At 36.7% G+C, this 576,716-nt stretch overlaps 4 protein-coding genes across 11 annotated transcripts; 1 reads left to right on the top strand and 3 right to left on the bottom strand.

Moving 5' to 3' along the window:
- The first annotated feature begins 19,370 nt into the window (after positions 1 to 19,370).
- Positions 19,371 to 88,860, top strand: CDC42SE2 (CDC42 small effector 2). 2 transcript variants are annotated; one of them, XM_087429853.1, is made up of 5 exons: positions 19,371 to 19,511; positions 49,752 to 50,095; positions 80,856 to 80,957; positions 85,469 to 85,585; positions 86,174 to 88,860. In XM_087429853.1, the coding sequence occupies exons 2-4, from the start codon at positions 50,042 to 50,044 to the stop codon at positions 85,565 to 85,567; spliced, it is 255 nt and encodes an 84-aa protein (XP_087285979.1). In that variant the 5' UTR covers positions 19,371 to 19,511; positions 49,752 to 50,041; the 3' UTR covers positions 85,568 to 85,585; positions 86,174 to 88,860. The 2 variants fall into 2 exon arrangements, with proteins under 2 accessions (XP_087285979.1, XP_087285978.1); XM_087429852.1 differs by having other exon boundaries at positions 86,087 to 88,860.
- Positions 88,861 to 118,100: 29,240 nt separating this feature from the next.
- On the bottom strand, positions 118,101 to 321,407 carry RAPGEF6 (Rap guanine nucleotide exchange factor 6). 5 transcript variants are annotated; one of them, XM_087429849.1, is made up of 29 exons: positions 321,109 to 321,404; positions 289,270 to 289,340; positions 288,047 to 288,103; positions 282,885 to 282,968; positions 256,562 to 256,631; positions 237,056 to 237,199; positions 210,329 to 210,460; positions 207,793 to 207,846; positions 201,996 to 202,173; positions 199,792 to 199,928; positions 197,325 to 197,483; positions 196,595 to 196,747; positions 192,675 to 192,839; positions 189,977 to 190,084; positions 187,629 to 187,832; positions 185,190 to 185,298; positions 176,447 to 176,687; positions 169,515 to 169,672; positions 162,145 to 162,385; positions 159,679 to 160,062; positions 151,836 to 152,047; positions 148,159 to 148,282; positions 140,403 to 140,623; positions 135,565 to 135,756; positions 132,938 to 133,072; positions 127,208 to 127,322; positions 124,607 to 125,109; positions 122,215 to 122,529; positions 118,101 to 121,516 (listed from the first exon to the last, which is right to left on the bottom strand). In XM_087429849.1, exons 1-29 carry the CDS (start codon positions 321,175 to 321,177, stop codon positions 121,491 to 121,493), a joined length of 4,761 nt encoding a protein of 1,586 aa, XP_087285975.1. In that variant the 5' UTR covers positions 321,178 to 321,404; the 3' UTR covers positions 118,101 to 121,490. The 5 variants fall into 5 exon arrangements, with proteins under 5 accessions (XP_087285975.1, XP_087285974.1, XP_004420293.1 ...); XM_087429848.1 differs by having other exon boundaries at positions 127,208 to 127,436; positions 321,109 to 321,403; XM_004420236.3 differs by lacking the exon at positions 207,793 to 207,846 and having other exon boundaries at positions 127,208 to 127,436; positions 321,109 to 321,402.
- Positions 321,408 to 327,047: 5,640 nt separating this feature from the next.
- Positions 327,048 to 460,303, bottom strand: FNIP1 (folliculin interacting protein 1). 2 transcript variants are annotated; one of them, XM_004420231.3, is made up of 18 exons: positions 460,115 to 460,303; positions 411,800 to 411,926; positions 392,246 to 392,380; positions 389,050 to 389,150; positions 388,709 to 388,783; positions 382,324 to 382,415; positions 378,572 to 378,655; positions 377,281 to 377,352; positions 374,444 to 374,579; positions 372,149 to 372,350; positions 368,446 to 368,531; positions 351,409 to 351,555; positions 350,101 to 350,270; positions 345,224 to 346,643; positions 344,237 to 344,405; positions 335,925 to 336,122; positions 332,014 to 332,129; positions 327,048 to 329,811 (listed from the first exon to the last, which is right to left on the bottom strand). In XM_004420231.3, exons 1-18 carry the CDS (start codon positions 460,204 to 460,206, stop codon positions 329,733 to 329,735), a joined length of 3,501 nt encoding a protein of 1,166 aa, XP_004420288.1. In that variant the 5' UTR covers positions 460,207 to 460,303; the 3' UTR covers positions 327,048 to 329,732. The 2 variants fall into 2 exon arrangements, with proteins under 2 accessions (XP_004420288.1, XP_004420289.1); XM_004420232.3 differs by lacking the exon at positions 378,572 to 378,655.
- Positions 460,304 to 469,377: 9,074 nt separating this feature from the next.
- Positions 469,378 to 573,998, bottom strand: MEIKIN (meiotic kinetochore factor). 2 transcript variants are annotated; one of them, XM_087430307.1, is made up of 14 exons: positions 573,808 to 573,998; positions 573,592 to 573,685; positions 572,835 to 572,922; positions 571,129 to 571,189; positions 565,828 to 565,965; positions 558,115 to 558,231; positions 553,197 to 553,236; positions 546,481 to 546,545; positions 542,146 to 542,216; positions 531,154 to 531,318; positions 528,901 to 528,981; positions 524,243 to 524,362; positions 478,257 to 478,380; positions 469,378 to 469,456 (listed from the first exon to the last, which is right to left on the bottom strand). In XM_087430307.1, the coding sequence occupies exons 1-14, from the start codon at positions 573,923 to 573,925 to the stop codon at positions 469,425 to 469,427; spliced, it is 1,314 nt and encodes a 437-aa protein (XP_087286433.1). In that variant the 5' UTR covers positions 573,926 to 573,998; the 3' UTR covers positions 469,378 to 469,424. The 2 variants fall into 2 exon arrangements, with proteins under 2 accessions (XP_087286433.1, XP_087286434.1); XM_087430308.1 differs by lacking the exon at positions 531,154 to 531,318 and having other exon boundaries at positions 573,592 to 573,731; positions 573,764 to 573,998.
- Positions 573,999 to 576,716: the final 2,718 nt, after the last annotated feature.

Genomic DNA, 576,716 nt, shown 5'->3' with positions numbered 1-576,716 from the left:
AGGAAAACAGTACATGATTCTATGTACAGTAGAATTATTTTAATAATAGCCCTAGGGTAAATTATGGGGCTTGTAGATAAGTTCATGTTTTTTGGTCTGCCCCAAGTCTCATTGATGCCTTAATATTGAAATAATTTTAGAAGAAAATGTGTTTTATTGAAGGCCTTCATCTATCCAAATTGTGACAGTTTTATTTATTAGATATTGATTCCCTTTTTATATGTCAGAATGAAGAGTGAGGGAGTTCTTGGAAAAAGAAAATTTTAGTACAAGAATTCTTGTATTAATGTTTGAGTCGATTTTTGTTTCATGAATGTGAAAATCCTTGTGGAAGAATCACTGATATATAGTGGTGTATGCATCCTTTGGAAATCTGTCCCAATCTTGTTAAGTAGTTGTTTGGATCTTAAAGTAGCAGTTTTTAAAGCTAGTCAGAGGTCTTTTAAGGGTTGTATACTTTAAATGACTCTTCCTTTGCCTCGTAGTGTCCATTACCTAGTGTCCATTACCTACAGTGGAGGAGACCGCCGATTTCTTGCCTTGTTTTCATTGTTCTTGACCTTGTCTTTCTCTGTGTTGTGTTACTGCTTGCTCACACGCTCCTGCAGTCTTTACCTCTTCTTAAGTAGCCAAAGTAGACATTTCTCTTACCCCCGCAGTGCTACTTCCTGGATGGTGCATATATTGCTGAAAACGTTTCTCATGTGGTAAAGAAGAATAAAAAGCAGTGTAGTTGATGTGGCTTTTTCTGCTGAGAAATGATACATTTGTTGTCTAAAGTGGAGACTGGCAGTCAGTCCCTAAAAAAAACATTTTTCACGGAGTGATCGCATATTTGTAAATGGATATGCCAAGTGCCACTGCTTGTTGGAAGGTAAAGTGAATCTTGATATAAATTCAAGAAAAGTGTTTACAACTATTCCATACATTTTGCTGTTTAAAAAATTGGTGTTTTTTAAAAGTTTCATTTCATGGTGGATTTTTAGCCTCATTTTTATATTTATTCAGTGAATAATGACCTTGTTTTTGTAAAAATGCTACATACACACTAAAGAAGCTTAGAAATTAGTCACATAGTAAGTGACAGAACTAGTATTCAGAGTCTTGTCTGATTTTCAGAGTCAGTAAGCTTGGGAAGCACTGTAAAGTGGCAGAAAGAATATGGACTTTGGAATTAGGCACACCTCGGTTTGATCCCTAACTTTGCCACATAACTTGCAGCATGGCAAGCTCTTACCCTTGGTGATTTTTATTTTCTTTTTTGATTAAGTCAGGGTAATAGGTTTGTTAGGATTAAATGAGGTACACATTAGGTATTTGGCTTGTAGAAAGTGTTAATAAATGTTTCATTTCCTTTCTACTACTCGGTATTGTTTTAAAATATGTCCGTGGTCACTTGGACATTTCACTTGAAAGTGAATTGTAGTCAGGAAACTGGAAATATATGTAACCAAGATGGACTCATATGTCATGTCCTTTTAATCTGCCCGTCTGAGGAGGAGAATGTTTCTTGGGACTATTTTAAAAAGTATTTTGACTTCAAGGAAAGTTTTCAAGTTAAAAGCTGAAGTAGAGCTGAGTTAGGATGAGTTAATTATTGCTGACCAAAATGGTAAGAAAGTGACTAATTTCTATGTTTCCTGAGAAATTGAAGCATTTGTGTCTAGTATAACAATTGTGTGCATAAAGATGTCTATTTTAAAGGGTAAGAACTGACCTTTTGCAAAAGAAAAATATGACTGAAATATGGAAAAAAATGTTGAAATTTAATAATAGTCAATAACAAGTTTCTCATATCAGATTTAAGATTTAAGAAATGGTGCTAATTTACCTGAATACTGTAACACAGGTAAAAAATATATTGCTGGAGGGAATATAAATGTGTAGAACCCTTTTCAAAAGCAGTTTGGCATATATCAAAAAGTAGTATTTCTGCCTCTGAGAGTATACCCTAGGAGATAACACTTCATCCCCCCTTCTTTTGAGAGGAAATTATTTTCTTTTTTTATGACAGCTTTATTGAGATAATTCGTGTGATACTGTGATTTATAATAAGAAATATATATTATGTCTTTGTCCCTGTTTCAGGGAGCCCCTAAAACCTTGGCAATTCCTAAGTGATGAGAGCCATAAATGTGTCTTTTGTTATGTTAATAGGGTTACTTGTGGAAAGCACTTAAGGATGGGGGCTAGTTGCCAGGAGAACCAACCTTGTGATTAGAGGGTTGGAACTTTCAGCCCCATCCTTCTGACCTCCAGAGGGGCAAGGGGCTGTGTACCTCCATTCAGCTGGAGGCTGAATCGCCAATGATTTAATCAATCACAAGTGTAATGAAGCCTCCATTAAAACCCCAAAGATTGGGGTTCTGAGAGCCTCCTGTTTAGTGAACACGTGGAGATGCTGGGAGAGTGGTGCGCTCAGAGAGCATGGAAGCTCTGCGCCCCTTTCCCCGTTCCTTGCCCTGTGCATCTCTTCCACCTGACTGTTTCTGAATTATCTCCTTTTATAATAAACTGGTAATCTAGTAAGTAAAATGTTTCTCAGAGTTCTGTGAGCTGCTCTAGCAAATTAATCGACCCAAGGAGGGGGTTGTGGGGCCCTCAGAAGCACAGGTGACAACCTGGACTTATGATTGACCCCTGGAGGGGAAGGGGCAGTCTTGTTGGACTGAGCCCTTTACCTGATGCTGTCATTAGGTAGATAGCGTCAGAATTGAGTCGAATTGTAGGACACCCAGTTGGTGTCAGAGAAGTGCTTAGTGTTGGTGTGTTCTGCACATCGGAATTGGTGTCAGAATTGTAATTCATCTTTTTAAGTCACATTTTTAAAGTTGTGCAGCCATCAGCACTATCTAATTTTAGAATATTTTCATCATCCCAAAAAGAAATTAGCAGTCATTCCCCATTCCCCATCCCCCCGTCCCCCCCCCCCCCCCCAGCCCCTGGCAACCACTAATCTGTTTTCGGTCTCTTTGGATTTGCCTCTTTTGGACATTTTATATAAATGAAATCATAAAGTATATGGCCTTTTGTGAGTGGCTTTTTTCACTTAGCATAGTGTTTCGAGGTTCATCTTTGTTGCATGTATCAGCACTTCATTCTCTGTTACGTTTGAATATTGTTCCATTGTATGGATATACCACATTTTATTTATCCATTCATCAGTTAATGTATATTTGGGTTGTTTCCACATTTTGGCTATTGTAAATAATGCTACTATGAACATTCACATACAACTTTTTGTGTGGATGTATGTTTTGATTTTTCTTAGTTATGTACCTAGGAGTGGAATTGCTGGGTGATGTGGTAATTCTCTGTTTAACATGTTGAGGAACTGCTGAACCGTTTTCCAAAGTGGCTGCACTATTTAACATTTCCACTGGCAGTATAGGAAATATTGGCCTTTTGTAACTGGCTTCTTTCACTTACCATGTTTTTCAAGGTTCATCCATGTTGAGCCTCTGTCAGTACTCATTTCTTTTTATAGCTGAGTAATATTCGGTTGTGTGGATATACTACTGTGTTTTGTTTATCCTTAACAGCAGCTTTCTATCCAAAAATGTTCAGTGAAGCATTATTTATGTTAAAGAACAATTGAAAATTACTTAGATTTTCAGTAAAGAGGAACAGCTAAATTAGGTACATCTCTATGTACCATCCATTAGTAATATATTTTTTTTAACTTTTTTTTGTGTGTGTGAGGAAGATTAGCCCTGAGCTAACATCCGTTGCCAGTCCTCCCCTTTTTGCTGAGGAAGACTGGCCCTGGGCTAAAATCCGTGCCCATCTTCCTCTACTTTATATGGGATGTTGCCACAGCATGGCTTGATAAGCAGTGCATGGGTCCGTGCCCAGGATCAGAACCTGGGAACCCTGGGCCACCAAAGCAGAGCACACGTACTCAACCATATGCCACCGGGCCGGCCCTGCATTAGTAATTATGGAGAATTTCAAGGGGAAGTGATTGTCAGAGTGCTAAAGTAGGATACAAATTTGTACATGTACAACTGTTATTCAGTGTATGTAGTTTGGGGGGATGGTGATTATCAAATTTTTAGAACATTTTTATATTTTCCATAGTTTTCACAATAAGCATATATTTCTTTTATAATCAGAGTAAAAGAAACACTTTTAAAAATGACCATAGCTATAGCTTTGTATATTACTGACATAAATATACTCAGCCAAGAAAAGCAAGATCATTCAGTGTTATGAATGTTACTATTTTATGTTGATCGAGTAATTATCCTTTATTATAAATAAAACCATTTCAGACTACAGGTAAGAGAACTTTTAATTCTTCATATTGACCTCAAATTTTCCATTTATAATTGTAGTATAGAATAACACTAATTCTTGTGTATTTGACTTCTAAAATGGGGAGGGGAAGGATAAATATAAACTGCATATTTTAAATTTAATGAATAATACTATATCTGTCAGTTCATTGCAAGAAACAAACACTACTCGAGGATTGTCAGGCAGAAAGAAATTTTACACAGGGAATTCAGTACTTATAAAATCATTGGATGGTTTGGAAGAGCCAGACCAGAGGACTGTTACTGAATTAGTATATTTAGGAGTATTAGACCACAGCTGAGAGGTCAGGAAGCTGCAACTGGAAACCAGTCATAGGAACGTTGCATCTGGTGCCGTGACTGCTTCTAGATACCCTTACGTCTGGTGACTAGAGTTTGGCTGCTATAACTGCTTCTAATCATTCATTTCTTTGTGTCATTGCTTACCACGTAAATCAATGGTAGAAAGATAGCTTCCATGTCACTGTTGCTTTCCAGATCTCCTAGGAGGCCTTCTTACTGGCAGAACCTGATTTACATTCCAAATGCTACCTATAAGGGAAAGTCTGGGAAATGTAGTTTGTTTTGTTTTGTTTTAGTTTTCCTGCCCCTGAGGTACAGGAAGGCATGTGTAGGGAGTGGTGGGAAAGAATGAATGAATGCCAAGTGCTACTTGAGTAATATAACATATCTAGCATTCAGCAGAAGCCTTCTGTTTATTAGGTGGTAAGGCTTTATGTGTAGTATATTTTGAAGGTGGTAAGATTAAAAAATCTGAGTTAGATTTGATTTGTTCAAAAATTTTTCTTTTCCTTCAATGTAAGCCATTACTTTCCTGTTATTTTCATAAAGCAGCATGTCAATTCTAATATTTCCAGTTGGAAATAAGCTCAAACTAATGTTTGTAGGAACTTCTTTTACAGTGTGTTTCTCTCTGGTTGAATAGGTGAAATATTGCCAAAGGCTGTAACTGTAAAATCTTCTTACTTTTTCCCCTAATTTCTGGGTTTTTATAGAATTAGTACTTAATTTAAGTTTCTCATTTTTTTATTCAGTTATGCTATCTCAGTTTATTATTTTGTCAACATAGGAGAAGATGTGGTAGTCTTTTAAAAGAATGTATGATCTAGTAAGTGTAGCTTTTCCCCTTAAAATCTAGACTTTCATGAAAAGATGTATGCTTTTTTTGATATCGAGCTTTCTAAAAAAATTTTTTTCCTCATAAAATTTTGAGTGCTACAACTTAGTGTGTTTTTCTATCAGAAAATATTTATACCTCCCATATTTTGTGAGATATCAAACTGTTGAGTAGTTTCAGTATGGTGAACATCTCTTTAAAAAAGCCTTATGCTAAATAACTTCCAAATACTATAATCTAGGTTCTTCACTATTAAGTATTTAAGAGCAAGTTGGGGATATAGCTTCAGTTGGCATCTGTTATTTGCAAGAGACAGTGTTAGGTTGGCCTGGAAACTTAACTCTGCTTTAGAGATGCCTGTTGACTACTTGCAAGGAGCAAGGAATTAGGTTTTGGTGTAAGCATTTTTGGGGCACTGAAGTGGAATAGTTGGTCCCCACCCCCCCACCTTCTCCTCCCATTACTTTCCAAATTGATACTTTTTTTGTGTGTGTGAGGAAGATCAGCCCTGTGCTAACATCTGCCAATCCTCCTCTTTTTTTTTTTTTTTTTTTTTGCTGAGGAAGACTGGCCCTGGGCTAACATCCATGCCCATCTTCCTCCACTTTATATGGGACGCCGCCTCAGCATGGCTTGCTAAGTGATGCGTCAGTGCGCACCTGGGATCTGAACCAGTGAACCCCAAGCCGCCGCAGCAGAGCGCGCGCACTTAACCGCTTGTGCCACCGGGCCGGCCCTCCAAATCGATACTTTTTAAAGAGCTGATAATATTCTGTTGCTATTCGTTAGTTCTAGAGCATTGTCATTCTGTGTCAGCATGTTAATGTAATCTTTTTACTTTTTTATACGTGTACCCTCTAAAATTTTTTTGAAAAACTTTGTACTTTCTCATACATTTTAGAACTAACATCTAAAATTTTTCATCTTAAGTTTTAAAAGTTGCAGAAGATGTAATTTCTGGAATGTTGCATGTTGTCTATATTTTTAAAGAATGTGTTGCCAAAAACTTTGACGCTGTGGATTTTGCTTATTCACTTTAATGGAAAATATTGCTATAAAACTTGTTAGTCCTCGTTGTCAAACCAGCCAAATTGGGGTATGTTTTCTTGTTAAAAGTGGTCTGACTTCTTTTTCAGTTCTAATAAACATGGCAACACCTGCACTGAACAACCTCTGAACACCTACTTTCACTTCCGAATTCTAATTCTAACATAGATTGATTGATTAGGGAAGGAGTCTTGCCGTTGAGTTTCTTTTGGTATTGCTTGCTTTGCTCACATAAGACTCTTCTTCAGTCTCTCCCAGTTATCTCTGGTGCACTGGAGATTTCTCAAAGCAAAGTACCATATTAAGGTTTGAGATGAGTAAGAAGTATGACTTTCTTCTATACCATAGCAGAGCTATTGTGAAAGGGAAGATGGAAAAAGAATGAATGATGCCTGGGCACATCAGTTTTAGAAAAGAGTACAGAAGGAAGTTGAGGATCCAGAAATTGATTTCCTTAAAACTGACCAGATCTGTGTACACCCTGGACAGTATCAAACCTTACGCTGGGTTGAAGACCTTTGATGTTAAGGGCAGCTTATCTGCTGCTTTAATTGGTGTTGTGTATTTATCCTTTTAAGTAAATTATTTTACTTAAAATAATTACTTAAAATAATCATTCACTTACACTTTTTAATTTTGCCTTGAAAGCTTTGTTTTGACAGTCTGTATAACTGACCTTTATGATAAAAGCAGTGTGGTTTTTACTGTACTTTACAGACCAATGGACATAGTAATCAGAACCTCATGGAATTGATTGCCAAAATACAAAAATTAGAAAAAAAGAAAACTGGGTCTCTGCCTCACACTCTATACCAAGATAAGTTCTTGATTTTCCAGAGTTGATTATAAAAAAGAAAAACCTAAAAAATACTAGAAGAAAACATGGATCAATATAAAAACTCTTGGGTGTGGGGAAAGCCTTCATAAGCACTCCAGCATACTCCTTTTTCTCATTAAAAAATTAAATCTCCAAATTATTGTTTTATGGCCATTACTGTTTTTTTATATAAATTCTTATCTTTTTCAGAAACACAATTTTCAAAATACATGTAAGATCCAGATTGTCATTTACATCTGTTATCTTGCAAATTTCATCTATCTTTTCCCTACAGCTCTTAAGCTCAAAGAATCCTTCAAAATGCTGTTGTAACAGACGTGACCCAGTACCCATGAACCTTCCTAATGATTCCTTTGCTAAGTTAAGGAGTTATTTGGCTCTTGGTAACACACAAGATTGTACATAGGCAGAAGTAGGTGGAGTTAAAATTGTTAGGGAACCAGTCTTTTGTGTACTCTTGGGATAGGCTGTTGATTACTAAGCTTATTTGAAATGGAGATCTTCACACTGAATAAATACACACACACACACACACACACACACTTGTTAATTTGAATGTTGAATAGTTGAACATACAGAGATATTTTTATAGTACAATTTGCATATTTTGACAGATTTTAATAATCTAAAAATAACATATTTTTCTTTTGTTCTTTATTTTTTCTATAAAATTTTCCACCTCCTCTCCCCAGTGAGCAATTTGTCAATGACCACTTTACTTTTAGGCTCTAGTGTGCCAGGGCCTGATTGAAATGCAGGCTGATCCCTCTGCAAGAGAATGACGCAACTTGCCACGTCTTAACTCCTTGTGAAGGCAACTGGAGCAAATTAAACATGTATTGACTTTCTCAAGACAAGTTGAGATTTCAGCACCTTCTGCATTTACCAGAAATAATACCACACTGAGTCAGTCTTCTGGTGATTGAAAATGCACAGCTGATAGAAGAAATTGCATGTTAACGATATTGTCAGTACAGCAAGGCCACTATGTATGAGGATGCAGAGACTTAATTAAGTACTCACTATTTGAGTTAATATTTAGAAAGACCAGGAAACATTATCTTTGGTCAAATAGGCTGAATTAAATTGAGACACTCCTGGGTTCACAGAATATCAAATCTCAATCAAACTAAAATCAACAATCTCGTTTGACTCAATGTAGAAAATTAATGCAAGATAAATAGGACAAATAACTGATCAGTTTGGGAACTATGACTTATTTTGTCTTGAAGGGAAGATATGTTGTATCTTTTAGTTATCATGTGTGTTTTCCTTTTGTGAGATTAAATAAAAACATTCAATTATTCAATAAATACTGAGCACTAGCTGTGTGCCAGACACTCAGGTCCTAGGGTTTCAGCTGCAAACTGAAGAGACAAAAATCTGTGTCTTCATGGAGCCTACATTCTAATTGGCGAAGAGAAGCAATAACTGAGTAAAATATATGGAATGCCAGATAAAGTGCTGTGGGGAAAAATAAAGCATAGGCCAGGGTGGAGACTGCCAGGATAGGGAACAGGAGATTGCGGTTAAAATTGGATGGCAAAGAAAGGGCTCAATGAAAAGACAATAAAAAGATAGCCCTTACAGCATCATTTGTGACAAAGATAAATATTGGCAGCAACTTAAATATCCATTTATAGGGGATTGGTTAAATATATTTTGATGCATCTATATAGTAGAATACTGTATAGCAAATAAAAACTTAAGTCCTACATATATAGAATAGTCTGAAGATGTATGAAGTGATAAAAACAATGTGCAGAATGGTATAGAGTATCCTACTGTTTATGTCTATCACATACATGATATATATATAAAATATATATAATATTTTTATAAATGCATGGAATCTCAGTGGAAAGATACATAAAAAACTGTTATTAATGGTTGTCCTTGGAGTGGAGAACAGGGTGATTCGTGGACAGGAGAGTGAGGGTGAAATGCTATCCCATTTTACTATGTATATGTACTACCTAGTCAAAATAAGTAAATAAATAAGATGTAATATAAGAACATGAAGACTGTTTGCCCAATTAGAAAATGATGGAAACACACACACGTTTTTAAAACCTAGTGGCCTAGATAGCAGTCTAGTCTAGATAGTTAGTAAATGGGATAGTTAATAGAAACATGGACTCACTTCTGATGAGCTGGAGACCTTGTTGACAGTGACCACTGCAAAGCAAGGCCAAAATCCTGTTTTGATTGAGTAATGGGCTGTAGTGACCATGATCCTAACATTTAGTTTCGCATGACTTTTTTCACTCTTCTAATCAAATGGAAGCTGTATTCATTTCTGAGGGTGGCCACTGAAGTATCACAAACAGAAATTTGTTGTCTCATGGTTCTGGAGGCTAGAATTCAAAAATCAAGGTGTAAGTAGGGCCATGCTCCTCCTGAAACCTGTAGGGGAACCTTCCTTGCCTCTTCCTAGCTTCTGGTGGTTTGCTGGCAATCTTGAGCATTCTAAATAGGCTTGCCCCTGCTGTAACTCCAATCTCGGCCTCATCATCACGTGGCCTCCTCCCCATTTCTCTCTCTGTCTTCACATGGCCGGCATCTTATAAGGATGCTGATCTTATTGGATTAGGGGCCCACCCTACTCCAGTATGACCTGGTCTTAACTAATTACATCTGTAACAACCCTGTTTCCAGATAAGGTCACATTCAGTGGTACTGGGGGTTAGGACTTCAACATGTCTTTTGGGAGGTGGGAGGGGGGAAAGGGACACAATTCAACTCATAACAGAGGCTCCAGTTTGATTAAGTTGCTTCTCTCTTATAGCCTTCCATATATGCAAAAGTGTTTTGGAAAGTGGTATGGAGAGATATGTAATGTTTTACAAGTTTAATTTATTTTTAAATACTCTCATAAAAGTTTTTCCTATGGGGGAAAAAAGACCATCCCATCTCCCTGAATAAAATCAAACTTAAGGGTGCAGCATATTTATTAAAGCTAATGTTTCAATGAAAATAGAATTTTTTTCTCTAAGTGTTAGAAAATAAAAGTACAGAGATTGTAAATAGTAGTGAATTAAAGAGAGTGAGTTACTAATTTAGACATTTTTATGTGCTTTTTAAAAAAGTCAAACCATGAGAATAAATATGTTATACAGTCACGCACCACATAATGACGTTTCTTTCAGCAACAGACGACATATACTATGGTGGTCCCATAAGATTAGTACCATATAGCCTAGGTGTGTAGTAGGCCGTGCCATCTAGATTTGTGTAAGTACACTCTATGATGTTCGCACAATGATGAAATCACCTAACGATGAAATTCTCAGGACGTTATGTCCGTCGTTAAGCAACGCCTGGCTGTATTCTAATTTTACATTTTTCACACATGCAAAAATGACTTCTTTTCAGATCAATTTAACCTCAAGATAAAATCAAATATGACAGCAGAGAGGACAAAGTCTTTATTTAGCCCCTTTATTCTCAGTAATTTTTCTTCTTGTACACATGGCCATTATAATTCTGTAAAACATTAGGAAACCTTTTAAAATTCTTCCTTGCCTTTCCCTCTCCTCATGTATAAATCAGAAACCAAATATTTATCAGTCTACAAAGTCTTTTTAAAGGTTATTAGATCCTAAATAAGCCTTTTTGCTATCATTTTACCCTTTGAGAAATATGCATTGTATCAGAATAAATTGAAAAATTGGCGTCTAGGTTTATTTCTGGGTTTTCACACATGGTCAAATAAAAAAACAGACTCTGCCTACTTTTAATCTTATTGAAAATGCTTCATTTTTTTCTTTTAAAAAGTTCATTAATATAGAAAAATATAATGCATTCAGCTATTTTTATAATGAGTAATTCCTCTGATTTCTTTGTGAAACAGGCAGTTAAATCTCACATCTTAGGAAGTTATGCTTCCTATTAAGGGAGGCTAGGGTAATGTGCTTTAATTCACCTGCTATCTAGTCATGTTTAAAATATTTTATGAATTTACGTGTCATAGACTCTTAGAGTTGATTGGGACTGTAAATATTGCCTACTGACATTCTCCCAAATGTTGGAATCTTTTTAGTGTCACTGATCTTTAAAACCCCTAGTGACTATGGATTCACCACTTTTCTACACAACCCAATATCTTTTGGGAGTCAGTTATACTTTTAGATGGTTCTTCCTTTTTTAAAACTAAAAATTGCCTTCCTGAAACTTCTGTGTAGTGGCTTTGATTCACCCTCTTTGACACCCCACGATGTCTGCTTCCTCTTTCACATGCCATATGCTAAGGCCTACACATATTTGAAGGCTGTCATATCTTCCACTTGTGCTTTTTGCTAGGCTAAATCTCTCTAGTTTCCTTAACTCTTGATTATGTAACATAATTTTCAGATTCCTCACCATTCTGCTTTCTCTTCTCTGGATACATTCTAGTTTATTAATGTCTCTTAAGATATGGCACCCAAAACAGGATGTCATATTCCTGAACTTTTGAATCTGAAATTCTGGGCTTCAGTTCCCTCCATGATTTGGAGGTGGAACCAGGATTGATAATCTCTGCAATATAAGTGCCCTGAAGGGAAGGCATGATGCATTGGAAGAGTGCATGATGTAGATTTGGAGGGTTGGGGACAGCATCCTGAAGGAAGTGATGGCCATATTAAGTTCTGAAGAGTATGCTGGGCAGAGATGAACAGCAAGTGTGATGTCCTGTAGGCAAGAGAGAGAGAGAGAGAGCCTGGTGTTTTTGAGGAACAGAAAGAAGTTGAGAATGGTTAGATGGCACAATTATGGGGCATTAGTGGAAGAGACAGTAAATGAGGTTGAAGAGAAAAGTGGGGACCAAATCATAAAGGCCCTTAGAGGTCATGTTAAAGAACTGACCTGTTTCTGAGGATAACAGTGAGTCATTAAAAGGAGTTTTAAGTTAGGAAAAAACACTATCAGACATTCATTTTAGAAGGATCATTCTACCCTAAGTGGGAATGAATTGGAGGGGCTGTGGTTTGCTGACTAGGAGTTCAGTTAGCAGCTATTATGGTATTTTTAAAGATATGATGGAGGTGCCTAGACCTTGACTAGTAGTTCTAGGGTTGGGAAGAAATAGGCAGATTGGAAAAAAGTTGAGAGAATTTGTTGTTTGGCTCTGGGGGAAGAGATGGAAAAATAAGAGTCAAGGATAATACCCATGTTTTTGGTTTGGGGAACTGGGTAAATGAGAAAATTTAATGAAAATAAATTGAAAGGGATTAGAGTACAGGAGTGGTGGGAAAGATGAAGTTCCGTTGAGCTTGAGACAGAGGTCCCACATCCAGGTGGAGAGGTACTATATGCAATTGGATACATGAGGTGAAACTGAATGACATCTAGGCTGAGAGCTTCCGGCTGGGGATAGAGCTTTGGCTGGAAACATAGATTTGGCTGTCATTAGTTTACATATGGCAATTGAACTCCTGGGAGTGATTGGTATAAACTAGGGGAATATTTGTAGAGTGATAGAGGAGGGCACAAGACTAAATCCTTAAGAACTGTTAACCAGTATTTGAGCCTTTGGTGTTTTTGACTGGATTATTCGGGAACCAGCAAAAAAGAAGGAAATCAAGGCTGTTCTGATATATTTATTTAGTAGAAACCCAACTGAATTGTTTGATTTGAGGAGTGAAAATGGTCCTCAAATGATCTCCCCTACTCAGCTGTACCAGTATCTGAAATTCTTATTATTAGAGATTCTCTACTTTGGGTTAGGTGTTGTCTCTCTCGGAGTTACCTGTTAAAATGTAGATAACCCTAAAGAGAGCTAAAATTTTCATCTATTATTAGTGGTGGTGGTATTTTTAGGTCACTGGATTTTATTCTGGAATTCAGATTGAAGGGACAGATAGGAGTTTGATTAAGATTAGGTTTGGGAAACGTGACATTGCTGATAAGTATGGGAACACAGAGGAACCTAGACTTGAAGCATTGAGGTCACAAAGCACCTGGATAAGGAGATAAAGAGAGCCAGAGACTCTGTGTGTGTGTGTGTGTGTGTGTGTGTGTGTGTGTTTGGAAAAGGGGGACAGTGAGTTGGAGAGCAAAGAGATAATGTCACTAAAAAAGGAATAAGAGAACATTTAAGAGGACGAAGAACTATTAAATAGAGGGAAAATCTTGAAAGTATGTCAGTTATCACTTAGGGTGACCATAAAATTTATCATCCAGACTAGGACATATTGAAATAATTTGTCATCTAAGTCGGGACATAGTGAGATAGACTAGAAAGGGGAATGGCTAGTAATTACATTGTGAAAACCTGCGTAAACTGGGACTACTGTAAGCAAATAAGGACGAGTGGTCACTCTAGTTATAATGTACTTATTTCAGTAATAGTGTAATAAAATAGTATCAGTTTTTAGCTGCCATGTGCCAAGCACTTTACTAAGTAAACACTTTATACATCTTATTACATTCTTACAATAATCCTCTGAGTGGCATTGTCTTCATTAATAGTGGCATTCTCTTCATTAATAGTTGATGAAACCAAATCTCAGGAAGGTAAAATATCTTGCCTGCAATTCTCCATGGCAATCAGAATTGGAAACAATGAAATGGCTTAATATTGACTATAAACGAAATCCAAGTAAACTCTTAAACACTACATTGTATGCAGTTGCTGCGAGTGTGTATATGCATTTAAAATTGTCCTCTGACTTGCTAATAAAATTACTATCATAATGTTACATTGTATATTAAACCACATTCTCCTTCTGATGGCCATACTTCTGAAGCTGACTTTGTGCCAGACCATATTCTAGGCATTTTACATCTATTATCCTTATTTAAACCTCACAATAGCCTTATGAATCATTTCCATTTTATTGTTTAGGAAAGTGAGGCATGGTGAATAACTTGCCTAAAGTCAATACATCTAATAAGTGGCTACATCTAATAAGTGGCAGAGCCAGAATTCAGACTCTGACTCTAGAGCCTATTTTCTTAACTGCTATCCTGTACTGCCTCCTCTAGCCCATATTCTTTGTGTGGACATATGTTTTCATTTCTCTTGGGAGTGGGTTTGTTTGGGTGCCTGGTAAATGTATGTATACCTTTATAAGAAAATTGCTACACTGTTTCCAAAGTGGTTGTACCCTTTTGCATCCCACCAGTAGTCCATCTTGATTACCTCATCACTCCTTTGCTATTTCTTATTTAGGTATATGCAGCCTTTTCCACCAGATTCTGAAACTCTAGCAATTAGAAATATATTCTTTCCCCCTGTTTAAAAATTTTGCCTCATTCACAGCTACCCACATATACACTCTTCTCACCTGAATCCATTTCTGTAATCCTAATAGCAAACAATACCAAGAAGCAACCCAAAATGTCTTGAGTCTTTAACAGTGTCACCACTGGCTATGACATTATTGCCCAGATAACTTTTCACTTAAACTAAGTGAATGATTATATGCATTTCTTTACAGGGTACTTTTGGAGGAAATAAATGGCAGTGATTTATTTCAGTGCTAATAGGCGTTATACTGATTAGTTACGAGATTTGGGGCAAATTTCTTTACCTTTTTGAGTCTGTAACATGAGATTTCTTACAGATCTTTATTTTTCCCTGTCAGATCTGTATTTCTTTGGGAAGAAAAAAGGAATTGACATTTGACATTAAATGAGTAAGGAAATGGGACACGTATTTAGCACATACTTTTCATTCAACATCAGAGTAATTTAATAAGGTTAAGGCCTGATAATTTAAGCCCCTGTCCATTGGGGAAAAGTGGGAACTAAACAAAAATGTTACTGTAAGACTTAGGACTTTAGCTTCTCGTAGTTTGATCAGCTTAAATTTAAGACTTTTGAATTGCAGTGGATTGGGGCACTTGAAATAGACTTTATTTTTAAATTCATAAGAGGATCTGAGGATTGGAAGGAATCATAAAGTTGGTCTGAATCAACTATGTATGGGACTTTTGAATCACTGTACTAATATCCTGAGCGCTGATGATAGGTGTCCCAAGGCAGGACATTCCACCTTGAGGCAGCAGTGACTCAGAAAGTTGTTCTACTATGTGGAAGCTGGAGCCTCCACTCATTCACTCTAGTTCTGGCACTTGGGATGATGCAGAACTAGCATAAGTTTTCTCTGTGATTGCCTTAAAAGTATTTGAAGGTGGCACTGTTAACTCATTTCTTTCAAGATGCAGCCTTTTTTTTTTCATAGCAATATGATGAAACTGAGACTGGTTAACTTGGAGAATAGAAATCTCTGGGCAGAGGTGGGAGTACACACTTTTGATATTGTCTAAAATTTAATGGTTAAATTCAGCTAAGATAATACACTTTGTCTCTTCAATATAAATAACAGGCAGATGAGAATAGAGGTGGCATCTAATGTGGTACAAAAAGCACCAAACCATGCCAGCTTTAACAATTAAATTGGTTCTGATTTCATGACTTCTTCATTAATTCTAAGCAGAATTTGAAGTGCATTTTAGTAGTGATACCCAGATGAATGCTAATCGAATGATTATATTACAATGTCTTTTTGGTTGACAATAAAATGGCTTAATATTTAAGGTACATTGTGGACTACAGTTGAATGAATAATGTTGAAACCCACTAAATTTCCTTTGTGCCCATGCCAAATTATACTAGGTTAGTTAGAGTGCTATTTTGGCTACTATGTTTTCTTTGTGATCAGTAATTATGTTTTTGATTCTTAGTGTTGAGATATTATACTTTTGAGAGTTATTTTCTGAAGAGAAAGATTGTAGCCATGATTTTCAAATTTAAGGTATTGAAAAGGTCTTGCTTTTTGTGTTAATCATTCTTGCTACCAATTATTAATATGCAGTGAATTACTTTGTTTTAAACTTAAAATTAACTGCACATTTTTAAAGTGTTCAGTTTTATAAATTTTGGCATATATATATGTCTGTGAAAAATATGTCACCCCCAAAAGTTTGTTTTCATCCATTTGTAGGCCTTCCCTCTTACTCACCCACCCGTATTCCCAGGTAATCAGCTGAACTGCTTTGTATCACTACAAAGCAGAATTTTATATAAATGAACTCTACAGTATATACTATTGTTGTGGCTTCTTAGCATAATTATTTTGAGATTCATCCATGTTGATGAATATATAGTAGTTCATTATTTTTTATTGCAAGTAGTAATACATTGAATGGCTGTACCACACTTTGTTTATCCATTTACCTGTTGATGGACAGTTGGGTTGTTTTGAGTTTTTGGCTATTACAAATAAAGCTGCTAGAAACCATCTTTTGTGGACCTACACTTTCATTTCTCTTAGGTAAATACCTAAGAACGGCATGGCTGGGTTGTATGGTAAGTGTGTGTTTGATTTTTCAAGAAACTCCCACACTCTATTCTCAAGTGGTTTTACCATTTCACGTTCTCACCAAACAGCATATTAGAATTCCAATTGCTCCGTATCTTTGCCAACACTTGCATTTTCTTAATGAATAATGATGGGCATATTTTCATGTGCTTATTTGCTATGTATATATCATTAGTGAAGACTGTTCACATCATTTGTCCCTTCTTAAAATTGGGTTTTCTTATTACTGAATTTTGAGCATTCTTTCTGTATTCTGAATACAAGTCCATTTTCAGATAACACGATTTGCATATATTTTCTTCCAGTATGTGATTTGTCTTTCATTCTGTTAACAGTTTTGCAAGTAGCAGAAATTAGTAATTTTGATGAAGTCCTATTTATTACTTTTGTCTTTTATGTGTCATGCTTTTGTGTTGTATCTAAGAAGTCTTTGCCTAAACCAAGGCCACAAAAATTTTCCCCTATGTTTTCTTCATGAAGTTTTATAGTTTTAGGTTTTACCTTTAGGTCTATGATCCATTTTGAGTTAATTTTTTTATATGGTATGAGGTATGGATATCCAGTCATTCCAACTCTGTCAAAAAGGCTATCCTTTCCCCCACTGAATTGCTTTTGCACCTTTGAGGAAAATCAATTGACCATATATGTGTAGGTCTATTTCTGGATTCTCAATTTTGTTTTATTGATCTATTTGTCTCTTCACGCTGGTACCACACTGTCTTGATTTTTGTAGTTTTATAACAAATCTTGAAGTCAGGTATATAATGCTTCCAGTATTATTGTTTTTTAAAGTTGTTTTGGCTGTTCTAACTCATTTGCATTTCTATATGAATTTTAGAATCAGCTTGTCAATTACTACAAAAACTGCTGGGATTTTGATTAGAAATTCATGAATCTTTTGCTCAAATTGAGAATAATTGACATCTTAACATCATTGAATCCATCGATTTATGAACATAGTGTATCTCTCCATTTATTTGTCTTCTGTGCACATCATTTGATAATTTATTCCTAATTATTTCATATTTTCTGATGACACTAAATAAAGTTATTTCTTAAAATTTCAGTTTCTGATTGTTCTTTGAACAGTTGTTCTATGGAAACAGAATTAATTTTTGAGTATTGATCTTGTATCCTGCAACCTTCCTAAAGTCACTTATTAGTTCTAGTCTATTTTCTTTTTTTTTTTTTTAATTTTATTTATTTATTTATTTTTCCCCCCAAAGCCCCAGTAGATAGTTGTATGTCATAGTTACACGTCCTTCTAGTTGCTGTATGTGGGACGCAGCCTCAGCATGGCCAGAGAAGCGGTACGTCGGTGCGCACCCAGGATCTGAACCTGGGCCGCCAGCAGCGGAGCGCGTGCACTTAACCGCTAAGCCACGGGGCCGGTCCAGTTCTAGTCTATTTTCTTAAATTCATTTTCAGATTAAGCATGGTGTCCTAGTTCATTATCAGTTTTGATTTGAAGAAATGCGTAAACTTACAAAAATGTAATGAATCAATGCCTTGCAAGGAATGATATCTGGCATCCTCATTATTTTGTCTTTACTTTTAAGGAAATAATATTCCTTATAATATGTACCTTGAAATTTCAAGCTACCGTTATTTAAATAGTTGAATTTGTAGGCAATTTCAGGAAATTAATTGATTCTGAGGGAGGAATTGCTGTTTGTTTTTATGGGATTCTAAGAATCTGTTAAAATTATATATTTTAGAGAATCAACTGCCTTGGTGATGGTTTGGGGAGGATGAGGGAGAGTATATGATAAGGACTTTGAGGTTGAGGCTTGAGCATTACCTACATGGATCACAGTGCGCTTTACTAAGAGGAAGACTGAGGAAGCAATGGATTTGACTTATCATTTCAGCTTGGACATGTTAGATTTTAGGCCTGTTTTTTGACTAAGTGCTTATTTGTTTATTTGGAGGCTTGTAAATGAAGAAATATATCTTAGGTTAAAAACGGGCTTAAGGTCACACAGCTAGTCATTTGCAGAATTAGAACTCAAACCTAGGACCCTCTGACTGCAAAGCCAATGTGGTTATTCCTGTGCTGTGTTGTATCCTCAAGGCAGAAAAACATGGTTGGCTTTGACAGTGATAAATGTGCCCTATGAGCTATGATAAATATATAGTAGATTTTGCAAGCTCAGATGCCAACAGGGTTCAGACAGATAACTGTGAGTCAGGTTATAATATAAGAGAGTGATGACATCTGTGGAGAACGGTAAAGCCCATGTCCCATCTGAAGTATTAGCTGCTAATCAGCTTGTTACCCTGTGGGAATGTGGGCCCAGTATTGCCAGATCTTCTGATTTTTTTTTCCCAGGAAGTCAGAAATCTTGATTTTTATGTTAAGTCTTCTGATTTATAATGTAGGCAGCTATCTTTTAGCATGCTGTGTAGGCCATCCTTGTGTGGGTCTACCAAACATACGTGTGTGTTGGATTCTGCCCAGTGGGCGACCTTTGGTTAGAGTTACACCTGGTACACTGTGGACACAACAATAAATTTATATGATGGGAAAAGGCTGGAAACTGTGTAATAAGTACATTACAACCTTTGAAATGCAGGTTGCTTAGTTTGAACATGGTACTTAGTGAATCTGGTGTTTAAGATCCGTTTTCATATGGATCAGTTAATTATAGATGGCGGGATGGGGAAATTGCTCCCTGCAGCTTTTTGCCTCCTAATTGCATGCTTTCATTTGCAGATAGGGCCAGTTGTGATTGTATGGATTTTTGAGTGAAACCTTGAACCCAAAGGAGAAGAAACCTTCAAGGAACAACTTCTGTTGACAGTGAGTCTGCAGTCATCTGTATACATAATATGGAATGTTCTCAGGCCAGAGATAGTTGAATGGGTGACTCTGTTGACAAGGTGTGGTGAGTCTGACTATCCCCACTGATAATTAACCTGAATCCTTTCCATAAAAAGACTACTCCTACATTTACTCACTGTTGAATAGTAAGTTAATTTTTGCATTACAGAGAATGGCAAAAGCGCAGTTGAAGAGAATTCTTTATTCCTAACAGCGTGTTTAATATGTGATTGCAGTTTGACTTTTTTCTTCAGTTGGGCACATCCCTTCCTTTGCCTATGTATTTTTCTCTTTTATTTCTTCCCCAGTCCAAACCAAACCATCCTCCAAGGCCTGTCTTCCTTGATATATTCAGCCAACACTAAGGTGATGGTCATGGTAGTTACCAGCATCCATTCTAATCTTGGTTATGGTAGGTCTCATTGCCTTTGGAAGTGATTGTTTTAGGAACGGGCTTGAGATCCAGTTTTGCCAATGGGAAATAAAAGGGAAGTCTGCAGGAGTCTTCTGGGAAAGATTTTCTTGCATTTGAGAAAGAAAAGAAATGGTCCCTCTTCTCCCTAGAGCTTGTTTTATTTGGATGTGACATCTGGAACTTCTGCAGCCTTCTTGATACTAGTCTGAAGGTGATGCCCTCACAGAAAGGAGGGTAGAGGCAAGAAAATTGCAGAGAAGTAAAACTGGAGCCCTGTTTACTCTGCCTAGAGCCACCCTAACTGAGGATTCCTTGTTATGTGAGATAATACATTTCCTTGTTCAAGCAGTTTTGCCGTTAGATTTTCTGGATACTTGCTGTAGAAATCATCTTGATTCATTTGATTTCTCCTCTTTCTGATTACCCACCGTCTTTAGTGTCTCACACATTTCTATTTGATTATGTTCTTTGCTGTCCAGTAATGTTTCTTTGTGTATGTTGCCTTAATAGCATGTTAGAAACTTTGTGAAGTCAAGGGCTACGTTTATATCCCTGCTGTGTCTAACGCTAGTACTATCTTCTTAAGCCATCAGTGCATATTTACTGATTGAATTATTTGAGCAGTAGAGTATTTGAAAAACCAATCCACAGAATTGAATAATTATAGAGATTTTCTTTTAATTCACATCGTTTTCTTTAACCACACTACTTGTCTCTAGGATTATGAATGAAGTTTGGCTTTTGACTTAAGATGACTGGTGTGTAACACATCTTCATGCAGTTAGTTGTACTCTAAAAAAATCTTGCTTAGATTTTGCCTTGTTTGTCTAATCTTATCATCAAAATCAACTCCTCTGCTATATATTTGAGTACGATGGGGATACGTTCTGAGAAATGTGTTGTTAGGCAATTTTGTTGTTGTGCGAACATCACAGAGTATACTGAAGGGGAACACAATTTGCCACCACAAAATGCGTCTCTTTAATATGGGAATTATTTTAGGTTGATTATCTTTAAGAAACAGAAGACTGAGAAAGTTTTCATCGTTAGCTTCCCCATAACTGCCTGAAAGTATTCAGATTAAAAAACCTGTCTCAGGAGTCAAGCTATCACCTTAGCTTAACATGAAATGGGGGGGGGGGGGGACGGGGGACGGACGGACCTAGACAAGCCTGTTTTTTGGGCTCCCTCTGTGTTCTTTTGTTTCTCTGTGGCCAAACAAACTCTTGTTTCCCAAACATTTGTTCCTTTTCACCTACCTGTGCATTACCTTCCTTCCTTTTGAAGTTCCTGACTCTCCCCACTCCCATCTTCTTTTGTCTTTAGCCAAGGATGGTATTTAAGGTGAGGGTTATTGGCCATTTTGGCGTGTTATTTGGTTTTCCCTGGGTTTCTCCCATGTATACATGTTCTTAAGTTTTTTGGATTTTTTTCTCCTATTAATCTGTCTCATGTCAATTTAATTCTTAGACCAGCCAGAAGGACCTAGAAGGGGAGAAAAAATTTCTTCCTCCCCTACAGTGCTTACACAAACTTAGATGGTGTAGCCTACTACACAGCTAGGCTATATGGTACTAATCTTATGGGACCACCACCATATACATGGTTTGTGATTGACCGAAATGTTGTTATGTGGTGCATGACCATGCATTCTGAATCCTTCAAAAAGTGATTTACATTCAGGGAAGAATTTACTTTTTTTTTTTCTTGATGTGTTGTGATTAAAATCTGGGGGAATAACTTTTTAAGAAGATAAAGTGTGATGTGCTTGACCCATCAGTTTTAATTCAGTAGTACCATTATTTAGTAATATAAGAAGTTTGTCACTAAGGTCCACTTTAGTGTGCTTTATTTCATATAATGAAGAGCTTGTAAGAATGGAACATGTGTTTTAACCTAAGGCAGTCATGGCAGGCATGTGATCAAAGCCACATCAATCAGAGTGATGTTAGGACATTTGCTGGGAATGCTGGGATAAAGGCACATATTTTTTTCTGTTGAATTTCAACCTGAAAATGTATAGTCATTAAACTCCTGTCAGCTATCTTCTGACCATAAAAGGAAAGCCATTTGAATAAGAAGCCAGTGCTGAAGGCGGAGAGCAGAGAAAAAGTACGCCCTGGTCACCTCAATTGAGCTGCTGGATTAAGTCTTCCCTGAGGATAGTATACCTCCAGACTTTCCAGTTACATGAACCAGTAAATTCCTTATTTAATCCAGGTGGCTTTGGATTTTATGTTACATGTGTATACAAACATCCTGATACATCCTTCTCATCACCCATTCTACTTATAATGATAACTCAAGGGACTTACTAAAACTTGAATTGTGAATTAGGCAAGTAGGTCTTTGATATAGGTGTGCGAGGTGGCAGATAAGGCAGTCCATTCATTGATTTATTCAAGAATTCAAGTTTTAAGTACAAGAGTTAAAGTGGTAAACAAATACATATTCCATGCCATTGCTAATAGAGCTTATTGTTAACTAGGAGAGGGTGACGTTATGTGAATAATCCTACTAATGAATAGGTTCTTATTAACTGAGGTTAGGATTCTAGGAGAAAAGGAGTATCCATCATCTATAGTGATTAGCTCCTTCGTGGAGACTCCTCCTGAACCCTTGGCATCACTGGAACTGTAAAACAAACAATTGTGGGGAACATGGAATCTGGCTGACTTTTAAAAAATAATGTTATTATTAATCATTTTTTCTTAAGGCATTAGAAAAGTATAGGACCACAATCCCTTATTCAGAATCTTGGGGCCAGATATGTTTTGGAATTTCAGAATTCTTTGGATTTTAGAAAAGTTAATATGGTATACATACTGTATATTTAATGTAATATCTCTTTTTACTTAAGGAAGGGACAGCTGGCTTTCTATTATTAATAACACAAATAATAATGCCTTACATTAGTTGAACTGCTAAATGCCAGACTGTATACTTTTCAACATTATCTTAACTAATAAATTATCTTCATTTTTACACTTGAGAAAATTTAGAAACATTAGGTGACTTGCTCAAGGTTCATGCAACTAGGAAATAGTAGAGTTAAGATTCTAACCCATATCTGTTTGACTCTGAGGTCTACGCCCTTAAGCACTGCTTTACTGCCTCTTCGTTGTGCTGTACTGCCTAAACTCATCTGTTTACTGTTAACATTAGGAATATTATTACTCTTTGTTAAGTTTAATCAACTAACAACTAAATTCACTTAGTATTTCTAATCTTAAAATTGATTCACTTAGCTTTTCTGGGAATGTAGTCCTTATGTTTAACTACACATAATTTTGCTTTCATTTCCAGATTTTGTATTTCATATTGGTTCGTTTACCAATTGACTAAAACTTCTAGAACATTGTAATTAAAATGAGCATCTTGTCTTGTTCATTAATTTAATGCATCTGATGTTTCGCTAAATGCTCACATTAATTGGATTATTTGTAGTGTTTCACCATTGAGCGTGAAGCCAGCCTTTTAGTATTTTTTATAAATAAAATGTAAAAGAGATCAATACTTCTGTTTTATTCAGAATTTTTAAAATTTCTATTTTGACATCTGTGTAGGTCAGATTTTAAAATGTTAGTTGTTGCTAGGTCATAATTGCTATAAACTAAAAATTCAATTATTTCTACCTACCTATACTGCACTTCAGTTTTAATCTCTGATAGCCTATAAACTTCTTACCTCTGATAAATTCATTTTTATGCATTTAAAAATATGTATATTATACTTTATAATTTGCTGACTTATAGTTACTTTATTTTGTGTATGTATTATTTTTTAAATGTTTATTTATGTGAGCCTAGCATGTAGTAGGAGCTCAATGAATATATATTAAGTTAATTTTTGTAATTATCTGATTAGTGAGGCATCTTGATAGCCTGTGTTTTGGCTAGTGATAGAAAAATATTATATCAATTTTAGAGATGGAAAAAACCCAGAAAATATATATTTAGTATTAATAGTTGTAGTTCCCTGGTTTCGTGGTTATGTGGCTGATTTCTGATCCTACCATTTTCTCATTCTGACTTGATAGCATCTTGCTGTAGGTACCAACCTACTAGAAGAAGCTGTCTGGTGTGTTTAGGTATATAACACACACACACACACACACACACACACAGACAGACCTGAGGAATAATTCATTCACCAAATGTAAAAGAATGAGGAAATGTACATATTACAGATAATTATTAAAATGCAGAGGTAGAATGGGATATTCATTCAAATATTGCCCCTGAATGGCTCTGAGTTTCTCCTATTCTAACTTGTAAATATGTATCAAGGAAGAGGTTGGGAGGTTTTCAGGGAATAGAATAATTGGCATTAGCTCTTCGATTGTGGCAGTATGATCCAAAATATCTGTCTTTATCTACTGCTAGAAAATATTTTTGAAAGTCTGATAATAGTTTTACAGTTTAAGGGAATGGAAACTGATATTAAATTTCCAGTTCTTTGGTTAATGGTCCAGGGTGGAAGTATCTGGAAATAATTGCCATCTGAGGGGCTATGCTGTGCTTATGTAAATAGAATTGGTGGCCTTAATATTGGGCCCACTCAGCAGCTAACCACAGTATAATCCTTACCACAGCAACTGCAACTTATTGTAGCTATTGCTGTATGTCCTCACTGTAAAGGCCATGATTTCTGTGAAGAAATCTTAAAAGCAGCCCTTTTGTGGTTTTGATTAAGGAGTGTGTTCTGGGCAGCATGAGAAAATGCTCTGCTTGTTTTGTACTTTATGGACCAAAGACATGCTTTTATAAAAGAAGCCATTTCTTCTTTGAAAAGAAGTAGTCACATGCAAGGTATCTATTTTCATTTATTATTACCATCAAATATTTGTGAATGTCACTAATGTTCACTGAAAAATGCTTTTAGAGATGATACTAATTAAATGAAATGTATTGATCTTAGGGTGGATATAGAAATTTTCTATCCAAGACCATATTCCTATGGTTCTCGCTCTTATTTTTGTAGTTCTCTTTAAAAATGATTGACTCATAAAATTCACTAAAAGTTCAGTGCTATCTATATTGTCATTGGGTTTTAATGCCAGATAGGGAAGAGTAAATATTACTCCTTAAATATTAACCAACACTTTCATGCCTAGTTACTTACATTCTTAGACATTGTAAGTTATAGTTATATTTCTCTGATTCTCTCAAGTATCTCAAGCAGTTAATGAGGCAGATTTACTAGTATAGAAAACAAATTTTTCCTGAAACTTAAATAGTTCTTAAAAGTCCAATAAATTAAACTTATAAACTTAGCATATCAAATTTTCTCATCTTTCAAATATCTTAATAAATAGAGCATAAAATACCATAAAAATAAGTTATTACAAATATATTTAATAGGACAAAAGTATTACTACTGTAAGTTTTGGTTTACCTCACTGTTTCTGTGTTGATTTCTGTATTTTCCCAGAGTTAGAGATTTATCCACCCAAAAGGAAACAATTACTGTCTTAGGCCAGCTGAAGTAATCTGGTTAACAATCATGACTGTGGTACTGATATGCGTAAAGTTATTTGGGTCAAAAAACTATAGAATAAGAATGGATTTCTGGGGAAAAAACTTGAGACTGATAGAGGCCTAGGACCTAGGTGTGCCTGCCAAGACTGAGATGGCCATTGTTAGGATGTGGGCTTTTCTTAGGCTAAAGTTCTGTCTGTCACTTAACAGGACTTTTTAAGCCCCTTCCTTTCAGCTGAAACTTATTCAAACACATAGCTTTTAGTTGTATGCAACTCAGTGTATTTACCTGAAATGCTGGTCTTCTAAATGAATTGGGAGTGGAGGGGGGGCAAAGGATCTTTCTAAGGCCCACTGTTTTTTTTTCCCCCAGACCCAGAGTCGGACTTCATTCTGGTGCTCTAAGCCAGTTGTTAGTGCCCTAAAGTAGATTCCAACTCCTAGCGACCCTGTGTGCAGCAGAGCGGAACCTTACCTGGTTTCTGTGGTCAGTTTTTTCAGCAGTGGGTGGCCAGGTCCTTCTTCCTAGTCTGTCTTAGTCTGGCTCCACTGAAGTCTGTCCACCGTGAGTGACTCTGCTGTTATTTGAAATACTGGTGGCATAGCTTTCAGCATCATAGCAACATACAGCCGCTACAGTATCATAAGGGACACACAGGTGGTGTGGTTCCCTGACCTGGAAATGAATGCATGCTGCGGTGGTGAGAGCACTGAATCTTAACCACTAGACCACCAGGGCTGGCTAAGCCTCTAGTAATCTACTAATTTTAAGTTCTTGTAGAGGATGGAATTCTGAACCACTTATTTTAGCTGTCATTGTTCTCTTACCTTAGGGCCATAGAAAGTAGTTGGGAGAACAGTTTCTGCCTCTGGGAAGAACTTTTATTGGTCTCCCTAGCAATGACAAATTTGTATAGATAGGTAATATAAAGGCTGTAGCCTCCCTTCTGCGTACAACCACACTGTGTAATGGCTCCCCTTGTCCCTTATCCACCACAATTCTCAGTCGGACATAAAGTCTTATTTCTCACAAAGTGGATCACCTATAGCAGAATCACCTGAGACCCAAAAGAGACTGAGATAGGGACTCAACATGATGATACAGTATCTGAAAAATATGATTCTCTTTCAATTTGTAATATAGCATGATCCCAATAAAAATACCAGCAGGATTTTTAAAAATTAGATGAATGTAAAATTCAAATGGAAAAAATAAGATTGCCCAGAAAATTTTTGGAAAAAAAAACTAGTTCTCTCAGATATTAAAAATATATTCTAAAACTATAGTAATGAAAACATTGTGATTCTGGTGTGTGAGACAGATCAGTGGTACAGAGTAGAAATAAGATTCATATGGAAATTTAGAATATGATAAAGGGGCATTTCAGATCAGTGGAGAGGAAGATTTTTTTTTTTTAATGGCAGTGTTATAGCTGGGTAGTCATCCAAAAAAAAAAAAATCAGATCCTTACCTTCAGAGGAAGAAGACACATTTTCTCCCTTCGTATTATATTGGAGTTAGGGATTTTAAAGATTTTATTTATTTTATTTTTTCCCCCCAAAGCCCCAGTAGATAGTTGTATGTCATAGCTGCACATCCTTCTAGTTGCTGTATGTGGGACTCGGCCTCAGGATGGAGGGAGAAGTGGTGCCTCGATGCGCACCCGGGATCCGAACCCGGGCCACCAGCATTGCAGCGCACGCACTTAACCACCAAGCCACAGGGCTGGCCCAGGGAAGCCTTTTAAGAAAACATTTTTTGAAAGATTGGAGGCACAGATTCTCTAATGCATTGGTAGAGGGAATGTAGGTTGGTACATTCTCTTAGAAGGAGATTTGGATGATATCAGTCAAAATTTAAAACGCCTACCAAAAATTTAAATGTACAAACCCTTTGATCTATCAGTTTCACTTCTTGGAATGTATCCTCCCGATAAACCCTATAGGTTTTGGATTCATTTCATCATATTTCACATTATGTGAATATACAAGATTGTTCTTTGCAGCATGTTTATAGTAGTGAAAGATTAGACACAACTCGACTTTCCATCTATAGGAGACCAGTTATACCCATATGGTAAAATACAACCTTTAAAAATTGAGAGAGGCAGTTTTTTAAGTCATTGATATTGCCTGATTTCCAAGATAAAAGTGTTAAGTGTGTGGTCACATGAAAATATTTAAAAAGAAAAAATACATACTTATATATTTTGTATATGTATAGAATATCTATGAAAGGCTATACAAGAAGCTAATATTAGTGTCTGTATCTAGTGAGGAGAACTGGGTGGCTAGGGATAATGGTGAGAAGAAGATTAATTTTTCATGATCTACTCTTGTATCTTTTGAGTTTTACACCATGGTTTTGTATTACCTATCAGACAAAAAAAAAAGATTCCACATAAATTAATATGTGGTACTTAGTAGAAAACCAAAAAACAGATTCGTCCTAATTTTCATCTTAGTCAACTCGTCAGAATCTCTAAGGGTAAGACCCACCTCCAATTACATAAAAATTCTTTTTTATTGTAGTAAAAAACACATAAAATAAAATTTACCATCTTAATTATTTTTAAGTGTACAGTTCAGTAGTAGGGTTAAGTATATTCACGTTGTTGTGAAACAGGTTTCTGTAACTTTTTCATCTTGTAAAACTGAATCTCTATACCCGTTAAACAACTCCCTTTTTCCCCATATTGCCAGCCTCTGGTAACCACCATTCTACTTTATGTGTCTATGAATTTGACTATTTTAGATACCTCATAGAAGTGTAATCATACAGTATTTGTCTTTTTGTGACAGGCTTATTTCACTTAGCATAATGTCCTCAAGGTTCATCTCTGTTGTACATTCCATTGTACTATGTATATTTCACATTTTGTTTATCTGTCATTGGCTGATAGACATTTGACTTGCTTCCACCTCTTGGCTATTGTAATAGTGCTGCTATAAACATGGGTGTGCAAATATTCTTGGAGACCCTGCTGTCAATTCTTTTGGATATATATCCAGAGGTGGGATTGCTGGATCATAAGGTAATACTATTTAAAAATTTTTGAGGAACCTCCATATTATTTACCATAGGGGTTGCACCATTTTACAATTTTGCCAACAATGCTTGAGTTTCAGTTTCTTCCCATTCTCGCCAACATTTGTTACTGTCTGTTTTGTTTTTCATTAGTAGCCATCACAGTGGATGTGAGGTGATCTCAATCTACATTTTTAACAAGTATAATCATATATTTTTTGTATACTTAAAAAAGTTTATCAAGTACATTTAACTTAATGACTTCAGTTGATCACTTAAAATGCAACAAGTAGTCACTTTTTAGAATTGTTTTCAGGATGCTTTGTTGCTGTAACTGGAGGTGTATGTTGTATAATAAGATCCTCATGAAGGGACAGTAGCTAATGAAGGGGTAGTAGCCTTCACTCTGCCTCCTCTATTTTTTTCTTCTATTTAACCATGAGTGAATCACCCAGGGAACAAAGTAGGCTATATGTAACCCCAATGAATGTTGCTAGTTTTAATTCTTTTCTCTAATGTAAAATTCTAAGATTCTGCATATTGCAAGAATTCCTATGGTGTACCAGCATTAAAAATACTGTGTTTTAATAAAAAACTGTTATTTTTACTTCCCAACAGAATATTTGACCTCTTTATTTTTAGTTGAAAATAGCTTTACCTTCATAGTCTTGACAGTTTTGTGTTAACTTTTTTCTTTTCTTAAGACGAATTCAGTCATAAATTGTCTTTTAAAGAGCAAGTTCAAGCAGTGTTTAAGGACTTTATTCAGAGAAGAAAAGTACGTGGGATCCTAGTAAAAAATAGAAAAGGAGTGTATATTGTCCTTCAATTTTTTTCTCCTTTTCCAAGAAAATTTTAGGGGCATGAATGTTCTACAACAAAATTAATAGCTTCTAAAGTATTTTACATTTTAGGTAAATTAATTGCAGTTTTTGTTTTCCTGACTTGAAGTTTCTGAAATTATTATTGCAGAAATCTTCCAAGTGTTTATTCGTTAGAAGTATTTAGTAGAATTAGAAGTATTATTACATCATTTATGAGTGTCCAGCTGTAACATATGATTACATAAGTATTAGAAGTCATTTTTTAATAATTTTTGCTAGACTTTAAGGTTCATTACTGTGTGGTTTACTCCTTTATGACTTTTTATTTGAATATTTAAAGACTGAGCTGCTGCATTTACTATATTTAGTGTGTGAGTTGGTGGAGAAGGGTGCAAGTGGTGGTATGGTTTGGGAAGGGTGGGAGTTTAATCCTCACTGTGAGTTTTGAGAAAAGATAATGAAATCCTTTATATCCCTTTCCATAGACTTGCATTTCAAAGACTTACATTTTAATAAGAATTGGTTGTGCAGCTGCAGCCCTGGTAACAAGGCCTGGGAGAAAAGAATTGGGGCAGCGTTCCAGAAATCAAGGCAGCCAGTGGTTTCATGTGGAGCTGAGCTAATGAAACTGATAAAAATATAAAGTACTTGGTAGAAATAAGACTAGCACTTTTTTTGGCATAGTGGATGTTGAAATTTTCTATACTGTATTTTCTTATTTAAAAAGTCCAAACGCTGTTATAAGCTGCTCACTCAATAAAAGTAGCTACATTATATTCTCCTTAGTGTAAAACTACCTGAAATACTCTTGGAAGCTAATATTTCTGTGAATTATATCTAAAATTTAATTGTTGTTGGCCTGTTCTTGTTGAAGTCTAGACGTTTTTAAAACACAAGTTACCAAGTTTGTCAGATTTTTAAATACAAGTTTTTAAGTTTTAATAATTTAAAAAATTAAATGCTTATAGCAAATTAAATGTCTCATAGTTATTGGACTCTTTAGATGCCCTTAAATAATAAAATTGGTTAAACATATTCTCCTTTCTCAACACTATGACAATGACTATCGTTCAACTACAATTTAATTATTACCTAGTTGTTAGACGTTTAGGTTGTGTCTGGAATTTTCCTTCCTATCGTAATAAGTATTGTAATAAAACATTTTTGTGCATATAGATATTTTGCTTTCTTCTAGATTACTCAAGATCACTTTTGGATTTCCAAAAGTGATAGTAACGTATTGCATGTAAAAATTTTGAATACTTTCTAAAAGTACTACCAATTTACACAGTATTCTTAATTTCTAGAAATGAGTTTTTTCCTTATATTTTATTTGGCTCTTTGAGCCCTTAAATCTTGGCTTTTTAAATCCTTAATTCTGGGAAAATTATTTTCATTATTTCTTGAAATGTTAATTTTTCTCTTGACAGGTTTTATGTTTTCCCTCCTTCTGGAACTCCTGTTATCTGGATGTATATTTTTCATACCCAATATTTCCACTTGATTCTTTTTCATGGTTTCTGGTTGTGACTTCATAGTACTGATATCTCCCCTTGGTTCTTAGGTGTACATTCTTGGATTGTCCAATCCAATAATTCTGCTTCAGATGGTGTGAGTTGTTCAGTGTGTTATCCTTTTTCTGCAGTGGATTCATGCTCCAGATGTCTCTTTATTTTGGCTAGTAAGCCAGTGATCCCTTGAGAAGGGAATATTATCCACTTAATCTAATAATGTATGTTAGGGAATGGCCAACAGCCAGATTTTAGTTTGTGTCAGTCCAGGTGAGTTTAAGGAGAGGGAGGACTTGAGTCTCGGGTCTGATAGCCACCTGGCACCACTTAATTGCTGTTAAGTTCTCTTGGCTGCTACTGCATCAGGCAACTTCTGATCAGGGTTTGTTTTTTAAGCTCTTAGAAATAAGTAATACTTATTCTAAGAGAGGGTTTCCTTAGATTGTGATTCATCACCAGCTCTGTAAAGTTTTTTTGATGGGGGAAGGGCTGGGAAGAATGAATGCCAACAGAGTAGCTAGTCAGCCTGTACCTGTTTCATGAGCGTGCCCCGCCCCCCAGGGGTTTTTGCTGTTCTGATTTATCCTGCTGACAAAGACATCTAGGCTGTTCTGCTAATTTTTGTGGTGAAGGGGCAATCAAGGGAAAGGGAAGGGCAGAATCTAAAAAAGCTTTTAGCTAATCTGTCTTTTAACTCTTGCTTCTGCTGCCCTTTGTTCCTGGCTATAGATCACCAGTTTCCTCTCAGACAGGTTCAGTACAGTTTTCTTTATCCCCATCAGTTTTTGTTTGTTTCTTTTTGTTGTTCCTGCTGTTGTTATTTCTGGAATCCAGATTTACCTTTTTTTCCTTCTAGGCTATATTTTGGAGGAAGGGACCAGAAGCCCCTGAGAGTTTGTTATCTTGATAGGAATTGGATGACCTTATTTGAGCCAATAAAGATAGTTATACAAAGGTTTCCTTTAAAACACATGAAAATCTTTAATTGAAAAGTATATACATACAAGATATATACAAAGTATATGAAAACAAACTACCTCAAACCTCAGTGGCTTAGGGGCCGGCCCGGTGGCGTAGCAGTTAAGTGCGCACGCTCTGCTTCCATGGCCTGGGGTTCGCAGGGTCGGATCCCGGGCGCACACTGACGCACCACTTGTCAAGTCATGCTGTGGCTGCATCCCATATACAATAGAAGAAGATGGGCACGGATGTTAGCCCAGGGCTGATCTTCCTCAGCAAAAAGAGGAGGATTGGCATCGGATGTTAGCTCGGGGCTGATCTTCCTCAAAAACAAAAAAAAAAAACCTCAGTGGCTTAAAACACCAACTGTTTTATTATCTCTCTCAATTTTGAGGGTCAGGAATTTGAGCAGGTCTTGGCAGTTCTTTTCTCACGTGTGGCATCAACAAAGGTCATTGGATAGTATTCAGCTAACGGATTGGCTGGACTGGAGGATCCTAGGCAGCTTCATTCACGGATCTGGTGCTCTAGCTAAGGCGGCTGGACGGCTGGGCTCAGCTGGGACTGCTAACTGTGTGCCTACGTGTGTAGTCTTTTCAGCGTGCCAGTCTTAGGGTAGCTGGATTTCTGAACAGAAGGTACAAGGCTTTTTATGACCTCATCAGTTCCGAAACATGACTTCAGCCTCATTCTATTGGTCAAAGAAGTCACTAAGGTCACCTGAATTCAATGTAGGAAATTTGTCTTTAGCTCTCATTTGGAGGAATAACCAAGAATTTGTAGTTATCTTTAATATACCACATAAGGTTATTAGACTTTTATGTTGCTGATTGTTGCTTTTAGGAGAATGTCATTAAAGGCTTGGCTCACAGAATTTTTATCTTCTCCCATCTGAAGGGTATTGTCTGGAGTAGAGGAGAATCAGATACTTCTTTTTTAGTTCATTTTTATAATAATACTTTTCCCCACAGCAGTGGTTCTCAACTTGGAACTATCCCCAGGAGTATTTGACAAGTGACCAGAGACATTTTTTGGTTGTCAAAACTGGTGGAGAGAGAGGCCGGCCCCATGGCATAGTGGTTAAGCGCGTGCGCTCCGTTGCTTGTGGCCAAGGTTCGGATCCCGGGCACACACTGACGCATCGCTTGTCAAGCCATGCTGTGGCTGCATCCCATATAAAGTGGAGGAAGATGGGCACAGATGTTAGCCCAGGGCCAGTCTTCCTTAGCAAAAAAAAAAGAGGAGGATTGGTATGGATGTTAGCTCAGGGCTGATCTTCCTCCCCCCAAAAAAACACTGGTGGGGAGAGGTGCTACTGGCATTTACTGGATAGGGGCCAGGACTGCTGCTAAATGTCCTATATTGCACAGGACGGCGCCCCTCCTTGCCCAAAAAAAACCAAGTACCTGCACCAGAAGGTTGGTGGCAAAGACGTAGAGAAACCGACCTTGCCTTACGGTAATCCTGCAAAGTTGGTATAGTCCTCATCAGAGAAAACTTCCATTTAGAGAGGTTATAGAGTAGTTCCACTTAGCTAATCAGTAGTAGAATCTAGTTTTGAACACAGGTTTTCCAATGCCAAATTCCATGTATTCTGTAATGCTATATATATTTTAATTCATTAAGGTTTTTTTTTTTTTTTTTTTGCAAATACTGGTACAAGTTACCATGTCAAGTGCTATAATGCTATAAGACATATAATAATTCAGTCTGCCTTGATGGAGCTTACAACAATCAGTATGTCATAAATAATTGTAATTTAAGGTAGCATTGAACTAGACCTTAGAAAAGAATATAGAGAAAATAGTCTGTCTTCAAATTACTTAATGTGTCTGAGCTGTAGTTTCCTCATTTCCAAAGTAAGGGTGATACCTCTTAGACTTGTAAAAATTAAATGAGACAGTATTTGTCAAAGTGCATAATATAATGTGTGACTAGGACTCAGATATGTTTTTTTCCCCACATCAGGGGTTTACAATTTAATTGGACCTTTCTTTATAATCTAGGGAAATTTTCTTTTTTTTTTTTTTTTTTAAGATTTTATTTATTTATTTTTTCCCCCCAAAGCCCCAGTAGATAGTTGTGTGTCACAGCTGCACATCCTTCTAGTTGCTGTATGTGGGACGCGGCCTCAGCATGGCCGGAGAAGCAGCGCGTCGGTGCGAGCCCGGGATCCGAACCCGGGTCGCCAGCAGTGGAGCGCACGCACTTAACCACCAAGCCACGGGGCCGGCCCCTAGGGAAATTTTCTGTCATCGCTGATTTTTTTATATAAAGCACACAAAAATAGAGAATCCAAGAATATTAAATTTCTCATTTGACCCACTATGATTTGTCTAAGTTTATGAACCAGAAATAGTTCATATTTGTTGATGACTGATTAGTATTTTCTGTTTCTGAAATCATCTTCATCTTCAAAACACCATTATCAAAGATTTCCATTATTATAAGCTTTCCTTTGAATGTGAAAATGAAGGTCTTGTTTTATACTCATTAAAACTTTTTCTCCCAATATTGTTCAGAATTCTGACTTTATAAGGTGATTCAAAAAGGTTAAAAAAATTATTTAGTACCTGTATTATACATGAACAAGTAGTCACACTTGTACTGAATTGGGCAAGTAGTCCAATTTATACGGGAACAACCACAGTTATTTCTATAGTGCTCAGTAGGCACCTCCTGTGTAATACAGCACATGGCAATCCTGTGGTCTAATTCATCCTAGACCTTTTGTAGCATATTGTCATTAATGGTTGAAATGGCAGCCAAGTTGAATGCCTTCAATTCCTCAAGCCTACGAGGAATATATGGTCCCAACTCTAGTTTTCTTTTTACATATCCCCACTAGAAATAGTGTGGTGTGATAACTGGGAATTTGGGTGGCTACTATTTCAGAGAGTTCAAATCTTTTAACATAATACCCTGTCTAGCACCATGGTGCATATTCCTTAACCTCTGGACTGTGTGATAGAAGTGAGGCAGAGCCCTATCCTGGTGGAAAAGGAAGTTGTACAACTTCCATACTTGTAGGAAAAACTATTTCATCAGCATGTCCAAACAGGAGATTCTTGTCATTGTATTCCTTACTGTAAAAAAGAATTATTGAAAACCCAGTGTACGGTGTCGTGCAAAAGCATTAACTTTTGGTGAATTCTTTATTTGTTCCATTGAAATATATTCGCTTTCATGGTCACATATGCAGGCATTCTAGTGATTCATTTTTTCCCTTAAGTGAAGCTTATTGTTCTCACTTAGCCTTAAGCAACCTACAGTTATCACTCAGAAAATTGAAATTTTTGTCCTATCTGCCTCCATCAGGGCCTGAAGCAGATGCAAATAGTAAGATTTCTACATCAGTAGCTTATTAAATATGCCCCAAACCGGCCTGCTTGGATGCCTAGCTCTGCTTGTCAGAGTCCTGCACTTGACCAAATGGAACCCAAAAATGAATTACCTCTTCAGCAGTCAAATGAAATAAAAGGTGACCCTACAGTTTGGAACATACTGCATATTTATATTTAACCTAGTTAGTGAGTAATAAATTCTTTAAAGTGTTTGATTCTATTTGAATTACTGTCTGTTGAATCATTATGGTATTCCCATGGCCTACCTAGTACATAGTAATTGCTCAGTAACATCTGTCAAATATATGTGTGTGTACATACACACACACGTATGGTAAAATCCTGCATTCAAAATATATGCTGAAGTTTTTTTTTATTCACTTAAGAAGTGATATCAGAGAGGGTTATTAATTACCTGGTTTAATTTGAGAAAAGAAATACAAAAAAAGGAAGCTAAATGTGCATGTACTTTTTAATTTCCTCACTGATAAACTGCACTTAAAGTTTAATATAGCAATGGAGGACTCTCTTTTCAGTTGATAATATGCCACTACAGGTATTTTGTATTTTCTTTGTGTATATGTTCTTTGTGTCATCCCCAAATTGAACTTATTTGACTGTTATCTTTGAGATTATCATATTATAAGATAACCTGTTTTAAAACATCATTCCTATTTTTATGTTTACATGTGAACTGCCAACGCTATTTATAAAAATATATTAAATTTCATTCTGGGGCTGGAAGATAAAAGGTGATAAGAGAAGTATTTTTTCCTTATATGATTTTCTCTGAGCAACCTAAAAGGGCAACGGCTTTTAACCACTGACTGGAATCCCACATAGATATAGATAGAGATATGGATATAGATATATAGATATACAGATATTTTTTTTTTGGTGAGGAAGATTAGCCCTGAGCTAACATCTGTTCCCAATCCTCTTTTTGCTGAGGAAGATTGGCCCTGGGCTAACGTCCGTGCCCATCTTCCTCTACTTTATATGTGGGACGCCTGTCACAGCATGGCTTGATTAGCAGTGCGTAGGTCCAGGCCCAGGATCTGAACCCATGACCCTCGGGCCGCCAAACCAGAGTGCCCAAACTTAACAACTACACCACTGGGTCGGCCCCCATAGATATATTTTTAACTTTTTCTTTTAACAGTTGTCACAACCCTGTTACCATCCTAACTGGTTCACAGTCAAGTCTATGAATGCTTTCAAGGCCTTTTAAGTCTTTTTTGTATAGTCTGGATATTCTGTTTTGGTCTGCAATGCAGAACAAAACTTTATCATTTCATATAAATTCCCAACTAATTTTTCTTGATTTTACTAAAGCATACATCTTATTCTTACAAAGTTCATGTGTGGGCTAAGCAAGGAGAATAGCAGATTTATTGGAATGATTTTTTTCAAGATATTTTGAAGATTGTTTAAGATATGAAAATATTTTAACTTTTGGGAATGTCATTTTACCATGTTTTTAAAAATAATTATATAAACACACGGTGTTGATAAGAAAACTTTTTTAAAAGATAAAGGTACACCAAGTTTCCCCCTTTGACAGCTTGAATTTTTGTATTATTTTAACATGCAAAGACATTAAGTTTTGAGAGTCCATGAGTTTAATCTGCCTATAGTATGTTTTACTAAAGAGTTGAATGATTCTTCTTTTGTAAAAATACAAACTCATTCTGACTAAAGGCAGCATATTGCTTGTATGTGCTCCTGAGAACACAGATCAAGATGTCATGTACCAGTTTGCAGTTGATGGCATTGATATAATTTTGTTTGTTCTCATTTCCTCTGTAAAATTCCCAAAGGGTTTCAGTATGATATTTCCTAGGATTTTTTTTTTTTTCACCTGTGGAAACAGTTCTGTACATTTGCAGATTTTTTAAAAAATCTGTTTGGTAAGGATGAGAACTATCAGATCTTTTTTGTCCAAAGCTTAAAATGTAAATTTTATCTTCTTAGTACCAGAAGCAATAGGCCAGTTACACATTATTTATTTTATAGGGGTTCCAGTGGTTTTTATTTGTAATAAATTTGGTTTGTTTTGATTGTTTTTCTTTGTAATAAAGCTAATAGCAGTATATTTGTTGAAATCTTTCAGGAAGATTTTCTCCACTTCACACTCTACCCTCATATAACTTTATGTGGGCTTATCTTTTCTACATTAGTTTCCTTGTCTCCTTACTGTCTACCCTAAGAATAGGAAAACTTATTTAGCCTTAGGACAACCTAAGCAACTGTTGAAAAAAATGATAATTTATGGTAAGTTTGACTGAGAGCTCCAAAGCTGTACGTAAATTGTATAGTCTGGTTAGTCTCTAGTAATGGGCGTACATTTGTCACAGATATTGTTGTTGTTCATCTTTAACTTAATAATGATGAGATATATATGATAAGTAAAATTCGATGTATGCAGCTTTTTTGTTTGTGTTTATCACTTCCATCTGGAACTTAAAAGATATCTACATATGTAATGCTTAGAGAAGTTTTTTTCTCTGGATATTATTAGTCTCTTTCATAAGAAGATCTTTGACCCATTTTAAACTTAGAGGACATACTGTGTCAGGTGCTAGACACTCTGTTAATATTGTTTGATGTTTGACTTGAGGGAAAGCTTGATAACCTAGTAACATAAGTCACCTCTTACCTTGTGCCAGGTTTGATGTTAGGCATTTTAATAATACAATTTGATGTTAATTTTTGTGGTAGTCTTGGGGTGGAGAAATTTAAAACAACTGAGAGAGCTCCTTAAAGAGCATGACATAGTTTTGTTGTCATAGCAAATTAATCTTGTAAAAGTTTCTCCCAGCCAAAAAACCAATGGCAGCTGAAAATACTTCATTTGGGGAAAATATCAAGTTAACAAAAGGTCCTAAGGCAGTCGTCACAAAGCGAATAGGAATCAAATGTAAATCACAGTGATCTTTTTCCTCTCTGGGGACAAATCTGAAACACGGTATCACAGCCTGATCTCCACCTTACCTTGTTCCACGCTCAGGTAAATGACTGCAGTTTGTGCTCAGTTGACTTTCACATCCCCGAGGAATTGATAGTGGATTCCATGCCTGACCAAGAAGCATGAATTACACATACTTCTCATTCTTTAAGCCTTTTAATTACCTCTTCTCATCCTTTCTTTTGCAAAACTGACTTGGCAGCCATTTCAGGCAGTAACTAGGTATTGAACAAGCATTCCGTTCTAGAAGTTTAATCCTCTGATGTCCAAGGCCTTCTATACTAAGAAGAGAAAACCTAAGTGCAATTCATTATATGAATGTAGTTTTTTTTCAATTAATAACTGATAGATGAATTGTTAGAATTATTCTGCTATCTACTGAAAATCCTCTGTGTTGTTAATCTTATTGTATGCTATAGACATATAAACTATATATATATATTTAAATTTGCTTTTGAGGAAAATATGCCATTGCTGTCAAAGGGATTAATTTAATTGGCTTAAATAAGTTTTGTTTTTCTTTACTGTACCTTAATACTGCACCTACTTCACTTTCTCTTTTAAGTATAAATTATAATAAACAGACTCATGTATCTTTGTCTGTGTGCTACTCCATCTGAGAAAGGGAGGCTGACTAGAAAAATCTTTGTCTGCTTGCCCAGGTAAGCATCAAGGAAGCTTGTCTCTCCTCAGTTCTCTGGGTGGAAAGAAAAAAAAAAAATTACAATAATAATGATGATGATGATAGTAGCATAGTAACAACAATAACATATTTATTTATTTAAACAAACAAGCTTACTGTGTGCCAAGCACTATTCTAAGCAATTTAAGTTTACTCATTTAATCCTCACATAAACCTTTGAGGTAGATAGAATTATAAACTCCATTTTATAGAACAGCAAACTGAGACGCAGAGGTTAAATAACTTGCCCAAGATCATACAGCTAGTGAGTAGAAGAAGCCAGGATTCGATCTTAGGCTGTCTAGTTTCAGAGTCTTAAGTTCTAAACCACTACACCATACTGTCTTTCCAAGCTTGCACCTACACACCGGTATGCAATATGAATGTGCACTGTCCATGGGGTATGAGAATCCCAAGCCAAGGAATTAAATGAAAACTTATGCTTGAACTTGTGAACTTCACCTTGTGGATATCTAAGCACTAGCAAATGCAAACTGCTAGTTCTTTAGGGCTTCTTCCTCAACCAGGGAGCACTGGACTTTCACAGGAAAACAACCTCCTAATCATGATGAAGTCATAATAAGATAATTACAAGGAAACAGTCCAACATGAGGGAGACTTAGCAGACACTCTAATAAGGCTAATTAAAAGACTAGGAATTGATTTAACAAGAATAATAAGAAAAACACTATAAAATAAGTCTATTTATAAAGTGTCTAAATGAAAGACTAAGATGCTGAAGTAAGTGAATTTGCGAAAGAACCAAATAGAATTTATTAAAATGAAAATTGTGATTACTGAAATAAAAGTCAGTAGTTGGGAGAAAATATTAATAGCAAAAGTTAAATAGCAGAGTAGAAACAGATGAAAGAATCCTAAATATATAGAAATGAATCTGAAACTAGAGATTCTATGAAATTGAAGCCAGATGCAAAGACAGTCTTCAAAGCATCCATAGAGAAAAAACAAGTTTACATTCAAAGGACCAAAAATTAGAGGTCAGAGGTCAGAATAATATCTGCAAAGGACTGAAGGAAAGGCATTGTCAACCAAGGATTCTATACTTAGCTAAACTGTCATGTAAGAATAAGGGCAAAATATAGACATTGTGTTAATAGTATATCTTCGTGAAGGATACATGGGAGATTTCTGTTCTATTTTAGCAACTCTTCTATACATAAATTATTTCAAAATTAAAATGAAAAACCCACAATTTTAGAGAAACAGTTGAGAGGCTTACCACTTGCAATAACTATTAAAAAGCATGTACTATTGAAAAAACTCATAAAGTATGTACTCTATGAAGAAGGAAGTTGAACATTTTTTTTCTTTTTTTTTTTTGAGGAAGATTAGCACTGAGCTACCCTCTGTTGCCAATCTTCTTCTCTCTCTCTTTTTTTTTTTTTTGGTCTCCCGAAAGCCCCAGTACATAGTTGTATATCCTAGTTGTAGGTCCTTTTAGTTCTTCTGTGTGGGATGCCGCCTCAGCATGGCTTGATGAGCAGTGAGTAGGTCCGTGCCCAGGATCTGACCTGACGACTGACCCCCCAACCCCTGCTCTGGGGCTGCCAATGCCGAACGCACAAACCTAACCGCTATGCCAGTGGCCAGCCCCAAGGAAGTTGAACTTTAAATGAAGGATTGAGAGGCAAGAAACAATGGTGATCAAAGAAATTGGTAAATGTGGATAAATATCAACATCATGTGCACTTACATGTGCTAAGTATGAGTATTTTGTTTAATTCTCACAACAAGCCTATGCTATAGGCATTAATATTTTTCTGAACTAAAGGACATCATTCTCCAGTTTGAAAGAGCTCCTTCAGTCCCCAGCACAATGAATGAAAAAGGACCAAACCAAGTTTCATCTCTGTGAAATTTGAGAATTCCAAAAGTAAAGAAAAAATCTTTAAACCTTCCAGAGAAGGTAGGAATACATCACCTACAAAGGAAAGAAAATTAGAATGTTACTAGATTTCTCAGCAGCAACTCTGGAAGGTAGTAGACGGTGAAACAATGCCTTTAAAATCCTGAGGAAATCTTTAACTTGGTATTCTATGTTCAACCAAACGATCAATCAGATGTCAAATGCAAGGATTTAAAACATTTTCCTTTCATGTACCCTTTCTTAAGAAGCTACTGGAGTATGTGATTTTACAAAATAAGCTGAGGAGAATGAAAAAAAGAGGAAGACATCCTTCGAAACCAGGCATCAACCTAGGAAAGGAACTCAGGGAACGTGCCTAGAGAGCAACTAGTCAAAATTGAAGCAAGAGGCTAGGTAGTTCTGTGAAGAAACTAAAGTGAAATTTGAATCGATACATCTACACATAGGTTCAGGTATTTGGAAATCACAGGTCTGTTACAGATCTGATCTAAGAGTTTTACAGTTCTAATATAGATACATGGAAAAACCAAGCAAATAAAAAAGCACAACAGTTAACCTCAGGGGAAACAAAAGATTATTTAAGAAAGGATAGCTAATTCTAACATGTTACTTATTTCAGCGGTGGCAGTTATATAACATAGACAGTGAATACGGATTCAACCAAAAATTATAATTATCTAGTGTTGATGATGGTGAAAGGAAGTTTAAGGGTAGGAGGTGATGTAACAAAACACATATCCTAATCTGTTTTACAGGAAGTCAGTTTAAATTATCTAAAAATCAATAACTTAAGAAATAGCAATAGGGATCTTATTTATAATTATAAATACTAGAAGAAACACCAAGGTAAATTAAAAATGGCTACCAGTAACAGATGGAGAGGGATAGGTCAGAGATTTGCCACTTTTAATAGCTTTTTATTACTCATTGATTTTTAAAAATCTCTTTGTATTATTTTGAATAACAGTAAAGATTTGCTTAAATGTAAGAAAGCATTTTACAGTATGGTTTTATTCAGAGATCTGCAGGTAGTAGGATAGAATTTTGAATATGTATTGCTTGATAAACACTGTATGGTGATGACACCCTCCAAGAATGGTAGCATAGAGACAGATATGGGGAAAAAGAAAGTGAATTCAGTTTTACAAATACTGTATTTAAGCTAACTAGGAGATCACATGAGATGTTCATTAGCAGGTGGTTATAAATGTCTGCCTAGACTCAGGGGAAAAGTTCAGAGTGGTAGTAAAGATTTTAATCCGTCAACTAATACATTGAGAACCTACTGTGTGTCACATAATCATTACTTCTAACTCTAAGCAGCTAAAGAAGATTTTAAGGAGAGTGAATAAAGAGATGAAAAAGGGAGAAAGAGAAACCAAAAAAAGAAAAAAGGAAAGTAGCAGGAAAGGAAAAGGAGGAAGATTATTAAAGAGAGGGAAAGATAAACATGGTAGTCATTCTCATACAAGGGAGAGAAGAAATGTGGGTAGTAGAGAATGGGAGAGTAGTTTTCATGTATATTACTTTCCTCTGTGTTTGTATTGCCAACTCTTTTAGGTTTGAGCCAATATAATATTCTCTCTTATATGTATATGTTTCATGTTAAATACTTGAGTTTTAATTAAGAGAGAAAAGGAAGATGTCAGAAAGAAAAAGCCTGAGTAGACTGTGAAAATGTTACCTAAGTACACTTATAAAATATAAATGTCCAAGTTAATTTATAAAAGTAACCTAAAGGAAACTATATGGGATGATAGGTTTATAATCTTGGTATAGGGAAAGCCTTCTTAAGTAAGATAAATTCCCTAATCTGTGATGAAAATTGACATTTTACTACATAAAACTTTAAAGCTTCCATATGAAAGCTATAAACAAAGTTAAAAAACAAAAGTGATGCAACAAAATACATGCAAAACCTGTACAATGAAAACTACAAAATATTGGATATGCCATATTAATGAATTAGAACACTCTATTGTTAAAATGTAATTCTCCTTCAAATAATTGTTAGAATCAATGCAATTCCAGTCAGAATCACAGGAGGCTTTTTTGTAGAAATTGACAAACTGATTCGAAAATGTGTGGAAATGCAAAGGACCTAGATAATCCAAATCGATTTTGAAAAAGAAGAATAATTTGGAAAATTATCACTACCTGACTTCATGTCTTAGTATAAAATTATAGCAGTTAAGACAGTGTGGTGCTGGCATAGGCAAAGGATTAACAAATAGACCAATGTAATATAATAATCAGCCCAGAAATGGACCCAAACTTACGTAGTCATTTGATTTTCAATAAAAGTGCCGAATCAATCCAGTAGAAAAGGATGTCCTTCAGTGAATGAGCTGGAACGACTGGCTATCCATGTCAAAAGAGTAATCTTTGACCTTTACTTTATACTACCAGAAATATTAAAATAACAAAAAATCCAAAAATGGATTATAGACCTAAAAGTAAAAACTAGAAGTTCTAGAAGAAGAGAAAGGAGAAATTCTTTATATTTTGGGGATATGCAAAAATTTCTTAGAATACAAAAAGTACAAATCATAAAAAATAAAATTGATAAACTAGACTTCATCAAATTAAAAAACTTAAACTCTGAAAAATCTGGTTAAAAAAAAAAAGGAAAGACAAAGACCAGGAAAAAATATTCATAGTACATATATCAGACAAAGGACTTTATCGGTAATATATAAAGAACACAACTGTATAAGACAACTAAATTTAAAATTGGGCAAAAGATCTGAACATACCTAACCAGAGAAGATATATGAATGGCCCACAAGCATATGAAAAGAGGAAATATAATCAGTTCTCAGGAAAGTGCAAGTTAAAACCACAGTGAGATACTACTTCATACCCACTAGAATGGCTAAAATTAAAAAGACTGATGATGCAAAATGTTTGTAGGATGTGGAACAACTGGAACTCTCATATGTTGCTGGAACAAATGCAAAATGGTACAGCTGATTTGCAAAACAGGTGAACAGTTTCTTTATAAAGTTAAAATTATACTTACAATATGACCCAGCAATTTTATTCCTAAATATTTACTCAGAAGAAATGAAAACTTCTATCCACACAAACACTTGTACACACAAGTTCATGGCAGCTTCATTTTTAATAACCGGAAAGCTGGAAAACCAGTAATACCCATCAACAGATGAATGTTTAAACAAATTGTATCATATCTATACAGTGGAAATCTACTTAGAAAAAAAAAAAAAGAATGAATTAACTAATAGAGGCAACAGGGATAAATCTCAAAAATGTGCTGAATGAAAGAAGCCAGATACCAAAAAAAAAAGAATACGTATTGTGTGATTACATTTACGTGAAACTGTAGGAAAGACTAACCTATAATCAGTCATTTCAAAGATAAGAAAAAATTACCCCCCTTATTTCAATAGTTACCTGTGCCCCTATCTGTGGCTTTTATAACTGAGTTCTGGGAACAATGGTTTGTTTGAACTCTGATTACCCACAGAAAAGTAGATCTGTGATAAGTACATAGTTTTGAAAGCTTTTCTTGAAATGGGTTATTTTTTTCAAAAGGACCTTGTACCACAAATCAATATCAAAGAACCATTTTAATTAGATTGGGACAGATTTAGTGCTGACACAGCTATGTATAAGCTTTTTTGATAAGTCAAGCTTGGTCATTGATTAATAATTTTTGCATTTCTTTTTTTTTTTTAATTTTAATTTTAATTTTTTTTAAATTTTTCCCCCAAAGCCCCAGTAGATAGCTGCATGTCATAGCTGCACATCCTTCCAGCCGCTGCATGTGGGACGCGGCCTCAGCATGACCGGAGAAGCAGTGCGTTGGCGCGCTCCTGGGGTTCCGAACCCAGGCCGCCGGCAGCAGAGCGTGCGCACTTAACCGCTAAGCCACGGGGCCAGCCCTTGCATTTCTTATAGAAACCTCTTTGGCATCTGATAGAACCTCAGACCTCAAATCCCCACCTCCCGACCCTCCCAATAATTTTACCAAGTCCTTCAAAGTCTCTGGCAAGGATGTTCATTTTTACTTGATTGTGTATTTTGCATTTCCATCCCTGATCTTCATCACTCTACTGTGATCAACTGGAAATTGTTAGCGTTTGCTTCTTTTACTTATATTGCATTTAAATTATCATTTAAAAATATATAATTACATAAACTATAAGTGTACCATTTAATAAATAACTATAAAGCAAGTACCTGTGTAAGTACCATCCAGTCAAGAGGTAGAATATTGTCAGTATTCCAGGAACCCTTATGCATCTCTTCCTATTCTCAGTCCCCACCCTCAGCCCTAGAGGTAACCACTCTTCTGACTTTTATTATAATAATTTCCTTGCTTTACTTTTATGTGTATGTGTGTATCTCTAAACAAAATAGTTTAACTTGTTTTTGAAATTCATATAAATGAAATCATTTCATGTATATTGTTTTATGCCTTGCTTCTTTCCCTCAATAACATGTCTGTGAAAATTAGCCAATGTGTTGCGTGAAGCTACCCTTGGTTTTCTTTTTGTATAGTATTCTTTTGTATGATTATACCACAATTCATTTTTTTTCATTTTTTTTCCTTGATAGGCTTTTGTGTTGTTTCCTAAAAGTTTGCAGCTGTTACAAATTACTTGTTTTTGCTACTTCATTCTGCTATCTGCCGTTTTAATTCTGACAACAAATAAAAGCATCTTATATCAGTATAGCTCTTTATTATACATACAATGTCTTCATATATATCATCTGATTTAGTCCTTATTTCAGACCTGTGACATTGGCAGTGCAGCATTCCATTTTATAACCGATGATAGAGCTTGTCACTTGCCCAAGCTAACATTTCCAAAAAGTTAGTGAAGTACTAAAACTGCCACAGATCTTTTATTTCAAAGCCTAAATTCTAAACTTCTGATTCCGTTTCACGCAAACTGGGCTTGCTTAATACCTCAACTGAGTTAAAATATTTCAGATTACAAAATAAATTACTTGGCTAAAGTTATGCTTCATTGTCCTTTTTTCAAATCAAGGCTTTATTATTGTTTCTTTGGGAGTTGACATAAAAAGCAATTTTATAAAATTGTGGGTAAGATGTTGGAACATAAATTCTTTTTTTTTTTTTTTTTTTTGTGAGGAAGATCAGCCCTGAGCTAACATCCATGCCAATCTTCCTCTTTTTTTCTAAGGAAGACCGGCCCTGAGCTAACATCTATTGCCACTCCTCCTCCTTTTTTTTTCCCTTTTTCTTCCCAAAGCCCCAGTAGATAGTTGCATGTCGTAGTTGCACATCCTGCTAGTTGCTGTATGTGGGACGCAGCCTCAGCATGGCCGGACAAACGGTGCGTCGGTGCATGCCCGGGATCCGACCCCAGGCCACCAGTAGCAGAGCACAAGCACTTAACCACTAAGCCACGGGGCCAGCCCCAGAACATAAATTCTTTAAATTGTCAGCAGCAAACCTGTTCACACAGGTATAAAGCTGATATCTGCAGCATTTGATTTGGGTGCACAAAGTGAGGAGGAGAGGAAGCTGATGGTAGTGAATATTTTTGACCAGAGAATGCTCCTGCTACCCTTTTATACTCATGCCGCTGTCTTGAGATGTCAAAAGACAGCTTTTAATTCAGGAAAGTGCTGCCAGTCACTAAGTGGTCTGATAGTTCACTTAAAGCTTTTCTAAAATCTTATGTCTTGTGAATCTGTGAATTTGTGAAATACTGTCTGGTGCTGTAGACTAGTCTGACCCCTTATTTATGTGTGGAATGTGCTGAGCTGTGTTTAAATCCAAGTTTAGATGTTGATGTTGTTGCAAAGTCACACTCCTTTTGTTATCTTAAGATTTAAAAAAAGTGTAAGGTTTTCAAAATGGACATGTTTTCAGCAATTTTCAGCTGAAGAAGTGAATGTAACTATTAGTATATTTATTGTTAGTGGCAGTGTTGAAATTTTTTGTGATAAATTCAGTACTTCTCTAAAGGTGTTTATATATAAATGTGTTTTAAGTGTATACGCTTTTGAAAAAATTTAAAAAGAAAGTTTGTTTAGAAAAGCAAGAAGATGGAAAATGTATTGGTATGACATTCCAAGGGATGTTTGAAACATTTTTAGATTTATATATTTATTTAACAAATAAAAACCCATGGAGTTGCAAACATCCCCTTGGGTTGAAAATACATTTCAGCAGATCTATTATCTAGGTGGAAATACTTAAGTAAAGCTGTATATCCTTTCTGCCTTATCTCTGAAAATAGAAGCACAAATTATTGTACTTTAAGCAGTCGTTCTTCAACTAAGCATTAAGAAAGAAGAAATATTGTGAAGTGGGGGAATGTGTATTTTAAAATTTGCAAAATAAGGAATAGCTTTACTCTAAATGGGGAGGAAATTTAAATTTGGGAAATGTGGGGTGATAAAGTATTATTTATTGTAAATTAAGAAGCCATTTATTAATTTTAAATATTAAATAGAATGAACACTTAGTTAAAATGAGGCAAAAATACGGCACCTCCCAGTGGAAAAGTAATATTTGAAGGTGGTTTCTGGCAAAGGTAATTTATAAATAAAAAGGAAATTGCCTAGCTTTATATGTAGACAAGAAAATATGATGATGGAATAAATCAAACAATAGATTTGAAAACATCAGAGTAGCTCCATATCTATATGTGCTGCAACAACGATGAGCATAAAGAATTTTCAGTTTCAAACAAAGGCGTGTTTGTTTTCATAGAATTGGTTAAGAGATTTCATTTCACAATGACTTTAATGGCCAAGGTCTTTCATTCTGAGTAGAGTTAAACTTGTTAAATAACAACATTGGAATAGTGTTCATGAAATTGTGAATTTAACCCTTTACTCTTATACTTTGCTAAGAAGGAAATAAGTGAAGCATACTGTCCTTTTGAGCTTATAAACATTCACAATATTTACCCAGTTCAGTGGGCAAAGCCAATGGCAAGACTGCCACTTCCTTCTTTTGGAGTTTGGGTAAGATGACAAATGTTTAGCCCTGCTTAAAAATAAATATTCCAGGTTCTGCCTTTTAACTATGGCAAGAATGTAAATTTTCTTCCTTTTGATCTTCTTCCTTGAACATCTTAACATCTTAAATCTTAACATGTCATTTTCTGTAGTATGTTAGAGGACTTCAGAGTCCCAAATTCGTGCTTTATTACTACCCATATTTTGACATTGAGCATATATGCATTTATCTTCACTGCAGATCTTCATCTATACAAATATAAAAATAACTGTCATTCCTGCCTTACCAGGTTTAGAGTCGTGGCTTTGGGGAAAGCTCAAGGGAGGAATTTTATTTCATTTACTATTCAGGGTTCTGTGATTCTGTGATGTATAGTTATAGGTTATATACATGTATGAGATCTTTTTCAAAAATTTATAATTATGTGATTTATATTTCAACACTTGGGACAAAATCTCTTTGAATAATCAAATTAATACATCTTTGGTCTTTGATTTCTTCAAGGATGGCCTTTTTTCTTCACTTTATCTACCACCCTATCTTTTAAAACTTCCTATCCAATCTTCTTGCAAACATTTTCTACAATTATTGACTCTGCTTCTTTCATTCACTCAAATTTCAACCTACTCTAATCTGATTTCTGCCCACAGTACATCACTAAAACTGTGGGCACCAAGGGCACCAAGTGTCTGCTGTGCATTCTAATGGATAGTTCTCAGTTTTTAATATCTCAGTGGCAGTTAATACTGTTACCCACTTCCTCCTTGAAACAGGCTCCAGTGACACCACATTAACTGGTTTTCCTCCTCTGTCTCTTTCTGATAACACCCAAACCTCCTTCGTAGAGTTCTCTTTCTCTACCCATCATTTAAATGCTGCCGTTCCTTAGAGTTCTCTGTTAGACCCTCTTTGCTTCTGATGATACTGCTTTCCCTAGAATTTGGCATTCTTTATTTCAATTATAATCTGCTGCTGGTTCCAAGACTTCTCCTTGGCATCAGAGCTGTGTATCCAACTGTCTACTGGACATCTTCACTGGATGGTTGTAGTAGGCTGCAGGTGATAAAGACCTGCTTCAATATAGCTTCTGGCTAAGGAGGGAGAAATGTTGCCTCACAAAACCAAACCTCAGGTGCACAGGTCAAACTGGTCTTTAGGGATGACTGGAACCAGAGATTCATGTCATCTGGACTTCCTCCTCTCTCTTGTGTCTGCTTGTCAGCATTATTATCTCATAACCATCTTCTTTTTTTTTTTTTTTTAATAATTTTATTTATTTATTTTTTTTTTCCCCCAAAGCCCCAGTAAATAGTTGTATGTCATAGCTGCTTATCCTTCTAGTTGCTGTATGTGGGACGCGGCCTCAGCATGGCCGGACAAGTGGTGCGCCGGTGCGCGCCCGGGATCCGAACTCAGGCTGCCGGCAGCGGAGCGCACGCACTTAACCGCCAAGGCGCGGGGCCGGCCCCTCATAACCATCTTCTATATGAAGTTTGGAACATGGTTTGCTAAGGTCAACCTTAAAGTCAACAGCTTGTCAGTCAAGAAGAAAAGATAGGTTCACTCGTTGTCCAACTCCAGATAGAAAATTACCTGACATGGATTCTTATTGACTCAGCTTGGTTGGCCACCATGGGATACAAGGTATTTTGACTGACACTCATTCTGCTGATGACAGAGCAGGGATCTAATGTCTGGATTCACAAAATGGAACCTAACTTAACCCCCATCCATCTTTCATGTACAATTCTAATTTCAATGGAGACAGAATTTTATTTGTAGTTATTGATGAGTTATAGTTGCTTGATTATCTAGAGTTGATTGCAATGCCAGTTACTATCTGGGTTGTCTGTGAGAACAGAGGACTCAATTGAAGAAACCTGTATGAAAATGATTGGTATGTCTTTTTGGAATTAGACTTTTGTATGGCAATCATGGTGTTCTAATTAGTGATTTAAAAAATAAACTTATTAGAATAATTCATACTTTTATAGTCATGAAATAGAATGTTCTATGAAGGCAAGGATTTCTGTCTTCTTTCACTGCTATATCCCTAACATCTGACACTCAGAAAGTGCTCAAAAAAGTTGTTGAATGAATATCAGTTTATTAAAATATCTTTATTTGGGGGAAATATTTATTCTTAATTTTATCACAGATTTAAGAAATAAAAGCATCTAAGGAACAGTAAAATAACTTGTTTTCTTTTACTTTTCCTTTTTTTTCTAGACTACCTGTTATAGGCCCCAAGTCAAGACAACAATTTTTATACCTTCCTGGTGGTTCAGAAACAAGTCTCTGTAGAACCAGAAACAAAGAAAGGAAACAATCTGACTTTTTCTTCATTAAATTGACTGTATAAGATACTTGACTTCCAGAAACAAAAACACAGAGAAGTAATAAAATTATTATTTTTGCATCATTGGACATTCATCATATTGAGGAGCGTGCTTTGTTAAGCTTCCCGAGTTGAGATTTGGAAACTTCATTGGTGCTCATTTATACCTTGGACTATAAGCATGAGTGAATTCTGGTTGTGTTTCAACTGCTGTATTGCAGAACAGCCTCAGCCTGTAAGTATGAAGTAATATGCGTACAGATTGGGTGGGGTGCTTATTAAAACATAACACTAGTTCTCAAGCTGAGAGTCAGGACCCTGGCAGTAATTGCACGACAGTTCTAAGGAGTGTCATGGAGAGTAGTTCAGTAAAACTCTGACCATCTGGTGAAAAGAAAACAAAAGAAATTAACCTTTTTTGAGTAAATACTATGTGTCAAGGACTGTGCTAGACTGTTGTACATGATTGAGAAGGTTGTGCTCTTCTACCAAGTAGACAGCTTCTGAAGGAGGTGAGAGAAGAAGGAGACAACAACCTGAGGTAAAACAGCTAAGTCAGCCTTGGAAATCAGTGGGTGGAAGATGTGGTAGCCAGATTACCCTCATATCCTTCTCGATTTACCAACCCTCCGAGGGAGATACTGTTATCCTTATTTTTCAGTTGAAATAGGTTCAGTTTTTCACCCAAAGTCATATGGATAGTAAGTGATCTGGGCTGACTTTTTTTTGGTACATGCCCCACTTTTGTGCCTTCTAACGTGTGCTTATATTGTTACCCCTACCAAAATCCTGCCCTCCAACCTTCAATTTTCTCTTTCTCTTTTAAGATGCCTAGATCAAATGTCACCTCTATAAAATTTTACTTAGCTTTCCCCCGACTTAGCTAATACCTCATCTGTATTCCCACCAGCTCTTTAGCTCATTTCTCTTATGGCATGGAACTTCTTGCATAGTAAAGACTTGTCCTACAGTCTCTCCCACTGTATTTTTTATTCTTTAGGGGCCCTGACCATATTTACTTTGTATCTTCAAGATCAAATCCAGTATCTTGGAGAATGGAGCTGTACATGCTAGCTGGTTGGCTGGCTAGCTGACTGAATAAGTGAATTATATTTTATTCCGTTTTGTTTACATTTGTAACAACATAAAAAGAAGAATGAGGTATAATCTTAGGGTCTTTTCTGTGCCTTTCCCTGGGCATGTACAGTCACTTTCTAATTTTCCTTGTATATGCAGTTGATATTCTACTCTTTAATGTTTGGCTCCCAAAAGGGGAAAAATTAAAAAATGAGGATAGTGGGGAGAAGAAAGGGCACTGGTTTTTTAAATCCCCTGGAAGTCATTTAAACCAGAGGAGGAGAGGCTTGCAACAGTGGAGGAGTGTACAACAACAATGGCTGTCCCGTTTGTCTGCTCCTCTGCGATCAGAAGCAGAGGTATTTGGAGGACAGGGTCCTTTTTGCCCACCCTGGCTCTCACAAGCTGTGTGCAAACTGCTCTAGGAACACAGCTAGGGGTGGGGAATGGTTAGCTGCTACTGTGCTAAGAGCTGACACTGACCGAAAGCAACTGCAGTTTGCCTTCCAAGTCTTCTCCTGGAAGTTGCAAGCCTTGAATAGACTGCATAGTTCCAAAAAAGTTACATTGGGCAGATTTTTTCAGTGTAGTTGTTGGGGTGGGGATGCAAATTCCTGGTGCTGCTTACTCTGTCATCTTCCCTTTTACTACCTTTATAATTTTATGTTTTACGTTTAGCTCTTTGTTCCATGTGGAAGATTGATTGATTTGTGTGGTGTGAGGTTGGGGTCTAAATTTTTTTCATGGCAATCAGTTATCCAAAGACAGTTTATTAAAGAGCCAGTCTTTTTATTAGTGATTGAAATGTCACCTTTATTATATACTATGTTTTTATATATTTACGAGTCCATTCCTGAAATCTGTTTTATTCTTTTGGTACATATGTTTACACCTGTGCCACTACTGCACTGTCTGAATTGCTGCAGTTTCTTAGTATATTTTGCTGTGTCATAGAGAGTATCTCTTTGATAGGTCTTCATTTTCAACTATATTGCAATGTCTTATTTTTTAGGCTAGATTGTTGTTACATGGGTCCTTATTATGTTTTTCATTGTATTTTTTTCTTTGTATGAGATATTTCATAATGCATATTTTTATTCCTGTAGGTGTTTAAGATTGCATTGAAGTTTAGAGTGTAATGGGGTGAGAATTGACATCTTTAAAAATCTGAGTAATCCCACTGAGAAATGGCACATGTCTTCATTTATGTAGACCTTTTCATATTCTTTTAGTAAAGCTTAAAAATTTCAGCATGTAAGTTTTGCACATTTGTTGTTAGATTAGTTCTAGATATTTTATGGATTTTTATTACTATTCTGGATGAATTTCTATTACATTTCCTAATTGGATTTTATTAGTGTATAGGAAACTAATAATCTTTATACACTAATTTTTTATCTAGACAGCTTACTAAACACTTTATATTTTCTAAATGTCTCTGTATAGTGACAGGTTTTTTAGTCATTTTCTGATATGTAAACCTTTTGTCCTGTTGGTATCTTACTGCTTTGACTAAGACCTCCAGTATAATGTTGGATAGTGTTAGTGATGACTGAATATCCTTGCTGCTTCTGACTTTAATGGGAAAGGTTCTAATTTACTTAAGCATAAAATATTTTAGTGAATGTGTGTTTACCTATACATTTAAGTTATTGTGTGTAATTTATTATCTATGATATTAATAAGGATTACATTTTCAACAGTTCTTAAAGATTATGGAATACTTGAATCCTATTTCCATATTGTTTTTGGTATGCCTTGTAATTTTTTGTTGAAATCAGACTTGATAATACGGGGTAAAACAAACTGAGGTAAATAGGCCATTAGTGTGGAGTTTTATGTTTATCTGGCTAGAGGTTAGGCCATGTTTACTGTTTGCTGTAGCTGTAGATGTCAGAGGATAAAATTTCTTCTTGTGCTCTGTTGTCTTTGGGTTTCCCTAGAGACTTCTTAAATAAGGTTTGAGATGTCTTAATTCTTTCAGTTGTATTCCCCTGTTGTATAGGAGCCCAGTTAATGTGGTGGTAAGGTGTTGGGGGCAGGGAGCATTATATACTGCTATGGTTAGGTTCAATGTTTTAGTGAATCTATGCCCCTGGGCTGTGATTTACACAAATGCTTCTCAGTTTTGTTTTGCTTTTTACTCCTTAGTTTAAGCAAAAAGGCTAGAGGGGGCTGGAGTAGAGTATTTCACTTTTCTTACTTGGAAGGCTAGAGTGGATTAGGGTTGGATATGTTTCTTCCCTGATGTTGGTTAGTTTCTGGTAAAACTCCAGTTGATTAGGCTCTGGTAAAATAGTCTCTCTTGAGGGTAGTCTTTGTTAAGAAGAACAGAATGGTCTGGCTTATTTTAACCATGAGTTTAAAGGGTTACCCTCACTTTGCTGAAGTACAAGGAGATTTTTCTCTGATCTTCACTTTGGGAACATGGTTGAGTTCCTGGAGGTAAAACTCACAGAAGTGTGGGCTCCCCCCAAGACTGAGCCCCCTGGAGTTTTCAACTCTCAAACTTATCTACACTGATCTTCTAGCAATTCATCAATTACAGTTTAGGCTTTCCTACACTGGTCCTGGAGGTTTCTGGATACCATGGAGGTTTCTACTGATGGATTTCAGCTCCGGTAAGTTGTGATTTTCTGTATTTGCCTGTCTCTCCAATTCTGGGGGCAGCGGTTCTCTCTGTGATCTCAGTTCTTGAGTGGAACTAGGAAGAGTTGTTGCTTTTCAGTTTGTTCAGCTATTTTCTTGTGATGTGGATGGGAGTGACACCTTCCAAGCTCCTTATGTGCCAGATTGGAAAGCAGAAGTCAATATCGTCATATTTTTTAAGATCAATTTATTTATTGCCAGTATTCATCATATATTTAATAAAGTGAATCCTGTTCACGTATGTGATATAGATACACTCACCAATAGCTAAAATAGAAACACATAGATTAGGAATTTAAATAGCAGAAGCATAAGGCCTTGGAACTATAAATATGAGACATTAGAAATACATTTTATGTTACATAAAGGATTTACAACTTGAGTTTTTTGCACACATATAGCATGTCAGTATTGTGTTATTGTTTAATAATACATATTTGTGTGAAGTATTCCACAAAAATTCCATGGGCATTTGATTTCTTAGTCTTTTTGACTTGCTGAGAAAACGACACAAAACTTAGCAGGGCCATGTGGTCACTATAGTGGAAGAATAACTTGCTTGTTGGCATCAGGAAAACACATTTAAAGGATGCACTAATAATTTGATGTATGTTTACAGTCTACAAAGACGTATCCTTGCAGTTCTATTAGCGGTATCAAGAATGCCTTATTTGAAAACTGCTTGGTCATCTCTAAAGTTTTCTAAAGTATTTACTGAAATTAAATGCTGCATGCCAATTCTCCCACTCGTTCCTTACCACCCACTGCTCTTGCACATTCCATGTGTGAAAAAGGAACAACCCAATATGGGGAAGAACATAGAATGCATTTTTCTGAGTAGTAGCATAAGAATCATACTTTTTCTTCCTACTCCTTCATTTTAGCACAGTATAATACAGAGTATAATAGAGTCCCAACTTTTTTGAGACGTGGTAATCCAAACCTTTTTAATTGACTATAGTGTAAATGCTGTAGTTCTTGTTGCTAGATATAGCTAAGGTTGTAAATTTAAAATTAGATGGTTGCTGCCTTGCAACTTAATTTTTTTTTTTAATGAAAAGATTTGTCAGCTGTTTACAGGACTGAGTGAATTCTTTACCTACTTATTTTTGTGCATTGGAGTACTGGTGGACTTTTTTTCCCCCCAGCTTTATTGAGATACAATTAGTATACAAAAAACTGCACATAATTAATGTATATAATCTGATGAGTTTGGACACATGTATACACTCATGTTACCATCACCACAATCAAGGTAATAAACTTCTAAGATATCCTCAAAAACAGTGAATATTGATTTACACCCCCCTACACCCCGTTTTCTATTCATATTACATGCCTTCCTCATTTAATGTTTCACACATGGTACTTATATTTCATAGTGCTATTTATCTTTGAAATGTGTTATTTTAATTGGACATATATGCACAGTTACCATGTATTAGTGCATATAATAATACTCTGGTATTTCTACAATGAGCCAGGTACTGATAAAATAACAGTGAGCAAAACAGACATTGTTTCTGCCATCATGGCACTCACTCTAGTGGAGGAGATATTTAGTGACTAAATAAGTGTTTATGATGTCAGGTGATGATAACTGCTTTGTGGAAAAAGAAAGCAGGAAAAGAAGATAGAGAAGGAGAAATGAGGGTATTAATGGTGTACAGGCAAGGCCTCTCAGATGAAGTGATATTTAAGCAAGGGTTTAAGGGAGTAAGGCACACAGATACCTAGGGAGGAGCATTTTAGTGAGAGGGACTAGAGAGTGCAAGGTTTTTAGAAGTGCCGTGATTATATGTGTGAGAGGAGCATCAAAGAAGGAAGAGTGGCTGTGAGCCAAGGGGACAGTGGTGGGAAATGAGGTCAGAGAGGCAGCTAAGGGCCAGGTCATGTATGACCTTCCAGGCCATGAAAAGACATTGGTTTTTATTCTTTGTGAAATGGGAAATCATTGAATGGCTTTGAGCAAAAACCCAAGTGGAAGAACATATCCTTTTTCCAGTGGTTTGAATGCTACTGTATGCCCAGACAGAGAGTTAGCTGACTGACTGACCAAACTGTACACTCTAGGCCAGTGAGTTACCTTTCCTTCCTGCGCACTCAACAGCAACTCCTGATCAGTGTGTAGTATGTTCTGCAATAAGGTTGTTTATTCTCTGCAGTGGCTTTTCTTTCTGCCATTTTTGTGGTTGTTCTGATGTACAGTTTTAATCCATAGGTAGGGGTGTGTGTGTGTGTGTAAGTGATAATGCTGGACCTGCCACAAAACGAAGAGCATCGTGCTCAATGTTTTAAAGGGTTTAAAGTTTCTTCAAGGGAAATGGTTGAGTAATTGGAGAAGGAATGGGATGGGTTAGTAGATAGGGATTGCTAGAAGACCTTAGACATCCTGAAAAGCATCAAAGCCATTACTGCAGCCTGAGAGGATGAACCAACAATTCTGTGAAAGGTGACTAGAGGAAACTATAGCTGGGGGCATTCTATGATTTGGGGGGATTTATATAAAATAAAAGAGTACTCACTCAAATGTGGTACATCTCCATAGGTACTATGCCATAGTGACCTCAGATGGCATAGATTTGTTTAGAACTTCTGTTTTCAGGAATCACATTCCATACACCCGAAATTAGGTGTGACTATGGTAGAAATATTCTTTTTTCCTTTTTCTGAAAACATAAATGTCCATGCTCTTGATTTGTTTAATTTCACACAAAATCACATTATATAACTACAATCGTCTCGAAACACCTAACATGAATTTACTTAATAAAAATAGAAAATCTATTCTTTTTTTTTCCCTCCCCAAAGCCCCAGTACCTAGTTATATATTCTAGTTGTAAGTCCTTCTAGTTCTTCTATGTGAGCCACCGCCACAGCATGGCTACTGACAGATGAGTGGTATGGTTCTGTGCCCAGGAACTGAACCTGGGCCGCCAAAGTGGAGCGCACCGAACTTTAACCACTAGGCCATCAGGGCTGGCTCATAAAATTATTCTTATTAGTTGAGAAATGAAAAATATCTCTGCTTTTTAGAAAGGCATCGCAGAGGACTGATTGAAATGTTTTAACTGTATTGCTAAACCTAGAAATTCCTAAGACTATTTTATACACCGGAACTGCCTGCCCTGTCTCAGGAGTGGCCACTGTATTTCCTCACAGAGAGACAGTCAGCTGCTTTGTGCCGTGCATGGTATTCCCTGTATACTTAATATCCTGTGGAGAAAGTTTGAATTTGTTTGTAAGTGCTTGAAGACCAACTAGAAAGGCTCTTGGCCTAAGGGTGGAGTGGGAGGGTTTTGGTGTTCCTACCCTGTTTTGTGCCATTTAACCAGTCAGGAAGTGCTAGTAAGTTAGTGTCTATAGCATTCCATATGAGTTCAAGTTGGGGAAGGAAGAAAGAAGGTAGTAGAAAGCCATTTATTTTCGAAAACTAAAATGCTTTTCTAAGTTTGTAAATGTCAGAGAGGAAATTTTTGCTTTAATGCTTTTTCTAAATTTATTCAGTTTAGATTAGAGTTTTTTAGTATATACCTCAAGGTGAAGCAAGGCATTTCTTAGCAAGCCATGTGGTTGCTGTCATTTCTGATTACTTAAAATGTGACATCAGTGAAAATAATCAATAATAATTCAAAAGTAGACAATAGTATATTGAATCCCTTGCACCCATGTCTCAGCTTCAACAGTTTCAGTTTTTTTCTGATCTTGTTCATCTCATTCCATCCACTTTCCCTTTTCCTGTATTATTTTGAAGCCAAATCCCAAGCATTATATCATTTTATCCATAAATATACCAATATTTATCCCTAAAAGATAATGACTCATTTAGCATAACCATAATACCAGTCTCATACCAAAAATTTAATAATTTGAAAGTTTGTTTTACATACAAATGTACAGTATAATAAATAATTATGAAACAAATATATTCTGAAGCAAATATTACCCAAATTAAGAAACGGGGCATTGCCAGCACCCTGGCACCCTCTTAGTGTGCTTTCCCTGTGCCCCTGCTCCAACACCTGGAGGAATTGCTACGTGGTTCTTAGTAATCACTTCCTTCTGTTTTCAGATTTTACCATCTATATATGTATCCCTAAACAGTATAGTTTACCTGTTTTAACTTTAAACAGAGTTCTGCTGAATGTAATCTCTTGTATTTTCTTCTTTAGTTCAATATTAAATTTATAAGATTGATTCATATTGATGCACATAGCTGAACTTCATTTTCATTTTTCTTGAACATTTTGTTGTATGAGTACACCATGGTATATTTATCCGTTATAGTCCTTTGAAAATCTGGCTTGTTACCAGTATGGGACTGTTATGAACAACGCTCTTTTGTGCCTTTGTGTATATTTGTTGCCTGGTGAACACATGCTTGAGTTTCTCCAGGGTGTATACCTAGGAGTGAAATTACTGGCTCTAAAGTCGAAGGATATTCACTTTTACCATGCAAGACTAGATTATTTTAAATTTGGTGTTACCAGTTTACATTACCACCAGCAATTTGTGTGTACTATTGTTCTGTATCCTCAACAACATATGGTATTTTCAGACTTTTAGATTTTTATCAGTCTGGGAGGAGAGTAGTGGCATCTCTTTGAAGTTTAACTTTGCATTATCTTGCCTTTTAATATGAGAGTGAAAAGTAACCTGACTTTTTTGACTATTAGGTTATAAGCCTCAAGATTATACATAAATCAGAGCTTTTTTGAAATGAAATACCCCAATTCAGCTCTTTCACAGTTTTGTCCATCAGCATATTCCATTTATATTATATCATAAGATAGTTTTTTCAGATTACAGAAAAAGACATATTTAGATAAATTGAAGCAGATTAAGTTAAGACATTATATTACAGCAGCTTTGATTTTTGTATTTGGTTTCAAGTATGGTTAAACATTAATCTAATTCAGTGCTTTCTGTTTACTCTGTTTCTAGTAGCTATTGTAGAAATAAATGCAGCCAGTAGCCACCAGGCATCCATGTCAAACCTATATACTAAATATAAGTAGAGCTTAATTTAAAAAAAAGATGAAAAATAAAAATAGAAGTTCTAGTATTAACCTCTCACATCCCAACAGATCATTTAGAGCATCCCTCAGATGAGCGTATCCCATATTGCAGACCACTGAATACAGAGCAAGTCCGAACATGGAGCTCTGGAGGTCAAAAACAGGATTATATTATTTTTATTGTGATAAAAATAATTACCACTAAAAGGAAAAGAAAAGAAACTCAGGAAAAGCTTTTCTGATTGAACAGGAGAAAAAACTTATTGTAGCCAAATAATTTTTTAAAAATGTGTGTGTGTGTGTGTGTGTGTGTATATATATATAGTGAATAAGCCCTGATTTAATTTTTTTCTATACGCTCATTAGAAAATAATGTCCGTCCTTTATATTCATAAAGAAAATCTTCCTCATCTAGGTCATGTTAAGTAGTCAGTGTGAGCCGCCTATTAACTGGCTGCTTATATGAATACTGACACATTTCTTAAGAGATCTATTGTTTGCAAGTCATCTGACCACATCTGGGAGATTCTTATGTTTATTTAGAAAACACAGTCTTGAATTACAAGTTCTGTCATTTGTAGGTGGTATGAAAGTCTGCATCTTTTCATAAAAGGGTGAATTCTTAAAATGGCTAAAATAAAGCCACTTCTAAAACACCAGTAGCATTAAGCATTGTTTCACTTTACTGACTCTTGGGTTTTATAAACTTAGAAACAGCAAGAATGAAGAGGATTAAGCCTTTATTTGTCTAGAGTTAGTATGGATTGGGTTCTGATTCTCACATGGTCTTGGTATTATATACACATAGGAAAGAAAGTAATTTGTTAAGTAACTCACATTTTATTATTTTAAAAATTAGGAAAATGGGGCCAACCCGGTGGCATAGTGGTTAAGTTAGTGCACTCTGCTTCAGTGGCTCGGGGTTTGCAGGTTCCGATCCTGGACGTGGACCTACATACCACATATCAAGCCATGCTGTGGCAGACGTCCTGCATATAAAATAGAGGAAGATGGATACGGACGTTAGCCCAGGGCCAGTCTTCCTCAGCAAAAAGAGGAGGATTGGCACAGTTGTTAGCTCGGGGCTAATCTTCCTCACACACACAAAAAAAATTTAGAAAAAAAATCAGTACCAGGCAGGTAAAGTCTAGGTAATAAACTATTCATTGTTGTAGAAGAATAAAATGTATATGCAAATTTTATATAATCTATGACTAAGGGGAAATTAGAATTTAAATCATTTCTAGGACCTAATACTATAGTGGTATTTTAATAATTATTTGGGACTGATATTTATGATGTCTATAGTATACTGAACATTTTTAGAAGCACTTGTTAAGAATCTGTTCATCTGTGATGTAAATACATGGTAAAAACCATTCTGTTTTTCATCCTGCTCTGCCTTAAAACTTGTTTATAATGAATAGAAAATATTACAGATGAATTTTATTAGCAGCTATCACATGCAAGACAAATTTAAGATCTCAACATTACTTTTAAGTACCGAGTACTTTAAAGGTTGGTCTGGTCTCTTATCACCTTTGTACACAGTAAAAATTCTTCTGATTTTTTAGATAAGATATTTCTGGTGTTTATGTTCCATTTACTTTTGTAGATTGAACTTTCTTTTAATTCCTTGAAAACCTGTTTCTTATGATTGTGAACTGAAAATAATTTCGTACAATCATAAAATTTTAGCTCTTAAAGGCATCCTAGCAAACATCTATTGAGTCAAATGCACATGTATGCAGGCACATGCAGGTTTGGAAATTCTTAAGAAGTTAACTAGTAAACTGAGTTAAGACTAATGAAATAATGGCAGAGACTTTGCATTTTAGGACTAGTTTTCTTTCTAGTATGTGTTTTGGTAAATTTGGCTCAAATGGAAATGAATACACATATAGGATATGAATTTGAATTATGAGACTATGCAAATATAAATTGCTAGCTTTGAAAAGTTAATGGTGAAACCAGCAGTTTCAACATTTTAAAAGGCTCCCCTGGCCACCAGATGTTAATTATTATCTGCCATTTTTGTAGACTCTCTTAGTTCGAATACTTTCATATATATTAACTTAATGATATACATGCCTGTCATTTTAATTCCTTCATTTGCCTTTTTTCTCCCTGTCACTCTTTGTTTTGTATGCTTTTCGTTTTGGTTTTATTTGTTCTTGCAGTATCTACCTGGTTAGCAATTGGGTAGTGTCCTCACTGGGATTTTAATGTACACAAATACTTCTGCATGTGTCTTATGTACATTTGCATATATGAATATATTCAAAAGTCATTAAGATATTGGAAACAGTATTAGCTGTCGGGGTCCTGAATATAGGATAAGTAAACAGAACCTCCTCTACATTAAACAAAAGCTATTACTGATGCCATTTTCTGGTCTGCTTTAAGAACAGATAAAATTATTAAGAAACATAAGACAAATGTGCTTTCAGTAGTGTTTAGCTATGGGAAATTGATCTCATTTTTAGGAGCCCCCCAAAGTTGAGCATAATTATGAAAAACCAAACAAGTTCCCCCCCCCTTTTTTTTCCCTCTTCATATGAGATCTGGTTTTTTATGCGTTTTAAGAGTTGTTCAAATATGGGTTTAAATTCCAGTGCCAGTTCTTCTTTACTGTTTGATCTTGAGCAGATTCATGAAACCTTTGCAAATAGCAATAATGATGGGAAAAAGAGGAATAATAATCCTATCTCATAAGATTCAGTATATTAAAGTAGCTAATAGGTTAAGTATATTAAATAAGATAATTTATGTAAAATGCTTAGCATAGTGCGTGACATACAGTAAGTGCTCTTATTATAGATGTTGAGTTAATAAATTGCAGTTTCCTCTCATTTTAAATAATGGCGGGTTTTTTTGCTTTGTTTTGTTTTTATCTCCATGAGTTATTTTCAAGTACATTCTATTCGAAATGAACAGGACTTTCAAAGCTTGGAGAGTTGGCCTCTTACCAGCAGTAATTTGATTTGGTTTAGTTTGGTTTGGTTTTCAGTTACCAGGAAGAGAGATCCAGTTGTCTAACATAAGAGAGGATGTTGGACTGAGCACGGACACACACAATCTCCTCCCTCCTGAAATGCCACTTTACATAACATTAAAGGAGATTACAAAAAAAAGTATAAAAAATAAAACCCTCAAAGAAAAGAGAATGGAGAGAGGAGCTAACCATGGATGAGAGAGAATAAAAAATCGATGATAGAGTAGGAATTTGCTGAACACAGCCACAACCTAATTGCCTAAAGAGAGGGATACTAACAAGAAGCCAGCTAGCATTCTTTAACTGCCTTGCTGTTAGAATGCCTGCAGCTAGGCTGGAATCCATCAGGCTGGCCTTCAGCAGATCCTTCTCTAGAGAATGGACTGTCTCTACAGAAAAGACCTGGTGATATTTGCAGTTGTGGGCTCCCCAAGGAACAAGTCAGCTTACCGTCTTATCACCTTTCATTGAGCTCACCATTCAGCATGCCTGACCCATGCATAGTAAGCCTCATTTGGACAGTCTATGATCATCAGACATGAGGAAAGCTAAAATAAAGAAATTTAATAAAAGAGCGCAGAAGAAATTGATGATAGAGGGAACAGAACAGAACTAAAACAAAAGAAAATATGGTGAATATTCCTCAGATAATTAAGACATCAGACCCATTAAACAAGAACAACATGCCTACAAAGGAAAGGAGAAACAGAACAAATCGAGAAGTGGTGTTTGGAAATGATATGATAGCTGAAATAAAGAAGTCCAGTAGAAGTCTAGATAAAGAAATCTTCCAGAAAGTAAAACAAAGAAATAGAGAGAGAGAAAATAGAAGTTAAGAAAATTAGATGATCAACCCTGGAAGTTCAAAATCTGTCTAATTAGTGTTTCACAAAGGTGAGAACCAGAAGCACTGGAGGAGAGTAAATTATCAAAGTAACAGTACAGGAAGATTTTCCTAAACTAAAAGAACACACGAGTTTCTTGGTTGAAGGCCTGTTGAATGAAAAAAACCCGTATCATTTAGTGAAATTTCAGACTATATGGACTGGTCATTTAGCTATTTAACCAGTGGTACAAGGTGTTCATGGACCATGTTGAACAATTAACAATAGTTTCATATAAAGTTAAGCAAACAAAAAGAAGCAATTCAACACAAAACAGAGTACAAGAAAAGTAGTTATACAGCACTGCTTGACCTCAATTTTGAACAATATTTCCAAAAAGTTAATATAAAAACATTTGCTTTTACTTTCTCTATTTTACATAGTAAATGGGGGGAATTACATCACTTTTTTTGAAACACTAAGATGTGTGTTTTAAAGCAACTGTCAATACAGTGGTATGAAGGAAAGAATAGTGGACAAGGAAGACTCCCAGATCTGTTTTAGTTAGCTGTGGGACCTTGGCAAGTAATATGCTCTCCCTCGGTACATTAGTTTCCTGTTGCTGCCGTAACAGATTATCACAAGCTTAGTGGCTTAAAACAACACAAATTTATTATCCTAGGGTTCTAGATGTTAGAAGTCCAATAACAGGTCTCACTGTACTAAAATCAGTGTAGGCCATTGTATTACATCACAGTTTCTTTGTGCAAGGTGTTTCACCAGTCATTAACTTATTTTAGCTGTACTATGCACACACACGTATGCATACACATACAGTGTACAGAAAAATCTCAGGCAGACCTGTGGTGGCAGAAATCTCTAGTGTTGTAAAGGCTTGTACACTCAAAAGCATGGAAAAATACATCATTAATACTTAGAGAAGCTATTTCAGATTAGTTTTTTTTTAAGCCTGTTTTGTACTTCAGTTTTCATACTTGCAATGTATGACTTAAACCAGATACTAACTTTAAATAGAAGGAGAAAAAGAACTTGCTGTGTTCACTGCAGATTTTCTTGCTGAGAGATGAGAACAACTAGTTCCTTCAGTTTTGCTTTTAGCAATTTTGCCTTTGAAAAGGTCACTGTAAACTTTCTTAGAGATTCCTTGTGAAATCAAGTTTTGGGGCCTCCTGCAAATGTCTCATCTGTCAGCAACTGTGAAACTTATACTTAGTGGGAAAAGGTTAGTTATCTACTAAACTCTACAGGGCAAAATAAAGATAGCACTGCATTTGGGATTGAATTTTTAGTACATTTCCAGCAACCCACCTATTCATAAATATTTCCAGCGTGAAATATCTTGCCTTTCTGTACTTTCTCTTAGATAATTCCCTGCTTGTAACTCTCGTTGGGCGTTTTGCTTTCTCTGTGGTGATCTATGGTGTGGCTCTCATCTTTTATAGAAATGGCTTCTTATATAAGCCCTCTCACCTGAGGGCCACTGCATTCCAGTGAGTTCACCGGGCTCTAGAAGACGGAGAAGTAGAATTATCGTTTGTTGTTCCCAGAGTGGAAGATACAGTACAAGTTAGTAAACTGAGAGGTTTATTATTTTCTGAAGTTTTGACCTACATATGAGAATTTGGAATCCAAAGCAGGCTACTCAGGTGTTGAAGAGCAGATTTGTTTTCAATCTCTGCAGTGTCTAACCCCTTGTTCCACTTCCATTTGTCTCTTAACATATTAATCAAAGATTTCTGGTTATAATCTTAGAAACCAGACTTCCACAGGTAGGTGAATATCTGTATCCAGGACCTGGGACATTGTTAAGACTTTCCTCTTTGTCCCTGTCTTGAATCTTTTCTTTGCACATCGGCGTCTTACTTTCTGACTAGAGATGGGTGTTTTTTCCTTCATAGGAAACATGGTTGCCCTCAGCTCCAGCATCATCATCTCAGTTTAACAACCATGAGGAAGAAAGGGCTTCTCCCTGCTTTAGTCCTTCCCAGGGAAGGATTCTGGCCCAATTTGTGTCATATGCACACCCCTGTGATCAGGGTTGTGGACTGCTGTGGTTGGCAGCCTATCTAAATCATATGGTTGGCGTTGGGAAGAGGTGATTTTCCAAAAGGAAAGGAAGGAGGCTGCTGTTTGCAGAACCAAGTCTGCAGAAAGAAATGGCATATGTCCTCTATAAAGGTTTGTGTCCTTTTATGCAGAAGGGTGAATCTCAAGTGGTCAGTTTGAATATCTGTTAACCACTGGTAAAAATGTTATAATGCTGCCTTAAATCCTTTGAGAATAATAAAAAGTTTATTACTTGTTTTAGGTCTAGAATACCCTAAACTACTGTGTAGGTGTAAAAAAACAGCAAGTTAGCCAAATCAGTAAAATAAAAACTAAGGACATATGAATTTATAGGTTAAGACAACCTTTATCTTTTGGTTTTGAATGTCAAAAACTTGAATCTCTTTACCAAATACTGAAATAAACTTTGAGGCTATTTCACACCCTATAGAATAACCAAAGTGAAAAAGTAAAAGAAGGCTAAAGACCTAATGCTCGTTATAGACCTTGAGCAGTGAAGCTCGGGTCTGTAAGCCCTTAGCTCCAGTTATCTTTTGACTTCTGTGTTGTGTTAAATAAATTTGGTATGAAAGATAATGAGCAAAAGGTAGAGGCTTCCTGTATTATCTTACACAGTTTATTTATACAGTTTTCATTCTCCCCACCCCTAAATTATAAGTGCTATATCATTTTGAGCACTATATCAGAACTTATTAGATAAATGTTGATTAATTAATAGGTATTAAAGTCCTCTGATGAATCATTTATTTTTGTATATTTTAAAGTCATGGCAATAATGCCTTTTTTCCAAGGTTACTTTTTTATGTCTAATGATTTGTTTAAAACTTTTCTTGCCCTATTTTAAAATGTTTTGCCTGCTATTTGTAGAGTGTAAGATGTTGTAATTTGTATATTACTGGTCTGACTCAACAGTAAAGGAGTTCATGGACACAGATGGGAGATAGTGGATGTAGTCATTGAAAGCATCACCGATACCGGTAAACAGATATAGATGACCTCTGTATAATCATCCTGGTATGCTTAGGATTTATCAAATCATTATTAGAATGAAACCGTGACTCACACTTGAGGTGTGTGTAGAACATTTGGTTAGGGCCCAGAGGTAAGGAATGAAAATGGTGAGAAGTAGGTCATGTGAGAGAATGTTGGAGCTGAAGTTTATTTCACTATCTCCAGTCTAGGAGGTAGGAATAGGTTCTTCTCACCCCCCCCCCCAGTTTTATTGAGATATAATTGACATATAATGTTGTATTAGTTTAAAGTGTACAACATAATGATCTGATATATGTATATATTTCAAAATGATTACCACAATAAGATTAGTTAACATTCATCATGTCACATTAGTTACAATTTTATTTTTCTTGTATGCGAACTTTTAAGATCTACTCTCTTAGCAACATTCAAGTATACATATAGTGTTGTTAAGTATAGTCACCATGCTGTACATTATATCCCCCGAACTTATTTATCTTATGACTGGAAGTTTGTACCTTTTAACCACCTTCACCCATTTCCCCTACCCTCTGCTTCTGGCAACCAACAATCTGTTCTCTGTTTCTATGAGTTCAGTTTTTTTAGATTCCACATATAAGTGAGATCATACTGTATATGACTTTTTCTGTCTAACTTATTTCACTTAGCATAATACCCTCCAGGTTCATCCATGTTGTCACTAATGGCAGGATTTCCTTCCCTTTTTTTATGGCTGAATAATATTCCATTGTGTGTGTATCTATGTCTGTGTCTGTATCACATTTTCATTATCTATTCATCTGTCAGTGGACACTTAGGTTGTTTCCATGTCTTGGCTATGCAAATGTGCTTCAGTGAATTTGAGGGTGCCTATCTCTTTGAGCTAGTGATTTTGTTTATTTCGGATATGTACCCAGAAGTGGAATTGCTGCATCGTATGGTAGTTCGATTTTTAATTTTTTGAGTAACCTTCATATTGTTTTTCAAAGCAACTGCACCCATTTACCTTCTTACCAACAGTGTACAACGGTTCCCTTTTCCCCACATCCTTGCCAACATTTGCTGTCTCTTGTCTTTTTGATGATAGGCATTCTAAAAGGTGTGAGGTGATATCTCGTGGTTTTGATTTGCATTTCCCTGATGATTAGTGATGTTGAGCACCTTTTCATGCACCTGTTGATCCTCTGTATGTCTTCTTTGAAAAAATGTCTATTCACTTCCTCTGCCCATTTTTTAATTGAGTTGTTGTTTTGCTATTAAGTTGTATGAGTTCTTTATATATTTTGTATGTTACCCCTTATCAGATCTATGATTTGCAAATATTTTCTCTCATTCTGTAGGTTGCCTTTTCATTTTGTTGATAGTTTCCTTTGCTGTGCAAAAGTGTTTCAGTTTCATGTAGTCCCACTTGTTTATTTTTGCTTTTGTTGCCTTTGCTTTTGATGTGAAATGCAAAAAGACACTGCCAAGGCTGATGTCAAGGCGCTTACCGCCTATGTTTTCTTCTAGGAGTTTTATGGTTTCAGATCTTACGATCAAGTCTAATCCATTTTGAGTTGATTTTTGTGTATGGTGTAAGATAGGAGTCCAGTTTCATGCTTCTGCATGTGGCTGTCCAGTTTTCCCAGCACCACTTATTGAAGAGACTTTCTTTTCTCCATTGTATGTTTTTGCCTCCTTTGTCGAAAATTAGCTGTCTGTAGATGTGAGGGTTTATTTCTGGGCTCTTGATTCTATTTCATGGATCTGCGTGTCTGTTTTTGTGCTAGTACCATGCTGTTTTGATTTCTATAGCTTTGTAATGTGTGAAATCAGGAAGTGTGATGCCTCCAGCTTTGTTCTTCTTTCTCATGATTGCTTTGGCTATTTGGTTTTTTTTGTAGTTCCATACAAACTTTAGGATTGTTTTTTTCTATTTCTGAGAAAAATGCCACTGGAATTTTGATAGGGATTGTATTGAATTTGTAGATTGCTTTGGGTAGTATGGATATTTTAACACTATTATTCTGACCCATATATATGGGATACCTTTCCATTTATTTGTGTCTTCTTCAATTTTGTTCTTCAATGTTACTTTGTTTATTAGTTCTAACAGTTTTTTTGTGAAGTCTTTAGTGTTTTCTATATATAGTATTATGTCATCTGCAAATAGAGTTGTACTTACTCCTTTTCAATTTGGATGCCTTTTATTTCTTTTTCTTGTCTAATTGCTCTGGGTCTAGGACTTTCAGTACTATGTTGAATAAAAGTGGCAAGAGAGGCATCCTTGTTTTGTATCTGATCTTAAAGGAAAAGTGTTCAGCTTTTCAGTGTTGAGTATGATATTAGCTGTGGGCTTGTCATATATGGCCCTTATGTTGAGGTACGTTTCCTCTATACCCAATTTGTTGAGAGTTTTTATTATAAATAGATGTTGAATCTTTTCAAATGTTTTTTCTACATCTGAGATGATCATTTGATTTTTATTCTGTATTTTATTAATATAGTATACCTCATTTTGTAATTTGTGGATGTTGAACCATCCTTCTATCTCTGGAATAAATTCCTCTTGATCATGGTGTATGATCCTTTCAATGTGCTGTTGAATTCAGTTTCCTAGTATTTTCTTGAGAACTCTTGCATTTATGTTCATCAGGGTTATTGGCCTGTAATTTTTTTTTCTTGTGTTCTTGTCTGGTTTTGGTATCAGGGTAAAATGAGTTTGGAAGTGTTCTCTCCTCTTATACTTTTTGGAAGAGTTTGAGAAGGATTGGTATTAATTCTTTTTTAAATGTTTGGTAGAATTCACCAGGGAAACCGTCTGGTCCTGGGCTTTTCATTGTTGGGAGATTTTTGATTATTGATTCAATGTTCTCCCTTGTTATTGGTCTGTTCAGATTTTCTGTTTGCTCATGAATCAGTCTTGGTAGGTTGTATGTTGCTAGGAATTTATGCATTTCTTCTAGTTTGTCCAATTTGTTGGCGTATACTTGTTCATAGTAGTCTCTTATGATCCTCTGTATTTCTTTGATATCAGTTGTAACATCTCCTTTTTCATTTCTAATTTTATTTATCTGAGTCCTCGCTCTTTTTAACGGTAAGTCTAGCTCAAAGTTTGTCTATTTTGTTTATCCTTTCAAAAAGCTCTTAGTTTTATTGATCTTTTCTTTTGTCTGTTTAGTCTCTATTTCATTTATTTCTGCTCTAATCTTTGTTATCTTTTTCCTTCTACTAACTTTGGGCTTTGTTGTACTTCTGCTTCCTTGAGGTATAAAGTTATGTTGTTTGTTTGAACTCTTTCTTTTTTTATTAATGTAGGTGTTTATCACTGTCGACTTCCCTTTTAGAACTGCTTTTGCTGCATCCCATAAGTTTTGGTATGTTGTATGTTCATTTTAATTTGTCTCAAGATGTTTTTTGATTTCTCTTTGATTTCTTCTTTGACCCATTGGTTGTTCAGTAGCATATTGTTTAATCTCTACATATTTGTGAATTTTCTATTTTTCTGTAACTGATTTCTAGTTTCAGACCATTGGGGCCAGAAAAGATGTTTGATATGATTTCAGTCGTCTTAAATTTATTAAGACTTGATTTGTGACCTAACATATGATTTATCCTGGAGAGTGTTCCATATATGCTTGAGGAGAATGTGTATTCTGCTGCTGTTGGATAGAATGTTCTGTAAAGGTGTGTTAAGTCCATTTGATCTAACGTGTCATTTAAGTCCAATGTTTCCTTATTGATTTTCTGCCTGGATGAGCTATCCATTGTTAAAAGTGGGGTATTGAAGTCCCCTACTGTTATTGTATTGCTGTCTAGTTCTCCCTTCAGGTACATTAATAAATGCTTTATATATTTAGGTGCTCCCATGTTGGATGCATAAATACAAATGTTATATCCTCTTGTTGGATTGACCCCTTTATCATTATATAATGACCTTCTTTGTCACTTATTACAGTCTTTGTCTTAACGTCTAATTTGTCTAATATAAGTATAGCTACCCCTGCTTTCTTTTGGTTTTTGTTTGCATGGAATATCTGTTTTCATCCCTTCACTTTCAGTCTGTGTGTATCCTTAAAATTGAAGTGAGTCTCTTCTAGGCAGTGTATAGCTGGGTCTTGTTTTTTTTAATCCATTGAGACACTCTGTGTATTTTGATTGGCGAATTTAGTCCATTTACATTTAAAGTAATTATTGATAGGTATGGAGTTATTATTGCCATTTTTTAAATTGTTTTCTGGCTGTCTTGTACTTCCTTTGTTCCTTTCTTCTGTTTGTCTCTTCCTTTGCGATTTGATGATTTTCTATAGTAGTATGCTTAGATTCCTTTCTCTTTATCAGTTTTTGCTTTGCAGTTACCATGAGGCTGATATAAAACATCTTATATTTATAACAGTCTATTTTAAGTTGGTGACAACTTAAGTTTGAACATATACTAAAGCTCTATATTTTTACTCTCCTCCTCACGTTTTATGTTTTGATGTTGCAGTTTGCATCTTTTTACCTTGTGTATCCGTTAACAAGTTATTGTAGTTATAGTTATTTTTTACTACTTTTGTCTTTTAACCTTCATACTAGACTTATAAATCTATTGATTTACCCACCAGCCTTGCAACATTAGAGTATTCTGAATTTATATATTTACTAGTGATTTATATGTTCATATGTTTTCCTGATACTAATTAGCATCCATTCATTTCAGCTTGAACAGCTCTCTGACATTATTGTACTGCCAGTGTAGTGGTGGTGAACTCTTTCGGCTTTTACTTATCTGGAAGTCCCTTTGTCTCTTCCAATTATGAAGGACAACTTTGCTGGGTAGAGTATTCTTGGTTGACAGTTTTTTTCTTTCAGCACCTAGAATAAATATATCATGTCATTCCTTTCTGGCCTGCAATGTTTCTGCTTAAAAATCTGCTGATTGTCTTATGGGGGGGATTCCCCCTTGTACGTAACAAGTTGTTTCTCTCTTGCTGCTTTTAAGATTCTTTCCTTGTCTTTAACTTTTGACAATTTAATTATAACGTGTTTCAGTCTGGGCCTCTTTGTATTTATCTTATTTGGAACTCTCTGGGCTTCCTTGATTTGGATGTCTGTTTCTTTCACCAGTGTTGGGAATTTTTCAGTCAATGTTTTTTCAAATAAGCATTCTGTACTGGTCTGTCTTTTCCTTCTGTGACTCCTTTAATGAATATTGGTCCATCTCATGTTGTCCCATAAGTCTCTTAAGGTATCTTCACTCTTTTTCTTTTTGCTTCTCTGATTGGATAAATTCCGCTGCCCTCTCTTCAAGTTTGCTGATCCTTTCTTCCACTTGAGCTAGTCTTTTGTTGAACCCCTGTGTTGAACTTTTCAGTTTAGTTGTTATATTCTTCACCTCTGTGGTTTCTTTTTGGTACTTTCTTTTATTTTCTATTTCTGTGTTGAAATTCTCACTTTTTTCATGTATTTCCCTCCACACCTCAGTGAGCATCTTTATGGGCATTGTTTTGAACTTTTTATCAGGTAAATCACTTATCTCCATTTCATTAAACTCTGTTTCTGGAGTTATATCTTGTTATTTTGTTTGGAACATATTCCCTTTTGTTTGGAACATATTCTTCTGTTTCTTCATTTTCCTTGACTCTCTTTTTTGGTTTCTGTGCATTATATAAAACAGCCCAGTCATGACAGACTGGTCTCGTGTAGGAGTTGAACCTTATTATTCAGTCTGGCCCAAGTTCTTGGTTATCTCTCAAACCTTGTGATTGTTAAAACTGCCTTTTTTGTTGTTAGTGGTTCCTAGTCCTTGAGGGTATGCCAAGACCTGTCAGGGTCCCAAAGGGGAGGGTCTCAGTCAGCATCTAGATGCAGGCTGATTGGAAGCCAGACCCTCAGGCAGCAGCTTAAAGTATGCAAATAGGCCTTTCCAGGGAAAGACTGGGAGATGGATGTTTCTGTCTGCTTCCTCTGTGCTGAGCTCTGGGAGTATAGCTGGTTAAGAAGTGTTTCTTTGTTTGCTACAGTGAAATAGGCCCCTCTTGTTGATAAAAACTATTGACTAAAAAAACGTTGTCTGGTGCTTGGTTGTTGTTGAGTTGTTCATTTTTAATGAGCAAAACCTTTCAACCTAAGGGCTTTCCAAATAATTAAAAAATACAAAAATTGTAAAATTTTATTCAGGGAGTACAAGAGGTGAACAAATGGGAATATAAGGTAGGAACTTGAGCAAAGGCCAAGATATGTCAAGTGAGAGTATGCCAGAGGCTCTCAGATTTGAAGGGAATATTAAAACATCACATACTGCTCTTCAAGGTAGTAGCAAATGAGTTCCTGTATTTAAAGTGCTTAGAAGTGTGCCTGGCATGTAGTAAGACTCTTAAGTATTACCCATTATTCTTTTTTAAATATTCAGCTGTAAATCTTTAGAGCCAATGTTTCTAAATCCGTGAGCCATCAGTATCACTTGGAGTCTAGTTAGATATGCAGATTCCCCACACTTCCCCAAACCTGCTGGATCTTAAACTCTGCAAATAGAGCTCAGCAGCATGTGTTTTAACAAACACTCCAGGGATTGGGATGTATCCTAAAGTTTGAGAACCACGGCTTTCCAGGTTCCACCCAATATAAAACCAAAACACTGATGACAGTTGAATTACTCTGTGGGACATGACATTACTATGAAGCAGAGAAAATAAAACCATCAGAGAAGTCATTTTTTGTGCAGAAATATAAACTACACTAGAATTGGCATTACATTTTTTATAATAGGTCCTTGAGAAGTATTTGGTCATAATGTTGGATAAGACAATAGTTTTTAGAGAACTGAGCTGACATTGTTTCTTTAAAAAGCCTTTTATTCATTCAGCAGCCATTTATTATCTAATGTGTCAGGCACAGCTGTGGTCATAGAAGAACTCTTAGCATGGTAGGAAAATCAGACTCTAAATAGATAAATTATAGCATGGTGTTTTAAGAGCTATAGTTGAAATCTGAGCCTTGTGCTCTGAATGCTTAGACCAAGGAATACCCAACGGCCTCAACTTAGGTTACGTTTGAGCTGGGTCTTAAAGAATGAATAGGCAATTGCCAAGTGGGAAGAGGTTTGGGGTTAGGGCATGTCACGTAGTTTGTTGACATTACTACCGTGAAAGGTATTGTTTTCATTTTCTGTATAAGTGAAGACCCACTAGGAAAATCCTCTTCCTTTACTGCAAAAAATGTCAAATCTATTTTTGTATTTAATTATAGTGTTTGTTAGCCTTTATTTTTCTGTCATATGAACTGGGTGGATAATAGGAGGCAACTTGAAGGCAGCTCATGCACTCTGGGAATCAATGTGGCATTGTAGAAAAAATTATTGTTTGTTTTAGAAATGCTTGGTACCTAGTTACACTGTCAATATTTCAAAAAATCAACTTAGCTTATTTCAGAGGCTCCCAAACTCTCTGTTTTTGGTGCCCTTAACACTTGGGTAATTTTTTTTCATGGCACCCCTAGGCCAAAAAAAATACTTTACGGATTTATTTATTAACTAGTTTGGTGCACACAACTTAGTAAATATTTATGTGCTAACAACTTGGTTGCCATTTAAAGAAATAACACACATAAGTTGAAAGAAAAAATACATTTTTATTTCATTCGTAAATAACCGTGATTATTTATGGGATGTGTGCGCCTATTTAGGCATTATACAGCTCCTCAAGCTGTAGAATCGGAATGAAGACCACCACCTTCTCTTCCCGTTCCATGTTGACTGTTGTACAACGCTTGGGCTTTTTTCACAGCCCCCACTGAAAACTCTGCTTCACAAAGATAGGCCATCAAAAAGAGTGTATGCTCTAAGGTTGAAATTCTGAATTACCTCGAGTTAGTAGTTCAGACAGTATCATACATATGTTGAGGATCAGCGTGTTTCCCTCAAATTGAAAATATCCTGTGGGGCCCCTGGATGTTTGCTGGGTGCTCGACACAATCTGGGGATCACAGGTTTATTTGATATAATCCACAGGTGGGGGATTAAATTATACAACTCAACTGATTTTCTCTAGGTCACAAAGGCAAGTCAGCAGCATATCTTTCTCTTTCAGCCTTTTATTTACTTAGGCCACATTGGCATAAGTGATTAGTATCTTAGAGCCTGAAAGTACCAGTTGTTTTTCACTGCCCCAGATGGCAGGCACTTTCATTCTTAATTCCTTCTCTGTGTCCATTTCTAGAAGTACTTCAGGCTGTTCCACCCTGCGCTCTTACCTTAGGCCTCCTGTTACCCTGTGGGCCTTAATTTGCTCCTCAGTGGCATGTGTTTGCACACTCAGCTGCCCAGAGAATAGTTTTAGAGGAAGTTTTAACTTTTAAGTGAACAAGTAGTTAGTTTCTCTAGAAGCTATACTTGATCAATATTCCGGAAATGTGAGGGAGGCAGAGTATTTATATTGTTACAAAAAATGTGTTTGAAAAATTAAGCCTTAAAAACTATGTGAGTGTAATGTTTATACATTCATAAATTTTTGCAGCCATTCAAAAATGTTTGTTGATGAATTGCTATATAACATGTATGGTGCTGGCCCTTGTGGATTCAATATTTTATATGCCCTCTCTGTATAGGAGCATATCTACCATCCAGTGGACAGTTTAAATTTGGTGTGAGATGTAGATTTTACTTTGGTACTCACAAGGCAGTCTGAGAGCACAGAGGAGGAGCACCTCACCCAGACTAAAGGGTATAAGGAAGTAAGGCCTGAGTTAGTCAAATTAAGGAGCTGTAGGAGAGATCCTTCCAGGCAGAGGGCAGAAAGTTAGAGGAAGCATAGCATATTTAGGGAACTTCAAGTAGCAGATGAAAGCTCAGAATGTAAGGAAGGGAGGTAGTGTAAGATGAGGTTGGAGAGAGAAACAGGACTTCATATGCTATAGAGTTTTGAATTTATCCTGAAAGTTTTGGAAAGCCATTGAGGGGTTTTAAATGGGTGAATGACATGATCAGTTTTGTACTTTATGAAGATATGTGTAGATACAAGGTGAATAATATTGGGAGGAGAAAGAAGGTTGTAAAACTGGAAGCAAATAAGTTAGGAGGCTACTGCAGTGATCTAGGTGAAAGGGGACAGGGACTTGAAATAAGGCTGTGGCAGTGAGGGGGATGGAGAGAGTAAGAGGGAAGAATTCATGGGATATGATGCTGATCCAGTGTGATAATATGAGGAACAAGGAGGGAGGGGCGGCTTTCAAATCTGGCTTGAAACACTGTTAGAAATGTTTACCAAAAGAGGAAATGAAGAGGAGGAATGGGTTACAGAAATAAGATTACGTGTTCAGTTTTAGACATAGAAATTTGAAAATCCTCTCGACATTCACATGGAGCTGCCCGGTAAGCAGTTGAATGTAGTCTTAATCCCAGAAAAGAGAAAATAGACTTAGTAGTCATCAGCATAGAGTTAATGAGGTGAAAACATGGGAGAGGGAAGAAAAGGGACCTAGGATATCCTGGAGAACGGCAACTTACACAAGATAAACAAAAGCAGAGAGAGGGAAGTAGTAGCCAGAGAGATTAGTGGGAAACCAGGGAAGAGGGATCTGTTGGAAGAATAATCTCAGAATAATCCTTTCTCTGAATTTTACATTCCAGGTTTTTAAAATAAACATTTGCCTAGTAACTTAAATTTCATGACAGTTGCCTTGATGGACATTATCATTATAACCACACCATCCATTCCACTTCTCTTCTGTTGTATAGAAGCCATACAGTTTGAGCAGTGGACCCTTGTGCTCATGGTGATCCCTGATGAGGCTCTGTGCCCAAATAAGACATTCTGTGAGAGGGGTTGGTTCAAGACAGGGCATAGAACTCATAGAGATGCCAGAGGAAGTTCTATGGAGACCCAGGGGAAATTTGCCTTGTTTTAAGAGCTATTCCTTTATATGTCATTACACACAGATAGAAGGCCTAGACTTGCTGCACCTCTGTTGCTACCAGCCTGAGACTAAAACTGACACGAGGAGGGAGGAGGGCAGAGCTGAGAGAAGTGTAGAGAAATGGTATGGAAGCTCTGAAGACACTGAGCACCTTGCCTTATTGTTTAAGCCATTTTTATTGTTTTATTTTCAAAGAAGAAACGTGATGTGAGGACATGAATGATGGATATGAATAGCAATGTTAAACTAAGTTGATGTTGTAGCTAGCCATATGTTATGTGGTAGCTCTGCAGTATATTTTTTTAAAACTTAAAATATATCTTTTAATAGTTTTGGGAGGAAGACAGGGAGTGGGTAGGGAATGATTTTAGAATTGTAAGGCATCAGGAAGAATGAGGACAAGATTAAGTTCTGTTGGAAATCAGACATGAAATTAAATATTATTCATACTTGTGCCACACCATTTTTACTAGTACATGATACAGAAGTTTTTATGTAAAGTTGTACAAGTAGGAGGAAACTAAATGAGTTAACGAATCTTTTTAAAAACTTATTATTTTTTAAAACTTCTTATTGGGAAAATTATCAAATATACACAAAAATAGAGGGAAGAGAAACCCTCCCCCCTTATGTATGTAGTACCCAGCTACGTACATAGTTATCGATGGGGGGCCATCTTGTTTCACATGTAACACCTTGCCCTCCAATTGCAGAATTTACAACAAATTCTGGATATCACATTTCATCCAAAAATATTTCAGTATGTATCTCTAAGATTTAAACAGCTTTAACGAGGCATAATTGACATAGAATAAATGGGAGGAGACATTTTCCCTAATCCCCTCCACCCTAACACCACTATTCATTTTTGTGTACCTCTAGGCCTTGACCTCCTGCAGAATAATAGTTAGTATTTTAAGGATGGCAAGAATTATTCAGACAGTTGTGAGTCTTAATAAAGTTCCCTATAAAGAATAAACTATGTTTCCAGGAAAAACGGTGACTCTGCTACTGACAACAGTTAGTACATACAGAGCAGAGTGCACTGTTTCCTGTTTTTCTTTGCAGAGGCCCAACTCTGGAATTCCCCTTGTTTGCCCATGATTTAAATCTTGTCTGTATCTTGTATTCTTAATACAGCACACCAAAAAAGTGTGCTATTCTTTTAAATATCCACAGTGTGCCTGAAAAATATTAAATTTTTAAATTTTAAAGTATTTAATTATACTTAGAATCTAGGTTTTGATTCATTAACAATGGTATAATAGGAGTCTAAAGAACACTGCAGCCTGTGTCTGGATTCCATCCTTCCTACCTTCCCTGGAACCTTATAATGTTGATATCCTTTATTTTTCTATACTTTCAGTCTCTTTTACTGGATCTTTCTCATCTTAAAGGGAAAAATTCAACCTGTCCTCATTTCTTCTTCAGCTACAGCTCTTTCTTCTCCCTGTCCAGAAGGCCAGATTTTCTCCAGTTGTCTGTTTGATGGCTCCATTTCTCTGCCTCCTGGACAATCCTCAGTCCCCTCTGCTGTCTTCCACTCCTATCGTTCCACTGACACAGCTCTCACTAAGGTGCTCACTTCATGTTGCCAAAACCAGTGAACATATTTCAGCCTTTAGTTGATCTCTCACCAGCTTTCAGCTGTGTTGCCTAATTCTTCCTGACACTTTGAAGGAAACAAAGTGTCTTTTCCTTCTCACTTTCAGGCTGTTTCTTTCTGGACTCCTTTGATGGCTTATTTTCCCCCACCCAACCTTATTTAGAGTTCCTCTCTGCAGCTTTCTTCCTAGGAAGTCTCATTAACTCCTATAGCTTTTTATGACTCTCAATTTCTTACCTCTAGTTTAGCCTCTTTTGATTCCTATGTCAACATATCCAACTTGCTGTCTTGATAACTTCACTTGGCTGTCTCACAGACACCTCAGATTCAGTGTGTCTTAAACTGGATTTTTCATCTTCTCCCTAAAGCCCGGTCCTCTTTCAGTATTATCTAACCCGGTGCCTCTTCTCAGATATGAAATCTGTGCATCTTTCTTAACTTCTTCCTCTCCCTCCGTTCTTGAATCCAGTCAACAACCAAATGCTGTTGTTTTCACCCACTGAACACCTTCTGATTCTGTCCACTTCTTTTCATTTGTGCTAGTAGTTGAATCCAAGTAATCTCTTTTCACTACCATTACTACAATAACTTCTCCTTTTGGCCCTCTCCAACCTGCTTTCTACCTGTAGGTGTCATGGAGTAGCCTTTTAAAACCAATTTGATCATGCCATTCCCCTGCTTTAAAAGCTGTGTCCCTCTAGCCTTTAGGGAAGGAAGGACTGAAAGCTTGCACTTGTATACCCTGAAATTAAGGTGAGAATAGATGGCATGAAGAAACCTTCCAGTACTAAAGGGAAAGTCCGACCACCGACTCAGTAAAATTCAAATTTAAAAATATTCACTATTTTCAGATTGAAAAATTAGTTACCTAATATAGTCATTATGATAGAAGGAAGTTGAAGTCTTCCTGTCCTTTGCTTTTCAGTGTAAGAGTAGTCTCTTTTGAACCAGTTCAGTTATCTGCTTTTGAACATCCTCCCTTGGTATTCAGAACATTATATTATTATTTATGAGTGTATATTAATATCCCTCTTTCAGAAGCATATCAGTTCACAAACATCTCCATTAATTAATTTATTCTTTCAAAAAACATTTCTGGGTGAGATTAGTGGTGGCCTGAGTGCACCATGGTGACTTCTCTCCCAACATCTTCCTGCAGTAATTCACCTGTTAGAATACATCACTTAACCTGGAGATGTGGACCAAGTGTACCCTTCTGCTAAGCCTCAAACACATCTTTCTGGAGGAAATGATGCAGATTTAGAACTGTTAGAAGTTGCTTCTGTGTGTTCACAGGGCAAGGGATGATCAAGACTCGCAGTGGCCTGGAAGTAGATCTCTGAAATATGCCAGTCCCTTGCCTGCTTAAGAGGGCCCTTTGGCTAAGCCAGTTGGCACCCTCTACACATCAGGAACTGTTGCCCCTGCAAGGTAGTTGCACAAGGCCTTGGGAAAAGTCTGCAATCCTGCAGATACCATTATCCCATGGAACCTAAGTGCTATCCTTTTTCTTCAACTGGAGATTTCCCTTTTCTGCTCATATGTGGAGTGTGCCAAGAACCTAAAGGCCCCCTTCTCTACCCATCAGTCAAAGGACTTAATGGGGAAGAAACCCTAACAATTTGTCCTGCCCAGGTGTTGAGAAAATTCACATCCTCTGATGGTAAAGATACGTTTGTGTGTGTCTGTACAAACAAACAGCTTCCTAACAAGGCAAATTTCATGGAAATCTAACAGTATATTACCAAGAAGAAAAAAGGCACAAAACTACTGTTAGCATCTTCTTTCCCTACCTTAATCCTAGAAAAGAGGAGGTAGCATTGTTTCTTAAGGCTCTTTTAGGGACTCAGGCTGTATCATCCCAGATAAGAGGATGAAGGGAAGTATGTTGAACAGGGTGGGTGGAAATAGACAGAGAGTCTAGGAAAGAGGGTGGAAGAGACCAGCGCATTGCTGGCACGTGGGATCCCAGATCAAAGGATGGCTATGGGTGTCAAGTCTGTGGTTAGGGGCAGGGAGTCTGTATGAGGCACCCTTAGGGCACCTGAAGTAGCATTGTGCAGGAAATCCACGCATTGTGCTAAGAAATAGAAAAATTGAAGAACATAGACAAAGGATCTAGACCCTCCCTTGGTCTCCTGACACCATTTTAACCTAAAATTTTTCTATAATCCTGTGGAGCAGGGCCCCAAAAGACAGGTTGAATTTCTTCTCCACCTTTCTAAAAGGGGCTTGAGGTAACTCAATTTGGAGAAGTAAAGAAATGAGAGTATTTTGCTCCCTAGTTTATAGACTCTAATTCATATAGTCAAACATTTTGAGAGGAAAAGATAAAAACCTATGGATACAAATTCTCAAAGAGATTTAAAAATATTGCAATGATGAGATCTCATAACAAAGAGCTTCTGAAAAAATAACCATAATTGAAAAATGAAGTTATGTACCACTGAAAAAATTACTGATCTAGAACTGGGGTCACCAAACTACTGCTTGTAGGCCAGATGTACCCTGCCACCTGTTTTTGTAAATAAATGTTTACTGGGACACAGCCACCCTCATTTGTTTATGCATCGTCTATAGCTGCTTTCATACTACAGTGACAGGCTGGAGTCAAAGCTACGACAGAGACTGTATGGCCTGCCAGCTTAAAATCTTTGCTCTCTGGCCTGTAAGAAAAAATTTGTGGATTCTGAAGAGGATCAAGTGGAGTTCTTTTCCAACACAGCGAAACTATAAAGAGAAATAAAAATGATGGATGAAAATGTAAGAAACTTGGAAGATAACAACATACTCGCTCTCACACACAAACACACATTCAAATGTGCAGGTAACAGGAGCTCCAGAAATAGCAAAAAGGATCACAAGGAGCAATATCAAAGAAATAATATAAGAAAACTTTTCTAAGATATAGCAAAACCTGTGTTCAGATCTAGAGGGACCAGCACATGCCCATACAGAACACTGTAAGGAAAACCCAACAAACTTCGAGGTCGCCTAGTGTTCCTGTTGAACTCTGAGGATGAACATCAATATTTCAAAGGAAATCAGGCTTCTTTTGGGATTCTATCTGCAGCAATAAAAGCTAGAGGGCAGTAAAACAATGTATACTGGCTTCTAAAATCGATGCCTTTATCTCTGGAAAAATCTCAAATGATCAGTGAAACAAGCAGCAGGGTAGGAAATATCTCTGATGAGGTGGGTGGGCATACTGGTGGGGCAAGGACTCCAGCTGGTAGCTGAAGGTACTGGGAAGCAGGGTCCAGCACCTGTAAGAAGTGGTTGCCAAACATTAGGAGGAGTCAGTGAGCCCCAGCATAGTGGACTGAGTTTGGATAGGGTTTTGTTCCAGCCAGAACAGACCAGAAAACAGTGAATGGACTAGGACCAAATCTTGCCCATACAGAGCAGCTGACAGCTTCATTCCAGCATGGAAGGGTAGTTGGATGTAATCGAAGTAATAAACATCAAAATATAATCAGTTTGTTAATGTTAAAAGTCATAATGTTCTACTCAAATCACACTATATTCTTTGTTAACAGTAATAGTGACTGATGATAATTTTACATTTGTGTCATTTTTTAAAAAAGAATAAAACTTAAATGGTTATTGTACAAATATGTCAATGACCAAAGCCAAACCAAATAATCTATTTCAAGTTCAAATTATAACCTAATATTTTGCTTTACCAGTCATTTTTTTGTACATATATTCCTTTTGTGGATTTCATCGTAAGAGTTAATTGTGGTAGTCCAATATTTAGGTATTTCTGTATCCTGGGGAAATTTATTATATTATTAAACAAAGTCATTCATTCATAGCATATAAATCCATCAGAATAAGTTTTTCATTACCAAGATCATTTTCTCAACACACTGTTCTCCATATTTTAGAAAAGGCGCCGGCGGATTGACCGAAGTATGATTGGAGAGCCAACAAACTTTGTACATACGGCTCATGTAGGATCCGGAGATCTGTTCAGTGGGATGAATTCAGTAAGTATATTGGTGGGACATGCAGATGGGGCTTTGGGGCACAGACATATGTAACCTGTGTGACACATACATATGTTTTTCATGATTACACCGTGCTGAAAGAATTTGTCGACATTGAATATCAATATATAATGTGAGTATAGAAGAGAGAAGAAAATGAACAATTAAAAATTAATCTCTCCTATAATTTGCTAACATATTCATTGGTCCCTGTTTCTTGGATTAAACTCTTCATAGCTACCTTTCTCCTGAATACATACTTTTAACCTTTAAAGGGCTTGATTCAGAATGGAAGTTAATATCCCATTGATTCTCATGCTCCCACCAACGGGACTTGGAGATCAGCCTTTTAGCAATATTTAATCTCTTATTGTTCTCTTAAGTTCAGTTAGTTGCCTTTTGCAAACATGTTTATTGTGTTTACCTTATAAAATATTAGCCTTTACCTGATGATATTAGAATGTGATTTATTTATTAGTGTAATCTAAGTTCTTGTGTACTAAGCAGAGGATTAGAATTTGCCCGTATTTGCTATCTTTTATAGAGGGTTCAGTGAATTTCAGAATAGGCTTTAGATTTATTCAGCTGAACTCTTATTCCTTAATTTTCGTCTAAGAGAAAAACAGTGCGATGTAATGGAAGCACCACCAAATGAGGGTTTTTATCAGGGCTCTTTCTCATTTTTGCCCTGAAGCAAGCCACTAAGTATCCAGAGCCTCTTTCCCTCAAATCTAAAGTAAGAAGATGTGTCTAGATGATCCCCAAAGTGTTTAGAACCAGAAAATCGATGAGGCTTTTAAAACACAAAATCATGACCCACTGTATACTCACTCACTGGACAGCCTCAACAAAAGACCTAACAAGAGAAGAGAGACTTTAAAATAGGTAGGTGGGTATCCTGGATACAGCAAACAAGTTTGTCACTTTAGTTACTAGGTAAGCAAAGGAATGACATTTGTAGCTTCCTGGAAAGGAAACAGCTTGTTTGTTTTAAATCTGTAGGAAAAGTACTTTGTTTCACTCAGCTGCTTCTGTGGAAATATAAGAAGTGTCAGGTTGCTGTCAAAGTATAGTTCAGCAGCTTTGTTTCCTGGATCAGCGTGGAATGAAAAGACCAAATGGGACCCTACGACTTTTGTTAATATGGTTATTATAATATATATAAATACAATATATATGTGATGAATTTAAATTTCTTTCTCATCAACAAATGTCTTCTTCCCCACTTCAGGTTTTTAAAAAAATCTAACTATATAGGACAAATTAAATTTTTAGTTCATGGTATTTAAGTTTTTATATCTTGTTTATGCACATTTCAGAATTTCCTTTAAGATTCTTATCTGGCATTTTGTCTCCCCGAAAAGCTTATTCTCGATGTAGGTGACTCTTGCTTGCCATCGATTTAGGTAGAACTTTAGGACATGCAGGCCTTCCACGTCTGCCTCCTGGGGAGAACAAGAGTGTCTCCCAAAGGCCTTTTGTAGTCATTGCCTGTGTTAGCTTGTCTCCACAGTGATACGCAGCCCCTGACCTTCACAGAGCACCCAGTTCTTCAGGCAGTTCTGTTAGGCAGAGTATCATACAATCCCTAAGTTTCCTGAAAGTGTCATTGGTAGTTCTAACTTATAAGCCTGATTTGGTGAGAGAATTCTGTTCTCCTGTGCAATAACGGTACAAATGAGACAAAACCATAAATATGTTGTTTCTCCAAAGAAATAGTTTCTCAAGTTTGTCTATCCTAAGTAAGAACTGAGCAGCTGGTATTAGGCACATGGCTTGATGTGTATGAAACAGCCACGCCACTCTGGATTATTGAATGGTCAAATGACGTGTAGTTTCTTTTTTCTTTAAATAACACTTTTCTTCCCAAGACTACCTTTCATACTAACTTCTTGCTAGAAAAGGTTTCTGTGACCCTTTTAATAATATAGGCCTGTTGTGTTAAAACATTATATATCCACGGTCACAATAATATGTTCAGTCTTAACACTGAAGGGTTACTTATTATTAGAAAATTCAGATCTTCTAGTTTGAAATCAAAGAATTGACTTTTGAAGGAAAAAGTTTTTTTCTTGCTTAGAATCTGCATGGCATTATGAATGCACCATGTAAAAATATAAAGATGTTGTTGTTTTTTAAATAGGCCTAAAATATCTATAAAAGCTAACATGTCATGTTAGGTGGGAAATTATTTGGTACTGGGGTGAAAATCATGTTTGTGCCACAACACATGATATGACCAGAAAGGAGCAGAAAGCAAATTTGAACTGATAGCATATGGCTGTAGCCTCCTCAGACTGAACAAGTTTACTTAAAATAAATACAGACATACCTCAGAGATGATGTGGGTTTGGTTCCAGACCACTGCAATAAAGCAAGTATCGCAATAAAACTAGTCACCCGAATATTTTGGTTTTCCAGTGCATAGAAAAGTTATGTTACACTATAATGTAGTCTAAGTGTGTAATAGCATTATGTCTTAAGAAAAAAAGGTACATACCTTAATTAAAAAATACTTTGTTGCTAAAAAATGCTAATCATCATCTGAGCCTTCAGCAAGTTGTAACTTTTTGCTGGTTGGAGGGTCGTGTAAAAGCTGCAATATCTGCGAAGCATGATAAACAAGGTGAACCTGTAGGCCTATAGGTTTCAGTTTCTTTTTCATAGACTTACCTAAAATAGTCATTTGAGTAATGTGCATCTAGATACTCCAGTAACACATTACAGTCGTGTGTCACCTAACAGTGGGGATATGTTCTGAGAAATGTGTCGTTAGGCGATTTCGTCGTGTGAGCATCATAGAGTGTACTTACACAAACCTAGCTGGTATAGCCTACTGCATACGAGCCTACAGGGTGCTAATCGTGTGGGACCACTGTTGTCTATGCAGTCTGTCGTTGACTGAAATGTCGTTAGACGGCACATGACTGTATGTGATATCATTGGAGTAAGATGTTCCACATAAGTAAATTTTTCAGCAAATGGGTAAAAATGTACCCATTTAAGAGCCAACTACATTTACTCACTTAACCCTTTTGGATCTTAATAGGCCATGCATTTTATATTTTGCTTTTCTCTTCTATTAGAATATATTTAAACCTGCCTTACTCCAAAAACTTAGGCAAGTCTTATTACTTTCTTTAAACGTGTTGACTCAGGATCACCAATGAAAAAAGCACCTCACATGTCATGTTTTCTATTATATTAAGTGTTCAGTAAGTATTTGATAAGTAGATTAATTAATAGATGGTACTCCCAACCCCCGTCCTTCCCCCGATCTCCACCTCCTGGAATTGTGGAAATGTGAAGGGCCCTTTGAGCTGGTTCCGTATATTTATACCAGTTTCCCAGTGCTCTGACTCTTCACTGTCAGATCATCACCTCCAAAACCACCATATTGCTCCCTTTATTTTGGAGGAAGATCTGCCCTGAGCTAACATCTGCCAATCCTCCTCTTTTCTTGCTGAGGAAGACTGGCCCTGGGCTAACATCCATGCCCATCTTCCTCCACTTTATATGGGACGCCGCCACAGCATGGCTTGACAAGCGGTGCGTTGGTGCGTGCCCAGGATCTGAACCGGCGAACCCCGGGCCGCCACAGCGGAGCGCACACACCCAACTGCTTGCGCCACCGTGTCGGCCCCTTGCTCCCTTTTTCTAGCCGTCTAGCCTGATTCTCTTACTCTCTGTTTCCAAACTGTTTCTAATTGATATGAACTAAGATCGGAATAATGATGATAGGCTAAGAGCACTTCACAGTTTGCAAATAACTTTATGTGCCTTTGTTTCAACAAAGTTAGAAATTATCCCAGCATTCATATAGTTCACAATCTGTCAGCAAATAGCCCTGTAATATGGTTAGGAGAGATTATCGTGTTAACCATGTTACGGATAAGAAGGCTGATATTCAGAGAGGATAAATAGTTCACCCAGAGTTAGAATATTAATAAATAAATCTGGACTACAATCCAACTCTTTGGATTCTCGGACTCTTTTTTACTTTATCAGACTATATTAAGACTGTATCAAGTATGTAAATTTTACCACATGGACTTTAAAATTTTATCTTTGGCTGGTCCAATTTCATTCACACTTATTTTGTTTCTGATTCTATTAAGTAATTGAAGTGATCATATATGTGAGGTGTCTGTAAGTTAAGATACTTGAGGTTAAGGAACAGAAAGTTGAGTTGATCTGTATACTTCTCACTGTTTTTGAAATGCTGCCAAGTGCTTTGTGAATTACAAAACTGACTTTTTGTAATTGGGAAGTAGAGAAAGCAGGGAGAAGAGGAAGCTATGCAAAAAAAAAAATGTTTCAATTACTAGCCTCACCATTTGCCCTTATAATCAGAAAAATTTTAAGTCTATAAAAAAATTACAGAGTTTTTTTCTATAAGAAGTACCCTTCTGAGAAAGGCAGCCCAGCTAAAATGTTGAGACAAGAATGGCTTAGTTGCAATGGCCCTAGTTCCTGACTTGTTTTGTTTTGTTCTTTTTGTCTTGTTTTAGGTTAGCTCCATTCAGAACCAGATGCAGTCCAAGGGAGGCTACGGGGGCGGAATGTCTGCCAACGTGCAGATGCAGCTCGTGGACACGAAGGCAGGATAGCCCCGGATCCCTTCTCCAGTGAGTACCTCAGAGCAGGGCGTCATGGTCATACGTTGCCGACAGACAGCTGACAACATAGACAGCTTTAAGTCTTGGGCTTAAAAATATATGTTTTGTTCTCTTTTTTAAAAAATTGTGAATAACTGGAAAAGGCAAAAATAATTTACTAGGCTAAGGATTTCAAGTGATGATCATAGGTAGTTACTGCATGTTTTGATTATTAGTTTTACGTTGCTCTTTTCCTTATGAAGAACTTTAAATGCTTTAAGACATCTGGTTGGGGAGGAGGCTCTGACTGAGATTCTGGTGACAAGATGCTATTTATGTATCCTTTAGACAAGAGTGAAATTATTATTTTGAGTACTGATACTGCAGGGAATCCAGTGTGTAGTGAAGTAATTTTATATTTAACACTGCATTATTGATAGAATTTTCAAATTAAAAAAGAAAAGACAACTTTTAAAAAGGATGAGTCCCTGAAGTGTAAAAATAATTTGGATTTTTCTTTTGGTTTTATAGGTCATTGTGAATTTCTGTGTTTTCTCTTTCCACTATTCTTTAATTTTTTTGCCGTGATTGCTTTTCTTTTCTTTTCAATTACAAAAGAGAAGTGTGATGGCGTCTTGTTCACCCTGTTGTGATTACTCCAGTGAGACGTTACTGTTCTGCTCCGAAGAAGCTATTTTCAGACGAATCCTGCATTTCCTTCAGCTGGCATGCATGCCTTTGGACTCATGGACAGAGCTCTTTGGATTGTGGCTTAGTTTTCAATTTTTATCACTATGGATCTGATCTTAGCATGATCTTTTTTGTGAATGCTAGCACTATTTTTTCCATTTTAAACATTTCTCTTTCCACCTCCCACCCTCTGCCTTATGATTTTATTGGTAAGCAAAGACCTACTATTATGTTAATTAGTCACCATTTATGTATATTTGGAAGGTATGAGACCCACAAGCACAATGATCATTTTTATTCATTTGAAGCTTCAGCAGAGTAGATTTCTGCATGCTATATGAAGTTGCTTCATATGGGAGCCCATGGGATGCCAGAAGTGAACATTTCTTTGCTGCCATGGGCTGATGATACTGCTGCTATTAGAGAAGGGTTAGGTGTGGCACCAAGTCACGTCAGTTCTACAAAAAGGTAACTTGTAGCTTGTTTTAGAAGTATGACTTTTTGGTCTATTACAATAAAAGAAAAGCTTGCATTCATAAGGCATTCATTCTGTTGTAAATGTTCAGGATATTTATTTTGAGAACAAGGACCTGTGATTGTAAACAGGTATGGTATGTATCTGAGTGTTGTGGTAGTACCCTCATCCAGTCCAGTTCTGAGCATCATCATCTTTGTAGCTGTTCATTTCTTTGTGTACTCATTCTGTTTTTACTTGTTTTTATTTTATGTTTAACATTGTGGTATCCAGTTGTTTCCAGTAACAGTTTGTGGAACTTCTGGCCTCTACTATGAACTGCAGACTCCACAGTCATTGGCCTATCCATATTCTACATATTTTGGGGCAATGGAAGTTGCCAAGAACAATACACTGACCTGGCTGAATTGTTTGCCCATGAAAATAACCTGTATGGTGACTTTTTATGGTATTGATGAGAAATCTTTACTAAGGTTCCAAAATATGTTTATTCTTCACAAACTGTGTGTATTTCAGATATTTCTGTAAATGCTTCTCCTTCCCCATAAGGGTGTAGTGTTAAGCCAGTTAGTGGTTTGTATTCTCATTGAAATGTTTAAATCTTATGTCCAATTCAGTCCTGTCTAACTATATTTGGTAGAATTAACATTTCATGCAGCAAATGGGGGTTCATTGAAAACTTATTTAGAGAGCTATAAGGAATTAGGTAATTGAATAAAGAAATTTTCTTTTATCCCTTTCCCCTCACCTTAGTTCCAGGTTCATGTGAAAAAGGTAATTGAATAAATATTAGGTTTATATAGGCGAAACATGAAAGCATTTCTCCTCCAATTCTTTTGAATTTAATTTACCCAGTACAGTGGTACACTAGATTGCTCAATCTTTGTATTTCTGAAATTTTGAGCCTTCATAGGTGTCAATCCCAAACAGGCACAGAATTTGTCAAGGAAAAACATTTATGCTTAGTAATCAAAATAGGCATTTTGCAGTTTAATAACTTCTAAACTTTAATTCCTCTAGTGTCATTAATTCACTGTGTGGGTATTGCATTCTGGAATTTGCCTGAGTACACTGTCACTCTGCTTAGCCAGAGTCAGTGTCCTGCCAGGGGTACTGCTGTGTGCAAGCTCCTCAGAAGACAGATTGGATTTTCTTGGCATTGTCAGCACTGATGGTATTTAGTCTACTTCTATTTTGACTTTTAAAATTAGTACAAGTTTTATACTTGTCATATCACTCCTAGAACAACAATAGGTCCCTTTTCCCCAACTCATGATTTGATTTTATTCTTTTTTCCAATCGCTATCTTTTCTGCTTCTCCAAGGACCAAATACTCCAGTGAGCGCTGGAGCGTCTCTCCATGGTAAGCCAAAGGCTGCACTGTGCAGCCGCCACTGACTTCACAGTAGCCACACTGTGCACAAGAGCACATGCCAAGGAAGGTGCCAATAAATTCAAGAAATAAGAAAATTACAAAAAATTCTAAGATAGTAACCTTGGACACACACTTTTTTAGAGAGGCTTGAAGATATCTGAGAGTGTGAAGGGAGGTGGCTTTCCTATATTCATAAGTGGGATTGTAAATCTCGAGAGGTCATTTGTTCCCCATAGCAGCGTATCTCATTTTAAAATAGAAGCTAATTAAATAAATAGGATTGACGGTTAATACTTTGAAATACATGCTAACAACCATTAAGCAAGGGACACTGAATGAAGGTTTAACTAAGGACATGGATTCTGTTATCAATGATCTGCATTCTGTAAAACAGGTGCTTTCCCATGACGTGGGCATGAAGTGGTGCCAATAACCATGGAGCGGAAATGTTAACTGTGGCAATTGGGTTAGCATTTCCAACGCGGCATTATCAGTGGGTCTTGAAAGATACTTGGTGAGAGTATTAGCTTTCACTTTTGTTATTAAATTATAGCAGTTTCATTACAGAGAGCAAGTTTGCCTTGATTTTGTTTAAAATGACTTCTGCTCAGCACCCAGAAGATAAAATTGACATATTTTTATAATATAAGCATACTTTTTTTGTACATTGTGTTCATTCTTGAATAAAGTGAGTTCAGTGTTGGCTTGTAGATATTAAAAAGAAAATATTGATTTTGATTCAATAAATGTTTTCTTTCAATCCTGGTTTGGTTTTTCCTTTCCTTTAGTTCGTGTAGATTTTTTTTCTTTCAAGGAATTATTTACCAGAATTCACTTAGAGCACCTTTTTAGCATTCTCATATTTTCAGTTATGACTACGATTAGGCAAAAACAATTTATCACTTTTCTCTTTACAAGTTTAGAAATTTAAAAAATTTTTATGTAAGATAGGGAGAAAATTATTCAGCAAAGATAAGTAAAAAGTGGAAATGAGTGGAGTTTTTTTTTAATATATTAATATCCCTTTCATTCAAATTTTTATTACCTGTCATCCTCACAGATGATATCTGATTTTTAACAAAGGTATCAAATACCTACTCAGTTTTCCATGCTGACGTATTTTGTCTTCACAGTATATTTAGGATATAAAAAAATTAAGTAAAATTAAGAATTCTATTTCTCAGTCATAGCCACATTTGAAGTGCTCAATAGCGTCACATAGCTATCAGCTACCATGGTTTATAGAACATTTCCATCATCACAAAGTTAGGGCTGTTTAGATCTTCCCCCTAAAATAGTTGAGGACAGTGGTTCCCATTGGGGGTGATTTTCCCCACGTAACATTAGGCAGTGTCTGGAGATACTTTTGGTTGTCACAACCTGAGGGAAGGGTGCTCCTGACATCTGGTAGGGTTAGAAACCAGGGAGGCTGCTAAATATCTACGACACACACTCAGCTCCCACAACAAAGATTTATCCAGCCCCAAATGTCATCGTGCCACAGTTGAGAAACCCTGGTTTAGGACAGAAGATCTAGATACTAACCAAATACATCCTGTGGCAGACTTCACTGCATCAGCCTTTGTGCAGAGGTCAGTGAGGTCTGGCTTATCATGAGAATTGCCACACACTATCCTAGAATAGAAAAATCAATAAAAAATATATTATGGAAGCATATTTCAAAAAGTTTTGATAATTTTTGTCCTCATCTCATGGCCAAAGACTCCAAAAGGAAACAGGGTTAACATGAAGTTCTTTGCAATATAAAATACTGACGATTCAGTAAGACATCCTGATTAAGAAAAAAGTATCTGAAGAAACCGATGTTGGTATGATAGCAGCAGCTCTGTTTTGAGCTCATGTTTTCAAAGGATGTGCATGAAATGTGGAAGGGTTCATAAGCACAAAAGGTAGGGCAAGTCTGTAAAACTAGTGTCAGAGACAGTCTGGAATTTCATAAAACTTGTGAAAATGCAAAAAAATCTACAAAATTGATACAGATAAGGGAATGATATACCCTCTGCTTAAGGCGAGAGAACTTAAACCATTAAATGACTCATGTTAATCACTTTATATTTTGGCACGTTAACTTTTAGTTTTTATGATGTTTCCCAGACTATGAGGCTTTTTTGAAAATGCTTTCTACCAGATATGTGCAACCTCTAGGCTCCTTTTGACTCCTACCCTTATCCTTGTCATCTTTACAGTTTTCTATCTGGCCTGCCTTTGTTGCCCAGAAGAAAAAAAAAAACTTTACTATAAAAAAGTTACTTCCTGAGTAGGAAGATCCAGGTGTCTGATCTGGGACCTAACGAGTAGTTGCTGAAAGAACTGTGATCTTGGTATTGAAGAAAGGGTGATTTTAGTCTCATTGGAAGGTGATTGATAGCGGGAGAGTAAAGACAACGTCCAATTCTAACCCCAGGTTTTCTCTTCTGTAAACCCAAACTCCAGGGTTCACTCGAGCTTTTACAACTCACTGGAACTCGCGTCCAGAAGCTGAGACAGATAAATGCGCTGACAGCCTGGTGGGGGCCAGAAACGGTTCTAGGCGCGGCTTTTTATTTTTGTTTTTGCTTGTTTGAAGGAGCAGCAAATAAGATACTTCTTTCAAAATCTTGAGAGCTTCACCAGTTACTTTTTTCTTAATGTTATTAATTTCGGCTGTCTAAACACATACAGCCTTAGTATGCCTGTATACCTTTCAAATGTGTGAGCTGCCGGAATCCTTCACATTAGCCCTTAGTTCTTTCTTTGCCACGAGCTCCCCACAGGGGCGGTCCACCTCTGCTGACGTGCATGAGCGCTTTGTCTGCTGGGGGCAGCGTGCTCAGGCAGTGTCAGAAAACACTTGAGTCGCTGTTTCTGGGTTTCTTTAAAAATTGTTTTTTCACTTTTCGGAAACAGTGCAGAGAGGTAAAAAATCACTGTACTTACTGCTTTTGGCAGAGCCACCCAGATTCAGAATTCCAAAGGGAGTGATTTTTGAGTTGAACTTCTTTCCAGTTTCCTATAATGTCTATTTTGTCTCATAAAATTTTTTCACAAATGTCTGTAGGTTTTGCTTAACTCTAATTTTTGCTGCTTGGATACTGTCTTAGTCCATCTGGGCTGTTTGTTAAAATATCCCAGACTGGGTAGCTTATAAACAACAGAAATTTATTTCTCACAGTTCTGGAGGCTGGCAGTCTGAGATCAGGGTTGCCAGCATGGTTGGTTGAGGGCCCTCTTCTGGGTGGCAGACTTCCTTGTGTCTGCACATGGTGGAAGGGGCTAGGGAGCTCTCTGGAGCCCCTTTTTGTAAGGCACTAATGTCATTCATGCGAGTTACACTCTCCTGACAAGCAGCTCCCGAAGGCCTCACCTGCTAATACCATCATCCCCTTGAGGAGTTAGGATTTCAGCCTGAATTCTGGGGGGACACAAACATTCAGATCGTAGCACATGGGTACAGGAGATGAGAGACTGGACCCTCCTCCTGCAGATGCAGCCACGTGCAACCTGTGCACAAGAGAGCTAAGGTCACAGGCCATCTACCCCAAGAGCCCATCAGGATCGGCTACTACTGCAACCCAGAAACAAAACAAGCAGTCCTTTCTCCAATGTGATATTCCTGAGGAGACTAACATAGCAGGTAGACGTCTTAGGAAAAAAATCACCCCAGTAAGTCATTTATACTTTCACACTACACAGTCCTCAATAGACCTTTTGTTCTGAAGATTCATGTATTCGGCAATGAGAAATTATATTATTTCTCTGAGTATTCCTTCTTCAGAGGATTACCAGATTTCTAAGCGGCAATAGTGAGGTCTAGAATATAAGAAGGAAGAATTCCCTTCAAACTTCTGAGAGAAAATTGTTTTGAACTAGTATTCTCTCTACAGCCAAACTCAATGAAGTGAGATGACAGCAAAATAAAGATGATCAGACTAGCAAGGAATCAAAACTTCCTCACACACTTCCTGAAAACACTTGAAAGTATGCTCTGCAAGAACAATAGAACAAATCTAGTAGTATAATTAAAAGAAATCTCAGGATTTCTAGGTGTGAAGGAAACCTAGAAAGCCATCTGTCCAAATTAGAACAAACAATGAAAAGATTTTAGGAGAATTGGTTCCAAGAAGCATACTTGAATGGATACTGTTAGCTGGAAGATTAACACATTCAAAAATTTTTTATTGAGCACTATGTGCCCAGGCACTGTTTCCTCACTGGAGATACAGCAGAGGACAAAACAAATTCCTTTACCCTCCAGGAGCTTTCATTCTAGATGGGCAGGGGGTAGGGGTCGGGGTGCAGAGAGAGACAGATGTTAAGCCAAATAAGTAAATTGTATAAAAGATTAGAACGTGATCAGTACTCTGGACAAACAGCTGGAGATATGGGAGAGGAGCTGCAGTTTAAAATATAACCAGGCTAAGACGGTGATATGGGAACTGACAAGTCTTAGTAATATGGTGACAAAACATGTTTTACTGTCAACAAGCAAAAAGGAAAGACAATTCTAGATACTCTAGTACAAACTAAAAACATGTCCAAAGATACGACATGATTTTCAGTGATTGATGGATGTACCCTAAGCTCCTAGAACAGGGTCAGCCAAGCAAATAAAATGATAAATATGTTTTGAATGAAATTTAAGAAAAGAGAAAATTGTCGTTTGAGAGGCACAGTTTCAGCGACAACTGCATTTCTTTAAGAGCTCATAACATACCTTTGTTGTACAGTGAATTATAAGCACATAATTATAATCTTCAAATCTTTTAAAATCAAAGTATGAAAGACATAAGTCACAGAACAGTGTAAATTTTAGAAAACTTGACAAAATTCAGAAGATAGTGTAGGGGAAAAGAAATGGAGGAGAGTATAAGTGCTAATCTCCTTTATGCACATACTGGGAATTCATGACGTACTGTCAATATGTATTCTTTAAAGTTATAAACATATATCCTTTAAAGTTATAAAAATAACAACGTTATATCAATTATATCTCAATAAAGCTAGAAAAAAATAAAGTTATAAAAATAACAACTGAGAAACTTAAGTTGACGGTCATACCACCCTGAACGCGCCCTATCTTTTCTGATTGCGGAACCTAAGCAGGGTCAGACCTGGTTAGTTCTTGGATGGAAGAAAGTTAAACATAAAAATGTAATCATAACTGGAAGAAGGGACCAGTAAGTCTATTCCAAGCCGCATCTTTTGTTGCATAAAATCATTTGTACAATTCAAAGTTGATGAATCAAGAAAATATGCCTACATTATTTACAATTAAGGAGGTAACAAGAATTCAAAAATGCAAATGGCTATAAGTAGTTATCCTTAGAAGTAGGAATGGAGTGTGAGAAGTGGATAAGGGGACTTTTACTTTTCATGTAATGCCAGTCTATCCTGTTTGGATTTCATTTCCTTTACACTACTAATTTCATAATAGTAATGTGAAACAAAATAACATTACATATTTTAAACAAGAAATATTACAGAGGTGACATGAGCAAAATGGCAGACTAGGAAGCTCCAGGCCCTGTTCCCTGACAGACACACCAATTAATAACAATATAAGGACCAAAATAGCTTTGTGAGAACTCTAGAAACCAGTTAAGCTGCAACAACAAAGTGAATGCCTAAACAAGAAAAGGCCATGCTCAAATGGTAGGAAATTTCATGGCATTTTGCTTGCCCTTGCCCCACCCTCTCCCTGGTGCAGTACAGCTTGGTTGGGAGGAAACCACCCAATTTCCAGTTTCTCCCTTAGGACTGAAGGAAAAGAATAAAATTTGCTTGTAACTTTCTAGCTTGTCTGAGGGCTGCCTGAGGGACTGGTTTGTCTTGCCTGACTCTGAACACTGAGAAATGGTGGTGTAATTTGGAAACCAGGTTGGAAGCTGCTGAAAGTGAAAGTGCGTTCAGCAGCATGTTAGACTACAGGTGGTCTGCCGACCTATGGGTGCCTGGGGGCAAGAGATTACAGGCAGGGGCTACAACAGAATTTCAAAGTTACTGAGAAGCAGCAGGAATGAGACTCTTATGGAACTAAATACATTTAAAAACAGTTAAATAAATCGGGAACTGGAATAAAAGCACACACACAGTCCCAGGGAAGATGCATCCTCAGAAAATGTTTGAAAGGACCATGAGCCTTTAAGTTGAGTTGACTAGTGAGTGTCTTTCCCTGCATGAAGCCAGTAAAGATTGGGAGAGGTGGCTGTTTTTTCAAATGCCCAAAACTCAACAAAAGATCACAAGACATACAAAGAAACAACAAAACATGGCTCATTGAAAGGAATAAAATAAATCTTCAGAAACCAATCTTTAAAAAATGCAGACCTCTGACTTGACAAAGAATTTAAAACAACGTCATAAACATGCTCAGTGAGCTAAATGAGAACATGAAGAGACAACTAAACACAATTAGGAAAATGATTTCCAAAAAAAAAAAAAAAAGAATATTAACATAAAAATTATGAAAAAGAACCAAACATATTATGCAGCTGAAAGATACAATAACTGAATTGAGAAATTCACTAGAGGGCTTCAACATCAGGCCTGATCAGAGAGAAGAAAGAATCAGTAAACTTGAAGACAGAGCATTTGAAATTTTTGAGTCAGAGAAACAAAAAGAAAAAAGAATGAAAAAGAGTGAACAGAGCCTAAGGATTTATGGGACACCATCAAATAGACTGATATATGTACTATGGCAGTCCCAGAAAGAGAAGAGAGAGAGAAAAGGACAGAAAGCTTGATCTAAAATAATAATAGCTGAAAACACCCCAAATTTGAGGAAAGAAATGGAAATATAAGTACAAGAGACTCAAAAGATTCCAAGTAGGGTATAGCCAAAGAGACCCAAACCAAGATACAAAGTGTCAAAAGTTAAAAGAGAGAATCTTAAAAGCAGAAAGAGTAAAGCAATACAAAAATCCTCAACAAAATACTAGCAAACAGAATTCAACAGCACATTAAAAGGATTATACATGATGAGAAAAGGATTATACATGATGAACAAATGGGATTTATTCCTAGAATGCAAGAATGGTTCTACATAAGAAAATCAATCAATGTAATACACCACATTTACAGAATGATGGGGGCAAAACCCCATATGATCATCTCAACTGACACAGAAAAAGCATCTGACAAAATTCAACACTCTTTCACAATAAAAACACTCAACAAACTAGAAATAGAAAGAAACTACTTCCACAAAATAAAGGCCACATATGAAAAGCCCACAGCTGACATCATACTCAATGGAGAAAGAGTGAAAGCTTTCCCTCCAAGATCAGGAAGCAGACATGGATGCCTGCTTTTACCACTTCTATTGAACAAAATGTTGGAAGTCCTAGCCAAAGCAGTTAGGCCAGAAAAAGAAATAAAAGGCATCCAAATTGGAAAGGAAGAAGTAAAATGATCTTTGCTCACAGACAACATGATCAGATATGTAGAAAGCCCTAAAGATTCCACACAAAAAAATCTCAAAAACCCAAAAGAAATCCCACAAAAAACTGTTGGAACTAATAAACGAATTCAGCAAAGTTGCAAGATACAACACAAAAAAATCAGTTATATTTCTATACACTAACAGTGAACAATCTGAAAATGAAATTAAGAAAACAACTCCATTTAAATAGCATCAAAAAGAATAAAATACTTAGGAATAAATTTAACCAAGGAAGCAAAAAGATTTGTACACTGAAAACTACAAAACATTAGTGAAAGAAATTAAGACATAAATAAATGGCAAGACATTCTGTGTTCATGGATTGTAAGACTTAATATTGTTAAGATGTCAGTACTACCCAAAGTGATCTACAGATTTAACACAATCACAAACAAAATCCCAATGGCACTTTTTGCATAAATAGAAAAATCCATCCTAACATTAATATGGAATTTCAAGGGACCCTAAAGAACCAAAACAATCTAGAAAAAGAACAAAGTTAGAGGTCTCGTACTTGATTTCAAAACTTATTACAAATCTACAGTAATTAAAACAGCGTAGTACTGGCATAAAGACAGACATACACACCGATGGAATAGAACAGATAGCCCAGAAATAAACTCTCTCATGTGTGGTCTACTGATTTTCAAGAAGGATGTTGAGAACACTCGATGGATTAAGTCCAGTCTTTTCAACAAATGGTGCTGGGAAAATTGGATAGCCACTTGCAAAAGAATTAAGTTGCACCTTGTCTTAGTCTGTTTGGGCTACTATAACAAAAGGCCACAGACTCGATAGCTTATTAAACAAGAGAAATTTCTCACAGCTCTGGAGGTTGGGAAGTCCAAGATCAAGATGCCAGCATGGTCGAGTTCTGGTGAGAGCTCTCTTCCTAGTTTATAGCTGGTGCTTTCTTGCTGTGTCCTCACATGGTGGAAGAGGCAAGGGATCTCTCGTAGCATCTTTTATAAGAGCACCAATTCCATTCGTGAGGGCTCCACCCTCATGACTGAAGCACTTCCCAAAGGCCTCAGCTACTAATACCATCACGTAGGGCATTAGGAGCTCAACATATCAAAATGTTCAGACCATAGCAGACCTTTACCTTACACAACACACAAAAATTAAAATGGATCAAAGATGTAAATATTAAGACCTAAAACTATAAAACTCTAAGAAAAAAACATTGGGCAAAAGCTTCACACCAGTGGATTTGGCAATGATTTCTTGGATATGACACCACAAGCACAGACAACAAACGTAAAAATAGATAAGCTGGACTACGTCAAAATTAAAAACTTCTATGCATCAAAAAACACAATCAACAGAGTGAAAAGGCAGCCTATGGAGTGGGAGAATATACTTGCAAATCATATATCTTGTAATGGGTTATACACAGAATATATAAATAAACTCCTACAACTCAACAACAAAAACCAAACAACCCAATTTAAAAATGGGCAAAGAACGTGAAAAGACATTTCTCCAAAGAGGATATACCAATAAACATATGGTAAGATGTTCAACATCACTAATAATAAGGAAAATGCAAATCACAACCACAATCACCTCATACCCATTAGGATAGCTATTATCAAAAAAAAAGAAAACAAGGGTTGGCCCGGTAGCGTAGTGGTTAAGTTTGGCGTGCTCCGCTTTGGCGGCCCAGGTTTGCAGGTTTGGATCCTGGGCACGGACCTACACCACTTGTCAAGCCGTGCTATGGCAGTGACATACAAAATAGAGGAAAGATTGGCACAGATGTTAGATCAGGGCCAATCTCCCTCACAAAAAAAAGAAAACAGAAAATAACAAGTGTTGGCAAGGATGTGGAGAAATTGGAACCCTGTGCACTGTTGGTGGTGATGTAAAATGGTGCAGCTGCCATGGAAAATAACATGGAAGTTCCTCAAAAAGTTAAAAATAATACTACCATATGATCCAGCAATCCTACTTCTGAGTGTATATCCAAAAGAATTGAGAGCAGAGTCTCAAAGGGATATTTGTACTCCCATGTTCATAGCAGCATTATTCACAATCAAAGCAACCCAAGTGTCCATCAACAGCTGAATGGAAAAATAAAATTCAATGGAATATTATTTAGCCTTAAAAAAGAAATTCTGATAAATGCTACAACATGGATAAACCTTGAGGATAGACATGCTAAGTGAAATAAGCCAGTCACAAGAAGGCATATGAGCTCTCTAAAGTATTCAAATTCATAGAAACAGAAAGCAAAAGAATAGGTCAGGTGAACTCATTCAAAGGCAACAGCGGAGTATAAAAATTAAGAGAAAGGAAACATTAAAAGTAGGACACTCACAGTCTAATCAAGTGTACATTGAGAACTGCCTCAGAGTAGATGTGGACACACAGCTGAGAAATGCACATCACTGACCTACTCACCTGACAGCCTTCTCTCTGCTCCTATCTAAATGCATACTTGGGATAAACTCTAATTGAGCCACCTGTGCTCAACACTCGCCAGCAGAAACGATGTCTTCAGGGTTGAGATCTTGTCAAAAAGATGCATGGGAACATGATCGTCACAAGAACCAAAGACCCCAAAAGAGGCCATGTCAGCACTAAGTTGTGTTTGTGCCTCAGGCAGCAGAAGTTCTGCACAGGCTGTAAAAACCATTACACAGAAGGTCTTTTTTTGCTAGATGGCACTAATAAGATAATGCCTGATGCCTTATTCAGAGCATCTAACTGTGCCTAGCATGTAGCAGGGACTTAAGGGATAAACCAATCATGAGTGGCTATAGAAAAACCATTTGATGTTTTCAATTGAAGCCTCAGACACAACACACATGGTCAGACACAGATCTTGACATAGCGTCCCACGGGAAAAACACCATGTGCAAAACTCTATGACGTGGACATGGGGCTTTCCTAGCGTGCCAGGCACTAAGGAAGGGGAAAACCCAGTGCAGCCCAGCCGGTTATTCCAGGAAATCAATGAGTGGCCAACACATTGTGTTCTACTAGGATTAAACAAACCTCCTCCTAATGATCTCCTTGTTGCCTGGATTTTAGAATGCAGGGCAATTCTTTTTCTTCCCTGATGTTGGCACCTGCCCACTCTGCTTGGTAGCTTGTGAACTCAATGGCGAGTTCTCTCTCCTGCCTCACACAGTCATCTCTTGCAGCTCCCAGATACAATGAATAACCAGAGAACAGGCAGGTGTTTCAGCCTATCTCAAGGCTGCTCTCTGGCAAGTTCCTCATACCCTTGGTGTTTCATAAAACGAAGGATTTACAAGGACTAGTAAAAGAGAAAATCAGCAGCACAGGCTTCTGGTGAAATAGGTAAGAATGCTAACAAAATTATGATCTCTATTTTCTTTCCAATCTTAAAAAACTAAGTGTAGAGGGTAGAACTTCCAGTGTAGGTTCAATTATTGGTTAATTTAATAGACTTTTATTAGTTCCAGATTGCCAAAAGCACTTTACAGATCTGGCCTAACAGGGGAGGGAGCTGGGAGCTCAGTGGAAGCGCCTGCCTGTGGGGTTACAGAGGCGATGGGACACTGGAGGGAGGGGATGAGGAGACCTTTAGTAAACACCAGTCACATGCTAGGCATGGGCTTTGCTCATTCTCACCACCATCCTATTAAAGAGCTTTCACTCTTCCAAGTTCATAGATGATGGAAGATATGGTTAGAGGGGGTAAAAAAGTCGGTCAAGGTCAAACAGCTAATAACTGGGAATATTAGTCTTGTAGGTTATGAGGAATGCCCTGGGGTCATACAGGAACTGACCTCCACCCACATGCCAGGAATTCCAGGGAAGGCCTCAACTGGCTCGCCTGCAGTCATGTAACATACACACACGTGTGTGCGTGTGTGTGTGTGAAAAGGCGCATTACTGTGACTCAAAAGTCCCATCAGAACCCCATGGATTGTGAATGGAATAGTTGCCTTAAAAAAGGGATTGGGGGAATTGTTATAAGATGAGGGAAGGCAAGAAAGCTTGTAGGGCAGAATGCAGAACTGGGGTGAAGTCCACATGGGCCAGCTGCCTGCCAGCGCTTGTCTCAAAGGGGGCAGGCTTTTACAGATGAGAGAAAAGACAACAGGGCAGAGAAGGGAGGAGGATGTTAAGCCTCTCTGCCAGACTTGCAGCTCTCCTTGCCTGCCGTCTGGGTGGAGGCAGAACATCTGGCTCTGAAGACCCAAACCTTTTGCTCATCAGAAGCCCAGACCCAACATAGCATTCCAGGTCCTGTAAGGACACTGTACTCTTTAAACCAAAAGGTGTAGGCAGGACAGGGTTCAAGATGAACCAATGTAAAAATTTTTTTTAATTGGAAAATAAACAAAAAATACTGAAAAGAAAATAAGCAGTAACCCAGAATGCCAGTAACCACCTAGCAGCAGGACCTACCCCAAGGTCCAGCAATGGGCTTGCTGGCTTTGGGGAGGTCAGAAGCCAGAAAGAAGGTTCAATGTTCTGCTCCAAGAGGTGAGTCCACACAGACTTGTGGAACTCCTGCCATCCTGAGCACCTGGATCCCCAGCAGATCTCCAGAGCACAACCCAATACCTGTCCCCTCCATGCACTTTCTGGAACAGAAAGAGCTCTCTGGCCCATCTCTTCTATTACTCTGCCTCTCAAAGGAAGCCATGAGCTCAATTAAAATTTAAATGTCTAACCTTGGTGATGATGGAAAAATAACTACTTTTAAAGCTTGTTAGCTCCTCAGCATGATGAACCCCCAGAGTTTTAGTGAAATGAAGGGCTTGACAAGCTGGAATTAAAACCCAAAGTCAAGTTTTCATGTGAATTTTTGCCCACGGTGCAATCCCGATGCTGACTAGCAACTTGACCTCTAGTGCCCTAGGGGATTTTATGATGAGACACAGGAGGAGAGGTCATTTGGAGTTTGGGTTTATCAGGTGTGTGCAACTGTCCTAGACGTGCTTCTGATCTCATAGGAGTTGAAACCCTCTATCACTGCCTATGATTTTCCTCTCCCTCTCTAGCTGCAGCCCACCACAAATATTTCATTTGTTAGTCTTTCTTGGGTTGGATTTTTTTTTGGCATTAAGAAAATTGTGGTAAAATACACAAACATAAAATTTACCATCTTAACCTTTTTAAATTTTTTTTTTTTTTTTTGCTGGGAAAGATTCACCCTGAGCCAACATCTGTTGCCAATCTTCTTCTCTCTTTTCTTTTTTCTCCCCAAAGCCTCGGTACATAGTTGTATATTCTAGTTGTAGGTCCTTCTTGTTCTTCTATGTGAGCCGCTGCCACAGCATGGCTACTGACAGACGAGTGGTGTGGTTCCATCCGCACCCAGGAACCAAACCGGGCCACCAAAGCAGAGCATGCTAAACTTCAACTGCTAGGCCATCAGGGTTGGCTCATCTTAACTATTTTTAAATGTACATTTCAGTAGTATTACATATATTTACACTGCTGTGCAGCAACCAATCTCCAGAACTTTTTCATCTTGCAAAACTGAAACTCCAACCCATTGAACAACTCCCCATTCCCACTCCCCCCAGCCCCGGTAACCACCATTCTACTTTCTGTCTATGAATTTGACTACTCTAGATACCTCACATAAGCAGAATCATTTTTTTTGTTGTTGTAACTGGCTTGTTTCACTTAGCATGATGTCTGTTCTCAAAGTTCATACATGTTATAGCATGTGTCAGAATTTCCTTTCTTTTAAAGGCTGAATAATAATATTCCATCATATGTATATGCTACATTTTATTTTTCCAGCCATTGATGGACATTTGGGTTGCTTCCACCTCTTGCCTACTATTAATAAAGCATGGGTGTACAAGTATCTTTTTGAGACTCTGGTTTGTAAATATCCCTTTGAGACTCTGCTCTCAGTTCTTTTGGATATATATTCAGAAATTGGATTGCTGGATCATATGGTAGTATTTTTAATTTTTGAGGAATGTTCATATTGTTTTCTATGGCAGCTGCACCATTTTACATTCCCACCAACAGTGCACAGGGTTCCAATTTCTCCACATTCTTGCCAACACATGCATTTTTTTTTCTTTTTTTGATAGGAGCCATCTTAATGGGTGCGAGTTGATAGCTCATTGTGGTTTTGATTTGCATTTCCCTTATGATTAGTGATGATGAGCATCTTTCATGTGCTTATTGGCCATTTGTATATCTTCTTTGGAGAAATGTCTGTTCAAGTCCTTTGCCCATTTTTTAACTGGGTTGTTTGTTTTTTTGTTATTGAACAAGAGATCTTTTAATAATTAAAAGATCCTTTTGAAATATATTTCTAATATTATATCATATATATTTCAAGTAATGAAACTATATGCTCTCCTAGTTAGAGAACTCTGCTCTCCTAATTAGAGTAGAATGGACTCTATTTGAAGCCCTCTTGATGACAATATTGTCATTATACACAAATGTGGAAACTGAAAGAGAGAGAGGATAAGTATCTTGTCCAACAAGACATATTTGTCCAGTGATACCTTCAGAATCCCTGAAGTGCAGCCTGTCTCTGCCTCCAGCTGCTTTGTGAGTTCTTCTTTGTCTTTCATAGTTTTCAGGTTCCTTCCTTCTCAGGTTGTAATCACATTCTTATTGCTATGAATACGCTTCCTTCTAGTTTTCCACTCACTGTTTTCAATTTTGACTTCTAGTATGTTTTAACTTGGGAAACAAGGAAGCTTTGAGTCTCATCAACAAGTCAAGAATATAACTTGAGTACATGTTCTACATGGAATCAATTTTAGTTTTTGGAGCGTCTTGATTATATTTTGAATAGCTGAGGTCATCAGATAATTGACAACTAGATAAAGGAGGTGTTGGCCAGCCAAGACTATATTGGGCAAAGAAATAAAATTCTACAAAAGGAGATGAGATGGAAGCATAAGGTAGAAAATGATAGAGATGTGATGAGGGAAAAGGAGGAGGGAGAGAGAGAAAGAAGAAAAAGCATATAACCACTAAGGCAGTGATAATACAGCTTACAATTACTGAGTACTTTCTAGGTGGCTGGGCATTGCCAAAGGATTATATACGTATTAACTCATTTCGTCCTCATAGCAACAATTAATATGAGATAGGTTATTGTTGTTAACCTGTTATGAGGATGAGAGAACTAAGGTAGAGGGAATAAACACAACTTCCCCAAGGTCATACAGCTAAGTGATATATTAGTTACCTATTGCTGTATAGTTAATTACCACAAACTCAGCAGCTTAAAATAGCACAATCTCACTGAGTCAGGAGTTTGGGCCCAGCTTGGCTGGGTCTTCTGCTTAGGGTCTCACAGGGCTGCAGTCAAGGTGTCAGTTGGGCTGTGCTCTAATCTGGAGGCTTAACTAGGCAAAAAGCCACTTTCAAGCTCGCTCAGGTTTTGGCAGGATTCATTTCTTTGTAGAATTGAGAACTGAGGCTGTAGAACGGAGGGCTCCAGCTTCTTGTTGACTGTTGGTTGAAGAGATCTGCACTTCCATGTTCACTGCAGCATTATTCACAATCGCCAAGATTTGGAAACAACCTAAGTGTCCTCTGACAGATGAATGGAAATGTGGAAGAAAACGTGGAATATACACACACACACACAAGAATATTATTCAACCTTAAAAAAGAAAATTCTGCCATTTGTGACAACATGGATGAACCTGGAGGACATTATGCTAAGTAAAATAAGCCAGGCAAAGAAAAACAAATACTGCATGATCTCGGGCTGTGAAGTCAAGATGGCGGCGTAGGCAGACTCTGAACTCACCTCCTCCCGCGGACACAGCCAATTTACAACTACTGGTGGAAAAATTACCCCAGAGACAGAACTGAAAGCTGGATAAGAGGAACTCCTGCAACAACGGACAATACTAACTGACTTAGAAAGGGCAGAAACTCCCTTCTGGAGAGGAAAAACGCCGCCTTCACAAGCCGCAGCGCCTCACGGCAGCCCGGGAGCAACTCACAGGTCCGCAGCCTCCCTGCAGGAGCGGGGCCCTGAGCCGGGGAGCGCCCCTGCTGTGGGGATTTTGTGGAGCCAGCACAATCGAGACGAGTAGCATAATATCTGACTTTGCCTGCTACTAAAACATTGGGGAGTACCCCCAGAAAAGCTGGTTCACAAAGAAGGTAAAACTGGCTCTTACAGGGCCCGGGCGCAAACTCACCCATTTCAGAAAGCATGCTAAAATCACCAGAAAGAAAGGCGCATAGTGCTTTGGTGAAAAGAGACTCACCTGATAGGCCCTGAATGCATCTCGGTGAGAGGTGAAACCTCTCCAGGGACTGGGACATTGGTGGCGGCCATTGTTCTGGCCTGGTGTCGGCATGCTGACACAGACGCCATTGGAGTTCTCCGTGAGGCCTGCTAGCCCAGGGTCTGCCCCACCCACTAGAGCACCGATTTAATCCAGCTCAGCCAGGGCAGGCAGCCCACCCTAGAGACTGGCCCCATCCAACAACAAGCCCTCAGGCAACTTGTGGGCTGCATAGATTGGTGACTGGATTCTCTGCAGCCTGGCAACTGAGCCGACTTGAGCGGGGCAGGGTGTGCACAAGGAGCGGGTGGAGAGTGTGGGGCAGTGGCGGAGTGTGTGGGGCTCCCGCCATGGAGAGACTGGGTCCACTTGGGGAGGTCGGGGCGCTCACACGGGGCAGGAATGTGTTGACTGTGTGTGTGGACCTGTGGGCAGCGGGGCTTGTCAGCTGCAGAAGACTTGTGCTTCTCAAAGACCCACATAGGGAGTTTGCCCCACCTTCCAAAGCCTGAAACAATTGGGTGCTCCCATGCCTGAGGCCAGCCCCACCCAGCTGCAATCCTCAGAGAGCTGACAAGAGACCTAAAGGCTGGAGGCTTATAGCAATTCTAAGGCCCTGAGCCTAACAACCTGCCACACTGGAGGCCTACTCACTTAAAAGAAATACTGCAACACAAATGTGGTATTAGAACTTGCAGCCAACTGTGCTGGGGCTCCCCACACCTGATAAAGAGACTGAAGGGCCCATAACAACTACAAGCAGCTGAGCATTACAACAGCTGGCCAGGAGCATAACTCGGCCTCCCTGGGTGCCTACAGGGAGAGCAAACAGGCCACAACAGAAGGACACATGTAGCCCACATAGGGGTCACCGCTGGAACATTGAGAACTGAGGGAAGCACACTGCAGGCCTCCTAAGCCATCACTTATAATAGGTCACCTATCCAAGAGCAGGAGACGTAGCTGACCTACCGAATACATAGACACAAGCACAGGGAAAGAGGCAAAATGAGGAGGCAAAGGAATACATTCCAAGTAAGGGAACAGGACAAAACCCCAGAAAAGGAACTAAGTGAAACAGAAATGAGCAACCTACCCGACAGAGAGTTCAAACTAAGAGTGTTAAGGATGCTCACTGATGTGGGGAGAAGAATAGATGAACTCCATGAGAATGTCAACAAAGGAATGGAAGCTATAAAAAAGAACCAATCAGAAATGAAGAATACGGGCCGGCCCCGTGGCTTAGCGGTTAAGTGCGTGCGCTTCGCTGCCGGCGGCCGGGGTTCGGATCCCGGGTGCGCACCGAGGCACCACTCCTCCAGCCATGCTGGGGCCGCGTCCCACATGCAGCAGCTAGAAGGATGTGCAGCTATGACAGACAACTATGTACTGGGGCTTTGGGGGAAAAATAAATAAATAAAATCTTTAAAAAAAAAAAAAAAAAAGAAATGAAGAATACAATACTGGAAATGAAAAATTCACTAGAGGGACTCAAAAGCAGAGCAGAGGATACAGAAGAAGGGATCTGTGAGCTGGACGAAAGACAAGAAGAAATTACCCAAGCTGAACAGGTAAAAGAGAAAAGAATTAAAAAGAGTGAGGACAGTCTAAGGGACCTCTGGGACAACATCAAGTGCACTAACATCCATGTTATAGGTGTCGTGGAAGGAGAAGAGTGAGACAAAGGGGGAGAGAATCTATTTCAAGAAATAATAAATGAAAACTTCCCTAACCTAAGGAAGGAAACAGACATCCAGGTGCAGGAAGCACAGAGAGCCCCAAACAAGATAAACCCAAAGAGGCCCACACCAACACACATCATAATCAAAATGTCCAGAATTAAAGATAAAGAGAGAATTCTAAAAGCCGCAAGAGAAAGTCAAGTTACATACAAAGGAAACCCCATAAGGCTATCAGCTGACTTCTTAGCAGAAACCTTACAGGCTAGAAGAGAGTGGCATGATATATTTAAAGTGCTAAAAGGAAAAAACTTACAGCCAAGAATACTCTACCCAGGAATGTTATCATTCAAAATGGAAGGAGAGATCAAAAATTTCCCAGACAAGCAAAAATTAAAGGAGTTCGTCAACAAGAAACCAGTGCTACAAGAAATGTTAAAGGGACTGATTTAAGGCGAAAAGAGAAGACCACAAATAGGAAAAATTACCTATTTCCATGATAAGAACGTAATGGATACAAATGCACAAAAAAGAGATTACATATGATATCAAAAACATAAAAGGAGGGAGGAGGGGAGTTAAAGAGTAGAGCTTTCAGACAGAGGTCAAATTAAAGACACCATCAATTCTGTATAGAAGAAGAAAGGAACAGAGAAGGACTACTAAAACACTGAGAAAAAAAAAAGTTAAAAAATGGCAGTAAGTACATACTGATCAATAGCTACTTTAAACGTCAATGGACTAAATGCTCCAATTAAAAGGCATAGGGTGGCTGACTGGATAAAACAACAAGATCCATATATATGCTGCATACAAGAGACACACTTCAGACCTAAAGACACTCACAAACTGAAAGTGAAGGGATGGAAAAAGATACTCCATGCAAATGGCAATGAAAAGAAAGCTGGGGTAGCAGTACTCATATCAGACAAAATAGACTTTAAAACAAAAACTGTAAAAAGAGACAAAGAAGGGCATTACATAATGACCAAGGGAACAATCCAACAAGAGGATATAACACTTGTAAATATCTACGCACCCAATGTAGGTGCACCTAAATATATAAAGCAATTATTAACAGACATAAATACAGAAATAGACAGTAACACAATAATAGTAGGGGACTTTAACACTTCACCCTCACCAACGGATAGATCATCCAAACAGAAGAGCAATAAGGAAACACCGGCCTTAAATGACACACTAGAATAGATGGACCTAGTAGATATATACAGAGCATTCCATCCAAAAACTGAAGAATACACGTTCTTTTCAAATGCACATGGAACATTCTCCAGGATTGATCACATATTAGGCCACAAAACAAGTCTACATAAATTTGAGAAGATTGAAATAATACCAAGCATCTTTTCTGACCACAATGGTATGAAACTAGAAATCAACTATAGGAAGAAAATCAGCAAAGCCACAAATATGTGGAAATTAAACAAAATGCTACTGAGCACCAATTGGGTCAACGAAGAAATCAAAGAAGAAATCAAAAAATACCTGGAGACAAATGAAAATGAAAATACGACATGCCAGAATTTATGGGATACAGCAAAAGCGGTTCTCTAAGAGGGAAGTTTATAGCAATACAGGCCTCTCTCAACAAACAACAAAAATCTCAAATAAACAATCTAACAATGCACCTAAAGGAACTGGAAAAAGAAGAACAAACAAAGCCCAAAATCCGTAGAAGAAGGGAAATAATAAAAATCAGAGCAGAAATAAATGATATAGAGACCAAAAAAAAAAATAGAAAAAATTAATAAAACCAAGAGCTGGTTCTTTGAAAAGATCAACAAAATTGACAAACCTTTAGCTAGACTCACCAAGAAAAAAAGAGAGAAGGCACAAATAAGTAAAATCAGAAATGAAAGAGGAGAAATTACAACAGACACCTCAGAAATACAAAAGATTATAAGAGAATACTATGAAAAGCTATATGCCAACCAATTCGACAATCTGGAAGAAATGGATAAATTCTTAGATCAAACAACCTTCCAAAACTGGATCAAGAAGAAGTAGAGAATTTGAATAGACCAATCACCAGTAAGGAGATAGAAACAGTAATCACAAACCTCCCCAAAATAAAAGTCCAGGACCAGACGGCTTCCCTGGTGAATTCTACCAAACATTCAAAGAAGAATTAATACCTATCCTTCTCAAACTCTTCCAAAAAATTGAGGAGGGGGGGAAGCTCCCTAACTCATTCTACGAAGCTGACATTACCCTGATACCAAAACCAGACAAGGACAACACAAAAAAAGAAAATTACAGGCCAATATCACTGAGGAACATCGATGCAAAAATCCTCAACAAAATACTAGCAAATCACATACAACAATACATTAAAAAGATTATACACCATGATCAAGTGGGATTTGTTCCAGGTACGCAGGGATGGTTTAACATTCGCAAATCAATCAACGTGATACACCACATTAATAAAATGAAGAATAAAAATCACATGATCATCTCAATAGATGCAGAGAAAGCATTTGACAAGATACAGCATCCATTTATGATAAAAACTCTGAATAAAATGGGGATAGAAGGAAAGTACCTCAACATAATAAAGACCATATATGAGAAACCCACAGCTAATATCATCCTCAATGGTGAAAAACTGAAAGCTATCCCTCTAAGAACAGGAACCAGACAAGGATGCCCACTGTCACCACTCCTATTTAACATAGTATTGGAAGTCCTAGCCAGAGCAATCAGGCAAGAGAAAGAAATAAAAGGGATCCAAATTGGAAAGGAAGAAGTGAAATTCTCACTCTTTGCAGATGACATGATTTTATATATAGAAAACCCTAAAGAATCCACCAGAAAACTTTTAAAGATTTTATTTATTTAATTTTTTCCCCCCAAAGTCCCAGTAGATAGTTGTATGTCATAGCTGCACATCCTTCTAGTTGCTGTATGTGGGACTCGGCCTCAGGATGGACGGAGAAGTGGTGCCTCGATGCGCACCCGGGATCCGAACCCGGGCCACCAGCATTGCAGCGCGCACACTTAACCACCAAGCCACAGGGCCGGCCCTCCACCAGAAAACTTTTAGAAGTAATAAACGAATATGGTAAAGTTGCAGGATACAAAATCAACATACAAAAATCAGTTGCATTTCTGTACACTAACAACGAAGTAGCAGAAAGAGATATTAAGAATACCATCCCATTTACAATTGCAACAAAAAGAATAAAATACCTAGGAATAAACTTAACCAAAGAGGTGAAAGAGCTGTACACGGAAAACTATAAAACATTGCTGAAAGAAATTGAAGAAGACACAAAGAAATGGAAAGATATTCCGTGCTCTTGGATTGGAAGAATTAACATAGTTAAGATGTCCATACTTCCTAAAGTAATCTATAGATTCAATGCAATCCCTATCAAAGTTCCAACAACATTTTTCACAGAAACAGAACAAAGAATCCTAAAATTTATATGGAACAACAAAAGACCCTGAATAGGCAAAGGAATCCTGAGAAAAAAGAACAGAGCTGGAGGTATCACGCTCCCTGATTTCAAAATATACTACAAAGCTACAGTAACCAAAACAGCATGGTACTGGCACAAAAACGGACACAGAGATCAATGGAATAGAATCGAAAGCTCAGAAATAAACCCACACATCTATGGACAGCTAATCTTCGACAAAGGAGCCAAGAACATACAATGGAGAAAAGAAAGTCTCTTCAACAAATGGTGTTGGGAAAACTGGACAGCCACGTGCAAAAAAAATGAAAGTAGAACCTTACCTTACACCATACACAAAAATTAACTCAAAATGGATTAAAGACTTGAATGTAAGACCTGAAACTGTGAAACTTCTAGAAGAAAACATAGGCAGTACGCTCTTCGACATCGGTCTTAGCAACATGTTTTCAAGCACCATGTCTGACCGGCCAAGAGAAACAATAGAAAAAATAAACAAAGGGGACTATATCAAACTAAAAAGCTTCTGCACAGCAAAGGAAACCATCAACAAAACAAAAAGACAACCTAACAATTGGGAGAAGATATTTGCAAACCATACATCTGATAAGGGCTTAACCTCCAAAATATATAAAGAACTCATGCATCTCAACAACAAAAAAACTAACAACCCAATTAAAAAATGGGCAAAAGACCTGAACAGACATTTCTCCAAAGAAGATATACAGATAGCCAACAGACACATGAAAAGATGTTCAAAATCATTAACTATTAGGGAAATGCAAATCAAAACTACAATGAGATATCACCTCACGCCTGTCAGAATGGCTATAATTAACAAGACAGGAAACAACATGTGTTGGACAGGATGTGGAGAGAAGGGAACTCTCATACATTGCTGGTGGGAGTGCAAACTGGTGCAGCCACTATGGAAAACAGTATGGAGACTTCTCAAAAAATCAAGGATAGAACTACCATATGATCCAGTTATTCCACTGCTGGGTATTTATCCAAAGAACTTGAAAATACCAATGCGTAAAGATACGTGCACCCCTGTGTTCATTGCAGTGTTATTCACAATAGCCAAGACTTGGAAGCAACCTAAGTGCTCACCAAGGGACGAATGGATAAAGATGTGGTATATATACACAATGGAATATTACTCAGCCATAAGAAACGATGAAATCCAGTCATTTGTGACAACATGGATGGACATTGAGGGTATTATGCAAAGTGAACTAAGTCAGAGGGAGAAGGTCAAATACCATATGATTTCCTTCATTAAGTAGTAGATAATAACAACAACAAACAAACACAAAGAGACAGAGATTTGATTGGTGGTTACCAGAGGGGATGGGGGGAGGGAGGAGGGCAAAAGGGATAATTCGGCACATGTGTGTGGTGATGGGTTGTAATTAGTATTTGGGTGGTGAACACGATGTAATCTATGCAGAAATAGAAGTATAATGATGTACACCTGAATTTTATACAATGTTATAAACCAATGTTACTGCAATAAAAAAAAACAAATACTGCATGATCTCACTTATATGTGGAATCTAGTGGTTACCAGGGGTTGAGGGGTGGGAGAATTGGGGAAATGCTGGTCAAAAGGTACAAACATTCAGTCACGCAGATGAATAAGTTCTGGAGTGGTATTGTATAGATTTGACTATAGTTAATAATACTGTATTGTATACTTGAAATTTGGTGAGAGAGTAGATCTTAAGTGTTCTCACCACACACACAAATTGAAACTATGTGAGGTGATGGAAATGTTAATTAGCTTAATTGTGGTAATCATTTCACACTGTATACATATATCAAATCATCACATTGTACAGTTGTACACTGCTATACATTGAATATTTGTAACCCCCCATTCATATGTTGAAATCCTAATCCATAAAGGTGATGGTATTAGGAGGTGGGGCCTTTGGGAGGTGATAAGGTCACAAGGGTGGAGCCCCATGAAGGGGGTTAGTGACCTTATAAAAGAGGCCCCAGAGAGATCCCTCGCCCCCTTCTGCTCTGTGAGGATACAGAAAGAAGTGGCCAACTATGAACCAGGAAACAGGCCCTCTCCTGACGCTGAATCCACAGGTGCCTTGATCTTGGACTTCTTAGCCTTCAGAACTGTGAGAAATAAATTTGTCATTTATAAGCCACCCAGTCTATGGTATTTTGTTGTAGCAGCCCAAATGGACTAAGACACACACCTTAAATACATTCACTTTTTTGTCTAGTATACCTCAAAAAAGCAGGAAGAAAAATAAACACATCAAACACCTGAAAATAAATCTTATGTGAATAATATGAAAGCCCTTAAATCAAAACAATAAAACAGTGAAAGCAATAAAAAATCTAAATAAATGGAGAAATATACTGGGTTCACAAATGGGAAGACTAAATTTTACGATGTTAATTTCCTTCAAATTGTTAAATAATTTCAAGAAAATCCCATTCAAAATTGCAGTTGTTTGTGTGTGTAGATGTGTGTGTGTGTAACTTGATAAGCTGGTTGTCAAAAGTTATTTGGAAATGCAATGTACAAGAATAGCTAACATATTCTTGAAAAAGAAACACGGTCAGAGAACTTTTCTACTAGATATCAATATGTATTATAATACTAGAGTAATTAAGACAGTGTGGTATTGGGGGATGGAAGAACAAATAGGCCAATAAAACAGAATATGAGCCCCAGAATAAATTCAAACATATATGGACAGTTGATTTACAGGAAAGATGGCACTGAAGTCAGTGGAATAAAGGGCTTATCTTTTCAATAAATGGTGCAGGAACAATCTGTAGGTGAAAGAATGAAACCTGGCTTCTACCTTACACTACACACAAAAATCTATTACAGATATATTTTAGAGCTAGATTTAAAAGGCAAAACATTGAAACATTTAAAAGATAACACAAATGTGTTAATGAACTTGGAGTACGGAAAGACTTTTTTTCCCCCCGAGGGAGATTCACCCTGAGCTAACATCTGTGCCAGTCTTCCTCTACTTTGTACGTGGGACATTGCCACAGCGTGGCTGGTGAGTGGAGTAGGTCCATGCACGGGGTCCAAACCTGTGAACCCGGGCTGCTGAAATGAGTGTGCGGAACTTTAACCACTCAGCCATGGGGCTGGGCCTGGGAAAGACTTGTTAAATAAATCACAAAAAAAGCGCTAATTGTAAAGGAAAAGAATAATAAATTTCTCTAGTTTAAAATTAAGAGCTCCTCTTCATCAAGAGACACCATTAAGGGTATAACAAAGCAAGCCACAGAGTGGGAGAAAATATTTGCCATAGACATAACTGATAAAGGAGTCATATCCAGAATATATAAAGAATATCTACAAATTGATAAGAAAAACATAGACTCAAAAAGGCATTTCATAAAAGTGAAAATCAATTGGCCCATACAAATATGAAAAGGAGCTCAACCCCACTAATAATCAGAGAAATGAAAACTAAAACCACAATAAAATACCATTACATACCCACCAAAATGGCCAAAGTTAACAAGACCAAAAATTCCAAGTGGTCAGAATAGATAAGCAGCTGCCAGGAGTCCTGGAGTATACAGTTGTTCAGTTTAGACTGTTAAAAGTTTGATTGGTTTTTATATATATTACCTGCTTTTCATTCCTATTCAGAGTTGGGCAATTTGTATTTTCTGGAAGATTCCCTTTAGGAGCCCTGGAAAAGACCAACACATTAAGTATTCCAAATCATATGTCCGAATGTACACATACTGTATTAGGAAATAGCTGTATCCACAGTGTCCATTCATTATCGTCCAAAGATTATCCAAATAGAATCTAAAATTCCCTATTTTCTGGTTGGAAATGCTTGTTTTGTTACCTCTGTGAAGGAGTAGTCTCTCCAACTATTTCACTATGGACTGCAGACATAACCTAGAAAGATGGCTAAGAAATTACCTTGCTCTCACCTTTTTAAGGACAAAGACCTCCCCAGAAGAGTCATACTGTAGCGTAGCGCCATCTGGCGGTTCCAGTGTATTTTTTACCACAACTTCCCCATTGTAGTCCATCTTCTCTCTTCCAAGGGAGAGTTTTCTGTTCATGATCATCATCTGCCACCACACTCCAGAGAGGGCAGCACAACTAACACTTCCTCGTCATCAATTACAAACCTATGTGGAGTTTTTCATAATGAGATTAAGCACCTTTTCATAAGTTTATTGGACAATTTCCCCTATGAAGTGCTTCTTTAAGTCTTTTGCCCATTTTTCTTCTGCATGCTCTTGTTCTTTTGGTATAGAGGAGTATATATATTCTGGATAGCTGTCCTCTGAAGGGAATACGAATTACAATATATTTTCCAACTCTATGGCATTTTATTCTTTTAAATGGTATTTTTGTGTGTGTGTCTGAGGAAGATTAGCCCTGAGCTAACATCTGTTGCCAATCCTCCTCTTTTTTGCTGAGGAAGACTGGCCCTGGGCTAACATCCATGCCCATCTTCCTCTACCTTATATGGGACGCCGCCAAAGCATGGCTTGATAAATGGTGCATAGGTCCACGCCTGGGATCTGAATCTGTGAACCCGGGCATGCAAAGCAGGGCGCACACACTTAACCGCTACACCACCGGCACCGGGCTGGCCCCTTAAATGATATTTTTTGAGGAACGTGTTTTTAATTTTAAATTAGTCAAATATCAATCATTTCCTTTCTAATGTTTTCTTATGAGGATCTTATTTAAGAAATCCCTACCGTTGCTGAGATTTTGTTACATAAGATCAGTGTTATTTCTTCTTTAAGTGTGTGGTGCAACTTACAGGTGAAGCCATACCGGACTTGAGCTTTCTTTGTGGAAAGGCTTTTTTTTTTTTTTTTTTTTGTGAGGAAGACCAGCCCTGAGCTAACATCTATTGCCAATCCTCCTCCTTTTTTTCCCCCTTTTTCTCCCCAAAACCCCAGTAGACAGTTCTATGTCATAGCTGCACATCCTTCTAGTTGCTGTTATGTGGGACGCGGCCTCAGCACGGCCAGACAAGTGCGTCAGTGTGCGCCCGGGATCCGAACCCAGGCCGCCAGTAGTGGAGTGCGCGCACTTAACCACTAAGCCACAGGGCCGGCCCCATGTGGAAAGGCTTTTAAATGACAGATTCAACTTCTTTAATAGTTACAGGAATACTGAATTTTCCTTCTTGTCATGGTTTTGGTGAGTTATGCTTTTTCTATGAATTTATTTCATGTACATTTTAGTTATTCAAAGTGTCTTATCTCTTTAATGATCATAATCCTGATTCTTTTTCATTCCTAACATTGGTTAGTTTTGCCATTTTTCTGTTTCCTTCATCATTCTCACCCAGAGTTTAGCAGTTATCATTCTTTTTTTTTGTGAGGAAGATCAGCCCTGAGCTAACATCTGATGCCAATCCTCCTCTTTTTTTGCTGAGGAAGATTGGCCCTAAGCTAACATCTGTGCCCATCTTCCTCTACTTTATATGGGATGCCACCACAGCATGGCTGGACAAGTGGTGCGTCACTGCGCGCCCGGGATCCGAACCAGTGAACCCTGGGCTGCCAAAGCAGAGTGCGTGCACTTAGCCGCTTGCGCCACCAGGCCAGCCCCAATGTTATCATTCTTTTTAAAGAATTCACTTATTGCTTTGTTAATCCTTTTTTTCGCATGTTATATATTTCATTAATTTATGCTATTAATTCTTTATTATTTTCTTCCATTTATTTGAATTTGTTATTTTGGTTTCTTTAGAAGAATGTTTAGCTCATTAATTTTTAGCCTTTCTACTTTTCTAATATATATATTTAAGGCTATAAACTTCCCAATAGTATGGCTTTAATCACATCCAAAGGGTTTTGATATTCATATTTTCATTTTCATTCAGTTCAAAATAATTTCTACTTTCCATTGGGTTATTGGCATGTACCTTTCTTAACTTCCAAATTTTGTAAATTTTGTTACCAATTTCTAGTTTAATTCTGCTGCAGAGAGCCTTCTCTATATGAGTTCAATTCTTTGAAATTTGTTAATAGTTTCTCTATGGCTTAACATATAGTCAACTTTGACAAATGCTCCATGTTCACCTAAAACTAATGTATATTTTGCAGTTATTGATTCAGTGGTCTATATAGGTCCATTAGATTAAGTTTGTTAACTGTGTTGTTCTAATCTTCTATATCCTTACTGATTTTTTTTGGTGGGGGAGGCTGTGTATATCTGCTTCTGTCATTTACTGAGAGAGCTGTATTAAAATTTTATAGATGGACTTCCGCTTCTGATCAAGATGAACAATTGGCACTTTACCCTCTTGCCTGAAGCAACTAAAAAAATAGACAAAATATATAAAACAATGCCACTTAAGACACTGGACATCTGGCATTGAAGGACAGTAATCCTTGAGAGCACAAGAAACAAAAGAAGTGAGCTCTAGCGCTGCCCCAGTTTACTGCCTGGAGAAAATTTACAGGCCATAACGCAGGGGAGGGGAAACCCAGATGGAGCTCAGCAGTGTTCCAGAGCCAAAGAGACGGAGGTGGGAATCCAGGAAGGCAAGCGGCTAGAATTCAATCTTTCATAAACTTCCAGAGAACAGACAAAGAGGGAACAACTTCCAGCTCTTTCCATGAGTCCAGTTTAACACTAATACCAAAACCTAACAACGGCATTACATGAAAAGGAAATTATAGACCATCTCTCAAATCTGGAACAAAATATTGCAAAATAAACTTAGACATACATAAAAATTACATATCATGACCAAGTGGGGTTTGTTCTAGCCAACCAGAAGGTGAAGTGGCGGAGCAGGGGTATATGGGGAAGGCTTAGCACTAGGAAATCTATTAATTCACCACACTAACAGATAAAAGGAAAAAATCTTATACTCTCAATAGATTCAACAAAAGTATTTGACAAAATTCAACATCATAAATCCATATAGCAAACTATAAATAAGAGGGCATGTCCTTAGACTAAAAAAATACCTACAAAAATCCTATGGCAATCATCATATCCTCAGTGGTGAAATCGGAAAGTCTTCCCTGAGATCAGGAACAAAGGAAGGAATTCCACCTTGACCACTTCAACATTGTACTGGCATTTTGATCAGTGCAGTAAGGTAAGAAATGAAATGCAAAATGACTGGAAATAAAGAAAAGTTATTATGAGCAGATGACATGAGTATATAGAAAAATCCAAAAGAATCTACAAACTGTTAGAATAAATGAATTGGGCAACATTGCTAGATACAAAGTCATTATAAAACAATTGTATTTCAATATTTTAGCAACAAATAAAAAAGACTTAAAAAGACACTTCACAAAACAGAGTATCCAAAAGGTCAATAATATTTGAAAAGATGCTCAGCAATGTTAGTCATTATGGAAATTAAAAGTAAAACCAAAGTAAGATACCAGTACAACACACTCACCAGAATGTCTGAAATGAGAAAAATAAAAAATACCAAGTTTGGCAAGGATAATGAGTGTCCTTTCTGTGAACACTTGGAAAAACAGACTGACTAGCCTGCTGAAAAGGCCTCTCAGATGGTCAGTCCCTCTCATATCTCAATCAAATGCTTCTTGGGGGTAGTGAGAGGGGGCCTTGCTGAGGTATACTTATGAGCTACCACATCCTTTAATTGTAAATTCTGAGTCACCTATATCAGACAAATATAGTCGTATGTATTAGTTTCCTAGGGCTGCCGTAACAAATTAGCAAAAATTGGGTGGCTTAAAACAACAGGCCAGAAGTCCAAATCAAAGTGTTGGCAGAGTGGCACTTCCTCCAGAGGCTCTAAGGAAGAATCTTGACTCTTCTAGTTCCTGGTGGCTATCAGCTTTCTTTCACTTGTGGCTACCTCTTTCATGTTGTCTCCTCCTCTATGTCTGTTATCCTCCTTTGCCTCTCTCTTATGAGGACCCTTGTGATGGCATTCAGGGCCCACCTAGATAATCCAAAGTAATCTCTTCATCTCAGAATGCTTAAATTATGTTTGCAAAGATGCTTTTCTCAAATACAGTAACATTTACAACTTCCAGGGATTAGGGCTTGATATTTTTGGGTAGCCATCATTCAACCTACTACACTTGTGTTTAATATTTTCTAAACAAAAAAACGAACTAGTGAGGGCCGGCCCCGTGGCTTAGCGGTTAAGCGTGCGCGCTCTGCTGCTGGCGGCCCAGGTTTGGATCCCGGGCGTGCACCAACGCACCGTTTCTCCGGCCATGCTGAGGCCGCGTCCCACATACAGCAACTAGAAGGATGTGCAACTATGATGTACAACTATCTACTGGGGCTTTGGGGGAACAAATAAAATTAAAAAAAAAAACAACAAAAAAATGAGCTAGTGACACTATGGAGAGATGGGGAGGAATGGCCTGGGAAAACCTGGTGCGTGTGTCAGGAGGGGGTGTGCTGGGAGGAGGTAGAAGTCATACCTAACATGGGAGTCACATTCCCTGCGTGCAGAGGGGAGATTGGGAGGACTTTAGAAAGGATGGCTAAAGCAGAATTTCCTCCTTCTTTGCCAGGACTCTGGGATCTTATCTCATAAAAGAAACTGCTGCATTTATATATACCCCCTAAAGAAGTGGGCAATAGGCATGCTGTGGCAGACCCAGCTAGCTGCCCATTCAATAGCCATTCTTTCCTTCTTCACTGAAAAGAATCTCAGTTTTATTTAGGGCCATCAATTGCTCAGCTAAAAATGTTCATTTCCTAGGTTTCCTTGCAGCCACTGGTCATGTGACACAGTTCTGATTAGTGGGACATAGGCAGAAATATTCAGGGGGAGCTTCTGGAAAAGCTGTTGTTTTGCTAATAAAAAAGGGACACACATTTGCACTTTTCCCTCTAAACCCTTCCTTCATGAAACAGAGGTGATGCCCCAAGGTGTAAATGTCAGGGCCCTGAGTCCTTGACAGCATTGTGGCGTCACTGTACGAGCCCTGGACAGTGCTGCAGACTTTTCTAAGACAGAAACAGGTCCCAAAGGGATTTAAGCCACTGTTACTTGGTTTATAATCAAACACACTTTTTAAAAACTAAACAATAGCTAGGTGTTTTACAGATACTATAAAGTCAACCATAAATGGACCATTCCAATTTCTCTGTAGACTTAAACAAAATAAGGCCTTCACACCAACATGTGTCCCAGACTGGCCCTCTTCAGTGACTGGGTGTAATTATTTTGTCTGCTTCCATACATTTGCAATAAAGTGCAGAGAAGGATAATGTAGATTCTTTATTGATTCCACCAATGTATTAGTAGATATGCTAATAATAAATGGTACTTTTACATTCTCTTAACCAAAAATATAACAAATATTTACACTCAGTAAAAATACAAAAAGCATACAGAGGCACTGTCTTTCTAAAAGACATAAGTTTAAGAGGTATCAAAAAATAGGAGACAAACATTGCTTGTTACAGGATACTTTACAATCACTGAATTGTGCAGTATAATTGCTATTTGATTATTACAACTGTGCAGTTTTGTTTTTGTCTTTTGCTGATAAGCTCACGTTTCAACTTTTAAAAAATCAAGTACAACTGCAGTCTGTGTATCAAAAATAAAGAAGCATTAAAAAAGCACAACAAAAGCTAAAGATGAACTGGGATTCAAGTTTAAATTTGAAAATGTACTGTGACACTTTTCTGAAGATTTATCCCTTTGTTCTGGCCTTTAAGGTAATGCTGAAGGGATATATCTACTTTAATATCACATTTTTAGAAACTCAAAATATATTAGAATAATCATTGTTTTAAATATACAAGGAAACGATTTCTTCCCTTCTTTTTGTAGGAGAGAAAACACTTTATAAAAATTAGGTTTCTTCTTGGAAATTCCCATGATTACTGTGACACTTCCAGCCTGGGAGAAATTCTCAACGAGGTTATGCACATGATGACATTGTGACTTATCACCCTCATGCAAACCATTTAAGTCTTTTTCTCCCTGAAGATCATATTGAAAGTAATCATTTGGAGGAAGTAAGAACCTATTAATTACAATAAACTTTTATGGAAGTATATATTAGATTTACTAATTCTCTGAATCTTTCATTACGAAGAGATTGTTTTGTGGAAACTTATTATTTGGCAAAAGTTTGCACTGAGGATTTACTGCTTCAACGATCCTGGCAGATTCAGAGTTGTGGTGGGATGCGGGCACTGGTCTCTTTGTTAAAGTTATAAATATATAAAAACAAACACAAATGGGGATTTAGAATTGGAGCTAATACAGGTTAAGGTTTCTCTTGTTCTAGTCATGTGACAAACTAAGAGAAGGTAGAAATGTACCCTAAATTAAAATATAAAAATCAAACTCCATGATTTTTTAAGGGATACATACATATCAAACTACAAAGCATTTGGCTTTAGTTCCTGATCAATGTGATCAGCTGATCCAAACACTCACAGTTCAAGCTAGATGAAACAAAGGCAGCTACAAGTGCAAGCCCAAAATCACAAGCCTCCAACTCTCTATGCAAGATATTATTAACACCATTAAGGATAAAGACTGGTAAGGCTCCCATTTGGTTTGAAAGACCTGCAAATAAATAGATACTGTGCGAACAGCACATTTTTCTAGGGTAATGGATATAAAATGGTGAGAATAAATACCCAAACTTGATAAAAAGAGGGTTATAGCAAAAATATCTTTCATTTTCTTTGTTTTGCTCTGGACATAAAAACAATATTGTGTAAATCAGTGAAGGAGAAATCTGTGATCAAAGGACCACAGTTTATTGGTCAAATCACTACAGTGTGACTTTCAAACCAGGATTTTTGATCCAGGCTATTTTTCATTGCAATGGATCAAGAAAGCTATGGAGCTAAGTAGCCCCATTCTAACACACCTGGGGTTAATTTCTAAGGCTTAAGTTTCATATTAACGCTTTTTGCCCAGAGGGATTTTTCAGACATGCTATTTTTCCTAAAATGAAGAGACAATCATTTTGATGGAAAAGATGGACTACTGCCATTCACCACTTGGAATTGATAAATGATTTTAAAATGAAGGGGACAGGCAGAAAGAGAGAGAGAGGGAAGAGACAGCGAGGAAAAAATGAGAACAAACTCTTGAAAAGGAACCAACTAAATCCTGTAAATTCACATATGGACAACCACTCAGAAGTAAACCCATTTTGGCTCCAAGTTGATCTGGGTAGTGCACATTAATGGCTTTGGCTTTTTTTTTGGTAGTCACAGAAGTTTATTAAACTCTCACTTGCCTTTACACTAAAAAACAAATGAAAAAATTTAAACTTAGGATATAGAAAACATCTAATCTGTAAAAATGTGGAAAGTCTAGTTCATCCAGTAAACAGTCACAGAAATTTTAATTAAATACTTAAGAGCGCCATGCCCCACAGGCTGTTAAAGTATGTATCTCCTTTCTCTCAAGGGCTAAAACTGAGAACCAAAAGATAATCATTTCCACAATTCTAGCTCCTCTTTCTCCACAAAATTTTCAATCAATTATACATCTTGGTGGGCTAATGAGCTTTACTGCAGGCAGCTAGCAGCTGCAGGATTTATCAAGATGGAACACAGCCTCATGCTCCGAGATGAGATGAGAGGGTGTTGCAGAACACTGCAAAAAGCTCAATTCATCTTCATGATTACACCACCAATGATTACACTTCCTTTAAAAAAAAGAACTCCATATTTGAGTTGTGAAAAATTTTACTTGTGGGTTTCTACAGGGTAGAACTCTCTAGAACCCATTCTCTATTTACTGAATTTATACTTTTAGTTCCAGTTAGATGCAGCAAGACTTTCATTTCAGAAAGAATTGGTATACATGTTATTTAACATGAAAATTTAATTCTTTGGAAATTCCCCATCATAGCCTTCTCCTTTCCCTAAAGGACTGATAAGAAACCCTGTGGCAACTTCATTTGGCCTTCCAAATCACAACCAGCAGACGGCAGTATTTTTCCCTCCTAACACCTCAACGGCAAGGGCTTCCTATTCCACTCAAACTGAGACCCTACATTGCACTGGTGCTACAGATCAAGTTACATCTCTGCACAGATCAAGCATATTGTCCTGTAAAGATGACTTCTGTTTGGTTAGGCCACAGACAGTGTTACGGCCTCAAACATAAACATCAGCTAACGAGAGCTCCCAAATACAAACAAAAGCACAAACAAACTTCAAATAATAAATTACTGTTCAAATACACAATATCGTTGGTATTGGCAGACATTTTGAATTTGTCCGTTAGCTCAAGCTATGGCTTAGAAATACTACTACTACTACTATCTGAAAAATAACTTGTTAAAGAAAATCTATAGTGATATTCATAGGGAGGACTCTGAGTTTGAATTTGTTTTAGTAACTGTGGTCCCAAGGCAGGTCTGGTGTGCAAAGTGAAAACTGGTATCCAGGCACAACATCCATAGCTGAGGAAACTATGCATCTGTAGGGATTAAATGAAAGGAAGTATGATTCAGGGCTATCACATTGCTCAGAGTACAGGGAATGAAACCGCTGGGTTAGTAGCAGCAGTGAGCTGTTTGTGGGCAATGGCCTGCAGAATCATGAGGTGGTTCTAGAAGCCCGCTCCTTCCTCCATGACTTTCAGTAGACTTCATATGGGTCATCCAAAGGCTAGACTGCTGAAACCTGTTCATTTTCTGAAAATAATAAAAGCACAATTAAGTGGTAGATCAGCATATTAATGAAGATCAACTAACAATCTAATTATCTGTTTACAAAATTAGTCAATATCAACAAAGAAATCCTTTCAAATATCCCATCAAAGTCCAGATTTTACTGCAATGACATTTATGAGTTCTGATCACATTGAAGACTGACAATGAAAAGGAATTTCATAACTGCTTTTTAGTCACTTTATTATTCTATTGTTTAAAAGGCTAAAATTTCTTAAAGCAACCATTTTTTAAACTATTGCCACAGCTACAAAGTCAGTCAAGAGTCTTGTTAATAAGAGGAACTATATCAACAGCATGATTTCAGATAATTTGGTATTTTGATACCTGCAGTTACAAGATTCCACACAGTAATGTAAAATACAACTTCACTAATGTCAAGTGCCTCCTTTCAAAATTATCCTATTAGACTGACATGCTATGTATCAAATATGAGAATACTCCATTTGACCCAGAAGAACAGTACTGGGCACAAAGAAACAAACAGGTTGCCCTCTCCATTTAGAAAACACACCATCATATTTAGGGATTTTCTTTTTTTTAACAGAGATTTCTAAGGCATTTAAAGAAAATATTACTGATTATGTAAAATACCACAGTAAAGACCATTTAATGTGTTCAGCAATTCATTTAAGAGCCATTAAGGTAGTTTGCCAACATACCATCTGCTTCGCTATCTGCATCAGTCACATCTGCTACTTTAGGATGGGATGGCTGCAAATTATGCCTCTGAGGCTGAGTTACAATCTTCGATGGAACACAGGCCACGGGGTTGCTACTGAGAGAAGCTGGTGGCAGTCTAGAGAGGCTGTTATGCATCATCTTTGACCTCTGCACTGCCACACTATAATCTGGAGGTTTTAGGTGTAGGTGGGGTCCTTCCTTTAGGTCCGCTAAAGAAATCCCCATGTATCCTGGAGGAGTGGGAGGTGGCTCCCTATACCTATCCTCCTTCTTGGGTGAGGTGACACAGTACACTGGCATGAAAAATAAACAATGGAAATGTTAATAAAAATATAAGAAACAATAAAAAAAAAACCATACTGAAACTTATTATAATGACAAAACAGAACTTAAAAACAGACAAAATGAATATATTTGAATACAATGACAGTAGATTAAAAACATTTTTAAAAAGCTTAATAAACTTAATATTTAAACCTGTTTTTAAAATACATAAATTACATTAGGTTTTATACACAATAGAATGAGAGAGAGCTGAAGGAGATGACACTGATAACAAGCTTTCCTCTGCAATTCAGCCCTCACATCACAGAAGTGCACTGCAAACTCTTTAAGTAACTCCAGCCCCAAAGATGACTGAGTCAGAAACATTTATGAGTTTACCCTAAACATCGCTCCTCTGTTGACCGGGAGGATTTTCTAGAAATGACATTTGCGCCCTCTATTTAAGGGCTGTTTTACTCTCTCCCTCAGATATGAACCACTGTTTTATGGCACTCCTGGGTATACTATGTTGTCAGTCCTGGCATATAAACAACTTTAACTTTCCTGGTATAGAGGAACTAATTCTTTCAAGGACCTTACTTCTAACTTCTGTTCTGTGATTAAGTGAAGAAGAAAAAAATATATAATTTCAGGAAATCCATCTTAAATTAAGTTTCTCTGATTTTCAGTGGACATTAAAAATAATGGTGACTTAAAATCCCTTTCCCTAAGTTTGTAAACCCTGGGACTAAGGCAAAGCTTCAAAAAGCATCAGAAACAGGTTAAAGAGGAAGTTCCATAAAATTAAGACCAATCCATAGGACTCATCGGCCAAATGGCTCTGAATATCTTGATCATGTAAGTGACTTATAAAACACAAACACTACCTATATACAAGCAGATTAAATTATAAAGAACCATTAAATAATTCTAACATTAACTCTCCCTTTAGAGGATCATGTTTGTCCATAGTGAAATTTCTACAATTCTATCAGTAAAATTTGCATGTAGTATCAAGGTCAGAAAGGATTTCCATTCCCATCTGAGGATGATGGGGTAAGGAGGAAGGGGAGGGGAGAGGGTGGAGAGGCTGTCAAGAGAAGTAAGACAAGAATAAAGAATGTATATGATTTGCCCAGAGTCATCTAGAAATGAAAGAAATAAAAGATTTTTAAAAATATATTTTCCCAAATGGGCAAGAGAAAGATCTTATATTCTTGCACACACGTGCTTATGTATCCTGTGGTTACCTACAAGGCTTTAATAAAAAATCCTTGGAAAAAAATGAATGAGCTAAAAACTCAATCTATAATGCAATGTGACAAGTAAAAAATAAATGTGCTACAAATATGCTATAGCTGTGCTATAAAAATCAGCACATCTGTCTTTTACATTTTTAGTAATTTAAATTGACATCATGAATATGCTATAGAATTAAAAGTTGATTCAAAGTACAGTCATTCCACGTAAACAGAAAAGCAGGGGCTATTACATCCAAGCATTTACATAATTCAAGGAAGAAATAAAAAAAAAAGTATTTGATGGCTAAATACTAAAAGAATACACTAAGAAAACAGTGTGTGGTTAGAAGGGAATCCACAAACAGGAGTTGGCACACTCATAATGTGCGCCAGGAGGGTATACTGAAAAGCATTCTGAATTTCTTTACCACAAGTTTTCTCACTCTTACTACCTAAAAGTAATATTGGATTCAAAGTTTCTACCCTGTATGCATAGCAATTGTGGTCCAATTTATGAGGTGACAAAGAGAATAATTCCTTTATTACTAATGCATAGTAAAGCAATGATATTTCCTCAATGAAACCAAAAAGATTTCAAAAACAAAACAAGACAAACAAACCTGTCCCCTTAATTAAATACCTTCATACCAGCCTTTTCATTTTAATAGGATAGAATACCTGCCCCAAAGCCCTTGAGTAATCATGAACATTTGGAAAACAATTTATTTATGGAGGGAGGAAAGAGAGATTGGAGTGAGACAAGGGATTTCTGCAAGAATAAAATTCTGAGCCAAGATATCCCAATGCCATTTTTTACCACTTAATATCTAAATGCCACAGGTAGGACAAAGAACACACAACTTACCAAACAAGCCCTTTTCCGTACTTGAAGTGACGGTTTTATAAACTGACTCAGTGCCATTCTTGGGGTCCAAGCCTTCAGATGACTCAACTGGCGTGCTCTCCAACACTCTCCGTTTAACTGTGCCATAGTTTGGTTCGTACATGTCAGACAGAGAACTAGAGGAGGCCCAACTCTGTCTCATCTGATTAGTCTCTAGGCTTCCTTTACACTGACCACAAGTTCTAGAGCAGCCTTTAGGACAGGAATAGGGCTCACAGTCAGTGGGTTCAACTTCAGCAATGGGGCCATCCAAATGGGTATGTCTATAAGAGTTCAAAAAATCCCAGCCTTTTGGGTTTGGAAGGTTTTGGAAGTTGTCATGGCTGCTGCTTGAACAGGAAGTCCAACTTCCACGACCACTATCGGCTGCTTCTATAATGATATGCTCATGAGAAATCTCTTCATTGCTCATAGAAGATGAGACAGCTAAACTCTTGACTAGAGATGGCTTTGAGAGTGTCCACCTAAAAATTGGAGATACACGATTACAAGTAATTTCCTAGCTTAATGGAATAATTTTCTTCTGTCTGTTGCAAGTATTACTGCCTATCAGAGACTACAGAACATGCATCACAACAAGTGTTCATGCCAAACCAGCCTTGTGAAAAAATGACACTATAATCAATCATCACTAAACTTATATTGACGTTAATATTCATACTTAGCTAGAAATACACAATGAAGAAACTCAAATACTTAGCAAGGTTACCTCAGAATTTTTCTTCAATTGATTTTAAACAAAAATGAAAGATGAGGTTTGAAATGAATACTATTAAGTATATATTTTCATTCTTGGTCAAAATAATGCTAGATTATTTCCATGCATATAGAATTAAGACTTCCCAACTATAGGAACCATGTTTTATTTTTCAATGTACCTTTGAGGTTAGCCTAGTACAGTGCCAAGTAAAGAGCATCTTCCCCAATTATCTACAACTAAATGAATTTTATCATTTATAGCAGGAGTCCCCAAACTATCACTCGGGCCAAATCCAACCAACAGTCTGTTTTTGTATGATCTGGAGCAAAGCGTGGTTTTTACATTTTTAACGGGTTCAACAAAACAAAACAAAATACTCCAAAGAATTTGATACAGAGACCAAATGTAGCCTGCAAAGCCTAAAATTTATTATCAGGCCCTTCACCAAAAAAAAAAAAAAAGTTTGTGAAATCTTGATTTACAGTACTGAGCAGGGGTCAGCAAACTAGAACCCAAGGCCAAATCCAATCCTCGGCTTGTTTTTTTGTAAATAAAGTTTTTGATTGGGACACAGCATGGCCACTCATTTATGTATTATCTAAGGGTGTGTTGGTGCAACAACGGCAGGGTTGAGCAGTTGCAACAGAGAACATATGACTTGCAAAATCTAAAATATTTACTATCTGACTTTTACAGAAAAAAGTTTGCTGACCCTGGGCTACAGAATCACAGTTTAGAAACCCTTACAGGGCCGGCCCCGTGGCTTGGTGGTTAAGTGAGCGCGCTCCACTGCTGGCGACCCGGGTTCGGATCCCGGGCTCGCACCGACGCGCTGCTTCTCCGGCCATGCTGAGGCCGCGTCCCACATACAGCAACTAGAAGGATGTGCAGCTATGACACACAGCTATCTACTGGGGCTTTGGGGGGAAAAAATAAATAAATAAAATCTTTAAAAAAAAAAAAAAAAAAAGAAACCCTTACAAATATTATAATACTTTACAATATCAAATTTTTCATATTAAAGCATATCAGATTTAACATAAAGTATACCAGATTTAACAATATTTATCAGTTTAAAATCAACTTTCTCAAAAATTTCCATTTTGCTTGATTCTAAATAAAAATTTAGAGTTAATATTTTTTTTCTTTTTTGGTGAGGAAGATCGCCATGAGCTAACATCCCTTGCCCATCTTCCTCTTTTTTGGTGAGGAAGATTAGCCCTGAGCTAACATCCGTGCCCATCTTCTTCTATTTTGTATGTGGGACACCGCCACAGCACGGCTTGATGAGCGGTGTGCAGGTCTGCGCCCGGGATTCCAACCTGTGAACCCTGGGCCGCTGAAGCAGAGCATGTGAACTTTACCACTATGCCACTAGGCTGGCCCCTAGAGTTAACATTTTTTTAAAAATTGATTTTTGCTAGCTGATTAGTCTTACTGCTCAAATCATACTTTCAGAGAATAAGGATCAAGTACTGGTCCTTCTCTCCCAATCTGTCTACAATGTGTATAGCACTGGGGGGACTTCCCATTACACAATCGTTTTGAGCAATCTCTAACCTAACCTCCCCCATATCAACGGCAGCTTCACTCTGAGTTCTTATTGACTGAAAAGACACATGATGACACAAAGTTACTTGAATTCATAACACTTTAAAAATGAGCACCCATATATCTTTCACAATAGTACTTATTTGCATATTCAGTATAGAGAATATATGCTTGGCTCGCATGTTCTTTTATGGATCCCCTTGCAACAACCCTACGGGGGTGGGGGAAGTCTAAGGTCAACCTGCAGAGCACTGCTTGCAGTGGCCACTCCACTTGGGTTTTGTGATATGAACACGGGCAAGGATGTTTACCCAGGGCCAAGACGACTATGGTCTCCTATTCCTGAAGAGTGCTCTGTCTTTTCCAATGCCCCAGTGGATTCAGGAACTGCCATGGCGTGAGAGGAACACCGTTCATCCTGTAGAGCTGCAGACATGGAGTCAACAGAACAATTGCTCACAATGCTGGACCGTGAAGAAATCTCGCTATGGCTGGAGTCAGACAAGTTGTCCGATTTAGCTGATGGTATAAGTGTATAACCTGAACAAGAGAAGATAAGTGATCAAACTACAAGACAAGGAAACAGACGGGGAGAGGTGTTCAGTGAGAGGACAAAGAAAAACATAAAAAGAGCAAAAGACAAAATGAATAGCAATCTCAGTTTCCATCTATGTAGATGAAACGGTGCTAAGTTTCTATACACATTCCCCTATATAGCCATTCACCTACCTACCCATACCACACCAATCCAACTTCAAACTCAAGAAATAAAAAGTCAAAATCCAGTATTACTAAGGAAACTAGTCCAAAGATATATCTGCTTCAGGCTCTCACACAGCTACAAGCATTTAATAAAACAAGAAGGTATTAAACATATTACAAAACATTAAAAAGTAGACATCTTGAGTTTCTCTACTTCTTTTTAACCCTATACCCCCTTCTTTGATTCACATAAATATTTCATGGCCTGACCTGAGTGTCCAAAATACCACCTTGAGGTAGGGATGGGGGAGGGGAGTCAGGATTCAAGGGAAAGAACTATATTTTTGCTTTCTCAGACTACATATACTTACCTCAGATATTCTGCTTATGTCACCTAAGAAGTCTTTGCCCCAAGATGCAAGCCATTATTTCAGTATTTTTAAATAAATTGTTTTAGATTTGGATTTAATCTTATACCTAGTTTCCTTTTTCTTCACCAACCTGGCAGAATATTAAACAGCTGAACTCACAGGTTTATAAGAATGTGTAATGAAAAAAACAGCATCTACCTGTTTTAAATTGTTCTATAACTTACTGCACAGCAGATAGAGCTAGAGAGATTTTCTTTTGCATTCTTTGGAATGAAGGGGTGGAGATGGAGTGAGGCGGAAGGATCTAAAAACAAATCTGCAGCATGACAATTAAATGTACATAATAATCTGTTCTGATAAATGTTAGAAAAGTAACCAAACTTCCTTTGTTTAGAAATAAAAGAAAATGCCATAGTAATCCCAAAAGGAGAAGGTCTCAAAGAAGCAATTATCTTCTTTTATTTATTTATTTATTTTTTGTGAGGAAGATCAGCCCTGAGCTAACATCCATGCTAATCCTCCTCTTTTTGCTGAGGAAGACCGGCTCTGAGCTAACATCTATTGCCAATCCTCCTCCTCTTTTTTTTTTCCCCAGAGCCCCAGTAGACAGTTGTATGTCATAGTTGCACATCCTTCTAGTTGCTGTATGTGGGACGTGGCCTCAGCACGGCCGGAGAAGCGGTGCACCAGTGCGCGCCCGAGATCCGAACCCGGGCCGCCAGTAGCGGAGCGCGTGCACTTAACCGCTAAGCCACGGGGCTGGCCCAGCAATTATCTTCCTGTTCACCAAAAGAATGAGCTTCAATAGGTACATCAATCCCCAGAAATCTCATTAAGAACTATACACTTTATATTCACATAGAACTCAAGCCATTAAAGAAAAATTTTGTTGAACAATAACCTTATTAAGTAGTTTCATTAACTGTTTCAAAGAGAAAAATTAAGACCCAGAAAATGTGTGATTTATTTGTGGCTTGGGGGCCGGGCACAGGACGAGCCAGTCTCTTGACTCCTACCCCAGCTCCCCGATCTTGTGACCCCGCTATTTCTCACGCCCTTTATGAACTGACTGGTAAGCTTTCAAGAGGACTAAGAAAATGGATGTGGTAAATAAATTAAAAAATCAATAAAACAAAAAATTCTTCCTCAAAGGAAAAAAATCATTGCTCTTTTATCTAGGGGATAAACTTGCTTTACTGTTTTAAAAATAATTTCATCCTTATGTCTGTTAGGTCAGTATTTCTCAAATATAATCAATTTTAAGAATCACCTGGAAAGCTTATTAAAATACACATCCTTGGGCCCATTTCAGGCAGTTCAAATTTATGAGGTGTGCAGTGGGACACAATAACCCTATTTTTTACCAAGTTTTCCAGATGATTTTGAACCTGCTATGTTAAGACTATCTCTTCCTCCTCTGATCAGAGATACATGAAAAGTGGGTGACAAAGTGTATGTGGACACGACGCAGTTTCTTGCCTCCTGAACACTTCTTTTTCCTTTCCTTTGTAAAGTAGTGCAGTAATAAGATAGCAGTAAAATTCTCTGAGGCAGAAGTTCTGATCAGATCGTTATTGGGGGTTTTAACGTCACTCCTGGTTCCTAAAAAGCCTCCTCTCCTTATTTCATCACAGACCCAGCTGCTATCAGAGTAGGAAAAAAAAAGCCAACTACAGAAAACAAGAGCATAAATTTTACTAACATTAGTAAAATAACATTGTACAAATAAGGCACTTTAAATCAATATGATTTTGTTGCTAGAGGACCTGCAACACTAATCATAAAATGCTTATAAATTATACTTTACTAAGATGTTTGTCTAAGCTTTGACAAATGACTTAATTTAAGCTATATTTACATTAATAAATGAAAACAAATTTAACACTAAAATTAAGTAAGGAACTTCATCACAGTGTCTTTCTCCTTTTAGACTTGAATCGTGTATAGAAGCAGTTTAAACTGTTACTGTTGCCTCCGCTATTTGAATTGAAGATGTCACTCCCTTTCTCATCTTTGATGTTGCTTCCAACATCCTTCACTTTCTCACAGCTTTGTGCAGCTTGATTGTGATCTGCGTCCTCTTTTTTGCTGTTGGCTAGTCTCTCCCTTGAAAGAGTTCTTTCCCTAAATCTTCTAAACGGGGATGTCACTCTTTTTCTGGTTGTGTTCTCACAACTTGTCCTGTCTCTATTCTCCTCAGTGGCCTTCTTGGTCCTGTCTGTTCTTTTGGCTGTGCTCCTGGTAATCTGAAGGATTTTCTTTTGCAAGTAAACCCCACCTATTCCGGGGCAGCTCTGGCCACTGATCTTGGTGCTGGACTCACGGGGAGGGGATGAGGAAGACCCTGAGAGGCGCAGCAGGATGCTGTGATCAGATATGATACTGCCAACTGGAGGGAGAGATGCAAAAACCCTGTCACGGTCAATTAATTCTTTCCAATTAATCACAATTAGCCTGGCTTATATAACATTTCACTATTAAAAAATTCCAACATCTTGACAATACCTAAAAAATTAATATCTAGCAACTTATTTTTTAATACAGGGAGAGTCTGCTATATAGCATAAACACAGCAGTCATTGCAAGACAGAACACAGGAGAAAGATTACCTTGATCAGAATGAGCGGGTAATAAAAAACTCCTGAAAGTAAGCCAAGGTGGTAAAACCACAAGGAAAAATATGACAGGAGTATCAGATAACCAGAATTACTTGTCGAAAGTAATTATGTCTACAATTTTCAGGCAGATTCTACTAGGAAAAAGCTTAGGAAAAATTTCCAGGTAGGACATATAACTAGTATATACAGTTATATACTAGTATATACAGTATATAGGTGTATTTATAAAGCACAACTTCTAATCCTCTTGTATTCCAAGGTGGACAGGTTGCCTTCCTTAAGCACTGGGAAAGATAAAGGTTAAGGCCACTTGACTTCTCACTTTTTAAAAGTTCTTACTTGTTTAAATTCTCCTTGTGAAAAACATGAAGATAGGCTTATTTTCTTAAGTGTCAGAAAACAGAGAACTAATTTCAAAGTTTAGCAAGAACTAAGAACAGATACTAATAACATACTCTTAGTTTAATGACATTTTTGTTCAATCACAGACAACTGGCAAAAACCTATCTACCGAAACAGAAACATAACATTCAGTTGGGGTTTTGATAGAACTTATGTAAGAACAATTGGAAATAGTTCTGAAGAAAATAATTTTTTCAGGTTTCTAAAGTTCTAAACACGGCTCACAAATAAACATCATGGTTGACTGTTGGCCACACAAGGAAAGAGACAATGAAGAAAAGACTTCTCTATTCCAGTGGTGAGAGTAGATTTTCTGTTGGGAATAAGAGCAATGGGGAAATTCCTCTTCCTGATACCTCTTGCCACAAGTCACATTCAGGCATACAACACCAAATCCGATTCAACTAGCTTCCTGGTTAGAGAATTGTCTACAATGTGACCTCTGAACAGCCTTCAAAAGGAAGAGAGGGTGTAAAGGTGTTCCTGAAAGAGCATTAAGAGCATATGGGCACTGTTCCCAGTCCTGTCCTCAAGATCTGATAAGGGGCACTCTGGATAGGACCACACAGATGGTGAAGAGATGAAACAGATCTGCATGCCTCACAAAATCATATATGAGCTACATACACGACAGGATCAGAAACCTGTGTTTTATAAACATATCTTTTATATATACTGTTTATATGTCCTATTTGATTTTTACTAAGCTTTTCTTAGTGAAATCTGAATGAAAATTCTAGCCAGTCTCAGCTATGTGAAGGGGGAAGGGCAGGTCAGTAATGGAGCTATGTTGCTCTGGGGTGGCAGCAGCTAAAAAGAAGAGAGACTTTAATTTACTAAACACTTACTGTGTATCACACTTTAGAAATATTATTTCATTTAACCCTTATATGAGGCCCCTAAAATAGGTGGTCTTTTTCTCATCTTACAGACAGGACACCTGACCTTATAAATCAGTTGCTTATAATAACACAGCTTTAGTGGGGGACAGAACCAGGATTCAAATTCAGATCTGATATCACTGTACGAGATCACTAGCACATAGGTGGCAAAAATAGCCCTCAAAAGTGAGATGAAGCTTAGAACACGGAAGCTGAGGAAAGCTCTGAGAGCTTGTTCTTCCTGCTAGAATTCATAAGCTCGTTTTCCCTCTGACCACGTACTATCTGGTACTGTGATTATTTCAAGATGTAATTTTTTTACATCTGTGAAGACAATGCCAGGACTAAGGAGCCTTTTTCGCCAAGGTACATACAGAGTGTGGGGGGGCCAATGTAAGAAACACATATACCACTTAGAATGTTACATGTGAGGCTAACATAAAATGGCATCTACGTGCACACTACCCAGGCTAGTCAAGAAAAGAAAATCTTCAGTCTAAATTATGAACTATGTCAATGAACAAGAGCAATTTCAGATTTTTTTTACCTCAAGAGGTTCTATATTAAGTAAGTATAAATGTAAAAATCCATAAAAGTATAGGTTAACTTAAATCTGGATTACTAAAAAGGTAATAATACTCTATTACTAAAGAAAGGAATGTATCAACCTAAATATTTGTTTCTTTTCCTAAATCTTGTAGTTGGTTAAAAACAATTTCTTGTAGAAATTTATTTTCAAATACTCCATAGAAATGTTTAAATAATTGGAAATTTGAATAACAACATCAAGAATCTGCACAGAACGACTGTGACTTCTGCATTCATTCTTATCTATGCTTGTCCTCTGTCAAAGAACCACGTTTTGAATATAGGAGTCCTAGCTATATGATGTATAATACCTGGAAAGTATCTGATTAATTCAATCCAAAATATGAAAAGTTCAAAAAGTATTAGGAGTTAATGCTTTTCTATTCACTTTTTATTATTGCCATAGATTGAAAAGCAAAATATGTGTCACAAAGTATTGTTTGGTGTAACAAGAACTAGTTTGAACTGTTCTGTCTTACCTTTGCGAGGGGAACCTTGAGGAGATGCAGGAGGACTAGAATGCAAGGATGACGCCACAGAAACAGTGTCTTCTGTATGTTTCTTACCACTTATTTCTTCAGTTGTTCCTAAAACTTTCTGAGGTAAACTTGTACCTAAAAATAAAACCAAAGAAGCAAATAAGCATCACTTCACAATTAAAATGTCTGTAGTTGCCTAAATTACTACATAATTAAAGCCATGATGCACAATGGCTAGTGCAGTCAGTTGAAATGTGTAAATGACAAACGGGGACTAAATGACTGGGTAATGGTATAGAGATTCTCACCTCTAGGTTATTTGTTCAAATTCAGCCAGTCAGCACAGACCAGACTATAATAGTTCTTTTTTGTTTGTTTGTTTTGTGGCATAAGGGGAATCAATTTAACAGTCTGAGTATAGTGTCCCCCCACCAAAATCGACACACTTGTTGGAAGTCTTAATGGGGTAGGCATGGATTCAAGCTCTTCCCTCCCCTCCATAGGTGGCCTCTCCAAGTCAGGGTGAGGCATGTGGCAGGGGCAGTGTAGGGATGTTGGCACTGTCACTACCTGTCGTGCGTCTGTGCTATGGGTATACAGAAGAGGTTGCAGGGCTGCCAGTCCAGCCCTTTTCAAGAGCACTAAATTCACACTACAGGAGAGAAGTAGACAACAGAAAGAATCATGAATTTGTAGAAAAACAGTATGGAGCCCACTGGAAACACTCCTGCAGAGTTCTATCATTACTCTTGTCCAACAGCTGGTCCTGTTCAGTGTAGGTCAAACTTAGCGATGGTTTCAATATACTGACATTTTTACATACATCCCTAAGAAATGTCAAAGAGAGACTGACACTGTTCTTAACCAGTAATATAAGCCCAACTCTGAAGAGGATTTGGCATAGTAACAAGCAGCCCTTTAACACTGAAAAAATTTAAATCACGGTATACTCACACTACTCTTAAGTGCCATTTTAATATATATATTTATCATATAAATAACCATCTTACAACAAGAGGGAAGAGGGCTATCTGGTACAAGTAATAGTGCCTCTCAGGTGATGACATTTAAGTAAGAAACCAGGGCTAGATTCATCCCCTTTCTCACTCCTACCAGCAAACTGATCAACTTCACCAATTTTGCATCTAATTCTCTCTTCATTTCCATAGCCAGCAAACTGGTTCAGGCTCTGAGCAACTTCCAGTTAACTGTTACATCAGCTTTCCATTTGGACTTTCTATCTCCACTCTCACTGTCCTCCCCACTATAGTCCTTCCCCAACATAAACTGGACCATAACCTTCCCTTGCTCAAATCTCTTCAAGAGCTACCCACTGACAACTTTCCTTTAGCATGCCATGTTATAATTTCAGCATGCTTATGAATTTACTTCTCTTCATCCTGGGAGGCTGTTTAGTACAGTGGTTAAAAGTAAGGACTTTAAAGCCAGTTAGCCTTGGCTCTATTCCCAGCTTCATCACTTACTGGTAAGTTACTTAGACCCCTCTATGCTTCCTCTGGAGAATGAGAACATTACCTATTCTTGTAGGGATCTTATGAAGATTAAATGAATATAATACATAAAGTTAGTAAAGCACTTAGACCTGTGCCTGGCACTAAGTAAGTGCTCTCTAAGGGTTACTTTAATTATTATAATCTGTCTCTCAACACTCCTCCTGCGGCTTTGCATGCACTCAAAGGCAGCAAACTGCCTGTGGCTCGTTGCAGATACCAAGCCTTTCCTCTGTGTAAAGCAACTTCTCTGGAATCTTTACCTAATTACCTCCTTCCTGATCAACCTCTATTAGGTGTTATCTCCAAAAAGACTTCCCTGAAGCTCTACCTTACCTCTCGCTGCCCTAAAAGTTCTCCCTCTTATTTTCTTTTTTATGTTCTGTACATACCCCCGGTATAACAGCAAACACATTATACTGAAGCAACCGGTTTGTGTGTCTATACCACCAGACTGAAAATGTGGTAAGCGAGGGGGCATTTCTTATTCAACTTTGGATCTCAAAACAAAATCAAATTAAATTCACAAAGTTCTATTGAATATGTCCTATGTATAATGTATGGGCTATGTAATAACGCTAGGAACCAAATCTAATCTAGCTTTCCCCTGACAGCTAAAATAGTGATACTGTTAAAACAACAAATAAAAGTAATTTAGATAATGTCCACACGGCCTAACAGAGGAAAAAAAGTACAGTATATACTTTATATACTTTACACTCTCCTGTCTCCTAACTAGGTTTTCAGAAGTGGTCATTAATGAAAAACCAACATAACAGTCATTTTTAGAACGAGCAACTTCATTCTCATAAGTTGCATTTGCATTAGATAACTGATTAAATGCACCTATGAATGCAGTAAGCCATTCGTACCCAAGGGCACGGCTGCAAGTTTTCTGTTGATACGATTATAGGAATGTCAATGGCAGCATTTAAAGTATATGTGCTATCATCAAATACCAATAGGCAAAATGAAACATTTTTTGATTCATTAGTCATGATTATATTACATAAACTACAATAGCTGATCTGAATATTTACATTTGTAATTATTTTTCATTCTAACTCCCCTGGAAATTTAAATTAAATGAATGTAATATTAATTGTGAATACTCACTCAATGTGGCAGGGTCTTTTGCTTGTCCCTTCTTCCTGATGGGGTGCAGGTTAACAGCTGGCACCTGAAGCACCTGACTTACTCTGTGGGGCTGATGCAAATGGGCTTTAGCTGCTTGGCCAGCTGACCTCGCAGGCACTGGAGACATTTCTGATGATTTGGCTGATCTTTTCTCGTTTAAGTTCTTGGTCACTGATAGAAGAGAGTAAAAATTATGTAATTCTGTACTTTTTTAGGCAAAGTTATTACCACTGACAATAATAAATGGTCGTCTTAAAACCTCCTATTTTTAGCACAAAAATAAAGTAGATTAATTTTCCTAAAAATAATTTCATATAAGTATTATAAAAGGTTATTTTAAAACTTTTGGAGAATCAAGTTGTTAATTTTACTTCCTAAATACTTTTTTTTTTTTAATAATTTTATTTATTTATTTATTTTTTCCCCAAAGCCCCAGTAGATAGTTGTATGTCATAGCTGCACATCCTTCTAGCTGTTGTATGTGGGACGCGGCCTCAGCATGGCCGGAGAAGCGGTGCGTTGGTGCGCGCCCGGGATCGAACCTGGGCCGCGAGTAGCGGAGTGTGTGCACTTAACCGCTAAGCCACGGGGCCGGCCCCCTAAATACTTTTTGAATCTACTAACTTAATTAGCTCCGTCTCCACCACCACCCTGAAGGCCAAGTTAACATTCTCTCATCTATACTATTGAAATACCCCCTTCACTGTATTAATCTTAGTACGCCTTTAAGCCATTGTACATACAACAACAGAGTGACTCTTACAACATGAAAATCTGCTCATATCGCTTTCCTTCTCCAAATGTCTTGCACAAACCTTTAGATGACTTGCCATTGCTCTCAGGATAAAGACCCAAACCCCTAAAAAAAGGTCTATTAGTCCCTGCATGTTCTAACATTGGCCTAGTATTAGCTTCCCTTATACCCCCCACTCTGCAGTTACTAGATTAGATCCTCTGTTTTATGTTCTCAAGGCATCCTGTATCTTTCCTTCACACTATTGATAACTGTCTGTAACAATACAATTATCTGTGTGATTAGTCAACTAATGTCTCTTCTCCCCACCAGGCTGTAACTAACATGAGAGTAAGGACAGTATATCTTGTTCACTAATCTATCCCTACGTGTCCAGCGAGTGATAGAAAACAGATGCTTACTAGGTAATTGTTGAATGACTAAGTAAATTATTTCAACAGTTATAAACAAGAATATCGTTTTATAAGTTCATGGTTAGAATATTTGATAGTGAATGTCAGAATTAAAAACCGAGAACTCTGGCTTAAGAAACAAAAAAGCTGCCTCCTTGGCATAAAATCAATACTGTAGTCCAAAGGAAAGAACTACTTCCTTCAAGTCATACTTTTAATTCTTCAGTCAGTTATTCAGAGTGGTTTCAATGCAGGTCCAACCTCTGTATTCCGTGATGTATTTGTTTTAAACACCAAGATAAAAGCAAAATTAGCATGTTTAACCTGTCCCAGCCCAGCTACAACAGTTAGCTAATCTGCTTTTACTATGAGAGCCTAGAGAATATTTTGGGTGATAAAAATTAGGGAACATCTCAGCAAGTCAAAACAGGGACTCCTGGGGGTTAATAGGCAGTGGCTCATCAACTAACCGAATCCAAGATGTTATCATCTTTTAGTTAGAGCCATGAAACACATTTTCCCCTTTCTGTCAATGCTCATCAATTCTCTACTAACATCTTATTTTAATAATTGCTACAGTGCAAAGAAAAATCAAGAGACTACTTTAAATATAAAAAAGAGTTCACAGATGAGTGCCAAAACCCACATATTTATTAGGAAGAACCAAATTCTGTAATACTCAGCAACCAACTATTTTTTGGGCTTAGGATAGTCATGAAACATTTAAAAATCAATTATGCAATAGAAATCAAAGATTCTCAAACCAAATTACAGGGATATGCACTGAATTAAATTTTCACGAAATTCAGTTTAAGAACCAAAGACAGGTTTTCTCATTTTAAAGCCACATTAAATATGTAGGAAAGGACACCATGTAGTGTCATGAGAAAAGGCAGAGATAAGTCTAGGGTAGATGTGAGAAGAGAAAGTATGCAGGGTGTGTGTGTGTGTTTGTGTGCGTGTGAAGGGGAGGGCAAAAGGGAGGAGATGGGTGAGGGAGGGAGGATGCAGAGGTAGGTGTAGACGTGAGAATCTTTCCTAGCCTCAAAATTTTAACAATGAGCAAAGCATAAAAGAGATTCCTATGCTCTCGAACATCTCAAATCAGATATAAGGAACAAAGAAAAGCAGATAGCGAAAATAAAAGATAAAAGAAATAACCTTTTATCAGATGAAAGCAGGAATAATAAACTGTGTTCCATAACCACAAAATGATAAAAGTCTATACTGAGTTACTAGGGAAAAAATAATTTTGATGATCATTCAAAGCAGGGTCAGAGTGCTTGCTTTAATAAACTAAATATGTGTATGGCTTTTAACTTTAAAACATGAACGTATTTTAAAGATTCTATACACTTTTTCAGTCTTTACTTTCGACATGTACCATTTTCATATGGCTGACCCGATTCTTAATAGCCCATGTGTAGTAAGTGATTTTCCTTGATACCTTCCAAGTTTATATACATTTATTATTTTTTAAAAAATTATTGAAGTCATACTGGCTCATAACACTGTAAATTTCAGATGTACATTATTATATTTCAGCTTCTGCACAGTCACCTAATAGTGTAGTTTTTATCTGTCACCATACATACGTGCCCCTTTACCTCTTTCGCCCTTCGTCCATATATAATTTTTTTTTTCCTGTTTTTTTTTGTGTGTGTGTGAGGAAGATCGGCCCTGAGCTAACATCTGCCAATCCTCCTCTTTTTGCTGAAGAAGACTGGCCCTGGGCCAACATCCATGCCCATCTTCCTCCACTTTATATGGGACGCTGCCACAGCATGGCCTGACAAGCGGTGCGTCGGTGCGCACTCGGTCTCCCAACCGGCGAACCCCAGGCTGCTGCAGTAGAGTGCGCGCACCTAACCGCCTGTGCCACCGGGCCCGCCCCTATATTGATTATTTTTAATGGCCATGTACCATTCATTTCTCGTATTGGTAAGGAAACAGTGTACCTAACTATTCTCTAGCATTTTAGTATCTGTGTGATTTCTTTTTCACTGTAATACATATTGCAACATCTTGGTATAAGCAGGTTTTATGGGTGCATTATCTCATTGAAAAAAAAATCCCAATGTTGGACACCTCACAGGTTGCTTTGAGAAATAAATGGCAATGTTTATAAAGTGCTTAGCATGGTTGTTGGCATATAGAAAGCTCTCAATAATCGACAGCATTTATTAGTTTATTTCTTTCTCCTAATTTAATAGGTTTGATGTAGAAAGAATCACAGAGATAAACATACTCTCAATCCTTGCTTGAGTTTTACAAAAGAGAGACCTAGGATGAACCTTGCTCAAAAGGTAATAAGTAAGACTCAAAGTCTGTCTCTATCCTTCAGTAGGTGTTCTTTCCATCACATTCCATCCCTTTTCCTATGGGTACAAGTGTTTAAGATATTGTTTTTATAACAACATTTACTGAATGGCTTGTTATCCCATATTTTAAAATTGTCATATCTGAAATTTTTATATCAATATTTGGTTGTATTTCCACTTTTTCTTTTCTACTCTATTCATATACTTTTTCTATTACTATGTAACTACCATACAATTTATCAATCTCAGGGTCAATCCATGATGTCTATCTACCATTTCCCCCTATCAATCAGGAACATAGAAATTCTGAACTTCCCCCCTCCTATACTCTGTTAACATTTTATCAAGTTTTACACATCCTATCTGGATTTTTATTGGCATAACATTTAACCATATATATATATATACATAAAATAACACCTACTTAAAATTTAATCATCTTTTTCGGTTGTTACAACAAACAATATATTTTACCATCTTTAATTTCTTCTTTCACAACTCATGATTTTCTTTGACCCACAGACACATGCATTCTGTTGTTTGTACTTTGAAGGGGTCTGGCCTGGTGGCATAGTGGTTAAGTTCGTGCACTCCACTTCAGTGACCTGGGGTTCTCAGGTTCGAATCCCAGGCGCGGACCTATGCACCTCTCATCAAGTTGTGCTGTGGTGGCATCCCATATACAGAACAGAGGGTGATGGGCATGGACGTTAGCTCAGGGCCAATCTTCCTCAGCAAAAAGAGGAAGATTGGCAAAGGATGTTAGCTCAGGCCTGATCTTCCTCACCAAAAAAAATAAATAAAAATAAAAAAATAAAATTCAATATTGAGAATAGGCTCTCTTTTGTCCATCCTATTTTCTATATACTAACAATATCAGAATATGCCTGATTTTCTTATTTTACCTTATTTGCTGACACTTATATTACACCTATTATCTCTAACAGTGCTTCAATTAAATCTCTTGTAGTTGCTAGTTGGTAAATGATAATATCCATGAAATTAAAAAAAGGTAAAAATTTCACTTATTTTTACTTTTTATGTAGGGATGAAGGTAAAAATGTTCTCAAACAGAAGTGCTCCTCTATAATGTTCCAGTGTTTACAAGAAGACTTTATAATGCTTTTCAAAGAAGAACTATTTATCCCTCTATTTCTTGCATAGGGTAATCATCAGGAACGAATGGGATTCAGTATCTGATTAACAGGATCACATGACACCTGGGTTATGTCAGTAATCTTTTGAGAGTGAAAGTTAATTTTCTTGGGACCTCAGCATAACTCTAGAAAAATAAATTTCTATTTTGTTGTGCTATTTTATTTAGCGTCACGAGTGAAAATTTGTACTCACAGGTACCATATGCAGGCTCCCACTGCAATGACATCATCTGAAACTTCTCCTCATCTGTCTCCACATCCAGACTGGAAAGATACTGCTTTACTTTCCTTGCCATTTGGGCATCTTCGTATAGCTTCTTGGCATTAAGCAGAGAGCTTCGGCGTGCCCTTTTTTTGTGAGCACCTCCCTGAACATCCAGCATGTTTGAGTTTGTGCTGCCTTGACTCAATGACCTGTAAGAAGATGGACATCACAATCGGGGGCTGTAAGGACGAGAATTAAGCATGGCAGACTGAAGATAAAAGAATTTTGTTCTGTTAATGCTATTGCATGCTGATGCAAATGAGTTAAAAGATGAAGAGCATTAACACAAAGTAATATGGCATACATGGCAACCTTCTGAGTTTTCAGATTTGGCAAAGTGCAGAATTCAGAAGAATAAGATAATTCCCTCCTGAGCAACAAATTCCATCAGACTTGTGTATGTGCCTACGCAAACCATGGCACAACTGTAACAAGTAAAAGCATTCCTCTGGCCCTGGTGTCCATCCACACTCTAAAGATCTGGCAAGAGCCTGGGTCAGGACAAGCTCATCCTCAGCCAGATCTCTGCACCATGGTTCTTCACAAGGGAGTTACTAGAGCAGCTTTGCTTGTCTCTGCTGCTTTGAACATGCTACCGCCATCACAATTCCTGTCTACAGCAGGCCCACTCTGTGCATGCTCACCAATTTTGCCAGTAACCAGATTTTGGCCAAAATTCAAAAAGAACCAGTAAAAAAAATTCCAATCACACATGTAATGATTGGGCAATATATGGGTTCTAGGACTGGGGATCTGGGACCTTTCTTTTGCAATGCCTCTGAATGTGATGGAACTGCAAGCCGGGTAGAAATAATCACAATTCAAACAAGCTATAGTTTCACCCAACTCTACTCGTTTTGGCAAACCTCCTTCTACAACGACCACATCTAGAACCAATGGAAAACAGGAAATGCAATGCTATTTGTCCTTTCTAACAAGGCTAGCAAACACAAGGTTCTTAGATGATTTTTATTTTAAAGGCAGTTGTCATTCCAAAATAATAAAGATATCTACTACAGGTTTTCTAACTTAGCCTCATGTTTACACAAAAATGTTCTAAATACATAGACCACAACCACAGAACAATTTGTACTTCAGTGCTCACATACCAAGTTTAAAATAGACACTACAATCCTAATATTTTCATCGTAAATTAAGGGAAACAAAGTTGTACAAGTGTTATGGTATTTCTTTCACAATTTTAAGATCTTTGAAATAGGGTGTGCCTTACATTTGATGGCAACTTTCAACTTCTATTGGTCAGGCAAAAACTGTGACATGGCTGTCACTACTTACACATGTAGAATGGTATGGGAGAAACTCCAACTACACTAGTGAATTACTCTTTTGATTATAAGGAGGTAGTGAATCTGACAAGTTGAACAACATTCCCAAAGCAGGTGTCAAAAGGAGGGTAGCTCTAAATATTTGCAAAGCCAGCCTAAGAGCCCAGCCCCAGCAGTGTAGTGGTTAAGTGCGTGCGCTCTGCTGCAGCAGCCCGGGGTTCGCAGGTTTGGATCCCGGGCACGCACTGACGCACTGCTTGTCAAGCCACGCTTTGGCGGCCTCCCATATAGAGCAGAGGAAGATGGACACAGATGTTAGCCCAGGGCCACTATTCCTCAGCAAAAAGAGGAGGATTGGCATCAGATGTTAGCTCAGGGCTGATCTTCCTCACAAAAAAAAAAATATAAAGGTTTGTTTTGGGGCCGGCCCACTGGCATAGTGGTTAAGATTGAGCACTCTGCTTCAGTGGCCCGGGGTTCACAGGTTTGGATCCCGGGCGTGGACCTACATGCACCACTCATCAAGCCATGCTGTGGGCACATCCCATATATAAAACAGAGGAAGATGGGCACAGATATTGGCTAAGGGCCAATATTTCTCAACAAAAAGAGGAGGATTGGCAACGGATGTTAGCTCATGGCCCATCTCCCTCTCCAAAAAAAAAAAAAAGGTTTGTTTTAAGAAATGTTGCATTACCAACACACTTAATGGCACAAAAGGCAACACTGTGGGGAAAAAACCCAAAAAATCCCGCCCCCAACCTGAAACTAATAACTCTGAAAGTGATTTAGAAGATTCATATTGTGAATATGAAGAAGTTTTAGAGAGACCTAAACCAATTTAATTTGTGTATATTTTCCTTTTTACGACTACAAAAGGGTGTTACATGATAAAACTACATACCTAAGTTTATATAAGAGCTCTTTCAGTATGTATACAGTAAAAAAAACTCTCAGTGGAAGAAGGCACTGCAGTGATTTTTCTTCAAGGTACATATAATAACGGTGTGTCCAACAGTTGATGATGTCTTTGATTTAAGGAAATGCAGTAAAACCAAGTCCCAATATTTAGGAGCAAATTTTAAGACAAATATTTAATAACTTTCTTAGTTGATATCCAAAAAAAAAAGAATAGGTGTCTACAATCTAGGATACATACAAAATTCTAATAAATGAAAACGTGATAATGATAATAAAATATCTTCTAAGCTACTTCCAAAGCAGAAAACGTTCTGACATAAAAACGAAAATACCTAGCGTCTGCAAACATCATACAATAGAACCCTAAAGCTGAATAAACAGTAAATGTGTTACATAAGTCATTCAAATACCCTAAATTCCCACTAAGATATACTGACCAAGTATTCTTCTTCATAATAACAATGCCAGGAATTAATTTCTATTTTTAGTGAGAAGAACCAGAAAAGACCAAGACATAAATGTATAATATAGAAGAAAACACATGAGAAACACACAGAAGGGAGGAAGAAAGTAGAAGGAAATTCAAGTTTATCAAGTTTCAACAGAAAACAAGACCACAAATAAGACAAGACTCAAGTTAAAGTGGCTCACAAAAAATCCTTCTTACATGTAATAAAAGCATCTAACTTCATGATTCGTTATAGTCTTAAAATAACACAATTCTTCTTATGCAATCTCTTCATGTACAAAAACCATCTCTTTCTTCATCTAAAAATGAAAGGACTTACAAAGATGATTATAAGATCCTAAATATTCTATGATTCTAAATAGATATCTAGCTATGTATAAGCAGAGATCTGAACCTACTTGAACAACAAAAGTTGGCAGTTTCTGATTCTACTACGGTTTTAAGAGAGATAAGGGAGTCTTCAATTAAAAATGGTAGGAATTTAAAACAAAATTCAATCAATGCTGTAAGTCTTATGGTATTAGTGGATCTGAAGAATTAAAATCATCTTCAATTTCAATTATTTACTAACACAATTTTACAGTATAGTTTGGATAAGGGCTGCCTCTTTTTGGAAAACTGATGGAAAATGTAACCTTTATAAACAAACCTCATCCATATTTATACACTTACATATTTGCTTTTATAAAACATGGCATTTAAATAAAAGAAAATGGTGTGGACTCTGGAATCAGACTACCTAGGCTTGGGTCCACCATTAGTGAGCTGTAAGAATTTGGACAACTCTTATCTTCCCCGTCTGTACCATGGGAATAACAGTAGTTATCTCATAAAGTGGTTGGAAAATAATTCATATAAAGTGCTTAGAACAGTGTGTGACACATAGCAAGCACACAACAAATATTTGCTATCATCATCATCATTTAACTGACCCTGCTAAATTAAAATCTAAAAGGGACTTATTTATGGGACTCAATAACGGAAAAGTAAAGGGAAAAAAAAAGCTAGTTCTATCACTACTTTCACCTTGTTAGCAAAAGGCATTTGTCAGGAATGTAGGTTGACAGGGTTAATAGAACGCATGCTATTTTATGTGCGTGCATTAATGAAAAGGATGCAGTATATGTTAAGAGTTGCACAACCTTCATTCCAGTTGCATTCATCTCTACACTTACCCCAGACTCCGCCACCTCTTCTTCCTGTAAGCAAGAGCCACAAACATTGAAGCATGTGTTTGAACAGGAAAGCACAGAAAAAAGACAACAGTTGAGAGTCAGAGAAACTATGGAGACAGAACAGAAAAATTTTACTACAAAAAAATAATAGCTTAACAGTAAAATGACATTAACGGAATGCAGAGGGGTAAAATGAATTATGATATGTACTTAAAGCCAAAAAACCCCTGCAACATTTTTCAAAATATGCTTTTAAACCAATTATATTTACAATATCTAATTCATCTAGAAGCTTATGTTAATAAGAAGTTTAAGAAAAACATTTACTTACTACGAATTCTGAATTCAAAGTTTCTAGGGAAGGAAACCTTAAATTAAGGAATAGAGCTTTTTTCTTTTTTTTTTTTTTAATTTTTTGTTTATTGCAGTAACATTGGTTTATAACATTGTAAAAATTTCAGGTGTACATCATTGTACTTCTATTTCTGCATAGATTACATCATGTTCACCACCAAAATACTAATTACAACCCATCACCACACACATGTACCCAATTATCCCTTTCACCCTCCTCCCTCCCCCCTTCCCCTCTGGTAACCACCAATCCAATCTCTGTCCCTATGTGTTTGTTTATTGTTGTTATTATCTACTACTTAATGAAGGAAATCATATGGTATTTGACCTTCTCCCTCTGACTTAGTTCACTTTGCATAATACCCTCAATGTCCATCCACGTTGTCACAAATGGCTGGATTTCATCGTTTCTTACGGCTGAGTAGTATTCCACTGTGTATATATACCACAGCTTCTTTATCCATTCGTCCCTTGATGGGCACTTAGGTTGCTTCCAAGTCTTGGCTGTTGTGAATAACGCTGCAATGAACACAGGGGTGCATGTACCTTTGCAAATTGGTGTTTTCAAGTTCTTTGGATAAATACCCAACAGTGGAATAGCCGGATCATATGGTAGTTCTATCCTTGCTTTTTTGAGGAATCGCCATACTGTTTTCCACAGTGGCTGCACTAGTTTGCACTCCCACCAGCAGTGTATGAGAGTTCCCTTCTCTCCACATCCTGTCCAACACATGTTGTTTCCTGTCTTGTCAATTATAGCCATTCTGACGGGCGTGAGGTGATATCTCATTGCAGTTCTGATTTGCATTTCCCTGATAGTTAGTGATTTTGAACATCTTTTCATGTGTCTGTTGGCTATCTGTATATCTTCTTTGGAGAAATGTCTGTTCGGGTCTTTTGCCCATTTTTTAATTGGGTTGGTAGTTTTGTTGTTGTTGAGATGCATGAGTTCTTTATATATTTTGGAGATTAAGCCCTTATCAGATGTATGGTTTGCAAATATCTTCTCCCAATTGTTAGGTTGTCTTTTTGTTTTGTTGATGGTTTCCTTTGCTGTGCAGAAGCTTTTTAGTTTGATGTAGTCCCATTTGTTTATTTTTTCTATTGTTTCTCTTGCCCGGTCAGATGTGGTGTTTGAAAATATGTTGCTAAGACCGATGTCGAAGAGCGTACTGCCTATGTTTTCTTCTAGAAGTTTCATAGTTTCAGGTCTTACAAGGAATAGAGCTTTTGAATATTTTTTTCTAAAGGATTTTTGAGCCACTCATTTAAGTGACAGGATGAAATTACAAGAAACAAAGATTTATAATTTCATTTTTAAGTGTAGAAATTTCTCTGACAATGTATTTTACAAGAAATTTTGACCAGCAAATCCAACTTAAAATGTAAGTAAAAATATATCATCAAAATCTTTATGATACTGTATATCCTCATACTACAACTGGACTAAATAAAGATTCAGTTTATTGATATTTATTTATTTCGTGCTGCTCCCCTCTGCCCCGCTGGCTGGCCTAAGTGCACCCCAGACCTGTATCCACTGAGCTCCAGCCATGGGCAGCCCAAGATTCTGTTTTTCAGCCAGCAAATTGATTACTGTTGAAATAAAATGGGTTACTTGGTTCACACTAGATAATATACGCCACCAAAATGGACAATTACCTGCTTAAAGAAAGATAGTACATTTCAGTACTTGCTGACAAATAAAACTAATTCAGGAAAAGCTCAGTCCAATCTAATTATAAATGCTTTATTTTCCCCCATACTGTATTCTACTTAGCCCAGGCCATTCTCAAGAAAATAACTAAGTTTATTAATTTCTTCTTCAGCTTTTTTCTCCTTTTCTCATTTCTGAAGCCTAGCTGGTACTTGGTATATTATTATCTGGTCTGGGAGGGTCACAAATTTATTATGCCTTCAGGAACCAGGGTGCTAACATATATGAGTAAATGGAGGTCCATGTAAGACAACAGGGAGTGGTGGGGCCACTGTACAGGGACATGCAACAACAAAAAAACTTAAAAAACAAACAAACAAACTATCCTCCAGGTTTGCTTTGGTCCCTGGTTCTTACTGTTTTCTGCTTCCCCACTGTTGAGCAATGACATCTCTCATTACATGTACTGATTCCCAGGGGCAGAAGTGGGATGGGTAGAGAAGACGAGATCTGACACATTCCTTCCCCCATACTTTGAGGATCTCTGAACTAGAACAACCATCAGATTAACCACTTATAAAAACAAAGACTCCTGAACAGTGATTTAACTAAAACAAAACAAATAAAAACAAAAAACCAATCCTGACACACACTGATTCTGTTTGGTTATAAAAACTCCATCTCCAATTTTTAAAGAACCAAGTATTTTTGTTTCCTTAGTAGACTATATTTTTTAAGCCACAGAAATCGAGTCTGCCTCTGTAAATATTTCATTTTTAAAGCTTCTATGTACTGAAGCTATACATAGGCCCAGAAGAAAATCAGACCAAAAATTAAAACTCTGTCTATTTACCCTAAAAATTACCGACAACAGCTTGACAATATACTTCCTATAAGTTTTATATAATTTGAGGAAGTCTTTGTTATTATATTAAAAATGAATTTTAAAAAGCATTCTTAGAAGATTAGGTTAATACGGAATACAATCAACATTTTCCATTTTTATTAAAGGTGGAATATGCTTAAATTTTCCCTTTGTAAATTCTGTTAAAGAACTTACATACCAATGAATAGCAGTACCATGATGTGAGAGAAAGAATATACAGTCATGCGTCACATAATGACGTTTTGGTCAAGGACAAATAGCATATACAACCGTGGTCCCATAAGATTAGTACCATATAGCCTAGGCACGTAGTAGGCTATACCATCTAGGTTTGTGAGAGTACACTCTATGATGTTCATACCCAAGATGAAACCACCGCACAACACATTTCCCAGAATGTATCCCTGTCGTTAAGTGATGCATGACTGCACTTTAGAAAAATGAAGTATGACTTAGACAGAAATAGAATTTTAAAAATGTTCAGTAAAAATAAAAGACAATATGCAGACTAATACTTTACAAATTAGGTTAGAAGCCAGATGAAAGCACTTGTCCTCTGTGATAACTTCAGTAAAGATCAGCAATTTTCTTGTATTTAACTTAGCTGATATTTTCAGTAACAATAACAATACAGAACTGTCCATGTACTCAAAAAAGTAATACAGAACTAGGGTTCAAATCTCAGCAAATTATGTAATCCTGGGCACATTACCCAACTGCTCCGAGCTTCAGTTTCTTCATATGTAAAAGGAAGGCCACCTACCACTTACCTTTAAGGATTACTGTGTAAAGCATAATAATTGAGATCGACACATGTAAAGCACTTCATACAGCGCTAATAAATGGTAGATGGTCAATAAATGATAAATATTATGATTACAATTATATCACTGTCGACACCACTCTGTAACACTGTTACACACTTCAATGCCATACCTCTGTCGAAACATCATAGCTGGGTCCATGTTGGCAGAAGTCATTCGAACAACTTGACGGATTTCCCTGGCAATCATTCTTAGCTTCTCAAAATTTACTAAACCATCTACTTTGGAGTCGTTTCCTATGGAACAAATGTAATTTTTTAATTTTCAAAATTAAAATATCCATATAAAAGTAGCAGAAGTCAAGTTATTATTCTTGAGAGGCACAAACCAGAATCTTCTTTATCAAACCGCCACTTTTGTTTTTAAGAATTGATAAACCCATAGACAGTTCAACCCTGCTCCCAGGGAATGAACTATTGGGAGGAATTCTATTCCTATGGGAGTAATGATTACGAATATTGGAAAGTGATAAACTGCATAACTTCTAAAACTAATTTCATTATGTTACAGGCACACCTAAAAAATATGCAGCTCCTTAAATTTAACTCTCCAGATGCTCAGCCCACTCTCAGGCAGGTACCTGCATCTGTTCCTTTGGACAACAGGTTATAACACTTGAAAACTTAGGTTTTAGCCAGAGGTTACAGTGACCTTTGGGCTTAACCCAGTTAGGTTTCAAATTACATAAACATGCTTTGAGGGAGCACGTCAGAAAAATATATTTGAAGCCTATCATAACATTTCCTTATGAAAAAGGAGTGATAATGAAAGATGAGGCAATGAGACTAGGTGCTCAGAACAATTAGAAAAGTTGGACATAAATAGAAAAAATGTTTTAAGGCATCAAAAAGCTATCAAGGCAGTGAAGATCTGGAAGAAGAATGAAGATCTGGGGCAGGTTTAGCATTTCCAAGTGCTTGACTCTAGGGGCATCTGCTGATTTTAGAAAAGAGGGATGATGAACAGAAAACCTCAATAGTGCCACCCTGACTTTAGAGGTTAGAGGAAAACAACTTTAAGTCTAGGTAAACCTCCAATGCTTTGGGTTGGGATCCTGAAGGGCTATATCCTGGGACTAAGGATGTACTGAATGTAGACTGGGATAAAAGCTCAGTGTTAAATTATTTCAAAACGTGAAAATGGATTAAGGTGATTCTGGATTGTTAGCACTCCTAGCTGCCTGGAAGAAGCAAGCTTTAATCCTCTCTGGAGGAATGGACCATCATTTTAAACCTCAGATTATATCTTTAATTTTTTATACACAACATCCATTTGGTCAAAAATAACTAGGGATATCAGGAGAAAAGATTACATAATTGAAATGCAAGAGAAAAAAAGACAACAGAAAGGGACCTACGAAGGATCCAGATTATGGAGTTATTAGAGACAGTCCTTAAAATAACTATGGTGAATATGTGCAAAGATGTAAAAAACAACACTGAGAACCCTGGCAGAGAACATAAAGATAAAAAAATAAACAAATTTAAATTGTAAAATTGAAAAAAAACACAATAACTGGAATTAGGAACTCACTGATAAATTTGACAGTAAATTAAACATAGTTGAAAAGAGAATTAATAAATTGAGCAATAGGTTGGAAGAAAATATTCAGAATGAAGCATGGTGAGACAAAAAGATGAGAAATACAGAGAAGAGTGTATGAGACAATAGGGGCAGTGATCAGGTCTAACAGAAGTGAAATCAAAATCCTTAAAAGAGAGGTAAGATGAGGTCAGATACAGAACTTGAAGACAGAATGACTGAGAGTTTTCTAAAACTGATGAAAAATATCAAAACACAGGTTTCAAGATGTCCTATAAACAAATCAGAATTAAAACAAATAAACAAAAACCAAAATGCCACACCTAATGACATCACAGCAAAACTAGAGAAAAACAGAGATAAAGAAAAGACAAAATTATAAAGCAGCTCTTGGAAAAAGGGCAGAATACAGTCAAAAGAACAGCAATTAAGACTGACAATGGACTTCTCAACATTAACAATGGAAGCCAGGAGACAATGAAATGTTATCTAAAAATGTTGAAAGAAGATAACTGCCAGCCAAAATTATGCCTTGAGAATGAATATGAAGTAAAGACATTTTCAGATAAAGACACACCAAGAGATTTCATCACCAGCAGACTTATACTTAAGGGAATAATAAACAGTGTATAGGGGGAAAAAACCCCTGAACCATATGGAAGCTTTGAAATGCAGGAAGGAATAAAAAAAACGGTAACATCATCATCATATACATAAAGCTACATAAAGCTAAATACTGACTTCATACTAAACAACGATAACACGTGGGGTTTAAAGGCATGGCAACAACTGCATATAAATCAGGAGGTAAGTAAATGGAATTTAAATAATCTAGGTTCCTTGCACTGCCTAACACACAGAAAAGTAGTAATGAATATTAAATTAATTAATATCAACAAGTATAAATATTATAATATCTAGTGTAACACTAGTAAAATAGCAAAATAGTACATAGCAAGTTAATGGTGTAGGACAAATACCATACACAAAAATCAATTCAGGAAGACTGGACATAAAACATGGTAAAAGATTAATAAATTAGGCTTTTAAAACTAAAAACTTGCTAAAAAGATAACCTTCAGAGAGTCAAAAGTCAAGTCATATTATACCCAGGATGTGTACAAAATTCTTAAAATTATATTAAACGAAAGAGACAACCTAATAATAAAAAAAGGCAAGAAACTCAAACTGATAATTAACAAAAGAGGACAAATAAATACATAAAAGGTGCTCAACCTCATTAGTAATCAGGGAAATGCAGATTACACAACACTACACCACTACTGGAATGGGTAAAAATAAAAAGAATGAATTTATCAGGTATCAGTAAGGATGAGGAACAATGAGAACTCTAATAACACTGCCGGTGTTCCACTTTAGTAGATAATGTCAAACTGTTTTCTAAAGTTGATTATATGAATATAAGAACCCATAAATTCCACCCTGAATTACATCAAACAAAAATATGTGTGCACTAGAGGTATGTGCAAGATTACTCACAGCAGCATTATTCATAATAGGTGAAGAGTGCAAACTATCAAATGCTCATCAAGAGAATGGATAAATCCATTGTATTGCACTCATGTAATAGAATACTAAATAGTTTTGAAAGTGAAGTATAGCTATACTCAAAAACACAGAAGAATCTCACAAATCTAATGCTGACCAAAATAAGCCAGAAACCAAACCAAACCAAAACATAAGTAAACAAACATACTCTGTGATTCTATTTATATAAAGTTCAAGAATAGGTAATACTAAACCACAGTATTAGAAGTTAGAACAGAAGTTTCCTTTGGGGAAGAGAATGAGGGTGGTAATTGGGAAGGGGCATGAGTGGGGCTCCTGGGAGGCTGGCAATATTTTATTTTAGGCCTGGATGTTGCTTATATGGGTGTTTGCTTTATCATAATTCATTAAATTATTCACTTGTTTTGGACAGTTTTCTGTATATAGTGAATAAGTCAATAAAAAAAAAGTTGGAATGAAAAATACTACTAAATAAAACAACAAATACAATCAACCAGTCTGATCTGGGCGTAAGTCAAGTTTATGTTCGAATGCATATGGTAAACACCTAAATTTGTTCTTAACAATAATGTGGGTTTTGGATTCCTAAAACTTGCTGCATTTAACTGGGTAAAGTGACATAATCATTAAGCAAAAAATATATTAAATATAATAAATCCCAATTCTGTAGAATTAGCTGAAGCTAAACATGCTGATTTTCAAGTAACTTTTAAATACCTTCATGTAGAAATGTCATATCTTTCTTGACAACGGGGTAGAGTGGAATAATTGGAGGCTGCATGCTTTGACTACTTAGAATATTTCTATACTTTGCCATGTTTCTAGATGGATCAAAAAGGTCTTGTAGATCTTGAAGGTGTTTCTCATACTTGCTTGGTAACTTTTCCCAAGTACCTCTGAGTCGTGCTACAGATGACAGGTTCAAGCCACTGCCAAAGATGAGAATAAAAACATTAATAAGGGACTTGGGGAAGAGAGAGGATTCAGGTCCGTAAAGTGTATATACTAACTTTCTCTAATAAAGCTAAAATAAGCAGGGACATATTTCAACGTGTTGAAATAAACAGGGGAGAACCATGAAAAAAAAATAAATAAAAGGGACTCGATCTTAAAACAAGGAAAACTTCTTTCAGAGGAACTGCATTACTTGCCTATAGTTGTATACCTATAGCCTTTATTTTATAGTTTGTAACTGACAAATATAGTAATTCCATAAGAAAGACACTTAACCTAAAAAAAAAAAAAACCAAGTATCACAATGTTTTTGTTTGTTTTACTTAGAAATAACTTTATGGGATATTATCTATTTGAAAGTGATTTAAGTAATGCCAAACACAACTGTTATATAATAACTAACGCAAGTTCTGGGGCTGAAGAATCCTTCTTTCTCTGAAATTTTGTCCACTCATGTCCCTGATTCCAATATTTCCATATCCCTAGGTTCTAATCCTGTCTCTCAGGACTCTGTATATCCAATGTCTCCTTTCTACAAGATTTTAAACAAATTCAGCCCTAACTTGAAAAATAATTCAGGCCAATTAGGCTGCAACTTTTCCTCTTTACTTCTGTACTACCATCCCATACGTAGGCTGTCAGATTAGAACAGTGCCTCAGTTTTCTTACCAGTTAATCCCTCTTTTATTCTTAGCCACCTGATTTTTACCTACACCATTGTACTTAATTTTCTCTTGACTTCTGATTTTAAGATATGGAGTTAAGATATCTTTGTTCCCTTTGCTTCTTAGAAATTGTCCCAAATAACTACAAGGATGAAAAACAGAAATGCAAATTTCATCTCCACTGAGAGATATCTGTTAACTCTTGAACACTTTAGAAAGGCTGCCAAAAAACAGTGAAGGTCAAATAGGAGTATGCAAAACACTGAAAAAGGATGTCTGCACCTAAAGACTCAACGAAAGCTGGTAAAGAAAAGTTGTCCAAAGCAGGTAACTCACCCTAAAGGCAAAAACAGCAATCCCCTATTTGGAACACCACAACAGAGTCCACAGGGAAAGTTAAGATTAAAACAGTACACACAGTGAAAGAACATCTTGGTGAGAAGCAGTTTAACAGTGAGACAGGATAGAGGGGAGAAACTCTGAGCTGTAAGCAGCCCTAGAGCTGCCTATCTCCATTTGCTGAAAAGAAGTAAAGGGTAAAACACATACAAGCTCAATTCCTGCTAGCCTAGAAGACTGTCTTGGCTCTTCTTCCACATGTAACTCCTGCAAATGGTACAGGAAAACTCATGTCATTCAAAAAGAAGGAAGGAACACAGGATCTATAACAAGCTACTACAAGGAAAAACAAAAAATTAAAGAACATAAAGCAGAAAAATATTGCCAACAATCAAGAACCGGGACTAACCAATGACCTAGTCATGATTTCAAATGAATTAATAAAGCAAATAAAGAGCTTAATGCAGTGATATAAGAGCTTAGGGAAAATATGGTAAGAGAAGTTGATAAAAAAATTAACTAGTAAAGTTCAGAAAAGAAATGGAAGAAAAAATAAAACCAACACAGAAATGAAGGCGACGCCACATTGGAACCTACATAGAGGAAAAAAAAAAGACACTGTTAAAATCTTGTGCAAGTGACATGGAAGAAAGGATTAAAAAAAGCAATCAATGGAAATGGACAGAGTTGAAAAGGACTAGAGACAACATAATGGATATGAAAGAGAAAGGAGATCTAAAATCTGCATAATTGGTATCCTTGAAGAAGGAAACAAAAATAATGGAACTGAAAAATTATTCAAAGGTACAATTTGAGAAAACTTTCCAAAAACAAAAGAACTGAATCTACAAACTGAACAGGCACCATAGTTCCAGAGACTCTGATACAGAACTGAGAGAGATGTAGAAACATCCATGCAAACATAAATGACTTCAGAGACAAGGAAAGAATCTGGGGAGTAATCTCAAAAACTTGAATAGCTACATAAAATGCTAGTTGTGGAGCCACTGCCTATCAAGTTCCCAAGAAATAACATGTGAGACCAGAATTTTAAAGCCAGACAAACTGTCATTGAAGTATGAGGGCAACAGAAAGACACTATGAATATGCTCAAGAAATATAATTCCCACAAGCCCTCCTTCAAGAAACGACTAGAAAACAAACATCAACCAAGAAATGATTGGAGAGTGATGTCAGCATCATGGCAGCATAAGAAGTCCCTTGTTTTATCCTCAACAAAAATTTAGGATCTATAAATGAACCGAAGTGCCTCTGTGGGAGTTGTGGGACTGAAGACCACATGCCAAGGAACCTTGGAGGAGCCTCGCTCACCAGTGTATCGGGTGATAGGCAGACTTCGGAACTGGCTGTGGAGCCTAGAGGAGACTATGAAGTGGTTCTGACCCCTCTCGGCTATGGTCTGAGAACACCTGCAGAACGCTGACTTGGGTGGTCACCTACAAACAAGAGAGCCTTTCTGGAAGACCAGATTTCCAGAGGAGAAGTTCCAGCACTCCACTGGAGTAAAATAAAACAAAACAAAACAAAAAAAGAGTTTGGACACATTGGAGTAGGTAAAAGCAACAGCTTGACTTTGCTGGCATCACCCCTCCCCCATGGTGGTATAGCCTGAAGCTGAACCAGACAGTCTGTGATTTCTCCCACAGAGGAAAGGGAGAGCCAGTAAGTGAATGCCTGGTTTTCCCAGCTGTGTGGGACGATATCAAAGACACTCATTTCTCTCTTGCAGCATCCAGAGCATTAAAGTGGGAGCTCTAGGAATAGGAGGAGGGAGCAGATCAGGAAAGCAGCATATATGATTCCTGGAGGGCATTAAAGGGACACAGTTCCTACTGACGGCCTCTGGACTCCAAGAGGAAGCCTGCCCAGGAGCCACAGGAAAAATCTCTCCTGCAGATACCTCCAAATGACCCACGGGCACCTGCAGCACACCACGTACCAAACCCCTACCTCCCCCAACTCTGCTGCTGGCTTCCTGTGGGGGGTCCCAAGAGCCAGCTCTGCTAGAGAGGGAGCATGCACAGAAAACAGGCCAGAGTCTGCAGACAAAGTAGAAACCACAAATCTGAGCTGCAATGCCACCTTCAGGAAAACAAAAGAGAGGCTATCAGTTGCTAACATGGTGCACCGTAGCATCGAAAGAAGACATACAAGCTTCAGAATTCTCCCACATGAGGGAGCAAGAAGCATGGAGCTGGTGTATCCATACAACGTATGAGAAAGCCTCAGAATCTGTAGCACGACTGTTGAGAGGTATTTTTTTCCCCCTGAAGGCAGCTAGTAAAAATTAGAGGAGGTGACTGCTATTTCAAATGCAAAAAAAAGCAATGCAAAGCTCCAAGTAACACGAAACATTGAGGAACCATGACATCACCAAAAGACATGGGGATTGATGATTTACCTGATAAAGAATTCAAAATAGCTGTTTTAAGGAAACTCAATGAGTTACAAGAAAACACAGAAAGACAATTCAGTGAAACTGGGAAAATAATACACGATAAAAATGAGAAATTTAACAAAGACATAGAAATCACAAAAAAGAACCAAACAGATATTCTGGAGCTGAAGAAGTCAATGAATGCAATGAAAAATTTAAGAGGGAGCATCAACATCTGACTAGACCAAAGAGAAGGGAGAATCAATGGGATAGAGGACAGGAACTTTGAAATAACCCCGTTTGAGGAGAAAAAAAGAATGAAAAAGAGCAAAGAAAGCCTACGTGATCTGTAGAAACTATCAAAAACACCAGTAGCTGAATCATTGGAATTCCAGAAGAAGAAGAGAGGGAAAAGGGGGCAGAAAGTCTATTTAAAGCAATATGGCTGAGAACTTTCCAAATCTGGGGAGATATCTGGACATCCAAGTTCATGAAGCTAATAGATCACCCCATTATTTCAGTCCCAAAGAACTTTCTCCAAGACACATTATAATAAAACTGTCAAAAATGAGAGAATTCTAAAAGCAGTAAGAGAAAAACAAGATTGTAACCTACAAAGTAACACCCATTAGGCTGTCAGCAGATTTCTCAGCAGAAACCTCAGGCCAGGAGAGAGTGGGATGATATATTCAAAGTGCTGAAAGAAAAAAAAAATAGCCAGCCAAGAATACTCTATCTAGCAGTTATCCTAGAGAAATGAAAGACTTTCCCAGAAAAACAAAAGTTGAGGGAATGCATCACCACTAGACCTGCCTTATAAGAAATACCGAAGTTTTTCAAACTGTAATGAAATGATGTTAACTAGTAACATGAAAACATATGAAAATACACAACACTCTGATAAAGGTAAATATATAGTTAAAATCAGAAAACTCTCAATACTGTAATATGATGGTGTGTTAATCACTTGAGTATAAAGGTTAAAGGACAAGAGTATCAAAAATAACCATACCTACTATAATTTGTAAATGAATACACGATATAAAAAAAGGCAAATTTTGACTTTAAAAACATAAAAGGGGGGGAGTAAAAGGGTAGAGTTTTGTATGTGATTGAAGTTGTTACCAGCATCCAATAGACTGTTCTAAGATGTTTCATCTAAGTCTCATGGTAGCCACAGAGCAAAAACCTATAGTAGACTCACAAAAGATAAAGACAAGGAAATCAGCATACAATCAAGGAAAATCATCAATTTATGAGGGAACACAGCATGAAAGTAAAAAAGGAACAAGAGTATTACAAAACAGCCGGAAAACCATTAATAAGATGGCAGTAGTAAGTCCTTACATATCAGTAGTTACTCTAAATGTCAATGGACCAAAGCCTCCAATCATTCAGCACAGAGTGGCTGGATAAAAAAACAAGACTCAACTATGTGCTGTCTACAAGAGACTCATTTCAGCTTAAAGGACACACATAGACTCAAAGTGAAGGGATGGAAAAAGATATTCCATGCAAGTGGAAACCAGGAGAGAGCAGGAATAACTACATTTATATCAGACAGAATAGACTTTAAGCCAAAAATGGTAAAAAGAGACAAAGAAGGTCATTATATAATGATAAAGAGGTTAATTCATCAAGAAGGCATAACAATCATAAATATATACCCACCCAACATTGGAGCACCTAAATATATTAAGCAAATACTAATGGACCTGAAGGGAGAAAGAGACAATACAATAATAGTAGGGGACTTCAATACCCCACTTTCAGCAATGGGTAGATCATCCAGACAGAAAATCAACAAGGAAACGTAGAACTTGAACCATACTTTAGAACAAATGGACCTAACAGATATATATAGGTCATCTCATCCAACATCAGTAGAATACACATTCTTCTCAATCATGCATGAACATTCTCCAGGACAGATCATAAGATAAGCCACAAAACAAGTCTTAGCAAATTTAAGAAGACTAAAACCATACCAAGTATCTTTTCTGACCACAATGGTATGAAACTAAGAATTAACAACAAGGGGAAAACTGGAAAAATCTACAAATATGTGGAAATTAAACAACACATCCTTGAATAACAACTAAGTCAAAGAAAAAATCAAAAGAGAAATAAAAAAATATCTCTAAACAAAGGAAAATGGATATACAATATACCAAAACCCATGGGATGCTGCAAAAGCAGTTCCAAGACAGACTTTTATAGTGATAAATGCCTATATTAAGAAACAGACCTCAAATAAGTTACCTAACTTTACACATCAAAGAACTAGAAAAAGAAAAACTCAGACCAAAGATAGGAGAAGAAAAACATAACAAAGATCAGAGCAGAAATAAACAAAATAGAGGCCAGAAAAATAATAGAAAAGATCAAAGAAACTAAGAACTGGTTTTTTGAAATGATAAATAGATTGACAAACCTTTAGCCAGACTAAGAAAAAAAGAGAGAACTAAAAAAAAAAAGTAATAATACTATTTAATTCCGGGCAGAACTGATTGATTCACCTGTGTCATCTCTGCCAAAAAGTTAATATGTCCTTTATATTCTTTGACATATTTTAATATAAAATGTAAGATAAGAATACAAAGCAATTAACTTTACATGAACTATTGAAAATGTGTATAATAAAATGTTCCTTATAACAAAACAAACCTCTTAACCAAAGCAAAGCCTCTTAACCAAATCCTAGGCCTTCCTTATACTGGTATCTTGGGGCTACTGTCTACCACCTTCTTTCAAATCACTTTCTAAGGCTTTAATGACACTATCATAACTGTGCTATTCTACTATCTATTGTATTGATCCTCTATCTCTTGGCTAGACTCTCTTCTTTACCCCCACACCGAAGATGGTCACCAGGTATGGTTTTTAGCCCTCTACCATTTTCCTTCTACACTCTCTTTCTACACAGAGCTCTCTCTTGGTGTGAATCAATTTTCTTCATGGAGTACTCCAAAATTGAGCCTGTTTTCAAGTTCTTTACTCTATGCTTCCTGTACAAATAGTTTCAATTTCCAGCCTTCTAAGTGTTCATCAGTGGCATCTTTGTTCCCCTATTTTAGACCCAGGTGTTAAAAACTGTGAGGTTGGTTGTGTAATTCCTGTATTTTATAGATGAGAAAACTGGTTTTTAATTTTCCATTGACACACTGCTACTACACGGGAGAGGGAGGATTCAAACTCAGGTGCAGCTGACTCTAAAGGTCACTATGTTAATCTCTATTCAATACTCCTCTAACAGTGTCTAGCTCAATGGCAGCCACTGGTTAACTTCATAAAGGAGTTCTCTATTACCATGACAGATTTGTGATTAAAAAGTCCCTATAAATATTCTACTTTTATCCCATGTGAGTATTAGGAACAAATCATAATTAAATTCTGTGGGGGTGTACGTAGATGGGATTGGTTAAGGTGGACTTATGCTGCTATATATAAGTGCATGGCCTTATAAATGGACCAAACTACAACTACCCTTCACCTTTAATAGATTTGCTTTAAGAGGAATCCCTCTGTTGATCAGCGATGTGCTGGATGAGGGTCAGAAAATAAATTACCTACATTGGCTTCTCATAATGAATGAGGAGAAGGAAGAAGAGTCCCAGTAGCTTATGTAACTGTCCACACTTCCTGGGCTTATAAACTTTGAAGGACTTGTATAATTTTAATAGCCTACCTTGCTTGAGCAGCAACACACCCAGTGATACCTCATGTAGTGCCTGGGAAATAGGAAGAGCTCACCAAATGGTTGCCATTATTATTATTGTTATTGTTGTTTCAAAATAGCAGTTTTAAGTTAGAGTATCAATACAACACTGTGATTTTTCAATGCCGAATTACAGTGAGGCAGGTGCTAAAAGATGCAGAGTACAGAAATCTGATGATAAAGACCAGCTGCTGGGCACACATCCCAAAGCGGGTATAATCCATCAAAGGGGGAGAAAGGAAGAAAAATGGGAAGGCAGTCACCCATAGTCACCAAAAAAATTTTTAAGTGACAAAAAGATGGAAGAAACAAAAAAGAGAAAAATCCAGTATCACTAGAATGGAAAATATGTTAAATTTAACAATACTTTAGTAAAAATATATTAATCGAACTTTTCTTCTCCTAGTCATTTAACACCTAAGCAGAAATTCAGCTTCATGTCTAATATCATGACAAAACCATACACAAACATTTGTACAAACTTACCTTATTATTGCAAACATGGAATTGAAGTTCTTACATTCTCGACAATGAAGTGCAATTTTAATAAAATGCTTAATAAGCTTCATTCGTTTAAGCTGATTTGATTCAGTTAAAATCTCTGAGGCAACCCAGAATGTCTCTTGGTTTACAACGTCCTCAAACTCTTTCAAGTGAGTATTTCCTGTTTTGGAATCTAATTTAAAAAGGTCATCAATGTATTCAGTAGGCTCAATATTACGAAACAAATCAAAGTCCCTCATTGACAGCTGAGTGGCCACCTCAATGGTACTGAGCTGAAGCATGGATAATTGGCTTTCCTTAACTAGTTCTTGAGCATCTTCATCTGAACATAAGGTTTCTGTTTCCATGTTATTTTTTAAATAATACCTAAAAGGAAAAAAATTGTTTTTATAAGTGATTTCACATTTATAAGATCACTTTCCCTCTTTGTTACTGTTGTGAAAATATCATTATACTGTTAATAACTTATTGCCAAAAATGTTAGCAGAGCCTTCACTTACAGATGATAATGGAAAATTAACATTTTAAACGAGAAGACTTTAAAGTTGTCCTGTTATTCTGCTATTTGACATCTATTTTAAAGAGTAAAAATAATTTGGTTATGCTATGAATTTAACCATTTTATTGAACTACTCACACAACGTGTGAACAATCGTATGTATATTCTTGAGGACAAAAGCTGTATGAGGGCTCCAAGAGGGTATCTGACACATAGTAGGTACCATATAAATATTTGTTCACGGACAGCATGAATAAACACCTCAATCAAGACTGTTTACATCTCTATTCAGAACTTGTTACTGCACTCATTTCCTTCCTTATTTCTAAATTTCCAAGAGAAGGAAAGAAGAATAAAACCCATAAAGGAGGGGGAACTCTTCCACCAATGATTTCTCCCTTGTTAAATACAAAAACCTCACTCCAGCATGGATCAGGACCATTAAAAAAACCTTCATTTTTCTTTCTTCTTCTTCCTTTTTTTTTTTTTTTTTTGGTGAGGAAGATTAGCCCTGAGCTAACATCCGTTGCCAATCCTCTTCTTTTTGCTGAGGAAGATTGGTCCTGAGCTAACATCTGTGCCCAACTTCCTCTATTTTATATGCGGGATGCCTGCAACAGCATGGCTTTGATAAGCGGTGCATAGGTCCATGCCCAGGATCCGAACCTGCAAACCCTGGGCCGTGAAAGCAGAGGGCACAAACTTAACCACTATGTCACCGGGCCAGCCCCACTTTTTTCTTTCTTCTTTTCAGATCAACAATTCTATGGCACTTAAAAGCTAAGAGACAGGTTTCACAATTGTGAAGCATCTTGCACAGGGCTGGCGCTAGGGAAAAGAGGTAACATATTATATCACATGTAGCTTTTACTTCATTCTTTTCTAATATACAACTTGATGTAAGCCTAAATTTGTCTCCATCTATTTTTTACTGTCAAGGAACTATACTTCTTGTTCTTCAGCCTTTTTACTGTTCACATGCCTAAGAGAATACCATAAATAATAGCATTGAGACTCATTATACTATAGACAATAAAATTATGTCTAACATTTATAGAGTGTGTTGTGTTTAATAACATTTAATACTTACAACATTCCTATTAGGTAGGTTCTATTATTATCACCCTCATTTTACTGATGAGGAAATTCAGGTGCAGAGAAACTAAGTAACTTGCCCAAGGTCACACAGCCAGAGTTGGCATTTGATTTTGGGTAGTCCGGCTCCATGGTCTATGCTCTTAACCACTATGTATAGCCAGCAAAGCAGAGATAACCCACTATCTCTTTACAGCAACCATGATGGGTGGTCATTTTAAGGTTTCCAAGGATCTCATTCTCTATGTGAATCTAGGCTCACTAAAAAGATTACATTATTTTCAGAGAAAATCACCAGAGTAAAGAACAAATGTACTACAAAAACAATCTTCTAGTTGATCAAATAATTTTCAGAGCACATTTTAAAAAATTTAAAAATTTTCCTGCATATTCATAAAAGGAAAACTACTTAGAAAAAGAATTGTGAAAATTATGGCTTCTTTTGCCTGAAGTACATATTGTTCATATTAAAAACAGATTTATAAATTAATACATACACACTCAGATACATATAAAGATATATATCATTTAGTTTCCTTCTCTGTAAAAAACAGATTGGACTACATCAGTGGTTCTGAGACTACTTTAGCAAGAGGGCTAAAATACTATAGCAAGTTGTCCTCCCTTTCCTTCTCCCACTTTTGGGTAGCCCTTACTAGTGCTAACACTCTAAGATTACATTTATTACATGATTATGGAGACAGGAAAAGGTGAAAAAAGAGAAATTCTACTTTAATTTTAGAGAGAACTCAGTGGCCCTAAAACATGATATTTCTACTTAAAATATCTGTTTTAACGCAGAATCTTCAAAAACACATCTAGAAATAAGTACATTCGCTAATAAGCACATTCACCTTCCATTGAGCTGAATTCTATCAGCTAACTTGGAGAACTGGTCTGGAAGTCTTCGCTGTTTTATGACACCCTCAGGAGTAACAGAAACTTCACAGAGAGAGTACGTGTCAGATGCACCAGTCAAACCAAATTCATGAACAGCATGACAAACAACTTCTTTAGCTGTAGTGTCTTTACTGATGATAATGTAGCAACTTTGTTGATCTGCTTTGAAAACTCTTATAACTTGATCAGGAATATCTATATAAATACAAAAATGTGCCTTGTTATTTTTGAAAAAATTACTTTTAAACTCTTTGAAAAGCAATCTGGAACACAATGATCCCTCTAAACAGTGAAATATATATTTCTATTTCAGGAGGTTAACAGACATCACTGTTGCATTTACTGATAAATAAATCTATCTATCTTTTCAGGTGACAAAATACTAATACATGCTCACAGAAAGACAAAGAAAAAGATAAAAATTAGGGTCATACTATACATACAATTTGGAATCCACAATTTTTTTCATTTATTATAAACATTCTGATGTCATTAAATATTTTTCTAAAAACAATTTTTTATGGAGGCATAGGACTCCATAATATGTATATTTTTTAATTATCCAAACCCTTAATGATGGACATTTAGGTTGCAAACCATTTCCTTTATTATAAATAACATTATGATAAATAATCTGCACACCCCTGCCCAAGCAGATAAACCTTTTCAGGCAATCTGATTATTTCCTTGGAGAAAATCCAAAAAAAGAGAAATGCTGAGTTAGATGGCATGCATATTTTTAAGGTTTTTGAAATACACTGCCCAACTGTTCTCTAGAGAGATTATAATATTTTATAATCCTAGCATAAAAAGAGCAATTTTAGCCACACTCCTATCAAAACTCTGTAATAAATTTTTCCCCTCCATTCTGAAAGCCCTATGCTTTTCCTCCCTCCAAAAATAGGTCATTATTTTATATTTCATTTCTTTGGTTACTGGTGAGATTCACTGGTTTAATGAACCATCAGTATTCTGTCTTTTTTAAAATACTTTTTGGTATTCTTTATGCTTTTTCCTACTGAATTATACTAGATACCAACACTTAGTCTACTATAAAGTGACATGTGTTTTCACAGTTTTTATATTCTATTTACTTATTTTAATGCAGGAAAATTTTAAATATTCATGTGGTTAAATTTCAGACTTTGCCTCTGTGATTTCTGCTACTAATAGATAAATCCCACCTCAAGATAAATGTACATATGATATGCACATGTAAATAATATTTTCTATTCCATTTTCTTGTTATACGGCATTGTTCTAAAACTTGCAAAACAATATTCAATATGATCACAGTGGGTTAATTTTTATTATAATTAAATGTAAGTGAAAAGTGATTTGGCAGCATGAATTTTTTGTTATAAAAATTTCTTTTTTTTAAATTAGGAAAATGTATTTTTGTAGATTTTTTGTGTGTATGTGATGACTGAAGTTGGGGTAGACTGGGGAGATTTTGGTGGCTCAAGTAATTGTATACTGTTTGTCCAGCATTACCTTCTTATATACACTGTTAACTTTTATAAAAAAGAAAAATTACAAATTTGTCTCAAAACCATTTGAGGTATAATTCTGGCCAAAGGAAAGACAAGAGTAATGAGATTGATGTGGCTGGAAATAATTTCAGAGAACAAGCTATCCCCCGCATCCTGCCCCCACCCCGGCCTCGCCCCCGAGGCTGAGGACACAGAAAGACAGAGACTAACTTCCAGGACTGGAAGATTCAACTGAATATATTTGGAAGGATGTTCTGTTGAATGTTCTGGGTCCACTGTCAAGTTGGAAGCTGAATGCTCATCTATTCAGGTTCCTTTTGTAAGATGTATGCACCAAACTGCCTTTTTTTTTTTTTTTTAATAATTTTTATTTATTTATTTTTCCCCCAAAGCCCCAGTAGATAACTGTATGTCATAATTGCACATCCTTCTAGTTGCTGTATGTGGGACGCGGCCTCAGCATGGCCGGAGAAGCAGTGCGTCGGTGCGCGCCCGGGATCCGAACCCAGGCCGCCAGCAGCGGAGCGTGCGCACTTAACCGCTAAGCCACAGGGCCGGCCCCAAACTGCCTTTTCTTGATGTATGCAAATATTTGAGTCACCAAATGCCTCTTGTTCGTTCGTATTTCTCTGCAATGAGTCAATCCTTAGGGTGCTGACATCACCATCAGGTTTCTAAATCTACAAGGCTTAATTAAGGTCAGACTGTTTTATGATCCACAAAAATCAGAGATGCTTCTCTACCCTGGGCTAGAAAATGACTGCAAGCAGACAAAAATTTCAGTTTGCCAAGAGAGATACTGGACAAAAGCGTTTCATTATCTCTTAACTCTAAAAGGTCAAACACCATACTATTACCTGTATTGTTCCTACCCTCTTTACAAAATTAGGCCTTAGTGGTCCAGGGCTCTAATATTGGATCAGCTTACTAGATCCTTGGAGGCTGAGCCTCAGGCCAGCAGGCCTGGCTGATCTTGAAGGAATAGGGAGATGCCCTGATCCCTTCTATTAATTTCTTCAGAGAAATTTATTCATAAAGACAGACTGGGAATTTGCACACATTTCATTTTCTCTTCTCTTGCTGCCAACATACTATAACATCTTCTGAGAAGGAACACAGAGTTGTGTATCTTGCTCAACAGTGTAAAAAAATCATACTCTGTTAAAGCCATTGTTTCCCATGCAAAGGACAAACTGTTATACAGTCACATAAGATATATTCAAGCATCATAATTGGGTACCTCTAGAACAGATTCGCAAATGGGATTATCCAAAGGGTACTCCATAACCCAAACCTTGATGAATTTGCCAAGGTAATAAATGCCATCTTGGAAATCCATTTGAGAGACATTAGAGGAAAAAATTTCTCCACACTGATGCCAGTATAAACCTCTTTTTCTATTTTAGAATGGTTACACACATAATACATACATATTCTTTACAAATATTTTTGTTTCTAGTGGGAGAACATCACAGATGCCAAACATAATACCTGGCACATGGCAGACACTCAAATGTTAATTGATTAGATGAATGGTAAATATAAGGTTAGAATAAAGTTGAATCAAGAAGGAAAAATGACGTAAGCGTGTCAAATTTTAGGTATGAAGCTAGAACGCACATAAAAATTTAATCCCATAGGGCAAAATAGACATTTAAAAAGAATCTTGGAGGAATACAGCATTTATTAATTTTATGATTTATATTTCATTAATAAAATTCTTATATAAAAGGTAAATGAATTCAAGAATAGGAATCTCAGATATCTGGACTTTCAAAACAAAAGGCAAAATTTCTAGAGTGCTAACTATAATATCACAAGAGTAAAATTAAATAATGAGATACCTGAAGGATGCATGTATTGACCATGAGATTACACTAAAAATGGGAGAACTTTTTAGGTATTTAAGATGATCCTAAAAAACCCCAAAAGACTACCTTTTCATTCTGCTTTAAACTGTTAATCGATGAACAAATATTTATGGAGTGCCTGTTATGTGTCAACAGTGTTCAGGTGATGAAGATACAGTAATAAATGAGATGGACAAAGTCTCTGCTCCCAGGGATTTGCTTATATTCAAGAGAGTAGGTGGTGGTTCAAGGAAAGACAGACAACCAAGTAAATAAGACAACCCATACAGTGAAAAGTGTCACAAAGAAAACACAGGGTAGTGGTATAATGGTACAGATCAAGGATTGGCAAACTTGCTCTATAAAGGGTCAGACAGTAAATATTTTAAGTTTTGTAGGCCAAGAGGCAAAATAGATGATATTTTGTAGGTGCTTATATAACAGGAGAGAAAACAAATTTCCACAAAACTTTTAACAAAATTCAAAATATAATAATAATGCAAACATAAAACATGTAAAGATATGTAAACACAGAGGTGTAGGCAACACTATAAATGTCCATTAGAAGGGGACTAGTTAAATGTAATGCTATCAGCTGTTTAAAAACTTTTGGTAGAACAATACATTCTGATACAGAAAAGTATTCAAGGTACACTGCTAAGTAAAATGGGCTAAGTGGAGGAAAATTATAGTATATCATCTGGGGTGAAGGGAATGGTACACACATTTTTTTGCACTGAAATTTGTGGAAGAATATATGAATAAATGAACAACTGTTAATCGGAGGGAATGGAGACTTTTATACTCTATCCTTTCTCTGCAGTTTGATTTTTAAAAAATTACAATTACATGTTCCTTTATAATCAAAAATTAATTAAAATAACTCAGCCTTGCAATGCAGAAAAAAACTTGAAGTTTACTAAAAATTTAAGAAATCAAATAAAAGGTCTGTGCTATTAAAATGAAAAAGAGTAAGCAAAAAGTTGCACATGCAGACTCAGAAAACAAAACTTCAATTTCAAAATCCTTTTAGCCACACTCCCAATCTTTTTAGGCCTCATCTTATATTAGGTCAAAAATTCCAAAAAAAAACTTTTCACAAGTTATAGAATAGTAAGTATACTCTGATTCTATGAGTATAAAAACATATATATTCAAAGAAAATGACTAAAAGAATATACACCAGTTTACACTGGCAACTTTATAAGTGTATCCGATAGGAAAGTTCTGCTTCCTACTTCATTGAATTCTGTATCATTTGACTTTTAAAAAAATAATAAAATGCTACATACAAACATAAGCACTAGAATACAATCTTCAAGATACTTACAGTAAAAACCAACAGCTGTAGGCAGCAAAAACAAAGCAAAACCATAAAAAGTCAGCAATCAAAAGTAAACTATTTAACAGTTCTGTAGCTTTGTCCCCACTTTCTAATCATAGCTTAAACACACAGTATAAACATGGCTGGATCAACATTGATAAGTTAATCAAACTTAGCTGATGTCATATACGTATTGCAATACACATACGTGATGTACACAGCTAATATAAAATTCAGTGCTGTCATATACAATTTAAGGGGCTAAGTTTGGAATTAATTGGTAATGAATATTTTATTCAACATAAATATAAATGGCACTATAAAAGGCCTTTCATAGTTGCACATTTTAGGGTTTAAAAATATGATTTATAAGTTAAATACCTATCTTATATGTGTTCATTTATACTGCTGATGTGGACACAGGCTGCAGACTGATTTTCTCTGAATAGATTTTAAAAGTGCACTTGCAGTTTTTTCAACATGCTTTCAATGAGAGAATTATGCAATCAATCTGAAATCAAGCTGAGTAGCACCTCCTCTTCAGAGATCTGAATTTCAGTGCCACGGGGCTTACAGTTTCTAAATTTGAATGATTTCAACCTTTTCCCTTTACTCCCCCAGCTAAATCCCCAATTTGCTTCTCTCTCTCCTCTCCCTACAACCTATCCCTTACTCCTTCAGCCCCACTTCTACATATGTCTATGGCAAAAAGACTGCCACAAAAATAAAAAATAAATCTATAAATCATATGCCCCTAAACACTTGTCTTATGAAAGTATGCATATTTAGTTTGTGCTCTGGTTAGCATGAAAATATTTTACTTGTAAGAAGCACCGCTGTGCAACACATACCCACAGACTTGGAAATAAATTCCCATGCTGCTTATATGACAAGCAATATAAGAGAGACAATGAAAATATGCTAGAGATTTCTGGAAAAGGAGGGACTTATTCTGCAGCAGAGCAACCTGGGCTTCCCAGATGAGGTAACATTTGAGTTCAGCATTGAGGAATAAGAAAAAGTTCACGGGATACGCAGGGAGAGACCACCACAGGAGGCAACCAACATGGACAAAGAGAGCGAGTTCTGAAGGTACATGCCATGCTCAGGAAAGATGGATGAGGTGACGATGTGGAAAACGGCAGAGCAAAAGGGGGTTTATAATTATGTCTTGAAAACTGGACACCGACAATTATTAAGTTATCATCTTTAGGTTCCTAAACCACTCGGCCTTGCCAAGATGGGGCTGAGACTCTGCAAACCACATTTCTTCTTTGTCAACTGACTCTCTCTTAGGTTGTGTCAAAAACGGGCACCAGAGGTAAACTGGAAGGTTAGATGAAGAAGAGCCTTGCTGCTCCATTTTTTCTTGTGGGCTTTTTGTTCCTGTATCACCCCAGCAACATTTTCTTCACCCTGCTAGCGGCATTTCTTTCACGTACCAGATGCTGAATCCAGTTTGCAGTTTTCCTACCTCTGTGATACCTCAAGTGTTTGTTTTTTTACGCTTTTAAAAAGGCAGTTAACTTTATACCTTGGTAACAATACCTTATACTAACTTCTGATCAAATATCTGGAATGGTTTCTATCTCTTGACTGAACCTTGACTAATATAGAAATCACTAGAAATTTCTAAGCAAAGCAACGACTCATTAAAATCTTTGTTCTAGAAAGAACACTGGTAGTCACAAAGAGAGTAACATGTGTCAAAGACAGATTACTGTGTTTAGTAATCTCTCTAGTGGTTAAGAGGCACTGAAACAAAAAGAAACAATGTGCAGAATGACTTTTGTTAAACTGTGTTTTTATGTTATATCCTAGAGTTTTTAAGTTACTATAATAAAATATAAACTTTACTACTACACTTATATGTACTCCTTTCTAATACTGAGATTTATGTAATTGAGTTTCCTCCCTTTTTATATCAGCTGCTAGGAACTTCAGTATAAAAAATAAAGCTGAATTACAACAACGCCGATCTTCGTAGAGTTATTTTTTTTCCCTCCTCTCCTTGGACCCAATTATATATTTCAGTTCTTAATTGTGTGTATCTTTTACTGAAAGCCATCTCAAATCCTCTCAAGTGATGGATATATAAATAATTCTTCAAAGTCTAAGTTTTTCTTCCTTGTAATGAAATTTTAGATTACATAGTTAGATGACAATTTCTGCCTCTGGGCACGAATAGATGCAGAAAAATTAACTTGATGTCCCACAGTGAAAGTATGAACACCAATGAAAAAGACGATATAGTACTTTAATTAATAATACATGACAAAAGCAACTTTAGCCTCAGGTGTTGAGGGGGAAATCAATGTTTCTAGAAAATTACTAACACATTTCTGTACATCACAGAGGAAGATAAGTGAGGCCATTTATATTAAAATAATGTATCTCTGCTTGCATTCCACTGCTTGGAGTAGGCTTACCAAGAGATACCTAAACGTAATCTCTTTTCTATGTACTTTTATTTCATATTGGAGGAAGAACCACTCCAGTTTAGACAAGAAGACATAATCTTCTTTTTAGCTTTTTGCATTAAGTTATAACCTGGAGAGAGGGCTGCAAGCAAATCTAGTATTTGTTGCACAAGGCTCAACCACCTATTTGTCCATTTGGTACCAACATGGCTACATAAAATCACAAACAAAAATTACCTGCAGGATTGGAAAAATCCAACATGCTGGTGGTAGGCTGCAGGAGATCAGGGCTGCTGGACGACAGTGTTCCAGGAATAGGCATTATAGCCAGACTGTGCCTACAGTGTCTTGTTCCCACAATGCTGTCATCTTGTGACTGGCTCAGGCCTCCATCACTTCAAAAAAAGTCATATATCACTTTGAAGTACTTGAGGGTTCTTAACAGTAAACATTTCTGTTCTCTGTGCACTCAGGCATAATAGAACCAATTCAAAGTGGTGATTTTAAAAATCAGATTGAAATATTACAGCAATTTAAAAAATAAGGACAATTGTAATAATGAAAATGACAATAAAATATTTTTAACAATTACATTCAAAATTTAACTTATACATCTAAGTAATTCTACTACATCATAGAGAAACAGTCCTATTTAGTTTCTGCTGATTTTGGTAGAGAAACTGAACCTGAGTGTTTAGAGAGCCCTTGAGATCCGCCTAGTTTCACTGGACACTAATATATGTACCCAACAATGCAGAGCCACACCACAGCAAGGTTCTCTCTCTTAACAGAAAAGCCTAGTGACCTTGTAGGCAAAGGATAGAGTGGGTCTAAATCCAAACCAAAAATATGGCAGTTTGTAGAAAACAATGGAGCCAGGTTCGAGTGACAAAATAAGAGAGGTCTTCAAACATAAGAACCACCTGAGAATTGCCCAAACCAGCAAAAGGGAAAAGATAACAGGAGGATGACACAGAGAATAGCAACAAACAACAATGTGAATATGTGACAAATAGAAAAGAGAAGGAAAAAGCGGACCAGAAATGAAAATAGAAGAAAAAGAATTTCATAGCCCCTAAAGCTTATTCTAAGGGCACAATATTTCTTCTGTGATCTCTCAAGTCTAATTATTTGGCTGTTCCCTAGATGAAAACATCAAAACCAGAGCAGAAAGCAAGCTGTCTAAAGTTAATTCCCTTTAAAGGTGTCAAAAACAAGTATTAATTATATGGCTATCTTTAAGAAAATAAAACATTCTTCCTTTAAAATATTTTAGAGGTGTTACACAAGCAACTCTAAACCCATTGAAGAGAAAAAATAAAAACAAAGAAATATAACTCTCCCACTTAAGTTTTAGATACCCCCAAAAGTCCTATAAAACATAGGATAAGTGAAACAGTCCTACACAAACACAGGATAGCAATGAACAAAAGATTTCCATCAACATCAACAACCAAAATACCACTAAGAAATCTAAGGGTTGTGCTTATGTTAAAACCAAGGCTTTAGGTTAATATGAACTCTTATCTATATTTTATTCAACGCAGCACTGTACTCAGTACTTGCTACACATACAAACAGAGGTATCACAGAATACTTACCCATTATCATAAAATGGATTAAGGTATGTCTTAAAAATGAGCGATATGGGATACATCTAGAATGTTAGGAGTGAAAAATAGGATTTAGGCAGATTAGGAAACTATGCAAGATGGAGCGCAGAGGACAGTTAAATCAACAGCTAAAGAACTGCTAATAGCCAGACAAGGAAGACAGACCTAAGACGAGAGAGAGAGCAGATGAGTTAGGGAAAAGCATGAAGGCATGGAAGAGAGCAAAGATAAGTGTTTCAAGAGCAAGCTATGCCAGACAGACCTGGGTTATCAGCCGCGTGACCTCAGGGAAATTTCTTTCTGTTTCTGGACATTGGTTTCCTCATCTAAAAATGTGAATGATACTATCTATCCCTGAAGACTACTGTAAGGATTAAATTAGGTAATGTAGGTAATATTTTGGCACAGAGGAAAATAGGATTCCTATTTTTAAGAAGATAGTGAGTTACTCTTACCAAAAGTAAAACAGATAGTACAAATGTAGGAAGAATAAACAATTCATATTGAAAAATAGTGCGGGGCAGGGTGGGTACAACAGGTAAAGGCACTAGAGAAACAGGAAATGTTTCCCTAGGGAGAGAAGGCAGTCTAATCTGAGAGATAAAGATAAAGGAAATATCTTACTTTGATAAGTAATTTGTCTTTATGTTAAACTGGTTCTTTATAATTAGGTGTGTATTCCTAAAGATCGGAGCTAAATGTTTTAAAGTTAGATAAGAGGAAAAAAGGAGGAGGGCTTTCACAGATATTTTACTTATAGTTTTTTAAGTAATTTGGCAACAATTTAAATTATGTAGAAAAAATATACAGATTTTTTAATACAACGTTTCCTTAATTGATTTTTGAAAACAAACTTGCCAATTTTTAGACACAAAGGGTCAGGCAACTGAATTCAACAAAGCAAACTGCTAAAGAGATTAGCTGGTCCTACTAATAATCAAAGTAGAAGCAACTTTAACAATGTTAAGTAGTTACAATTTTGTATTAAAGGGAATTGGCTGCATCAGCTGCAGTAAGCTGGAATTTACTACAGAGAGTGAGAGAAGCACAAGAAAGACTAAAAGTCCTTATCTCTCTTACTGATGTTATTTAACATTACTTGTGCTTTTTAATAAGCAATAGATATGACACTGCATGGTTATAATAATGTAAAGCTGGTTACAAATTTATGGTTATTAAGGTGTGAGCATGTATAAATGAAAACTATATTAATGTTATGTACAACTCATGCTATGACATGAATGAAATAGTATCTAATTGGCAAAATATCCATGCTGGTTTGGAAGCTGAATTGATAAAGCCCATTTGCAAATAATTATGTCATTTCTTACCAAAACAGTCTCCTGAGAAGGTGATGCAGTAACAAAAACAAGATAGTTTTGAAAAATTCCTCAATAATTCCCCAACACTAAACTTACTTAGAATAAAAGCATATTTGTTTCATATTATGACACTAAAAAGGCTGTGTAAATATCAATATGCAAATAAAAAATAATCCCAATATTAAAAGCAAACAAAGAAAGTATGCTGACAAGAAATGGGGAGAAAAAATAACTTCTGATAAGCAGTCTACTTCTGGGACTGTTACAATGAATAATATAAAGATGCTACTTAGGCAATTTGTTATTAAAGAAAACAAAATAAAAGCTGAGTGATTAAAAAAAGATAGGAGATCAGGTATCCTGAATTGTGAAATATTCTCAGGTCAATAAAAACCACAGCAAGTCTTAATTTACAGATGCTATTCAATATCAATAAATTTTTTTTCACTTTTAATTTTCAGGAGCATTCTTTCATTTTAAAATTATGTCATGGTTAGGGATTTGGGGAATTATCTATTCTTGTCTCAACTATTTGTTCTTTCTCTATGTTCGTTTTCTTTGCTCCTCTCTCAGACGCAGACATTCTTTCTTAAAGTACTTCTGTGACAATGCATCCTCTACTCTTAGAGAAGGGAGTGCTGCAAAAGGTAGAGACCAAGTGCCCCTTCCAAAGAGCCCTGGCACATAGGAGATGTCCAGAAATTGTGGAATTAAACTCATTACACTCTTTTTCAATCAAAGCAGAAAACTAAAAAAATATAGAAAACAAGCAAGCAAGAAAGGGAAAAAATTACCTATAAAACCACACTCTAGAGAAAACCACAATCCACATTTTCCCTTCTAGTCACCTTTACGGTATATAGCACAATTTATTTAACCAATCCCTTGTAGTTGGATATTTAGGCAGTTTCCCATTTTGTTTTTTTATAGATAATACTTCTAAGAACATCTGTATATAAATCTTCATCTAATTATTATTAGAAATGGAATTACTGAATCAAAGGTATGAACATTTTTAAAGCTCTTAATAAAAAACCACCCAACTGCTTTATAGAAAGATTGCATCATTTTATATTCCCACAGCAATCTGAGCTTATTATCTATCCTACCTTATTAATTCTGGCCCTGATAATTGTGTCAATCTTTGATGAAACAAACAGTATCCTATTTTAAATTGCATATCTTTGATTTATTATTGATGCAGAACATCTCTGCCTATTTTTCTATTGAAGTTTTAGCCATTTTTTTGTGTGTGTAGCAAAAGGGATTGTCTGAATTTATTTGTAATGATTAAGTGCCAAGAAATGTGACATATGTTCTCAAAAATGCAAAGTGGCCAGTCTGAAAGGTAAAATGACAAATCGGTTCTCTCTGCAAAATATGCTCCAGTAGAAAACATTTACGATTTTTTTTTTTTAATAATTTTATTTATTTATTTATTTTTTCCCCCAGAGTCCCAGTAGATAGTTGTATGTCATAGCTGCACATCCTTCTAGTACGTGGGACGCAGCCTCAGCATGGCCGGAGAAGCGGTGCGTCGGTGCGCACCCGGGATCCGAACCCAGGTCGCCAGCAGCGGAGCCTGCGCACTTAACCGCTAAGCCACGGGGCCAGCCCCACATTTACGATTTCTACTAAAATAATCTTTTTTTTGGCATTTTTATGGCTGAAATTATTAGCATTTTACTTCATTGAAACATGTTTAGAAGAGATAGTTTAATATTAACTCCTGAAGGGCAGCATTTTATTTATGTTTGTATTTATAGCCAACAGCCTCCTGTTGGCACAAAGTAGAAAACTCAGTAAATGCTTGTACACTGAGATGGGAAAAAAAAACAAAATCCCTTCTGAGTTTAAGTAAAACTATTTCTACTATAGCTTTCATTTTTTTGAGTACCAATATACAGAAAGAATGCTTGAGGGCCGGCCCCGTGGCTTGGCGGTTGGGTGCGCGTGCTCCGCTGCTGGCGGCCCGGGTTCGGATCCCGGGCGTGCACCGACACACTGCTTCTCTGGCCATGCTGAGGCCACGTCCCACATACAGCAATGAGAAGGATGTGCAGCTATGACATACAACTATCTACTGGGGCTTTGGGGGGAAAATAAATAAATAAATAAAATCTTTAAAAAAAAAAAAAATGCTTGAAAATACTCAAATGATTGTTCCTGGTCACCTCAATTTCCATGCCTCCTGCTGTAACCAAAGAGAGAAATCCAAGCGGAGTAACCAATTTCCACTCCCTGAAGGAGATAACTGTGGAGATGAGATATTGACTTTGCTGCCTGAAACTTAAATATAGCTGGTTGGAATGTGACACTAACAAGCTAGTCAGTTGCAAACACAATGTTCTCTGGTTTTATATGACACATGTCACAACTGTGCCACTCCTCTAAATGAGAACCAGTTAAAGGAGATATATGTATTCCAGACCAAACCTACCAGGGTTTCTGAAAACGGAACTTAGGGTATTACCTCCTAAGGAACTTCCCTTGTGAATTCTTTACTGTCTTCTGATCCTCAATTCTTTTCTCCTTTTCTCAGTGCCTTCATGCAGACTTCTGGCCTTCCAAAATTGTCCCTAGTCTCTTCAGGTTGGGCTGGCCCCTCTTATATTCTCCTTACTCAATTCTCACTTGTGAGAACAAGTCTTTTCTTACAGCGTGTGCTGTGCTACTGTCATACTATAGTATACTCAATATAAAAAGAATTTTGTTTTAAAGTTATGATTTTTATAAGCCAGCCACTCGCCTCAAGGAGAGCTGTCATTCCGAAAGGAATGAGTGATAAACTTTTTAGAAATGAGTGACATTAAGGACAGAGCTCAGGATATTTCAATCCTCTGTGAGCCCCAAATTAAATGAAGAGTAAATGTGTTTCCCTGACTGGAAATAACTCAGGAAGAGCATTTTCTGATCAGGAAATCTTTGAGATCTTTAACTACGTAAAAGATGAGAGTAGACATTTACCTAGTTCCAAGTTGCCTCTTAATTAGTCTCCTTGCTATTACTGCTACATTGTGCTGCACCTTCAACCCCAAACCACTAACACAGCTAACAGAGATCTTCCTAAAAGAACAAATCTTGTCACATCACATGCCTTCTATGGTTCCCATCATTATGACATGATGAAATCAATATCTTGAGCATAACATTCCAAGTCCTTCATAACCTAGTACTTACCTATCTCTCTTGCTTTATCTCTAGGTGTGCAAATACAAACACAGACTACTCAAATCTATCAAGCTTGTTCTGACTTTGTACACATCAAAACATTTATCAACCTGTAACACACCATTTGCCTGCCTTCTCTTTTAGATGATCAACTCTTGGAGGACAAGAAACTTGCTCTACTTATCTTTCTACATTTCTATCTCTGGATATTGTGCTGAATGTATAATAAATGTGTGGAGAATAAAGGGTTCCTGATATGAATTTCTTAAAGGTAGGGACTACCTTTCCACCTCTATTATCACCTGGCACAGTGCCAGGAACTATCAGGAACCAAATAAGTATTTTGTTTGAATATGCTTTCCTTCTTTCACTGATCAATTCACTGTCTTAACTTACTCAACAAATATTGAGTGCCTACTATGTGCTAAGTATAAGTACTATATTTGATTAGAACTTTTGTGATTGCTTTAGGAAGTAGATAATGTATAATATACACAGATATAATATATACTAGAGTCATTCTCAGTCATCACACTTCAGTGGATTGATTTCATCAGTATTTTAGAGACCTTAAATTACATTTAAAATGATAAAGTTTTACTCAGTTTTTGTGACATCCCATTTTGGAAACAGATATAGATTTAATTAAAAAGGTCAGCTTTAGAAGTCAGGAGGGAATAAATAGTGCAATAAGAGAAAGATGATTTAAAAGACAAAAAACCAGTATCAGTGAATATGTCCCAAGATTTAAGGTGCTCAAATTTGTAGACCAAGGGACTGAAATTGGACCAAAAATATACAAAAAAAAGATTTCATAAAATAAAACGGGCAGTATTTTCTAAAATTCAAAACAAGGCTAATGGAAGAATATATAATCTAGCAGTGGTAAATTCATAGATGTGATGGGGAAACATTCAGAATTTATTCTTTCTTATTTATGGATTGCTTATAGATTTTATGATACGTTAGTCACATAAAAAACGAAACTAACCCAAACTTCCCTTCCCCAAAATAAAAACTTCAATAGGAAAATGCCTACATGACTGAGCTTGGCATTACCTACCTAAAGAGTTTTGGAGGCAAGATACTAAATCTTGTTTTATCCAAAATTTTTCTGATTTTGTTTCTTCCACCTGAAACAGTATTTGCTTTTACTTTCTTATTTCCTTTCTCCTGTGATGTCTGTTCAATATCTCCCGGTACATCCTGGATTGAATGGCGATTACTTTTTTTTTCAGCAATTTTGGGAATGTGAGGAACGCCAGATTTCTCTTGTTCAGTCCTACTAAGTAACTCTTTGAACACTGTGGAAATAAATAAATACACTTGTCATTTCTTTTCTTCTCATTAGAAAGTTTTTATATCAACAAATTTTAAGGATAAACATAAAGTCGGATAAACATAGGCCTATTACTTGGCCTTTCACAGCCTCATTCATTAAACATTATGAAATTTATACCTATACTTTATTTATCAGCTATATCCACTTTCCTCTTCAGCTTTTATACCTGACTATACTTCTAATGTTGTCTAATACTGATAAAAAGAGAGTCTCTGGGGAAAATGGAAAGGAAGTAGGCAGGACGCCAGCATGTTTGAAAAGTCCAGGGGTTTCTATTTAGGTAATAAGCAATATAATTGCTAATCAACTCAGATTTTATAGAAACAGACATTTAGATTCTATTAATTATACGTTATTCCTTATTATATATCATTTGAGATGAGGTATAAGTATTATAGTCAGGCTTGGTTTTGTAAAATTTAGCCATTAAAAAAGTGGGAAGAGCTTCGCTGGATCTGTTTTTACCAGAAATAGATAGTACTAAATTCGGTAATATACGACAATTTCCTCAAGGAAATTTCCTCACATTTATGAGACTTATGTTTCTCAGTAAAGCAGCTAATAAACATTCACTACAGTGGTCTGAAGTAAACAACCAATTATTCTTAGATAACTTTCTATCAACCCTAAGTCTCGTGAGTTACTTCATCCTTAAGGAGCATGCAAGTACATTAGGGCACTTGCTGTCTAGCAATCTCTTTGCCTAGATGTGATTTTTCACCTTGCGAGAGGGGTTATACCTCCTTGGGGTTAGGCAAAAGAAAGATAAATCTGCATAAGGCTATATATCTAGAAGCTATTAGTGTCTCATTTTCCAGGTAGGAAAATCTGTAACACCTATTTCCCATTAAGTAATGTCATAAAAAAGTTTTTTTGGTTGTTGTTTTAAATGTGTGTTCTTAAATAAGACAAACTGCTAGAGGAAAAAAAGTACTAAAACGATAAATGCTGAAGTAGAAAGCAACTTTCCTAAAAACTCATGATGCCTTGGGGGGATTTGCATGAAAAAAAAATAGGGGCTGCACATTCTCGAAGATGCAGGTCTTGAGCCACATGAGATAGACAACTTCAGCTTATCAGTAGGTGTAGCTTTGAGCAGTATTACTCTGTACGTTTACAGAAGAAAAGCTGTAAACTGTATAAATGTGCCCACTGAAACACCAAACAAAGATAATTACGATCCTTTCTGTTGTTTTGGGGATAAATCAATCGTTTCCCACATCAAAGGACTTACAAGTAAGATTCAAATGGATAAAGCCTTAAGAATTGATGCATCACAACATAAATAGTTTGATATGCAGTTGTAAAACTGGATCATTTTGAAAGTTTCAACCAGGATGATGTCACACTACCAAAGCACATTGCAAGCTTATTCAAAGCACATTTTCTGTCTTCAAAATAATGGAAATCTTTAGGAGTCACTTTTCAAAGATACTCTGCTTGATTAAAATACAGTCAATTCCTTCCAGTTTCTATTTTTTAAATTTCACTTTATTTTAAGCCATGTGGTAAAGGTAAAAAAGCTTTTTTGAGTTAAAATCAAGATACTGTATTCATTCATTCAGAAAATATTTACTGACCTATGAATACATGTCAGGCACTACACTACTAGATGCCTGCATATTCCTGATGTTGTGGAACATACAGTCAGTCTAAGACACATGGTACAGAGAGAACATAATAAGATGAACTAATTAAGATAGCAGGAAAGGGAAAATCTTCCCTAATTAAGTCACTAAGTAAGAAGAGATCAATAAGGCTAGCAGATTTTAACTAGGCAAAGGGAGGGGAAGGAGGAATGATTCCAGGCAGAGGAAATCTTAAGTTCCAAGTCTTTGTGGTAGAAGGAAAGTTCAAGAAAATGAAGATGACTAGAGAACAAGGTAGAAAAGGGGCTTGATAATGCTATGGTAAAGTGTTCAAATTTTCTGTTAAGAGCAACAGGAAATCTCTGAATGGGCAGGAGATATCCCTGGCTGAAGTGTGTATGTAGCGGGACTGAATAGTCTATAAAGTAGTTTATGTCTTCATTGTACTTGCATATACAATTATAAGTAAAAAATTTGTGAAGCTTGTGATTTGTAGATAAAGAAATGATTGTGTTAATTAAAAAAAATTAAAGACAAAAACTAATGATTGTGAGCCAATCTAATTACAATGCCATTAAATAGCAACATCAGATATATGAATCAGAAATCAAAGTGCCCAAGAATCAATAAAAGAAAAGTTTAATAAATCTGACTACACAGATTAAAAATTTCTCACTCTCTACACATAGGAATACGTGTATGTGTGTTTACACACACACAAACAAGGAAAGTCAAAAAAACAAATAACTTGGGGAAAGTATTTGTGACACTTAAGACAAAAAGATACTGTCCTTTATTTATAAGAAATTCAAACAAATCAAGAAAAGGTAAGTAACTCTATATAAAAATGGACAAATGAAAAAATTGTTTATAAAAAATAAACGTTAACATATAAAAAAGGTGCTCAACCTTTCTCATTATTAAAGAATACATATCAATAACTATAATGTTGATTATACCCACTGCAGAGGCATTCTTATACACTGATGAATGAAATGTGTGTAGATCGGGGTAAACTTTTGGAAAGGAAAACTGGGCAGTAACTGTCAAAAGTATTCCATTTCGAGAAATTTATCTTGTAGGTATATCTATACAAGCATAAAAGATAAGTACAAAGGATTATTACATCATTGTAAACAGCAAAAACTGTAAACAAACTAAAACATCCCTCAATATGATATCAGCTCAATAGCTCATGATAATAACGCAATGGAGTTCTATGTGGTAACAATTATGCAAGAAGTAAATATGTTTGAATTGATGTGGAAAGGCCAAAGAATACTGTACACAGTATGGTTCCATCATGTGTGTATTTTTCTTTAGTGTTTTAATTTTCAAAACATATGCATGTATTACCTTTATTAAAAAATTAAAATGCTAACAATAAATTATCTGAATGGTGGGATTTTGCAAGATATTGGAAAGTCGTGCAAGCCAAGAGGAATAGATGAACTAAAATTCCAGAGCAGGAAAAGGGTAAACTGAGATTGCCAGCTGTTTTATTTTCTGGGGGCATTTGCTGAGCTTAAACATGAGGTGCAGATCAGGGAGAGGGACTCTATTAGAGAAAAGAGAATTTTTGATGGTTGATGGCCTCGAGTACTGGCATGAAAACTAGAATACAGAGAAGCCCAAAAGCAGGGTCGCTTTTCTCCACAGGATACCTCTAACAGTAGGACAACTGGCTGGGGAGGCTGGGGAATGGCTGGAAATTTCTTACAGTTTCATGGTACTTAGGAGACAAAGTCACACAACAGGGAGGGACTTTCAACAAACACCTGACTGACTTACCTGATTTGGGTGGGAGGCTCAAGAGCTACTAAGCTCAAAATCTCTGAAGATTTTGAACTGATATTAAAAAAGGAGACAGAAAGCTACCAGACCAAATCAAAAATCATGGCTGAGGTAGAGATTGGGGTGGGGACAGAAGGACAAGGCTGAAAAAGCAGAGTGAAACTTCCCACAATCTCTGGTGCTTAGAGACAAAGTTCCATCAGAGGAGGGGCCTGCATCAAGCACATGACAAGTCTTGCTCTCAACTTGAAACCACTGGACAAAGTTTAAGTAATTCTGCAACCCAGCATGACCTGGCTCAATTCCCCTTACCCTACCTGCTTAAACAGAGGAAATGGCAAATCCTCTCTGTGAGAAAATATTAATTTCACTATTCTCTAAGGTTCCTTTATACATAAAGTACAGCATGCAATAAAAAATTATAAGACACACAAACTAAGAAAATATAACTGATAACCAGAGGGGAAAACAGGATAAAAGATAATCCAAATGTTGGAGTTAACACACAAGGATCTTATAACTGTTACAAATATATTAAAGAAAATACAGCAAAAGATAAAACGGACGAAAAGATGAAGAAGTGCAACAGAAGTGGAGTTTATAAAAGAAATTCAAACGGATATTCTAGAACTGAAAATTTAATATCTAAAATTAAACTTATTGCATGTATTTAACAGCAGAATGAATATAGCAGAAAACAGGGTATCTAGGCTTAAACAGAGATCATTAGAAAATACCCAAACTGAAGCACAAAGAGGGAAAAAAATGGAAAGAATACAACAGACTATAAGAGGGACATGCAACACAAATCTTCTAACATACAAGTAACTGATCTCCCACATGGAAAGAACAGAGAGAGAGGGGCAAAGGCAGTATCTGAAGTGATAATGGCCATGAAATTTCTAAAATTGATGTGAGTTTTCAATGCACAAATTCAAAAGCTCAGCAAACCCTAAGAAAAATAAATATGTAACAGGGGATCCTTTTTACAATTAAAATTGCTCTGAGTCCTATTTACATCCTATGGAAAATGCTGATATTTCTGTTTAGGCTTCTGTGGGCTGTGATTCCAATATTCAGTTTTCAAAGCTTTTGCATACGGATCTGTCCACTTTGTGCCACCTAGTGGTAAGTCTGGGACCTGAGCGCAGAGGTCTACCTGTTACGTCAGTTCTCCAAGTCTATGGTATACTAAATAGGAATAGGATCAGATCCATGCATGCGCAAGATGGGGGTGAGACCAGGATCTCATAAATAACTTTATGGAGTTGTCTCTTCCCTCTCAGCTATCAACCTGATACCTTCCAGTTCCTTAGGCTCCATTTTTTGGTCCTATAGAAAGAAAATGTATAGGACTTTGTAATTGTAAGGCACTGTAGTGCCTTAGAGGCCAAGTAACAGGAGGACAGAGATTGGGGGAAAAAAAGGCAATGAAGTTGCCCTTGCCTTCTTGGGGGCATAGCTCCACTGAAGGGAGAGGAAGGTCCCCCTCCCTCTGAATCCTGGCCTGTGCAGCTTTCCATTGCAGGCCACTGTCAATGCCACTGGATTGCTTAGAGGCTGGGGCTTGAGAGAATGGAGAGAAAAAGAACAGGAAAAAAATTGGGAATTCCTTAACTCTGAGCTTTCAGAGTTCCCTTTCCCATTTCTGAAGCCAGGCTTCTCCCGGATCTTTCTCAGTCTGTACCACAATACTCACATCCAAGTTTCACATTGCCTTGAGTCCAGCCCAGCGGATACTGGAGTCAAAAAAAAAAAGGGGCAAATTCACTGCTGGTAGTCGTACTCTGAATTTTCTGAGTTCTCAAACCAGGTGGGTCATGATTCTGTCCAGGTTTTATTGTTGAGTTCAATGGGAGATGACGGGTGGCATGTGTTTACTCCATCTTACCCAGAACTGGAACCCTTAATTTGCTTATCATCATGTACATAAGATAGTTACCTTATAGTCTGTGTTTGATATTCTGGAGCTCCAACCATAGGAGCTCCAGAATAGGTTTCTGTTGGTTCTGGTTTACACTGACTGTTAAGAGTGTCTCACAATCTTTGATTGTTTGCTTGACTGTATATTTGAAAAATTCTTTTTACAAATAACAGGTTGCTGCTACTATCCTCTAAAGAGGATTTTTATTTTCTTTTGCCAGGCACCTGAGGGCCAGGGCCAAAACTCGAGATTCTTCTGAGCTGCCTAGAGTACAGTCCACATCCACTTCAGAGTCAGTCACGCAAGGTCCCAATCCTGAACAAAGGTGGTAATGCTAGAGTGTTCTGGCCTTTGGTGGGCTCTAAACTATAAACTTGTGAGTTTACCCAAGAGCTCCTTCTCTCAGCTACAGTCTATGAATGAGAAAATGGCCCTGGAAAAAAAGAGACATCCTTTTGGGGTACAGTCTCAGGAGGGGGGAAGGGATTTGACACACCCAGCGTTTGTGCTCCCAGCAACTGCAGGATTCCAACTCTTTCACCTTTTCCTGGGAGTCTACTGCCAAGAGGCTCAATCTCTTAGTTGCCTTTTTGTACTAGTAAATGCCCCAGCGCAGATATAGCTCCAGTTCACCTCTTTAAGATCTAATTTCCTCTCTGTTCTGTCAGGTGGTAGTTCACTATCTTTTTGGATTTTTATGATTGTTTGTAGCTACTTTTTCTATTTAGTCTAGCTCTTTTAGTTGTTCTTAGTCACTACTGAAAAAGAAAGCTGATATGACTTTTTAAAATTCATTTTGCTCACATTATAGATGGCCCTTTGAATTAGAAAAGTCACAAGCCTCTTTCACTCTGGGATAGACTGCTATTGTTTCCTAAATACTTTCTTCTTCGTATTTTCTTTTAGATCTCCTGGAATAGTGCTCAATTCTATTTCTTTTTTTTTTTTGTTCTATAGTCTAGGAGATTTTCTCAACTTTATTATTTATTCCCTCTATTGAATGTTTTCATCTTTGCTACCATATTTTAAGTCTAAGAATTCTTTCTTTCTCAATAATTGTTGTTTCTTTCTTCCTAACATCCTGTTCTTACTTTAAGGGATGAATTTTGAAATCTCTCTGCGCAGAGTTGTAGAAATGTTTTTCTTCTCTTCCTTAAATTAACTATTTTCTCTAGAATCTGTAAGCTCACTTATTAGGTTACCTATCATGCTCCCTCAATAACCCTAGTTCTCCTATGCCTGATGATCTCTGGCTATCAGTTTTAATTAATACAAAATGACCAAGTATGGTTTGCTCTGGTATCATCTAAACAAATTTGTTTTCTGGTCACAGGTTTCCTTTTCGTAGGTGTTCTGACTTGGTGTTCCATGCAGGAAGACCTAACTGCTCTCAACTTTGTTTCGTGGTAATGCCAGAGTTACGAGGGTTTTATTCCAGGCACCTCATCCAAACTAAAATGCTCCACTTCTACAGATGTTTTACTAATATTTCTTTGAGATACTCTTTGGTGTTTTGCTTGGGGTTGGCTGACTATACTCTTCCTGTGGTAAAAAAGGAAGTATTGAGGGTATGGGCTCCCTTTTGCAGTACCACGTAACTTTCCTCCTCTGCCACATCTCATCTAGCATTCTGCTGGGTAATTGTTTCTAACCACTCAAGGAGTTCTGAGATTGTGGCTTCACTGACTTCTGCATCCTTCAGATCTACTTTTTCTGTCTCCCAGCATCCATCCATGCTGTTAACCACTACATTAATACTATCTCTATATTTTTATACATAATAATATTTGATACTAGTTAGTAATTATTATGTGCCAGACACAAAAAGTTTAAAGGTATTTGATCCTTATAAGAATCTTATAAAACAGAGCTGGAGAAAGTAAAGCTTGGAGAGACTAAATAATTTGCTCTAGGTGACAGAGCAAGCTCTGCTTGCACGTTTTTCAAAATCAGAATCCTTTTAGTTCAACCCAAAAGTTGAAGTTTCTAGATACTAGTCCAAACTCTAAGAAATCCAAAAACTGAAGGCTTACTTACTTATTCTATGCTAAACTAATATATATTAAGAAATTGCCAATAGACAGTTATATATTTATATAATTTAATATGACAATTCAGCAAAAGGGACTCAAGTGAAAAGAGCAAAAATGCCAAATGTTTCCCTTTTCATTATGACTAAGTGCAGTATACAGAGGAGCCAAAATGAATTAAAAAAAAAAACAAAGAAACTTCCTTTTCCAGGCACAGCTTTTAAATTCAACTTTTTCAAATGGCAACCTAAGTGACCTAGAGGAATTTTTTTCCTCCCTCCTTCATAAAGACTCATTTTTTCTTTGATAATTTTCAATTGTTACACTGTTTTTACTGTTGTCCTTCTCAGAATTTCAGAGAAAATCTTATGGTATCTAATGAAACCAAATTACAGTAAGTCCTTCCTAAAAGTTTAAAAAAACGAATAGTAAATTAAGTTAAAAGTATAAACTTAGTCCTTGTTTCATTCAAACATAAACATGATCAAAACACACTACAGGCATGATAATCAACATTTTTACATAGAAAAAGTATAAACTTAGTCCTCGTTTCATTCAAACATAAACATGATCAAAACACACTACAGGCATGATAATCAACATTTTTACATAGAAAGATAAGAGTATATCATTATTAAAAAAGTGTAACTCACTGATTAGTTAATGTTTTACTCAATTTATTTCCATGAAATAGCTAATCTGGCATTCATATTATTATTTCAGAAAGCTAGCTAAAACATTAGAAGTAGACTGACTTACACATTAGCAGTGGGGAAAAAAGCCTGATTACGACTTTTATGTTTCATTCATGCCATTCTAAGTTTCACTCAGTATCTCCCAGCAAAGTACATACATAAGACACTCAGTAGACATTTCATAAATGACTGACTGAATGTAGTTGTACAGCTATTTTAAAACTCACTTTGTATGGCACCTATATACAAATAATGAAAAATGAAAATTCTATAATACATAATACTATATCTCAACACTAAAGATCCTAAAAATGTTCAAATAATTTAGATAGAAACATGTTTATATTTTACTATCCTCTTTTCCATTGTAATGACTTTTCTCTTTTCTATTAGCAAAAACAAAGCTCAGACAGTTTTTACAATAAAACTCACCAAAAATGTTGGTCTTTACAGTGAGTGCAAGATGAGTATTATTCCTCAAAATTTCAAGGGCCTTCACAAATGTAATATTCTCAAAGTTTTGTCCATTTACTTCCATTATCTTGAGAAAAGTATCGGAAAAATACAAATTAAGACAGAAACAGTATTAGTTACTTCTGCAACCTTAAGTCTAATGGTGAAAAAATAAAATGAAACGTGAATAAAATGCACCCATATGGAAACAATGGTTATCTCTGTGAGAAATGGGATTACTGTTTGTTTTTTTCCTCTATTTTGTTGTATTTCACCAAATATCTACTATAAGCATTTTTTAAAAGTTCCTTCCCTCTGGGATCATATTAAGAAAATTTTTAAAAAACACAGGATGGTTTATATATGAAGGGAAAAAAATTAATCATGTCAGATCATAAAAATTATTGCCTGTGTGAGTATGTACAAATTTTAGTGCAATATTCTAAATGCAAATTTATTATATTTAAAAAAGAAGTAATTCATTTAGGAACAAAATATTAGGAAAAGAAAAAGAAAAAAAATCAGAGAAGTAAAATTCCCAGAGTTGAAAAAAGTTTTGAGTCTACATACTGAAATGGATCATCTAGTACCATGCAAAGAAAATAGAGAGATCTATTTTTTAACATATCCCAATGAAAATTTTTAATTCCAAGGACAGAGAAGAATCTATAAGCATCACTGTTTGTGTGTAGGGGAACCAAAGATACCTAGAAAAGAAAAATAATCCACTGAACAAAAGCATCATCAGACATGCAAGGACACATAAAACCATAATACCCATTGCCCTTTACCAGAAGAGGTAGTAGGAGAACTAGAAGACAACTGTGAGATGAATCAAAACAATGGAGACACATGGCATAGATGGAGGTGATCAATGAAATCAATAAGGCAGGTATAAATGTCTAAGTGACTGTTAGTAATAAGCTTATGAAACCATGCAAATATCAAAAGTACTTTTAAAAAGAGAAAATATATGTTAAAATATCTTAATGATTTAGCTCTAAAATATCATATAATTTCAATGATACTTGGGAGTACTGAGGGAAGAAGTAAAAGCATGACAAATTTCTCTCCTCTTTTAGGAATGAAATCATTGAATTTCATTGTTCTTGTCTGTAAAGAATGAGATTCTTAAATGCGTTAACAATAAAATGCTGGAACAACATACATACTGACTCCAGGCTCCTAGCTATTAGCTATTCTTAATGAGTAGTCTAAGGTAAGGCCCAGAAATCTCTTTTTTTAGAAAGCTCCCTTAGAGAAAGAAAGGGATCATTACAACTTTACATCTGAGTTTAACTCCTTGCACTATTGATATTTGGGCTGGATAACTCTTTGTTGTGGGGGTAGCCTTGTCAGGGGGTGTTGTAGGCTTTTAGCAGCCTCCCTGGCCTCTATTCACTAGATGCCAACAGTAATCTCCAAGTCATGACAATCAAAAATATCTCCAGACATTGCCGAATGTTTCCTGGGAGGCAAAATCATTGCCAGTTAAGAACCACTGTTCTGAAGTGTAGAACTTTTTATAATGTGAATGTCCTCATAATTTAAAAAAATGATAGTACGGTTCAGTTAAAAGTAAAATAAAGCCACATTCTCAATGAATAAACCAACAAACAAAAAATTTTAAATGGGAAAGAGTAAGCTTCCCAAGTGATTCAGCTAGATTTGGGAACCACTCCTTGGTGTGCATGAGAATCGTCTAGAGAGCTTTGTTAAAAATACTGACTCCCAGTCCTCATCCCTGAAGAATGTGATTAATATGATTAGTAGGACTGAGGTGGGCCTAGGAATAGCATTTTTTAGTAACAAGGTTGTCAGTAATCACATTTTGAAATATATTGCTCTACAGTTACCCAATGCTTATTGAAGAGAATAAATCCCCATCAAATTCCTTCCAGTCTCTCCTTTTTTCTAGTCCCTTACTAGCTCACTCTGCTTATAGATGTAGTTCTGTTACCATATAAACATCATTTAAGCTGAAACCATCATTTATGGTCATCTTTAGCCACTTACATTTTAGAGTGCTATGAGTGGAAGTGCTTGCTCCTTCAAAGCTTGTAAGATTGCTAATTCACATACTGATCTTTCTGGAATATTCTAAAGTTGCCAGCTGATACAGTTTCCTAATCCTTGGAGGATGGGCAGGATTATTCAAAAAAGGTCATGCTGATGGTGCCCAGAAGACCATGCTGTTTCTGACCACACTATATCAAATTTTCCATTAAAAGTAATGGATATACAACAAATATATTTTTGAAATAAACTATTTTCAAATATCACCTCTAAAAAGAAGCTCGAAAAAATATCTCCTTAAATTGATCATGCTTACTTGAAAAAACATCAAATGAGAAAAAACGTAGCAGATGTATTACTTATAAGAAGGCTTTAATCTAAGTGGTTGCTTATTTTACTTACCTGATCACCACGTTTCAGTCCTGCATCAGCAGCTTTGCTGCTAGGTTCTACTCCTTCGACAAAAATACCAAATCCCTTCTCACTTCCTCCATTAAGGCTGAAATGCAGAGGGGACTCCCGGGAAGCCTTTTGCAGCACGACCTGTCTCCATTTAGCCTTTGCAGCACAGGCAATATTCAATAACCGGAGATGACCATTCATTTTCTAGGAAGTAGAAAAGGATAAAATGTATATAAATGTATCTATTCCTATAGGCTTTTTAAAAATATCAGAATTAGAGCTATACTGGAAACATAAGAGTAAAGAATATGTAAGCCAGGGTAAATAAAACTGAAGGAGGGAAAACTTCCATCCCAGAGCACTCTCAAGAATAAGATCTCTTAATTCTTCAAAACTTCTGGATAATTACAGGTTGGAAAAGATTTCAAAGGGATGTCTCATTTAGAGAGGGGACAAAAATTACTTCTCATTTCCTGAATCTTCCTAATATATACTCTATTACCATCTTGCTTATCTCTTAGATGTTACATAAAACCAGAGTCTTTTTAAACCTTTATTTAAAACCTTAAAGGACTTGAACCACCTTTCCAAATACTGTCTAATATTCAAAGACACATTCAAGTCTCCACCTCTTCCAGGAATATTATTCATATATTATTTTAGATCTTCCTTAAACCCAGTAAGATTCTCACTGCTGGGTTCTAATAGCAGTTTAATATTTAACTATTCTCAAATAATGTAATATGTGTAAATCTCATGTCCATAACAAGAAGCTCAAGTTTTCTCAGGGCAGGGACCAAGTCTCACACCTGTTCTGATCCCATATAACAACTTGGAGTCCAAAGTAGAATTCAATAAATACTTGATGACTGATTACGAAAAAAAAAAAAATACCATGATTGTAAGGCAGTTTCTTTTTTCCATTAGCCCCTTGAATATCTACACAGCCAGCACTGGAAGACCCATATGATTGTGGTGAGCCTCTGTAGCCTCTTAATCAAGTTCCCCAGACTCTGTTCATTCCTCCCATTTTGCATAGAGCAGATGTGCTGCTGAGAAGGCTACAGGAACCAAGGGGTAAAGAAAGGGACAAAAATCTGCCAATTTTCCCCTTTATTCAACTCAATCCACTTATACAATGAGTAAAAAGCAATGGTTCTTGAGCATTTGCTGTGTGCCAGGTTTTGTTCTCAGATTATTACATTCATTAGCTCATTATAATCCTCATAAAAATCCCAATAAACAAGGGACTACTATCTGTGAAATAAGACAACTGAGGCGTTAACAGGTTGGGCAACTTGTCCAGGTTGACACATTTAGCAAATAGTAGAGTTTTGGATGTTAATTCAGGCAATCTGACTTCTGAGCTGCATTACTATTTGCTTCCTAAAACTTCAAATTGCCTGGAGCACACAACCCACTTGCAGTTCAAAGTTTTATATCTGACAGGGAGAATAAAATGGATTTATAAATAGCTACTGTGAAAGTTAAGAGAACCGTAAGGAGATTATCTTAGGTGTCATACATTTAGAACAAGTGAAATCAAGTGCAGAAGGGAGACTTAGAAAGTCTAATGTAGATTTGGTATGTAAGACAGACCTTGAAGGTTGCACAGAGTTTCAAATAGCAAGACTAGAAGAAGAGAATTCCACCTTGAGAGAACTGGCAAAGAATATAAAATAATCTAGTTGGCTATAATCTAGAGTGTACAGAAAAATGGCTGAAAACGTAGATGAGATATCTGAATAAATGGATGAAGAATTACTTTGGTAGGAAATACTTTGGTTTATTGAGGAAGAGAGTAATAGTCATCTTATTTGTGGTTTATAAATAATTTTTTGGCCACAAAGAATGGACTAGAAGGAAGAGAGACTATTAACAAAAACTAGCAAGCTATTATAACAGATCAGGCATAATGAAATGAGGTCCTAAACTGGGGAGTGAAAAGGAAATGGCTGAGAGAGAGAGAGACCATAGGAAATATGTGTATGTCTATGCCTAAATCAGTGACCCAGATTATTTTAGCAAATGACTGGACACCTTGGCCAGGATTCAAGGAAAAGAGGGGGCCTACGTATATACACCCGAGTTCATAAGTCTGGGTCACTGGCAGATAACATTATCGTTAGTCTTAAGACAGAAACAGAAGAGTCAGGAAGAAGCATGATTTTTGTTTGGGTTGGAGTGGCAGAGGATGAACAGAAGTCTAGAATATAGCTTTGGAAGTTCTTAGAACAGACATTTAAGACACAAGAAAAGATGAAAGCTGTTCTGAGTTGCTGTTATGGGGGGTGGGGGGCGAGGGGAATCCCTAAACCTTGAAGAAGATAAATTCTTTTAAGCCTTACTGTATCTTCCAGATTTCTTTCAAATTCCTCCAGAAATCGAGTCATAGCAGGATCACCTTCAAAATCATTAAAATGATTATTTACCCATAATAATACAATCCGTGTTACCTGTGGAAACATGGAGGAGGCAGCATATGGTTATGAGAGGCATTCTTTCTGCAAAAGTAGATTCCAAAAGCATACCCCAAACTGAGGGGGTACTGAACTTTATGGCTAACTCCTTTGCTCCCTTTCCCACACACAAAAGGTTCATCCTAACAGAGAGGCATGGTTTAGTTTGAGCTTTTGCTTCATTGGATACACAAGCAATAGAGAGAGCCAAGACACTGTACCCTCAGAAAACACGAGCCTGTATGCTAAGATGTAAGAAGTACACAGGATGTATATTTCAGAGAGCATCTTAAAATGCCAGCTTCCAAGGGCAGGCAATCATATCAAAAGTGCTTCTATAGCCAAGAACATGTTTAACCAAAATTATAACAAAAACAAATGTGAAACTTCCTTCTTTATAAATACTGTGAATTTTCAAAGTTGTGAATTGATTTGCTTACTTCGTGCCATAGATTAAAAGTTAAAAACTAATGAATGGAAGTTGAATTGAGTAATGTACCTAACTAATAATATAATTTAAGTCATATATTTTTAAAATTGTGGTAGAATACACATAAAATTCACCATTTTAACCACTTTAAAGTGTACAAATTAGTGGCATTTAGCACATTCACAATGGTGTGCAACCATCACTACTACTTAATTCCAGAATATTTTCATTACCCCAAAAGAAAACCCCTTCCCATTAAGTAGTCACCTCTCATTCTGCCCTCTCTCTAGCCCCTAAAATTTGCTTTCCTGTCCTTGTGTATTCGCCTATTTTGGATATTTCATACAATATGTGACCTTTTATGTCTGGCTTCTTTCACTTAGCATGATGTTTTCAAGGTTCACCCATGTTGCAGCATGTATCAGTATTTCATTCCTTTTTATGGCTGAATAATATTTCATTATATGGTTATACCACGTTTTGTTTATCCATTCATCAGTTGATGGACATTTGGGTTGTTTCCGCCTTTTGGCTACTGTCAATAGTGCTACTATTAACATTTATATACAAGTTTTTGTTTGCGCATCTGTTTTTAGTTCTCTTGGATATATACACCTAGGAGAAGAATTGCTGGGTTATATGGTAATTCTATGTTTAACTTTTTGAGGACCCACCAAACTGTTTTCCACACCAGCAATGTATGGGAATTCCATTTTCTCCACATCCACATCCTTGGCAACACTTGTTAATTCCTTTCCTTTTTTTTAAGCCATCCTAGTGGGTGTGAAGCGGAATCTCACTGTGGTTTTGATTTGCATTTCCCTACGACTAATGACATTAAACATCTTTTTCATGTGTTTGCTGGCCATTTAAATATCTTCTTTGGAGAAATGTCTATACAAGTTCTTGGTCCATTTTTAAATTGTGTTGTGTTTTGTTGTTGAATTGTAAGAGTTCTTCGTATATTCTGGATACTAGACCCTTATCAGATATACGATTTGCAAATATATTCTCCTATTCTATGTGTTGTCCTGTCTTTCTTGATAACATTCCTTGATATAGAAAAGGTGTTAATTTCGATGAAGTTCAATTTACCTAGTTTTTTCCTTTGTTGCTTGTGCTTTGGGTATCATATCTAAGAAACCACTGCCAAATCCAAGGTCATGATTTTTTACCCCTTCTTCTAAAAGTTTTATAGTTTTAGCTCTTCAATTTAGGTCTCTGATCCATTTTTAGTTAATTTCGTATATGGTACAAGGTAAAGGGTCAACTTTATTCCTTTGCATGTGGATATCTAGTTGTCTCTAAATTATATTTTTGTTCATTCTCTAGCATGCCTTTATTTCCTCAGCAACTGAAGTAACTACAAATAATTCCAAAAGGGGGGGCAAGTCTGTAGTTTTGGACATTTTAGTTTCCTAAACAAGAGAATTCCACAGTCCATCTATTATCTAATTTATTTCCTTTAAAATATAACTCAGAAAGACACATCAGGCAATTATGGCCCCACTTTTATTTTTCTTAACATAACTAATCCCACCAATTTGCTGAGGTATTACTAGTCTTTCCATTAAATGTACAACCCCTCCATGAAAGAAGGTGAAATAATCTATGTAAAATAGCAAACAATGTTTAATGCAAAAAATACTCAAAGGTAGATTTAAATAAGTCACAGCAGCGATAAACTAAGGTCAAAAAGACAAACTGTTTTCAAATGAGTATAAAGTCTGTAACTCAGAAAAATCAACAGATTTGTATTTGGGGCTTACAAAGAATCTAAGCTCTTGCAAAAAAATTTACTTGGTGAATATCCTTTCTAAATTGTTAATCAGTTTTAAAATGTTTTATTGCTCTCCTTCAGGAACAACCAAATATTCCGATAAAGTTCAAAAATACTCTCATGCAGCTATCATGTTTTCTGAATTTATAGCCAAACCACAGTCTTCAGTTTTCGCCTTGTAAGGCTCATATCCACTTTTATCATATTATTTCACCATAAAAGTAACTAGGCAGAGATACGTCTATACTGACTCACTGATTTTTTTAGGGGAATTAAATCTTGTTATCAAAATAAACATTTATCGACTATAAAAGGTTTTATAAATAAAATTTAAAGGTTAAAGTCACTTTCATGCCCTTTATATTTATAAAACCAACCTTATCCCTTAAGCTGTCAACTTTAAACCATTCCAGTAGTTTGATCCCAACATCCAAGGGACTTTCAAGAAATGTCCTGTAAGTTAACAGAAAATCTTCTATATAAGTTGGGTCCACAATGGAATGCTCTTCTATTAAATGCATGATGAGACGCTCAGGTGTTGCCTAAAAATCCAAGGATAGAAAGGATTAGAGAATAAGCAAACAGCTCAGGAACCAAAGAACTCCTGCTGATTACTTCCCTTTGTAGCCACTCCATTAGACGAGTCCTCAAAGTAGAGTTTCACTTTTAAAACCCTTAGCACTGGGAGAAGGTAGTCTCTATAGGTTGCAATCCACTAGCACTCAGAAGTTTAGAGAGAGAAAAGGCAGAGGAATAAAAATATCCAACAGCATTTACTCAGTTGTAGCTGTTTTTATTGGCATTTCATCAAAGTAGAACTTCACTGATTTACGCCTGGTGTGGACATAAGTTACTGCCACTTATACTTCAACGGGGGGATGTAACGACTGTCTCAAGGCAACCGAAGGAAGAGATGAGAGTTAAAAATAAAAAGTTTTATTAAAATGAGATAGCAAGCTTTCTTCCAAATTTAATCATCCTCCAATTCTCTTCTGCCCCAGGCTGTAGGAACAACACACCAGCTCAAGATAGTGTGTTTTATTGTTATTGTTACTTCCTAGAATAGCAGTTTCCTCTTTTATAATTTCTCCCTGCTAGTTCACCATCTTGAGAGGAATCAGAAGTTCTACAGGTAGTTTTTACATTAATTCCAAGTTTCAACTCCTTGCCTACATAAAAAGGAATGTAAACAATATTTATCTACTCTTTGAGCTTCTGAATCAATGTTAAAATTTATTACCTTTAGAGCCTTTTCAAAAGTGGGTACACAGAAGAAATGTACAAATAAACCAGATGTTAAGCCAAATATGAAAACCAACTGTTGCCCATAACCTCAAATTTCAATTTGTTGCATTCAGCCAAACAATTTCATTAGTCAGAGTAACCGTACAGTAAACATACATTAATACTAACAACGTTCTTATCTAAGAACTTATTTAAAAAAAAGGTACCCTCTGCTAACAAGGCATGTAAGTCATTTCTTTAGAAGAAGTGAGATGTAAGCTTCTTCAAATAATCTATTTAAGGGACAAGGAAACCACAGGTCATTCCTATTCTTCTCCCACTCTCCAAGACACTCTATGTCTAAGAGTACCAAACTGGGTTTATGCCTCAGGCCAATCGCCATTTGAGGTCAGTTAAATCTAGTTCTTTAGATCATGTATAGTTAAGTCAGGGGTGGAACGAATCAACATGTTAAAGAAAGGCCATTATTCTGACTGGCTAAATCATCAAGGCAGGATCACTGTGGAGACTAGGTCATATATTCAAAACTTTATTTAAAGATGAGTCCCACAGTCATGTAGAGGCACGTCACCAACAAGGTGGGATGCTGGAAGACAGGGTGCACCGAGTTGGCAGGTGAAGGAGAAGGCCAGCGTGGTTACACTGGCATGGTAGAGATTGGTTACAATGAGCAAATAAGTCAATATACAGAGCATAACAAGAACCACTGTTGGAGAAGGTATTTACAAATACAGAAAGGGAAAGGCTAGAAAAAGCTCTGGTGTATAGTACTGGAACTGGGAGTACTGGTGTAAACTTATGATTGTTACAGATTGATAGATGGATAGATATAGAAAGTTACAGATATGTACGTATTTATAGTAAATACATACATATATTTCATAGCTCTGTCTGATGAGAGACTCTAGAAGCAATGACGCCTCAGTAGTAACAAATTGAGTGAGTGCCCAGATCTTGGTTTTCAGATGCTATTCTCCACCAGAAGGATCCACGGCTTTCTGGAGAAATGGTTCATTCCAAAGCTGGGGCAGGAAAAGTACAAGATAAGCCCGAAACATCTTGTTTTGCCAGATAATAAGGAAGTTCTCAAAAAATGATGGGGACATGTCAAAAGAATACAGGAGTCAGCCTTAAGAGGGTCCCACCGGCCAAATTTGGGACAATTTGATCATTGGAACAAGACTGATGGTAAGAGAATACAACACATCAGCCCATACCAATACTACTAAATTAACGGGGGGAGAAGAGAATGCTCACCCTAACAGCAGAATGTCAATACACATAGCAGAAATAATGGAAACAGAAAATCACCATTTCAGGCAGGAGTAGTCAGTGGAAGTAAAGGTAGACAGAGATTTGCAGGACATATTGACACTATCCCAGAATATCCCTCCTCCAAATACTTATCAATTACAAAGGGTAAAATGGTGACTTTACAGTGAGGAAATCTGGCAGACAGACACCAGAGGACCAGGTAATTAGGGTTAACTTCACCAGTGGTGGGACAGGTTGACATTGTGTGCTCCCTGACATGATGCACTGAGAAGAGCACAACATCATTTCTGTGGAATTCCTACCAAGAAAGCATGACTTGAGCCTGGTCATGAGGAAAACACTGGATGGATCTAGTCTGAGGGTTATAATACAGAATATAAGGTCTGTATTCTTTAAAACTGCTAAGAATACGAACAAGGAAAGACTGTTGCTGAAGTAGGCTGAAGTGACATGACAACTAAACGCAACTACGTTCTTGGATGAGGTCCTGGACCAGAAAGGAAAAAGTGCCATTGATGGGATAGTTGGTGAAAATCTAAATACAGCCTGTGGGCTGAATGGTTTTACTTTACCAATGTTCATTTCCTAACTTGAAGGATTCTATGGTATTTATGTAGGAGAGTGTTCTTGTTTTTAGGAAATATACAATGGAATATTTAGGAGTATATACAAAGGAGAATATTTAGGAATATCTGATGAGCATCAGATTTGCAGACTGCTCTCAAGGGGTTCAGAACAAGACTGATGATAATGGAGAAAATGCAGTGAAATGTTAACAGTTGGGGACTCTGAGTCAGGGAGCTCTTTATACTATTCTTGCAACTTTTCTGTAAGTTTGAAATTATCTAAAAATGAAGTATTAAAAATCATGAGTCCCCATAAAAAGATAGCCTTTGGCAGTACACCCATATGTTCATCTTTTCTACATACAAGGCTTACACTTCTCAGTTTAGAAAAAGACAGCGTTGAAGAATATCTTGACTCCTGAGGAAGAACGAATCTCACATTAGTCCCTTTTATTATTAAATAAGCTGCTGCATTTGTAATGAATAACACCACATTTACTTATTTTGCAACCAAGACTAGCTTGAAAAGAGAAACGGTCATGTGTTTATTTCCTCTCTTTCAACTATAATAACTTGATTTTACATCTAGAAGTCTTTAAAGAAATGGGGGAGGGGGAAAGCATGTGGGCAAGGGATAGGCGAGAGAGAGAATTAGAGAAGGGAAAAACAGTATGGGGATTAATACTCAGACTCTACAATGTGCTAAGGCTTTTGAGTTACCTCATTTAGCCCTAACAAAGCCCTGTCGCATCATCCCCATTTTCAGATAAGAAAACCAAGGTTCAGAGAAGTTAATGCCTATTTCAGTGCTAGAGATTCAGTAAGCACTCTGTATCTTTATTTAGAATTCCTTATGCCTTTATGGTTGGTCCTTTCATTTTCTGTTTTGTTTCTAAATATTGCTGTCTTTGATGAAATTAACTCCCATTATCAATGCATCATAAAATAAATTTGAGAAGGAAAACTTGGACCAGTATATTCTAAAATAGTATCTTATCTATACTGATATTAAATCGCAATATCACCCTTCCTCAATAAAATGTATAAAAATGAACTTAGAAAAAGGTAAAAGAACCAACACATTTATTTAAATTAGACTCTAAGGTCAGTGAATTATCTTGCACTACTCAAAAAGTGGTTCAGAGCCTTTTAAGCAAGATGAAAGCTTTATTCTATCAGTGAGCAGAATTATAAGGAAAAACAACACCCACCTTGATTACAATGTGTCCTTTCCTGGTTCCGCTCCGATCTAGTTCACGGTGCTCATGGACCATAACAATTTCTCCCTCTTCTTCAACTTTATGGGTGTTCTTTTCCACATGATTTAAAATTCTCCAATAATCCTGCTGGGCTATGCAGACAAACTGTCCGAGAACAACATGGGGACAATTAATGAACCTACAGTACATAAATATATCACTACGCACCAAGGCACAGCACAAAGGTAAGAAATCAAGTGGCATCAGTCCTTTTGTATTCAATCCCTTTAATCCTTAACAAAAATCAAGATGAAATAAATAATTCCCACACAAACAGACTAAAGAAGTTAAATCTGTTTGAATTCTGCTCTAAAAGGAGAAGTGAACATCTACTTCTCTCAAAACTGACACTATGCAAAGAAAACATGAAGCAGGAGTAAGTTAGAAACAAACAACTCAGAAGTTCCTATTTCTTTCCCTTATTAAAAAAAAGACTGAGCTGGCTAATATCAGATAGACATTTAACGAACCAACATTTATTTGGTATATTCTCTTTTAAAAATGTATAACTTGTTCAATCTCACAAATATTTAAGTCAGATACAAAATCTCATTTCCTTTATTAACTGTGAGCTTTTGAAACTCCCATTTCAAATCAAGCTATTTTATTTTGAGGAAGGAAAAACAGGCTTAGCGATTTTAAATCAATAATCAAGAGTACATGACCAAAGAGGTAACCTTACCTGACAATCATCTACTTTAGTCCTAACAACTCCATGCATGTACTGCTTATCCAGAGTGGGAGTAATTCCAAAACTATTTCCCATAAAGAGATTTTCAACTTTTCCATCTGGATGACTGATTTCTACAGTGCCGTTTAAAATAACATACCATGAGTCAAGCTATAGAGAAAAAGACAGGTTTTAAGAATCTTTTTAAAAAGCTAATTATATGTTAACTTTGAAAAATAATCAATCAATACATAGAACTTGTATAATTTTAAAAAGAAAAAGGAAGATCAGATTATATTACTAAATTCTCTGTCAGGAATACCCTATGCCTGTCTATGCAAACCCCTAAAGCCTACTTTACTCTTTCTTCTTTTAGTCACCAAATGAAATCAGGGACTTCATAATTGACCAAATATTCTGAGACAAAATAATGCAATGATTAAGACCACAAGCTCTTGGAATTTGATCCAGACCCTGCCACAACTAGCTGAGTGACTTTGGGCACGTTATTTAATCTCTTTGGGCCTCAGTTTCTCTAATGCTAAAATGGGCATAACAACAGTACCTATACTGTAGGACTTTTGTGGTAATTAAATGAGTTTATATATAAGTGCTTAGAACAGTGACTGGCACATTGCAAGCACTCAAAAGAAAAAAAATGTAGCTAGTGATTAATTCAGAAAGACTACTAAAAGCCTGAATTTTAAGCATAACTAACAAAATACTCAAAATTTTTCCTAATGTTAAGAAAACATTGCCTTCATTTATATGAAAGCATTTAATGCTCTAAGGAGATATATTCAAAAGGCCTACTATGTATTAATGAAAGACCACTTCTTCTTTAGTACCGCTTTGGCAGCCTGGAGTTTGCAGGTTTGGATCCTGGGCGTGGATATACTCACGGCCCATCTAGCCATGCTGAGGCGGCGTCCCACGTAGAAGAGCTACAACTCTACAACTATGATATATGACTATGTACTGGGGCTTTGGGGAGAAAAAAGAAAAAAGAGGAAGATTGGTAACAGACGGTAGTGCAGGGTCAATCCTCCTCAAAAAAAAAAAGAAACCCTTAAAAAAGTATTTTTTCAAAAGTGTGCTTTTTTTTTGGTTATTTCAAATATAAAATACATTCATTGTGGAATCTGTGGATTACATAAATTACTTGAGGACGGGGACTGTATCTGGTTTTTCCACCACTATACTCCCTGTGTCTAGAATAGCACCTGGCACAAAGTAGGCACACGAGAAGTTTTTGCTAACAGAACTGTGGAACATTAAGCGAATACAAAAATCTGTAGAAAAGAAAATAAAAGTTACTCAAAATCCCACTGTTTACACAGCTGTTGTTAAAATTTTAGTTTCTCTCCTATGTTTATCTTATTTTATATTGTTGAAATATTTAGACTATCCTGCCTTTAAAAAATTTTAACACTATATTCATTTGTTTATCAAACTTTCTTTTTGAGCGTATCCTCTGCACCATTTTCTAGGATATGGGGAGAAAGTACATAAACAAAGCTAGAGATAAGGTCCCTGCCCTCAAAGAATTTCCAACAAATTTTAAAATAACTTGAATACCTACATAATATTATATCCTGTGGCTGTATATAATTTAGCTAACCACTGTTTATTACTGGATTATATTTTGGTCATTTCTAATTTTTGCTATTATAAATACGCTGCAGTGAAGATTTTTTGGCATAACTCTGAGTTTTATATTATGTCCTGAAGAAAAACACTCATAAGTGGAATAATAGGTTAGAGACTGTTAAATACTTTTGAGGCCCATGTTAAAAATTTCTAAATGACTTTCCAGAAATACTGTTTATATTCCTACTGGCAGTATATATGAGAATGTTCACTGATTGACACCTCAGCCTTAATTTTCATCAGTTTGATAAGAAAAATAGTGAAGTACTTTCTAACATTAGTAATATCTTTCAATTCCCCTGCATCCTCCCTCCACCCATCCACAAGCTGCTATCCGAGCATTTCTGAACAGAGAATTGCCACATAAATGCCTCAACTGACAGCAGTCCACTAGGAGGCATAGGTACCAGTACATTTCTCTCATTCTTTTTTTATTTAATGTGTAATATAGAAAAGGGATAGGAGAGTAAATACTTGATAAACATTTTAAACAATGATATAAATATACAAATAGAATAACAAAGAACCTTTTTAAAAGTCTTACAACTTAATTTGAGAAGTAAAAACAAATTTCGTTCAATGAATATTATTTACTGAACGTGTATTCTGTGCAAGGTCCACTGCTAGGAAATCAAAATTAAGACAAAGTAAAGCAAAAACAAAAATAAAACGTACCTCTTCAGAAATTTTAACTACCCCAAACTCAGCATTCATTTAAAAAATTGTATAAATTTCAAAAGTCAGGATTTACACAAGTTTATGGAAATTAAATTATTTTAAAGATTAGCTCCTATGTTAAATAATGTATAACATTTATTTGCTAACCTACCTCTTGCCCATCATCAAGAATAACAGCTCCAGCCTGCTCAACCACTTCAAAAATCATCACTGAGCAGAGTTCTCTCCTTACAGACATGGTCATGTTTGCAAAAGCAGGGAGCTGGTGCATAAACTCCAGTAATTGTTCTATAAAAAGACAGAAATTCAAGTATAAAGACCATCAAGAACTATCCTTTAAAGATATAATAAAATCTAGAATTCTTCATTACCCAATTTCCTAATCAACTTACAAATTTATGCTGCTAAAGTTGAGAAACCAAGGCACAAGATGACTGTTGGTTAAAAAAATTAGTTTTTGGTTAATATACTCAGACTCACATGAAAATATAGGCATATTGGAAGACAGCAGAATTCACAACCTCCAGAGAGAACCACGAAACTAGACAGTTTCAGATGAGGCTGGAGAGTTCATCTAACTTTCCTTGCCCAAGATGCCACTCCATGGTGGTTAAGTTTAGTGATGTCCTTTGATCTAATAGATTAGTGAAAAAGCCTTTCATCTAGTTCTTATTGGGCTAGATGTTAAAAAAAAATGTATTAATAAATGCCAGTAAGTAATTAAATTAGGGATAACAAGTGTGAATTCTAGTTCAAGATTTGTCAGAGCAACTACAAGGTAACTCTTTAATTTAACCAACAAATGTTTATGAGTGTCACATTAGGCCATTCCCTGGTATAGATACATAAGTAATAAAGATAAATATAAAAGAGAAACATACAAGCAGTCGGCTAAGGGCTGAAACAGAAATAACTATAAGGTGCTAACTACCCACAGATAACTGGGAGTTAATTATATTTAAATTTTTTAAAAGCTTTGTGAAAATAGCATAGTATATAATTTCTTATCACTAAAAAATATACTTTCAGTTTCTGTCCAGATAATGTTCACAACATGAATCTAAACTGCTGTTTACTTAACTATATTATACGTCATTAGAATGGCAAGGAATGGTCAAATTTATTGATCTTCACTCACATAGATTATGATTATTAGTAATAGTAGCATCTTCTTATTTGAATGAATGACAGCAACATGACTACTATAAAAGAGAAATCTAGGATAAAATCTTAATTGAATCATAACAATATATAATGACACTAAGCAATCTTTGACCTTAAAGATAACATTAACATCTTGAGTATTATTTAACCTTCCAATCAAAGTATAGTAACTAGTTGTGTAAGTAATTACATGAAGGAAAATTCATAAAGTTTTAACCAAAAATTATATATATACTTATTTTTTCAAGGTAGAGAAGTAAAAATATGATTTTTGATAACATTTGAAATTAAAAAAACAAAGCTAATTCATAAACATTGGAGATTGAGGCAGTGTTTTAAAAGTCTCATGGACATGAAGGCGAAAATCACTTTAATGCAATCAAAGCTTTTGTTTTATAAATTGGGGCAGCCAGGATGTGAGGGTGATCTGGCTGCAACATCTGTCACCCCACTGATCACCAGGGATGATTCAGCTGATCTGGCTGGCTAGGTGGGTGTCCCCTTCCTCCCTCACTGCTCTATGTGTGTCACTCTTGAAGCTGTGTGCTGAGGATGACCGTTTGGTCAAGGGTATACCAGCAGCTGCGCATCCCTGCTAGAACCTCCAAATAAGCTCTCAAACTGGGGCAGCCAGCCTCAAAGATGGCCCTAAATGATCCCTGTCTCTTGATATTCATGTCATGTGCAGCCCCCTCCCATACTGTACCAGGGTTGCTCCGCATGACAAATAGAATTTGGAAGAAGTGATGGTGTCACTTCTAAGGCTAGATATTAAAGACATTGTGGCATCTGCCTTTACTCTCCCTTAGGATTACTTGCTTTGGGGGAAGCCAATAGCCATGTTATGAGGACATTTGAGCAGCCTCTGGAGAGGGCCACATGGCAAGGAACTGAGGTATTATGCCAAAAGCCATGTGAGTAGCCACCTTGGAAGTAATACTCTAGCTCAGCCCAGAAAAGCTTCAGATGATTATAACCCTTGCCAATATTCTGACTGTAACCTCATGGGAGACACTGAGCAAGAACCACTCAGCTAGGCCACTCCTGAATTCCTGACCCACAAAACTATGAGAAAATAAATGTGTGTTGTTTTAAGCTACTAAGGCCTGGGGTAATTTGTTATGCAACATTAGGTAACTATATATAAATTAAAACTATAAAATTCTTATTGTGAACAGATGTATTTCTTACCAATGTCATCATCAGTTTTGTCTGCAGGTTCTTTTTCAAGACATTCTCGAACAAGATCTCGCCCTTGCAGTGGATCTGTTCGATCAATCTCTTCATCTTCCTCTTCTTCCTCTTCAGAATCAACAGGTCCTTCGGGGAGTCGTGTTAAATCTACATCTCCTACCTCACTTTCTGTAGCCTACAGAAAGAAATCTTGATCACTTATCATTTCCTGTTATAAAAATTATATGTCACAGTCGGAATTAATCAAAACTAACCCTCCCTACCAAATATTATAAAGAATCAGGCAATACTGTACACTGTATCAAAAACAAAATGATATTTATAAAAGGTTTCTCTCTGCCCAAAATATAGGCTCATCATTCCACAGTGTAACATCTAGGTGATAAGTCTGAGCCAGTAAGTATAAAACAGGAGATTCAAACATCACTAAATGTATTAATACCTGTTTTCCAACAAACACTTATTTCTTAAAAGTACAATGTTGGCTCAAACATGAAGTCCAGGAAAGAGAAAGTTTATCAACAACCATTTTATGAGTACCTATTAGTTTATGCTGGATGTTGTAAACAAGTGATTTTTTTCAACACAGAAGTTTAGAGTCTAGTAGGGTAGACAATCATGTAAATCAAGAACAGAAGTATAAAACAAGCAAAGAGTAGTACTGAAAAGTGCTAAAACAGACCAATTGTGAAGGATTGAACAAATATTCATCACTTCCCAATACTTATTGTTGAATCTAACAGTGTGCAAAAAAGAGCTGAGATTACTGTAACCAATCTTTAAAACAAACTTTTGCTTACAACCTCAACTTCGGAAACAAATTAGCCTCAAGCACTTGTAAAGAAACTAGCAGATTTTTAAAAAACTGTAAATTTAAATGTCATTCATAGAAAATAATGATGTCTTTTAGGAAATAAAATTGTCCTAAAGTGGATTATTAGGAGATATTTAAATATTACACCCATTTAATTCCTATTATAAATGAAAAAGCACGAATATCAAAGCAGTTATAGAAAAAAATGAGTTGTACAGGAATTTCATAATAATAAATAAGCACTGGAATATGAGTATTAGTGAAGACTATGCAATCTTCATTCAAATATTTAAGTCTCATCTCCTGTACTGAACACGGATTTACTATTTTGTCTGCCCAGAAGATGATTTTCCTTCTTTTAGGGAACTGCTGTTCCTCTCCACCCTAACCAGAGATTCCAGTGGGAAATGGTATCCTGTCCCTGGCTACGTAAGCTAAGGGAGAAAGGCCTTTTCTCTGGATTTTTATAATTGGAGCTGGAGGGCAGAGCATCCTTTCTTCTCTGGTTGCTGAATTGGAAGCATGTGAGGCAGAGCTGCCTATAGCCACATGGGAATGCCTTTCTGTGGTGGGAGAAAAATGAAACCAACAGGCTGAGAAAGGGGCAGGGGAAGGGGGAGGAAGGACACTGAACAAGAGAGGCAGAGACAGAGAAAGACACAGAGCAACAAAGCAACAGAAACAGAGCATGAAAGACTGACATAGGAAGAACACAGCACATGTAGCAAAGAGCGTCTGTGACAGAAAGTGTCATCACAGAGATGGGGTAAGAAAAGCAAGCAAGCTACAGGGAGCCAAAGGTTTAGAGAGACGCAGAGACAGGGGCAGAAACACCAGCAAGCATCCAGGTTCCCTGAGGCCAGAGCTGCCCCTGCTTTCTCTGTGGGTCAATAAATTGTCCTTTCTGGCTTTTGAAGTTAAGGCTCTGCCATCTGCAACTGAAAGAGTCCTTATTTGTTTTGTAAGTCCATATTTTATATTTCTTATGGATTACTGCACAGCTTTAAGTAACAGCTAGTTAACAAACAAGATTTTAAATATCTTTAAGATTAGACAAAGTGGCTCTTAAGGATCACACAGGGGCAATCCTATTTCATGACTACTATGTTCTCCTGAGTTATTTTCTGGCTATAGAACTTTAGAGTTTAAGTGGAGTACATTTCTGAATATATCTTTGGAACCACAAACTTGTTAGCAGGTTATAATCTCTTTTCAAAGATAAGTAGTTTTAATTTAAATATGTGTACATCCTAAAGTGAAATTAGGTTTTCCAAAAACCTAATTTCTTTACATACACTCATTTTAATCCAAGAAACTAGTGTTAAAAAACAATAAAGCAGTATTTCTACACAATTTAATTTTACAGAATATAAAAGCTCACCTCCAGAACAGCGTTTTTCCATTTTATCAATTTTTAAGGACAATCTACCTTACAAATTTGGGTTCTCAAACCACTCTGTCCTCATCGCAATCTCAGGTTTTCATCCCCTGACCCAGACTATTTCAACCTAGTCTCATTCTCACCTTTTAGATTATGTCTGATAAAAAGATGAATGGCTCACAATATATAAAGGCAAGATGCAACTCAGTTAGGTGGACAACAGGGAAGGCTTACTGTCATTTGCATGAGAAGAGAAGACATTTAAGAAGCTAGCACTTTATGGAGAATAAAAGTCATAGGTAGGGACTGAGAGAAGGCTACCAAAAGGACTCTTTCAGGGACTTTTTAAGGCCATCTGCAAAGGAAAGAATATAATCTATCCTTATAATTGTCTTTTACTTATACTTTTTTTCAAAGTAGGATAAAAACAAAAGGATGAATAAAATTAGTTAAGAGAACATACTAAACTGTTAAAATGTTAAGAGTATTTAGTCATAACGTCTAATGTCTAATTCCTTGACTAAACAAAGGCAAGCCAAGTCTTTAAGGTAAAGGTAGATATGATGACCACCAGGACTGGAAGTCGCTGCATGATGCTTCTGAGGATGCAATCCCTGGGCAGAAAGTTTAATTCTCTAATAACTAGAAAAGAATCTAAAAAATGTAGTATCCACAATTTCCAGCATACAATAAAAACTTACTAGATAGGAGAAGCAGCAGGGAAATGTGATCCATAACCAGAAGAAAAGTCAATCAATACAAAGAGATCCAGGAATGCCAGAGATGATGGAATTAGGAGACAGGAACTTTTGATGTTTATTATAAGTAAGTTCAAGGATTTAAAAGAAAATACAAACATAGTTGGGGAAAAACGGGAAATATCAATAAAGAAATGTAAACTCTAAGAGGAGAACACTTGAAGAAAGGCAATTAAAAACTACCCAAACTCAAGCAAAGAGAGAAAAAAGTTAAAAAGAAAATTTAACAGAGCCTCAGAGACTCGTATGATAATATCAAAAGTTGTTACAAAAAACGTAGGTCAAAAGATATGCCACATCCATCAAGGTAGGGTACACAGAAGATCAGAGCCCTGGCCTTTCAACTGCTTTATCCTAGCACTTGGAATAGAGCAGAACCTCAGAAAGATTACAATAAATGAATTGAATCCAGAAAAAAAAAATATTGGTGAAAGTGTTAAGACGACGAGTATTAAATTCCCTGTGTATTTTCCTTTCCTGCAGTAGGAATGTGTCTCTGTGTAAATATAATTTGGTGAGGCAGACAGTCTGAGGTGATTTTCTGATGACTTGGCCTTTCCCAAATAAACCCCCAGAGGATATCCTTTTCCTGTCTGCATCTAGATAAATATGAAGCTCTGAAGAGGGGAACTATAGGTTAGAATGGAAAGTTATACCAACTTACAAGAACCACATTTTCAGATTTAGAGCAAATATTAAGCCAGAACCTTAGACTTTCAGTGCTTCTCTTTTCTGCATTCTCATTTTTAGTATTTCATTCAACCTTTTTCATGGACCATTTAGTCCTTATATTTCCTCTTTGTCTTTCTGGTCAGGGCAAGAACCCTGTGAAATTAATCCTTCACAGTAATGCTGTTCAGGCTGGCCCATTCCATAATCTCTACAATAGGGCAGGCAGGCAAAGTAAAGCCTCCTTTCCGCTAGATAATCAAGCTTTAGTTAGTAGTGATCCTCTGCATTTTCCTTGGAAACAACATTGGTTTCTACTTTCAAATGTAATTCAACTACTTCCTAAGTGCCAACACTGTGCTTAACTCAGCATAGGATACACAAGTAAGAAACAAACTCTGCTCTCCACAAATTTATGATGATGATGAAAAATGTCAAGTTTACAAGTAAATACACTAAAAAGCAGAGTGGAAAAAGCAACATGACCCACAGATAAACTGCTGTGGGGTTCCAAGACACGAGAGACAATGTGAAAATGTCATTTAGGTGGAGCTGCAGGCAGAACAACATAACCAAAACACAGGGCTAGGAAAAAGCAAGAACGATCAGGCAATAGCATATGTATTTGTCATGGACTAGAATCTAGAATGTGCAAGTGGAGAAGAGTGGAATACAAAACCGGATTGGCAGATTGTGGTTAGAAGTAAAAGGCTTGGAATCTGAACATAAATTTGAAATGCAGTGAAGAATGGAAATTAGATAATGGTAAAGCACTGAAGCTTAACAGAGGAGTAAAGTTATACTGTTCTTGCAATTTATTTCAAGTGGGAGTTTAAAAAATAGGAGGAGGCAAAGAAAACTGAGATTTTGACTAGGACACAGGTAATCTTAACAGAAATATTAAAGACAAGTTGAAGAAAACATTTGGTAGGGCAAAGCCAGCCGAGGTGTCAAAAGAACATCGCAGTGGAAATGTGGCACCAGAGTTCTGGAGAGACTGGCAGTAGAGCTCTGAATTAAGGAATCATGCCGCCATAGAGGTAGTAACTGAAGTACTGGGATTTTTAGAAACATTTACTTTCTACACAGAAACTAAAAAAGATAGGTAGGGAATGAATGTGTACTTCAGATTACTTAAAAACAAGTTAATGAAAAGACAGGTACTTTAGTTCCAGAATCAACATTTCATAATTTTCCAACTCTTGGAAAAGACTGAAATAAATAGAAAAAGGAATCTAGAAAGAAGCACTCCTTATGTCTCGAGTATTCATTGAAGATACATAAAATATTCTATCCAAGAACATTCTAACATCATAATGCATACTTTTAGTTAAATTTTAAGCTAATCTTGATTAGAAACATATTCACACTGAAACCATAAATTGATTTTTTCTAGACTGTGGTAAATGATTTATTCTGAAATTTCTTTGAGAGCCAAGGACTTTTATTTTTAAACCAGAAGACACGAAAACTCTCAAGAAGGAAATGAGTAGGAGCACAGCCACACATTTGGCCATATAAAATGGTGTAAACAATTTTCCTGTTGAGAATTGCTGTTAGGATATCTCTCTTTTCTCTTCCCCCCAACCCTCCAAATTAAAAATACTTGCATTATTTTGCAAGGCTTTGCTTATACTGTTAGAAGCCATGACTGGGTTAGGTGGTCACTTTTAAATTTCTCAAATGCTGAAATTAGGATAACCAGACGAACCACTTGAACTGTTGCTGACCAAGGTATATACACTGGTAACGTACACTTGTAACTAATGGGTATATTCACAGCTTTAACAGGTACTTCAAAGGAGGTCTGAGGTCAAGGGTCCACTGCCAATATTTAACTCTTAAGCTCTTTTCTTTCCTTTTAGTCCTATGGATCTGATTGGATACATACACAAAATTTGGTTGGTTTTATTTACTCATTTTTTAAAAAAATGGTAAGTCTAGAAATTCTGCATTTTGAAGGATATATTTATCAATCTACTATTGTTCTGTTCTTATTCCTTTCACCCTCTAGTAATTATTCCTTTAATCTTTTTCCACAATTTTATTCAATTTTTAACTGTACTGTCTATTTTCGTCCTCTTTACAATGTGTTAAATATAGAAATAATAATGTTCATTGAGAAAAACAAAAGAAAAGCTTAAGGAAGATAAAAACTACACAAGAACATACCATCAGTAGAAAATCATTGTTACCCTTTAGTCCTCTTGAATTCAGATTTATATTCTATGTATACAAATATAAAACATATGTAAGTATGTATGTACATTTATTTTAAGACTCTAATTTCTTTTTCTTCTGTTTTTATCTTTGTTGGTTTTGTTTTAACTTTTATACTATCTCTATCCTTTGGCTATTGTCCTAAACTTAACAGTCCACGTTTGAGAATTTTTACCTTCTTTGGTCCCTCGAAAGATTTTATCTCACATTTTTGCATATTTGACTTTAGTATTATAATTTTCTCCTTTAAATTTCTGAATTTCTGTTTTGGTTCTAGAATTTCATTATTTTTGCTCCTTTGTTCACTCTCCCTAAATTCATTGAAACTTACTTTTATCTTATTGGTTACTTTATAAGTTTCATTGCATCATCTTTTAACTACATGATTCCATTTATGTGACCTTCTGGAAAATGCAAAACCACAGGGGCAGAAAACAGATTGGTGGTGGCCAGGGGCTGAGGGTCAGAAGCGACTGACTACAAAGGGGCATCAAGTACTTTTTGAGGTGATGAAAATGTTCTATGTCTTCATGTGGGCTATACTAAAGAGGGTGAATTTTATTACATGTAAATTACATCTCAATTAACATCAACCATATAGACATAAACACAAAAACACAATTAATGATGTAGGAAGGAAAAGTGATATGACTTGGTGCTGAATGTGAAGATCAAGGGAGGAGAGCCAATGGTAACTTTCAGGTTTCTGGGGTATGAAAAGGTATCATCTTCACTTTGTAATAGAGGCATTTTGACATGCAGGACAGCTGGCAAGGACATCTGTCCACAGTTTATCCTATTTTGAAATGAATCTCTTAAAACGCAGAATGAGCTGTAGAGAGTGCTACTGAGGAAGGAAACATACGGAAGGTTGCAGCAGGGCCGCCACACACAAGGCCATGGTCCCACAGCAGAAGACCTCCAGCCACACCAGTAGGTGTGCTCCAGCCCCAGCCTCACGTGGGCCAGCCAGCAGGTGGACATCCTGTAGATGCTAACGTAAGTGCAATGCTTCAGAAGCTGTTTCAAGATCTTGCCAAAGATAAAGGACCCCACTGTGTATAGCCCATCTTCTAGTTCATAGTAAAGCATTGGCCTTTCCAAGTGACCTTGAATCTCAATCTGTGCACCAGCCTCTTGTCCCTTCTCTCACAACCATCTAGGGCTCTGTTCCTTGCTCCAAAAAGGGGATCACATCTGGCTTAGAAATGGATATACTAGTGACACTGGGTATCTGTAGTTTGTCAACACCACATCTCTGCTGTATAGTCTCTCTTAGCAAGGTCCAGACATTCCCACTTTTCCAGAGAGAAATCTATAGCCACATTCCTAAACTTCATTAATCCAGGGTCAACCTTCCTCAGGGTCCTTCTCTAGGAAAAGTACAGAGTCCAGAGAAGCCACAGCTCTACTCTGACTTGTAAGTATGCAACAACTTTTATTTCTTCCATAAGATACTTCTTTTGGGGAGAGGCAGAATGCATGAAGCCCAACACAGTAAATGGCCCCAGGGCCACTGCATTGTTTTTAACTTCAGTTTTAAAAAATTCCTTGTTCTATTATAAAATGCCAAACAGGGAGATGTAGATGGCCACAGCAATGAGTCTGTGGAGAAAAGCCACCACATAAACCAGAAATTTATTTTATGGAGGCTTTATTCCATTTTGCATCTGCCTACAAACTCTCCTTAACAGACAAATGCTGATCTTCTTAAAACATCTGAATCTGGGTAATTCAGTAGAACTACAGCCTAAAATGTTTTCTTCAGACAACAATGATTCTATTTCAATTATCAGTACTACATGGTAGCCACTAGCCACATGTGGCTGTTGGGCACTTGAAATAAGACTAGTCTGAATTGAGATGTGCAGTAAGTTTATATTAAACTCTGGCTTTTGAAGATTTATTACGAAAAAATAAAGTAACTCATTCATAATTTTTAAACATTGATTACATGTTGAAATGATAATTGGATATATTGTGCTAAATAAAATATATTATTAAAATTAATTTTACCTGTTTCTTTTTCTTTTTTTAATGTGGCTACCGGAAAATTTAATAAGAGCTTTTACCAATACAAAAGCAACTCTAATTTTCTTCATGACTTTACTTATAGAAGATTTATACACTCAAGTATAATAAAAATCAGCCTTTTTATAACTTTAAGTTCATTTGTTTCAAGAGCTATTTTTTACCAAAGCATGTATTATATATATATTAATATGGATTCACCTGGATAAAAGAAAATAAAAAGAACACTATATCCATACACTGCTGGACCATATATAATCACTCTCAAAAGACAGAACACCTCTTTAATTAGTCTTGCAAATTTGAAACAGTAAATAAAGCATATTTTCCCAAAGCCCTTATGCCTGAATTTCATATTCTAATTAAAAGATACATGACCACCTAAGGCACAAGCACAGGATATTCTGCAGAATAAAAAAGTCAAATGCACAGCACACAAACCCTTAAGGTATATTACCTGATAGATATCAGATAAACTGCTGCTCCCAGAGTCACTGGCAATGCTACAACCAGAGTGACTAGAAGACACATGAGTCACCTGTGGATGAGGGTTGTCTGTGATGTGCATCTTGGTAAGATCGGCTGGAAGCTGAAGAAGAAAAATAATTTAAGATATTCTAAATATCAAACTTTACCTATAAGAGTTCTTGACACACTGTAACTTCTGAAACCAATTTTTGTTTTATGTACATTACTGTGCAACCTCATTTCTAACCTAAATTCTCCATTCTTAGGAAAAATTTTAGGCAATGACAAGAATCAAATTAGTACTCTGACACTATTAGGCAAGCCTCTAGTGGAAGCCCACTGAGCAGTTTCCAAAAGAGATTACCATTAGTAATGGTATTTTAGAGGAAAAACTTGGCCCCTCTTTTTCCCCAAATAAAAATATCAGCTGTTGCCACTATAAAGGCTAGGAATGCTATTACACATGCACACACACACCGCTAATACAAAAGAGTTGCTAATACTAGAATAAAATAGCAATATCTTAGATTAATGTATAACATCTGGCAGCAAGACTTAAATAACAGTTGATTGCATTAAATATTCCAAAAATTTAATGAGCTTTTCACTTAATATTATATTAATTTGTAGTTGGCCCTGAAAAAATCTGTTACTAATCTTAATGATTTAATGAATGTCTGTGCTAGGTGCAGCGATACAAGAGACACAAGAAGGAAATGAGTCCACAACCTCATCTTTAATATGGTCACACTTTAATCAGGGATGCAGGTTGTACAATATATTTCTTGCCATAAAAAGGAAAAAAAACCTCACAAAATAAATGCTATAAGAGTTAAGAAACAAACCATTGTGCTCCAGAGTAGTGACAGAAAGTTTCATAGGAGGTATGATGATATATTTTCCAAATAATTTCTCTGCAATTTGCTACTCAGGACCATTAAGAGAAACCTATTTACTTTTTAAAGCAGAGTTCCTCATTGCTTTACTAAAGGAAAACATTAAAGAAGCACACACAGAATAGTGAAACTAAATATACTCTAAAGGAGACAATGGCCAAGTCTGAATTACATTATCTCAAGAGGAGTCACTGTAATTATAAAGGCTACAAAGAAACTACATTACAAAATTCCCCTGCTGATAATGGTGGGTTAGGTAATAGAGATGAATCCTATAACTCAGATAAACAGAAAAACTGGAATACACATACACAATCTGGCCTTTGAGGATGCTTTTCTCCTAAGAGTATTTTCTGATTCCTAAAGAGGAGGTTAACAGGCTGAGAAGCACTTCTGACAGGCACTGGTTAAAGAGATAAAAGTTATATTCCAAGGCCTAGCATGGAAGGACCACGCTTTGAATTGGGACCCTGGAAAATACATTCCACTCTAGGAGGAAGCACGATCCAGAAGTATACTGACATCCATTTTAGAATCATCTCAATCCCTGATGCTGGATTAAGGTTATACAGGATTACTAGTGCTTCCAGTCAACTATTAGAAGCAAACACAAATCTTCACCATAGGAAAAAATCATCCTACGTCTGAAATTATTTAGAAAATTTTGCATCTACAACATCCATTGTTCAAATAAAACTAAGCACATTAGGAGGCAAGATGGCATTGATGAAAACTAAGAGAACTAATAAACTCTAGAAATCAATGAAGAACTTTCAAATAATGGAGTTATCAGACACAGATTCTAAAATTATTATATTTCATATATATACCAGGGATTGGCAAACATTTTCTTTAAAGGACCGAAGAGTATCTATTACAGGCTTTTGCAGGCCACATACAGTCTCTGTGGTATACTTTTCCTTCTTTTTTTTTTTTAAACGACTCTTGAAAACTGTAAAAAACATTCTTAGCTTACGGGCCATATTACATGGTCATATTTGGTCCAGTTTAGCAATCTATGATTCTATACAGAGAGAAAAAGACAAGACTAAGAATTTTAGCAAAGAAAGAAAAACTAACAAAGAATGAAATGAAAATTCTAGAATTGAAAAATACAATTATGAAAATTAAAAAGTCAACAGATGGACTCAATAACAGATTTGACACAACTAAGAAGAAAATTAGAAAAGTAAAGATTGGTCTGACAAAATATCCAGAACGAAGCATGGAGAATAAAAAGAATGAAGCTAGGAGAGAAATGGCAAGAGCCACAAAAGATACAGTGAGAAGGTAACATCCAAATAACCAAAGTCATAGAAAGAGAAGAGTATTTAAGGCATAGAAGACAAAGGCTGAGCATTTTCCAAAACTGACAAAAGATACAAAGTCACAGATCAAGCAGCTTGAAGAATTACCAGCAAGATAAACAAAAACAAAACCATACCTACGAACTGCAGGGTAAAAATGCTGGAAAAAAAAGAGAGAAAAGTCTTAAAAGCAGGCAGGGAAAGAAGAGATTACTCTGACAAGAGCAAAATTAAACTGATGGCTGCCTTCTCAATGGAATTTGGAAGCCAGAAGACAACTGATACCTCCAAGAGCTAGAATTCTATACTCAGCAAAAGCAGTCCACAAAAAGGACAAAATAAAGTCATTTTCAGAGAGACAAAAATGAAGAGAACTACTCCCCAGCAGACCTATGATGAAGAAAATCCACTGGCGAAAAAAAAAAATGATTCCAGATGGAGGCTTCTAGACGCAGAAACGAAGGAAAATGAATGAAAAACAGGAAATGTGTGGCTGAATCTACATGAATACTGACTATATAAAATAGTAACATTAACGTCCCATGAAGTTTAAAATATATATAGAATTAAGATACATTACAACAGAACTTAAGTCTGGAGCAGGGCAAATGAAGTTATTCAAGTGCTCTAAGTTCTTTGCACTGTCCGTGAAACTGCAGCAACAGACTTGACAGATGAAAGATGCACTGTTATAATCTCTGATTTAAGAAAAAAATAGTAAAAAAGTGTATAACTACCAAGCTAACAGAGGGGAAAATATTAAATAAAAGGATGGAAAAATATATACCATGCAAACACAAACCAAAAGAAAGCTTATGAAGTTATATTAATGTCAGATAGTAGACTTTGAGGCAAAAGCATTAGTAGAGACAAAAGGGGACACTTCAAAATGATAAAAAGTTCAACACTAAATAAATATGCTCTTAATAACAAGCCTCAAAATGTATAAGGCAAAAAGTGACAATAATAAAAGGAGAATTAGATGAATCCACAATTATGCTGTGAAATTCTACCACAGATCTTTCAGTAGTAGACTAAGCAAATAAAAAAATAAGTAAAGACACAGAAGATGTGAACATAAGGCAGCAGAAAATCAATGAGCTAACTATAACTGGTTACAATAATACAGAAATATTGAGGGGAGTATGTCTCAACTCAAAGATATTTCTCTCACTTGGTTTCCATCATTTAGATTCAAAGAAAAAAACCTCATCTAGAAATGAAGTAGATGGAAAGACAAAGACTGAAAATAGTTTTAAAATGTCAGGTGTTTGGTTGGGGTGTCAGGAGTGGGAGATAATCTATACTCCAAGATTACTACAAAGGTAAGACCAAGGAGAGGGTCATCCATAAAAGTAACACAATGAACCAAAGCCATAAGAACAAGTCTACAAACTGGCTTGGTAATGATACTTACAATATAGTGAGCAATCTTCATACTCACTAGACCCTAAAAGGCAGGCATTATTATTATCCCTACTTTACTGATTAGGAACTGAGGCATTAAGATGAAGCCAACTAGCCCCAGATCTCACACTTAAGTAAGTAGCAGAATTGGAATTCAAACCTAGGTCTATCTGATTCTAGTACTCTCTGCTATACTCTACTTTGTGCCAGGAACTCTGCTGGTAACATAAAGATGAAAACAGATGGAGTCCTACCTTCAAGCAGCTCAGTCTAATACTGGAGAGCGGAATCAGACTTACAAGCACATAGCATCTGCTTTCTGCTTTATGAAGAAAACTTAGATCTTCATATAGGAATCCCCTCAATCTCTTTATCTGACAGGAATGATAATGATGATGATTGAAGCTCATGTTTGAGTGCTCACTACATGTACCAAATATGTAAATGGTAGCAAATATATCCTTCTACATGCTTCTTACATAGACCATCTAATTTAGTCATCAAGCAACCAGATGAGGTAGATGCTATTATACTCATTTTACAGATTAGAAAACCAAGGCCCAGAGGAGTTACAAAGGTTGCCCATGGTCACATAGCTGGGAAGCAGGGGACCTGGGATCTGAAACCCAGGCAGCCTGACTATAAATCTGTTGCTCTTTCCGACTAAGTTGTTTCCTGATATTAAGTTGGGAGTTCATAACACCCAACAGTTTCTTTTTTCTTTATAACAAAGGAGGCAAAAAGGAAAAGGTTTTCTTCCAACAGGAATTCTTGATTTCTTAAACCTTCTCCACGGTCTCTCAGCTTACTTGCTCTTTTTCCTTTTCTTCCTGATCCTAGTCGGGATGTAACTGCTGACCTTTCATCAGCCACCTCAATTCACTTATCCCATCATCCTTTCAGCCTATAAGGTCTGGCAAACATTCCTATTTTCCACAATTCCTTCATCCATTTCCTATACCTGAACTTCTGAGCTCTGCTGGAACTCACATGTCCATGAGGACTAGTGTCAAAAAGCTTTATTCGGGGTGTGGGAGGTTCCTTAAGCTAACAGTTCGAACATAGACACCCATTATTAAGGTACATAGTCTCTTGAAGACTGCGTATACGTATACAGCAAAAGAGATGTATTAAGAGGAGGCTAGAGATAAAACATAATCTTGAATATAAAGCTAGGTATTTTGAATTTGATTCCTACAGGCAATAGAGAGCTACTCTAGGTCTGTTTCTGGGAAAGGTCATGACATAAGAGCTGCTGTATGTCTCAGGTAGGCTTAATCCAGCAAAGTGTATATTTTGCTGATTCAAGGTACTCTATAGGTCCGGGCAACTCTTTGGGGCAACTGCTTTACATGCAGAGACTCAGATAGCCAGGCTGCTTTGGTCTTTTGGCTGTGCCATCTCAACATGGGGCCACTTAAGTCACAGTAGCGGGAGAAGAAACAACTGGAAGAGATTGCTCAACCTTGCCAACAATCAGGGAAATCAAAATTAAAACAAATAACTCCTTTTTTCATCAGATTGACAAAAAGAAAGTTTGATAATACAAAATCTGGGCAAGGCTATGGAGAAAAACAATATTCTCATAAATTGCTAATGGGAGTTCATGAATTGGCACAGCCACTTTGGAGAGCGATTTGAGGAGGAGCCAGTTTGGAGAGCAAATATAAGATTTATTACATTTAAAATATATATACCTTACGACCGAACAGCATCTCTTTGCGTATCTACCCAAAAGAAGCATACAGGTACCCAAGGAGGAGGGTACAAGGACCTTCATTACAATAATACTGCAATAGTTTAAAAAAGAAATAAACAATGATAATGAGGAGAACAGCTAAATTGTTATACAGCCTACTATGGAATACTATGCAACAGCTAAAGGTATGAAGTAGATCTGTATGTTCAAACTTGGATAGGTCTCCCAGATGTACTGACTGAAAAACAAGTTTCATGATAAACATGAAAGATATGATTCAATTTTTTAAAGGCATAAAAATAATATTATACGTTTTCTCGGTATATACTTATCTAGGTTTGGGGGAAAAGATTTGAAGGAATATATACCAGACAATAAATAGTAGTACTCTCTAGTGAAGGAGAAAGAGCAGGGCTGGTGGTCCAAAAGGAATTTTAGCTTTATTTGCAATGTCCAGCTGAAATGTTTTATTTTCGTATGAAGAACCTCTATTATTTCTATAAACAAATTATTAGAAATTTTTTCAAAACTGAAAACATACACACAAGTATGTGAGGGTAATTTTCTCCTACCTTCTCATTTAAGAATGGCCGTCATCACTGGACTGTACTGAAATTCTGTAACCCTTAGCAACTAAGGGTTGCAATACACATAGTATACATTCCAACCTTTTATAATCATGAAAAAATTAAATTAATATATTCAAAGATGAGTTTTATTAGAATGCCTTGTGAGAACATAATAAGTACTAATATATTTGATATAGAAATAGAGCTTTGGGGTTGGCCCTGTGGCCTAGTGGCCTTTGGCGTGCTCTGCTTCGGTTCCCCAGGCGCGGACCTACACTGCTTGTTGTGCAGCCATGCTGTGGCAGTGACCCACATAGAAAATAGAGGAAGACTGGCACAGGTGTTAGCTCAGGGCAAATCTTCCTCAGCAAAAATAAATAAATGAATAAATAAATAAAAATAGAAAGTAGAGCTGAGAATAAACATTTAACTTATAAGCACTGGAAAAAGAGTAGAAAGTGATATAAATTTAACAACAAAAGACTCCCAACATAAGGACCTCTATGGGAATCTGAGAAATGAATGGGAAGTGAAATACTTCTGTGTTTTCACTCCACTCCTTCGAATATGGCACTCATGCTCTCTATATCCCTATGATGATGTTCTTATTTATATATAAAATATATATATGATACATGTATGTTTTACTTTTATTACTTAATGAAGGCCTAGCATAGTGATGCCTACCCCACACACAATACCTGCTCATTGAGTATTTATAGAATAAATGAGTGAATATATTTGACTTCTGAACACTGTAATTGCTGCTCAGAAGGTCTCCATGGATATCTGAACAGATGAAGTTTCAACACAGGCACATTCAGTATTTCAGGGAAGGTAGCACTTCCTAAACTGTATACTCTGGAATACTGTTTCAGGAGATAAAACTCACGGATGTATCACAAAAAGGGGGGGGGGTTCAATGGCTGTATAAATTATAAAATAATGTTATACTATATGCCCCTTAGCTCTTTACAACAAACCTTAAGCCTATTAATGGAAGGTCCGAGAAGTCCTACAATAAAGAAATCTGCTTCACACAGCATTCTCCAAACTTATTTTTCCCCGATATTCTTATTAACATTCTGCCAGTGTAAGAAATAACGCTTTGGGACAAGCTCATCCATCTATCCAAGATATATTTATAGGGCAATTAGTATGGGGAGAGGGGGCAGAGGCAGCAGAGACCTACTTGAATCTAGACTGGCATGAATGCAGGCATGTATAGCATAAGAGTAGTATTACGTGAATGTTCAAGATTCTACCTCATGTTTAAAAACTTAGGCTTCAAGAATAACCTACCACAACTAAGAATGATAGTAGGGAAACGTACCCTCTCATAAGAAACTCTGTTATTTGAAACTTTTTGTCCCTTACATCACATACCCAAGCATTATTTCATTTAAGACAAGGGCATTCAAAGGGCTCTGTCAGTATGAAATTTTACTATTAATCATAAAAAACATGTTTAAGAATTGCACAATTCCCCAACAGAATAGCATTTCTCAAAGATCACTGTTAAATTTCAAACTGCATTGTTAGAACTTGCTTTTTAAAGCACAGCTACCTGATACAGAAGCACTGTGCCCATCCAGAAATAACTTATTCGTTAACCTTAAAAAGACCAAGGAATAAAGATGATTCTTGGGCACATCACAAAGCCTATAATTCCTGTGTGCTACTCACAAGAAGACATTTCAGAGCTCTACTACTCTACACTCATTTCCTGTATATACAAGTAAATTTCTAACAAGCTTGGTGGTCTAATTTTCCATTTACTAAACAAGGAGCACCTAGTGTATACCTGAGGCTAGTAATAACAACAATGGTAAAAGTCAAGGGGTTTATGAGATTAAAAAAATCAATTAAAATACTAAAATAATAAGCACAACTTAGAGAGAAAGACCTCACTCTCACTTGGGGTAAAGAGCAAGAAGAATAATGTTTGAGATGAGTCCTGGGGATGATCAAGACTAAACGTACTGAACATTACTGACAAAGATCCAAACTGCAGTGTCCAATATGGTAGCCCTCGTCACACAAGGCTACTGAGCACAATGTGGCTAGTCAAACTGAGACATGCTGTGAGTGTAAAATATAAATTGGATTTAGTAAAATAAAGAAAATAATATGTAAAATATTTCTTTAATAATTACTACATTTTTATCCTATGTTTAAAAATTTACTAGAAGAGCAACTAGAAGGATGTGCAGCTATGACATACAACGATCTACTGGGGCTTTGGGAGAAAAAAATAAATAAATAAAATTAAAAATTTACTAGATATATTATTACATTAATTTCACCTTAAATTTTTTTTTTCTAAAGGCTACCAGAGGTTTCAAATTATATACGTGGTATGTGGTTCACATTATATTTCTATTCAACAGTATTAGGTCAGAGACTTGAACGAGCATGAAGCATTCAGGAAACAGTAAGCAAACCAGTGTAGCTCAGTTAGGGATGTATATAGGAGGATACAGGAGATGAAGGGCCAGATGTAGTACTCTTGGGTGCTTAGATTTCCTCTACTAGAAAAGAGCCACTGAAGAATTTTAAGCAAGAATATGGCTGGAAGACATCTGCTCTTTAAAAAGATCACTCTGGACGCACAGAAGATAAAATCAAAGAAAATCATACCTATGGGAGACAGGAACCATTAGTCAAGGCACAAGAAGATGGAGGCCTTACGAAATTAAAAGCAAGCCACCAGAATTAAAAAGGAGCTTCCAGGACTAGACAGAGTGACATATCATAGAAGTGTCAGCTGACAATGAGAAAGAATTAAAAATAGATTCTAAGGCCCAAAAAGCAGTCTGGAGCCTGTTTTATGGAGACAGTCTAAAATTTCTCAAAAGCCCTAAAGGAAATAGCTATATTTAATCATAGTAGCCTTGAGTACATACACCAGCACTGTACCTGAGGCATGTGAAACTACAGGGGAAACATGCATTCCTAACTCATTATTTTCACCAAAAGATGAGGGTTGGGGAGACATTGTCAAATAACTCAGTACTAGTTTTTTAATTCTAAGATACATATTTCTCCCCACTTTAACATTTTTAAAACATGAGAGCAACTTTCAATCAATATTTGCACTTAACAGTGAGTTTATTAAAAGTGTAGAAAAGTTGAGAAAGGAGGACATCAGTGTAAGAGTGCTTGGCAAGTTTGAGGACAAATAAGGAAAGCTAAGCAGAGTAGCTGGAGTGAACAAGGAGGAGCGTAGTAGAAGATAAAGGGAGGAACAGAGATCACACACTGTCTAGTAAGTCATGGTGAAGACTTGGACTTTTACTCGGAAGAAAGTCTGTCAAGGAGGAAGGAGTGATCAGTTGTGTCAACTGCTGCAGACAGGCAAAGTAAGATAAGGACCAAGAAATGACCAGTAGATTTAACTGTGTGCAAAAACGAGAAAGGAAATATTTCCTAGACCAGAGCACCTAAAAGAAGAAAAACAGAAGCCAAAGTGGTAATGCCTCCTCCACCCAGTGAACAGCCATTTCAAAACGGCAAGCAACTGTAACAGACCAGGAAGGTGAGCTCTCAGCTAAGAATGACTCAAGGAAAGACAAACCCCTAAAAGACACCCCAAAGGTGTTCAAATTAGAGAAGAATTTAAACCTGAAGAAAGAGCTAATAAGACAACGAGAAAAAAAGAATAGCATCCATAAAATGAAGACAAGTTATTAAACAAGGGTGGTTGTGGAAAAGCATCATTTAAGAGATTTCAAAAATGAATAATACAATGATTAAATTTAGAAATTTAAAAGATGAATAGCAGAATAGCAACTGATCACAAAAGTAGAGTGAGTTAGTGAGCTAGAAGATCAAACTGGGAATGCACAGAATAAAGTATGAAACAAATGTTTAGAGATATTATGGCTAGATCCAGAGTTTCAACATCTGGAGTGATAAGAGAAAAAGAGTTGTAGTTTTCAAAACGTAACAAATTTCTCACAACTGACGACAAATGGGAATTTTCAGCTTGAGAGAGACTTCCAAGCGCCAAGAAGGGGAAACAAAACAAAACAAAAATTAGACAATTCATGGTAAACTTCACGGCATCAAGGATAAAAAATAAAACAAAACCAAAGCAAAACACAACTAACCACTAACAAGAAGAAAAATAGACTACTTAACGGAAGAATAAGAATTAGAGGGAGCCCAGACCTCTCGTCACCAACGCTGAATGCATTAACTTTTTCAGTGTTAAAGGAAAAAAACTTTAGATTTATTGTTTTATATACAACTAAACAACTATTTTAAGGGTAAATATAAAGTAAAACATTTTGAACATACAAGGACTTAAAAGTTCCAGGCGCTTGCTGTTAGAACTATTTATTTTACCAAGAAAATAAATGAATTTAGAAGTAATGAAATCCAAGTAGTAGAATGGGCAAAATACATGAATTAATAAATAAAAACCAGTAAAATGTACTGGAAAACCAAAAGCAGCAAGTACGAAAAATTAATCACAATTTTAATGTGTTTAATCACAATCCAGAGTTAAAATTCCATCAATAGTAACATGAGAGATGGAGGAGGGAGGAATGAGACACGTACTCTATGATAAATACTTAATTTACATAGTAAAGTACCGAACACAGAATCTTGCCCAGATAATATTTGCTGGCACATAATGAAACCTAAGATCCTGATCTTTAAAATCTTTTTTGGCTCTTCTATACTTGTTAAATCTTAAACCAAAAGTTGGTTACCAGTACCCTCAAAGGCTATTTTTTTGTTGGTATTCTAAAAAAACAACTCCTATATCTCATTCTTGATTTTCTTTAAAGCCTTTCCATCTGGTCTCATCCATTTCCCTTCTACATGTCATTTTAAACCTTAGTAGTCAGCAATGCGTGGGCCCCACAGGTGGCATTTGTACTGAAGAGGCCATCCATGCCTTACCAGATAATAGTACAAATGAAGTGTGTACCTAGGCTTCATTCCACCTCTTTACATTTCAATCAGCTTTTTGCCAAATGACAGTGAATTTAAATGTCATTCCAGAAGCTGTCTTTAAAAAAGATACGCAATGACTTATCTGTCAGATAAAACAGTACATCATGATGCTATCATAGTATTTCTCCCTTAGTCACCATCATAGGACAACCTTTAAACAAAGACGTGATTTCAGATCATCCTAAGAAATACCTCTGTTGTTTCTCTCTATTCAACAAAACCATAAAGAAATCTTAACATAGTCAACGTTACAATTAAAGTGTTTACTAAAACATTTAGTTTTATAAAACAAAACTAAAAATTCATACTTCTGTTTTCCTGTTTTGAAATTTATATAACAGGAAAGATAACTTGAGTGGCATCAAATTTCAGATCTATATCAATAGCCACTGTGAACAATACAATTTATTAAATTACACTGTATATTTTCCTAACACCTAGTATGTCCTGTTGTGTAGCATTTTGTTTTTCTGTGACTTATGTCTGCTTTAAAATGACAAGTATAATAGATGATCTTCAACAGTCTCAAGCTGCTAATGGTTCATTTACTACTATTTTGAAAATACTTAAGATTATTAAAATATTTTCATATAATTACTTTTCATATAATGAGTATTTTCTTCATATTACTTCACTGCTTAAGTATCATTACCTAGTCTTTGTAAAATAAATCAATTCAACAATTTGATAGCACTGTATCAGTGAAAAATGTTGTATAATATAAATTAGAGGTTAGATTAACAGCTAAATACGTCAACCATTTAAGGAAATGAGGCAATACAATACATTCAAGTTAAAGAGCATGAACATAGAAGAGGACAGAAATAGCCATAAACGAATGACAATTCAGTCTGAAGACAGTACACTTCAAATGCACTGCATTTTAAGTCTATAGAGTATTAAGAAGGTATTTTTCAAATCCTCTTGGAGGTACATTAGAGTATTTTAGAGATTTTTTTAAATTGAAAAACAAAATGGCCATGAGATTGAGCTTTGTAAATTGCTTTGTACTTCTTATTCTTAAAGTTCAGAAAATATAATAGCACAATAAAGCTCATTTACAATTCAAAATAGTAGAATTTAAATTTAATAACTAGATTATATCAATCTCAGAAAACAATAATAATTACTTACTTTGGAGGCCCATGGCTGAAGACAATTGGCATAACAGCGAACAAGAAAAGCCATTTCCTGGGCTGGAAAGGGTAGTTTCCTTTTCAAACCAGAGCCACACCGATTGAGTATGCTGACAAAATTCTGTTAAGTTTCTTTTTACAAATCACACGCCATTTGCAGTGTTATATAAAGGCAGCTTCACCAAATCCCTTTCAAACTGAAATCAGGAGCTTTCAGTAGCTTAGAGTATTGTTCTAAATAACTGCACCAGTTTTCATCAAAATGTTCACTTTTAACAAGCAAATCACAGTAAATCAAGATGTTTATATTTCTGGCTCAGATCATACAGATATATATGCTTCCTCAGGCACCTGGCACAGACATGCACAGTGGTAACATAACAGTTAATACTGTATCAATCAAAGCAAATAAGGCACCATGCACCCAATCCGTGTTCCTGGATTCTGAGAAACCTTTCCTCTCTGTAATACAGCTTTGTCTTTTCTTCAACTTATTTCATTCTGTACAGCAAGCACTGCAGGAATTCTTCTGTATCAGAAGCAAACCACAACACTGTATCCTTAAGATGAAAGTTTCTTCTTTATATTCTTAACCACCAGAGGTTAAAAAAAAAAAAATCAACCATTGAGCAAATGGCAGTTAGAAGATATATGCTCTAACAGGTTTGTCCTGTAGAATGCCTGAGAATCTCCAAAATTAAAATTTTCTCTTTTCACACGCAATATTTACAGCTCTGCAGTACTGCTTCTTGTTCTAATGCATCAGTAAGACAGTACTGTTGATCTAAGTCTGGCTTTTCTGGTTAAAAATTTATATATGATGTGGTACAAAAACACTACATCTTCTGCTAAAGCAAGACTATATGTTAGTGTCTTAATTCCTACTGTCCTTGCCTGTTTCACAGCAGCTCCCTAAGGAGAGGCTCCTATTGATTCTATGCTCTGCAGTAAGATGAAATATCTAATAAGAAGGAAAGAGAGTGGGAGGAGAATAGAGCTAAAAGGATGACATCACCTGTATAGAAAGCCTTCAGAAACTGCATTAGATCAATTGGCTACTGTATCTGCAGATGTAGCCCAAAGAGCAATTTATTGAAAAGACACACACACACACACACACACACCCTTCTGTTAGATATGTCAGCAAGCCAAATTCTATAAGAAAAAAATTGTCTTAAGCATCTTTCTATCTCACAGTTTTAAAATTCCATTTTGATTTTTAATTCTGTGCATTGATGCATAGCTTTATTTGGGAAACCATATTTCCTAATATTGTTATTCAAATTTAACACAGTATAGTCCTCCCAAAGACAATATAATAGCTCTGGTAAGATACTCGTACATTGCAAATACATAAGGCAGCCTAGTTCTCACATGTCACATATGTATTCGTAACACTACTAATTCATGGGTCTCTGCTTGCAAAACTTCCTATTTATCAAATAACTGGTCTGAAAGACATAACTTTCAGGACCACTCTAAATTAATATTAAGAATATCAAAACTGGCCTAAGATTTGTATGTAAATAGTAAAATTTAAATGGAAACAACAGAATTTCATTTTGCAAAGGAAAGCTGAAAAAAATCACAGGCACAACAGCCGACTTGCAGCATGTACCAACTCCTCTGAGGAAGATTTATCTATGCAGTACGATCCTTTCCTACAGCCTAATGCTCAATTCCTAATAAGAGATCAGCAGCCAGAAAAACTCAGAAGCAATCAGAAGAAAATAATTAAACCTGCTTCCAAATTGAGTTTGGACTAAAAGGAAATCTCATTTTTTCTATAAAAATGACAGAAAAAAACTTAAATTTTGCCACACTCTCTTCAATCTGAAAACACAATTCCTCTAATACCCACCCTTATTCTTCATGCTTTTGCCACTAGGCATCTACCGCAGATACCCCCATACAGAGCTTGCACTTAAGGTTGTAATGGTGCCTCCCAATGGCCAAAGTAAGACATAGTTTCCAATAGTAAAATATAGTTAGTACACTTCCAGGCAGCACAATTATGAGAGTAACAATCAATGAACAAATCAAAGTAATAGAACTATTCTACTTTACTCACCTAACACCGTTTTGAGGGGAAGAGGTGTGCAACATAAGAGGAGAAATTATTACCTGAGAGACAGGTGTTATTACAAAGGACTCCACTGACTATCATAGAAAGAAACAGCTTGTCATTAGCCAAAAAAAAAATGAGTTCTTCAATACCCCCAGGCAAAGTATGAGTCACTTTTTCAACAACACTATGCTGCCAATCTGAATTATGCTGCTACTTATAAGACTAGAATTTACTTTAGTGAAACTAAGTACTACTCTGAACAAATTCAAGTCATGCTTTCAAAATATATAATCATTTATGAATTTAGGTTTCCACATAACTCAAGAATTATTATTTTCTGCAAAAATTTCAAAAGAATACACAAAATTTGCAATTAAATATAAAATTAAATCTCACAAATAGAAATAAGCATGACTAGTTTTCTAAATGTCAAACATGGAAAATATGCAGAGTATGATTTTCAAGCACCAATGTATTTTTTTCAATTTAATTAATTTAAATAAACTATAATGAGTTGGAATTGTACATTACATTTAACAAAAAAATGTTAAGCATTCAAGAGTAAATTAACTAAAATCTAATTTCAATCACTTATTTTTTAAAATAGAAAAATGGCAGTAGGAACTTTGTATGTAAGTGAAGCCAAATATTTCCTAAAGATAAATTTCTAAGACCTGCATTTTGCCCATAAACATTAGTAACATGACTCAAGAACATTTCAGTTTCAATACCAGACAATAACTATATTCATGTATAGTACCAACAGGGTAAACTGCAACCAAACCGAAAAGCAAAATCTTAATGGGCACCTTTCCCCTTCTTATCAATTATGCTGACAGCACACAAAGAAGGACCTCAAGCTGAGCAAGGGAGACAGCCATCTCTTAGCTGCTTTAAAAAACTGCTGCCCTGTGCGTGAAATGCAATCCACTAACACCACGTGTTAGAACAACTGTAGTAAAACCAACTCAATAAAGGAACAACTCTCTCTTCCCTTAGTTTGGCCTGTAAGTGAAGATGACATCATCCTTTTCCTTGTTCTACCAATCATCTCATAGTGTCTGCCATTCCAGGGAACTGTCTAGTGAACCTAGCATGCAAAACCTCCCCGTGCAATAATATCATGAAAGAAAGAAACAGGCCAAATTCTATATTCAGCATGTGAATCCACCAGCTTCTGATGATACACTACACCACACTGTTTCTTCAGAAATAATGACTTAACCTCTTAATTACTGAAAGAAGAAATAAACATATTTTGAAGAGAATAGTCAGTAATTTATCAAATATCTAAAATATATGATTAGGTGAATAAATGATTTTTCACTTCCATCACTTTTAGAATTTTATCGTGATCTCATTCCATTGTCTTACCAATTCAAATGAAGTAACTGCAGCAAGGGAGAATGCCCTGATCTACACATTGTCTAGGAATTATCACCACAGGATAGCCATTTAAGAATACATTTCCCCTGCATATGAAATGCCATGATGCTAAGCCATATTGATGAAATCTTTAGCTTTTAAAAGGTCTTTTGCACTACCACAAAATAAAGCAATCAATGTATGTTGGCTTTGCAAAGCTTCAAACCATTACAAAATATTTTTATAAAAATATAAATTCTACATAGCTATTAAAATAATCATTTTATTGTATAATGTATAAACTATTTGTAAACAGAAATACAAACCGCAACATCTGAAATCATATTGTATAGAAAGCCAAAGATGAGGTTCTGATAGTTACTAAACTATAAATATACCTTTTATTTCAATAAATAACAACACTGAAAAGAAGGAAAAAAAGGTCATCATGGATAAAGGTAAGTTTTGAGAGGATATTCATTCTAGACATTATGAAAAACAAAAAACCAACAATAACAAAAACCAGGTTTCTAGTAATCTCAGGCATAGTCATACAGTTTATTCTCCATCTGCACAGTGAAATATTATAATCAAAACTTACAGAAGCCAAACTCAAAAGGAGGTGAGGAATAAAAGTAAAATGATGTAGTTTTACAAAATAAAACAAACAGGCCATTCATTTCCGTATTTTAGTTCTAAGTATTTGGTTTTTGAAATATAAACTGTTAAATATATTGTTTTACAGTAAAAATACTTTAATCCTCTTGGAAAATGAATAAATAAATGACACTTTACCGTAATGTGAGAGGTAACATACAAGCCCTTTTAAAGGATCATAGCAAGCTTTTCCACCCCTTCCCCCCTCCTTGCTTAACTTGAACATCTGAAATGAATCTCTGTAGTCATTAGACATGGTTAACTCCAATTCCTGGTGCCCCTCAGGAATTCTGCTTTCAAACTACATCCTATCTATTCCTCAGCCTTTCTGAAGGAAGGGAAGCCAGTTATTAGCACTCTCCTCCTATTCTTCTGTAAGAAACAGTGTGTTTCAGCACACTGCCATCTACGTGCACTAAACGATCAGCACCATGCTGTTGAAAACCCTGTCAAAGCCACCAGCAGGCCACATATGCACTATGAAATATGATCCATCCTTAGGGAGTGATGGAGGAAGAAAAAGCAAAGAGGGAGAGGGAAGCCTTCATCATCAACTAAGGTGATGTAAGCTTCTATAATTAGAATCAGGGAAACTGAAGGAACAATAAAAAGGCACCACCAAGCTTCTACTTTCTTTCCCCTACATTGTGCAGTTGTATCAAGCATTTTTCACTCACACACACACACAAACAAAAGAATACACTATGCATATTAGTAATCAGTAAGTATGCTACATACTATATGCAGACCTAATGTAAAGTTTCAAAATACTGTATTATTTTCTTCAAAAAATAAGATCTGCCCAATAATTAAAATAGAGCTATGTATAAACATGACTGGAAAAAGAAATCTCATTTTAAAAATTAAACCATTGAAAATACTGTCTCCATTTGTAAATTTCTGGATTATATTAGAGATTATCTAATATCACTTCTCTAATTTTAAATACTGAGCTTTCTAGCACTATAAAAGCCAAATGCTGAACATAGCATAGTTACTGAACAAGTAACAAATCAAACTAAAAGGCAATAACAATCAGCATTAATCCGTTCGCTATGTCTGAGTAGTTATTCCCCTGCCAACTGGAAAGCTCTTGGAAATCATTATCTTAGAACACTGCTATATTGATATCAGAGCTGCTTCAGACAATCTTCAAAAGAGCTTTCTTTAGCAATTATTGTGTAAAGTGTTTCAAGTATGATAAAAATATTTGAGATTCTGGTTCCCTGGGCAGATCCATATGAATCAGTGCCATCTTTAAGAGAGGGAGAATTGCCCCAGACAACCAGAGGGGTATGCCCTGCCCTCCTCTCAACACTCCTGAGTTCACACAGAGTGAATGATAAAGACAATTTCTTAAAATGACTACTTAGAAGTTAGCAATACTTATGTAGAGGCTTAAAAATAGTTTTCATATCCCTAACTCAGTAATTTAACTTCTATGAATCAATCCTAACAAAAAAATCAGAGTCATATACAGATTTCTTCATACAAGTTGTTCACAATAGGAGAAAAATTGGAAGCTGCATGAGAATACTTTGTTACACTCATACAATATAATATTAATATTAATAATAATGTTTTGAGAAAAATGTAATTGCATGAGAAGTACAAAGGCAGGATATATAACTAAATATTTAGCATTACCTAAATTAGTAAAAAGATCTGAATTAATCACGATACACACATTTAAAAATCCTTAGCAACACTAGCTATCTCTGGTTTTGAGGATTACAGCAAATTTATTTCCTTTTTAATATTCTTCTATATGTTTTTACATTTCTACAACGAACACTTTTTTCACAAAAATTTTTTTAAAAATCTGCTTTAGGCAGGCATTTGTTCTATTTAGTTTAATTACAATATCACCCCTTCACCTTTTCTCTGTCCATTTGTGGACTCAGGACCCTCTAACTAGGTACAAGAACCTTTTACTAAGAATTCTACATTATTTCCCAGGAGACAAGTGAGAAGCAGAATTCGCCTAGGAGATGTTAGACACTCATGAATAAAAAGAGAAAAGTTCTCTTCTGCTTTTAAGGTGCAAAGCACCATAAAGAACACACCTGTCCAGAGCATTCTGGGTTGTAAATACAGTGAGAGGACAAGTAATATTGAAAAGCTGCAGATTCTTAGAGGTATGCCTCCAAATTTCTCAGCAGCAGTCTGGTCAGCACTCACTGTCTTATATACTCCAGATACAAACTTCCTTACTTGAGAAGTGATAGAAGATAGAAGATTGTTTATTCACTCATTCTTTCATTCCACAACTATTTATTAAACACAAAATATAATTAAAAACGACCAGGATCCACCAAGTCCACACATACAAAATAAAGTTCACAATGTTTACAGTTTCTTCATCAATTAGTAACTATGATTTATACAGTCCAAAACTGAAATTCTGATAACAGGTGCAAAAGGAGTGTTTATACCTCCTCCATTTTGACTTGGGTAAATGTTTAAATCATTTGCTCACTGGTGCTCTGCTATGGTCTGAATGTTTTTGTCTCTCTCAAATTCATATGTTGAAATCCTACTCTCCAAAGTGATGTTTTAAGAGGTGGGGCCTTTGGGAGGTGATTAGGCCACAAGGGCTCTGGGATTGGGATTCCTGCCCTCAGAAAAGATGCCTCAAAGAGGTCCCTAGCTCTCTTACACCCCGTGGACACAGCAAGAAGTTAGCAGTCTGTAGTTAAAAGGGACTTAGTATCTAGTTGAATTCCTACACATAATGCAGGGATCGAGGGTCTTAAATATTCCTTAACATTGCAAATCAGTGCTTGAGACAGGACAGGAGCCCATATCATTTGATTGCTAGTTTAATGTCTATTCTACTACATCAAACTGAGGGATCTGGCTCTTACAAACCTGACCATACCAAGAATTTTACTTATTGGCAACTAGTTTCTTTGGAAGTCCAAATCGGTGGTCCTGAGACAAATGCTGGGATGCTGCTATGCTGCTATGGTTTGAAGGTTTGTGTCCCCGACGAATTCATATGTTGAAATCCTAATCCCCAAGGTGATAGTATTAGGCGATGGGGCCTTTGGAAGATGATCAGGTCTTGAGTAAGGAGCCCTCATGATTGGGATTAGTGGGATAAAGGAGGCCTCACAGAGCTCCCTAGTCCTCTCCACCATGTGAAGAGACAGCAAGAGGTCAAGAGTCTACAACCTGGAAGAGGGCCTTCACCAGAACCCAACCACCATGCTGGCACCCTGATCTTGGACTTCAGCCTCCAGAACTGTGAGAAATAAATTTCTGTTGTTTATAAGCCACTCAGTCTGGGGTATTTTGTTATAGCAGTGAACGGACTAAGACATGCTCCATGAAGAGATCTCAGCAATCACATGTTTGGACTACAGTCCTCTATTTTCCCATGAGCTGGTTGGGGAGCAGGATCCTATTTCTTGCTGCAGGAACAGCTTGATCAATAAGATATATGCAGAATCCATGAAAGCAAAACACATTTTGCTAAAAACCTTAAGATGTCAAATCCATGGTCAAGTGGATGCATCTAGCCATTAATCAGTGTAACAACATAAAGGTGGTTAAATGATCCAGTCCTAATAATCAACTTATATTCAGCTGCACTGATAAATGTGTCTTAATCTCTCTAAATATGCTCTGAATCCAAAAAAAAAATGGAGCACTGCAGGAGAGCAGAACACATAAGGTGCAATCACAGAGGTAGCAAATGAGAAAGAGCTGCTTGCTGCATTACTAATTTGTGAGCCTAAAATGCAACAGTAGATTCTAGAGTGTCACACCATGCCTACCACTTGCCATACTATCCCAGAACAACAGACTGGGTGAAAAGAAAAGATATATACAAGGGTGAGCCAAAGAAAGCTCTCCAAATTTAAAACCAGGAACCATGATGCTGTCATAGAAACCCCTCTTTCCAGCGTCCCTTCGGGAAGAGTTCGCTGGCTCCACTTTTGTGAAGGTACTATGACAGAGAAAGAGAGGAAGGAGGCCAGTAGCTTATGCCGTGCCTGCCTGAGATGTAAAAAGCAACATAAGCAACATAGGGAAGAAGAAAGAAAAATTATGATATAGTCTACTGAGGAACTTGGGATCTAGTTAAGAGAAGATAACAAGCATAAAGACCCATACAGTTTGTTACTCAAAATTATAGCAGAAGCAGAAAGGAGAAATCAATGAGAAGGACTATAGTTTCCTAAACGAAGTACTCAAACACCAACAAGATTTTTTAAACCTTTGAAGAATGTCCAGATTTATATCTGGGTCAAGAATATTTCTACAAAAATGACTGAGCATGGATGTTGTCTGATATTCTAGAAATTCATTTCAAATTAAATAAAGGCATATTTGGTACTTGACCTTGGTGAAACCAAGATACTTCTCTTGTTGGCCCTGGCTTAATTTTACCATTTAACTTTACATATGCACCAATATTAAAAATTCAACTCCTCACATTTGAAAAGTGTTCACTGTTGTGAACTTTATATAAAAAATACAGACATTTAAGAAATTCTTAAGTCATTAATTTTGTTTTCTGTTATCTTTAGAATAGAGCAGAATTATATGAACACACTGCATCTAAGTATGTGTAACATCCTATAGGATCAATGAAAAGTGTACTCTATGAATAGAAAACGTCAGGTAAGGCTCCTCCAAAGAGGTTACAGATGAATGGAGTCTTGGGAGCTGAGCAGGACTTTGTCAGGAGGACATGGTAGGAGGCCACTCTGGATGAAATGAGCAAATGTTAAGTTAAGATTCAAACTGGTTCAAAGGACAGAATTACATTAGATAAAGAAGCCTATTAAGAACGTTCCAGGGAGAGAGAAGAATAGGACCAAAGGAAGGTCCAACAAAAATGATGGGGCCAGAAGGCTGAAAAGGTAGACTGGGGCCAAATGAGGAAGGGATTTATATACCAAAATAATTTTTTTTTTTTTTGGTGAGGAAGATTAGCCTTGAGCTAATATCTGTTGCCAATCCTCCTCTTTTTGCTAAGGAAGATTGGCCCTGGGCTAACATCCGTGCCCATCTTCCTCTACTTTATACGGGACGCCACCACAGCAGGGTTTGACAAGCGGTGCGTCAGTGCGCGCCTGGGATCCAAACCCGCAAACCCTGGGCCACCAAAGTGGAGCATGCACACTGAACCACTACGCCACTGGGCTGGCCACTAAAATAAAAAATTTTTGAGCTACATTTCTAACATATGTAATTTATTGATGAATTAATACACGTATTACCAGCAAAAATATTTTGTGTTCATTATGAAATATACACAAAAATCCCCATAAATTTAAAAGGATAACAGCACATATAAATATAAACTCCACCATTTTATTCTCATGTCCTGGAGACTGTTTTGCAATGTACATTTTAAGACATTTGGCCTAAACTACCTGCTTTGCTAACTACTTTCAGAAAGAAGTCCTTCAAATCAATAATTCCAAAATCAGTCATTGGTTTTTGGCAGACATCACCTGTCATCATTTAATTGTCTTCTAGTCACTCATATATATTAAAGCAACTCATTCAGTGACTTTCATATACATTTGTAACCACTTTACCTTGTAAGGTTGGACAAAGAAACTACCTTGTTCAAAGTGAGCCACTGTGAGTGTATGCTACAGAAAAACTGGGGGGGTGGGGCGGGTAGTTGGCTGATTGTTGGCTGTTCTAACTTCAAGCCAGCTTGATTTTATTTTTCCTACCTTTATTCTCTCTTTGTTCTGATTCTTTAGCTTACTTGTTTTCAGTTATCTTAATATATTTACATATTTTGGTAAACATGTTTTATGTCCTGGTATAGAGTAGATAAATAATAAAATTATTTTGTAAGCAACAGGAACAAAGATATTTTTTGAATATTTATAATAACAACAACAGGAATAGAAGCTGCTGACATTACTGAATGTTTTTCAGGACACCAAACACTAGGCAGAGCCTTTTATATACATTCCTTCACTTCATCCTTTCACAAATCTTAGATTATATGTCAAAACAGACGTAGAAAGGTTACACAACTTGCCCAAAGTTACACAGGAACCTCAACAAGTCAATACAAGAACAGGCACTCTTATTTTCGCTTTGACAGGCAATATGTTCTGAGGATACAATGATGAAGATTCACGTTTTCAAGGCATGTACACTCTGATGGGAGACACAGACATCTGAATGAACAATTACAGTGTAGTGTAATGAATGGTCACAGGTATATATATGGGATATAATGGGAATGCAGAGATGTGTACCTAAACCCCTCTCCCAAGGGAAAATCACGGAGTCCGCCCATGAGATGATGTGGAATTGAGTCTAGAGGACAATTAGGATTTTGCCAAGAAGACAAAGAATAAACGGGCATTCTAAGTAAAAGGAACAGTATATATGAGTGATGTATATAAAAACAGGTTTCTCACAGTATACACACACACACAAATGGTAACTATGTGAGGTGATGGATGTGTTAGCCAACCTTATTGTGGTAATCAATTTGCAATATAAATGTCTATCAAATCATCAGGTTGTACACTATAAACTTACACAATGTTATATGTCAATTATATTTCAATAAAAACTGAAAAAAATAAAAACATAGTTTCTTCAAGGGTCAGCAAATTTGTTCAGCATGGCTGAAAGGTAGGGAATACACAGAAAAAGAGAAAAAGATCAAGCTGGAGAGGTGGGACAAAGTCCACACCTGTCTGTCCAATACGGTAGCTCCTAGCCACATGTGAACTATTTAAAATTAAAATTTTTATTTTAATTCCATGTAAATGATTTAAAATTAAAAATTTAAATTTTAAATTAAAATCCTCAGTCATACTAGCCACATTTTAAGTGCTCAATAGCCGCATGTGGCTAGTTACTACTACCAATTCGGAAAGCACAGATATAGAACATTTCCATCACTGCAGCATGTTCTATTAGAACTAGTTAGACTATGAAGGTCTTATATGCTAGATCATTGGCATTTCTCTGATAGAGGGTGGTAGGCCATGAAAAGATTTAAGAGTTTAAAAGAAGTGATAAAGCTTCATTTAGGACTGACGGAAAATGAATGGACTAGTTGGTGGGAGGGGATTGGGGAAGAAATAAGTCTATCAGTAGGGAAACCAGAGAGAAAAGAAAAAACAAATCTTAAAATCAAATAAATAAAATGATTATGTAGATATCTTAATGAAGAGATTATGCAACACTTTTCAATTTTTAAAAAATTTTCCAAATCTCTTATAATGAAAAAATACTGCTTTTACAGTGAAAGCTGGCTGAGTGAGTGTCGGAGATGCTATTACAACAGTTCTAGAAAGAATGGGAGTTAACACTAAAGCAACGACATGGGGAAATTGAAAGGAGGGCACAATTTTGAAATATTTTAGAGGAAGAATCTATAGACATTATTGACTAATTAGACTGTGAGTCACATGTTCCAAGTATTTCAGCAATCACTCCATAAGACAGGCAGACCCGATAATTACCACCGTCATTTAGAGGCCCCAATCATACAGTTAGTGAAGGAAGGATTCAAGACAGATGGCTCATCTAAATGCTAGACTATTTCCACTTGGCTTAATATCCCATCCTACTCACCAAATATTGCTCTCAATCATCTTTGTTGCTATTTCTAAATATCAAATACATCCTCTTCAAAGATCAAGGCTCTGAAATCACTGAAAATATTCAGAGACGTTTATATCTGTTGCAAGCTCTGAGAGCAATAACCAAAGGAGACTCAAAAATGTTATTACTGTTAGAGATGTGTTCTTTTTAATATTAAAAAAAAAGCTTTCACATTAAGATTATGGTTCTCACCTTTATACAAAGCAATGTATGACAAAACTATGAAAACATTTCATAAGAATAAACCATCTTTTTCAATCACTCTAAGCATTCAGTTAGAAAATAACTCAAACACACACAACATCGTTAATATTCACAAAACCTTGATATACAGGTTGTGTACTTTTAATAATTATGATACAGAAAAAAACAGTAACAAAATATTCTGTACAACTTTAAGAATTTTTGATTTTCAACAGTCTAGCAAGAAAAACTTGATGATGGTTTGCAAATGAAAAAGGAAGCTGTCAAATTTCCATTGCTATCTAAAACAAAGAATGATTCCTCCTGATCTTTCTCTCTGAATTGCTGACAGTAGAAGAGAAGAAATAAAGGACCCTATAGTAGCCATAAAACCAATTCTCTATGGGATGCTTTCACAAATACAAATTAAGATTTTTGCTACATAGCATCCTTATCCAGACCAACTACCAATATGTAGGATTTTGGCTGGATGATAGGTTTTACATAATTGGTGACATTAATTAAAAGTAAATGAAAACCTCAATACTGCAGATTCTAAGTTGCCTAAAATATATCCCTTTTAGGAAAAAAACTTATTACTTCAAGAAATAGCAAGTGCAAGTAACATGACCAAAAATCCTTCTCTAACCCAGTCTCACAGTTAATAAATCAGTTTTGTCTACATTGAATCAACTTAGTTCTCTCCTTCCCTTGATCTACCAAATTCCTGGCAGTACTTAGTAGGATAACCACCTAAACTAGCTATACAAACCTTTACATGAGAAAATGCCACACTTCGGGAGAGAATCCCAAGCAGTGTGCCTACTGTTTTTCCTGGTCCACTCAGGAAACCAGCATATCCTCAAGACAACTTTCAGGACATAAGAAAGCTAAAAGTAAATGACTCACAAGCACAAACCACAGCTACCAAGAGAAAATATGAACTATGTCTAGGCTTCATGACATGACACCAAAAAAATTTTCAGAAAAGAACACACTATAGTTGAGACTAGAATAAGCAAGTAAACAAAACACACACAAAAACTATGCATTCTAGCTCATACAAGGAGAACCAAATAGCACAATTAAAGATCCTTTAATTTAGTAATTCTACTTCTTAGAATTTTTTCTAAAGAAAGCAAGATATAAGCATATATAACCACAAAGATATTTAGCGCCTTATTTTTTTTTAAAGTGATAAATTCGGGGCCGGAGTGGTGGCATAGTGGTTAAGTTCACGTGCTCTGCTTCAGTGGCCCGGGGTTCGCAGGTTTGGATCCCAGGTGCAGACCTACACACCACTCATCCAGCCATCCTGTGACGGCATCTCACATACAAAATAGAAGAAGACTGGCACAGATGTTAGCCCAGCGACAATATTCCTCAAGCACAAAGAGGAAGACTGGCAACAAATGTTAGCTCAGGGCCAATCCTCCTCACCAAAAAAAAACAATAAAAAAAATAAAAAACTAGAAAAATCTAAATGACCAAATATTGGAAACTGAGTAAATAAATTATGGCAATTATAACAATAGAGTACCATGACACTATTAATAATAATGTTGTAAAAAAAATTTAATAGCATTCAAAGGTGTTCAGATTATGTATTTAAGTTTTAAAAAGTTATAAAACAGATCATCTATTTATTTAAGTTTTAAAAAGTTAGCCAAAAAAGTTTACATATCTATCTATATGTTGAAAAAAGCTTTATCTAAGAATACACAAAATGTCATCAATGGTTACATAACTGGGTGGTGGGACTAATCAACTTAATTTTTCAAAAACAGACATGTATTACTTGTGTAAAAAGGCAAAACATGTTAGCTTAAATCAATTAGTGATGAGGACATTTATTATATAAAAAGAAATTATCAAATAATAAGAACAAAAAATGAACTTTTTGTGGCTCTGGATGAGGTAAAAAATTTTGAGACTATATCATATGTTATTGTTTGTTGTCAGAAATAGAATGTGCTGAATCAGTGAAATTAGGCAAATATGACCAAATCCTTAGAACCACCTTAAATCTGACACATATTCCAGTACAAACAACTCTCTAAATAAGCTTCCTTATTCCTAACATGGAATGAGTGAATTTCTGGTTATGACAACCAAAAGAACTAAACATATCCTTAGGAATTTTGCTGTAATCAGTCTCTAGACTGTTTTTATATTTTGGGGGATCATTACTCCTTTGAAAACTGATAAAATACACCTGTATTTATTCTTTCTTAGATTATCCTTACTTCTTGATTCAACTACTTTTCAGTCTAAAATGAAGTTATCTACAATTACAAAATTGAAGACTTCTGAAGAAACAGCTTACATTTCTTCTGGTATTAGAAAAGTTAATTATTTCATCTGCTACTTTTTCAATATTTGCATGTGAAAACATATCTTTAACACTTGCATATGTTTCTGCACTAACACACAGTATGTATATTTGTCCCACACCTCAAACAAAGAATTGACATATTTTTATTTCTTTTGTATGCCTTATAGCATATCAGAAAGAAAGCTCCCAACGAGTCTATTACCTAAGTTCTCAGGCAGGACTCTAATCTATACTCCATTAGGCAATAAAAAGGCAAGAAAATCCAGAAATATGTCTAAAAAGATATGGTAAGGACTTTTTTTTTTTTTTTTCATTTAAGCAAAAACAAAACTCCCCCTGGTAAGAATATTTCTACCCAACTCAACCAAGTATTTAAAAAAATCATACAGATATATTTACCTGCCCCAAATTTTCACACATAGAGCCAAAGTGTTGATATTATCAAAAATATATGTATATTAAAGATACTGTATATGACAATTAGGGAAGATCTATGAAACGTTCCTAAATATACTCACAGAAAGATAGCTGTTAATGTCCACATCATCAGTAATGGTTTGACGCTCTCCTTTATAGTTAATTTTACGAAATCTTCGTCGAGACTGTCTGGCAGGAATTTCCCTCTGTAGAATACTATCTTCATTATCTTTGGAATTCTCTACCTGAAACACATGTTCACATTCCTGATTAAATATCCAATTTTTCCATATTACTGACAGTCTATGAAGTCTTAACAGGCTCATAAGGAGGCTTCATTTACTTCTTGCAAGAAACTGCCTCAAGAAAACAGTGTGCATAGGACAATGCTCATGAGTTTAAAAAGATTAAAGGTGACGTTATTATAAAGATCTAGACCGCAGTTTCCTTCCAGGAAACAGTCTCTCTTGCTCGCATAAACATACATCCTCTAAGTAAAGTCACTTACCAGAAACGAAGGCTGTTAACTACACCTACACATTCAACAATTACAACTTCTGAGTTAGTCTAATTACAAACTGCCTGATTATACACATTTTATTTAGCAAACAATCATGGTTATGATTTCAGTGAAGTGGTAAACAGTAAAATAAAAATGCTTTAGTTTATAGATGAACAAAGTAAAATCCAAACATATTAGAGACTTTCTAGTCTCACAACAGTGATATTTATTAAAGGTGAACTGGAATACAGGTCTACCTCCCAAGCTTATGCTGCTGATACAAGACCACATTGCCTGTCTAATCAGACTAAACCATAATTAAAAAAATTGTTTTCACAAAGGCATATTGATATGTTCTAAAGTATACCTTATAATTAACCTCATATCCAATAAACAACAAATGACAATTTCTGTTTTTCCCCACAACTACTTTTCCTGCTAATATCATATCTCTTGCTAATATTAAAAATTTCCAGTCACCCAAGTATGAAATTTCATCAACATTTCCAACTCCCCTGTTTGTCTTCCAAATCTTATCATCAATCATTTCTCAGAACTTGTCAATTCTTTTTTTTTATAAATCCCTCTCACAATGCCCTTTCTTTCATTCTCATTACCATCGTCCCTTATTCAAGTCTTAATCACTTCAGTCCTGAACTATAGCAAGTCTGCTGCTTCAGGCATGTTCTTCTCCAATTCAATCCTGCATGGTAAAATATATCACCTAGATAAATTATCATTACAGCAGGTCTCCTACTCAAAATGCTACAATGGACCTCAAATAGTTACTAAATAAATTTTAAACTATTATATTTGATATTCAAAGCCACATATGCTCCATCCCCAAAATATTTTTATCACTTTATCTTATACATGTAAGCCTAGAAAAATTGTTCCCTTCTCCTCCTCTCCACCAAAAACCCTCTCACATAAAAACTCTAATGAGATATGCAAAATTTCCTAATAATTTCTCAGCAAGTTGATAAGAAAGAAGCTGTTCTGTTTCAGGTGTGAGAATTCAAGAGTAAATAGCAGCCAAGTCAATGTGACTATTCATGGATCCCTATATATAAATAACTTATATTCTGCTACCTAAGTAACTTACTCTTATTTCCTCAGTTCGTGTTAGCCTACCCATTCTATCTTCACCTGCTGAAATACCACCAATCATTTAAGACACATCTCAATTGCCATCTCTTCCATAACCACAAGAGACATTCCTTTCCTCAGACTGTGTGACTCGTGTGCATACGACCTAGACTTCTCATAAATAGGACATGTTCCCTACTGTCTTCAGGCCTTTACATATGCTGCTGTTACTTCTGCCTAATTTCCTCCTCTGCCAACACCGTGGTGTCTTACACATACTTAACGACCCAGTTCAAACAACCCCTCCTCTGCCCCAGGAAGGTGCTACTCTTTCTATAGCCCTAAGCATATCAACCATAATTATTAGATAAGCCTACCTCACTACCAAGCTAACAAGCTCCCTTAGACAGGAATTGCATTATATTATATTCATCTTTGTTCACTTAACATTCAAGAAGTTTGCCAAAACAGGCATTACATTAAATTCTCTCTTTCTCCCCAAATATGTTAGGTCCTTGAAATATGTATAAGGTACTCAAGCATATACAGGCAAGCAGAATAAATTACTGAATATTACTCTTCTGAAAGGTAAAATCCAGAAGACACAGGGGAATGGTTTCCTGCTCAACAACTACAAAATTGTGTGTAGGAAGCAAATACATGCTACCTCCTTGAGATTCAATTTCCTCTTCTAAAAAAGGATCGGAGAATCATAGTATTCACTGAATCACTACACTAGGCCATGTACCAGAAACTAAATTATATCATTTCAGGCTCACAATGACCCTATTACATAGCTACTCTTTCCGTTTTAATAGATGTCACAGAGACTCATAAAACTTAAGTAATTCACAAAAGTGAGTGCAAGGACTCAAAACTCAAGGGTGACTAAAAAGTTCATCTCCTTCATACTGCCCTATCCCAAGGGATGAACTAGATTACCTACTTTAGGTGAAATTCCAATATCATACAATTTTCAGATCTTTTACTATCTACCATTTATTGAGGAAAAGCAGAGATTTAAATAATAAAGGCTTTTCAAAATAGAAATAGTAGTAAATTAAATTTAGGAAAGGAGTTTCTAAGCCTCAAAACTTGGAGAAAAGTACCAAATGAAAAGACAACTTGAACAACGTATAAAGGATTAAGTGCCCTTAACAAAGTTCCCTCCAAATATAACTGAAATGTGAGATTAAAAAAAAATAAAACTTTGCAAACACATACTGAAATGGCATAAAAGTAAGGAATCCATTTTTTTTGTGTGTGTGAGGAAGATCGGCCCTGAGCTAACATCTGCCAATCCTCCTCTTTTTGCTGAGGCAGACTGGCCCTGGGCTAACATCCATGCCCATCTTCCTCCACTTTATATGGGACGCCGCCACAGCATGGCTTGACAAGCAGTGCCTCGGTGCGCGCCCGGGATCCGAACCGGCAAACCGGTTCGCCGGCTGCCACAGCGGAGCGCACGCACTTAACTGTTTGCACCACCGGGCCGGTCCAAAGTAAGGAATCCAAAGGTCGAGAATGAAGTGAAAGCAAGAACACCAGGAGGTAGGCTACAATGCCCCTGATCTAGCAGACGATTTCTCAATGCTAGAGATGAGACCTTCCACTTTGATGGTTGTAGGGAGTGAGAAGAGACAGGAAATAAAACAGAGAATCCACCAAAGATGGGGAATCCAATAGGAAACTTACTCACAAAGCTCATCCCAAACAGCTACATCCTCTTTGTAAGGGGTGAGCAAGGTAGAAGCCCACTTTGCAGAAGGGGACAAGAAGAAAACTTGCTTAGAACTGAGAGTAGTGGGGGGAAAAAGCAACCAAACAAAAACCTTCCTCTGAGAACTCAAAACATAAGCCATCATGTAGTCTGTAGTTTGCATTCATAATACCTTAAGCTCATAAGTAAATTTAAAGAAGTTCAGGCCTGATTTTACATGCAACTGCAAAAGCAAATTTAAAACCTCTTTGCAAGAATGCAACTTTAACCTAAACCTCAAAGAATTCCCACATTTAAAGTTCAAGACCTATGAACTCATAGGTAAACACACACACACACACACACAAAAAACCAGCTACAACAAAACGCAACCACATGAGCAAATAAGACAGGACAAGCAATAATGGACAGAAAAAAGCCAGCAGAATCACACTTACAAACATTCCAATATACTGGAAGTATCAGAAAATAAAAAGTTATAATAAAAAACTTTCAAACAAAAAGAAACTTGAAAACAAACAAGAGATTATAAATCTTTTGCAACCAAGAGGTGAAGACTGACCAGGACAAAAAAAAAATCTTCCCCATGTGCCCTTCCTCCCCACGGCCAGGCTAGCAAGCAGTGAGTAACAAGCAAAAGCAGTCTACATTTGGAAGACGGACGAGAAGATGGAGAGATATCCTGTCTAAAAGCACAGGGAAGGCCTAAAACTGAGGGTGGAGCAGGAAGACTTAGAAAGATCTTCCAACAGACCAGTCCAAACCCTAAGCACAAAGTTAACACTAGAGGAATCTGAAACCATTGGTGCACTGAAGGAAACCATAACAACAACAAAAAATCCAAACCTAGCTCAACTCTAGCAGAAGAGGTGGGTTCATCTCCAGCCCTAAACACTATCTACCCTCAGTCTTTATTGTCCTACACACAATATCTAGCATTAAATCCAAAATAATGACTCGCATAAAAATAAAGACAGTAAAAAACAACAACAAAAAAAACAATCCACTGCCAAGAGACGAAGCAATCAACAGAGCAATCTATAAAAATTAGACATGATCCAGATGCCAGAACTATCAGAGATTTAAAACTATGATTAACATGGTAAAGGCTCAATGGAAAACGTGAACAATATGAACAAACAGATGGAGAATTTCAGCAGACATAAGAAAAATATAAGAGAGTAAAATGAAAATGTTAGAAACAAAAAACATGGTATTAGAGATGAATAATGCCTTTGACAAGCTCATCAATAGACTTGATGCAATCAAGTTAAGAATCAGTGAATTTAAACAGAGGTCAACAGAAATTACCTAAACTGAAATAGAGCAAAAAAAAGAGGGCAAAAAAAGAAAAACGAAGGAATTAAATGGCACATTGAGATTTAACTAAAGAGAGAATTAGTGAATTGGGAAGACAGAGCCAAAAAAATAACATAGTAGGCAGCACAAAGTCAGGATGAGACTAACAATAAGAAAGAAATCTTAAGAAATACAGAGGACAGGCTGACAAGACTAAACGTACATCTAAACAAAGTTCACGAAGGTGGTAATAGAAAGAGGAACAACACAACGTCCAAAGAGAAAATGACTGAGACTTTTTGATTAAAAAAGAAAAAAGGCCAAAGCAGTCCAATAAATCTAAAGCAGGATAATTAAAAACTACAACTACAATTTCACACATAAAAGATAAACAGAAAACTTTTAATACAGCCAGAAGGAAATTTAGATTAGCTATAAAGGAAGGGCAATTAGAATAATAAGTGACTTATCAAAAAACAATGGATGTAAGAAAATAGTAGAATGTATTGACTGTGCTGAGAAAAAAGAATTCTCCTCCAAAAATTGCATTCATGGCAAAACAATACTAAAGTATGATGCAAAATAAAGATATTTTCAGGCAAAAAAAAAAAGAAAAGAAAAGAAAAGAAAAAAACAATACACCTAGTTAAGATGTTTACCAACAAAACACCTTTATTAAAGAAAATTTTAAAAGGTGTACCTCAGATATAACACAATGTGTTCCCATAAGTAAGGTCTCAGATGCAGAAAAGAATTAAAAGCAAAGAAATGCTCAATACATGGTTAAATCTGAGTAAATGATTGCATAAAACAAGACAATAAGCAAAATTTGCAGAATAAATAAGTAGAACTAAAATACTGGACAATAGCAGCAATTACTTTTGAATACAGTCACCAGCATTCAACTTTTATAAGTTTTGCTACTTATTAATTCTGGTTATCTTTAAGCAAGCATATAACAATACCCAGAATTAACACACAAACACTAGACCAAACACAATTATCTAAGGGAGTATAGGTAGGGGGGCGGGGGGAGTGGGGAAAAAAAGAACTCAATGTAAAAGAGCAAAAACAACAAGAGGAAAAAAAAAGTTGAACAAATACAAGCACATGATGTAAAAGTAAATCCAAATCTGTCAGCAATCACAATGAATGTAAAAGGAAGAGTCTTTCCAGGTAAAAAAAAAAAAATAATTCTATACCAAATATAGAAGAGGTAGCACTCCCCAAGTATTAAGGCTCACAGAATCCTGATACAAAAATACGACAAAAAGAATACTAAAAATTATAATGACAGGCCAACATCTAAGAAATAAAGAATGCAAGAATCCTCAACTCAATTATCAAATTGAGCCAAGAAATGCAGAAAAATAAATAGCTCAAGTTGTGCTTTTATTGGGAATGAAAGGGTAACTTTAGAAAAACCTATTAACGCAAATCATCATATTAAGAGAGCAAAGGAGAAAAAGGCATAGATCACTGTAATAAATGCAGAAAAAGGTTTTGCTAAGTTTCAGTATCCTTTTCTGATAAAAATTTTTAGCAATATTTTTTGATACTCAAGATACCCCTTTTAAACTACTATGAACTTTTGACAGAATCCCAATAGTTTTTGATGTTTCTTTGCTTTCTGACACAAGAAATCCCAGTCATACATTTCCTGCTCCACATGTGATATAAGCCATTATTTCACGGAGGCCTCTATCCTTTAAGTGGGGGAACGGTATTTACTCACCATAATCTGGGCTCTACAGCCACTAGGAATGGTTAAAACTACTTGGTTTGTCACTGCTTCTAAACTTTTGCAAGGAACATCCCTAGAAACACATTTTTTTCATAAAGTTGAACCAACTTGGGAAATATATATACACACACACACACACATATATATATTTTTTGCAGAGGAAGATTAGCCCTTATCTAACATCTGTGCCACTCTTCCTCCACTTTATATGTGGGTCGCCGCCACAGTGTGGCTGACGAGTGATGTAGGTCTGCACCTGGGATCCGAACCAGTGAACCCAGGCCGCCGAAGCACAATGCACTGAACTTAACTAGTACGCCACGGCACCAGTCCCAGGAAATATTTTTAAGAGGAAAAAAAAGTCATGTGTTGGTGCTGACATTCCCTATTCAAATTCTGGACTAGAGGTTTTAGGACAATACAAAGATATTTGCACAATATCTCTGATTTTGTACAACTCCTTTATGTTGGGAAAAAAACTTGACTCCTAATGACATTTATTTATAAATATATTATTAACTATATTATAAATTTTAATTATGTCCAATTAAATGTATCTTAATAATATACAGAATTTAGTTTTATAATATAAACATGTATGTTATCTATAGGTATATAATAGCTTTTACAATATCAACGTTATCACCAACATCCTGGTACTACATAGTCTTGGTTCCTCATGATTTATGTATATATTACATTAATTATAATTACATAGTTACATATATATAATTATAAAAGTACATAAGAAGATTTACATGGCTCCACTAAATTACTCATCTTTCTCAGGTTTTTTTCTAGCTCTTCTTGCTTTTTTATCCTTCCAAATGTATTAGGCACAAAGCAATAACCATACCTGATAGTACTTTTTATGATCTCATTAAATTGACAAGATAACCGAAGGAAAATAAATACCTTCATGATAGCAACTCCATATTTAAGAAGATAGTATCTCATTGTTTTCAAGTTTAATTTTTTGTTTTTTGGGAGTATTTAAAAATGTCTCTGCAAATTTAAGTTTATGCTGAAATATTTTACTTTATATAGTTATTTTAAACGTCTTCTCTTATGTGACATGTTACAGGTCAATTTCTTGATCCTCATAAAAAAATCTGCTGAGATTCTGACAGGGATTGCACTGAATTTTATATGAATTTAGTGACAATTTATATCTTAAAAATACTGATTCTCTAAGTTGATTTAACTCTAAAGAAGATCTTAAAAATTTTTTTACGGTTTTCTGTGTAGAGGTTTCCTAAAACTTTTCTTAGATTTATTCTGATGTGTACAGATTTTTTTGACCTTTATAAAGGGTATATTCACTAAATTCATTTTTCTAATTATTTGTTGCTCATAAATAGAAGTACAACTGATTTCTGTATATGAACAAATATCCAGTGACCTTGCTGAAATGAATGAATGAATGAATGAATGAATGAATTTAAGTATTAATTCTATAGGTTCTTGTGTAGGTATTTTTGGATTTTCTTCATGCAAATCATGTCATCTGTGAATGATAGTTTTATATTTTCTTTTCCACCCCATCTTTTTTCCCTTGCCTAAACGGACTATATAGGACCACCTCTCACCCAGTGCTTTTACTATTGGTGAGCTTTCTAGACACATTCTCAAATGCCAGGAGAAAGTTTTCAATGTTTATTATAAGATTTATGCAGATACCTTTAATCAAGTTATGGAAGTTTTCTTCTTTGCCTAGCTTGCTAAAAGTTTTTAAAATCATGAATGGGTTTTGAGTACTGTCAAATGCTTTTTCTGTATCTATAGAGATGATCATCTAACTTTTTCCTCTAATTATATTAATGTAGTAAATCACACTGATTTTCAAATACTAAATCAACCTTGTAACTCTGGGAATAAATTCAATATAGTCATGGATGTTTTATCCTCTCTGTGTATCATTGGGATTTGATTGCCTAGTATTTTAAGATCTATTTTATAAAATAAATACTGACCTGTAATACTGCTTTTGTGTTGTGCCCTTGTCAGGTTTTGCTATCAAAGTAAACTGGGCTCTTATACAATATAATATCACTTATATCTCATTTAAAAAAACTTAAACTGGACTCATAAAGAAGGGAAAGTATTCAATCTTTTTCTATTTCTTGTTAGACTTTATGTATTATTTCTTCTTTAAATGTTTGGAAACATTCACCAGTGAAACCACGTAGATCTAAATTTCTAAATGGAAAGGTCTGTAATTACAGATTCACTTTCTATCTAGATATTGGATTATGCAGATTTCCTATTTGTGTGTGTGTGTGCATGCCAGTTTTGGTAAGGTGTATTTTTCAAGGAATTCAACTATATAAAATTTCAAACTTATTTGCTTTTAAGTTTTTCACAATATCCTTTATTTTTTTTTTAATGTTCGTTAGATCCATAATAGTGTACTCTGTCTCACTCCTGACAATGGTTATGCGACATCTGTTTTGTTCTTGATTATTTTTCACAGAAATTTATCAATTTTATTACTATTTTCTGAGAACCAACTTTTGTCTTTGTTGATCCTCTTTATTACACGCTTGCTTTATATGCCATTGATTTTTATATTTATCTTAATTATTTCTTGGCTTCTAATTTCTGTTGGTATAGTTTGCTGCTCTCTAATTTCCTGATGTGGATACTTAACTCACTGAAAGTCAGCCTTTCCTCCTACAGCATTAAGGCTTAAATTTTTCAGCAACAAAGGCTTAAGCTGAATTGCACACATCTTGATATGTCATCTTCATTCAGTTCAAAATATTTTCTCATTTTCATAGTGATTCTCCTTTGACAAGTGATTTAAAGTATACTCCTAAACTTCAAAAGTTGTATTTTGTTCTAGTTGTGTTTTTGTAATTGGTTTTTAAATTAATTCCATGACAGTCAAAAACTATAAACTGTAAAGTTTAAAATCTTTTTTTTGAAATTTGTCTTATGTTCCAGCATATAGTCAACTTTTAAAAATATTCCCACATGCACTTGAAAAGTAGATGTATTCTGTTGTTGATGGGTGTAGCGTTCTCTGTATGTCTATCAGGTAGTATACATGAGGTTCAAATCTTTAACATCCTTCTTGATTGCTGATGCTTGTTTCTTCACTTTTAGAGATACGTTTAAATCTGTTAATTGTGGATTTGTCAAGTTCTCATTTTACTAATGACAATTTTTGCCTTACATATTTTGTAGTCGTATAAATAAGGTACATAAAAATTCACGATTGTTTAACCTTGATGCGATGACCCTTTTATCATTATGAAATACTGTTTTTACATTAAATAATGCTTCGTGCCTTAAAGTATACTTGGAAAATTGGAGACACACCAGTTCTCTTTTGGTTATCGCTTACACGATATAACTTCTTTCATACTTTTAATCCTTCTCAAATCTTATATTTACACTGCTGTTTTTGAAGTGGCACATAATTGTGTTTTTAAAAATTTAATCCGATATTTATCCTTTTACTAGAATATTTTATTTATAATTTATTGTAATTTCTGATATATTTGGAAGAAAATACACCATCTTATTTATTTCCTTTGTTTCTCCTGTTCTGTTGTTTTTTTCTCTCCTCTGTGCCTTCATTTTGATTATTCCATTTCCCTCTCTGAACTGTAAACTGTATATTCATTTAGATTATGACATACAGCTTGACTTATTAAAATCCATTATTAATTAGTAAATTTATCACTTTCTAGAAAATGCAAAGACCTTAGTAATTTTTCACTATTTCTCCCTTTCTTCATTTTCTGATATTATCATGTATTTACATTCTACATACACTTTAAAGTGCAAAAGACATTTTTATTTTTGGTTTATATAGTCAACATTCATTTAGATGTACCCATGTATTTCCATTGTCTTTACTTCTTTCCACATATCTGTGCTTCCATCTGAGATCCACTTCTGCCTGAAACACTTCCTTTCTAGTAAATTGAGTCCTTGTGTACTGACGAAAAATTTTCTTAGCTTCTGTGTTATAATCATTAAATTCCTGAACAAATGAAGGTGAAATTATTGCTGTCAGTGTCTTATTGTTGCTCCTTTACAGGTAGTGGATGTTCTTCCCTCTGACTAGTTTTATAACTTTATTTTTGGTTTGCAGTAGTTTTACTATGATGTGCTTAAGCAGAAGTTTCTTTTTGTTTACCCTGCTTTGAGTTTGTTGAGTTCTAAAATCTGTGAGTTAATGTCTGTTGACAGTTTTGGAAAATTCTCAGCCATTCTCTCTTTCCTCTCCTTCTGTGACTCCAGTGACACTTAGGCAGGACCTTTTCATTCTGTCTGTCTCCTATCCTCCACTATGTATTCCATTTTTTATTTTTCCTTGCATCTCTATATTTTCTTCCTGCTTATCATTCAGTTCCCTAATTCTCTATTCAGCCAAGTTTACCTTCTGTTGAAGCCACCTACTGAGGTTTTATTTTCAGTTATAGGTATTTCTAGTTGTAGAATTTGGAATTCATTCTTTCATTTTATAGTTTCCAATCTTATGCTGAAATTCTCCACTATATTCTTGAAATACGAAATCAGCTGTTTTAAAATTTGTGTATGTTATCTTTGATATTTGGATCTCCTGTGAGTTTGTTCCCATTGTCTGCCTTTTTTTGTCTTCTTTGGTTTCAGACCACTTTTTGATGTATTTCATAGATTCTGACACATAGTCTATTTTCACTGTCATTACTTTGCAAAGTTCTATAATTTCGTTATGTATTTATCCTTTCACAAAAAGTTGAAAGGTTTAAAATTTTTCAGGTGAAAAACGCTACGTTTTTTATCAGTAATTTAGTTTCACTGCATCTAATCAGAAAGTGTTTCTAATATATCTACTTTACAGAAATTAGTGATTTTTTTGATAATATATGATCAATTTTTGTGAATGTGCCATGGGCACTTGAGATAGTATAGTATCATGTTGCAGAATCTGACATATATTCATAAGACCCACCTTACCATCTATGTTGTTTAGGTCTTCTATCTCCTTTTTGTGTACTTCATCTATTTTGTACTAAGAACAGATAATTAAATTCTATTTAGTAATGTATTTCTATGTCTCATTGAATCTCGTGTAGTTTTTGTTTTACGTAGAGAGCGTCTGTGTAACTTGCTGCATAGATATTTGTTATATCTTCAATGTAAATTGTGGGTTTTAGCATTAAAAAATATCCTTCTATGTCAGTGTCACAGTTAATGCTTTTTGGCTTGAATTCTACTTTGTTAGTAAGATTACTATACCTGTACCCCTTTTATTCTCATTTGTCTAGAATACCACCATTCACTGTTTTATTTCTAGCCTTCCTGAATCACTGGAGTGTCTCCTGTAAACAGTATATAGTTAGGTCTTCTTTTGTGAGCCAAAGTGAAAATCTGTTCCTTATAACAGGTGGATGAGCTCATTCACATTTATTGGTATGACTATTATTTTTGGTTTCAATTTTGTTATAACATTTTATAATTATGTGTATTTTGCTATATTTATTTCTCTATAAAATGCACATTCTTTGTTTTTCAATAAAAAATTTTTTTCCATACTTAGGAAGAACTGTATTTTTGTTCTAGTGGTTATTTTGTACTTAAACTTTTTAAAATGCCCTTTTTCTTTTTTCTCATACAATTTCTTATTGAGATATAATTCACATACCATAAAAGTCACCCTTTTAAAGTGCACAATTCAGTGGTTTCTGATATATTCAGAAAGTTGTGCAACCATTACCATCATCTAGTTCCAGAACATTTTCATCATCCCAAAAAGAAACCCCATACCCATTAGCATCTACTTTTTGTTTATGGATTTCCCTATTCTGGGTATTTCATATAAATGGAATCATACAACATGTGGCTTTTTCTATCTGGCTTCTTTTACTTAGAATAATGTTTTCAAGCTTCATCCATGTTGTAACATGTATTAATACTTGATTCCTTGCTATTGCAGAGTAATATTCCATCATATGGACATATAACACTTGTTTATCCATTTATCAAGCTAATGGACATTTGGTTTGTTTCCACTTTTTAGCTATTATGAACAATACTATAACGTTAGTGTGTAAGATTTTATGTGGATACGTTTTCTTTTTTTTTTTTTTTTTAATTTTATTTATTTTTTTTCCCCCAAAGCCCCAGCAGATAGTTGTATGGTCATGGCTGCACATCCTTCTAGTTGCTGTATGTGGGACGCGGCCTCAGCATGGCTGGAGAAGCGGTGCGTCAGTGCGCGCCCGGGATCGAACCCGGGCCGCCAGCAGCGGAGCGCGTGCACTTAACCACTAAGCCACGGGGCCGGCCCCGTGGATACGTTTTCAATTCTCTTGGGTATACCCTTAGGAGTGGAACTGATGGATCATATGATAATTCTATTTTTTTTTTTTTGTGAGATCAGACCTGTGCAATCCTCCTCTTTTTTTACTGAGGAAGACTGGCCCTGGGCTAACATCCGTGCCCATCTTTCTCCGCTTTATATGGGACGCCCCCACAGCATGGCTTGCCGAGCAGTGCGTCGGTGCGCACCCGGGATCCGAATCGGCAAACCCCGGGCTGCTGCAGCGGAGCACGTGCACTTAACCACTTGCACCACCAGGCCAGCCCTTGATAATTCTATTTTTACCTGCTTGAAGAACTAGCAAACTATTTTCCAAAGTAGCTACACCATTTTATATTTCCATCAGGAACGAGGGCTTTAATTTCTCTACATCTTTGCCAATACTTGTTACTGTCTGCCTCTTTTCTTATTACCCTTTTTACTATCAGTTGGGAAAGACAGTGTTCCCTGGCCCTCTTGTGCTTCTACACATTTTGCTTGGTTTGCCAAGAATGCAAAGTCCTAACTGCTCATTAACTAGGCCATTTCTCAGAGTTGTGTTTGTAGTGAGCAATCTTGAAGGATGAGGTAATGTTTTCCTGCTGGAAAAAGAGCAGGCTTGCTTACTATAAAAGTAGTATATTCCCCAAGCTCAGTGTTTCTTAGCTGCAATGCAAACCTACCAAGTGTATGGCATCCACCTGAGCCATTCAGCATCGCCTCCATGGGACTTGAGGAGCAAAGGGAACCTACAGAAATAAGCTAATGACTATGCTGTTTGCTATACTGTGAATAATAAAGTTCTTTGTCTCTGACCCAAGAGTCCTGTGTCTTCTGCCAGCATCCACGAAATAAGTAAACTATTAGCTTGTAAATACAGTAAAATCAAATACCAGACCTGATATTATCTAGTTTAGCAGTTTTTATTGGTATTTTAACTCTGACCTATTGTTAAGGCAATAGACAATAAGCTTATCCTTTCTTACCATTTCACTCCTTTTACTTGTATTATTTCTTTGTCACAACATATAACACATGTCGTCTTTCCCTCATCTCTCTACCTTTGTTTTAGTCTTAGCAGTACATTTACATATTTTAAATGCTCATCATCACTTCTTTTGCTGAGGTTTTCCCAGTTATCTCTCAGTTGAATAAAACATCTAGTAGATTCCTTAAAAACAGCTCATGAGTGCATAATTCTCTACGTTCTTTTATGTTAAAAACTGTTTCTCCATAGCTTGATACCTGAAAGACAGTGTGGCTGAATATAAAATCCTTGGTTCACACTTCTTTCTGAGTTTTTTTTTTTTTTTTTTTTAAATGTTGCTCCACTGTTGCCTTGCTTTGGTTGCCTCAGTGGACTTTAAAACGTCTGAACCAGTGCAATCCCACTGCCTTTGGAAGTTACGTAACGTTTCTGCCTGGAAGCAATGAGGATTTTGTGTCTTTGAAATCTAATAGTTTTACTAGGAAACGTCTTGGAGATGATCATTCTGGGCTAATTCCCCCAGTACCCAGTGGACCCTTTCAATATGTAGAGTCCAATCTTTCTCAATATCTGGAGAATTTTCTTTTAATATAGCTTTAAATATTAGTTCTTTGCCATTGATTTTTCTTTCCCAGGACTCTAAAATGATGTTATTCCTTCATTGCCTGTCTTTAATTTCCACTCTTTTCTCTAACATTTGTTTTTTTCTAGCTTTGAGATATAACTGACACATAACATTGTGTAAGTTTAAAGTGTACAATGGGTTGATTTGATACATTTATATATTGCAAAATGACTACCACAGGCTTAGCTAACACAACCATTATGTTACATAATTACCATTTCATTTTTGTGGTGAGAATGAAGATCTGCTCTGTCGGCAACTTTCAAGTATGCAATACAGTATCTCTGACACATTTTATTTCATTCTTTGTGTCATTTTCATTCACATGGTTCTTTTCTTGCCCTTCTTCAATGTTCATTTGAGTCTATTCTAATTTTTTTCTTCGTCTTCCATTTCCTTACTGAGTTCATACTCTTTCTACCTGTCCTCCCCACCTTTTGGCCGCCCATCTTTGTTTTTGGCGTTGGAATTTCTGATTCTACATGTTTTTAAAATATCCTCAAATGCCTAACTGAATGTACTTAACTCTATCTGCACTGTGGTCACAGTTTTCATCTACATGATTGTTTTCTGGGGTGGGGAGGAATTTTCTTCAGTTGATATGTAATGAATCTCATTTCCTTATATTTTCATTACAGCTATATATAGGTTTACTAATCTTCCCTTTTTATCTTTTTGTGGTATTAGGATCTTTTATAAGATTCCTAGTTTAATAGCATCCTCTTTTGTCAAATACTTTGAAGTTCAGGTATTTTAGGATTTTTTTCCTTTTTGTTTTGCTGGTGGGAGGAGGGGTTTTAAGATCTTGATTTTGTGTTCACTTTGTCTTGCAGGAATCTAAAACTTCCTCGTGTGCTTCATTTCTTCCTCAGCACTCAAATACCAAAGGGAGCTTGTTTCCTTTTTACCTTTTCTCTTAATCCTGAATCGACATGTTTAGAAGACTAATTTAGAGGACTAATTCTGCAAATCATTCATAATTTTAAACAATTTTCCTGTAGTCCTTGTTCTGATCTATCATGCACACACATAAACACACAATTTTAAACTTAGTGTGGAGTTAGCCTTTCTGGCAGTATGGGTCAACTGTAGGTCCATTTGCTAGCTTTCATCTTCTTTGTTTTCTGCAGATCTGCTTGGTCACCCTTTACTCACCAGAGCATTGCTGAGGGTTGGGAGTAGAGACAGAGTGTGAGAGATCACACACTCGGAACTGGTGGTTTCTCTCTTTTTATTTACAATTATTTTCAAGTTTGAACATTGTGTCTTCAAGTTATGGTGCAAGCACGGTTTGTGTGTAGATTTCTTTTACCTCACTTGTAACTCTGCATTGCTTTTGGAGGAAACACTGGGAGACAGGTAGTCAAGTGGTTACCATTGTCTTCAGCTAGCCAGAAGTGAGATTTAGAAATTAAATTAAAATAATGAACCAATAAAGTTCTACAAAGCAATACAGCTTAAAAGTTCAATAATCTTGTCATGGGGAAAGTCTTTTTTTTTTTGGTGAGGAAGATTAGCCCTGAGCTAACATCTGCTGCCAATTCTCCTCTTTTTTGCTGAGGAAGACTGGCCTTGAGTTAGCATCTGTGCCCATCTTCCTCTATTTTATAGGTGGGATGCCTGCCACAGCATGGCTTGATAAGCCGTGTGTAGGTCCACACCCAGGATCCGAACCTGCAAACCCCAGGCCGTCAAAGTGGAGCGTGCCAACTCAACCACTATGCCACCAGGCTGGCTGTGGGGAAAGACTTTCTAATAAGTATGACCCCAAACAAAAAATTCATAAGAGGAATAAAACTCAATAGCTAAAAAAAAAAAAAATTAACTGACAAAATTCATTTTAGATATAAATTCATTTTAAAGTTAAAAATTGATAAATGTACAGCCTCTTATAAACAAAAGGCTCATTTACTTAGTAATACAAGGCTCTTATGAATAAATAACAAAACAAATAATCCAAGTAGAAAAACTGGCAAGAAATATGAATAATAAAAAGAAGAACAAATCCCCCCAAAGCATATGAGAATACACACAAGTAAGTTAAAACAAGGAGATTTCCTTACAATGTATCAGATTAAGATGACTAATTTATTAGGTGATCAGGAAGGTGTTCAGTAACAGGCATTCCCAATCACCAGTGGATTTATTTAAATTTGTACAAATACATAAAAGCATTTGATAGAACTTATCAAAATAGTAAGCGTGTACTTGTAAGAATATATACACTCAAGACGAAGCACTTTTATGAATTCTAAATAATTTCATCTAAAAACATACACAGAAGTACCAAAGACTTGTACTGGTACAAAATGTTCAATACATTTTTCTACTTCAAAAGATGTATAATAATGATGAAAAACTAAAAAAATAAATCAAGATTCATCAATATGATGAAACGACAATAAATCCTTCAGAACTCTCAGAAATAAAAATCTTACAATTAATTTTGGATTACTTTCTCCTATAACCCATAAAGCATTTTTAACTATACTGCTCATCAATAAAACGCAGTTTTGAAATTTAAAAATTACCAACCACAAATATATATACTTGATGTGACTTTTTGGTGATTTTTAAATTTTATATATACACATGCATATTTTTTCCTGAAACACTTCAGTATAAATTGAAGAGAGAGTGTTTCTTGACTCCAAAATATATCAACATGTATTTCCCAAGAACAAAGACTCTGTCTTAACCCCAACAGTTATCAAAATCAGGAGATTTAGTATTACCTAATCCACAATCCAAATTCAAATTTCATCAATTGTGCCAACAACATCATTTATAGCCACACCCGGCCCCAAATTTAGTTTAGTTATATCTCTTTTTCATCCTTTATTTTGGAACAGTTCCTCAGTCTTTCTGTATGTTTCTTGGCAATGGGATATTTAAAGAGTATAGGCCAGTCAATCTCTAGAATGTCTTCAATTTGGTTTGTGTGATATTTCAGAATGATTAGATTCAGGTATGCATTTCTGGCAGGAATACATCATAGAGGTGATGTTTTGTCCTCAGTGCATCATATCAGGAGTAGTACGAATTCAGTTTGTGCCCACACTGATGGCCGTAGCAATAATTTTGGTTACAGTGGTATCCTCCAGTTTCCCCATCAGAAATTTGGTTATTTTTCCCTTCTAAATGATTTGTGAAGAGATACACTGAGACTATGTAAGTATTCTGTTTCTCATCAAACATTAGCCACAAGTTTCAGCATTCATTAATGATTTTCTAACTTAATCATTCCTTCTATGTTTTTTAGCTGACATTTGACTATCAGGAAGAACTTTCCCTTCTCTATCATTCATTCATTCCTATCAGTAGGATTTATAAATTCTTATATTAAACATGGGGTACCATCAATTACTAGGAATTTTTATTTGGATAGTCAAATTGTCCCAGATTTGGCCAATGGGAGTCCCTTCAATCTGGCTCCACTGTCCTTTTGCCAGGTCCCTATAATTCTCTGAACGTTTCCTTACTTTATAAGGTGGGTGATGAAAATATTTTATATTTTGATAGGGAAGTAGGTTATAAGGGATATACATGTGTAAAATCCCAACAAACTGTACACTTAAAATACATGTATTTGTGTATGTTAATACCCTAGCTAGCAGCACTTTCTACAATGTTGTGGGCAAACTCTTCAACTACCCTATGTGTAAGTAAATATATTGATGATAATGGAAACCAAGTTTCTCATTGTTAGAGAAAGGAAGTACAATTAAGCAGAAAGGGAAAGCCAGAATAAACTCTGGGTTTTAAACATAGATATATAGATATAAAGAAATAAATACAGACATGTGTATATGTAAGTGTGTGTGTACACATACACTCATACATACAGTTTCTAGCAATGTTCACTGAGAGGGCCTACGAGCAATGAGGCACCGGGTGCAATGAAAACAACATGGCAGCCAGATCTTGGTTTCTAAAAACTATTCCCCACTAAAAGCAAGCAGGTCTCCTTAGAGAAAAGGCTAACTCCAGGTTTGGGGCAGAGAAAAAGCTTTCCCTTTAATTTAAAGGGACAATTAATTTTGTAATTAATTAATAATTTGATACACTGAACCATACCCTTAAAATGGTTCAGATGGTAAGTTTTACATTAAGTGCACTATACCACAATAAAACAACAATGTATACGAGAACACTGCAGTAAAAACACTATTTTTTTCCCATAAAGTATGAGAAATACAAAATACATCCACTGACAAATAATGAGAAACCCAGTACTGCCTAAGGCAGTTTTCTTGCCATGTCCCTCAATACATTTACTTAAAAGAGAGTTCTCAGGCCTTAATAGATATGCCATGTATACCAACACTTAAAGAAAATAAAAATAAAATACATAGTACAAGCCTTATACAAACTTGAATTCAAGAAACATCCACTGAATACTTACAATGCAGGCAATACTCTGCAATATTATGGAAGACACAAACTTAAGACATAATCTTTGCCTTTTAGGAGTTAAAATCCAGTTGTTTATATGAAATTTAGGACACTGAGCTCACAAAAATGTAGATGATCCAGTTTGGGGAAGAGAAAACAGAAACTACTTGAAGATGTCTATCTGACTACAGCACCATGAAACGGGACAGTGGTTTAGTTTGGAGCCCTGACATTAAAATGCTTCATTAAGAATTCAACTTCCCTTCTCAATAGTTTAAATCAAATCAAATTACATGATCAACTACATGAGATGCTAGTAGGACAATGAGTCTATTCAGTATAAGCTATTTTCTAGTAAGGTCATCTCAGAACAAGGTAAAAGGGAGCTATGTTCTTGATTCTTCTATTGCTAACAACAACAACAAAAAAGTCAGATTTTCTAAAGTTACATCAATTACCTTAGCTTTCTTAGGAAAAAGTAAAGAATTATTCCTTAAATACACTCAAATTAAAAATATTAAGAACTAAATTATTTCCTACCTAGATATAATTGTGTCTCTTTTTTTCTCTCTTTCTCTCAAGTTCAAGGCACAGAATACGGATGTTCAAAGATTATTAACTAAATTGAACAGGAAAAGAGACAACATTTGAAAATCAGGGTCCCTTTTTAAAAAGCCTTTATTTAAAATTTCTGGTAGAAGTAGTAAAAGAAATTACCAAATTTAGAACGTGTTCCATATAATTGTATCATGTTTCAAACTCTCAAGAATCAGAAAACATTTCAAGTAGATGACAATGTATCAAACTTGGTACATGGTTCTGATGCTAAGTAAAATATTTAAAAAGTCATAGTAATGGAACCTCCTTGAGTATTTAAAAGCCTACTACATTTAAAGTTCAAACTGAAGCATTTCAAAAAACAATTCAGCGTTCTTTAAAGTTCTTACCACAATCATTTCTGAAGGCTCTAATACAAGACAATCACATCCTCTTTTTCCTCCAAACTGCTTACCAAAACTACAAAAACAGAAAAACATTTTCTTTAGCAAAGGTTATGTACAAAATATATCAATATAGGAAAAAAAGAACAACTAAAAAAAACCTAGATGTTAACCAAGAAACTCTGATCCTATCACTTATATTAATAAAATAAGATTTTCTTAAAGAAAAAAAAAAAAAAAGCAAAACAGTCTTTCCCTCTTACTTGCCCAGATACAGTAACTGATCTCAACACAGTTCTGTGTGAAAATTCTTTTAAAATTTCTTTCTTTAGTCTCTAAAATTGACTATAAAAGATACCTGCCTAATCTCAAATTTTGAACAGATAATATATGTTGAATTAAACACACACCTAATAAAGATTAAAGCCACGATTATGAAATATTTTATAAAAGTAAATTACTATAACATTTTGGGAGTGGTATTAGACAACAGATTTAAAATTTTTTTTAAAATTTTCACATTTAAAAATATAAGAAATGTAATAAGAAACAGAGGTGATTTACTTTTAAAAAACAATGTTGGAGCAACTGGCTAGCTCCTTGGAAAAAATTAAAACTGGATTAGTACTGCAAGAAAATGTGAGCATTTTTATACTTTTCATCTGAGAGAAAGATTTCTAAGCAAATCTAAGCATTCATAAAGGAAAAGATTGATGTTTTCATTTTAAAAGATAAACTTGAATTTTTTAAAAGGTGAAAGGATATAGAAAAAATACTTGCTAATTATACGAGAGACAAAACGTTAACATACTTAATATGCACTGAAAAGAAATTATAAAAGCAATCTAAAATATTACATAAATGAAAATTAAGTACTATGGCCAATTATGAAATATGTAAATATAACATTCCAAAAGTAACCAAATAAAAAACTCCACTAATGATGCAAACAAATACCAAATACAAAAAAATCAGCTTAATAAATAGTGACATCATTTATAAAAAACTGTACAATTTTATTAACGGACTAGAAATAGGGCTTGAATAAAGGTGATATATCATGTACTTTTATGAAGAGGTTCAATATTATCAAAATGTCAATTCTCTACAAAGTATAAGGTTATATACAAACATTAGTTTATAACAAAATGCTGATCAAAATCCAAATGAAATTATTTTTGAATATAACAAAAAAATCACTTTTGTTTTTTCTTAAGTAGTATTACCGTACTTTTTGTTTGTGTTTCCCGAAACAAACTCTTACATCATCTAATACATAAAATAATTAAAGGCAAAATTTTTTGGCAAGGAAGATTGGCCCTGAGATAACATCTGTGCCAGTCTTCCTCTATTTTGTATGTGGGACGCTGCCACAGCGTTGCTTGATGAAATGGTGTGTAGGTCTGCATCTGGGATCAGAACCCGCAAACCCTGGGCCGCCGAAGTGGAGCATGAGAACTTAACCACTATACCATCAGGCTGGTCCCAAAAGCAAATTTTTAAGAGTTTGCATTTATCCAAGATGAAATAACGGGGAGTAGATTCACTTTCCCACCTGAAAAAACTAGAAAATCAGACAAGATATATAAAACAACAGTTTCAAGACACTGGAAAACAGGCAGGACAGGGCTGTGATCTCTAAGACAGAAAATAAAAAAACTAAGATGACCCATACAATATCCCATTTTACTACCTATAGGCAACTGCTAGGCCACAATGCGAGAAGAGAGAAGCTCAAGAAAGCCCGACAATCTCACTGAATTGAAGAGACAGAGATAGTTTTGGGGTGTGGGTAATGGGGAAAGATCCTTAAAATTTACAGGAGAGAGTACAGGAAAGGAGGGAGCAGCAGAGAGAGAGAGAGAGCAAGAGAGACAAGGGAGAACAGAAACGTACAGGAACATGCATGAGAGTGCACGTGTGAGAGCATGTATGTGGTTTGGTGATTTTCAGAAAGATTCCCTTGGGTATTTGGGTGAGGACTATGAATATGTGAGAACAAACCAACTAAAAGCCCGAGTGGAAAGACCACATAATACATGGAACAATGGGTAGGATCCTCAGAACTGTACTTCCTTAGTAATGTGATAAATTAGTCCTACATTAAAAAAATACTGGACTTGCTCAAACAAACATAATAATAAGACTCAAAATGATCACATGGGTTCCAATTAGCTAAACTGCATATCAGAAGAAAGCCCAATGCTATCCTGAAGAAATACAACTAAAGCTGGATCCCAGTAACATAAAATTCACCATGTCCAATGTCCAGTAAATTAAAGCAAAATAAAAAATGGGCATGCAAAAAACCAGGAAAATATGATCCATGACCAAGAGAAAAATCAATAAAAACAGACCCAGAACTGTCAGCAGTGAGGGAAACAAGACAAGAACATTAAAACAGCTATTTCTAAGTGTGCTCCATATGTTCAACAAAGTAAAGGATGCCCACTGTCACCACTCCTATTTAACATAGTACTGGAAGTCCTAGCCAGAGCAATCAGGCAAGAGAAAGAAATAAAAGGGATCCAAATTGGAAAGGAAGAAGTGAAACTGTCACTATTTGCAGATGACACGATTTTATATATAGAAAACCCCAAAGAATCCACCAGAAAACTTTTAGAAGTAATAAACGAATATGGTAAAGTTGCAGGATACAAAATCAACATACAAAAATCAGTTGCATTTCTGTACACTAACAACGAAGTAGCAGAAAGAGAAATTAAGAATACCATCCCATTTACAATTGCAACAAAAAGAATAAAATACCTAGGAATAAACTTAACCAAAGAGGTGAAAGATCTGTACACTGAAAACTATAAAACATTTCTGAAAGAAATTGAAGAAGACACAAAGAAATGGAAAGATATTCCATGCTCTTGGATTGGAAGAATTAACATAGTTAAGATGTCCATACTTCCTAAAGCCATCTATAGATTCAATGCAATCCCTATCAAAGTTCCAACAACATTTTTCACAGAAATAGAACAAAGAATCCTAAAATTTCTATGGAACAACAAAAGACCCCGAACAGCTAAAGGAATCCTGAGAAAAAAGAACAAAGCTGGAGGTATCACACTCCCTGATTTCAAAATATACTACAAAGCTGTAGTAACCAAAACAGCATGGTACTGGCACAAAAACAGACACACAGATCAATGGAATAGAATCGAAAGCCCAGAAATAAACCCACACATCTATGGACAGCTAATCTTTGACAAAGGAGCCAAGAACATACAATGGGGAAAAGAAAGTCTCTTCAACAAATGGTGTTGGGAAAACTGGATAGCCATATGCAAAAAAATGAAAGTAGATCCTTACCTTACACCATACACAAAAATTAACTCCAAATGGATTAAAGACTTGAATGTAAGACCTGAAACTGTGAAACTTCTAGAAGAAAACATAGGCAGTACGCTCTTGACATCAGTCTTAGCAACATCTTCTCAAACACCACGTCTGACCGGGCAAGAGAAACAATAGAAAAAATAAACAAATGGGACTACATCAAACTAAAAGCTTCTGCACAGCAAAGGAAACCATCAACAAAACGAAAAAGACAACCTAACAATTGGGAGAAGATATTTGCAAACCATACTTCTGATAAGGGCTTAATCTCCAAAATATATAAAGAACTCATGCATCTTACCAACAAAAAACTACCAACCCAATTAAAAAATGGGCAAAGGACCTGAACAGACATTTCTCCAAAGAAGATATACAGATGGCCAACAGACACATGAAAAGATGTTCAAAATCATTAACTATCAGGGAAATGCAAATCAAAACTACAATGAGATATCACCTGACGCCCGTCAGAATGGCTATAATTAACAAGACAGGAAACAACATGTGTTGGAGAGGATGTGGAGAGAAGGGAACTCTCATACACTGCTGGTGGGAGTGCAAACTGGTGCAGCCACTATGGAAAACAGTATGGAGATTCCTCAAAAAATCAAGGATAGAACTACCATATGATCCAGCCATCCCACTGCTGGGTATTTATCCAAAGAACTTGAAAACACCAATTTGTACAGGTACATGCACCCATGTGTTCACTGCAGCGTTATTCACAATAGCCAAGACTTGGAAGCAACCTAAGTGCCCATCAAGGGACGAATGGATAAAGAAGCTGTGGTATATATACACAATGGAATACTACTCAGCCATAAGAAACGATGAAATCCAGCCATTTGTGACAACATGGATGGACATTGAGGGTATAATGCAAAGTGAAATAAGTCAGAGGGAGAAGGTCAAATACCACATGATTTCCTTCATTAAGTAGTAGATAATAACAACAATAAACAAACAAATAGGGACAGAGATTGGATTGGTGGTTACCAGAGGGGAAGGGGGGAGGGAGGAGGGTGAAAGGGATAATTCGGTACATGTGTGTGGTGATGGGTTGTAATTAGTATTTTGGTGGTGAACATGATGTAATCTATGCAGAAGTACAATGATGTACACCTGAAATTTTTACAATGTTATAAACCAATGTTACTGCAATAAACAAAAAATTAAAAAAAATATATATATATAAACATGATAAAGAGAAACAGAAGCTACAAAAAAAAGCCCTAGTGGAATGTTTTCCACATCATATATGCAGACACATAATGTCCAAGTGTACCATTTTTCAGTAGTGTTAAAATTGGTAAGTGGCTTCAGACAGTGTTAACTTGATATACCCATTATAAAATTTCCTCTCAAGTTTTCATCTATTAGTTTTTAGCATCCATTTTTGATGAATGCCTAGATCTAAGTGTTATTAGGGCTATTGAAAAAGGCATTTTATAATTCTATCATTCCTACTGAATTTATCAGCTGAGTACTGATATAAAAAAACACACTCCTTTATCAACTACTTGAGTTCCTGGAACAAAAGTTCATATAAGGAAGGTTGGATAAATGTTTCAGCTGGAAACAACACTATATTAAGTAAATTCTATCAATTCTGTTTTTTAAAAAGCTACCAGAGGAGTGACGTCAGCATCATGGCAGAGTGAGCTTTCCCCCTTATACTCTCCCCCAGTAAGATACAACAAAAAGGACATTCATATACCAACAGAGGACATTTACACAACACAAAAGACGTCTGAGAGGCCCACGAAGCCTTACTTCTGAAGATGGAGGTGCTGGAATCCCTGGAGGACATGGAAGGAGGTAAACAGAACTCCTCTCCTTTCCCAACGACAGCGACCCTGGGACCAGGACTGTGTGGCTCTCACAGAGAGAGGGGAGAGGGGTGGCCCTCTGCGGGAAAACTTGCTCTACAAGTTCTGTTACAGCCTGTGGGAAATTCCCATATGGAGGGGACTAAACTGTCACGGGGGTGTCTTCATCAAGCTAGCACCCCAGGAGAGCAGATAGCGAGGGAAGAGTGAGAAGCCCCCAGAATCGGGCAGGTGAAAGAAAGAGCCCCTCCCCCCACCTGGTGCACCAGCACAGCTGGTTGGCCAGAACGCCTGTGGATTGGGCCAGGCTCAGAATACACAGCTCTTGACCTCCACCCAGCGACAGGAGGTGGAAGCTGTGACCAGATATTATCAGCATGAGGAAAAATAAGTCTACACCCTCAAGCAGTATGCAAGAGGACATTAAATCTCCAGATCAGAAGGACAATGACAAGCACCCAGAAATCAATCCTGAAGGCACAGAAATTTATAACCTAAATGACAGAGAATTAAAAATAGCTATCACAAAAAAACTCACTGAATTACAAGAAAATACAGATAGACAATTCAATGAAATCAGGAACTTGTTCACAAAAGAGATTGAAACTATAAAGAAAAACCAATCAGAAATGTTGGAGATGAAAACCACACTGGAGGAGAAAAAGAAAAATCTGGAATCTTTAAAGAACGGAGCTCACAATATGGAAGAAAGAATTAGCAATATTGAGGACAGGAATGCAGAAATGCTTGAGATGGAGGAGGAGAGAGACCTAAGATGAAAAAGAAATGAAGAAATTCTCTGAGAAATATCTGACTCAATTAGGAAATGCAACATAAGGATTATAGGTATGCCAGTGGAAGAAGAGAGGCAAAAAGGAGCAGAGAGCTTGTTCAAAGAAATAACAGCTGAGAACTTCCCAAACCTGGGGAAGGAGCTGGAAATACAAGTGAATGAAGTCAATAGATCTCCTAAATATATCAACATGAAAAGACTCTCTCCAACGCATGTAGTAGTAAAGCTGGCAAGAGTCAATGACAAAGAAAAAATATTAACGGCAGCAAAACCAAAAAAATAAATAACATACAATGGAATTCCTATCAGGCTTTCAGTCAATTTCTCAGCAGAAACTTTTCAGGCTAGGAGAAAGTGGAATAATATATTCAAAATTCTGAAAGACAAAATCTTTCAGCTAAGAATACTCTATCCAGTGAAAATATCCTTCAGATATGATGGAGAAGTAATAACTATCCCAGATAAACAAAAGCTAAGGGAGTTCATTGCCACAAGACCCTCACTACAAGAAATGCTCAAGAAGGCCCTTATACCTGAAAGAAAAAAAAAAAAAAGAGAAAGGTGATACAAAATTTTGAGCAACAAGAAAAATAGGTAGACAAGATTAGAAAAATTAGAGCTCTCTATCAGAACAGGTTAGCAAATAATTATAACATCAAAGATTAAGGGAAGGAAAACACCAAAAATAAATATAACCTCATCACTTTAAAAACAAACTCACAACACAAGATGGAATAAATTGGGACAATAATAACTTAGAAGGTGAAGAGGAAAGGGATGGAATCAACTTAGTCTAAGGAAATAACAGGCCATCAGAAAATGGACTATCTTATCTATGAGAGTTTTCTTTTTTTTTTAATGATTTTATTTATTTATTTTTCCCCCAAAGCCCCAGTAGATAGTTGTATGTCATAGTTGCACATCCTTCTAGTTGCTGTATGTGGGACGCAGCCTCAGCATGGCCGGAGAAGCGGTGCGGCGGTGCGCGCCCGGGATACAAACCCGGGCCGCCAGCAGTGGAGGGCATGCACTTAACCATTAAGCCACGGGGCCGGCCCCTCTATGAGAGTTTTTATACAAACCTCATGGTAACCACTAAACAAATAATCAGAACAGAGACACATACGATAAATAAAGAGAAAACTAAGAAAACCATCATACAGAACTACCAAAATGAACTGGTAATCCAAAACATGCAGGATGAGAAACAAAGCAAATGCAAAAGAATTGGAAAATGAGCAATGAAATAGCAACATTAAGACCTCATATATCAATAATCACTCTAAATGTAAATGGATTGAATTCTCCAATCAAAAGACATAGAGTGGCAGATGGATTAAAAAACAAGATCTAACAATATGCTGCCTCCAGGAAACACACCTCAGCTCTAAAGACAAACATAGGCTCAGAGTGAAAGGATGGAAGACAATACCCCAAGCTAATGGCAAACAAAAGAAAGCAGGCATTGCTATACTTATATCAGACAGAGCAGACTTCAAGATAAAACAGGTAGTGAGAGACAAAGAGGAGCGATATATAATGATAAAAGAGACACTCTACCAAGAAGACATATCACTTATAAATATATATGCACCCAACACAGGAGCATCAAAGTACATAAAGCAACTGTTAACAAACCTAAAAGGAGATATTAACAACAACGTAATAATAGTAGGGGATCTTAACACCCCACTTACATGAATGGATAGATCATCCAGACAGAAAGTCAATAAGAAAATAGTGGACTTAAACAAAAAACTAGATGAAATGGACGTAACAGATACACAGAGAGCACTCCATCCAAACACAGATTACAGATTCTTTTCAAGCGTGCATGGAACATTCTCAAGGATAGACCATATGTTGGGAAACAAGGCAATAAATTTATATTATTCTATAAATTTAAGAAGATTGAAATTATAACAAGCATCTTTTCTGACCACAATGCTATGAAACTAGAAATCAACTACAAGAAAAAAAGTGGGATAAAGTGACAAAGATGTGGAGACTAAACAACATGCTACTAAACAACCAATGGATCATTGAAGAAATTAAAGGAGAAATCAAAAAATATCTGGAGGAAAATGAAAATACACATACCAACTCATATGGGATGCAGCAAAAGCAGTCCTGAGAGGGAAACTCACAGCAATACAGGCCCACCTTAACAAACAAGAAAATGCTCAAATAAGCAACCTTAAACTACACCTAACAGAATAGGAAAAGAACAAACCCCAAAGTCAGCAGAAGGAGAGAAATAATAAAAATTAGAGCAGAAATCGATGAAATTGAAACAGAAAAAAAAAAAGTAGAAAGGATCAATGAAAAAAAGAGCTGGTTCTTTGAGAAGATAAACAAAATTGACAAACTCTTAGATTCACTAAGAAAAAAAGAGAGAAGGCTCAAATAAAATTAGAAACGAAAGAGGAGAAATTACAACAGATACCACAGAAATACAAAGGATTAAAAGAGAATACTACAAAAAATTATATGCCAACAAACTGGACAATCTAGAAGAAATGGATAAATTCTTAGACTCATACAACCTCCCAAAACTGAATCAAAAAGAAATAGAGAACCTGAATAGACCAATCACAAGTAAAGTGATTGAAACAGTAATCATAAACCTCCCAAAAAATAAAAGTCCAGGACCAGATGTCTTCTCTGGAAATTTTTACAAAACATTCAAAGAAGATTTAATACCTATCCTTCTCAAACTATTCCAAAAACAGAAGAAGATGGAACACTTCCTAACACATTCTATGAGGCCAACATCATCCTGATACCAAAGCCAGACAAGTACAACACAAATAAGGAAAATTACAGGCCAATATCGCTGATGAACAGAGATGCAAAAATCCTCAACAAAATACTGGCAAACTTAATACAGGAAGACGTTAAAAATATCATATACCACGATCAAGTGGGATTTATACCAGGGATGCAGGGATTGTTCAACATTTGCAAATCAATGTGATACACCACATTAACAAAATGAGGAATAAAAACCACATGATCATCTCAATAGATGCAGAGAAAGCCATTTGACAGGATCCAACATCCATTTACGATAAACACTCTCAACACAATGGGTACAGAAGGAAAGTATCTCAACATAACAAAGACCATATATGACAAACCCACAGCCAATATCATACTCAACGGGGAAAAACTGAAAGCCATTCCTCTGAAAACAGGAACAAGACAGGAGTGCCCCCTCTTGCCACTCCTATTCAACATAGTACTGGAGGTTTTGGCCAGAGCAATTAGACAAGAAAAAGGAATAAAAGGAATCCAAATAGGCAATGAAGAAGTGAAACTCTCGCTTTTTGCAGACAACATGATTTTATATATAGAAAACCCTAAAGAATCCATTGGAAAACTATTAGAAATAATCAACAACCACAGCAAAGTTGCAGGGTACAAAATCAACTTACAAAAAACAGTTGCATTTCTATAATCTAATAACGAACTAACAGAAAGAGAACTCAAGAAGACAATCCCATTTACAATCACAACAAAAAGAAGAAAATATCTAGGAATAAATTTAACCAAGGAGGTAAAAGACCTATACAATGAAAACTATAAGACATTATTGAAAGAAATCGATGACAACATAAAGAAATGGAAAGACATCCCATGCATGTGGATTGAAATAATAAACATAGTTAAAATGTCCATACTACCTAAAGCAATCGACAGATTCAATGCAATCCAAATCACAATCCCAATGACCTTCTTCATGGAAACAGAACAAAGAATCCTAAAATTTATACGGAACAAGAAAAGACCCCAAATAGCCAAAGCAATCCTGAGAAAAAAGAACAAAGCTGGAGGCACCACAATCTCTGACTTAAAATACACTACAAAGCTATAGTAATCAAAACAGCATGGTACTGGCACAAAAACAGACACACAGATCTATGGAACAGAAGTGAAAGCCCAGAAATGAACTCACAGGAGGCAAGAACATACAACAGAGAAAGGAAAGTCTCTTCAAAAAATGGTGCTTGGAAAACTGGACAGCCACATGCAAAAGAATGAAAGTATACCATTTTCTTTCACCATACACAAAAATTAACTCAAAATGGATCAAAGACTTGAAGGTATGACCTGAAACTATAAAACTCCTGGAAGAAAATATAGGCAGTAGACTCTCTGACACTGGTTAAGGAGGGATCTTTTCAAATTCCATGTCTACTCGGACAAGGGAAACAAAAGAAAAAATAAACAAGTGCAACTTCATCAGACTAAACAGCTTCTGCAAGGCAAATGAAACCAGGATCAAAATGAAAACACAACCCTCCAGTTGGGAGAAATATTTGCAAATCATATATCCGACAAAGGGTTAATCTCCATAGTATATAAAGAACTCACACAACTGAACAACAAACAAACTGGATCAAAAATAGGCAGAGGATATGAACAGACATTTTTCCAAGGAAGATATACAGATGGCCAATAGGCACATGAAAAGATGTTCAACATTCCCAATCATCATGGCAATGCTAATCAAAACTACACTAAGATATCACCTTATACCTGTTAGAATGGCTATAATCACCAAGACAAAAAATAACAAATGTTGGCGAGGTTGTGGAGAAACGAGAACCCTAATTCACTGCTGTCGGGAATGCAAACTGGTGCAGCCTGCCTCTATGGAAAACAGTACGGAGATTTCTCAAAAAATTAAAAATAGAAATACCTTAAGATCCAGCTATCCCACTACTGGGTATTTATCCAAAGAATCTGAAATCAACAATCCAAAGAGGCCTATGCACCCCAATGTTCATTTCAGCATTATTCATGATAGCCAAGAAGAGGGAGCAACCCAAGTGTCCCTTGAATGATGATTGGATAAAGAAGATGTGGTATATATATACAATAGAACACTACTCAGTCATAAAAAAAGACAAAATCCCATTTGCAACAATATGGATGGACCTGGAGGGTATTATCTTAAGCAAAATAAGACAGACAGAGAAAGACAAACACCTTACGATTTCACTCATATGTGGAAGATAAACTAACACATGGACAGAGAGAACAGTTTGGCGGTTACCCAAGGGAAGGGGAGTGGGGGTGGGCGCAAGGGGTGAAGGGACGCATTTATATGGTGACTGACAAATAATGACATACAACTAAAATTTCACAATGTTATATAAACTATTATGACATCAATAAAAAAAATAAATTTTTTTTAAAAAGCTACCAGAAATACGTCAATTTAGCAAGATTGAAAGATATAAGCTCATACCCCAAAATCAATTGTTTTATTTTATATTAGCAACAAATAATCCAAAAAAATCTTTTAATTCCATTAAAAACATAGAATACTTAAGTGATAAATTAATTAAAATACATATAAAACCCCTAGAAAACTACAATCTAAAAAACTACAAAACACTGCCAAGAGAAATTAAAGATGACCCAAATACAATGAAACATATCCTGTTTATGGATTGAATTGTTCTATGGATTCAATGCAATCAGAAAGTTGCCTTGGAGAAAGTGACATAATGATTCTAAAATTTACATGGAATATAAAGAACCTAAATAGCTTAAACAATTTTGGAAACCAAACTGGAATATTTATTTTATCAGATTTCAAGATATACTATAAAGCTAGCATACTCAAGATGGTAGGGCATCAGATCAACTTATAAATCAATGAAAACAGGATAGAGAGAACAAAATGAGACCCATACATATATGTTCAATTGATTTTGAACAAAAGTGCCAATGGAATTCAATGGGGGAAAAGATAATATTGTCTATAAATGGTGATCAAACAACCAGATATCAATACAGAAAAAAAGGAAGATCTGAATATAACACCATTAACAAAAATTAATTAGAAATGAATTAGAGATATAAATGCAAAAATGGAAATTATAAAATTCTCACAGCAATAGAAGTTTCCTTCTATATGTCTAGTATGTTCAAAGATTTTATCATGAACAGGTTTATGATCTTGTCAAATGTTTTTTTCTGTGTTTACTGAAAGGATCACGTGGGTTTTGCCCATTATTTTAATAACAGAGTATACTTTATTAATTATTTATGGATCCCAAACCTCCTTGCATTCCCAGGATAACCCCAACTTGGTCACAGTATCTAATACTTTTAATATATTCCAGGATTTGGTTTGCTGTTATTTTGGTTTGCAACGATTGCTGCACGTACATTCATGAGAGATAATTTGTAGTTTTCTTGTGATGTCTTTGTCTGGTGTGGGTATCAGAATAATACTGGACTCATAAAATAGGTTGCAAGTGTTCCCTCTTCTCCTGTTTTCCAAAAGAGTTTGCACAGGATATGTAATAATGCTTCTTTAAATATCTGAAAAAACTTAGCAATAAAGCCACCTGGGCCTAGGCTTTTCTTTGTGCAAATATAATTAATTTATTTACTTTTTATAAGTGTATTTAAAGTTTCTATTTCTTTTTGAGTCTATTTATGGTAATGTATGTCTTTGTAAGATTTGCCCAATTTGTTGTTATAAAGTGGCTCATAAAATTCCCTAGTGATACTTTTAATTTCTGTAGGATAGTAACATCCTCTCTTGCATGCCTGATTTTGGTAATTTGTGTCTTCTCTTTTTTAAACCATCAGCCTAACTCAAGGTTTATCAATTTTGTTGATCTTTTCAAAGAACTAACTCTTCATTTTATTTTTTTCTATTGTTTTTCTGGTTTCACTGATTTCTACTCGAACTTCACCTGTGTTTGTTTTGAGTTTACTTTGCTCTTCTTTTTAAGATGGAAACTTCAGATGACTGAATCGAGACCACACTTCTTTTCTCAGAAAGGTGCTATAAATTCAGTGCTACAAATTTCCCTCTAAGATGCTTTAGTTGAATCCCATAAATTTTGATGTGTTCATTTTCATTTACTTCAAAACATTTTCTAATTTCTGTTGTCAATTCTTTCTTGACCTTCAAGTCATTTACAAATGTGTGGTTTAAATCTCCACATTTCTTTCTGGACTTGATTTATAATTTAATTCTAATATACTCTGAGAAAAAATTCTGTATGATTTTAATCCTTTTAAACTTACTGAGACCTGTTTTATGGCCTAGAATATGCTCTATTCTGGAGGATCATCTGTTAAGTCTGAAAAAAATTATGTTATCAGATCAAAGGGGTTGATAGTACTTTTCAAGCTTTATCTTTACTAATTTTTCAGTCTAGTGGTTCTACTGATTATTGAGAGTAGAGTTTTGAAATCTCCAGTTATAACTTGAATTTCTATCGATTCTTTCAATTCTGTCAATTTCAATTCTTTCAATTCAATTAAGCTTAGTGTGGACAAACGCTGACAGTTAAAAACTCCAGGGAGGGGGCCGGCCCGGTGGCGCAAGCGGTTAAGTGCGCGCGCTCCGCTGCGGCAGCCTGGGGTTCACCGGTTCGGATACCGGGCGCGCACCGACGCACCACTTGGCAAGCCATGCTGTGGCAGCGTCCCATATAAAGTGGAGGAAGATGGGCACGGATGTTAGCCTAGGGCCAGTCTTCCTCAGCAAAAAAACGAGGAGGATTGGCAGATGTTAGCACAGGGCTGATCTCCTCACACACCTCCAGGGAGACACGGTCATTGAAGGGGCCCCCACACTTTTTTGAGTTTTACTTCATGGGTATCTACCAGGTCCTTTAGTGAGTAACAGAGAAAGAGCACTTTGTGCTTCTGGCAGGGGGAGGGGAAAAGGAAACATTTTGAAACATGCTACAGCATTCTGTTCCTCTTAACAAGGTCTGCCCTTAAAAAACTATTCCATCAGAGCCTAACAGACCTGCAGAAAGGGCAATACCCAACTGTAGCCCACTCTAGTAATCTTGTCCCACCTCAAGGAGGAAAAAAACCGAGAAACACATGTGAAGTTCACAGTCCAGAGGCAAAGGCTCACTAAAAGACTGAGATCTAATCACAGGACTATAAAATCCTTCCCCTCCCCCTACAGCTTACAAAGGCCTATTTACAGCAACTCCCTGGACCTAGTACATTGTGTCTGGCTATCAAGAAAAAATTACAAGGCATACTAAAAGGCAAAAAACACAGTTGGAAGAGAAAGCATCAGAACCAGACTTAGATACGGCAGGGATGTATAAAAAGAATTACATACCACAACGAAGTGTAATTTAACCTGGGTATGCAAGGTTGGTTCAACATTCAAAAATCAGTTAATGTAATCTATCACGTCAACAAGCTAAAGAAGAAAAATCACATAATCATATCAATAGATGCAGAAAAAGCATCTGACAAAATCCAACACCTATTCAAGATAAAAACTCAGTAAACTAGGAATAGAGAGGAACTTCCTCAACTTGATAAAGATTATCTATAAAAAATCAACAGCTAATAATACCATACTTAGTGTTTTACCACTAAGATCAGGAACTAAGCAAGGATGTCCCCTCAATCACTGCTTTTCAAGATCATACTGGAAGTCCTAGCTAATATAATTAGAAAAGGAAATTAAAGGTATACAGATTAAGAAGAAAGACATAAAACTGTCCTTGTTCTCAGATGACATGACCGTCTGTAGAAAATCTGAAAAAATTGACCAAAAAACCTCCTGGAACTAATAAGCGACTATAGCAAGGTGTCAGGATACAAGGTTAATAAACAAAAGTCAATTGCTTTCCTATACAACAGCAATGAACAAGTGTAATTTGAAATTAAAAACACAATGCCATTTACATTAGCATCCAAAACATGAAACACTATGGCAAAAATCTAATAAAATAAGTATAAGACCTATATGGGGAAAATTATAAAACTGTGCTGAAAGATATCAAAGAAGAACCAAATAACTAAAGGGATATTCTATGTTCATGGACAGGAAGACAACGTTGTCAAGACGTCAGTTCTTCCCACACTGATTTACAGATTCAATGCAATCCCAATCAAAATCCCAGCAAGTTATTTTGTGAACATGAAAAACTGATTCTCAAGTTTATATGGAGAGGCAAAAGACCCAGAATAACAACACAACATTGAAGAAGAAGAACAAAGTCAGAGGACTGACACTATCCAACTTCAAGATGTACCATAAAGCTACAGTAATCAAGACAGTGTGGCAATGGTGAAAGAACAGACAAATAGATCAAGAGAGCCCAGAAACGCACTCCCATAAATATATTCAACTGATCTTTGACAAAGGAGCAAAGGCAGCAAAAGGGAGCACAGTCTTTCCAACAAATGGTGCTGAACAACTGGACATCCACGAGCAAAACAATGAATCTATACACAGACCTTACAACCTTCACCAAACTTAACTCAAAATGGATCATAGATCTAAATGTAAAATACAAAACTATAAAACTCCTAGAAGATAACAGAGAAAACCCAGACTAACTCTAGGTATGGTGATGACTTTTTAGCTACAATACCAAAGGCACGATACATGAAATAATAATTGATATGCTGAATTTCATTAAAATTAAAAATTTCTGCTCCACAAAAGACAAAATCAAGATAACGAGAAGAGAAGCCACAGACTGGGAGAAAATATTTGCAAAATGTAAATCTGATAAAGAATGGTCATCCAAAATTGATACAAAGAACTCTTAAAACTCAACAATAAGAAAACAAACATGACTAAAAAATGGGCCAAAGACCTTAACAGACAGCTCATCAAAGAAGATATATATATGGCAAGCAAGCACATGAAAACGTGCTCTAAATCATATGTCATCAAGGAAATGCAAATTAAAACAACAATGAGATACCACTACACCCTACCAAAACGGCCAAAATCCAGAACACTGACAACACCAAATGCTGACGAGGATGTGGAGCAATGGGAACTCTCATTCACTGCTGGTAGGAATGCAAAATGGTACAGCCACTTTATTACAAACAGCCTTAATGTCTTTCAACAAGTGAATGGATAAACACGTGGTGGTATATCCATACAATGTAATATTACTGAGCAATTTTACAAAATGAACTACTGATATACACAGTAACAAGAAGGAATCTCCAAAACATTATGCTAAGTGAAAAATCTTAGATACAAAAAACTATACAACATATTCCATTTATATAAAATAGTAGGAAATGTCAACTAATCTATATACCAGAAAGCAAAGCAGTGACTGCCTGATCATAAGAGTGCAGGAAAGTACAGATTACAAACTAGATAAAGGGCATCCACAAAAAATTTAGAGCTATGATTATACTTGGTGAAAAACTGAATGCTTCCATCTTCCCATCCCCAACTCCCCTTTAAGGCTGAGAATAAGTAAAGGATGTCTGCTCTAACTACGTCTCTTCAACATTGTACTGTAGTTTCTTCCCAATGCAATAAGGCAGGAAAATGGGTGGGGGGGGGGAGGGCATTCAGATTAGGAAAAAAAAAGCAAAACTGTCTATTCAAAGATGACAAGATCATTTACATAAAAAATCCTAAAGATTCCATAAAACAGCTTTTAGAATACTGCATGTGAATTTAGTAAGGATGCAAGATTAAGATCTACCTATGCAACACCTTAACACTGAAAACTACAAAACATTGCTGAGAAAAACTAAAGAAGATCTAAACAAAAAGAATGATGCATCATGTTCCCGGTTAAAAGTCAATTGTTAAGATGTTAATACTTGCCAAACTGGTCTAAAGATTCAGTGCATTCCCAATCAAAATCCCAGGCTTTCTTTTTTTTTAATTAACAAACTTATTTCAAAATTCATATGAAACTGCAAAGAATCTATAATAACCAAAACAATTTGGCAAAGCTGGAGGACCCACACTACCTTATTTTCTGATTATAAAGTTACAGTCATCAAGATAATGTGGCATTGGCACCAGACAGAAAAACAAAGCAATGAAACAAAGAACTGGGAAATTGTCAACAAAGATGCAAAGGTAATTCAGAGAAAAGACAGTTTTGTCAACAACTGAATGGTGCCAGAACAACTGAATATGCATAGGTAAAAAGATGAAATTAGATCCATATATCATACCATGTAAAAAAAAAAAAAAACTAGCTTGAAATAGATCACAGACCTAAAGAGATCATAGTAAAACCTAAAACTATAAAACTGGCAGAAGAAATTATAGAAAAAAATTCTTTGTGGCCTTGGGTTAATCAAAGATTTCTTACATACAACAACAAAAGCACAGTCCACTAAAGAAAAAAACTCTAATAAATTGAACTTCATCAAAATTAAGTTGTTCTGCTTTTCAAAAAAACAACAGATGGAAAACACAATCCACAGACTGGGAGAAATATGTGCAAGTCACACATCTGTTAAGGGACTTATATATAGCATACATAAAGAATTTCTGAAACTCAATAAGAAATTAAACAACTACTCTCCCCCACCAAATGGGCAAAAGATTCAAAGAAACACTTCACAAAAGATATACAATTGACAAATAAGCACATGAAAAGATGCTCACCATCTTTAGGGATGCGCAAATTTAAACCACAATCAGATACCATCACATACCAATTAGGGTATGTAACTTAAGAGACTGACCTTACCAAGTACTGGTGAGGATGTGATATGGAACAACCAGAACTCACATATACTGCTGGTGGGAATGTAAAATGGCACAACAACTTCAGAAAAGAGTACAGCACTTTCTTAAAAGGTTATACATCCACTTACCATAAAACCTAGCCATTTCTAGGCATAGATCCAAAATAAATGAAAGTATGTGTACACATCAACACTAATAACCCAGTCATTCTCTTATGTATGTACTCAAGAGAAATGAAAGCATACAACCACATAAAGACTTGTACACAAATGTTCACAGCAATACTAGTCAGAAATAGTCAAAAACAGGAAACAACTCAAATGTCCATCAGTAGTTGAATGCTAAACAAATAGTGGTATATTCATACAAGAGTATACTGCAATAATAAGGAATGAAATATTGATACACATAACAACACAGATAAACCCCAAAATAATTTTACTGAGCATAAGAAAGCAGACAAGAAATGAGTATACAGGGCCAACCCTGTGCCACAGTGGTTCAGTTCGGTGCGCTCCGCTTCAGCAGCCCTGGTGTTTACGGGTTTGGATCCCAAGCATGGACCTACACCACTTGTCAGCCATGCTGTGGTGGCAACCCACATACAAAATAAAGATTGGCACAGATGTTAGCTCAGGGCAAATCTTCCTCAGCAAAAAAAAAAAAAAAAAAAAAAGAGTATATATTGTATGCTTCACTTTATATAAAATTCTAGAAAATGTGAATCTATAGTGACAAAGATAATCAGCGACCCCTGGGGACCAAGGGAGGGAGCAAGGAAGGATGAGAGTGAAGGTTTACAAAGGGGCATGAGGAAATTTTGGGGGTGATGAATATGTTCATTATTTTTATTACGGTGGTGGTTTTATGGGTGTATACATATGCCCAAACTTATCAAATCGTATACTTTAAATATGTGCAGTTTAGTTTATGTCAATTATACCTTAATAAAGCTGTTAAAAAAAGATACAGTTAAGAAAATGAAAATGCAAGCTAAATAATGAGATGAAATGTATGTAATACCTGTCAGCTTGCATCATGAATGTATTAAAGATTCCTACAAAATAATAATAAAGACAAACAATCCAACTTTAAAACAGCTACCACAAAAAAAAAACCTTAGACACTTGGCAAAAGAATATAGAAGCAGCAACGGCCACTAAGCACAAGGAAGAGTGCTCAATATCACTATTCAGCAGAAAAATAAAAATTAAAACCACTTCACAGGGACCAGAATAGCTAAACTAAAAGAATGACAATACCACATGTTGGTGACTATGTAGAAATAGAACCAGAACTCGCATACATTGCTGGTGGGAATCTAAAATAGTACAACCACTCTGGAACACAGTTTAGCAGTTTCTCATAAATATTTCTCTATTAAACTTCAAGACACATTATAAAGCTACAGTAATTACAACAGTGTGGTATTCAAGCAGAGAGAGAGAAAATCTAACGGATAAGATTAGGAGCCCAGAAACAGGTACAGACATATGTGGATATTTGATTTATGAAAAAGGTGGCATTGAAAGAGGGTGGGAAAAGGACATTTAGGAATTCATACGGAAAACGATGCAGCATTATCATACTCAAGAATCCATTCTAAGTAGACAATAGATCTAAATGCGAAAGGAAAACAAGAAAAGTTCTAGAAAGTAATAAAAGAAAATATCTTCATGATCTCAGGCACAAAAATATTTCCTAAGCAAAAAAGACAAAAAGAAAAAAACTGAATTGCTCTACATTAGAGTTAAGAAATTATGCTCATCCAAAGACATTACTAAGATAACGAATAATACAAGGCATAGGGTGGGGAAAAGATATTTGCAACAAAAATAACCAAGCAAGGATCGTTATTCAGAATATATAAAAAATTTCTACATTTCAATAACAAAAAGACAATGCATTAGAAAAATAGGGAACAGACCTAAGCCCTTTATAAAGAGGTTATTCAAATAAAAACGTACTCACTCATCAGCAATCAGCAATATGTAAATCAAAATTATAATGATATTTATATACTCAACAGAATAACCAAAATTAGGCAAAAAAAATTAAAAATAAGAACACTGAAGACACAAAGCGTTGGTAAGGCTGGGGAACAAAAAGAATTCTCATACCCTGCTGGTGGGTGTGTAAATTGGTACACCCACTTTGGAATGCCTTGCAATGAACAATTAAAGCTGACTATAGGCACATCCTATGAGCCAACAATTCTCTGCTGGGTATATCCTACAGAAATGCATACATACGTGCATCTAAGGTCCCAGAACATTCACAGTTGATTTATTTACAGCAGCCCTCAACTATGCAAACAATGAAATACTAATCAATGAGAATGAATTAACTGTAACTACATGCAACAACATGGATGAATCTCATAAACACAACATTGGGCCAAAGAAGCCAAACACAAAAGAATACTGCGTAATTACATTCATATTAAATTCAAAAGTAAACAAAACCAAACTACAGTGTTTAGGTATGCACATCCTCAGGCTAAAACTCTACAGATATTCAAGACTGATTAAAATTTAGGAAATGATGTCCTTAGGGGGGGAAGTAGGAGAGTTGATTTGAGAAAAGACGTGAAGGCTGCTTCCAGAGTGCTGACAACGTTCAATTTCTTGATCTGGGTGGTGATTAGGCAAACGTTCAATTTATAGTAACTCATTAACATGTACATTTAGGTTATCTCCACTTTTCCCCATATATTTCACAATAAAAGAGTGAAAATCGTGGAGCAATGTTCCTATTTGGGTCAAAAATTGAAAAAAGACTATGTATGTATTTTTGTTCACATACGTACTTAAAAAACACAAGATATGCAAGATATGAATAAAATTGGTTAGTTATCTATCCAGATGGGCTGAAAGGTGTGGATGACAATAAAAGTGGGAATAATACTTCTTAAAGTACAACTTGTTTTACTGTTTTGACTTCTGAATGGTACGAATTTATTAATTTGTCAAAAAATTATTTTGGAAATTACGTCTAGAAAATGGAAAATGCTATTTACAGTGCTATTTAAAGGTGATATTTCCCAATTTAATGACTAGTAGAGTGCCTGACACATGCAGGCACTCAATAAATGTTTTCCAAATGAATTAATGCCTCAGTGTTTAAGATATTCTCTCTGACTGAAATGCCCGTTCACTCCTTCTTTGTCTAGCTAATCTTGCTTATCTGTAGAATCCATTTCCACCACTGCCTCCCCAAGAAAGTCTTCTTTCCATGTCACACAACACTGAGGCCCTTTTTAAACACGGCAGTCATCTCAACCTAAAGTCAGTCAGTCCTTCTTTGTCTTAGTGCCAGTGTCTTATAGAGATGACACTCAAATCACGCTTATTTGACGCATAAATTAATGTCTGAATGAATACGTGCATTATATTTTACTTAAAAATCACATGTAATGAAGTCCTTGCTTTCTTGAGCTACGGTGAGATTTTACTGTGACAACAGTGAACTCAATTTTAGAAAAAGGCTAAATTCATCTCAGAAGAAAGACATTTAAATTTCAGATGATTTATTACTTAGCTACTTTGTTTATAATAAATTGTAAAAAAAATATTTTACTTGTTTAAATTACATATAAAATTTCATTATAAAATAACAAGATGTACTTTAGATGCCTTATTAAAATATATGCAAACTAGAGTTTAGGAGATAAACCCCATAAAAATTCAAGGGCCTGCCCCTCAGTGAAGTTTCTGGGAGTTCCATAACTTGGGGTATGACAAGATATCCCCTCCAAGGTGAAATACAAGTTGCTGCACCTCACACCATCTACCACAAAAAGAGAGGCACAATGCTCAGTTAGTTTTTCTGTATTTTGGGGGTAACATATACCGAGTGTGCTACTTGGACCCATCTTCCGAGTCCCCCACAAAGCTGCCGGCAAATTCAGGATGCAGTATAAGCCACCATACCACTTGGGCCTGATTATCCAGCATATCCAATGACAACTTTAGTGTCCAAACAGGACAAGTGGCAATTAGTGGCAAAAAGGGATGCTCTATGGAGCCTCTCACAAGCACTAAAATGAGAATAACAGTGCAGACCTCTAGGATTTCTCAAACATTTATGCCCTCTTCTGCAAAGAACTATTCTACTTTGAGAAACAACTTCTGGCTTGCTACTGCTTCTTGACAGAGGCTGAATGCCTAATTATGGGACATCAGGTGACTATGCAGCCTAAACTTCCCATCATCAACTGCATATCTAGACATAGGGTTGGGCATGAGCAGTAGCAATCTATTATCAAATAAATATGGTATATAAGAGATCGAGTTTACCAGGTCTAGAATAAGTTGCATGAGCACGTGGCTCAGATTCCTTCAACAGCAACTCCTGTTGCATTGCCTCCTATACCTCAATCTGTGCCTACACTCACCTGGGGAGTTTCTTATGACTAGCTGAGGAAGGAAAAACTTGAGCCTATTTTACAGATGAGGCTGCACAGCACGCTAGTACCACCCAAAAGAGGACAGCCCCACTCAGAAGGGATCATGAAGGAAAGTGGTGAAGGAAAATCTTCCTAGAGAATAGTATTTCAAGTAGTACATTTGGTTGTCCACTTGTCTAAAATGAGAGATGGCCAGAATTACTGACCTAAACAGATTCCTGAGCAGTTACTAATGGTCTGGTTGAATAGTCAGGGACTTGGAAGGAACAGGATTGGAAGACTGGTAACAAGCCAGTTTAGGAAGAAATATGTGGAAGGAGCTTTTTCAGAATGGGCACAGACCGTGTGTCCCATATGCATGCCCAAAGGGCATCCACTGTAGAGTAAGCTTTTAATAATCAGGTAAACAAAATGACATGCTCTATGGAGATCAAACTCTTTCCCCAGCCACCCTAGTGCTTGCTCAATGGGCCCATGAATGAAGTGGCTATGGTAGCAGAGATAGAGAATATGCAGGGGCTCAACTGCTAATGCTACTGCTAGATACCTTATCTGCCAACGGCAGAGACCAACACGAGCCTCTGATAAGGCACCATTTCTCAGGGGGACCAGTCAGTCACCTGGAGGCAGATTATTTACACTGGACCTTTCCAACATGGAGGAGGCAGATATTTGTCCTCACTGGAATTGACACATATTCTGGAAATGACCTGCCTTTCCTGCCCATAATGTTTCTGCCAGCACTACTATCCACGAGCTTACAAAGTGCTTTAGCTACTGTCTTGGCACCCTATACAGCATTGCTTTTGATCAAGGAACTTATTTCACAACAGTAGAAGTACCGCAACGGTTTCTGTCTTCCCCAATAGCAGAATATACAGGTCTGGTATTCAACCCGCGGAAATAGGAGTGGCTCTTCTCATTGCTATACCTAATAACTCATTCACAGAATTTTTGCTTTCCCTCCCAAAAACTTTGAGCTCTGCTGGTTCTGAGTCTTAGTGCCCAAAAGAAGATTTCTTCTACCAGGAAAACATAACAATGGTTCCACTGAATTAGAGACTTTCACCTGGCCATTGAACCAAGAGGCAGGAAAAGGGGTTACCTTATGGGTCTGAGTGATTGATCCCGAACACCAAGGAGAAAGTGAGTTGCTGCACATAATGGGGGCTAGGAGGACTAGCTGAAGCCGAGGGGATTCTCTTAGGCTCCTTGTAGTATTTCCATGTCCACTATTAAAGGTTAATGGAAAACTACAGCAACCAAAAAGAGGCAGGACAATTAAGGACCCTTTTGAAATGAAGATTTTGTTCCCATTATCAGGTAAAGAATCCAGAAAAGCTGAAATTTTGGCTGAGGGCAGAAATACTGAATAGGTAGTGAAAGAAGGAAGCCAGAGATATCAACTACGGCCTTGTAACCAATTACAGAAACAAGGACTGCAGTAGCTTCTCATATTTTCTCTTTGCTTTATTGTATATATGTCTTTATTTGTGTAAATGTTAGCCATTTTCTTCTTCCCTCTCTTCCTCATATTTATTTTATACATAAGTTGCTGGAGGTGAACTTTACAAAAGGTAGTCTTTAGTTAATAAAATATTCAGAGGCACTGTAATGGGATATATAATTAATATAGTCAGTGATGACAGCTGGGACTGTGCATCTCATTATTTTGGGGAGAGGGTAAGAACTTCTTAACTTGTATGAAGGATAGCTATATCTTGTTAGGTGGAAACAGAGTTCTTTTGTTGTTGGATGGAAGTTCAAATATGTTTAGAAGCATTTATCTGGAAGCTGAGTAGCCAAGGGAGTGGACTGTGCCAGTTATTTATGGTCTCTCAACTCAAATCTTTGTAATAAAGGATCTGGATTTAGTTAACATTCTCCTCCTGCCAGCTGGAAACATTAAAGCTTTGTCAGTAGAGGATCCCAGTAGAGGGACACTAGAGTACGAAAGTCTTCTTTGCTCTGGGGGGTACTGTGTGTGTAAAGCAAAGGGAAGTTCTATTCCCAGCCTCAGGGCCCATCTGCACCCTAGTGGGTGGTGGGGATTCTCTTGCTTGCAAGTTTTGGTCAGTGGTTCCCTTCCTGCCAGCCTTGACCCAAAGACTGTGGACCAGCTGGCCCAGGGCAACCCACTGAACTTCTCTTCTCCACTGTCTACTGGACTAAAACTAACATATTCTCCAAGAAGGTGTGAATTCCAGTTTGGGGGAGAGGGCCCCCATTTCAAGTTTCTTCCTTCCTTGGGTACTCTCCCTTAGCTCCTTTATCCTAATTTCTTGAAAGTTAATAATTCTTTAAATTAAATTGTTCCTGTTCAAATTACTGTGTGGTCCCTGTCTCTTGATTGATGTGGTAACAAATATCTTAAAATCTAGAGAAATAAAGTATGTTTTTATAAAGTAGAATACTATTACTCCTTCTCCTATACTAGGTAGTGCTCATACTCTGTTGGTATCATAATGCTCATATCCCAATGCTATTATGCTATAATAATCAATACTAACAGAAGCCAAAAATTATTGGATGCTTAATATATGCTAAGTATTATTCTAGGTAGTTTATTTGTATTGACTCATTTAATCCTAACAATCACCCTACAATGACCTATTACAAATATCTTTCAAACAAAAAAATATAAATTCCCTACCCAGAACTGTTCTTTAAATAACTATAAAATAAACCTCTATAATCACGTTTGCTGTGAAGTTCATGATGGTTACATTAATGTATACCATGACTTTGTTGTTTTAAAGTCTAACACATTTCTATCAGTTATTTAAAAAGTTAAACTTCATTGTCTTGATCACAAACTAATGGTAAGTACTGTGGCTGACTAATGGCTACTGAAAGTCCTTACAACAAATTCTTGACCACTCATAACAGCAAGAGAGAGTGAAGAAATATTCAAAAGAACAATATTAATAATCCTAAAACATAACTGTAATCAATTATCAACCCAGCTTATTCTCTCCCAGTGGCTAACTCATTACAAATTCATTAACGTGAGTTTCAAACAGGGGAATGAACAATAATCAAAAGGCTTGAATAACCAAGAACTACTACATATTTTATTTTTAAAAACAGTTGATGATATGTTTTATTCTACTAGTTAAGAAGTACAGATTTTATTTAACCAAAGGCCAATGATATAAAGTTTCAGGACTTAAGATATGACTTAAAAAATAGCATCAAAACTGAGATGTCCTAGACCATCCATCAAAAAGACTGTACCTTGATACTTAAATTTAATAGTTTTGCAACTAAATTAATTTAGCTTCAATTAAAAGTCTTATTTAGAAGCCAAAAGATTTCAACATTTGAAAAAAGTCACTAAAAAATTACATATTTTTTTTGCTGAGGAAGATTTGCCCTGAGCTAACATCTGTTGCCAATATTCCTCTTTTTGCTTGGGGAAGGTTCCCCCTAAGCTAACATCTGTGCCAGTCTTCCTCTATTTTGTATGTGGGTCACTGCCACAGCATGGCTGCCAACGAGTGGCATAGGTCCACATCTGGGAACCAAACCCAGGCCACCAAAGCAGAATACATGGAACTTAACCACTAGGCCATGGGGCCAGTACCCCAAAATTACATTTTTATGTCATCAAATTATAATCTGAAGTCCAAAAATCTTAGAGAATTTGGTCTGTTAGCAATTCTTAAGAATACCACTTCTGACCATCTTTCTAACCACCCTTCTCTTCTTTTACCTAATAATTATGATAGTGATAATTAACAATTACTTATAATACCCAGGCACTGTTTTAAGAGCTTTATATATATTAACTTAGTTATTCCTGAAAACTAGCCTATGAAACAGACTCTATTATTGTCCCCATTTTATAAATGGGGAAACTGAGGCACAAAGAGATTAAGTAATTTGCCCAAGAAGCAGTAGAGCACAGACATGAACTCATACAGTCTGGCTCCAGAGTATCAACTTTTACAGACTTTTGTTGAGAGCTCTGAGTAGCAGCTTACTAAAGTCTCATAAAGACACTTCAGCAGGTACTATTATTATACTTATTTTACAGACAAAAAAAAATAAAATTTGTCCAAAGTCATATAACTGGTAAATGATAAAGTCAGGATTCTAACCTAGTTTGCCTTACTCCAAAAATCAATTTCTTAAGTATCTATTTCCTCTCTATAACCATTAATAGCAATGAATCCAAAAACCATCAGATAAATCAAAACAAATCCCACATAAAACTAAAGATCAAATAGGAGTAAGATACCATGTCATGGTGTAAACTTAAAGTCTATACCGTCAGAAATATGAAATATCAATTGATTCCTGCTATTTCCAATAGTACCAGCAACCCAAAGACATTTATAAAATGTGTCACCTACTGAGAGAAAATACACATCCTACATAAAATAGTTTAACATAAGAGGTAAACAACTGTAAAGTTAACTTTGCCTGTCACATGCACTAAGCAGCAAATGTAAACATACCTGCAAGGAGGCAAGACCATGGAGTCTTTCATAAGCACAGATCCAGAAAGCAGGATATACCAACATCTGGCGACAGTTTCTGAACTGTTTAAATGAATAAACAAACGAGTAAATAAACACACACTCACATGTATATGGATTCAATACAAAATACATAATATGAAATATATTCTAATAATATCATAAATCATTAAAAATTAAGTAACACTACATGGAAATTGGAGAAATTTTTCCTGTTGCCTAAGGTTTTATACAGACCAAGTTTACACGGGAAAAAGTATAATAACTATCTTAAAATATAGACTTCAGAAGTATATGTTTATTAGTTCTATCTTATTAATTATATCATTAACTTCACAGTCTTCATTTTTGTGTACTAGATCATCACATTTGATGAAGATTAACTTAAATACTGTACTACAACTGCATATTAGAACATTCTATTTCTAATAACTTTTATGTATATTAAAGACAATATTATTTGGAATTCACAAATTTATCAATGTTGTGTCTTTCAATTGTAATTTGGATCATGATGATTCATTTAAATTTTATTCTGACAGACATAAATAAAATGTCTACCCACTCTCTCATTTTATATGTTTTTGAGGGATAAAATGAAAGAACATCAGATGACTTAAGTCTGTCAGCATTTTAGTTCAGTTAAATTTCCAGTGGAAATCCAGAATCTTGTTAGATGTTAGTTTATAATCTAATCTCTCTCTGTCTCTCTTTCTCTCAAATATCTTTATTTACCATACCCAAGGCTTCAACTAATTCTAATACGTAGAAGATTCTAAAAGCTATAAAACAAATCTTTCCTCTGAGCTGGAGAACTGTTTAACTATCTGGCTGTCTACTTGACATGTCAACTTGTATATCTAACAGACACCTCTGACTCAACACGTTCAAAATCTACCTATCATTTCCTTCAAGCATGGATCTCTTCTAGTATTTTCTGTTTTCAATGAATAGTATCATCCTCCATGCAGAAACCTAGGCCTCCAAACCATTCCACATAGCACCCAGGATAAGCATTCTGGGTCAATCCTATTGCTTACCATGAGAAGGAAAAACTGTCAACTTTCCAGTAGATACTTTAAAGTTCTACATATCCCTTCTCATCTTCACTGAGGGAAGATGTAAATAGCTGCAAATTTCCTACTTAAAGTTCTTTGTTTAGAAATCCCACTTCCTTATTCTTTTGAAATATGACTTACAAAATCAAGGAATAAAATTAATAAAGAAACAATCTGTCCAAAATTAAGACAGAAAAAAGTTATGACTGGACACCACCATAAGCCTCCGATTTTCATCTCACTTGGCTGAAGTAGTCACAAAATTGTCAGTAAATTCTACTATGAACGCAGGAAAAATCCTGAAATTTATTCCCACCACCAAGAGAGCCAGGCCAGGTCGTTAATCAGAAACTGTTCAGACCTGGCAAGGAATTCTACTCTCAGAGCACGGTTTGGCAATATAGAAAGTGAAACCCTTTAACCCTTTAAAGGCCATGCTATCTCCTTTCTCTCTGAAAGCAAATGAATCCAAGAATAATCTAGCCTAGAGAAGGGAGGCATAGTTAATCTTATCAGATTTTACTCCTTCAAAGACTTCACACTGCTCCTAAGATAAAGACCAAAAACTCTTAAGGTGAACTTCACTTGCCTCTCCAGACTCCTCTCTTACTGTTTCCTCTTCTTTCCTCACGGCACTTGAACACACAGGCATCTTTTCACTTTTTATATCCTTCTGATTGCCAATTAAGGTCAACTATACACACTCTTTTCTTTGACTCCACCAACCTCTGAATCTAAAACTCTTTCCTTAGTTAACTTCCACATTCTTTTTTTTCTTTAATTCTTGTTTATGATTAGCCAGATATAAATCTGTGTAACTCTTAATATTTTTAAAACAGCTTTATTGAGGTATAACTCACATATCATGAATTCATCCTTCTTAAGTGCAGAATCCAATATTTTTACGAAATTTAAAAGAACTGTGCAAACATCACCACAATCCAGTTTTAGAACATTTTTATCACCACAAAAAGATCTCCTATGCCTTGTTTGCCGTCAATCCCTGCCCCAGGACCAATAATCTGCTGTTTCTATAAATTTATCTTCCCTAAACAGTTCATATAAATGGAATCATATAATATGTGGTGTTTCTATCCTGCTTCTTCTACTTAGCATAATGTTTTTGAGGTCTGTCCATGTTGTAGCATACCTCAGTATTTTATTCCTTCTTATTACCAAACGGTATTCCACTATATGGACAGATGGCATTTTATTTATCCATTCTTTGGACATTTTGCTTGTTTCCAGTTTTAGGCTAGTATAAACAGTGCTACTAAGAACATTTGTGTACCGTCTCTGTATGCATGTATGTTTTCATTTCTCTTGGGTAAATATATAAAAGTGGAATTACTAGGTCATTTGGTAAAATTGTTTAACTTTTTAAGAAAGTGCCAAGTGTTTCCTAAAGTGGCTATACCATTTAACATCTGCAACACCAATATATGAGGATTCCCAGTGTCACCATATCCTTGCCAACACTTGTCACTGTCCACCTTTCTGATTGTAGCTATTTCAATGGGTATAAAGTGATATCATTAATTTTTGTTTGTTTGTTTTGTGAGGAAAACCAGCCCTGAGCTAAGATCTGATGCCAATCCTCCTCTTTTTAGCTGAGGAAGACTGGCCCTGGGCTAACATCCATGCCCATGTTCCTCTACTTTATATGGGATGCCGCCACAGCATGGCTTAACAAGCAGTGTGTCGGTACACGCCCGGGATCCGAACCGGCGAACCCCGGGCCGCCGCAGCGGAGCGCATGCACTTAACCACTTGCGCCACCAGGCTGGCCCCGGTATCTCATTAATTTTTGTGTATGGTGTTAAGAGTCTAAATTAACTTTTTCCATGTAAATACTCATTTAACCTAGTAACATTTATTGGAAAAACTATGCTTTCCCCCTTGAAATGCTTCAGCATTTTCATCAAAAATAAACTGTTCACCGGCCAGCCCGGTGGCTTAGCGGTTAAGTGCGCGTGCTCCGCTACTGGCGGCCCGGGTTCGGATCCCAGGCGCGCACTGATGCACCACTTCTCCCGCCATGCTGAGGCCATGTCCCACATACAGCAACTAGAAGGATGTGCAACTATGACATACAACTATCTACTGGGGCTTTGGGGAAAAAAAGGAGGAGGATGGGCAACAGATGTTAGCTCAGAGCCGGTCTTCCTCAGCAAAAAGAGGACGATTAGCACAGATGTTAGCTCAGGGCTGATCTCCCTCACAAAAAAAAAAATAAAAAAAAAAATAAATAAATTAGTTCTTCTCATTTATTAAAAAATAAAATAAAATAAAATAAACTGTTCACTAGCGGTTTCTTTTTAATCCTCAACTATGTATACCCACATTGGTGTGCAGATCTTAGCTAGAGACCATTAAAAAAAAAAAAACTGTTCATAAATATAAAGGTTTACTTCTGGGCTCTCAAATCTATTCCAATGATCTATGTATCTATCCTTTTCCTTGATAACACTTAAATATGTGTAACTATTTTAATTAATTTTCGCCCCTCCACTACACAGCAAGCTCAATAAGGACAAATACTGTGTCTTCCCACCATTCTACATCAGGGTAAAAATAACATTTAACAATAAATGAATGGATCAACGAATGAATATAACCATTAAAATCCATATGAATCCAGTAAATACTTTAGAAATAATGATAAATGCAATGTATGAAACATGAAAGTCAATATGTAATGAACATGTAATGAAACATGAAAGTCAATAATACCATCTCTACATACCAGTTGAATCTACAAAATAAAGAGGTCACTGTTGCTAAAACTTTTAGAAGAAAAACAGAGAAGAATATCTTCATCATCTTGAGGAACAGAAAGATTTTGTTTTTTAAACAGGACATGAAAAGCACTAATCACAAGTGGAAGAATTGCGAAAGTCAGGAATTCCTCTTCTTCAAAAGACGCCATTAAGAGAGTGAAAAAGCAAGCCATACAGTGGGAGAAGATAATTTGCAGCATAAGTATCCCATCAAAGGACTAGGATACAGAATTCATAAAGAATTTCTACAAATCAGGGCCGGCTCCGTGGCTTAGCGGTTAAGTGCGCGCGCTCTGATGCTGGCGGCCCGGGTTCAGATCCCGGGCGCGCCCCAAGGCACCACTTCTCCGTCCAGCGCGAGGCCGAGTCCCACATACAGCAACTAGAAGGATGTGAACCTATGACATACAACTATCTGCTGGGACTTTGGGGGGAAAAAAATGAATAAATAAAATCTTAAAAAAAAAAAAAAGAATTTCTACAAATCAATAGAAATAAGACTAGACAACCCAATTAAAAAATGGTCAAAAACTTGAATCAAGATTTCATAAAAGAGCTATCTAAATACCCCATAAAAACATGGAAATCATTTATCATCATTAGTAAGTAAGGAAACGTAAAATAAAAGCACAATGAGATAACAAAATGAAATACATATGTCAGATTCTAATGTTAGAACCTCCTAAAGTTGAGCATGCACATTTCCAATAATTCTATTCCTACGAATATGTCCAACGGGAATGAGAAAATAAGGGCACAAAAAGACATGAATAAAATGTTCACAGAAACTTTATTATTCACAATAGTAAAAAACTGGAAACAACCCAAATATCTATTAATAGTGGAAAACATAAACAAGTTATTTTCATAGAATTGTTTATTTTCACACACATAGTGTAAAGCAATGCAGAAGAATGAATGCAAACACGAAAGAATTTCACACATTAATGAAGTAAAAAAGTCTAACCAAAAGATTTTTATCTATATGAAGTTCAAAAAGACGGAAAACTAATTTATGGTGATGAAAGTTAGAATTCGATTACCTTTCCAAGAGAGGTGCCTAGAGCCTTCTGGAGAGCTGATATGTTCTATATGTTCACCTGGGTAGTAGTTACACAGGTGTATATATTTATTAAACTTTGCTGCAGTGTACAACTTTTGTGTGCTGTATGTTATGTTTGAGTTTATGAACATATTTCAATCTGCTCCACTGAAATTGTTCCAGAATCCAATGAATCTCAATGCTAAAAGTCAAATTTAAACATTAATGCAATTAATTTAAGCTAATTATGGAAATACTTACCAAAAAAGAATTTGATTGCCACTGTATCTCTCGTAGCGTGCTTTTGCAGACATCCATCTAACATATTAAAAAAGTAAAAATTTTAAAGATTATTTTATCTTAAATTTTGTTTCAAAAGTTCTAATTACCTCAACATAAAATGACTGGATCTACTACTAAATTTTTCAATAAACTACAAGAGTTTAGAAATATATACATTAAATGCAATATTTTCAAAAACAGCAATAAGATAATATTAGCAAGTGTAATACCCTTATGTACATTCCAAAACCTGTCAATTTCACAATAAATAATGTCCTTTTTTTATTATGAAAAAATATACATTTGTCTGATTCACTATTGAATCTTCATGTGAAGAACACAGTTACTGACAGAGGCATATACACATACAAAATACCCGTTGAATAAATATATAAACTTGCTTGCATTTAAAAAATACTTTCAGTATTACTAAATGTTCTAGTTTTCATTTTTCTTCTTGATATACTTGTTTGACATATGCTAACATCTGAATTATGTTACAAAGTAAACAGAAAATAAAAATTCCCAGTTATATTTTAGCAATCTGGTCCATAACCAGAAACTTAAAGAGCGGCCAGAAAAACTGATGGATAAGGGTCATGGAAGGGAAACACATTTTAATTAAAATGTTACGCAAAGTTACAATAGTTAGTGCTTTACAGCACTCAAAAGTGTTTTTACAAATATAATCACAGTAGATAACAGGAGAGAAAATTCATTCTACAGAATAGAAAAATGAGGTTCAGAAAGTTTATGGGTCTTGTCCATGGGAGCTTATACCAAACCAAGAGTCCTGCTCTTTCTATTTTAATACAACACTACATCATACCATGCCCATGTTAAACATTTGACATAATAAATATCAACACGAACTACAAAAAGAAAGCAGTTTTGTACTCACTGGCTAGCACATACTGAGCACTGCGCTTTGCTTTAGATGGTTACGTATTCTCATTTAATCCTCAAAACACTCTAATGAAGATAATCTTACTATCCCTATTTTATGGAAGAAAAAACTGCAGCTTAGATAAATGTTAAGACTCCCTCAAGGTCTTATGTCTAAGAAAAACTGTGATGAGAAATGCAAATTCCTATGTTTATTCTACAAAAAGCCCCTACATGATTTGGCCCCTACAATTATCTATCCAAATTCATTTAAATAACTCCACGGCACATGCTCTTAAACAGAGTATCACACTTACCTAAGCTGATGTTCCCTGAGATTTGATAATATTTCCATTCCATGAAGATAAGAATAAATAGTATTTAAGTCCTGTAGAACAGAAAAGCTTTAGATTATTTTTCAAATATACTTTTTAAAATATAATGACACCCCACAATTCTGATTTTAAGAAACCAACCATTTATGACAGAACTGTAATCTATGGAAGAGTCATAAAATCTCTGAATTACAAGAAATCTGAAAAGGCAGAGAAGAGCTCCTTCAACTCACACAGGAACCCCTCTTCAGCATGGCTGATGGCCTCTACTCAGTGCCAGAAATCAAAATCTCACTATTTCACATGAAAGTCTATTTCATTTCTAAACAGATGTAACTTTTCTTCTTCAGTGACCTCCAAGTATTTGAAAAGAGTTATCATCATATCATCTGTTAAATCTTGTTTTGTTTTTTTTTCTCCAGATTACATAGTCTCAGTATTTGTGGGTTCCACATCTTTAAACATCCTGGCTGACCTCCTCTGGAGATGACGCAGCTTGTCAATATTCCTCTTAAAATATGACTTGCTAAAAATTCTCTTTCTAAAGAGACTCAAAATGATATTAATCTACCACTAAACAAAAAAGAAGTCCAATGGGACAATTCTATTGTTCATTCTGTGAAAGAGGTAGGGAATCTTTCTCTAACCCTCATTCAGATAACAAGGTATTAAAACCCCCAGGAAGATACAGTATAACCTCAGCTAAGAGTAGTGGCATAGCAAAAGGAGAAAGTGGGAGCAGTCCACATTCCTAAAAGAATGGAGTATTTTACCACTGATGTTATGTAGAATGTTGGTGCATGGTGACTATAAATAAGCTTAAATTCTCCACATAAAATATTCCTCCTTGTTCTCTTATAAGGAATAATGCCTGTATACTAAGGCAGATGGCTCTCAAACACTGCCCTTCCCCTGTGATATGCACTAGCCAACAGAATGATCAGATGACAGAGAGAAGAAAAAGAAAAGACACCTAAGACAACTTGTTTTCCAATAGGTTAATAAGACAACATGGAACTACTAAGAAAAACAGCAATAATCGTTGATTCCAAAAATTACAATTGTCAATTAATCATGATGCATTCAATGACCACATGTATCTCTGCTAAGTCCTTACTAAAATGAGTGTGAAAAAGATTTTTAAGTATACAAAAAAGGATGAATAGATTAAAAGAGGAAACCACAGCAAACAAGAAAGGTCTATATAATTCTGGAAGATAGTTGATGGAATAATGATATGGTAAACTGTATTTCCAAAGATGGCTACAATGATATTTCTTATCCCATATGGTCTTTTGCAATGGAACCTCACCACTCCCCCATCAAAAATTGGAATCTATGTGCTCTCTTCATGGATCTGGGTTGGTCCTGTGATTTGTTCTGACCAAAAGAATGTGGCAGAAGTGAGGCTGTGTAACTTTTAAGATTCAAGTACCCTGAGACCATCAATGTTGTGAGGAAGTCCAAGCTAGCCTCATGGAGAGAGAAAGGCCATATGGAACAGCACCAAGGGACCAGATATATTAAGTGATGCCTTCTTAGACCAGGAAAGCTATCAGCTGAATGGAGCTAGGAGAATGATCCCAGTACAGGTTCTGTGGAACAAAAGAACAAACCTCCCAGTCAAAACTTCTGAATTGAGGTAAAAAATAAGAGTTCTTGGGGCCGGCCCGGTGGTGTAGTGGTTGAGTTCGTACACTCCACTTTGGTGGCTGTGGGTTCGCAGGTTTGGATTCCAGGTGTGGACCTACTCATCGCTTATCAAGCCATGCTGTGGCAGGCATCCCACATATAAAGTAGAGGAAGATGGGCACGGGTGTTAGCTCAGGACCAATCTTCCTCAGAAAAAAGAGGAGGACTGGCAACAGATGTTGGCTCAAGGCTCATCTTCCTCACCAAAAAAAAAGAGTTCTGGCAAAAGTCTGCCTCACAGTGGGCTCACTGAGCATGCAGACTCAGTCTCCCTCTACTCCCCGAGTTTATAATTAGAATTCATGTACCTGGCAGTTAGAATAACCCCCACAATGGGTCCTCGACCTACGTAGTAAAAGCTGTCATAGTAGAAAAAGCCAAGTGGAAACCTCTGAAGTTGCCCCATTCCTCAGAACAAGATAGTAAATAAAAGACAATATTGTTGCCAGAGAGACAAAGGATAGCGAAGACTAGTGCTACCAGTCAAGACTTAAAAGTATGCTGGGGTGATGGTCCCTATCATACATCATGTATCATCTGCAGAAAGCAGACGAATCCTAAAAAATGACTGTAGACTGCCGCAGACTTAAACAAATTCTAATTAACATTCTTAACATAATATTGCTGCTAGAACTGACTAATTAAGCCTCAGGTAACGATTTGGTGAATGTACTCTTTCCTATTCCAATGACAAAAGAGGTTCAGAAACAGTTTGTAGGGGCCGGCCCAGTAGTGTAGTGGTTAAGGTTGTGCACTCTGCTTCGGCGGCCCTGGGTTCACTGGTTCAGATCCCAGGCACAGACCTACACCACTTATCAAGCCATGCTGTGGTGGTGTCCCAAACACAAAATGGAGGAAGACTGGCACAGACGTTAGCTCAGAGACAATCTTCCTCAAGCAAAAAGTGGAAGACTGGCAAAAGATCTTAGCTCAGGGCCAATCTTCCCCACCAAGAAAAAAAAAAAAGGAAACTGTGTATTCCTGTCATATAATATTAACTTCTAGTTTTGCCTTAGGGCTATTTAAAGTCTTTCACTCCCTGTCATAGTATATTCTGAAGACAACTAGACATCCTGACCCATTACATAAATGATATCTTGCTGACTGGACAGAATGAACAAGAGAATGAGCAAGAGGTGGCTGGTACCCTGGAGTCCTTGGTAACATACTCACAGTCCACAAAGTGGGAGATAAACTCCATGAGGACTCAAAGACCTGCCACTGTAATGTTTTTAGGGGGTGCAATAGTTAGGGACATTTCAGGACCTCTTCTCCTGACAAACTGTTGGGACTTCAGCTTTAGGTCAAGATAGAATAAGAGGAACTGGATTTACCTTCCACCTAAAACAACTAAAAATTAAAACAAATATATAAAACACTTTGAAAACACTTTTCAAGACATCAGGAAACAGAAGACAGTGACACCTGAGAGAGGGGAAACAAATGAAGTGATTCATATGATTCTACGAATACCTTACTGCCTGGTGGTATTTTGAGTTGTGGAGAAGGAGCTGGCAGTCTGGGAAGTAGAAGGTGGCTAGAGTTTGCAGAGCAGGAGAGAGAGAGAGAACATTACACAGAGAGAAAGTATGTTCTGGAAACCTACAGAGGGTCTCCTTTGAGTCTTAAGTTGAGTACCGATCATCCCATGTGAAGAAATATCTGAAGTCAGGCAAAGAACCCCCTGAAAGGATTAGAGTAGTCGTCCTCAACCAGGACTGATTTTGCCCCTAGGGTGACATAGCAATGTCTAGAGACATTTTGGGTTGTCACAATTTAGGGGGGAGGGTACTACTAGCACCAAGCGACTAGACGCTAGAGATGCTGCTACACATCCTACGATGCACAGGACAAGGCCCCAGAATAAAGGATTATCTGGGCTAAAATGTCAATAGTGCTAAGGTTTAAACACCCTGGACTAGAGGGAATGATACCCAAAACTCACAGAGGACAGGAAGAGTTCCTGTTCCCACCAGCCACAGTGGAGAATCTCATAATTCATAGTGTATTTAGTAGCGTACTCAGAAGGCTTTGGACTCAGTATTGGGCAAAATTTACCCTAGACTAAATGCTTCTTGTGCTACATAACATAGTTCAATAAAAGGCACGAAAGGATCAAACAATTTCCAAGTTACTTAACAGTGTCCCAGAACAAAGCTAAAGAATATTTATAGGAACAATAGGGGCTGGCCCGGTGGCGCAAGCGGTTGAGTGTGCGTGCTCCGCTGTGGTGGCCCGGGGTTCGCCGGTTCGGATCCTGGGCGTGCACCGATGCACCGCTTGGCAAGCCATGCTGTAGCAGCATCCCATATAAAGCGGAGGAAGATGGGCACGGATGTTAGCCCAGGGCCAGTCTTCCTCAGCAAAAAAAGAGGAGGATTGGCAGATGTTAGCACAGGGCTGATCTCCTCACACACACAAAAAATAATAAAAACATGAAAAAAAATATACAGGAACTATAAAAATACCCAGCACATAAAAAAGTAAAACTCACCATCTTTAAGTAGTCAATAAAAAATTATCAGGCATGAAACAAGCAGGAAAAAATGACCCACAAAGAGGGGGAAAAAAAAAAAACTGACTTAGTAATTACAGAGATAAGAGGATTAGTAGAAAAAGACATTTAAAAACTTATCAGGCGCTGGCCTGGTGGCCTAGCAGTTAAGTTCATGCGTTCCACTTCAGCAGCCCGGGGTTCCCAGCTTTGGATCCTGGGCGCAGGATCCTACACACTGCTCATCAAGCCATGCCGTGGCGGTGTCTCACATACAAAATAGAGAAAGACTGGCACAGAAGTTAGATCAGGGACAATCTTGCTCAAGCAAAAAGAGGAAGACTGGCAACAGATGTTAGCTCAGGGCCAATCTCCCTCAACAAAAAAGACCAAAAAAAAACTTATTAAAACTGTATTTCATAGGTTCAGGAAGACACAGAAAAAATTAAGCATATAAGAGGGACATTAAAAAAAATTCCAGAGATGAAAACAATATCTGAGATGTAAAATACACTAGATGGGAGGAATAGCACATTAGACAATGCAGAAGAAGAGATTAATAAACTTGAAGACACTAGAATTCAAAAATAAAACAGAGAAAAAAGAAAACATTTGAACAGAGCACCAGTGACATATGGGGGACAAATTCAAGCAGCCTAACAAAAGTGTACAGTAGTCCCCCCTCATTGCTTTCCTTGGTTTCAGTTACCCAAGGTCAGCCTTAGTCCGGAAGTAGATGATCCTCCTCCTGACATATCGCCAGAAGGTCAATAGTAGCCTAACGCTATGTCACAATACCTAAGTCATTTACCTCACTTCATCTCATCATGTAGGCATTTTTTCATCTCACATCAGCACAAGAAAAAGGGTGAGTACAGTACAATAAGAGATTTTGAGAGAGAAAGATCACATTCACATACCTTTTATTACAGTGTATTGTTATAATTCTTCTATTTTTTCATTAGTTATTGTTGTTCATTTCTTACTGTGCCAAATTTATAAATTAAACTTTATCATAGGTATGTATGTATGGGAAAAATCATAATAAATATAAGGTTTGGTACTATCCATGGTTTCAGGCATCCACTGGGGGTCTTGGAACATATTCCCCACGGTTAAGGGGCACTACAGTAATTAGAGTCACTGTCAGGGAGAGCGAGAACAAAAAAAAAATTTGAAGAATGGTGGAAAAATCTCCTATATTTGATGACAACTATAAACACACATCCAAACAGCTCAACAAACCTCAAGCACAAGAAACATGAAGAAAACACCACCAAACCACATCATAAAATTGCTTAAAAATGATAGAGAAAATTGTAAAATTATAAAAGCAGCTAAAGAAAATAAACTACATAGCAAGAACAAACCTTAACAAATCTCATAGTTCATGGATTCTTTTGGATTTTGTACATATACAATAACATCTCCTGTGAATAAGCACAGTATTATTTCTTCCTTCCCAGTCTATGTACCTTTTTCTCTTTTTCTTGCCTTATTACATGAGCTAGGACTTCCAAAACAATGGCCAGAGTAAGTGTGGCCATACACTACAAACACAGCTGCTGTGGCCCCACCCGTTAGGAGTCATCATAACCTGCCCAAACACTCACAAAATGCCTATCCTATGGGAATGAGCTTGTTATTTTTCACACCCAGACAATGTTGTTTTAGTGGCAAACAAGTTCTAGAAAGTTTAACAGAAAAAAGTTATGTTATGGAAAACAGAATTAGAACTCCTATAATTTGACCTGCCAAATGAGGACAGACTAGTGTCAAGGAGCCTCAGTATTTTCTGAGATTCTTGGTTGAATTTATGCCATATAATTTCCTCTGTTCTCAAATCAGAGGACATCTCTGGTACACCATGGATGATGCGATGAATAGCTGACAAAGAATTAGGAATTCACTCTTCCATTTTAAAGCCTGAATGAAAATATGATACCAAACTTCTTAATCTCAACTTCGTGGGCCTGAGGCACAGTAAGCCAATCATCAATGTGCTTGGAGATGGAGAAAGGTTTATTCGAATCAGAATAGAATCAGTTTATTCGAATCAGAAGGTGGGAGGATAGGTTCTCTCAAATCCACCTTAAGGAGAAGAAAGCAGGGAGTTTCATAGAGCTAAGGGGCTTGGCAGGAGGAGTTTCAGAGAAACAAAGAGGTAATCTATGTTTCTTTCACTCCAGACAAGCCCTTGGTCAATGTGACTTCTGGGCGTCAAGGGCAGCTGCAGGCTAGTTATCTGGTGATCGTAACTTCCTTGAAAGCATTCTTTTCCTTCTACAAAACAAGCTCATAAAACCTTGTGACACTTGAGTCACGCCTCAGGTTAAACAAGAAGGCAGCAAATTGACAAAATTAACTTCCTTTCATCTATGTCTGTGTTGGGAACAAGGAAGAAAGGTAAACTTATCCAATATTTACGGTAACCCTTGAGTACCCAGCTCCAACTATAATTCACAGGTTTTGAAATACATATGTGGATCTTCAGTTCTCTGCCTGAAGAGAGGCTGACAAAGTTTATCAACTTTAGAATATAAAAGCTTTTCTTCAAATATCTGAAAGCCATTTGCCTTCAATCTCCTTATTTCAGAGGGACAATGTGGCCATATGACCACGTAGTGCTCCAACAGCATCTATAAATAGAGACTCCATGGACTTGCATAGAAGTATTAGCATTATTCCTTTGAGAAGTCGGCAAACTTTTTCTATAAGGGGTCAGACAGTAAATATTCTAGGTTTTTTGGGCCATATGGTTTTTGTTACAACTACTTAACTTTGCCTTTGTAGCATGAAAACAACCATAAAAATGTAGGTAAATGAATGGGAGTGACTGCATGCCAATAAACTTCATTACCAAAATAGCGAGGCCAATTTGGCCTCCAGGCCATATCTTGCCAACTCCTAATGCATATGGTCAAAAATATCTACCCAAGTCACATCAGCATCATGGCAGAGTAAGTTGTCCCCTCAGTCTCTCCGCTTTAAGTTACAACTAAATGGACATGCATTAACCAGCAGAGGACTCCCTACAAAACACAACAGGACTTCTGAGAAATCCATGCAGCTATACATCTGTAGGTGGGTGGACTGGATCCCCAGGAGGCAGTGTAAATAAGTAAACACACCCCTCCCCCTCCCAGCGGTAGCAAGCCAGTTGGGGATCCTCACACACCAGCCATGCACGACTGTAAGAGGAGGCAGTGACAGCCTGGCCTGTGTCAACACTTTTGGAGTTGCAGCCCAGCCCACAGGAGCGCCCAATGTGCCATGGCGGCCCCGCTCGTGGGAACGCTCTACACCAGTGGCAGCGGCGCAGCCACCGTGTGGGCACACTTGCCCCCCTAGCCCAACACAGGTTAGAAAGAACCCCCGCCCACAGAGCACAGTAGCCCAAGGGATCCACCGAGTGGCAGCTCAAGCCCCCTGGGGGAAACCTCCACCCTTATTAGCACAGCACAGGCGAGAAGGTGACCCACATGTCGGGCAGCCAGCCTACGGGACCTACCCGGTGGTGGCTCGGCCCAGGCATAGGCGGCCCTCATGCCTACCATACAGCAGCTCAGCTGGTCCCATGCTGACACAGAGGCCCTGCCTACAGTGCCCAACCCACTCGCCCAATACAAAGGCCTTGCCCATGTGAGCCTGATCTGCAAAGCAGCTGCAGCCAGCCCAGGCAAAGGCAGAGTAGCTCTACGTGCACAACTTCCAGTAGAAGGGGCGGGATCAGAAAACACAGCTCCTGCCCACCTCTCCCAGCGGTGGCAGGTGGAATGTGCAACCAGATACTACCACAAACGTGTTGACAAAGGATCACTTCATTAAACACCATTAAGAACTACATTAACACTTCAGAGCAGAAGGAAAATGAAAAGTCTCCAGAAACCAATCATGAAGTGATAGAAATTTACAATCTAAATGACAGAGTACTCAAAATAGTTATCATAAAGAAACTCAACAAGTTACAGGAAACTCAGATAGTTCAATAAGCTCAGGAATAAAATTAATGAGCAAAAGGAATACTTCATGAAAGAGACTGAAATTCAAAAAAAGAGACAAACAAATTCTGGATATGAAGAACACAATTAATAAGATAAAAAATAATCTAGAATTCTCAAAAAACAGAGCTGATATTATGGATGATAGAAATAGTGATTTATAGGATAGAAACACAGAAATGCTTCAGGTGGAGGAGGAGAGAGAACTAAGATTAAAAAAAAATAAGAAATCCTTTGAGAAATATCCGACTCAATTAGGAAAAGCAACATAAGGATTATAGGTATTCCAGAGGGAGAAGATTTGGAGAAAGGAGCAGAGAGGTTGTTCAAAGCAATAATAGCTGAGAACTTCCCAAACCTGGGGAAGGAACCGGACTTACAAGTACATGAAGCCAATAGAACTTCTAATTAGATCAACGCAAAAAGACCTTCTCCAAGGCATATACTACTAAAACTGGCAAAAGTCAATGACAAAGAAAAAATATTAAGGGCAGCAAGGCACAAGAAAATAACCTGCAAAGGAACCCCTTTCAGGCTTTCAGCAGATTTCTCAGCAGAAACCTTAGAGGCCAGGAGAGAATGGAATGATATATTCAAGATACTGAAAGAAAAATTTTCAGTCAAGAATACTCTATCCAGTGAAACTATCCTTCAGATATGATGGAGAAATAAAAGCTTTCCCAGATAAATAAAAGTTGAGGGGGTTTATTGCAACTAGACCTGCCTTACAAGAAATGATAAAGGAAATCTTCCTACCTTTAACAAAAAGGCAAAGGTTTACAAAACCTTAAGCAAGGAGATAAATAGACAGACAAAATCAGAAAATTGCAGCTCTCTATCAGAATAGGTCAGTAAACAATTATAACATAAAAGACAAAGGGAAGGAAAGCATCAAAAATAACTATAAATGCTTCTATTTAGTCACAAACTCACAACACAGAAAAGAACAATTTGTGACAACAATAACTCAGAAAGGGAAATGGGATGGGATGGAACCTGCTTAGGCTAATGGAGATAAGAGGTTATCAGAAAATGGACTTTCTCATCTATGACACCTTTTATACAAACCTCATGGTGACCACTAAACAAAAAATCAAAGCAGAGCCACAAATCATAAATAAAGAGAAAACTGAGAAAACCACCAAACTCAAAAGGCAGTGAGAAATACAAGAGAAAACAAACAACTGAAATAAATAACAACTGGAAAACAAGAGATAATAATAGCAGTACTAAGCCCTCATATGTCAATAATCACTCTAAATGTAAATAGATTGAATTCTCCAATCAAAAACACAGAGTGGCTGGATGGATTAAAAAACAAGACCCAATAATATGCTGCCTCCAGGAAACACATCTGAGCTCTAAAGACAAACACAGGCTCAAAATGAATGGACGGAAGACGACACTCCAAGCAAATGGTAATTAGGAGAAAGCAGGTGTTGCCATACTTAGACAAAGCAGACTTCAAGAAAAAAAAGACAATGAAAGACAAAGAGGAGCAGTGTATAATGATAAAAGGGACATTCCACCAAGAGAACATAACACATAATCATATATGCACCAAAGTATGTAACACAACTATTAACAGACCTAAAGGCAGAAACTGACAGCAACACAATAATAGGAGGGGACCTCAACACCCCACTTACCTCAATGGATAGATCATCCAGACAGAAAGTCAACAAGGAGACAGCCACCTTGAATGAAACACTAGACCAGATGGACTTAAGAGATACATATAGAACATTCCATCCCAAAACAGCAGACTACACATTCTTCTCATGTGCACATGGAATATTCTCAAAGATAAACCATATGCTGGGAAACAAGATAAGCCTCAATAAATTTAAGAAGACTGAAATCATATCGGGCATCTTTTCCAGCCACAATGCTATGAAACTAGAAATCAACTACAAGAAAAATGCTAGGAAAGTCACAAATATGTAGAGACTAAACAACATGCTACTGAACAATCACTGGATCAATGGAGAAATCAAAAAATACCTGGAGACAAATAAAAATGAAATGCAACATACCAACTCTTATGGGATGCCACAAAAGCAGTCCTAAGAGAGAAATTTATAGCAATACAGGCCCACATCAACAAACAACAAAAATCTCAAATAAGTAATCTTAACATCTAACAGAACTAGAAAAAGAAGAATAAAGCCCAAAGTCAGCAGAAGGAGGGAAATAATAAAAATTAGAGCAGAAATAAATGAAATAGAGACTAGAACAACAATAGACAGGATCAATGAAACTAAGAGCTGGTTCTTTGAGAAGATAAACAAAACTGACAAACTCTTAGCCAGACTCACTAAGAAAAAAAGAGAGAAGGCTTATTAAATAAATAAAATTAAAAATGAAAGAGGAGAAATTACAACGGATACCACAGAAATACAAAGGATTATAAGAGAGTAGTATGAAAAACTATATGCCAACAAATTGGACAACCTAGAGGAAATAAATGAATTCTGAGACTCATACAACCTCCCAAAACTGAATCAAGAAGAAATAGAGATCCTGAATAGACCAACTGCAATTAAAGAGACTGAAACAGTAATCAAAAACCTCCCAAAAAACACAAGTCTAGGATCAGACGGCTTCTCTGGAGAATTCTACCAAGCATTCAAAGAAGATTTAATACCTGCCTTCTCAAACTATTCCAAAAAATTCAAGATGGAAAGCTACCTAACTCATTCTATGAGGCCAACATTAGCCTGATACCAAAACCAGACAAGGAGAACACAAAGAAGGAAAATTTCAGGCCAACATCACTGATGAACACAGATGCAAAAATCCTCAACAAAATATTGGCAAAGTGAATACAGCAATACATTAAAAGGATCATACACCATGGTCAAGTGGGATTTATACCAGGGATGCAGGGATTGTTCAACATCCACAAATCAATCAATATGACACACCATATTAACAAAATGAGAAATAAAAACCACAGGATCATCTCAATAGATGCAGAGAAAGCATTTGACAAGATCCAATATCCATTTATCATAAAAACTCTCAATAAAATGGGTATAGAAGGCAAGTACCTCAACAAAATAAAGACCATATATGACAAACACACAGCAAACATCATACTTAACAATAAAAAACTGAAAGCCATCCCTCTGAGAACAGAACAAGACAAGAGTGACCACTCTTGCCACTCCTATTCAACATAGTACTAGAGGTTTTGGCCAGAGCAATTAGGCAAGAAAAAGAAATAAAACGCATCCAAATTGGAAAGGAAGAAGTAAAACTCTGGCTGTTTGCGAATGACATGATTTTATAGATAGAAAACCCTGAAGAATCCACAAGAAAGCTATTAGAAATAATTGACAACTACAGCCAAGTTGCAGGATACAAAATCAATTTACAAAAACCAGTTACATTTCTATACTCTAATAATGAGTCAGCAGAAAGAGAAGCCAAGAATACAATCCCATTTACAATTACCACAAAAAGAATAAAATATCTAAGAGTAAATTTAACCATGGAGGTGAAAGACCAACATACTGAAAACTAGAAGACATTTCTGAAAGAAATCGAAGCTATAAAGAAATGGAAAGATATTCCACACTCATGGATTGGAAAAATAAACACAGTTAAAATGCCCATACTACCTAAAGCAATCTACAGATTCAATGTAATCCCAATCAGAATCCCAATGACATTCTTCATGGAAACAGAACAAAGAATCCTAAAATTTATATGGAACAACAAAAGACCCCAAATAGCCAAAGCAACCCTGAGAAAAAAGAACAAAGCTGGAGGCATCACAATCTCTGACTTCAAAATACACTACAAAGCTATAGTAATCAAAACAGCATGGTACTGGCACAAAACAAGATACACCGGTCAATGGAACAAAACTGAAAGTCCAGAAATAAACTGACACATCTACGGACAGCTAATCTTCAACAAAGGAGCCAAGAACATACAATAGAGAAATGCAAGTCTCTTCATAAAATGCTGTTGTGGGGGCCGGCCCAATGGAGTAGTGGTTAAGTTCGTGCACTCTGCTTTGGCTGCCCAGTGTTCGCTGGTTCGGACCTACGCACTGCTAATTAAGCCATGCTGTGGCGCTATCCCATACACAAAATAGAGGAAGACAGGCACAGATGTTAGCTCAGGGCTAATCTTCCTCAGCAAAAAGAGGAAGATTGGCAATGGATGTTAGCTTAGGCCAATCTTCCTCACCAAAGGGGGAAAAAAAAAGTGTTGGGACAAAGGGACAGTCACACACAAAAGAATGAAAGTAGACCATATTCTTACACAATCCACAAAAATTAACTCAAAATGGATTAAAGACTTGAATGGAAGACATGAAAACATAAAAGTCTTAGCAGAAAATATAGGCAGTACACTCTTTGACATTGGTCTTAGCAGCATCTTTTTGAATACTATCTATACTCAGGCCAGGGAAACAAAAGAAAAAATAAACAAATGGGACTACATCAGACTAAAAAGCTTCTGCAAGGCAAAGGAAACCACAAACAAAACGAAAAGACAACCCACCAACAGGGAGAAAATATTTACAAATTATATATCTGACAAGAGGTTAATTTCCAAAATATATATAGAACTCATAAAACTCCACAACAAAAAATGAACCAGATCAAAAAATGGACAGAGGATATCAACAGACATTCTTCCAAAGAAGATATACAGATGGCCAACAGGCACATGAAAAGATGTTCAACGTCACTAATTATTAGAGAAATGCAAATCAAAACTACAATGAGCTATCACCTCACGCTCATCAGAAAAGCTATAATTAACAAGATGAAAAATAATAAGTGTTGGAGAGGATGTGGAGAAAAGGGAACCTTCATACACTGCTGGTGGGAATGCAAACTGGTGCAGACACTATGGAAAACAGTATGGAGATTTCTTTAAAAATTAAAAATAGAAATAACATATGAGGGCCGGCCCTGTGGCTTGGTGGTTAAGTGCGCGCGCTGCGATGCTGGTGGCCTGGGTTTGGATCCCGGGTGCGCATCGAGGCACTGCTTCTCCGTTCATCCTGAGGCCGAGTCCCACATACAGCAACTAGAAGGATGTGCAGCTACGACATACAACTATCCACTGGGGCTTTGGGGGGGGGAAAAATAAATAAATAAATAAATAAAATCTTTAAAAAAAAAAAGAAATAACATATGATACAGCTATCCCACTACTGGGTATTTATCCAAAGAACATGAAATCAACAATACAAAGAGATCTGTGTACCCCTATGTTCACTGCAACATTATTTACAACAGCCAAGACACAGAAGCAACCCAAGTGCCCATCAACTGATGAATGGATAAAGATGTGGTGTATATATACATATACACACACACACATATATATATACCTATATATATATACATACAATGGAATATTAGCCATAAAAAAGACAAAATCATCCTATTTGCAACAACATGGATGGACCTTGAGGGTATGATGTTAAGCGAAATAAGCTAGACAGAGAAAGACAAACATTGTATGATTTCACTCATACGTGGAAGAGAAACAAACACATGGATAAAGAGAACAGATTAGTGGTTACCAGAAGGGAAGTGGGTGGGGGAATGGGTGAAAGGGCTAAAGGGGCACATACGTATAGTGACGGACAAAAACTAGACTATTAGTGGTGAACACAATGCAGTCTATACAGAAACTGGTATATAATAATGTACATCTGAAATTACACAATGTTAAAAATTTATATGACCTCAAAAAACCCATCAAAAACAGAAAAGTAAATAAATAATTAAGTCATGGGGATGTAATGTACCATATGGTGACTATAGTTAATAACACTGTATTGAATATTTGAAAGTTGCTAAGAGAGCATATCTTAAAAATTCTCATTAAAAGAAAAAAAATTGTAACTACCTATGGTGACAGATGTCAACTATACTTACAGTGGTGAGCATTTTGCAACATATACAAATATCAAATCATTATGTTGTACACCTGAAACTAATATGTCAGTTATATCAATAAAAAAATTTAAAAAAAAAAGATCTACAAAAAAACCAGGAATATCTACCAAAGAAGTCAAGCCATGAATGAACTCCTCTTTGGAGGCTACCTCTGCTTATGAGTTTTGCTGGAAGCTGAAAACATGAGAGTTTCATTTTTCCAACCTCCCATAAAACCAGGGTATGGGCAAATGATCCAGTCATTACCAATCAGACACACCTGTCTCAGACTTTGAATCTAGTGACACCAAGAAGCAAGAACTGCACAGAATCCATTTTGGCAGTTAGTGGTAGTAGCAGGGTCTGTCAAGACACGCAGTGTACAGTATAGGTAGTCAGCAGTGAAAGTTGTGGTATCCCCTGTGTTCAGCGCTAGCAGCAGTAGTATCTTTACCAGCTCTGTGATAGAGAGTATAGATCACGGTTGTCCAGTCCCAAGTCTACTTCTCCACTACTCCCAACAATTCTGTAGCTACCAGTATCCTATTAATAAATTCTTTTCCTTTAAACTGGCCAGAGTTGGGTTTTGTTGCATGTAACAACCCTGAGAGACTCTTAGAGTAGCACCATCAGCATCACTTGGGAACTTGATAAAAATGCAAATTCTCACGCTCCATCCCAGACCTAGTGAATCAGAATCTTTGGGAGTAGGGCCCAGCAGTTTGTGGTTTAATAAGTGCTACACGTGGTTCTGATGCACACTAAAGTATGAGAACCATTGGTTTACAAGTAGGATCTAGGCTACTCTGGATTATCTGGCTGATAACCTATTAATGAGGAAAGGCAACAAGCACTGAGATGTCTAGTAAATCCTGGGCCCTTCAGCGCACCTGGTTTGATGGTAAGATGCTAAGCATTCATAAAAGGACAGAAAAGAACCTCCCAAAACAAAGGACGGTTGTAGTAGCAAGCTGATTAATTCTCTCATATCATGTGGGTGATTATGGTATTTTGTTTACACGAGACAGCAAGTAGTTGTTGACTGTGTAGTGCTGGGCTTAGAAAGGGGTTTCTTGTGGTTTTTGTACCAATTATCTCTGAGACAGGCTTGAGGTACTGCACTATCTATTAGGCTCTTATTGTGTCCAAGATCAATAAAAGTTACTGTAGAAAGCAAAAATAAACAAGCAAAAAAAACCCTGACAGAGGCAAACTGGAAGTCTTACAGATATTTCTTGGTAGTGAAAAATTTAAATGCTAGATTCAAGGAGGTGTTAATTATTTACACAACGTGCACTTGAAAGCTGCTCTATTGAGCTTGAAAGAGGGAAGCCATGAGGAAGATGGAAGAAACTAGGAAGTGACATTCCAGATCAGTAAGACCTGAATGAGTCACTGCTTCTGTAACTACAGCAAAATATTGCAGAAATTATCCAGTGGTATCAGAAGAACCAATACAAGCTCAGGATTAGGGGATAAAATAATGGGTTTCACTTGGGGAAAAAAGGGTGTGCTAGTGGTGATGACTCAGTACTTCCTAAAACACATCAGCCATACCCTCTCAGCCAGTCAGATATGAGAGTGAAGGTGGGCAAGTTGAGGTGGGTGGGACCACTGCCATCCTACAACAAAGCAGCTATCTTTTTAAACCCTTCAAACAATCCATACCTGATGCATTCACTGTAGGTATATTCCATGGGTTTTCAATTTCATTGTTAAATGAAATATTAAATTCATACTTACAGCTCTGTAAGTAGGAGAATTAGTGAGTCCTTTAAGTATACACTTCTAATTAAGCAGGCTGGAATTTTTTGTGTGTGTGTGAGGAAGATCGGCCCTGAGCTAACATCTGCCAACACTCTTTCTTTCTTTCTTTTTTTTTTTTTTGCTGTGGAAGACTGGCTCTGGGGTTAACATCCATGCCCATCTTCCTCCACTCCACTTTATATGGGACGCCACCACAGCATGGCTTGACAAGCAGTGCGTTGGTGCGCGCCCGGGATCCGAACCGGCAAACCCCGGACCACTGAAGCGGAGGGCGCACACCCAACTGCTTGGGCCACCGGGCCGGAATTTTTATCTCTTTCCTCAATGTTGTGCCAAGCAGTGTGCTGCTCTCAGAGTAACTCTATCTCTCAATTTTGCTGACTGCCACTCTACACATGCTTAGAAAACCAACCAAAGCTTGGAAAACTCAAACTGAGATGCTTAGTGCCATTCTTCATTTTTCTGTTTCTTCACGTCTAAAACTAGTGAATTTCTTATCTGTGATATACTTAATTCATCACATACAATTTTCAATACAACATCAATTATCTAAAACACTCATTAACCAAGATATTTTACTCATTATCTTTTTTACCTGGAAAACAAGTCCATCCCAGGAATTTTAACAATAAAAAAATCTGTCAGGATGGATCCTAAAGTCAGTACAGGATATATATATCAATCCCAAGATATATATATATTCTGCAGCTACAGTTCTATAATGAAAACTTATGCTAAAGAATTTTCTCCAATTGTAGGCTGCCTTCAGCCTAACAATGTGGTTAAAAACTTGGACTCTGGAGACAGCACTGGGTTCAAATTCTGCCCCTATCAGTTACTAACCATGTAACCATGGACAATTTGCTCAATGTTTATTATCTGTACAATAGGAATGATAGGAATGATAAACTACCTCCCTTTGAAAATAAAGAAAGTAATAATGCTGGGGCCAGCCTGGTGGTGTAGTGGTTGGGTTTGTGCGCTCCGCTGTGGCAGCCTGGGGTTTGCAGGTTCAGATCCCGGGTGTGGACCTGCACACTGCTTATCAAGCCATGCTGTGGCGGCATCCCATATAAAGTAGAGGAAGATGGGCATGAATGTTAGCCCAGGGCCAGTTTTCCTCACCAAAAGGAGGAGGATTGGCAACAGATGTTAGCTCAGGGCTAATCTTCCTCACAAAAATAAATAAGGAAATAAAAATAATAATGCTTTAGCGCATAACACAGAGACTATCACATGGTAAACAGTTAACAAATGTTAGTATTATATGTTTATATATATGTTTGGATCATAAAATTAAAAAACAAGGATTAAATTACATTCAGCAGACTATTAAAGCTATTTTAAAGACTTTCAACAATATCTCCAAGTTAACAAGACCATACACTAAATACAGAATTCCATTCCACTTGTTTTCTTATCCATGGAGGTGTAAATATATTCTGCAAAATGGCAGTAAAGAGCTATAAAACACCACATCTGGAGCCCAGACTTTGGTTTCTAAACACCACTTCCTACTAAAAGGAACCAGGGTTCCTTGGAGAAATGGCTGATTTCAGCAGTCCTAAGGCAAGGAAAGTACGAGCCTGGAACATCTTTTTGTATCAGAAAGTAAGGTATTACTTGAAGACTAATGGGGTCACGTCAAAAGGATACAGGAGCTGACTTTGAAAGGGCTCCCACTGGCTAAATTTGGGGCAATCTAATATCAAAAAGAATAATTACAATATTAAAAATGCAAAAATAATCCTTGAATTCATAGTGATTTAAAAAAAAAAAAAGCAGGAGGAGGAGAGGGGAAGGTGGGGAAAGTTCTTCTATACAGAATACGAGATAATAAATGTAGAAGGGATATACCTTAGAAAATTATCACTTTGTAACAGCAAAGTAATAGTTAATTTAGGCAAGGATCATCAACAAATACCACTAGGTGTAACACCTGGAAAACAAGATATCCACACATTCTCAAAGTATCACCTCAAGGAGCACTTATAACTTATAGCATTGTACCTTTACAACAAAGAGATACAGGTGGGCGAATGCAGCATCTCCAACAACAGAAAGAACTAATAAAATGTATCTTTTGATGGGACAATATGGGAAGTACAGAACATCACCTATGCAGTTTCTCAAGAAAATGATTTATCCTGAATCTAATCATGAGAAACCAGATGAATCCAAATTATAATACATTCTAGAAGACAAACAGCCAGACTCTTCAAAAAGCCACATTCACGAAAGAAAGAAAAAGGCAGGACTGTTAAAGGAGACTAAAGAGACATGACAACCAAATGTCATGTACCTTGATGGGATCCTGGATTGAAAAATAAACCAACTATAAAAGACACCTTGGTGATAGCAGTGAAAGGTGAAGTGTCATCAGGTCTGCAACTTACCTTGAATTGGTCTAGCAAAATAAGGTATATGCTAGAGAGAAAGTGATAAGGTAAATACGGCAAAATATTACTCTGGGTGAAGGGTATATAATTAAGGGTACTATTTTTGTAATGTTTTAATTTTTAGTTTTAAATGTTTTATTTAAATTTTTTATTTTAAATTTAGTTTCAAATTTTTCAAAATAGAAAAAAGGGGGTGGGGAACAACTGACTATTTCCTTTCTCCATGTGGTGACAGATATTTCTAGCTTTACTTAAATTTCAAGTCTTATTTAACGATCTGCATTCTTTTTTCATATCTTTTCCCATGCATCCCTGATCATTACCATATGTTGATCTTTGCCCATGACACACTGTCCCCGGCAATGTTCTCTGGAAAAGCCTACTTCATTCCATCACTTTATTAGAATCTAGTCTTGTCTTGCTATAGATTTGAGTATACATTTCTTATGGTAAACTTGAACTTTTTATTTCTAGGTTAAAATATGTTGACCGACTACTTGAATAAAAAACTAACATTAAAAATTAGTCTGAAATTTCAGTTTTTAGAAAGTCCCAAATGATATGTTAAACATTAGAACTCCAATAATTAATCACTGAAATGATAATGCATCAAAAGATCAAGCATCCAATTACTTATAACTTCAAAGTGTAGCCTAAAGTTCACTTTTCTTATCCCACTACATATTATAAAGTCACCCAAGATTTGCTAATCCCAATTCCACATGCACTTTTCAATTCTTCTCTCTTCATAGTCTTTATAGTATTTCACCGCTGACACATTCATCATTCACTCACTCCCCCCTCCAAAAACTCGTTCCTTCCATCCCTTCTGTAATATGGTTCTCTCTGGGTTTTTGTCCTAATGAGAAAGAGCAATGGTTACAAGCCCAGAATGTGAAATCAGAATGCCTAGGTTTGAATACTAACTTCACTGTTTCCTGGCTGTCTGACCTTAGGCAAATTAATCTCTCTGTGATTCCATTTCCCTATATGTAAAATGTGGATAATATCTTCTTTCAGAGAGTTTGTGAAGGATTAAATGTGTATAAAGGTTTTATAACAGTGACAGGCATCCAATAAACACCATAGCATTTATAAGTCAGCCATTCTTTTTTTTTTTTTTTATAATTTTTTTTTTATTTATTTTTTTCCCGCAAAGCCCCAGTAGATAGTTGTATGTCATAGTTGCACATTCTTCTAGTTGCTGTATGTGGGACGCGGCCTCAGCATGGCCAGAGAAGCAGTGCGTCGGTGCGCGCCCGGGATCCGAACCCGGGCCGCCAGCATCGGAGCACACGCACTTAACTGCTAAGCCACGGGGCCGGCCCAATAAGTCAGCCATTCTTATTGCTATTACTACCTTTCTGCTCCAGCTACTCCTGAGTCTCCTTCACAGGCTTCACCTTTTCTTTTTCCCTTCAACATTTATAAAGATTATGTTCCCAGAGTTGTGATATCTATCCTTTCTCCATTGGAGACTCTCTACCATCAGCAATATTCTTCACATCCATAGCTTCAACTACCCTATATATGCTAATGACACCCATATTTGTATTGTATTTCCCAGAGCTCTTTAGTAAACTTCCAACCTACACTTCCTACTACACACTGAACACTTTCATCTGGGTGACCCATCAGCATCTCAAGTGCAATATATCCAAAGCTAAACTCATTATCTATACACCCCTAGCTGTATCTTGCTCCTAGGTTCCCTGATTTAGGTGACAGTACTCACCTTCAACGGCTCTGGCCAGAAATCTGTCAATTCTACTTTCTAAATATCTCTGTTCACCATCCCAACTGGAGCAATTTAGGGATTCATTATTTCTCACTAGATAACAGAAAACAGCCTTCTTGACTCTAGTCTGGCCTCCTGTAATCCATTTGTCATAGTGCTGGCCGAGTGATCTAAAAAGCAAATACAAACTCCTTAACAAGGAGAACACAGACCTTTATGATTTGAATCCTAATTATGCCTCTAGCCTCATCTATTTTACTACTCATTCTTGTCCCAATCTTCCAGCTGCCCAGGCAACTTGTATGTCTATGCCAGGCTCATCTTGTGGCCTTGGCAAATGTTGTTCCCTTTTCAGGAAACACATTTTGTTCCTTCCTCACCTAACTTTTACATATTCTAATCTATACTCAAGTCAGGGTTCCCTTTTTTAAAACAACTTGAGTGGTACTTGACTCCTCTCTCCCAACAGTCCTCCTACAAACTCCTGAGCACCTGATGTTTACAACTATCACAGCACTTAAGCAGCCTGTATTTTAATTGTCTGTGTATTTGCCTATCTCCTTCCCTAACGAAAGAACTTTAATCTTTTATTCCTGGTATTTAAAAACAGTGCTTAAAAAATATTTACCATATGAATATTCATTAGGCAGTCTTCCTCAAAAAAAGTATGCGTTCAGTTCTGCCTCAGAGTCATTTCAAGAGCTCATAAATAATCCAAACTCTGGTTGGAACATGTGACACTTATAACCTCTTTTGTAAAAAATCTACTGTGATGAAGCCGCCTCATAATAGTTGAATGCTTTTAAGAAGCCAAACTAGAATAGGTTACCATCCTCTGAAAACAAAAGTATAAGTAATAGAACAGAATGGTATAAGAAATTACTTATCAAGTTCACTTGTTTTCATTCTATATAAAACTGGAGAATTATAAACTTTCATTAAATTGACACAGACACTTTAAAGTACTTTATATAGCACAGGCAAGATTAAACAAGGCATTTATTTAGGAAAATATTAAGCACCTATGTCAATGTCAGTACAGAAACAGAAGTTCAACGCTTAAAATATGGCTTAAAGTTCACTGTTCTGATAAAAAGAAAGCACTGGGGTGCTAGTGGACTGAGGAAGTCACTGATGAATCATATGACCTTGAGCAAGACATTTTACCTCTCTGGAGTTCAGTTCCTTTTTCTGTATGCAACTCATTTCACTAGCTCTTGACACCACCAGCTAATGTATTTCTGGGAATGCTATATATACGTTCACAAATACAAGCTAGGTGGTGTTGCTACTTCTGTTATGAACTAATGGCCCTGTCCCATGAGCCCCACTGTCTGCCATATGACAAAACCTGAAGCCTTCAAACTGCCCAAGTTTCAGTTTACTGGCAAAGTGGTAGAGAATGTCTAGTAGTGGAGAACATCAAATAGGGCCTGCTTATGCCTCCATATTCTTAATAAAGTGGCTCGTTCAGTATTTACTTACAGTCAGGTCTCAGTTAACACAGGCTGGTCAAGGTAAAGCCAAATGATAACCACAATGTTATTGAGTTCACAGTCACTCTGTCCCTTCCAAAGAACAGGACTTGGTCACACAGTCACACTCATCACGACTGGCTGCTCCTTCTCTTTGCAATTCTCTCTCTCAGAAACAAAATCTTATGGTGTGTAAATTCCTGGATGGCCACAGTTTTCTTTTCTCAAGTTGGGAATCTCCAATACATGTAAAATAAGGTGCCTAGAAGAGATATTGTCTAATAAAGGCCCTATCCAGATCTAACATTCCCTTTCTATCCAGTTGAGTGTGCAAATGAAGGTCAAAGGCCCCCGAAGCATAAATAAGTTCTTTTACTTTCCAAGGAACCCTCTGAATGTGCATCTGCTGTAGAAAAGCACAACAGAATCTTTATTCTGCCACCCTCAGGGATGTGCACAGTGACTCACTCAAAAATGACTCCACGTACAAGAGTGCTCTTTTGTCAGTCCAGAAAAAACCTTTATAAGTGTTCAAAGACCATTATTCTAAATTCTGAAACAAATTAATAATTAATTACAAGAATACTAAATTTTACATTCTTGAAGTTCTAGCTCTCTCTTTAACTTTTGGTAACAAAAATAAGCTAGTTAAAAAAAATCTTTTTCTGGTTGTAAATAGGCAATTATTTTAGCACCTAGTTGAGCATGAAATTTTTGCCCAGCAAAAGTTTGTCATCTGGTTAAAAGCATATGAAACGTTAAAACTGGCATTTATCTACATTTCTCTGTGAAGTTTCCTGCAAATGCGTTTTAAAGCCATATAACAAAGGAGTTCCTGTTTCAAGCTATGACTAAGTTTCCCCTATCGGTATTGTCTCTGAAGAACAGCCAGGTAAAACACATTGTGGTAATTGTACTTCATTCATATTTTAGTAAGAGAATATTAATAGCAAATTTTGCCATTGTGCCAAACTTCATCAGTCTTTTTATCCCAGCACTTCAAATATTAGACCAACAGAAACAACTACTAGAATAGTAGAGGAACAGAATTTTTCATATTCCTTTTCTTTTTAAAGTCATTTACTCTACAAATATTTGGATACCTACTATGTACCAAATACTGCATGATGGAAACTGGTAAATAAGGATACAGTTACTGTCCTCAAGGAGCTTACAGTCCAGCCAGAGAGACAAACATGCAAGTAATCATAACACAGTACAGTAATTACTACGGTGGAGGAAGGTACAAAGTATCCTGGAACACTGACAAGGAGTGGAAAAGTGAGGGAGGAAAGATGCACAATTTTGCAGATGAGCACTAGAGATGAGATTTCAGTGAGGAGTCTAAATTTGCCAGGCCAGGGGATGGCTTTCCAGTCAGAGAAACAGGGATCTAATATGTACGGCTACCATTTTTGAGTGTTCATTATGACAGGCACTTTGCTAAATACTTTATACATATATTATCTCATTTAATCCACACAACAATCCCAAAAAGATAGTCAATCTTAGAGAAGTTAGGTAACTTGCCTAGGATCACTCAAATTCTCTGTGCTGGAGCCCAGATTTGAAGAAGGCCTGTCCAAACGCAAAATTCCAGGACCGCAAATGCTGCACCATACGTTCCCATCCTATGTAGAGCACAGAGACAGGAGAATATGGCACAATGGACAATGCTTCTCATCTCTGTCTACATATGAGAATTACTTAAGGAGCTTTCTATAAGTACCAATGCTTACCACTCCATTCCAGAAGGTTCTAATTCAAGAAATGAAGGGTGGGCCTGGGTATTAAAAAAAATTCCCTAGGTTGAGAACTATATAGAGCCTAGGTTGAGAAGTACTGTGTTAGGATATTTATAAGTAGTTAAAATGCATATTTTTGGGCATGAGGAATGATAAGGCGAGAGTACCAGGCAGAAGATCAGGGAGGACTTTACCTTTCGCCTTTCTATCAGAGCCAAACTCACAAACAGTATACTTGCTGCCTTCACTTTCTTGGGTCTTATTCTCTCTCCAATCCACTGCAATTATGCTCTTTCTTAATCAGTCCACTGAAATCATTCTGACAGAAGCAATCCAAAGAACTGATCAGTCCTAACTTTTCTTGAACTCTCTGACGTTAGTTATTAGTGATTTCTTTCTGAAATGCCCTCCTGTAACAGCACTCTTTTGTTCTCCTTCTACCCCTCTAACCACTTTTTTTCATTCTCTTTTGCAATTTTCTTTTCCTTTCCATCCCTTTAAAATTAGAGCACCCAAAGGGTCTGTCCTTCCTTTCTCACACCACTTTTTCACCCTGGGCATTCCTACCAATCCCATGACTTCACCTATGACCCACATGCTGTAGACTCTCAGACCAACTCAGACCCATAACCTCGTGTGATCTGAAGCTCCAAATGCTTACTGAACATCTTTATCTGTGTCCCCTGTAGTGAGTCTCAAACCCCTTCCAAAACTGAATTTTCTTCCCACCCCAGTCCTGCTTCTTAATAATGCAACCCTGGGCCGGCCCCATAGCCTAGTGGTTAAGTTTGGCACGACCCACTTCGGCAGCCCAGGTTCGGTTCCCGGACATGGACCTACACTACTCATCGGCAGTGGCAGCGACCCACATACAAAATATAGGAAGATTGGCACAGATGTTAGCTCAGAGCGAATCTTCCTCAAGCAGAAAGAAGAAGACTGGTGACAGATGTGACCTCAGGGCAAATCTTCCTCAGCAAAAAAAAAAATAATGCACTCTTATACTTACAGTTACCCAAATCAGGAATCCAGAAATTATCTAAACTTCTGCTTTGTTCCAGCACCCAGTCCAAGCTTGTTCCCAACAAGCAAAAGACAGGAGGTTTTGCCAGACTTGACCTGGCACTATTGCAGAGGCTTGAGAGGAACACAAGGAGAGGGTGTATCTTGGCCTGAACCGCAGCATCTGGAACTAAGAGGCAGTTATCCCAAGAGCAGGCTTGGACAGAGTGAGGTACACAATCCCAAAGAGTAGACAAAGGGTGAGTCAAGATATAAAGGATAAGCAGATGAAGAGCAAGACAGCCCCAATAGAGGAGGTTCAAAGTCCAGTCCTGAGGTAAAATGCAAAGAACTAAGGTAGCTTCATAGTCCTCTTGGTTGCCACTGTGTGATTCCACTCAAATGAAGCTGAAAAGCAGGCAGAACAAATTTATGGTGAAAAATATCAGAATAGCAGTTTCCTTTGGGAAAGGGTATTGACTAGGAGGGGCAAAAGGTGAGTTTCTGGAGTGGTGGTAATATTCTATATCATGATTTGGGTGGTAGCTAAATATATTTGTAAATTAAGCCTGGCTATATACTTAGGGTATGTGGACTTTACTGCATGTGTGTTACAGTCAATTTCAAAGTTTAAAAAAAAAGTCTGGTGGGAGGCAGACACTTCCACTCCAGTCAGTGACAGTGTTGGCCCATTCTACCTCCTCACTATTTCACTATCCCATATGCTGCCTTATCTCACACCTAAACTACTGCATTTGTTTCCTATAACCAGACCATATCTCTTGGTTTCCCTGTTATCTTGATATAATCATTAATAGTCTTACCTTTCACACAGAAAAGTATCCCGGTTTGGACAAAACGTTATGTGTTCATCCTACCTATAAGCCTCCCTGCCTCTAGTGTGGTCCAGCCCCCCGCATACATCTTCAACAATGCCTAGAGTAATCTCTGTAAAACTAATCTTATTTCCAGGCTTTGAACCCTCCAATGGTTCTCCTTTATTTATAAGACCAAGTCCAAATCCCAGAAATGATCCAATCCTGCTAGTATATTCACCTTCAACATTTAGCATCCAACACCATGTACCACCCCCTGCAACACTCCATACACTAGCAAAGTATTCTGCAACCTTTTTTCATTATCACACCCCTCTCAAAGAGCATTTTTAGACATTTTTTGCTAATTGCCATCCCACCCCGAAGTAAGTACTAAATAATAAGATTTTGTCAGGTAGGGGTGAGTTTTGGAGGACCACAAACCACAGTAATATTTAAGTTTTGTGTGTGTGTGTGTGAGAAAGATTAGCCCTTATCTAACATCTGTTGCCAATCCTCCTCTTTTTGCTGAGGAAGACTGGCCCTGGGCTAACATCTGCGCCCATCTTCCTCTACTTTATATGTGGGACACCTGCCACAGCATGGCTTGATAAGCGGCACATAGGTCCATGCCCAGGATCCGAACCTGTGAACCCCGGGCCACCAAAGCAGAGGGCACAAACTTAACCACTACGCCACCAGGCCGACCCCTTTAAGATTTTTTTCACTCCCCACCTAAAAACCCATTTTTGTCCCTTTGGGATGATACCATTCCCACTGGGAATGCAGGCTCTAGACTTACAGATTGGCTTCTTGTTCTACAAATGTACCTGGCTTGCCACCATTAGTGCCTTTGTTCCTGTTGCTCTGCCTGGAATGACCTCTTCTGGATATCATCCAGACAGCTATTCATGATGTTTAAGATCCAATTTAATGCTCCTCCAAGAAACCTTTCCTTTCCCCACTTGCAGTCCCAAAGTGCCCTATCCATACCTTTGTCACCAATAACCTTAACATTTCACTAAGGTTTTCATGTCTGTCTCCTAAGTCACTGAAGAATAGGGACCATGTCCAATTTCTCTCTACAACCTTGGCTTTTAGTATTATGTGTGACATATCATTTGCTAAATGAATGGATAAATTAATGTTATCATCTGGGTGAGCTAATCATACACCTCAGTTTACCTGAGACAGTCTCTCTTTAACCTGTTATTCTGGAATAAATATTAATAGCACCTCTTTTAATTCTCAAAAATAATTTGGATGATAACTTATATTGCTAACCTATCTGGGCAGTGGGAAATAATTAAATAATGGGCAAGAGTAGAACATGATCATATCAGAGTATTTAAAAGATCACCCTAGCAGTAATCCCACTCAAGCAAAAAATTCAGGGGTAAAATGATAACAGAGCCTAAACTAGGGTAATTGAGCAGGGGAGAAAGAGGTACAGAAATTCAGGACATAAAATCAGCAAGGTTTAGTGGCCAGTTGGAAATAAAGAAGAAGATAGCAGGGGGAATCAACAGTAAAAACACAAATTTCTGGATTGAGTAACTGGGGCAGTCAGTCACCAAAAGAACATTAAGAAGGAGGAATGACGATGGCTTCAATTTAGGACTAGTGACTGAAGAACCTGGAGGACAATTTAGGGGTTAGCTACATAGATCCAAGGCACATGAAAGGGGGTAAGATGGACATATAATCCTAGGTGTTAGCCTATAAAAATTAACTGAAGCCAAGTTGCTGAATGAAACTACCCAGGATGTACAATATCAGCAGTTCTAATGAATAGAAAATATTATCTTTGTAATATGAAGACTTTACAAAATTAATTCAAAATTTTGTTTTGTTTAACATATTTATTGACCATTTAATATGTGCAAAGCATGGTATTAAGCACTTAGAGAGGGAAATAAACCACGAGAGAGAGAGAGAAGGAGCTCACTCTGAGGTACAAAAGAAAAGTTATAGAGAAAGAATGTGTTGAATATGGACTGAGTTGAGAAACAGCCAAAAATTCAAGGTCTCAATTTTGACTGTGGCATCTTCAATTGTGGTAAAAGGACTCAAAATGAGTACCTTAACAGCTTTTGTTGTCTTAGAGCACTTAGCTTCCCAGAGTATTTAAGTCTAAAATTTTCCATAAAAAAATATTTGCAAAGTGGAAAAGGAAACCAGAGAACTAGCTCAGGAAAGACAATGTGCTGTGAAAGCTGGATCTACAAAGTGGGAGAAATTGTCAGAAAAGTAAAAACCGTGTTATAACACAGTTCTAAAGAGCATACTATACGTTTCCATGCTCAGTGTCTGGCTCACTAGGATTACGCTTGAGTTGACAGTTTCACAAAAGGATAACAGACAGTTAAAAATAAAGGAACCATTAATTTTGTCCCAGAAACAAACAGAATAGTTCTTTACTCATTAATTATGATGCAAACATCTGATTACAAGATTATAAGACACCGATTCTTAACTATTTGTATATTTTTTCATAATGCTTTGCACCCAGTAGATATTCAAGGAAAAATAAACCGAATGAATGAATTTTAGCCCCTTCCATTATATACTTTATTTGCTTAGATTCCAGGACACCACCACTCTCTCTGTTTTTCTTCTACTGCACTGTTTGCTCGTACTCATTCTCCTTTGCTGGTTTCTTCTCTTCTCTCCTGACCTTGCAGTGATCAAGTGCCCCAAGGCACTGTCTTTGGGTCCTCTTCTATTTTCTATGTACACTCCCCACTTTGGTAATTTCATCTAGTCTCATGATTTTAAATAATATCTATAAGCTAATGACTATAAAATTTCTATCTCCAGCCCAGCCATCTCTCTAGAAATATAAATCTGTATATGCAACTCCTTATTCAACATTTCTAATAGACATTTCAAACCTGACATGTTCAAAATGAATTTCTGATCTTCCCTCCCCCCTCCCAAAAACTACTCCTCCTGCAGCTTTCCCCATCTCTGATGGCAGCTCAAACTCTCTTCGATGGTAACTTCAGTTATTTGGGCCAAAAATCTTGAAATCATGCTTGATTCTTCTCTTTCCCTAAAAGCACATATTTAATCCATTAGCAAATCCTGTTAGCTAAACCTTCAAAATACTTCCATAATTGACTACTTCTCACCACCTGCATTACTATCACTTTAGAGTTACAATCATCTCTTCTCAGCTTTAATGTGATAACCTCTGACATTCCTGCTTCTTTCTACCCTTGCTCCCAGTCTACGTTAAACCCAGCAAGCAGCCAGAGGCTTCTTTAAAAAGTCAAGTAGAATAATACCACTCCGGGCCGGCCCCGTGGCTTGGTGGTTAAGTGCACGCGCTCCGATGCTGGTGGCCTGGGTTCGGATCCCGGGCGCGCACCGAGGCACCACTTCTCCGTCCATCCTGGGGCCGAGTCCCACATACAGCAACTGGAAGGATGTGCAGCTATGACATACAGCTATCTACTGGGGCTTTGGGGGGAAAAAAATAAATAAATAAAATCTTAAAAAAAAAAAAAAGAATAATACCACTCCTCTGCTTCAAAACCTTTTGGTGGCCCCCTTTCACTCAAAAAAAAAGTCAAAGAATTTACAATGATTTAGAAAGTCCTATATGATATGCTCCATCCTACACCACCATTATGGCCTCTCTGAATTCATATCTTACTACTCTTGCCCTTGTTCACTGTTCTCCAGTCACTCAGAGTTTCCTGCTTGCTATTCCTTGAATGGACCAGACATACGATCATATATCCAATAAGGCGCTAATACCCAAAATATATAAAGAACTTATACAACTCAACAACAAAAACACTCGATTAAAAAATGGGCAGAGGATATGAACAGTTTTCCAAAGATATACAGATGGCCAACAGGCACATGAAAATATGTTCATTGTCACTAATTATTAAGAAAATGCAAATCAAAACCACAATGAGATATCTCACACCCATGAGAATGGTTATTATTAATAAAACAAAGAAACAAGTATTGGAGAGGATGTGGAGAAAAGAGAACCCTTGTGCACTGCTGGTGGGAATGTAAATTGGTGCAGCCACTATGGAAAATGGTATGGAGATTCCCCCCAAAATTAAAAATAGAACTACCATATGATCCAGCTAGTCCACTTCTGGGTATTTATCCAAAGAACATGAAAACACTAATTTGAAAAGATATGTGTGCATCCCTATATTCACTGCAGCAGTAATCCCAATAGCCAAGACTTGCAAACAACCTAAGCACCCACTGATGGATAAATGGATAAAAATGATATGGTGTGTATATATATAATGGAATACTACTCAGTCATTAAAAAGATGAAATCTTGCCATTTGAAACAACATGGATGGACGTTGAGGACATCATGTTAAGCAGAGTAAATCAGAAGGAGAAAAGAGAATTACCGTATGACTTCACTCATGTGGAAAATAAACACACACACACAGATACAGAGAACAGATTGGCAGTTACCAGAGGGGAAGAGGGGTGAGGGGAGGGTGAAAGGAGTAAAAGGGCAAATGGGCACATGTGTACAGTGATAGACGGCAACTAGACTATTGGTGGTGAACGTGATGTAGTCTATACAGAAGGTGAAATATGATATACACCTGAAATTCATAGCCTATAAATCAATGTGACCTCAAAACCTTTTTTTAAAAAAGTCATTTTCTCAACCAGCACAACACTGACCATCTTATTTAAATGCTAACTGAGCCCTTGCCCCTGCTTCCAATCCCTTTATCCATCATTTTTTTTTTTTTTTTTGGTGAGGAAGATTGGCCCAGAGCTAACATCTGTTGCCAGTCTCCCTCTATTTTGTATGCGGGACGCCACCACAGCACGGCTTGATGAGTAGTGTGTAGGTCCATGCCCAGAATCCAAACCTGCAAATCCCAGGCCGCCGAGGCAGAGTGTGTGAACTTAACCACTATGCCACCAGGCTGGCGCCTTGCCTTTTTCATTAGCAATTATCAGGAAATATATTATGTTACTTGCTTATTATATCTATCTGCCTTCCCCCCTACCCCTTCTCTTACAATATAAGCACCACTAGGGCAAGCCTCTTTTGTTCACTGACACATCCTAGTGCACCAAATAGTGACTTGAACTGTCAAGCTTACAAGTAATAATTGTTGAATGAATATACTTATAACAAACCCTTAAGAGTCCACCAATGTGAGAATTTCATCAAATTATTTATTACAAATCATCACTAGGATTCAGGTTACCACTTCTTTAGTCATACTTTTGTACCCCAAACAAATTCGACACTCATTCAAAAGCATTGCCAATGAATCAAGCAGTTAACACACTATGCTGCTAAATGTCAGGGCTCTAGTCGGTCTACCGCGGGCAGTTGTTTAGTATTCCCTTCAACAACGCTGCTGTTCCAGCAAAACAAGATAAAGTACTTAACAGCACACACAGGCCAACATACCTTTGGGAACAGTTTAGAAAATTTCCTAAGACTCAAAAATACCCAATTTCAAACTAGGTAACTCTGTTATTAAAGAGAAGCCGGATTTTCCAATTAAAATGTGAATTTATCATAAGTAATATTTAAAAATAAAACCTACATTATACATTGTAAACCTTGTATGATACTTTCTAATGATATAAAAACTATGGCAGATTCACCTGTTTAAGGTGAACGCTTTCAATTAACTCATAATGACTTCAAGAATCATCACTGGGAAATTAAGACACATGGGATTATACATGCAGGTCTCAAAAAGAGGACTCTGGAAAGTGGCAGAATTTACCTTGTTTCTACGCAAAGATCAGGATTTCCAATTACACAGTCTGACCCAACACAGCAACAATTACTGCTTAAATAATGTCATGTCACAAAAGGTCAGCCCAAAGTTACTGAGATCTACTATGTATAACACTAAATCTGGAAAAAACTCAAAAGTGACAGGAAAAATTAACCAAAGCATTTCATTTCATTCATTGCAACTATACACAAGACAATCCAACAATTCATTCACTGTGAAAAGCTAGTTTTTGCTTTTTGGTTTAGGAAACATACCATTTATTATGGAAACTTCCCCAAATCAGGGAAAGTCTTCCCCTAAATCTGAGCACACTATAGGGATATGCAAGGTTAAGAGGTTTTAGTTATGTACCTGAAAACTAGCCTCCAGGTCAAATGAAACCATTTAAGCTGATGCCATTACTGCTAACTCAATATAGCAAGCACAAATACCATAAAAGCACAAAATACCATAAAATTTCCCATTGACAGTCTGAAAAAGTACCTCCAGACGGGATCTTTAAATATGCATCATCCTCTACCAGAATTCATCATATGACTGGATGTAAAGTTTTAAACTTACTTTGAACACTTTTATCTTTTTTTAGGCCACAGTACAGTATTTCAGGGACCTTTACAGAGAAGTTATTTCTTAATAACATGGCTATTATAGTTCACTTACAATTTCTACTTTGTTTTTCATAGTCTACCTACCTTTGGGCAATCTTACTCTGAGACTCACATTTTACCCTGAGAAAATATGATTTAGCAGTAGTGCTTTCTTATCAAACACACTAAGAAGTCACTGGCAAGGACAGGTGTGCGGGGAAGGCAGCATCGCGAGCAGGAAAGGCGATCATCACCCCGCCCGCGAAAAGGGCCGGGGTCAGGACCGGCGGGCGTAGATAACAGGCACCCTGGCAGCAGGTGCGAGTCCCTGGCAAGGGGACAGTCGCCGCAGGTTTCGGATTGACAGGGGGATGCAGTCCGTTGGACACCAAGACGCGCGCCAGGGTCGGCCGGCCTTACCTCGGGGGTCCGCTCGGGCGGCTTCTTCTTAAGCGCCTGCCTAGTGCCGGGGTCCACGGGTGAGTTCATGGCCGCGGCCCTGGCCCCCGTGCTCCCCAGCCTGCTTTTAGCAGCGCACGCGACGGCCCATTGCCCCTAGGTGGGGGGTCTGCACCCCCAACTCCTGAGGAAGGCAACTCCAAACGGCCGCAGGGTCCCCGCTCGATCAAACAACCCTTCGCAACGCCCGCCCGGGGCCTCAGCCCACGCGCGACTGGCCAGAGAGAAACCCGCGCGGGGGCGGGGGGAGGTGAGTGCGCATGCGCGGCACGCTCGAGCACGCAAAAGACGCCCAAGGGCGTGACTCCGTGGTGACGTAGGCACTGGGGCGGAGCAGTTAGGCTTCTGCCAACCCTTCTTCGTGAGATTTAAGGACACGTCGCGAGACCTCACCTAACACCCCCCGCCCCCCGTCACGGGATCCGCCTCTGCGTTGTGGTTTCGGCCGCTCCAGCTTCCGGTGGAGGGGCCGGAAGCGCGCTGTGAGAGACTGAGCAAAACTAGATGTTAGGGCAGAACCCGGAGGAAGGCGTTCTGGGGAAAAAGTTCTGTTTTTGCCAAAATCCGGAAGCTCAAGGCGTGGCCAAGCGGGGGCCGAGCTCCCGCTCTGCAACTCCTACGCCCCTCCCTCGGAGAACGTGCTGAACCCGAAGCCGCCGTTCGGCAAACAAGGAAGTTCATGCACTCTTTCCTGCGTTTCTTCTAATAAAACCAGTCTCTTGTAGAAGAGGCCCGGCGGGAAGTACCTGCCCTGTCCAAGACGGACGTCCAGAGATCTGGGCAGAGAAATCAAAGCTTCGCGGCCTGTGCTTGCGGTCATCTCAGCGTTACTGCTGGTTCGTGAAGCCAGGTCTGGACTGCGTTCCCATAACCAATGACCAGGGCAGCTCTCCCTCTGCCCAACCCCTTCTTCAGGCAGCGGGGCTTAGGGTTGCCTGGACTCACGAGTGACCGCTTTCGCACTACATTTTACATACTAGTCTGTTTCGCAACAGACCGAATGAAGTCAATTTCCATTTACTTACAGGTCCTTTCGTTAAAAACACAGACCACTCACTCTTCGGGGCAGCCAAACAGCTGCAGAGGCTGCTTTCACAAGATCACTGACAGAATTCCATAATTCATCGTTCTAGACAGTCCTTTCACGCCTACCTCATTAATGAACAGATGGGCCGCACTAGATACACAATTCCTAACTTTGGAGCCACCACAGGCATGTCCTTTCCACTGAATTTTAAGCTCCCTGAGGGCGGTGTACCACATCTAGGTATATCTTAGGATTTTTCAAAGCAATTAGCATAATCTACTAATTCAAAGTGATTTATGATTATGACGTTATACACAATTTTTTAATGACAAAGTAAATTAAAATTATATTTCAGAGTAACAAAAGGGAAAGAAGAGATTAGGCTGCAACATTTGCCCTTTGGTTATGATGGCTGATGTTAATGGTTTTGTTTTCCGTTGGTCGTTGGGCTTGCCCAAACTTGAAGTTTACAACATAATATTAGCACATTTCTTTTTTGAGTATAGGACAAAAACCTTACCAGGGAAGTTGGGGCACAGGCATTCTGGAGAGAAAGTAATTGAGAGATCACAAAGAATTGCATGACCCATTTTTGTTATTTTTTGTGTGTATAAACACATTCTCTCAAAGGTCTGCCTAAGATCACAAAGGTCATCCCTTCATTCTTTAAGACTCAGTTTCCAGAGCCATATCAGTATTTGGAAAGAGGGAAAAGGAATTAATGTATGATGACCATGAGCTTGAACTTTAGGGGCAGACACCTGAATCTGTGTCTTTATTAGGCCATTTCCAGTTAAATGACTTAGAGAAGTTATTTAATCTCTCTGAACGTCAGTTTCCTTACCTGTAAAATGGAATAGTAAAGGACTTATTGCTTTGGGATTCTTGTAAGATTACATGAGATAATTCATGTAAAACACTTAGAATGTTGCCTACACAATGCAAGCACTCTTTATTATTTCTATTACTTTACCTCTGGGAAATGATTTCTCAAAAGGAGAAATTCTAGTTTGAAGAATTTGATAGGTTTTTTTTTAATGCCCCCAATTTTTTTTCATTAATAACTATTCAGAAACATTTACGTATTCATGAAGATGTGGAGCAACAGGAACTCTCACAAACTGCTGGTTAAGTGTAAATTGGGAAATCACTTTGAAAAAAAAGTATCTAGTAAAGCTGAAACTTAGCATACCTTATCTCAGCAAGTCTACTCCTTGATATGTGTCCTAAAGAATACCCATGTACACCAGAAGATGAAAATAAATGTTCAGTGTTCATAGTAGCCAAAACTGGAAATAACCCAAATGTCCACCAATAATAGAATGGGTAAATTATGGTATATTCATTCAGTGGAATACCAGCTACATAGAACATGGATGAATCTTCAACATCATGTTGAGAGAAAAAAGGTAAAACACAAACTATGCAGTATAATTACACGAAGTTCAAAGACAAGCAAAATTAAAGTATATGGGATGCATAAACAGATAAAACTATAAAGAGAAAGCAAGGGAATGATGTTCACAAAAGTCAGGTTGGAAGTTACAAAAACAAGAAGGCAGAGGATTATGATCAGGATAGGGCACATGGAGGAGGGAGCTTCTGGATTGCCGAAAATGATTTATTTCTTGACCTAAGTGATGGTTACATTAGTGTATATGATTATTTACTTTTCTGTACATAATATTTCACAAGGAAAAATGAATTAAGTATAAAAAATAACTATTAGGCTTCATCATAAGACAATAACAGTTAAAACAGTATATTAACAGCCACAGTAACCATACACATCTAAATTTAAGCACATTTTCAAAATCTATCTTATCCTTTACCATCTCGTATTATGCTCTGGTATGTGGAAAAAAGTGAGGAGACTGTGAAAGCTCTAATAGCTATTTTCAGAGAAAAGGCAACCTCCAGGATAGGATTCACCAGCATTACCTTGTATCTGAAAGGAAAAAATAATGGTTCTGAATGCAAGTAATTTATTAAATTCTAGGAAAATAAAAATGTGCTTAAACCTTAAGGAAAAAAAAGTGGCTTAACTCCTTACCCTATCTTAATTTTCTTCATTATACTTAACACAACCTGACAGCGTATTATTTTTGTCTATCTCCTCCACCAGTGGGAAATACGTAAACTCCATACGTAAACAGAGAAGAAAGTTTATGTTATTTACTGGTATATCCCTGGCACCCAGACCTGTGCCTAGCACATAACAGGTTCTCAATCAATATTTGCTGAATGAACAAATGAAACTATCTAAGGACTAACTAATTAAGAGGGGATTTTGCTGTTAGAAAGTTAGGTACCTGATTGCTCTTCAACAGCAAAGAAAGATGTCTGGCAAGGTAACTGTTGTATTATGTAAAACTGAATGCTTATTAAGCAAATAATCATATGGCCATCTTTCCAGGATAATAGCAAACCAATAAAAACATGGAGGTAAAGAGCACTGGTTTTAATAGCACCTGGAATGAAGTAAAGAATTGAGATTTGGGGCCGGCCCCGTGGCTTAGCGGTTAAGTGCGCGGGCTCCGCTGCTAGCGGCCCGGGTTCGGATCCCGGGCGTGCACGGACGCACCGCTTCCTCGGCCATGCTGAGGCTGCGTCCCACATACGGCAACTAGAAGGATGTGCAGCTATGACATACAACTATCTACTGGGGCTTTGGAGGGAAAAAATAAATAAATAAAATCTTAAAAAAAAAAAAAAAAAGAATTGAGATTTGGAGTATGCTGGGAGATTGAGTCACTACTAGTAGAAAAATAAGAGCATTTTCTGGCCCAAATCCAGAAGATCAGTTACTATCATTGAATCAGATGGCTAGGAATTAATATTTTTCAAAAGCTACCTAGGTGTTTCTAATATGCAGGTTTGAAAACTAAACTAACTCAGGTTCTGGACTAATCTGACCCATCTTAATTCCAGTTCCTGTAACACAGTGAAGGATATTGACTTGTGAGCACTGGATAAATGTGTGACATAAGAGTGGCATCACAAGTTTCTTGAGGAAATAACAATATCTTCCTTATATTTACACATTTCAATAATGCTATTCCCCTTGAGACAATTTAGGTGACACTGCATTTATCAATAATCTTCATTTTAGCACTAAGGTAATTATAAAGACATATTTTTGGACCGTCCTTGTTAAAACAGTCACTTGGAAAGGATGGAAGCTCAAGCCTCTTCAACTTAATACTCTCCTTAGGGTAAATACAGGTTTATCTGTGGGAGGTCTAATCAGACAGTGTTAACCCAGACAGAGAGCTGTCTTCAATCTAATGAAGGGATTGGTCTAGACTTGTACTTTGACCAGAAAGAGAGTCCCTTTTAAAAGAAACGTTATAAAAGACCAAGTTTCCTGGTGTGACAGGGGTGGGGGGGGACAGGACCTTCTGACCTGAGAATATGCTTTAAGACCAAAAGTCCCACTGAAGGTCTCCTGAAAAATGGTAGGCGGGAATTTCACATATTCTTTAAAAGTCTCTTTTGGACTGCTTGTATTTTCTTTTCTTTAGGGAAAATCTTAATCTAGAAATCAAATCTTAAATCTAGAGCAAGCATGGCCAAGTCCATAGTCTGCACTACAAAGCAAGGATAGGAACCACTACATTCTCTGATCTCCCCATTTTCTATGCCTAAATCTTTCCCACTCAGAGTTACAATTCCCCAGTCCCCAGTGCACCTTAGCTCAGCTTTGGTCCCCCTTGGCCATCCCACCCCTACCTTCTACACTGGCAAAGACAAGCGAAGAAATCCCAGAAATCTTTACTTTTGTCACTACATACTAGTTGGAAAGCATTCTGGTCTGAGAGACAAAATGGACCCACACAGAAGACTATGACCTCAGATTAAATTCTCTGTATCTCAGTTTCTCATCAGCAAAATCATTCCTCTATGCATCTCAGAAATGTTGCAAGATTTCTCTAAATTTATATGAGAGAACAGCACTTATAAACACAGGCACCAATTATAAACCTCTAAAATATCTGATGGATGCTTCCTAAATACTTGATACTTCCTCTCTGCTTTAAAACAGTGCACTTATTCTCTTTGGTCAAATGTAAGAGTGATACGTGTAAAATGATACAAAAACAGACACTACAAAAACCCAATGATCTAATCCTGGTTCCTGGCATAACTCTGTTGAAAACAACCTAGCTTGAGTAAGGCAGCTTCCCAACAGCCTACTCAAGGCTGAATCACTGCTGCAGAGGAGGCACTAAGGATCGATGGAAGAGCCGACTTCCCTACAATGCAGATGAAAAGGATGGGCTTGCTCAGATCCACATGCAAATCAGTGAACAAACCAGGAGTAGAACCTAAACCAACTGGCCAACTTTTTGTTTAATTATAAAGTTAACAGTAATTTGTATTGGATATCATGTTCTTAACAGGTTTAGATGGCTTCTTCTAGGTTTTAAATGATTTACAGTTTGTTTTCACAAAAGCATTTAAAGAAATTTTCAATTTGTTATGAGATTTAGGTCAAATATAAGAATATTCCAATATTTTCTTGTTACTGTGTTTTCATTCATAAGAATATACGTTAAATTCTCCCCACAATAGGCGGGGGCCAGGACAGATTACCTACCTAGTAACAGTACCAGCCAAAAATTATTGAGCACTTGGGGTGTGCCATGCACTGAGATAAATTCTTGACATTGTTTCACTTGATTCTCATAACCACCTCATACAGTAGATTCTACTAAATTATCAATACGAAAAATTAGGATTAGAGAAGGACATTATGAACAAGGTCACATGCTAGAAGTGTCACACTTGGGAAAAGAATCCAGGTGGGCTGACACCACAGTCCATGACATTACATATACCTTATTAACACATGAAAGAAAGACCAACATCATCCATCAAATTGACATGTGTATTTATTGCACAAATTTCCCCTAGAACTGGGAGGTTATTATAATACAGGTGTACATTTGAGAAATGTATACAGAACAGGAACAAGTATGTACATTTTACATATCCCACCATCTAATAACTTAGAGAAAGCAGAACAATCTCGTAAAGACATCTACCAGAAGTAGGCAATGTGTAAAATCTGTTTTTTCAAAGTGATCATCCCCAGTGTATGCCAATTGCAACATAATGAAATTTGTGCTAGTTTGTTTATTGCACTTAACATTTTCAAACTCAAAATTAAGACATATTAATAAAAGCCAGGAATATTTAAAATCAAACCAATTAGTTTATATACAAGGAAAAATTAGTTTTAAATCTATAACGTAAAAGATCCCTTTTTCATTTCCTGTTGCAACAAACAGGTTTTTTTCATATGTAACACATATCTGTCTGTACCATAAGTTGAAAAAATTATTTCAAACAGGCCAAAACTCTTTTCACATTCATCATAATGATCACACTTTAAAGAAGTAGCAGCTCATTCCTTGGGCTTTGTGTAGGGAAAGAATGACTATGATGAAGGTAATAGAAACTACAGAAGGGTTGAGAATTACAAAACTCAGGAATCCTATAAGGATTAATGATTCTATAAGAAACTACAGGCCTTTTCCTTCTGAGCAAAGCTTAGTTTTAAGAATAACAGTAGCATGAGCCTTAATTTATTGAAGACTAGATTTCCTAAATGATAATTTATTAGAGATTTCAAATAGATAGGACTGTGAACAGTTTGATGATTAATTCAAAAAAGAAAACACGCAAAAACAGACATTATCTACCTGCTACATATCATTCTGAACTACAATCAAAAAATAATGCACACTGGCCTACATATGAACTTTTCTATATTCTGAATTCTGCCAAAGAGATTGATTCACAGAATTCCAAAGAATAAAAGAGAGAAGAATTTTGTTAATAAATGGAATAAGAAAATTAAGCCAAAGAAAATATATTCAAAAACACTCTTTGGCAGCAAGTCATCCATGGGAGACTCAGGTACTAAATGGACCAGCTGATAGGACACAGGGGCCAAACTGATTGCAGGCACACCAATTTCAGCTTTACATTCCATTAAAACAACCATTTCTTGTCTAGTTGGAGATTTCTTGAATACATAAAGAACAAGGCGAAATGTGACCCAATGCTATAAATTCAAGGTCAAAGACTAAACAAACCACAGAAGTCTTCCTTAATTACTAAAAGTTTAAACAGCAAGAATGGATGTATTATACAGTAAATGTATTTAGTAATAGAATAAGCAAGTGGTTTTCTTATTTAAAAGCTGATCAATTAATTATGATGAAAATAGTCCATGAAAGCAGAAAACATCTTCACATCTATCATTAAAAGTATTTTAGATCAAATAAGTAAAGAATAAACCATAACGTAGTATTCAAGTAAACTGAGGTAGTAGAGCATACTGAAAACTTTATCTACCCGTCTTTCTATTTACATTACTTACAAGAGTTTGGTTCCATATTAGCCTTTCTCACAAGCAACACTCTACAGTATATACAAAAACAATAATGTTTGAAAAAAATTAGCTTTTGGAAAGGAGAGGCTATTAGAGAAGAGAATAATTTTAAGAGTTAATGAGTTCTATTAGTGTAAATTGAATATTTTGAAGCAGTGAAACAAATCTTCAGTTCCTATGGGTTCAAGAGGGGCTGATACCAAAAGCAAGGGCCTCAGCTACCTGAGCACTTTTAAAGAAAATAGTATTATTTTTGCCAATGCTTTGGTGCAATTTTTAATCCTAATTTTCATTTATTAAATTAGATGCAAATATGTAAATATTAACATTTATAAGAATTAGCTTATACTTATAAACAAAAAAAATGGTATAAAGTAGTATTCTTATTTTGGGAATCTACATTCCTCAGCCTTAGAAAAAGATAGGCTTTACTTATATTTTAGGGTGTGTGAAACAGAAAAATCACCAGGAAGTAACATTTCAACATTACATACAATTAATACCAGTTGAAAATATTTTTTTTAAAAGGCATGTTTACCAATCTTATATTTCTACCTCTGCTTTTTTAAAAAAATAGATACATATGTACACTTGGGTGGATAACATACATTTACACTCATTATTCTGAGTTTATTATAATTAGGCTGTTTAAAACAGTTTGAGAAATACCCAGAAATTAGCTATTTTGAATTGAAAAGCAAAACACAAATAATCAAGGTTTTATAGATCTCTGAACCTTAGAAATAAAGGATTAAAACTAATGAATGACTATTTCTGAACCATTTAATCATGAGACATCTGTTGCTACTTATGAGTTGTGGCAACATCATAGTGATTATATGAAATTCCTCAATGTTACTCATTTTGTATAAATTTCTAAGTTACACTTTGGCCTTTTCAAATGATTTCCCCCAAAATTATTTATGCTATTTTAGCTTCACTTGGTTAAAAATCTACCACCACCCAAAAGTCCAGTCAAAAGGAAAAAGTCATCCAACCATCACATAATATGCACTGCAATGCAGGATACTCAGGTGGCTGACTCATTCAGATGGAAGTCTAACAGGGAAAAAAATTATCAAAAATGCATGTTGTGTCTGCTTCCTTGGTTTTTACTTAACTTTCCACCAAAGTTAATTTCCAACAACCTTTATGTTAAAGGAGTATCTGAGCAACATATGGAGAGTGAGTGCTTGCTACAGCAGCCAGAAGAGGAAGATCACTGGATTCAATCCTGAAATAAAGAAAAACAAAATCTCAGTTTAGGCTGTCTGTACTGAGGACAAGTGTCCCACAGGCAAAGACTGCTACCTGTAAAGTACCATATCTCAGCAGCCAAGGACCTAGGCCAACCCAGCCAAAAGGAATAATGAAAGTTAGAAGTTTTTCATTAAGTAAAAACCAGAATCAAAGATTTTAAAAAAGAAAGCCTCTGAAACCTAATGGTAACAAAGTCATGGATGTAAGAAAGCATTTCACTGACCTGCTGATGGACCATGCATCAGGGCAAGGGACAAATGTCTAAGAAATACAATATGTATAATAATAGAATAATAGTGTACATCCATATTGTTTTGAATACAAATGTTTCTATATAATAAGACATACTGAAAAGAAGTAATAAAAGCTTCTTAAAAATACATCCTACCACAAATAACCTATAGGAAAAGAAAAATGGCTAATAAACAGAGAAAAAGTTATGCAGACTCACTCATGATTAGAGAATAAATTTTAATAAAATAAGATCCATTTTTCAGCCAATAACTTGGCAAAGATTAAAAAGTTTGGTAATAGCCAGTAGTAGAAAGACTGAGCTTCCTGCTGTTTGTGAGAATTTATTCTGGTACTTTTTGGATAGTATTTACCATTAACTATCAAAATAACTATCAGTATCTATCAAAAATTTAAGGGGCCAGCCCAGCAGCGTAGTGGTTCAATTAACGTGCTCTACTTTGGCGGCCTAGGGTTCGTGGGTTTGGCTCCCGGGCACAGACCTACACACGGCTCATCAAGCCACGCTGTGGTGGCATCCCACATACAAAATAGAGGGAGACTAGCACAGATGTTAGCCCAGCAACTGGCAACAGATGTTAGGTCAGGGCCAATCTTCCTCAACGACAACAAAAAAATTTAATACACATGCCCTTTAACCAAAAATGCTACTTCAAAGAATTTATTCTACAAATTTCAAAGATTTATATTCATTCCAGTACTAGTTTGTAATAACAAAAAACTGAAAATAACCTAAATTCCACTATATAATGGAATGCTATACAGCCATTAAAAATAATGAGACAGATCAGCATGTCCTCATATGAACAAACATTCAAGATATATTAAAAGGCAAGCCGCAGGATGATATATAGAGTATAAACCAATTTATATTTATCCTATGCATTACAAAATTCTGTAAGAAAAAATAAGACATTAACTGTTTCCAATCTGGATGATAAGGAATAACATCAATACAAGAATTTAATTTGGTTTCTGACATACAGCAGCTACCCATTGATGTTGACTCTCTCCCTTCATAAAAGCTGAATTAGACAAAAGTTGTAGCTTGTTTTAATTTATTCAACTAGCATTTCAAGAGATAATTCACACACACAAAGTGGCCACAGAACACAGGGAAAATGACCACAGAATATAATGAAAAGGGCTATACAATGCTGCCTCCCACCAAATTCCTGTTCCTCCTTCAGTTAGCATTTCAGGTAACTGTCTTCTTCCCAGGAATAACTGCAGAGTAGACAGACACGATATATAGATAATGGGGAAGGAGTAATAATATGTAGATAATGTACTAACATCCCCAGAATGCTATTACTTCAATCAGCTCGTCTGAATGGCAGCACAGATGCTGGGAATGATGAGTTGACAACATATTTAATAAAGGAAAATGAATATTTACTTACTTTTTCTAAGATAAAAATTCAGATTTCCATTTTTATATGACTAGATTCTCAATTTACTATAATGGCACAAGGGACAATGCCTTTCAGATCAGTGAAAGACAGGGATCTACATTTTTTTTCCCTTTGTGAGGAAGATCAGCCCTGTGCTAACATCTGCCAATCCTCCTCTTTTTTTGCTGAGGAAGACTGGCCCTGGGCTAACATCTGTGCCCATCTTCCTCTACCTTATATGAGACGCCACCACAGCATGGCTCTCCAAGCTGTGCGTCAGTGCGCGCCGGGGATCCGAACCGGGGAACCCCGGGCTGCCGCAGTGGAGCATACGTGCTTAACTGCTTGCGCCACCGGGCCAGCCCCAGGGATCTGCTGTTTATGTGGTATAGAGCAACCCAACTGATAACAGTGTCCAACTTCTAACAGGAAAAGACACTTAAAAGCAAAAAAGGCAATTCTGAGGAATATTCCTTGCTGAAAGACAGTGCAATGAGACAGAAAAGCCAGAAAAGAAACCATGAACATACCCTAGAACCACTCCCAGCTCCTTGACATGAACACGCATCTGCCCCCTCAGGTACTCAGACAGCATTTTGCTCTTGAAGTATAGCTCCTGTAACCGGTCTTCAAGATGCATTACACACTGCAGTGAGGAGGGAACCAAGAACCAAGTCAGAAAATGGTTTCCAACTCTAAGTGATGGCAAATTCCGAAGCATCATGTATTTGACAACTCAATTTAGTTATTCCAACATAAACTAAAATTTGGAGCACATTTTTAAAGCATGTCATTCTAGCTAAAGAAGTGTAAACCTTTTTCTAGCTCATATCAAAGATGTAGATTCTACAGAGTTTTGGGGGTTTTTAATGTGGTAAATTATATACAATATAAAATTTACCATTTTAACAATTTTTAAGTGTACAAGTGAGAGGTACTAAGTACAGTCAAAATGTTGTGCCACTATTGCCACTATCCATTTCCAGAACTTAAAAAATATGTTTTTATTCCAAATTTGATAAATTTAACATTCTTATAAATCAATACATTTCAAATGTATTTACACAGAAAAGGATGCATTCTCCTGTGGAGAGTAAAAGAAAAAAAGTTTGCAATAGCTCACAGAGAATGCTCTGTAGTTCATACTAGAAGAGAGATATTTCTAAACTGGAACATTAAAAACTAAAACACATATACTTTATTGTCAATTAACTTGCCCAATTTACTAAAATATGTGATTTTTTCATGCGAACTGATGCTATGTGTATATGTCTGAGGAAGAAACATGAGCTTCAGGTGTTAAAACACTAAATTCTTGCAGAGTATTCCTTTCCAATGAAAATCAGCTATTGAAGCTCCTAATAAAAACCGATTTTCTTCTTGGAAAAACACAGCTGAATGGATTTCTTGGCACATTCATTGTTTTGTGGTGTGTATTTTTCCCATAATGCTCACTTAGGCTGAAAATGCCTTAGGTGAAGAAGAAAATGTTTACAGAATATATATAATAAAATTCATATATATACATAATAAAATTTACCATATTACCCATTTTTAAATATACAATTCAGTGGCATTAAGTACATTCACAATGTTGTGCCACCATATCACTATCCATTTCCACAACTTTTTTTCATTATCTCAAACAGAAACTCTGTACCCATTATACAGTAACACCTCATCCCTTCCTTTCTCCCAGACCCTGGTAACTTCTATCTACTTTCTGTCTCTATGAATTTACCTATTCTAGATACCTCATTTAAGTGGAATCATACAATATTTGTCCTTTTGTGTTTTGCTTACTTCACTTAGCATAATGTTTTCAAGGTTCATCCATGTTGTAGCATGTATCAGAATTTCATTCCTTTTTACAGCTGAAATATTCCATTCTATGTATTATAACACATTTTGTTTATCTATTCATTTGTTGATGGAAAGGAGTTGTTTCCAACTTTGGGTTATTGAAAATAAAACCGCTATGAACATGATGGTACAACTGTGTGAGTCCCTGCTTTCAATTGTTTTGAGTATAAACCTAGAAGTAGAATTGTTGGATCACATGACAATACAATGTTAAACTTTTTGAAGAACTGCCAAACTGTTCTCCAAAGCAGCTGTACCATTTTACTTTCCCACCTGCAATGCACAAGAGTTCCAATTTCTCCACATCCTGGCCAATACTTATTTTTGGTGTTTTTGATCAAAGCCATCCTTATAGGTATGAAGTGGTATCTCATTGCGGTTTTGATTTGCATTTTCCTAATGACTAATAGTGTTGAACATCTTTTCATGTGCGTACTGGCCACTTATATATCTTCTTTAAAGAAATGTGTATTCAAGTCTTTTGTCCATTTTTTGAGTTCTTTGCTGTTGAGTTCTCTATATATTCTGAATATCAATCTTTTTTCAGATATATCATTTGCAAATATTTTTTTCCCATTGTATGGGTTATCCTTTCACTCTGTTGATAGTGTCCTCTGATGCACAAAAGTTTTTAACTTGATGAAGTCCAATTATCTAATTTTTACTTTTGCTTTTTTACCTGTGCTTTTTTTGGTGTCAAATCCAAGAAATCACTGTCAAATCCAGTGTCATGAAGATTATCTCCTATGTTTTCTTCAAAGAGTTTTATAGTTTTAGCACTTAAGTTTAGGTTTGTTTAAGTTTAGATTTAAGTTTGAGTTCATTTTTGTATATGGCGTAAGGTAAGGGTACAAATTCATTCTTTTCCATGTGGATGTCCAGTTTTCTCAGCATGATTTGTAGAAAAGACTCCCTTCCCCTTTGAATGGGCTTGGCTCCCCTGTTGAAAACCAACTGACCATATATGTGAGGGTTTCTTTTGGGGCTCTTTTTAATATACTATTGGTCTATATGTTTGTCCTTATGCCAGAACCACACAGTTTTGATTACTGTCACTTTGTAGTAAGTTTGAAATCAGGAAGTATGAGTCTTCCAACTTGGTTCTTCTTTTTCAAGATTGTTTTGTCTCTTCAGGGTCCCTGGAGATGCCATACAAATTTTAGCATAGGCCTATTTCTTAAAAAAAAAAAAAAAAGTCACTGTGATTTTTGATAGGGATTACATTGAATTCTACACTTTAGGGAGTACTGTCCTCTTAATACTAAGTCTTCCAATTCATGAACATGAGATGTCTTTCCATTTATTTATGTCTTCTTTAATTTCTTTCAGCTATATTTTATAGTTTTCAGTGTACAAGCCTTTTGCCTCCTTGGTTAAATTTACTCCTAAAGTAATTTATTCTTTTGATGCTATTGTAAGTGCTTTCTTAATAGAATGTTCGTTGCTAGTGTATGTAAATGCAACTATCTTCGCATGCTGATTTTGTATCTTGCAACTTTGCTGAATTTGTTTACCAGCTTTATCAGTTTTTCTGTGGAATCTTTAAGCTTTCTACAAATAAGATCATGTCATCTGCAAACAGAGATAATTTTACTTCTTCCTTTCTAATTTAGATGCCTTTTGTTTCTTTTTCTTGCCTAACTGCTCTGGCTAGGACTTTCCAGTAACGTGTTGAATAGAAGTGGTAAAAGTGGGCATTCGTGTCTTATTCCCGATTTTAGGGGTAAAACTTGCAGTCTTTCACCATTGCGTATAATATTAACCGTGGGTTTGTCATATATGGACTCTATCATGTTGATCTATAGTAGTTTTTAACTACGCTATATTTCTCCTAACAAGAAAAACAAAGACTTTGAAAGTTGTAAATGATGTTTTCAGTAAGAGGTTAACAGTATTATGATGAGGGACCATTCAAAGTCCTGACATGACAATGAGGGTCTAGAATGCACTGGCATTCTGCACAAAGCTTGGGGACGTTGCATGTTCACACCTTACACGATACTGGTCAGGCACTAAAGTCTGGCTGCTGAAATCACAGAATATATAGACATCTACTCATCTCCTGTCTTAGTCAGCTTGGGCTGCCGTAACAAAATACCACAGACGCGGTGGTTTAAACAACAGAGAATTATTATTTCACAGTTCTGGAAACTGAAAGTCTGAGATCAGGGTGCCAGCATGGTCAGGTTCTGGTGAGATTTCTCTTCCTGGCTGGCAGATGGCTGCCTTCTTGCTGTGTCTCACATGGTGGAAACAGTGCAATCTCTCCTCTTTTTCTTCTTCTTCTTCTTCTTCTTCTTCTTCTTCTTCTTCTTCGGCCACTAATCCCATCATGCGGGCCCTACTCTCATGACCTAGTCTAATCCTATTTACTTCCAAAAGGCCCATTTCCAAATACCATCACACTGGGGGTTAGGGCTTCAACATACAGATTTTAGGAGAATACAAACATTCAGTCCATAACACCTTCTTTCAGGAAAACAATGATGAAGCTAACAATAGTATTCAATGTAGGCACATACTAGACAGAGTCACCTATCAGAGTGCTCAAAGTAACTTAAGGCTTACACATACTTACAAAATTTGGAGACAAGTTATGTTTATAAAGCTGAAGAGTGGAATGAAGCAGGTTAGAAACAAGACTGGAAACCAATACTTCTTTTCCCAATTTATTATCTGTCATTCGTCTCTGACTACTGGCCACTTGAACAGTCCATTTATCCATATCTGCTATAATACAGACAGCTTCTGCTATTGGTTCATCCAATACTGGATGCTGGAAAGAAAAGAAAAATTGAAGTTTTCAGAATAAAAGAATATTAAATTCTGACAGCTACTGCCAAAGAATCCTTGACGGTGGAGAACGGAATAGGTAATTAACTCAATAACAAATATCCTAAAATATCTTATAGAAATCATCATTAAGTGCAGATTGGTTACCAGAACTTTGTATTCTTTAATCCAGAACTTAACTTTAACTAGTCTTTTGATCATTCATTCGTTTGATGAATTTACTGAGTGCCAACTATGTGCTAGGCAATAGGAAGAAAATGTTTTTTACCTTGAAAGAGCTAAACATTTTAAAAATAGATAGGACAGGAATTCACATGAACAAGTCAACTGTTAAGGTTTTGTGCTAACTATCCCAACCTGTCAAGCATTCATTTGAGCACCTCAGGGGCTATCCCTTGATTACATGAAGTACCTTGCTGCTTACGTGTGCTAGGTTTTTCTGTTTACCAAGACGTATACCTAGAGTGTGGATACAGTAATTAAAAAGAAGAAAAATCAATAGGTACTAACATAACTCTCCAAGACAGATGGTTAAATGGGAAAAAAAAGTCACTATACACACAGACACATTATATCCCAGTTACGTTTTTAAAAATTCAGATCTATATCTAAATGAAAATGTATAGAAAATACTCAGGGGCCGGCCCCGTGGCGTAGCAGTTAAGTGCACGCATTCCGCTGCTCGTGGCCCGGGATTCGCAGGTTCAGATCCCGGGTGCACACCGAAGCACCACTTGTCAGACCATGCTGTCGTGGCATCCTATATAGAGTGGAGGAAGATGGGCACAGATGTTAGTCCAGGGCCAGTCTTCCTCAGCAATAAAAGAGGAGGATTGGCATGGATGTTAGCTCAGGGCTGACCTTCCTCACAAAAAAAAAAAAAAATACTCAAACTCTTTATCATGAAGATCTCTGTGAAGAAGTATGGAATATTAAGAGTATGAAGAAGGATTTCTACTCTTTGCTTTGTATATCTTTATATTGTCTGAATTTCTATCACAGCATTTACCTAAATTTACACTTTTATAATTAGAAAATTTAAGGCATAATGAAAAATATTTTTAACTCACATATACTGATAAAAGGACCATAGGCAAATGGCTGTGCCCTTGGTTTCCCATGGTTTACACACAAAAACCAGTATTGACAATTAAATACATAGCACCACTATCAGAAAAAGATGATGGCTCTACAATGCTCAATACTTCAACATATTTCTGTATTTGGAAACGTAAGGATTTCTTCACCACTGGCCATATGGAACAGCAGCAATAAGACTGAGATAAAAACTACACTTTGAAATACTTGAACACAATGGCTTTTTCCTTTTGAACTTTTCTGTTACCACAATTACATAGCTAAGAATGTAAGTTTGCTTCTGGATAAACTTAGGTTTGGTACCCCCCCCCCCCAAAGGATATCTGATTGCCCAGTTAATGAACAACCCCTTTGAATAAAGCTTTTTGCTTGATGGTAAGGAAACAAAGACAACGAAGCTCACAGTGAAGAAGACAGAAATGAATACACCTATAAAAAGATGTATGTATAACGGACAAAATAGGAACCAAGTATTGGGGTAACAGAGGAGGGCAATAGTGAGTTCTGTGTGACTGGGACTTTTACAGTAGAAGAGACATAGGGATACGACATTGAAGAATGGATAGGATTACTGGTGAAAAATGGAGGGAAACATGGATAATTGTGTAAGAGGGAATATCATGAGAAGACTCAGAGAGAGAAGTAGGTGTGTGTGACTAAATTTGTGAAAAAATGATACTGAAAAGTGGGGAAGAAGACAATGGCAAAGAAAATGCCTGGAAAAATACACTGTGAAGACTTTCCATGGAACTCTAAACTTTATTTTTGTTTTTATAAAATTTATTTAACTCTTACCAAGGATATAATATTTTTCTATTCATCAACTAAATTACTGAAGTATAATTTTGGAAATGGTATATACATCTAAAGATGTAAGGTATAGCTTACATTTTTAAGAAACATAATCGTGAACATGTATTTTAATGTAAGTATCTCTGTGGTTATAAAAGAAAAATAAGACAGGAGGTATGATCAAATAACCAAAGTGGAAAAACATACTGTTAAAGGTAAATACTACTTTGAAAAGCAGTGGGCATCTTTAGGAGATGAGAATTATAAAGGAGGTCCACCCTTTTTCCTCACAAGGAAATGCCTAAACAGATAACAGGGAAATTGCTATGAAATATACCTTGTTTACAGGGTTACAAACCACTTTAGAAATTAAGTTTAGAGCTCCTCAATCAAAAGGCATGTGGCTAATATTTTAAAAGGTTTATCAAACCAAAATCTATCAGAGCTATTTTTTGGTAAGGAAAAGGATAATGGTCCCAAGTCAACAGTCTCCCAAGAGAGAAGGGCCTAAACTCCAAGTTTGCATTCAAAAATAATTCAAGTAAAACTCACTTTAGAAGTTGTTAAAAAACAAGGCGGCTCAGGAGCAGTGCCAGTCACTCATTCTGAAATTGCTTGTTTTCATTCAATGGATTGTCATATGCAATGTCCTAATCTGACAAAATTTCAACTTAAACAAGTGTTGATGAGGGTGTGGAGAAAAGTGAACCTTGGTGCACTATTGGTGGGAATGTAAATTGGTGCATACACTATGGAAAACAGCATGGAGGTTTCTCCAAAAATTAAAAATAGAACTACCATATGATCCAGCAATTCCACTTTTGGGTATATATCCAAAGGAAATGAAAACAGAACATCAAAGAGATACCTGCATTCCCATGGCTCACTGCAGCATTATTCATAATAGTCAAGATACGGAAACAACCTAAATGTCCATCAACAGATTAATGGATAAAGAAGACGTGGTACATACACACACACACACACAGGAATATTATTCAGCCATGAGAAAGAAGGAAATCTTGCCATATGCAACAACATGGATGGACCTTAAGGGCATTATGCTAAGTGAAATAAGTCAGAGAAATACAAATACTGTATGATCTCACTTACATGTGGAATCTAAAAAAATCAAACTTGTAGAAACAGAGAACAGATTGGTGGTTGACAGAGATGGAGGTGGGAGGTGGGGGAAATCGGTGAAGGTGGTCAAAAGGTACAAACTTCCAGTTATAGGATAAATAAGTTCTGGAGATGTAATGTACATCATAGAGACTATATTTAATAATACTGTATTATATAGGTGGAAGTTGCTGAGAGAAGATCAACTTTTATTTATTTTTCCAGTTTTATTGATATATAATTGACATATAACATCGTATTCATTTAAGATGTACAACATACACAACATAATGATGTATGCAGAAGTCGAGCAATAGGAGAAAGGTGAGAAAAACCATATGACAAAACCATGAAATAATCAATAAACATTAAAAACAATGTTTACAAAGTATGTTAATAATATGGGTAAATTCTCTTATATCAACAGTTAAGTGACAAAAAAAGAATTCAAAACAGTAAATATAATACCATATATAGCGTGTATATACACACAGATACACATTTTATACATATGTATAGTTATATAAAAAATACATATGTGTATATATATAAAAATGTAAATTTTAGTGTTTTATTATATAGTAAGGAAATTATGGCAAATCTAAAAGCTTTTCAAGAAAACTTACCAAAACTATATATATGTATATAGCATATATAAAAATACATGTGTGTATATATTAAAAATATATATGTATATATATAAAAGGCCTCAATTTTATATATATATATGTAGTGTGTATACATACACATAAACATACATACATACATACAGAAGAATAATGAAGAAGATACAAGGCACAGAATTCCTAAAATATATATAAAACATCAAACAATATAAGTCTGGTATACAAACATCAGTATCGTTTCATAGGCAATGAAACTGAAGCTCTGTTAGATTAAATATCTTGTCTTAGGATACACAAGCAGTAAGTGGCCATGTCTGGGTTTTATCAGACGCCATGTACTTCATCATGACTAGAAGTTGTTTTTGTATTAAGAATGGCTGCCACTGAATGGCAGAGTTAGGAAAATTTTGTTTAGCTTTCTACACATTTCAACATTTTATATAACGAATATATATTCATCTGGTAGTAAGAAAAATAAGACTTTCTTAAAAACTGGGGAGAAAAAGAAAAGACAGTCCACTAACATAGTTCAGGAGAATAAGACTATCTCTTTTAAAAAAGTACTATCCTCAGTATTTATGTATTAAAAAGTTCCTACATGTTTTTCCATGTAGGCACATAAAAAACAGTTCTCATGTTAAATGTAATGATGATAAATTTTAAGTACACAATAACTAAAACCATTAAAAATAAACGTTATATATGAATAGGAAAAAATGACTGGCAAAAAATTCAACAACCTGTTAGTGTAGAGATTAAGGTTGGTATTTTACCTTTCATTTTTCAAAATTTTCTGTAAAACTCTTTGATAATAAAATATCTTACATAATGAAATGAAAATACGAGAGGGTAGGGCTAGAAAGCCAGTTACTAAAACAGAGGGCAAAAGACAAAAAAGGTCTTTCTTTTTACCACAATGAAAAGAACGATAAAAGCATTACAATGCTAATTTTCGTATTTGTATTAACCTTTGTTCATCTGTTTTAGAGACAGTAGAGCACAGAAGCTTAAGGGCACAGCTTAAGAACAGGCAGATCAGGACTGATTTCTAGCTCTGCCATTCCCTATCTATGTAACTTAAAAATCTCTCTATGCTACATCTGAAATACAGGGATGATAAAAACAGGTGCCTCAAAGGATTACTATATTAAGTGAGGTATTACATTTAAGTGTCTGGCACATAGGCCACGAGAGGAGACAGTAACCCCTTCCAATGCGAAACTTTCAGAGAGAACACCAGAACGTTGTGTGAGGTAATGAGTACAGATGGAGGAAGAAAAGAGACTGAGTGACTAAGATCAGATGTAAAGAAAGACAAGAGGATAAACAGAGCATTAACAGGACCCACATGGGATTTCCTAACCAAGTAATTCAACAAATATTTACTGAGCACTATGTCAGGCACTGGGAAGACAGAACTGAAAAAAAGAGAAATGGTTCCTTCACTCTGAAGGACAAACACCATCAACCGATATAAATTCTTCCCCTGAAGCATTAAATTACTTATTAGTATTCTCCTCAGGCATTTATTTTTTCACACGTTGTGTACTACATTTATTCACAATATTTGCCTTATTTTCTCCATTACTAAATAAATAACTTGAGGTTAGAAACTATTTCTTTTTCATCTATACATCCCTTGGAGTATTAGCACTACGTTCAGAACATAGGTTGTCAGTAAATATTTATCTGATTGGTGTTAAAAGGTTGAGCAAAATAACTTTTAAATATAAAGAACATGAGTTTTGATGTTTTCTTTACAAACTTTGTTTTTATCTAAATCTGCTATAATTTCTCTACTATATAATAAAACACCAAAATTTACAATTTTAGGTAATTTTCTACAGACATAAAAGGTTTAAACGTTTTTGGCTAACAATTAAGTGACTGCTTGCTTAACGAGCTATATTTTCTCACCCATGATTTCCCAGTTGGATTTCTCCATTTCCTTTTCAACGTTTTTTTGGGGGGTTGCGGAAAGGAGAAGTTTTTGTTAAAAAAATTACTAAAGTCACATATGAAATCAAAGTGATAAACAGAAAATTCAACAACTGGAGACTTCAATATCCTATTCTCAATAACTGATGAAACAACTAGACAGCAAATCAGCAAGGACATAGAAATCTTGAATAAAGCTATCAACCAACTCGACCTGACAGCTAAAGAACACTCCACCAAACAACAGCCAACTATTCTTTTCAAGCACATGTGGAAAATAGACCATATGCTGGGCCATAAAACAAGTCTTAATAAATTTAAAAGAACTGAAATCATACAAAGTATGTTCTCTGACCACAAAATAACTAATTTAGAAATTAACAATAACAGTAAATTTAAAATTCCACAAATATTTGCAAATTAAACAGCATACTTCTAACTAACCCATGGGTCAAAGAAATGGCAAGGGAAATTAGAAAATATTTTAAGTGAATGAAAATGAAAACACAACAGACCAAAACTTATGAGATTCCATTAAAGTAGTACTTACACAAAAATGCCTGTTAGAAAACAAAAAATATTTCAAATTAATAACCTAAGCTTCCACCTTAAGAAACTATAAAAAGAGCAAACTAACACAAAGCAAGCAGAAGGAAAGAAATAATAAAGATGAGGATAGAAATCAATGAAATAGAAGACAGAAAAACAGAGAAAAATCAATGAAAACAAAAGTTGTTTTCTTGAAAAGATCAACAAAATTGACAACCTTCAACTAGAATAGGAACCAGCAAACTTATTCTGTAAAGAGCCAGACAGAAAATATTTTATGCTTTAGGGGCTATAAGGTCTCAGTTGAAGCAGGAAAACAGTTATAGAGTACATAAATAAATGGGTGTGGTCATGTTGCAATAAAACTTTATGTACAAAAAGCAGGCCTACTTGTCCCATAGCTTGCTGACCTTTGATGCATATGGGCCAAAAATATCTACTGATGAAGTCAAGCCATGAATGAAGTCTTCTTTGGAGAATCCCCCACCCGTTAGAGGGGGACAAAAAAGGAAAAACACAGATTACAAAAATCAGGAATGAAAGAGGAGACATAACCAATGACTTTAAAGAAACTGAAAGAATTATAAGTGTATACTAAGGACAACCTTATTCCAACAAATTACATCATTTAAATGAAACCAACTAGTTCCTAGAAAGACAAAAATTATCAAAATTGATTCAAGAAGAAATAGAAATCAGAACAGATCTATATCGCGAAACTGAATTAGCAATTTAAAATAGTTGCATTAAAAAGAGCCTAGGCCCAGATGGTTTCACTGGTGAATTCTATTAAACATTTGGAGAAAAAATAATACCAATCTTCCAGAAACTCTTCCAGAAAATAGAGGAGGAAATACTTCCCAACTCCTTCTATGAGGCCAGCATTATTCTGATATTTAAGCTAGACAAAGACATCACAAGAAAACTACAGACTAATATTCCTCATGAATATAGACTCTAAAATCCACAACAAAATGTTAGTAAATAAAATCCAGCAACATATAAAAAGGATTATATATCATGACCAAGTGGGATTTTATCCCAGGAATACAAGGGTTGGTTTAACATCTAAAAATCAATTGATGTAATCTATTACATTAATAATTTAAAGAAGAAAAACCACATGATGATTTCAATAGACACAGAAAAAGTATTGGACAAAATCCCACACCCATTCATGATTTAAAAGCAGGGGGCAAAAAAACTCAAAAAACTAGGACTAGAAGGGAACTTGTTCCACCTTATAAAGGGCATCTGTAAGACTCCTACAGCTAACATCATAATAACAAAAGACTCAATGTTTTCCCCCTAAGATGAGGAAAAACACAAGGATGTCTACTATCAGCACTTCTATGCAATATTGTACTGAAGGTTCTAGCCCACACAACCAGGCAAGAAAGAAACAGAAGTATCCGGACCGGAAAGGACAATGTAAAACTGTCTATTCATTGATGACATCAGCCTGTAAGTAGAACATCCTAAGGAATCCACACAAAAAATTACAAGAAATAATAAGCGAGTTCAAGGTGGCAGACTATAAGATCAAAATACAAAAAGCACTGTACTTCTATTTACTAGCAATGAACAATCTGAAAATGAAATTAAGAAAATAATTCCATTCACATTTAAACATTCACATTTTTTTTTGATATTATAAATAACCTAGAGATGAACATCTATGAATACATACAATATTTTCTGTATTTCAGATTTCCATTTCGATAGATTCCTGCAATGCTCTACTTGCTTTCATGGTGACAGGTACAAACATGCAGGTATTATATGTAATACCTTATATACATATATAATATAAATACAGACTTTATATACTTTATATATATGAAGTGATGGATTCAGAGAACAATGATTGTGTTATACAGTGAAGTGTGATAAAAAATATAAGGCAATTCTGGGTACTACTGGTTAACAGAGTTTGTTCTAAATAAATTCAAGAGCAATGAAGGTAACTCACCTGCACAGCGTGAGACAAATCTGACACCAGACACTGACGGAGCCTCTCATCACTCCCAATTCCTTGAAGAACAAAGTCAGGCACATAAGACGAGCAGTAGCCACCCAACAAGGACCTCCCAAAGTTGGCGATGTTAGGCTGAACAGCACTCACTTCAATTAACTTTGACCTGGAAGAAAGGTCCCAAAAGAAGGCATACCTAATTAATAATAAACATACTTTACCAATAAACAAATTTTTGGACTCTACTAATCCATATTTCCAGTACCATCATTTTCTATAAAACATACTTAGAGTAAAATCATCCTTAAGTAAAAACTGGCTTAACTGCTCAATCAGACCACAAAATACTCCTCTTTCTTATCCAGGGAAGAGGGTCTAATGAACAAATTCGTAATGAGGTGAGCATAAATCTTTCATAATAGACTTTAGGAATGCTGTCCCTTGTATATGTAACACATTCTTGCTACAACCAGATTATGAAAATCATCATCTAAAACAAAGTAGTTAAATAACTCACAAATCCAAAGCTTGGTATATAACATTTCTCAAGTACGAATCTTCTCCTTGTATACTTGACCCAGAGTATACATTTCCTGTTTTCCTCTTAGTCTTGGCCAAATGGTTATTTCTAATCATTTCCCACCTTCTCTGTGATTACCTCTTCCTAGTTGCAGGTTCAGCACAGGTCCTTTTTGGGGGCATAATTCACTCCTAAATAGCTTGAACGCTCCTAAGCAGTAAGGAATCTCCTACGTACCAACAAACTTTTCTCCAACACCTTTGTAAAGCCTTTCTGGGATGCCTGGGGGGGTTAGCCTTTAATCCTCCCTATGAGTAAGAGCACATAGTAATAAAAGAGAATTTGTCCAGGACAATGATCTCTACTTTTATATTAACTACTACCAACCTTCAGAAACCAGCTAAACAAAAGAATGGTACATATTTATATAGAGCCTATTATTAATGTTAAAACCTCCTACTTACCCAGGAAAAGGTATCTCATCCTCTTCTGCCCAATCTTCTTGTTCTCCTCCATAATAACTGCTCACTTGTCTAGTCATATCATGCCCTGTATCTTCACTTTCACTATCCCCAAGGGCACTATCTGAACTTTCATTTCTTGGAATGTCCCATTCAGGTCCTACAGCAATTTTTTTCTCTGAACTCTCTTTATCCCCATGGGGGACAAGAATAGAGAGTGTATCTCTTTGGTCCTGCTGAGGAAAGCAGGTTTTACATGAATCTTGGTGAACTGTTTCTATACATTTACAAAATTCATCGTTCTGTTTGTTATCTTTTGTACACAATCTCTTTGAAAACTCTAACATACAGCAGTGCTCTGTACTGTCTGTACTTGTTTTAACTGGAATATCATCAATAGTCCTGGTTTCAATTGAATCATCATTAAAATATTCATCAAATAAGCTCATGCTTTCTGGGTCTGAAGGATTCCAACAGGGAAGTTCACAGGGCTCTCCAGAAACCATGTTCAGTATATCAGATTCTCCAGATTGGTCCTTAGTTGTTTGTTTAGTTTCTTGATGCTGATCAATAGCCCCTCTTTCTTCCTTCAGTGGTTTGGTGTGATGCCTCGTAATCTGATCCACCACTGCCTGACTCCGGAGTTCAGTATCTGAGTCAGGTGACATAGAATCCCCAATCAAGAAAGTAACCTTTGTCTGGGTTCCTTCACAAGAAAATGCAGCAGTCACAAGCTTATCTGGAGGTTTTTTTTCCACAATCATTCCTGTGGATCTCAACACTTTGCCTGTGTGATTACCTGAATCCAGCAATTCCTCACTCTGCCATGTTTCCTCTGCTGGCTCTAAGCCTGACTTTGACAATGTACATTTGTCTACTGGAGCAGATCCTGTGCAAACAACTGTCTCTAACTTAGTGTCAAGGCAAGTTCTTAATTTATCTCTATACTGTTTAACACCAACAGCATTTTCTTCTTGGCAGTCAGAAGGAGAAATCATTCGGCACTCGTCTGAAATTCCTAGCAGCTCCTTAGAGCTGTTTTGAATATCTTCTCTCTCTTGTTGTGAAACATTCTCTACATTCTGCCCAAGGAGTGGATGACTGCAATATTTACAGTTACAGTTAGGAGTCCTTGTTTCTTCTGATTCTTTAAAGAGCAAACTGCTTTTGTTTCTATGCATTGTGATTAGCACATACTCAGATTCTTCTATTTCACCTTTCTCTAAAGTGGTAGTAATTACTGTGCCTGGCATAACGATGGCTTCATCTTCTCCGTTTTCTAAAAGATGGGTTTCCTGAAGTTCAGAGCATCTTATGAAATAAGTGAGAAAATAAAGCAGCCTCTGGACCATATCTTGTCGTTTGCCAACTACCACAGTCCTCGCTAATCGTACAGGAGAGCCAATAGCGCCATACAAGTCCCCTGCAATGGAAAAATCAGTTAATGGACACATCCTCTAGTCATGCAGCTAAACAGGCTATTTTCAATTATCAGAAACCTGCTCTTATTGTATGAGAGCTAGTTCAGGTTTTACTTTTAGTTCTTTCACAGGTAAGTGACTATTCAGAAGAGTAAGATGAGATGAATGGCCTTAACCAAAGAGAAAGGTGACAAAGAGGTTTTCTAGCTTCCTCCTTAAGCAGCTACTGTGGTTCTGAAACTACAAGCAAAGAGTCAGTTGTGAAGGTCACATTTACCAAGAATGTTCTCTGTGCCAGGCCCCACGCAGAGCACTTCACCTGGGTGGAGGAGTACTGCCTGAACTGCTATGTGCAAAAGGATTCTGTAGCTGCATCCAATGCAGATAAGAGAAAGCACAGTATCTGCTTGGGGGCAAGGAGAGGAAGGGGGTAGTGGTGGAATGGAGCAGGGCTCGAGTAGTCACATCACACACTTAACCTTCCTTGATTTAAATCATATCCCTGAACCTTAACTGTTGCTGCCCCACCCAGGACCCCACACTAGCTCCCATGTTTTTAAAAGCTCATTTTCCCTTCCATTCCCTAGAGGGCTGGGTACTCAGGATAGACCATAAAGGGCAGGAAGAGTGAGACCTATCAAGACTAAGAGGAAAAGAAAGAGCAACATGTTTAACCATGTGGTTCATTTTCACTTTTGTATCCATACTAGACATGAACGGCCATTACATTAAAAAAAAATAAGGAGGAGGATCTAGGAGTTATCAATGTCAATATAAATGTATATTTATGCTAGGGCTCAAACTAAACCAACAAAGAAACAGGTGCCAAAAAACACACTTAACAATGGAGAATATAAAGTCATTAACTTTAATTTAATTCAATTTTCTTCAAGTTGTCAGTATACACATTTAAAAACCGCTATTTTTACTTTACAAAAACCTCACAATTTTTAAAGGAACAAACATAAATAGGTCTCAAATAAATATATGCTATACACAGTATTATGATAAATTTTCTCCTTTGGCTAAGATACTGGTTCTAATACCATCATGTCACTGTTCAAAACTACTCCCAAGGTTCCCACTAATTACAAAATAAATTGAACTTGCGTTAGCACAGCAAGTGAGTCTTTCATGACTGGTTCCACTTTACTTTTTGAGGTTTATCTTCTTATAGTTACCCTTTTTCATCTTTATTCACCCAAAGTCCCACTTAAAGTGGACTACTTAAACTGGACCACTGAATATGCTCAGCACTTTTAACACCTAGACCCCTTTACTCATGCTATTCACAGGCATACCCTGGAGATATCGTGAATTCGGTTCCAGACCACCACAATGAAGTGAGTCACACGAATTTTTTGGTTTCCCAGTGCCTATAGAAGTTATATTTATACTATACTGTAGTTTATTAAGTGTGCAACAGCATTATGTCTAAAGCAACAATGTACATACATTAATTAAAAAATTCCTTATTGCTAAAAAATGCTAACCACCATCTGAACCTTCAGCAAAACATAATCTTTTTGCTAGTGGAGAATCTTGTAAAAAACCACAATATCTTCGAAGCTCAATAAAGCAAAGCGCAATAAAATGAGGTATGCCTGTACTTTCCCTTCCCTCTGTATCTCTGCCAGTCCAAAGCTTACCACCCAAGCATCCTCTCTTGGGCAAGTAAGCTTCCCTACTGAACTTTTCATTTCTATTATAGTTCTTCTTTGAATTATTATTGCCCACATATATATTACCTACAGTATTATACTACCAACTTCTTGAGGGCAAGGACTAGATATCATTCATCTTTATACCCTCTAACGCTCTTTGCACAGAGCCTTAGATATGCACTCAACAAATGATTATAGAATTGAAAATAGATTTGAAAAGTCATTAAAAAAATACTACTGAATTACTTGATTTGAAAAAAGTAAGTTAATAACCATACAATGGACTACTACTCAGCATTAAAAAGGAATGAACTATTAATAAATCAAATCTCAAAATAATTATGTTGAATGAAAGAAGTAGGACCAAAAGAAGCATGTACTGTATGATTCCATTTATATAAAACTCTAGAAAATGCAAACTAATCTATAGCGACAAAAAGCAGACCAGTGGCTGCCTGGGTATGGGGGACAGTAAACAGGGAGCGTGTGGAGGAACAGGAGGGATGGATTACAAAAGGTCATGAGGAAACTTTTGGAAGTAATGAGTATGTTCACCATCCTGATTTTCGTGATGGTTTCAGAAGCATGTATATTTTGACATAGCATATATCTAAACTTACAAAAGTGTACACTTTATACATGTGTGTGCTGTATATCAACTATTCCTCAATTAAGAAGAAGGAAGGAAAGCAGGAAGAAAGGGAGGGAGGGAGGTTACATGAATTAATAAGCCACATGACAATCTGCCTAGCAAGCTCACTCATCAGCACAACCTAAGGGAAGTTTCTACTAGGTCACCAAAATCTTCTCATCTTACTCTTCGCCCATCACCTAATAGCAATAGAGTAAGAGTATGAGTAATAGCAGCTACATTTACCAGACACCGTCCTAAGCACTTCACATGTATTATCTCATTTAACTTTCACAACTTATGAAGTATGTACTATCTACTATTATCCCCACTTTATAAATAAGGAAACTGGGATTCAAACGTGGTCTGCCTGGGCTGGGCCAGTGGCGTAGTGGTTAAGTACGCATGCTCCGCTTTGGCGGCCCGGGGTTCAGATCCCAGGTGCACACCGACGCATTGCTTGTCAAGCCATGCTGTGGCAGTGTCCCATATAAAGTGGAGGAAGATGGGCACGGATGTCAGCCCAGGGCCAGTCTTCCTCAGCAAAAAGAGTAAGATTGGTGGTAGATGTTAGCTCAGGGCTCATCTTCCTCACCAAAAAAAAAAAAAAAAAAAAAAAAAAAAAAAAAAAAAAAAAAGGTCTGCCTGACTCCACAGCCTGTGCTTTTAAGCACTATGCTACACTGTCTTCCTAATAACCGTCAACTCATCAACTATCCCCTCACTCCTGTTACCCATTTATTTAGTGGGGCCTAGTATTACGGGAAAATTTTCCAGAATTACTCAATAAAAGCAGAACAACAGAAACTTCAATGACTGGTTCTCAGTTAACCAGATTTAGTCCAGCTATCACAGGTGACTTTGCTGATTCATTTTTTCTAGGCAAAGTACCTAATGCACCATGAAGACCTTGCAGTTACTAGTAAACTAGCCATCATCCTGCTCCTCTTGCTCCAGCTGCAGTTCTCTATCTACAAGGAATGATATCAGGCATAAGACAATTTAGCAGACATGAAAGGACAAGTAAAGCAGAGGTGCTTCAGAATGAAGGAGGTAAAAGAGAGCACTTTATTTCTTAATTTTTGTTTTTGCTATAAATAACACCAGACAGTTATACAAAAGTCTAAGTATAATGCATAATGTAAGGGATTTCAGACTACATACCCAGTTGTGCCCAAAGTGGGTTATATGGATGAGTCTTTGCCAACATGTCCACACTCTGAGAGGAATGTTTTTCTAAAAATATTTTTATAGGTGGTTGTCCATTTGGCATGACTGTTGGAACCCAGGCAAGATGATTGGTCAGAACAGCAGTAATGAGTGCTGGCAAGAATCTGAAAACAAAATGCATCCTATCAGATTCTAATCTGCCTTCATGAAACCGTAGGTGAAACGCAGTGACAGAATAAAGCAAAGAAAGCATACATTCTCATGTGGCTAAAAAGCATAAAAAAGGAGAGGAAAGAAGAAAGGATAGGTATATTACCAGGATGAAAACGAAAGTTAATACACTTATTGGTTGGGTAGGAGTTAAAGAAAATCCTTAAAGTAAAGACAGCATTCACACAGAGCTATTTCTTATCACAATTACAAAACAAAAATGCCATTTTACTTGAAAAACTATGGATTCTTCTCAGTGTTTAATCTGCAAGATTTATTAATGAATCAATCAGGTCTATACATTTCCAAATTACTGAATGGGAAAATAAAGGAAAATATTAAGCAAACTTTGCTATCAAAGAGAATAAAAACATCTGGATTCTAGGAATTTGACAAATGGTAAGAAAAAAACAATATGATAAAATATCCCATTAAAAATGTATCATTGGAGGGGCCAGCCCAGCGGCACAGTGGTTAAGTTCGGTGGCCTGGAGTTCACAGGTTCGGATCCTGGGCACAGACCTACACACTGCTCATCAAGCCATGCTGTGGGAGGCATCCCACATAAAAAGTAGAGAAAGATGGGCACAGATGTTAGCCCAGGGCCAGCCTTCCTCAGCAAAAAGAGGAGGATTGGCAACAGATGCTAGCTCAGGGCCAATCTTCCTCACACACACACACACACACACACACACAAAAATGTATCACTGGAATTCTGGCACTTCCTTATATTTTTTTTACTTCTTTTCTATGGAATGAAACTGTAAGCGGATAAATTTTACAAAAAATGGGAAGTCTCAGAGAGTTTTGTTAGATGTCAGGAATTTTAATTTAATACATACTTAAAAACATTTTTACTGTTTCTCATTCATAAGGTTCTGTGCCCTTCTTCTATGCCCTTTTAATGATCTTCTAGAATTCTGTTTTGATTACAATAATATGAATTCCAAAGATAGTGGTTAATTCTTTCACCTTTGTAAATGGGTTTGATCACAATCTACATACCTAGTTATAGTAAATAATAGCTAAGACAGCATAGATAGATAAATAGACAGAGAGACTGATACATAAGTAGATCGAGTAAGCCATTACTGATTTTTGGAAGCATTTTCCATTAGAAAAGTGAACTCCTTCATGAAACGATGGCAAAGCTGATTCTTCTCTGGAGTCCCCGACATCATTGTAAGCCAGACAGGTTCTCCAATTCGTGGCATTGTATAAAGATTACAAATTGTCGTTCTAAAAAGAGGAAAACAGATTATGAAATTCATAGTTCCCAGAATTAGCTAGGCTTAAAATAAAGTTTATGTTGCAAGCTGGGGCTGAACCCCCAGATTTATTAAAGTTTTTGAGAGAAGATAATGAATCAAATTGTTCCTTCTTTGTCATCAGATAGCACCATGGGAAATGTTCTGTATATGAACTCAAAATATGTTGGTTCTGGTGCTGGCTCTGCCCCCAGTGACTGCATGCCCTCAGGGTAAATTATTTCCCTACTTTAAGCAACAGTTTCCTCCACCTGTAAAATGAAAGGATAGGACTAGATAATTTCTAAAGCCTCTCTTAGCTCTATATTTCTAAGGTATATGCTGTACTTAAATATATTGCAAATAACCCACAACACAGAAAAAAAATATTCTAAATGGGGTAACAGTTTATCCATATACCCACTCAAAACCATAGTTTAGCGACATCATTTTGCTTCCTATGCAGAGACTCTTTAGTAAAGTTCTGAAGGACAATAAGGACACTATACCTGCATGCTATATTTTATGACTCTCTCTCAATCCTCTGCCTTCAATCAACACAAGCGAGCATCATTGCACAATTATGACAGTGCTTTTCTGGCTGTCTATTGCATTTATTTAGACAACAGCTAGTCCTGTAACTTGCACTCTCTCCTGAAGGCTTCAAGGATACCTTTAAGATGTCAATTCTTTTCCTTATATTAAAATCTATTCAGCCAAGTCCTATATACTCACTAGACTAAGCAGCTCCTGCAAAGTCGGGGCTTACAAAACTAGTCAATCTCTCAGAAGCTACAGAATGGCGTCCTACTTTCTAGTCTCTAGAATAGTGCTGTCTAACAGAACGTTTGGCAATGATGGCAATGCTCTATACCTGTGCCATCCAATATAGTAGCCACTAGCCATATGTAGTTATTGAACACTTAAAATGTGGCCAGTATGACTGAGGAATTGGACTTTAAATTTTATTTAATTTTAATTAAATTAATTTAAATGGCTACATGTGGCTAATGGCTACTACATTAGAGAATACAGCTCCAGAAAGTTCTCTAAGATCTCCACAAGCTCTAAAACCTACCTCAGCATAATTCTCTAACACCTAGACTCCAAAAAGGAAAAGAATTCTCTTGCCTGTACACGTTTTATTGAATCTCAACACAATATACTAGAACAGATAAAAATGACAAAAATAGATCATATTAACGAGTTCTTGGTAGGGCATAAAATCATTGCTGAGAACGTAAAATAAATGGAAAACAATTAAAGGTATTTTATAGAGAAAAATATAACTAAAATATAAACTAGAGATATGTGAAAATGCTTATTTTTAAAGCCTACTAAGGACATCAGATAGGATGGAAAACTTAGCACAAATGTTTATCCCCTTTCAGTTCTGATGTCCCAAATGAACACCAGTTACAGATTTGAAAACAGATAAATCACTGCAACAAATAGAACTGGAGAGGAACCTTAGTGAAAATGAAAATTTTAGATTTAATAACATTCTAGAAGACAAAACAGACATAGAAATGTTAACTGAAGTAGTAGGGTAGAGGAAGATATGGGTTATAGTGCTCACAGATGGGGACATCTACAAGGAGGAGTTAATTTACCCCACCGAAACAAAAAAAGGCTCAGGACTCACAAGTGCCTGGTAAAGTAGAGGGCAGGAATTATATAAAATTGTAAATTGGGAGACTAATTCAAGTCCATAAATGGTTGGTGACCCCTGTCTCCTCCCCATTTTCCCACAGAATAAGTACAGATAGGAGAGCAGACATAACAATTGAATAGCCCAGAGAAATGACATCCCTCAAACTCTTCCTGATATATGAATCTTTCACAGTATATAAACAGAGAGTAAATCTTGTGGTATTAAAATTTCATGGGGGTGGGGGTAGGGGATGATTAGGAGGAAAAAATGTCTAAATATGCTCCTTCAGGGAGTGATAACGAAAAAAGGTTGAGCAACACTGCCCTAAAGTGAAGTTCTCCAATCTCTGCCTGATTATGCACAGAGCTTCCAACCTACATTTTGGTGCTTCAGTCTCAACTGTGAATGCGCAACTAAAATACTGATATATAGGGAAGGCCTCCAAGAAGAGAGGGACACAAACAGAAAGACAGAAACACACACAGACATACACACACACGCACAAAATGACTTCAGAGGAAATACAAAATAATATCTTCAGAAAAAGAGAAGGATGCAACTAGACTTGGTGGTGAACACAATGCAGTCTATACGGAAGTCAAACCATAATGATGTACAGTTGAAATTTATATAGTTATAAGCCAATGTGACCTCAATAAAAAAAAAAAAAAGAAAGAAAGAAAAAGAGAAGGAAAACATGATAGAAAAGAGACACAGAGGATCAATCCAGGAGTGCCAGTTTCTAACAAAAAGAATTCAAGAGAGAGAATAGAGGAAAATAAATTACCAAAGAAAGCAGAAAATTTACCAGAGCTGAAAAACAAGATATTGCTAGAACTATACTGAGAGGCTACAGGACTGAGGAGAAGGTATTAACTAATGGCAGAAAATCAATATGCTCTAAAATTGATAAATCAAGAAACAGCTGCATTAAGTATAGTGTTTGATAATATGGAGGTAAATAACAAAAGAAATAGGTAAGAGTTAAAAGAGAATGTTTTTGGGAAGTAAGAATGGCGATGAGAGAGGTAGGATAGGGTTCATTTATTTTTCATTATTCGATCTTTCAGTATATATATTTTTTGTTTCTTAACCATTTGAATGTACTTTTTGATTAAAAGAAGCATCGCATGGGGGCCAGCCCGGTGGCATAATGGTAAGTTCGTGCACTCCACTTCAGCGGCCCAGCTTCTCAAGTTCGGATCCCAGGTGTGGACCTATACCACTCATCAAGCCATGCTGTGGTGGCGTCTCACATACAAAATGGAGGAAGATGGGCACAGACGTTAGCTCAGAGCCAATCTTCCTCAGCAAAAAGAGGAAGATTGGCAACAGACGTTAGCTCACGGCCAACCTTCCTCACCAAAAAAAAAAAAAAAAAAAAAAAAGCAGCACCACATAAATGAATGAATGAGCTGATCAACTTGTTTTTCATGAGTTTCTTCAGCATACTAGTGTCTATTACAAGTCCGTGTGTCATGGCCCAGAGCCAGATCACTAACATCAGTATAGTGGTCCAATGAGGACATTAGCTTTAGTGGTTTAGTGTAAGGATATGTACTATGACCTCAGAGTGTATCAAGTACAAAGAAATTAATTATGCAATAGCGCTTCTTACTATATACAACTCTATACTGTCATTAACAATCTAGAAGTAATGGTGCTTTCTTCCCCACTGAGATTATGCCCTACCCTTCCTTGGTAAGAAGGGCAAGTATTTTCAATCATCTGACCCTTTATTTTTCCTGCTATCCCTAGGGAATGAAAGACTCCTTTAGTTGGAAGAGAACTGTGGACAGGATTTCGTTTTCTTTGATATGCACAAAAAAGTCTGAGTCAAAATCCAAGGACCTCATCTTGCCAGGCAGCAATGCTAACTAAACATGCTTCCTGTTGCTCTAAGTTTCAGGGCTTCTGAACACATGTGAATCATTTCCTTCCTCTTCTCAATTACCCAAAATTCATTAATCATCTGGTCTCAAATAACCACATACTTTAAAAATTATCTAATTGCTAATTTTTAATAATCACTTAATTTTAAAATTAAGTATGACAGATTCTCGTTATTTGCAGTAATGTTCTAGAAAGTCGACACGAACACTGAATTAGTGAACACTGAATCACTGTTCTTAGGGGAAATACAGGATTAGGTTCCCGTGAGCCTCTGGTCACATTTTTGTCAACCCATCAATACATAATCTTGTTTTATGTAGGTTTCTGCTTAAAGGCATTTTACTTAATAGACTGTTGACTCATTAACATTGAATTCACAGCCAATAGCACTATGACTCATGCCCGAAGGAAGCTCATCTAACACATGCACTTTCTCTGTAAGGCATATCACAGCCTTCTCGCCCTTAGGAACACTGGATAGCATTTCAGCACTACGCCTGGGAGCCATTTTTAATAGCAAAATCACTAACAAAAAGCACAAAGTGATTTAAAAAAAAGTGGCACTAAATAGACATCAAAAAGGACACCTGTTTACAGAATGAGAAGTGAAACAAGAAGGAAGATCGCACCTAGGAATGTGTGTGAGGCCACTCAAATTCCTCACTGCTCTGTGCATGTCCACAAATGATCATAAAAGCCCTGTAAGTATTATTTTGGAGTTATAAATAAATTTTAGCAAGTAGGTGAATTGATCAATACAGAATCTATAAATAATGAGGATCAACTGTACATATTAAAGAACTTCTACAGATACAACCCTTAATAAAACTTATAGGAGTTTTATAAAGTATTTTTAAGATATTTTAAGAATGCTCAACTGACTTGCACAGAGACTGAAGTAAGATAATCAAACTAATGCAAAAGGGAAGGTACACAATCATAACATGATTTTCAGTGATTTTATAACTCAAACAACTTGTAAATTCCAGGCAATCTTAAAATTCTAAGGCTAGGCTATTTATACTACTCAATACCACAGCAATTAATTCACAGGTATCTAATAAAAAATTTTTTAAATAAAAACATTGTTTATAATCTAAGAGCAAGATCAGTATTCTACTAGGAATGAGTCTTATGACAATATTTACTGTTCTGGTAACCTCAGCTGGATCTATAAAGACAGTGTTTCCTCAGAACTCAAGTAGGGATCCTTGGTCTTTTGCCACGAAGTTTGTGACTACAGAAAAGAAACTGTCAATCCAATAATGTAAGTAACAGCTCCAAGTGCAAGGGCAAAGATTCACTGCCTTGTAATACTGCAAAATGTAAAACTCAAAAAGAATATTGCAGGGTTCTTTTAAGCAAAAAGAATTGTTCAAAACATATATTTGTAATAATTATAGTCCAAAGTCAAGTAAACAACTTGAATAAAACAATAAAAATTTTAAAATTATTAACAAAATGCCTGAACATTCACTGCACCTTTCTTTTACATTAGAGGTATAGTATCTACTTCAGGAAAAGCAAAACTCAAGAATCTTTGGTTGAACTTTCAAGCAAACTCTAGATTAAATTTAGAAATTGACAAGATTATAACTTTTCATATTTATTAAATAATACTTATATTCATGACAGGCATATTTTATAGGTTTCTTTTTTTTTGAGGAAGATTGGCCCTGAGCTAACATCTTTTGCCAATCTTCCTCCTTTTTTCTCCCCAAAGCCTCAGTAGATAGTTGTACATCCTTGTAGTTGCTCTATGTGGGACGTCGCCTCAGCATGGCTTGATGGTGGTACGTAGGTCCGAGCCCAGGATCCGAACTGGCAAACCCTGGGCCTCCGAAGCGGAGTGCGCAAACTTAACTGCTATGCCACCAGGCCAGCCCCTATAGGTTTCTAATAGAGAAATCTCTCCAGAACTTTTTCTTTCTGAGTTATGTAGTTAAGTAAAATTTTCCAGCTATGTAAATGGCACATAAACTACAGACTACATGGGTATCTGTGCAAAGCAAAGCTGTCATAAACCATTAGAAATATATAAATAACCACTGTACCCAGCTGATAATATTTTGACTAGTGTTAATTAATTAACCATGGTATTAAGTTTCAACATGCCTTGGTTTCAACAAAACATAAAAACTTCTCCCTTTGCATACATAATTTCTTTTGAGAATTTCCAAGCCCAGAAACTCACAATTTCAAAGCAAAATTATTCTCAAATGCTGACTGACATCTTCTTTAAGGGATGGACAGCAGCTACAAGAGAAGGCTTAGAGATATACGTAGCATCGTAGTAGTACAGGGGTAGGATACAGTTTAATAATTTTTCTCCTTGATAACAGTTTAAGCCAGTAATTTCCAAAACAGCTTGTGCAACAGAAATGCTAGGCCCTAGACCTACTGATTCATACTCCAGTAATTTAGGAAACAGTTTTCATTATGCTTGTCTAGTGATTAGCTCAGTACTGGAATGAGTTTTTTTTCAATCACAGGTTTAAAGTAATTTAAGTTACAAACAAAAGTCTACATCAATTTCAATTTTAATTAAATAAATTTTTCAATTCTACTTCAATTCAATGTTTTTCCATAAAAATATTGATTTAAAAATAATTGAACTTCCAATTTCAGCTCTGACATGTAAAGAGCTTGGAAGTCATCACTCTCATTCTCACAACAAGAAAAAAGCTGAGCAAACTGAAAATCAAAGACTGTTCTTAGCTATATCACAGAATTGAGGTCAGAGGGTAAATCATCACCCAGAAAACTGGACAAATAGAGGTAAATACAGAGAATCACAGCTGAGATCAGCTTACCTAAAGCAGATGCCTGTAGTGCCAATAACTGGTAGGAACACCTAAACAGGAATTGACTAATTGTTGGAAACTGAGTATGAACTAGCGTTGAGTGATAAAAATTCCTGGGGGCCCAATCTTAAGGAGACCCCCACACTTCTGTGGAGTACCATCAGATTTTCATGGTGAAGATCAAAAAAAGTCCCCGTATGTTTTGGACAGGGGGAGGGGAAATGTAACAATTTTTAAGCACACCAAGAGCATTCTCCAAAACAAAGGCATACCCTCCCAAGGGAAACTCCTATACAAGAGCCTTATCTGAATTGGGAGAAGGGCAATTAGACAACTCCAACTCCTACTAGTCTTCCTGGCTCATCTAAAGGGAGGGAAAAAAAGGTAAGAAATGCTTCTGAAGGTCAAAACCCAGGAATTCAGGCTCACTAAAAAGAACTAAGATTTAATCCTAAGATTATAGAACACTTCCTCTCCCCACCCCCAACACCTTACTACCATATGAATGTGGCTTGAGTACAATAATAGCAAATTATAAATGCAAGAGTTGCAGGACACACAATCTATTTAGGAAGGAAATCTTGGGGAAATCCAAAGAAATAAGGAAAGAAAAAAGGAAAAACAAATAAACATGGAAATTATGGGAAAGTAAAGCTTCTGAAACCTACAACTAGAGCAAACATTAAATACAGCCTAGATTCTAGCCAAATTAATAGAAATCTCATACGAAAAACTTATAAAACTCAGTTCCTATATCCTAAAACATGTCCAGCTTTCAACAAAAAATTGCTAAAAGGCAATAAAAACACAGTCTGAAGAGACAAAGAAAGCATCAGAATCACACTCACATAAGGCACAGATTTTGGAATTATCAGATACGGAATTGAAAATAACTACAATTATTATGTTAATGGCTCTAACGGATAAAGTAGACAACATGCAAGACGAGATAAGTAATATAAGCAGAGAGATGAAGACTGTCAGAAATAATCAAAAGAAAATGCTGAAAATCAAAAACACTGTAACAGGATACCCTTGATGGGTTCAGGAGCAGACTGGACACAGACAAGGAAATAATCAGTGAGCTTAAAGATATGTTGATGAAAATTTCCTAAAGTGAAAAGCAAAGAGAATAAAAGATCAAAAAAATCAAAACAGAATATCCAAGAACTGTGGGACAACTGCAATTTCCTATACACATAATGGGAATATCAAATGAAGAACAGAAAAAGAAACAGAAGAAATATATGAATAATGGCTGAGAATTTTGAATAATTAATAACAGCAAACAAACCAAAAATCTAGGAAGCCTATAAAACACCAACGAAGAAAAATACTAAAAAATCTACGCCTACACATATCATATTCAAGCTACAGAAAACCAAAAACAAAGAGAAAATCTTTTTTTTTTTATAATTTTATTTATTTATTTTTTCCCCCCCAAAGCCCCAGTAGATAGTTGTATGTCATAGCTGCACATCCTTCTAGTTGCTGTATGTGGGACGCGGCCTCAGCATGGCCAGTGAAGCGATGCGTTGGTGCACACCCAGGATTGAACCCAGGCCGCCAGCAGCGGAGCGCATGCACTGAACCGCCAAGCCACGGGGCCGGCCCGAGAAAATCTTGAAAGAAGCCAGAAGACAAAAAAGTACCTTACCTATAGAGGAATAAGAATTACATCAGGGCCGGCGGGGTGGCTTAGTGGTTAGGTGCGCGCACTCCGCTGCTGGCGGCCCGGGTTCGGATCCTGGGCGCGCACCAACGCACCACTTCTCCGGCCATGCTGAGGCCGCGTGCCACATACAGCAACTAGAAGGATGTGCAACTATCACGTACAACTATCTACTGGGGCTTTGGAGGGGAAGAAAAAAAGGAGGAGGATTGGCAACAGATGTTAGCTCAGAGGCGGTCTTCCTCAGTAAACTGAGGAGGATTAGCACGGATGTTAGCTCAGGGCTGATCTTCCTCACAAAAAAAAAAAAAAAAAGAAAAAAAAGAATTACATCAGATTTCCTGTCAGAAACCATGCAAGCCAGAAGAGAGTGAAGGGAAATATTTAAAGTGTTGAAAGAAAAAAACAGAATCCTGTATCCAGAGAAATTATCATTCAAAAGTAAGAAATGAATACTGTCTCAGACAAACAAAAACTGAGGAATCTGTCTACAGAAGAACTGCTATTCAAGAAATGTTAAAAAATACTTTTCACAAAGAATAAAAATGATATAGGTCAGAACTCAGATCCACATAAGCAAAGGAAGAGCACTGGAGAATAAGTGAAGATAAAATAGAAACTTTCATTTTTATTATTCTTAATTGACCTAATGAAAAATATTTGTTTAAAGTAATAACACCAACAATGTATTGAATGATTATAGCTAATGGAAAAGTAATATGAATGACATCAACGTTATGAGGGATGGGAGGGAGGAATTGGAAGTATCTGCTATGAGGCACTTGCACTATCTATGAGGCAGTGTGGTGTTATATGAAAGTAGACTTATATTAGTTGTAAATGTATATTGCAAACTCTAGGGCAAACACTAAAAAAAATTTTTTTTAAGCAGTAAAATGAACATGGAAAAAGAGGAGTGAAAAATGAAATCATATAAAATGCTTTAAGATCAGAGAAGGGGAGAAAAAGAGGGAAAGATAAAAACATAAAGAACAAGTGCAACAAACAGAAAATAGAAACCATGGCAGATAATAATCCCACTATATCAATAATCACTTTAAGAGTGAATGATCTAAATATACCAATTAAAAGACAGAGACCTGGAGGCTACACACTTTCTGATTTCAAACTATATTACAAAGCTATAGTAATCAAAACAGTATGGTATTGGCATAAATATAGACACATAGATCAATGGAACAAAATACAGAGCCCAGAAATAAATCTATGCATATATGGTCAACTAATTTACACAAAGGAGCCAAGAATATACAAGGGAGAAAGGATAGTCTCTTCAATAGATAGTGCTGGGAAAAGTGGACAGCCAAAAGCAAAAGAATGAAACTGGCCCCTACCTCACACCATACACAAAAATCAACTCAAAATGGATTACAGACTGGAACATAAGATCTGAAACCATAAAACTTCTAGAAGAAAACAAAGGGAGTAAGCTCCTTGACACTGGTCTTGGCGATGACTGAAGACATAAAAATCCTTAACATGTAAGCCACTTAACAAAAAAGCATCAAAATATGTGAGGCAAAAACTGACAGAACTGTAGGAAGAAATAGACAAATCCAGTATTATAGTCAGAAACTTCAACACTCCTCTATCAGTAAACCCAACAGGCAGAAAATCAGCAGGGATACAGTTAGGATTTTTTTCCACTTTTACTGAGCTATAATTGACACATAATATTGTATTAATTTAAGATGCAGAACACAATAATTTGATATACGTATATATTGTGAAATGATTACCACAGTAAGTTTGGTTAATATCCACCACTTCACAGAGTTACAGAAAATATTTTTTCTTATAATGAGAACTTTTAAGATCTACTCTTAGCAACTTTAAATATATAATAGAGTATTGTTAACAATAGTCACCATACTATTTTACATCCCCAGAACTTATTTACCTTATAACTGGAAGTTTACATCTTTTTTTTTTTTTGTGAGGAAGATCGGCCCTGAGCTAACATCTGCCAATCCTCCTCTTTTTGCTGAGGAAGACTGGCCCTGGGCTAACATCCGTGCCCATCTTCCTCCACTTTATATGGGATGCCGTCACAGCATGGCTCGCCAAGCAGGGCATCGGTGCCTGCTTGGGATCTGAACCAGCGAACCCCGGGCTGCCGCAGTGGAGCGCATGCACTTAACTGCTTGCGCCACCAGGCCGGCCCCGGAAGTTTGCATCTTTTAGTAAAGGATATAATTGAGCTGAATAGTACCGTCAATCAACTGGATCTAACTGACATTTAGAGAATATTTCAACCAACAATAGCAGAATACACATTCTTCTCAAGTGTACATGGAACCTTCACCAAAAGAAACCACATTCTGGGCCATAAAACACATCTTAACAAATTTAAAATAAATTTACAGAAATCATACCAGTATGCTCTCAGACCACAATGGAATTAAACTAGAAATCAATAACAGAAAGATAGATGAAAAATCCCAACATACTGAGAGATTTAACAACACACTTCTAAATTACACATGTCAAAGAAGAGATTTTAAGAGAAACTAAAAAATACTTTGAACTAAATAAAAATTCAACTTAAAACTTCTGGGATGCAGCAAAAGCAGTGGTAGAAGGAAATTTTAGCAATGAATGCATATACAGTCACACCTCACTTAGCAATGAGGATATCTTCTGAGAAATGCATCGTTAGGCGATTTGACATTGTGTGAACATCATGGAGTGTACTTAGACAAACCTAGACAGTATAGCCAACTACATACATAGGCTACGTGGTACTAATCTTACGGCACTACCATCACATGTATGGTCCATCATTGACTGAAACGTCATATGGCATATGACTATATTAGAAAAGAAGAAAGATCTGAAAGCAATAATCTAAGCTTTAACTTGAGGAAACTGGAGAAAGATGAGCAACATAAAACTAAAGCAAGTAGGAGACATAATAAAATTAGATCAGAAATCACTGAAATTGAAAACAGAAAACCAATAAATTAAAAATAAACACAATTCAAGCTGGTTCTTTGAGAAGATCAATAAAACTGATAAACTTCTCTCCAAATAACCAAGAAATGACACAGATTAGTAATATCAGAAATGAAAGAGGGGTCATTGCTACTGATCTATGGACATTAAAAGGATAATTAAGAATAATATGAACAACTCTATGCCTGCAAATTTGATGATTTATGAAATGGACCAATTCCTTGAAAGATGCAAACTACCAAAACTCACATAAGAAGAAACAGATAACCTGAATAGTCCTGTATCTATTAAAAAAAATAAATCAATAATTAATAACTCTCAGAAAACTAGGAATAAAGGGGAGTTTCTTATAGATAAAAATTATCTATAAGAAACCTACAGTTAATGTCATATATAACGTTGAGAAATCTGAAGCTTTCCCACTATGATCTGGTACAAGGCAAGGATGTCCCTCTTACCCCTGCTTTTTGACATTGTACCAGAAGTCCTTACTAATGCAATAAGGCAAGAAAAGGAAATAAAAGATATAAAGATTGGGAAGGAAGACATAAATCTGTCTTTATTCACAGATGACATGACTGCCTATGTAGAACATCTGAAAGAATCGACAAAAAAAACTCCTGGAATTAATAAGCAATTATAGCAAGGTTGCAGTATATAAGTTTAATATATGAAAGTCAATTGCTTTCTTATATACCAGCAACGAACAGTTGAAATTTGAAATTATAAACACAGTTATCATTTATATTAACACCAGAAATAAACCAAACTGGAAATATTTATGTATAAATCTTTTAAAAATGTACAAGATCTATAGGAAGAAAACTACAAAACTTTGATGAAAGAAATCAAAGATTTAAATAAATGGAGAGGTATTCCATGTTCATGGATAAAAGACTCACAACTGCTAAGATGTCAATTTTTCCCAATATAATCTATAGATTCAGTGCAATCTCAATCAAAATCCCAGCAAGTTATTTTGTGGCTATTAACAAACTGATTCTAAAGTTTATATGGAGAGGCAAAAGACCCAGAATAGCCAACACAACAATGAAGGAGAAGAACAAAGTTGGAGGACTCATATTATCTGACTTCAAGACTTATTACAAAGCTATAGTAATCAAGACTGTGATATTGGTGAAAGAATAGACAAACAGGTCAGTGGAACAGAGAGCCCAGAAACAGACCACCATAAATAAACTCAAATGATATTTGACAAAGGAGCAAAGGCAATAAAATGGAGCAAAGACAGTCTTTTCAACAAATGGTACTAGAACAACTGGACATCCATATGCAAAAATATGAATCTAGAAAAAGACCTTCAGCTTTCACAAAAAAATTAATTCAAAATGGATCATAAACTTAAAAGTAAATGCAAAATTACAAAACTTCTAGAGGATAACACAGGAGAAAATCTAAATGACCCTGTGTTTGGTGATGAGCTTTTAGATATAACACCAAAAGCACTATTCAGGAAACAAAAAAAATTAAGTTGGACTTGATTAAAATTTAAAACTCTGCTCTGTGAAAAATACTGTTAGGAGAATGAAAAGACAAGCCACAGACTAGGATAAAATATTTTCCAAACTCTTCTCTGATAAAGGATTGATATCCAAAATATACAAAAAACCCAAAACTCAACAATAAGAAAACCAACAAGCCCATTTAAAAATGGGCAAAAAACTGAACAGACGCCTCACCCTAAAATATATACAGATAGGTAAATAAATATTTGGAAAGATGCTCACATCATATATTACTAGGAAACTGTAAATTAAAACAATAATGAGACACTGTTACACATCTATTAGAACGGCTGAAGTGAAAAAAAACTGACAATATCAAATTCTGACAAGAATATGGAACAATAGGAACTCTCATTAATCGCTAGTGGGAATGCAAAATGGTATAGTCACTTTAGAAGACAGTTTCTTACAAAGCAAAAGTCTTCCTTGAACATCCAGCAGTCATGCTCCTAGGTATTTACCCAGTTGAGTTGAAAACGTAAGTCCAGACTAAATCCCACACATGAATGTTTTTCTCTAAACATTTTTAGAGAAATCTTTTATAACACTTTAAATATTTCATAACAATAAACATGAACTTTATTCATAATCACCAAAAACTGCAAGCAATCAAGATGTCCTTCAATAGTTGAATGGATTAAAAAACCTGCAGTACATCCACACAATGGAATATTATTCAGTGATTTTTTAAAAATAAATGAGCCATATGCCACAAAAAGACACAGAAGACTCTTCAACGCATATTGCTGAATCAAGAAACACAGTCTGAAAAGGCTACATACTATATGATTCCAAGTATATGACATTCTGGAGTAGGCAAAACTATAGAGAGAGACAGTAAAGAGATCAGTGGCCAATGGTTGCCAGGGGTTTGGTGGGAAGGGAGAATAATGAATATGTGAAACAATATGTGATTTTTAGGGTGGTGAAACTATTCTGTCTGATACTCTAACGGTGAATACACGACATTATGTATTTGTCAAAACCCATAGAATTGTACAACACAAAGAGTGGAATTTAATGTAGACTATGGACTTGAGCTAATAATAACGTATCAATATTGGTTCATTAACTGTAACAAATATAACACACTAACGCAATATGGTAATAATTTGAGAAACCATGGGGAGCCAAATAAAATGTGTGCTGGCTGAAGGAGTTCTGTCACCTGAAATTAATCTAGTCTCAATAACTTCATTCAACATTGAGAAAATACAAAAACCCTTATCTTGAGCCTAATGTGGCCCTTTTTTTCTTAAACTGTAGAACACTTACTAAAATATCAAATCAACTGAAAGGGAATTTATCTAATGCAAGGCTAAACTATTAACATCTGGTTTAAGCAATTCAGTATGATTTACCTCTTGAATCAAACAATACACCTTAAAGAAATTCTCATCTTAAGCAAATACCCTGACATTAAAATTATTTATATCATCTTATGTTCATAAAACCATCAAATTTTGTGCTTTAACATAAAAGCTTTTAGAAAAATACAAAGAGGGCTACATTAGTTGAGAAGTTATGAAGATAAAGTACACAGCACATCAGTCAAAGTCAGCTCATTAAATTTGCTCTAAATTCCCTCTTGAAATGTCCCTTATTTCCCCTATACTCCATCCATAAGAAACATTTATATAATGTCTTGATTTAATCATGAATGGTACTTGAAAATGTAGTAATGTGAACTCTTAAGGTGTAGGTATGAACAAATAAAATTATGAATAACTTTGTATATAATTCATATATAAAGAGTGAAGATGCCAATGAATTAAAGAAATATATTGATTAATTTGTATTACTGAATTAGTGTTTAGTGTCTATGGTTTCAGTGCTGCAAGATGAAAAAGTTCTAGAGATTTGTTACACAATGTGAATATACTTAATCCTACTGAACTGTACACTTAAAAATGGTTAAATTTAATGTTAGGTGGTTTTTTAACCACAATAAAAATTTAAAGAAAAATACTGTATTATTTATTAGCATGCTTCATTTGATAACTTAGGAAAGGCCTAAAATTAGTATGTTAACATAAATATATGGCGGAAACATCAGCTCTAATTCTATTTTTTTTTTTTTTTGTGAGGAGGACCAGCCCTGAGCTAACATCCAATGCCAATCCTCCTCTTTTTTGCTGAGGAAGACTGGTCCTGGGCTAACATCCGCGCCCATCTTCCTCTACTTTATATGGGACGCCGCCACAGCATGGCCTGACAAGCGGTGCGTCGGGATCTGAACCAGCAAACCCCAGGCAGCCGCAGCGGAGTGTATGCACCTAACCGCTTGCGCCACCAGGCCGGCCCCTCTAATATAACTTTTACCTGTGCAAATTATTTCACTCCAAAACAAAAAAAGTTTTATATAGGCTGAAATTTAATTCTCTGTGTTTCTCTCTACATTTCTCCTAACCACTGAGTTTACTGCACAAAAAAGTAAGTTTATAAACACTTTTAATGTTTTTTATCCTAAAAATTATGGTGAATAAAATATGAATGAGTAGAAAATTTTCTCCTTCTCAATAATCAAGTCCAGTAGATGATTATTAAACAACAGCCATGAAGTAAAGTTTTTCAATTTAAATAAATTAAAAACATGATAAAATATTCTATTAGTTTAGGTTATTTTTACTATTCAATTTTTATTTAATGTTATCTGTAATTCCATTTCAAAAATTATACAGAACTCTTCTATAATACATAACTTTTATTTAGGGAAATAAGTTATTTTATCATAAATTCAAAGTTCCTAGAACACTGCTCAGGCAATGAAGTCTCTTCTTTTGAGAGAAGTTAAAAAAAAGGACACCAGTGTTGCTTTCACTGTGGTTTACTTTAACACAGTATGAGAAAAATGAAGGAAAAAAAAGGAGCAAAGTTGAAAACAAACATGGGTTTTCTCTTATTGTCAAATTTAAATACACCACTTCTTAGTCATCCGCATTAAAAAAAGGTGTATATATGACATGCCTACAGTTTCACCATAGGAATCCTGCAATATCACAAGCTAAAACAGGTTCTCACTTCAAATGTAAGAGTACATTTAAACAAACAATCCAGAAGATCTCTGCTCCAATAAGGGACCACACAGTCATCAATGAACAAATACGCGGTCAGTTTTTCTAAAAGTAAGGTACATGGACTACTGGTGATAATAAACCTTAGGTGGTACCAAGATACATATTTCTAATTTTAATTATTATGCATTCATTTTTATAGCTTGCGTATTATGGCAAGGGATATTGATTCCCCACTTAGAATAACGATGCATGATGTTTCAAATGAAATACATACATTTAGGTATAAAAGGGGATCAATTTAAAGAGAAACATTGAATTAAAACAGCATAGATGATATGAAGATTTGGCAAAATTGTGAGCATGAGACATGAATAACTAAAGTTTGAGAAGCACTGCTGTAGGTTATACCTATCATAGAAAATAGTAGTGTTATTAATGTCAGGCATTCTGCTAAGTCCTTTACAGACATTATCTCATTTTATCCTTACAACAATCTATTAGATTATTACTAATTGAATTACGGAGTTTAAACTAGAAAACTAAGTGCCGAAAATGCTAATGAACCTGCCCAAGGTCAGCAGGGGTAGTAAAAGGCAGAGCCAGGGTTAGAACACAGGTCTGTCTGTCAGATACTAAAGTCTGAGTTCTCGCCCTATGGGATATACTATCTCTTCAATCTAAAGGAGGAAAGACTGAGAGGATTGAGTAGATCTGAACTGAATCTCTTTGAGAGAGACACATCAGTCACTTAGTGTGATTCCCAACATAAGTTCATATGCAATATGTTTGCCTGGCATAATTAGAGCGCAGTTACAGCAGCTGTTGAGCTCCAGGCACAAGCTTTGTTTGTACCAGAACACACTGGCAGAAGAAAGACTATTCGCTGTGCCATATCTAGAGAAAGGATCAAGCAACAGAATTATTAGGAACATCAAGTTCATATTCCCTATTTCCATGTATCTTTGTATTCCATATATGCAAGAACATCTGATTACTATCACTGGTTAAATAACACTTACCAGTCCTTACATCTAGGAGTCCAAGACAGGACAAGCACATTTCTGCTGGAACAAGAGTCTCTTCTGCTCATATTTGTTTGTCTAATGGTCCAATACCAAAAGCCATACCACTGATGGCTCCCAAATGTGCTTCAATTCCACGTACATTTGATACTTAATAATGTAGGAGCTGATGGCCTACTGAATTACACTCTTATTTGAGTATGGGACGAAGAAATATAAAGAATTAAATTTTATTAGAATAAGTTAAAGAAAATAAAGAAATCTTCCTGTGTACACTGCAAAACAACTCAATATTATGAAAAGCTGGAGAATATGTACCTGAATTCATTTAGGGCATCAACTATTCGATTATATGCCAAACTCCTCTGACTGGCATCAGCTGATCTCCGGCTCATTTTCATAGCCTTGAAAGCAATCAAATAGTTAATTCTTATATTGATCATGGGCAAAATATGAAAAAAAAAGTGAAAGACAAAGTCACATATTTCCACAACACTCTTACCACCATTCTTATCTAGAAAGATACAAAGAGGCACACATATTGGAGTGGCTTTCTTCTTTGCGACTTGGGTCATTAACGATTATAACAAAATTCAAATTTTTCAAATGTTAAATCTCTTATTGTAACTGTCAAACCACAGAGTGTTAACACACAAAGAAACTGATGTTGACAGTTTCTGGATTACATAAAACTACGTTTTTCCCCCCAAACACAACAAGACACAATGATAACCCAGTAACAACAGCTCATGGTTTTCTCTAATATTTCACAGATAATGGTTCTGTTAAGTAAATCTTTTATTTAAAATCTAAAATATAAAGATTCTATTGAAAGATATCTCAAGTTATTAGTAATATTTGCTTCCTTAAAAATATAGTTAGCCAAGGTCGAGAAGCCTTGCTTTAGGCAGCCAAAAAGGGGATCAGGATTAGGATATGGCTGCCAAAAAAAAATTTGTAATTTTTAAGACTTTTTCAAAGAGAATGGACTTCTACATTACTTATGTAATTACCAATTATTAAAAAAAAAATTTTTTTAACTTCTATTTAAGGGAAGGTCATACTACTTCAGGCCAGAAATTATGTTCACATACATCCAAAAGCTTCACAGGGTAAAAGTGAAACTTTACGTTTTTACAAACTTTTGAGAGACTCTCAATTTATAAAGAAGTGAATATTCCCTAGCTAGAATTGAGCAGTATTCTTTTTTAAATTTAAAAGCAATAAAATTTTTAAATTACATTATAGATCTCAAAAGGCAGCAAAGACTTCAAAATAATTTCCAAGGTTCCCAGAAAAAAAATCCATGGCTTTTCATTAAAAAAAATAAATAAATGATAGTTTGGAAAACAGCCCTAGAATATAACTTCTTTGGACAGTCCAGTGTTTACTATATCATTAACAACTATAGAACTTCTAAAATTAAGCTCTATTCATTTATATAAAAGTATTCATTCATTCAGCTTTATCTTTAATAGGAAATGAGGATGTTAAACTTGAACAAATATACAGACAACTGTAAGTACTGCAATGTATACTTCAGTTTATAGAATGGTCAAAGCATTAAAACATTTAAAAAGTAATCTTTAATGAGTTCTATAGTGCCTGAATATTTTAAGTTTTACACAAGCTTTAAACATTTTTCCCAGTAACTCAAAATGTCAGTTCAGCCATAGCTAAATATTGTGTGTACTGACTTGGGCAACAAACTACAAAAACGGACAGCAGCCAACTGAAGAAAACGTCACCAGTATCTAACTTCTGAAAAAGTAAGTGAAACTGGCCTTTATTCATTTGTTCAGTAAACAAGTATTGCTAACGATCTACTTGTCTTTGATAGAATTAATGTAAGTAACATCAGTGTCTTCTATAGAGGCAGATGATGCTCAGTCACTACTGAGTTACTGAAATGCATCCTCTGCTTTCTAGACCATTCCAATTGGTCTTCTTATCTCTAGCTTCTTATTCTAGTCTCTTTTAAACACACTGCTAAATTAATCTTCCTAAAGCACAATTTAGTGACAGTCTCAAAAACAAAGTTAAATCTTCTTGCAAGCACTCTAGATTCTTTGTGATCTGGTCCCCATTAACTCTGTCAGCCTTACCACTCACTATTCCTCTTTGTATCCTTTCCCCTCTGTATACCGTCACAGGGATTAAGAACTTTAGTTATACTCACTGACTCATTAGTTTGACTTCTGGGAATCTCTTCTAAAAAATAATCTGGAAAATTCACCAAGATGTTAACTATAATATAGCTATAATTCTGAAAAAGTAGAAATGGCCGAATCGAAAAAGCATTACTTCCACTGAGGAAAGCCACTAAAACATATTTAAGAACAATTTATAATGACATGAGAAATGTATATGTTACAATGCTGAGTTTTTTAAAATAGGCACAAAATTAAAACAATATGGAGGCAGCACAATCCCAACCAAGGAGAAGTACAACATGCACAGAAAAGGCCTGGATGGCAAAGCTTTATGTCTTAAAAATCCTACACATCCTTTAAGATGCAGTCCAAATGAAACATCTTCCCAAGAGGAAGTCATTTTTCTTTCCCATGAACTCCTAAAAAACTTGCTTGTCGTTCTTTTTTACTTACCTTTATGTCTCATCTTGTATTCACAATTCTCTTACTTTACATAAATTCATTATATACACTATCAGCAGCATTTGACACAATTTATCACTCCTACCTTCTTAAAACACTCTCTTCACTTGGCTCCCCCAAAAAAGTACTCTTGTTTTTCCTCCAACTTGAATGGCCAAAACTCAGTCTCCTCTGTTGGTTCCTTCTCAACTCCTCAAATTTTAACTATTGACATACTCCACAAATCAGCCCTAGGATCTCCTCTCCTCTCTTCTCTCCCTCAATCAATTTCATGGCTTTAAACACCATCTATACACTGGTGACTGTCCAGCCTGGATCTTTCCTCTAAACTCTAGACTCATATAGCCACTTGCACTGTCCAGGAGGCAACTCAAACTCCTGATCTTCCTCCACCAAACCTGTTCTATCTGTAGTCTTTCCCACTAAGGTATTGGCAACTCCATTCTTCTTACTGTTCAAGTGAAAAATCTCGAGTCAGTCTCTACTGTTCTTTTTCTCGTACACCCCAATTCAGTCCACTAGCTAATCGCATCAGCTCTATTTTCAAAATACATCCAAAACTTAACCACTTCTCACCAATTTCATCACTAAATTGGTTTGAGTATGCACCATCTCTCACCTGGATTATTGCATCAGCATCCTAACTGGTCCCACAACATCCACCTTTGCCCCTAGAAATCTATTCTCCACCAGAATTAAGAGCAATCCTCATAACTGATGTCATTCTTCCACTCAAAATCCTCCAATGGTTTCCCATCTTTCTTAAGAGTAAATGCTAATGTTGTTACAATGGTATCCTATGAGGTCCTACGTGATCTGGTCTTACTTCTAACCCAGCCACTTTGGTCTCCTTACTGTTGCTCAAGCCTCAAGCTCATTCCTAACACAAGGCCTTTGCCCCTGTCTGGAACATTCTTCTCTCAGACAGTTGTAGCTTACTTCCTCCATATGTCTGGACCACATGTCATTTATCAGGAGTCTTCCTGACTAGCCTATAAAAATTAGCAATGGTTCCATCCAGCATTCCTTATAAACCTTTCTCTGTTTTAATTTTCTCCACAGAACTTATTACCATCCAAAATCTTACATATTCATTTTTTTATTTGCTGTCCCATGAGATCAGGAGTGTTGCTTTTTTCCCCATCTTTATCTTCAGTTGCTGAAACAACTTACAGGCCCTCAATTTTTATTTATTGAATGAATGGATAAATGACCTTACATCTGTTATTAGGCAGTAAGCTCCTTAAAAAGAACTGAAATCTATTTTGCATCTCCCAGAGCACTTTGTAGGGCACCTGCACAGCGCTGTTAATTTTTCTGCCAAATAAACATAATGCTTAATCAGGAGAATAAGATTCAAAGGAAAACAAAATCTATAAACAAACCAACAATATGACTGTGCTTACCTGTTCTATTGCACTCTTTAATTTGTTCATGTGGCTTTCAAACAGAGGAAAATGTGAAAAAAAGAATTCATTAAATTTGTTGTTTTCATCTTCATCTTTGGACAATGAAAAGATTACCCCAATTGCAATCTTCTTTTTCCTCACAATTCCTGGGTTAGGGCCACAGCTTTCATCTGACAGATTAAAGCTTTCTTCTACAGACCTTAAAAATAAATGTATTTTTATTTTAAAAATATAAAAATAATTAAATTCACAATTCAATCTCCTTGCTAATTAAAGGTACACAAGCTAAAGTTCCTCTGCTGTTTTATTAAGTAAATCTAAAAATTCATATCAGTTTTATATCTCTTTGAGAATGAATACTGGCTATTCCATCATGCTCTTAATTTTATAAGAAATTTTAATAGAGAGTCAGATTGGGAACATTTTTGTTCAATAAAAAGTCACTAAAAAAGTAGATAATCCCAATTCATAACCGACCTAAAAAAATGCCTGAATTTTAAGGTTTATAATATGAGTCTGATACAATCTGTTCACTGTTCTAAGATCTCCTTGTCTCTCCTTTTGACTCAGGGGTAAAATCAAAGATGAAAGAATAAAGAGAGCGAGGAAAGGAGAAAACAAGAAGATTCATTATCTATAACTGTACTTAACACAGACTAAAAAAAGATCATTCAAGAATAAATTAACTTGCCAAAACAGAAACATGAAAGATTGAAATATCAAAACATGCAATACGTTGGGCCTGTGGCCTAGTGGTTAAGTTTGGTGCACTCTGCTTCAGCGGCCTGGGTTTGGATCCCGGGCACGGATCTACACCACTCATCAGCCATGCTGTGGCGGTGACGCACACACAAAATAGAGGAAGACTGGCACAGACATTAGCTCAGGGCTAATCTTCCTGAGGCAAAAAAAAAAAGGAAGATTGGCAACGGATGTTAGCTCAGAGTGAATCTTCTTCAGCAAAAAACAAAAACAAAAACAAAACCCCCACAAACATGCAGTACATGGATCAAAGACCTAAACAGAAGAGTTAAAACTATAAAACTCTTAGAAGAAAACATGGGGTAAAAGCTCATGACATTGAATTTCACAATGATTTCTTGGATATGACAACAAAGGCACAAGCAACAAAAGAAAAAATAAATTGGACTACACAAAAATTAAAAACTGTTGTGCTTCAAAGGACACTATAAACAGAATGAAAAGACAACCCATGGAACTGGAGAAAATATTTGCAAACCACATATCTGATAAGGGGTTAATATCCAGAATACATAAAGAACTCCTACAACTCAACAACAAAAAAACAAACAACCTAATTAAAAAAGAGGCAAAGCACTTGAATAGATATTTCTCCAAAGAAGACATACACATGGCCCATAAGCACATGAAAACATGTTCAACATCACCAGCCATTACAGAAATGCAAATCAAAACCACAATGAGATACCACCTCACACTTATTAGGATGGCTATTACCGAAAAAACAGAAAACAACTATTGGTGAGGATGTGGAGAAATTAGAACTCTTGTGCATTTCTGGTGGGAATGTAAAATGGTGCAGCCACTGTGGAAAACAGAATGGTAACTCCTCAAAAACTTAAACACAGAATTACCATATGATCTGGCAATTCCACTTCTGGGTGTATACCCAAAAGAACTGAAAGAAGAGACTCGAACAGGTATTTGTACACCCATGTTCATATCAGTATTATTCACTAATAGCTAAAAGGTGGAAGCAACCCAAAGTTCATCAACAGATAAATGGATAAACAAAATGTGGTATACACATAAAATGGAATATTATTCGTCTATAAAAAGGAACAAAATTCTGATACATGCTACAACATGAACTTTAAGCATAAGCTAAGTGACAAAAAAGAACAAATATAGTATGATATGAGCTATCTAGAGTAGTCAAATTCATAGAGACATAAAACAGAAAGGTGGCTGCCAGGGGCTAAGGTGAGGAAGGAATGGTGAATTATTAATTAACAGGTACAGAGTTTCAGTTTGGGGAGATAAAAAAGTTCTGGACATGAATGGTGATGATGGTTGTACAACAATGTGAAGCTACTTAGTGCCACTGAACTCTACACCTAATAATGGTTAAAATGGTAAATTTTATATTATGCATAACTTATCAAAATAAAAAAAGATGTAATACATTTAAAAAGTTTCCAGTTCCAGACTTAAAATGCACAAAACACAAGTCCAGGTTCTAAAAAAAACCTACAAAATTGTGTTTAAGGAACTATTCAATCTTGTTATAAACTGAAAGTTCCAACGTACCATCTGGGAAATACCCCATTCTCCAAACTTGTTGTTTGGCTGCGTCGCCAACGTCGCTGGTAGCTGCTGGCACAACTTCGGGTAAGTGAGGAGTTTGGGGAGGGAAACGGTGTAATAAGCAAGCTGCTGAGAGATGCTGTCAAGTCAGAATAAGAACAAGTATAATGTATAAGTCAATAATCACTAAGCATAAGGAAAAATTCCTTTTTAACAGATTTAAGAATGGTGACTCCAACTTTCCATTTTGCTTCATAGGCCTCTAAAATTTCCATTTAAAATAAATAACATTGTTGGAGCAAGGTCCCAGAAGAGAAAAATCGAATATTAACAGCGTGTTGGCAAGAGACTCTGAGATAATCCCCTTTTGACATCCTTACCCCCACTCCTACACCAGAAGGAAATGCTACTTGGAAACAAAAGTATTATCCTTTTGGCCAAGAGACTGTCCCCTAGCTTAGCTGAATCCTTAGTCCTTAAATTAAAGGAAATATGATATGATTCAACTTTAACGCAGCAGTTGGATTTTAAGAAGAAAAGCTATATTTGAAAATAAGCGTTGGAATGTCACTTAAAGACATCATTTAAAAGTACTCGTGGATTGCTTGTGCACAGGTAGTCAAGCCTCTGAATGCTTGGCCACTTTTAATAAGAGTCATGACTATACTGCCTAAGCTTCAAAAAAGTAAATCCTATAGATTGCTATAGAGCATTCTAAGGGGTGACAGACACATTCCAACAGACAGTGCACGCTCATTATAACTGCTGCAATTCCCTAACTGTGGGAATTTTTTTCTTCCCAAAACCCCTTCTCTGTAATCCAAAAGCTGTTTCTTGCCTGGGTGTCAAAAGCTACAACCCTTTATTTTTCCTTGGGCTAGGGATCCTCTCCTTCTCCCCACTGAATCCGGAGCAGAAAAGACATCAAAGGCTTGTTTTTGTTTAGCAATATTTTAGATTTCCAGCTTCATGATTATATTTTAGATTTCCAGCTTCATGATTATAACCACATACTGAAAATTAAAGTAATCAAAAATAGGGAAGTATTATTATCATCTATAAAAAGGTACATGCCAGATGATACATTATTTGGACATCAGGACTGAAAATTAAGAGACTGTCATTAAGAAGATCTGTTCATTTGAATTTTCTCTGACAAATGTTAAAGGGGAGAGCTTTATATGCCATGCAAACATCTGTGCCACCAGCGAATTAATTCTAAACTACTTTCTTGAAAAGACCGTATTTTATCAATTAGTACTGTAAAACTTTGTAGTCTAAGATTGAGCATGTATAACTAATCTGGGTATGGCTTCAGTGAAAACTCAAATGCTACTCAAAATTTGGAAGAGCTATATTTTACTAAATTCTGGTATTAAAAATACCCCTACTAGAAAAAGAAGAAAATGCACAATTAACTTAAATGGCATATGTGAACTTAATGGCTGAAGAAGACTTACAGATCAATCTAGGCAGGCCTTTCAATTTACAGTTGAAGAATATGAAGTATAGAGACATTAATTTATCACCTCTGAAATCTTGGATAAAATAATGAGAATTAAATTCCTGCCACAGAAGTGAAAACTAAATCTCGATTATACAGAAGCACAGGGCATTAAGAGAAATATACTCTTGATTAATTCCTAAGAACAAAAACAACAAACTCAATTAGAAAAGAAGGGTGAGATTATTTGAAAGATGCAGACTTTTTATATTACAGTAGTGGTTCTCAACTCTACCTGTCCACCAGAATCAGGCACTGAGCTTTTCCTTTGTTTTGTTTCTCAAATATAGATGACTAAACCTTTCTCTAGGCTAAATCAGAGTCTTCGGGAGTAGATTTCAGACACCCGAAAAGATTTTTTGAAACTTGTTATTCTAATGCATACCTGGGATTACAACAGATGCTAAGTGTGGACTTCCTGTCTATACTCAAAACTGAATCATAAACAATTTGGATAGCAGAGTCATACAATGTGACAACACATATGGATAACCACAGTGGATAAAGTTTCTCATACCCAACAATAATTCAAGCCTAAGATTACTCCTCTTTTTGCATACACTGATCTCTGGGCCCTGACAAATACTTTTCCTTTTAACCGGAATGCCCTTCTTCCATGCCTTCGCCTGTGTAACTCCTATTTATTTCTCAAGACATAACTCAAGTATTACCCCTCTGTAAAGCACTACTGGCGCCTTGTCCCTTGTCCAGGCTAAGTTAGGTGCCCTTTCTCTGAACCTCTTTGTACAGGTCTATCACAGAACACATCACACAATGAACTATGACACATGATTTTCCTGACTGTTCTCTCAGTAGACTCTGTGCTCCTTAAGGGTAGAATCTGAGCTTTACTTTTCTTTTTTTTTTTACCCCTAGCATGTTTCAATAAAACTTGCTTAGACAAATTTTGGAAGAGTCCATATTTGAAAGAAATTTGTGTAACACTGGTTCAAAATGCCTAAGCTTCTCTGAACAAGAGACAATCTGACAATTTAAACTCTAGTTAAGAGCAAGCAGATATAAGCAAATCTGTTTTTTCTACTATGCTATCTAAGAAATCTCTTGAGCAATACTTTTTTTCTTGTACTGACTAAGCCTAACCCACTGTGCATTTGTTCAGGCCATGCTCTACCAGGCACATTTAATAGTAAACGTGAAAATTTTTAAATATAAAATATTTCTCTCTGCTGTACAATTCTCTTAAGGCTAATATCAACACTAACAACTGTGTACATAAAATTGGATGATAAAGGCAAAGATAAAAAAGAAAATCAGTGTCAGCAAACAGTGATCTCATAAAAAACTGTATTATTAAAAAACATGAACTTGGCATTACCAGAGCGTGCTATGCCACTGTCTCTGTCCTCATTCAGCTCTCTTCCAGGCATGTCCATCGGGTTGCTGTGAACTGTAAATCAAGAGCAAAACCGTCAGTTATAAAATATATTGCTATTCAGGTTGACGTTGTTCCTTTTACAGCGCAAACTAAATCATGCTCATCTCATTGCATTCCTTTATTTTTTTCAATAGCATGGCACAAACCCAACACCGAGAGCTATTATTCAGTTGAACAAGCTTTGAGATCTATCAGATTTGACACATAATATGAAAATGATCTATGATACAATATCTAAGGAAGCAAGGAGTGACTAAAATAAGTATTTTAGAAGCATATTCAATGACATAGGAAGATATCTACAATATACTATTAAATAAAAAAAAAAGCAAGCTACTGAACGTAAGAACGATGGTTGCTAAGGCTAAGTGATGGGTATATGATGGTTCACTCTACTGTTCTGCCTATATCAACATATGTTTCAAAATTCTCCGTAATAAAAATTTTAAGAAAATTGTTTGAATAGTATGATCCCAATTTTGTTAAAAAAAAAAAAAAAAGAGAGAGAAGTTATTTCTGGCTGACAAGATGGCTAATATGTATTTTTTGCCTATTTTTCATATTTTCCAAATTTTCTATAATAAATACGTATTGTTCATATATCATATTTGTAAGGAAAATAAATATTAATTAAAACAAGACGTTGGATACAATTTCCTGGATACAGAAGCATGAACACACTCTACAATCATCAATTTAATCATATAAACAAATATACTCATATGGATGCCTTTTACAAAGCAATATAACAATGCTTGTTCATCTAAATCTTAGCTCCAAGAGAAATCGTTTTATGGAATAGTGAAGATCACAAATTGTACAATAATAATAAGACAGGATATTTTCTGCAATTGGTGAACTATGATACAAAAGCTACTCAGCCATGGAAACAAGACAGTGTCACATTAGAAATTCCAACTGATATTATAAGAAATAATGTTCATACTAAAATTTGGTTTAGGATTCTAAAGTTAAAATCATTATTACATAATGAGACAAGAAATGACAAACTGAAATTTCATGGAAATGTTATTTCCACTGATAAAATTTTTCTGGAAACTTTAAGAACATATGCAATAGAAAGGAATTAAGTTCTTACACTTCCTAAGCAATGTTTTCTTAACCACTCTTCTCCAATTGCATTTATCTACTCTCTTGTTTCCACAGCTTAACTACAGATTTTAGCCTCTGGGGCACATCAACTAGTCTACCCACACAGCACATCGCAAACCTGCAAAGAAAGAGGCGCTCCTGATCAGGCGGAGCGGACCCTGTTCAGAGAATGCCCGCCTGGGGCTGCAGAACTGTGAAAGACCTACATGGCAAAAATGTAAAATACATATGAAAGAGGGCTGTTAGAGAAGCCACAATAGGTCAGGAATAAAGGGTGAGCTAAGGCGCACAAAAGCAGACCAACAGATATGGATGGAAACTTTTAAACTAAGTAAGAATAATTCAAGCTGGCTTCCCTTTTTTGAAACAGGAGGCTTTCCCTCTGGTCATGGCTTATGTCAAACAACAATTTCATGCCTATTTACTAATAAATCTGTCTATAATAATAAAAATAAGCTTTCTACAAGGTAAAATTATTTTAAATCTTCAATTCTTTCTAATCTAAAACTATGTTTTTAAAGATTCAAAAAAGCACAGTAATGTTATCCATACAATTCGACATTTGCTAAAGAAATTTATCTTTTAAAAAGTCAGTTTTAAGATTACAGTATTTTCCTGCAACTGCAGTAAGGAGAAAACCACCTAAGCGTTTGGCTGAGAAAACAGAACACAACATACAACAAAGAGCAAATACACAAAAGGGATCTACTGACAAATAAGTATGAAAATTTGTTTTTCTAATCTAGAGATAAGTTATAAAGTAATGGAAGAAACCAAAGTTCCTAGACCAGGAGTCAGCCACTATAGAAGCAGGAATACCAATGCAGCCAGCCCATCAGGGCCAGGTTCCCATCTGTCCAAGGAAAGTGGCTGCCACATACTCGCCAAGAGAAGATAACAGAGTCTGAAGACCCAAAAAGGGCAACATCTCAGCCTGGAAGCAAGCGGGTGGGTTACCTGTCAGTTACGCTTAATCAAGATGGCCTAAATAGCTACCTAGGAGGTTTACCTAGAATAGAATAGGGGGCTTTCTGTTTTAAAAAATTAAAAATATATTTTTCAAATTGCTAATAGATACTTTTCTATAACAAGAACGTCTATAATTGTAGTGCATGTACAGCAATCTTTCATTGTCCAGCTCTTCAATTCTCCCTAGTTACTTCAAAACTTATCCACTCTCTTTCAACTCCTTCCCTACCCCCCTCTTCCTTACTGTCAGCATATGATTTTGTCTCCTACTGCATGCAGAATCAAGCGCAGATGTGTATACACACACAGAATTCCCCAGATGGTAACTCTCCTTTTCCTACCACCCTATCTCCAAACTTGATAAAATTCTCACCCATCGTTGCCTCCTTCCTGCCTAAGCAATAACAGGTAACATTATTCAAGCCTTACTATGTGTAGGGATTTATTTAGTGAAAAAACCTGAGAGGTCCTTCCCTTCTTCCCTTTCAAAGCTAATTCTTCTATGTCAGCCAGGACCTTCAAAAACCTTACTTTACCAAGTATCACCTCTACCTCTTAACCTCATGCTTCTTATAACCTTCTTTTCCATCAACATTCAAACACAGTCAAAACTCTTCTACCTTCTCTCCACATATCTAATTCTATAGCTCAGTAGTTCTTAACATGAGGTACAAAGACCCCTGGGGGGTCCCTGCAACCCTTTCAGGGAGTCTGTGAGGACTTTCCTTTTCCAATAATGTATCTGTGTGAGACTGGATTTTAATACGCTTCAACCAAAACAAGATATCACAAGAGACTGAATGCAGAAGCAGATACGAGAATCCAGCTGTCTTATATTAAGGCAGACATTAAGGAGATTCAAAAATGTAAAACAATGCCACTTTTCTCATCAAATTTTATTTTTGTCTTAGAAAATAGTTATTTCAAAATATATGTTATCTATATTAACATGACAGGGGTTATTGGTGTTATTTTTTAATGAATTGCTAAATAAATACTTTAAAATTTTCTCAGTTTTAATTTCTAATATAGTATATATCAATAAATGTAACCAACAGAAACAAAAGTTCTCTGTGGTCCTCAATAATTTCTAAGCGTGTAAAGGGGTCCTGAGACCAAAAAGTCTGAGAACCACTGCTTACAGTGGGGTACCCAACGGCTCAAAGCCTAAGTCCAAATTCCTCACTGTGGCCCACTGTGTCCTTCGTGATCTGGCTCTTGCCTACTTCTTTATTTCTTTTCATTTCCTTTACTCCTATTCCATGCTTCATCCATACTGATTTATTCACATTTTTTTCCATAGTCTATCATCTCTTGCTCCTAGGTCTGTGCACATGCTATTGCTATTTCATAGAACATTTCTTTCCCCAACCATCAGGTTAATCCTTCAAAGCGTAGGCCTCACTTCTTCAGGGAAGCTTTCCCTGACTCTCCAGGACTGAATAAGGAGCTCCTCCTCATTTCTATCACACCATACTCTTAATCCTATCCAAGAATCAACTACAGTATACTGTAATTGTTGTATTACTTGTCTGATTCCCACTAACTATAAATCAACTGAAGCAGGAACTGTGTCTACTTCCTCACTGTATCCTCAGGGTCTAGTAGAGTACTTGGCATATTATAGGTGCTTGATAAGTATTTGTCGATTAATTGGAAATTTAAAGAAAATAAGAAATGGTGCTCAAATATGCTTGATTCACAATTAAGAATGTGCAACTAAAAGCCATTCGTTATTTAAATTCTGTACTTTATTAAACAGATTAATTTGCTGTTCTATATTAAAACAGAGAAAATGAATTTATCTAGCATCTATAGTGTAATTTATCTTTGTAAGTGATAATGGATTCATATTATTAAAATAAATAGCTTTCAATAAGCCCCTTGAGCTTTGAAAAGTATCAAATTATAAAGAAAAAAGATTATTTCCTTGTCACATTTTTACTTTATTAAAACCAATAAAATAATTAATACGTGAGTTACGAAAAAGCAGAACTTTTAGTTTTCTATAAAATACACACACTTTCTAAAGTACATGCCTGACACTGAAACTAGCCCACAGTAGGTGCTTAATAATTGCTCATTTGAATGAACGTGAATTATAAAAAATAATAGAATGTTGTACTGTTCAAGTTTGAAGAAAAAACTGTTTTCTCCTAGTACATTAACTAATACATGTTTATTAAAATAACTTACAAATAAAAATTCTCACTAAACAGGGAACGAGACAAATATTTATCCTATTCTAACTGCTGTCCACTCTCTAACACACTACATTTCTTTACGCACTAGAAATATGGTCAGCAGCAACTTAGTTGAGCTTTCTAGGATAAAACAAATGACCAGAAATTTTAGAAACATTCTGTCACTTTAAAATGTTAAACTTGAACAACAATAGTCAACTAAACAAATTACTAAATAAGCTATTATTCTAATAAATCTTTAAGGAACATCAAATTTTAATACCTGCTCGTCTGAACTACAGGTCATAAAAATGAGGACCATTTTAAAATTATTTTTATGGTTAGGGAAGAGAGAAGGGAGAAAAGTGTAATACCAGTCTTCCTCAGCTGAAATATTCAAGAGAGTGACTGAGGGCTTTTTAAATCAACGATAGTGCCTTTCAAAGATGCAGCAAAGTTAAAAACAAACAAACAAATTAGATATGTCTTCAGCAGGCCTCTTTTTTCAGATACAAAATAAATATTATGTTCAAATATACAAAAAGTATGTTTTTCAAATAATACAAATGTTTTACATACTTGCAATTTAAATGCCTTTTCCACTTCTAGTATTTGAAACTCTCTGGTCTTATAAAAGATCTACATTATTAAGAAAGAACTTCAAGTCCTTGTTACACTGTTAACATTTTTTAAACATAAAACCAAAGAAATCATTTACCTATATTTCCAAGTAGTCCATTAATAACTGTGTTATTATCAGCCTTTAACGTACTGTTGTCCTGATTGATGAATTCAAGACTGTCTTGTAGCCTAAGAAGGAGGAGAAAAAAAAAAATTTCAAGATCATTTTATGCTCTTAACGGCTATTCGTTGTATATCCCAATGAAATTTTAAGTGCAAAACAGCTTTTTAAGTTTTATTTCCCTATTAGTACTATAAACTAATTAATAATTTAAACCAGAGTTTGGCAAACTATACCTGAGGGCTAAATCCAGCCTGTTGCCTGTTTTTGTAAAAAAAGTTTTATTGGAACACAGCCACACCCATTCATCTATGTATCGTATACGGCTGCTTTAATGCTACAACGGCAGAGTTGAGAAACTACAACATACTATCTGGCCCACAAAGCCAAAAATATTTACTATCTGGACCTTTACAGAAAAAGGTTACTGATCCTGATTTAAATTACAAAGTTTCCCCTCATATTTTGGACCTAAAAATATTTTCTAATCTCTGGCGTAAAAAAAAAAAAAAGAACAAAAATCAAATATCCAAAAGGTATCTTTAGTCCACACATTATAAATGGCCTACATTACTTCTTTTGGTAAATTTTTCAGAATAACAAAAATAAAATTACTTTATGTTTTTAATACAAAGTATCCTTCCTAGAGATTTTAAGAACTGTTGATTAGAACTTAGAAAAGATGAAGAAACTGAGAGGATTACAGCTAAAATCAGTGATTCCAATGTAGGAACTTTAATTTCTACTTTAGTATTAAACTCTTAAAAATTAGCACTTATGGCATCAAATTTTTTTTTTTTTGCCGAGGAAGATTTGCCCTGAGCTGACGTCCATTGTCAATATTCCTCATTTTTGGCTTGAGGAACCTTAGCCCTGAGCTGACATCTGTGCCAATCTTCCTCTATTTTGTATGTGGCTCACCACCACAGCATGGCTGACAAGTGGTGTAGGTCCACACCTGGGAACCGAACCCACAAACCCAGGCCGCTAAAGTGGAGCGCACTGAACTTAACCACTACGCCACAGGGCTGGCCTCTCAAAATTTTTTAAGTGACCATGATATTATAAAAAATACCTCTCCTTTTCCTTCCTTCCTAAAAGAAAAGTTAAAAAAGAGCTACAGGTATCAGAACCTTAGCTAATAAAACCCCTCAGAAGTCTTTTTAGAGCCTTTACAATTAATGGAGATTCTCGAGAATTTCTCTAGTTTAGAGTAGGCTCCTTGCTACCTCCTGCTGTTTTTGACTTTGGGTACTCCCATGGACTCTGGCTAGCCAGAATTCTGATTTAGCACCTGCAGAACCCATTTTAGGGGTCTACTACCACCTCACTCTAGCCTCAGTCCATCATTTACTAGATGCTAGCATGTAGCCCATGATCCTGAGATCAGGCCTACCTTTGTTTCAGCTTTGCTATTCTACTCTTGGCACTAACAACTTGTAATATCTCTGTGCCCCACCATATGGCTGACCTAGGCCACTCCTGATTGCAGGATTAATTCTGCAGGGGATCTGAAAACTGAAGAGCACAACCTACAGATGCTAACTCAGTAAGGCACTGCAAAATGGAAAATCAGCATGTCAATCTAACATGGAAATGCAATCAACATTTCATTTCCAGATATAGCTCCTAGCAAATTAGAGAAAGAGAAACCACATTTCCAGTTCTTCAATTAAACTCAAATGAGGAAGCAATCTGGTCTCCATACAGAGAGTGGCTAGATGGATTAAAAAAACAAGATCCAGCAACATGCTGCCTACGAGAGACACACTTTAGCTTTAACGACACACATAGGCTCAATATAAAAGGATAGAAAAAGATATTCCATGCAAGTGGAAACCAAAGGAGACCAGGAGTAGCTATACTTATATGAGACAAAATAGACTTTAAGCCCAAAATGGTAACAAGAGACAAAGATGGTCATATAATGATAAAGGTAATAATTCATCAAGAAGATATAACACTCATAAATATATGCACCTAACATCAGAGCACCCAAACATATTAAGCAAATACTACCAGAACTGAAGGAAGAAACAGACAACAATGCAATAATAGTAGAGGACTTCAATACCCTACTTTCAACAATGGATAGATCATCCTAACAGGAACATTGTACTTGAACCATACTGTAGACCAAATGGAACTAACAGATATACACAGAATATTCCATTCAACAGCAGCAGAATACACATTCTCAAGTGCACATGGAACATTCTCCAGGAAAGATCACGACAGATCACAAAATAAGTCTTAGCAAATTTACGAAGACTGAAATTATACTAAGTATCTTTTCTGACTACAATGGTATGAAATTAGAAATCAATAACAGGAGGAAAGCTGGAAAATTCACAAATATGTGGAGATTAAACAACATGCTCCTGAACAACCAATGGGTCAAAGAAGAACTCAAAATGGAAATAGAAAAATATATTGAAACAGGGGCCGCCCCAGTGGCGCAAGCAGTTAAGTGCACACGCTCCGCTGCGGCAGCCTGGGGTTTGCCGGTTCGGATCCCAGGCATGCACTGACGCACCGCTTGTCAAGCCATGCTGTGGCGGCATCCCATATAAAGTGGGAAGATGGACATGGATGTTAGCCCAGGGCCAGTCTTCCTCTCAGAAAAAAGAAGGGGATTGGCAGATGTTAGCTCAGGGCTGATCTTCCTCACATACACACACACACACAAAAATATACTGAAACAAATCAAAATGGGAGCACAGCATATCAAAACCTATGGGATGTTGCAAAAGCAGTTCTAAGACAGAAGTTTATAGCAATAAATGCCTACGTAGTAGTTAAGTTCACGCGCTCTGCATAGGCGGCCCAGGGTTTGTGGGTTTGGATCCTGGGCTCGGACCTACGCACCACTCATCAAGCCATGGTGTGGCAGCATCCCATATACAAAATGGAGGAAGATGGACACATATGTTAGCTCAGGGCTAATCTTCCTCAGCAAAAAGAGGAAGACTGACAAGGGATATGAGCTCAGGGCCAATCTTCCTCACCAAAAAAAAAAAAAAAACATGAGATAGATCTCAAATAACCTCACTTTACACCTCAAGGAACTAGAAAAAGAAAAAAGTTAACAGAAAGAAGGAAATAACAAAGATCAGGGAGTGAAATAATGAAATACAGACCAGAAAAATAATAGGAAAAAAAAAAAACCAAGAGCTGGTTTTCTGAAGAGATACAGAAAATCGACAAATACCTAGACTAACTCAGGAAAAAAAGAGGACTCAAATAAATAAAATCAGACATGAAAAAGGAGACATTAAAACATACCACAGAAATAAAAAGGATCATGAGAGACTACTATGAACAATTATATGCCAACAAACAGGATAACCTAGAAGAAATGGATAAATTCCTAGAAACATACAACATACCAAGGGTGAATCACAAAGAAATAGAAAATCGGAACAGATCAGTATCAAGTAAGGAGATCGAATCACTAATCAAAAATCTCCCAACAAAGAAAAGCCCAAGACCAGATGGTTTCACTGTGGCAAATTCTAACAAACATTTAAAGAAGAATTAACACTAATCCTTCTCAAACTCTTCCAAAAATCAAACAGGAGGCAACACTCCCAAACTCATTTTATGAGGCCAGCATTACCCTGACACCAAAGGCAGATAAGGACACCACAAGAAAAGAAAATTATAGACCAATATCTCTGATGAATATAGATGCAAAAATTCTCAACAAAATATTAACAAATTGAATTCAACAGCACATTAAAAGGATCATTCACCATGACCAAGTGGGATTTATTCCTGGGAAGCAAGAATGATTCAATGTATGCAAAGCCAAAGCAATAAATTGGATACACCACATCAACAGAATGAAAGAGAAAAATCATATGATCATCTCAATAGATGCAGAAAAAGCATTTAACAAAATACAACATCCTTTTCGTGATAAAAACTCTCAACAAAGCAGATACAGAAGGAACATCTCAACATAATAAAGGCCATATATGACAAATCTACAGCCAACACCATACTCACTGGTGAAAGGCTGACAGCTTTTCCCCTAAGATCAAGAAGAAGACAAGAATGCCCACTCTCATCACTTTTATATGCCCATTTTCACCACTCCTACTCAACATAGTACTGGAAGTACTAGCCAGAGCAATAAGGCAAGAAATAAAAGGCACCCAAACAGGAAAGAATGAAGTAAAACTATGTTTGCAGATGATATAATTTTATACATAAAAAACCCTCAAGACTCCATCCAGAAACTGCTAGTACAGTTGCAGGACACAAAATCAACATACAGAAAACAGCTGCATTTCTATAAATAAAGAAAACACTTCCATTCACGACAGCATCAAAAACAACAAAATAGGAATAAATTTAACCAAGGTAAAAGACTTATACACAAAAAATTACAAGCCTTTGATGAAAGAAACTGAAGACGACACAAACAAATGGAAAAATATCCCATCTTCATGGATCAGAAAAATGAATGTTGTTAAAATGTCCATATTACCCAAAGCTATCTATAGATTCAACGCAATCCCTAGCAAAATTCCAAAATTTTTCACATAAACAGAGAAACAATCCCAAAACTTGTATGGAACCACAAAAGACCCCAATAGCCAAAGCAATCTTGAGAACAAAACTAAAGGCAACACACTTCCTGATTTCGAACTATAATACAAGCTATGGTAATCAAAATAGTATGGTACTGGCATAAAAATAGACAAACAGACCAATCACACAGAACTGAGAGCCCAGAAAAAACTCCTGCATATATGGAGAACTAATATTTGATACGGGAGCCAAGAATACTCAATGGGGAAAGAACAGTCTCTTTAGTAAATGGTGTTGGGGAAACTAGATAACCATGTGCAGAAGAATGAAACTGGAACCCTATCTTAGACCACTCACAAAAATGAACTTGAAATGGATTAAAGACTTAAACATAAGACTCAAAACCACAGAACTCCCAGAAAAAACCACAGGAAAAAAGCTCCTTGACATTGGTCTTGGCAGCAATTTGCTGGCTATAACACCAAAAGCACAAGCACCAAAAGCAGAAATAAATAAGTGGGACTACATCAAATTAAAAAGCTTCTGCACAGCAAAAGAAAATCAACAAAATGAAAAGGCAACCTATGGAATTGGGAGAAAATACTCATAAATCATCATCCAGTAAGGGATATATATATATAACTCATACAAATCAATGGCAGAAAAACAAACCACCCAACTGAAAAATGAATAGTTTCTCTGAATATTCAGAAGAAATGAACAGTTTTCCAAAGAAGACATACAAATGGCCAATAGGTACATGAAAAGGTGCTCAACATCACTAATCATCAGGGAAGTGAAAATCAAATCACAATGAGGTATCACTTCACACTTGTAAGAATGACTATCATGAAAAAGACAAGAGATATCAAGTGCTGGCGAGGCTGTGGAGAAAAGGGAACCTTTGTACCCTGATGGTGGGAATGTAAATTGATACAGCCACTATGGAAAACAGTAAGGAGGTTCCTCAAAAAATTAAAAATAGAACTACCAGATGATCCAGCAATATCATTCCTCAGTATATATCCAGAGAGATTCAAATAAGGATCTCATAGAGACATCCACACTCTCATGTTCATTGCAGCATTACTGACAATAGCCAAAATATGGAGACAACCTGTCTGTCACCAGATGAATAGATAAAAAAAGATGTCGTATATATATACAATGGAATATTATCCATCAATGAAAAAGAATAAATCTTGCCATTTACTACAACCTGAATGAACCTTGAGGACATTATGCTAAGTCAAACACATCAGATAGAGAAAGGCAAATACTGCATAATATCACTTATATGTGGAATCTAAAAAAGCCAAACTCAGAGAAACAAGAGAGCAGATTGGTGGTTACTAGGGGCTAGGGGTGGGGGAAACGGGGAGGTAACAGTCAAAGGGTACAAACTTCAGTTATAAGATTCACAACTTCGAGGGATCTAATGTACAGCATGCTGACTACAGCTAACAATACTTGATTATATACTTGAAAGTTGCTAAGAGAGTAAATCTTAAATATTCTCACCATAAAAAAGAAACGGTAATTATGTGAAGAATGGAAGTGTTAGCTAATGCTACGGTGGTAACCATTTCGCAAAATATGAAAGTATCAAATTAACATGTTTTATACCCTAAATTTACACAATGTTATATGTCAATTATATCTCAATAAAGCTGGGAGAAAAAAATCTGGCCTTCATAAACTTTCAAACTTAAGAGATGGAAGAAAATCTGCATTTATGCTGCAATCCTGAGAGCAGTCTATTAGTTTTCATACTTTGCACATCTTAAATAATTCATTTCTCCCTCCATCCATAATCACTTACGTATTGAGACTTCCACAGATACTGCTGCCAGTCCGTGCAGTAAAAACCTTGCTGAGCATAAGCTGTGGAGGGGAACTACGAAGAAAAAGAGAGGGAGACAGAGAGCGATCAAAACTAAAACACAAGGATCTTTTCAATTAATAATAAATAAAAATGTGTAAGTCACAGAGATTTCACAGCATAGTTACAACAGCCATGAAGTAGCATTAAACCCACAGAATATCATAAATTGAGGATCTGACATGCTCAATCTGAGTGAAGACTATAAGAAATTTTCTCATCTTCAAAAAAATTAAATATTCTAAAATGGATTCATTAAGAAATATCAGAAAATCCCTCACCGGATCTGATGAATTTTTAAGGTGGATCCTTTGTAGCTCATTGCTACTGAGCCAAACATCATCTCTCCCAGCATACTGGCATCAGAAGAGCACCGAGAACCCTAAACAATAACCGTAACATTAGTAAAACTGCAGAATTTAAAACCTTATAACTATTTCAAACACTACTTTTTATTAAAAATTCCTTTGCTATAGTTACTCTACATAATGGGTTTTTTAAAAATTCTACATTGTACACACTGTTCTGCAGCTTGATTTTCTTCATTTCACAATGTCTTACAGACCTAACCATCATTATTATACATAGATTCCTTTTAAGAGCTGCATAGTATTCTACTATACGAAAATACCACAGTTTATCAAGCAGTTCCCTTTACTGATGGACATTTAGGTCACTTCTAGGTTTTTGATATTACAAATAACGCTCACATAAACATTCTTAACCACATCTTATGCATATGTAATGTTTCTTCAGGACAGATAACAAGAAGTAGAATTCACTGAACATGGAGAAGTTTTTACCACTCCTACTGTGCAAAAGAGGCATTCACAAATGGGGCAAGCTGTATCTATTTCGTATTTTTTAAAGAAGGACTTATTTGAAACATTAGAATATCCTGTTTTCAAATAACTCTGATTAAAAAGTTATTCTTTTCCATTATTTTTTAATTGTCCTCACAGGCATCAGAAAAAAGCTAAAAACTGAACTCATCCATTTGGTTACTACTTAGATACTGTGGCAAATGTCACTAATTACCTACCAATATCTTATTCCTTATTTTTTGAAGTCCAATTTGCTTCAGGGCAGCAATGTGTCCAACTGAAAAAACTGCATTTCAGAGCCTCCTTTGTAGATAGGATATTTAGAGCTGGTTTCTATATTCAAAGGGTTAAACTAATGGATGGAGTAGCAGCTTTCAGAACTATCCATTTATATACATTCAACAGAGGCCTGGTCAACGAGATATAAATGGAAGTCACTGGAGATGGAGATGCCATATGAGGACCACAAGGCAATAAGTACACATTAACTCTGGCTAAGTAAAAAGATAAGGAAGCCTTGGTCTCTGAGGCCATCTTGAAGTCCATATATCATATCTATATGGTCAACCGCCAGACTTCTTGTCATGAGAGGAAAATAATTCCTAATTTGTTTAAGCCACTATTTTACAGGTATCCCAATGCAATTCCTAACTGATACAATTATATAATAAAATTGATGAGGAAGATGACCTAAATAACCATCTAAGATAGGAAATGAAAATTACTCACAAATTTCACCAAACCAGTCCATCATGGAAAATCAAGAATCAGTTTTTTTAAAATACTTAAAAGATTCTTCTGGTGATAACAATAAACACCCATTTTACAAGTGGAGGCCAGCGAATACATCTGCACATTATTTTTCTTTTTATAATGTGATTTTTTTATTCTTTTGCTTATTTATTGCCTATATGGGGTTAAAAAATCTATATATTTGCATTTTGTCACCTTTCTTAAAAAAAGACATCTTCAAATAGCAATCCATTTCATTATACGTAACTATTTTTATATTAGTTTTTATATATATTTATTTATATATTGTTTTTTCTTTCTCAGTGCTGTAGTCTTAATTTTGTTTTAGTAAACACAGAAAGCTAATTTTTAAGGGAAAAAAAATCACTTCTGATATACCCAGGTTACTAAAAATAAGCAATTCATCCATTCTTGGGATTTGGTTAAGATAAAATTTTTATTTCAAGGCACAGAGTATTAAGAACAACATTTAAGGCTCTTATTGAAAAGATCAATGCTTTGCAAGTACTCATTGCTGGAAGCTACTAATCTGTGTAAATCAAAGATAATCTTCTAGTTACCTGAAATCACATTTTATCAAGTGTAGTGAACTACATGCTATAATAATTCAATGCCCTCTTCTCAAAAAAGCAGATTTCCAGGACCATACCAAACCTACTATCAGAGTATCTGGGTGCATGACCTAGGAATCTGTACTTTAAAAAAAAAAATCTCAGGCTGGCTGCGTGGCCTAGTAACGGTTAAGTTTGGCAGACTCCACTTCGGCAGCCCTCGTTTGGTTCCCAGGTACAGACCTACACCGCTTGCCGGTGGCCATAATGTGGCAGCGACCCACATACAAAATAGAGGAAGACTGGCACAGATGTTAGCTCAGGGCAAATCTTCATCAGCAAAAAAAAAAAATCTCTAGGGATTTTGATGCAAAATGAGAATACAATCACTCACTGCTTCAGGGTTTCTACAGTCTGGATCCATTTGCTAACCTTCATTTTTAACTGCATAATATTAGGAAGAAAGGCAAGTTTGCACAACTGCGCAAATTAGAAAACATCCAAATTAGCGATAAGTATGATGATGTTACACTGCACAGCACTATTAGGAACTTGTTAAGGTATCATGCCTAAGAGGGAGGAGGAATAGAGGCGGCCAGGGGGAACTAAGTAGTAGCTCCTAATATCTGGATTTTAATAACTTTAGAGCTCTCTCACATATACTGTCACACTGTTATGGCACAAGGGTCGATTTCCATCCAAACGCAATTATCTAATTACAAATAATTAAAAAGTCCAGAATTCTATTTTGGTACTGCTAAATATAAAATACTTGTGATTCACTCATGTAAGCTTGGATGACACAAATAAATTCACATCAGATGACATTTGCTTGGTATGAAACCAAACATCAATCTTAGGTAAAATATAACAAGTTTATATAGAAGTTCCTATGTAGTTACTGATTTACTTCTGCATTTTAAAAGAAGAGCCACATTACTTTTGAAAAATAAAGATGTATATTTCTGATTGTGTATACTTCCGGTCATACTTTAATTTCATACTACAGCTGAACTGTATTATTTTACATTTATCTTCATATTTCAATCATTACAAAGTATATAATAAGAAATTATTACGGTAGCCCAAAAAAGTCTGAATTGGGAAATAAAAGATGCAGAAAATACTCCTGCTACCTATGCCCATAGCTCTCTGTACTTCCCCTATCCTAAAATTTATCAAAGTTCATAAACTGACTTTAATTATCTGTTTCCCCATCTAGAATATAAGTCCCAGAAGGGTAAGGACTAATCCCTGTTATATCCCCACTTCCTAGGATGGTGTACAACACTTTGCAGGTACTCAAAACTATTTGTGAATGAATGGATAAATGACATCAGTGATCTTACCTGGTACTTAGGACACTGGTCTTTTACATCAGAAGATGAAGTCATAGAACTATCCAAAGAGGAAGAACTGTCTCCTCCAGGTTTCAGTTGGCAGCATTTCCCAAAGACTTTAACTTGAGCATCACTACAAAGTTTCTGAAATAGAGATATTATTATTCCTATTCATATTTTAGCAGATTTTCCACCATATACAAATTTAATTATAGCAAAAAAAATCTTTGGAAAAACTCAGGATGAAATAATTCAAAATAACATAATCTTAATATAACGACTATATGCATTTTACTGTATTTTCTCCAGTACAGTTTTCTATTCTTCATCTAATAATTACAGTATTATTGTGGAGTTTGTATTGTGCTTTTCTCACCAACATTATTAAATCATGGGAATTTTTCTATATTACTATGGTCTACAAAATGTTTAATACTAGTGACTTAATAATATACTGCAGCAATTTTCAAATTATTTGGTCTCAAAACCCTTTATGCTCTTAAAAATTATTAAGGACACCAAAGTGCTTTTGTTTATGTGAGTTATATCAATATTTTCTCATATTAGAAATTAAAACTGAGAAATTTAAAAATATTTTTTAATTCAGTTAAACATAACACGCCCATTACAAGTTAACATGAGTAACATATTTTTATGGATAAAAACTTCTGGGGAGAGATGTAGGGATGGGAGGAGAAATGCAAATGAAACTTTTATATATAAGTTTAACCTTGTGAAATTAGAATGCATTCATGTATTGAACAGTTAAATTTTTAATAAGAGCTAAGCTTAGGACTAGAAGGTCGTGCAGTCTAGCGTGGAAGAAGAATACATTTCTATTTTTTTTCTTTATTCCTCTTGCTTTCCTGGCCCTCTCCAACAAGTTCTAGAGCATTCACTGCTCACAACTACCCAAGTTGTAATCTACCAAGGTATCTGATACTCCTAAAAGCATTCTAGTGCTTGATCACAGACACCAGTATGTCCACTCTTCCATGTAAAAGACCTAAGGTAGGTTGTCAGAAGAAGTAATCTGACTGAAATCACAATTTTTTGAAGATAATCGTTTCATAGTTGCCACCATCAGACCAGAGGCATTATAAAAGAGAACATCCGGTAATTCCAAAATCATCTCTAACCAAAAACGTAAAGAGACACCAATGGTAAAGTAAAAACGACAAGGGCTTTAAAACTAAACAGACCTAAACTTAAATCCTGGCTCCTTAGGCAAGTTACTTGACCTCTTTAAGCCTTATCTGTTTAATGTGGAGAAAAACTCTACCTAATGAGTAGATTATTTGTGATAGTTAAGGGGTGGGTAGGGGTGTGTGTGTGTGTGATTATATACTTACATATAAATAAATATATAAAGTGTCCTATACAGTATCTAGAACTAGCACGCTCTTACTAATTTGTAGTTGTAAATATTTTCAGGAAAAAAGTTGAAGTAGGGGCTTAACATAATTGAATACCTACTCTGGAGTTAGGAACTTGACTAGATATTTCCATTTATATTATTTCATTTAAACACTTGCTTAAAATATTGGCATTTTTAGTATTGATATTCTTGGCCACATCTTAATAACTTTACTACTTATGGATCACCAAAAAAAATGCTAGGGCTTTAAGTATCTTTTGCATAAGATACTTATGTGGTAAATATTATAATCCATTTTACTAATGAGAAGCCTGAAGCCCAGAGAGGCTAAGTAACTTCACCAAGGTTACAAGAGCTAGTAAGGCTAAAATATACTTAAGACTCAAAACCCAGTTGGCCTGACTTATCCACTACTGCAAACCACCATTTTATCAGTCAACAAAAGTATGCTTACTATGTGTACCAAGTACTAGTGAACAGAGATGAATAAAATAGTCCTTCTCCTCATGGAACTAACAATCTAACAGGGGAAAGAGAAATTTAATAAATAATTAGACAAATATGTATAATGAAATATATATTTCAAGTATGTCTAATAAAATACTAATGATACCAACAGCTAACTCATATAGCACTTACTATCTGGCCAGGTACTATTCTGTTTTACATATGTTTACTCTTTTATTCCTCACAACAACTCTGTGAAGTAGGTACTATTATTATGCCCATGTTACAGATGAAGAGGTTAAGGAACTAAGATGTTTAAGTGAACTGCCCAAGAAAGGACTTAACTTAGTCTAGGGAGATCAAGGAAGTGACATTTAAGCTGGAAATACTTAAAAAAAGCATAGGAGTTAAGGTGAAAGAGGAAGAGTGGGAGGGCTACAGACATTCCAGGCTGAGGGAACCACGTATGTCCAACCTCTGAATCAAGAAGCAATTTGCTACAGGGAGGAAAGGGACAAACATACATCAGTTCCAAGACTGAAGAATAAAAGTGTGCACAATAGTGTACACAAAAGCTCTCATACACACACACACACACACACACACACACCCCTTTCTCCCACCAACTCCCCAGCTGTCCAGCGTGTTTTCTCTTTTCCATTCTCAAGTCACGGCTTTTTTGAAACCAAACAGCAACAACTTCAGTGGAAGATGGTCTAGTGAGAGGCCAGGGCAGAGTCAGCAACCCTGAGGTAGACAAAGGCCTTCTACGAGCATAATGGTAGGGCAAAAAGGGTTCAGTTTTCTTTTCTTACTATTTCACTTTCATTCCCAAGGGAAGTGATGCCATACTTTATTTTTAACCCACCAAAACAAACGACACCTCCTACTTATGCATAAGAAATGTTATAAACATCACTGGAAAAAAACTTGGTTTTTTATAAATGGATTATAATTTTTATTAATTTTTTTTACACTTCCAAACAATCACAAACAAGTTGCAAGCTCAGTTCAAAGGATTGTTTGTTTTCTGAACCAAATGGGAGTAAGTTGACTGATACCCCATCAACTCTGAATACTTGAATGTGTATTTCCTACAAACAAGGACATTCCCCTACATAACCACAATACAGCCAAAAATTCAGGCAATTATCATTAATACATTATAGCCATCTAATCCCCCGACTCTATTAAAATTTGACCAGTTGTCTAAATAACGTTCTATAGACCGTTATTTAAAAGGATCTAGTTCACAATCGTGCATTGCATTCGTTATATATCTTTAGACTCCTTCAGCGTGGAAAAGTTTCTCAGTCTCTCTTTGACTTTCATGACGTTGACACTTTTGAAGATTACAGGGTAGTTATTTTGCAGACTAAATTTGTTTGATGTTCCCTTATGATAAGACGCAGGTTATACATCTTAAGATGTAATATCACAGAAGTAACACTGTGTTCTCACTGATTCTTATCAGGTGACATATGATTTTGATTTGTCCCATCAGTGATAATATTCTTGATATTGATGATCACTTGATTAAGGTGGTGCCTACCAAGCATCTCCACTGTAAAGAAACTCTTTTCTCCTTTTAATTAATAATATTTTTGTCAGGGGAGATTATGAAACTATATGCTGTTTATATTTATATGCTATACATATGCTGTTTCTCATCTAACTTTCAATTTATTCATTTATATTAGTATAAACTCATGGTTTCCTATTTTATTCAATGAGTTGTAATCTGCTACTATCATTATTTGTTTTTATGCTAAAGTCTTCCTGATTTGGCCAGTGGGAGCCCCTTCAAGCTGGCTTCTGTGTCCTTTTGACATGTTCCCATCATTCTTTAAGCTTTGGGCACAAGAAGTTCCAGGCTTATCTTTTTCTTTCCCTGCCCCAGCCCAGGCCCCAGTCATTTCCCCAAGGAGTGCTGGTTCCTTTTAGCCGAGAATGAAATTTAGACAAGTTCTAGACATTAAGTATGCCCTTTATACTGGAATCTCATTGTTCCTAGACGCTCTCAGTGGACAGAGCTGGAGACAATACGTATGTGTCTACATACACACACAGTTTATATCTACATTTATTGTGTTTGTGTATATGTGTGTATACATATATATATAAACATAAGTTCACAGCAATATCTCTAATTCCAATCCAACACCACAGGCTGCTTCTAGTTTTCGCCCTTATTTCTTAAATTTTTTTTTATTTGTTTATTTATTTTCCCCCCAAAGCCTCAGTAGATAGTTGTAGGTCATAGCTGCACATCCTTCCAGTTGCTGTATGTGGGACGTGGCCTCAGCATGGCTGGAGAAGCGGTGCGTCGGTGCGCGCCCGGGGTCCGAACCCGGGCCGCCAGCAGCAGAGCGCACGCACTCAACCACTAAGACACAGGGCCGGCCCTCGCCCTTATTTCTAACTCCCTTTTCTGACATAGAGAAAAACATGTCTCTCATTATCCTTGACATATATTTATTTTATCAACTCCCTTGTATGAAACCAGTATCTCATTTTCCCTGTCACTTCTTCACCTGCATGGACGTTTTCCCCAGGCTCAGATACCCAGGAAAGATGCCCTCTTCTTCCCACTTGGGCACTGATACCCTGTGTCAGTCAATACCTTATATAGATGCTGCCCTCCTCAACCTACCTGGGCTCTGATACTCTGCTTGGGGCCACCGTGCCTCCACCACCTGACATCAGTGTTCAGCCCTACCTAATGGTTTTAGGACAACTGGTTGGAAGGAGAAGAAGCGTGAGAAGAAGGTAGGCATGGGGGATTAAAATTTTTAATGTGGACACGTACCATATTTCATGTTTCAAATTCTATTATCACAACTAAAATTCAAATAAATAACTAGCACTTATATAGTATTTCTCAGTTTACAAAAGTCTTTCACATGAATTTTCAACTTTTTTTCTTGTTCTGTCAACTTTTTAAAATATTAAGTTGTGTGTAAATAATCTGTTTATATGATTTCAAAGTCAAAACAATATAAAGAAGTATACATAAAGAAATCTAGGTTCCATCCTTCTTAAACTATCCTATTTCTCACTCCACACATTCCCAATAGGTAAAGTCATTTTTCTTGGTTTATTATTATCCTTCCAGTATTTCTTTTTGCAAATACAAGCATAATATTACTTTTCCTCCTCTCTTACAGAAAAGGTAAGATATTCAGTTCCGCCTTTGCTTTATTCTCCACTAATATCCTGGAGAATCTTTCCATCTATCTTTAGAAATCTTCTTCATTCTTTTATATGTGTGTGTGTGTGTATATATATATATATATATATATATATATATATATACACACACACACACACACAGCTGCATAGTATTCCAGTGTGTAAATATACTATAGCTTATTTAACCAGTCATCTGTTAATGACATTGCTGGTGGAACGGCTGGGTGAAAACGTAAATACATATAATTTTGGTAGCTATTGCCAGACTACCCTCCAAGGAGATTGTACCATTTCACTCACTCACTTTAACACCAAAGGGTTGTCATTCAACATTTGGGTTTTTGCCAGTCTAAAAGGAAGTAACTAAAATTATAATATAGTTTTAATTTTCATTTCCTTTCTTACGAATTAGAGTAAGAATTTTATTAAATGTGTAATGGCCATTCGTATGTGAATTTTCTGCTCCTGTCCTTCACCTAATTTTCTAAGTGGTTCTCCTGTCAATTTCTAGGAACTCTTCATATAGACAGATTGCCACTTGGTTTTTATATTGTAAAAGTGTTTTCCCAGGGTATCATTTGTCTTTTAAACTTTCCTTATGGTGGTGTTTTGTTTTTGCTTTGTTTTGTTTACCAAACAAGTTTTTTTTTTTAAATCTGATTGTCAAATCAGACTTTACTTTATGTCTTTTACTTTATGGCTTCTGGATTTTAAGTCATAGCTTGAAAGGTCTTCTCTGCTCCAGAGATGTATAGGAACTCACTCAATGTTTTCTTTTGTAATGTTATAGTTTTATTTTTTTGCATTTTAATGTTTGATACACTTGAAGTATGAATCCCATTTTATTTTTCTCCTTCTAAATGGCTATCTAATTGTCTTAATACCATTTATTAATCTTTACCCTATTGATTTAATATGATACTTCTATCATGTACTAAATTCCGCCACGTATTTAGATCTATTCCTGATCCTCTATTTTGCTCCATTAGTCTTTCTATTTATGTGCCAATAACACATTTTTTTAACTATTGAGATTTTACAATACATTTTCAAATCTAGTAGGGATAGCTCATCCTCACTGCCCTTCTTTTTCAGTTTTCCAATTATTGCTATTTTTTTCCATTTGAACTTTAGAATTCACTATCTAGTTCCAGACACCATCCCCTACCAAAAAAATGTTTGCTTTTTTTTTTTCAAGTTTGCATTTTTATTGGGATAGCATTATTTTACAAAGCAACTTAGAGAAAATGGACAATTTTATGACATTGAGTATTATTCAAAAATTTATTTTACCTTTTCATTTGCTCAAGTAAGCTTTTAGGTACTTCAGGAGACTTCAGAAGTTCTAAAATATAGGTTTTGTTAAGTTTATCCATAGGCACTTTTTAAAATTGCTATTTTAAATGGAGTCATAGCTGTCTTCATATCTTCTAATTGGAAGCTATTTGTATATATCGAGCTGATTTCTGTATATTAACTTTTATACGGATCCAATTACCTAACCAAATCCTATGTTCCAAATTTGATATAATTAAGACTCAACTACTAGCACTTATACAATGCTTCAGAGCATACAGAACTCGCACTCACTGTAATCTGTATTCACCTTTCCAAAGTTATGTGAACTTGCTGATGTACAACTTTAGCCTTGTATACAACCAATGAAAGCTGAAACATGTGAATGATCATATAACTTCACAGGGAACTCATGAAATAGCACTGTACTATCGTTAAAACAAAAGCAATTTCCAAGATAAGGATATCATGTGATCAAATCACACTGGATCCATTTTGCTACATCAGTGTTCAAAGAAACCACATCCCAATAATTTTTACATTTCAGCTATAAGATGAATAAGGTCTGAGGATTGAACGTAAAAAAATAAAAATAAAAATAAATTTTTATAAACCAGGGAAGTTCCTTTATTAAAATCATTTAATGTAATCACTTTAATCAGGTTTTACAGTTCAACAGTCATTTCTCATACAATATAGCAGAGTTGTAAAGTATATGTTCTGAGAAAGCTATACACTGATTAATAATTTTATTTCAGCATTGTAAGACAGTATTTAGGCATACAAAGTACTTTACTTTCCAAAACAAAATCAAAGCATTTATGTAACTTACTAGCCATAGAATTTAAAATGTAAGAAAATACACAGCACCCTCATTTCCTTTCAAAAACCATTACATATACTCTAAACACACAGTGTTTGCTTTGCATGGAAATATAGAAATTATTTGCTTATACTTATAAGGTGCTATCATGTTCTTTATAGAGAATTTCTTGGTTCACCCAAATCCAGAAATGAAATCAGTATTCCATTGTGAAATACTGCCTTCTTTCCCATCCCAGATGAAAGGTACTCAAGAGTGAATTATGATGATCTACCATCTTTACAAAGAAAATTATCTGTCATGTCTGAGACCTCAACAGTATTTTTACAATGGCCATTCTTAATGCTGATATGGCTTCAAAGTAAACAAGTTTCATTAATATGATTTTGATCCAATTAATTACACTCGAACTTATTTAGTGAGCCCAAGTACTACTATCTTCTACTCCTATCTGACAACTTTCAAATAAATTTTTTTCAAACATGATCCTAAAATTCAGATTCAAGCTGATATTAAATTGCCTAAGAAATTTACAGCTGTTTCCAAATTAGAAAATGTTAATTTCTTTTAGGTAAAGAGAACAGAGTAAAGCAATTTGGTAGGACTCACATTCTAAAGCTTGGCTCTCCATTTATAATTCATGATGACATTACTTTGTCAACATTAAGATAGAACATTCTCTCAAAAAACTTTTGGTAAACTATATGGCCAAATTAATATTTATAATCCTTATTCTCTCTTATAGATTATTTTAAACTAAGAAAGAGGAGGACATGAGAAGTGACTTAAACATTTATCGTATTAAAATAGAAAGTTGCTGTGCAAAGACAAGCTGAACGATTTACCTTTATCCAGCAAACTGCTAATGCCTAAACTATCTCACCATTATGTATGGACCCAAAATACTTTTACAAGTTTAAAATTATCATTTATATCACACAGTCCTTCTTTGCCTATATAGAACCCACATGATTTGATGCTCCAAGGGTACAGGTACAGTAAAGTAGATGAAAAAAAATACTTCAAGATTCAAACAGCTTGCAATTTGGGCGAAACAATGGGTATTTCAATGCGTTCTGTAGTGTTCAAAAGGAACATATGAAATATCCATGAAAATATTTACAAGATTTTGATAATAAACTTCCTAACTGTATTTAAAATTGATCAAAATATGTCCTGAGTACTTACCATATGTGAGGCAATGTACAGCTTAGGAAACAAAGGTAAGTAACAGACACATTTCTTACTTTGGTTTTCTTTCTCCAGTCTAATAACAAATACACTACAAATATATCTATGATATAAAAGTCTATGAAAGATTCTGAACAAAGGATTATGAGAATTCGGATGGCGAAGAAAAGAAACATACCTAGAGGAATCAGAAAGGATTCATAAAATTGTGATAAAATGAATTTTGAAAGAGAATAAATCTTCACCTAGGGAGACGGCACAGAGGATGACGACTTATAAAACAAGTGAGACTGGAGGTATTCAAGCCTGTTTGATTTCTAGTCACTGATGAGTCTAGAGAAAAGTTTTAAAAAGAAGAAGCAGGCTTATAGGAAAATTTCAGAGGAAATGAGGAATGAGTGGATGGTATGAGATTAGAGCTAGCAGACCAATTACTATGGAGACATAAAGAGACAGAGAGGGGACTAAGAGACACCAAGAAGAGACAAGAGAAGAAACCAAGAAAAGACACTGAAGAGAGACCAAGAGATAGGAGATACTGAGAAAAGACACTGAGGAGAGGCTAAGAGATCGTAAGACAGACACTGAGAAACACCAACAGACACTTAGAGGGTGAAAGAGAGACAGACAGAAAAAGACAAAAGGACACATAAATGAAGCAGAAAGTAAAAGGATAATTATTTTGCTGGTCTTGGGTAAAAAGGCTTTGTGAAAGCTTGCAAAGAAGAAAGCTAACTGAGAGGGAATAAGGAAGACAGCAGGAGAGAAGACTAATAAGACTAATGAAGCATCTTCCCAGAAAAGGTGGGCAGGGAGGGTTCAAGAAACAGCAGGAGTTGAGACTCATAGGGCTGTTTAAGGTAAAAAGGAAGAACACTGAAGAAACACAAAACAGGGCCGTCCCGGTGGCGTAGTGGTCAAGTGCACACGCTCCCCTGCGGCGGCCCGGGGTTTGGATCCCAGGTGTGCACCGACGCACCGTTTGTCAAGCCATGCTGTGGCTGCGTCCAATATAAAGTGGAGGAAGATGGGCACGGATGTTAGCCCGGGGCCAGTCTTCCTCAGCAAAAAGAGGAGGATTGGCAACAGATGTTAGCTCAGGGCTACTCTTCCTCACACACACAAAAACGAAAAGAGACACAATAAATAGCATTAATCAAGATAAATAGTAAAGGAGAGGTCATACACTGCAATTCAATAGAACACTATCAAGCACAAAGAAAAACCTCAATAAATATTTGCTAAAAAAATAATCAAAATAATTGATCAACGTCAACCTGTCTGCCTCAGCCTAGTTCTGCTGAGCTATCAGTAGTCTAAACACAAAGACGACAATTTTTTTTCTCATGACGAGAACTTTTAAGATCTACTCTTTTAGCAACTTTCAAATATACAATACTATATTATTAACTATAGTCACCATGCTGTAGATCACATCTCCACGACTTGTTATAACTGGAAGTTTCTACCTTTGACTTCTGTCACCCATTTAGTCCACTTCCCACCCCCACACCTGTAACAACCACTTATCTGTTCTCTGTGTCTATGCGTTAGGTTTTTCTCAGATTCCACATTTAAGCAAAATCATACGGTATTTGTCTTTCTCTGTCTGACTTATTTCACTCAGCATAATGCCCTTAAGATCCATCCATATCATTGCAAATGGCAAGATTTCCTTCTTTCTCATGGCTGAATAATATTCCATTGTATATATATATACCACGTCTTCTTTATCCATTCATCCGTTGATGGACATTTAGGTTATTTCCTTATCTTGACTATTGTGAATAATGCTGCAATGAACGTGGGAATGCAGGTATCTCTTCAATATCTTGTTTTCATTTCCTCTGGATATATACCCAGAAGTGGAATTGCTGCATCACATGATAGTTCTATTTTTAATTTTTGGAGGAACCTCCATACTGTTTTTCATAGTGGCCGCACCAATATACATTCCCACCAACAGTGCACCAGGGTTTGCTCTTCTCCATACACTTGCAAACACTTGTTATTTCTTGTCTTTTTGATAACAGCCATTTTGACAGGTGTGAGGTGATATCTCACAGTGATTCTGATTTACATTTCCCTGATGATTAGTGATGTTGAGCATCTTTTCATGTACCTGTTTACCATCTGTATGTCTTCTTTGGAAAAATGTCTATTCAGATCCTCTGCCCATTTTTTAATTGGATTGTCTCTTTGTTATTGAGGTGTATGAACTCCTCATATAGTTTGGATATTAACCCCTTATCTGATATATGATTTGCAAATATCTTCTCCCATTCAGTATGTTGCCTTTTCATTCTGTCAATGGTTTCCTTTGCTGTGTAGAAGCTTTTTAGTTTGACGTAGTTCCATTTGTTTATTTTTGTTTTTGTTGCCCTTGCCTTTGAAGTCAGATCCAAAAATACATGCCTAAGACGGGTGTCTAGGAACTTACCACCTATGTTTTCTTTTAGGAGTTTTATGGTTTCAGGTTTTACATTCAAGTCTTTAATCCATTTGGAGTTAATTTTTGTGTATGGTGTAAGTTAAGGGTCTACTTTCATTTTTTCGCATTGGCTGTCCAGTTTTCCCAACACCATTTGTTGAAGTGACTTTCCTTTCTCCAATGTATGTTCTTGGCTCCTTTGTCGAAGATTAGCTGTCCATAGACGTGTGGGTTTATTTCTGGCCTCTCCATTCTATTCCATTGATCTGTGTGTCTGTTTTTGTGCCAGTACCATGCTGTTTTGGTTACTATAGCTTTGTAGTATATTTTGAAATCAGGGAGTGTGATACCTCCAGCTTTGTGCTTTTTTCTCAGGATTCCTTTAGCTATTCGGGGTCTTTTGTTGTTCCATAGAAATTTTAGGATTCTTTGTTTTATTTCTGTGAAAAGTGTTGGAACTTTGGTAGGGATTGCATTGAATCTATAGATTGCTTTAGGAAGTATGGACATCTTAACTGTGTTAATTCTTCCAATCCAAGAGCACGGAATATCTTTCCATTTCTTTGTGTTTCTTCAATTTCTTTCATCAATGCCTTATATAGTTTTCAGTGTGCAGGTCTTTCACCTCCTTGGTTAAATTTATTTCTAAGTATTTTATTCTTTTTGATGCAATTATAAACGAGATTGTTTTCTCCATTTCTCTTTCTGATAGTTTGTTATTAGCATATAGAAACAACAGATCTGGGGCCTGCTGGTTAAGTGCGCACGCTCCACTTCGGCGGCCCAGGGTTCGCAGGTTCGGATCCTGGGCACGCACCAACACCCCGCTAGTCAAGCCATGCTGTGGCAGCATCCCATATAACGTAGAGGAAGATGGGCACGGATGTTAGCCCAGGGCCAGTCTTCCTCAGCAAGAAAGAGGAGGATCGGCATTGGATGTTAGCTCAGGGCTGATCTTCCTCACACACACACACAAAAACAGATGTTTGTATATTAATTTAATACCCTGCAACTTTACAGAATTCACTTATTAGTTCTACCAGTTTTTTGGTGGAGTATTTAGGTTTTCTATATATAGCATCACATCTTCAAATAATGACCGTTTCACTTCTTCCTTTCCAATTTAGATGTCCTTTATTTCTCTTTCTTGCCTAATTGCTCTGGCTAGAACTTCTAGTGCTATGTTGAATAAAAGTGGTGAGAGTGGGCATCCTCGTCTTGTTCTTGATCTTAGAGGATAAGCTTTCAGCTTTTCACCATTGAGTACGATGTTAGCTGTGGGTGTGTCATATACAGCCTTTATTATGCTGAGGTATGTTCCCACTATACCCACTTTGTTGAGAGTTTTTATCATAAATGGATGTTGAATTTCGTGAAATGCTTTTTCTGCGTCTACTGAGATGATCATATAATTTTTATCTTTCATTTGTTACTGGGTGTAGCACGTTGATTGATTTGTGGATGCTGAACCATCCTTGCACCCCTGGAATAAATCCCACTTGATCATGTTGTGTGATCCTTTTCATGTATTGTTGAATTAGCTTTGCTACTATTTTTTTGAGGATTTTTGCATCTATGTTCATCAGAGACATTGGCCTATAGTTCTCTTTTTTTGTGTTGTCCTTGTCTGCTTCTGGTATCAGGGTAATGCCGGCCTCATAAAATGAGTTTGGAAGTGTTCCCTCCTCTTCGATTTTTTTTGGAAGAGTTTGAGAAGGACAGGTATTAAATCTTCGTTGAATGTTTGGTAGAATTCACCAGTGAAACCATCTGGTCTTGGACTTTTGCTTGTTGGGAGGTTTGTAATTAATGAATCAATCTTCTTACTAGTAATTGATCTATTCAGATTTTCTATTTCTTCATCACTCAGTCTTGCAAGATTGTATCTTTCTAGGAATTTATCCACTTCTGCTAGGTTGTCCAATTTGTTGACATATAATTGTTCATATTAGTCTCTTATGATTCTCTGTATTTCTGTGGTATCAGTTATTAACTTCTTTCATTTCTAATTTTATTTATTTGAGCCTTCTCTCTTTTTTTTCGATGAGTCTAGCTAAAGGTTCGTCAATTTTGTTTATCTTTTCAAAGAACAAGATCTTAGTTACATGTATCTTTTCTATTGTCTTTTCAGTCTCTATTTCATTTATTTCCACTCTGATCTTTATTATTTCCTTTCTTCTACTAACTTTGGGCTTCATTTGTTCTTCTTTTTCTAGTCCCTTTAGGTGTAAAGTTAGATTGTTTATTTAAGATTTTTTCTTGGGCAGGCCCTGTGGCTTACCAGTTAAGTGCGCGCGCTCCGCTACTGGCGGCCTGGGTTCGGATCCCGGGCGTGCACCGACGCACTTCTCCGGCCATGCTGAGGCCACATCCCACATACAGCGACTAGAAGGATGCACAGCTATGACATACAACTATCTACTGGGGCTTTGGGGGAAAAAAAAAGGGGGGGGGAGGACTGGCAATAGATGTTAGCTCAGAGCCGGTCTTCCTCAGTAAAAAGAGGAGGATTAGCATGGATGTTAGCTCAGGGTTGATCTTCCTCACAAAAAAAAAAAAAAAAAAGATTTTTCTTGCTTCTTAAGGTAAGCCTTTATTGCTATGAACTTCCCCCTCAGAAGTGCTTTTGCTGCATTCCATAGATTTTGGTACATCGTATTTCTGTTTTCATTTGTTTCTAGGTATTTTTTGATTTCTCCTTTTATTTCTTTGATGACCCAGTAGCATGTTGTTTAATCTCCACATTTATGAATTTTCCAGTTTTCTTCTTATAACTGATTTCCAGTTTCATACCATTGTGGTCAGAGAAGATGCTTGATATGATTTCAATCTTCTTGAATTTACTGAGACTTGTTTTGTAGACTAACATGATCTATTTTGAAGAATGTTCCATGTGCACTTGAGAAGAATGTGTATTCTGGTGCTTTTGGATGGAATGTTCTGTATACATCTATTAAGTCTATCTGGCCTAATGTGTCATTTAAGATCAATGTTTCCTTATTGATTTTCTGTCTGGATGATCTATCCATTGACATAAGTGGAATGTTAAGGTCTCCTACTACTATTGTATTGCTGTCAAAATTTCTCCCTTTAGGTCTGTTAATATTTGCTTTATATATTTTGGTGCTCCTATGTTGGATGCATATATATTTACAAATGTTTTGTCTTCCTGCTGGATTGATCCCTTTATCACTATGTAATGCCCTTCTTCATCTTTTATTACAGTCTTTGTTTTAAAGTCTGTTTTGTCTGATATAAGAATATCTACACCAGCTTTCTTTTCATTTCCATTTGCATGGAATATCGTTTTCCATACCTTCACTTTCGGCCTGTGTGTTATTACTTCTGAAATGAGTGTCTTGTAGGCACCATATAGATGAGTCTTGTTTTTTTCATCCACTCAGCCACTTTATGTCTTTTGATGGGAGAATTTAGTCCATTTACATTTAAAGTAATTATTGACAGGTATGTACATATTGCCATTTTGTTAACTGTTTTCTGGCTGTTTTTATAGTTCCTCTCTGTTTCTTTCTTACTCTCTTTCTCTCTTCCCTTGTGGTTTGAAGACTGTTTTTAGTTTCATATTTAGATTCCTTTCATTTTCTTTTGTGTATCTATTGTAAGTTTTTCATTTGTGAGGTTCACATATAATATCCCATGTGTATAACAGTCTATTTTAAGTTGATAGGAACTTAAATTTGAACATGTTCCAAAATTCTACTTTTTACTCCCCTCACCAAAATTTTGTTTTTGATGTTACATTTTACATCTTTTTACTTTATGTAACCCTTAACTAATTATTATAGTTTTATTTAATTTTACTACTTTTGCCTTTTAGCCCTCATACTAGCTTTCTAAGTGATTAATCCTCTACCTTTACTATATATTTATTCTTACCAGTGTGACTTTTACTTTCATATTTTTTCTTGTTATTAATTAGTGTCATTTCTCTTCAGCTTAAAGAAGTCCCTTTAACATTTATTGTAAGGCTGGTTTAGTGGTGATGAGCACCTTTAGTTTTTGCTTGTCTGGAAAACTCTTTATCTCTCCTTCAATTTTAAATGATAACTTTGCTGAGTAGGGTATTCTTGGTTGGAAATTTTTTCCTTTCAGCACTTTGAATATGTCATGACACTCCTTTCTGGCCTGCAAAGTTTTTGCTGAAAAATCTGCTGATAGTTTTATGGGGTTTCCTTTGTACATAACAAGTTGTACTTCTCTTGCTGCTTTTAAGCTTCTCTCTTTATCTTTAACTTTTCACATTTTAATTACAATGTGTCTTGGTGTGGATCTCTTTGGATTCATCTTTTTTGAAACTCTCTGGGCCTCCTGGACCTAGATGTCTGTTTCCTTCCTCAGGTTAGGGAAGTTTTCAACCATTATTTCTTCAAATAAGTTTTCTGCCCCTTTCTCTCTCTCTCGCTGATCTGTTTTGCCTCATCCAATCTGCTGCTGAACCCCTTCACTGTATTTTTCAGATCAGTTATTGTACTCTTCAGCTCTATAACTTCTGGTGGGTACTTTCTTATATTTTCTCTTTGTTGAAGTTCTCAATGTGTTCATTCATTCTTCTCCTGAGAAGAAGGACCATTTTTTTGACCATTTTTTATGACCATTACTTTGAATTCTTTATCAGGTAAATTATTTATCTCCATATCAAGGTCTTTTTCTGAAGTTTTGTCTCATTCTTTCATTTGAAACACATTTTTCTATTTCTTCATTTTGCTTGAGTCTGTGTTTGTTTCTATGCAGGAGGCAAAACATCTACCTCTCAGTCTTGAAGGAGTGGCCTTGTGTAGGTGATGAACCTTACCATTCAACCTTTCCCTAGTTTTGGGTTATCTCTCAAATCTTTGTGATTTGTCTAAACAGCATGATTTATCTTGTCAGGTCCCTATTGTTGAGAGTGTGCCCAGACCTGTCAGTGTTCCAAGGGGAGGAATCTCAGTTAGCACCTAGTTTCAGGCTGACTGGAAGCCAGACCCTGGGGCAGCAGCTTTAAAGCATGCAAATATATACAGTCCTGTGGGGCTGCAATCCTAAACCCTGTTGGCCTCCAGATCAGCAGATCTGGAGGTGTCCTCCAGGTGACAGGTGCAAAAATTGGGCACCAGATGAGTGTATAAGTTCCTTTCTGGGAGGTATTGTTAAGCTGTAGCAAGGCCAAGGCACTGTGCAAGGATGGTGTCTCCCTGCTTCCGTAGTCTCTAGATGTGTGAGAAACCTGAAGCCTGTCCCTCAGGCTGAAGCTCTAGGATAAGTAAATAGGCCTTTTTCACAAGAAGACCAGGGGTGTGTTTCAGTCTGCTGTCTGTGCAGTACCCTGGGGGTGGTACCCTGTCAAGAACTGTCTTTCCAATTGTTATAGTCCTGTGAAGCCCAAGAATGCCAGAAACCTTGGCTACCAGCACCAGGGGATCAAGGGGCGGCCCCTGTGTGAACTGTGCAGGGCCTGCTGGCTTTACTAAGGCAGTTGGAGTGTAGGGGGCGGGGCATGCTCGCTGGCTTCAGCAAGGCAGCAGGAAAATGTCTTGGCTGCATACGCCTGTGGGCTTCAGTGATGCAGTAGTAGAGTGCCTTGTCTGTGTGCATGCCCTGGCTTTAGGAAGGGAGTGGGTAAATGCTGTCACTGATGGTGCTTGCCGGCCCCACCAAAGGAGTGTGGGAGTGTTGCAACCATCCAAGCTCACAGACTTTAGCAAAGGAATGGGAAAACGCCGTGACCATTTGTCCTCGCCTGCCCTAGCAACGGAGAAGGTAAGCGCTGTATCCACCCATGCCCTTTGGCTTCAGCAAGGCAGAGAGCGAGTGCCGTGACTGCTCACCCTCGTCTACCTTAGCAAGGCAACGGGAGGATGCCGAGGCCAAGCTCACCCATCTGTGCTAGCTGGATAGGCAAAGACTGCAAAAATGGCATCTGCCAGCGCCTCCACCTCAACAGAGAAAGTTTCAACTGTCTCCTGCCCCTCCAGCAGATGTCTTAAGATTAGCAAATGAATCTTCACATACAGACGAGGCACTTTTCAGACTGCTGCTTTTGCACTAGGTCCAAGGGTGACTAAGACTGCACGCAAGGGGCTGGCCCCATGGCTTAGCGGTTAAGTGTGCGTGCTCCGCTACTGGTGGCCCGGGTTCGGATCCCGGGCGCGCACTGACGCACCACTTCTCCGGCCATGCTGAGGCCGCGTCCCACCTACAGCAACTAGAATGATGTGCAACTGTGACACACAACTATCTACTAGGGCTTTGGGGAGAAAAAGGAGGAGGACGGGCAATAGATGTTAGCTCAGAGCCGGTCTTCCTCAGCAAAAAGAGGAGGATTAGCATGGATGTTAGCTCAGGGCTGATCTTCCTCACCAAAAAAAAAAAAAAAAAAGACTGCAAGCAAGCTCTTTAAAAGGAGAATCTCAGTTCCCTATTGCCATTTGAGTCTTATGGACATCAGCCCATTGGTTTTCTATGCCAGACATTTTGGGGGTTCAACTCTCCAGTTCAGATCCCAGGGTTTGGGGTGCCTGATGTGGGGTACAAAACCCTCACTCCTCCAGGAGAAAAGCTGGACTGGTGAGATCCCTCCCTATCGTGCGTCGCTGCACTGGGGGTGGGGTTTTTGATCAGACCGTGTCTCTGCCTCTCCTACCCATCTTGATGTGTCCTTTTATCCTTTGTTGTGGAGAAGCAGTTCATCTAGTTTTCACATCTTTTTCAAGGGGAAACAATCCAAATGTAGCTGTAGATCTGGTGTGTCTATGGGAGATGAGTTCAGGATCTTCCAACGCAACAATCTCGGACTCTTCCCAGATTGTTTTTTTTCCAACTGAGTTATATGAGTTCTTTATATATTTTGAATATTAACTCTTTATCAGATATGATTTGCAAATATTTTCCTCCCATTCGGTAAGTTGCCTTTTCATTTTGTTGACGGTTTCCTTTGCTGTGCAGAAGTTTTTCAGTTTGACGTAGTTCCAACTTGCTGATTTTTGCTTTTGTTGCCTTTGCTTTTGGCGTCAAATCCAAAAAAATCACTGCCAAGACCAATGTCAAGGAGCTTACTGTCTACGTTTTCTTCTAGGAGTTTTATGGTTTCAGGTACTACATTCAAGTGTAATCCATTTTGAGTTAGTTTTTGTGTATGGTGTTAGTGGTCCAGTTTTCCCATCATCATTTATTGAAGAAACCTATCCCTTTCTCCCTTTATATTCTTTGCTCCTTTGTCATAAATTAATTGATCATATATGCAATTTTTTGAAATGTACACCAGATTCCTTTAATGGCTTCCCTTTGTATTTAGGATATAATCTAAACTTCTAACCCAGAGACCTATAAGGCCCTACATACTCTGGCTGCTGCTCCATCTCTCTTCAACTTCATCTCTAGCGACTTGACATACTACTTACTACCAATCCAGCCAGATCGGCCTTTTTTCAGTTTCTTCAATTCACTCAGCTCCTCAGTCACTTTGTAGAATGCATTTGCTAGTCCTGCTACCAGGAATACTCATCCCCTATTCCATGCCCTCAATTTCTTCAGATCTCAGCTTGAATTTCACTTCCTCAATGAGACCTTCCTTATTACCCCAACACTGCAATTGAAGAAAACTGGGTTCCTTCCTGTGGAATCTCATAAGCATTCTGTGTGTTTCATTCACAATACTTAATCACAACTTGGAATGATTTATCTGTGTACTCATTTGTCCAATGTCTACCTCCCCTAAAATGGTGCCTAACTGCTAAATCTTCAAGTGCCTAATACTATGTAGATAATTAGTTGTTTGCAAACAAACAAATAAACAATACTTAGGAAAATTTTGCAATGCTTTTTTCTTATCAAATTGAAAAAAGTGTCCAGAGAATGGCTAAGAAACCTAAACAAAGCACAATCTCCAGAAAATTGAAAAGTATGTTAGTAATTAGAAGGACATCATAAAATCTGGCAATCAAAGTAACTCAAAAATGAGTCAAGTACCTATTATATGCCACTGTAGTAGATGCTGAGGATGTAGTTGTAAAGAAGACATCAGAATATAGCCAATATATCAAATTTTTCTAAGAAGACAAAATCTCAAATACAAACTCCCAAGTCTCAAAAAATAAACATTTGTTTCCTTTAAAAGACAATTCTACTGGTAGGAAAAGTTTTCCCAAATTATTTTGTTTTCAGTTGTTTACTGAAATATTAGTGAAAACTGTCAATTTAGGAGACGAGAGAAAAAATTCCAGCTTCCATGTCCAGATTACAGGTCCAGGGAACTGAGTCTAATGGCAGTAGCAGCAACAAAGATAACCGCAATCACCTAGGTTTTCTTGGACAACAAAGCAAATGTCCATATAACTACTGCTACTCATCATAAATTAGTTCAAAATATGACACAGAAAGTTAACAGAACAGATGCTCTCGCTACCACTGTAGAGTAGGGGAAAATACGATGAACTAAGGAGTAGATATTTAACTTGCTTTGCACCTTCAGACAAATAATTTCACCTCTCTAGGTGACACTTCCCATAAATATGAGATGAGAGGTTTGGACCAGATCCTCTATAAGGATCCCTGTAGCTCTAGTCATATCTCACAATACAATTATATAAGGAAATAATGTCAAACTAAATGTTCTCTGATACTAGACTGATGACCAATAAGGCGAGTGTTTTTTTCTTTAAAAATTCTCAAAATCAGTGCTCTGAATTTTAAAAATACAGTAAAGATGTTTTGTACTGACAAACAAAAGTACCATAATTGAAATTTTACTCATTCTTTCTTGAATTAAAATATTTACCATTAAATTTCCAAATCAATAATGATGCTCACCGATACTGATATGTCCTCATTTTTTCTCTTAACACTGGAGTCAAACAAGACATTTCTCCCTCGTCTTTCACAGTCTTGATATACAATCAGTCGAATTTGGCTTGGATCAAACTCTGGCAAAGGCCAACTTTAAAGAAAAATAGAGATCCATTAGTATTATTTTAATAAATTCCCACATAAATTCCTAGAAATAAAACCTATATAATAAAACCCAAAGTTGCATTATTGCTAAAGAATATATAGCAGATCTTTTTATAAAATACCAACATTTAGTTTAGGGCTGAAAACTTATACAGCTATGACATTTTAGATTAAAAAGTAAAAATAAAAGTTGTGGCAAGTTTCACTCAGTGTATATAAAATATAGTCATCCCATATGAATCTAAAAATAGCTAACTTAAGAAAAATACCTAAGTACATTTGATATAACGAAAATACATACTGATTTCATGGTATGGACCCAGATGGCATAACGTTAATCTACATTTTTAAAAAGTTTTGTTACTGTTTCTTTAAAATAGAAATGTAAAAACAGAAACAATTTTCTGTTTAAATAACAGCAACTAAGTACTTATAAAACAATAGCAAGTAAAAAAGTAATGAATGCCCAAACGTGGTGGAAATTCTCATATATACTGATGTTGAGTAAAAATTGGCACAATCTCTTTTTTAATATATATAACTAAATAGACAAAATCTAGTAAAACCAAAGTTGACACCAGCAATTCCATTCCAGAAAAGTTTACCATTATACAAGAATGTTCATAGCAGCACTGTTCATAATAGTTGAAAACTGGAAACAATTCAAACATTCATCAATAGTAGAAAGGGTAAACATATTATGGTATATGCAGATAACAAAACACTATACACCAAACACAATGAATGAACTTCAGCTACAGGCAAAAATATGGAATGACCCTGAGCACAAGAAATCAGACAATGAGACACACATACAGACAGTTACTGTATTTTTCCGTTTACAGAAAGGTTTAAATCAGGCAAAGTTTTATCTAGGGGTGCACATTTAATTTTTAAAACTATAGGGAAAACAAAAGAAGTGATGGCTTCAAAAGTTTGGAGAGTGGTTACCACTGGGAGTAAGGTGGGAGGTGGTGGAGGTGTAACCAAGAAGGGATATACCAGGTGTATTGGGGCAGTGAACATGTTCTATTTTTTGACTGGATAGGGCTTACATGGATATTTACTTTACAGTACAACAACAACAAAAGCCACTGCATTTGTTTTATGTACTTTTATATGTGCATTATATTTCACAATTAAAAAGATTAATGGAGTGAGTGAGATGTGGAGGAGAGGGAAAGAGAGAAAACAATGAACCCTATGGTGGAGATCCTAGTCTGGTAAACAACAAACTATAACTGATGGGACAGTTGCTAAGAAATAAGAGAACTGCCATTTCAGGAGCTGTTTGCCATTAGTTATATCAGGCTGAATGGTCAATTTATCATTCACAACTCTTGATTGGGTTCCTTCATTTCCTTAAGAGAACCTTAACCCTAACCCCATCGATGCATGTTAATCCATAACTGGCAACATAAAATATCTTCATCCCAAATTCCTAACAGTAAATACAATTTTAGTTTATTCCTGTCTAATCCTTAGCAAATGTCTGTGTTAGGAATTGATGAAATACTGACCCTAGAAACTCAAGCTAAACCAGAGATTCATCCTTAAAGCACAATGATTTGCATCCCACTGAACTGCTTTTACTAAACCATGTTTTGATGTTATGCAAGGGAAACTACAAAAGACAGACTGACATAGGGTGAAAATCAGGAAAGTGGTCTCATGGAAACCAGGAAAGAAGAGCATTTTAGAGAGGAAGAAGAAATACCATGGCAGTCACTAAAAAGCATCCACTAGCTTTAGAAACAAAGAAGTCACTGGTGACCATGGCAAGAACAATTCTAAGGAATAAAGAGTATTGGGGTCAGATTGCAAAGGATTGAGGAGAGAATGGGAGCGGAGAACATAGTGAGTTTAAGATAACTGTCAAGGAAAGAGACAAAGAAAAGCTGACATAGAGTGACAGCTATTTTGTTATTAAAAAGGGCACACTGGGGGCCCGCCCAGTGGCGCAAGCGGTTAAGTGTGCATGCTTCGCTGCGGCGGCCCAAGGTTCGCCGGTTGGGATCCCTGGTGCACACCGACGCACCACTTGCCAAGCCATGCTGTGGCAGCATCCCATATAAAATAGAGGAAGATGGGTAAAGATGTTAGCCCAGGGCCAGTCTTCCTCTGCAAAAAAAGAGGAGGACTGGCAGATGTTAGCTCAGGGCCTATCTTTCTCACAAAAAATAAATAAATAAATAAATAAATAAATAAATAAATAAATAAATAAATAAATAAATAAATAAATAAATAAAATAAAATAAAATAAAATAAAATAAAATAAAATAAAAAGGGCACAACTGAACATGTTTACATATTGATCTCAAAGAATGTGAAGTGGAAGGGAGACAGTGGCTGATAAAGCAAGGCCTCTGAGGAAGTGGAGGAGGACACAATATAGAGTACAGGTGAAAGGATTAGCCTCAAACAGAAGAAAGGATAAACCTTGCACTAGGATGGAAAGAAAGGAGGCAAAGATGAACATGAGTACAGAAAGATTTGTAGATATGACGGTACAATGTTGAGAAGAATTCATGTTTAATAGCCCTATTTTCTTTGTAAAGTAGGTGAAGGGAAATGAAGGAAATAAAATATGAGAATAGCAGAGAGCAAAAAAAGAGCCAAGGTAAAAATTTTGATAGGTAGATGGGACAAAGAATAAGAAGGGATAGAGTTGGAAATAACATAGCCTTATATTTAAATGGAAATCTTGTGTGAAGTTGTTTTGGTCTTATAACAGAAGTCCCTAGAGTCATTCATTACTCCAAAAAAAAAAAAGAAAGGTGGTCCTAAGCTATCTGCGAAGACATCTGCACTTCCACAGAGTATGTTCCTGAAATGGAGAGTGTTTACTGATAAAGCCTTGACTCTCTTTACCTGATAATGGAAAGAAGATGTGAATTCTGAATTTCATAAACACATGAAATTGACTAAATAGATCTGTTAACAAAAAGTTGCCTGACAAATTAATTCTATTTGAAATACACTAGGAGAACATGATATTAAACAATAACAAACAATAACCCCAAAGGGACTCCTTTAATATGCAAATAATTTTAAATGGTAATAGTCACCCTAAATTTATTTATTTTCAAATGAAAGAAGTGAAAGAGAAGCAAAAATGACCTACCTAAATTCACTGTTCTGGTTAGTGCTGGTTGGTGTCTTCCCTTCCTTTCACTCCCATCTCTATCTTCCACTGGTATTCACTTCTGCTCAGCACTCAAAGGGTTTGGAATGAGCCTTTATTATACTAGAACCTAAATCTTCTGATATCTAATCCACTATGCTTTCTACTTTGTCTCTTTTTATCAAAATTTAACTGAAGACATAACTAAGCCAAATCATTAACAGTGGTAAGCACATCATCACCATTCACAAAAATTATCTATTATACTATAGCAAAACTTTCCTCAGTATTAAGCTATTGTGTTGAGCTAATTTAAACCTTAGTAAGAAAACTACTCAATGATGAACCACAAACTATTTTAAGATTCTACACAGATGTTATTTATAGGTTATGTCAGCTTATCTGCTCTACATATTTTTTATCTGACACCTTCAAAGAATGCTAATAGAAAATAAACATGCTGGAATAGATACCCCTTTACACACTGACGATGCACCTCAGAAGACCATATGATTCCTATAAGACATGTTACTGGCTACTAAATTAGGGCTAAATCATGCATTCTCAACAAGAGCAAGATGGCTTCCAAGGAGGCAAATTTTGGTTGGGGGGGAGGGAGAGAGAGAGAGGAAAAAAACCTTAAATATTACAATGGGTGTGGCCCTCCAAAGGGCCACAATACATAGGCAAATACACAGTATATCTGTGGTATTAAAATTTCATGGGGGGGGCAATTAAGGGAAAAAATGTCAAAAAAAGGCTCCTTACGGGGACAATAATGTAAAAAAAATGGTTGCAAAACACCAGGCTAAACGCCAGCTTGTATTTCTACACATTAACGATCGTCACGCTTAAAGAAAATATCTAAATAATTCACCTTTTTTTTCTATTCGACCAACTCTTCTGCCTCATCCATCATCTTAAAACACAATTTCATGCACTTGTAGACAAATACCAACTGGTCTCTTTTCTTTTTCTACTACTTCCAATTGATCATCCATACATTTTCACTTCTACTTAGCATCAAAGGGTCTAGAAAAATCTATTATACAGTATACTTATCCAATCTGAAGATTTTAAGTTCATTCATTCAATAATTATTTGTACAGTGCCTACCATGTACCTGGTACTATGTTAGTTGCTCTTTCCTGAGCCTCATCCATCATTGCTGTCTCACTGAAATGGAAATATGCAAGATGATGCAGACTAGCTCTGAGAAACCATTAACACCCTATGCTCTTCAAGAAACACAGAGAAAGGGCAGCCGAGTTTCAAAAGCTATGCATGCACAATTAGAGAAACTGTCCCCAGTATTAGAAAACATTCTGAGGGCCTGCCCAGTGGCGCAAGCGGTTAAGTGAGCGCCCTCTGCTTTGGAGGCCTGGCATTCACAGGTTCGGATCCCAGGCATGCACCAACGCACTGCTTGTCAAGCCATCCTGTGGCAGCGTCCCATATAAAAGGAAGATGGGCACAGATGTTAGCTCAGGGCCAATCTTCCTCAGCAAAAAAAAAAAAAAAAAAAGGAGGAAAATTGGCATCAGATGTTAGCTCAGGGCTGATCTTCCTCACAAAAAAAAAGTTAAAAAAAAAAAAAGACGAAAACATTCTGAGTTTGGTGAAGGATGAATTATTAGGGAAAGAAGGGAAGGATGGAGGGAGGAAGAGAAGGAGAAAGGGAGGGAGGGAGAGAGGGAAGAATGCTAAATTAGGCTACAAGAGATAAGCAAAAAGCTTTCCCAACATAATACCAACATGCCAAGAACTGGTCACTGATCAGATCATAGCCAAAAGCACCATAATCAATTGGACAAATATTTTCTCTACATGGGGAAATTGATCCGAGTTTTTTAAAAACCTGTACATAAATTATGCTTTAGAGAAATCTGCTGCAAACTAGCCAGTGTTTAAATATGTCTCATGAAAGCAAAATACCGAAGTCTTAACAACGCTTTTTCAGTTTACAAACATTTTAGTGTTTTGGTCACATAACACAGAAAGAACATTCACCATTCCCTCTGTAACTAACCAGCAAAGGACTGGCAAATGAATGTATATTTATGTTTTAAGCCAAAAATAGAATGTTACAAGATGTATAATTCTTTAAATTCCTCACTTCAATTAACTTTTTCCATTAATCTGGGAGTCCCAACTGTATCAGACAAGAGAGCTTATTTTCCTTTTGATATATTTACTGTGCATTTAAAAAAATAATAATTGTGAACATATAGTCTATATTCTCAATCATTTCTAGTAAAAGGACACCTTCTTAATGTTTAAAAAAAATTGGTATCCAGTACCTGAGAAAATATGACTGAAAGCTACTGTGAATTCAGTATAGTATTACTCAAAAGAACATCTATACACATGTGAAGAATAGAACTACATATGAAAATCAGACAATTATTTACTCAGTTTATAGATAGTACTCAATATTTTTTTGTAGAGTCAAGAACCTAAGTCAATAAGTCTAACCCCAGCTTAGGGGCTGAAAGACCTAAGGTCTGGAAATAGACCAAAATTAGAAGAATCATATACAGAAAATTATCAGAACCATAAAATACATGTAAAAACTACAAGGCAGAAAGTTTTTAAAGCATGGAAAACAAGAAAAAATATAGATCGCTATTCAGAATATCACTGCACTTCTGGGAGGAGTCACATATTAAAGAAGTGCTTAAAAGAAATTTTCTTAAGCAGGTAGGATCATCAGTGACAAGGTGCCATTATTGTACCAATTTTGCTTTTCAATATAATTCAAACTGATTTTGTAAATAGTGGGAATTTCTCCCAGACTGACAACTTGTTTATCAGAAATTTTATTTTATACTTTGTTTTTGTTTTTCATGTTTCAGTATTTTCCTAAGTACCATTGGGAGAAGCTGGGAGAGATAAGGAATATAAAAGAACTTGAATTAATTTACTGAACAAGTAAGTGAATAAATGGCTATTTCAGGAGGTACCATTTTAATGCTGGAAGCCCGTATGTATAGTATTTATGTACAGTAATTATTTCTCTAAGGAATTATAATTCTCTAACCTGACAGAAAAATAATCCCATGATTTATTTGTTAATCTCAGTTCCAAAGAACTTAGTTACCAATTTAGGTCTTTTTCTTATCAGAAAAATTTTGATTTTTACATAGGTTGTTTACATCCAGTTATTATTCTCTAACCACATTTTAATAAACTAAATATTATAATAACACTAGATAATCTTTAGTCTGTCTTTAGTCATACTAAATTCAATTATACCCAGAACTAATGAAATCCTGGTGACTGTCATTTATATTTCAATGACAAGTACAGTCAGCTACTTGACTGTACTTCTTGGTGGTACAAATATCAATGATGATTACTATCATCGTTTAATCAAATTAGATAATATATGTGAAAAAACACTGTAAGATAAAAATATAAACTATTACCAGCATTAAAGATCCCCAAATCCATTTATCCTTATCCCATAATCTCACATGTATAAAATCATATACACAAAGTAAAATTTTACATAAAGTATTTCAGAGAAGAGAAATTAATAATCTACAGCATGAATTCATGGTGAAATGGAACCGCAGCAAGAGTGAATTTCTATACTATGAGAGGATACTATGTATCATATCTGCTAACATATTTACTTAGTATTTTTCAGTAACACATACACCTAACTGAAATATACTTGACCCACGGGGTTTTTAACTTTCTGACATTATTTCTGTACACCTGAGAACTTAAGAAAGTGCAATGGAACACTGGAAGAATGCTAAAATAAGCTCAAACAATTGAGAGAGCCATTATCCAAGTTGTTCAACTGGGTTACACATATTGAAAAAATATTTGTAAACTTTCATAGTAAGATTTATTTAAAATTTAAAAACAAAATTTAGTCTAAATTCACTACTAATTCAAATTATCTAATTCAAGTCATAAATGACTAAGTGGGCACACATAGTTAAGATGTTCACAGAGCATCAAAAACTTACCAGATAAATTCAGGTCCACGTCAGAAAAATTAAAAAACAACATTAACTATAAAAATAATTGGATTATGATCAGTAAGTTGAATAATATAATGTCAAGTTTTAGATTTAAATTTTACTTATAAATATGTATATGAGATACATACACAAAAGCACACTGCTTTCCAAATACCCGTAGCGAGTGTTTCTATGTAAACATGAGAAAGGAGAGCAATCAATGACAGAGAATAAGACACACGTACACCAAGAACTAATATACAGTATTTATAAATTAGATATTTTAAATAATTATTACCACTTGCTTAAAACATTCTCAAGAAGTCATTCTAATTATAATTAAATTTATCACCATAATTTTAATTAACTTCATAAAATAAGTATATCTAAAATCTCAGAATTTAAATTTTTACTTCAGATATTTTAAAGCAAACATATCACCAAATTTATAACTAGATTTGGGCTGAGTCTAATGTTAACAGCATTTGAAAATAACACCTTGAGTTAAGCTGTACATTAGCGACATCTCTATTTCTCTTAAGCAGGTCCATGTTTCAAAATCCCTAAAAACTCCAGTTATGCACAACTACCAACCCAGGTTAATAATAGCAATGAACCATATTCATCTGAAACCACAAGACTATCAGGTGACATACCAAGAAGTCTGAATTTAATTCAAATAAAAGCCTCTCCATGCTGCAATGCAAAAAGGCTAAATCCTAGCAACGGGACATGAGGGACTGGGAGCCTTTAAGAAATCTATCGCCCATGACAAAATCTATTTTTGCAAAAGGCTTCATTTATTCAGTCCTACCGTTTCACGAGTAACATCCTGTTCTTTTGTTTCACTGAAGAGTCTGAGGTTTTTATAGAAGCAAATTATGACTACTTTTCAATTCCTTTATCTCTTCTACTTTAAATATATGATTAAAGAAAATCAAAGTATTCTGTAAACTAAGTGCTGTCTGGCAGCTGGTGCAGACTAGCAACGCCAACTTTTTTTTTAAAGGGTGCTTTAACTCAATAAGGGCTGGTCCTGCGCAGAGTGCTCGTGCAACCATGGCTAGAACCCAACTCTTCAACAAAGCCCATCTACGAGGAACTCAGGCTCATCTAATAAACAAGAAAACAGAAGGGCTCCTTTCTCAACTTCCCTGTGTCCCAACTCCGCCATTTCAGACAAGTACACATACACATTCTTGGAAGCCACAGCAAGCTTGTGTTCCACCCAGATGACAAGCAACTGGAAAACCAAGCCTTAATAATCACAGGACCCAGAGTGGTCAGCATGTAAACTGGCTCACTAATCTGAACTCTGTGTTGAATTCAGTCTAGCAAAAAATACCGCCTTTGAATTTATGAACTTCAATAAACTACTATATTACATTATTTGGTTGGTTCATGAAATAGAGACATTTCAGTTTGCCTTAAAAATGCTGTCTTTCACTGGGTTTGTATTTTAACATATATCAGTATGTTCTTCCAGAAAAACCAAAGATTACATCTGTGTATTTTGCTGATAGGACTAATGCAGTCACAGAAATGCCTTAAATACAATGGGCTATTAATCCACAACCTAACAGACAATATGCTAAAACCAAGAATCATTTCCCACATGCAACATGACAGAAACAGAAGAATGGGCTCTGAATCAGCCAAGCTTGGATTTAATCCCAACTCTGCCACATACTGACTGACTGTGATCTTAGAAAAGTGCCTTAACTTCTCTAGTCCTCAGATGCCTCAACTATATCTATAATTAGTACAGGAATAGTGTTTTACCTTTTCAACACTTAAAACAGTGTGACACATATCAAGAGTTCAATAAACATTTGGTGAATTATTGACATGCTACTAGAGATAGCTGTCTCTTTCAAATACAATGCCTTCTTGTCCCAGTTATAAAACTTGTAACTTTATTTTAATTGTGATATTTTACAATTAACTCTAATAATTCTAGAGATATACAAATATCTGCCACAATGGTTCTAGCAATTTCTTCACAATTCATTAGGCAGAAACTTTTAAAATCTACCTTTCATGTGTAGGGGCATGGATATATGGGAAATCTATGTACCTTCTGCTCAATTTGGGGGGGAACCTAAAAGTACTCTAAAAACTAAAGTCTATTTTTTAAAAATCCATCTTTGTTTAAATTAGAAGCCTGCATACAGACACAAAAATAAGTTAAATGTTTTTACAAGGTCTAACAGATCTAAGGTTTCACAGCTCATTCATGATAGACCTGTGATACAAATCTGGGTTTATCATAAACAATACAAGCATGTTTACTGCAGCACTAAATGTATTAAAGGGGGAAAAAACTAGAAACAACTAAAATACCCACCAATAGGTACTAATACCAAGTCTCCAATAGGAGACTTGACAAATAAATTGGAGTACAATCATTCAGAGGAATATTGTGCAAGCCTTTAAAAGGATGAGATAGAGCTATACAGGAAGATCTCCAAGGTAATTATTATGTGAAGAAAAGCAAGGTTCAAAACAGTATGTATACCATCAGAGTGGAGGCAGACAAACACATCAATATGCTGGCATGTGCATTAAACATTTTAAAGAAAGATAAAACTTAATACAAAGATACACAAACAACTGTTAAAAGAAGTGACCCCTAGGAAATAAAACCGGGAATTGGAGAAAGGAAGGAAGATATTTACTTTCACATTATGCTCTTCTATATCCTCTAATCTAGTACCAAAACTTCATTCATTTCAATAAGCACTTCTTTGACTACCCCCCCCCCAATTTTGGATACCCTCTCTTCCAAGGAATACAAGACAGCTGGATGCCATCATAATCTTATGGCAGAACATGATCTGTTCTTCCACTGAAAAGTTTTGAGATAAAGAACTAGTCAGAGAAAAGTTTGATGGCCACTAGCCCAAAAACCAGCCAAGTGCCACAAAACTAAGAAACAAAGGAAGAAAAAGGAAGTGTTCCCAAACAGGAAAGCCAGGTGGTGAATTAATCAGAAGTTTATTTCTCTAATGTCAACCTACTAAAGTTTCTATTCACCCAAATGTTCAAGCCAAATATCTAGAAGTCACCAAGTCGTGTTCATTCTATCTCCTAAATGTCTTAAGTCAGACCACTACCACAACCACACTGACATGATCCTAGTCTGAGCTACCACAATATCTCACTGCTTAAATTAGTCTCCCAGTCTCTCCCGCTTTCCTCCAATTTATTTTCCACAGTGACCCAAAGTGGGAAAATCTCACTATGTCTATCACCTACTTAAAAATCCCTGGTTAATACCCCATTGTTCCCAGGATAAAGTTCTAAGTTTTAAATAGACTTGGCCTTTGGCTATTCTCTCCTCCCACCCTCTGCCGATATCTACTCCAAAAAATTCTTTAAATGCAAAGTTTTTACTTCAAACTATCTTTATTGTGCCTTTTCTTTGGTCTGGCACACTCTTTTCTGTCCTTCCCTATTAGCCTAGTTCATTTTCCAGGTCTCAACTTACATGTACTCCCCACAAGAAGCCTTCCTGATCACTCTGACCCCCCACCCTACATCTAGACTAGGTTCCCTCTCCCATTTGCCTCCACAGAATTTCTCTTTCCCCCAATAGAGCCCTAAACTGACACTCTGTACATCTTCCATCCTGGCGCTTAACAGACTACTGTCGTAAATGCCTGTTTATTGTCTCCATTCCTACTGGGCTATAAGCCCTGTGAGGACGGGACCATACCTCTCTTTTGCACAGCTGTATTCTAGTGTCTAGCACTGTGGCTGACATTTAGTTGCCTGCCAGTAAGTCAATACTAATTTTTGAATGAACTCGAATGAAATTTCTTATCCCGAGATCAGTTTAATGTTAACAAAACACTAAATAGGGGGCTGGCCCAGTGGCGTAGTGGTTAAGTTCGTTTGCTCCACTTGGGCAGCCCAGGGTTCGCAGGTTCAGATCCTGGGCATGGACCTATGCACCGCTCATCAAGCCATGCTGTGGCAGGCGTCCCACATATAAAATAGAGGAAGACGGCACAGATGTCAGCTCAGCGCCAATCTTCCTCAGCAAAAAGAGGAAGATTGGCAACAGATGTTAGATCAGGGCTAATCTTCCTCACACACACACACACACACACACACAAAACCCACTAAATAGTATTATAGTGGGTTTTTTTATGAGAATGAAATAAAAACATCTCTTTCAGTACCTACTTGCTCATACTTACTCTGAGGTAGTCATTTCAAGGAGTACTGTATTTAGTATTCACCCCAACCCTTTATCCTCAAAAAGAATAATCATTCTAAACATGACTATACAATCCTCTTTTCTCTCTTCCTCCAAGATTGGGGGGAGGGTCCAAGTCATGAAGATGAGGGAAATTTTAATGGGAAGCTATCAAAACACAACTTAAAAATTCCCTTTCTTTAACTTTCCTTCTCAGTGCCGATCAAATTTAAATGTATACATCTTTATAAAAGAGTGTTTAAAATGTTTAGAGCTCATGGAACCTGGTCTCCAAATGTTATTAGCTTTGGACATCACTTAAGCTCCTTAAATTCTATTTGCTCATCCACAAAATAGCTAAAATTTCTCTCCTTTTATCAATCTCAATCACAGACTTGTTGGGAGAATCAATTAAGTTAATATACATGAAAGCAATTTGTAAACTATTATTTATGGCTTTGTCTACTCAGGGACAAGGCATTCATTCTACAAGAAAGCTGGAAAACCAGCATGAATAAAGCCAGAGAACACTGTGCAGAAAGGAGTTAACATGGCAGGCCTAAGACTGCTGTCTTTGGAAAGGCCTGCTTGCAAGACTGGACTTTGGCTGCCATCTGGGAACTGGACTGGCAAACTGTTCCCCACATTGATATGAAACTTTCCTTAAGTGATAAGTGTGGCTTACTATGACTAAACTGTACAATGTGTTAATGCTGAATATCTGCTTTTCTTCTGGGAGTCTGGATTTTGGTACATGCTAATCAGAGGTACCTACACGACCAGTCCCCAATAAAAACCTTGAGAACTACCTGACCAGTCCCCAGTAATAGCACATCATTGCTGGAGGATTTAAAGGCATCCTGTGTGACTCCACTGGGAAAGGACACTTGGAAGTTTGAACCTCGTTTCCTCTAGATCTTGCTCCATGGTGTGTTTTCCTTTGCTGATTTGTATAAACTTTGTATCCTTTCACTGTAATAAGTTTTAGCTCTGAGTATGACTATATGCTGAGTCCTCTGAGTTTTAACAGTGAATAATGGAACCTGGGGGTGGTCTTGGGGCCCCCCGACACGGTAAAGAAAATGTATTTACAGAGTAAGTACTACGCCTATCTCTCTGGAATGGGAATAGAGCTTGCACTATAAAAACAGAAGTAGTCCTCCTTTGCCCAGTGTCATTAAAAAACAAAAGCAAAAGAATATTTCTGTTCAGCTGTAGGATAAATAACTGTTTTCACCCTACCCTGTCCCTCCAGTTACTCAAGCCCTCTAGTTCATTAGTTCCAGTGCAGACGCCTTCTGGTTGAGCTACACTCTGCAGCCTGACGCTTCAACGTTCCCTTTACCACCACCCTCATTTCCCCAGGTCCTCTACCTTCTAGATAAGCTCTTGGCCATTTTCGAATCCTGAAGCTCTTGGCCATTTTCGAATCCTGAATTCCCACCCCCACCACATCCTCCACTAGGTCCCCATAATCTTGCTTTCTCAACTAAAGAGTCTTGCTATAGGAAAACAGAAACATTGTATAGTGCTCTCCTACTGAACCAGTGCTGTTGCTTGGCACACCTCTAATTTATCTCTTACTCATTATCTAGCAAATGCCCCACGTTTAGCCCTATCATTGTTATTAGACACTATTATGGCTTCATCATTATATCCCAAAATCTCTACAGCCGTTCATATTGAAAATTAAACTAAGACTGTGGTTAAGACTACCAAATGTTCCCTAGAGTTTGCTTTCTCCCTTCCTTTTAATGCAAAAACTACCAGAGTTTTCAGGGGCACATGGCTACCCAGCTAGAGACTACATTTCCCAGCTTCTCTTGCATCTAAGTGTGGCCATACTACCAAGTTCAAGTTAATGGAATACAAGAGGAATTGGTTTGTGCAACTTCTAGGTCATCTCCTTAAATACAAACTGCTTTTCCTTCTTCTCTCCTTAACTCCTTTCTGATAGCTGGGAAACATCAATAACTAGTGCAGTCCCCTTGGACTTAGAAAGGGAAACCACATGTTAAAGATGCAAAGCTGTCCTAGCTGACCTAACTAGTTTGGATCACTAGATCACTTCATGTAACTGCACTGTCTACCTGCCAAGAACTACCTACCCACTTTTTTCAAACTATTATATAAGAAAGAAATAGTTTTATCCTATTTTACTGTATCTTGCAGTCTCTGTAACAAGGCTTAGCTTGTACACAGTTACACCAGACTCGTTTGGAGTCTCACTTCTTAGGAAAGTTGTTTGCCTGACCCCTTTCTGGGGTCAGAATCCCGAGAAGACCACTTCCAATTCTGAATTTATGACTGGTATATACTGCCCTCTGATTTCTTGTCAAACCAGACTTTTTCTTAACAGCGTAATGTATGGGGTAGACCACTATGCTATATTTCAGGAGTATAAATTCACAGAGTAAGCTTCATATTTTTAACCATGCACTTAAATATGAGATAGTCTTAGGATGCTTAATATAAACTTAGAAAACTTAAACATATAAATTCATATAAACACACTTTATGGGAAGGAGCACAGCATAGCAGTTAAGTGGTTTTAAAAGCAGAGAGACCAAGGTACAAGTCCCAGCTCTATCATTTGTTAGCCGTATTGATAAATATGACAATTATTAATGTAAATAACAATACTTACTTCACACAACTGTTGCAAGGATTTAGAGGAGCTTAATACGTATAAAGCATTTAGCACAATGTCTGGCATAATATAAATATATAATAAAAGGTGGCTATTATTAACTGATTAATTGCATTTAACTCATTGAACACACCTACATTAGAGACCTACTTTGTGCCAGGAACAAAACTAAGCTTAAGAGAAGATATAAAAATACATGTGTTTATTCTATGCTACAGAAATATTAGCATTGTGAATACGTATTTTTATTATTATTATACATGAAAGTCAAAAAAGGCTTTTGTAGAGATAAAAACAGCCATCCCAGCCCTGGAAGACCCTATAATCTAATCAAGACGACAGGATATGTGCCAAAATATTAATCATTATATGATGGAGTATTATAACAGAAGATACATCTTAAATTCTGTAGAAGTTTCTGTACTTGAGGGGGCACTGTGATTTGAGGAGACAGGCCCAGCAATGACTAGAACTTACAATATGAGAGAAATACCAGCAGTAGGTTCACAGGCTTACTAAACCAAGGGCTGTGTACAGATTTAGAAAATAAGGATGGAAAGGTAAAATTCACTCAATGAAATTCTCAGATATAAGAATTATATAAGAATTCTAAAACTTTCAGATATGAGCCAACAAAAAAAAAAAAAAAAAAAAAAAAAAAAACCAGGACCATCACATACTCTGTAGCAAGGGAGTAACACAATATAGATGCTGTTAAAAATATAACAGAGAGACCCAGCCTGAAACTACCAAGACTGGCCCTAGGATGATGGTAATGGCAACGGTGAAAAAAGGATCCGAGAAAGCAAGAATCAAAAAGTTTTAGTAAACTATTAAATGTGGTACTAGGGCAGTGCTAACTATTCCTCAAAATAACCTAGTGGTAGAAATAAGAGGCCTAAAAAGTTTGATTTTATAATTATCCTAAAGCACTAGAGGGATGTCACAAGGAAGACGTCCCAAAGGAAGCTAAAATGTGTCTGGATGTACCTCTGCTGCAAAGTCAGGGATAGTGATGCAATTTTGAAAATCATCAGCAGAGAACTGACAGCTTCTACAGTAAAATCTATTTTTTTCTTTCTCCTTGTCTTTCTCTCCAATTCTATCACGACCTCCAAATTAATAGATTTTTATCTATTTTTAAGTTGAGAAAAATCTCAGCATTCTTGAAGACAAGAAAAACTAACAAAACATGTAGATAATCTAGTAGCATCCCTTTTTCAGCTAGTAGCTTGCCAATAAATTTAACTTCTAAGTTATAGAAGAAATAGAAGTAAAGTTTTAAAATTAGACAGTTGGTATTTTATATATTTAACAATCAACCTGAAGGCCTTTGTTTTGAATGGTCTTTTACTTCACAAGATGTTTCCAGACTTATGAGAATCAAGAGGTTCTGAAAGAAAGCAAACACCACTCAATCACCGTATTATAGCACTCTGAATTCTCAGAAAGTAAAAATTAAAACACTTCATTTTTCAATATCAGCCTAAAGTTAATACTTGAACATTGGGATCTTGCCTAAAATACAGAAATAGAGGAGTCTGTATTTAGAGGCGTCTTTGTGCTATAGGTTATTCAGAGAAGTCTTCACAAATAAGAACTAAAATAGGTTAATTTAGAATCACAGTGGTGATTCTACAGGCACATACAATAAAAGCAAAAGCTCGGAAAATTAAGCATAATCTGAATGACACCAATTCCATTAGTTTATTAATCTTTATTCAAATAATTTTTTAGCTAATAGTTTAAACTGCTAACAATTCTCAAAATAACCTCTAAACCACAAAAAATATGAATATTTCTAGTATCTATTACTGACACTTTTCATGACAATCCTAAAGTCCAAGCCCTTAAGATATGATACACAGACATAGCCACTTTGTTAACTTTAGGATCTCCCATTCCAACTCATTCCAGACTCACCTAGGAATATAATACTTCATCAGGTCATTCCATTACTACAAAACTATCAATGACTCTGTATTTCCTTTCATATGAACGCTCAAAAATTTTCTAAGATAACCATTCCTACATCATCCTTAAATTCACCTATAACAGCGCCCAATCATATCACCTTCCCTTTCACCTTAAAGGGAAAGGTGTTTTCTCCCTCTCCAAGTCTACACAGTTGATCCCACCCCTTCTGGTCTCTTATTCAATTGTCTGTTTCTTATAACTCTGGTTTGTTTTTTCCATCCATTTACCTTTAGAAAGCTCCAAGGGATTACCACATTTCCTTTCCTTCTAAACCAAACTTGAAAAAATTACCTAAGCACAGCCTCTTAGTGCCCCATTCAACCTGTGAACAACAACTGACCCTGTCACCTCCTTGCACTCTATTATACCCCTGATACCCATATCCAGTTTCCAACACATTACTATTTCCTGCCTATCTTTCTGAATTCAGATATAGTAGGGTTTGGAGTCCAGGTATATGTGTTTTTAAAAACCTTCAAACATACAGCAGAATACTACTCAGCAACAAAAAAAAACTACTGAATATACAATGGAGAAAGGACAATCTCTTCAATAAATGGTGTTGGGAAAAAAGCTACATGCAAAAGAATGAAACTGGACCACTATCTTATACCATATACAAAAATAAATTCAAAATGGATTAAAGACTTGAATCTAAGATCAGAAACCATAAAACTCCTAAAAGAAAAGGTAGGCAGTCAGCTCTTTGACATAGGTCTTAGCGATATTTTTTTGGACCAGTCTCCTCAGGCAAGGGCAACAAAAGCAAAAATAAACAAATGGGATTACATTAAATTAAAAAGTTCTGGTGGGCCAGCCCCAGTGGCCTAGTGGTTAGGTTTGGCGCACTCTGCTTCAGTGGCCGGGGTCAGTTCCCATGCGCAGACCTACACCACTCATCAGTTGCCAGGCTGTGGCGGTGACTCACATACAAAATAGAGGAAGACTGGCAACAGATGTTACCTCAGGGCGAATCTTCCTCAGCAAAAAAAAAAAAAAAAAAAAAAAAGGTTTTTGCACAGCGAAGGAAACCATCAACAAAATAAAAAGGCAACCTACTGAATGGGAGAAGATATTTGCAAATCATACACTCAATAAAGAGTTAATATTCAAAGTATATAAAGAATTCACACAATTTAATATCAAAAAGACAATCTGATAAAAACATGGGCAGAGAAATTGAGTAGATTTTTTTCCAAAGACGACATAACAGGTGGCCAATAGGCACATGAAAAGACGCTCAACATCACTGATCATCAGGGAAATGCAAATCAAAACTATAATGAGATATCACCTAATATCTGTTAGAATGGCTATTATCAAAAAGACAAAAAATAAGTGTTGGGGATGTGGAGAAGACGGAACCCCTGTGCACTGCTGATGGGAATATAAATTGGTGTAAGCACTACAGAAAACAGTATGGAGCTTCCTCAAAAATTAAAAATAGAACTATCATACAATCCAGTAATTCCACTTCTGGGTGTTTATCCAAAGACAACAAAAATACTAATTTGAAGAGATATATGAACCCCTATGTTCACTGCAGCATTATTTACAATAGCCAAATATGGAAGCAACTTAAGTGTCCATCGATAGATGAATGGATAAAGATGTGGTATATATACAACAGAATATTATTCAGTGATAAAAAGAATGAAATTTTGCCATTTGCGACAACATGGATGGACCTAAAGAGTATTATGCTAAGTGAAATAAGTCTGACTGAGAAAGACAAATACCACACGATTTCACTTATATGTGGAATCTAAAAAAAAAACAAATGAACAAACAAAACAGAAACAGAGTCATAGATACAGGCAACAAACTCGTGGTAATGAGAAGGGGGAGTAGTTAGGGGGGCAGGCGAAATAGGTGAAGGGAATTAAGAGATACAAACTTCCAGTTATAAAATAAATAAGTCATGGGGATATAATGCAGAGCATAGGGAACATAGTCAATAGTATTGTAATAAAGTTGTATGGTGACAGATAATAACTAGACTTATTGTGGTGATCTTTTCATAATGTATATAAATATCGAATCACTATGACATATACCTGAATCTAACAGGATACTGTTTATCAGTCACACTTCAATTAAAAAAAACCTGATACGTGCAATAACATGAATGAATCTCAAAAGCATTTACACTAAGTGAAAGAACCTGATATAAAAGGCTACATAACGTATGATTTCATTGATATGACATTCTGGAAAAGGCAAAATTCCAGAGACAAAAAACAGATCAGTAGTTGTCAGGGACTGGATGTGGGGGAGGTGAGAGTGGGGGAGGTGAGAATCTACAAAAGGAGTATGAGGGAACTTTTTGAGATAATGGAAATGTTCTATATCTCAATGGCGGTGGTGATTATATGACTACACATCTGTCAAACTCATCAAAAACTGGAAACCTAAAAAAGAGTGAATTTTAATGCATGTAAATTATATCTCAATAAAATAACCTTAAAACAAAAAACCTTTACAGATGACCGCAATGCACTGATTTAAAGATTTCAAAATCCCTACTCTAGCCCCAACTGTCTGCCCACTAAGAAACCTCTATCTGAATCTCAAGGTAGCTCAAACTTATTAAGTACAGCTCAATTTCCTTATCTTCTCCACCACTACTCTTCCCTCCTGTATTCCTCACCTTGGTTAATGGCACTATCTTCTCCCATGCTCCTGTCTCCCAACAGGGTAGATTCAGCCACAACTCCTTCCCCTTCACATTCCATATTCAGCCAAACACTGAATCCTTCTCTCCCAGATCCTTCTGCTACTGTCATGACCTACCCTTCTACAGCCTGTAACAAAGGTAACAGTGCCTTCACTGGCATCTACTTCCAATCTCTCCCCAGTCTGTCACAATGCCAACTGAGATAACATCCTGAAACACAAAGCTGATCACATGATACTGCTAGTTCCCAGTTGCCTAGTATACACAAAACTCTGCTTATAATCTGAACCTCAGCATTATCCCAACTTCTCAATTCCCACCATTCCCTTATACGCATATCCTAAAATCTCAATAATCACTAAACTTGCCAGACCCTTTCCTTAGGCTATGCCTACGAGCATGCCTCAACTATAAATACCTCTTCCTTGCTTCATTCAACATGAAAATTCCAACGTATCCTAAATTTAGGATGCAGCTCAATACCACCTCCTCTAACAGAAACAGAGGTAACCACTAAAGAGAGGTAATCTCCCCTAAGGCACCCTCAGAATTACTTATATAGCTCTATTAGAGCATTACTATAGTCATCTGCTTAACGTTTACTGGGCACTGTGGGATTATGAAAATGCAAAGATGAATGAGACAAAATCTCTGCTCACATTTCAGCTATAACTACCTATTCGAGTATCTGTCTCACAGCCTAAACTAAGAGCTCCCAAAGGAGAGGTTCTTAACATCGAGTTTACTGACCCACAAGGGAATCTGTGGTTCAGTGTGCAAAATACCCTTGGATAGGGAAAAAATGATACATTTACTTTTGCTCACATCTAATCACAATTTAGCGTTTCCTTCGATTAAAGTGCAGGCAACAAACCTCAGAGGTATCAGCAGTTCCTATAACTTTGATCACCAATAGGAATCATAGTTTCATCACACTACAGTTGATGCAGATATCTAGAAAAATTGTTTATGCTTATCATTACTTCAAAATTACAATATTTATTAAACCCAATGCTAGCTCTTAGTATTTGAGTTAACATGTAGTACATGCTCTATATCACGAATTTAACATTTTGACAACTATTTCAGAATAATGAGTTTCCTTTATAATCCTATGTACTTTATGTGTTTATAAACATTTTTCTGAGAAGAGGTTATAAGCTTTACAATGTTGCCAAAGGGGAACTTAGCAGTAAAAATGATTAAGAACCCCTGCCCTACAGGATCTCATTCTTCTCAAAGGCCCAGCATAGCAATTGAAATTTAAAAAAAAAAAGTGCCCCAAATGTGCTTACCAAATGAATGAATCCATATATGCTTGAAGCCAATTTTTTAACTCCTTTGCATTTTTAAAACAAAGTCAAAATAGCTTCATCTTCCAGATAGTGTAAAGACAGTACAGTAGTTGACAGCTGGTTCCACCAACCGCAGGTTCCACCAACCACGGATCGTGTACTATGTTTACAATTCGCCTTTGGTGGAATGGGCCCTGCAGATCTAGAGGGCCGAGAAAGGGACTTGAGCACCTGCGGATTCTGGTATGGGGGGGAGGTCCCGTAACCAATCCCCCACGGATACCACAGGACCACTGTATGTTAGATAAGACACCTTATATTACCCCTAAAAAAGACATTGAACAAGTCTTGGGTGATGGATTATTAAGAGCTCTAACTTTAAGATCAACTTTTGAAAGCCACATACCTGATGTCTATTTTTTTTTTTTTCTATTTCATACTTTCCCATTATGCTCTGTAAGATTTTGGAAAAATCATTCACAAAGGTTCTTTGTTATTACGAAGGAGTAATCAAGCCAACTAATAAAGGTCACTCCCAGTATAAAACGAAGCCATCCCAATGCATAGGGTCTGTATGTTGAAGGAGGTAAGCAAGGTTAGACCATGGCTAAATACCAAGAAAAGAATAAACACACAATTAAAATTATCTAGTAATATGATTTTTAAACACTTGCTAGTTCTTAGAGACCTAGAATATTGAATATATCTGAAATATTTTAAGAAACACAATCATCAGATTTGAGATTCCTCCCAACAAAAGCTCTTTTCTTGAAAGGAAGGAGGAGTCTGGAAAGCTTCTATAGCCAAACAATACTGATAAATGTTTCCTCATGCTTTCTCTCAGTAACTGAGTATCTCAATAGAGTACCTCAGATACTGAGTATCATTAAATATATCCTATTAATTCATAACTTATTAATGATGTTACAAAGCTTTTATAAATATCATCTAAACAAATGAGTACTTTTAGATGTGCTACGTATTGCTTCTGTATGAAGGTATATAGAAACAGACTCAAGCAGGCTGCCAGTTTCTCAAAAGTTCCAGTTTCACTGAAGTATATGTACAAGTAAAAATGATTATGATCAAAGAAAGACTCTAATGCATAGTTAAGCTAGAGTGGAACATTAGTGTTTGTTTAGTATCTAGTTTCCAGTTCCAAACTACTATAAATAAGATATGAGACACCAAACAAACCTACATAATACCAACTGGTACTAGAAGACAACAGGGCTTTTTTTTTTCCTGGCAAACAGTTATTTTATTGTGCATGCTGTGTTTTCAGAAAGCTGAATAATCTTTCCTCCGAGATTTAAAAATTAACATGTAAACATATCATTATATATTTAACTGAAGATTTGGGCAGGAAGAAAACGTAAAATCCCAAAGCATCTTTTGTACACAAATAAAAAAAAACAGTAAGGATAAGAAACAGTTTATTAGAAAAATAAAATACCTATCTAATCTAATAATTTCATGTTGAATTTATAACATATTTTAAGAAGGCATTCTTGGCAGTTATCTCTGCTCTCTAGGTAAATGAAGAATTTTATGCTAGTAATTTTAATTTAGTTCTTGTCATAATAATTAGCAAGTTGGCAAAACTGAGTTTAGCAAAACATATAAAGTATGTCTAGTCCCTGGCTTCTAAAACATTGTCTCTAATTCTAAAAATTTAACTCCTGAGAAATCCATTACATACTTAAGGAAAGCCAGACTACACAGTTGAGATACTGCTTAAATTTCTTACTGCTATAAAGCCAAAGAAGAGATCAGTGGTTGCCAGTAGTTAGGGGGAAGAGGAGGGTCTGCTGCAGAGGGGTATCATAAGGGAATTCTTTGGGGCATTGGAATTGTTCAGAACTGGTGGTGGTGGTTGTAATAATCTAGCCATGTGTTTGGACTGAAAATAAGTACACGTATATGCATGCATGTTCTTAGCAGCACTATTCACAATAGTCAAAAGGTAGAGACAGACCAAATGTCCATCAATGAGTGAACAGACAAACAAATGGTGATATATAGATACAATGGAATATTATTCAGCCATAAAGAGGAATGAAGTACAGAAACATGCTACAACATGGATGAATCTTGAAAACATTATGCTAAATGAAAAAAGCCAGACACTAAAGGTCACATATGATTCTATTTATATGAAATATCCAAAATAGATAAATCCATAGAAACAATACAGATTCATGGTTGCCAGGGACTGAGGGGGAAGGGAAGGAGAAAATGCTTAAAGGATAAGGGGTTTACTGTGGAGTCATGGAAATGTTTTGGAACTAGTTATAAATAGAGGTGGTTGTTGCACAACTCCATGAATGTACCAAATGCCACTGAATTGTTCACTTTAAAATGGTTAATTTTATGTTATATGAATTTCACCTCAATAAATTATACAATATATATACATACATATGAAACTTCACACAAAAGCAACATGAGGGTGATAATAATGGTGACAATGACAATGATGATGATGATGATACAGTGGTAATATGTGCTTTAAAAAAAACCAGGGAGGGTGTAGTGTCTACCTTTAACACGCTTAACATTTCAGGAATATGGAGAACTCCTGGAACACTTAAAACATACTCATTAAAAAAAAGAGTTCCATCCCTCTGTAAAAATATCGCCATAGCATAAAAGGAAAAACAGATTCTTGTTTGGTAAGTCTTGTTTGAATGATAAAGCTTAAAAACAATCTCAGTTAACGTTTGAAATCAATTACTGACATTTGGCTTTGAGAGTTGCATCAGGATATGAAACTCATCAAGAAAGTGAAAACATGGCCCCACCTACAGAGCCCATAAGCTGCTGTTGTTCGTGCAGAGGGAGACTTTGTCACCAACATAGGAAAGCCCCTGATGGGTAACTAATTGCTTCTCAATTGCCAGAGCTAAGCGATATCTCATCAGGATCATAGAACATTAGAGCAGAAGGCCAGAATTCATGCCTTTATTTGTCCCCAACTGTCATCTTCTGTGTGTCATTTACTGTGCCAACGAGTGGGTACACCAAAAGAGTAAGACTTTAGGCCCTAAACCTTAAAAATTCCTAGTTCAAATTCAAGCCTCATTAGAATGTGAAGCAAATGGAATTCTCATACATGACTGTTAAGAGTGAAAAGAGGTACAACCACTTTGGAAAATAATGTGGCAAAATCTAATAAAGCTGAACGTATCTTATGACCTATAAATTCAATTCAAGGAACATATTCAACAGAAATATGTACATATCTCCACCCAAAAAACTTGCACAAAAATGTTCATAGCAGCATTATTTATTACTACTTCAAACTGGAAATGATTCAAGTATCTATTAACACAGCAGCCTGGGTAAATAAATTATGGTATACTCACACAACGGAATACTGTACTGAAGTAGTTCTCAACCAGTGACAATTTTGCCCCCCAGAAGACATCTGACACTGCCTGGAGACACTTTAGATTGTCACAACTGGGGGGTGCCACTGGCATCTAGTGGGTAGAGGTCAAGGATGCTGGTAAACACTCTCCAGTGCACAGCAGAGCCTCCCATAACAAAGAATTATCCTACCCAAAATGTCCATATGGCCGAGTTTGAGAAATCCTGGCCTACGGCAATGAGAATGAACTAGACTACACAGACTATATGGATAAATTCAAACATAATGTGGAGCAAAAAAGAAGTCAAAGAAGAGTGCATATATATGATTCCATTTATATAAAGCTCAAAATCAGGCAAAATCAATCCCTGATGTTAGAAGTCAGGATAGTGGGGGGATCGAGAGGGTTATGAGGGGACTTTAGGAACACTGGCAATGTTCTGTTTCTTGAGCTAGGTACTAGTGACCTGGCACTGTGTGTAAATTCATTGAGCTGAATAGTTAAAATATGTACACTTTTCTTAAGTATGTTATTCTTCAATAAAAAAAGTTTACTAAAAAACAACTCATAGGACTGTACACCACAACAATGGAATTTTATGTAAATTTTAAAAATAAAAATTTTATGTTTTTCTACTGCAAATCAGTTAAAATTCATATCATATTGGTAAATATTTCTCTGAAATATTTCTCCCTTGGAGTCTGATAATTCCATGTCCTAGGCTCTGCCACTTACCAGTTGTGTTGATCTTGAGCAAGTTATATTTTTATATTTACCTTACTTACTTTACTGCCAAGGGAATACAAACAACAAATAAGTATAAAATGTGAAAAACCCTATTCTGCCAATCTTTCTCCCTAGACCTAACCACTCTCAACACTTTTGTATTTCCTTCTAGACTTTTTCCTATATACGTACAAATAAATATATTAATAGAGTTAACATGCATATATTTATAAAAGCAAGATCACACTGCATACTACTCTGCAACTTTTTTTAACTTAACATATGTGGAAATCTCTACCAGGAAATACAGTTACCATATTCTATTTAACAGCTACACAGCGTTCCAATGTATATACTATAATTTCTTTAATCAATCTCCTAATTATGGACACAGTAACAACTTAAATTGGAAACTTCAAATAATGCTTCAATGAACATCAGAATGTTTATATGCTTACCTCTGCACAATTGTTGCTCTCCAAATTAGCTGTACTTATATACACTCTCACTAACATAAAATAGGGCTTGCTTCACTAATCTTTTGCCATAATAAGATATCATTCTTTTTTTTTTTTTTTTGTGAGGAAGATCAGCTCTGAGCTCACATCCATGCCAATCCTCCTCTTTTTTGCTGAGGAAGACTGGCCCTGGGATAACATCTGTGCCCATCTTCGTCCACTTTATACGGGACACCACCACAGCATGGCCTGACAAGCAGTGCACTGGTGCGCGCCCGGGATCCGAACCCCGGCCGCCAGCAGTGAAGCATGCACACTTAACCGCTACGCCACGGGGCCGGCCCAAGGTATCATTCTTTCTAATCTTTGTCAGACTGACAGCTTAGTAAAGTACAGACATGATATCTTTATTTTTTTTAATTATTGAAGTTAAAACGTCATTCAAAATGTTTAAAGGCAGCTTTAAAATGTCTTCTGTGTTGGGCCAGCCCCGTGGCTTAGCGGTTAATGCTCGAGCTCTGCTGCTGGCGGCCAGGGTTCGGATCCTGGGCGCGTGCCGACGCACCGCTTCTCCAGCCATGCTGGGGCCGCATCCCACATACAGCAGCTGGAAGGATGTGCAGCTATGACATGCAACTATCTACCGGGGCTTTGGGGGAAAAAAATAAATAAATAACTTCAAAAAAAATGTCTTCTGTTTTCTTGTTTTTCTTGTTTATATTTTTTTCTTGTTTATATCACTTGTGGAACAAGGTGTTCAATCATATTAAGTTTTATCTTCCTTATGTGCAAAACTGAGCTAACACTATTTATCTCAAAGGATGACTCAGAGGCCAAATGAGAAAAAATGGAGATTGTAATCAGTGATTAGTAACTAGGGCTGTACATCAAAATCACGTTGGAGAGCTTCAAAACAATCCTGCCCAAAAACCCACTGTGGAAGATTGATAATTAATTCCAGTTAGGGCAATATGAAGGATTTTTAAAGTTCACAGGTGACTCTAATGCATACACCAGGTTAAGAACCACTGGCAATTTAGAAAATAAAGGCCATTCCCTTTCTCACATATTACCTAATAGGTGTTCTCTTTTTAGATATATACAGAATCTCTGTCACTGGATTCTAAATTTCTTGGGGTTGGAGATTCTACTAAAAGCAGTCATCTATTGCTTTTCACCCCCTAGACTGCTTAGACTAGCTGAATAAAAATATTTTCAGGTTTTTTTTTTTTTTTTGGTGAGGAAGATTAGCCCTGAGCTAACATCCACTGCAAATCCTCAATCCTCCTCTTTTTGCTGAGGAAGACTGGCCCTGAGCTACAATCTGTGCCCATCTTCCTCTATTTTACATGTGGCACGCCTGCCACAGCATGGCTTGATAAGCAGTGCACAGGTCCGAGCCTGGGATCCAAACCTGCGAACCTTGGGCCACCAAAGCAGAGTGTGTGAACTTAACCACTACGCCACTGGCCCAGCCTCTATCTTCAGTTTCTATGTGCAGCTAAGGCTAAGTCCCAAAGCAAACATTCTTATTTACTAAGCATATGATGTATAGGGCATTGTGCTTTTTGGTTGATTATTAGTATTAAATCTCATAATTTCTCCTTCTACATTTCAAAAACATGCATAATCTTATACTACACCACTTCAAGTATATGATGGATGGCATTTATTATTGATCACCAGGAAATTCCCTCTGAACTACAATGTATCAATATGAGAGTGATACATGTTTACACATTCTAATTAAGCAAAAATCAAAGGATAAAATCTCAACAAATGGTGCTGGATAAACTAAATATTCATATGGAAAACATTAAAGCTCAACCCCATCTCACTCCATTTATAAAAGTTAACTCAAAATGAGTCACAGACCTAAACACAAAAGCTCAAAAACTATAAAAATCTCTAAAAGAAAACAGGAGAAAATCTTCTTGATCTTAGGGTAGAGCAAAAATTTCTTACAACACAAAAAAAACTATAAAATTTTAAAAATACAATAAACTAGACTTCATCGAATTTAAGACTTCTAATCTTTGAAATATACCACCAAAAAATAGAGGCACACCAGGGACCCAAGAAAATTAGCAATCCATATGTCTAAAAAATAACTTTTATTCAGAATATATAAAGAAGTCTCACAACTCATAATAAGCAAGTAATCCAATTTTAAAATGGGCAAAATATTTGGACACTTTACAAAAGAAGATATACAAATAGCCAATAAGCACAAAAAATATGCTCAACATCACTAGGCATGAGGGAAAGGCAAATTAAACTACAATGAGATGCCACTACACACCCACTAGAATTGCTAAAATTAAAAAGATTGATACCAAGTGTTGGTGTTAACTAGAATTATCATACATTGCTGGTGAGAAAGTAAATGGTGCAACTACTTTGGAAACCAGTTTGGCAGTTTCTTATCAAGTTAAACATATACTTGCTTACAACCCAGCAATTCCACTCCTAGGTATCTACACAACAGAAATGAAAACATATTCATAGTAGCTTTATACATAACAGCCCCCAAACTGGAAATAATCCAAATATCTATCAACTCGTGCATGAATAAACAAAATTTAGTGTACTAATATCATGGAATACTAGTCTTCAATAAAAAGCAATGCACTACTGCAACAAGCAGAAACACAGATGAATCTCAAAAACATTCTGCTGAGTGAACAAAACCAGATACAAAACAGTACATATTGCAGGATTTCATTTACATGAAATTTTACAATAGGCAAAGTTAATCTATAGTGACAGAAGGATTTGTTTTAATTAGGTATGGTGAGACACAGACACAAAAATGACTGTCAAGAAGGAAAAAGTTTACACTCACAGTTCTCCAGAAACAGGAGGCATGCCACACCACACTGGGCCACATGGGGAAGCACCAGGGTGGGTCAGGAGGTAGAGGGAATGAGAGGAAAATATGGCAAGAACCTTTATTGTGGTTTTCAAGAAAAAATGGGCAAAGCAGGGTAAGCAAGCTAAGCAAGTTTAGGATTGCCTAGTTTGAATAATTTCAGTGGTTTCCACAGATGAGGAACTACCCCTAGTTAGCTGGTACCTGGCCGTGGGGTGATTAAAGCAGAGGGACAGAGGCCCAGGAATGTAAGAGCTCAGTAAAGGAGGTAGTTGGAGATAGGTTCTGGATTTGGGTGGTTAGCACATGAAAGGTGCACTCCTTGAGGAGAGTCCTTTGCTACTTCTAGGAATTAGCTAGCCCTAGGAGGGGCAGTCTCTCCAGGATCAAGAAGTCCCCAGATGTCAAAACATCAGAAAATACATAAAAAGGCATGATTAATACATATGTACTTAAAAGAGTACATTCTATTGAATGAACTGTATTTCAATAAAGTTGATTTAAAAAGAAAAATTAATTTTAAGAATAAATATAACATCAAAGTGGCTAATTCACTAAAAAGGTCACTAGCACCAAAAACATTTACTTAGTTTAAAAAGAAAAAGAACGAAAAATAATCCTAATTTTCTATAATGGTAGCACAACTTAAATCTGGAGTTACTCTAGAATATGTATTTTACCAATTAAATAACTCCAAAGTGGCTGTAAGGACATGATCAGTTAGTTTTGTTTTTTCTTTTTCCTTTTTTTTTGGTTGTTTTTCTAAGGTGTATGGTATCATCACTGGGCCCTAAAGCCCTGTAATGTCTATCAAAAAGCACCCATCTTTCCTCTTCATCTTTTCTTCCTGCCCAGTGATTCTCAACCCCAGCTGCACATCAGAATCTGATGTAACTGGTCTGGAGGAGGACCCAGATATCAGAATCTTTTTAAAGCTTCCCTGATGGTTTTAATGCATAGCTAGAGTTGAGAACTACTTCCCTACTGTATATCAGATTTAATTTGAACATTATTTGAATACAAGTTATCTTAATGCAAGCATTGTCAAGGCAAAGTACAGAAAACACATTATAATATAAACATACTGCAAAACTACTGATACAGTATTATATTACCTTGTGCACTTTCTCTGCATTTTTGTAAGGCATGCTGGCTCCCATAAATCCAATATATATAAAGGCAGAACAAAAGAAAACAAAAAAACTATAGGTCACAAAATTAGAAACTAAATTTCTACCTCTTACAAAGAGAAACAGAAAAGTAAATATAAATTCAAAGCATAAACGAATAGGCTCCCAGAGCCAATTAATCTGAAAAGAAGAAATTACTTACCTGCCTAAATCATTATCACAGCCACTTGACTGGTCTATGATTCTAGAAACAATGACTCTCTCTCCCACTCTGCAGCCTCCACACTACAGCCCAGAAATTTTATCATTCCAGTTCCTATTAACATTCTTGTATATACCTCCTAGTCACATATGCAAGAATTTCTCTACTAGAATACACACAAGGGCTGTATATTAAGATAGGCTAGGACATACCACAGAGAGGGAGAAGGAGGAGAGAAGGAATGGGGAATAGAAGGGAAAGGAGGAAGAGAGGGAGAAGGGGGAGGGGAGAGAAAAGAATCCAAACCAGTAGAGTTTAACATACATAAATAAGTTTCTTTCTGGGTTAAGGTCCACTGTGAGCTCAGTTGCTCTCTAGGGCAGCTTCCTTCCAAGGGGTAGAGTTAGGGATATAGGCTGCTTCCATAGCAAGAGATGACAGCATGAAGAACTCACACCATCATTCCAAACTTCAGCCCAGAAATGACACAAGTAAACGGTATTTACAGCCGATTAGCAACAACAGTCACATGGCATTGTCTGACTACAAGAGCTGTGAAATATAGAAGGGTGTATCAAAATTTTGTGAGAAGTAAACAAATCTGCCAGAGAACGGAACTACTGGCTCAAAAGGTATAAGTATTTTCTGTTTTACTAAATAAAGTCAGACTGCTTTCCAAAGGGGTGGTACCAACTGACACTCCCATGAGGACTATACAAGAGTTTTCATTGCTCCATATTCTTGCTAATATTTGGTACTGTCCAACTTTCTGGCCTTTGCCAAACCAATGTCAATCTGCTTGCACTGCTCTTTCCCCAAATATGTTGGCTGTGGGTCTTGGCCGATACCCTTTATCTACGAAACATTACTCTGATTAGGGAAATTCCCTTCTATTCTTAGTTTGCTAAGAGTTTTTGTCATAAATGGATGCTGAATTTTATCAAGTAAATCTGCAGCTATTGACTAATCATGTAGTTTTCCTCCTTTAATAAATAATAAAAATAACTAACACTTATATAGTTCAATGTGCCAGACACCGTTGAAAGTGCTTTACATATACTGACTCAATCCTTCTGATGAACTAGTGAAATATTTACATTTAACAATAAGGAAACTGAGGCACAGAAATTTAATTATTTGCCTCAGGTCCCACCAACAAACAACACAGCTGGCATTGCAGCATCTGGGTTCTTAATGCTCCATCTCTTGCTACCTGTTAGGCTTTGAGCAAGTTATCGAATCTCTTTGTGCTTCAGTTTCCTCATCTATAAAATAGGGATAGGGCTGGCCCTGTGGCTTAGCAGTTAAGTGCACGTGCTCCGCTGCTGGCGGCCTGGGTTCGGATCCCAGGCGCGCACCGACGCACGGCTTCTCCAGCCATGCTGAGGCCATGTCCCACATACAGCAACTAGAAGAATGTGCAGCTATGACATACGACTATCTACTGGGGCTTTGGGGGGAAAAATAAATAAAATCTTTAAAAAAATAAAAAATAAATAAAATAAAATAGGGATAATATTACCTACCTTGTAGAGTTGTTTGGATGATTAAATGAATTAATGTATATGAAGTCCTTAAAATACTGCCTGGTACATCCTAAGCACTACACAAATATTTTGCTATAAAAATTAATAACACTCTCATCTTTTTCATTGCCACTTAACTATAGATAGGTGCCATTTTTTATTCCTAGTAATCTATGCCTCATTTCTTTTATTATCTTTACCAGGTTTGCCTATTTCAAAGAACCAGCTTTCAGTTCTTTATTCTCTCATTGTACATTTGTTTTCTACTTCATTAATTTGGGCTCTTAGCTTTATTATTTCTTTCCTTCTATTTTCTTTGGGTTTACTCTGTTTTCCCTTTTCTAGCTCCTTACGTAGGACACTCAACTCATTAAACTTTGCACTTTCCTCTTCTCTTATGTAAACATTACAAATTTACTGTCAGTACATTTAGCTACATCTCAAGTTTTATAACATGGCACTAACTATAATTCAGTTCTAATTATTTTTAAATTCCATTTAGGATTTCTTCTCCTTTGACTCAAAAGTTGTTTCCATAACTGTTCTATGAATGTCAGAAAAGAAGGTGTTTCCTCCAATTGCCAACTGCAGGTTTCTATATATGTCTATTAAATCAAGTAAGTGTGTTGATTTTGTTTTTAAAATCTTTTTAAATTTTTTTTTGCTACTTGACCTTCAATAACTAGAAGAGGTATGTTAAAAATCACCTGCTATAGCAGTAGATATGTCCATTTCTCCTTGGCAATTTCTCCTTTACATATTTTCAAAATATATCGTACCTTCCTGGTGAGTTAACCTTTTGTCATTATATTTATCATTAGTAATTTTTGTGTCTTAAAGTCTCTTTTATTTGATATGACTGGAGCTACACCAGCTTTCTTTTGGTTATTTGTCTAAGTATCTTTGTTTATCCTTTTTCTTTCAATCTTTCTATATTTGTATATCTTGGGTAGATATTTTTTAAACAGCAGCATACAGCTGGATTTTATTTTATTTTTTCCAACCTAACACATTTTTGTCTTTACTGCATTATTTAGTCTGTTTTCACTTAATGTGATCCTTATAATATGCTGGAATTTATTTCGACTACATTATTCTGTTGCTTTGCACTTGTTCTGTGACTTCTGTTTCTTTTCCTATCCTTTCTCACATTCTTTTTAATTATCTTTCTATATTCCATTTTCTATTAATTTGGAAATTATATACTCTACTTCTATTCACTTAGCATGTAACCTTGAAATTTTAGCATGCACACTTTATAGTTTAAGTTAATATCTTCATCCTCAAAAAAATAAAAGAACCATAGAATGTTTTATTTCTACTTCATTCTCTCATCTCAATCATACACTCTCTCACAAAGCACTATTTTCTAGTACTTTAATTCTGTGTTTGACATGTTTATTGTTTTTATACGGCCAATATCTGTGTAGATATACTCACGTGTACCATTTATGTTGTCTATTTCTTGTTCTTTACCACTTATTCTTGTATTGCAAACATTTTTCTATTAGTGGTATTCCCTTACCTGTTGTTTGTCTAAAGGTTATATATATTTTGCCTTCACTCTCAAACAAGTTTCACTAGATATTCTGAAGAATTCACTAGAATTCTAGGCTGAAAGTTATTCTGTCCCAACATCACAAAGATGTGTCAGTGGATTCTTTGGAAAACAGTATGGTACTTATCCAAAATTTTAAACATGGAGTTACCATATGACCCACCAAATTCCATTGCTAATACATGCCCAAAAGAAATGAAAACATGTTCACACAAAAACTGGTACACAAAAGTTCACAGAATTATTCATAATAGCCAGCCAAAAAGTGGAAATAATCCAAATGTCCATTAACTGATGGATGGACAAATAAAATATGGTATATCCACACAATGAAATATTATTCATCAATAAAAAGGAATGAAGTACTGATACATGTTATATAACATAGATGAACTCTGAAAACATCATGCTAAGTGAAAGAAGACAGTCACAAGGGACCACATATCGTATAATTCCATTTACATGAAATGTCCAGAACAGGCAAATCTATAGAGGCAGAAAGCAAGATTAGTGGTTATCTAAGCATGGGAAAGGGTGGGTGGGAGAGGGTGGGGGTAACTGGAATTACTGCCAATGGGTACAAGGTTTCTTTTTGGATGATGAAAATGTTCTAAAATTGACTGTGGTGATGGCTGCACAACTTGGTGAATAAACTAAAAACAAATGAATTATACACTTTAAATGGGTGAACTGTATGATATCTGAATTATATCTCAATGAAGCTGTTATATTAAAAAAAAGCAGGCACATCTGCTGAATGCAGGTATAAGAAATCGGTGATACAGCCTTTTATTTTTATTAGATGCTTCTAAAATTAAAGATCACAGCTATGGTTGTGGTACGCAGAACCACTTTAGCATTCAAGCATCAACATCACTCCTCAAATTTCCAGGGATCATCCACTGTTTACAAAAATTTCTTGGTATTGCATTCTATACTATCTGGACCTAACTTACCTTTCACAAACCCTATCGTCAAGCAAACTTATATTCCCCAAAGTTCCTTGAATATACTTGTGATATTCCCCCTTTGAGACTCTGCTCATGTTGTTCCCACTACCTGGAATCCTTTTGCTATCTGTATCTATCTAAATTCCAACCATCCTTCCTCTGGCTAAACAAAAATCTATCTTGCTTCCACTTACCATAGCACTTCAAACATTCTTTATGGCACTTAAATGACTGCAGCACAATGTAAAATAAGTATGCTCACATCATACCTCATCTATTAGGCTGTGAGTTCCTTGGCAGCTGTCTTATTCACTTTTGTATCCAGACATTTGACATAATGCTTTTAAAATGGTATATGTGCAGAACTGTACTGCTTACTGAAATCACAGCAAAATTGATATCAATGGTGTGTACTTCTGCATATTTTACATAGAAAGGCCTGGTTTCATCTATATCCTCTATATGTTAGAGGATAAATATATTGCATAATTATATTGGGGTTGTACATGCAGTTCTGACACACGCAACTTGTGTTACATAACATATTCAGGAATGCAATCTGTCTAACTTGGGAACTGTCATATAATGTATACCCCAAACATGGAAACGCTGAAGAGAAACTATTAGTTAAAGTATTCAGCATCTGTCCACCAAAAGACACATATAAGAATATCCATAGCAGCATTATTCTTTTTTTGTGTTTGTGTGAGGAAGACTGGCCCTAAGCTAACATCTGCTGTCAATCTTCCTCTTTTTGCTTGAGGAAGACTGTCGCTGTGCTAACATCTGTGCCAATCTTTCTCTGTTTTGTATGTGGGACGCCGCCACAGTATGGCTGGATGAGCGGTATGCAGGTCTGTGCCCGGGATCTAAACCCATGAACCCTGGGCTGCCAAAGCAGAGCGCACGAACTTAACCACTACACCACTGGGTCAGCACCCAAAGCAGCATTATTCTTAATAGTCAAAAATTAGAAACAACTCTTTGGTTGGAAACAATTCTCCATTAATAACAGAATGAATCAATTACTGCATATTCACACAATGAAATACTACACAGCAACAACTACTGCTACATGCAACAAAATGGATAAATAAATCTGAAATATATTGAACAAAACAATCCAGACACAAGAGTATGTGAATACAATATGATTCTATTTACATAAAGTTAAACAGACAAAATTTTAGTGTTATAAGTCAGGATAGTGGTTATCCTGGACAGAGGTGATGGAGGGTGACTGGAAGGGGGAATGAGGTAGGCTTCTAGGATACTGGTAACATTCTGTTTCTGCATCTGGGTGCTAGTTACGTAAGTGTATTCACTTTGAGGAAGTTAACTGACTTGTACATTTTATGATTTGTACACTTTTCTGTATACATGTTATACTTCAATCAATTATACTTTAAAAAGTGGAGGAATAAGATGACAGCAATGGAATAAATTAAAGAAAAATTCAACTGTTATAAAAATGTCTGGAGCCTCCTGCTGTTTCTCTCACAACTGTCAGCTGAATCTGCTAATCGTATCCCCTCTGAAATCTTCCTACGCCTAAAAGACCTTTGTAGCTGCACATCAAAGCAATCACCTCTACAATATCTACTTTATATGATTTCAGCTTAAGTTTTATAAAGTAAATGCAAAATAGAGAACCAAGTATAATTCTATAAAGTATTAAAAAGTATACTCTGTTACTGAAAAGTACCATTAAATTATGTGTATAATGGCAGGGAATTATTCAGGAGGGAAAGACATATGTAAATAGCCATTCACTGCAGTATTATTTGTAAAGCTAAGGAAGGGAAACAACTCAAACGTTCATTAATAGGAGACTGGTTAAATAAACTGTTACACCCATTCAATAGATAACTCTGCACCTGTTAAAAAGAAGGAAGAAGCTTTCTGTAGCACTGATATAGAGTGGTCTCCGTGATACAGTAAATGAAAAAGGAAGGTGCAGAACTGTCTAATAGTACACTATCCTTTCCACAAGAGGGGGAAGAGATATAATTGTATGTATATATTTGCTAACATTTTCAAAAAGAATAATGAAAAGAAAATGAAAACTAAATAAAAATGGTTACTAGGGAGAAGGAAAAAAACAGAAAAAAGGAAATAGGAATGGAGACTAAAATTACATGGACTACTTTGTTTTATAGTTTTGACTTTGGAATCATATGTTTTACATAATGTTTTAAAAATTAAAACAAAAAAGCAATCACAAACCTAAAAAAAGAAAGAAATTAATCTATTACATATCCATTTGGTGGCATAACCACACAGGTAAGAATTATTTCAAGAGACTTTATAACACAGGATACGACCTAAAAACAAAAAGCAACTCAAAGAAACCTTAAATTCATTCAGGTCTTATAGCTAATAATAATATTGGTACCAAGTGTTCTTTTGAAACTATTATATATGTTGTAAAATTAACCAAGTAAGTAATTTTAGCAATATTCTTAGGAAACAGGATTTTCAGCATAAGAGATGGAAACATAAAATCAAAAAAGTTAAATAAAAACACTGTAAAATTTAATTTGAATTTTATTTTTTAGAACAAGAAAAGTAAGTCATATCTCTTAGTTTTTTTCTCTGAAAAGACCCAGAAATAATGACAACCAATGGCAATGAAGACTTATACCATTCCTACCAAAAGGCACTGGGATCCTTGTGAAAAATGGCTGATTCCAGGCCTGGGGCAGAAATATGCCTGGAATAGCATTTTGTTGTGCCAGCAAGACTACCAAGGTCATGTCAAAAGGACACAGGAGCCAATCTCAAAGGGCTCCCACTGGCCAAAGATGGTTCACCAAAAACTATAATGACTGCAATGGGCTGAATCAAATATTAAGAAAACAAACAACAAAAACAAACATCAACCAAAAAAATCTCACTGGTCACCTTTGAAGATTTCTAGAACAGCAAATCATTATTTTGAAAATTGGTAAACAAAACATTTATACTGCCTTTCCTGTACAAAATAATTTCAGAAGAAATACTAATTAGTAAATCATCATCTTGCAACCCCCAATGAAATAATACAGTGGTTCTCAAAATGTGGTCCCCAGACCAGCAGCATCACCACTAACTAGAAATTTGTTAGAAATATAAATTCTTGGGGGTGGGGCTAAAATAATCTAGTAATTAGTATATAATCTAGTAATAATCTAGTAATCATCATTAATAGATGCTAAAACCATTAGGTGAAAGGATGATGGGCAACTTTAAAATGGAGGGATCAGGCTGACACCCTCACCTGAACCCAGTGATCAATCTTAGCACCACTAAAAGTGGGACAACCAGAGGTTATGCGCTTCCTGGTAAAATGTGGTAAGAAGTACATAGCACACCTATGAAATAGTTTCAGGAAACAACAACAACACACACACAGACAAAAAAAAACCTGGACCTGAATCCATCAAGTCTCTAGATCTAACTCCCAATTTAAAGAAAATGTGGTGGAGAGAGGAATAAGGTAAAAGACACAGTGAGAAAGAAATCAGATCCAACTTCAAAGTACGGAACATTCTATAGACAAATGAATATGTGAACTTGATTAGGATTCTACTTCAAACATTCAACTCTAAAAAGACATTTCTGAGACAATCAGGGCAAAGTGAACATGGACTGAATACTAAATATTAAGGAATCATCATTCATTTTTAGAGATGATAGTAACCTTTAAGAGATTCATAGTCAAGTATTCACAAGTGAAATGACAGGAAGTTTACAATTTGCTTTAAAATACTCCAACAACAACAAAAATAATAGTATTAAATAAAATAAACTGGGAGGAGAGAATGAAACAAACAAAAAAACCAAAATGTTGATAACTAGTAAAGCTGGGAATTGTTCTAGTATTCTCTTTACTTTTTTGTTTGAAATTTTCATAATAAAAAGCTTTAAAATTTTCAAGAAATCCAGGTTAAGCAAGGTGCACAGATACATTCAAATTCCATTAAAATGACAGTAAATGTAATATATATACATACACATATATATATCTTTATGACAAAGAGAATATGAAAGGAGAATTTTCAAGATAAAGAGATTTCAATAAATATTTGATAGATGAAAAGTAGTAACTGACTTTTCAAAAACAAAAGCAGCTACAACCTAAATATCAATATATGGGAGTGTCAATGGGATTCGTCCCCTTAGAATCTCTGAGAAGCAAAGGACTTGGAAATATAAGGCACTCTGAAAGGCGGAGGAGAGGCACAGGAAAAAAAAAGCACATCTTTCACAGGATGTGAAATTGGCCTTCTCATCCTCCCTCTTAGTCCCACCTCTTATACAGAACAAATGTTCATTCTCTTGGGAAACTGTCCAAGAAGCACTAGCCTCGGTCGGGGCCAGCCCGGTGGCGCAGCGGTTAGGTGTGCATAAGTGCCCACGCTCCACTTAGGCGGCCCGAAGGTTCACAGGTTCGGATCCCGGGCGCGCACCTACGCACCGAAGCACCGCTTGTCAAGCCATGCTGTGGCAGCGTCCCATATCAAGTAGACGAAGATGGGCATGGATGTTAGCTCAGGGCCAATCTTCCTCAGCAAAAAGAGGAAGATTGGCATCGGACGTTAGCTCAGGGCTGATCTTCCTCACACACACACACATAAAAAACACCCGCCTCAAGGTCATTAGGAACTTAAGTGAAAAGGATGAGACACAGGGCTGAAAACAGGAGATTATGAAAAAGAATAAGAACAAACTCCCGGAAATTAAAAATATGATAGCTGAAATAAAAATACATATAAAAATTCACCCAATGAATTGTTGATGAAATCTCCCAGAAGTAGGGTAGAAAGATATGAAGATAGAAATTGGGAGACAAAAAAACAAAAAACAAGAAACATGAAGGATCAATACAGGAAACTCCCCCTGGAGGACTTTACTAATAAAAGTTGCAAAAAGAAGTGACGAAATCAAGAAAATTCCCCAGAACTAAAATGTCTCCAGAATGAAAGACCCACTAAGTAACAGCAAATGAATTTTTTAAAAAACTAAGGTATATCACTGTGAAATTTCAGAAAAAAATAAAGAAAAAATTGAGAAAACCCCAAAAGCTTCCTAGGAGTTGAAAGTTACGGCTTTGGCCTTCACAGTAGCAATATTCGAAGCCAGAAGACAATGGAGCAATGCCTTCAAATTTCTGAGTTAAAATGATTCTAATATAGAATTCTGTATCTACCAGACTGTCAATCAAACATAAAAATAGAATAAAGACATTTGCAGACCTGCAAAGTCTCGAAGAATTTATCTCCCACGCACTCATTCTCAGGAAGCTCCTGGAGGGATAAACAAGGGAATAATCCAAAGAGGAATAAGCCATGGAAGCTAGTCAACAGGAGATCCTAACAAAAAAAGGGTCAAAGGAATTCCCAGGAGGAAGGCAAAAGAAGCCTCGTGATGATGCTGTGGAGTAGACCTAGGGGCAAGCAGTCCAAACTAGAGCTGGAGAAAGGCAGAAGGCTCCAAGAAGGACATATCCAGGAGAAAAAAATACAAACTAATCAATTGTCTGATACGTTTAATTAAGAGATAAGCTGTTTGAGAGGTATTTTATGGAGCTGTTGAAGGATGTAGAAATACTTAGCTAAAGATTTCAAAGAAAACAAAGAGAAGCAAAAAAAAAGGCAATTAACTCCAAAAAAAGGTAAAAAGTACAAGAAAACAAAATATACTTAGCTCAGTAGTGAACACTGACATTATAATAACATAGTTAACCTTGATCATTTAAATTAACCAAAAATTATAATATTGGAAGAATGAAGAGTAAAGGGAAGAGTATGTGTAAGTGTGTGTCTATGTGTGCATGTTTGAGACCTAAATCTTTACCAATATAGGAAATTAATAGATAATGTCTAAGATGAATAAGTTTAAAAAAAAAACAGTACATTTATATTATTTACAAACCTAAAAGCAAACACTCAAACAGCAAAATAATTGAAAAAGTAGTTGCCTCTAGGATCAAGGACCGAGTTTGAGGAATTTACGATAGGTAAATTCCTGCCATAATGCTGTTGGACTGGGGGTAAAAAATTCACTATGTAAAATTTAGAGCTGGGCCGGCCCCGTGCCTTAGCGGTTAAGGGCGCACACTCCCCTGCTGGCGGCCTGGGTTCGGATCCCGGGCGCGCACTGACGCACCGCTTCTCTGGCCATGCCTAGGCCGCATCCCACATACAGCAACTAGAAGGATGTGCAGCTATGACATACAGCTATCTACTGGGGCTTTGGGGGGAAAAAAAGGAAATAAATAAAATTATTAAAAAAAAAAAAAAAAGTTAGAGTCAGATTATCACCAGTGAGCTCGCCTAGCTAGCCAGTCAAGAGTTCCAAGGGTCTAGAAGCCAGTCATTTCATAGCTGGTGCGTTAACATGGGTTTTACTGTCTAATGTTTAAAATACGGTCAGGTATTTCTCTGACAAAATTTTAAGATATTTAAATTATTCACAAATAATTTCTATTATATTTCTGCATTCTATAAATACATAGTGTATATGTTTTATATTCTAAAGTAACTAGGAATTAATCTAAATTAATACAAAAATTAATACAAAATCCCTATTTGTGGCAGTCATATCACCACTTCATTTTATTGACTATCTCATTAACTTCACAATCTGTAGTTTCTTGACATAAGTGGAAATCTTTAAAAATTATATAACAGACCACAACAGGGTGGGAAAGCAAGCCAAAAAGCTGCAAAGAGCCTGCCAGTTTCATCCTACAAATGGGATCATAACTGTATAAACTGAAATGGCTCATTATCCCACAGTTCCTGAAACCAACTCTGCCACTCTAACCATTGGGATTAGCTAGAGAGAACTTCAAGTAAACGACAGTGGCGAACCACCTCTGGGGTGACTTGGCATAAAATGCTGTTGTGTCAAGGAATACTTTATATTGGGCAGTGTGAGTACAAGGAAGCAGATCTCTAGAGCTCTTCCTGTGTCCCCAAAGAGTTAAGTTAAATTGTTGTTCCAGTTCCCCATAAGGTCTGCTTAATCATCTTAGCAGGTCCAGGGACCCAGAGTGCTCAAATGGAAAAGGAATCTCCTGGTACCTCAAAACCTCTTGGGTTCTTGAAATAAACTCCCACTACCAAAAAGAGTATATTAGTTCATTTATTCATTCTTGTATCCATTCAGCAAATACTGAGTTATGCCAGGGAAGACATCTGTGTGTACACACACACACACAAATTCTGAATGTGATAAGTGGTAAGAAGGGAAAGTATCAGACATTACAAGGGATATAAAGGCAAGATCTAACCTATTTCTGGAAAATCAGACCATCCTTGCCATCTTAAAAACATCAAAATAACAATGAAAGTTTCCTTTATATTAGTAAACATTGATGTCAAAGAAAAACATGCTTAAATTACTCACTGAGTGAATAACTACTTTCGGCAAATAACCCAAAACAGAAGCATCTGTGTTAAATGAATTAGAATTTCTTCAACTCAGTGATTATTTTTATTCATTTGTTCATTCATCAAATATTTATTGAATGCCTTCAGTGAGCCAAGCAGCAGGAATACGGCAAGGAACAAGTTAAAGGATGTGCCTTTATGGAGCCTGCAATCTAGTAAAGGATATACATACATAAATAAGCAACTACAACACACAAAAAAAATAAACTGCCACAATGGGGAAATACAGGGAAAACATGGGTTCTGTTGCAGCTTTAAAGAAAGATGTGTTGTAGCCGTATTATTCCAAGTAGTATGCAAACCAGATTATTCTCAGAAAACACCAAGTAGTCTGATTCAGAACCCACAGCTAGAGGAAAAATTAGAAAGAAGACTGGAAAGGGAAAACTGAGGGGTGAGGGAGTGTGGGAAGAAATTCTAACATCTGGGTGACTACCACGCCATTTAATCCTCAAAACAATTCTAAGATGGTAGGTGCAATGGACACTGGGACTATCTCGCCAGCATCCACTCCCCTTCTCAGACATGCACACACACACTCCACCTTTAATAACAACATGATACTGCTTACCAAGGTGATACATATATACAGAAACTCTTGGGGCAGGGATCTGAACTCAGGTCCATCACAGCAAGCTACAATTCTAGAGGAGGCTACAATTCTAGAGGAGGCTACAATTCTAGAGGAGGCTGATACACTAAGTTGAAGAGTTTGGACTTGGTTAAAAACAAAGGCTCTGGGGCTCAAATGTTTGAGTTCATATCTTAATTTCATCACTTACTAACTGTGAGACCTGGGGCAAGGTTCTTAACTTCTCTGTGCCTCCATTCCCTCATCTATAAAACAGAAATAATCAGACCTAGTTTATAAAGCTATCATGAGAATTAAATCAATTAATATATGTAAAGCACTTAAAACAGTGCTTGGCACAGAGGAATTCCCTATTAAGCAACAGGAGATTTCTGAGTGACTTGCTCAGAACTATGGTTTAGGAAAATCAATTTAGAAGAATGGTGTAGAGGGGAGCACACAGGAAGAGGGAAAGTTATGACAAATTTTTACAAAAAGGATTAAAGGTCTAAATGAGATGATAACAGTAGAAAATGGAAAAGAACTAAGATATTGCAGACTCTGAATCAACAGGACTTAACTAATGACCAAATGTGGCAATCAGAGAAAGAAAGGAGTAAAAGATGATTTTCTGATTTTCAACTTGGTAGACTGAGAGAATGGTGGTGCCAGGAACAGGAAGAGAAGATCATGTGAGGATAGTTTAGGACTCCTTTAAATAAAGGAGATTCTGTTACGTTTTATGTGGTGAGTTTTTTAAACAAGCCTTTTCTAAAAGATAATTTAAACTCAGTGGGATTTAAGACTATAATTATTATATTAGTAAGAAATGAGGTCCAAGTTTTACAAACTGAATATTGAAGCTATATTTTTCGCTAACTTATTTTCTTTCAATAAACATAGTTCTAAAAAACAAATCTAATACCACTACTTAGAGATAGAAAAGCAAATCAAATTAACAATAAAATATAATATTTGCATCTCTTACTGCAAAATTAGACTCTTAAGACCAAATACTGATACCACAGAACATTAATATGTGATTACTTAAAATTCTCAGCTTCCTACTTTAATAAGAAAGATGTGATCCTCTGTAAAGAATTATCTGTAAAGAATATTATAACTTTCAACTATTTCTAATATAAGATTAAAAGGTAAATTTATGGAGGGGTGGTATTTTAAAAATAAAAACCTTTGTGAATGCAGCAAATCTTTAAAAATCACATTGAAAAAACAAATCTTCTTAAATATGATTCCTACAAATATTGACAATATTAAGAAGCTAACTTTTAAGAATTTCAGATACCCAAAATGTGACATAAAATCAGAATACTGAAAGTGAAAAAAATAACTCAGCACTACAGATTGTTTCTCCCACAAAAATAGAAAGCTTTGGCAATGAAGCCATTTCCTCACCTCTCATTTACTCCACATCTATCTTACTTTCTCCCCCAAACATGCCCCCCTCAAAAAAAAAGAAAACCATTAAGGTCACCAATTATCTCCAATTTGACAAATCCAATAGATACTTTTCTTTTTCTCATCTCACAAGACCTATCAGCAACTAGCATACAAAACAGTTCATCACTCCATCATTTTTGAAACACTTTCCTTTCTGAGCTTTCCTAACACCACACACCCCTGGCTTTCCCGCTCTCTCTTTTGCAATTCTCTTTGTAGACTTTCCTCTCCCACATCTGTATATTTTAGGTTTCCTCAGCACAAAGACCGGTTCTTTCCAATTTTCTATCTGCAGCCTTTTCCTAGACAATCTCATCCATTCCCGAAGTTTTAAAATGACTATAAGCCTGAATTCTTATCTCCAGTCCCAACCTCCACTGTGAACTCCAGATTTACTTTATGAATAAACTGTCAACTGGACATCTCTAAGTGGGTGTCTCACTGGCAATTAAAACTAGACCAAATATCCAAAATAGAACTTTTGACTCTCTCCCTTCTGCCCTTAAAATTATTCATATATTCATTCTACAAATATTTTCTGAGCATATGCTCAGGCACTATGCTGTAGACTGGCACAACAATATGAACTTGTGGGAGGCAGGTGGTAAGTTGTAAAAAGAGCTAGGAAGGATATAAACAGTGTACTCTGATAGAGAATAGGGCTGCTGCTTTTGATAGGGTGTTCAAGATAGGCCTCCACAATATTATATTCCCTCCTTCAGAAAATAGTGTCTACCTAGCTGCTCCAGCCAGGAACCTAGGTAGCTGTTCCCCACCAACAACCCATCAGGTGGCTCTACAGGGTTCTAATGCCAAAATACACCTTGAAGTTGAAGAGAATTCTCAAGCAAGCAAAGAAGAGAGATGTGGACAACTAATTGACAACTGTGATAGATGTCACAGAAGGACACGCAGTAGCTATGGAAGAAAATTACAATGAAACTTAACTCAGTCTAGGACAAATCAGAAAAAGCTTCCTGGAGGAAGGATAATTAGGATAAGGTCAGATGATCAATACAAAAAGCTAAACTGAAAGGTATAGAAGACAATGCTAAGAACAGGGAACAGCACAGCCTGGCACATCCCAAAACCTAAAAGAAGTCCAAGGTGATAAAACCAAAGAAGAGGGAAACAGGATTAAGACACGGCCAAAAGAAAGCAAGAAGTTATCAAAGACTAATGAGATCATGTCAAAAGGGCACAGAAGTCAATTTGAAAAGTCTTTCACTCGCCAAAAATGGATTAAAACACATTAAAATCCAAGAGCTCATGATGATACTAAAAAATAATTAAAACAAAAACCTTCACTGAACATCTCATTATAAATTATTCTGAAAAATGATAAAAGGAAACAATCAAAACTTTTATGTTGCCTTTCCTGTAGCAAAAAGTAACCGAATAGGAGGTAAGAAAAAGTTCTTCCAGGAAACAAATGCAGAAAGAATTAAAGAATCAGGATATCACCATTTTGAAACTCCTAACAAGATAACGCATTCAGGCAATAACCAACAAAATACGCTAAAACCATTGATGAAAGGGGAATTTTATAATGGAAGAATAATGCTGATACCACCCGAAATCACTAATCAATCTTAGCATCACTAAAAGTGGGACAACCAGACATTATGCAACTCTGATGGACAGGAAGTACACAGCAACATCTGTGGTATATTTTTATTTAAAAAAAAAAAATGAACCTCAATCTAATAAAGTATCTAACTACCAGTTTTCAGGAAATAGAGAATAAGTTACACCAGTCGTTCTCAAACTTGAGCATCAGAATCACCTGGAGGGGGCTTGATAAAACACAGATTGCTGAGAATCAGTGAATTAAAAGAAACCACAAGGAAGCAAACAGCCAAACAGAGAACATGGGAAATTTTACAGGAAAAATGACCCAATTTCAACAACAAATCATATATTTTAAAAAGGGGGGAAGGCTGTTATATAATAGAAGTTACTCAAGTGACATAACTGCAAATGCAATATGCAGACTCTCAAGATTCCAATTCAAACAAACCTACTGTAAAAAGATATCTTGAGACAACTGAGAAAATCTGAATACAGACTAAAAATAGATGATATTAAGGGATGTCTGTTAATTTTGTTAAGTATAATAATAGAATAACAGCTATGTTAAAAAAAATTACCTTATGGGCGGGGGGAGGTCAAGACTAGAGACTTCACAAAAGCCACACCATACAGGGCCACTTTCAGGAGTCTGGGCCTACACTGAATGGTTTTACAAATAAGCATAAGATTATAGTAACAACAACTTTTGGTTCCTGAAAGCCATGTGCTAAGTACTGCATTAAGTACTTTACATGACTTATCTCTTTGATTCCTTAAAATAACTCTGTAATGAAGATATTAAATTCTGTACCATTTCACCTGCTGATCATGATCAGATTTTACATTTTTTCAAAGGATGAAGTGTTGAAAGTAGTTTGGAGAAAGGCAAGAGTGATGGCAGAAAGACCAATTAAGAGGCTGTTAGGTTAAGAATTCCTGCTACAGACAGAAAGAGCAAACGTTCACGCATCAGAAATAAAACAAAAATACAGAAATCGTTTTTTGAACAAAACATTAATTATATCCTATATTTAACTCTGAAATAACCTTCTTCACTAAATTAAACTTTTTTCCCCAAGAATTTTATTGTTAAAGCAATCATTTTATATGTACAGCAGTTTTGGACTTACACTTAATTCTTATTTCCACTGGAAAGTGGCCTGATAGAGAAAATATAAAGCAGTATCTCCTCCTAGAAAGCACCTTCTTTCCCAAATTCTTTAAAAGATGAAAACAAATTACTGTTTTAATTCTGTAAATGACTGAAATAATATCCTCCCTGTGATACCCTTCACACTCATCTCTGGGTCAAGAAGCTTAGACAAGCACACAGAAATCTATATAGTAAAGATCTTAAAAGTGAACACTAAATGGAAGGGGTGATCCCTGACCATCTTTTCCAGTGGGGTAACTATAAAAGACAATATTGAAAGGCTCCTAAGCCTTCTTTGTCACAAGTGTCTCCTATCCTAGAGCTCTATCGTCGCTTTTCACCACTGGGCCTTGTATATTGCTTACTCTAGGAATGGACTCTTAGAGGCTGAGCTATAGTTAGTTGCCAATGGCTAACTGTGTCCAAGCCCGATTTAACAACTTGTCAAGCAGACTAAAACAAAGCAAAACCAAAAAAGGAACCTAGAAAGGAAAGCATGGTATACTGGAATTAACACTAAATTTTAGTCTACTCAAAAACCTGAGTTACATAAAAAGATGCTAAACATCATTTGTTATTAGGGAAATGCAAATTAAAACCACAAGATACCACTACACCCACTAGAATGGCTATAATGAAAGACTCAAAAATGGTTAACATAGTAAATTTTATGTTACATGTTTTTTACAATACAAAAGAATTTTAATAAAAAAGAACAGACTAACAATATCAAGTATTGGAGAGGATGTAGAGCAACTGTAACCTTCATACATTGCTGGTAGGAATACAAAATGGTATACAATTACTTTGGAAAAGTCTGGCAATTTTTTTTAAAGTTAAGCATACACTTAGCAGGTGATCCAGCAATCCCACTTCTAGGTATGCGCTCAAGAAAAATGAAAACATATGTCCACATAAAGATTTGTACACTAATGTTCACAGCAGCATTATTCATTACAGCCCAAATCTGGAAACAACCCAAATGTCTGCCAACTGGTGAATGGATAAACAAATTGTGGTATACCTGTACAATGGAATACTACTCAGCAATGAAATGGGCAGGAACTACTGATAAATACAACATGGATGAATCTCCAAATCACAGTCTGAGTTAAAATAAGCCACACAAAAGACTATAAACAGTATGATTACATTTATATGAAATTCTAAAAAAGTCAAAACTTCTGACATTAGACAAAAAGCAGATCAGTGATCGCTCTGGGTGAGGAGGGGTTAAGGACTGATGGTAAATGGGCATGAGGGAACTTTCTGGGTGACGGAAGTTTCTAAAACTTCACTGGGGTGGTGGGTGCATGACTGTATACACATAACAAAATTCACAGAACTGTGCACTTAAAATGGCTCAATTTTACTGTATGTAAATTACAGCTCAGTGAAGTTGTTTAAAAAAAGAAAAAAAGACCTGGGTTAATTAGATCTGCAAGTCACTAGCTGTGTGATGTTAACCAGCTTTCATTTTCTCACACTTGCACATTTTATTTTTTAAAGCAATCACTTCTATATTGTATTGCAGTTAATGGGCTTACACATAATTTTTACTCCCACTGGAAAAAAGATCATCCAGTTATACTTCTACTTGCCCTATCTCACAAGGTTGTTGTGAAATATCATGAGATAAGTAATGAGAAAGTACTTTGGCAACTCCAAAGTAGTATTACACAACTATACAGTTGACTTTACATTTTTAAAAAATAGACGTGAAAATGTTTTTTCACATGAGTGACTTGAGACCCTTGGGAACTTGACTACCCCAGAGTTAATCTTTGCCCAGAAACAGAAAGTCTATTGGAATGCCACCTTTTTAATATCCCTCCTGAATCTGCTTTCTACTGACTCTTAACAGGATGGCTCAATGTAGTATTATCTAGACTGCACTTTCATTTTTCAAAAGAAAAAACTCAAGAAATGTTTCAAGAAAGTCATTAGATAAGCACGGCAAGACATTTATTTCCCAGTGGAAAAGACCAAAACCTAGAAAACTGTCTTTTACTAAGCACTTTTCCAAGACGTTCAAAATGGAGATTTTTCTTCCTCTAAAAGTCAGTTAAAGGTCTTTCCATTTAATACTTCAATTCCACGTATATTACTGAAAATTTACTAATGCTACCTGCTGAATTAGAGAGAGGGTGAATAATTCTAAGAACAGCAAACCTTTTAAATCAGTGTGGTACAATCATGTCACACTTCTGACTGTTGCAAAATTTAACGGATTCTCATTTTTTCCCACTACTAATGTACAACTTGGCTCTCTGCTATCCTACCAGGTTTCAGTGATATTTGACATTTAACCTAGCTATATTTACAAGTTCCCACACCGCAACAAGTATGAAGGCTGTTTGGAAGACATAATCTCTTCTTCAAATGCAGTTTGGCGACTAAATTTTACCTTGAATTTCAGGTTTATATTAAATCTTATGATTTTAAAGTTTTTGTACCAGCAACAGCTACTGCACCCAAAAATTAGCCAATTTGTGATATTTTGTAATATCACAAAATATTCTGCTATCATTTTCAATTTTTAAAGAGTCCTTTTTAGTAGCAGTTCCACGAGGATGATTCTATTGTCAATTCTATGGCCATGCTCCATTTGATTCGGTCCTGCTTCAGTCTTTCAGTAGTAACCATAACCTCTGAAGTTTCACATTTCTCCTTCGATAACATTAAGGCCGCTCGGTCCGGGAACTGCACACCTCCAATTTTAGTTTCCAAGAAACCTGAAAGAACGGCACGTTGCCTACTCGCTCCTCCAGCCTTCTCTACACTCAGAAGATTGGCCAAAACGTGCAGCTCTCTCCACAACACCAGCCAAGCTGGAATGGAGCACCCAGAGGGCGACTGGTCGCGGGGAGGAGGGGAGAACTTCTCCGCCCGCAGGACGGCGGCAGAGGTCCAATCTAGCCCGCGCCCAACTATAGTCGCCGCCAGGAAGGCGTGTGGACCCTACGGCCAGGCCGCGGTGCCCGGTCCCGAGGGGCAGAGCCGCGCGTGGCTGCCAAGCAGGACGTAAACAAACCGACCCCGAGGCGGGGTAAGGGGCCACGGCGGGGGTGGGGTATGGGGAGTGGGGAGAGAGGACCTCGCTCCAACCCTCCAGCGAGGTCCGCAGCTGCCGGCCCCTCCCGACCGCGGCCCAGGCCCAGGCCCAGGTCCCCAAGCCGCGCCTCCGCACGGGCGTGAACACCCAAGGCCCCAGCACATCTGGAGCTTGGAGCCCACAAGGCCATCGACTAGGCGCCCCCCGCCCCACAGCGCCCTACCTGAACGCGCAATCCGGGTCCCGCGCGTCCCGACCGGACGCGCCCAGCCCGCTCCTCTTGCTGAAGAGCTTCTGGAACAGCGTAGGGGCCATGCTGGCCACGGCCAGGCCGGGGTCGCTCCTCAGGGCGCTTGCTAGGGCCCCACTCCTACAGCCGCCCCGCCACCCCCATGGGCGCCTCAGTCATATGACAGAAATTAGTCACTTCAAACGGCCACGGCGCGCGGGGCGGAGCGCAAAGCAAGGCCGGCGCCCATTGGCTGGCGGTGAGCCGCATCACGTGGCGGCGCGCGGAGCAGGGGCAAGGCGGGAGCGCGGGGCGGAGCTGGAGCCCATAGGCTGGCGAGAGGAGTCCCTCATGTGGCAGCTCACGGGGCGGGGCGTGCGCGGAGAGGAGGGGCGGGGAGCGGAAGGGGGCTGGGGAAGCGCAGGGGGCACGCGTCCAGGTCTCGGTTCTTTTCCGCGACGGTGTCAGCTGCTATCTGCGGCTACGGCGGGGTGGCGCGGGCACGACGCCAAGGACTTTAGAGTGCAGAAGCTTTCGGCTCCCCGCCCCCACAACGAGAGATATTTAGAGCACCAATGGCAACCGTCCCTCCCCCGCAGTCCCTTCCTCAGCCTCTGTGGCTTCGCACCTCCATCCGGCGCCTGGCGAAGTCCAGCGGCCCCCGGAGCAGAGAAGGCGGCGGAGCGTACCCGTGAGGCCGCGGCATAGGCTGGACTTTGAGCCCTGAGCCATAGGCCCGCCCGCGCCAGGCCGCGAGAGATTTGGGCTCAGATTCTTGACAGCGCGGGGCTGGCTCTCGGGGTCTGGTGGAGGACCCTGCCACAACACTCGCCACAGCCATGACTCCTAGCAGAGACGGCCTCGACCAGGACTGGGGGCAGCTGCCCTCAGAGTTGGCGATTAGCTCCTCAAACCCTGACACCAGAAATTAGCTCCTTGAAAGAGCTAGCGATGGAGGCTCAGGATTTAGGCTCAGTCTTAATGTCTAAGTATGGAGGGAGAGAGGAACAGTAAAATTGTAAACAGATGGGCTTGATAGGAGGAAAACTGCTTTCCAAAGGAGAAAAACGTTGCTCGTAAATGACCTTACAGTCTTATAAAACCCAGGGAGCCAAAATTTATCAGGGTTCGGTTCAAATCGGTCTTACAAATTTTCAGCGCCCCCATTTCGTTCACCAACTCCCCGTCCAGGATAAGAAATTTTGTACCATGGGATGCAATTCTCCGACAAATACGGATGTCAGGAACTGACTGGTATGCGGTTGGACTGTTAGATAGAATTTTATTTAACTACGCATACAAATCAAATTGTGTTTTCTTTAAGTGGCTACCAACTCCCACTGATTTGCAGCTAGAGTTTAAGCTATAAAATAAATGGTCTTATATAGGAAAAAGAAAGTAATAGGCAAAATATATATATGAGAATTTCAGTGGTCAACGTGTTGAGTTTCAATGTTTATAAGATTTTTTAAAGCATTACTTATAGATAATTAAGAAATTAATTTATTCATTCCACTAATGTTTAAGTGCCCTTGGTCTAGGCACTGGGGATCCAAAGTAAACAAAAAAGAGCTAACTTTCTATATGAGGAGACAGTAAATAAGTAAACAAGGTAATTTCAGACTAGTATTCTGAATGAGAACTAAGCAATGACATGATGGAGTGGGGAAGGTCTCCCCGAGGAGGTGACATTTGAGGTGCTCAGGTTAAGATTCATTCAAAGTTGCTCTATATATTGCCCAAACTCCAGAAGTTACTGGGCAATACAGGCTCAAAATAGCAGGACTATATCACCTATAAACTTAAGATAATCCTCTGGACTCTGGCGCCAAACACTGAAAGATTTCTAATAAGTCAAAATGAGCTATGTATATTTTTTCTCACAAATTGTGAACATGGAATGAAATTTTTGTAAACAGAAAAATGAAATCAACGCAGTTTTTTTAAAATGAGAAAATGCACATCCTATAAATCAATTAATCAAGCATTTTGGGAAGTTTTGTTTTATTTTTATAATAGCAAGTTACACCAAATAAGTGCAAGTGGAAACAGCCTCAAGCCTGTCTGTATAGGACCGAAGACACTGAGGACTCATGGCTGGTCCATGGCTGGCACAGAGAAGAGTAGTTTCAGGTCCCCTCAGAAGATAAGTTTCTAAATACAATAACCTTGTGTGCTTTCATCTTGGGAAAAAGTTACTTCATAGATAATTATAGATATTAATAGTAAGGGAAAGAACATCACTGCTTGCATAAGAGATACTTTGTTTTAGCATTCTCTAATCATGTAATAGCTTAATTTCTGTAGTCTCATTTAGTCTTATACTTGAAAGGTACAGAAAAAACTAAATTTACTTCTATCATTCATCACATTGCCTTTATGTTGCAGCGTAATACTCAAATTACAGAATCAGAGAGCACTGAAATGATACAAGTTTGTCATAAAAGAGGACATATAACTATACTTAATTAGGCAGATTAAATTGAAAATATTTTCAAGTTCAGTAAAGGTATATATTATCTTTTTTTTTTTTTTTCCTTTTACTTAACACTACCTCTTCCCACAAAGAGGCTGAGGTATCTTAAAGTAGCCTCTTTAGGGAGTCAGCAAGGAGGAAATGTGAGAAAGAAAATAATTATTATCTATTCATTAATGTTATATGAATGTGGAACTGTTGAATTAAAAAGATTAGACATAAGTCTTGTACTTTCACTCAGGAGTAGAAGATTCAGCCTCCCCAAAACCCCAACGGCCTGTGGGTCTCTGTCCACCTGCTTCCAATAACATAAAAGACAGGGGCACGCTCTTCTGGTTACCATATATAGGAAAAGGTGGCAATAAAACTGGAATCTTGCTCCCTAAACCACGATGCTAATAAGCACGGCTTCAATTGTGCTAAATTTTCCTGAAACAAATTACATTTTCACTGATAACATCTCAGCACAAGACATTCAGAATCAAGATGATCAAGTAAAACTGTCTGAATAACACTTAGATGGACTCAGGGCCAACTCAGTTTTAAAAACTCTTAAACCAACTGATGCTTTACTGCTATATAGTAAGAGAATGTCAGTGGTTTGAGGCACCAGAAAACATATACATTAATTTATTCAACAAATATTTCTTGAGTCCCTCCAAAGTCTCAGACTGTTCTAGGACACTGAGGATATGATACTAAACAAGAGAGTCCCTACTTTCGGGAACTTAGTTCTTAGTGGGAAAAGGCAAAATAAAGAAGTTTGCAAGTTGTGCTAGGAGCTAGGAAAAGAAATAGTTGATAGCAAGCAACTGGAAGGGGTCAAATTTAGATAGGGTGGTCAGGTAAGGCCTCTCCAAAAATGTGGGATGTGAACTCAGGCCATAGGAAGAAAGCAGTGAAGAACATTCTGGTAGAGAGAAGAAAAAGTACAAAGTCTCCAAGGCAGGAATGGGTTTGACCTATTTGAAGAAGAAAAAGGAGGCCAGAGTAGCTGAGTACACTCTGGGAGGGGGAAGATGTGTCCGATGTAGTTAGAAAGAAATAAGGGGCAAGATTATCTAGAACCTTGTAAGTCATGGGAAGGAGGTTAGATTAAATGTGATGGGAGCTATTGCAGGAGTTTAAAACAGGAGAGGGACATGATCCAATTTATGACTTTAGAAGATTACTCTGGCTGCTCTGTGGAGAAGGGATTATGAAGGAATGAGAATGGAAGCAAAGAACCATATAGGAGGCTACCATGTATTTTAGGTGAGAGCTGATAGTAGCTATTGGGGTTATCTTGGAGATATAGCTAACAGGACTTCTAATGGGAGTGAAGGGAAAAAAAGAAAAAGAGAAGGTTGACTCCTAGGTTTTTGCCTTGAGCAACAAAATGGACGTCATTGCCTGATAGAAAGATCAGGAAAAGCACAGGTTTGAAGAGGGAAATCAAGCATATTAAGTTTGGATATATTAAGTTCGAATTGCCTAATAGACAGCCATGTGGAGATTCTGAGTAGAATATATGGGGAGAAGCCAGGATTGGAGAGAGAAATTTGGAAGGCATCAGCTCATATATAGAATTTAAAATAATGGAATGTATGAGTTTACCTAGAGAGAATGTATATAGACAGAAGGGGGTTCAGGACCAAGACTCAAAAGAGGACAACACTTACAGGTATTGAAGAGAAGGATCCAGCAAAGAAGAATGAGAAAGAATAGTAATAAGACAAGGGAAGAAAATGTCCCAAAAAGGAGGAAGAGGTCAACTGTGTTGAATGTTGCTGAAAATTTAAGTGTCCATTAGATTTGTCAACATGGATATCTTGACAAGAGCAATTTCAATGGAGTCATGTGAGCAAAAGCCTGAATGGAGTAGGTTCCAAAAATAAGGGTAGAGAGGAAGTGGTAAAGCAAGTATCAGACAACTCCTCTGTTTTGCTGAGATAGGGAGAAAAGAAATGATAATTAAGAGGAATTTTCTTTTCTTTTCTTTTCTTTTTTTGAGATGGAAGATACTAGACAATTCTGTGTGCTAATGGATGGTGAAATCAAGCTCCTACTATGTTCCAGGTGCTAAGAATACAATAATGAACAAGACAGGGAGAGCCGTCACCCTTAAAAAACCAACAAGTTATTGCAAATTGTGATAAGTGCTTTTAAGGAATCAAACTATTATCTTCAAAATAAAATAAACTGGCTTGAAATCCTCACCTTGAATTCTATTACACGTATACAAAAGAAGTTCCTTTATATAATGGCACACTTCTATGACAAAAATTCTTTCCACAAATATTTTTCAAACACTTAATATGTTTAATATGTGTCTGGCAGCTGTGCTAGAACCTGGAAATACAATGATGAACAAGATACAGTTCCTTCACTCAAGGAGCTTACAGTCTAAGGAGAAAAAACAGAATGTGACAGGCAATTATAGTACATTGTGAAAAATGCTATGATGTGAGCAAGTACAGGATGCTGTGGGAATATAAACTAAGACAACCAACCTTTTGGGGAAATTAAGGAGAGTTTTCTGAAGGAAGGAATAAATAGGGATTAAAAATAAAAATAAAAGAAGCTAAAGAAAAGAGGGTGTGGGCAGGAAAAGTATGTTTCAGGCAGATGGAGCAGTACATCCAGGGCTTGGCGGCAAGAGAAAATATAAAAATTCAGTGACCTATAATATAATCTAGTGGTAAAATTGAACTGGATTAAGAAAACTATGTAAAATATACTTAATAGACTTTATCCAGAAGGCATTGGAGAGCTATTGAGGGATTTTAAGCAGAATACAGGATGATCAGATGTGCACTTTAGAAAGCTCCTTCTAGATGCATTGTGGAAAACTGAGTATAGGGTACAAGCACAAAGGCTGAAAAATTAGTGAGGAGGCTGTTACACTAACCCAGGCAAGAAAGTATGAGCATGAACTCAGAGAATAGCCATAGGAATGGAGTGGGGTGGAAAACACTGAGGGCTATTTAGGATTCAAAATCAATAGGACTTCATGATTGACTCCCTGTGAAAAGGTAAGAGAAAGGGAGGAGTCATAGATGATGGCCAAATTTCTGGCTCTGGTAACTTGGATAAATGAAGATATCTAACATTGAAACAGATAACAGGAGAAAGAATTGCTTCAAGGGGGAAGATAAATTCAGTTTAGGATATATTGAGTATGAGATACCATGAGAACCCCTGTAGCGATAACAAGTAGGCATTTGGCTACACAGATCTAGAACTCTAGAAAGGTCTTGGTTGAGTCCATGAGCCAGGTTGTTCTATGTTGCACATGATAGAAAATCCAAACTAAACTAGCATAAGCAAAAAAAGAAATTGATTAGCTCTCATAACTGGACCTAAAGTAGATGGACAGTTCAGGCACAACTGCATCCAGGGACTGCAACAATGATATCAAGAATCCAGTTTCTCCATCCCAGCTCTAATTTCTCTCTGTGAACTCCATTCCCACGCAGGGCCTCCATTTGTGGACACAAGATGGCTGCCAGCAGCTTTCCTTTCAGGTAAAATCCTTTCAGGTAAAAATCCAAGAGAAAAAGGAAAAAGTCTGTATCCCAGCATTCCAAGAAAAAGCTCTAAGATTTTAATCTGATAGGATCATTTTAGGCCTTGGACCCATTCCTGAGCCAGTCACTGTGCCAGACTTGGGAGGGCTGTGTTTATTGACTTAAGCCATTAAAGGCCACCCCTGGAACTAAGGGTGGGATCAATCCCACCTAAATCATATGGCTTGGAAATTCAAAATCCAATTAGGATGGAGGTAGAAGGGAAAAGAAATACAACGATGGAGAAGATGTAGTTCCTTCTCTCAAGAAGCTTATAGTCTATGAAGCAAAAACAGAATTTGACAGGCAATTGTAGTACATCGTGATAAATGCTATAATGTGGGCAAGTACAGGATGCTGTGGGAATTCAAGGAAAACAATGAACCTTTTGGGAGACAGATGCAGACAGTCACTGCACATGTCCACTACCAATATCCATGGCAGTTAGAGATAAAGATTTGGGGTCAACTTCACAGAGATGGTAACTGAAGCCAGTGGTAGATGAGATCACCCAGGGAGACTGTGTAACATGGGAGGAGGCCCTAGATTAGAACCCCGGGGAAACACCAAAATTTAAAGACTGGACAGAGGAAAACGAGCCTTCAGAAGAAATGGGAGAGAAAGAGCTAGAGATGAGATGAAAACCTGGAGAGCAATGTTTCAAAGAAGTCAGAGGTTGGGTAAGATGAGAACTAAAAAATACTCCTTAGATTAGCATCAAGGAGGTTGCTGGTAGCCTTGAGGGGACCAGTATTAGTGGAGAACCAGAGCTGAAGCCAGATACTATGTGTGCTAGGGGGAGGGGAAGAGGGAGGAAGGGCTGAGGAGTGAAGGATCACTGAGAAAGCAGAAAGCATTCTTTTCAGGAAACATGGACGTAAACTGGTGAAGAATGGGTAGGTAGAGGAACAGATGGAATCAAGAAAGCATTTAAGGTGTAAGATGATACACCATTTTAAATTGCAGGTTAGAAAGCAACTGTAGAGCAGGAGAGGTTGAAGATAATTTTTATCTGGAAAATCTGGGCATCACATCCTTCATATAAAAACATATGCTATATACACAATATGAGATAAAGAGGCTGTTCATAACTGAACAAACCATGATGAATTATACCTTGGAGAGATGGAAAAAACACTCCAATTAAAAATTTTAAAATGGAAATGACATCATGCCTGGACTTTCATGCATTTTTAACCGGATTTTCTGGGTACTTATAACCTGAGATTATTTTTTTTCGCGAAGTATAATTTGAAAATATAATTTTAAATGCTTCAAAATGAAATTTAATTAGTTATACGCTGAAGTAAAGGGTTCCAACAGTGCCATTGTTAACCTTTTTTAGATCACAGACCACTTTGAAAATGATGAAAACTATAGAGACCCTCTCCCCAGAAAGAGATGAACTCCTTTTTTATTCTTTTTTTTTTTTTTTTTTTGCTAAGGAAGATTTGCCCTGAGCTAACGTCTGTTGCCAGTCTTCCTCTATTTTGTATGTGAGCCACTGTCACAGCATGGCCACTGATAGAGGAGTGGTGTAGGTCTGCGCCCAGGAACCTAACCCGAGTCACCAAAGCAGAGCATGCCAAACTTAACCACTAGGCCACAAGGGCTGGCCCATTAACTCCTGTTTTGATGCTCTTCCAGGGAGGTTCACTGAAAGACCTCTGAGGCCTACCCACAGATATAAAGTTAAGAATATATAACTTGAACACGCCAACAGGAATTTTCTTTGGACTTCTCATGTCTGCCAGACAGCAAGCAGGCTTATTCTTTCCTTCCTCTTAATCATAATTGGAGTTATGTCCTCCACTCCTAAGCCTTGAATGCCAATTGCATCTTCTTCCTCCCTCCCACCTTTCCCTGTGCTCTAGCCAATAAAACAAAAATACTGGACTCAAATAGTCCTGCCTTCAAATCTTGGCTCTGTCACTTTCTAAATTACATCAGCCTGACCAAGTATTTACCTCTCTGAGCTAGTTATATTTTCGTTATCAGCAATGTGAAACTATCAAATGTTTATTTCCTTCAGCCCCACTAGGCTCAGTCTAATAATGAGATGTCATTCCTTCTCACAGGAACCTACCACCTGAATGTAAACTATCAAATAATTCGTTCTCATTCTACCCCCTCCCCCTTGGATTATAAACTCTTTGAAGGCAGGGAATAGACCTCCTATTTCATTTCTTCTTCCCCCACTGCTTATCACATTTCTGCTTTTAAAACCACCACAAGATTTGCTGACTTAGTTGAGTACTGATTTAGAATTCAGGTCTAAATTTGGTTCTAGCCTCCATCATTAATGATCTGTTCTATATTTCCTAACAATTTTGCCATATTTCACCTCCAGATGAAAATGTAAAACAGAAATCACAAATAGCTTTGTTAGTGGCTTAAGGCTTTGTCAAATCATTGACAAGAATATCTTCATGAGACTACTATTTTAAAACGAATACTATATGGGTTACAAAACCTCAAATTGTTTTATCGATTTTAGAATTTTCTTTCTTATTTAAGCAGCTTTGAAATTTTTACTCTTACTTACTTTTATGTATAATAACATTTGTAAAACCATCACAGTTAAAATCTCACCAACAGTTATACAACTGTACTATGTTCACTGACAACACGATTGCTGCTTTTTAGGAAGGGCACTGTTGGGATGCCACAACAAGTTATATTACCAAAAAAGTATTAGCTAAAGAAGGTTGTTGAGGATGAGGTAATATATTAAATACTCAGTGTATGATTGATTGTACATATTATACATTCCCTGCTTCAGCAAATCTTGAGTATAGAGTTTCTTTCAGTCAGACCTGGAATTAGGTCTCTCACTCATGTGGTTTCAATTAAGTTCTGTTAAAAATAGCTCGTAATATAAGCATTTTCATTTTTAGTGCTTCAACAACTTTACTACTTTTAATTCATACAAAGAATAAACTCTGGGAAAAAACAATCAAAGGAAGTTACATAGTACCCTGGTGTTGGCTCTTTATAAATAGCTGAAATCATCTATTTAGTGTACAGTCTTCTAACATAAGCTATTTGTTCTTATTTTACAATACAAATACATATATTTAAGAAGCATACAGAAAAATGTTTCTTTTTTAACTGATTAAAGGTAAATTATAAGAGTTCAATAGAATTTCAACATTAGGAAATTATCACAATCAGAGATTTTTGATTTTTGAATTTCATACAATTCCAGGCAGACATTTTGCTTTATGGACTTTGACTTCACATTCATGTCTTCAAAGTAGTTTAAATTCAGCCACAGCTGCTACATCCTGCCATTTGTTTTTATTATAATATCTGGAGGAAAAAATATAACAATAGATTACTTCATACACATCACAAGCAGGTATCCCATAGTTATTAATAACCTGAAAGAGAGAGCTTTGATGCCCAGGCCACTCTAGTTTACCCCGTCAAGCCTTAGGAAACAATTCCAGAGGCCATTAAAAAAAAAAAAGGAATAGCTGGCTCACTCTTTCCTGGACATGCTGAGGACACTTCTCTTTGGAGACACAAAGAGACCTGCTCAATAACATTCCAGTGGAAAGCCCAGCAAAGACAGCTGTCAGTGGCCATCACAAGGTCTCTAACCCCTACCTTGTAACTTGGAGGAATTGATCCAGTTGTGCTTCTCATCCCTGCCTCCTCAGCCACCACGCAGGCAGAAGCCCCTCACATTTTCCTACCCACTATTCTTCTGCATTCTCCTACTTTTTGTTGTAGCTGAACCCACCACATTCTTCCCAATACAGAATTCTGGGGCCTTTCCCCCCATATCTTGTGCCAGGAGATCCAGAGCAGAGCCAGCTTTACCTATTCCCATTGCCATGTTCTTACTATGATATACTTCACCCCCTGGCCTAATCAGCCTATACCAATGGTTCTCAAAACTTTGTTGTACCTTAGAACTACCTGAGCTTTTAAAAACCGTGATATCCAGGCCATACTCCAAACCAATTAGATCAGAATCTCTGGGCAAGGGATTCAAATATCTAAGAAAGTCTGATGTGCAGCTAAGTTTGAACACCAGATACCTATATCTTTGCTATTCAAACTGTGGCCAATGGACCAGTAACTTCATCATCACCTAGAGTTTATCAGAAATGTAGAATCATAGGCTCCATTCCAGACCTACTGAACCAAAATCTCCATTTCAAAAAAATCCTCAAACAATTCACAAGTACATTAAAGTTTGGGAAGCACTGGCTGTTCTACCCTCTACTCTTCCTTATTGTTGTCTTTACTGACCTCAGACACTGTTCATTTATTAAAGACTTTGGAAACTGGGCCACAGTCATCCTCTGCATAGCAACTTTTGAGTAACTTCCCAAGTTACTCCCAAATCAGGCTCCCCAACTACCTAGTCTCCTCTACCCCTCCTCAGCCTTCATACATCCAGGGCTATGTCCCATATTTTCCCCTGACATCACCTAGAATGCATCATTTCTGAAACTTTATAATACTAGAGACCTAGGAGTCATCCTCTGTCCTTCTATTTCACTACCCTGTACTAGTACCTAATCAGTCACTAAGATGTGGCAATTATATCAATAAACATTTTAGTTTAGACTGGTTCTCAAACCCCAGATTTCCTAAATAAAATCACTGAAGAAGCAATGACCTGGGAATTTGCACTGTTTTTAAATTCCCTAGGCGGTCTGAGCACCACACTTCGAGACACACAGCTCAGATCCTTATTTCCTCAACTTTTTTCATCAGGACTTTTGCAAAACTCCCACCTGATCTTTCTGCTTCCAGGCTCACTTCTTTCCAAATCACCTCCATATTTCTAGCCAGAATGACCTAATTAAAAAGCAATTTGACCAGGATAAAGTCAAAAGTCGGTATGGTATAGGTGGCTCTCCAAGATCTGACCCCTGATTACTACTCAAGACTAAGTAAGGAGAGTCCAATCTCCACTCCAGCCAAACATAACTACTTTCAGTTCCTTAACTTACCCAAGGATGCTTTAAGCCTCTGTGCCTATATGCTGGTGCCTCTGCCTAGAAGGCCTATGCTCAGGATGTCCCTGAGGGCTTCAAAACATCCTTCAGAGCATTTCCTATTTTCCCTATGTACCCCACAGGGTCTCATATATAACTCTATGAGAAGTACCTACGCCTCCATTGGACTTGTTTTACATACCTGACTTCTTCTATGAGATTACAAACTTCGTAAAGACAACTATGTCTATATCTCAATATTATCAGCAACTAACTGCATGTAGCACATAACATCTAGACTTAATAAATGTTTGCTGAATGAATGAACCAATCAACTGCAGAACTTCATCTTTATATTCTATAGCTACATGACACCAAAACAACAGGCTTAACAGGTCTCCATGATGTCAAACAAGTTTGATTTCTTTTTTCCCCCAAGTGTGTGTCAAAGACTACATACACTTACCTGATATATTTTTTACATGAGATGGCATAACCAAATTTATCATCAAATACAATAACCACACAATATATTTTAGGCTTTTTGTAATTTAATAAAAACAAGGGAATAGTTTTCCAAGAGAAAAAGGGAAATGTAGTGAGCTAGATTTCAGGAACTAACCTAACCTATAGAAGCAAATGATAATTATTGTAAAATGAATAATTATTATATAGCAGACACTTTACATAGATTATCTCTAATCTTTACAACAACTGTTTAAGAACTACTATTATGCCAATTTTACAGATAGGAGGCTAACATTCAGAGGATTTAAGGAATTTACTCATGTGACAGAGCTAGGATTTGAACTTAAGAATGTCCTACTCTTAGGTGATTTCTACTACCATCACTTAGATACTCAAATCTTTTTCCATCTCATTTGTCATATTTCTGGGTGACACTTCTGCCTGCTATCATTATCTAAAAACTCAAACTTCTCACTAAGGATTATATATATTATAAATATATATATCCAGTTAAAGGCTGTTATTCTACTACTAGCTTGAGATATGAATTTACAACACACCATTTATCATCTCTTCTGGAGATCAAAATAAAATAGAAATCTTAAAATCTTACTATAAGGAAAGCTGAAGGTTTTTGTCTGATTTTCCAAAAGGTATTGTTAGCTTGGAAGTCTTCCTTGACACTTCAAAGCAAAGTTATGTATCCCCTCCTGGATTCCTACAGTGCCTTGTTCCACTCCTAGCTTATCACCTCCTAGAGAAGACTGTGACTATCTCATCACTAGTAAGCCCCAGAGGGCTAAGGTCATACTCATATCCTTGCTAATATTGCAGTGCCTAATGCATGCTTGTTGGCCAAATTAAAATACCAATATATTAACCATCCATTGCTATAAAGGTAAGAAGTACAAAGCAAGGATTGCCCAAGCCTTTTATTGGCAAAAAAAAGTCTCTGGTTAAATAGGATACAGAAGCCCAATATGTAAAGTAAAGAGAAGTAAAACTTCTCTGTCTAGATGAGCTGAGAAACTCAGAGCCCTATCTACTCTACCCCCCATCTCCTATTTGACAGCTACCCAGTCAAACTACTGAAAACCAAGAAATCTAAGTAGTAGTTCTGATTCAGCCAGTAACTAGCTGTGTGAACTTGAGCAAGTCACTTATTGATCTGGCCAGGTCATTTTTGTTATATGTAAAATGAGCAAAATAGATTAGATCATTACATGGTTCTCAAATTTTAGTGCTTATTGGAATCCCTTTGAGAGCTCATCAAATTTCAGATTCCTGTGCCATATCTCTAGAGATTATAATTTACCAGGTCTACGGTGACTCTGGTGCAGGTAGTCAGACAACCAAACATTGAGAAACTTTGAACTAGACATTTTGTAAGGCCTCTTCTATCTGACTGTCACCATTCTTAGACCTCTTCTTACCCACACCACCTCCTCCATCACATCTCTTTTGAACTCCTCTAGTGGTTTACTTTTTCACCAAATTTTTTCTTTAATCAGCATAGTGCCAGTTATTAATGAACAAGCAGCATACTGAACAGGGGTCCTAGACCATCAAAAGTGAACTTCACCCTGTAGTCCTGATTAGATTACTGCCAAACTAGCTAAAACGTTAAATGCCAGCACTAAAAATAGGCTGCTGCATGTTTAAAATAACATGACCACTAGTTAGCTTGTGGCTTTGCTATTTTTACTAAAGGAAAGGCAGAGACAAGTGGGTAGGGGTTAAAAGGTAATTACTTAAATGAGGAGGCTGCTAAATAAGGTGAGAGCCTAGAAAGAAGCCAGGAGGTGTCACAGCTGGTTCAACATGCATCAGGGGATCTCTCTGTGAATTAAACTAAAAATTTTGGTTTCAACGCTCAAAAGAACTTCCCAGACACATTTTAGCTTTGATTTATTGCATACTTAAATCCAGAATTGTGACATTACCTGATGTCATAAACTAAGATGACCATAAAGAACAAATTAAGAAAAGTTTCCCTATTTTTACTTTTTAACTTTTTATTGAAGTATAGCATACACACACAAGAGTACACATATGTGTACTGTACAGCTTGATGGATTTTCACAAATTTAACACACTCATGTAACCAGCATTCAGATGATGAAACAGAACACTACCAGCACCTTAGAATTCCCTTTATAACCCCTTCTAGTTAATACTCCCTCCCCAACAAGGATATCCACTATGGTGATTTCCATCATAGTTTAGTCTTACCTACTTTTGTCCTAAATGTAACTAATATTAAATGTACTCTATTGTGTCTGGCTCCTTATATGAGACTCATCAATACTGTTGCATGTAACTGTACATCATTGATCTCACTGCTATATAGCACTCCAATGAATGAATATACCACATTTTTTTAATCCATTCCACTGTTGATGGGCATTTGGATAGTTTCCAGTTTGGGGCTATTATCAACAGTGCTGCTATGAACATTCTAATATATATCTTTTGATGAACATATGTATGCATTACAGTTGGATATATTCCTGGAAGTGGAATTGCTGGGTCTCCAGGGGTCCAGGGAAATGGAATTGCTGGGTCTCTTTTCACCTCAGCAAAATTTCTAGGGGTCCAATGATATGAGAGATATGTCTCCTAAGGTAAAGGATAAGTTGCTTCATCTGGCCCCTCTTACAACCAAAAAAGAAGCACAATGCCTAGAGGGCCTTTTTAGATTTTGGAGCCAACAGAGTTCTCATTTAAGTGTACTACTCCAGCCCGTTTACTAAGTGACTTAAAAAGCTGCTGATTTTGAGGAGGTCTCAGAACAAAGAGAAGGCTCTGCAACAGGTCCAGGCTACTGTGCAAGATAATCTGCCACTTGTACCATATGATCCAGCAGATCCAATGGTCTTGACGTGTTAGTGGCAGATACAGATGCTGTTTGGAGCCTGTAAGTGAATCACAGCACAGGCCCTTAGGATTACGGAGCAAAGCCCTGCCGTCTTCTGGGGATAACTACTCTCCTTTTGAGAAACAGCTTTTAGCCTGCTACTGGGCCTTAATAGAGACTGAAGACTTAACCATGGGCCACCAAGTTTCAAAGAGAGCCAAGCTGCTTATCATGAATTGTGTGTTGTCTGAAGCACGAAGCTACAAAGTTGGCTGTAAAGAGCAGCACTCTGTTAGCAAATGGAAATGGTGTATATGAGATTGGATTCAAGCAGGCTCTGAAGGCACAAGTAAGTTATATGAGGAAGAGGCCCAAATGCCCATGGCCCCTACTCCTGCTACATTACCTTTTCTCACCCAGCCTAGACTTACAGCATCATGGGGAGTTCTCTACAATCAGCTCACTGAGAAAAAGAAAACTCAGGTTTGGTTTACAGATGGTTCTGCATGATATGCAGGCACCCCCTGAAACTGGACAGCTACAGTACTACAGCTGCTTTCTAGGACATCCGTGAAGGAAATTGGTGAAGGGATATCCTCCCTGTGGGCAGAACTTTGAGCAGTGCACCTCCTTATTCACTTTGTTGGAAGGAGAAATGCTCAGATGTACAATTATATACTGATTCATGGGCTGTGGCCAATAGTTTGGCTAGATGGTCAGGGACTTGGAAGGGACATGATTGGAAAATTGATGACAAGGAAATTTAGGGAAAAGGCATTTGGATAGACTCTCTGAATGGGCAAAAAGTGTGAAGATATCTGTGTCTCATGTGAATGCTCACCAAAGGGTAATCTCAGCAGAGGAAGATTTTAATTATCGAGTGGACAAGATGACCCGTTTTATGGATACTGGCTAGCCTCTTTCCTCAGCCGCCTGTGTCATCGCCCAATAAGCTGATGAACAAAGTGGCCATGGGAGCAGGGATGGAGGTTATGCATGGGCTCAGCAGCATGGACTTCCACTCACCAAAGTACAGCCACTGCTCGGTACCCAATCTTTCAGCAGGAGAGACCAACACCTAGTCCCCATTATGGCACCATTCCCTGGAGTGATCAGCCAGCTGCCCAGTGGCAGGTTGATTACATTGGACCATTTCCATCATGGAAGGGGCAGCATTTTATTCTTACCAGAATAGACACTCTGGATATTGATTTGCCTTCCTGCACACAATGCTTCTGCCAAAACCACTATCCAAGGACTTATAGAATACATTATCCACCATCATGGTATCCCCTTACAGCATTGCTTCTGATCAAGGAACTCACTTCACAGCAAAAGAAGTGTGGCAATAGGCCCAAGCTCATGGAATTCACTGGTCTTACCATGTTTCCTACCATCCTGAGGCGGCTGGTTTGATAGAATGGTGGAATAGCCTTTTGAAGACCGATTTATGGCACCACCTAGGTAGCAACACCCTGCAGGGCTGGAAGAAGGTTCTTCAGAAGGTTGTATATGCTCTGAATCAGCATCCAATATATGGTGCTGTTTCTTCCATAGCCAGAATTCACAGGTCCAGGAGTCAAGGGGTGGAAATGGAAGTGGAACCACTCAATATTACCCCTGGTGACCCACTAGCAAAATTTTTGCTTTCTGTTCCCATGACTTTATGCTCTACTGGCCTGGAGGTTTTAGTTCCAAAGGGAGGAATGCTTCCACCAGGAGACACAACAATGATTCCACTGAACTGAAAGTTAAGACTGCTGCCTGGCCGCTTTGGGCTCCTCGTGCCTCTGAGTGAACAGGCAAAGAAGAGAGTTACTGTGTTGATTGATCCTGACTACCAAGGGGAAATTGGACTATGGAGGTAAGAATGGAGTATGTCTGGAATACAAGAGATCCCTTAGGGCATCTCTTACTATTACCATGCCTTGTAATTGAGGTAATTGGAAAACTACAATTCAATCCAAACAGGACTACTAATGGCCCAGACCCTTCAGAAATGAGGTTTTCTGTCACCCAACCAGTTCAAGAACCACAACCAGCTGAGGTGCTTGCTGAGGGCAGAGGGAATATAGAATGGGTAGTGGAGGAAGATAGTTATAAATACCAGTTACAACCACATGACTAGTTAAGCAAATATCTTTGTTTTCTTCCCTCTCTTATCCCCATAGCATCTAACATAAGATGTATTAATAATAGTTAACTTTATATCACAGTACTCGAATTACAGAATATCAAGGAGAAGAGTAAACATCACCCAAGGACTTTGCATCCTCTCCTAGGGAAGGAGTTAGCACATTTTTGATTGTTTGTAGGAGAGTTGTATTAGGTTAGGCAGAAGTGTGACTTTGTTATTGTCTTTATTTGGAGATTAAATATGGTTTAAGGAGATATGTATGAATGCATAGTTGACATGGAGTAGACTAGTTAGTTAGTAGAGATGGTTAGTTGTATGTGTCAACTTGGCTAAGCTATATTACCCAATTAAATTAAATACTAATCTTGGTGTTGCTGTGAAGGTATTTTGTAGATGTGGTTAACATCTATAATAAGTGACTTTAAGTAAAGGAGATTATCCTTGATAATGTGGGTAGGCCTCATCCAATCAGTTGAAAGGCTTTAAAAGCAAAACTGAGGTTTCTCTGAGGAAGAAGAAATCCTCCTGAAGACTACATCATCAGCTCCTGCCCAAGAGTTCCCAGCCTCTTCTACAGTTTTCAGACAGACCCTATAATTGCATGTCAATTCCTTGAAATAAATCTCTTTATATACATATACATATATGTATATGTGTGTGTATATACCTACTAGTTCTATTTCTTTGCTAGAACCCTGACTGATATGGCATCTACTATTCCCTACCACTATGCTGTTATGAGAGATAGAAATAGAAAGAAGTCTACTATGTGATCTCTGTCCTTGAAAACTTCATAACCTAAAGAATATGAAAAGTGAGCACTGTAAATTATACCAGGTTGTAGTATATTATTAAGTGTCAAATGAGTAGCAGTAAATTAAGTATTCAAGGAACTTAGAAAAAAAGAAAAAGATCTCTGTGGACTAGGGAATGCTCAGGGCAGGCTCGGTAGAGGAAATGGGGATAAGAATCAAGAGTAGAAAGCTTAGTTGGATTGAAGTCAGACATAGTCTCTTACATTTCAATTGCTTCATTGCCTGCTTACTCATAATAGGTTTCCAAGCTCCAATGAGTACTTAGACATCCTGCCTGATACACAGTTAGGGAAGTACAGAAAAACCTAAACTTGGAGTTTAGAAGCCTTGAAAGAGTGAATTGCTCTCCACCACTTGGTAGCAGTATGATCTTGGACAAATTGCATACTACTTTAAGCCTCAGATTCTTAATACATAAAAGGAGGATAATACTACACATCCCGTCTATCATAAAGTCATACTGAAAAATAAATGAGATATAATAAGGTGCTTAGCTCAGTGCTTTTCACAGAGGAAGTACTCAACCAATGTTAAGTGAATGTAAAAATATCTCCATATCTTTAAAAAGAATGCTACTAAAAATGAAACCCAACAACACTAAATTTCAAATAGTTATAAGAGGAAGTATCCTAGATAAATATATGTTAAATCAATAGCATAAGCTACTTTTTCAAAAGATGAAGTATTTGACATTCAAAAAATTATTTTACTCAGGTTCTGAAACCTGACCAAACTTTTTATATTTTACCATTTCCACTTTGTGCAAGAACCCTTAGAATACAATTTATAACTGCCCTTCCTGTGTAAATAATGAATTTACAGTGAAAAAATGTTTTATAGCTTCCAAACAGTAGGCTCCACATTCATACTCTAGTACCTTGAGGAATATCTTTAGGAGGAGAATATTTCTTCTTCTTTACAGTAATACCTTTACTTTTCACTTGTCTAGTTCCTGGTGATGCTCTAATGATACAACATATTTCTGATGTATTTGAAGGAACCTGAAAAAGAAAAAAAAAGCAGATATTGCACAATTCATCCAGGTACTATATTTGTATGTTGTTTTATTTCAAAGGCAATGTTATGAGAGGTTCGGAGATTCGGTCGGAGATGTAAAAGAAACTTTCCACTCCAAACAAATAGACTGAAGGTATATTTTATTATATAGAGGAGAGTAAAGGTGATAGTCCACGAACAGATCCGAATAGGTCAAATATTAAGAGGGAAAAACATCAGCTCGACTGGAAAGGGAAAACATCTACATCAACTGAGATAGCAGCAGATTCAAATAGATCATATAACGAGAGGGAAAAACATCAGCTCGACCAGAAAGGGCAAACATCCACATAGACTGAAGGGAAATGACATAAATCAACCGGAAAGAGAAACATCAGGTTCACCAAAAAGAGAACACATCAGATTGGTTACTCACAACATCCACGCCCCACTGCCTGGGGAGTCCCTTCAACTGACATGGCTGGACGGGAATCACACGTCCTGGGCAAGGCATCCCTTCCACAGGTGAGACTCTCACCAGGCCTCAGTTTCCAGCAGTTTTTTATAGCATCGATAATTCCCAGAGTAAGCAGTTACAGAGCTTTTACAGAGCAAGCATTCAGTATTCCCATGCACAAATGGTTATCAGTGGCATACGTGCACTGAGTCTCCTGGCTATTGTCCCAGCCTTCCAGTTGTGTACATGCATTGTTTGCCCTGGTTATCATCCCAGCTCGGCACAGATGGCCAGTCTGCCCCAGGCTGCTGAGCCCAAAGGGCTTGAAATTTTTACACATTGCAACTATCTCCATGGGAGAAGGGCCAATTCCCACCATGCAGAAAGCAGCTTTATATTTCTTTTTGTGCTGGTGGCTGTAGGTCAATGGAGCAGCCAAACATGGCTGTACTCATGTCAAGACAGGCAGATAGTCTCGATATCCATATTTCATAGATATTAACAATAGAAAGCATTTATGAAATGCTTACTCCACTCCAGACACTAACTAATTGGTTTTAAAACATTTGCTTATTTAATACTCACAAGAACCAGGCAAGGCAGGGGGCCAGCCCGGTGGTGCAAGCGGTTAAGTGTGCGAGCTCCACTGCGGCAGCCCGGGGTTCGCCGGTTTGGATCCCCAGCACTCACCGACACACCACTTGTCAAGCCGTGCTGTGGCGGCGTCCCATATAAAGTGGAGGAAGATGGGCATGAATGTTAGCCCAGGGCCAGTCTTCCTCAGCAAAAAGAGGAGGATTGGCAGATGTTAGCTCAGGGCTGATCTTCCTTACCAAAAAAAAAAAAAAGAACCAGTCAAGGCAGATTATATTATCCCCACTTGTAAAATGAGGAAACTTAGGTTCAGAGAGGTGGGATAACTTATTTAAGGACAGAGAGATAGTAATGATAGAGTTGAGATTTAAGCATTACAAAGTGGGAGAGCAAGTTTACATGATTTACTGAATTAAAACACAAATTTAAATTTAATTCTGAGTCAAACACTAAATTTCCTTGATTTCCCAACTCAGTTAATTTTGACAATTTCTCGTCAAGCAGACAGTCTCTAGAATAAAGAAATACCACATCTTTCAGAAGTGACATATCTTATTTCTTAGAACTCAGAAGTAGAGATATATATTTATCAAGGGCTCTTCCCATTTTAAATAAAGCCTATATAGAAACTTCTTCTACTGTAAAATTCATATCATCCTTTGTGGTGGACACTTGCTATTTTCCTGCCCAGCATTCATTTTCCATCCTTCTGGTACAGTTTTCTTGGACGATTCTACTCATTCTACCAGCCTGCACACCACTCCTTCCTTATGGATCATGTGGAGCTGGTAATACTTCTGAGCACCGAGATGGCCACAGGACTCAGCCTAGCCAATCAACATATTCCATGCCCCTGGACATAGTGAATGGCTCAGACAACGACACTGTAAATGGACCAGCAGGAAGAAGGAAATGCTGAACCTGATATTCTGGCACTAAGCCAGAATCCTTAAAGGGGGCCAAAGTAGTCCCAGGTTGATACCCAACCCTAGCTATAGCTGTTGTAGTAGAAACAGATACAAATCCTCATAGGAAGATGGGATCCCCAATTTAGGCCCATAGGATTCTTATCAAATAAGAGCAAGGAAATAAATGATCAGGGTCAAGGTCAGTGTCAGAGTTGTTCTTCAAGATTTAGCTCAGAATAATTCCAAACAGAAATGATGGCCAAAGTACATTTCACCTTTTCCTATAGTTTCATTATAACAACAATAAAGGAAGTACCAAACTCATGAGAAATCAAGCTAATGGATAAGAGTGTACAGGAATATCAAACAGTGGATTTAAGCCCCCAGAACATGAGATATTAGAATTACCAAATCAGAATAGAATAACAATGTATGAAATGGTTAAAAAATTAACAATTGAAATCTCACAGATGAGCAAGCAATAAGAGACTATCAGGAATGAAAAGCAAATTTAAAAAAAAAAAAACTAGAACTTCTTGAAATAAAAAATAAAATTGTTGAAATAAAAAATTAAGTGGAAGGCTTAAGCAACAGAATAGACACAGCTGAAGAGAGAATTACTGAAGAAATTACCCAGAATACAACAAATAAATGAAAAATATTCAGGAGAGGTTGAAAGATACGGAGGATAGAAAGAGGCCTAACATGGTAATTACCATTCCAGAGAGAATAAAATAGATAATAGCTGAGAAATTTTCCAAATTGATGAGAGACATGAGTCCACAGATTCAGGAAGCCTAATATCTCAAGCAAAATCAGAATTAAAATAGCACAGCAAGCAAAAATATTAATCAATTTATATATACATTCCAGTGAAATTATAGCATATCCAAGATAAGGAGAACTTAAAAGAAGCCAGAAAGAAAAGATATATCAGGCCCCAAGACCACCATCAGGCTCAATGAGTTGCTAGAAGGACTCACAGGATTCAGAAAAGCTGTTATACTCACAGTTATAGTTTATTATAGCAAAAGCATAACTTAAAACCAAAGATTAAAATCAGCAAAGGGAAAAGGTACATAGGGTGGAATCCAGGAGAAAAGGCACTTAGAGCTGAATCGAGGAGGAGAAGCTTCCCGTTGTCCTCTCCTAGTTGAGTCACATGGACAGCAATTTAATTCTCCCATGTGCAAAATGTTGGCAACCAGGGAAAGTCAGTGAGCCTTGACACCAGGGTTTTTATTTGGAGTCAGTCACATAAGCATGCAATGCCTGCATGATTGACCTCAGCCACTCAGACCCCAGTCCCCCAGAGTCAAACTGATACAAGGTGGCCCAAAGCCTCAGGCATCAGAGTGTTTAACATAAATCACATTGTTAGCATAAACTATCTGGCAGGGCTCAGGACATACAAAAACACCCTTATCAGGCAGGATACTCCAAGGGCTCATAGGTCATTTCCCAGGAGCCTTGCCCCAAGATAGTCCTAAGGATCTTGGGAATGCACAGGACTGCTGAGTTAACCCTTTGCTGCATACACATAATTTACAAGAAATGAAAATTAGACTAACAGAAGAGTTGCAAAAGCAACATGGAAGTCAGAAGACAGTGGAATGATACCACTGATCAAAGAGCAGAGAGAAAAATTACTGTCAACATAGAAGTATGTACCCATTAGATGCAGAAAAAACATTTAATACAAATCATATTCACATCACAGAAAACTAGAAATAGGGGTAAGTTTTCAACCTAGTAAAGGATGTTGGTGGTCTTGAGTATTGTTTCTCAAAGATTTTTTTTTTCTTGGAGAAGATGCACTTTCTGGCTCCTTTGTGGTTCAGTAAGGCCATGTGACTATCTCTGGTCAATGAGTTTTGAGCAGAAGTAATGAATGTCATTTCCAGGCCGGAACATTTAATTGCCAATGTAAGAAGACCTTCCAGAGCTTTCTTTTTCACGGGCATAGTTTCTAGCAATACTCAAGATGGTAGCTGCTCTGTCAGCTAGAATGAGCAGGGCTGTTAGTCAACCCAATGGAGGGATAGCATAAGCATGAAATAAACCTTTATTGTTTTAGCTGCTAAAATATTTTGAGTTATTTGTTACCACAGTTTATCCTGCTTAGTACAAGTTACTATAAAATAAGTTGCACAAGCTTTAATCTTAACAGTGAAACTATGAAAACAAGTTCCGTTAAGATCCCAAATAAGAAATATGTTGTACTGGAGGTCTTATCCAAGACAATAAGGTATAATTCACATGGAAGGAACAAAATTGTTATTATTCACTTATGATATGATTGTCTACATAGAAAATCCAAAAGAATCTACAGACATATATTAGCATTAATAAGATTTAGCAGGGTTCTGGTTATACACAAATATATACAAACTCATTGTATTTCTATACTCCATTAACAAAAACTTAGAAAATGTAACTTATAAAAAGATATAATTTACAATAGCATCAAATAATATAAAGTACCTAGGAATTGTCGAAACAAAAAAATGCAAGATCATTCTGGTTATGAAAAAATCTATTGAAAAATATTAAAGAACATCTAAATAAATGAGGAGATATACCACATTCATGGAAAGAAAGACTTAGTAAAGATGTTAGTTCTAAAGAATAAAAAGAAAAGTGGAGGAATGAATGACACAAACCTCAGGATAATCGTTACTTACAGGAGAGGGTGAATGAAATCATGGTGAGACTCATTGGTTTTTGGGGGGACAGTATTTGTAATGTTCTATTTCATTGTTTGCATGCTGGGCACAAGGGTGTTCATCTATTTTTTTCTTTAAACTACGCATACCCTCTTTTGTATGAATGCTATATATTTATAAAGAGAAAGCAGTCAGATTCCCAGATCTACTCTCCCACTTCTTGTAACTATTCTTCCCGAACTCAAGCAAAAGACTGGAGGATTTTTCAATGAAAAAGGTATAACAGATGGTATCCTCTCTGAGGGATTTCCAGCAGCTGAAGGTGGTGGTGTTACGCTAAAAATAAGCTGAGACTCCCAGCCCTAAAAGAGGCCTTTATCCTCTCTTGTGGCAAGAGATTGAACGATTCTGCTCTCAGCAGTCCAAAAGGAAAGATCTAATGTTGCTAATACAAGTAAAAGGCTCAGCCATATCACTCTACAATGAATTTCACAGTTGACAAGCCCCATCCAGGAGCTAGAGTATCCAATCAGCTTTTTATATCTATAATCATAAATATGAGTATATAGCTGACTAACTAATGTAATAGTTGGATGGAAGGAAGGAAGGAAGAAAGGAAAGAATGAAAGAAAGAAAGAGGGAGGGAGGGGTAAGGAAAAGAAAGAAGGAAGGATGCATCTTGGAGAAAAGAGAGACTTTTCTCTTTAGTAAAATAAAACATCAAGATTAACTGATTAACATTATATGATATGGCAACCATGAAACAAGTATGATATAATAAAGGGGTATCCAAGGAACAAAGAGGAGCTCTTTTACATTAAAAAATATAGCATAAGGGGCCGGCCTGGTGGCATAGTGGTTAAGCTCACGTGCTCCACTTCAGCGGCCTGGGGTTCATGAGTTCGGATCCCGGGCACGGACCTACACATTGCTCGTCAAGCCACGCCGTGATGGCGTCCCATATACAAAAATAGAGGAGAACTGGCACAGATGCTAGCTCAGGGATAATCTTCCTCAAGCAAAAAGAGGAAGATTGGCAGCAGATGTTAGCTTAGGGCCAATCTTCCTCACAAAAGGAAAAAAATATATATATATATAGCATAAATGCAAAAATCGTCAATATAAGATTTGAATATACATTCAATATATTCAATAATTCAATATAAGGGAATCTCCCAGCGAGTAGAACAAAAGGATAAAGAGATTTTTTTTAAAAGATAAGAAGATGAGAGGGCCAGTACAGGAAGTCCACTATCAAAGTAATAGATGTTCCAGAAAAAGGAGAAAAAAATAGGGAAGTAGAGATTATCAATAAAATAATTAGAAAAACCTCCCAAAACCAAAGTGCATATGTTTCCAGAATAAAAGAATCCACCAGGGTCTAGCACAATACATGGAAAAAGACCTATATCAAGGCACATCATTATGAAATTTCAGAACACTGAGGAAAAGGAGAAGATCCCTGTAACTTCCACAGAGAATAAGTTGCTCATTAATAAAAGCATAGGAATCAGCATGCTTCTCAAAACAACAATGGAGGCTAGAACTATAATAAAGTTATACTGGAAAAATTCTATAGAAAATTATTTCCAGCCTAGAATTCTCTAGCCAGTTTAAACTATCAATCATATATAAGGATGGAATAAAAACATATTCAGTCATGAAAGGTCTTAAACAATTTCTATACCGTGTGCCCTTTCTCAGGAAGCTAATGGATGACCAGCTCCACCAAAATAAGGCAGAAAGAGAAACCTATGGGGTAGGGACAACAGGAAATCCAACTCAGGAGAGAGGCAAAGTGAATCCCCAGAATGATAGGACAGGGAGACCCCAGGATGACAACTATGTCCCAGGCACAGAGGGCAATATAGAACAGAATATTCCAACAGGTCAGAAGGCTCAAGAGACACTTCTTTACTAAGTTTAAATTCATGGAAAACTTGATGCAACCGAAAATCTAGAGAGGCCATATAGATAATTGGCAGAGAATTTAGGACTGATTAGACAGAAAAACAAGAAAACAAGTGTTATGGGTTGAATTGTGTCCTCCCCCAAAAAGACATGTTGAAGTCCTAACCCTTAGTACTTGTTAAGGTGACCTTATATGGAAATATGGTCTTTGCAGATTTAATCAAGTTAAGATGAGGTCATTAGGATAGGCCTTAATCCAATATGACTGGTGTCCTTATAAGTGGGAAATTTGGACACAAAGACACACAGGGAGAATGCCACGTGAAGACATGGAGACACAGACGCAGAGGGAAGGCAGTCATATGAAGATAGAGGCAGAGATTGGAGTTACGCTGCCACAAGCTAAGAAATAAATGCCTGGGGCTAACAGAAGCTGGAAGAGGCAAGAAGTGACCCTTCCCTAGAGGCTTGAGAGGGAACATGGCCCTGCTAATACCCTGATTTCAGACTTCTAGTTTCCAGAGCTGTGAAAGAATAAATTTCTGTTGTTTGAAGAAGCCACCTAGCTTGTGGTACTTTGTCATTGCAGCCCTAGGAAACTAATACAAGTAAACAGGATAATTATTTACTCCAGAAAAAAACACAAGGAAAAGTGGTCATAGTTTATCATAGACCATAAATAGGTAGACTCTCCATTGAGTTTAAGATTTATGAAACTGAATTGAGAGAAACCCATTAAGTCTCGGTCTTATAAAACTTCCATTTTCAGAGTGCCTGAAAAAAAAGAGACTCTTTTGTCTCTCAACCACCATCTGACTCTAGGGCTGACACTCAGTTGAGGTTCATATCTGTATCAGTTGTTTACGGTCTGAGGTTGATCTGATTGGGCCAACATCCATTTTGATAGATTAGTATCTGCACCTCTGCCTGAACCACTAAACATTTTGAAGATCAACCCTTTCCCAAATCAAAGACTCAAGTGCCTTTCCAGAATGAAAAGCCTCTATATAGGTAGCTGCTCTTTGAGGATGCTATAATTTCCAGTATTTGGAAAGAAACATTGGGAAGCTCTTTCAAAACATAAAGGAAAAGAACCAAAAGATGCAAACAATAAGAGAAAAGATATATCAATTAAAAAAACAACAAAAAATGTTAAAATAAAGATTATTTTGTACTAGAATAGAGAATAAATGAAGTTAGCAATAATCAGAGATATACTAGAAAATCTTTGAGCTAAAAAAGAAATTGTGCAAGAAGACTGATAGGCTTCAACATATTCCTAAAGCCTCCTCTCCCTCTTTTTATTCCTTCCAGTTTTACTAAGATATAATACCCATAGAATACTGTATAAGTTTACAGTATACAGCATAATGACTTGACATAGGTATATATTGCAAAATGATTACCACAATAAGCTTAGTTAACATCCATCACTTCATATATTTACCAAAAGATTCTTTTTCCTTGTGATGAGAACTTTTGGGATCTACTCTCTTAAACAACTTTCAAATATACTGTATAGCATTGTTCCCTCCCCCTTTATTTTAATCAAAAAGCATTACATTCAAGTACATCTTCAAAAGAAGGACATTTTCTGTTTACACATGATCAGGCAGAAAAATAAACAAGTTATCAAAGTTGTCTGGAATAACAGTTATCTGTTATTAACAGATAAACAAAGTTATCTGGAAAGGAACAAAAATTAGGCTGGTCTCACAGTTTCTGTCTTCAACACTCAACACAAAACAAATAATTATAGTGGACTGTGATAGCTATTGTTTTGTCTGCTCAGCAAGTTTCTCATGTTCTTTTTGGCTATAAACCTTGTTCCCTGACTACAGATGTAGGCAAGTGACCCAGGGTTGGCCAATTAGAGTTTGACATTTCCCTGGCAATGACAATTGGTCCATGAGGCAGGCATGTGGCCCAAGCAAAGCTAACTGGAATCCTTACCCAGGACTAAAATACATACACAGGGAAAGAAACTCCTCGCTCCAATGCAGACTATGATGAGGTAAACCACAGAAGAATGGTGGAAGCCTGTTTGCAGTAGGAGCCCAAGAAAATGAAGCCAACCAAAAACAAGTTGAGATTAAAGAACATCTAGATGCTTCAAGAGGAATTTCTAACAAGATTCAGTTGAGTTTCTGGATTCAACACTCTCTTTCTCCTTCATGAGTCGATAAATCCTCCTACCCTTTGCTTTTTGGCTTAGGCTATTTGAGTTGAGTTTTTGTGTTTGTAGCCAAAGAAACGTGTACAATAAAACAATGTCTACTAAGTTCTGAGAAGAAAGTGTTTGTAACCTAAGATTTTTATACTTATTTTTTCCTTGTACAGACAAAAAGAGATTTTAAAATAACAAAAGCTCAGTGAAATGCATCACTGTGTTCTTCATGAAAATCTTGCTTTCAGACACACCTCGTCTAATTAAGAAATAAATGAAAGTTAAGAACTCAGAGGGGCCAGCCCCGTGGCTTAGCGGTTAAGTGCGCGTACTCCACTACTGGCGGCCCGGGTTTGGATCCCGGGCGCGCACCGCTACACTGCTTCTCCAGCCATGCTGAGGCCGCGTCCCACATACAGCAACTAGAAGTATGTACAACTATGACATACAACTACCTACTGGGGCTTTGGGGAAAAAAACAAAAGGAGGAGGATTGGCAATAGATGTTAGCTCAGAACCGGTCTTCCTCAGCAAAAAGAGGAGGATTAGCATGGATGTTAGCTCAGGGCTGATCTTCCTCACAAAAAAAAAACAAAAAAAAGAACTCAGAAAAGGGAGGGTCATGATGTAAGATAACTGGGTGAATACAGAAACAAATAATGATACATGTTAATAATTCTTATAAATATGGCTACAAAACTGAATGCAAATATTTTGGTTAGGAAGGAAAAATACACTAAAATCATCATTTTAAATTGGGGGGACTAGAATGATAGTGTTTGACAATGAACAAAATATAAGTTAAAGTATACTTTTGAACAGTTTAAACGTGAAGCTTCTGGATCAAGATAGTGTATTGAGACGTATATCAAAACAGAATGAGACCACATATATATACACAATGGAATATTATTCAGCCATAAAAATAAGGAAATCCTGCTATTTGTGACAACACGGATGACCTTGAAGGCATTATGCTAAGTGAAATAAGTCAGACAAAGACAAATACTATATGATCTCACTTTATATGTGGAATCTAAAAACACCGAACTCATAGAAACAATGTTGGTTCTCAGGGGCTGATGGGGTAGATGAAATGGGGAGATGTTGGTCAAAACTTTCAGTTATACGATGAATAAATTCTGTGGATCTAAGGTACAGCATGATGACTACAGTTACCAATACTGTACTGTGTACTTGAAAGTTGCTATGAGAGTGGAACTTGAATGTTCTCACCATAACAACAACACAACAACTAAACGGTAGCTGTGTGAGGTGAAGGATGTGTTAACTAACATTATTGTGGTAAACAATATATATATGTATGGAATCACAATATATACATGTATCAAATCACATTATACACCTTAAACTTACACAATGTTTTGTGTCAATTATATCTCAACAAAACCAAAGAAGAAAAAGCTGAGGTAAGAGTAGCATTGTTCTACCCAAAAGCATCCCACAAAAGCTCCAGACTTAGAATTAATGGCATCAACAAATTGAAGAGCAGTAGACTATGGGGTAAACACCAAGATAATTAAGGAATTTACATAAGAACATCTAAACCAGTCAATTTCTGCCCTCCACCACAGACAGTGATGCTGCCACTTTTACCTCCTAGCTCCCTCCTTTCCCCAAATTACTCTTTAAAGCACTCATCTCAAAGTTTAGTTTTTCAGTACCATCTTCTTTGTTTTGTCATATCCACGTATCAATTATATATTAATAAATATTTTCCTTAAATTAACTAACTTTTTACTTAATTTTAAAAGGAAACTGACTATTTTGGCTACCTCATATAAATGGAATCATGTAGTATTTGTCCTTCTGTGACTGGCTTACTTCAGTTAGCATAATGTCCTTCAGGTTCATCCATGTTACCCTGTATTTCACAATTTCCTTCTTTTTTTTTTTTTTTTTTTGGTGAGGCAGATTAGCCCTGAGCTAACATCCAATGCCAATCCTCCTCTTTTTGCTGAGGAAGATTGGCCCTGGGCTAACATCTGTGCCCATCTGCCTCTACTTTATATGGGATGCCACCACAGCATGGCTTTACAAGCGGTGCATCCGTGTGCGCCCAGGACCCGAACCTGCGAACCCCGGGCCGCCAAAGCAGAGCACGCACACTTAACCTCTATGCCACAGGCCAGCCCCTCATAATTTCCTTCTTTTTTAAAGGCTGAATAATGTTCCATTGTATACCACACTTTTTTTTTTTAATCCATTCATCTGTCAGTGGGACATTTAGGTTGCTCCACATTTCGGCTCTTGTGAATTGTGCTGCAATGAACATGGGCATGCTAATCTCTCTCTGAGACCTGATTTCAATTCTTTTGGATAAATACCCAGAAGTGGGATTGCTGGATCACATGGTAGTTCTATTTTTAATATTTTGAGGAACCTCCACACTGTTTTCCATACCAGCTGCACCATTCCTGCATTTCTACCAACAGTATACAAGGGTTCCAATTTTTCCACACCACCACCAACACTTGTTGTCTTTTATTTTTTGGAGAATAGCAAAGAACAGAACTGTGATTGCCAGGGGCTGGGGGGAGAGGGCAACAAGGAGTTGCTAAGCAACTGGTATAAAATTTCAGTTATGCAAAATGAATAAGTTCCAGAGATCTGCTGTACAACATTGTACCTATAGATAACAATACTGTATTGTACACTTAAAAATCTGTTAAGAGGCTAGATCTCATGTTAAGTGTTCTTACCACAATAAAACTAAAATAAAAATAAATAAAAGAAGATTTGTATCATTTTCATGAATGGAAAATCATTATTACTTGTCATAAATAAAAGGTGATCCTAAAAACAAATACAATAAAAACATAGCAAAGTTATTGAATTTTTTGTTTTGAGATATGTATTTCATTGAATTATATTGACAATTTATTGCTAGATCAAATTTGACTCAATAACAAATTTAAAAGAAAGGTTTTTTAAGTTACTGAATTTTAAAAGTCTAACAAAATCACAAAAATCAAAATCAATAATGTGGCATTAAAAATTAAATTGACCAACTTTTTCTCACCATTCAGCCTTATTTTAAATCATCCCCTCACTTGTTTTCACCACTCCAGTCATGATGGCATTCCCTCAGGCCCTTGTAGTCTTAGTATCTTTCCTACTAGAGGGTCTCATGCCAAGTCATCTTCTTGAAACACCCTTTCTAACCTTCCTTGCCTAGATAACTCTTACTTATCATTAAGATCTAAGGTCAATTGTTAGTTCCTTAGAGAAGCTTTCCATTACCTCCTCATCTAGGCCAAGTACCCCTCTCTTAGGCTCTTATACTACCATGTACCTCTACTTTGCACCACTTGTCAGAGGTGTAATTCTCCTCTTGTGTCTCTCTTCCCCACCAGACACAAAGGCAGATATTCTGTCTGCATTTGCTTACTGTGCTAACTCTAGCATAGTGTCTGGCACATAATAAATGCTCAATATGTATTTGTTGAATGAATGAATAAATAAATAAAATATTCTGGGGATTTTTATAATGCAAATTAGTGAATTTCTGAAATTCTCTTTGGGTGAAATTTTTCTCTACTTCTTCATTTCACCCTCCAGATCAGCTGACTTTAGACTCTGATAATCCAATAATAATAAGGTGTAGGACAATAATGAATATTACTAGCTTTCTTCCAGAAGGAAAGGAAGACTTCTTCTAGGAGAATTATGATTTCTTAAGGTAAGGGATAGTAGAGAGTATTCTAGATGGATTTTGAATTTGGAGGTTTTCCACACCTTCAAATTCTCCTGGATATCGCTGTTCCAAGTAGTAAGATATCACTCTTTCCTCATTTATGTCCTAACTTTCACATAAGAGATTTATTACAGTTATGAATTCAATACATTAAGATAAATACATTTGTATTACAATATATGTCCTTTACTGCCTGCAATTATCTCCTTAATACCAGTGGTATGTGGACTAAACTTTCCATCTGGAGAGGGCTTCTGGTATGCATTTTTGGGTCTGAGAGAAAAGCAGAGGAAAACTTAGGATAATACTAAGCTTCTGCAACAGACATAGAGGAAGTGAGGAAAATGGAAAGGTGGCTCTGCCTAAGAGTAAAATATACCAAAGTGCACCCTTCATCTGTAAGAAAGCCTTCCTTACTTACATGGTTATAGGGGTTCCCAAACTACCTACTTTGTCTACATGCACACACTGCAAGAGTCAGTTTCCTAACTTGAATGGCCCAGTTACATACAGCTGCAAGTTAGCCCCTTCAAAGGTGACATCTATTGAGATAACAAACCTACATTACTGCAGAGGAAATCTACCTAAAATCAGTCCGGTTTTTCATTGATAAAACATGAATAGACAATGTTAAGTCACCAGATATCTGATGAATACCAACAGGATAAAAGACAAGAACCAGTATGAACAAACAGAAAAACTGGCTCCATAGGAAACCAAAATAATTCAGTGTACAAAAGAGAACTTTAAAAAATTTAAATTAGTATCCTTAGAAATATCTGAGAGAATATCGTATCATAAAAAACTAACAGGTTACTATATAATTAAAATAAAAGAAAATTCTTGAAAATTAAAAACATCATTGCCAAAATAAAAAATGTAACGAAGTGGCAGACAAATATAATTTGAACAGACCTGAAGATCCTTTTACAATTGCCATGAATAGGAAAATAAAAATGAAACCATTTCTTATGGCCCCTGCTCCTCCTTCCAGACTCCATCACCTCAAGACTCTGGAGGCATTAAGAATTTATCTCACTTGCAAATGCTTCTTCTGCTCTCAAATAAATGCGCTTGCCTCTGTTTATACTTATACTGTTTGGGTGCATCACCCTCAAATACTTCTTATAATTTTCTACAAGATCTCATATTCTTTCCCTGCATTCAGTGAGGACTTCAGTATTTCCCACCTCAAGATCTTCTGTTATTCTGGGAAATTTTAATACCCATGTGGACAACCACTCAACACTTGCCTTTTCAGCTCTTTGACCACCTCAATTCTATCCAGACTAATCTCCATTTCATTTGAGAAATTCTTTTCCATGGCTACACTCTGGATCATATCATTAGTCAGAACTGCTTTAACTTAGGGAAATGAAATTGAATTACTCCAGTTTCTGATCATTTATCTTTCTAGTTTTCTCACTCTGTTACTCAGCTCCCACATCTGTCCTTTGATCTTATAACTCCTAATCTCTTTACATATCAGTCCCCTTTTCTACTCTCTCTTCTTTCTCTCTCTAATCTAGATACTGTGGTTCATTGTTTTAGCCACTCTTTTCCCATTAATGTCAATTATTTTGTCTTTTTGTCCTCCCAACCCAACCTGCAGTCAAAATCCAACTACAGATCAAGCTAACTCTCTTTTTTTCATACCTTCACAACCACTGGCATTTACTAGAGAGAAATGAATAGATTTAAAAATTTCTGCTTCTGCCAAGATAGAATAACAGGGACTGAATTTACCCCTTTTGTCTTAAATAACAAAAATAAGCTGGATAAAATGTATGAAACAACAGTTTTAAAAACATTGGGCATCATATAATAATGGAGAATAATCTCTGAGAGATGGAAAATAAATGAGGGGAGCCTTACAACTGCCCCAGCTTATGGCCTTGAAAGAATGTCCAGGCTGCAGTATAGGGAGGGAGAAGTGAGTCAAAGCCCAGAAGACTCCCTGACTTGAGGAGATGGAGCTGAAAGTCCAGGGAAACCAAAGCAGCTAGAGTTTACAGGACAGATTATCAGAGGAAAAAGAGCCACACAGAAAGAAACCTAGCAATATGCAGAGGTTCCCCCTTGAGTACTCAGTAGAGTACTGATGAGCTCATGTTTGTGAGGAAACTACTTGAAGTCTGGGAAAGAACCATCTGAAAAGATTAGCAGGCCATGCTTCAATAATGGGGAATAAATATCCAAGGCTGAAGACTGCTCTAGACCTGTCTAACAAACCTTAAAGGCAAGACCTGAAAGAATCAAATAGTTTCCTAGTTACTTAAAGCTCAAGAAGATATATAGTAATAAAGAAGTATTCACCAAGGTAAAATTAACAATGTCTAGCATCCAAAGATTGCCAGGCAAGCAAAGAAGCAGGAAAATATAATAAAAAATCAATTATTAACTGAAACAAGCCCAGAGCTGATATAGATGATAGAATTAGCAGAGAAGGACATTAAAACAGCTGGCTTAACTATACTCCATATGTTTAAGAAGTTAAATAGAGACATGGAGGACATAAAAAAGACTGAAAGAGAATTTCTGGAGATGAAAACTACAATGTCTGAGATGAAAAATACACTGGATGGAATTAATAGTATATTAGACCCTGCAAAAGAAATTATTTGAAAACTCGAAGACACAGCAATAGAAAATATCCAAAGTGAAACAGAGAGAGAGAAAAAAATTGTTTAAAGTGAAAAGAGCATCAGTGAGCTTTGGGACAATATACGTATGATATATGGGTAACTGGAGTCTCCAAAATAAAAAAGGGGGGACATAAAAGAAATTTTAAGGAATAATTGCTGAAAACTTTCCAAACATGATGACAACTAAAAACTCACAGATACCAGTAGCTCAAGAAACTCAAGCACAAAAAACATGAAGAAAATCAGAGCAAGACATACCATAATCAAATCTCTCAAAACTAGTGATAAAGATAAAATCTTAAAAACAGAAAAAAAAGACATGTTATGTACAGAAGTATGTACATGTTATATGAAAAGATAAGGATTCCACCAGATTTCTTATTAGAAACAATGCAAGCAAGAAAACAGACAGGCAGGGCCAGTGGCATAGTGGTTAAGTTTGCGCACTCTGCCTCAGCAGCCCAGGATTTGCAAGTTCAGATCCCGGGCATGGACCTATGCCCCATTCGTCAAGCCATGCTGTGGCGGCATACCACATACAAAAAGTGGAGGAAGATTGGCACAGATGTTACCTCAGTGACAGTCCTCCTCATCAAAAAAAAAAAAAAAAAGAAAACAGACAGGCAACGTTTTTAAAGTATTTAAAGAAAAAACTATCAACCTAGAATTCTATATCTAGCAAAAATGTCTTTAAAAAATGAAGGCAAAGTAAATATTTTTCAGTTATATAGAAGGTAAAAGAATTCACCACTAGCAGACCTACACTATAAGAAATGTTAAAGAAAGTCCTGGGCCCGGCCCTGTGGCTTAGCGGTTAAGTGCGCGCACTCCGCTGCTAGTGGCCCGGGTTCGGATCCTGGGCGCGCACCGACGCACCACTTCTCTGGCCATGCTGAGGCCGCGTCCCACGTACAGCAACTAGAAGGATGTGCATCTATGACATACAACTATCTACTGGGGCTTTGGGGGGAAAAAAATAAAATAAAATAAAGAAAGTCCCACAGGCAGAAAGAAAATCATACCAGGTGGAAATCTGGATCTACACAAAGGAATAAAGAGCACTGAACACAAAACTACTAGGATAACTATATAAGATTATTTTCTCATTATTTCAAACTTTAAAAAAGATAATTGTTGACAAGTGATGTCAGCATCGTGGCAGAGTGAGTTGTTCCCTTTATCTCTCTCCTCTAAGTCACAACCAGTAGGACATCCATTGATCAACAAAGAACTCTCTGCACAGCACACCAGAACGTCAGAGAGATCCATACATCTATACATCTGAAGGTGGGTGAACTGGACCTCTTGGAGACAGCAGAATTAGAAGAGCAGTGGTGGCAGCTCCCAAGACTGGAGGTTCCAGGATCTGTGGCTGTGCCTCTGGACAGAGGCCACAGAAACTGAGGTAACATCACGAATGGAGACCCCAGGAATTCAGGCATCCCATGCTCCCAGAGGTGCCAGAAATCACTGCTGGCCTGTGACCGGAGACTCCAGGAACCATGAGATACCTGTGACCCAGCCCCTTCCCCCTCCTCTGATGGCAGAGCCTCCGCCACTGGCCCTTCCAGCAGCACGGGCTGCAGCCAAGAACTGCACACCCTGGCAGTGGCAGCAGTGCTCATGACCTGAGGTTTCAAAAAGCACACCAGCACTGGAGACCAGAGGGTGCAGGAGCAGCAACAGCTCTCTCGGCTCAGCCCCTATCCCTCCCCCAGCAGTGGTGAGTGGTGGCAATGACCTGAGGCTTCAGGAAATGCAGCAGTGCATGCGATCCAGCCCCCTCTTCCTCCCAGAGTAGTAGCAGCTCTGATACTGGACCTTCCAGCAGCAGGAGCTGCATACAAGACCCCAATACCCCAGGCAGCAGTGGTGGTGCCCCTGACCTAAGATTCCAGGAATTGTTAGTGCCCAAGACCAGAGGCTGCAGGAGCCACAGTGGCACTTGTGGCTTATCCATTCCACTCCCCCAGCAGTGGTGGGTGGTACCTGTGACCTTAAGGAGCCATAGCAGTACCCACAACCCAGCCCCTAGTGGTGGCACCCCTGATACTGGCCCTACCAGCATCTGGGGCTATATACAAGACCCTAGGCCCCTGGCAACAGCGAAAATACCTGTGAACCCAGCACCCCTTGTAGTGGCACTGCCAGCACCCCCAGATAACCCAGGAGCAGCAGCGCAGGCAACACGTGGCACCAGCACCTGAGTCCATGGAGAGCCCACAGAAAGCCAGGTAACAATGACAGCAGAACCCACAACCCTGGTCTCCTGAGCTGCAGAAGCATCTGCAACTTTGGTCCCTTACCCATAGCGGTGGCCCCTGAACACCCAACAAACCCAAATGTGACAGAGGTGCCTGTGACTCTGGCTCCTGATGCATTCATCCCTTCCCCCTGCCACAGTGAGGGAACATGAGACCCAGGTGACCCTGGAAGCAGTAGAGGTACTTGCAGCCTGGTGACCCCAGTGGCAACACCCATGACTGCAGTGACAATATAAGCAGCAAGGCACCAGCAACCCTGGAGGCACAAGCAGCACAAGGTGGGCACTGACAACGCCTCTGGCAGAGGCAGTGGAGGATCAAAAGAACAGTCTCTCAAATACAACCAAAAGCAGCTCAGCATTAAAGTAACAAAAGTCTTACCTAAATAAGAAAGGTGTTTGCTACCACAAATGCGCCAGCAGAGGAACAACTCATCAAGCACCATGAAGAACAATAGTAACACAGTAGCAGAGAAAGAAAATGACAACTCTCCAAAAACCAAACTTGAAGTCATGGAAGACTGCAATCTAACTGACAGAGAATTCAAAATAGCTGTCATGAAGAAACTCAACAAGTTACAAGAAAACTCAGAAAGACAGTTAAATGAGCTCAGGAATAAAATTAATGAACAGAAGTACTTTGCCAAAGGGATTGAAACTCTAAAAAAAAAAAAAGCCAAACAGAAATTCTGGAGCTGAAGAACACAATGAATGAGACTGAGAATAAAGTAGAGGGGCCGGCCCCGTGGCTTAGCGGTTAAGTGCGCGTGCTCCGCTACTGGCGGCCTGGGTTCGGATCCTGGGCACACACCGACACACCATTTGTCCAGCCGTGCTGAGGTGGCGTCCCATGTTCAGCAACTAGAAGGATGTGCAACTATGACATACAACTATCTACTGGGGCTTTGGGGAGAAAAAGGGAAAAAAAAGCAGGAGGATTGACAACAGATGTTAGCTCAGGGCTGGTCTTCCTCAGCAAAAAGAGGAGGATTGGCATGGATGTTAGCTCAGGGCTGATCTTCCTCACACACACAAAAAAAGAATCAAGTAGAAAGCATTGGAAATAGAGCAGACTATATGGAAGAGAGAATCAGCAAGCTCAAAGAGAAATCTAGAAAGGATTCAGGTGGAAGAGGAGATAGAACTAAGTTTTGTTTTTTTTGCTTGAGGAAGATTTGCCCTAAGCTAACATCTGTTGCCAATCTTCCTCTTTTTTTTGCTTGAGGAAGATTTGCCCTGAGCTTATGTCTGTGCCAATCTTCCTCCATTTTCTATGTGGGTCACCACCACAGCATAGCCACCGACGAGTGATGTAGGTCCGTGCCTGGGAACCGAACCTGGGCAGCCAAAGTGGAGCACACCAAACTTAATCACTAGGCCATGGGGTTAGCCCCCTAAGATTTATTTTTAAGTGGAGAAATTCTAAGAGAAATATCTGACTCAATTAGGAAAAGCAATATAAGGATAATGGGTATCCCAAAAAGAGAAGAGAGGGATAAAGGAGTAGAGAGCTTATTTAAAGAAATAATAGAGGAGAACTTCCCAAACCTGTGGAAGGAACTGGATATACGAGAACATAAAGCTAATAGAAGACATAATTATCTCAACACAAAAAGACCTTCTCCAAGGCACAGTATATTAAAACAGTCAAAAGTCCATGACAAAGAAAGAATAGTAAGGGTAGCCATAAAGAAGAAATAACTTACAAAGGAACATCTACCAGGCTATCAGTGGATTTCTCAGAAGAAACTCTACAGGCTAGGAGAGAGTGGAATGATATATTCAAAATATTTAAAGATAAAAACTGTCAGCCAAGAATACTCTACCCAGGAAAGTTATCCTTCAGATATGAAGGAGAAATAAAGGCTTTCCCAAACAAACAAAAGCTGAGTGAGTTCACTGTCACTAGACCTGCCTTACAAGAAATGTTGAAAGGAGTCATCCTACATGAAACAAAAAGACAAAGGTATACAAAGCCTTGAGCAAGGTGATAGACAGACAGAATCAGAAAATTGCAACTCTATATCAGAATAGGTTAGTAAACTCTTAACTATAACATAAAGGCTAAAGGGAAAGAAAGCATCAAAAGTAACTATAACCATTTCAATTTGGTAACAAACTCACAACACAAAAAAGGATAATTTATGGCAACAAAAACATAGATGGAGAAGAGGAAAGGACAGAACCTGCATAGGCAAATGGAGATAAGATGCTATCAGCAGAAAAAGGACTATCTCATCTATGAGATCTTTTATACAAACCTCATGGTAACTACAAAACAAAAACTCAGAGCAGAGTCACAAAACATAAAAAAAAGAGGAAACTGAGAAAAACATCATAGAAAACCAGCACACTGAAATGGCAGACAGAAACACAAGGAAAAAGAAACAATGGAAATATAGAACAACCAGAAAACAAAACATAAAATGGCACTATTAAGCCCTCATATATCAATAATGACTCTAAATGTAAATATATTTAATTCACCAACCAAAAGATACAGAATGGCTAGACGGATTAAAAAACAAGACTCAACAATATGCTGCCTCCAGGAGACCTATCTCAGCTCTAAAGACAAACAGAAGCTCAGAGTGAAAAGATGGAAGATGATATTCCAAGCAAATGGCAACCAAAAGGAAGTGGGTGTAGCCATAATTATATCAGACAAAATAGACTTCCAGCCAAAAAGATAACAAGAGACAAAGATGCACATTATACAATGGAAAAAGGGACATTCCACCAAGAAGATATTTATTAATATATATGCAACTAACCTAGCAGCACCAAAGTACATAAAGCAACTAGTAACAAATCTAAAGGGAGAAACTGACAGCAAAACAATAATAGTAGAGGACTTTAATACCCCACTAACATCAATGGATAAGTCATCCAGACAGAGAGTCAACAAGGAAACATTGGCCTTAAACAAAACACTAGACCAGATGGACTTAATAACATATATAGAACATTCCAGCCCAAATCAGCAGAATACACATTCTTCTCAAGTACATGTGCAACATTCTCTATAATAAACCATATGCTGGGACACAAAAGAAGTCTTAATAAATTTAAGAAGACTGAAATAAAATCAAGCATCTTTTCCAACCACAATGGTATGAAACTAGAAATCAACTGCAAGAAGAAATCTGGAAAGGTCCCAAATATGTGGATAATAAACAACATGCTACTGAACAACTATTGGATCAATGAAGAACTCAAAGGAGAAATCAAAAAATACCTGGAGGCAAGTAAAAATTAAACACAACATACCAAAACTGATGGGATGCAGCAAAACAGTACTAAGAGGGAAGTATATAGCAATACAGGCTTACCTCCAGAAACAAGAAAAATCGCAAATAAACAATCTAACACTACACTTCAAAGAACTAAAAAAAGTATAAGAAAGGAAATAATAAAAATCAGAATGGAAATAAATGAAATAGAGAGTAAAAAGACAATAGAAAGGATCAATGAAACTAAGAGCTGGTTCTCTGAAAAGATAAACAAAATTGACAAATCCTTAACTAGACTCACCAAAAAAAAAAAGAGAGAGAAGGCTCAAACAAAATCAGAAATGAAAGAAGAAAAATTACAATGTATACCACAAAAACACAAAGGATTATAAGAGAATACTATGAAAAACTATAGACAAACAACTGGATAACCTAGAAGAATGGATAAATTAGACTCGATACCACCTCCTAAAACTTAATCAAGAAGAAATAGAGAATCTAAATAGACCAATCACAAGTAAAGAGATTGATACAGTAATCAAAAACCTCCCAACAAACCAAAGTCCAGAACCAGATGGCTTCTCTGGTGAATTCTACCAAACATTCAAAGAAGATTTAATACCTATCCTTCTGAAACTCTTCTAAAATATTGAAGAGGAGGGGATGCTTCCTAAATCATTTCACAAGGGCAACATTACCCTGATACCAAAATCAGACAACAACACAAAAAAGGAAAATTATAGGCCAACATCACTGATGAACATAGATGCAAAAATCCTCAATAAAATATTAGCAAATCAAATACAATAATATATTAAAAGAATCATACACCATGGTCAACTAGGATTTATTCCATGGACTCAGGGATGGTTCTACACCCAGAAAGCAATCAATGTGATACATCACATTAACAAAACGAAGAATAACAATCACATGATCATCTTGATAGACACAGAGAAAGCATTTGACAAGATTCAACATCCATTTATGATAAAAACTCTGAATAAAATGGGTATAGAAGGAAAGTACCTCAACATAATAAAGACAATATATGACAAACCCACAGCCAACATCATACTCAATGGTGAAAAACTGAAAGCTATTCCTTTAAGAACAGGAACAAGACAGGGATGCCCACTCTCACTACTCTTATTCAACATAGGACTGGAAGTCCTAGCCAGAGAAATTAGTCAAGAAAAAGAAATAAAATGGATCCAAATTGGAAAAAAAGAAGTAAACTACTGATAGTTTACTATAGTTGACAGTAAACTGTCACTATTTGTGGATGACATGATTCTATACATAGAAAACCCTCAAGACTCCACCAAAAAACTGTTAGAACTAATAGACAAGTTCAGTAAAGTTGCAGGATACAAAATTAATATAGAAAATCTGTTGCATTTCTATACACTAATAACAAACCACCACAAAGAGAAATGAAGGGAAGCATTTGTAATTGCATCAAAAAGAACAAAATACCTAGGAATAAATTTAACAAGGAGGTAAAAGACCATACGCTGAAATCTGTATCACATTGTTGACAGAAACTGAAGAATACATAAAGAAATGGAAAGATACTCAATTCTCATGGACTGGAAAAATAAATGTAGTTAAAATGTCCATATTACCTAAAGCAATCTACAGATTCAATGCAATCCCAATCAGAATCCCAACAATATTTTCCATAGAAATAGAACAAAGAATCCTAAAATTTATATGGAACAAGAAAAGACCCCAAAGAGCCAAAGCAACCCTGAGAGAAAAGAACAAAGCTGGAAGTATCACACTCCCTAAATTCAAAATATACTACAAAGCCACAGTAATCAAAACAGCATGGTACCAACAGAAAAACAGACACACAGATCAATGGAACAGAATCAAGAGCCCAGAAATAAAACCACACATCTATGGACAGCTAATTTTTGACAAATGAGCCAAGAACATACAATGGAGAAAGGAAAGTCACTTCAATAAATGGTGTTGGGAAAATTGGACAGCCACATGCAAAAGAATGAAAGTAGACCATTATCTTACACCATACAAAAAAATTAACTCAAAATGGATTAAAGACTTGAATGTAAGACCTGAAACCATAGAACTCCTAGAAGAAAACATAGGTAGTATGCTCTTTGACATCAGTCTTAGCCGTATCTTTTCAAATATCATGTCTACTCAAGCAAGGGAAACAAATGAAAAAAATAAACAAAGGGGACTACATCAAACTAAAAAGTTTCTGCATGGCAAGGAAAGCTATCAATGAAATGAAAAGACAACCTACCAACTGGCAGAAAATATTTGCAAATCAAATATCCCATAAGGTGTTAATACCCAAAATATATAAAGAATTCATACAACTCAACAGCAAAAGAACAAACAACCCAATCAAAAAATGGGCAGAAGGGGCTGGCCTGGCAGCGTAGTGCTTGAGTTCACACGCTCCACTCCAGCGGCCCAGGGTTTGCAGGTTCGGATCCCAGGTGTGGACCTACGCACCGCTTATCAAGCCATGCTGTGGTAGGCGTCCCACATATAAAGTAGAGGAAGATGGGCACAGATGTTAGCCCAGGGCCAATCTTTCTCAGCAAAAAGAGGAGGACTGGCAACAGATGTTAGCCCAGGGTTAATCTTCCTCACATACACACACAAAAAAATGCGCAGAGGATATGAACAGATATTTTTCGAAAGAAGTTATACTCATGGCCAACAGGCACATGAAAAGAGGTTCAACATCACTAATTATTAGAAAAATGCAAATCAAAACTACAATAGATATCACCTCACACTCATCAGAATGGCTATTATTAAAAAGACAAGAAATAACAAGTGTTGGAGAGGATGTGGAGAAAAAGGAACGCTTGTACATTGCTGGTGGGGATATAAATTGGTGCAGCCACTATGGAAAATAGTATGGAGATTTGTTGAAAAATTAAAAATAGAAATACCATATGATCCAGCTATTCTACTTTTGGGTGTTTATCCAAAGAACATGAAAACACTAATTTGAAAAGATGTATGCACCCTATGTTTACTCCAGCATTATTCACAATAGCCAAGACTGGAAGCAACCTAAGTGCCCATCAATGAATGAATGGATAAAGATGTGGTATATACACACAATGGAATACTACTCTGCCATAAAAAAGACGAAGTTGTGCCATTTGCGACAACCTGGATGGAGCTTGAGGGTATTATGCTAAGTGAAATAAGTCGGATGGAGAAAGACAATTATCATAGGCAGAAGATAAAGAAACAAACAAACATATAGTTACAGAGAACAGACTGGTGGTTATTAGAGGGGAAGGGGACGTGGGGAGGGCAAAAGGGGTAAAGGGGCACATGTGTATGGTGATGGATGGCAACTAGACTTTTGGTGGTGAACATGATGCAATCTACACAGAAGTCGAAATACAATGACGTACACCTGAAATTTATATAATGTTATAAACTAATATGATCTTAAAAAAAGATAATTGTTTAAACAAAAATAATAACACTTTCATGAGGCTTACAACATATGTAAAAGTAAAGTGCATGATTACAATAGCATAAAGGCTAGGAGGGAAGAAATGAAAGTACTATACTATATGTGAACTTCTATGATATCATGTTAAGGTAAACTGTGATAAGTTAAAGATGTATAAACCCTAAAGCAACGATTAAATAACAAAACAAAGAGTTACAGCTAATAAGTCAACAGAGGAGATAAAGTGGAATCACCATAAAATGCTAAATTATTCTGAAAGAAGGCAGAAAAAGAGGAAAAATTAAGAAACTGATAGAATAGAAAATGAACAGCAAGATGATAGACTCAAAGCTAAACATGTCAATAATCACATTAAATGCAAATGATCTAAGTACTCCAATTAAAAGACAGAGATCAATTGATTGGATAAAAAAACAAGACCCAATTATATGCTGCATATAAGAAACACACTATAAAACCACAAATTAATGAAAAGCAAAATGATAGCAGTTCTGCAAATAAGGAGCTTGAAAGTCTCTATTCCATCCTAACAACAAGTACAAAGCTGAATAGATTTAAAAGTCATCAATTCTTCTTGGATCCATAAGAGAGGGAAGGACACAGGATAAACAGCTGTCCCCAAGACTGACGAGGCAAAAGGTGAATACAGGGAGTCTTGGCTTATAGGAACAGAGACTCAAGAGCTGAAACTGCCATGGGAACCAATGCTGGAGTAGGAAAACCTGAAGTGTAATTGATGAATTTCTGGAGGCTCAGCGTGGACAACTCTGAGACTTAAAAACTCCAGGGGTCCCAGTCATAGCGGGCCCCTAAAATATTGTGAGATTTACCTCCAGGAGCTCCATTAGATTTCCACAGTAAATATCAGAGAAAAATCCTCTCAGGCTTCCAGTAAGGGGAGGAGAAAAGGAATCATTTTGAAATAAACCACAGCATTCTATTCTTCTTAACAATACTTGTCCTCAGGGGAAACTAGTTAATAGAGCCTAATCTGCTGGGGTAATATCAGAGCCTAACTGACTGGGGGAGGGAAAATACCCACTCTAGCTGGCTCTAGCTTTCCATGTGGCAGAAGGGAAATAACCAACTCTAGCCCACTCTAGCCATTCTATCCCACCTAAGGGGAGGGGGAAAAAAACCTGAGAAACACCTGTGAAGTTAACAGTCCAGAGGCATAGGCTCACTAAAACACTGAGACCTAATTATAGGACTATAGAATGTTTCCCCTCCCCCTACACCTCACCATCACATTACTAAAGGCCTATTTACAGCAGTTCCTTTTAATATGATATCATGTACAGCTATCAAAAAAACTTACAAGGCATACCACAGGCAAAAAACACAATTTGAAGGAGAGAGCAAGCATCACAACCAAACATGGCAAGGATCTTGGTATCATAAGACCGAGAAACTAAAACAACTATGATTAATATGCTAAGGGCTCTACTGGATAAAGTAGATGGCATGTAAAAACAGATGGATAATGTAAGCAAAAAGATACAAATGCTAAGAAAGAACAAAAAAGAAATGTTAAAGATAAAAAATACTGTAACAGAAATGAGGAATGCCTTTGATGAATTATTAGTAGGCTGGACATGGTGGGGGAAAGATTATCTGAGTTTGAGTATATGACAATAGAAACTTCCAAAACTGAAAAGCAAAAAGAAAAAAGACTGAAAAAAAAGAAACAGAACAGAATATCTAAAAACTGTGGAACAACTACAAAAGGTGTAACATATGTATAATAGGAATACTAGAAGGAGAAGAAAGAGAGAAAGGAACAGAAGAAATACTTGAAACAATAGTGATTGAGAATTTTCCCAAATTAATGTCAGACACCAAACCACAGATCCAGGAAGCTTCAAGAACACCAAGCAGGATAAATGTCCCCCAAATTACACCTAGGCATATTATATTCAAATATCATAAAATAAAACAGAAAGAAAAAAATCTTGAAAGAAGCCAGAGGGAAAAAAACACCTTATCTATACAAGAGAAAAGATAAGAATTACAGACTTTTCCTCAGAAACCATCCAAGCAAGAAGAGAGTGAAGTGAAATATTTAAAGTGCTGAGAGAAAAAACGCCACCAAGCTAGATTTCTGCACCCTATATTATCCCTCAAAAGTGAAGGAAAAATAAACACTTTCTCAGACAAACACAGATTGATGGAATTTGTTGCTAGTAACCCAGCTTTTCAAGAAATATTAATGGAAGTTCTTCACGGAGAAGGAAAATGATATAGGTCAGAAACTTGGATCTATATAAAGAAAGGAAGAGCATTGGAGAATAAATAAGTGAAGATAAAATCTTTTATTTTTCTTAATTGAAAAATCAATTGTCAATTAAAATAAGAAATCAATTCTTAATTGATTTAACAGATAATAGTTTCTTCAAAATAATAACAGCAATAATGAATTCAATTATGTATGCTTATGTATATATCTTATGTGTGTGTGTATATACATATATATACTTATGTATGCTTTTATACAAGTGAAATGAATGACAACAATGATACAAGTCATGTGAGGAATGAATTAGGATTATTTTGGTATTATAAGGTATTTGTATTACCCATGAAGTGGTATAGTGTGATTTAAAAGTGGACTTGGATTAGTTGTAAATGTATATTGCAAACACTAGGGCAACCACTAAAAAAATTTTTAAAGTATAACTAATGTGCTAAGAAAGGAGAGAAAATGGAATCATACAAAATGCTCAATTAAAACCGCAACAGGCAGAAAAAATGTGGAAGACAAAAATAGAAACAAAGGAGAAGGGCAACAAATAGAAAACAGTAGCAAATATGCTAGATATTAATTCAACTATATCAATAGTAACTTTGAATGTCAATGGCCTAAATGCACCAATTTAAAGATGGAGATTGTCAGAGTGAAACAAAAAACACAACCCAATTATATGTTGTCTACAAAACACACACTTTAAATATAAAGACACATACAGATTAAAAGTAAATGGAGAAAGACATAACATGCTAACACTAATCAAAAGAAAGTGGGAGTAGCTATATTAATTTCAGATAGAGCACACTTCAAAGTAAGGAAAGTTAAGAAGGGCATTACATAATGATAAATAGGTCAATTCTCCATGAAGACATAAAAATTCTTAATGTTGAGCCTAACAACAGAGCATCAAACTACATAAGGCAAAAACTGACAGAACTGTAAAGAGAAATAGACAAATCCATTATTGTACTTGGAGACTTTATAACCTCTCAGAAATGGACAGATCCAGCAGGCAGAAAATAAGTAAAGATATAGTTGAACTCAACAGCACCATCAATCAACTGGATATAATGGTCATCTATGGATTATTTCATCCAAAAACAGCAATCTGCACACATTCTTCTCAAACTCACATGGAACAGTCACCCAGATAGATGACACTCTAGGCCATAAAACACATCTTAATTTTAAAATAATAGAAATCATACAATATGTGCTAAAAGACCACAATGAAATTAAACTAGAAATCAATAACAGAAAGACAGCTGGAATATCCCAAAATACTTGGAGATTAAACAAGACACTTATAAATAATACATGGGTCAAAGAAGAAATCTCAAGATAAATTCTAAAATATTTTGAACTAAATAAAAACGAAAACACAACTTATCAAAATTTGTGGGATGCAGCAAAAGCAGTATTTAGAGAGAAATTTATACAATTGAATGTATATGTTAGAAAAGAAGAAAGATCTAAAATCAAGAATCTATGTTTCCACCTTAGGAAATTAGAAAAAAAAGAGCAAATTAAATCCAAAGTAAGCTGAAGAAAAGAAATAATAAGAATTAGAATGAAAATCAATGAAGTTGAAAACAGGAAATCAATAGACAAAATCAATGAAACCAAAAGCTAGTTCTTTGAAAAGATCAATAAAATTGATAAGCCTCTAACCAGGATAACTAAAAAAAGAGAGAAATAACACAAATTACTACTATCAGAAATGAAACAGAAGACATCACTACAAAGTCCATGAAAATTAAAAGGATAATAAAGGAATATTATAACCAACTTTATACCTACAAATTTGATAAGTTAGATGAAACGGACCAATTCCTTGAAAGACACAATCAGCCAAAATGCACACAAGAAGAAACAGATGATCTAAATAGGCTTTTCAACATTGTGCTGGAAGTCTTTGCTAATGCCATAAGACAAGAAAAGGAAATAAAAAATATACATAGTGTGAAGGAAGTCATAAAACTGTTTTTATTTGTAGATGACATGATTGTTTATGTAAAAAATCTGAAAGAATCAACAAAAAAACTCCTGGAGCTAATAAGCAATTATAGTAAGGTTGCAGGATACAAGGCTAATATACAAAAGTCAATTGCTTTCCTATATACCAACAAAGAACAATTGAAATTTAAAATTAAAAGCACATTACCATTTATATTAGCACCTCCAAAAATGAACTATTTAGGTATAAATCTAACAAAATATGTGTAAGTTCTATAGAAGGAAAACTATAAAACTCTGATGAAAGAAATCAAAAAAGAACTAAATAAATGAAGAGGTATTCCATGTTCATGGATAAGAAGTTCAATATTGTCATTATGAAATTTCTTTCCAACTTGATCAATAGATTCAATGCAATCGCAATCAAAATCCCAGAAAGTTATTTTATGTATATTGACAAAGTGATTCTAAAGTATGTGGGGAGGCAAAAGACCCGGAATAGCCTACACAGTATTGCAGAAGAACAAAGAAGTCAGAGGACTGATACTATCCAACTTCAAGACTTACTATAAAGCTACAGTCATCAAGAGAGTGTGGTGTTGGTGAAAGAATAGATGAATAAATCAATGGAACAGAATAGAGCATCCAGAAATAGACCCATAAATATACTCGTTTGACAAAGGAGCAAAGGCAATACAATGGATCAAAGACAGTCTTTTCAACAAATGGTGCTGGAACAATAGATATCCACATGCAAAAAAAAAAAAAATGAATCTAGACACAGACCTTACATCCTTCACCAAAATTAACTCAAAGTGGAGCATAGATCTAAATGTAAAATGCAAAACTATAAAACTCCTAGAAGATAAGATAGGAGAAAACCTAGATGACTTTGGGTATGGTGATACCTTTTTAGACACAACACCAAAAACACAATCCATGAAAGAAGTCATTGATGAGCTAGACTTCATTAAAATTAAAAACTTCTGCTTTGTGAAATACAGTATCAAGAGAATTAGAAGACAAGCCACAATTCGGGAGGAAATATTTGCAAAAGGTACATCTGATAAAGGACTGTTATCAAAAATATACAAAGAACTCTTAAAACTCAACAATAAGAAAACAAACAATAGGATTAGAAAATGGGCCAAAGACCTAAACAGACACCTCACCAAAGAGGATATAGAGATGGCAAGGAAGCGTAAGAAAGGATGATCCACATCATATTTCCACATCAAGGAAATGCAAATTAAAACAATAATAAAATACCACTACACACCTAATAGAATGGCCAAAATCCAAAATATTGACAACAGTAAATGTTGGTGAGGATGTAGAACAACAGGAACTCTCATTCTTTGCTAGTGGCATGCAAAACTGTACAGCCATTTTGTAAGACAGTTTGGTAGTTTCTTATGAAACTAAACATACTCTTACCATTCCATCCAGAAATTTCGCTCCATAGTATTTACCTAAATGAGTTGAAAACTTATGTCCACACAAACACCTGTACATGGATATTTATAGCAGCTTTATTCACACAGATGATCCCTGACTTAACGATGGTTCAACTTACGATTTTTCAACTTTACGATGGTGTGAAAGTGATATGCATTTAGGTAGAAATCATACTTCAGATTTTGAATTTTGATCTTTTCCTTGGCTAGCAATACGCGGTACAATACTCTCATGATGCTGGGCAGTGGCAGTGAGCCAAAGCTCCCAGTCAGCCACACGATCACGAGGGTAAACAAGTGATACACACACAACCATACTGTACCCATACAATCATTCTGTTTTTCACTTTCAGTACAGTATTCAATAAATTACATGCGATATTTAACACTTTAGTATAAAATAAGCTTTGTGTTAGATGATTTTGTCCAGCTGTAGGCTAATGTAAGTGTTCTGAGCATGTTTAAGGTAGAATAGGCTAAGCTATGATGTTTGGTAGGTTAGGTGTATTAAATGTATTTTCGACTCATGATATTTTCAACTCACAATGGGTTTATTGGGACATAACTCCATCATAAGTCAAGAAAGATCTGTAATTGCCAAATCTTGGAAGCAACCAAGATGTCCTTCAGTAGGTGAATGGATAAATTGTGGTATATCCAGACAATGGAATGTTATTCAATGCTAAAAAGAAATGAGCTATTAAGTCAAGAAAAGATATGGAGGAAACTTAAATGCATATTACTAGGTGAAAGAAGCCAATCTGAAAAGGCTACATACTGTGTGATTCCATACATATGACATTTTGGAAAAGGCAAAACTATGGAGTTAGTAAAAAGACCAGTGGTTCCTGGCGGGGCAGGGTGGTGGTGAGGGGAGATGAATAGGTAAAGTGCAGAGGATTTTTAGGGCTGTGAAAATACTCTGTATGATATTATAATGATGGAATTATGTCATTATACTTTTGTCCAAATCCATAGAATGTACAATATCAAGAGTGAACTCTAAGTTAAACTATGGACTTTGGGTGATTATGACATGTCAATGTAGGTGAATCCTTGGTAAAAAATGTACCATTCTGATGAACGATGTTGATAATAGTGGTGGCTATACATGTGTGGGGTTCGTGGGTACATGAGAAATCTCTGCACCTTTCTCTCGATTTTGCTGTAAACTTAAAACTTCTCTAAAAAAATATTTTTTTAAAAAAAGTAAAAGGATGTAAAAATATATACGATGTTAACAACAGGCAAAAGAAAGCTGGAGTTGGGCCAGCCCCGTGGCTTAGCAGTTAAGTGCGCGTGCTACACTACTGGTGGCCCAGGTTCGGATCCCGGGCGTGCACTGACGCACCGCTTCTCCAGCCATGCTGAGGCCACGTCCCACGTGCAGCAACTAGAAGGATGTGCAACTATGACATACAACTATCTACTGGGGCTTTGGTGGGGGGGAGAAAGAAAGCTGGAGTAGCTATATTAATATCAGACAAACTAGATTTCTGTGCAAAGAATATTACCAGGGATAAAGAAGATCTTTCATAATGATAAAGGGGTGAATTAATCAAGAGGACACAACAATCCTAAATAATCCTAAATGTTTATATACCTAGTAACAGAGCTTCAAAATATATGAAACAAAAAAGAATAGAACCAAAAGGAGAAATAGACAAATCCACCATTATAGTCAGAGATTTCAATACCTCTTAATAATTGATAGATCAAAGGCAAAAAATCAGCAAGGATATAGTCGACTTGAACATTACTACCAATTAACCTGACATGATTGACATTTATAGACCATTCTACCCAACAAAAGCAGAATACCCATTATTCTCAAGTGCACACAGAACATTTACAAAATAAACCATATGGGTTATAAAACATGTCTCAATAAATTTAAAAGGATTCAAGACATACGAAGTATGGTCTCAGACCACAATGGAATTAAATCAGAAATCAGTAACAGAAATATCTCTGGAAAATTTCTAAATATCTGGACAGGAAATAGTACACTTCTAAACATCCCATGCATCAAAGAATAAATAAATAGGGCAAGTGGAAAGTATTTAAACTGCATGAAAATGAAAACGCAGCATGCCAAAATTTGTGGGATGCTGCTAAGCAGTAGTTGAGGGAAATTTGTAGCATTAAACACTTATACTAGAAAAGAAGAAAGGTCTCATATCAATGACCTCAGCTTCCACCTTAAGAAAGTAGAAAAAGAAGAGCAAATTAAACCCAAAGTAAGCAAATGAAAGAAAATAATAAATATCAGAGCACAAATCAATGAAATAGAAAATAGAAAAACAATACAGAAAAATCAATGAAACCAAACTTCTAGCCAGATTGATCAGGAAAAAAAAAAACACAAATTACCAACGTCAGGAACGAGAAAGATTACATTACTACAGATGCCAGGATATTAAAAGAATAATAGACTATTATAAGCAACATTTGACAATAAATTTCATAACTTATGGGAAATGGACAAATTCCTTGAAATACACAAATTACCAAAGTTCACTCAAGAAGAAAAAAATAAATTGAATAGCCCTAAAGAGATTTTTATTGTAGCTTATTTCCTCCCAACAAAGAAAACTCCAGGCCTAGATGGCTTCACTGGTTCTACCAAACATTAAAGACAGAAATAATTCTAGTTCTTTTCCAGAGAATTGAAGAGGAAGTAATACTTCCCAACTTCTTCTATGAGGCTAGCATTACTCTGATACAAAACTCACACATAGGCATCCAAAGAAAATAAAACTATAGATCCTAATGAACATTGATGAAAAAATTCTTAAAAAAATTTTAGCAAATTTAATCTGACAATATATAAAAAGAAAAATACACTACAACCAAGTGGAGTTTATCTCAGGATGCAACATTGGTTTAAGATTAGAACATCAATCAATATACTATATTCAATTCACCATCATCATCAAGTCACCATATTAATAAACTGAAAAAGAAAAACTCTATGATCATCTTAGGCACAAAAAGTGCATTTGGCAAAAATCTAACATTCATTTTTGATAAAAACTCTCAAGTATATAAGCAATAGAAAGGAACTTCCTCAACCTAAGAAAAACTTCCAGCTAATATCATACTTAATAGTGAACTACTGAATGTTTTCCCTCAGAGTACAGAAAGAAGGCAAGGATGTCTGCTCTCCCCACTGCTCTCACTCAGTATTGCATAAGAGGATCTAGCCAGTGTAATTAAGTAAGAAAATAAAAAACATCCAGATTGAAAAGGAAGAAGTAAAACTCTTTTTATTCACAGATGACATAATTGCCATCTGTGGTCTGATGGAACCTTAGGGAAAAAAAGAACTTACTAGAACTAATAATTAAGTTGAGCAAGTTTGTAGTGTCCTTGTTATGAACTGAATGTTTGTGTCCCCACAAAATTCATATGTTGAAGCCCTAACCTCCAATGAGACTGTATTTGGAGATGGGGTCTGTGAGAAGGTGATGAAGTTTAAATGAATTCATAAGGGTGAGGCCCTAATCTGAGAGGGCCGGTAGCCTTATAAGAAGAGGAAGAAACATGAGAGCTCTCTCTTTCTTCATGTGAAGAGAGAAAAGGCCATGTGAAGCCATAGGAAGAATGTGGCTGTCTACAAGCCAAGAAGAGAGTCCTACCAGGAAATAAATAGGCCAGCATCTTGATCTGGGACTTTCCAGCTTCCAGAACTGTGAGAAAATAAATTTCTATTGTTTAAGCCACCAAGTTTATGGCATTTTGTTATGGCAGCCTAAGCAGACTTAATATAATAATCAATATACAAAAAATTTATATTTCTATAGGGTAGCACTGAATAGTCAGAAATTGAAATTAAGAATACCATTTATAATAGCCTCAAAAATAGGACATACTGACATCATGTGGGAAATAACGACATCAGGTGGGAATAATGACCTACACAGTAAAAACTACAAAATACTTCTTAGAGAAAGTAAAGGAAACCTTTAAATAAATGGATAAATACACCTTGTTCTTGGGTTGGAAGACTCAATATTGTTACAATGTCAATTATCCCCAAATTAATCTACAGATTCAATGCAACCCTAATCAAAATCCAATAAGGTTTTTTTTCCCACAGAAATTGACAAGCTGATTCTAAAATTCACATAGAAATGCACAGCGTGTGGCGCCGTCAGCAACATGGCAGAGTGAGCTGTTCCCTTTGTCACTCCTCTTCTAAATTACAACTAAACATTCATTCATTAACCAACAGAGGATTCCCACACAGCACAACAAGATGCCTGAGAGAACTACACATCTATACATCTAAAGGTGGGTGGAATGGATCCCTGGGGAAGCAGTGAAACTGGGTGAACACACCCCACCCCCTCCCCAGCAGCAGCGAGCCAGGTCACGGAGACTTACACAGTGGCCGACGTGACTCTAAAAGGAGGCATGGGCAGCCCAGCCTGCATGTGAATGCTATCAGAGGAATAACCTGGCCTAGAGGAGTGTCCACCATGCCACGGCAGCCCTGCCAGTAGGAACGCTCACTGAGTGGCTGTGGCTCAGCCCCCAGGAAGGAGACCTGCGCACCAAGCACAGAGACCAGCATGAATGTAAGAGGAGGTGGGGGCAGCCCAGCGCACATGTGAACACCTTCAGAGGGATAGCCCAGCCTGTGGGAGCACCCACTGCACCCCAGCAGCCCCATCAGTGGGAACACTCCCCACCAAGTGACTGTGGCTCAGCCCCCGTGAAGGAGCCCTGCCCACCAAGCACAGTGACCAGCACGACTGTAAGAGGAGGCTGGGGCAGTCTGGCGCATATGCGAAGGCCTTCGGAGGGGTAGACTGGCCTGTGGGAGTGCCAACTGTGTCCCGGTGGACCTGCCCATGGGAATGCTCCCCACTGAGTGGCTGTGGCTCAGGCCCTGCAAGGGTTCCCCGCGTACTGAGCACAGCGGCTCAGTGAAACCACCAGCGAGCACAGTGCCGGCCCATGCCTGCGTAACCCACCTGCTGAACACAGAGGCCTCGCCACCACAAGAGCAACCCGCTGAGTGGCTGTGGCCAGACACACAAACACAGAGCCGCTGTACCTGCACAACTTCCAGCAAATGCAGCAGGATCAGAAACACAGCTCCTGCCTCCCCTCAGTGGTGGCAGGTGGAATCTGTGACCTGATACTACCACAAATGGGCCAGCAAAGGATCAGTTCATCAAACACCATGAAAAACTACAGTAACACCTCAGAGTAGAAGGCAAAGGACAAGTCTCCAGAAACCAATCCTGAAGTCACAGAAATTTACAATCTAAATGATAGAGAATTCAAAATTGTTGTCATAAAGAAACTCAACAAGTTACAAGAAAACTCAGAAAGATGGTTCAATGAGCTCAGGAATAAAATTAATGAGCAGAAGGAATACTTCACCAAAGAGACTGAAACTCTAAAAAAAGAAACAAACAGAAATTCTGGGTATTAAGAACACAATTAATGAGATAAAAAATAATCTAGAATCCTTAAAAAATAGAGCTGAAATAGCTCTATTTTTAGCTGAATAGAGTTATGGAGGACAGAATTAGAGATTTAGAGGATATAAACACAGAAATGCTTCAGGTGGAGGTGGAGAGAGAAATCAGTTTTTAAATAAATGAAGAAATTCTTTGAGAAATATCCGACTCAATTAGGAAAAGAAACATAAGGATTATAGGTATTCCAGAGGGAAAAGTGAGGGAGAAAGGAGCAGAGAGCTTCTTCAAAGAAATAAAAGCTGAAAACTTCCCAAACCTGGGGAAGAAACTAGACTTACAAGTAGATGAAGCCAATAGAACTCCTAATTACATCAATGTAAAAAGACCTTCTCTAAAGCAAATAGCAGTAAAACTGGCAAAAGTCAATGACAAAGAAAAAATATTAAGGGCAGCAAGGCAGAAGAAAAATAACCTACAAAGGAACCCCTTTCAGGCTTTCAGTGGATTTCTCAGCAGAAACCTTAGAGGCTAGGAGAGAATGGAATGATATATTCAAAATACTGAAAAACAAAAACTTTCAGCCAGAAGACTCTATCCATCAAAACAATCCTTCAGATACAATGGAGAAATAAAAGCTTTCCCTGATAAACAAAAGCTGAGGGAGTTCATTGCCACTAGACCTCCCTTACAAGAAATCATGAAGGAAGCCCTCATACCTGAAACAAAAAGGCAAAGGTTTACAAAGCTTTGAACAAGGAGATAGACAAAATCAGAAAATGGCAGCTCTCTATCAGAACAGGTTAGCAAACACTTAATTATAACATAAAAGATAAAGGGAAGGAAAGCATCAAAAACAACCATAAGTACTTCAATTTACTCACAAACTCACAACACAAAGTAGAATAATTTATGACAATAACTCAGAAGGGGATGAGGAAAGGGATGGAATGTGCTCAGGCTAATGGAGATAAGAGGCTATCAGAAAATGGACTATCTCATCTATGAGATCTTTTATACAAACCTCATGGTAACCACTAAACAAAAAATCAGAGAAGAGCCACAAATCATAAATAAAGAGAAAACTGAGAAAACCATCACAGAAAACCAGTAAACAGAAATGGCAATCAGAAATACAAGGGAAGAGAAACAACGGAACTATAGAAAAACAGAAAACAAGAGACAAAATGTCAGTATTAAGCCTTCGTATAGCAATAATCAGTCTAAATGTAAATGGATTGAATTCTCCAATCAAAAGACACAGAGTCGCTGGATGGATTAAAAAACAAGACCCAGTAATATGCAACCTCCACGAAAAATATCTCAGCTCTAAAGATGAACATAGGCTCAGAGTGAAGGGATGGAAGATGATACTCCAAACAAATGGCAAGCAAAAGAAAGCAGGTATTGCCATACTATATCAGACAAAGCAGACTTCAAGATAAAAAAGACAATGAAAGACTAAGAGGGGCAGTATATAATGACAAAGGGGACAGTCCACCAAGAGGACATAACACTTAAGAATATATATGCACCTAACACAGGAGCACTGAAGTATATAAAGCAACTATTAACAGACCTAAAAGGAGAAACTGACAGCAACACAATAGTAGTAGAGGACCTCAACTCCCCACTTATATCAACGAAAAGATCATCCAGACAAAGTGTCAATAAAGAAATAGTGGACTTAAATGAAACACTAGAACAGATGGACTTAATAGGTATATATAGAACATTCCATCCCCAAACAGCAGAATACACACTCTTCCCAAGTTCATGTGGAACATTCTCTAAGATTGACCATATGTTGGGCCTCAATAAATTTAAGAAGATTGAAATGATATCAAGCATCTTTTCTGACCACAATGCTATGAAACTAGATATCAACTATAAGAAAAAGGCTAGGAAAGTCACAAATATGTAGAGACTAACTAACATGCTACTGAACTAACACTGGATCAATGAAGAAATCAAAGGAGAAATAAAAGAATACCTGGAGACAAATAAAAATGAAAACACAACATACAAACTCTTATGGGATACAACAAAAGTGGTTCTAAGAGTGAAATATATAGCAATACAAGCCCACCTCAACAAATAAGAAAAATCTCAAGTAAGTAATCTTAAGCTACACCTAACATAATTAGAAAAAGAAGATTAAACAAAGTCCAAAGTCAGCAGAAGGAAGGAAATAATAAAAATTAGAGCAGAAATAAATGAAATAGAGACTAAAAAAACAGTGAAAAGATTAATGAAACTAAGAGCTGGTTCTTTGAGAAGATAAACAAAATTGGCAAACCTTAGCTAGACTCACTAAGAAAAAAAGAGAAAAGGCTCAAATAAATAAAATTAAAAATGAAAGAGGAGAAATTACCATGGATACTACAGAAATATGAGGGATTATGAGAACACTATTAAAAATTATATGCCAACAAATTGGACAACATAGAAGAAATGGATAAATTCTTAGACTCATATAACTTCCCCAAAAGAAATACAGAATCTCAATAGACCAATCACAAATAACAAGATTGAAACAGTAATCAAAAACCTCCCAAAAAACAAAAGTCCAGGATCAGATGGCTTCTCTGGAGAATTCTACCAAACATTCAAAGAAGATTTAATACATATTCTTCTCAAACTATTTCAAAAAATTGAAGAAGATGGAACACTTCCTAACTCATTCTATGAGGCCAATACTACCCTGATACCAAAACCAGACAAGGACAACACAATGAAGGAAAATTACAGGCCAATACTGCTGATGAACATAGATGCAAAAATCCTCAACAAAATATTGGCAAACCGAATACAGCAACACATTAAAAGGATCATACACTATGATCAATTGGGATTTATACCAGGGATGCAGGGATTGTTCAACATCCACAAATCAATCAATGTGATATACCACATTAACAAAATGAGGCATAAAAAGCACATGATCATCTCAATAGATGCAGAGAAAGAATTTGACAAGATCCAACATCCATTTATGATAAAAACTCTCAATAAAATGGGTATAGAAGGAAAGTACCTCAACATAATAAAGACCATATATGACAAACCCACAGCTAACATCATAATTAATGGTGAAAAACTGAAACCCATCCCTCTGAGAACAGGAACAAGACAAGGGTGCCCACTCTCACCATTCCTATTCAACATAGTACTGGAGGTTTTGGTCAGAGCAATTAGGCCAGAAAAAGAAAGAAAGGGTATCCAAATTGGAAAGAAAGAAGTGAAACTCTCACTTTTTGCAGACTACGTGATTCTATACATAGAAAACCCTAAAGAATCCACCAGAAAACTACTAGAAATAATCAGCAACTACAGCAAAGTTTCAGGATACAAAATCAACTTATAAAAATCAGTTGCAGGCCGGCCCCATGGCTTAGCGGTTAAGCGCACATGCTCTGCTACTGGCAGCCAGGGTTCGGATCCCGGGCGTGCACCGATGCACTGCTTCTCCGGCAATGTTGAGGCCGTGTCCCACATACAGCAATTAGAAGGATGTGCAACTATGACATACAATTATCTACTGGGGTTTTGGGGGAAAAAAAAGGAGGAGGATTGGCAATAGATGTTAGCTCAGAGCCGGTGTTCCTCAGCAAAAAGAGGAGGATTAGCATGGATGTTAGCTCAGGGCTGATCTTCCTCACACACACACAAAAAATCAGTTGCATTTCTATATGCTAATAACGGGCTGGCAGAAAGAGAAGTCAAGAATACAATTCCATTTACAATTGCCACAAAAAGGATAAAATATGTAGGAATAAATTTAACCAAGGACGTGAATGACCTATACACTGAAAACTATAAGACACTACTGAAAGAAAATGAAGATGACATAAAGAAATGGAAAGACATTCCATGCTCAAAGACTGGAAGAATGACCATAGTAGAACGTCCATATTACCTAAAGCAATCTACCGATCCAATGCAATCCCAATCAGAATCCCAATGACATTTTTCATGGAAATAGAAGAAAGAATCCCAAAAGTTATATGGAACAACAAAAGACTCCAAATAGCCAAAGCAATCCTGAGAAAAAAGAACAAAGCTGGAGGCATCACAATCCCTGACTTCAAAATACACTACAAAGCTACAGTAATCCAAACAGCATGGTACTGGTACAAAAACAGACACACCGATCAATGAAACAGAATTGAAAGCCCAGAAATAAAACCACATTTCTATGGACAGCCAATCTTCAACAAAGAAGCCAAGAACATACAAAAGAGAAAGGAAAGTCTCTTCAATAAATGGTGTTGTGAAAACTGGACAGCCACATGCAAAGAATGAAAGTAGACCATTATCTTACACCATACAAAAAAATTAACTCAAAATGGATTAAAGACTTGAATGTAAGACTTGAAACCATAAAACTCCTAGAAGAAAATACAGGTAGTACACTCTCTGACATCCGTCTTAGCAGTATCTTTTTGAATACCATGTCTACTCAGGCAAGGGAAATAAAAGAAAAAATAAACAAATGGGACTACCTCAGACTAAAAAGCTTCTGCAAGGCGAAGGAAGCCATGGACAAAACGAAAAGACAATCCACCAACTGGAAGAAAGTATTTGCAAATCACACATCCAACAAGGAGTTAATTTCCAAAATATATAAATAAGTCTTTCAACTCAACAACAGAAAAACAAACAACCTGATCAAAAAATGGGCAGAGGATATGAACAGACATTATTTTTCCAAAGGAGATATACACATGGCCAACAGGCACATGAAAATATGGTCAATATCACAAATTATTAGGGAAATGCAAATCAAAACTACAATGACATATCACCTTATACCTGTCAGAATGGCTACAATTACCAAGACAAAAAATGACAAACGCTGGAGAGGATATGGAGAAAAGGGAACCCTCATACACTGCTGGTGGGAATGCAAACTGGTGCAGTCACTGTGGAAAACAGTATGGATTTCTGTTTAATCCCTCAAAAAATTAAAAATAGAAATACCATATAATTCAGCTATCCCACTACTGGGTATGTATCCAAAGAACTTGAAATCAACAATTCAAAGAGATTTATGCACCCCTATGTTCACTGCAGCATTATTCACAATAGCCAAGACATGGAGGCAACCCAAGTGCCCATCAACTGATGAATGAATAAAGAAGATGTGGTGTGTGTGTGTGTCTGTGTGCGTGTATATATAAATATATATATATAAATATATATAATATATATATTTATATTTATATAAATATAATTTATATAATTTATAAATATATATTATATTTATATAAATATATATAATATATATATTTATATTTATATAAATATAATTTATATAATTTATAAATATATATTATATTTATATAAATATATATATATAAATATATATATATACACACACACACCATGGACTACTACTCAGCCATAAAAAAAGACAAAATTGTCCCATTTGCAACAACATGGATGGACCTTGAGGGTATGATGTTAAGTGAAGTAAGTCAGACAGAGAAAGACAAAGGCCGTATGATTTCACTCATATGTGAAAGATAAACACACGGATAAAGAGAACAGATTAGTGGTTACCAGAGGGGAATGGGGTGGAGTGTGGGTGAAAGGGGTAAAGGGGCACATATGTATGGTGACGGATAAAAACTAGACTATTGGTGGTGAGCACAATGCAGTCTATACAGAAATTGATATATAATCATGTACACCTAAATTACAGAATGTTATAAACCAATGTGACCTCAATAAAATAACTGGGGAAAAAAAAAAGAAATGCAAAGGACCTAGAATAGCCAAAACAATTGAAAAAGAAGAACAAAGTCAGAGAGCTAACACTATCTGATTTCAATAATTATGGTAGTGCCATATTATTAATAATAATACCGGTGTGATAATAGCATAAAAATAGACAAGTAGATCAATGGAACAGTATAGAAAATCCAGAAACAAACCCATATTTCTTAGATATGACAACAAAGGCACTCCCCATAAAAAGAAATCAACAAGTTGAACTTCATCAAAGTTAAAAACTTATGTTCTTCAAATGATAGTTTCACAAGAAACTACATATTATATGATTTAATTTATATGAAATGCCCAGAAAAGGTAGCTCGAGAGACAGAAAGTAGATTCGTATTTGCCTGGGGCTGGCGGTGGGAGCAGGGCTTAATTGTAAATGGGCATAAGGGATCTTACTAGAGGGATGAAAATGTGCTAAAACTGATATACGGCTACGATTACACTACTCCATAAATTTACTAAAAATCATTGAGGGGCCGGCCCGGTGGCTTAGTGGTTAAGTTCGCATCCTCCGCTTCAGTGGCCCAGATTCACAGATTCAGTGGTTCATGGATTCAGATCCCGGCCACTGACCTACATCACTCATCCAGCCATGCTGTGGCGGCATCCCACATATAAAATAGAGGAAGACTGGCACAGATGTTAGCTCAGAGCCAATCCTGCTCACCAAAAAAATAAAAATAAAAATCATTGAATTGTAAACTTGAAATGGGTGAATTTTATGACATGTAAAATGTACCACAAAAAAGTTTGTTTTTTCATTTTTTCAAAAAGACAGTGGAGTGGATGAAAAGATTAGGCGCAGACTGGGAGAATATCTTTCAAAGAATATATCTGATAAAGGATTTGCCTCCAGAACATACAAAGAACTCTCAAAAATCTACAATAAGAAAATCAACCAATTTTTAAATGGGCAAAACATTTGAACAGGTATATCATCAAAGAAGACATACAGATGGCAAAGAAGCACATGAAAATGTGATCAACATCATTAGCCATTAGGGAAATGCAAATTAAACCACAATAAGATATCACTTCATACCTATTAGAATGGTTAAGATTAAAAGACTGACCATACTAAGTGTTGAATTTAGAAAATGCACAACTCTCAAACGTTGCTGGTATAAACGTAAAATGGTATAACCACTTTGGAAAACAGTGGGAATTTCCACTCCTAGGTATTTACCCAAGAGAAAAGGAAATATACATCCATACTTTTAAAGAAAAAATTATTGTGATACTTGTTAAAACAATAAGGAATACTTTATTCAAGACCATTGCAACAGATGAGAGAGATGAGGCTCAACTCCAAATACAGTAAAGACAGCTGTGAATTTATAGCCAATGAGCAAAGTGAGGGCATCAGTGGTTAGGACATTACTAAGATGGGACATCAAGGGTAAGGGGATTCTTGCTAAACTGACCCGTGATATTGTGATTTATAATAAGAAATATACATTTGTTCTCCATCCCTGCTTCCGGCACAGAGCTCCTAAAACTTCTGGAACTTCATAAGTGATGAAGGCAAGGAAGGTGTCTTTTGCTATGTTAATGAGGTTATTTTTGGACTGCACCTAAGGATGGGGGCTGGTTGCCAGGGGAACCAACCATGTGATTAGAGGGTTGGAACTTTCAGGCCCACCCCTGACCTCCAGGGAAGGAAAAGGGACTGGAGGTTGAATCAATTGCCAATGGCCAATGATTTAATCAGTCATGCCTATTTAATGAAGCTTCCATAAAAACTCAAAAGGAGGGGCTGGCCCCGTGGTGTAGTGGTTAGGTGCATGCACTCTGCTGCTGGCAGCCTGGGTTCGGATCCCAGGCGCGCACCAACACACCGCTTGTCAGGCCATGCTGTGGCGGCGTCCCACACAAAGTGGAGGAAGATGGGCATGGATGTTAGCTCAGGGCCAGTCTTCCTCAGCAAAAAAAGAGGAGGATTGGCCTGGATGTTAGCTCAGGGATGATCTTCCTCACACACACACACAAAACTCAAAAGGATAGGGTTTGAAGAGCTTCTGGGTTGGTGAAGATGTGGAGATTTGGGGAGAGTCACATCCTGGGAGAAAGTTTGGCAGCTCTGTGCCCTTTCCCCACGGCTTGCCTTGTGCATCTCATCCATCTGGCTGTTCCTGTTATATCCTTTTATAATAAACCAGTAATCTAGTAAGCAAAATGTTTCTCTGGGTTCTGTGAGCTGCTCTAGCAAACTAATGGAACCCAAGGAGGGGATCGTGGGAGTCTCCAGTCTGTAGCCAGTTGGTCAGAAGAACAGGTAACAACCTGGGCTTGCGATTGTTGTCTGAAGTGAAGGGTGGTCTTGTGGGACTGAGCCCTTTACCTGTGGAATCTGATACCATCTCTGGGTAGACAGTGTCAGAATTGAGTTGAATTCTAGGACACCCAGCTGGTCTCTGGAGCATTGCTTGTTAGAGATGTGGAGAAATCCCCCCTTCCACACACACATGTTGAAATTGGGTCTAGGAACCTAATTAGACCTAATAGGCCAGGGTGGTAAAGGCAGGCCACAGTAATAAGATATCAGGCTGGGCAACTCTCTCTAAACTGACTTTGCAGAATTCTTGCTAAAACTGGACTCAGCAAGGATGGACACAGAAGCCCCAGTTCAAGGCCTACTTGAGAAGAGGGCTCAAAGAAGCCTAACTGAAGTTTGATCAAGGAGAGAGTCTTTGTCAATACAAATACTTGTACATGAATGTTCCTAGCAACTAAACAACCCAAATGTCCAAAAACAGGTGAAAGGATAAATAAATTTTGGTGTACCATACAATTAAATACTATTTAGCAATAAAAAGGAACAAACTATTGATATACTCAGCACCATAAATGAATCTCAGAAAAATTATGCCAAATGAAAGAAGCCAGACCAAAAAAATCTCTCTGTCTCTCATGACTCCAAAACTCAAGAAAATGTAACCCAATCTATAATGACAGTAACTAGATCAGTAGTTGCTTGGGGAGCAGGGGCAGGAAGGAAGAAATTATAAAATGGTAGGAGGAAACTTTTGGTGATGGATTTTTTTTTTTTTGTGAGGAAGATCAGCTCTGAGCTAACATCTGCCAATCCTCCTCTTTTTGCTGAGGAAGACTGGCCTGGGCTAAGATCTGTGCCCATCTTCCTCCACTTTATATGGGACGCCACCACAGCATGGCTTGACAAGCAGTGTGTTGGTGCACTACCGGGATCCAAACCAGTGAACCCCGGGGCGCTGCCGTGGAGCGCGTGCACTTAACCGCTTGTGCCACCAGGCCGGCCCCTGGTGATAGATATTTTTGATACTGGCTTAGGACAAGGTTGACATGAGGGAAGCCATATTGTAACTCAGAATCACCTCTGACTAATTTGCCTACACTGTATATGTTTTACCTTGCATGTAGCCTAGGAAATAAATAGCTACCCTCCATGAAACATGCTCGCTCCTGGCTGATACATGTACCTCCTTACAGTGATAGATGATAACTTTGTTCTTTTGAGTTTCTTAGGAATATGATGAGCTCCTCAGAGAAGAATATCTATGCTGAACATCCATCATGGATGACAACTGAAAGATCTGGTGTGGTGTCTCCAGTCGCTGATGTCAGATGGTCAACATTCCTGAGCCCCTACTTCATAGCCCACTAGCCCTATAAAACTGCTTAAACTTTGTGCTTGTTTAACATGGTCTTTGGGACATGAGTCTACCATCTTCTGATTTTACTGGCTAATTGAATAAATCTCTCTCTCAACCACTGACTCGTCTTGCAATTGACTGGCTTCAAGGTTGTGGTGAGCAGAACAAGCCCTCACCTGGTTACATTTTCACTACCTTGATTGTGGTGGTGGTTTCAGAGGTGCATATATACATGAAAACTTTCAAATTTTATACTTTAAATATGCGCAGTTCACTGCATGTCAATTATATGTCAGTAAAGATTCTTTTTAAAAAGTAATAGTTTTCAGTTTCAACTGGGCTCTCAACAATGTGCTATAATCTTGTGTTCCCTAGTTCTTCCATTCCCCCAAACTCCTATTTCAAACTGTTTTTACTTTCCTTAAGCCTCTTATCCTACATTTTCTCTCCCTCTCTCCCTCTCTCTCTCCCTCCCTCCCTCCCTCCCTCTCTCTCCCCCCACCCCTCTCTCTCGCTCAGGAGATCATCCCTCTAACTCCCTCTAGTCTCAGCCTTTTACAATCTGTTCTCCACTGCTGGAGCCAGAATAAACTCTTTACAAGAACATCTGATATCATCTCCTGTTCATAATTCTTTATTGGCTCCTCTCAGGAAAAAAATCCAAACTCCTTCATATGGATTGCAAGACCCTTTATGATCTTGGCCCTTGTTTATCTTTATAATCTCATCTCCAGCTTTCTCTGCACCACCTGGATCCCCACCCTTACCCCAGGTCACACTGAAAAGGTATAGCTACACTGAACCACTACATATCCCTAAAGTACTGCCTCTTTCTCTGTCTTACTCTGTCTGTCTGCCCCCACTGCCCCTCTCTCTGGCCCTTTCTCTCTCCCCCTCTCTCTTTCTGTTCTTCTCTCTTTTTCTGCTCATCCCCTCTCTCTACTCCCACCACCACGGCTCTTAGAGTCATGAATTTTATGTCTTTTTTATTAATGGAGCATAGCACTTCCATATATTCATCATAATATAGTGAGGTTGGTGACCACAATTTATATGTACAGACAAAAACTGAGTTTTGGATCAAAGTAGGATAATACTGCTTCTTCTGGTTGTTTAATATCCCCAAGTCCTGATGATACGAAGTGTCTTGGCTGTGGCAGCCTAATATCCTTTATTTGGAATTGTAACTGATACTTACTCCACATGTAGATGATGTCAGCCTCAGCTGAGTTATAGGTTTCTTAAAGTATCTCATATACAAAGTATCTAATATAATAGTAATTAAAGGAAAAATGGAAAATACTACCTCATTTGAAGGATTTTCTTGCAAACTTGACCCAGAAACAATTTCATTTGAATTAACGTATTTGCTGACATTTGGAAATAGTTCTTCAACAGATACTTTTTGCACTGAGGACAAATCAATCTATAAAAGAATACATTACTCTTTTGTAGAAGTTAAACGTTGGAAAAACAATTATTTTTAAGTAATTAAAGGAAATTTGAAATACTATCTCATTAGAAGCATTTTCTTGTGACCTTGACATATGAACAATTTTATCTGAATTAACATAATTGCTAACATTTGGAAATAATTCTTCAAAAAATGCATGTTTAACTGGGGACAAATCAATCTATAAAGAAGATTATAATGCTCTTTAGCTTTAAAGTTATTTTTTAAATAGGAATTTTTGTTTACTACAGTATCATGTAATTTTTTCCTATTCATTCATCCAATTAATATTTATCAAGTTCCTACTAAATGAAATTCATCTACCCAGAAACCACACCTGCTGGAATAATTTCCCATGCTCTTCCCTTCAATGTCAGCCTTCCCCAGTGTTCTGCCCTTGCTGTCTTCTTGCCTACCAATTGAACACCAGAGATTTTAAAATCTCTGTCTCTAACATAGAACTCTTTCTTGAGTATCATATCCACATCACTATCAAGTTCCTGACATCAACACATATTTCTATATTGAACTGAAAATATTTAAAACCAGACTCATGAGCCATACTCTTTAGGCTGGGACTCCAAGAAACTCTGTGATGTTGACCAGTTAGATTTGGCTAGAGAAATCTGGCCTGAACCTAGCCTAGACCACACACATGGGTGCTCAGAAATGATTATCAGCAGTGCAGGGTGGAGAGTGGTGGGTGTCTGCCTTTACCTAGCTCCTCTTCCTCTTAGGAGGACAGAACAACTTCACATCTACCCATGTGTATCTTGGAACAGTGTTAGGAATGTCACATTAAAGTGAGACCCTGGAAAATGAAAATCCCCCAAAGTCCTTGAGTCAACTAGCCTTCTTTAGGGGCATCCAGCCAAGGACTGACAGCTTGTAATTGAGGGGGATCCACATGCCTCATCCACATGCCACAGAGAGCTGTGGAATGAACCAAAGGGCAATCAGTCTCAGACTCATTTGGTAAGAAAATGTAGACCTTAAAATATCAAGAACATTAAATGTTCTTAAAAGTATTTTTATTTATGAAAAGATACTAGAATTTACCCACAGAACGGGGGAAAATATTTGCAAATCATATATCTGAATAAGGTCTAATATCTAGAATATATAAAGAACTCTTACAACTCAACAATAAAGAGACAAATAGCCTAATTTAAAAATGAGCAAAGGATCTGAATAGACATTTCTCCAAAGAAGATACACAAACGGCCAATAAGCTCAAGTGCAAAATCACAATGAGGTACCACTTCATACCCAAAAAGATGGATGATAATAAGTACTGGTGAGCTTACAGACAAATCAGAACACTTATACACTGCTGCTGGGAGAGTAAAATGGTTCAATCACATTGGAAAATATCTAGCAGTTCCTCTAATAATTAACCATAGAGTTATTACATAACCCAGCAATTTTACTACTAGGTATATACTCAAGAGAAATGAAAACATATATCCACACAAAAGCTTGTACCTGAATGTTTACAGCAGCATTATTCACAACAGCCAAAAGGTGGAAACAACCCAAATGGCCATCAACACAATGAAATATTTTTGATCCATGAAAAGGAAAGAAGTACTGATACATGCTACAATATGGATGAACTTTGAAAACACTATGCTAAGTGAAAGAATGTAATCACAAAAGAACAGGGAAATTTATAGAGATGGAAAGCAGACGAGAGGTTGCTTAGGGCTAGATAACGGGATGGAGGAATAGGGGGTAAAAGCTAAGGGTTTCTTTTTGAGGTGATAAAAATGTTCTAAAATTGACTGTGGTGATGATTGCACAATTCTGTGAATATACTAACAACCACTGAATTTTACACTCTAAATTGGTGAATGGTATGTGAATTAAACCTCAATAAAGCTGTCTTTAAAAAGCCCACTAAACAAAAAAGTGTTAAACATACAGTTACCATGTGACCCAGCAATTGTATTTCCACTCTAGGTATATACTCTAGAAAACTGAAAACACAGTTCACACAAAAACTTGTACATGAACGTTCATAGCAAGATTATTCACCCAAATGCCCATAAACCGATGAATTAGTAAATAAAATGTGGTATAATCTTATAATGAGATATTATTCAGCCAAAAATAAGGAACAAAATACTAATACATGTTATAACATAGATGAACTTTGAAAACATTATGGTAAGTGAAAGTATCCAGACATAAAAGGCCACATATTGTATGATTCCATTTATATGAAATATCCAGAATAAGCAAACCTATACAGACAGAAAGTAGATTAGTAGTGTCTAGGAGCTGCAGGGTGGGATGGGGGGAATGGTAAGTAACTGCTAATAGGGTGATAAAAAATATTCTTCAATTACATTGTAGTGATCGTTGCACAACCTTGAGTATACTAAAAACCACTGAATTCACACTCTACCATGGTGAATTTTATAAAATGTGGATTATAGAGGAATTTTTAAAAGATGTTAGTATTTATAAAATAGTTACTAAATTAGTTTTGCAGGGGAAAAATCTCATGTTGAAATATTTATTCCTCATCTATACATTTTAACTCCAAATATTAAACAAAAATGAATAAAAAACCAAACACTTATTTTCTGGAAAAAGTATTAACTTATAGAACACTGAAAAGATTGTGAACAGAGTGTTAACAGAACTCTTTTACCCAGCTTGAAAAACTGATCTTTGGTTAACTCTCTAGCTCTATTCCTCTAGGAACCTGAAAAAGGTAAGAACATCCACTATATTACTAGGCAAGATTGCTTATGGTAAAAATGATGTCTGATGGGTAAATTGTATCTGATTGAGAGAAGTTACAACTGCACTATAAATAAATGATAAATGCACTATAAGTAAATAGATGCTATAAAAAGCACCATGCTTTGGGTTTCCCTTAGTCTTGTAATTAGGCAGATCTCTTGTGTGGAACTTGGAAGCTATGTATATGTTACTACAAAAGACATTGGATGCCATCTCCTTGTACCTGAGTTGTCCGCAGACTGCTATGCAAGCTGCTAAAGGGACTTCTATGAGGACTGCTTCCCCAGAAGGGGAACACCTGATTCTGACCTGCCTGCAAGCTGTATTCCTGTTGTTTAGTTGACCCTAAGAAGAACCTGGTTGTTAAGAGCTCAATTATAAAACACTTAAAAGAAAACAGAGAGGGAAAACTTTATGACTTTGGGTTTTGCAATGAATTCTTGGATATGCCACCCAAAAGCACAGGCAACAAAAGAAAAAACAGATAAATTGGACTACATAAAAATTAATAACTTTTGTGCATCAAAGGATACTATCAACAGAATGAAAAGGTAACCGAGAGAATGGGAGAAAATATTTGCAAACCACATATCTGATAAGGGGTTAATATCCAGAATATATAAAGAATTCCTACAACTCAACAACAACAAAAATAAACAACCTAATTTTTAAAATGGGCGAAGGACTTAAATAGACATTTCTCAAAAGAGGATATAAAAACGGCCAATAAGTATGTGAAATGCTTCTCAACATCATGAGCCATTAGGAAAATAAAAATTAAAACCACAATGAGATACCATCTCCCACCCACGAGGATGGCTATTATTTAAAAAAACAGAAAATAACAAGTGTTGGCAAGGATGTAGAGAGATTGGAACCCTTGTGCATTGTTGGTGGGAATGTAAAACAGTGCAGCCACTATGGAAAACAGTATGGTAGTTCCTCAAAAAGTTAAAATGAGAATTACTACATGATCCAGCAATTTCACCTTCAAGTATATACCCAAAAGAACTGAAAGCAGGGACACTAAGAGATATTTGTACACCCATGTTCACGGCAGCATTATTCACAATAGCCAAAATATGGAAGCAACCCAAATGTCCACAGAGAGAAGAACAGATAAACAAGATGTGGTAAATACATACAATGGAATATTATTCAGCCTTAAAAAAGGAAGGAAATTTTGAAAGATGCTACAATATGGATGAACCTTGAAGACATTATGCTAGGTGAAATAAGCCAGTCACAAAAGGAAAAATAATGTATGATTCCACTTATATGAAGTACACAGAGCAGTCAAATTCATAGAGACAGAAAGTAGAATGGCCAGGGACTGGAGAGGGAGGAACGGGGGCTTATTGTGTAATGAGTATGGAGTTTCAGTTTTGCAAGATGAAGAAAGTTCTGGATGTGGACGGCAGCGATGGTTGCACAACAATATGAATATACTTGAACTGTACACTTAAAAATGGTTAAAATGGTAAATTTTACCATTACCATGGTACATTTTGCCACAATAAGAAAAATGAAAAAAACAAAAGAAGAAGAACCTTGGTTGGTGCTACAGTATTCTCATCTTGCTTTCTTTCATGTATAGCAGTATATAGAGTCTGTCCAGTGAACGTGTGTTAATGCAAAATAAAAATACAGACATTATTCTCTATGTACAGTATTCCCCTGGTGTGACAAAAGCAGAATAAAGAGGAGGAGCAGGAGCCAGAAAACAGATACTACAAGTGCCAAATGCTAATACTTACCACGAAATCAGCTGTTTGTGAAGATGGAGTACTTGTTAACAGGCCTCTGCTTTTCTTATCAGGAATACTGGAATTTGTGTTCTATCAACATTTTGTGAAATAGGGGATTGAATGGCAGAAAGAAATAAACTACTTTAATACAGTAAAAAACCAATTTAAAATTAGATCATAATGTGTCATACTAATAAAATTTTAATCTGCTAATTAAATTTTAAATCACTAGACAGATAACTAAAGAATTTCTGGATTGAGCTAGGTCATACAACTCCCAACAGAACTCTATGTGGCACAAAAACTATATGAGAATACTTTGGTTGAAATCATTATTAACTTAGGAAGAAAGCTAATTAAAAGTTTTGAATTAGGAAATGGTGCTTTGATTATCTTTGTTAACTGTTAATAAAGGTATTTTACTTTTACCATTTGTTTAACTGCTAGTATATTATTGTACTTTTTATGGAAAGAGATTAGAAGTTATTTCTGAAGCTGTTAAAATATATATGGTTTAAAATACATACATTTAAATGTATATAGATACTTGAAGATGCAAAGAGGCAGACAAAGAGAGACAGGACAAATCAACAGTGAGAGACAGAGCAAGAAGAGAGAGACAGGATCAGAGAGCTAAAGAGTTTAAGACAGAGGGAAGGACAGACTGACAGGTGCTGGGGGAGGGAAGGGAGAAGAAGGAGGGGAGAAGGAGTAAAGGAGGGGGGAAAGAAGGGGTGAAAGGAAGGATGGGGAGACAAAAGACAGAGAGAAAGAAAAAAAGAGAGGAAGATTGAGAGGAGAGGGAGGGAGAAGTCAGATACCAACAGAGACTGAGCAGAAAGAGATTGACAATCAGAGAAGCCGAGTCAGAGACAGAGAAGTACAGATAGAGAGAGGTTAAGACAGAGATAGGGAAAAGAGGGAGACAGAGCGTGAGACTGAGAGACAAAACTAGGGAGAGCAAAGACAAAGAAACAGGTAGAGACAGCGCAGAGAGAAACAGAGTGACAGAGATAGTCAAAGAGAGAGAAAGAAGACAGGCAGCTTTATTTCTAGCAATTTTCTGCCTTTTCAACTCTCAGATTCCATGAAACAACCATGTCTCTCCAATAAATCTCTTTGTATATGTGTCTACTATATGCTGCCAAGTCTGGAACCCAAACTCAAGAGTTAAAACTTGAATATCATAGGAAAGTTTGTGTTAGGTTTCTTTTCTTTCTGGCTTAAAAATCTTTTAAACTAGTTGTTCAAAACATAGTCTGGGGGCTGGCCCTGTGGCTTGGTGGTTAAGTGTGCGTGCTCCGATGCTGGTGGCCCGGGTTCGGATCCCGGGCGCGCACCGAGGCACCGCTTCTCCGTCCATCCTGGGGCCGAGTCCCACATACAGCAACTAGAGGGATGTGCAGCTATGACATACAGCTGTCTACTGGGGCTTTGGGGGGAAAAAATAAATAAATCTTTAAAAAAAAAAAAAAAACATAGTCTGGAATAGTCTATTAGGAAAATTTTTACCCAAAATATTTCATGGGTATATTTACTTGGTACCCGAATATGTCAGCTCTCTAATTTATTAGTTATATAATTTTTTAATTTTTTTCAGCTGAACAATGGCTATTATTCTATACCCTAGGGATTGCTGTGCAAGGATTACAAATAGTACATGTAAAGAGAATCTATGGTGCCCAGACAGTAGGAGATATTCAATGATAGCTATTATTATTATCATTGTGGTGGCCATGGAGGTGCTCTACTGAGATCTCCCTCAACCAAGAACCAGCTGGCCCACTGCAAGGAGTGCAGTTAGCTGACAGCCCCCAGCTGCAACATCTTTAGAATCTGCTTCAGTTTTCAGGCTGAGGACATCATCTTCTCAGGCAACGCTCAGGCAACGCTCAGCCAACGCTCAGCCAACGTCTGAGCCAACCCACCGGGAGAGCTTTCCTCAGATCTGCATTGAGGACTGAGGCTATTCCTGCCTAATCCTGTTTTCTCTCTGCTTTCCTTTCTCAGCTATTACCCCCTCCAATAAGCCACTTGAACTCTTAGTTCTGTCTAAATATCTGCTTCCCAGTGGTTCCAAGTGACACAATTATCAACTGTCAGTCCACTTAAAAAACATCTGCCTGTAGATAGCTGTATCTAGCTTTTCTGCATTTTTTTCCTAGATTTGTTAAGAAATTATGCATAGCTAAATCTTCCCAATAAGTACATTTTCTTTTCATAGTCTTTTCAAGAATTAGTTAATAAAAGGCCAGTGCTTACCAACGCAGGTTCCAGGGACTGAGGCAGCAGAACTTTGGTAACTGATCTACCTGCATTACTTTCAAGAGCAGACTTCTGGTGAGATGATGGAACCTTGATTTCTAGATGATGAGAGCTTAGCTTTGTCTGAAAATTTGTAACTCTAGGTTCAGGACCCTTTTCAGGATGAAACAAATTCACAATCATGAAATACATTTCACAGTATTCAAATGCTATAAAAGCATTTGAAGCACTTCTCAGATGTCCTATTTTTGTTGTAATATACATATATAATTGTTACAATTAAAATAGGACATATGTATATATACATTACTTTTTCTTCCTTCCTTCCTTCCTCCTTCCCTCCCTCCCTCCTTCCTTCCTTTCTTTCTATATTTGTCGGCCTGTCTATCTATCTATCTATCTATCTATCTATCTATCTATCTATCTATCTATCTATCATTCCTTCAACTTGAAAAAACAGTTTTAAACTTAAAGATAAATTCTTTTCTAAAAAATATAAGGTTTTTATATATGTTTAAGGAAGATAGCTGTTAAAAGACAAAATAATTTGAAATATACTGAGCTCAAAAAATTTCACTGCCACATTTAAGGTAACATCTCCCAAACGGTGTTCTGTGAAAAGAAAACAAATGAGGGGCCAGCCTAGTGGTATAGTGGTTAAGTTTGCGCATTCTGCTTTGGCGGCCCAGGGTTCGCCAGTTCAGATCCTGGGTGCGGACCTACTCACAGCTCATCGAGCCATGCTGAGGCCGCGTCCCACATAGAAGAACTAGAAGGACCTACAACTAGGATATGCAACTGTGTACTGGGGCTTTGGGGAGAAAAAAAGAAAAGGACGAAAATTGGCAACAGATGTTAGCTCAGGGCCAATCTTCCTCAAAAAAAAAAGCAAGAAAGAAAAGAAAACAAATGATAATGAGATCTATCTATCAATATTATAAATGTTAGAGAAAACATTAAATATATTTATGTAGATGTCTTTATCATGCAATAATCTTCATTCAAGAAACCAAAAGTCCTCTCTATGACAACAGGAAGCTGCAACTATAAGAAAGTGTGTTGCTTTACCAACTAAACCCTGCATTGAAAACTGTAGGCTATTCAGTGACTGCTTGTCCTAAGTTATATAACTTGTCTAATGCTTTCAAGATGTATTTATAGTAGTACTGAAAGTTTAAATACATTCAACATAACTGAGGAGGTGGAATTTGAGTTGAGTCCTGAAAGAATGACAGGATTTTGAGTTGGGGATAACGGGATTATAGTTGTTATAGTCTTATAGTTAAGTCTTTGACCCATTTTGAGTTAATTTTTTGAGTGCTGTGAGGAAGTAGAAGAGGTATAAGGTATACTCCAAATAAAGGAAAGAAGAAGAGTATGGAGCAAAGAGTGAGGTATTTACTGGTGTCTACTGACTTTTTTTTTTACTGAAGATTTCACACTTTGTACACAGCTTTTTCTCTCACTCCTGTCATCATTCTCAGCAATTTCATCATCCAAGAGGATAACCCATCCAACCAACTGGTCTCTCAGTTGCTTGACCTCTGCATTTCCAATAACCCTTTCCCCTCATGCCATTTCAGTCACTCCATGATCAAACTTAGCCTTACCATCAACAAAAACTACAGAATCATCAATTCAAATAGCTTCTTATATCCTTCAACCCCTGCTCAATTATCTTCCTGAAATAAACTCCTCCCTCATTGAAATCTCCAATTCACTGATCATACCATTTTGTCTTCATCCATTATCCTTCTCCTGTGTTATTCCTTCCTTATCTACCACCATCCATCATTATAATTACTTTCTTATCCCTTTCTCCTTCTATCACAGATACCTGAAAAATCCCCATCCCTAGATGAACCCTGACATCAATATCCTCTGTACTTCCAGTACAACTGAATGCTGGGGAAAATTGTACCACCTGGCACACCAAAGTCACCACAAACTCATAAAGAGTAGCCATAGACTGGAAACTCTTCTACACTTCTCTGACTTCTCATGACTAGTTCATACTCACCCCATTTTCCTTAAACCTCTGGCTTCCTTCCCTCTACCATTCTCAGCTGACAGCCTTACCTCACATTTCCTGCAACAATAGAAGATATCAAACAGGATGCCACCACTCAGGACTCATAATTTTGGGGGCTCCGTGTAAGATGAAAATGTGGGGTCCCTTGTTAAAAAAACTATTAAAAATGTCAAGATGGTGACAGCTGAGCATTAAATGAAGGGTGGGGTCCTTCTAAATGCAAAGCCCGCCCTGTTACCACTACATCTATAAATGTACCACAATGGAAATATCAGTCCTCTTTGAAAGGCCAGTTCTTCCACTTGTATTCTGGGTCCCATCCCTCCTCATCTTTTCAAGGACTTCCCTCTTCCATATAATAGTATAGGGAAGTTGATTTTGTTTAACAGTTTTATTGAGATATAATTCACATACCATAAAATTTACTCATTTAAAGAGTAAAAATCAATGGTTTTAATATATTCACAGAGTTGTGCAATTACCACACTTTGTCCACACTAAAAGAAACCCTGTACACATTAACAGTCAATCTCCATTCCATCTTCACCTGCCCTGAGTAACCACTAACCTATGTCTGTCTTTATGTATTTGCCTATCCTAGACATTTCTTAGAAATGGAATCATATAATATGTGGTCTTTTGTGACTGGCTTCTCTCACATTGCATAATGTTTTCAAGGTTCATCCAAATTTGTAGCACGTATCAGTGCTTCATTTGCTTTTATTGCCAAATAATATTCTATTGTATGGATATATCACATTTTATTTATCCACTTATCAGTAGACAGACATTGGAGTTGTTTCCACTTTTTTGACTATTACGAATAAATTCTGCTATGAATATTCACGTATAAGTTTTTGTGAGGATGTATGTTTTTATTATCTCTTGGGTATAAACCTAACTGGGTCCTATGGTAACTCCATGTTTAAAATTTTGAAGAACTGTCAAATTGTTTTCCCAAGCCGCTGCACTATTTTACATTCCCACCAGGATGTTTGAAGGTTTCAATTTCTCCATATAGTCACCAATATTTGTTATTATCTGTATTTTTGATTACAGTCATCCCAGTGGACGTGAAGTAATATCTCATTGTGGTTTTTTGTGTGTGTGTGTGAGGAAGATCAGCCCTGAGCTAACATCCATGCTAATGTTCCTCTTTTTTTGCTGAGGAAGACCAGCTCTGAGCTAACATCTATTGCCAATCCTCCTCCTTTTTATTCCCCAAAGCCCCAGTAGATAGTTGTATGTCATAGTTGCACATCCTTCTAGTTGCTGTATGTGGGACACGGCCTCAACATGGCCGGAGAAGCGGTGCATCGGTGCGTGCCCGGGATCCGAACCCGGGCCGCCAGTAGTGGAGCGCGCGCACTTAACCGCTAAGCCACGGGGCCGGCCCTCATTGTGGTTTTAATTTGCATTTCCCTAATGACAAATGATATTGAGTATCTTCATGTGCTTATTGGCCATTCGTATTTCCTCTTTGGAGAAATACAGGGAAGTTCTTATACATCAGCATTCCAGTGATGGTAAAGCTATAGTCAGGAAGAGATGCCTCCTAGGAACATAGCTTTTGAGAAGGGGCAGAACATACATGAGCATAAGAAATGGCATTTAATGCAAGAAGTGACATACTTAAATTGCAAGATGCTCGATTTGTATAGAAGTGTGTGTGTGTGTGTGTGTGTGTGTATGTATATGTGAATTGGTGGAGTCTGAAACTGAGACAGTATGCATGGAAGCAGGAAAGGGAAATGTAACCATGAGGAAGTGAAGAAGCATGGAAAAGAAAACATAGAAAGTATGGGGAAGATTCTTTTATTGCTTTAGGATAAAGAAGCGAAATTCAGGCCAACTTCAACTAGATCGCTAGGCTACAGAGAGCTCCAGTTGCCTAGTGGGTTACATTCAGCTATCCCCTCTTTCTCCCTTCCATCATTCCCATTAGCCCTCAAAAATGATCTACTATATCTCATCTTTAAAACAAAACAAAACAAACTTTCTCTGACCCTGTCTCTCCCTCCAGTTACCGTTCTTTTTCTCTATTTCCCTTCAGAGTCAAGCTCTATACATAATCTTTACTTCCTCATTTTCTTCTGTCCCACCTTTATTGAGGAAAAATTGACAAATATAATTGTATATATTTAAAGTTCACAAGTGATGATTTAATATACAGATACATTGTGGAGTGATTACCAAGATCAAGATAATTAACACATGCATCACTTCACATAGTTAACTTTTTTGTGTGTGCGTGGTGAGAAAGCTTAAGATCTAATCCTGGCAACTTTCAAGTATACAATACCATATTTTTAACTATTGTCACCATCCTGTATATTAGATCTTCAGAACTTCTTCTTCTTATAACTGATAGTTTGACCCTTTGACTTACATCTCCCCAATTCCCCATCCCCCCAGATCCTGGCAACCACCATTCTATTCTCTGTTTCTATGAAACTGGCCTTTTTTTTTTTTAAGGATTCCACATATAAGTTATACTATAGTATTTGTCTTTCTCTGATTTATTTCACCCAGCATAATGCCCTCTGGGTTCATACACGTTGTCGCAAATGGCAGGATTTCATTCTTATTTATGGATGAATAATATTCTATTGTCTATATCTACACCTATATCACATTTTCTTCATCCATTCATCTGTTAAAGGACATTTAGGTTGTTTCCATATCTCAGTTATTGTGAATAAGGCTGCAATGAACACAGGAGTACAAATATCTCCTCAAGATACTGATTTGGTTTCCTTCGTATATATATCCAGGAGCAAGACTGCTGGATCACGTGCTAGTTCTATTTTTAATTTTTTGAGGAACTGCCATAACGGTTTTCCATAATGGTTGTACCAATTTACATTCCTAGCAAAGATGTATACGGATTCCCTTTTCTCCACAGTCTTGCCAACATTTGTTATCTCTTGTCCTTTTGATAATAGCCATCCTAACAGGTGTGAGGTGATATCTCATTGTGGTTTTGATTTGCATTTCTCTGATGATTAGTGATATTGAGCATCTTTTCACGTACCTATTGGTCACTTGTATGTCTTCTTTGGAAAAATGTCTATTGAGATACTTTTCCCATTTTTTAAGTGGATTTTTTATTTTTTTGCTATTGAGTTGTGAAGGTTCTTTATATATTTTGGATATTAACCCTTTTAAGATATGTGATTTGCATACATTTTCTCCCATTCTGTAGGATTCTCCTTTACTGCTCACACAAAACACTCACACTTCTGACATTTCTGGTCACGAAATGTGTGGGGCTTTTCCCCACAACAAGCAATTCTCTGCAACACCAGTTAGGTGTCCTACAATTCAACTTAATTCTAACACTATCTATCTGAAAATAATGTCAGATCCCACAGGTTAAGGGCTCAGGCCCACAAGACTGCTCCTACCCTACTTCAAATGCCAAGTGCAAGTAGTAGGTCCCCAGGGTACCCACAATTTCTGTCAAATCTGGCTACAAATCAGAGGTTCCCACCACCCCCTCCTCAGTTTCGATTCATTTGCTAGTGCAGCTCACATAACTCAGGTAAACACTTACTTACATTTACCAATTTATAAAAGGTTATGATAAAGGATGTATATGAACAGCTTAAAGAGATACATAGGGCGAGGTCTGGAAGAGTGCCAACTGCAGGAGCACATTAATGTGCTCTTGAATTTGGTTTGCTAGTATTTTGTTGAGGATTTTTACATCTATGTTCATCAAGGATATTTCCTATAATTTTCTTTTCTTTCAGTGTCCTTGTCTGGATTTGGTATCATGGTAATACTGGTCTTGTACAATGAGTTTGGAAGCATTCCTTCCTCTTCAATTTTTTGGAAGAATCTGAGAAAAATTGGTATTAATTCTTCTTTAAATGTTTGGTAGAATTCACCAATGAAGCCATCTGGTCTCTTTTATTTGGTGGAAGATTTTTGATTACTGATTCAATCTCTTTGCTCATTATTGGTCTGTTCAGCTTTCCTATTACATTATGATTCAGTCTCAGTAAGTTGTATGTTTCTAGGAATTTATCCATATCTTCTAAGTTATCTATTTGTTGGCATATAACTATTCATAATAGTCTGTTATGATCCTTTGTATTTCTGTGGTATCCACTGTAACGTCTCCTCTTTCATTTATAATTTCATTAACTTGAGTCATCTCTCTTTTTCTTTAGTCTAGATAAAAGTTCATCAATTGTTTATCTTTTAATAAAACCAATTCTCAGTTTTGTTGATCATTTCTATTGTCTTTCTAGTCTTTGTTTCAATTATTTATGTTCTAATCTTTATTTCCTTTCTTCTGCTAACTTTGGACTTAGTTTGTTATTCTTTTTCTAGTTCCTTGAGGTGTAGGGTTAGTTTGTTTATTTGAAATCTTAATTTTTTCTTAATGTAGGCCTTTATCCCTATAAATTTTCCTCTTAGAGCTGCTTTTGTTGCATCCCATAAGTTTTGGTATGCTGTGTCTCCATTTTCACTTGTCTTAAGATACTTTTTGATATCTCTTTTGACTTCTTCTTTGACTCATTGGTTGTTCACAAGTGTGTTGTTTAATTTCCACATAATTGTGAATTTTCCAGCTTTCCTCCTATTATTGATTTCTAGTTTCACACCATTATGGTCAGAGAAGATACCTGATGTGATTTCAATCTTATTAAATTTGTTAAGACTTATTTTGTGACCTAACATATGATCTATCTTGGAGCACGTTCTGTGTGCACTTGACAAGAATGTGGATTCTATTTTTGTTGGCCAGAATGTTCTGTATATGTCTGTTAGGTCCATTAGTCTGAAGTGTAGTTCAAGTCTGTTATTCACTCACTGATTTTCTGTCTGTATCATCTACCCATTGTTGAAAGTGGGGTACTATTATTGCATTGCTGTCTATTTCTGCCTTCAGATCTGTTAATTATTTGATATATTTAGGTGCTTCAATATTGGGTGCACATACATTTACAATTGTTACATCCTCTTGATCAATTGACCACTTTATCATTATATAATGATCTTCTTTGTCTCTTACTACAGCTTTTGACTTAATATCTATTTTGTCTGATATAAGTATAGCTACTCTTGCTCTCTTTTGGTTTCCATTTGCATGGAATAACTTTTTTAATCCCTTCACTTTCAGCGTGACTGTCCTTAAAGCTTAAGTGAGTCTCTTTTAGGCAGCATAAGTTGGGTTATTTTTTTTTTCACTCAGCCACTCTACGTCTTTTAAATGGAGAATTTAAACCATTTACATTTAGAGTAATTATTGATAGGTAAGGACTTACTGACAGTAAGGACTATCGCCATTTTGTTAATTGCTTTCTGATTGTTTTGTAGTTCCTTTGTTCCTTCTTCCTCTCTTGCTGTCTTTCTTGTGAATTGGTATTTTTTTGTAGTGGTATGCCTTGAATATTTTCTCTTTATCATTTGTATATCTCTTACAGATTTTTGCTTTGTGATTAACATAAGCTTTCATAACACATAGTTATAACAGTATATTTTAAGCTGATAACAAATTAACTTTGGCTGCATAAAAAACTTCTACACATTTACGTCCCCACCCAATTTTATGTTTTTGATGTTCCAACTTACGACTTTTTATATTTTTATACTTCCTCACTTTCTATAACTCTTGAATCTATTCCAACTTAGCTTGCTTCTCACTAATCCACTAAAATTATTCTTGCTAAAGTTATCAGTTTCCTTCTTGATTCTAAATGCAATTGACTTTTAAAAAATCAACAAACTTTATTTTTTAGAGCAGTTTGAGGTTCACAGCAAAACTGAGCAGAATGTATAGGGCTCCCATACACCCCTTATCCCCAGGCATGTGGGACCTCCTCTACTATCAACATACTGCACCACAGTGGTACATTTGTTAGGACAGATTAATCTATGCTGATAGTTATTTTTCTTCTCCCTGAAGAACTTCTATTACTATTTATCACAAGGCAGGCCTACTGGCAACAAATTCCTTCAATTTTTGTTTGTATGAGAAAGTCTTTATTTCTCCTTCACTTTTGAAGGATAATTTCACAGGGTACAGAACTCTAGGCTGGTGGGGTTTTTTTCTCTCAACCTTTAAATATTTCACTTCATTCTTTTCTTGCTTGGATGGTTTCTGAGGAGAGGTCTGTAATTTTTATCTTTGCTCTTCTATAGGTAAGTTTTTTTCCCTTCTGGCTTCTTTCAAGTTTATTTTTCTTTCAGTTTTATTTTCTGGTATTTGGATATGATATGCGTAGGTATAGTTTTTGGGGGTATTTATCCTGCTTGGTGTTCTCTAAGCTTCCCAGATCTGTGGTTTGGTGTCTAAAAGTAATTCTGGGAAATTCTCAGTCATTATTGCTTCAAATATTGCTTCTGTTCCTTTCTCTGTTTCTTCTCTTTCTGGAATTCCAATTATGTATACGTCACATCTTTTGTAGTTGACCCACAGTTCTTTTTTCTCTTCACTTTTTGGTTTTAGAGTTTCTATTGTCATATCCTCAAACTCAGATATTGTTTCCTCAGCTGTGTCCAGTCTATTAATGAGTCCATCAAAGGTATTCTTCATTCCTGTTATAGTGTTTTTGATCTCTAGTATTTCTTTTTTAATTCTTAGAATTTCCACCTCTCTGCTTATATTATCCACATGTTCTTGAATGTTGTACTTTTTCCTATAATTCCCTTAGCATATTAATCATATTTACTTTAAATTTCTGGTCTAATAATACTAACACTACTGCCATATCTGACACTGGTTCTGATGCTCATTCAGTATCTTCAAACTGTTTTTTGCCTCTTAGTATACCTTGTAATTTTTTCCTAAAAGGTAGACATAATATACTGGGTAATAGCAACTGCAGTAAATAGGCCTTTAGTAACGTAGTGGTAAGGTGTCGGGGGAGGAGAAGCATTCTGTAGTTCTATGATTAGGTCTCAGTCTTTTGTTGAGCCTGTGCCCCCGCACTGTGAACTTCACCAGTGCTTCTCAGTTTTTTTCCTCCCCTTAGGTGGGACAGGATGGGTAGAGGGGGCTGTAGTTGGGTATTTCCATCTCCCCATGTGGAAGGCTAGAGGGAGCTGGCATTGAGTATTTTCCTTCCCCCACTTGGAAGGGTAGAACTGGCTGGAGTTGAGTATTTCCCTTCCACCAGGTAGGTTGCTGATAAAACCCCAGCAAGTCAGGCTCTGGTAAAATACTTTTTCCTGAGGGCAGGCTTTGTTAAGAAGAACAGAATACTCCGGTGTATTTCAAAATGGTTCCTTTTCCCTTCCCACTACCGGAAGCATGAGGGGATTTTTCTCTGAAATTCCCTCTGAGGATCTGGTAGAGCTCCTGGAGGTAAGACTCACAAAAGTGTGGAGGCCCCCTAATGACTGGTCCCCTTGAGTTTTTAACTCTCAGAGTTGTCCACACTGAGCCACCAGCAACTCAATCACACTTCTAGTTTTCCCACCACAGGCCTGGTTCTCAGGGAGATTTCTGTTCACGTGTTTCTGCTCAAGTAATTGAGCAGTAATTTCTGCTCATGATTCTCTGTATCCACCTGTCTGTCTTTCCAAGTTTTGGTGCAGCAGTTTGCGTTGTGCTCTTACTTCTCTGACAGATCTAAAAAGAACTGTTGCTATTTCAGTTTGTTCAGGTTTTACTTGTTGTTATGATAGAGTGGTGATTTCTAAGTTCCGCACATGCTGAACCAGAAGCCAGAAGTCATCCAATTTTTCAAAATTCTTTATAACACTGGACCTCTAAGTAGCATTCAGCATTGTTGACCACTTCCCCTGTTAGGAGTAACACTCTTTTCTCTTGGCTTCTATGATACCATATTCTGTTTATTTTCCTCCTTCTCTCTGTCCACTCTTCCTTTTCTACCTGACTATAGAGTTTTCCAAGGATTGATCCTGGACCCTCTGCTCTTTCTCACTCTATTGATACTCTTACCCAGGTGATTTCATCTTTTTCCATGAATTTAAATATAGCTATAATACTGTACACTCCTCCTCTATTTTCCTGACCTGCAGATTTATAGCCAACAGCCCTTCCAACATTTTCATATTAATGTGCCTTCAGACTTCCTTCCTGTCTTTCCTTTCACATTAAATAGCACCTTTAACCAAAGCTTCTTAAGATAGAAACCTAGAAGTCTTGACACCTCTCACTCCTTCATCCTCTATATCCAATCCGTGACCTGTACAGGCAAAATTATCTTGAATCCATTCATATTTCTCCACCTCTCTTACAAAACATCCTAGTCAAAGCCTCCACAATCTTGCACCAAAAATCTTTGCAACTTCATAATAATGAGTCTTCTTGTCAATACTCTTGCTCTCTTTCAATTTGCTCCCTAATGTGCACAATGACAGTATGGTGTAGCGGAAAGACTACAGCTTTAGATCCAGAAAGACCTGCCACAAGCTGCTCAAACATATTGGTTAACACCCAAACCTCTTTTCTCTCATCTATAAAATAGGTAAAAACAAAACAAACAAGAAAAAACTTACCTGATAGTAATGCTATAAAGAAAAGATATAATTAATGAAAAGTGCTTAGAATAATGCTTAGCACTGAGTAGCCACTCAAATAGTAGCTCCTGCTACATACCAAATAAAGTCCAAATGCCTTCTCAAAGACCTCCCGATTCTAGGCCTAATGTACTAATTCACAAGTATTCCTCAGCATAAAACACTGCTCTGGCTACATAGCAAATGTCTTATTTTTATCTTAAATTAATGATTAATAAACATTCAATTATCCAAAAAGAAGTTGGAAAAATTGTCAATTTTAATTATCTTTCATTAAACTTATATAGACTACATATTCATGAAACAATAATGTAACCTAATTGCTAAACTCCAAAAATGTTTTAAATTATTGACTTAAATAGATGAAAAATAATTCCTATAAAAGTGATGGTTAAAAGCATGTCCTATATTAATGAAATTTATGGTTTTTGTAGTTATTCTGCTTCAATACTTGCTTTTTTCTTTGTTTTTTCAGAGGTTGAAGGGGAAGTTTTCTCAGAAAATAAAACTCCACAAGCTGCATTATCTATAAATAAAAACATACTTTAGTATTTTAATTATTTAACCTGTCATTAACTATAGGTACAGAAAAGAGAACTGAAATTTGAAAAAAAAAGATTTTACTGACTATGTCTTTGTAATAGTTTTAAAAGAAAAACTTAATATATGTTGAATAATCTGACTTGCTACAGATAGAGTAAAGTATTCTTTAAAATATCTTTATCTCAAGAGCTCTAGGTTTCACAGGAGTAAATAAACTCTATACAAAAGATTTACTTTTCAATTAGTAGAAAAAGTTTTATATGATTAAAATTCTTCATTAATTATCCTTCCATTTCTACTTTCCTGTATTTTCAGGCTTTCCCTTTCTACTGCAACTTTTTTTAATCAGCATTTAGAACATACCCAGGCCTCTTTCATCTTACCAAAAACTTTATCTGTACCCCATCCCCCTTTCTGCTACATCCCCTCTCTCCTCTTATCCATAGGCAAGTTTCTTCAAAGAGCAGTCCACATATACTAACATAACTTCCTCTCTTCCTATTTACTCCCAAACCCACAGCAATCTAGTTTCAGCTCCCACCAATATGAGCAGAAGCTTTCCTGTTCTACCTTACTGGACATCTCAGTACAACAGGCCTGAACATCTTCCCGCTCTAGCCCCTATTATGGCTCCTCTTCATTCTTGACTCTTCTCTTTTCCTCAGTCTCCAGACTCAATCCAAAGCAACACATATTTACTGAGTGTCTGCGATGTGCTAATTTTACCTATTATATGTACTTAATATTACAGTTTGGTTTTCCTTTATTCTTAACACCAGTACCTTGATTTAAGGCACCAAAAGATTTTCCTTTACATTATCCCAATAGCTTTTCAATTTATCTCCCTCTGCAGTCCACTGTTTACATTGTGTACCTAAAATACAAATCTAATATTATCTGCTTAAAACTCTTCAAAGGCTTTCCACTGCCCTCAAGTTAAAACTTAAGCTCCTTAACTTGGCATACAAAATCCTGGGTTTTATGATCCAGTATTACTTATATATTCCCAGCCTCATTGTGGAGGGTAATAGGTTGCTAAATAAAATCCAGGATGCCCACTTAAATTTGAACTTCAGATAAACAATGAATAATTTTTTAGTTTAAGTAGTTTCCATGTAATAGTACAAGCATGTGCAATATTTGCGACACAATTATATTAAAAAATTATTTGCTGCTTATCTGAATTCAAATTTAACTGGGTATTTTGTATCTTTATTTGCTAAATTTGGCAACCCTTGAGGCTAATCACTCCTCTCATCTTCATCTCCCAAGGTCAAGAGAAGTAGTAGGTTTGAGAGTTCTGTAAAAGACAAAACTGGCACCAAGATTTGGTAATAGATTAGATATAGGAAGTGTTATAAAGAGGAGGGTGTTGAGGATGCTCCCCATGTTTCTGGTTTGCTAAGCTACATTTGCTAACTGAAATGGAGGACACCGGAGAAGGACCAGATTAGGTCTTGGTCGTGACAATTCTCAGTCCTCAATTCTCGTTTTATTTAATCTCTTGGTAACTTTTGTTTTAGCTACTTCTAAATATTGGAATGTTCCATTTATATTCTTTTTATATGTCTCTTTTCTATTTATTTTCCCTTCCTAGGTGACCTCATCTAATCCTATGGCTTCAAAACATCTATACTCTGGCTCTAAATACTTATCTATAGCCCCAGTTTCTGCCCTGAACTCCAGACTCCTGTGTTACAAACTGCTTTCATGACATCTCCACTTGGAGGCTAATAAGCTTCTCAATGTTTTAATATTTTATTGAAGTATTCCATATATAAAGTAATGGGCACAAATCTTATATGCATATGTATTCACCCATATAATCACCACCCAGATCAAAATATAAAATATTTCCAACACCTCAGAAGTTTCCTATATGTTCTTTCCCAGTCAATTCCCTCTTTCCAAAAGACTACCGCTATTTTGACTTCTATCAGCCAGAATAGTCTTGCCTGTTCTTGAACTTCATATATATGGAATTACACTGTATAAACGTTCGTGTCTGTGTTCTTTCATGCAATAGTATGTACGTGAGCTGACAGATAAAATTTAATATGTCCAACCCAAATTCTCTTAATCATTCTCTCAACTTGCTCTGCCCTACAGTGCTCCTATCTTAAGAAATGATATCACCATTCATCTAGTTGCTCAAACCAATAATTTAAGACTCATCCTTGATTTCTATTTTTCTCTCTTACCCAACATCTAGCCTAATTAGAAAATCCTGGCACATCTGCCTTTAAAATATATTCCATATTAAACCACTGCTACCACCTTAGTCTCATACACCATTATCTAATCACTGCAATAGTTTAACAAGAGCTCCTTGCTTCCACTTAGTCCTTGCTTCCTCCTTAGTCCATCTCCACATAGCAGCCAAAATGATCATTCTAAAAAAAAATATATATATATCTGATCACATCATCCCTCTGCTCTAAGATGTGTTTCCCAGCACATTTAGAATAAAATCCCTACTCCTTACGACGGCATACAAGACTCTACAATATACTACTTGACTAGCTCTCTGACCACAATTTCAACCATTTATTTTTTCACTCTCTTTGCTCCCGTCACACTAACCTCTTTCCTCTTCTTCAAACATGCCAAGCACATTTCCATCTCGTGGCCTTTTCTCTTGTTGTTCCCTTTGCCTGGCATGCTCTGCCCCTAGATTTTCACATGGCCCACTCTCTCACTTTACTCAAGCTCTGCACAAATGTCAACTCCTCATAGAGGCCTATCCTCATTACCCTGTCTAAAATAGGATCCCTAGTCCCACTCTCTGTTTTTATTCTGCTTTATTTTTCTTCATTAGTCTTATTTATGATGTTCTTATATATTTATTTATCTGTTTATTATCTTTCTCTCTCCACTATAACATAAGCTTTTACAGGACACCTGTACATATCAGGGGGTAGATTGAAAAGAGGTTAAAATCCAGGAATTAGCCTCGAACAGCTCCCACATTTAATGGCTAATAGCAGTAGATAAGATTGCAAAGGAGATTGAGCAGGAGTTGCCTGAGAAGTAATTTCTTGTTTATTTGCTTGTTTCTATTACTGGACTATTGGATCCTTAAGGGCACGAAAACAGCCATTTCTTGGTTTTCTAACACTTAGTAAAGAGCCTGACACATAACTGTAACACAATTGGATTTGTTGAATTAAGGAATGTGTAAAAAGTACCTCTAGAGCAAGATGTGATCTATTCAATTTTAAATGTTATGTCAATCAACCACATAAAAGTAAGAATACAAAAGCATACATAATTCCAGAATTACTATTCTGCCTTACTACTAGGCTTTATAAATAACACTTTCCACAGCCAGAGCAAAACTTGTTATTGGGCAAGACCTAGGTAAAATCATGATTGTTTTTGGTACCCTAACCACTTTCCCTGTCATCACCTCTCTTCTGTTGTTCACAATTTCCCTTACTCTTTGATCTATAAAACAAATCCTCCTTCTAGTGCTCGCCCTCCACAGTAGTAGGTATTACTCCTTCTAAGGATGAGTGCTTTCACAGGTTTGGTTTTTATCACTAGATTAATTTCCCTTAGAATAGAAACTATCTTAATGATTTTTATAACCACAGTTCCTAACATAATTCCTGGCATTTAGTAAATGCTCATTAAGACAACTTCTTAAAGTAAAGATTACACAAAAAAACTTTTGTTTTTTTAGTTCATACAAACATTTATCAGGAGCAAAACTAGCAATTCTTCAAGTTTACCCCCAAATAGATGTTATAAAACTTGTTGCAGGAAATAAAGAGAACAGAAATCTGAGATACAGCAGAGGTTAATAAGGTTGTAAATGTCTTACTAAGTCTATTTTAATAATAAACTAAATAACAGAGTGTCTATAATGCAAGGCACTTTGATGATCCTTTTATTTTTCAATCATCACACATAACTCCAATATATCTGTTTACTGATTATTTTCCTCTGCTATGACTGAAACTGACAAGGGCAGGGAATATATATCACTCCCCACTGGTATATGTATATACCAATGCCTAGTACAGAGTACATACTCAGTAAATATTTATTCAATGAATTAAGGATGGGTGCTGTGGGGATGGTTAAGACTCACTTTCTAATCTCACCTATCTTCATTTCTTAAATACAACCAAGCTAAAAAGCACTCTGTTTCCTAGGCTATCAATTTTCTTAATATATACTGCATTGTGACAAAAATAAAGAAATACAGAATTATGAAAATGATTAGTTTCACTATTTATTACCTGATTCTGAATTTGAAGTACTCTTTGGTTTGGGAGAAATATTTTGGTCTGCTAACATCATCACCCTAAATTAAGAACAAATTAACGATGTTCTCTTAATCTTTCAGTAACTTTCAAGAATCCTCAAATAATACTTAAAATAAGGACATTTATATGCAATCAATTATGCTGTAGAAAAAATACAACTGGTTAGAAAAAAATGTTATCATATCTATATGAACAAATAGTTTAATAATAAAAGGCAACATATTTATACATTTATTGGTGTTAGACAATATGTGCAGAGGACAAGGCATAGTGTTTAGAATTAGATAGACCTGAGTTTAAAGCCCAGTACTGCTACTCACACTTGGGTGGCCTTCAGAAAATTACTTAACCTATTTTGAGTCTTGGTTACCCCATTTACACAAAAGGAATAGCAATTTTGTTTCCCAGGATTCTTGTGGTAAGGATCTCAAGTAACATGGCAGATAATGCTTTCTTAAAATTAATATCCTTTTCTTTTTTATACTTTCACAAATGAGACCACCTCCAAATCTATCTAAATGTGTAGGAGAAGATTAGCTATTACAAGAGAAATATAAAAAGATCAAAGCCCAGCCTGTGACCACCAAAATGGGATTTCTGAGTCCCTAGCAAGACAAGGGAGTTTAAAACCAAATGTGAGGAGATGATTTTCTAAATTCCTATTACTGGTTTATTGAAGCGTTAAACTCAGTAAGCAAAAAACAATTTTATTCTTTCATATTTCCCCTTTAAATTCATCCTGTCAAAAGAGTACTTTTTCTTGTCCCTGAATGAACTCTCAGGTGTATTTCATTGCTTTTGTGGCATTCTCTTGTAGTAAACAGTCATTTTTAGGTAATAAAAAGCCCAACACCAGACTCTTATTATCCAGTTTAAATTTCTTCCTTTTCCCAACTTAGGCCTGATTTAGACTCATAAGCTGCAGTGAGGAAATCAACCATGGCTGGTTTCTTCTCTATTTCTTGTTCTTTTTCCTCCTCCATTTGGTAACTACTCTTTGGGGTCCTCTGGCATTGGAGTAGGGGGAAGGGGTTGTAGAAAAGGACAAGAAAGGTCTTTCTTGATCTTGACTGATACTATGATAATACACCATTGGTGCCCTTTGGGTGTGACAGATAATCAAATGCTGACTCTTTCAAATCTGAAGTATTTTGAAGGGTTCAGTAATAGGATTTCCCTACCCCCGGGGTTCTCTCTCTTGCTGCTATTTATGATCTCCTCAGCTTTTGCCATTTGATGATAGAACTTCCAGTCTCTTTCAATTGAGTTCACTTTGTCCTTTGCAGAAAGTCTTACTGGGCATGATCCCTTTCAAGAAGATCCATAACTGGCTCCCTTCTGAGGGATCTATGTCTGACCTATGGGCATTATGCACAAATCTTTGTTGTGCCAAACTCTGAAAGTACATCTAGCTTCCTCTTTATTCTGCCATTCTAAAGCATCTAACAGACCCTCTGGCCTTTAGACTTTTCTGTGAGTCAGAAACCCAATTCCAGGGGACATATGTCAAACTTTCCAAATGGTTCTCTTGGAGCTTCCTCTCTTGTGTTGAGGTGAGGGAGAAGTCTCCCTCTCTCCTTGCATATATGACTCCAATAACTCTTACCAAAGAAATACACATTCTTGGTCATTTCACCCTTTCAGTGCATTCTTGGCCTTTTCTTAAATAGCTTGGAGATTGGTGATGGGCTAATCCTGGAAGAATCGGGTTTTTACCATACCTTTTACAAATTCTACATAGATGGTTCTACAGAGAGTAGGGATAAAGGTAATTGTCATTTTTATTTTGTTTTCATCTATTGAAGTCACTGTCCAAAATCTAAGACTACATGAAAGCCACATTTAACATCCTGCTACATTCCTTAAGTTCCTATTAACATGTGTAGATTAAGGCTTGGTGGACATAACCACAGAGTTTTACTATTAGCCATACAATATAGAAAGAACTCAAGATGCGACCAAAGACAGATCCCTCCTCCATACCTTCCAGCCTAGAGGATTACTGAAAGAGAAAGAGGACAGAGGCTTAGGAAACAAGAAGTTAGACAACGTGAACTGATTTCTTTCCCTCAAGCCCAAAATCTGGAGGTGGGGGTAACAGGTGGGAAGATGACATTAGAAGAGGGGAAGAGAAAGCCAAACGTAGAGGAAATGTGTGCCCAGCTTCGTTTAGAATTCTAGGAGGAGACATCCACACAGGGTGGAAACTCAACATAAAAGTAAGAGCTTGGGATATTCAGGCAGATGGGGCCTCAGTTAGCCGTCCTGAGATCCTTAATTCCTGTACATTGTGAACAAGTTCTCAAGGTTCCTCATACCAAAGGCAATGCAGAAGGTGGTCATATTTACAACCAAAATACCTGGCATAGGGCTGCTGTGGTGAGGTGACTCTACCACAAAGGTTGTAGAAAGCAACCAAGTCAAAGTCTGAACAGAAGACTTCAATGAGACTCAAGGGGTTTGGGGTAGCAACAAAAGCTAAGGTGAGGAAAAATCAGCAGCGGAGGACCTCAGTCCCTAAATAAGGTCATTATTTCACCAATGACTTTATCTGTGGAGTCCATCCCAGGTATAGAACCAGTCTTGAGACCTGCAGCACAAATTAGCAAAAATCCAGAGACAACTTGTGGATTCCAGACACCCTCAAGCCCCAACTTCACCCCCTCCCCACCTCTGGCCTGCCTGTATGCCTACACTCCTATGTTTAGGGTGACTATTTTTGTCCAAACTGGGACCTTTCTGACAGTAAAAGGGAGCTCTGTTAAAAATTATGTCAGAACAACAGGCACATAATGGGACTGTTCCAGGCAAATCAAGAGGTATGATCGCCTACCTATATGCCATGCTCAGAAATATGGAATGGGGAGAAAACCTGAAAGACTCAGTATTCACCCGAAAGAGACTTTTAACCCTAACTGGATGGCATTAATAAGTAAGTTTAACTCATAATTTCTCAGCTAAATAGAGGAGAAAGACGATGAGAGCCCATGAGAAGTTTAGATCAGTTATTTTAAAAAATAAATAGAGATATATTTTCTTTGCACATCCAAGTGGTAGGTTTTATTTTTCAAAGATAGGGCAGCATTTAAGGGAGACAGGAAATAGGATCAGACACACATAATCAAGTTATAACACTCAGGCAACAGTCAATGAAGTGGGTCTACACAGATCTTACAGCCATATAAACAAAATTCCTTTTCTCCATTAGGTACTATGTCTAAGTTGTAGGGTTTTAACTTTGTGAATGTACTACTTAATTAAAGAGAATGCCAAAATGTCTAGTAGATAACAGGTGCTCAAAACTGGTATCATTATTCTCCAAACATCACTCCTTCCTTCTTAAGAATATATTGCACTGCAAATTGTGGAAAAGATTAAAAAAAATGAGTCCATCATCACTTCTCTCTGGTGACCTTAATAATTTATCTTTAGAATTTTCAATGTTATTCACCAAAAAAGAATAATTCACCCAAGAATAACAGTAATAGATTTTCTTTTCTTCAGAAGTTTCTCACCATTTAAATACAAGCCTATTTATAAGGAGGCTGTCACACTAATGTTATTCTTTTCTTACTCTATGTACTTTCCCAAGGGGACAACCATGCCTTCAGCCCAGAACATTTCCTTTGCTCTCCAGGCTGGGATATCCGACTGCTTGCTAGATATCTGCACTCCAAAATACTGTAGGTATTTCAGTGTTTTCCAAACTAAAATCATTTGTCACCCCAACTCACTCTTGCTTTTCTATTTGTGTTCCTTCACCCAGTGAATGAGTCATCATTCATCTAGTTTCCTAAGTCAGAGGGCTGGGGGCCAACTTGGATTCCATCTTCTTCCCTTAACTAACCGATCACTAAAAACTATTGGTTATCCCTCCTAAATTGTTTTCAAATTTTTCCTTTATGCTATCCTTGCTGCTAAAGTTCAGATCCTAATCATGCCTTACTTGGAATGCTACAATAGTCATCCCCTTAATCTAAACACTTCTTCTAAGCCATCTTTTTCTTTGCTGCAGGAATGATTGCTCTAAGACAGAAATATGATCATGCATATCTCTGTGAAGAGGTGGGATAACAGGCAAGAATTTTGGTTGGGTAATATAAAAGTTCCACAGAAATACGCTCTCAATAATATACCACTTCTCACTCCCACACACTCATCAGCATAGAATACCTATGCTATAGATCCCCACCAAAGAAGACAACATTGTACTGTCTACCATTTAATTCTGGTAAAAAAAAAATCTAGTTATAAGACAGTAAGAATTGTACACGATTATTCGAAGGACACAAAATCTACAAAAAGCTATAGACTTTTTCCTTATATCTCAAGAAGCTGAGATCCAAAATATGGCTCAATTAAGTCATCTGCCTCTTAACTCTTATGGCTTATTTTTGTTCTATTCCCTTTCCTATCTATAGCTCCTATTAAAAATTATATTTCCTTGGTTTCCTTGGTTCTAAATTTGTTTTTTGTTACAGGTTTATTGACATAATTCACATACCATACAACTCACCCACTTAAAGTGTATAATGCAGTAGCTTTTATTATATTCACAGAGTTGCGCAACCATCATCACAATCAATTTTAGAACATTTTCATCACCCTAAAAAGAAACCCGGTACCGGTTAGCAGTCAATCTCCGTTTCTTTCCAAACCTCCCAGTCTTAGGCAATCACTGATCTGCTTTCTGTCTCTATAGATTTTTCTGTTCTGGATACCTCATAACGACAGCAACCATAAAACATGTGGTCTTGTATGACTGGCTTCTTTCACTTAGCAATATTTGTGGGGTTCATCCATGTTGTAGCATACATCAGAATTCATTTCTTTTTGTTGTTGAATAATATTCCACTATGGATATCCCACATTTTATTTATCCATTTATCAGTAGATGGATATTTGGATTTTTTCCACTTTTTGTCTATTATGAATAAAGTTGCTGTGAACATTCATGTAGAAGTTTTCATGTGGACATAGGTTTTCATTTCTCTTAGGTATGCATACCTAGGGATGGATTGCTGGGTCACATGTAACATTTTGAAGAACTGCCAAACTATTTTCCAAAGCACCATTTTAAATTCCCACCAGCAATGTATGAGAGTCCCAACTTCTCCACATCCAGGACAACACTTGTTACTATCTGTCTTTTTGATTATAGACATCCTAGTGAGTGTGAAGTGGTATCTCATTGAAGCCTACTTGCATTTCCCTAATGGATAATGATATTGAGCATCTTTTCATGTGCTTATTGGTCATTTGCATATCTTCTATGGAGAAATGTCTGTTCAGATCCTTTGCCTATTTTTAAATTGGGTTATTTATTCTTTTATTGTTGAGTTGTACGAGTTCTTTATACAATCTGGATACAAGTCCCTTATCAGATATATAATTTGCAAATATTTTCTCCCATTCTGTGGACTGTCTTTTCACTTTCTTGATTGGTGTCTCCTGACTTGTTTTTAAACTTGTATGAATTTTTTTATATGTTCCTTCAACCTTTGAAGATTAAGCTGTTAGAAATTTTCATTATCTTTTACAGTCCTACTGAAAATCTTTCAGAGGCTCCCATCATATTCAGGATAAAACAAAAATCCCAGCCCTTAAGACCATTCATGATCCAGACTATGACAACCTCCTTGAACTTAGATACTGTCTCTCTTACATACGCCTTACCCTTCAGTCTAAATGCCCCAAACCAAACTCTTGATCTTCCCCCAGTAACATGTTTCTCCTCAGTCTTCCCTATCTTAATAAATGGCAACTCTATCCTTCCAGTTGTTCAAGCCAAAATTGTGGAGTCAGTCTTGACTACTTGCAGACTCCACCATTCAGTCCACCAACAGATCCCATTAGTTCTACTTTCAAAATACATCCAAAGTCTGACCTCTCACTACCTCTACTCTTACTATTCTGGTCCATACTCCAATATCTCTTGCCTATATTTGGGCAACAGACTCCTAACTATAGTCTCCCTAACTTCTAAACTCCTCCTCAGGAGTCTATTCTTACCATGGAAGCCAGGATGATTCTTTTAAAACAAAGGTCATATCATGTTATCCTTCTAAACCTTTCAAAGGTTTTCCAAACCACTTATATTCACCTATAATGCCTTATATGATCTGGCTTCTTGCTTCTTCTCTCACTTCATCTCCTACGTCTTTCCTCTTCCCTCACTCCACTCCAGGAGCCCAGGCCTCTTGCCTCAGGGCCTTGCTCCAGCTATTCCCTCTATCTGGAATGCTCTTCTCTCCAGTGAGTCAGACAGCTTGCTCTGTCTCCTTCTTTAGGTCTCTGCTCAAATGCTCCCTTTTCAATGATGACTTCTTTGACCACACTACTTAAATAGCAAACCACCATCCCAATACTCCCTAGACCCCTATCTGGCTTTATTTTTCTCCATAGCATTCATTACCATATAGCAGAGCACAAATATACTTGCTTATTTGTTTATTGTCCATCTCCTCCAACTAGAATGTGGACTCAATGAGGGCAGAGATTTTATTTTTAATCAACTTTGTTCACTACTATATAGCTCCAGCAATTAGAACAATTCTGGCATGGAGTGAGTCCTCAACAAATATTGAATAAATGAACACCTGAATTTGTGGGCTAACAGTCATACCTGCTATATAACTATTAGAACACAGAGTTTTAAAAAGCACAACTTAAAAAATGTTAGTTCTTACATTTTTCTGTGGTATTTCTGATAGTCTTCTGAAGAGGTACCTAGGAAAGGAAAAAAAACCAATCTATTAAAAATATAATTCAAACACAGGTCAGAGGCTAAAATTACTCTAGGTAAAAATAACTATTTCCTCTAAAATACATGCTGATAGTGCAGTTTACTTTTATAATTTTATCATTTTATATTGTTTTTACATCTGCCACTTAAATTAGGAAGAAGCATTTTCTAATTTTTTTTTTTTATAATTTTATTTATTTTTTTCCCCCTAAGCCACAGTAGACGGTTGTACGTCATAGCTGCACATCCTTCTAGTCGCTGCATGTGGGATGCGGCCTCAGCATGGCTGGGGAGGCGGTGCGCCGGTGCGCGCCCGGGACCCGAACCCAGGCCGCCAGCAGCAGAGCGCGCGCACTTAACCTCTAAGCCAGGGGGCCGGCCCTGGAAGAAGTATTTTCAAAATACCAAAATAAAACAAAATTGTTGTAGAATTTTATGAGATGCAGGAATCTATCATCTTGTATTTAGATAGTTCTTTATAATTTTTGAAGTCCTTTTACATCTGATATCTTATTTGATTCTTAAAACAATCCTGTGTGGCAAATATACCAATTTACTATCCCCATTTTACATATAAGAAAAAAATAGCTGGTCAAGTTATAAAACTAATAGCTATATGCCTGGAACTTAAACTCAGGTCTCATGGTTCTCAGCCCAGTACCAAATATATAGATATGCATATTAGTAGATTGATTAGTCAAGAGAATGCCTACCAGTCAGGATTTTACTGCCTAGGTACAGTAGAATATTACTAGGAATCTAAAAAATCATGGTAGTAGTCTTCTGAAAAGTTTATAACTCTCAGCAGCTGCAGAACTCTGCTTACATTAAATTGGAATTTAAAAATCCCAACAGTTAAGCGAAAGTTAAGTGAATGGTGGCTCCCAATCATTGCAAAGCATTTCCCTGAAAGGAAGTTTCCGAAAACATAAAGGACTACTGTGGACCCTTATCATCCAGTATCTACTCTTTGCTTTTGCCGATAACAGTCTCCTGCTTTTTCTTCTGATGGTCCAGACATGGCCTGTGACTCAATGCAGTAAGAGCCCTGCATCTCCTTGGCCAAAGGGACTGTTCAGGGATAGGCATATAAACTAATTTAAGCCAATACGTAAGGCCCAGGACTTCTTGTCAAATCACTGGGAAAGAGAAGCACTTTTTTCATTGGATTTGAGGCTGTGAGTATATAAGCCTGGAGCTAAAAAGGGTTGCTATATGAAGGGAGCTTGGCTGAGAGCATAACTGACATAGAGGGATCCTGAGCTGAGAGATGGAAAGGAACTGGGTTCTATTGATATTATTTGAAACCCTGGATCAAGTTGTACCTGCATCTGATTTACTGCTGGATTTTTCAGGTACATGTGGTATAAATTCCCTTTTTAACCTAATACAGTTTGAGGTAGGTTTTTTTTTTTTTTTGTCATTTGCAGCGGACAAATAACCTAACTGAAATACTTGCTAAAGAGACAGGCCATTTTTTTGGGCACTCTACATCACCAAAGGAGGTGCCAAACTAAACATAACACAAAAGACAGGGCCTTCAAACACTGTTAGAAATATTGCCATCCAGACAGCTATCAACTCTCCCATAAAGGACCCTGAGCCCAATGCTTAGTTCTTTGACTGATATTTCCCCTGCTTTGCAGTAGGCTCTGGTAGGTGGGCTGACAACATCCATTTCTACTCCCCTCTCCATTTATCCATTTTCCCTTGCTTTGTACCACTATAGAGGCTATGAAAGCAAAATACTTGGTTTCCCAGCATCCTAAGGAGTCAGTAGATATATGACTCAGTTCTGCTGAAGAATTTCTGGGAAAGCTTTTGCTCTTCTGATAAAAGGAGATGTACATGGCTGGTACTGCCCTTTCTCATTCTTTCTGCATGGAACACAGCTGTGATGCCTGGAGGTTTAACAACCATCTTACACCTATGGGGTGACAAGCCAACACACATGGTAGTAAAAGGATAGAAAGAGTCCAGGATCTTGATAATATGAGTGAGCTGCTACACTAGCTCTGGCCTTGGAAGAAAAGTAAATCCAATATAAATACACATTTTTTTTTGCATGACAAAAAAATACCATAAACAAAAAAATAAATGACAAGCTGGGAGAAAATATTCACAATATATACCACAGACAAAACACTAATATTCTTAATATATAATGAACTCTTAAAAATTGAGGGTAGGGGTCGGCCTGGTGGCGTAGCGGTTAAGTTCGCGTCCTCCACTTCAGCAGCCTGGAGTTCGCAGGTTCAGATCCTGGGCGCAGACCGACACACTACTTGTCAAGCCGTGCTGTGGCAGGCGTCCCATATAAAGTAGAGGAAGATGGGCACAGATATTAGCCCAGGGCCGATCTTCCTCAGCAAAAAAGAGGAGGATTGGCAACAGATGTTAGCTCAAGGCTAATCTTCCTCACAAAAAAAAAAAAAAATTGAGGGTAAAGGATAAAAAACCAGATAGAAAAATGGGGAAAAGGCATGAACAGAAAATTCACACACACACACACACACACACACACACACAAAGTAAAAATGACCCTCAAACATAAGAAAAATGTTTGAACTCACACATAATTAGGGAAATGCAAATTAAAATAACACTGAGATACCATTTCTCACCTATTGGTGAGGATATGGGGAAACAAGGACTCTAATACATTGCTGGTGGAAATGCAAACTAGTACAGTCCTTCTAAAGGAAAATTTGGCAATACTCAACAAAACTATATCCATTTACCTTTTGACCCAGCCACCCTACTTCTGGAAATCTACCTTGAAGATATACCACCAATAATATTAAAAAAACATCATAAGTTTATTCACTGAAGCATTGTTTGTAATGACAAAATATTGGGGAAAAAACCTAAATACCCAATTCATAGGAGAGTGGTTGAATAAACGAAAGTACATCCATACAGTGGAGTACTATGCAGCTGTAAAAAACATGAGGAAGATCCCCGTAAAACCATATGGAGTGATTTCTAGAACATACTATTAAGTGGAAAAAGCAAAATTAAAAGACTATAATCATGCTATCCTTCAGGTAAGAAACAAAAGGATATAAGAAAATACATAGGTATCTGTTCATTTGTGCAAAAGAAATATAAGAGAGAAAAACCATAAACAGAAGACACTGGTACTTATAAGGGGTGGGTAGGAAAGGGGTAGAAAGAAAAGGGGAATGGGAGCAGGGGAGCAGGAAGAAAGAGGAAGTGATACTTTTCTGAGAATATTTTTTTGTATAGCTATGACTCTTAAGAGCCATAGTAATGTCTCACATACCTTCACATAGCCCCCTCTCCTTGAATAAATAAACAAAACCAAACAGGATGGGAGAAACAAAAATTGAATTGAACACTAACAAATGAATCTAACTATATTACAAGCAAATAACAACTTTTCTGAAAGGGGAGGGGAAGAAAAGAACTAACCTACATAACTTATTTTGACTAGATTCTGTAATGCTAAAGACAAAAAGAACTGTACATAAATGCTGTAATCTATTTAGTAAATGTGTTTCTCACAGGGGTCTGGTTTAACAATCCTAAAACTTCTTTATGTGTATATTAGAATTAAATAAATAACAAAATAAATAATGAAAGTATTGGATTTAAACCCACAAAATCAAATAAATATTCATGAGTCCATACTGATATAAATAATTGAATAAATAAATGGCAGAAAAGAGACAGTTCTTCAACAGTAGAATTCCAATTAATAAATTTAGCAGGAAAGAATAAAGTAGAAAATCACCATTAGATGGACACCACAGTAATCACTGTTGCAGTCAAGTTCCTCTGGTGACTGGTAATATCAGTGAAAGAAAGTTTGAGGAGAAAGAGGATTTACAGAGTCTCAAACTATCTTTTTCTACGTATTTATTAACTACAAAGGGAAACTAATAACTTTAAAGTGGAAAAAACCAGCAGATACCATCTTAATCAAGTAATTAAGTTTAACATCACCAGTAATAAGATATATTGACATCAGGAACTCCTTAATACAACGTACTGAGAAGGGTGCAACATCATTTCTGTGGTGTTCTTATCAAAAATTGCATAACCTCATTTTAGTCATGAGAAAACATTACACAAATTCAAATTGAGGGACATTCTACAAAATAACCAATCAGTAATCTTCAAAAGTATCAAGATTATGAGAGACAAAGAAAGACTGAGGAACTGTAACAGACTGCAGTAGACTACAGGAGAAACAACCATTTAATATACAGTCTTGGGGCTGGCCCCGTGGCTTAGTGGGTAGGTGAACGCACTCCGGTGCTGGCGGCCCGGGTTCAGATCCCGGGCGTGAACTGACGCACTGCTTCTCTGGCCATGCTGAGGCCGCGTCCCACATACAATAGCTAGAAGGATGTTCAGCTATGACATACAACTATCTACTGGACCTTTGGGGGAAAAAATAAATAAATAAAATTTTAATATATGATCTTGGATAGGATCCTGAAACAGAAGAAAAGACATTAGTGGAAAAACTGGTCAAATGTGAATAAGGTCTGTAGTTTAGATAATAGTTTTTATACCAATGTTAATTTCCTGAATCTGATCATTGTACTAAGGTTATATAAGATAACATTGGGAAAGGTGGGTGAGAGTTATATGGGAACCCTCTGTACTATTTTTGCAACTTTTCTGCAAGTCTAAAATTAATTCAAAATAAAAGTTATAAAAAAGTAAACCCATATGTGCTTAAGCTACTATTAGATATTATTTGTAGCCAAAGGTAATCCTAGTTGATGAACTTAGCTTAGAAATCGTCCAAAAGAAAAAAATACTTGGCTTTTCCAAAATAGGTGAGGGTTTTCGGCTGTGACATGAGAAAAAAGAATGTGAAAACTCACTTAAAACTGCAGAGAGGTTTGAAAACTGTGGTGCCTTCTCTATCGGTACTGCTTTACTGGTATCCAGAAGAGTTGAATTCTTGTATTGCATGTGTTCTAACTTGGGACTCTCCCAATCTAAAAAAGCAGGAAGAAATGGCACAAAACTTTGAACAACAGCACACAAATGGCAGGTTACCTCCCGCCCGCCCCCCGCCCCCCAACTTAGGTCCCCAGCCCATACCAAACTAGGGTAATTGAAGAAGGTTTTGAGTGAGACAGAGAAAAATGAGAAGGATTGATGGTGTCAGTATAGTAAGTAATCTTTGGCCAATTCCAGTGCTCTAACCGGCTTTCTTTCATAGATTTTTGCTCCATAAAGATTACTGATCTAAGGGACAGACAGCATACATGGAGCTGCCTCTCATATTTTATGTATAAGTTAAACCTATGTCCCATTAACTATCATATCACTGAATAGCATACTGCTATCACTTGACGTCATTTTTAAGCTTTCCATTTACTTCCCACGATGGAAGAATGACGCTGTTCTCTCTCACATTCCCTGTCCCCACTTTTCTCACACTTCCCATTGTCCTCATATTATTACATCACATGTTTAGTTAGATCTATATTTAATGTAGACATTATGATAAATTACTATAAAAGGACTATTTACTCTTGTGGTACACTATGACCACCTTTTGTTTTTCCTGGAGTCAATAAAAATCCTTTTTGTTTGTTTAGTTTTCTCGGTATTTTTCATCTATTTAATCCCAAACTCTACCAAATTGTATAAATCCATTCTGTTTATTCCATTCTCTGGTGTTCTGAAGTTTCATAATGCTTTATCTTGATGTTTTTCATCTATTGTGCTAGGCACACTCTGGCCTCTTTAACCCCCAAATCATATTCTTTACCTCTAGAAAATGTTCTTAAATTACATCTTTGATAATTTTCTTCCTGCTGTTTATTTCATTATCTTTTTCTGGAACTCCTATCATTTGATATTGAACATCATATACTGTTCCTCTACTTTAACTTTTTTCCCTCCAAACTTCAATCTTTTTTCTTCATTTTTCCCTCTTTTTTTCTAGGAAATCTCCTCAATCTTATCTTCTAATCCTTTTACTCAGTTTTCCATTCTGCTATTGAATTTAATTTGTTCTCTGAATATTCCCTTTTTAATTGCATCCTGTTCCTATTTAATGGATGTAATATATCTTTTCCTATCTCAGTGAAGATTTTTTTTTCAATATTTTCTGCTCCTTGTCTTTCTATTTCTGCTTGGTTACTTTTACTTTTTACTTTTTAATTTTATTGTGGTAGGAACACTTAACATGAGATCTATCCTCTTAAGTTTGTAAGTGTACAACAGAGTATTGTTAACTACAGGCACAGTGCTGTATGGCAGATCTCTAGAACCTATTCATCTTGCATAACTGAAACTTTGTACTTGTTGAATGGCAACTCCCCATATCCGCCTCTCCCTAGGCCCTGGCAACCAACATTCTACTCTCTACTTCTATGAATTTAACTATTTTAGATATCTCATATAAGTGAAATCATACAGTATTTGTCTTTCTGTAACTGCCTTATTTCACTTAGCATAATGTCCTCAAGGTTCATCTATGTTGTTGCATATGGGCTAACATTCTTGCCCATCTTCCTCTACTTTATATGTGGGATGCCTGCCACAGCATGGCTTGATAAGTGGTGCGTAGGTTCCCGTCCAGGCTCCGAACCTGCAAACCCCGGGCCGCCAAGGCGGAGCGCACAAACTTAACCACTACGCCACCGGGCAGGCCCCAGAATTTCATACTTTTTTAAGGCTGAATAATGTTCCATTCTATGTATATGCCATATTTTCTTTATCTATTCATTCATCGACGGACACTTAGGACGTTGCCACATTTGGCTATTGCATATAATGCTGCAGTGAACATGGGAGTGCAAACATCTCTTTGAGATCCTGATTGCAATTATTTTGCATAAATACCCATAACTAGGATTGCTGGATCATATGATAGTACTATTTTTAATTTTTTGAGGAACCTCCATACTGTTCTCCATAGCAGCTGCACCATTTTACATTCCCATCAATAGTGTACAAGGGCTCCAATTTCTCCCCATCTTTGCCAACACTGATCTTTTTAAATTTTTTCATAATAATCCTAACAGATGTGGGGTGATATCTCATTGTGGTTTTGATTTGCATTTCCCTCATGCTTAGTGATGTTAAGCATCTTTTCATATACTGTTGGCTATTTGTATGTCTTCTTTGGGGAAAAGTCTATTCAAGTCCTTTGCCCATTTTTTAATCAGGTGATTTGGATTTTTTTTCTTCCTATTGAGTTGTAAGAGTTTCCTATATATTTTGGATATTAATCCCTTATCATATATGTGGCTTGCAAATATTTTCTCCCATCCCATAGCTTGCCTTTTCACTCTGTTGATTGTTTTTTTGCTGTGCAGAAGCTTTTTAGTTTTATGTAGACCCACTTGTCTGTTTTTTGCTCTTGCTGCCTGTGCTTTTGGTGTCATAGCCAAGAAACCATTGCCAAGACCAATGGCATGAAGCTTTTCCCCTATGTTTTCTTCTAGGAGTTTTATAGTTTCTGGTCTTACATTTAAGTCAAATCCATTTTCAGTTTATTTTTGTGTATGGTGTAAGGTAAGGGTCCAATATCATTCTTCTGTATGTGGACACCCAGTTTTCCCAACATCATTTGTTAAAGAGACTATTCTTTCCCCGTTGTGTATTCTTGGCACCCATGTCAAAGATCAGGTGACCATATATGCATAGATTTATTTCTGGGCTCTCTATTCTGTTCTACTGCTCTATATGTCTGTCTTTATTGCCAATACCATACTGTTATAATTACTGAAGCTTTGCAATATATTTTGAAATCAAAAAGTGTTTTCTGTCTGGATAGTCTATCCACTGTTGAAAGTGGGGGTATTGAAGTCTCCTACTATTATTGTAGGAGACTATTTCTGCCTGTAGTTCTGTCAGTGTCTGCTTTATATGTTGGGTGCTCTGATGTTGGGAGCATATTTATTTATAATTGTTATAAGTTCCTGAATTGACCATCTTATCATTATATAATGCCCTTCTCTGTCTCTCGTGGTAGTTTTGGACTTAAAGTCTATGTTATCTGGTATAAGTATAGCCACTCCTACTCTCTTTTGGTCACCATTTGCATGGATATCTTTTCCCATCCCTTCACTTTCAGCCTATATGTGTCCTTAAATCTAAATGAGTCTTTTGTAGACAGCAAATAGTTGGATTTTGTTTTTTAATCCATTCAGCCACTCTTTGTCTTTTGATAGGAGAGTTTAATCCATTTATATTTAAAGTAATTATTCATAGGGAAGGACTTACTATTACCATTTTGCTAATTGTTTTCTGTCTGTTTTGTAGTTCTTTGCCCCTCTTTCCTTTCTTGCCATCTCCCTTTGTGTTCCATTGATTTTTTTTTATACCGATATGCTTTGATTTCTTTATATTTTTCTTTTGTGTATCTTTTACAGGTATTTTATTTGTGGTTACCAAGGGGCTTACATAAAACATAGTTTTAACAGTCTATTTGAAGCTGATAACAACTTCAATCATATACAAAAACTCTACACTTTTCCTTCTCCCCCACACACACTTTGTTATTGATGTTACAATTTACGTCTTTTTATATTGTGCATCCATTAACATATTCTTATAGTTATTTTTAATACTTTTGTCTTTTAACTTTTATACTGTAAGTGAGCATAAGTGAGGCCATCTTGTTATGCTAAATGGCCCCAGACCCTCATCTGTGTGACTACTTGCTGCTCCACACGTACTCTAACAAAATTCACATGCTCTCCTGATTTATGGTCTCTGCATATGTACGTACTCCCCGATACCTTGATAAATTAAAAATTTTATTCTATGAGTTTCTCTCCAGGAACAGGCTGACCACAGGTGGGAAATACACCTACAAGTATCTCTCACAGCTGACAGAAGAATGGCACAATAAAAGACCCTGGAGTCCACCATGCCTGAAGGAAACCCCCTCCTAACTGCCCATTTTGCCTATATAACTACCTCAAGATTCTGTAATTTTTGAAGACGTGTTTTTGAGACATTAGTCACTTGTCTTCCAATTTGCTAGCTAATCTAATTTAACTTCCTTTATCGATCCCTAACTTTTTGTGATTAATTGGCTCAGATCGCAGCAAGCAGAGCAAGCCCACTGCTTGGTATCAATACTAGAATTAAAAGTGACATATACCACTGTTATAGTATTAAGTATTATATACTTTCTATATATTTATCAGCAAATTTTACTTTCATATGCTTTTATGTTGCTGTTTAGAGTCCTTTGTTTCAACTTGAAGAACTCCCTTTAGCATTTCTTGTAAGGCAGGTCTAGTGGTGATTAACTCCTTCACTTTTTGTTTGTCTGAGAAAGTCCTTATCTCTTCTTCATTTTTTAAGAACAGATTTGCTGGATATAGTAATCTTGGTTGACAGTTTTTTTCTTCTAGCACTTTGACTAGATCATTCCACTCCCTTCTGGCCTGCAAGGTTTCTGCTGAGAAATCCATAGATAGTCTAATGGGGGTTCCCTTGTACGTATCAAGTCACTTTTCTATTGCTGCTTTCATAATTCTCCCTTTGTCTTTGACTTTGACAACATGATTATGTGTCCCAGTGAGGATTTCTTTGGTTTATCTTATTTGAGGTTCATTGGGCTTTCTAGGTCTGGATGTAACATTTCTTTACCCAGATTTGGAAAACTTTCAACCATTATTTCTGTGAATAAGCTTTCTGATCCTTTCTCTCTCTCTCTCATCTTCCTCTGAAACTCCCATAATGCATATATTGATCTGTTTGATTTTGTCCCATAAGTCTCTCAAGCGTTTTTCACTCTTTTACATTCTTTCTCCTTTTTGCTCCTCTAACTGGATAATTTCAAATGATCTACCTTTGGGTTCACTGATTCCCTCTTCTGCTTGATCTAGTCTGCTGCTGAACTCCTTTACTGAATTTTTCAGTTCAGTTGTTGTATGCCTCAGCTCTGAGATTTCTGTTTGGTTCTTTAAAAAACTTTCTATATCTTTTTTAAAATTGTCACTTTTTTCATGCATTGTTCTCTTGAGCTCACTGAACATCTTTATGACAATTATTTTGAAATCTCTGTCAGGTAATTCATATATCTCCATTTAATTAGGGTCAGTTTCTGGAGCTTTATCTTACTCCTTTTTTTGGACCATGTTTCCTTGTTTCTTCTTTTTCTTTGATTCTTTGTTTTGGTATCTGCACACTAGAAAAAACAGCCACCTCTCCCAGTCTTCACGGACTGGCCTCGTACAGAAGACCCTACCAATCACCCCAACCAGAGCTTAAGGGATCCTCTCAAACCTTCTTGTTAGTCCAAATCACCATCTTTGTTCTAGTGGCCACCAAGCATCTATAGTATACCAGGCCCCATCAGTGCTCTGAGATAGGTGAGACAGAAGCCATCCCCTTGAGCAGCCCCTGGAAATGTTGGAATGTTGGACACATGATCCAACTCTTTCCCTCCCCAGAAAGAAGTGGGATCTAGTGAATGCTTGCATTCTAGACCAAACTTCTATCTTTGTTCTTAGCACCCATCAGGCTTCTAGAGTATGTCAGGTCCCATCAGCACTCTAAAGATACGTAAGACAGTATCCAATCCTTTGGGAAGCTCCCAGAAAACTTAGAACATTTCATGCCTGGTTCAGTCCTTTCCTTCCCTCCCCAGGGAGAAGCTGGGAACTAGGGTTTTTCTGCCAATTGTATGGCACTGTGCTGGGGGTAGTGATGGTAGTGAGAAGGTGTCTTGAATTTTCCTACTGGCTTTCGTGTGGCTGGTCTCATGCTTGCCTGGGGTGCAGGAGCCCCTCAACTAGTTTTTAGATTTCTCACAAAGGGAATTAGTCTGTGCATTGCTGTTAAATTAGTGTGTCTATAGGGGAAGGAGGGGCCAGGGCTTCCTATTTAACACCTTGCTGATATAACTTCCATATTTTGCTTTGTTTTGATCTCTATGTTTTATGTTAGAGGGTTTCCTCAGAAGTCTGGTGATCCTTGGCTCTCTGCTTATATTTAAGAAGGAGCTCTAAAAGGCCAAGTGGAATCTCTATAGCCTAGCTGGGGCTTGTCACATAGTTGGCTTCACTGTAGGGTGTTCTGTCAGTTTCATCGAAGGACTATTGAGGTCAGTATCTTTAAATATTTTCTTTAGAGTTGCTCAGACTTCTCATGAAAGAATCTTCCAGTCTTCTGCCTAGAAGGTTCAAGTCTGGGTACTAGTATTCTGAAAGCTGAACAGGGAAATGGGCTATTGGGTTGGGATGGGAATAGGCATTGGGTGAGCAGGTCTCACAATTTAGAATGTACGTTTTCATTTAATTACCCCTCGTCTGCGTTCAGTATAGTATCTGAAACAGTCGACTTTTTCTGCATAATAAATAACTCCAACATCTCAGTGGCATAAAATAAAAGCATTTATCTCTTATTCCCATATTTACTGGTTGGCTCTGCTTCAGATTACAGGCCTGCTGATCAGCAGGGGCAGCTCCCTGCAGTTTGCAGGTTGCCTGGGGTTGTTCTGCTCTGCATCTTTCATTCTGCAGTCCCATAGGAGAGGCAGAAGCTAATTAGGATATATTCTTATCATGATGGCAAAAGTGTAAGAGGACAAGCCTAACCATTTAAGCATATTTCAAAGGTTTGCATATGTTTCATTCACTGATATCCTACTGCCCAAAGCAAGTCACGTGGCCAACCCCAAAGCTAAAGAGTGAGAGAGTATACTCCACCCACTAGGAGGTTATGGCAAGAGTGTGGATATATAACATTACTACAGGGGAATGAGTAATTGGGACTAACATTTCAAAATACCACAGTATCCCTGCTCTTAACAGTGCCTAGTATCTTCCAGTCCAGAGTCCTTCTGTTTCAAAACATCCCAAAGAATAAATCTCTAGGCTCCAATTGAGTAGGAAAGGAGTAATCACCACATCTTTCACATTTCAGACATATCTTTTTACAAGTGTTTGGTGCAGCCAAACTGCGAGCTTTTCTGGGATACCATAGTACAAACTAGCTTGTTTCTGGTGTATTCCCATTGTTGACTTAGGACTCAGCTTTCTCAAGTCTGCTTTATCAGACCATTTGCTCTCTAGCTTTCCAAACTTTATGCTTTATTCTTTCCAACGCTCTTTACCCTTATGTTTTTGTGTCTTAAAAAACGCCATTTTTTGCCACTGCAAAAAGTTGTGGAGGAAGGCATGTGTTCAGTCTGCTATCATTAACAAAGGCTCTTAATTACATGTATAGTCAACGTAAATAACTGGTAATTTGTAGAGAAAATTCAAGCAGGGACATGGCCTAATTAACATTTAGCTTATTTACTGAAAAGTAGGAGAAGTACAGGAAATAAAAGATAGACCATAGTTCAAGAGAACAAGTATACATTCATTATGTGCAAAATTGCTTAATAATTGGATATGTGCTACATGTAAATGTTAATCTCTTCATTCTTTCCTGATCTGAGGGCTTTTGATCTATAGTCCTATGCGATTGAGCATGGAACATAGTGGATAGGGGGCAAGGGAAAAAGATTTTGGTGAGGAAGACAAGTACGCCTTCTCAAAAACAACATTATTCATTGGAGGATTTGTGGACAAAGGAACAATTTCTTAAGGTTGAAATTATTTTCTCACCTAAATAATCTGATCCTCTGAAGAGTTCAGGTGATGGAAAGCTACTTAAACTCTCTTCAAAACTCCTGTTTTCTGTGTAAGAGTCTGTGATTGAACAGCTCAGAAGAGAACTAGAAATACCATGCTGCAAACTTAGTCCTGTAGAATAAGCAAACAAACAAAAAAGGTAAAATGTTTCAATAGTAAACAGACTAAAAATCCTAAGAATTCAAATTTGTAGAAATGTATATGCAATTGTACACTAAGACTGTAAAATTACTTCCACATACAACTGAAAAGGCATACTATTGTATACCACTTAAATTTCAAGCTTAGAAAAGAATCTTGTTTTTGATGTACAGAAAATGCATTATAATCCTTTCCATTGTTTTTAAAATTTTTATAACTTATTCCTTCCCTATTTTGGTTCAGTTGTGATTCTTGACTCAAAAATGCAAGTTTTATATATAAGTAACCCACTAATTGTAAGCTAACTAACTGAGGAGAAGAAAGAGTGATTCTAGTTACTCCATTTAAAAAACAATGAGCCTAAACATTGACAAATAGATAAAGTAACGGAACAGAGAGCCCAGAAATAGACTCACACGCATATGAGCAACTGATTTTTGACCAAGATGCAACGGCAATTGAGTGGAGAAAGGTATTCTTTTAAACAAATTATGCTGGAACAACTGGATATCCATATGTAAAAGCAAAACAAAACAAATATCTTGCACTTATACCTTCCATCATATAAAAAATTAACTCTAAATGGATCATAGACTTAAATGTTAATCCTAAAACTAGAACACTTCTAGAAAAAAAAACAGGAGAAAATCTTCATGACACAGAGTTAGGCAAAGTTTCTTTGATATAACATTAACAAGATGATTCATAAAACAATAGTAATGATAAATTGAACATCAAATTTACGAACTTCTCTTCAAAAGAGACTGTTAATTTACATTCCCATCAACAGTGTACAAGGGTTCCTTTTTCTGCATATCCTCTCCAACACTTGTTATTTCTTGTCTTTTTGGTAATAGCCATTCTAACAGGTGTGAAGTGATATCTCATTGTGGTTTTGATTTGCATTTCCCTAATAATTAGTGATTTTGAACATCTTTTTATGTGCCTGCTGGCCATCTGTATGTCTTCTTTGGAAAAACATTAACATCTTTTTATGTGCCTGCTGGTCACCTGCACGTCTTTTTTGGAAAAACGTCTATTCAGATCTTCTGCCCATTTTTTCAAGCCACAGACTAAAAGAAAACATTTGCAAATGGACTGCAATCCAGAATATAAAGAACTCTGAAAACTCAGTCATAAGAAAACAAACATCTCAATAAGAAAATGGGCAAAATATTTGAACAGAGAATCTCCAACACTCAGAGGTCTTGAAGTCATCCATGTGAAAGTGGACTAGAATGAAGACCTTTCCAATAAAGGATAGGGATAAAACTTAGTACTAAAAGTTAAGAGCCAGAAAGTTTAGTAAGAAAAGGGAAAACATACTCTGCTATACCTATTATCTCCTGCCCTGGAGCTCACTTATGCCTATCTCTGCTCATCTATTAACTACCTGTGACAACTAACTCTTTGTGCTTCCTACATTCACCTTACCACACCTTTCTCTCCCACTCCAACCCTCTCCTTAAAGTTGACAATTGTTTTTTACCTGGCCACCTCCTCCAGCCACCAATGCAATACTTAAAATGATCGACCCAATCTACCATCCTTCTTTACCTCCTCAGACGTCAGAGGTAGATTATCCCTCTAAGTATCTTTGGCTTCCCCTTTTCCAACTGCCCTAGAGTGTTCTGTCCCTATCTTTGCTACTTTTTACTTTTCTAACTCTGTCTTCATCCCTCCCACCCACATGTTGTTGCATCTCTCTTGCATTCCACCTCACAAAATTCCATGAATACCACTCAAAGGAGAGCTATCCTTTCCACCAAACCCCAGAACTTAAGCCAAGTTCAGAAATTAGGAAAGTCCTATACTCACCATCTGGGTAGAATGGTAGAGCAAAGAATAAATAAATGTTCATGACTATATCAGTGGAAGGTTGTTCCTGGTGTCACAAGTTAGAAATGTAAACGCAATTAAAATTACATTTATAGCAAATTATACTATACATTTTTATTTATTTTTTTGTGAGGAGGATTGGCCCTGAGCTAACATCCATCGCCAAACTTCCTCTTTTTGCTTGAGGAAGTCTGGCCCTGAGCTAATATCTGTTCCAATCTTCCTCTCCGTTATATGGGACGCCGCCACAGCATGGCTTGATGAGCGGTGTGTAGGTCCGTGCCCAGGATCTGAACCTGCGAATCCTGGGTCGCTAAAGCAGAGCACACAAACTTAATCACTGTGCCACCGGGCTGGCCCTATACTATACATTTTTAAAAAGTCAAATAGTCCTACAAGGATTATAACAAAAACTGCAATCTCTTGTCTTATACCTCCCCATCATAATTCCCTACTCTCTAGAGACAACTACTTTCAACTCTACTAATTTTTTCTTTTAAAATCCACCTTCATATTTCTAAATTAAATGTATTCAATGATTCTATTATGATTAGACCTTTTACACATCAACTTGATAAATCTAGTAACCAAGGTCATTTATCATATATTTAAACTGCAATTTTAGAAAATACTGATTATAGTTAAATGGTTTATTCTCTCTAAGTAGAGTACAAAACTTATTCAACAAGCATTTGAAACTACATTATGTCCCAATCACAGGATAGAAAGATAAAAGGTACTGCTTATTCTCAATGGCTTTAGAGTCAAGAGGAACAAAAAACAATTAGACTGCTGTTTTGAGTCCTAAGACAGTATATAAAGAGTGCCACAGAACTACTAGGATAGAACTTATCTAGAAAGAGAGAAGAGCAGTCAGGAGAGGCTTCCCAGTAGAGATGGCACCTGAATTTATTTTTCAAGAACAAATAGAAGTTAACCAGGCAAAGAAGGGAGAGGAAGGAGGGAAAAGCATTTGTTGAGCACCTCCCATGTTCTTTTGCACTACATTCTAGGAAATATTCCTCTATTCTATTTTCTAGCTCACTAATTTGATTTTCAGCTGAATTCATTCCAATATTAGGCTCATTTATTGAGTTTTTAAATTGGATGATATTTTGAGTTTCCAGGGACTATAATTGTTTTCTTTATAGCAGCCTGTTATATTATGGATTCAATGGCCTCTTGCCTCTAAAGAGATATTTAAAGTTTTCTGCCATTTCCTCAGGTGTTAGTTCTTCTGTTTGTTGCACTTGTTGCCTCTCTTCCATGGCACTGGTTTTCTTCAAAGGTTTGGCTGTTCCTGGTTGTCTGTTCATATCTCTATTTGAGAATCTCTTTTTGTATGGCAGTGAGTACAAATTCTGAAACAACACCCTACCTCTGGAGATTTTAGAAGAGGGATGAGACATTTGGGGAACTTATGTTCAAGGTGGGGATGTCCTCCTATATTTTATGGGTATTGTAGGTTACATGGGGGCACTGCCCTAATTGTCTGGCTAGTGTCCACACTGGAAGTCTCCTGTATCGGAATTCCCACTTCAGAGAGCCATACTATATCTATATCCTGGGGTTAACAAGCATAAGCATAATCTAGCTCTTTTGCTTTTTTCTCCCTCTGCTATCCTGTGGCAATCTGGAGTTACTTCAGATTCTCCTCTGCTTCTCACTCCAGCCCCAACATTGACCCTCAGGAGCCAATCCCTTAGTTCACTTTGCTTGAGAGTAGTTCCCAGGGTTTTATCCTGGCAGCAGGCACTGATAGCTGCCAGTGTTTCCAATATAAGAAGGGGATCAGGAGAAGGGGGCCAGGTCATGTAGTGCCAGAATGTAGTGCTTAATCTATTACTTTGACAATTCCTTTAGGGTCCCTTCTATTAGAGTTTTTTTGCATTTATTGATGAAGTGTTTCAACTATCTCTAGAACTATTCTTACCTCTGCAGTGGTTTTTCTCTGCTCTTGATATACTCATCAATCCTATCTCGTCTACTTTTAAGAATTCCTCAGTATTTCTGGTGTGTTGATGGCATCCTTTCTTGTTTTCAAAAATAACCTCGATTATACCAATATGTAGATGGTTCACAAATTTCTATCAGCAGCTCTCCATATCCAAGTGCCTATGTGACATTACTACTTAGTCATCTGAAAGGCACCCATACTTAATATATTAAAAACAAAATGTATATGGGGCCGGCCCCATGGCCTAGTGGTCGAGTTTGGCATGCTCCGCTTTGGCAGCCTGGGTTCATGGGTTCGGATCCCAGGCACAGACCTACACCACTTGTCAGCCATGCTGTGGCAGCAACCCACATACAAAACAGAGGAAGACTGGCACAGATGTTAGCTCAGGGACAATCTTCCTCAAGCAAAAAGAGGAAGACTGGCAACAGGTGTTAGCTTAGGGCCAATCTTCCTCACACACACACAAAAAAATTACGATCTTTCCCTCAACCAAGATTTTTTTCAGTGATTGGTACCACCTTATACCCAGTTATATAAACCAGAAACAGGTGTCATTTTTAATATCTCCATCTCCTTCACTCTTCATTTGCCAAATTGTGTCAATTTCACTTCCTAAAATAGCCATCAGATATGCCCACTTCTTTCCATTTCCGATGTCATCCCTTAGTACAAAGTGCCATCATTTCTCCCCTAAACTACTGCAATAACCTCCTAACTAGTCTGTTTGCATCCACTCCTGCTTCTTTCCATATTGTAGTTAAAGTGATCCTATCATTCTCTATTTAAAAGACTTCAGTGGCTTCCTGCTGCTCCAAAGATAAACATCAATATCTTTGACATGGCCTACAAGGCTATGCAAGGCCTCTGTCTGTCCAACCTGTCTTATTATCACATTTCCTCTTCTTCTCTGTACTACAGCCACACTGGCCTTTTTTCAGTTCATTGAACACATAATGCTCAGTCCCACTCTGCACATGCTATTCCCTCTGCCTGGATTGCTCTTTACTCATTTCTTTGCATAGCTAATTTACAGTCTTCTTCAGATCTCAATTAAATTGCCATTCTTTCATGGAAGCCTTCCCTAATCTCTCCAACTAAACTCAATTAGTTACACTCAAGTCAATCTCTCTTTTGTAGCATTTATCACAATTGTAATTTACTGGTGTGTGCTTGAAGGCTTTGAGGATGAGGTCCAGAGCACAGGCAGAAGGATTCACCTTGGACTAGGAAAAAGACATCTCTTCCACTGAGTTGGGAAGATGCGGCAGAGATACAAATGGATGCTTATGTTTGTAAGAAAGAAAGCTGAGGGAGTTCACATCTAACAGTCTTACCTGATACTAGTTCACTATTTGATGAACTACTGTCAATCTGGAGGTCATCAGGCACTGACTCCTATGTGAAATAAGAATTAAAGATACAGCACAAATTATGAGATTGAATATTTTTATATTATAATTTATATCACATTGATTTGGTTATTTTGAAAATGAAAAACTAATGTCGACTTTGTATATCAGTTTCATATGTATAACAAATTCTTTCAGCTTACTGATCACAGATGTAATCATATTTAATATTAAATCTAAAAATAAAAATTAAAGTATAATATTGTGGACATATCTAGGGAGTCAACAATATACTAGTCAACTAACTACTGTGGGATAAACCAGCAACTACAAGATAAAGGTGAATATTTTTCTGATCCCCTAGGTAGGAAGGGCTTTCTTCCCTCTAAATATGAAAGGAAAATAAATCAAAAGAAAAGATTGACAGTGAATTCTAAATACGAGAAATAAAATTAAAGGCAAACAAATATGAAAATATTTGTTATATATGTGTGTGTAAAAGTATAACTATCTTCAGTATATAATGAATAAGTATTTCATACACAAAAAAGAAACACAAGTGGTCAATGAAATGAGGGAAAAAAGCATCACCTTTACTAGCATTCGAAAGAAATAGAAAGTGAAACGTGCCACTTTCCACCTACCAAATATCAAATATGTATATTTTTTAAGTTTCAGGCCAAGATTCATATTGGCCAATTTGGCAACATGAATCAAAAATTTTAAACATGATCCAACCTTCGACCCGCTGCAAAGTATTTGTCTTAGGATAACAATTTGAGGTACACAAAAAACTTCTGTAGTAGGATCTCCACTGATATCTACAACAGCAAAACATTGGAAACAATCTCAATCCTCCAACCACAGGAAAATAGTTATACAAATCACAGTATATCTATCTATAAGACAAAGCACTACACAGACACTAAAAAACATATTTTTGAAGAATATTTAATGTTAGAGGAATATACAGTAAGATAATTTGTAAAATTTTAAAAAGGCACAGAAAAAAGTAACGGAAAGAAATATACAAAAATTAGAAGAAACTGTTTAAATGCTTTTTTTCAAATAGTCCGAATCATCTACAAGGAACACTTAACACTGTTAAAATCTAGGGTAAAAGCCTTTTTAAAAAATGCCTTTTGCTGAAACTGCCCTGTTATAGAGGAATATGTAAGTTAAAACACAGTCACAGCAATTTTTAAAATCTGAGTTTCTCCAACATACTGCTATACATCTTTAAAATATTATACAGAATTCATATTAAATACAGTAGATCAAGACGTTATATAATATTCTAATGGTAATGAATCCTCTGTTTCTAGTTGTTAATGGAAAGTCAAATGACAATATATGAAAATGGCTTTAACATGTGTGAGTGCTACCAATCATAAGGGAGTTACTAAGAAACGTTTTACACCTGTCACACAGAAAATTAGCCAGTAACAGATATTTCTCAAATTTTTGTCACAGGAAAGAAAAAATGAAAATGCATGGCTATGAATCTACCACAACCAGCAATTCAAGGCCTTGACTAAAGACACAGCATCAATGTTTATAAAAACACTAGAAAGCTATGTAGTCTCTATTTAACAAAGACCATATTATACTTTCATCTGGAGGTACATCAGGTACTGCTGGTCTCTACACTAAGCGTATCCAAGGACTGACCATAGGAGAAACATACATACACTCAATGGAGCAATCTTCTCATCCTGGGGCTCTTCACTAGTGCTCTTTTCTTGCGGGCTTTTCTCTCCTGTAAGTCTTAACTGAGTGCTAACAAACAAACAACACAATTAGTTTGCATGGTCTGGACTTGGCTCTCCACATCTCTGTTCACTGCTTACACTGTTCAGAATCTGAAAGGTTCTTTGGGGACATCATTAGCAAAAAGGAAGGACCAGAGTGGGTGACTTGTACCAATACCCAACTGAAGCTACAAATGTTTTCTTTGAAGTTTTATGTCACTTGCTTTCAGGTAACTTGACAAGATTTCCTTTTTTTTTTTTTTAAATAAATCTTTCTGAAGTCAAATTTCTAGGTCTATGTTCTGAGAAGAGTGAAATCAGAGTATTCTATTTATTTTGTTCGTTGACTCTTAGAAAGAGAAGCTATCAGCAGAAAATTAAGATTCAAGTTTTTTTTTTTTTTTTTTTTTTGTGAGGAAGATGGGCCCTGAGCTAACATCTGCCAATCTTCCTCTTTTTGCTGAGGAAGACTGGCCCTGGGCTAACATCCATGCTCATCTTCCTCCACTTTATATGGCACGCCGTCACAGCATGGCTTGACAAGCAGTGCGTTGGTGCGCGCCCGGGATCCGAACCGGCGAACCACGGGCTGCGGCGGCAGCGCACGCACTTAACCGCTTGCGCCTGGTCCGGGCCCGTGACTGAAGATTTGAGAAGGAGGCCAGAAGCCATGGGGCTGTTACTCGTGGCTACGCACCTGGGCAGCCCAGAGCAGCCAGCTCCCTGCCCACTCCGCTCCGCTTTCTCCGCAATCTTCCGCAAACCGTGCGCTTTGTCATTTCTTTTCAGGCCTGAGAGAGAGCGACACGTTTCAGGGCAAAAGCCCTGGAGGCCCGCCTGCCGGCCTCAGGGGTCCCTGGGGCCGAGGCACAGCCGCATCCGCCCTCCACGCTCCCCACTCGACGGGGCTTACAGTGGGCAGCGAGCCTTCGGCCTGGACCAAGGCGGGGCTCCGCTAGGTCGGGCGTCGGGGTTAGGTTGAGTCTCTGGCCGGCCTGCTTCTTGTTGGTATAGACCCTTAGCGGCCACATTGCCACCCCACCCTCAGGCCTCAGGGGCCTCTTGGCCCTTGACGGCCTGTCTCGTCGCCTTCCTGAGGAACGGAGCTACAGTTGGCGGGAGTCAGCGTCCGGGGCGGCCTGCGAAGGCTGAGAACACAGAAGCGACAGAAAACCAAAAGGCCTGTAGCGCCCACCTCTGCGCTGGAAGGGAGCCGCTCCCGCCTTTTTATCTCTGCCCAGCCGCGCGGTGGTTTCTGGGAAGACGGAGTAACGGGGCGGCGGCCCCGCCCTCCTGGAGGCACAGCGCTCGGGTACTTGCCGTGGGCCTCGTGGTTTCTGGGCGCTTGGCACAGGCTCCTTCACCTCGTGCTTAAGGGAAGCTTATTGGAAAAGCCCTTTTTCTCGTCCTGGAGGTTGCCTTTTGCTTTTCATTTTCTCATCGGTCTCATGGGCCCAACATGTGCTACTGACGCCTCGGCTGCTCTCCTTATCAACGCTGCGGTAAGGCCGTGGTAATGGAGTTTTAAGACTCTGAGCACAGAGGGTCTAGCTGGGGGTCAGCCTGACTCAGTGCAGGAAGGTCAGAGAGGAACGAAAACACATTAAAGCAGCAGGGAGTATCCTCCTAAGCAATCAATTTCACTTCTCGGGGCCACCAATTTACTGGGGGGCCATGGTACTTGAGAGACGCAGCATTTGAAGATCTTGGCTTCCAGAAGGTTTCTTCTCAAGGACAAGCAGAGTCCCTTAGCCCCTGCCCAGGAGCCACCTCCTGGACATATGGGCAGCCTTGTGGTCAAAGTAGAGACTTCCACAGTGGTTCCTCAGCTAGTGCCCTGGGGCTCAGCTCTTTTGCTCTACCCAGTTGGAGGGACATAGGAATGACCTCCCTTGGTAAGGAATTTAAAAAATAATTAATATATAATTCAATATATAATCATTTATTTAATTTATTTATATAATTAATCATTAAAACATACCTTTGTAAAGAACAGAGGGTAGGCATTCTTAGCTAATTAGATATAATGCTTTGAGTCACTGAATCAATACTTGCTTAGCACCTTACTCTGTTAGGCATTGTGGTAGATCTTGAGGATACAGAGGTGAATTAGAAGTGATCCTTCAGTCAAGAATCTCACAATTTTGTTGTAGTATAAAGCAATTATTTCAACATCCTTTCTTTAGTCACATCCATAATATGTTGGCAGGCAGTCTCTAGTTTATAAGCTAGGTCTCCAGGCTCCCTCTCTCCCTTTGGGGGCTGTTGTGAAAAAAACTTGGGAGTTCTCAAATGACTTTGGGAAGTCTGGGTCCTGGGATGCCCTAGGCCTAGAAATAGAAGAAACATTGAAAAAGGAAAACAACTTAAAGCAAAAGCTCATCTGCCCTTTGGTAGTCCTATCCCTAGAACTCTGTCTTACATACTGAATTACACTCGCTGAAGTGCCATCGAGTAAAGATTTGTGGGAGTTAATGCACAGGGTTTCAAAATGGGAAATAACCTTTGGTATGATTTCTTGAGCCAAAAAGGTCCTTAGAGATGATCTACTTGCCCCCTCATTTTGCGGCAGAGGAAACCACAGCCTAGAAAGGCTCATTATGACAGATGGTTGGCATAGGTGGCACAGATCTCCTGGCATTTGGCCAGTGTGCTTGTCATGCTCCCATTCCTCCTAACATATGGCTGGGAAAGGAATAGGAGGAGCACCGAAAGGAGCTTGAAGCCCTTGGTAGCAAGGTAGAGGAGACTTTGTCTTTTTAAAGCCTTACCTAGAGCCAGCCTGTAAAAGGGGAAGGAAATGTGTTTCCTATGAAAGGGTGAGGTAGGGCAGAGACATCTCAACTCAGTCATTTGTCTCCCCCTACTCCATCTCCAAATACACAAATGCCAGTGCAAGCATTCAGCTATGAGTGTTAAATGGAACTTCTTCCCTTCCCCTGTTGTACTGCTCCTGTATCTAGACTCAGAATTCTGCAGTGTTTCAGTTCACTCATGTGATGGGTTTGACTAGGTGTGGAACAGTCATGGAGGTGCTAACTTCCATGGGAAAACAAATTCCAACTTTCAAAGAGATTTCTGAAGAAAGCTTTTGGAAAACGACCAGTTCATGGGCTTAGGATTCCCTGGAGCCCAGAAATCTTTCTGAACAATATTTTCTTATGGAGTGACCCACTGAGCAGCTTCATTTGTGGTACCATCCATAGGCTTTAGGGTCCAACTGAAAACCAGTTTATTTTTGCTTAGTTGACAAGAGTGGAAAAAATCACAGTGATAGATGAAATGTACCCTCAGGTATTGCAGTCTTAATGCTGTGCAACATATGAAAAAGGGCCAAGGGGTTTTCATTCAGTAGCCATTTCTTGAGCATCCACTGGGGCTACAACCTCAAGCAACTCACAATCTGAGTAGAAGTGGGGCAGAGGGACAACCAGTCAACGGTGTGGGAAGCTTCTCAGAGAAAACGATAGTTGAGCTAAGTTTTAAGAGATGAGGGGATTTAAGGAAAGGGCATTCTATGAAAAGAGGACCGTATATGATATATGGAGGCACAGAAAAGCATGATGCTTTTAGGGCACTACAAAAAGTAGTTGGTATGATTGGAGCCAAGGCTCCATGGGGGAAGGGCAGGAGGAGAGATCCTAGGCCTTGTGTGCTGAACCAGGGAGTCTGAACTTTATCCTGGAAACTATGGGATTTCATTAAAGGAATATTAAGCAGGAGAGTGGCATGACCAGATTTTCAATTTAGAAAGATCACCCTGACTAAAATATGGATGGTGAAATTTGAGGAAGCTGGAGTAGAAACAGGAAGACTAATTAA

The sequence above is a fragment of the Ceratotherium simum genome, chromosome 4, assembly GCF_057802395.1.
Source record: "Ceratotherium simum simum isolate JZ-2026a chromosome 4, ASM5780239v1, whole genome shotgun sequence".
NCBI classification, from domain to species: Eukaryota; Metazoa; Chordata; class Mammalia; order Perissodactyla; family Rhinocerotidae; genus Ceratotherium; species Ceratotherium simum.
The sequence above is the reverse complement of the archived record's forward strand: the minus strand, read 5'-3'. Positions and strand labels throughout refer to the sequence as shown.

Bases quoted from the DNA above. Each gene is read 5' to 3' on its own strand.
- CDC42SE2 (XM_087429853.1), top strand. From the start codon at position 50,042: ATGAGTGAATTCTGGTTGTGTTTCAACTGCTGTATTGCAGAACAGCCT. The intron at 50,096-80,855 runs GTAAGTATGAAG...TCCATATTTTAG, and splicing joins TTGCAGAACAGCCTCAGCCT to AAAAGGCGCCGGCGGATTGA. The intron at 80,958-85,468 runs GTAAGTATATTG...GTCTTGTTTTAG, and splicing joins TGTTCAGTGGGATGAATTCA to GTTAGCTCCATTCAGAACCA.
- RAPGEF6 (XM_087429848.1), bottom strand. From the start codon at position 321,177: ATGAACTCACCCGTGGACCCCGGCACTAGGCAGGCGCTTAAGAAGAAG. The intron at 288,104-289,269 runs GTAAGTGTGATA...TTAATATGTTAG, and splicing joins CTCAGGGAACATCAGCTTAG to ATGGATGTCTGCAAAAGCAC. The intron at 190,085-192,674 runs GTTGGTTTTATA...ATGTTTCCACAG, and splicing joins TTGACAGCTTAAGGGATAAG to GTAACACGGATTGTATTATT.
- FNIP1 (XM_004420231.3), bottom strand. From the start codon at position 460,206: ATGGCCCCTACGCTGTTCCAGAAGCTCTTCAGCAAGAGGAGCGGGCTG. The intron at 374,580-377,280 runs GTAATGCCAAGT...CTGACTTGACAG, and splicing joins CAGTGGCATAGCACGCTCTG to CATCTCTCAGCAGCTTGCTT. The intron at 329,812-332,013 runs GTATGTTCATGG...TCTTTATTTCAG, and splicing joins GAGCTGGGAGTGGTTCTAGG to GATTGAATCCAGTGATCTTC.
- MEIKIN (XM_087430307.1), bottom strand. From the start codon at position 573,925: ATGTGGCCGCTAAGGGTCTATACCAACAAGAAGCAGGCCGGCCAGAGA. The intron at 571,190-572,834 runs GTATGTATGTTT...TATTTCACATAG, and splicing joins AGAAGATTGCTCCATTGAGT to GAGTCAGTGCCTGATGACCT. The intron at 542,217-546,480 runs GTAATAAATAGT...TTTTATTTATAG, and splicing joins TACTTCAAATTCAGAATCAG to ATAATGCAGCTTGTGGAGTT.